The sequence below is a fragment of the Pleurodeles waltl genome, chromosome 6, assembly GCF_031143425.1.
Source record: "Pleurodeles waltl isolate 20211129_DDA chromosome 6, aPleWal1.hap1.20221129, whole genome shotgun sequence".
Classification (NCBI taxonomy): Eukaryota; Metazoa; Chordata; class Amphibia; order Caudata; family Salamandridae; genus Pleurodeles; species Pleurodeles waltl.
Window position 1 is genome coordinate 1,001,613,050 of NC_090445.1, and position 505,380 is coordinate 1,002,118,429.

At 44.0% G+C, this 505,380-nt stretch overlaps 2 protein-coding genes across 4 annotated transcripts; one reads left to right on the top strand and one right to left on the bottom strand.

Annotated features, from left to right (window-relative positions):
- Window positions 1-9,090: 9,090 nt before the first annotated feature.
- On the bottom strand, window positions 9,091-328,875 carry RNLS (renalase, FAD dependent amine oxidase). Of its 3 annotated transcripts, none has more exons than XM_069239901.1 (7): window positions 328,746-328,875; window positions 316,514-316,619; window positions 300,825-300,967; window positions 268,279-268,437; window positions 101,773-101,946; window positions 93,698-93,873; window positions 9,091-9,330 (listed from the first exon to the last, which is right to left on the bottom strand). In XM_069239901.1, the coding sequence occupies exons 1-7, from the start codon at window positions 328,864-328,866 to the stop codon at window positions 9,178-9,180; spliced, it is 1,032 nt and encodes a 343-aa protein (XP_069096002.1). In that variant the 5' UTR covers window positions 328,867-328,875; the 3' UTR covers window positions 9,091-9,177. The 3 variants fall into 3 exon arrangements, with proteins under 3 accessions (XP_069096002.1, XP_069096001.1, XP_069096003.1); XM_069239900.1 differs by having other exon boundaries at window positions 268,279-268,440; XM_069239902.1 differs by lacking the exon at window positions 268,279-268,437.
- Window positions 328,876-329,238: 363 nt separating this feature from the next.
- On the top strand, window positions 329,239-402,517 carry LOC138300481 (lysosomal acid lipase/cholesteryl ester hydrolase-like). Its single transcript, XM_069239898.1, has 10 exons — window positions 329,239-329,494; window positions 331,140-331,266; window positions 347,965-348,082; window positions 360,683-360,881; window positions 362,802-362,911; window positions 385,580-385,716; window positions 386,612-386,758; window positions 393,632-393,703; window positions 396,373-396,444; window positions 399,049-402,517. Exons 2-10 carry the CDS (start codon window positions 331,147-331,149, stop codon window positions 399,280-399,282), a joined length of 1,209 nt encoding a protein of 402 aa, XP_069095999.1. The 5' UTR covers window positions 329,239-329,494; window positions 331,140-331,146; the 3' UTR covers window positions 399,283-402,517.
- The last annotated feature ends 102,863 nt before the right edge of the window (window positions 402,518-505,380 follow it).

The following is a 505,380-nucleotide window of genomic DNA, read 5'->3' on the forward strand; positions in this document are numbered from 1 at the left end:
GTGACCCACGCCCTAGTCACTAGCCGCCTGGACTACGGCAACACCCTTTATGCTGGGACCACCGCAAAACTCCAAAAACGTCTGCAACGTATCCAAAACGCCTCCGCCCGCCTCATCCTCGACGTACCCCGCAACAGCCACATCTCCGCACACCTGAGACACCTGCATTGGCTCCCAGTCAGCAAAAGGATCACCTTCCGACTTCTCACCCACGCACACAAAGCCCTCCACGACAAGGGACCTGAATACCTCAACCGACGCCTCAGCTTCTACGCCCCCACCCGTCTCCTCCGTTCCACCGGCCTCGCGCTCGCTGCCGTTCCTCGCATCCGCCGCTCCACGGCGGGTGGGAGGTCTTTCTCCTACCTGGCAGCCAAGACCTGGAACACCCTCCCCACCAGCCTCAGGACCACCCAGGACCACTCCGCATTCCGGAGACTCCTCAAGACCTGGCTCTTCGAGCAGCAGTAGCCCCCTTCCCCCTAGCGCCTTGAGACCCGCACGGGTGAGTAGCACGCTTTATAAATGTTAATGATTTGATTTTATTTGATTTGAGGGTACAACAGCAGCAAAAAGGGGGTAAGTCTGTATCTGTAAATATTGTTGTGTTGTAACCTCTTCACATCAAGCTATGTTGTATGTCATCAACCTTGAGGAAGACACACATCCTAAGCCCATGATGGTTTCTGGAGATGTAAGTTGATCAGACTGTGTCTGATACTTTGTCTGATGCTGTGTGTGGTGTATTGCTTTGTACTGTAGCATGCCACTAAATTCTTCCTCACAAGGCGATTACTATTGTGGGTGCAGACACATGGCTGCATGCATATAAAGTGATTACCAGCATTTTCACAATGACATGAGGGACAGTTTCACAAAAAATGCTGTATGTCATGATTGGGTTAGGCGTGAGGGTTCGTCACAAATGTGTGTAGTGAATGTAGGCTTCATTACTGGTGACTATGGCAAACTGGACAATTATGAACTAGCTGAAATATCAGACTTTACATTGCTAAGTTGGTGCTATGATAATGTGAGAATGTGAATCTACACCAAATGTTTTGATATTTTTTGTACAGTGGTGTCGTTCCTTATGTGACACATGTATGAAAGCAGTTTCTCCAGGAAACTTATGATAGTTTATGTGGACAGTAGCTGGTGAATGTGAGTCCTTAGTCATTCGCAAATGTGCATGTAAGCCAGTATGTGGTTGCCAATGTGAATTCCTATGTCAAACCATATTGAACCCAACAGACAGGAATGTGTTCACATTGGTGAGAGATTTGTGCATCCCACAGACAGCATTTTGTCGTCCTTAGTCCTGCCCAGGGGAGAAAATGATGAGCAATGTGATACTGAAAGGGACATTTGCATGCGGAAGGTAACATTACATAGATGTTGTGGTGTCCCATTTTGGGCAGACAATTTCCGTCCCAAAAGCTTACCGTTTGGGAGAAGATAACCAATTTTAACAGTGTGCTGCAGTGGTTCAGAGATGTATCCAGGCCTATGTGTTTACTAATGCTGTTGGAACCCTTTGTTATGAGGTGAGTTACAAGTGTATAAGTGACAAAGGCAATCATGAAATAAGAGCTGAGATGGGAGATACTGAACTTGGTGCAAAAGTTGTTTGATGCACATTGATGTTCAATTGTATTCTCACAGATACACTGTAACTGTTGTCTCTTTTTTTCAGCATCAGCTGGGCAAGGCGAAGGTGACAGTGGCCACATCGGCAGTGATGAAGCTGACTACTGGGGATCTGGTGTGGACACCACAGACACTGAGGGACCCAGTGGCATGGAGGGTGAGGGGACTGGCCACGAGTGATTCAACATCTTCCTCGGAGGCCTCTAATGAGGAGTCCCTAGAGGGGGGGATCCTGGAAAAACTGACATTTGCGTCTTTGTCTGTCTCCTGCATTCCATTCTCCACCCTTTCTCTTGCTTTCCCAACTCATTGGCCATAGGTGCCCCCCTAGAAGGGGCAGCATCACCTTTGCTGCAGGCACCTCTGCCGCTGCGTCACAGGCTGCGCTCAAAGGAAGCTGTTGATCTTTTAAGAACGAACCCTGCAGGCCAGAACACAATATTGACTGTCATCCAGCGCTGGCTGGCCAAACACCCAGATGCTGGTTTACCTGGATGGCATTCATGGTACCCTGTCTGGCCTAAAGTGGTTTATTCCAGGGTCTGGCCTCCTCATTGGCTGCAGCCTCCCACCTATCCAACCTCATGCCCAGACTTCCAACCCTTCCCCTTCCTCAACCCGAATCCCTCAACCCAGCCCTGTCCAAAGCACACACAAACATATACACACACTCACAATAACACCCAAAGCAGTACATCCCAACACAAACACATAAAAAACATAAGCACAGAGACACATATGCAGACACACACCACCACCACAAACACACACCCACCATACACAAGCACGCACCCCCACCACCACACTCACAGACACAACACCCACCATTACAGCCTCACCCACATACACAAGCACATCCCCAGTCATCACACCCACCTACACACATGCATGTACCAGCAAACCCACAGAAACAACACCCACCACTACGGCAGCACTCACACACACAAGCACATCCCCAGTCATCACGCCCACCAATACACATGCATGCACCAGCACACCCACAGACACCACAGCAACAAACACACCACAGACACATCCACACGCATACTCAACACAAACACCCACACTCAGCCACCCAACAATCAGTAAAATAACAAAACTAGATACAGCACATACACCAGACCCTCAAGCACCTACTTCCTTCAACAGACTCATGGACAAGACACAACCACTCCCTCTATCTCCCAAACCCAACTCCCTCTCAACCACCCTACCCATTTTCCCAAAAAAGACCTTCTTTTTGCCCTGGCCCTGACTCCTTCCAAATCCCAAACCACCCCTTCCAAATCCCAAACCAGACCTACCAAACCCACCCCTGCAAAACCCAAGGAGCCACCCCTCAGTATCATCATTGAGGTGCCTGCTCTCTGCCCCATATATACCCCTTCCAGAGGTGGTTTATTCTGGCAGTGAATTTAAGATGCAAGTGATGGGCCTGAAAGCCATTGTGACCCACATGGGTTGAGACATACATTTTCCAAATATGATGGACTTATGACATATCATTGAGTGACTAAACTTATTATTATATAAAGTTTTATAATTTTTGAGAATACCTTTGTCTTGGTCTTATTTTCCATTTGTTACTAATTGTTTGCTGGTTATGTTATTTCTGTGTATGTGTGAGCCATGCACGTACTGTCATTTGTGACACTGACAAAGGCTGTATGTTTTAGATGCTTTTTTTAAAATGCATACATTAGTGTTGTACATTAGTAATGGACTTTTTAATGTTAATGCAAGCATTCATGTTACTGTCACTTACACCAAAATGATATGTGTTTCTGTTTTTGGGAATGGAGTATGCTTGTGTGTTTATTTTGACTGATGTGTCAATTATATGCACACATGCATTAAACAGATGACCTGGCACTTTACAGTTGATTGTGATTTTATATTGGTGATATATTCTACACACCAAGGGGACATGAGACCTTCATACATCTCTGACATGTTTGCAGGTCACCAGTGAATACTGTGTTTACATTCTTTGTACACCCCCCCAGTAGCATGTTTTATTGTAATTGCTACATTATCATGGGATTGTTTGGATCAAATTGGGGATACTGTTACAGTTGACACTTAAGATATTTTGTGTAGGCATCCCTTGCCAAGAAGGCAGTGCATACAAAATTGGTGGGTGCTACTTATATCTCGAGGTCTGTCCTGATACATTTTCAGGCTTCAACATTATACACTTCAGAACTGCAGAACAGTATAGTGGTGTTTATAAAAAATATTGACCTATGCACAAGTCCAGTGTTATTATGCTGATACAACTCCAAGGGTAACAGGAATGCCTGTGACTTACCTTCTGTTCCTATGATGGAGAGGTTTATTTCCTTCTTTGACCCGGGCCAGGAGCAACGGGGGAACTAGTAGCACCGGGTTCATGGCGACGGGACATGCGGAAAGAGTCCAAAAGGTGATTTTTGTGTTTATATAGCTTTCAATTCAGGTGTGGAAGTTTAGTCGCCATAGTTGCTTTGCGGGACTGCACATCGTGATCGGCTCGGCAGAAAAAAGGTCTTGAGTACCGTCGCTTTTGCCTATGGCGCCGTCAATGCAGGAAAGGATTCTTTGTGGTGACGTGGAGTGTCAGTGGTCTTTCACCTATGCTCCTGCTGACATCTAAATAGGGTGGGCACACCGTCACAGCGACACGTGAGTTTCCCCTCAAAAAGTAAATGGCGGGACCATTCCCCCCAACAGCTAGATCAGGCCTTATGTTCGTTAGAAGCTCCAAAATTTTCATAAAGGGTCCAACCTGATGTTCTTAAATACTTGCCTTCAGAGATTGCAGAATTCAGCTACACAGCTTCAGCAGAGCCAGCAACATGGAGATCACATCTTCCCAATGCTTCAATCACTCCTGTGGCTACCAGTCATGCAACAAACAGAATGTAAGGTTTTATGCGTGACATATCAAGCACATTATTATGGAGGCACTGTGTTATCTATCACATACCAATCAGAACTCTGCAATCAACTACATTGCATAAAGGTCTGAGAGACAGCAAGGGGTAGAATAGAGAAAAATCACTTAAGACACTAGCATCAAACTCGCTTCACTTAAGAAGTCTGAAAATTATCCTCTTCCCAAACTACCACCCTTTTAACTGAAACAAATTCTGAGAAACTCCAAGTTTCATAACAGGCAATAAAGGACTATTCAAAACCATGTAATATAGATATACAGAAATATTATTGGGCCGCACAGTTAATCCTCTCACAGGCTAAACCTGCCATCTGAATGGACGAGCAGTGCCAGGTCCCCGTGGCTACATGAGAGCTGTCTACGGAGGCTCTGCACCGTGAATCTTGCCTGCCCCATGTGGCCTGTGGTCAACCTGTGGCACAAGGGTTCAGCATATTTGGGGTGAAAAGTAAAGCACAAATGAACACAGCAGCTCTCGGGCCCTGTGAAGACAACCAGGGTTGATGAATGGGACCTGATAGGTATAGCCAGAATAGGCGATCTCTGGTCTAATGGAGATGTCATCCCCTGGCCCAAACTACGATGAGACCCTCTAGAGATGTAAAGATACCTACAGATCCGACATGCACTCAAAACAGTCATCCCCAGCCGAGTAGACATTCCTGAGTCCTCGCCTCTCAAGAATTGTCTATTAGATGAGTACATGTCACACAAGGCCTCTTTTGTGACATCCTCAAGCACACTCTGAACACATTAACATGAGTGCAAGAGAAATGGGAACTAGAGGTGGGAGACGTAGAGGATGGAAAATGGGAGGAAGCCTTACCAGCCCCTAGATAAATATCCATTGATTAGGGTTCAGATTAATCCAGCTTTGCTTGCTGCATCGCGCCTACTACACCCACACCACCATTGTAAAGATGGGTAGGATAAGAGATGCGGGCTGTGTACAAGGTTGCGGCCAAGTGGGCACATTTTTTCATATTCTCTGGGACTGCCCTGAAATACAAAGGCATTGGGCAACAGTAGTAGTCCGCCTTGAAATGGTGGATGGGGAGGATCTCATGGTGTCTGCAAAGCAATGTATTCTCAATGTGTGGGGAAGCTCTGCGGTGGGCTGAGGATGATGCCTGTGGATGATGCTGGGACTGGCGGTGGCCAAGAGAAATTTGCAAGATTATGGGAGCAGTCCAGGACCTGGAGGCATGTAAAAGTAAAATGGACAGGTACATGTTGGCAGAGTAGGTGGTGTTTGAGAGTAGAGGCTGACCTCACAAGAGGGGCAAGATCTGAAATGGTGGGAGTGTATATTGTGGCAATATACATGGCTTAATGGATTGATTTGAGGAGTGAATAACCTATCCTGGATACACTGTGCAAGTACTATGTCAACAGGGGTAGGGATGAGAAGGAGATGACGTGGAGGGGATCCTAGGGGCTCAAGATGCAATGTAATGCATGACAATGTAAATGTGGTAGCCCTTTATTAGACTTTAAATATCAATAAAATGATTGGTAAAAAAATATGTGGTTTACATAACAATAATAGAGCTGCAATTGTTCCTAGTCCTCACTATAAACTTATTGCTGGGCTTCACTTAAAATCCCTGCAAAAACCACCCAACACTATTTTAAAGAAACAGCAAATACTGACTTCAAATGTAGTTATCTACAATACTATCAACACCTTAGCATACCCAATCAGACGTCTGGAGCACATAAGATGTTAAGAAATGAAAATTTAACAACTCTGAAGCACAGAAAAGTTATTACTCCCATAACACATTTTAATAACCAGTGAGACCACACAAACGAATCTTACATAAACTACTACTCACTAGTCCATGCCTACACAATCATTGAGTCTCCAGCGACACAAAAGTACTCACAACCCTTCACTTCGCATCTGTAGGAAACTTGATTGTAAAACTGTGGTTGAACTTCCAGGCAATCAAAATAACCTACTGCCTGAAAGTAAAAAGCAGATTTCTGTGAGAAATTCTGAGCTCATATTTGGAAGCTTGCCAGATGCAGTCAGGTAGGAACCCTGGCACAACATTATTATACAGTATAACTGTTCCACTAGGGACGAATCACATATAATCTTAAAGTACACAAATATACATATAAACTTACAGTAACAACAAACTGACAATCCATCATTATTTCCTTGATAGCATTTAATAAACAAACGTATCCAAGGTATATCCTTATAAAAAATGTATTTGTATTGTCCATGATTGTCATCAAATAGTTAAAAACAAAAGTCTACATTGCTTTCAATATAAAACCTTGTAAGTTTTTCATAGGTGGGACACCTTTCATCCAGTGTCTTTATTTGCACCACGAGGTAATGACGATGCCAGGGAGTTTGTTCTTTTTCCCAGTATTCCTCCAGTTTTTATATGTTTTTGTGATGCCTGTTTGACCTGTGTACTCCTCTTTTAAACTCTCAACACATTTTGACATTGACCATTTTCAGGCCTCCTCACAACATTTACAAGGACTTGATTCCGCTTCTTGTGAGGCAAAGAACTTTCCCGTGGTTCCTGGTCCACAGCTCATAAAAGAAGAGGTGATGAATTCATCATCTCTTTGTCGGAAAATCGCTGTTGCTTCTGTGTGCTATGTCTGGATGAAAAGGAACCTCGTCATCTGACTGCAAATGGAATGGAGCATCTTGTTTAAGATGTATGGTGTAACACAACGTGCAACAACAAAGCAACATCATACTTACAAAATAAACATAATAATATATCCAAAACAATTTAAGGACTAAATCGCCACAAAAAAGCAAATCAATCATTAGTGTTTGATCTTACCAGTGGTGAAATTATGTATGTTAAAGATATACAGCTTTTCTGTTGGCAGTAAATACAAATTCATGGTAAAACACAACAATTGGAAAATTCAACCGGTGTAAGACATACACCAATACTGGAATCATTTGTAGCTGATAAACAAAATTTCACCATGGGCAAAAACTGTTGCTAGTATAAAGAACACTGCCAACCATCCACCTGAGTGTTTGGTTACTACGTCTAACCTACATTACCAGCAACAATCTATGATTTTAGTCATTTTTATGACCAGGCCTACTGCAACTCTGATTTTCAGGAGTTGGTCCTATAATTTAGCAGCCATATTTATTTTACCTGTAATGATTGGTAGGTCTACTAATAAGGTAAACATCTGATTGGGCTCATATGTCCAAAGACAGCCTGGCAGAGAGGATATTACCATAGGTTAGTATTTTACCATTTTGTGATTTGGGGAATTGCACTCCTGGCAGTACTTACCAAATACCGAGCAACACGCTTCCCGGAATAAGCATCAGTGTCCTAGGTCACTGTAGGGGCTACAATCTCAAGTTATGTGTGTGCTTCAAATACATTCCCAATTATTCTATATACCACGGATCTAGGAATAAACAGTGAATGATATTAGTAATTGTGAAGTACTCTTTCATGTTCACTTACATGCCCCTGTGAATTGGCCCCAAAAATTCTAAATTGGGAATAGTGAGGGAGTATTAATATAGAGGAAGAAGTACAAAAAAGAACTGTGCCCTCTTGCCACTTTTACCAATAGAGATGTGGACATTTTGGGGTTGATTTACAAAGGAATATAGGAGTACATAAAAGAGTACTACTGTTGTATAACTTCCTATACTCTGACATGCTTTTGTAATCCACCCACTCTCACTGTATGCTGTGTAATGTGTAATATACCAATTTTACTGCACAGAGGTAGTTCTGTTTTGATCTGCAAAACAAACATACAATTAAAATGTGTGCAGGATAATGAGCAACACAATTTGTAAAGGCTTTACTCAATATCCTTCATAATGAGATTAGTGTGATAAGCTTGTTATAAAATAATGAGAACGGTTGACCTATAAACAGTAGCGTTAAAAATCATGAAAACTTAGTTAAATGTCAATGTCTGTTACAAATATAATGCAAATACATCCGTGGTATAGAAAGAGTAATATTTCAATATTGGATATTGATTTTTAGCTTAATCCTAGCTAAATTTCTCAAACTTTGCAAAAAAAGCCTGCAAGATAATTTAAGAACACACGATACATAGCTAGAGTTCACCATGGTACACCAATGTCCAAAGCTCACAGAAACACAGAAATGTTTTCAAGGAACATTTTTGTGCTCTAGGCCATGCACAGAACACACATCATCTTGAAAAATAATTTTTTTAAAGCAATCCATCTTTGAAATAGCAAGGATTGTAATCTAATTAATGTGTCATTTTTTTCGGATCTGATTTCCATTCTTTAACAGTTCAAAGTTGTATTAAAGCAATTACATGACTCATATTTGATGTTAACATAGGGAACGGGGGAAATGTAGTAAATTATGTAATCCAAACTACAGTGGGAAAATAAATATGTATATGCATTATCGATTTTTTCAACCTCCATACCCGGAGGTCAGCATTTGGTGTTTTTTCAGACGGTGCATGAAAATATAACAAGACATTTAAAGTATACATCTGTAACCTTTTAATGGATTCCAGCAGAAAGGAATTTATCAAACACCTGATTCACTTCAGGGAAAATCTCAAAACAAACATCACAAATTAGCTTCCAAAGCCTCCTTGATTCGAAGGGCAGATTCGGTGCACCCATCAAAGTTTGAATGTGTGAAACCATCACCACCACACAACAGCAGTGGCTTGGTGTGGAGAGTCATTTGTCCTGGACAATTCACAACTGCTTGCGTCACCTGAAATATAAATACGGACACTGTTAAAGGAAACGGGTCATGATGGATTATCCCATCCAACAAACTCTAAATCAGGTCAAAAGTATTTTTTCGCTGACCAAACTGTTTAACATTTTGGCTGCGAGACAACTTTGAAATAAAGCTCTTGGCATATCACGTGGTGAATGCTTTGAGAAGGTGCACTTTGATGCTTTTCTAACAAAGACACAAATAATTATACTATCGGATAACAATAGACAAACCATTTTAAGGGTGCAAGTGGTGTTACATTAGGATTGGAAGACGAGGGAGACTTTTATACCACATTGGTCGATCTGAAATGTGGAACTAGAGGTGGGTTATTAGGGCCATATGTACGAACACATTTTCCCATAGACACAGAATGGGTAAAACCCTTTGCTACATCTGGCCCCTGGTCCCTTGGGGGAGGCCTGTCCACCATATTTTGGCAGGGAGGGATCTCACTGCCCACATCAGCCAGTATTGAGCAAGCTTTGGAGGAAAAGCAGAATGTCAAGGAGGTGACACGTTTTGGCTTCACTCTGCAAACACTTATGTTTTTTTGATTAAACTCCCAAAGCTGGAGTTCACTTTTGAAAAACAAAAACAAATTGCCCTAATACACAGAGTTTTCTACTAGCGTGTCAGAGCGAGTCATTGATTTCCCTACCAGGAAGCACTGTGCTTCGCACTGCAGTCCTGAACAGAAAAATTACTAATTTCCCTGCTTGAGTCTGCCCTGCTTCACATGGCAGTACTGGGTAGGTCAATCCAGGGTAATGACTCTGCTCTAAATAGGCAAGGTACCTTTCACTGTGATCTGGCTTCCCTCTGGTGGATGGGTTTCCAAGTCAAGACTTTCTGTCAGTAAAGCAAGCCGAGACCCTGCCACCAGAAACCATACAATTCCTCCAACTCAAATATGAGTTTGGGGATCCATGAGTTTAGCACAGGAGGCAGCCACTGCCTTTTAGCAGATATCCTGCACCAACGAAACTTAACATGTCTCACTATAAGTCATTTCAGGTTACAGGATACTTATAATATGTCTCGTGCTAAAATGGTCTCTTAGCACTTAATAGCCTGGAGAACGATAGGGTAGCAATTACTTTTCTTCCAAAATGAAACAAGCTTGCAAAAACTACAGAGGAGCCCAGTGGGTACATGTAGGTGGAAGAGACTAAAGGGAATCTAAGGGCTTCCAAAATTCAAAATGTTTCTCCAGATATATCTGGAACCCCGATTAATCTAAGAAATAAAATACTTGTGCTTAGTTATTCTAAGTAATGATTATATTTACTCATCTGATGATATCTTTACTATAAACACAGGTGACAATATTAACATACAGGGGAATGAGGATGATCAGAAGGTTTTCTAATCTGCATGAGTGAAAGTACCAAATCGCTAATTTATATTTGTTGAAGGTTTAGAAGACATTGAAAAGTAAATTGGACTATAAAAAAATTGTGGAAACTCAATCAAAGAAAGTCTTACTTCTCTTTCATTGGTTTAAACTTAGGCTACAGTAATATCTCATATCTTGATAGTTACCAGTATTTTATAACAATGTTTGGCCTCTTTGCTTTCAAAAGTTGTAAAATTCATTAGGAGTAATAAACTCAAAGTTATTTTATCTTCTTATTTTGTCTATTCAGCAAACACTGCATTTAATTTTTACCACTGCTTACAGAAGTTACCAGTTGCTGGTAGACAAACAACAAAAATGCTATATTTTATATATTTATTTTCATATGTTTGTTTGAACAGATCTTAGATTATAGAGTTCTAAGAAGGTGTACATAGCTAAACCGCGAACTCGATATTGGACTTTGAGCCACATATTTTATTAGGGTGCCACTCACAGTGTACTTAGTCCCTTATTTCAGAATGCCAATAAACCTAATGCATAAAACATTCTCCAAATGATCTTTTGTGTCAACCGGTTCACTTTACCATGGATATGAGGTCTTTAGGTCTCTTCTAGTAGGCAGCAGACATGCATTTCGAGTGGCCAGAGGTGGCTCCTCTGAAATGGTGGAGGAGCATAGCCCTCCTGGCTAAGAGCCAGCAACTGTAAAATAAAACAATATTGAATTATTGTTTCATTCTACAACTGCTGGCACAGCCAGCAGCATATGCAGGGAGGGGCAGGCTGGGTCATGGGAGGGGGACAGGGGAGGGGGAGTGGAGTCTGTGCACTAAGTCTGCATGTGCTCTTGGTCTCCCGTCTCAGGCCTGCAAAACGCACTTAGCTTTCTCCAACCCGGGAGTGTTACACAGCTGGGCTGGAGAAACTGCACAGACTCCAGTGCGCTGTCTGAGCAGCAGACCAAGCCACTCAGACCAATCCTGATGCTGCTCTCATGCTAAGTTTAGCATGAGAGCAGTGCCAGGATAGCTGGGACGTCTGTGCTGGTGTCCCAGGGAATGCTGGGACACCAGAAGAGAAGAGGAGCAAGGCTGCTGTGTCGGGAACTGTAGTTTTTTCGTATTATTTATATCCCTGTCCCCGTTGCCTCTCCCTCCTCCCTACCCCCTCTTCAGATTTGCAGCGCCACTGCTGGGAGTGACCCACTTTAAAACTGAATCAGCCTTCTCCTGCCTGTAAATATCACAGTTCCTGCAGGGGCATGCACAGTCAATGTCCGTTTTCTTTAAGCTTAATTGTGGTGATCCCTAGTTTTCTAGTTGGCTCCATTAACCTTGTCTTTGACCTCTTAATCGCTTCATAACATCTGAGGTGTTTACATAAGACCAGTGCTTGAACAATTGCATTCATCATATTTGCAAGTTGTTTTTAATTCACTTGCTCTGTACTAATTGATCTGCAGCACCTACGGGGCCACATTCGGAATGTTGCACTGGAAGGCATTCATTTTTGGATAACGTTCTCCGGTCTCTCACAATATACTCCAGTACTAGTTGATCCCAGACTGCTTGTTCGTTTTTATCCTAAGTGAGGTTCAGCGTATTTCCTGTGTGCTAGGTAAGATGCCTTGGCCTCAAAAAGACTAAGGCCCTCATTACGAGTGCGGTGGTCTCATGACCAAGCGATGGCAGTCGGACCGCTGCAGACAGGTCGGTCCGACTGCCCTATTATGATAGTGGCAGATGGGCCACGGTCCGACCATCTGCACCTCCAGGTTGCCACCTGTCGACAGCCTGGCGGTCTTGGCGGTCACAATCCGAAGGGCAGCGCTGCAAGCAGTGCTGCCCTGGGGATTACGAGTCCCCTTTCCGCCAACCTTTGCGTGGCGGTCTCACCGCCATGCAAAGGCTGGCGGAAATGGGGCGTCGGAGGCCCCCTGGGGGCCCCTGCACTGCCCATGCACTTGGCATAGGCAGTGCAGGGGCCCCCATGGACAGCCCAGTCGCACGTTTCGGCAGTGAAATGCGCGCCACGTGCTTTCGCCTCCGATCCACCACAACATTGCCGCTGGCTTGATTACAAGCCGGCGTCAATGTTGTGGTGAGTTTTCTGCTGGTCCAGCGGGTGGAAACGCTGTTTTCGCCTACTGGCCCAGCGGAAAACTCCTAATAGGGTGGGCAAAAGGCCTCCATTACTGGCGGTCTTTTGCCTGCAGCGGCTTCGACGGTCCTGTGACAGGACCGCCGAAGTCTTAATGAGGCCCTTAACGTGGGTTTTGACAATAAATCATGTACATTTTCAGCACAGACTATATAGTGTGATGCCTACTGACATTTACATAACTTGGTGACTCAATTCAAAATAAAGGTAATCTACTCCTGGATCCACAAATTGTTCAGAATTATAAACTTGAAATTCATTAATGTGGATCCCCTTCATCTTGTATCCAGATCACATAAATTGTGACAAAGCAGTCTCTGTTTTTCGTTAAGTGCAGGATGCTTCCTCTGTCATGGACTTCTTGAACGCCCTGCTTTCTTTCACTCTTCTTTTGCAAACTTTGCATGACCCCACATGAAAGGTAGGGCTGGCAGAGTCCATTCTCTGTGTTTGGGTCAGATTATGAGCGTCTAGTCAGATAGGCCTTTTGCATCATTTCAGGGATACTGGGTACCTACAGTGTCTGTCTGATTTATCCTTCGTCAACAAAGCCACATGTCTATTTTTTAGGTGGAGGCCTACCAGACAGCTCAGCAGTCTGGTTGCGAAAGACATTTTAGGGACATTCTAAAACCTTCCTTTGAAATGTATTCTCCCCATAGCTAATCATTGGCTTTGGGTTTTAGAACTCACACATGGTTGCCTTCTATTAGCTGGCTTTATTTTACGCTGTCCAGCATGTCTCTGTCCCTCCTGTGGCACTCTTTGACTGGCTCCTTGTATCCTTCCACCAGTGCTTACTTTCTGGGAACTATTTTTCCATTTTGTGAGGAACTCCAGAGGAGTGTTTTCAATTGCCTCTCTTGAATGCTAAGAAGCAGTAAACATGCTGTATTTCTGTGAAAAGTTTACCTGCCGCCTATCTTTCTGCTTGACTCATTCTACTTGTATTCACTGCTTTCATCATCTATCCTGCTTTCTTATGAGGAACAATGTTCTGTCTACAAGCTTGCTTATTTTGGTCAATGCTATTTACTAACAGCATAACTTACACAGTTCTTTTCTTCAATTTCACACCGATGCCAGAAGGGCTGGGAATAGGGGATAATGCTGAAACACCCCCAAAATTACCATGCTGAAGATAATAAGCAATAAACAGCCCTTTAAATTTTCTTTTGATCTTGTCACATTTGCTGGGCATTCAAAGACAGAGGTCAAATGTAAGGCTCTGTCTTCCAGGGAGGTTGGTGTTTACTTTCCTTTCTCCGACTGCAAAGTGAAAGGATTTATGTTGCAATCTTGTGGAGTACCGGAATGTGAAAAGGTTGTAGGATGGTATTGTTTTCTAGCACACAATAAAATGTAAATGAACTGTACACATATTTCAGAATATATCAGAATTGGGAAGGCAGAAATGAAGGATATTTATTTATAATTCTGGTGTGACACTCTTCTTCACTCTGTGCTTCTTCACTCTACCCCACTCTATGCCACTTCACTCTAAGCCACTCCATTATGTGACACCCTACAACACTCCATCTAGGACACTCCACTCTATGTTATTCGGTTCTATGCTACTCCACACCACACCACTTTTAATCCACTCTACATCACTCTACTCTATGACACTCTTCTCCATTTTACCATACTCTACCACCTAACTCTGCAACAGTCCAATCTACAACACTTGATGCCACTCTATAACTCTTTACACAAGAGAGGGCTGCTGTAGAGTGCCACTTCACTCTACACCAGTCCTCTCTTCTCAACTTTATGCCATTACACTCTATGCGTGAAGATTCGATGCCACTCTACAACACTCTATTCTACTCCACTCTATGACACTTCACTCCTCCACGCTACACCACTGCATTCCGCTATGTCACACTCTACTCCACTCAATTCTATGCCTCTCCATGCTGTGACACTCTACTCCACTCTGTGCCACTCCACAACACTTTACTCCATGGCATTCTACTCTACAACACGTTACTCCACTCTCCGCCACTCCACTCTATGCCCCCCCACTCTGCGAGACTCTACACCACTTCACTCTCCACCACTCCTCTCTACTCCATTTTACACCACTCCATTCTACTCCACTCATATGGCATGCCACTTGAGGACACTTTACTGCAATCTACGGTACTCTATTCTACTCGACTTTACACACTCAACTCTATGGCACTCCATGGTACTCTACCCCACAGGACCATCTATGACTCTCTATCTACTCCACTACATGACTCTTTACTCCATTCCAGTCTGACAGTCTACTTCACTTCACACTTCTCTACTCTATGAGGCTCCACTCTACAACACTCCACAGCTCTACACTCTACGACACTCAACTCCATTCCACGGCACTCTCCTCTACATGACTAACCTTTAGCCATGCTGAACAGCAGCCATGCTGGTGCACAACATGGTTTAAATGCATTGGCAAAGCTGTTGGTTCTCACATAGGCAAAACCTATTGGCTTTGCTAATGCTTGTTTCTATGCACTGCCAGCTGGGTCACCTGCAAGGGTCTGCAACCATTGTTCCACAATAGCAGGTGTCTGGTTATTTCCGTTCACATTACAATTAGGCAACTTTCTACATCGTGCTCAGTGAATATTCCTCTGTCTGATGTATGCAGAATTATGGAAATTAAGTTGGTTTCAGGTGCTTGGTTCAGTTGCTGTTCTTCTAGTAAGCCTATGAAAGTTTATTTATGTTTAATATCATCCTCTGTTATTATTGCCTTGGATTTAATAAAGGATTTTTTAGTCCCTTGTTGCTTATGGTATTATCCCTTAGATTTGTGTCTAGTTTTGTTGCCCTTATGCACTATTATGGATGTTAAATATGTTGCTTTAAGCAAGTGCTGAGTATGGACTTGAAGGACTGATGTTTAGTCTTTTAGTATACAAGGTGGAGCTAGGTTTCTCAAACAGCAGATTAAGTAACTTCATGTAGGATACCTATGACTTTTGTTGAATAAAGTTACTCCCGAAAAACATTTGCCAGGACTTTAGCATTGGCCTGTCCTTATTTAGTGATCTATTTGAAACCTGAATGAGGGGCACAATTTTATTAACAGAATCGGATAAAGAACACTGCAGGATTAATTACATGAGTTATGACCAGATGTTTAATATGAAATTATTCCTTATAGGATCAATGTAAATAGCAACCCTTCCTAAAGATATCTACATTCAGAAATATATGGTATTTGCTAGGCAACTGAACTAAAATTTGTTAAGTTATTTATTATAGCCCTACCATTCATCTACCATTCATCGGAAAAATTATTTACAAAGTAGCTTTCGTTCAATTCCAAAACCAGGTCAGCAAGCCCAACCTTATCCAGCGTCACCAATTTGGCTTAAGATCATGCAACAGAGTGAACCATTAAGCCACAGGAAACGAGCACACTTCTTTCCGATAGGGTTCTGTAGAGGTTCACCTCCTACCTCACCAAAACGTCACCAAATTGTCCAGCTGCAGAACTCAATATCCCAAAAAATGCTAGATTCACATGGGATACCATTTTGCTCCATCCTGTTGACTCACATCATCATCCTCTACAAATATCCCCTTTGATTCAATCTCACAAACACCAGCATCAATATCCTTCAAATCATTGAAGATACACAATTCAACCTAAACATTGTAATTGAAAAACTCTGCAATAATGCAAAGCTTTGTCGACTGAACCTTTGGTATAAAACTTACACACCGGTAATGCATGGCAGTTCCACAGTACTGGTGAAATTAATTTTGAAAATAAATTATAAAATTCAATGTGGGTTGGGGATCTGCAGGGGGTTGGCCACACGTGGGGTTGGATGCAGTGCCTGGCCATAGGCCAATCCCTGTGGCCAACTCTCTGCTGAGCACAGCTGAAGGCTGGTCACAGCGAGGTCTGGCCACCTGTGGGGGCTAACGGCTGTGCACAGAAGGGGTTGAGCACAGGGCCAGGTTTAAGCAGTCATCGTCTTTTGCTGTGCACCGCAAGGCGTGGCTGCCCACTGGGTGATGGGAGGCACTTGCAAGAGGTTAGGACCTTTGGCCAAACTCCTGCTGGACAGCCAAAAGCCATGCTCAGTGGGGCAGTTGGCTGAATAGGATTTAAAAAAAACTAGAAATTCACTGAAAAAACAAGGGTAAAGTGACATTATATTTAGGTTTTGTAATAACACAAAAAAGTTATGTTCAAACACAATAAAACCCTGAAATTCACCAGTTATATTTCACTGAGATATGACTTGCACCCCTGCCATGCACTGCTTATGACTTCACATATTACACCACTTGTGACATGTTAAATAACATAATTGATGACATCACTGATAAAGTCTCAAAATATCTTATTGATAACATCAACAATGATATCAGCTAGTCATTCTGCCAGTTTCCTGTAGGTTAGCGATCTTGAAGTAATTCAACATGGTAAATCTATGGCAAATGCTCAATCACCAATTGTGTGATAAGGGAGATAACTTTTGACTACATGCTGGATACATAAGATATGTGTCAAGGTGTCCACATTTTGTGGATATTATCCTCTTTTTACCACTATTCACACAGCTAACAAATAAATGTCTCCATAGACTTAAATGGGTTAAATTTAACCTCTTTTCAATTCCCTGCAAATTGTTTGTGTTCTGTTCACGTTAATGGAATCTACCTCATAAAAGATGCATACGGCTTGCAATTTTAAGTCACACAGTTGACAGACATGCATTTGTCACTGAAAAGACACCTTCTACCAGGCCCTTTGGACAACTCTCTGTAATTTGATAAAATGCACTGCACACATTTTTGAGGTGGGCCCAATGGCTTGTAACCTTTGAACCATGCTTACAACACCAATGTGAGATAAACCTCTTCTAAGAGGAACAACCTTTTTTCTACTTTATTCAATAATAAGCAACGCATCAATATTCTCTGCAAAATTCTGAAAATAAACATCCATACATTATAACCATCCTTGTTATATAGAATTTGTATAATGCAATGAATTACATTTGTTTAACAAGGAAGCATGCCTAGGTAAACACTGGTCAATAACCTATTGTCAACAAAATCTCTGATCTTACTCACAGATTTTTTTGCTAAAGGTTTGAGGAATATATTACTTTGAATACTCTACAACCCACATCACGCATGCTCACCTTGTTAAAAATTGTTGGGACAGTAAAATCCCTCATGTGGTAACGTACGTACATCCTGCCCTGAGTGTTCCAGCTGTAATGTTATCTGGATCCCTAATGCTGATTATTGTTGTCATGGACGACCATGGATCACACATGTGTGCCATGATATTGGCCTGTTTTATGGATTACAGTCTTTTTTAACCAAAAGGGACACCCAAGGCAGTGCTCTCATAGTGGTGAAAGGCTACTGCCTTTACCAGGAGTTCAGCAGCACAAGTGCAATGGTGGCCGCATACCGTGTAGTATGTAGTGAACAGGTCCTTTTTACCAATGTCACTGGAGCGAAGCCAACAGCATCACTCATTCAAAGTTCCGCTGTTGTGTGCTTAACTCACTTTTGGCCTACATTAGTTTGATGTTGAGTGCTGCACAGTGGTTGGTACACTTGTGATGGGCGTAAGTGTGCCTCAAAGTGGTAAAATACAGGGACAATGGAGTGCTGCACAGTGTGGGGCCATTGTGAACAGTACTTCTGTGCCGAGAGGGCTGGAGTCCTTGTCCAGACCTAGGTTGGTTACCCTGTGTGCAAGACGGGACCACTGTGAAGATTGCTGCTGTGCCAATTGAGCAGTAGTCCATGTACAGAAGAATAATGGTGACCCAGTATGCCGGGGTGCACCAGGACAAGGCATGGAATGTGGTCAGGACGAGACTATTGAAGAATGAAAGAGCTCACCATGTTGACCCACGTCGGCCCATGCAACAACTGAGGACCAGCTGCAGGAATGCCACAGCCCCAGCTCCCTTATGTATGGGGAGGATCCAAAGGAACTTAGCAACATCGAAGGAGCATTGAGAACGTCCTGGACTCTGCCACTGCAGGACCTCATGTTAGGAACTCTAGGACACCTGACCATGGCCCTCCTGAGCCAAGTGTGATAGACCTACTTGAGCAGCCGCTGCAGCTTCAGCTCCTGTGAAGGGGGTGTGCCCAGAGGATCCAGTAATCAGATCTTGCCAGACGACCACAGGGGAACATGCCTGGCAGATAGCACTATCGAGCTGAATCTCTTTTGACTTTAATAAAGAATCAGAGAATCTCCTGAGACTCAAACTATGAAGCTTAATCTGAATGTTGCCTGTAGTGAATGGGGAAAAACCACTACTGGAAGAAGGGAGTGGGACTCAGGGACCTGCCTACGAAACACTGGAGCCCTGACGTCAGGGGACTGTGCATTGTTTGTGAATGCAGTAATTTACTCTCCTGAGAAGCCTTAGGGTGCTTGACCCACTCTATCACTGAGAGTCAAGTGCTTGGGATCCATAGTAGGTAGACATCATGAGTAAATGCAGTGCTTAATTTAATCCAACGGTTGCCGGTGGGGTCCACCGGCACTCATTTTTGGCGACCGGCACTTGTTTTTGTGCATCAGACAATTCCAGAGGGAAAAACAAACCAAACAGAAAAATGGAGGAAGACAAAGATGGGAAGTGTCATAAAGGTAGAAAGCAGGAACATGCAAGAGTGAGATTAAGGGACAGGCAGTGTCTGTAGTGGATTAGAGAGCCCCGAGGTTGAATAAAGTATATGCAACCTTGGTATTAGGTGTGCAAACATTAATTGAATCTTACTACTGTTCATCCATTGGTTTGCTCTCATGCAGCCTGGGGCAATGTGTCAGCTCCCCAGAGCCATTGATTCTCTTCTGTATTAGTGACCAAACTCTGCCCAAGCACAATGTTATCACCCACAAATAGTATTGTTTATTTGCCAGCAATGTATTTTTCAGCTTCTTTGAACAAGACAAGCCTTGAGATTCTCCGCTGTTCAATTTTACTTCCAACTTTCACTTTATGCCATTTCATTGTAGTGAATTTATCAAATGTATTGATTAATGTGCTGACCACAGTGTGTGTAACTCTCTCTAAATTACTTGTTAGGACTATGTTATGTTACTGGAATGTGTTTAGTGTACAGTCTGCCATTAGTTTACTGTGTGGCACCGTCACCAGTAGAGTTTTGGAGTATAGATCATGTTGGAAAGGATAAAGGCAATTAGCAAGATATCAAACCATAGCTGGGGTTTCTCGATTTCATTTTTAGTATCAAAGTGTCAACTGTGTTTGAGAAGACTGAATTCAGTGCTTGCTGAGCTGTTACTGTAGGAACATTAGGAATTTGATTCAATTCATGCCACTAAGGGCCTCCTCAGTTTTATGTATGCCATTGATCTTGTATGTACCAACTGGTGTGCAGTCTGGATCTGATAGTGGTCTTTGAATTTGGTTCAGTTCCTAATGTAGCTTCAATATTAGCTCTACATTCCGGAAGGCGCCTTGGTTAGAATTAGCCATGCATTCAGTCTTTGACTCCCTGTGTGACAACTTCTCACATTGACAATGGGCTGATTACAATGGAATTTTTTATTTGGATTCCAGTAAGGAACTCATAAACTCCACAACCTGAATACTTGGACACATTTTTTTTTTATATTGCCCCGGATTGCCCATCCCATGCTATCAATGTCATTTAGGGTCAAAAGAAAAAAAGACAGTGTAAACAAAATACAGCACTTGTAGTTCCTAAATCACACAATTTTACCCCAGAACCAAGTCTCCACCACAAATTTCAAATTATGCACACTGCACTGCTAAAACCCACTAAAGCTTACTGAGAAGTCCCCTTTAGGATGAAGTGTATCTTTGATTTTGTACAATTAAAGAAACGTCTTTCTCTTCCTGACAATGATACCTTTAAAATGTCAATATGAGGTTATGTCCTGAAAATCAAATAATTCTTAAGGTAAACTTGCATTCTCACCTCTTCTGGTCCCACATTACATGAACTGGCCAGGAGGTGGCAATTTGCATGAAGGCACTAGTTAACATGCTATTCTAAGTGTGTGCAGTTTTGATATATTTCTTGTGTATGGTGATCAGTGCTACTTTCGTCCAGCAACAAAACCACACAATGCCAACAAGCAAGCACCAGTTCTTCTATTGTATTATAGTAGATGCAGTTCATAGTGTTTTTGAATTACTCTTAAGTAGAAAAGTGGTGTGGGCAGAGCAAGTGCTTGTATTTCTACCGTGTTTCTGGGTTCCTGTCCATCTCCAGCAGAAAGTAGGAGGTACGTTTGGGGGTTCTTGAAAGGACGATTTTTTAAAGCATAGACGTGCATAGTTCTAGAAATGGCAATATCTCCTGTCCAACATAAAACTTGTTTGAAAATGCTCTGTGTTGTTGCATAAATGAACATTTCTTACATGTAATCCCTAGTCTATTAGGTTTGAAAGTTTCATATATATTGATTGGTTTCATCCTAGAAGTAATTTATGATAGAATTTTGGCCCTTTCTACATCTGTCGGGATTGTCTCTAAATTCTTTCAGGAAGGACAATAGTAGTGGTCAGCAATAAAATGCAATAACGGTTTCGCAAAGGAGCAGGACTGCCAACTACATTTGACTAGCTATCAAAATATGTAAGCAAGAATATATTAAGGCATGTAACGTGGCTTGGCAACCACAGCCTTTTTCTACTAAACATGGACATATTTTGCCAAAATTAATGTTGCAGCTGTCACTAGTTCACGGGTGAAGCTCCTGTTTCCTACCCAAAACCCAAATTCTGCGTTTTAGGACTCCTGGTTGGTCATGGCCATTTCAGCCAATAAGACATCTAGAAACATTCCACACCTCTCAATTCCTTGACGCATCAGGTACCAAGTGTCCCCCAGAAAGGGAGAGCAGAGAGATTCCAATTTCTTTTCCTTGCTTTTTCGAAAACTGTTTTGTTCACCCCAGTTGCCAGTGAGTGGTTACAGTGCTGGACGTCTAAGAAACATTTTCTTTGGAACAATCAGGAGTGTCACTTTCAAGTGTATTTAAGCTGGTAATCATCAAAAGAACGAAATAAACACTACATTTAGGAATAATAACCACTGTAACTCACGAATAATGTATTTTGGTTGAGACATGCCTTAGTCACTGTGGTTTCTTTCGCCGATGTAGTACATCCTCTTACGAAATCTTAAATATTATAATTATTAGATGCATTGTTACAAATGTGTATAGCTTTAGTTTTTGATATTTAGAACTACATTACTGTGCAAGGTAAAAAAACATAAATCAAACTAAACTTGAACACGAGCCACTGTGAATACATTCAGAACAAGCATTTGCAGTGCAATGGGTCTTGTGTGTTGTAAATTTCTAACCAGACTTTTCTTGCCACATACCTTAAAAATGAAAAGAAAAAAAGTTTCACATAACTAACCGGACTTTTCTTGCCACATAAAATGAAAAGTGAAAGTTTCACACAAGCGAGCCAACGGCTGCCATCAGTGCAAAGCAGACACACAAAAGGAAACAGAAGTTCACACGCAGTGAAACGTATCGGCAAAAGTGCAATTATCCATGTTTCAGGGTCGATGTCATTCAAAGCGTTCGACTACTGCCCAGCAAGATCGCGCTGCGAAGTAAATAGAAAAAGTAGTCCAGAAACCATACGGAAAACATCAAGCCTCGTATGTTTTCAGTAGTTGGTCAGTGCGCTCGAGGAGGGCTAAACACAGGGAAAGGCATGATGTATGCATGCATTTCACTAATGAAATCAAGCGAATTTTAAAAGGCAAGCCCACGAACCAACCAAACTGAAGGGCGTGGTTACAAGCCCATAGAGAGATTACACCAGGGTCAGAGCGCTTTGCGCTTGACCCTAAAAAGGGAAAATATGCAAGAGCTGTATGCTGACTTTGAGATATATTTTAGAGTACAACTATTGTCCAAATGTCTAAATTAAACCTTGTTTTAAAAGGGCATGAGTCAGGGCTCAGCCTATTTTTTATCACTTTAAAATTATTTCTCCCTAAAGCAATTTATAAAACTGCTTCTTGAATAAGATTTCCTGTAAAAAAATGAAAGTTTGCACCACTGTACTCAGTGTAACTTCTAGGGGGATACCCAGCTGGAATTGATAAGTCTCTTTCGTTAAAAGAGGACTTGACAGTTACTGAATAAATAAATATAATTAAAAGCCGAAGAGAAAATGTGCATTACCTTAGAGGCATGCTATAACTCATGACAGTGATTCAAACTAGTGAAAGGTATCACTCATCTAATGAAAAACAGAAGGCTCGATTACGAAGTAGACACCAAAGTATCCCAATGGACTCAATGTTGAATACTACTAGGCCGAAGCACTGATTTACGTTAATCAGTCACTTTGTTCCCCTTCACTATTCTAGTTTTTTCCCTTAGGGTTCAACTAATTCAAGAAATTAGCTCATTCTGTGGTATATGATAAATCAGAAAACACAAATTCCTGCCACAGTTGTTTCTGACACTTGAAGGATAATAAAATATTTTAGTACAAAAATTATTATGGTTTTCATTGAGAAATAAATTAATGTGAAAGGCTTAAGGTGGTGGATGCTCAGGCATGAGCTCTGGAGCAGACATCATAGGTCCATCGTCATCCAAGCTACGAAGTACAAAATAGTGTCTGATGTGTAGGGAAGTTTGTATGAGTGTGCCCATCCACCCCCCCGGACACCCAGCCCGAAACTACAAGGGGAGCAGAACTGAGAACATACCTGGGGCCGATGGCGGCCCATCCCTCCCAGAAGAGGACGAGTGATGCCTGATTCTAGAGCAACCTGTCTGCAGTCAAGGCAGCCTTGGAGGAAAGATGGCTTGGCTTCAGGAATTAAAGAAGGTGAAGTGGAGGCCTACAAGTGGTCACCCAATCCAGGGACGGCACCCACCCTAGCCCACTCAAAGAGATCATGGATGATGCAGAGTAGATGGCTTAGCAGGCCTCGGACAAAGAGCATGAGGGCTGGCCTAGCTTTGGGCTGAGACAATGGTCTGTTACCAAATGAGGCTGATCAGAGGTGAGAAAGGTCAGACTGTGTAATCCGATCAGATGCTGTGGCTAACGGGGGCAGTATTGGACCTGGCACGTGGAGCAACTCCTTCTTTTATGCCCCCCACCACACTCATAAAGCACAGGGCCTGCGGGGCCAATCAGCCCAGGATGGAGGGCCTGGGGCCATAATGATACGTGGAGTTTAGGCAGGACTACAAAGTTTGCCCTATGTCCATGGACAATATCGGAGGCTCATTGGAGCATCCTGGGTTGACAGGAGCCTGGCAGGGAGTGCAGTGGTTTTGAGGGCAGAGTATGAGTTGTTGGGAAGGGCCGGGCCCCAACCTGCCACTCATCAATTGCATGTGGGTGTGTGGGAGAGCAGCAAGTGCACTTGAATACTTTCCATACTCAACAGAGGTATTGTCTCTCTTCCTCCCTTGTCCCTGTGTGCCGCCAGGAGAGACCCAAATGGGTACACACATGCAACGGCTACTACAGCCCTACAAGTAATCCTAGATAAATGCTCATCATTCAAGTGGAAAATTGGGGAACTAGTCCTTGACCTGTACCAAGAAGAGGACTGAGCGATAGAGGCTGAAAATAGGATCTCAAAGATTGAGGACTCTCTCCAGACATTGGAAACTAAGTGCCTTGTTTAGAACTCGGCGGACGGATTAATCCATCACAACGTGATGGGTATCCCGTACACCGAAATCTAAATCCCATTGTATTCTATGGTATTTAGATTTCGGCGGACGGGATATCCGTCACCATTGTGACGGAGAAAGCCACCAGCCGACTTCTAAATCAGTCCCTAAGTATTTGCACCTGTACGGGGTGGTCAACCAACTGAAGGACCACGCCAAAGATGTTGAAATGAGAGCTAGGCACAACAACATTATGACTGCAGGGGTCCCTGAGGGAGCAGAGGGCTCCATGTGAAAGCAATTTGTTACCAACTGGCTGAAATCATGGGTGCCAGCCAAAGACCTATCCACCTGCTTCATCTTTGAAAAGGCACACAGATCATTTGTGATACATTCCCTGAGGCCCCTCGTAGGCCTCTGATTGCATGGGTATTCAATTTTGCGGACAGGGACGCAATATTGCCGGCATCGCAAAAGACCAGCAATCTTCCCTATTGCTCAGCAAAAGTCATGATGTTTCTAGACTATATCCTAGAGGTAAACACAACAGAGATGTTTGTTCCTTGAAGTCAAGCAGAAACTGTGGGCAATGCAAGTATAGTATATGCTTCTGTTCCCAGTTAGACTGAAGTTACAATATAAGGACAAAGCATTCATCTTTGACACCCCCAAAAGCACCTGGGACTAGGTGGAGGAGAAGCCAACATTAAAAATTAATGTGGCCCTAAAGGATGGACTTTGAATGGAGTGCTTTAGGATGCAGGAGCAAGAGAAATAAGAGACAGCACAAGCTGGGAGACCTATGACTCAGAAATCTGAAACACAGTTCTCCCTCAACAGAGATAGCTACACCAGAAGGACTTGATGGGAACAAACAATGTCCTTGAGTAGGGTGAACAGCGACCCTCTCCTCAGCTCTGTATTGATGGGCCTTCCTCTCTTTCTTTCGTCTCATGAGCATGTGGAGCGTGCAGCACCAGATTTACTTTATATTTGGGGTGACCATCATGGCTAACCTATGGACCCTAGTTAAATCTAATCTCTTTTGTTACTGATTGTCTCTCTTGAGTTACACTGTTTAAGGATCTTTCCATTTGATATGTTCTAACAGATGGCAGATGCTTTAGAAGGTGAAGTATAGGGTGGGGGGGAGTTAGGTCGGTATGGCAGTTCAGTGCATTGCTATATGTCTTTCACATTGCCATAGTCATCCCATATACCACCTCCAGAAAAAGCATAAATTATATGGTGACAATCCATGGTAGAAAAGACAAGGAGGTTTGAAGATCCTTTCATGGAATGTAAATGGCTTGAACAACTGCAACAAAAGGGGGGCAGTCATGTATTTCATCAAACAACATGCCCTGCACATATTATTCTTACAAGGACCACATCTCCTGGGCATCAAATGTGCCTTCCTGGGAAGAAAGGGACTTGATAGAGTATACCACGTGGGATTTACAACCTGCTATATGGTGCTCCATAGGTCCTTTCCTATAGCTGTGGGCCAGATGTCGACAAATCTCTTGGGTCGATGAATCTTTTGACCAAGTGGGGCTCTCTTCACCCGAGATTAGTCAATTTAATCTAATCAATAATCAATAACGAACATAAGCAATGCCCTGATCAACATAACACTTCACAATTAATCCAGAAAACATTTCGGCGAACCATGACCTTTCGGCCATGAATAACCACACCAGTTTATTCAAAGTTAATGAATTTATTTCCCTATATTAACAAAGCTAGCACGATATAAATGTGTCTCAACACCAAATGGTATATGTAAATGAACATTAATAGCTGTCCATAACGGCGAAAAAGATGCAATCTATGCAGCATTTGAATAACAATGCATTCGATAATAGCAACGCAAACCACTAAAACTATAATCTGTAATGCGCTAATTGCATACATTAGTCAGCATAACAAGGTCTCAAATTGCATCGTGCAACAAATGAATCCTCATCTAACCTCAAATTAGCATCCGCATGTGGGACTTCATGCAAAAACAATTTAGCAACATTGATTTGGAAAACTCCTAACTAGGGCTCTTATCAAAAATCAGCAGTTGGTTACCTAAAAAGAAACACAATGCAATTGTACATTTTCCTTTCATATTTACCAAATTCAATCAGCATTCAAGGAAGTCTTCGTCTCACAGGTACCGGTTTCGATCAGCATGGGACGGGGGCAAAGGGGCAGGGTGGACGGGGCAATTGCCTCACAGCGGCAAGATAAAAGGACAAAACTACTACTTTATGCGAAGGGGCAGATCAAAGTTAAAGTCTCTAGGGCGAGAATTACTTAAAGTCTCTTTCTCTTGATTAGAGAAAGCATCAAAGTCTCATTCAAAATGGCGACGAACATCAATTGGCATCGTAGAAGATGGCAAAATGACGAGGTCGGCAAGATGGGCCATAATGGCTGCAATGGGCGATAATTAATGGCTGCTTTCTTCTTGTGCACCAGGTTTAAATAATCAACAGTTCAAATCCAGTAGGGTCTTCCATTGGAGGGTTCATAGGTTGGCTTCAAATTGTCCAATCAAAAACTACAATTTACAAGCTTCTACCTAGGCATACATTATCCTTGGAGTCGGGAACGTAAGTTGCAACATATTTTACCAATTAACTCACTTTCAGAGCTTCCATTGTCTGCACCTGCAGATTGACCTTGGAGCAAAGAAGAAGATGCCAGGCTGGCACGAAACCTTAAAGATAAGCATGTGAACAGATCTCACTGGAAAAGTACAGCTTCAAGCAAGAATACACGTTTTATTAGCACATTAGAAAAACACGAGCATCTAAACCGTGAGACAAGGCAACTAGGCCGAAGCCTCCACTAAAGTTATGCTAAGTTAAAACATTTCAAACAAGCAAATCATGGCACACGTTTACGGTTATGTCAGATTAGTACAATTCTAATACATCACGTTATATAAAGCACGCTTATAAATGTTGGCGAACTACTCTGAGGGCACATTTGTCCCCGTACAATCTTTATTAATTCGGTTAAAGTCACACTTGATTATTGCGGCACTACGTTTATGCGCTAATAAATGTAAAACCTTCGTTTCTGCGTCATCAATCCCTCCTCTGATGACTATTTGTCATCACACAAAACTATTCCCACAAATTTTATTCCATTAAAATTCTGTCAGTTCTCTTTGCCTTTTAGTTCCCCTTGTTCTTGCCTTGTATTCTTCTGCCATTCTTTTCATCATTTTCTCTTCCTTCCTTCTCTTAATTCTTGCCATGATCATTAGTATTCCCCTCTTTATTCCCCAAATCCCAAAGATGCAAATTAGTACTATTAGTATTCCCTGTATTATTTTTAGTAATATTCCATTCCAAATGCCACCAAGCCAATTTCCCACTGAAGCAATTCCCTTTCCAACCTTCTCCCAAACTCCTGGTTCTTTCAATTCCTTCAAGTCTGCACTCTCTTTTGTTAGAATTGCAAGCATTGTTTTAATTTTCACACTGTTGTCTGGTATATACGTGCAACAGTGACGCGCACCAAGCATTTTTGCAAACGCCGCCATCCTTTGCTAAAAGAATGTCTAGGGCAAGCCTGTTTTGAAGAGTCATAGCTCTTTCTGCTGCAAGTTCAGCATCCATCAGGATTATAGCACCTGAAAACTTTGTCAACATGTTATCCACTATAGTAGACAACTTTCTTATTTTGATGGAATTCAACACAACTCCCAATGAAGGAATCATGGCTCCAAATATATCTCCTACCACAGCAGCTGCGGTCTCTCTTTTCTGGATACGATGAGATCCAGGCGTCTTTGGAATCACCGATAGGTCATCCAGTTGATAAACCTTTGGGAACACTATACCCAAATAACATCTCCCCCACCATCCCTTTGGAAGACGATAATAGGCATTATGCCCACAAATGTAATATACACCAGGTATGACAGGGTCAAGTCCGTTCAGCATGAATGTCCATTTGGCCTTAAAGATAAACGTATGTTTACATTCACTCGCTCCCACGAAAATGTTATCATAATAAGATTCACCACGATATATACAAAATTTCCCTACATGCCAAGCGTCTAAAGCTATTTTTCCTTGTGTTTTTATTGCGGCAAAAGCATAATTATCTACTGAAGTCCTCTTACTTAGCTCTTTTTCTAATTTCGCATTCATTTGTGCCCTTCTATCATCTGTGCAATCTAAAAAGCTTATTTCTACTGCAGAGAGCGAGCAGGTAAGGTTTTCCCTATGAGCGTGAGCTGTTTCAAAAGGTTGCATTGGCTCGAAAAATTCCCTCATTATTTTAGCATCCCAATCTTTAGCAATCTGGCTTAGTTGCGTTATTATAGGAACATATGCAAAGGTAACATCATAATTTGAATAAAAACACTGTATGTTAGTTTGACCATAAAATCTAGAAGTTACTAAACTACATGTAATCCCATATGTAAGAGGCATGTGGTGATAAGTCACCCCTTCCGTTACCGATGTCGGTATCTGTGTACACACATAACAATCTTTCGCATCCATAGTCTCAACATATTCTGTTAGTAGGCGATAGAAAACATTATACGAAAGTTCCTTCTTATCATGCAAGTGTCTCTCATCTAATTCTAGTCTTTTCAATGCGGTTAGTTCAGTGACAGTAACAGGAGCAGAAGTAGAAGCATCAATTTTCTCATTCTCACCCTTACCACGCGTTGCAAGCACTATTGCCATTATTATTAGTACACATGCAGTTATCAAGCCTATACACGCATATTTACAATATTTCACTCTACTGTTTTGTGTAGCGTACTTAGTCATGATCTGTATAGAATCAGAGAGCTAGAAGCACCTATAAAGAAACGATTTAGCAATTAGTTACAAAGCTGAACGAGCGCAATGTTCACACAGTTTTCTTCAGGAGCCCAGTCACTTATCGGTTAGCAGCGTTTGTCTCAATTCGGCAATAACTCAGTCTTTTATCAGTTCTTTTATCAGTTAGCAACGTTGTCTCAAATCGGGTTTAAGAGTCAATCAGGTTATCAAAGTCTTATCAAGTTAGCAAATGTCTCATCCGGTTTAGCAATGTCTCAGCTGGTTGTATCACGTTAGATTATAGCAAGCAATGTCATTTATCAGTTTTTCAATCAATAGTGTCCATAAAACTTTTCTTTTCTATTGGTATCTCTTCTTCTTCGTTCTCGAGGCTAAGAGATACAAATTCGTCGGTCCAATCGTCATTGACTACATATGCCCATTCTGGACCAGAATATCTCCTGTTTGGTATCCTTTTCCTTTTCAATTTTGCATCTCTCTTCGATTCTGCCTCACTGGTACTTTCCTCTTTGGCCAAGTCTTTTTCTTCACTTGATGTTGGTACCACGACAGACACTTCCTTTCTTTTCTCTTTCACTCTTGGCCCTTCACTGTCGTTCAACGTTTCTCTAGTTCTTAGTTTTACTGGTGATATACTTTGTCTTCTCTTTGCACTGTGTCCACTTGATGGACCTGCGATCTCTTCTGAGGAAGTTTGAACAGTTTCGTTCTGTTCTGCCTTGTCCCCTCCTTCTGGGGAGTCAATCAAATTTTCCTTTTCTTTTTCTGTACCGTCTGCTTCTGGGAAAGCCCTCCTCTGATCAGGCTCTCCTGCTCCTTCACCTCTTTCGAGCCCTTTGTCACCGTTACTTTCTTCAGGCTCTTTGTCACTTTCAGCTGCTTCAGGCTCTTTGTTACCTTCAGCTGCTTCGTCGCTGTCTGAGGTTTCTCCTTGGTCTTCCCCAAGTGAATCGGTTGTTTCGTCCTCAGAGAATATTTCTCTCTCTTCTATTTCTGCCTGTTCGCTCCTAGTTCTGTTTTGCTCTGTCTCAGCGCTCAGCACTTTGTTATCAGGTACTGGCAGTTTCAGCGCTTCAACTTCCTCATCTGTGGGACACAACACCTTCTTTGTATGACTGGCGTGAATCCAGTTGGGAACTCCCGCACACTTCACAGCGGTAGTGGTCGTCAGGATCACTTGGAAAGGGCCTTTCCAACGGGGTTCCAGACACGACTTCCTCACGTGCTTCTTTATCACGACCCAGTCACCTGCTTTCAGTGTGTGTCCTGGACCTTGGATCGGTGACAAGGTGGTTGCTTCCACCTGGTGAGAGAAAGAGCGAACCACGTCAGCCAGACCTTTGCAGTAATCTAACACCATATCATCTGTAATATTCAAAAGCGCGTTTGCGGGAACTGCAGGAAGTCTCATGGCCCTGCCCATGAGAATTTCGTGCGGGGACAATCCAGTCTTTCTGTCAGGGGTGTTTCTCATTGACATTAACACCAAAGGCAATGCGTCAGGCCATTTCAAATTTGTCGATGCACATATTTTCGCCATTCTTGATTTCAGTGTACCATTCATCTGTTCCACCAGTCCTGAGGCTTCAGGGCGATAGCTACAATGCAGTTTTTGCTCAATGTTCAGCGCTGCGCAAAGTAACTTTATCACCTCGTTATTGAAGTGACTTCCTCTATCTGATTCTAAAGAGATCGGGAATCCGAAACGTGGTATCAACTCTCTCAACAATAGTTTTGCAACTGTAAGGCTGTCATTTCTACGTGTGGGGTATGCTTCAATCCAGTGACTAAAAATGCACACAATCACGAATACATACTTCAGACCTCCATGCACAGGCATCTCAATAAAGTCCATCTGCATTCTGCTGAACGGGCCACCCGCCCTACCAATGTGGCTCACGTTCACAACCGTTCCCTTTCCTGGGTTCATCTGCTGACAAATGACACAACGATGGCAAACTGCTTCTGCAACTTGACGAAATCTGGGGTTAAACCAATCAGTTTTGAACAATCTTATCATGGCATCTCTCCCTAGGTGAGCCTGCCCATGATAGAACCGCGCTAGCTGCGATAAGAGACTATTTGGTAACACAAATTTTCCCTCATTTGAAACCCATAACTCATCTGGTCTCCTTGTACACTGTGACTTAATCCAGGAAACTCTTTCATCCTCCCTGACGCTATTCTGTAATGCTTTTAGTTCATCCATTGTATCCACGACCTTCAAGGCAAATGCTTCAGCTGGTTCGAGTTCTGGTTCACTTATCAAATTCCATTCATCCCTGAGCAATATACAGTTCAAGGCACAAAATCTTGCGACTTGATCCGCATATGCATTTCCCAGGGAAACATAGTCCTGTCCTTTTGTATGAGCACTACACTTTACCACTGCAATTTCGACTGGCATCTGAATGGCGTGTAACAATTCCCTTATTCTCTCCCCGTTTTTCACTGGGGACCCTGAAGAGGTCAGGAAACCTCTCTGTGACCATAGTTGCCCAAAATCGTGCACAATTCCAAACCCGTACTGACTGTCAGTGTAAATGGTAACCTTCATCAATGTAGACAGTTGGCATGCTCTTGTAAGGGCTACAAGCTCTGCTACTTGTGCGGAATAGACTCCTTGAAGCCAGGATGCTTCCAAGACACCTGTTACAGTACAGTACATACAGCATATCCTACTTTCAATATTCCCAATGCATCTCTTAAACATGACCCATCAACAAAAACAATTTGGTCATTTTCATCAAGCTTAGTATCCTTAATGTCAGGTCGGGGTTTTGTGCAAAATTCAGTCACCTGAAGGCAGTCGTGCTCGACGTCTTCAGCGTTCTCAATTTCAGCATTTTCACCGGGAAGCAAGGTTGCTGGATTCAACGTAGTGCACCTTTTCAGCTGCACATTCGGTGAGCCCAGAATTATTGTTTCATACCTTGTGAGTCTTGCTCCAGTCATGTGTTGCGTTCGGGAGCGGGTCAAAAGTATCTCAACTGAGTGAGGGACCATGACTGTTAATGGATGTCCCATCACTATTCCTTCACTCTGAGTGAGGCTGATACCAACTGCTGCTACGGCGCGCAAACACCCTGGCAGTGCTGCTGCGACCGGATCCAAAGTAGCTGAAAAATACGCTACTGGTCTGTTTATGCCACCATGGGCTTGGGTCAAGACAGACAAAGAACATGCATCACGTTCATGACAAAACAATGTGAAAGGCTTTGTGTAATCAGGCATACCTAAAGCTGGAGCCCTGCACATGCATTCTTTCAATTCAATAAAAGCATCCATCTCATCTCCTTTCAGCTCAATTTCATCCAAGGCATCCTTCTGGGTCAGTTTCAGTAAAGGCTTTGCTAGGGTTGAAAAGTTGGGAATCCACTGACGACAGTAGCTCACCATCCCCCAAAACTTCCTCACCTCCCTCCTTGTCTTTGGTGGGCTCATTTGAAGTACACTTCTTATTCTTTCCTTCATTATTCTCCGTGACCCTTTCTCTATTTGATGACCCAAGTATTTTACTTTCTTCTGACAGAACTGCAACTTTGAAGGAGACACCTTGTGTCCATTCCTTCCCAAATGGTTCAGTAGAGCAATGGTGTCGGCTGTGCAGCCACTTTCTGTCTTAGATGCAATCAGTAAGTCATCGATGTACTGTACTAGGGTTGACTCGAATGGCAATTCTAACGCTTATAAGTCTTTCTTTAGAATCTGATTGAAAATTGACGGTGACTCCGAAAACCCTTGAGGAATTCGACACCAACTGTAAACTCTGTCTAAGAATTTGAAACAAAAGAGAAATTGGCTGTCCTCATGAAGAGGCACCGAAAAGAATGCTTGTGACAAGTCAATGACTGAGAACCACTCGGCCTCGCAAGGGACTTGAAACATTATCACACCTGGATTCGGTACTACAGGGCAGCATTTAATTATGATGTCATTTATTTTCCTCAAGTCCTGCACAATTCGGACCTTTCCACTCAGCTTTATTAGTCCCATGATTGGTGAATTACATGGACTGCTTAACACTTCTTTCAGTACTCCCTGTTTTACAAACTCGTCAATGAGTTGGGCAACTTTCATGAGGGTGTCTTGTGCCATGTGGTATTGTGGGGTCTGGGGAAAGGTTACATTGGGTTTTACGGTCACTTTCACTGGCTCCACTCCTTTCACCAATCCCACCTCTTTTCCTGTCATATCCCACACTTCCTTTCCGACTGTTTCCCGTAATTCAGCGGGAATATCTTCTTCAGTTATCATCGGAAAAAGGTTAATCAGAGGATATTCTTCATCGACAGTTTCCATCTCATCCCCTTCTACACTGTCCTCTTCTTCCCCATCACTGCTCGTCTGAATTCTAATTCCATCGTTCGAACACATAATCGAACATCCCAATTTGCACAATAGGTCTCTCCCTAACAGTGCTATCGGGCTTGAGTCACATACCACAAAATTATGTAACCCTTGATAGTTACCAATTCTGACTTGTACTGGATCTGTGATTGGGTTCGTCAGGTGCCTGTTTGCTACTCCCACTACTTGAACTGTTCTCCCTGAGAGTGGCAAATTTGGTACTTCAATGCTCCTAACAGTTGAACGTGTGGCTCCTGTGTCAACCAAGAATGAAACACGATGACCCATAACTCTTCCCTCCACATATGGACCCTTTTGATCAACTTCCAAGGATGCTGCAAGCACACAATTTCCCTCCTCATCTGAACTTTCACTCTCCCATACATTGTTTATTCCATTCTCACTGTGTAATGGGAACTGTTGTACGGTGCCATTTGTATTCATCACCTGACCCGAGACCTGTGGAGGAACCATCACTTGCTGCTGACTCACTGGTGCCAAAGGTATTTGCATTTGCTGATTAGGTACCATGGGAAACTGCTGTTGCATTGGCTGCATTTGCGTCATCTGCATACGGGGCATCTGCATCTGCTGCGGCTGCATGGGCTGTGATCCCTGCAGCTGATTTATGGTCTGAAAATTTGGGTTTGGACCTCTCATTTTCGGTCCCCTCATTGTCTGGAGTGCATTGACATCATTGTTTTGCTGACCAACACCTGCACCTAACTGCACCACCATCAGGCACTCGCGTTTCCAATGTCCGACGATTCCGCACACGTGACACGGCATCACCCTTTTCATTGCCTGCACACCATTCGGAATTGCAACAGTGTTCAAATCCGGACCATTACTCCCAAAGCCTCCTCTGCCTCTGCCTCTCGCCTGTGGCTGAAACACCATATTTCCCTGCGGCTGCGGTATCTGCTGTTGGAACCCTTGCAACCCTTGCAGACCTGTCTGAGCTGCTTTAAGTTGCATCACCATCACTTTCTCTTTCAACCTTTTCTGTCTCACTTCAATTTCGTCGCTACAGTATTTCGCATAATTCAACACCTCATCAATAGGTTTCGACTGCCAACAAATCAAATGCGTCTTTATCATCTGACTTATCTCTGGTCTCAGCCCTTCCACAAATCTAAACACAAAATGAAGCATGTCCTTCGCCTCTATTGTTTCCGTGCCACTGTAGTTCTTGAACGCCTTCAACAACCTCTCATAGTAACCATGAATCGACTCTTTAGCCTCTTGGGCAGTTCGATCAATCTTCTGCCAATCCACATTTTTCGCGGCAACCTTCGTCTTCAAATGCTCAATCACCTTATAGTACAAGCTCATTACCATAGGTGATGGTGCACCCGTATCCCTGTCTCTCTCTGGTTCACTTGTCGGCCAACCTACAGCCCTTTTGCAGTCTTCCCACAAATCTGCCGGAACCACAATCTCAAAGAGGGTGTTCAGGTCTTCCCAAAGACATTTTGCAAGCTTCACAAACCTATCAGTCTGTTGATACCATTCAATCGGTTTCTCTCTCAGTTTGGGAAAATCATCCGTAAAAGACTGAATGTCGCTTCTGTGCCACGGTACATGTATTAATTTTCCCCCTGCTGTCTCCCTCATTGGTAACATGGTTATTGCATCACTACTCTGTGATCTTTTCTCGTTGTGCTCTGGGACACTGTCTTTCCTCTTTTCCTTTTTCTTTGCCCATCTGCTTTCCCATTTGTCTAAGCACCTCCACACTTGTGCACTCTGCAGCAATTCTCTAAGGTGTGTTTTCATGCCTGCTGACCTCATGTGTTCAAAGTCTGTGGTCCCGAAATCCAATCTATAGCTCCTGCTCAAGTGTTTTGTCTTGTCTATCTCAACCCCGTTTTTGTCAGCTATCTCTTGCAACCTTCTATGTACCTTGTTCACTTCTCTCGTAATCCTAGGACATAGATACCTCAGCTCTTCTTCCGAGTAGGACTCTAACCTATTCAAACCCATAGTCCCTTCCACCAATTCTTCTGCTTCCATGTTCAACCTGACCTTATTCAGATAGTCTTCTCCCTTCCCACTGGCTGAGCTTTGTGTGGAATTCAGACTGTTGAACCACTGTGTCAGCTGTTGCGCATTCAACCCCATCAGTGTAGCATTCACATCGACTGCCATTGATGGTTGCGGCAACTTTTCAGTGTTCGATGATAGCGGTATCATCAGTGGGGGACTCAACCTCACCACTGTTGACTGAGCACATATGGGACTAAACTCCATCAAGGACCCAGATCCAGTTGGCTGAGCCGCTATCGGAGTTGTCTCTGGAGTGTTTTCTATGCACCTCCTTTCCGTCCCACTCTGCACCATTGATCCTTGACCGCTCATACCTGAGTTAGGCTGAATGTACAAAGGTACCGGTGGACCTACAGTAATGGGTAGGGATATCGCATCTGGGTTCTGTCCATTCCCCAGGTTCTGAGGCATGTTCATTCCCACACTATGGGTCATCATTGCCGGCATGCCCGTCTGACTCCCCGTCATCTGAGCATGTGCGGTTCCCTCCTGCATCTGCTTTTGAGGCATCAAAAACTGGGTTGATTCAGCTTGGGCCAATGTTGGGTTGCGACCATTCTGTACTCCCATTACGGTTGGATCTAGAATCATTCCCGTACTGTTGTCACTGCTGTAGTACCTTGGGACCTGCGGCTGATAATTTTCTGCTGTTTTCAATATAGGCACATCTGGATATATTCTCCTAACCTGCGGTATCTGCGGGGTGAACGGTAAACTCGGGTCCTTAGATCCCGATGGCGTTTCTGAACTCGGAGTTTCATTATTCTGTACCGGTGCCGGAGGGGCAGAACTGGTACTTGGACCTTGTTCACTCTCTACATAAGGTGGTGGACGGTCGTTCAGCAATTGCATGATGAGCTCCTCATCCTCTAACTCGTCTTCTCTATCTTTGGAACACCTCCTGTTTGTCTTACAGGTAGCTTTCTTGCCTGTCGCCTCTTCTTCCTTAGCAATTGCGGGAAACAATTTTATCCCCTGCAATATATCTGACCTCCACACCTTCTGTGCATTATCCCACCTAGCGTCCGCTAGTGTCTTTTCTACCTTTCTTGTCCTGGTCTCGAACTTCTTTTGCTGTTGCTGTCTAGCCATTAGTTCCCAAATCGCTAGAGCCTCAAACTGTGCTGGCCTTGGAGGTACCTTCATGTCGTACATCGCGAATCTCAAATTCTCTAGGATCCTTATATTGAATGTCCCATGAATCGGGAACGCTACGCTCCCATGTCTCTCTGTCAGCTTGTGCCATTGCTTTAGCCAAAGGCACGGAGCTACCCCCCTTTCCTCCATTACAATGTAAGCTGGTGTACCTTCGGGTGGCGTCTCCTCTCCTACGCTCGCTTTAATGTAAGACTCCCCCTTCATCGCACTCTTTAATGCTTTAAAAAATTTCATTTTCTCGTCTTTTATTTCACAAAATTTGTAATCAATAAGTGACTTTAATTCCCAGAATACTCTTCGCTTGCCTTTCCCCTTCCAATCGAGCCCCACGGACTGCGTCCAATCCGTGCGCGACCCTTCTCTGCAACCAACCTATCACAGCGCGGCTCCTAGTGACGTCACACTCACACACACTGCGGCTGACAAAGCCTCGCGGCTTGTCCTCCTTCACTCCGCTCCTCTCGTAACAACTTCTGGAATGTATCGCGAGCAACCAAATAATAATAAAACAGATCTGTCGGTTTACTACAGGAAGGGTAACACAATCGCTTCAGGACCTTAGGGATTTTTCACTAGCCTCGGCAGTTATTCCATCTTTCTCGGTCCCCACTTTCGCAAGCAAATCTGACCCGCAGACTCTGCTCTCAACTTGTCAATGATCTATTCTAGTGCACTTAGAATTTGTCAAAGCCCGAAGTCGAAGTTTTCTTTCACTCCCTTAACACACGTACCGACTCGTTGACCACGCCTGGTCAACCTATTAAACCGACCAGACCACAACATAAAACAAGTGTCTCATACACTTTTCAACATACTCCGGAGTCTCTTGACCTCGCAGAGCCCGTCTCAACAACAACAACCACGTGGACCTTTTTCTGCACAAAGCGCCACATGCACATGAAGTTCGACGACTTCCCTACTCTCACACTCGGAGTCGCACCTCCGCTATTCTCTAAAATCCTCGCAACCTTTTCAAACAATCTGCGGCAATAAGCTGTGCAAGCGCAAAACCCTGACTTCACTCATACCGTCACTAGTACCGCCAACGCCGATTTCACACCTCCATTCTCTCCATTCGCAAGCTCCGAGATCCCGGGAAAGTTGCGGGGGACTTAGGGCATCATCATTCTCTCAATCTGTTTTACCCAAGAAAATCTAATTCAACACCATATACCTCTCGAGTGGGGTCCCAAAAGGCGAAACCGTTACCTCTCGAGTGGGGTCCCAAAGGGCGAAACCGTTACCTCTCGAGTGGGGTCCCAAAGGGCGAAACCGTTACCTCTCGAGTGGGGTCCCAAAGGCTAAACCGTTACCTCTCGAGTGAGGTCCCAAAGGCTAAACCGTCCTCTGCTACCATCTACTGATAGAGCGTTCCGTCCTAATAAATTACTTGTATTTGGACGCTCTTGGGTCAATGAATCTTTTGACCAAGTGGGGCTCTCTTCACCCGAGATTAGTCAATTTAATCTAATCAATAATCAATAACGAACATAAGCAATGCCCTGATCAACATAACACTTCACAATTAATCCAGAAAACATTTCGGCGAACCATGACCTTTCGGCCATGAATAACCACACCAGTTTATTCAAAGTTAATGAATTTATTTCCCTATATTAACAAAGCTAGCACAATATAAATGTGTCTCAACACCAAATGGTATATGTAAATGAACATTAATAGCTGTCCATAACGGCGAAAAAGATGAAATCTATGCAGCATTTGAATAACAATGCATTCGATAATAGCAACGCAAACCACTAAAACTATAATCTGTAATGCGCTAATTGCATACATTAGTCAGCATAACAAGGTCTCAAATTGCATCGTGCAACAAATGAATCCTCATCTAACCTCAAATTAGCATCTGCATGTGGGACTTCATGCAAAAACAATTTAGCAACATTGATTTGGAAAACTCCTAACTAGGGCTCTTATCAAAAATCAGCAGTTGGTTACCTAAAAAGAAACACAATGCAATTGTACATTTTCCTTTCATATTTACCAAATTCAATCAGCATTCAAGGAAGTCTTCGTCTCACAGGTACCGGTTTCGATCAGCATGGGACGGGGGCAAAGGGGCAGGGTGGACGGGACAATTGCCTCACAGCGGCAAGATAAAAGGACAAAACTACTACTTTATGCGAAGGGGCAGATCAAAGTTAAAGTCTCTAGGGCGAGAATTACTTAAAGTCTCTTTCTCTCGATTAGAGAAAGCATCAAAGTCTCATTCAAAATGGCGTCGAACATCAATTGGCATCGTAGAAGATGGCAAAATGACGAGGTCGGCAAGATGGGCCATAATGGCTGCAATGGGCGATAATTAATGGCTGCTTTCTTCTTGTGCACCAGGTTTAAATAATCAACAGTTCAAATCCAGTAGGGTCTTCCATTGGAGGGTTCATAGGTTGGCTTCAAATTGTCCAATCAAAAACAACAATTTACAAGCTTCTACCTAGGCATACATTATCCTTGGAGTCGGGAACGTAAGTTGCAACATATTTTACCAATTAACTCACTTTCAGAGCTTCCATTGTCTGCACCTGCAGATTGACCTTGGAGCAAAGAAGAAGATGCCAGGCTGGCACGAAACCTTAAAGATAAGCATGTGAACCGATCTCACTGGAAAAGTACAGCTTCAAGCAAGAATACACGTTTTATTAGCACATTAGAAAAACACGAGCATCTAAACCGTGAGACAAGGCAACTAGGCCGAAGCCTCCACTAAAGTTATGCTAAGTTAAAACATTTCAAACAAGCAAATCATGGCACACGTTTACGGTTATGTTAGATTAGTACAATTCTAATACATCACGTTATATAAAGCACGCTTATAAATGTTGGCGAACTACTCTGAGGGCACATTTGTCCCCGTACAATCTTTATTAATTCGGTTAAAGTCACACTTGATTATTGCGGCACTACGTTTATGCGCTAATAAATGTAAAACCTTTGTTTCTGCGTCATCAACCCGCAGGTCGAGTAACCTAAATAATCTACTTGACCTAACTGTAATGTACTTTACCCGTAAATGGGTCTCAAATTGTGTGATCCTAGGCAAATAATTTACAGAGTCGCCTTTTTTCATTCTCATATATGTTTGCACCTTCATATGTGTGAGCTCAGCATTTCTGCAGTACAAATAAACATCTTTTGTTTCATTAAGTAGACTAACGCTTGTTGCATGTATCACAAAAATCTAGCCCACATATAGGGGACACATGACCCATTACTGGCTTTTAGTTTACTAACAGCATTGTCATCAGGGCAGGAGTGTTTCTCAGTTTCTTTAAACACTCACTTTTAATAAATATATTACTAAACCATGATGTGGTAGCATATTGTCATCTACACACAGTACATTTCCAAGAAATGTCCAAACACATGTCCACTAACTTGCAGTTTCACTGATAAAACCATTAGTTTATTAACAATCTTTGAAAATTAGGTTTTAGAGAACATATCCTTTGCACATCACATAAATGCAAAAAATGGGCTTTTACAACTACTGAAGTATATATACTCAAGCATAATACTGATCATCCGAGACAGAGTAGGGGGCGAGATTCAACAAACAAAGTAAATACCTTTATTACATATTATAAATCCCTATGTGCCCAGGTGCCAGTGCCAAAGCTAGAGCGCTTAGATCCACTAATAATTGACCCCCACGTCCAATGCTTATCAACAGAAGATATAAGAACTTTGGACATGCCATTGGGGAACTAATTTTGAGGAAAACGCAGTGATCATATGGTTTCCCACTGGAATTCTTTAAACGCTTCGCATCAATACTCTCTTCTCGTTTACTCCTTTTGTTTAACATGGGCACCCACAGGGGCACCAGCCTGAGGATTTATGCAACGCCACCATGGTGTTGGTTCAGAAACAGGGGAGACTCCAAAGCCGGGTCTCCTTGTATCATCCTATATCATTGCCTAATATTGATCTCAAAAGTTTGGCAAACATCCTGGTCACCACGGTAATGAAAGTAATCCTCTCACTGGTGTAGTGTTGTGTGAGTGTGAATGACAGAACCATTTTGGCTCCTGAAAGACTCCATAGATTGTTGACTTGAGTTTTAGAATGTGAAGTGAATGCAGGTTTAGAATGTTGAGTTTGCAGTTACAGGCAGACAAATAAAGATGTGCAATACATAGCTTTGTGTGTGGCATATTCATTGGCAGGTACCCAGGCTGGAAAGGGCTCTACAACTGGCAAAGAAATAAGGGATAAGTAAGTAACCCAAAGATTGACAGTGCTGTCCCAGAGAGTTTGCCATAGTCCAAGCAAACTTCTTGTGCGTGCCACGTGTGCCTTCGTCGAAGTGCAGAATCGACGTTTGGCATATGTTGAGTTAAAGCACAACTCCAGTGGGTGTGAAGTGTTTGAGGATAAAGAAAGCTTCACTGAGAAGGCTAAGCATCATTGGCAAAGAAACTATGAGCAAGGCCATACTAAAAGGTACTGCACTAGTGTATAAAGCTATTCAGTGCACAGAATGATAATGATAAAGGCAGCCACAAAGAGATATAGAGAAGAGCGCGAGCTGACAGAACAGTTTATAACAAAGCATACTTAGTTACACTTACCTGAGCATTAAAAAGAAGAGCTCTATGACCTTAGTAGGAGGCAAAAAGACCCAAAAAGAAGCACAGGGGTTGTCCATACTGAGCTGTTGTATACGTGAAGCATCACATCACCAAAGCTGCCAGGTGGTGGCTCAGCACAACTTCAAAAGCCTCCAGAAAGTGAAGGGCTAATATAGAGACCAAGAAAGAGGTCACAGTTCCACAGACTGTCCAAGATGATTCAAAAGTCAGCACATCACAAGACCTCAGAGATGGTGAGGATGAACAATTTCACCAATATTTCTGGGTGGAGTCAGAAAGAGGTCTGCTCGTACTGTCAGTCAAGTCTGTGAACAGTTATAATGCTGCTGCCTTCCTGAACCAAATGCCACCATTCAATACCATCAAAAAGCAAAATATTAGTTTTAGATAGACTGCTTAGATAGAGACATTTGATGATCTAATTGATGCATTAGAAGAAACAGATAACAAAAAGATAATCAAGTACCTGAAGAATATTGTTGTAGATGGTGTAAAAGAAGCCATAAAGAAAATGTTGAGAGCTGATGAAGCTACACACTGTCAAACTAAAGAAGCCTTGAATCTAAAGTTCAACCCAATGCCGAATGTAGATTACAAAAGGTACACTTTCAGTCAAGAGCAACTACAGTTGGTGAAAATAGAGACACATTTGTTGAGAGACTGAATACCCTCATTAAACACTGCAGAATCAATGAATTTGATGACGAAGAAGCAATACGTCTCAGAGTTAATGACGAATACTGAGAGAAACTCTTGGCCTGGAGTGAGTTCCCATGGTTTCCAGAGATGAAGAGTGCGCTGATGGACAAGCTGCTGAAATGGAGGCCAGAGGTGCCCAAACTGAAACACAAAGCTAAAGGACACAGGGTGATGTCTCAACGGAAAAACAAGTTGCGTTTCAGATGTGGATTATTGATTCCACAAGAAGGTAATTTTGTCCCACAATTGGACAGATATGCAAAGGCTGTAGTAAAGAGGACCATTTTGTGACTGTTTGCAAGGCGAAGGAAAAAGTAAGAGTCATGGAAAGGAGACAAAAGGGCCAACCGAACGTTTCAGAAGCGAGGCTCAACACATGTCCAAAAGGCCAAGCAACAATATCAGCTGAGACAAACTGACAACAAACCAAGTCGAACATCAGCTAAATCATCATTGAAATGTTTGTCAGTATCAGGTAAAAGTGAAGAAGATTGTGCAATGTCGATGTTTGGCTCAGAAAAATGAGTAGATGTTGGACTGGCTGCACATGAAGAAAAATACCAGTCAAAGAATAGTTCACATGAAAAAGCATCCAAGTCATTTAAATATTGTTTGAAGATTACAATGAAGAAAAATGGTTGTTCAATACCTCACATAATCGACAGTGAGCATCAGTAAACATTATTCCTTAGAAGAAATATAATGAGCTATCGTAATTACCACAACTGATGCCATTGAAAACCAAAGTGTACAAATGGGCTGTATCAACCCCCTTGAAAAGTAAAGGTTTATTCATTAGTGGAAGAATTGCTATGTATAAAATGGTTGCACTCTCCCGTATGTTATACATCCTGTAGTGTCCTTCCCAGCCCAGGAGCATGCAAATGAACACACCACACACGGAGCTCTATAAAAGACATTTTTATTCCTCAGCATACAATCAGACACTGGACTCTGATTACGTCATAACCCTTAATAACCACACCCTAACACCTCCCAGCAAGTTACGTAATTTCTCTGTGAGCTCGCCCAGAACCGCAAGGGACCTAGCATGCATAGTCTCATGACACTACATCACCCCCTTTGTTAAATAAAAAGTATACAGTCACATTACATTTCTCCAATAAGACGTGGAGGCACTCGCACTAGTTGGCCAGATCGAGTGGCATTAGGTAGTGAGATGCCCACTGGTTGTACACCGATTACACAGGTTCTGATGCTTGGTCTGGAATGTTAGGAGGGATCGCCTCTTTCATAATTTCAGGAGCTGACGAACGTTGAGGCTGGTGCTTAAGAGTGTGACGAGTCACATTTGATGAACTTTCTGGGATAATGAGCTGTCACCACGTGTTCTTTGCACGTCATAACCCTCAGAGGATCTATTTTCCACTTTTGTTTTCGCTTGTCCAGGACACAGTCACCTTCTTCAATGACTGTTTCCTGTGCTCATTGACGCTGATTGACATATGTTTTCATTTTGCACTTTCGAGAAGTGTCTGTGACACAAAACGTATTAGCACATAAAGATCTGTCCACTGGGGCAGTTTGGTTCCAATGGCTCTCCCAAATAGCAAGGTGGCAGGGCTCTAACCAGTTGAAGAGTTGAACGATAAGCACGGAGGGCTTGACACAGGGCCTGGTTTAACTCAGCCCACTCCATTGATACTCATTAAATTACTTGTTTGAGGGTACCCATGAATCGTTCCATGCCATTGGCTTGAGGCCACGGAGGTGTACTCTTTTGATGCTTGACATTTAGTATGACTAGAAACTCCTTGAATTCTTTGCTATTAAACGGTTGATCATTGTCAGATTTGAGAATGGCAGGGATACCCCATGCTGCAAAGATGTTATCCAGCCGCTCGATGACCTTGTAATGGGTTGTTGATGATAACACCTCTAATAAGGGAAAGAGTGAATACTCATAAGTGACTACCATGAGATAATGTCTGTTTCCTAAGGGCCCAAAGTAATCATCTGCAATGCTTTCCCAAGCCTATGCAGGAAGGTCAGACATTGTAAATGGATGCTGTGTAACTTTGGGGGAAAGGCAGTTGCAAAGATGGCACTCTCTTAGTTCCATCTCAGCTCGCTCAACTCGACGCAGAAACCACATTCGGTCTCTCAGGGCTCTTTTGGTGGCTACAAGGCAATGATGTCCTTCACAGACTAGTTTAATGACTTGCTGACTAAGGCTCTCAGGTACGATGATTCTCAAGCCTCTCAATACAACACCTTTCTTGGTCATGGCCAGTTCATCCTGTACATTTTTTAAATTCAAGATCGTCAGCAAAAGATCGAGCACTCCTCTTCCACGACTGAGTTGAAATGATGTCTTTGAGGATAAGCATGTTCTTATCAGCATTAGTAGCAGCAATAATCTGTTTGATGGATAGGGCTGCTGGTGTGCTGGATCCCATAATAAAGTTAATGTACTCCTCAGCCATTCTGGATGTTGAACTGTGATGATGTATTGGTACTCATGAAAAGTAATTAGCAGGGTTCTGATCTTTACCTGGCTTGTGTACAATTGCACAGTCATACTCTTGCAGTCGCAACCCTCACCTCCAAATGCGAGGGGGCATCTTGGCTTTCAGGTTTCCAAAATAGTGAGCACTGTTTGCTGGTCTGTGATGATAGTGAAACGTTTTCCGTATAGAAACACATGAAAATTATTGGACGCCCACACTACAGCCAGAGTCTCCTTCTCCAGCTGAGAAAAGGCCGTTCTGTGTCAGACATGCTTAGAATGGCATATGCCACAATGTGTCTCTGAGCATTCGGATGACCATTATGCTGATCAAGGTTTACCCCACACCCCACCAGACTCACATCTAATGTGATCTCAGTATGTAACTTGGGGTCAAAATAGGCCATCTCGGTTGCATTTTGAATCACGTTTTATTCTTTTGAAGCTTTGATCACATTTAGGAGACTATTGGAAAGGGACATTTCATTTTGTCAAGTCTCTCAATGGCGCACTCACTGTAGCAAAGTCACGAATGTACATTGAGCAATAGCTGGCCATGCCTAAGAAGGATCACAGCATGATGACATCTTGTGGGGGGAAGTAGCTGACACCACTTGCACTTTATCTGATCAGGAGTCATTCCTCCATCAAAGAATATGTGCCCAAACACTTTGAGGTTGGTCTTGTGAAACTCACTTTTTGCTGCGTTCAGAGTGAGACCTGGATCAACAAGGAACTGGCAAACTTGCATATGAGTCTTGTCATGGTCCTTTTGCGCTGCTCCAAATACCATTATGTCATAACTGTAATTAAAAGCATACGCGACAGGTTGAAACATTCAACGTATAACAGCCTGAAAAATGTCTGCAGATGACGACACTCCAAAACTCAACCTTTTGTATCTGAACAAACCAACAAAAGTTGAAAAAGTAGTAATGTGCCTGCAGTTCTCTTCCAACTCAAGTTGATAGTATGCCTTGATCAGGTCCAGACGGAAGAAGGCTTTGGCATTGTTCAGCTGCATAATCATATCTGAATTGTGTGGATCAGGATGTCTTTCTCTCTTGATTGCTTTGTTGGCCTGGCACGTATCAGCACAGATGCGCACTGCACCTCTATTGAGCTTTTTTGGCACTACTATTATGGGCAAAACCCATGGCATAGGAACGGTGGAGTTGTCAATGATGTCATGCTTCAACAGCATTTCTAATTCTTTCTGGCTTCCTGCAAGTGAAAAGCAGCTCTGCTGTACCGCTGGGCAACATGGCGAAAATCCTTATTAATATGAGGTCATACTTTCATTGCCTTGAGTGTTCCTAGGCCGTGAAACAATGATGGAAACTGACTCACAATTTCCGATTGAGTGTGGAGGTTGTAATTGACAGATATCAGTCCCATGTCAACAGCAGTGGCAACAATGAGTAGGCATGCACTGGACGAAGTTCCTTGGAGAGCGTGAATTGGTGCTTTCACAGATACTGCTTTGTGTCATATTGTCGCTGTGAATGACCCTTAACTCTGAAATGGTTTAGAAGCAGCCCACATGTAGCCCTTCATGTTTGATGGGTTGAGGCATGGCACAGAAGACAGGCTATTGAATTTCTCGACTAACATGATGTTAATCGAGATGCCACTGTGCATGATAAAAGTTACGGGGCAACCATTAACCTTTATTGTAATCTTGGGACAGTGTCCAAATTATTTTGGTTGTTTCATTTGATGGTTTGTCTTTGTCTTTTGTTCTTCCTTGCAAGCAGCCAAACTGATATGCAGCTATCGTCCCTTGGTTGATACCATCATCGCACATCCACCTTCTTCATTGGCGCTTGGTGATGACGTTAAAGAGACTTTGTAAGATGAGCTAGATGATGATCGAGTTTGGTTTCTACTTGTTATAACTGATGATGCTTGTGTGTGGAGAGAATGCTTCTGAAATATTCTGGTGTCCATTTTGTCTTCTTGCTGTGACATATTTGGTTTTTCTTTCACTTGCAAACCATTATGAAGATTTTTTTTTTCCTGCAACCTTTGCACAACTATCCTAAGGCTGGACATTTACCTACATGGGGAAATCAAAACCCACATTGGAAACACAACTTTGACTTGCGAGCATCTACGTGTACAAGTGCATGGGTACTCACAAACATTATCCCAGGGGCCAAAAGGTTTGCTACGAGATGTCATCGAGTAGACGAAAGAATGAATGTTTGCAAATTAATGTTTGAACTATTGCTTTAAAAAACAATACTTTTCAGCAATGATATAGTGTGATGTACTAAACTGAAAAGTTTCTGTATGTTAATGAAATACACTTTTTGAACTTGGAAGAAATCTTATCATATATAGACACTTTTTTGCTGCAGTGTGTATTAAAAAATAAACATGTTTCTAAAGTTAGGCAGTGCAGGATAACCTAGATACTATCTTTTCTTAACTTAAATTAACCTTTACATAAAAACTTGCTGTCTATTTAACTTCTTTCTCAATGTTAGTGCTGAGTCGAGAAAAACAGAAGCCCAGGTCTGCTGATGCCTAAGGGAACGCATGGAAAAGTCAGGAGGGCCAATGTGGCCCCTGGGCCGTACTCTGGGTATCACTGTGTTAGTATTTGCTTTCCATGACCAACGCAGGTTCTTTTTTTTGCTGTTTCAGCTTCCTTTCAGCAGCCTGTTGATCTCCTATTTCATTGGCTCTTGCAGCAATTAGTATGTTCTCTAAACTGAGCATCTCTCTCAAAATGGGTCCTTTGAAAGAATCTGAAAGACAGCCATTGATGACTCTGAGATGTATGGCTTTTTCATCATTAAATTCACTAAACTTACAGTGTTTGATAAGCATCTCAAGTCTTTCAAACCAACTCATCCATTATTTCATCAGCTTGCAGTCTCGCTCAATTGAAATGTACCTTCCATAGTCGACATTCGGCATCGGATTGAACTTGGTACACAATGTTTCCTTGATTTCACAGGACGATATTGCATCAGTCCGCAAGATTTTCTTCAGGACTTCTTTTATTCTGTCACTGGCAAGGTTCTTTACATTTGTAATGAATTTCCTATCATCTACTTCTTTGAGGGCATCTATGAAGTCATCAAATGTCTCGATCAATACGGTCCACCTGGCGCCAATACTCTACTTCTTGGCGGTGTCGAATGGCAGTGGTGGTTTCAGAAACACAGCTGCATCATACTTTACACTCATTTCTACTACAGTTGAGAGTATACGCTGTTCAAACGACTGCTATTGTTCACCTGGATGTGTAGCTTCTGCAAGCACTGGCCGTGTGCTCGCACTTAGATCGCGTACTAAGGTTGTAGATTATTGTCTTCTTTCTTGATGGTGGGTAAGGGTTCCGTTACTCGCTCTTGATCATTGTTGTATTTGGCTTTTTGAATAGTACCTGGCTTGTTACTACCTTTAGCATTTCGCCTGGTATTGATGATGGCTTTGTATTATGATGAGGTGCAAATTCTCTTCTTTTGGCCTTACTAGTGTGTTTCTGGCACGCTTTTCGAATGCACTCCTCTGAAGGGCCTTCAACTATAGGCTGGAGTAGGACTTCAACTCCACACATGCCAACTTGAAACTGCTTCTCATCGATTTGGGCACATGTGGTACGCACAAGCAGTTTGCTGCGTCATTAAAAACGCTCAGGGAAGAGCAGTCTTGTTTCTTTGGAGCACATATCCCCTACTCGTCTCCAGCTGTAGCGTTCTCCTAGCCTGGGAGAATGCAAATGAACATGCAACACACATCACTCTATACAGACGTCTTTATTCCTCAGCCTACAATCACACACTGCACTCTGATTACATCATAATCTTTAATAACCACACCTTAACACCTCCCAGCAGGCTAGGTAATATCTCTGTTGAGTACGCCCAGAACCACAAGGGCCCTAGTGCACATAGACTCACAACATTACACATCCTACAAAATGCCCCCCGGGAAATAAAAGCGACCACATTTCAGAACATAAAATTGGCGTACAAGGAATTCCCATGGGTAGGAGGCTGCTCTAGAGTGTCAAGAGCACCCTAGGCCCATAAGAAGGAGAGTTTGATCCACAGAAATATAGCTCTAACACTGAGCTGCTACATGACGGCAGTTAATGCCTGGCTATTTGGGGTAGGGATGATTCCACTCACCAACTAGAAACACAATTATTGGGAAAAGGGTGAGCTATTCAGGCCTTGTACCGCTCTAGGATCCGACATGGCTGCAAATGGTCACCAAAACCACATTATTAGCATGTAGATGAACTCTGTGCCATATGGAATGGTTTACAAAATATACACAGGAAACTCCACTGCAGGAAGGAGACTGGGTGGGGAGCACCAAATGAGCTGGGGACTTTAAGGGAAGGGACAACATTGGCCTTTCAAAACTAGGCGAATGCTTGGCAGGCACTCAAATGAAGTTATTTATAGAACTCCAGGGGGAATGCGATCTACACAAAATTAAGTTCTTCTGGTTTTTACAACGGAGGCATATCCTCTAACCCCTTCGACACCCCACCCAGTCCATACTGGAAGTTAACCCACCAGAGATGAAACTGACTATTTGTGCTAAATGGCAGGCTGACATCAGAATGTTAGACAATGATGAATGGAGAGAAGTGAGAATGGGCCCACAAGCGTTGGCCATTTCAGTCCAAATTGGTCTAATTTTATTTAACTACCTCCCAGGACTCTGGCAGACTAGTAGCAGATCTAACCTGATCTGCACCCATTGTGCAAATACGACAGGTACACTCATACATAATCTGGGAATGCCCAGCAATCTAAAAACTGTGGCCTCGGATGGAGTGAACACTGACAGTAGCCATGGGAAGATCTGTTACATTTACCCCCCCAATGGCTCTCTTGGGAGTGCTCTAGAAATTGGGCGGGTCAAGGAGACATCAGAAGCTCCTTAGAATGGGATTTGCACTAGCTAAAAACAGACATTGCACTATGGTGGCTCGAGTGGCAGCCTCCTTTTTCTGTGACTAGCAAAATGGAATGGGCCAAAGCTCCATTATGGAGCGAGATGTCTATAAGAGAGGAGGCTGAACCCGAAAACATGAAAAGATGTGGAAGCCATGGGAATATCACTCACAATCCCTAGACACAAAGGACTGGTCCCTCACTTACATCAAACAACATGGAATGGGTTCATTTGGATCCGAGCCCTCACTTATTTAGCTACATATTTAGGGCAAAGCCTGATATATCAAACCCTACATATGCCCTGTTATAAATAAGTTCGACTTGTTACAAGATTATTACCGCTTGTACAGGGGGACAAAGAGGTGATTGGAGGGTGTGGGCTTTTGTTATTGTTGAAAAACTAAATACAATTTATTTATATAATAAGAAATACGCTAAAGTGGGGTTTTTCAACTATGGTTCTTCAGGCTACTGTCTTATTTTGGAAGTGTTGCTATTGGAGATGGAGGTTTGCTTGATGTTCCAGTGTTCTCTGGAGTTCTGGAAAAAGGGCACTGGAAGTAAGAGTGTGGGGTGAGGTGCTGCACCACCCCCTAAAATAAAACATGCTGAAATTCAGATGGTAAATCAACAATGAAGATGCCTTTAGAAGTTGTATTTATATTGTCACATTTGCTGTACTTCAAAGAAAGAGGTCAAATTTCAGGCTATGTCTTTAGACAGATTGGTTTCTCTGACTGCAAAGTTAAGAGGATTTTGTAAGGCAAACTATATGACAATCTTGCTAGGGAGTGAGAAAGGAAAGGCCGTAGGATGTCAGTTTATTTTACGACACACAACAACATTTAAATACCTATAAATATATTGCGCAAAAAACATCAGCAGTTAGGTAAGCACAAATGAAGCAATTTTTTGTAATTCTAAAGTGTGTTGGAAACAATGATTCTAAAAGGATTAAAGAAAATTAAGACTCTTTACTTTGTGATGTGTGAATGATAAATATTTGCTGAAACGCGATTTCTACACATAACTGTTTGTGTGCTATATAGTTTTAAACAGTACAAGTACTTGTGTGTAAACATAATGGCCATTTCAATGGAAAATGTGGTATCTGTAAGTGACAGTGCGCTCCTCACCATGCTTTAGTAATATGTTTGTGACAGTGTCTTCCAGACATCAAAGGGTAGTTTTGAAGCGCACAAGTTTCCCTTTCAGTACAGGTCTGTCTGCCAGGGTCCCAGTAGGGGTTTGGTAGTCCATTGTGTGAGGGCAGGCCACTAGCCTTTGAAATGTAAGTGTCAGGCCCTCCACCTTTCCAACCCAGAAAGACCCATTCAGTATGCAGATGAGTGCAGGTGTGCCATTATGTCCTGTGTTTTTGGTTGTCTGGGTGAAATGCAGAAGGGAGCTGTCAACCAGCCCAGCCCAGATGTGGATTGGAGACAGGCTGTAAGGCACAGATGGATTTTAAGTGCAGAGAAATGCTCACTTTCTAAAAGTGACATTTCAAAAATAGTAATATAAATTTCAACCTCACCAATAAGCAGGATTTTTATCACCATTCTGACCATACTAAATATTAACTGGTTACCCCTTTCTGATCAGAATGTACCACTCAGACAGGATATGAGGCTATTCTATGAAAGGAGCAGGCCTTACAGTAGTGGAAAACAAATTTAGGAGTTTTCCACTACCATGACATATAAAACACACATGTACATGTCCTTCCTTTTGTCTACATAGCACCCTGCACTATGGTTTACCTAGGGCCTACCTTAGGGGTGACTTATATGTAGAAACAGGGGAGTTTAAGGCTTGGTAAGTACTTTTAAATGCCAAGTCAAAAGTGGCAGTGAAACTGCAGACACAGGCCTTGCAATGGCAGGCCTGGGACATGGTTAAGGGGCTACTTATGTGGGTGGCACAACAAGTGCTGCAGACCCACTAGTAGCATTTAATTTACAGGCACTGGGCACATGTAGTGCACTTTACTAGGGACTTACAAGCAAAACGAATATGCCAATTGGGTATGACCCAATGTTACCATGTTTGTAGGGTGAGCGCATATGCACTTTACACTGGTTAGCAGTGGTAAAGTGTGCAGAGTCCTAAAACCAGCAAAAACAGTCTCAGAAAAGTGTAGGAAGGCAGGCAAAAAGTTGGAGGATGACCATCCGAACACTGTGAGGTCTAACATGGGACAAAAGTAAAGCAGTTATCAACGAAAACAATGGATTTTTGAAAGGCAAGCCTATGAACGAGTGATAGTGAGTGGGGTGCGGTGGGCATTGTTAAACACCCAGATAAATACCAACACGTCGGAAAAGCAGTGCTTGCGCACTGCTATGCTCAACCTAAAACACAGCAGCTGCACCCCAAATGAAATGGGGGCAGATTGCCTAACACTGATTTCAAAAAGCCAGCATTCATCAAAGTTGTCTGAGCATGGACTGGATAGAGTGTAAATGTAGAAATAAGACCACAATCCGGGAAGGACAGAAATGGCTATCACAGAACTTAGTCTCACAACAGTACCGTCTATGTGACCTGAGGTAAATAAGTATTCAGCTAATGTTACCTGGTCCAGGAAAAAGGTGATTTGAAGCACAAATCTGAATAGGCAGTTACAGCATTTTGCATGAAGTCCGAAAAAATAAGCCAATGAAATTATACCAAAGTATTACACCAATGGACAAAAGTGAAGCAATCAAATGTGACATCTGTGCCTTCTCCATGTCATGTGAAAATGGTCAGTCCATGCTACACCTAATAATGAAAAACAACAGGGTAACTGACCACAAAAATAAAGACAGAGCACAAGCAACAAGGGAAACCATACCTGCAAGTAGATGTGCATATGCATGTTTAGAACATGTGAAGATCTGAGAGCTAATAAAGTAAGGCTGAAACATGTTGCTTCCTGATCCTGAGCTTTGGCTCATCTGGGTATTTAATTTTTCCCTATTCCCACTTGGCCTGAAGTCCTTGCTTCTGGTTGTAACTGATTTTGCTATCAGAGCAGTGGTACTGGGTAGTAGGGGACCCCCATAAGGTTTAAGGTGTATACTGTGATTCTTGGTGGGCATGACACAGAGAGGAAAATCTAGCAAGCTTAAGAACAAAATTAACTTATAAAGAAGTTGACACTGTAGCTACACAAAGAAGAGTGGCACAACAAGATAACTCTCTATTAAGGAGGAAAGTACGACAGACATGAGCAATTAGGTACCAAATTCAACAAGTGTCCTCATGACACCCATGAATCCACAACATATTTTTGAGAATGAATCAAGAACAATGATCAAGATTAGCAACATTATTGTGGCCAAACAAAAAACTCTGATAGCAGATAAAAAGTGGAAAACAGCATCTACATTACACCTATACTGAAACAGTAAGGATATGTCTCTTAGTAAACAAACCATAGATACCACATAACTAAATACAGATCAACTCTCTTTCACAAAAGTTCATAGAAACTACATGATTATTAACCTACTCACAATAAGACCAGGCACAAAGAAGAGGGGCATTAAAAGGTATTTCACTGTGTGGGAAGTACACTGGGCCTTCAAATCATTAGGAGGTGCAATTTTCCAGAACATGCAGGGGAGGGGACAACTTGATGGTCAGAAAAGGGACAAGCTACAATACATTAGGCCCTGAGAAACACTGGACACCCATTTTGAAAACTGTAAAGGCTTCATGAAAACAGACCAGAGACAAACACATATAAGACCCTCACGAATACATGTTGGAACAATGCATGCTGGAACCACGCATGCCTGAACAACGACCATGTTGTTACCAATAATGCCTTTACCACGAATGCCATAAAAAAGTGTTTCCGTTGTAAAGGCATTCCTGGTAAAGGAATGCGTGGAATGGCATGTATGGTTCAAGCATGCGACCACCTTGACCCCCACCCCACCCCTAAAACTACCCTGACCCCCCACCCCTAAAACCTAAACTACCCCAACCCCCGACCCCTGCCCCTAAAACTGCCGTGACCCCTCACCCTGCCCCTAATACTACCCAAACCCCCCACCCCGCCCCTTAAACTACCCCGACCCCACGCCCCTAAAACCAAAATTACCCCGACACCCTGCCCCTAAGTCCTAAACTACCCGAAACCTCCAACCCCGCCCCTAAAACTACTGCGACTCCCCACCCCGCGCCTAAAACCTAAAACTACTCCAACCCCCACCCCACCCCTAAAACTACCCTAACCCCCACCCCACCCCTAAAACTATCCCGACCCCCATCCCTAAAACCTAAACTACCCCAAACACCCACCCTGCCCCTAAAACTACTGTGACCCCCACCCCACCCCTAAAACTACCTCAACACCCCACCCCGCCCCTAAAAGCTAAACTACCCCAACCACCCACCCTGCCCCTAAAACTACTGCGAACCCCACCCCTAACACTACCCCAAACCCCTGCCTCGCCCCTAAAACCTGAGCTACCCCATACCCCACCCCTAAAACTACAGCGACCTCGACACCCCGACACCCCCAACCCAGCCCCTGCCCCTAAAAACTGAAATTACCTCTCCACCCCCACCCCTAAAACTACCCCTAACCCTACCCCAGCCCCACTTACCTGACCGCGTCCTCCCTGACCCAGAGTCTGTCTTCCTCTGCCTTAACCACGCATGTTCGTTGTTCAGACATGCGTGGTTACGGCAGAGGAAAACAGGGTCGTTGTTCAGGAAAGCGTTGTTCCGCTTTCGTGGACAACGACTCTTGTTGTTCCTGCGTCGCTTTTCAGGCTGCTGCCCTCACTACTCTACATGCTAGAGGGTTCAGACGAAGCATATACAGTTGAGCAAATGAAGGTAAAACATGGTCAGAGGCAGCTGAGGATGAAAATCACCACACTGGCTGAAGGACTCTAGCAAAAATCCCAACGAGCTGGTTCAGAGACAGAAAACTCGGATATGAGGTGCAAGTCAGAACTAAAACATGCAACCTCTGTGTATTATTCCAAGTATCTAAAGCAGTGGTTAACAACCTGTAGTCTGCGGGCCTGCGAAGCCTTCTTAGGGGGTCTGTGACTGCTTAGACAAGCAACTAATATTAACAGATTAATAAAGTGTACATAAATAAAATGGCTAATTTACAATTGAATTTTTTAAAACGTACTTTAAATGTAAAGGAATTTGAAATTGGAGGCTAAACATTAAATTAGTATCCTCAGATCGATTTGTGGGAGCAGTGCAGATGCCCCAAACAGAGTATAGTGTAGGTGATGGGTGGCTTCAATTGTCTTTAGAAAAGCTCCAACTTTCCTATTAAAATTAAAATGTTTACTTTTTTATTTTATTTGTTTGAAATTAAATAAAATGTGTTATCAATTGTATATGAGTTTGCAGTTTGAAATGAAGAAAAAGTTTAGACCTGAGTCCCCGGCTTCTAGTAATGACTCAGTGGGGGGTGCCCAGATTACAATAATGATTTAGTAGGGGTCCCCGGGTTCCAGTAATGATACAGTAAGGGGTCTATCATCTACCATACACAATGGAGTCATACATGCCTCGTGCAGCATCTAGTGAAACCACAATAAGTGCCCAGAAGCTCACACAAACGCAATCTCAGATAACAAATTAAGCACCAACAAAACAGGGGTCCTTGACGTAAAGCCCAAGGCAAGCTGAGGGAGAATTGAGGTAAATTGCTTCCCATGTAACTAAAATTCACTCAAGCCTAACGGAAATAGAGTCAGCAAATTGGAAAGTTTGGACACCATGAATTAAGCCATGTAGGGTCGAAACATGACACAAATATCCACGACTTGAAAAGGCACACCAAAGACATTGTAGAACATAGCAACCACAGACATAAAAATATAAAATCCCTGACCTTGAGAAAATCCATTGAAATCAGCCCTGGAAAATATGCATTTTCCTGGACCACACAAGCATGTAAGAAATACAGTTACAAGGGTAAGTCATGGTGACCGGGGAAGAAATGCTTGGGTGGACCATGGACCACATGCTCGAGGTAGCATCATTCAAGAAAATGTTGATTTAGCTACCATGTTGACCAGACAGCTGAGCAGGAGTTTTGGGGGTGGGGGGGGGGGGGGGGGGACTGCTAGGTGATGAAGTTTAAGCTCATTAGTTTATGATGCTATATATATATGACAATGATATTGCTTGACCACAAGCTTGCTAAGTATGTAGTACTCTACTTGTCACTGTTTCAAACTCTAATAAACACAACTTAAACAAAAGAAATAAAGTCAGGAGCAGTAACAGTCTGAGGAAATAATCAGAACCCAGTGCAAAAAAAAGGCAAGCTACATTAAACTGAGAACACAAACTGATGATCTTTAACATCTACACTTCAGAAAACACATCAGACATATTAGAGGAGTGAGCCTGGATCTGGAAGAATCTTAACAGAAGTAACAGATTTACCGCTATTGTAGAGCACATGAATACTAAAATGGGTAAATTGAAGGGTGACATCGAATTCCAGGGAGGAGAAACGCTGCTATTGTGCTCATCACTGAATCTACAAACGGGGCAGCTGGGAAGCCTACTTCAGAGTAGCGTTATTTCTGCCCTAGATACTGTGCCCCAGCTTTCATGTCAGGCAAAACAAACTCACTGATTAACTACATCTTCAAACATATCAGTCAGTAATAAAACACAGAGAAGCAGTGAGAACCATTACTAATTGCCTGAGCTGAAAAAATGTGAACGGAACAAAGCTCACTGACTGACTAAACTCAGGATACACATTACGCCTTAAAAGATAATGCCCCACATAAAAAAAAAAATACTGCGAGCTTCTAATGTTCAATCTTGAATATCTGGTGAAAGAATCAAGAGCATTGGGTTTGCGAACATACTTTTACCAAACTAGACGATGAAAGGGTGCTCAGTAAATGCCAAGTGGTTTTAAAGAGTGGTGTGTGTAAACAAGGAGCATTGCTCTACTCCTTCCAATGCAATGTTTCTATACAAAAGATGCTATGCAGAAAAGCAAACTAAAGTGACCCACAAAAAGGCACTAATAGCAACATTTAAAAAAAAGGCTGGATGGGAGAATGGTGGCCCCTGGGACACTTTCCCACAAAACCAAAACTATAAACTCCGTTTACATCTGAAAATGGCTCCAAATTACTATGAGATTTCCTTTATTAAAAAGGACAGCATGGACTCGTAAAGCAACCGTGAATGGTTGCTAATTGAAACAAGGGAATATCAGGTCTGAAGATAGAAGAGATGTCAATGCAAAACTTACTGGATGAGCGATTCCCGGAAAACAAATCACCATAGCTAGTAAAAACCTAAAATCGAGGAAGGTGTCTATCACCAACAAACTTTAAAAAAAAACATTTTTCAAAACACACCCAGAAAGATGGTGTCCAATGTAATGCCTGAGGGAGGCTACTCCCAGACAAGGGAATTCTGATTGGAGACAAGGTCTCGACGATTGTCTAAAAATGCCAGGTAGGGAGGAATGAATGCCATATTGACAACTGAATGATGAGGTATGCTGCCTTATGAGAACAAACCCCTTTTTGAGGTACCATATTGCTATAGGGCAAAAAGTGGTCACCATTTTGAGCAGTATTTCTTCTCTTTATTACACAAATATACATGAGACATATATCTGTAACATAAACGAAATAATTTTGTTGAATCACTGTCCACAGTCCTATCAAGAGAGCTAACGTTAATGCTTACCAGAGGAACTACTTGTATAATTAAATGTTTTGCACACATAACAACATTACCCTATAGCACACAAATGTATTTACATTGCACTTTTCACGAGTTACTTCACTGTAGTTAACATAGGCCTTATAATAAGATGGTCAACACGAGTTTTTTCATTTGTTCTTTGTTGTGTATCTTATTTTCTTTATTTCAGGAGATTTAGCTGTGCCAACAGCCTTGAACGATGTATCTTTATTTATGTTTTCTCATGTGAATCTTTAGTTTACACAGTCCTCAAAGTATTTGCTAATGAGCTGCTGCGGAGAGGATGTCTTGGAATAAGAGCATCTTCTTAAGTGCAGATACTGGAGTTGAAAGACACTTAGTAGAGATCTCATTGTATTCTAGCCTTTGAGAATAATGAGGCTACCTCATCAGAATGTACCTTAGCCAGACTGGTCCCCTTCGTGGGAATCAAATGTGTAGCAAACTTATGAAAATGTGCATTCAAACGAATGTAAAGTATTCTTGCACTGAGATGCCTTTTCTGCTCCCTTTAGAGATGATACCTTTTTCTCTCTTCCAAACGAGTTAGACTCAGCAACTACTTTCCTTATTTGCTTAATGAATCTTTATTTGAATCATAATTACTGCCTTTCAGCTTTTTTGCTGACACTTTCTGCCTGACTTCTCCTCAGCTTTCCCATAGCTTAGTTAAGTAGGTTTGTCCTTTCATGGTAAACGGAGTCTGCTTTGATTTATTTTATGATAACTTTAAAATAATTTATCTTCACGTGAATGATTTTGAATTGCTTTGAATTATATTGACTAAAGAATTCATGCATTGGCTATGGATTTACAACTAATATGATACACTGATTTTGTAACTTTGCTAATCTTGCTATAAACCCATATGTTTTTTTACAAATCTAATAGTAATTTTTAAGGGGGCCAAATATGCTTCACAGAATAGAATATATTATTTTTTTGTGTCAGCGTCTGTCAGAGCTAAAGGTCCATTCTCCGGACTGTAGTTTGTACTTGAGTTTGCACCAGAAATTTGCATGTCCCAAAGTGCTGCATCTCCAAGATATCAATTTCATCAGTATTTATCTGCTAGTGCCAGGAGAACATAATCACCGATAACAATATTTTTAACTCCACTTTGCAGGATAAAAACAGACTTCCAAACAGCGTTTCCGATCATAATATGAGGGTTGATCTTGCACAGAGGTCTATCAGGGAACCCAAAACAGTTACAGCACACAATATCTTGGGATTCCCAAGATTATAAAAAAGGCCTTAAGCCAAACATCCATGCAGCAACCCTAGGCCTGGCACCTATTTGGGCTCCATACAAATAAAATAATTTACTTCTATCAACTACTGCACCTTGATTGGTAACCACTGGCAACAGATCATGTTCACAAAAGGACATGCTCCATGCGCCAATTCTCTTAGGACATGCTTTAAAAGTAATGTGAATGGTATGGTCTGCATTTGATGCATACAACAATATGAACAGGTTGTTCTAAACAGTCAAGCGCTACATCGGAAAAGTGTGTTGGCAAACGTAATAGTAACTAATTTTAATAAACTAGTGAAGTAATATTTTCCCCAAAACACTCACAGCATGGCAACTATGTCCTCCCAAGAATATAGGACAGATTGATTTGCAGCCATTTGAAGTTGACTTCTGGAACTAGCATTGGGAGATGTTATGGTGCTCCATAATGTAAATTCTAAGCTGCCTTCACTTCTTATGAGCAAAATTCTTCACCTCACAGGGGCAGGTAGGATTTATGAGAAATAAAGGTACATTACACCTCAACACCGTTAAAGTATGACTTCCACAGGGTTAAATTAACCAATACTTTTCAGAACTTTTAAAACATATCTGTTACTCGTCATTTTTACATTGGTATGAAGCACAGACTAGGATATGTACAAGTGCCTGAACCTTATTAACAATGTGTTAAGGCATCCGGTCCTCTCTACATATAACAAAAAACTGGGAGCGTACAGGCCCGCACAGAATAGCAGCCACTAAGGTACCAACCACTAGCTCACAGATATTCTCTACAGTTGGTTTCAAATGTTTAAAAACGCTTCTCCGGAAATTCTGTAGTAAACCTACTCACCCTACATTTAGGCAAAGTTGTAAAGCTCATCTTTTTGACTTATAACCTAAGGAAAGTAGAGAAGAGTCTATGGAGCACCTGAAAAGATTTAAGACCATATACTAAGCTATGAACACATTTATACGCACTCATTTGATCAACAAAAAACAATTTTGGAACAATGTCATGACGTGTCTGCCAAGTTAGGTGTGAAGAGACTTTGATCCCCTCTTTATTTTGTGAACTTCATCATTGTTCTATTTCTCATGTACCTCATACAATTTAATTTAATGACTTTTTATAGACATTGTTGTTGGAACTGTTTTAAAACAGGCTTATCTCTGTTGACCACTTCTCCTCAGATCTGCTAGCATTGTATCTATTCTCCTGTGTATCTACTAAGTGCCAAGAAACCTTCGGTGAATATGCACTCCATTAAGTGGAACAAAACCCTTCTTGAGGGGTCCTGTTGCCTGTACCTGTTATGTGAGTATTAGTAAGCACAAAAGCCTCAGAAGAGGACATAGGTGAATGAAAGCATTCACTGATGCATAACTATACAGGTTCCAGGGAAAAGATATCTTCTCACATGTCTGTGGTGCTCAACCACCAGGGCCAGACCAGGCATAACAGACCACAAATTCAAGTTAGCTAGACTAAGGCACACATTTGTCTTGTGACATTTTGATACAGGTTCGTGGATCACAAGGGGGATTCATTTCGTAAGCCCCAGAAGAGATTCTATTGTGGACCTTAATTATGATCTGTATTGACCACTGCACTGCATCTCACTTATTGTAGGAAGGAAGGAGCTAGTGCAAGATTACTACAGATCAGCATAACACGTGACTATGTTGCTGCCCACAGGTAGGAAATGTCCATCAAATGCGAGATCTGGCACTGTAGATTGTAAAATAGCCAGCTAACTAGGACAATCAGCAAGCGCGGCTTAGAAACAGAGATGCCTTTGCTTGGCTCGCAAACATGCACATTCGCCAATGCCAGCGCTGCCTCACGGATCCAGCTAAAACACATAATTAGACACACTGAGACGATAAAGAATTACACTTCTGTTTCAAGCTACATGATAAAAACTGAAAAAACTAAATGTGCTAACTAAAGGAAAATGATTCAACTTTGGCAGAGGACTGACTAGCTACAGAGGGCATCGATACCTGAATTGATGGGAAGTTTCTGCCACAGGTACAGTCAGCACTAGATTGGTGCAGGTGACAGTAGCTTCAAAGGCTCCCACTGAGTGCTGCTGTCAGATCACTCCATGAACGGTGATCGCAACATATCTTGCCTCGAGCCGCCCTTCTACAAACCAGTGGCGTCGTCTGAACTCATCCAATTCATTCCACAGAGAAAAATGAAAATGTCATAGAAACAAATAAAAATAGCATGCCCCGGAATGCACCAAATTGGTAAATGAACGTTCGAGACTAGGGTACGTGTCGTAGGCACAGACAGAACAATGCATCAGCCATACCTAAGACAAACAGTGGTTGTGCAGTAACAGTGAAATGAGACAGGGGCCCTAAGCCACCTTAAATCGTGGATTGGCGCCAGAGTATAGGGCTAGGAGTGCTTTAACATAAATGTGTGTAACTGAAGCTACCTTGTTCATTGTCAATTTCGCTTCACTTTCGTGCATATGAACGACTGCTTGTTCCTTAAACACGCAAGGTATGCTGTGGTGGTCCTGGATGAAAGCCTTCGTGACCACACACCTTTGCCAGTGATGAACAAGGTTGCAGAGAAGCTGTGCTGCCTGTGCACCTGGGGTTTGTTATCTCTTCCTTCCATGTCTCGGGCTGGTTGTGGGGTGACGCTTGACATTAAAGGAAGTGTGCATTTTAGTGTTCGAGTGGCCACACTAGGAGTTCTATGTTGATTCGTTGTGGAAAGTGTCAACAGCATATAACTGCTTTATGTCAGAATATGTTAGCTCTGCATAGATATATTTCAGGAAGACATTACTGTTGTGCAGTTTTAAATAGTCTTTATTGTTTCCAGTGGCTAACATGTGAGGTTTTTGTCACATACTGAACTGTTGTTGAGAATTACAACGGATTCACGCTAGATCTTCGAACTGTGTTGAGGTGTAAATGTGCCAGTGGTATATTTAATTGTCTTCTCAACTAGTGTTTTCATCAGGTAATGATGGCAGACCTGGGCATAAAAGGCTGCACGTGGCATCAAATGGCATTCTGTGAACATATGAGGCTGCCGCTATCCGTTCCAGTCCATCTGTAAGCATATGATTGCTGTATGTGGATTTAATCGTCCATTCAGTCATTTAATGGGTGTAACCGTCACAAAACAGGCATATGATGACTGTGCCTAGTATATTAGGTGGTCTCTACACATATTTATACTCAGCGCGTGGTGGGGAGAAAAATTAATAATAAAACAAACAAAAAAAACTACCTGAAGCCACCGCCACCACCACACCGCTCCTCTGCTGCAGCTGCAGGCAAAGGCTCCCAGCCTGCCCTCCGGCCAATCTGAACATTGCTGTCATGCTGCTGGCAGCATGACAGCAGCGTTCTGATTGGTTGGAGCGCCCTGCGAGGGCGCTCCTAGACAGACTGGGAGAGTCTGTCTGCTCTCTCCAACCTGGTGCTGGCCAGCCAAACATACATGCGCACTGAGGGGGATTGCTGAGCGCCCCCCTTTGTGCTCCTCAGTCCCGTGGCCCTGCCCCTTCTACATTACAACGATAATAAACACAGTTTATTATCGTTGTATTGCAGAGGTTTGGCAGCTGCTGCTGCAGGTGAGGAGGGGGTGACACTCCTCCACCCTAGCGGAGGAGCCGCCCCTGTTTATACTTCACATATGAAGGGACTACCAGATAATATGAAGGATTTACTGAGCATTTGAAGCTGTACTTCATAAAGGAGATTGTCCATTGACTTACAGACATTTACCTAGTTGATGACTTGTGCACCAGCTCATGCAAAGGCTACAACTTGCATAAGATGTCAGCATTTGACACTGGATATATAATGGCAGCGAGTTTCATATAATTGTAGCATCTGGTCATATAATGATTTTGAAAGACATAAGGGGGCAACATTTGCTTAAATGATTATCTTACATTGCATAAGAAGTTGAACCTGGGAATTGAGGCAATGCCAGACGTGATGATTATAGATGGGTATATGGGTCTGTGCATAGTACATCATGGCAATATTTAGGCATAAGAGAGTGTATCTGCATATGATGGCAGCGCCGGAGCATCTGAGACTGCACTCCGCAGACAGCTGCTGTGCTTCTGGAGGCTCTGCGTGCTGTATATTGGCAGAGCCACTGGATTTTCATGGCACAGCTCCTTGCAAATCACTGCTGCGGCCCTGGCACAGGGCACCTCAGTGCAACCAAATAATGCATAACCCTAAACCTACTGGCTTAGGCAATGAGGTCTTTTGCCGAATGTTTCTACAACTGCAAAGATATACTTTATACTCCCTGTAACGACAGTATACATAGTGCGGCAAACCTGAGGGTCACTGCTCTGCTCTTGGAAAGCACGTGGACACACAAGGCACGTAATGAGTTCTTTTCAGAACCTTGCTTTTCTCAAAAATCTATTTTATAACATATTTCATTCAAATCCTCTTCCACAGTTCATTTACATCAGAAAAGGATCAAGCGTCCATCGGTCTTCAAGTTCCTTTCACTGAGGTCTTTTGGGTACACTTATGTGTCACCTCGTGTTCTGGGCTAGCAATGCAACTTCAGTTTACAGAAGGACAGAGTCGTGTAAATAGTTGACAACAGAGGAAGGCAACGGTTGGTTTCACTGATGGTGGCTGTTTACGTGTTAGTGTAACCGGAGGCGCTGTACATTCTTAAAAGGAAAGAGATGCACATTGATGTCAACAGTTTACAATCTTGCCAATCATTCATCCGTCTTGTATACCCGATACAAAACACGCACATAGAACTGACTGCACTCCAGACAACTGGCTGCTTTTATCTATTTTCATTCATCGACCCCGCTTTCTCACTCGGATGTGTTCCATTCTGTTTTATAACTGCACTGTCGGTATTTTAATGTACAGTAGAGAGAGACTGGCAACAATCCATACATATTATATGGTTGTCATATATTTCCTACATCCTAAATTATACTCACCCGAAAGCGTCACTCTTACTCAAGGCCACTGAATATGAAACTAATAAAAAGGAAACCTAATTTGCATCACTGAGCAGATGTCCTCAGAGGCGCATTGGCCAATAGTGCAATCTGGTTTTGCCACAAGGGCTAGTCTGACAAGTCAGTGTGTAGGCTGGTTTTGTGGATGTGTGTGGGCTGGTGTTGTAAACATCTTTAGGGTAAAAACTAGGCGACAGTGGCACGCAGCACGGTGCAAACTGTGAATCTTGTGATCTAATTGCATGCAGTGTAGATGGACCATTTGCTCTTTGTGGGTGGAAATGCAGGGATGTGGTAATGTTTGTATCTGTTTGATAGGGAAGGAACACAATGAATTCCCTGGCCACATTTCTCAAATATTACCACACACACTGTCCACAGCAAGCACAAATACATGTGGTTCCCCATTTCTCACACCATACAGACAGCATGTCTTAAAAATTCTGAAGTTGCTAGATTTATGAATGTGGGGCACTTTTCCTTATACCAAGTTCATAAATGTGGAACACCTATTTTGGTGCCTGGGCGTATTTTCCGTCCTGGTGAGACCTTGGCTTGCTTCACAAATAATGAGCCTCATGGTAGCGGATCATTGCAGCTGTGGCAACCAGAAGCCATGATAGATAACACAATAAGGTGCTTTAGCGGCTGGTCTGAATGACTGTATTAAGCACCAGGGTGAGACTGGGAGACAAAATAGGCCCGGGCACCACAATAAAAGTGGTCTTTATTAGTGAGGCAGGGACACCAATAGCAAAAACTGGACCACCTGACCGTAAAACCTGTCCACAGCTGATACACAAACTAGCCCACACACTGATCTGTCAGACCAGCCCATCGGACACTATATGATTCACCTATAGGCCAGTCGGATGTTGTTAAGCACTGTAACACAGTATGCCACATACAGACACATCCAAAATATCAAAAATGGGTGCACCCTCATTTACCATCAAAAGCAGTCTGAGGTGTCTGGAACATCTGAGTGCCCGACAAGGAAACGTTTTGAGGGTCAGGCTTTTCCTAGCTGCCATTGCAACACAGGCGTGCGTGGCATATGTTTATAGTGAAATGAAGTATTGAGTGAAGTGGTGAGTACTGCATCATGCTCACATTTGCCTTCAGAAACGTTGCCTCGTCATACTCCCTTGCACGCCTTTCAGGTCTCACCAATCCCTTGTTTTAGAATACTTTCCCTCACTCAAATTCACATTTTTGTATCTAAAAGTATTTGGCATTTTGATGAGAAAGATGATAGTCGCTGATGATATCACCTTCAGTCTACTTGGATGAAGCGGCCCAGATATTACCAAGCTTTCCAGTGTCACACCTTTCCTGAAGGGGGGTGCCACTCATGTGCCTGCAACTAGGTTAGGTTGAAAGAAAGGCACATGGACATCTACAGGGACTGGTTTGGGGTATGCTGGAAGAATGTGCAAGACAAACACATGGGAATACCGAAGTATCAAAACCCCGGAAATGAACATGGTGGCATGGTAATGCAGCATTACACCCTGCCTTTCAATTCAGAGTCCCTACGTGAGACGCAGGCAGCAAGATTTCGGTCACCAAATTCTGAAACAGTCACTGATGGAAGCAGTCAGGACAGATACTGGTAACTGAACTAATTGTCATATAAGCAACAAAGATTGATTCTAGATTGAGGAGAAGAGTAATAAAGTAAATGTGTGAGTGCAAAAGAAACCTTTAATCTTTCAGGTTAACAACATGTGTTAATGACTTCACAAATGTGTGCATTCTGATGGTTTTGTTTTAAGCAGTATATTCCACCTAACCCAAAACTATATTGTTGGACCTGCCCTCGCTGCAGGGTCACCCCCAATTTTTGCGTTACTTTGTCCTCCTTTGCTGAATGTGTTTTTGATGGCTTTTAGGTCACTTTGCACTCCTGCTAACCAGTAGTAAAGTGTGTGTGCTCTCTCCCCTAAACATGGTCAAATTGGCCTACACACGATTCGAACATTGAATTTACTTATAAATGTCTAGTATATGGCACTACATGTACAAAGGGCCTGTAAATTAAATGTTACTAGTGGACTGCAGCTCTGACTGTGCCAGTCATTAGGGTAGACTTGTAGAACATTCAATACACAGGCCTGCCTCTGCAGCCTGCACTGCAGTTTTAAACTGCCATTTCGACCTGTCAAAATAAACTATTTTCCAGACCTAAACCTTCCTTTTCACTTAGAAGTTGCCCCTATGGTAGGCTCTAACCAGCCCTAAGGCAGGATGCATGGTATGCAAAAGGTAGAACATGTGGTTTTAAGTTTTCATGTGCTAGCAGTATAAAAAAACTACTAAAGTTATTTTTACTGTTGTAAGGCTATCTCTTCCTTAAACTAACACTTAGTTACCTTATTACTCAATGTTACATAGCAAATTCTCAAATGAATTGTGATTTTAAATTCTCTTCAATGGTAAAGATAGATTTTAAGTTACAATTTTGAAAATGCCACTTTCAGAAAGCTGTCATTTTTCTGTCCACTACAAGTATGCTTTTTGCCAGTGTTCTAGGTCACATGACTGAGGGTGGCTCTTTTGTTGTGTATTATTTCCAGACATGGGAACAAAGGAGACCCAGGACGGAGAGGAGTGAGTCTTCCTGACAGGATGGCTAAGAACGAGCTTTATTCTGTCCTGGTGACATGTCAAAAAGGCCCTGCATGCAAACACACACAAATGAACCTGACAACAGGCCTGCTCTTGCCTTTGTCACCCTAGACAGTTCGGAGTCAGGACCAGAGAAAGAGGAAGAACTGACCAGAAAGAGTTTTAGGGGTGGGTCAGGAAATTCCTCCGCACAAAGGCTGACACCAGAGTGAATAATGACACCTTCAGAACCTCTCATCAGAACACTCCTGGACCGGTGGAAGATTAAGAAGGACTGCCCTGCCGTCTAAAGGAGGAAGAATGTACCTGCTTGCTTTGAACCTAGGCTCTCCGGAATTCCTCCAAGGGTCAGTTGGCTGACAGCCTGGTTGGCTACAAGGACACTACAAGTTTGAAGAGGCCTCTCTGCAACTACCCTGTTGATCAGCATCAACTGGATATGCCTGACCCTGCTGCTGGCCTCTATTGTACGGAGTCTTGATCCCCAAGAGGTGCCTCCCAAGTTCTTGATCCTTGGCTGGCATCAGAGCGTAATCCTCCTGAAAAAAAGGTTAAGGCACAGAAGATTTGGGTTTCCTGAGCTCATGAGGTGACCTCATCGTGCAAAAATCTCCCCCCCGATGAATGCCAACTCGAAACTCCAGCAATGATTGGCTCTTTGAGTTAAAAAAGTGGCTATCTGTGACGCCTGATCTGCTCCTCGCACAGACAATGACCTCCTCATGGCCCCAGTCAGCATAAAATGAACTCTTCGCACCAATTTGAAAAGAAACCTTCAGCAGGACTAACCTTGTCCCTGTATCTGACCGGTGCTCCATCGCTATTGGGTTCAAGTTGTGACTTTCCTGAGTCCAGTGCAACCAGGTAACTGCAGGTGGCACTTTGTGTTTCTTGGCACTATTTTCACCTAGAACTTTCAAAACTGATATCTCTGGATTCTACTGACTGGATTTTTGTTGTTTTGTATGATTTTATTTATTAAATGTTACTTTAGTTTCCTAAATTGGTTTGGGATTTCTCTTGTGTTTTCACTGTATCACTGTTTGTGTGCCGCAAAAATGTTTGCACATTTCCTCCAAGTTAAGCCTGACTGCTTTTGTGGCAAGCCACCAGAGGGTTAATCCCAGGTGAAATTAGTCACTAACATGCTTCACCCTAACAAGGATTGTGTTTAACTAAGACCCCAATTCTTCCCTACAAGATAAGTTGAACCTTGAGATTGTGTTTTCATTTAAATAACATTTAACAATGAATTTGATAGGGAGCGGCTATGTGTGAGGCAAACAAGTGATGAAATGTCAGCTTTCCTATTCTGCTATAGATAAAGGGGCATATTTATACTCTGTTTGCACCGAATTAGTGTCATTTTTTTTTTACTCTAATTCGGTGCAAAACTAACTCCATATTTATACTTTGGTGCTAGACCCCTCTAGCACCAAATTTATGGAGTTAAAGTCATTTTTTGAAAGTGGAGACCTACTTTGCCTTAATGAGATGCAAGGTAGGCGTTCCCGTGCAAAATATGACTCTATGGCCTTAACGCCATATTTAGGGACATATTTATACTCTGCGGCATATTTATACTCTGTTTGCACCGAATTAGTGTAATTTTTTTTACTCTAATTCGGTGCAAAACTAACTCCATATTTATACTTTGGTGCTAGACCCATCTAGCACCAAGGCCCTGATTTAAACTTTTTTTGCACCGCATGAACGTCATTTTATGACACAAAAGTGGTGCAAACTTACAAAATATTGGCCCTTATTTATACTTTTTGCTGCAAAACTGCACTAACTCAGTTTTGCACCAAAAAGTTTAGCACCGGCTTGCACCATTTCTGTGCACCAGCCGGGCACCATATTTATGGAATGGTGCAAGCCGGTGCAAAGGGTAGGCTAGAGTTGAAAAAAAAATGACTTTAGTCGGGTGGGGCTGGCAGTATAGAAGAAGAGGGTTTAGCGCCAAAAAATGGCTTTAGGCAGGTTAGAGTAAAAAAAAAATGACTCTAACCAGATTAGCGTCATTTTATGGTGTGCTAAACCTACCATGCCACATGACTCCTGCCTTAGAAAAGGCAGGAGTCATGCCCACCACCCCAGTGGCCAGAACAGAGGACAGGGGTCCCCTGGCCATGGCCATTGCACCCTGTGCCATTTATGGGGGCCCATTTCAGGGCCCCCTATGGTACTTTAAAAAATAAAATGCACTTACCTGTACTTACCTGGGATGGGGTCCCCCATCCTCGTAGTCCCTCTAGTGTGGGTGGGGGTGCGCCTAGGGAGGGCACCTCTGGGCTTATTCCATGGTGTTCCACCATGGAAATAGGGCCACAGGTCCCCTAACGCCTGCCCTGACCCAGGTCTTAAAAAATGGGGCAAAGCAAGCTTTGCCCCATTTTTTGACCCCTCCTCCCTCCCTTGCACCATTTTTACATGGGAGTATAAATATGGTGTTAAGGCCATAGAGTCATTTTTTTGCACGGGAACGCCTATCTTGCATCTCATTAAGTCAAGGTAGGTTTCCACTTCCAAAAAATGACTTTAACTCCATAAATTTGGTGCTAGACGGGTCTAGCACCAAAGTATAAATATGGAGTTAGTTTTGCACTGAATTAGAGTTTAAAAAAATTACGCTAATTCAGTGCAAACAGAGTATAAATATGCCCCTTAGCGTCAAAAAATGATGCTAATCTGGTCAGAATCATTTATTTTGACTCAAAACTGCCTAACGTCATTTTTTTTTAAGCTAGCCTACCCTTTGCACCGGCTTGCACCATTCCATAAATATGGTGCCCAGCTGGTGCTAAAAAATGGTGCAAGCCGGTGCAAAGGTTTTTGGGGCAAAACTGCCTTAGTGCAGTTTTGCACCAAAAAGTATAAATAAGGCCCAAAGTGTTTCTGCTATAGATAAAGTGTGCAGACCCCTGCTGCACTCTAGTCGCGAGCTCTGGAGCAGGATATAGAATATTGTCCCACCTGTATTCAAGGATATTTGAAGCTATAAATCTACAGAAACAGCCTCTAAGCTTTTTTAGCATCAGAGTGGATTTTTCTCCACAAGGCCAGTGTAACTCTCCTTCCCGTAACAGCTGTCACTAGAATTAATCTGTATGAACACTAAAAGTGAAAAAGTGCTTTCCCTCTTCTTTGCAACCCCACCTTTGGCAAATGGCTGAAATCTCTGATAGAAAATGTTTCCTGACTCCCAAGTGACCATCGCTATATTGATATATTTAGTCAAAGAACAAGTTTCCTGTAATAGCCCCACTTTTAGTTCCTCTAGTCCAATGGATTTTAACTCGGAATGGAATCTACGTGTCCAATGATACTCAGTAGAACACTGAAAGGCTATGAAGTATCATGGATTGGTCTATTTAGAAGTCATTACCGTGTAGTGAATGCATTTTATTCTCAAACACACACTGTGGACATCATTTCTTGTCAGAGAAGGGAACTGTTGGACACAGACATAAGGATTTGTTCAGAATGGTAGAATTTATTTACATGGGGAAGCAGGGACTGATCACTGGCATTATATATACTTTCTTCATTTATTTTAACTCAGCAGCCTTGCCCTGAGCCTGACAAGGCACTGAATAATACTACGTCTACCAGGATCCCAACAAGAAGACACAGGAAATAAACAAGCAGAACCAATCACAGTCCACCGCAATTCAGGCAGTGACAGAACCCTGAGCTTCCTCATTATTCGCTGCTCAACTGCCGGCTTAGTTGTTAGCCATCCCTTAGTTTGTGTTTTATTGTTGGTACACATAGTTATCCTACCCTACCCCACACACGCTCATTTTCACCCTACGAGTCTACCTGGGGACTTGAATAGCCAGGGTTGTAGTCTAGCATGCCAATGACAAAAGCAAGTTGGACCTCCATCGGATATTGACTAACAAGAAATTAATTAAATAAAATAGCAGGAGACTATATAGTTCTGTTTTTTTCCTTCGGATATTGTTTTTGATTTGCATATTCTAATGTAAGATAGAATGAAAAATATTTTTAAATGTCGTTTGACTGAACCGTTTCTTCAATCTTACATGTGGTGAAACGTGTTTGCATTTGATACTAAACCAAACTGCAACAGACATATCAGAATTACAAAGAAAATCTATGTGGTTTTCTTATGAGAGAGTCAATCCAACTTGTATTTCAAACCATGGTTTGAAAACAAAACCATGTTTATTCAGCAAAAAGCTACAATTTTTGTACGTTTAGCTTTACGAGTCAGATTTTACACCGAAAGAAATACAAGTACAAAGTGAAATTGTACTGAATTTTGTCTTGCAGCCACTAAACTATTTCTCTTTTTTCCAACATCATTTTTAACTCTGGTGAACTCAGTGGACAATCAAGCAGTTAAAATTTAAACAACTTGCCAACAATTTTTCCAAAGGAAGTACAAAGAAATTAAAAGAATAAATATTTAACCTACTCCATATTTTTAGAAGCAACATGTACGCAATACAAAGTGCAGGCTCCAACATTTGTATATTGTCTTAGATGTTTCACGAAGACAGATTGCAGCAAGTCATGATTTACTATTAAACTTCCCTCCAGCTCAAGGGAGGATTCCTATTTTAAAGCAGGTCAACGCGTATAATACAAATCACATGTCAAATCAAAAACATCAGTTCCTATTGATGACTTATAAAAACTTAATACAGGCCAGAATTCCAATCGGACTCTGTTTCTATGCCTGGGAATATTAAGTTATTTATTATTTAATGCAAAAGTTTAAAGTCACCATTTTCAGCTAGCAGGCCTTTTGTACACAGAAAATGAATATATGTATCGTATTTCGCACAGGAAAAGGTTCCTGGTAGTAGTAGTGGAGGGCAGTGCTTGATTTGAGGCGGTGGTTTCCGGTGCGCGGCACCGGCACTTACTTTCGATGGCCGGCACGTAATTTTCTACCTCAAGCATTTACTGAGAGCAAAAGACATATATGGGAAAGACGGAGGAAGAGAAAAAGGAAAGAGTGTCACAAAGGGAGAAAATAGAAAGCTGCAAGAGTGAGCTGAAGGGGTAGAGCGTGTCTGTAAATAGATTAAAGAGGCCCAAGATGGCTTCAGGCTTGCGCTGCCTCAGTATTCTATGCTCGCACATTTAAGTGCAGCAGCCGTCTGTTTCGTAGGAGAACTTTGGGCACCAGCACGTTTTTATTTACAGATTAAGTACTCGGGGAGGGTAAGAGGTACATGTAGCTTAATACTAAAAGTGCAAAAAAGTCAAAACAAACTTATGAGGGAAAGGTCTTAATAATGTTGTTAATCGGCATTGAAACCTTAGAATGCCTTGATGCATGCTCTGTTGGTTTTGTTTATAAAAATGTAATATAATCAGGGGCGCCTTCTCCATTAGGGTGGAGGAGCGTTGCCCCCCTGCCAGCAGCTGCAAACCTTTGAAAGAAAAGGATATTAAACTTTGTTTATTGTCCTTTTCCTTTGAAGGGGCAGGGCCACGGGGATGACGAGCAGCGATGGGGGAATGCTCATCACTCCCCCTCACAGCACATGTATGTTTGGCTGGCCGTCTCGTGCTGGTCAAACATACATGCGCAATTGGCTATCTCCAGCCTGCTGGAGAGAGCCTGAACAGGCTCCCAGTCTGCCTGTGGGTGCTCCCAGCCAATCCTGACGCAGCTTTGAGCAGCGTCAGGACTGGCTGCAGGGCAGGTTGGGAGCCTGTGCCTGCAGCAAGACGGGAGAGGAGAGGCACGGGCGAGGAACGAGTTAAGTGTTTTTAATTTTATTTTAATGTTTATTTTTCTCCTGGCCCTCCTGCGTTGATGCCCCACCCCTTCCGAAGCCCGCTAGCCTCTCCTGAATATAATATTTTAAAACAAGGGATATAAGTACTAATATCTGGTATACAAAAGGAGGAGAGGAGAAAGGGAAAGCAGAATAATGCAGTTACATTTAATTAACTCAATTATAGTTCCAACTTTCTGTAGGTTGGGACACACGGAAGACAACATTTTTTACAGGCATTTTCTCAGAGACTGAAAATGCAGCTAGCACTTTTTCTGATGAATATAATGTTTGTATTTGTTCCCTTTGTTATTTTAGTCTTGTTGATACAGCCAGCATGGTTTATTATTTCATCTCCACAGGGCAATAAAGGTCCTTCAAAAAAATAGCTAAGACTCGAGAATGGGACCAAAAGAGAACCATTCATGGAGTGATTTCAATTTAGGATTATGCTGGTGAGAGTTTGCATACTACAGGGTACTGTATAAAATGCCTGTCAGAATGGGCATGGAAAACATTCGAAAAAACGTAAGGACAAATCACAGTAATCAAAAAATGCAATGGCAAATAATCACATCCAGTGGGAACAGTCAGATGACATGAGTCTGGGGTTCTAATAGTAATAGAGGCATTTATACCTCGGGCATACCACATGAACATGGTGTTCAGAAATAAGACGCTATTGAGCCTCTTTGCAATAAGGTGGGATAAAGTATTTCCGTAAATCCTGTAAGGCACCTGAGGTCTTAGGCCTTATTTAGAGGTCAGAGGGAATTAAAAATCCTACAGAGTAGAATTTATCAGCTCAATTTCATTACTATAATATCCCAGGATGGAGGGAAATCTGCAGATGTATTTACTCCATATTTAAAGCTTTCTCTTAAATTTGAGGATTTTCAGTTCCCTAAAACTCTGAGTCCCTTAGCCATAACTTATGGAATCTCAATTTGGAATTTGGGACACCCTTCTTGCTGCTCATCATTTTCCTCCTCCATTGTGAACTTTACATTTTCTGGGCCCACAAAGACTTCTCCAGAGTTTTAAGTGTTTCTCCTCTGCTATTATAATTCCCAAGGCACAGGAATTACTTCAGACATCTGAGAGCATGTTCATGGAATAAAACGCCCGCAATTGTTTTCCATACCCTGAGGGAGTTTGTAAAATATTCCACTGCCTTGGGGACATATGCACCTCTGTTACAGCATAGTTCTTCGTTGTCTGATGGATCCAGCCACCTAGAGGGCGGCCTCCTTACTCAAGGGAGGGGGGATATGACATTTCAGCAGCACTCCTGTAACTCGAAGGAACAATTTTAGCAGCAAACAATAGGAACATATACCTAACTGGGACACATGCACACTGGGGAGCCGCTGCCGATCAGTGGCTGCTCCCATCCTTCAGTGCTACCATGCCCCTACCCTGGGTCGGATTGGGCTGCAGGGCAAACTGGCTGTGCCTGAAGGGCTTGTTTGACTGTGGGCCAGTTTTTTGGTAGTTTGTGGGCATGATTTATGGTGTGATGTACTGCTTTTTACTGTTGATGTTACCACAGACATTGCCTGCAGTAAGCACAAATGCACGCGGTCTCCCTTACTTTACAAAACACATGTAAAGCTAATTTCAACAAGCTAAACTAAGGGCCTGATTGATTTAGATATTGGCAGACTAGTTACTCCATCACAATGGTGACAGATATCCAGACCACCGAAAACTAAAACCCATTATATCCTATAGGCTATAGATTTTGGTAGACAGGATATTTGTCACCGTTGTGATTGAGTAACTCATCCGCCAATATCTAAATCAGGCCCAACGCTTATTTGCAAATGTGGGCCACTTTTCAGCTGTTTCATTTGCTAATTGGGACTACTTTTATTCTGGTACCCTGATCTTTTTTCTGTCCCAGTCGGACTCTGCCAACTCCCATACTGTACATCAGGTGCATTACACATAACAAATCTTACGAACCGTTAAGTCAAAACAAGCTCAATGCACAATACCCATCCAACTCACAAAATGTCCTACTCCCCCCAACCCTCCCAAACAGTCAAACATGTACCATGTTTTCCTGGTAACTTTACCACTGAGCAAGAACGTGTGGGTACAAATATAGAATTCAGACGGTCTTGCTATGCAACCTGTTGTGCTGCTTGAGAGAACCATGTGCAAGTATGATTCCTTAGAAATTGTTGTCACACTTAATTCCCACTTATATTTTCCACTGGGCCTACAGTGCCAATGCTATTTCTAGGAGTTAGTTATTGCCTCTGCTTTGGTTCCACAGTCAGTGTCAAAATGGCAGCACAAAACTGAAGAAACTATAACAAAAGTATGAATGTAATTCAGCATATTTTCTTTTTATGAATATATTTAATCTCAACATTGTACGAACTAACAATAACAAAATATATGGCATAATTAGCATTCTATTGAAATAGTTTCTGCAATTCTATTTTCCTAGATTGATAGGGAGTATGTACCCTGCCTATCAGAAAGTGTAGGTTCTTCTTTTTAAATACAACTTCTAAACTTGGACAATGTAAATCCTACATTCTGGTCTAGGGCCTATTCGCAAACTGTATTTAGTAGTACTACAATAGATCTACTAAAGTACCAAAAAATGCAAATCACAAACCCACAAGGGTAAATCTCAGCCTGCACCTCACCTTTCTGCCCTGTGGGGAGATCATCAACCATTTAAGATTACTACTTGGTAGTAAATGTGGGACAGACCAGGGGAGTGGCTGGAAAATGGGGCCAACTCACTACTAAATAGGAGAAGTTAAGAGAAGAGTAAATAGGAGGTTAAAGAGTTTTAGTGAGGGGTTGAAGGAGGGATATGCACCTACCCACAAAGATATGAGCCTATGGCTTTTCATAAACTCACTTTTAAAGTTATTACAACTACAAAGCGAGCCAAACCAGTAGTAAATTACTCCAACTCAGAGCAGGAGTACATCCGGCACTAGACATGACCAACTACTGGTACTGCAATACTATCCCATAAAAAATAAAGGAGACAAGAAAATAAAACAACACCCCATAGGGATTAACATTAACTAAGTTAAATAATTTTGACATATATAAATATAATAGAAAGTTTGTGAATAGGCCATTTTTTGTATAAATTGAGTATGTCTTAATGTGTATTCAAGTTTTTGTCTGGTTTTACTTTCAAACATGCCTCTAAGGAAAACTAACAGTGCAATGCAAGGCAGATGCAGACATGTTGCCTATGTGCCACAAGTTCCCTTGCTCTCCTTAAAGTCTGAACAAACGGGTGCTGTGTTCACTTAAAAAAAATGGAAGTGTAGAGAAAAGTTGCACTGTTGCACTGTACGGTATACTAATTGCATATAAATATATAGCACGAGGGGAGACACCGCAGCGTGTGACCCACTAACCATTTCTAGAGGGACTACATGCCCCAGGAGGCGGCCATTTTTCCACAGCAACTGCTCCCACTTGACCAGACCAATGAGTGCTACAAAGCACGAGGGGGCACACCACAGCGCAGGACACGCACGGGGCTCACCCGGGCCAAGGGCAGGCCCGTCCACGTCCATCGGAGCTTGAAGTAGGCTGGGCTTGGCCACCCCTCTAACATCTACTATTAAATGTGCTTTGCAAGAGTTTCTGTATTGTTATAGCCTCTGGGGAGGGTTATATTCTCTTACTTTATCTTTAAGGGTTCACCCTCTGGTGAAAGCAATTGTCATCGGTAAAAGAAAAGTGACTGAGGGCGGGGCTGGGGTGGCACACACGAAAAAACACAAATGGCAGAAGCACGCAGCAAGTAACTGCATAAGGGATAGGCTAGACAATCTCCTGGTTGAGTATGAGGATATTTTGACTTCCTCTCCGGATAGAGCCTCTAAAGGTATTCAGAATGAGTGTTCCCTAGTGAAGTCAAGGGAGGGTCACAGGAAAATCCAAGAGATGTTAAAAAAAAATGTGGGTCACAGGCTCTAGCTCCTACAGGGCAGGGTGAAGTGAGAAATGCTATTATTCACATGCCATCACCACAAGCGAATGAGCTTCCACCTACTGGAAGCAAGGCCCTTCATTGCACCAATCGCTTCAGTCCCCTAAATGATATATCACATGATGACCCTGACCTAAGTGTACTGATGGGTGGTATAGCAAACACAGAAGCAACAGACATAAGCCCAGACCTGCCTAATGCTCAGTACATCTCATGCATAAAAGATCTAAAGAACGAGGTGTCTGAGATTAAATCCATGGTTATTTCTTTAATTAGAATGGTCAAATAGTTAACATCTGTAGATGTGACTTCTATCAGGGATCACAATGATCGCTCCACGCTCAAACCCCCAATTGTCCAAATTGGCCTCGAACATTGGTAACAAGATCTGAAATTGCACCCCTCCCCCTGCTGCTGCCAGTCTGGTGCCCCGTGCTGGTCATCCTACAGTAGGCGGTGGGACCAAGAACCCTTGCCAGGCTCCCACATACAATAATCTAAATATGGATGACAAAGCAAGACTACACCAGCAATTTCCTAGACCAATGAAAGACAACGTTCCAAATCGTACTGGACAGTCTGTTGCTAATTGATCTAATTCTAACAACACTGTCCTAATGGTTAACATCCCAAAATTACACCTACCAGCCCATATGGAAGGGGGAGATTCTGTTAGAAACAAGGTGATCCATTGGATCCACCATGTGAGGGGCTGTTATTCTTTAATATGCAAGGACATAATTGATGCAGTTAGTAGGCTAGGTCTGGCCACCTGTCTTGACACTTAGGGATAGGAGGTTGGTTGATAATTTGGTGGCCTTACATGCAAGGACAAGTGCACCAGAGTACTCACACATTCAGTTTACGTATCCCAGACTCCCCCGCATGACAGGGCCAGGTTCACCAACCATTCAGCAGGCATTTCTTCTACCCTAGCTGAGAATGACGGACTTGGTGTACCACCTGAAATCCCTGCTGATTTACCATCCCTCCCAAGCGACATAACTACCCCTGGTTTGACTGCTTCTCCTACTGCTGACTTTAAAAAAAACCTCCCCCACTTCTGGACAGATCCCATCTACCTACTCAGGAACAATTGCTCAATTGTGAAAATAGCATTCCTGAGAGGAAGACAAGGATAGCATTCTGGAACATGGCAGGCTTACTGTCTAAGGTGGTAATAGCAGACTGGTGTGATTTCGTTAATATATTTACAGTAGTCTGTGTACAAGAAACACAGACAGTAAACCCAATCCACCTAAATGGTTTTAGAACCTATCATCCCCCGCCGGAAATCCTACTCAGAGAGAACAAAGCGGGGTATCTGTACCCATGTATCAAATACCCTGAGGGCATCTAGTATAACTATGCTGGCACCGCAACCATACCATCAGATCGTTGTCGTTGAAACATCAGCTACATGAGTGCTGGCATTAATCAACTTTTATAATAACATCCCAAAAGCTGAGATAAAAACCATCTTGACTCTACTAAAAAGGGATGTCGAAGTTCTCAGGAATAGGAAATTCCAGGATTTGGCATTTCTATGGGGGGGGAGATTTTAATACTGAAGTTTGCACTGGGGTTTCAGAGAAGATCTGCACACTCCATCTGTGGGGAACAATTGAATGATCTCATTTTTAGCACTGACCTTGCATTCTGTGACGAGATTTGCTGCCATCAAATCCTATTTGCAACTACATTCAAAGGCAAAGGGAAAAACTCAGTGATAGCTTACATATTGGTCACAAACAGCTACGCCGCAAGGGTTGGAAATTTTATCACTCAGACAATTGCATGCAGCGACCACTACCCTGTGAGCATAGATTTGGATATGGTATCAAGGGATTTTTTTATCCCAAGCTCCACTCCTCAATTACTGCAAGGTGGGTGTCTTGGATATTAACCAGCTTAATGGGTTTACCCTGCGCTGGTCAAAGGTTGATCCCCAAGAGTTTCTATAAAAGTTGATTTGTGACTGTAGGCAGGATTTTGAAAGTTTAGACCTGGGTTCTGACCCCGAGGATTTCATTGAAAGTTTTCAAAAGACTGCTGGGGACGTCAGAGAGGTACTAGTGAGCACAAGTCGGGACAGCAGCAACAATAGAAGGAGAGGGTGGTGTCAAGAACCTTCTACGAAGGCCCATCGAATGCTGAAATTAGCCCTACACAAACAACCACGCTGTGTAAATGAAGTCAGGGCTGCTAGGAAAAACTATAAGTATGTTTTAATGCAGAGGAAAGCAGTATTAAAAAAGAACTATGGGACAAATTGCATGAAGCAAGCACCAGTAAGAACCCAGCAGCTTTTTGGCGGGTAATTAATTTGCCCTATCTCCAGTCTGACACCGGACCATGCCTTGAAATGGCTATTAGCGAGGGGGACTGGATTACTCACTTCTCTACTATTTATTCCAATCCTATTACCAGGTTAAGGCTGACAGTAGATGATGCAACTGACAGCGACTCTTTTGCCCCCGTTATTTTACCTATCAAGCTTGCATTTACCTTGGATGAGATCATTGTTGCCCTAAACGCGAGTAAAGCTTGCAAGGCGCCGGGTCCAGACTTCATCCCTGTAGATGTTTAAAGCCAACACAACTCTTTGGGGTCCACTGTTGTCAAGCTGGCCTACTGAAGTCTTGGAGGGAATCAATTATTGTCCTAATTTTCAAAAAGGGAGATAGACACAGCCCCACTTGTTACCGTCCTATCTCTCTCCTAGATTTGAAGCTGAGAGTGGCAGGTCGCTTTACCTTGAACAGACTGCAAGAATGGACCCAGGATAAGAATGCCTTATCGAACTTACAGTATGGGTTCCGGGAGAGAGTTGGAACCGTGAAACAGAGTCTGAGTGATCAAGAAATACACCACTATCAAACAAGGGAGATTGCACTTGGTCTTTGTTGATTTAACTGCTTCCTTTGACTGCATAATCCATGGTAAATTGTGGGCAATCATGGGGAACATGGGGGTGGACCTACCGATCATACAGTTTCTTAGGGAAACATATATCATGGGTGCAGAGCCAGAGTGTGATATGGACTGAAGGACGAATGTACCCAGCTTTTTAGTATAGAGAAGGGTGTAAGGCAAGGTTGTATTTTGGCACCCTTCCTCTTTTCCTTATACATTAATAGTCTGGGTAATGTATTATCTGCTAATTGTAACAACCTGCACTAAATAGGGTCCCGTCCCGTTTCCGCCCTCTTATTTACTGATGATGCTGTTCTTATGGCGTGATTCCTCCTTGCACTACAACTGCTACTAACATGCTTTGTGTCCTAATGGAGGAACTGGGGCTATTAGTTAATAAAAACAAGACATTTGCTATGAGGTGTGGGAAAGTGTTAACAAAAACCCCCAGCCTCAGGATAAAGGATACTAGAATTGATTATGTTAGGTCCTTTTTCTACCTGGGGATCATGTTTGACGTAAAAGGAACATGGCGAATGGCAATTAGAACCAGAGGGCTACACTTTCAGAAAACTGTTGCAGCCTTACACAACTTTGCTTTCAAGGTTGGTAAGAAACGCCCTAGGGAGAGTGTATAAGGCCAAATGTCTGTCAACAGCCATGTAAGAGGCAGGTCTTTGGGGGCATGTAAACCATAACTCCCTGTAGCTGATAGAGAATGCATTCTTGAAGTATTTTCTTTCTCTCCCATAGAGTAGTGCATCACTTGTATGCCACTCGGAATTAGGGTTCCCGCTCATTTCAAACCTAGTTAAAACTCAACCGATTTTGCTATGGCACAAGATATAGACTTCTGAGTACACCAAGATGAACCAATAGATTATAGAAGACTGTCTTAGGTCCTCTCATGTAGGAAGAGTACAATGGTTAGTATACGTAAAAAACTTTATGAGTGACCTAGGATAGCGAGATTATAACTATCAACCAAAAACACAACGAGCTGTCACAAGAAAAAAACCTGAAAAAAGACTGCTTGTCACATTTAGAAGAACTAAGTCCATCTGTTGAACTGCTTAAGCCAAGTGTTCTTAAAAACCAGTTGATCTTAACCTCACCTGGCATGCAACTATACCTAAAGGTGGAGAGCAATGAACAGCATAGACTTGTTTTTACCAGGTTTAGGCTAGATTTTTTCCATCACTTGGTGAGTTTTCCAACCATAAATGACTGGTCAAGGACTTTGGCCAAATGCCTGTGTGATATGGCTACTGAGCAACGTACTTTCCATACAATTCTATTTTGTGCATTGTATAATTCGCCAAGAAAGATATTTCTGCTGCCATAATTGCGATCTATGGACTTGATACAATGTCGACCAGCTTGTGTGTTCTTACAGACTTTGACAACCATATACATTTGTAACATCATGTCTACATTTTTATGGGCTATTCTTAGACACAGGCAATTAATACATTTTTATTAATAACTGAAAAGTAAATTCTATATATATAGCCATATGAGACCTGTTGGGTGATTTTAAACATTTTATTACTGTTTTATTTTTGTGTTTTTATGATTTTATTCTGAACAGAATATATATTTTTTAATATTTTTAGAATAGCTTTTAACTACAAAACCCTGTGTTTTATATGGTCCTATCACCAGGTATTCTACCTGAGTCTTAAATGCTTTTTTAATGTTTGGTTTGTGGTTAATGTATTGTATTTGTTTTATGTAGGCATGCTTTTATGACAACTTCTGTCGAATAAAGCTTATTTGATTTGTCTTGCCTATATCTTTGGCACCGTTTGACGAATCTTCATGAAAGTTTCTCACACAGGTGCCCTGGTGATTCTTGTTGCACACGGAAAGTGTTGGGCTGATCTGTCAAGCAAGGGCCGAAAAAATGGGGGGTAAAAAAAGTTGTGTTTCCCATGTTAATTCCCATAGAAACTTTAGACACAACTACAGCCGGAACCACTGGATGGAATTACACCAAAATTGGCAGAAAGATAGCTTTTGGTATGGAATACTGTGTTTTTGCTTATTCAGTGTAAACCTGTTCAATAGTTGGATATATTAAAGGGAAAATAAATGTGTATATCTGTAGTCGCGATGACTTCGCGAAAAACAGACAAGCTTGTTCAGGGAAATGCACAGCTCTGATTTGCTGCCAACATTTCAAACCAGGAAGTGTTGGCAGCCATCTTGGGACTCGGCTACAGCCGAGTCCCACTAAAAAAAAAAAAAAAACAGGGGGCCAGGGTAGAGTCACCTGGGGCACTGGTCAAAATTAATGCGGGGGAGCCACTTGCCCCCCCCCCAATCCCCGGGGACTGCCACCTTCCCGGTGCACTAAAGAAATATGATGATTGGGGGGCCACCAGGCCCCCAACCCCCGATACCCCACGGACCACCACATACCCGGGGCAAAAAACGTATATATAACTTGCACCCTCATCATGCACTGCTAATTACCTCAGATATTACAGGAGTCATGAGTACTTCTATACAGTCCTTAAAAGTATAAATGAAACATTAGCAGTCAAATTTTTTGAGAACATCCTGTCCATGGTGGGGGCGCAAGTTATAGTTTCCTTAGGGTGCGAGTTATAGTTACTTGAAAGAACTCTAACTATAACTGCTGAATTTCTATGGTTTTGTATGAGTAAATTCAGAACCTACCTATAATGTACCTGTAACACTTGGTTTTGTTCAGTGAATTTTTAAGTTTTAAAAAAAATTCTATTTACTAACTATAATTTCCCTGTAACCTTTGTTTTTTTCAGTGAAAAATAAAAATACAATATATATATATATATATATTCATATATATATATATATATATATATATATATATATATATATATATAGTCTTTAAGAGTTGGACTGATAAGGCATTGAGGGGCTCTCCAAAAACAAATGCAAAGCCCACAACAGACTGATAAGAACAATACTGTATACACCTATTATCATGATTCTTTCCATAAATGTGCATTAGACATATTTACATGCTTTGGCTCCTAAACAAAAAAAAAAAACAGAGTAGTCGAAATCGAATACTAATGTTCAGCCTCTGGCTGACTGAGATCAGAGCCCTAATCACACAAAAGGTGACAGGAGGAATGCTTTCTGTAGGAAGCTGGCCTGGTGTGTGGTGGGTACCTAAGGTACTTACACGTTATACCGGGTCCAGGTATCCTCTCTTAGTGAAGTGTAGGCAGGGTCTATAAGCCAGGCTCTCTAAAAGTAGCTGTGGATGAGCAGCCAAGGCTAATCTAGAAGACATGGAAAGCTCATGCAATACCATTGTAGTCACACAGCACTTACACACATGAAAGAAAACACTCAGTTGTACAGAAATAAAGGTACTTTATTTTAGGAACACAACATCACAAAATAGTAGAAGGTCAATCCTTCAATAGGAGGTAAGTAATACACTAAATATATACATTAGTAATCAGAAATAGGCATAGAAAAAGTTAGAAAACAGTGCAAATAGCAATAACCATTAGTGACCCTAGGGGTAGCACAAACCATATAGTAACAAAATGGAACAAGAACACGGGACCCTCACCTAGGTAAGTGGAATGTGTAGAGGGAAGCTGGGGGTACTAAAAAAACCACAGAGGTAAGTAACACAACACCCCCCAGTGACCAGGAAAGCAGGAGTAAATCACTGGATTTTCCCCAAGCCACCCAAAAGGATGAAAAGAAGAAAGGAAGACACCCAGAGAAGACTGCAAGAAAACCTGTGATGGATTCCTGAAGACAGAAGACCTGTGGAGAGAGGGGATCAAGTCCAAGAGTCACAGTTGAGTTCAGCAGGAGTAGGAGTGACTACCCATCAAGCTTTACTTGCAGTAGTGTGTCGAAGGTGATGAAGAACAGGTCAGCACTGCAGCCGGAGAAGAGTTCCTGATGGATGCAGAAGATGTCCCACGCTGGAGTGAAAATTGCAGACCAGTGTTGGTGCAGGAATTCCACCAACAAGCCTTGGCAAAGGCAAACTCGCGGTTAGTGGAAATGTGGTGCTGCCGGGGACCAGCAAGTTCCAGGAGGACTCAACCCAGGAGGGGGAGTCACAGGGGACCCTCAGCATCACAGAGAGTCAACAAGAGCTGAGGCAGCACCCACAGGAGTCCCACAGGATGGAGACACAGGAGTCCCAGAGGGAGCCCACTCAGTACTACAGAAAGGGGTCCCACGCTGCAGGAGAACCACGCAGAGGGCTGAGCGCTGCAGGTGACTGGAGCAGCACATTGCCTGAAGATCCCTTGGGGGAGATGCAAACAAGTCTTGGCAGCTGCAAGAGACATGGTGCATAAGGGTACTGTCCTGCTTAGGGAGACATTGGCTCCACCAAAGATGGATAGCTAGCAGAGAGGACCAAGAGGACTACTCCGGACCAAGACTTGTGATGCAGGATCCACGCAGCTCGAGATGAGGGGAGAGCCACCCAGCTGGTCGTTGTTACAGCAGTTGCCTGCAGATGCAGGGGAGTGACTCCTTCACTCCAAGGGGGAGTCCTTCTTTCTTCTTGTGCAGGCTGAAGAGTTGCTATCTTCTGAGGATGTACAGTGGGGCAAATATTGCAAAGCTTGCAGAAGCCCTGGAAACAATTTTGCAGAAGAGTTCTTTCTTCTTGGAGGCAGCTTGTCGGGTCCTGGAGGTTCCAGTCGCAGTTCCGGTAGCCAGAAGTCGAAGTACAGGTTGCAGAGGAGTCCTGCTAGAATCCTGCAAGCCAAATCGGAGGACCCACCCTGGAGAATGATCCTAAATTGCCCTGAAAGTGGGATTGGTCACCTAACCAGGTAAGCACCTATAGGGAGGGGGTTCTGATGTCACCTGCCTGGCCTGGCCACTCAGATGCTCCCAGAGTTCCCTGCCAACCTTGGAAACAATATTGCAGAACTCAGGGACCCTCTGGAGGAGCTCTGGGCACCACCCCTGGGGTGGTGATGGACAGGGGAGTGGTCACTCTCCTTTCCATTGTCCAGTTTCGCTCTAGAGCAGGGACTGTGGCCTGGTTTATGCATGGAGGGCACCAAATTTGCCCTTCAAAGCAAACTAGTGGCTTGGGGAGGCTACCCCTCCCAAGTCAGTCACCCTTATTTCCAAAGGGAGAGGGTGTTCCCTCCGTCTCCCGAAGGAAATACTTTGTTCTGCCTTCCTGGGCTTGATAAGATCAAGCAGCAGGAGGGAAGAAACCTGTCTGAGGGGTGGCAGCAGCTGTGCTGCCTGGAAAATCCTGTAAGACTGGTGGTAGCAATGCTGGGGGTCCTCTAAGGAGCCCCTGGAGTGCATGGAATCATACTTCTAATACTTGCACCAGTATTGGGGTATGATTCTAACATGTTTGATACCAAACATGCCCAGGTTCTGAGTTATCATTATGTAGCTGGACATAGGTAGTGACCTATGTTCAGTACACATGCAAAATGGCATCCCTGCACTCACAAAGTCCAGGAAAATGGATCTGGAGTTTGTGGGGGCACCTCTGCTAGTGCAGGGGTGCCCTACCTCTCACACAGGTGCCTGCACCCTGACATCTGTGCTGAGAGGGCCTACCATAGGAGTGACTTACAGTGACCTGGAGTAGTGATCTGTTGTGAAAACGGGTGCATGCACCGGTTTCACACAAGCTGCAATGGCAGGTCTGCAGAACTCTTTGCATGGGCTCACTATGGGTGGCAGAATAAATGCTGCAGCCCAAAGGGATCCCCTTGAACCGTAATGTCTGGGGTACCTAGGTACCATATACTAGGGACTTACATGGAGGGACCAGTATGCTAATTGTGGGGAGAAAAAGGTACAATTTACAAGAGAGAGCAAAACTACTGGGGTCCTGGTTAGCAGAATCCCAGTAGACACAGTCAAACACACTGACAACGGGCAGAAAATGGGGATAACTATGCCAAGAAAGAGGGTACTTTCCTGCACTTTCAAACAGTCTAACCATCAGAAATCAGTTGGGGTAGCAATCCAACCCATAATTATTTGCCTAGTGTGCGATTTTCGACAAAGAGCCACCTTATGCAAATCAGAACTTAACCTGCTTGTCACTGAGCACGAAGAATTGGGTTATACATGCATCATGACTATTACCTTCAGAGACACCCTACTTGCAATCCTTACCTTTTTTGCAGTCCAGCTTGTTAATTGTTTCACGGTTCACCAGGACACTCTTTGGAGCAGCTGTCATGATTTATAAGTCTTTGTTGTTGGTATCGCTGGTCTGTTTCCTACTGTCTATGCTCTCCTGAAATCTTTCTTTTGCAACAGAGGGGCCTGCATAGGCTTTCTATTGCACCTGCATCATCATTTAATTTAGTTGTACCTAACAGGTCATTGTGCTGGGTTCCAAGGCAATCAAGGAAGGATTCACAGCTAAAACATTTACTAAGTTTGCATTGATTTTGTCTTGCACCTTGAGCTAGTTATTCAGGTAATCCATAGGTTCAGTCCATCACTTGCCACTTTCTTGTCTTCCCATTTTGTTTTGCCAACCAGGATGGCGGTCACCTTACATGAGTGTATTACAAATGCATTATTTCAGTGCTGGGTGTTCAAACTTTCCATTATTGGTTTCCCATTTTCTGTCACATGAATGGATTGTATGCACACTGGTTTCGCTTACACAAAGTTTGCCTTTTGGAAATGTAATTCTGCTTTTAGTCTTTATGATTGGTGTCAAGAGAAGAGAGCACTACATGTAACCATTTAAGAGAGCCTTTAGAAATAGCATTAAGGATGGGGCTATGGGTGTCCAAAGCCATGCTGAGTGCTTCTATAGCTAGCTTTGCTGATGGTGTGCTTTTCACCCTATGCTCTCTTTCTTGAGTTATTAGCTCCTTTCTTAATTATGCTTCGAGTTCTAACAACCCTGTTCCTTTCTGTGCTTCTGGCTTATAAATACTATGTCATTAGCTTGATAGTTTTGTAATTTAGTAGCAAATTCAAACGGTACAGCCTTTTAAATATTTGTCCACCGGGTGGAGGACGCTGGCATTCAAGATCCACCCTTGAACTGGATTAAATCATTTAACAATCTAAGGCAGGTAAATTGACACATTTTTTCGGCTAGGTCCCCCGGGGTTCATCCTTGTTTCTCTTCTATTTAACCTGTATATTAAGCCTATGGTTCAAGAATTAGCAGCTAGAGGGTGCAGACTCCACAACTATGCAGACAACTCTCGATTATGGCTTTGCCTAGATGGCACTAAGGCCATTCCGTTAGAATTCCCTAATACAATGCACCTTATTTGCTACTGATGAGTGCCAACCACCTTAGATTAAACTCATATAAAACCAAGATCATAATACTGAGCAATAAGGCAAATCTATAAAAATAAACTATACTGACCTTCGGAAATGGGTCCGGTGCCCAAACCTAGAATTTCTGCTAAATGCCTTGGAGTTCTAGTGGACAGTGATCTGTCCATGAAAGCTCGGGTCTGTGGTACGTAAATGCATTTTCTTGCTGAAAACATTAGGGAAAAAAACTCCCCTCCTACCGCTAGCAGGCAGGAACATTCTATATATGGCTGGACCATGCCAATTTCATTTATTTTGGGATTACCTAATAATATTCACCACAGATTGCAAACAATCCAAAATGAAGCTGCTTGTTTAGCATTCAACAAACAACTTCTGTGCTTAAGCGTCTTCATTGCATGCCAATAAAACAGCAAATTCAATTTAAATGTACTGCCTTTAATTTAATGTCTAAGGGGAACAGCTCCCTACTTTGTAGCCACAAGGATAAAAATGTACACTCCTTAACGTACCTTAAAATCTGCATATTCCAATTTTCTCCCCATTTCTAGATATTTGGGGGAAAAGTTGGGAGGGTGCACCTCCTCGCTACAGGCACTTCTTCTATGGATTCTGTTCCAGGCCATCTTTGACACAAGTCAGATATAAGTTTTTCCGAAGATACATGAAAATATGGCTTCTCTTTGCTAATGAAATCTCTCCTGGATCTGTTTTTATTGTCATCTTTGACGTCTATTAAGCACCAAGAAACCTTTGGGGAACGTGCGGGCCAAGTATTATTAACATAACATACCACACCTTAGGGTTGATTCTTGAAGCACCTTTCCTACAGACGTATTTATAGTGCGTTTGTACACCACCTAATGAATGAAGTTTTATCCAGCTAATTTAAAAAGCATTACTTGAAGTTAGTGGTCAATGTCAAACGGTTGCAGGAAAACATATGAACGATCCATACACAAGAGAGAAGGAAAATAAATCTTGGCTGCAAAATTCAAGCTGGGAAGTCCCATCTGATCATCTCAAGCAGATAACAGTAATGATGCAGTGCCGGAGCGAGTGTGAAAATTAGTGGATGAAGTATGAGGTATGAGTGTTCCCAGCTCCCATCTACTTTACTCCTGCTGAACAAGCTATGTTCCAGTTCCAGACGCCTTGGGACATCCCGAGAGTAGAGAGGAAATGCAGACATAATGTACCAGCACATCAGAGCCTGCCTAGAGTATAAAAAAAAGACTGCTCTAGAGAAATCCTTCTGAAGGTTATGGTGTTTATTAACTTGTGGTTTCCTTGGAGCCATTGTTTGGTGACAGAGGTGCGTTTTGTAGTTTACTCTACTACTATTAATGCCCCAGGGGTTGGTCTTTCCCACTCATTTTGCTCATTTCTTATACGTTCACAAAATACTTTAGATGGCTGTCCTTGAGATATTTGATTCCTGAACATTTAAAGAGGTATCTTTTACAGGAGAAAGGGAAAGTCACATTAGCAAATGGAACGCGGCCAGCAAAATGCTTCTTACTCATTCTGGAGAAGAATACAGGTCCCTTATGATTCACTGCTACTTACGATGCATTCTTCCATTTGTGCTTCGATTTGCATTGAGTAATAATGTAGGCCCTCATTATAACATTGGCTGCAAATGCCGCCTACCGCCACGGCGACGGCCGCCAACATACCATCACCGTCGCTACCAACCGTCCAAAAAAATATGACCGTAGCCAGAATTCCGGCAGAAGGCTGCCGGAATTCCAGCTATGGTCATGGCGGCGGACGACGGTAAGGTGGCGCTGCTGCCAGCAGCAGCGCTACACCAGTAGAATGCCGCCGACCGTATCACGACTCATGATACGGCCTGGTGGAGTTCTGCTGGCGGACGCTGCTGCTGGCAGACGCTGCTGCTGGCAGCAGCGCCACATCCTGTCTCCTGCTGAAGGACCCCCTGCAAGCAGGTAAGTCAGGTTCCCCCACATGGGAGGGGGCTGGGGGTGTTGTGTGTGTGTGAGTGTGTGTGTGTGACTGTGTTTGTATGCGTGCATGCGGGTGTGAGGCGTGTGTGAGGCGTGCGTGATGCGTGTGTGCATGAATGGGTGTGAGGGTACGTTTATGTTGTGTTGTGTGATTGCGTGTGTGCTAGTATGTATGTTAGTGACTGTTGCTCTGAGTGTGTATGAATGTATGCATGATTGGGTGAATGTGGGTATGCTTGTGTGTATGAGTGTGTATGTATGTGCACGTAGGTGTGTGTATGTTGGGGGGTCAGGCGGGGGAGGACTCTGGGGAGGGGGAGACCCCTATCAGTGCCAGGGAAGGAATTCCCCGGCACTGATAGTGCCTCCCGCCATGGTTTTCGTGGCGGTACAGAGGCCAAGGAAACCATGGCGATTGGCGGGGTCATATTGCCATGGGCGGCCTAGTATCAGGCGCCGGGCTGGAGACTGTAGTCTCCAGCCCGGCGGTTGTTACCGCCATGGCAGTCCGCCAATGTCATAATATGGCGGTATGTATCTCCAGCCTGTTGGCGGTACTATTGCTACTATTACACCGACCGCCGGGGTTATATTAACCCCCATAGTGTTTCCCTCACCACCGGAGTCATCAATGACAATATGAGGTGGGCTCCAATGGTTTCCTGCCTCATTTTGCTGGTGAGCGTCAGGGGGTCCCCAGTGTGGTGCCTGTGGGGGAGGGAGGCACCCTACAACTGAGGAAGGCGGGATATCCCCCTTTGACTGGTTGACCTGAGGTCCTTACTCTGAGGCACCCTTCCTGGGAGGTCATAAGGAGTCTGACCCTTGGCCATCCACACTGTGCTGGAAAGTGACAGGGCAGGCACTGGCTAGGACTGGTATCACGGTGGCTGGGCCAGCAATAGATTGCCAGGCCTGGACCTACTCGCCAGGTCTTAGGGGATACAGCCTGCCATAATTGCCCTCAACTTATGTTTTTCTGGCCTTGGACGTGACAGCTGTGACCGCATCAGCAGTACTGTGACGTGGTAACCCTTCAGGGCTGTGTAAGAGGGTTTTGCTGGTGCTGGGGCCACCTCCCCAGGGATACCCCTTTCCCCCCTTATAAGACATCATGCAGTGGTGGTTCCTGGAGGGCATGTTCCCAGTAGGCACAAGAAGGAACATTGGCTCAGACTCCAAGCAGACCAAATGGAGATCGGCGGCGAGGAGGGGGCTCGCTGTCTGCCTGCGGTTCTTCCCTCTGCCTCTGGATAGTCACATCTTCTCGTCTGGGCTGAGGGCTTTGGTCGGCACGAGAAGTCAGGGGAATTGTTGAGGGCTCGGGGCGCCGGACTCTGAAGCTTAGCCCCTCTTGATATTCATGGGACAAGTGCTATTTGCCCTTGGACAGGGGTCCTGCCCTCTTCGCTTCGGGAACCCAGAGTCGCCTTCATCTGGTCCCGCTAGCATGGCGAATGATAAGCCGACTGCTATGACCTCACAGAAAAAGATGGACAAATATACAGCAGCAGACCCATGCAGGAGGGGCGGATGGGGGAGTTTCGGCTCCGGAGGGGACACCCAGACCATTGTTAATGCGATCCAGGATTTCAAGATCACTATGAAAGGAAAAATGGGGGAACTTAAGGGAGAACTTGCACTGATTAGACAAGACTTGCGTAACACCACACACAGGGTGGCTGAGGTGGAGGGTAGGATGTCGTAGGTGGGAGACACCCTCAACGAACAAGGGAACCGATTGGTGACCCTGAAGTGCCTAGCGAGTCAGCAGGATGGCAGCGCTGAAGATGCAGAGGGGAGATCCCGCAGGAATAACCACCAAGTGGTGGGCATACCGGAGGGAGCTGAGGGCTCTGAGCCAACAAGATTCATATGTGACTGGTCGAGCAGCTAAGTGCCTAAGGAAGAGGTTTTGGCCTGGTTCATTGTAGAAAGGGCACACAGGCCATTGATCGTCAAACCACCTGTTGGCGCACGTCCCAGACCATTTATTGTGCACATACTCAACTATCCCGATAGACGTGCAGTCCTCAGGGCTGCCCGCAAGGCCAGACAATTTTCCTTTCAATCCTCCCTTATGATGATATTCCCGGACTATACTTTGAAGGCACAGCAGCTTTGACGGTCCTTCCAAGATGCCAAGCAAATATTGAAAGCCATGGGACTCAAGTATATGCTCTTGTTTCTGAATTGCCTGAAGGTACTTTATCAAGAGAAGAGCTTTTTCTTGGGCTCCCCTGAGGCAGTGTGGGAGTGGGCTGAGGAGAAGCCGCTGTGACGTCCAGCAGCTGATTCCTCCCCAAAGTGGGGGAGGGAAGGACGGAGAGATGGTGGAGCCCCTACAAGAGAATGGTGCACTGCCTTGTGGAAATGCTCAAAGAAGAAGGGATGGAGGGCCCATTCGTTGGGTCCTGAGAACTAATTGCTGGAGAAACTTCACCTGCAGAAAGGGAAGATCGCCTAATGAGGTCCGGTGCTGCCTTTCCCCCTCGAGGGTCCCCTGACCCACCATGACGATATCTGTGAGGGGTTTAAGTTTGGAAGTGATGCACACATATTTGCTCTGCACTGTTTTGCTGGCATTTCTGTACCATCTTTGACCTGAACCCTCAACCAAATAAAGACAATATACCTTTTTTTAATTTTGAGTTGGGATTAGGTTTTTTTTGGGGGGAAGGGATATGGGCAGTGCGGATGATATGCATCACACAACCGCCACACTGGCTGCAGTCCTAAGTCGCACCATGACAGGTACTTCCAGTTTATGAAGAATGAGGGGGGTCGTTGTGGGTGGGGGAGGACGATGAGTGGTTGTTGTTGATTATGTTTCCTTTTCAGGTGCAGCTGTTGAGTGCAGTTACAGGCAGGACACACATGATTCTTACACACAACATGACCACATGCTTGCACTATGACAGACCCTAATTCTCAGAGGGGACATAGCCAGGGATGTGGGGGACAGGACATCTTGTCTATCCTGTCCTGGAACATGAATCAGATGCCGGATAAGATCAAATGGGGTGCAGTGCTCCGGACAGCGTTGAGGCCCAGTGCATATGTAGTGATGTTTTAGGAGATGCACCTTTTGGGTAACAAATGTCCCTTTATGGTTGCAGTATCTGGTGTTCTACATGGCAGCCTCGTATCACTGATCAACATATATGCTCCACCCCCACCCTCCACAGTTTTCTTAGTTAGGGGGGATATGATACAGGAATTGCCGGACGCCCCATAGTTAATGGGTGGGGATTTTAATGGAGTGTGAGATGTGGGCCTTGACCCGACATCGAGCTTCATGGGGATGGGCCAGGGACTAACCCCCCTTGCGGCATTCTCTTGCAATTGGAATCTCATAGATGGGGGAAGGGTGCACCATCCAGTAGAGGGAAGCTTCACTGTCCTCTCTGGAGCACATCTTTCATTCTCCTGATTGGATTATTTTTTCAAGCAGTGCTGGGAAATCCATGGGGCATAGATCTCAGTTGTTGGCCAGGGGACTCTCTGATCACTAGCCGGTAATCTGGCTTGGGGCCCCAGGCAGGGGGGATGCGATGACACTTGGACCGCTGGTTTTTGTCACAGGGGACACCACTCGCTCATTCGAAAGGAACCTAGTGCCTCAGTTGGTCGCCCTTGGATGGGACATCCAGTTCTGGTTCACCCTCCCTCTCTTCCTATTGGGCATTCGGCCATTGTTACAATTGTGGCCCTCCTGCATCTGTCTACCACTTGCAAAACCATCCCACCAGTTCTCTAAAAAGGTTAATGCACACCTCCGACTTTTGTTATGGGGGGGGGCTGGATACCAGGTATTGCCTTGACAAAATGTTGCCAACCGGCGGTGGATGGGGGTTTATCCACCCCAGACATGCTACTATATTACTGGGTGGCGCATCTGCTTGTTGTTAATGAGTAGTGGTTTGAGGGCTTTAGAGACCCTGCATATGTGACAGAGTGTTGTCTGAGGGGTGGCAAGGACCTTCACCACCTGCTTTGGGAGGGGGGTTTTCTGTGGCTCTTCCTCCTTCCGCCCTGGTGGTGGTGAGCCATGAAGATGGTGGTGTGGGCTGAACGTCTCACATTGGAGGCTCCTTTGTGGCGGGGCACCAGACTCTCTCAGGTGACAGCCCTAAGGTTATTTATGGCCTGGGACGTCAGAATTATTTCCAAACTCGAGGACGTACTAAATAATGGAACTCTTAAGTCCTTTCATGGCTTGCAGGAGGAGTATGACATGCACTGTACGCAGTTCTGTATTTGCAGCTCCGTCATGCCCTCTTGCCTCTCATATAACCAGTGGAGCCTATCCCTGAATTCTTCCTGATGGAGGCCAAAATTCTTCTCACAAACCTCACAGAACACAAACTGTCGAAAATGTACAAAAAGTCACTGTGTAATGTGCCAGATCCGATGGTGGGCATAGGGGGAGTGAACTGGGCTGCATGGAGGATGATGACTGGACATTTATTAAGAGCCACCCAATTCACAAAGACTCCTGTCTTATATTTGTGCCTTACAGAAATAGTTCAATTATGTTTTTAACTCCATACCATGTATAAACACTAAGCAATGCCAAAGCCTTTTGGGCCTATTGATTTTGCCAATGGTTTTTAGCCACACTGCACAACATCCCTAATGCTGTGTTGCACGGCTGAAGATTTTTAAAAAATAAGTCTTTGATACAGCTGTGTCATGTTGTAGGCATGTGCATCACACGTGTGTGCCACCTTAATGATGCAGCAGCTGTTTTTTCTTTGGAGTTACCGATCAGAGTTGGATTGATAACTAAAAAAAAAAACAGAAGGCATGAAAGTTTTTCTTTTAAAGCATGTATGAGGAAGACAACTACAAAGAGGTGTGGGGGGGCTGAAGAAACTAGGGTACTCTGGTGCGGTGGAAGCAGACGATACAGAGAGAACAAAGAGGAATGCTGTGGGGAGCAAAGGGATGAAATAGAGCAACTGGGAAAAGAACATGACAGAGACCAACATAGAGAGCAGGAAGAGGGAAGTACACAAGGGAGACAGCTGGGAAAAAGCACTCCCTTGGAATGCTTAACCCAAATGAAAAAAGTGATGCTTGGAAAGCAATCGGTGCACGCATATAAGCCAAAGAGATGTTGATATAATCAGAAGAGATGGTAAAGAAGTTATGCTCCACGCGAGGGACAAGCACAAAATTGAGACGCTGGGACAAAAATAAAAAGCAGGTGGAGATTGACAGAAACGCCAACCAATGGTAAGCAGTGAGGGAGCTGCAAGACCCTCTATGTTCTTGGTAATCCCAAAATATGTCTTGCAACAGAGAGCATGTGCTGTCAGGTAGGCAAGGACAAAAGGGTAAAGGTATACCATGTTATGTATGTGCGGTTGAACCATTTTCATGGTCTAACATTTGAAAGAGAAAGTCATTAAGTGCCTGTCTTAAGGTTTAGCACATACTAAAGTGTGCCTAATATATTTTTTTATCCGTCAGTAACGCAAAATAAAAAGGCAGGCAAAAAAACAACTGATTTCTTCCTCAATGTCTGCAACTGAAATATCCGAATCTTGTGTTCACTATTTTGTAGCACAGTTGCTTACCTGCGAGTATCTCCATTTCTGGCACTTGATGCTGGCTGGCGTTGGCAGGCCTGGCATTAGGGTTTCCAGATGCTGCAGGATAAGCTGCTGTACAGATTCTTTTTCACTCTCCACATGTTCAGTTCCGAATGGTACGCTAGTGTGAACAACAATAGACGGCCCAACCTCTGAGGATTCTGCATAGGCAGGGAGCACAGACAGACTTCTTTAGTTAGCAACTGTACCCAGTAAAAAGCAACACATTAAAAGAGATGTTTACTGAAGAATATGCATACTTGAACATTTTGTAGTGAGTAGACCTCTGGAAGCAAGCCTTAGAAAGACAATTTATATAATATAGGGAAGCCTGTAGTCTCTGTATACAAACCTGCCTGTTATTTTCCCCTATTACAGCCGAGTTGTGACGTCTCTACTTACCTACAATAACAAAATATCGGAGCAGCTCAATTGTAATAAAGTATTACAGTTGGGTTGTGACGCCACAATGCTAGTTGTAGAGGCAGGAGCGAATGTGGAACGAAAGTGAAATGGCATCGTTTACAGCGGCAGTTTAAATGCCTAGTTAGTATAATCTGGTTTTCTAAAATTTAAGTAGTCAGCATAAAGGATACATTTATGGCACTATATTGTTTGCACAATGTATATAGTTACAGTAAAACAAGAACCTCTACCCATATTACTACTCATTTCCGAACTACAGCCTTTTTTAGTCTAATTCAAATTAAACCGATACCAAATGTTTTGCAACAAATTACTAACTGCTTTTTGAGGTGTTTAGTTTCGCGTTACACATTCTACTTCATTCTTCTTGTCTGTAGCCATAATATGCCTTTTGTATGACTGCATGTTGTTGTATTTCTAAAGTGTGAACCTAGGGTGTAGTTGATAGAGAGAGAGAGTCAAGGAGAGCTAATGGAAAATGTGAGAAGTCAGCAAGAGGTAGTGTTGCTTTAGGAGGAGAATTTTCTCCCTAAATTGTAAGAGGGTTGGTGCTGTTCTGCTGTTGGAGGGTATGTTGCGCTAAACCATAAGGTGGGGGTGAGAAGGCTTGTTTTCCCCTTCCTGCAGTGTTAAGTCTCCGTTCTGGTGATGTTGGAGCACCTTCACCTGGTGTTGGCCTCCAAATATTGTTAGTTTGTTGGCTAGGTAGACATGGGTCTTGGTATAAATGGCCTTATAACACAGGTGATCTTGATAGGGATTGGGCATGCAGGGGAGGTAGTGTAGATACTTTAGTGTGAGGGTGATGTCATTGCGTTTCTTCAGCTCCTTGATGAGCCATGCGGCTGAATGAAGGATGTCTTTCAGGGAAGTGAGGGTGGTCTTTGGGATGGCTCTGAGCAGGGTAGTGCCCCCATCAAGATGAGAGAGGACCAGAGTTTGAACTACCTTTTTGAAGTCTTCTACTTGAAGAAAAGGTTTCACTTTTTTTTCAGGAGAGAGAGTTGGAACCATGCTGTTTTTGTCTTCTAGGCAAGATATTGTTTGTGTGACAGGTTTGAATCAATGGTGCATCTAAAGGATATGATAAATTCTGTAAGTAGGGGCGTGAAACCTATTACGTTTAAGTTGGATAGCCATGACTGAATCAAACATGTTTTTTACATTGGCAGACAGGATGAATGTGGTCTTCGTGGACTTTGGCATCAAGTTTTTTATATATCCAGAGCTGGATATCCTTGATTGCAGGCTTTAAGTCTGTTTATGCCATTGACTGAGGAGATTTTGAGATAGAATTTAGTCGTGTCAGTATACTGGTGGAACTTGATATTGCTGTCTGCAAGGACGCCCTCAAGGGTTCCATATTAAAGTTCAAAATGATGCCTGACAAGATGGAGTCCTGGGGACACTGCATTTGATGGGGAGAGTCAGAGATCAGGTACTTTCTATTTAAATAGGTTGCTGTTGGTTGATGAGGTAGGAAGTGAACAGCTGTAGGATTGTGCCAGTGAAACCCATGTGAGTTTTCAGAGTGTGGATCAAATATTGATGGCAGACAGTGTCAGAAGTTGTGGTAAGGTTGAACAGGAACAGGAGGAAAAGGGTTGTTTTTACTGTTGATGAAGAAGGTGTTAGAGACTACTTGGAGTGTGGCCTTTCACTACTGATAGAGGGTGTGGATATTCCAATTAGAGGGGGAAGTAGACCCAAAGTGCACATACACTAGTTACACAGCCAAGGTGTGTGTAATCTTATGTTCAAATTATGTAGTTTCCCATTTAGTTTTATGCCATGTTTTTGTAATTAATCCCACGGTTATTCATTTGTGAAAATTCTTTATTTTTATTGAAACTAAAATTTATATTTTCAAATACAGTAGCATGTTCTACAAGTATCCCAATGCATTTCAGACTGTACCAGGTCCTTCTTGCTGGGCAGTTTAAATAGTAAAATCAGAAACCACCCCTACACACATCACAGCGTCTCGCTTCAGGCCTTCTGAGCTTACTGCATAGTCTGTATGTCACCCATCTTTCCTCCGCTATTCATGTATGAGCTGCAGTGTAAGCCATAATAAGGGTAATATTTTGGTCAACTATGCACAGTTAAGCACAACACGAAAATGCTTCTTCCTTAGGCCACATTGCAATTCACCAACTTTCAACCAAGCACTCCCATGTGGTGAAACATTTTCGGCCTGTGCCAGTGCTCTTCAGGCACTCGTCAAAGATATGATGAGCTATATAAATCTATTTGCAATACAATACAATAAGGTCCGATGAATAATGCAAGGAAAAGGAATGGTGGAAAGCAGCTAGTGAGCAAGATCAAAGGTATTCTGAGGTGGCAGGCGGGCAAGCCCATTTGACGCAATGAGCATTATTCAGTACATGAGGAGAATAGATGGTGTGGTTACTTAACAATATTTTTTTTTTTTAAACACTAAAAATCAATATTCTTTCCTTCGCTAGTTGAAAAGATATATATATATATATATATATTATTATGGGTAAGAAAATATGTCCAATATTTTGGTGAAGCACCGAGTCAGGAGTTCATTTGTGCATAATTTAATTATAGCTCCCTGGAAATTTAAAGCAGAAGGGCCCATTTCCAATTCTCCACAATAAACCCCAAACTAAATTATTTTCTCCAGTGACATTTTGACTCCTTTTTGATGTCTACCTTTTCGGCTTTAACCACTTTTAGGTCACCAATATTGTTCTCTACTCCGCAAAACGGTTTATGAATCATTAAATGTGCACACCACACGTCAATGTTCGAACAACATAAGTAAAGAATAATCTTAGGTTAAAAAAATTCTAATGTTGTTCCTTTCAGCCATAAATATAACCTTTTAAATTATGCCTAATAAAATATATTTGTTGACTGATGATTTACTAAATTTGCAATACCTTCAAACATGGATGTTATCACTGTCAAATATCGCATGCGTGCTGATGGTCCACAAACAACCCAAAGATAACCCCACGATGCAGTAATAACGGTAAACATGACAAATAACTCCAGGAAGTATAACGTGCAGTAGCAACCTTAGGTTTCTGCACTTCTTTGCTTTGTTACCAATAACCTTTTGCTACTACCTACTAATGGAACATTTTCGAATTTGAATTTATTAACTGATTGTACAAGTATATTATTTAATATCATTACAATAATCGCCCGAGATTCACAAAATAAAGGCAGTCTACACAGGCCCCTTTGCCTTACATACGAGTTTAAAACACCATTTACAATATGCATCATGTTACAGATTGTTCAGAGAAAGCCCCAAGGGGGCAACAGCCAAAGTCAACAAGGCTATCCATAAGCGCATACAAGTTCGTTCTTGATATCTTTTTGGGAGCATACCCTTCACAACTCAGCCTCTTCAATAGAAGACATACTCTTGAAACTTTACAACCTCAACTAACTAAGGTCCTAACATGAATCTCGGGGGGTGGGGGCGGTTATAAAATGCTTTAAGGGCTGGATTGTGCAAACGTTGCTACCCGGGGAGGCTCAAGAGACTTCTAATTCATTCTAGTGCGTCATTCACAACATTTGCAATCCTCTTTGAATGCAGTCTAGAAGCATTGTCTAATAAAACATGAGCCAGGAAGTTGCTAACACATCAGATGACCTAGAAACAAAGAGAGGCCTCTTATAGGGGAATAAAGTGCGATCTGGTTCTGGGCTGCTAAAGAGTGACTACCTGGAGAAACTCAGCAAAATTCTAATACATACTCCTGCGTTAGCCCCTTCAAATACTATCTAAAAAGCAATATCTACAACTTGTGCCCGAGGCCTACAATCTCTTCTGCTGCCCCAAAACCTTAGGGCGGCCACTCTAGGGGTATAAAGTCTGTAAAGCGCTGGACTCATTAGAACTACTTTAGGTACCTCCAGTCCAGTAATATTTTTGAAGTGCTTCAGATGCTGGGGTGAGTGATAGATGCCACCGAATATAAAACCAGACAGATTTCATTTAATTCATTTACATCAATGCATGAAATTGGTAGAACGTTTTCGAGAGCATATCTAAAGGCTTTAACTACAGCATGAATTCTCAAAAGTTGTTGCACCTTTAAATGACTCATGATCTGGAGAAGCCCATGCTTACAGGATACAAAGTGCTTTAGATGTGGGCTATGCAAAACAGTGTTACTTGGTGGGGCTCTTAGGAGGTCTAATTCCATCTGATACATCCTTCAGTTCCTTGGTGGCCGCTTTTGGATACTTCAAGAACCGGTCCGACAACTGGCTTTATTCTCCCTTTAGACAGCACTAGATCACCTCATTGCATGTATGTGTGTCCAAAATTCTGAAGGTCATTCGCAGCCAAAATTTCCAGATAGGCAGCAGCTTCTTACAAATGCATACCATGTGACTGAGCTCGGCCGCCACAACACATAGTCTGCAGGTGCTATCTGTGCTGCAACTCACTCTCCCATACCAGTACGCTTTCAAAGGGATTGTACCAAATCTAAGCTGCATCAATTGCCACTTCTGAACCTTAGACAGCAGTTGAGTTAACTTGGCTGACAACAATGGTGTATGATATAATTTTAGCTGCCCAGCTACCATGAGATTTTTATACCCACGTCCTTGCTATTGAGATCTGCTGAGATTATTTTTGCTTGCTTTGAAGGAGCTGTTCATGTTTGTTTAGGTGGAAGACTGACCCTCCATATTTCATCGGCCTCTAGAGAGACCAGGACAGTGCTGTCATGGTGGGTTCATGTGGAGTTCTCCTGTGTTGTCCTCTACCATAAGTGATGCTTCAAGGATCCTGTGGGAGGCCTCTTTTATTTAGCACAATATGACACAAACCGCGCCTTAAAAAGCAAATGTTGCCTTGTAAGGTTAAATTCTGAACGAATTTGCAAGGGATGGTGCAATCCAGTAGAAAGAAAAGTTGGTTTAAACATTTGCATTGTGCTTTTTTCACCAGGTGTCAAGCTTACTTTTGAAGGCGATGACTCCACAAACCACAGTAGGAATTTGTTTGCTATTAACACTCATACCCAAGCAGACCAAGTTCTTGTGCAGTCGTTTAAAAGACCATGTAAGACAGTGTTGTCCAACCTTTTTATCGCCGCGGACCGGTAAATGTTTGATAATTTTTCCGTGGCCCGCTTGTCCCATTGTGTGACAAGCGGGCCACGGAAAAATTATCAAACATTTACCGCCCGCCACAGTGGGGCGGCCCGGTGCCGATTGATCCACGGACCGGCACCGGTCCGCGGCCCGGGGGTTGGGGAACACTGATGTAAGAGACTGGATAGAGCTCTTTAGGGCATTTATCTGTGAAGTATTTGGTTCACTTTCGCCAAGTCATAACCCTAGATATGTTTAGGCAGACACCCTCTCTAGCTTTTCTTTATCCCGAAACCAGCACCTGCTTTGAAACTAGTTCACAACCACAAATCATAACCTTGGTCTTAGGTTGATTAGGATGTTGTTAGGGGAATATCTGTGAGTAGATGGTGTATTATGTCAACACTTAGGATCTGCAGAAATTACAGACCTGTGCATCAATGCTTATACTAAGTCTAGCATTGCTTCAGTCACCTTAGTGAGGCCATACATGTAAAAACTGTGTTCAGTTGTGAATTACAACACAACCCTTTAACACCTCGGAAATATATTGCAACTCAAGGTTGAGGGCCAACAAGTCTGAAACACACTTGCAGTTGCACGTGTTCCCATGGAGAGGGCACATGGCATAGTCATTTGTGGTTAGCTACCTTCTGCAGGCAGGCCATCACTAGCTTGCCTTTGCTCACTCTCTCCCTGTAATGGCACACAGAGTAATGCAGAATACCACCTAGAAATATTCCCAGTGGCTGAGAATAATTCCAGTATTCCATCCATCACCTTTTTGTAATCGTAACGTTCTCTTTAAAGCCCTTTTTCGTGACTAAGACTGCCTATTGCTTACAGGGGCGTAGCTTCCGGTCCAGGGTGGGGGGGTTTGGGGTGTTACCCGCCTTAATAACAGTTTTTCTGGTAAATAGTTGGGTACAGATGATTTCAGCTGGGTTTGGTAAAGTTTCTGTCGGATTTTTACATACACAGACAAAAACACGCACGCTTTCTCCCCATGTTTTGAAAGTCTTCAAAAATGTGTATTTTAGAAAAAATGGCCCTCATTATGACATCAGCAGTATTCTCAGAATGCCGCCGATGCCAAGGGCGCCAGAAGACCGCCAGTGTTAGCGGTCTTCCGCCTTCCATATTATGGACACTGCAGGATTTCTGCCACAATAAGGGCGGAAATCCTGCAGTAGCCATGCTGGCAGACGGTGGAGCCCTGGTGCTACTACCACCAGCACCGCCCCACCAGTAGGGCGCCTCCAGCTGTATTAAGGTCATTAGTACGGCCTGGTGGTGTCCTGCTGGCGGGGTCCTGCTGGCGGTGGGCAGCGCCCCTTCCCTGCTGGACAACCACTTCGCCGGACCAGGTAAGTTGGGCATCCGACAGGAGAGGGGGGTGGGAGGGTTGTGTTTTGTGTGAGTGTGTGGTGTCTGCCTGTGTGTATGCAACTGTGTTTGAATGTGAGTGTTGTGGTGTGGTGTATGCGTGGTTGTATGCATGTGAGTAATGCATGTATGAAAGTTGAAGTGAGTGCTTGTCTGCATGTCAGTGTGTATGCATGCCTGAATTGGTGTTTGGATGTCTGTGTGAATGCGTGTATGAATGCGTGTGAGTATGTCTGTATGAATGCGTGCCTGAATGGTTGTTGGTACGTATGAGTGAATGTGTGCATGGAAGTGTAGGTGAATGGGTGTATGCGTGCTGCGTGTGGGTGTCTGTGTGTGTGTATGAGGGGAGGGGGGTTGTGGGGTGAGGGGCGCTGTGACTGTGCGGTGTAGGGGGTGATGTGAGTGTGTGGCTGTGTGCGTGTATGGCTTTGGGGGCAGTTGTGTGGTCGTGGGTGTCTGCTTGTGCATTAATGGGTGTCGTGTCTGTGGGTGTGTGTGGGGGTGTGTGTTTGAATCTGGGGGGAGTTTGGATTGGGGATGGGTGGGGGTGGTTTGGTGCTTGCTGGGGGGGGGGATGAGCTGCCTACAGGTGACAGAGAAGGAATTCCCTGCCCTTGGCAGGCCCTATCGCCTTGGTTTTCATGGTGTTGCTCACGCCGTGGAAACCATGGCGGTAGGCTGGATCATAATGCCGCTGCCAGTACTCTGTGGGCTTCCGGGTCGGAGATGAATATCTCCGGCTCGGCAGTTCATACCCCCCTGGCGGTATGAGTGGTGATGTGATGGGTTGGCAGCAGCCAACCCGCCACACTCATAATGTGTATACAGCCTGTTGGTGGTGATACCGACACATTAATCCTGGTGGTCAAAAGACTGCCAGGGTCATGATGACCCCCATTGTGTTTTCTCTCGCATAGTATAAATACTACACCCCATTCCTCTGCAATTCCACTGCCTTTAAGGACCTCTCATGCGCCCTGCTTGTCGTACAGTGTATGTTAACATTATATGTTAACATTATATGACATACTGTTGAAAAAGTCTGAATCTCATCCCCCCCCCCCCCCCCAATCACCGACTATCGTACTGACCAAGCTAACGCCCTGATTGCTCACGAGTTTAAAATAAATTAGGAGTTTACTGACCTATGCCACGTTTCTTGTTATCAATGGAGATAAAACGTATGCAGGGATCGCTGGTGACGTACTGTGCTGCCCAGGGGACATCTAACTCTGTGCCAACTTCGTAAAAGAGTCCCAGGGCGTAGCGAGAAGAGTAGCTCACAGCTTCTAGTTGATGTCTCTGACTGGTGCTGATCACTGTGAAAAAATAAAACACGGCAATCACATCTACTGTAGTAAAAAATACATTGAGAACACCAAATAGTCAGTTTGGGCAATTTTACAAGAACATTGGCTTGGCAAAAATATCATGGTCCCTATTGGTAACAATGATATGTCCTCTCAAAACATGATTAGGTAGTAAAATATGTCAATGGTTACAGCACAGTAGACCCCCACATATTTCTAGCAAGGTGCCACTGCACATGCTGCACTAACGATGAGTAGGACACAGCACAAGAACTTTAACAATCTCTTATATTGTAATGCAGAAAGCAATAACTTATATTGTCTTGTGGGGGCTGTTGTGTGACCCTGAAAGAGCTGCTTCATTTTTGATGCCGTGCATGCTCCCCTTACAAAGACCAATCGTTTTACTGTGAAATATTCTGGCTTTTGGTGAAAACTGTACACTTCACTTATTTCTATCAAACACATGCATTTAACGGCCCATTTTTGAAATTCCCAAAATCCTGTGAAGTACACCTCAAAAGTCTATGCAAGTTTTGGATGCATGTCCTTTTTCACCCAAACTTACTCCCAGTGGTGTAACAAAGGTAACTGCAGCCTCCGCGGTTACGCCACTGTTTACTTCTAAAGGCTGTTTGTAGTCCAGGCAATCAACAAGCAATCATGGTGGAAATTGTAGGTTCACATATTTCCTCTACATAGAAATCTATTTTCCTCCCAGAGAAACGCTTTCCCTACACTTGCTGAAAATATAGGGGCACCATGAACAGATTCCACAGTATTTGAACACTTTAACTATTTTTAAATATAAAGTTGTGTGAGCAAATCGTGTGAAAAAAGCACAGGAAATGTTTCTAAAAATCTACAAAGTGACACTTTGGTGGGTGTTTGCCCACTATCTCTCTCCATGGAAGCACCTCTGTTCCCACTCCCGAGCCTACATTTAGGTTTGTGTAAAAACGAATTTCAGAAAATTGGGATTTAAAGTGCCAACATTTCTCAAATACTGATTTTTTTGAACCAGGTTTTGAGAATTCCGAACCAAGGCCCATATGTACGAAAGCTTTTTCCCATAGACACAGAATGGGTGAAATCCTTTGGTACATCTGGCCCCTAATACTCATAGTATTTTCGTTTTTGCCTCTTGCTTTGTGCCTATTAAGTATTCACTGTGTCCAAGTTCTGTCCAGGACGGCGGCCTGATTCACAAAAAATATTCCGAAACAAATTAGATGATGGTCAGGGGAGCATATAGGACTTACACCAACCGACTTTCCCACAAATAAGCAAGACTTGATGTCTAGCAAATGTGTAGATATCTCCGGCATCTTCGGCATGCACCAAAAAACCCGTCCTTTTGCATTAGAACATGTCATATGCTCCAAGTGAATACAGTGAAAGGCAGCTGGGATAAATCGCAGATGCCCACGTGCCCCTGTGTGCATCACAATAGATGTGGAAGTTCTGTGCCTTGCATGAACTCTAAATTAAAATATTTTTCCTCTGTGAATCTTACACAGTTGTAGATTTTCTTTCAAGCTACATTTTGTACAGAAACCAAAGATTCTGGAACAGCTTTGTCCAGCATTCCTTACCCACGCCATGCTGCCAAAGCTACTTTCATGCTGCAGGCTAACTACTTTGGTATACTAAAGATGTTGCCAATCCCCCACTTTTCGCCTTAATTATCATTTGTATAGCACTTTACAACATTATGACCAGTAGCCCCGCTGATCTTACACAGAAGCTCACTGTCACTGTTGGTTCTCGGCACACTCGCAATCAAGACACCATCAGCCTGCAGAATGAAGTGTTAAAAAGGAAAAAACAAAACAACAGGCCTTTTTCTTTTATGCTTCCAGGATCTGGAAGAACATCCCTGCATCCATCAGGACTGCCTCAACACTGCCTTAATTTAGGGAAGACCCATTGAAATAACACTGCATCACAATGCATTAACCATCTACAGACCAGCTAGATCTCCCATTACTCGTCAACTTTATGCTTGCCTTTGACTCTGTACAGCACTCTGTTCCCTTCTGGGTAGGTTTGCACTATAGAAATACCATATACATTGATATACATAACAAAAAACTAAAATGACACTTTTACAGTAAGCAGCATCAAATAACAAACTCTTAAAAGAATTATACACAATCTTTGCCACCATACCTTACTAACTAACCTCTTTCGCTGTGTTTCTATTGGGAGTTTCAACAGGAACTGAGCTGTTCTGGCACTGCAACCTTAACTAAAGCTTTCCTTTTATGGAATTAATGATTGCAAGACATACTCAACCGTGTAAAGCCTACCGATGCTCTTAAGTAGTCAATTCAAACTATACAAAATGTTTACTCTTAACATTCCTCCCTGGTGCTAACCTTCTCCAAGGCTCCTTAGAAGTGCAATACAAAATTAGCTGGCAATACATCAAATGCCTACTGCCTGACAGAGCTGCATTATGGGCATTCATTGGGATGTGCAATAGGAAAATGGTCAGCTTCAACTATTTCACAAAATACAGTGCAGAATGTGTGGGTCATAACTTGATTCCTTCGTTTTAGGGCATGCCTTCTGCCCTTATGTATGATCCACCTCATTCAAGCAAAGATAACCCAAATATTATTTTCCAGAGATGTTTCTGACTGTTTCTAGCCAATAAGAACAAACAATGTACACAAAAATAAGCCCTTATCATTAAGGTTTCGGTGCATTATGTACAATTAAAACACTACCACACAAAGCTTACATTATTTTGAAACAAACAGAATCCTAAGAGCAGCACGTTGTCCTCAACTGCAAACTACATAGCCCCTATGGCCTTCAAGCACAACACCCAATGCTCCCCAAAAAGGTTACTCCCTGCATGCAAGCTTCAGTAATTACAAAATGGGCAAGGATTGTCAAGTGATTCAGGCCACTCTTTTGGTAATGAACACAATACAATACAATGCTTTTAAAACAGCACACAAAGCAACTGACTGGTGAGATGCATTGCCACCTTCTCCCTCCCTCGTCTCAGTAGTCCCTTTAATGCTCAATTAGGATGAGATCTCACATGTGACACTTCCAATATATAGGTAAACTATTTAACCAGAAATAACCAGCTTTCTCACCTAATTCCACACTTGAACTACTGCCCGCTCACCTACCACCAAAGAAACTGAGTGGAACCAGACCAAACATACATGTAGATCTTTTTCTGCTGGATACCACAGTCAACCCATGTCTTTCCCTTACTTTGCCAATTGGGAGCTTTTCCATCAGACAGACTCATGAGTGTAATATAAGGTGACCAGCAGTGATTAGTTTATATTTAGCCCACAGCAAGCATTTAATTTAAAACCAGCAAATTCTATCCTTTTTCGTTCATTCAGTAAAGCAGAAATTTGCATGTCCTTTTAGGACAAGACCCCATTATCAGCCAAGGTCCAGTGCATTTTGGTTGTAGCCCCAGACATTTTTCTTTTTACTCCAAATATTTATTTGCTAGACCTTGCCTCTGTGAAAATGCTGCCCAATACTATATATTTTGGCTCTGTTAGTATCTAACATTTTTCCGATACTAAGGTGAAGGCTAAACCATAATCTTGTTTGAATAGACTTCAGGGCCGGTGGCAAATGCTAGTTTATACACCTAGAGCCTGATTTACAAAGGAACTTAAGACTCATAGAGTCACAACTGCAGAGACTCTGCACTTGTGGCAGATTCTCCACACTGAGCACTGCAATTGGGAGATTCCGCCTGAGTGCAGAGACCCTCACACTCTGAGCTTTACAAGTCATACATATATACTGCAAATAGCCAGTAGGTATAGTAGGGACCTAGCTTCCATAGGGATAGGATTTTTTTTGTTTTGCCTATAACTTTGGATGAATCATCACAAAATTTTCAAAACTAGTTTGCCACTCAATTCTGCTGCTGTTTGGAAACTTTCAGGGTAATTCGTTAACTGGGGGCCGAGAAAAAAGGGGATACCAAAACACATTTTCCCATGCAATTTCCCATAGGGATTTTAGACACAACTACAGCTCAAACCGGTGGATGGAATTACACCAAATTTGGCAGAAAGCTAGATCTTGGGCCAGAAAGAGTGCATTTTGTAATTTGGTGTAAATCTGTTCAGTAGTTTTGGGAGTTATTAAAGGAAAAAGAAATAAAGATATATACGGACAGGAATCCTTTGCGAATCTGGGGAAAAAGCAAAGCCCTGATTGGCTGGTCACAACCTGAGAGGAAAGTTGAGGCCGGTATTTTGTTTCTTGTATGAGCACATGGGGAGGGGAGACAATCAAAAACTTACATAAGTGGTCAAGATGCAGGTATCCTGACCCCAAAGGACAGATGTCGGAGTCTCTGTGGGAACCCTCTTGGGAAAAAATTGACAAATAATAGCCCTAATGTAACTATAACTCACAACCCGCCACGCACAGTTTTTTCATCAAAGATTTTACTGCAAATATTACATTGATATTATCAATGATGTTATCAAGGAAGTCCTGAGTGCCGTAATTTGTGGGGTAATTAGCAGGGCATTGCAAGGCTGTGAGTTATAGTTACCTTAGGGAACATGTTATAGTTACTTGAGATAACTAACTGAAACAAGTGAATTTCTACGGGTTGGTACGTTTAAAATGTGAGCCTAAATATAACCTTTGGCTTTTTAAGTAAATTTCTATGTTTTTTTTAAATTCTGTTTCCTAACGATAACGTCCCTGAAACCTTTTTTTTTTTTTTAATGTCAAGTAATTTTAATTACTATACAGTTTTTTAATGTAAAGTAATTTCCATTACTATATGGCCGTGTGCGGTGGCAGCTGGGCACTATATCCACCCAACCCCTCAAACGGTCAAAGGTCGTGTGCAGTGGGGTTTGGTCACAGGGCCTGGTATCTGGCCAGGCCCTGCACCCAACCCCTATAACCATGTGGCTGTGTGTAGTGGGTGGTGGCCGCAGAGCATGGCCTATGGCCAGACCCTGCGGACAACACCCCTAAACACTTTGCCTAATGCAACGCACAGCCTTTGGCAATAAACAGCAGTAGTTGTCAGCAGGACTGCATACCCCCCTCCCCAGGCAGATTTTGGCCCTGGGGACCACATCCCCCAGGACCTGGCCTTCTAAAATTTATTTTTTTGGGGGAGAGTGTGACCTCCCTCCGAGGGCCAATCTCTGTCCCGGGAACCGCATTCCCAGGGGTCTGGCATAAAAATATATAGATATATATATATTGTTTTTTTAGGAGGGGGGCTGCACAGGCCACCTTGCCATGCCGATCTTGGTCCCGGGGGCCTCATCCCCCCAAGGCCCAGCCTAATTATTTATTATTTTTTGGGGAGCAGGGCCACATGGCCTGGTCTGGCCCCTGGGACCCCACCACTGTCCCCCAGTTGTCAGCTCCCACGGCAGGAGCCTGCCCTGTTGGGTGGAGGTCCCCAGGGCCATTAATGGGCACATAGGCCCCCACAACAAGCACTGCCCCAGGTAGGTGGTGGTTCCTGGGGCTTAGGGGTCTGGAGCAGCCCTTCTTTATTCTTTTCTATAAGAGCTGGAGAGGTGGCATTCCCCGGGATTACGGGGGGGGCACCCCCCACACTGTTTTGTGATTGATGTCCCAGGGAGGTGGCAGTCCCCACAGCAATGGGGGGGGGGCATGTGCCCCCCCCCCACTGTTTTGTGATTAGTTCCCAAGGGAGGTGGTGGTGCCCGGGGCTGCAGGAGGGTCGGTAAGCCCCTCTGCACTGTTTTGTGATTAGTGCCTCGGGAGGTGGAGGTTCCTATGGCTGCAGGGGGCTGGGTGGCCCCCTGCACAGTTTTGTGATTAGTGCCCAGGGAAGGTGGTGGTCAATAGGGGAGGTGGGTGGCCCCTACAATGTATTGGAATAAATCCCTGGGGAGGTGGCAGTCCCCCGCATTGATAATTTCAATGTCCCCGAGATCTTGACCACCTGGGGGCTTTATGGAAAAAAGTGCGGGAGGCTGTGCTTATTTTTGTTTTTTGAATTTCTAAAAATGTTTTTTAAAAATGCTTTTTTGCTCTAGAGCACCAGATCTAAGGGGTAAGGGTGCCCCTACCCTGGCCCCTTTTCTTTTTTATTTATTCTTCTGGGACTCAGCTAAAGACGAGTCCTAAGATGGCTTCCAACACTTCTTTGTTGAAGTGTTGGCAGCCAATCAGATCTCAGTACGAGATCGGGAAGTTTTGCAAAGCCTTCAGTTCCCTATATATACAATTTGTTTTCTTTAATTACGAAAGACTACTGAATGGATTTACACCAAATAACAGAAAAGTCACTTTCTGGACCAAGAGGTACCTTTCTGCCAAATATGGTGTAATTCTGTTCAGTGGTTCGGGGGCTATCGCTGTTCAAAATCCCTATGGAAAAATGGATGGGGACAAAATGTTTTGACCACCCCACCCCCCACTTTATCTCGGCCACCGCTTGATAGATCACCCTAAAACTTCCAGACAGCAGCTTATGTAAGAGGCAAAGTTTTTTTAGAAAATTCTGTGATGATTTGCCAACCGGGATCAAAGATATAGGCAAGTAAAAAACAATTTTTCTACAGAAACTAGGTCCTAACTATAACTCATGAATCTTGACAACATTTGTATTCTGATCTGCCCCTTTTTCAATACTTGCAGCCTTGAAAAAGCCCCAGGTGAACACACCACAATGGGAGAAACATGTGTTGGCTGTCTCTCCTTGTATTCTTCAGAATAATTTCCGTGCTTGGAATTAATAAATGCACTTGAACTGAATACATGGATCTGATGTATCATTGGCTGCACACAATCTGAAATTCCACTAAAACTCTTAAAATGATTTAAGTGGGTTTTCAACTCTTGTGTATTCTTACGTTTGACTTGGGGCAAACTGATCCAAACCCCCATTTGATTACCCACTGTTCAAATGAACAAACCTGGGCAGTCTTGAGGAAGGGAGAATTGGACCTTGGCTACTTGTGTCTAAATTAATAAATGGCCTAAACGAGAGTGTGTTTCTGTTTTTTTGGGGCAAAGTATGGAGAAATATATATATATATATATATATATATATATATATATACATATATATATATATATATATAGATATAGATAGATAGATACAAACAAATTCCTTGAGTTGATAAAGGAGAAACCGCACTCCAAAAGTTTCCGTATTCAAAGCTTCTTTATTTCTGGGCTCCGTTTAAATCACAATGTTGCCCAACGCGTTTCAGTCATGGCAACCTTGTTCACAGGCATTTCCGGTCATGAACCCTTTCGTCTGTGTTTATATCCACAATTTTACACCCTTAAAACCAAACAATTATTAACTTCACCTTTTCATGTGTGTTTCTAAATAATAAATAACCACGTTATTAACCTACGTAACTAATTCGAAATTCAAAAGTGAACTAAAATGTCGTGATTACCCCAATGTGTGAATTCTGCCGCATTATGGGTATGGTAGTTTCTACCATTGGTTGATATGTCCAGGAGTGAGGGGCAAACCTCCAATCTGCCTCCTACAATGGGCAGAAAGACTGTTGCACCATTTTTGGTGTGGAGGCATGGCAATGGCCATGATGGGAGCCCGATCCTTATTTATTTATTATTTTAAATATTCCCTGGTGCCAAGTGGGCACCAACCCCTCTCCCTCTTCCCACGGGAGGCAGATTGTAGCAAAGTTCTAATGCCTCCCCCCCTCCCACAGGCTGTTTCACCATTTTTGGGGGTGGAGCGGGGGACATGGCCACCATATGCTTTTTTCCCTTATGTCCCTGGTGTTTAGTGGGCTTTCTACCTCCCAGCAGGCAGATTTGGAGTCATCTGCCCCATTTGCCTCCCTGGGTTAGTAGAAAGTCTAAAACATTAGGGGGAGGGGCAAGAAAAGGCGTTGCCCAAGGGGCTAATCCCTCTGCCACAAATCCCCAGGGCCTACTGGGTGGATCCCTGCTTGGGGATCACACTTCTTTGCCGATTCCCAAGCAGTTATCCAGCTTTGCAGACCCTGAAATCTGATCCATCAATAGTTTCAGGGAAGCCGATAAGGCGGGGAACGTGGTCATAATGAATAAGTGTGATTATCTCAAGGAGACTGAGAGGCAACTTATGGATTCCAGTTGTTATGAGCATGTCTCCACCAATCCTATGAAGTCACTGAGTGAATATATCAATATGCGGTTGGTGGATTGGCGTGAAATTGGCCTATTAACTGACAAGGACTATAATTATCTTTTGGTGAATTTTGTTGGCAATTTGCCTGCTTTTATACTGGCCATCAAGGACTTTTTAAATAAATTTGACGATTTTACTTGGTCTGAAGATCTGATGTTCGTTACCATGGATGTAACAAGTTTATATACTTGTACACAGAAACAATTTAAGCAATCAAATTCTTTTTACATACCAGAACTGCTGATCATCTGGAACATAATGAGATGATTATTGAAATGATTAATATCATACTTTCTAAAAAATTACTTTCTTCATCATGGCCAGTGGTTCCATCGGATACAAGGGACTGCGATTGGTTCTAAATTTGTCCCATCTTATGCATGCCTGTTCATGGGCTGGTACGAGAGAGAATATGCTTGGGGCAGACATGCTACCTAATGGACTGATTCAATTGTTTATTGGGGGAGGTATATAGATGGCATCATTGTACTGTGGAAGGGAACAGTAGAGCAATTGTTGGCATATCATACAATTCTTAATGATAACCCCTACAATGTCCAACTGAATATACAATATAGTAAGGAACAAATAGATTTTTTGGATATCCAGTTTTACATTGAGGATAACAAAGTACAGAGCACCATGTTTAGAAAGGCCACACATGCAATAGCATCATGCAACCAGTGCCCATCCAAAGTCGGTTATCAATAACATTCCCTTTGGCGAGATGGTACGGATAAGACGTAACTGCAGTACCAGGGACACATTTATTGTACAGATTGATAGTGCGAAACAGAGGTTCAGATGTCGAGTATGCAATGAGAAAGTTTTAACAAGTTGGAAAAACATATGGATGGTATGACTAGAGGTGAGACACTTCAAATGAAGTCTGGGAGAAATAGGCAAAAACCTATACATGTGTCTTTTGTGACACAGTACTCCAGGTTAAGTGATGATGTATACAACATTTTGAAACAACATTGAAACAACATTGGCATTTACTTACTGAGGTGCCTGGGATCAGAAATTATGTTTCTGATAAATCTAAAGTTACCTACAGTAAGGGTAGGGCACTTAGGGACATGCTATGCCCCAGATATGTCACTACGGCTAAGAAACATATGTGGCTATCTACAATCACGAAGGGCATAATTTTTACCTGTCAAGAATAATGTGTGCAATCTAGGATTGGATAAGATCAAAAGTTTCCATTACCACACTCAGACAAAATAAGACATTGGCTATTTTATTAATTGTAAGACCAAATCCGGATACAGGAACATGCCCTAGCTATAAAGAACAAAGATGTGAAATACCCATTGGCATTACATATGTTGGAACAACATCCGGATAATGGTGATATCCGGTTCCATGGTATTGATCATGTACCATCTGATCAAGGGGGTGGCAACAGGAAACTAATTCTGCAACGCAAAGAGGCTGCATGGATTTGGATTTGCCGCCTACGCTCCATTGAAATGGGCCATAATGCTGATGATGAATTACACTATTTTTTTATAATTTCGTCCTCTGGGATGTTCCTTATTGGGTTCTAATTGCTAGAAGGATGATGAAGAAATGTTGATAATACGAAAAAGGAGTTTACATAATACCAAATGTGTTGCAGTATGTTTTTCAACACTTTTGCTGGATAAATAAAATGTATAAGTATAAATAATAATAAGCAATTTAGTCTAACATGTTTGGTGTTTGTCATAGTATTTTAGTTATAGTGGTGATGTGGTGGGCACCTGATGGAAGTATAGATGAGATAATAGAACATGTTTGGCCGTATTGCTTATGGCCAATGAGAGGGGATATTTTAGCTGGCTATCTTGGATTCATGATACACACTGGTCAAGCAGGTGGCTCTAAGACGGTTGTCAATATCAACTGCATGCTCTATGAACATTGAAGTGTTTTCTACTGAAGTCAAGTATTGGATATATATCAGTAAAATCCCATATTTTAAGATGGGTTTTCACATCAATTATAACACTTACGAAGATCAAGTAACGACTTTAATTTATAAACAACCTGCCATTTTGATAAGTTAGGTGTTACATATGAATAGATTGGTGAACTGTGATTGGAAACATCTTTCTATTCGATATTTGAAAGTGAAATATTCTATTTTGAAATGGCTGCCATTGTTTATTGTAACGTCTGGCAGCTGGGTTGATCTAATTGTTGACACTTTTGAAGCTGGCACAATGCCTGTGAGACTGTATTACAGGCAGCTAATGGGAAAAATACTTTTGGGAGAAATCGGCATTGTTTGGTGCGAATGCCTAGTACAGTAGGTTTGTGTATTCCATCTTATGATGGGCACCATTATTCATTTGGATGCCGGGAGACAAGCGTGTACTCAGCCACTTGCGTTGCCATAGGAGTTTGATCTTTGCGGTGCAACATGATAGCGAGTTGATAAGGTGGGGAGTTTTGTAAAATGCTGCCAACTTTAAACACCTTGGCTTTTCTGATGTTTTCTATCAAATGTCAGATTAAGCGCTGCATCTATTGTGTTGGGGGCTGGTGAAATGAGGGTATAGATGGATGTTTTACATACTTAGGTGAAATACCCCACTCCAAGATGGCAGGTAATATTTCATGGGACACCGGGTGATAATGTCACGTTAGCGGTCTATATTGCTGAATGAGCACGATGTCTTTACGATGGCATTATTGATAATTAGCAAGACAGAGGTTTAAACAAGCATTTACAATGCGAGGGGTTTCGCGTTTGCTCATGTTAGAGCTGATCGCGTTGTAAACTCTTAACCCGACTTTTCACCTATCGGGCAACAGTGCATTTATGTACACAACCCGAAAAAGTGAATTCAAGTATGTAAAGCGCTCGACTACTGCCAAGCGAGATCGCGCTCTAAATTAGAGAAAAAAAAGTCCACGAGCCCGATGGAAAACAGCGAGCCTCGTATGTTTTCTGTACTTGGTTGCTGCGCTCGAGGAGGGCTTGCCATCGGAAAAGGCATGACATATGGGTGCCTTCGACTAATGAAAGCAAGCAGATATTATTAGGGAAGCCCACGAACCAATAAAAAGCACTGACGTGAAGTTGACAGGGCTCCGAGCCCTTTTCTAAATACAAAAGAGTCTCCCTGTGATACGCATGCCCGAGCGCATGCAACGCAGGCTCGACCCTAAAAACCGTCATTTCTAACACTCTGGTTTTTCTGTTTTCCTGGGAATGATGGGAGCAAGGGTTGTTGTCACCCTGATGAATATCAATGAAGGTAGGATAGAAGTAGACTGTCCCGTTTTGCAGAAGTTTCTGGTTGTGTTATTGGTGATTGGGAGTCTATTGAGGTTATTGTTTGCTTTTGTAAAAATGTTCCATTTGCACAATATGGTCAGCCTTGTTGGAAGTCTCTCTATTTGATGTAGGTTGTAGAAATTATTGACTTGGTTGCAATAAGATGCAGTTTAGTGCTGTTTTTCGTTTTATAAGAGGTACCAACAGTGGAGGATTTTGATACTATTGCTAGATGGACTATAATGTTGGAATGTGGTGAACTGAAATAAAATGGACTGAACAGGTACGTGTAAGAATATATACTCAATGAAGGTTAGGCTGCATATGTGTTATGGGAAATACTATAGTACAAGATGGTTATTATTTGGGAATTAGTAGTGAATAATGGTTTCATATCTATGGCTATTTTGTTATAAACATCATGAGCTCACTCATGATACAATGTAGACTAATCAATTCGATTTTTGATGTAGGTAATAGATGTAGTTATCTGAGATATTTGATATTTTATTAATTAACGAATGAAGAAAGTACGTAATTAATTCTCTTATACGTTATAATTAATGATGATTGAATTGCTTTTAAATAATATTTCTATTAATATGGTTTCCAACTGATAATAAAAATATGGTGAAATGACTGTAAATCTATTAATACTCCTATTAATACATATGAAAAATATGTGAAGCGCCTATCCTGTAGTACAAGCCATGACAAATGTAGGACCATTGGGTTTTCCAAAGAGCATTTATCCTTCAGATTGCCATCATAATTGCCAATTGAGTTTGATAAACATGTTTTAGTATATGTTTTTAATGAAGATCGTTGGTATAATGGCTTTTGTATAATAATGGCTATAGAAAATGGTTTCATTTCTATCTCTTTTCTCTTCTTTTTTATATTTGTTTATTTGTCATAAAGTTTTTTTTGTTTTTTTCCCTTGTCTTTCTTCTGATTATTTTTCTTTTTTTCTTTCTTATTGATATGTTGTTTGTAAAGGTATATATGTAAGTATATTGTTTTGTATATATTCTAAGGCATTGATGTTTGGTGTATTGCAGCACTGAAGAAGTGCTCTTAAAAAGAATGGAACGCTTTGGCTGTCTGCTATGTAATACACGTGTTGTCCTTAAAAAAGAATAAAGAGAAGATTTCAATGGACTCAAACTAAAGAATTGGACTTTTGAATGTGGTTTTCGTGGTGCATCATCATTTGTATTTCTTTAATGTTCTCCTTTCTTAAGGAATGCACCTTGGCAGCAGGTGTGGGTATGCGTGCACACGATTTCCTATCTTTGAAAAAAACATTTGATATATAAGGAAGACATGAGGGGTTAGATGCATTGTATTATAGCCCGCTGCCATCTATTGGGATAATATTATTTTTACTTATGCATTTATTTTTATGTTTTATTGCAGGAATAATGGGTTTCCAAATAAAAAAATTGCATCAATAGGATATGCAAAACATAAGAGGGTCAATGAACGCTGCTACTATTGCACAGTGTGACGCAAGTAATTGATGTGAAGACTTTATTTCTGTCCAACACTACACCAATGAAAACATCAGATGCAATATTAGTAAGGTGACAGAGCGGAGCTCTATTCCTGAAGCATGGTGGTTGCATCGCTGTCTCGCTCAACCAATTGAACATCTAGCGATATCACACAGTACACCCGAGTCTCTTACAAATACAAAAGTAGGTGATGTATGAGTGTTGCAAGTGGAGGAACTGGCAGAGACCCACATATATAGATGGAAGGGGTGCATCAGGAGACCCACCAGACTACCGAAGAAAATGTGCTTCCAACGAATGTCTGATACCACACTAATCACTTCACTTTGGAAAAATGCTTCAAAAATCTAATATCTGAATTCTCTGGGCTCGGACCTCTCCATGTTAAAGCATTGTAAGACGATTTCTTTCACATAACTAATTCCAAACAAAACCACCCACAATACCCAAACCAATCTACCCAAACCAATCGATCCAGCTATCCATTCCCCAAACAGCTATTTCACCAGTGTTCCCACATTTGCAAGCTAAAATAATCAATTTTGTGGCTCTTTCTTGTCGAAGTGAAAGGTCTAGGTTTATTCAAAATTATACCCGTAATGATTTCTGGTGGATTTGTGTCATCCATAGAAATGAGTTTGCCTTGCGCCCCATTTTCAAGCATGCTGCTGAAATCATATCTGGAACAGACAGGGTGATAGCTTCACCTTTGCTGCAGGACTATACCTCACTCATGTTATACAACAAAAATTTACAACTTCCCAGCACGATGGAACAGTTAGCACTTCGGAGTGAAGTGCCAATGGAAGTCTTTTTACGTTTACATTTTGTATCTAACCTTGTCCATAACCTTCAGGGCACCAATAATGCCCTCTAGACTGTCTCTAGCCTTGGAATTTTATAGAACAGGAACTTGGCCTGTTTGCATGTCGGATGACACGAAACGCCCAAACCCCCTCTCCTGCAGCAGTTAAATCAACCATCTTTCAATATCCATCTCCTTATCTGTTGTCTGCTGACCCTGCCATATCCTTTCAGGTAAACAAATGCAGCACAGCACCAGCCTCCGAGTACCCTGGGGGAGTATTTATTCCTAGAAAACACGGACAACAACATGATTTACAACTGTCCAGAGTAAAAAGGACCCAGAAAAACACTGAAACGTGGTTATCAGAGAGTAGCAGATGAGATAAAACAATGGGACGGGGGAAACCAAACCACAGGGTGACCGATTGGATGCATGAAAAGACAATACATCAGCTGCCTCAGCTCCAACGACGGTCCACGTGTTTGCATGCAAGACTTCGCTGCCTATGCAGGGCCGTGTATTATTGTGTGGTATGGTGTAGCAGTCTGCTTTCTACATAATTGTGTTATGTGAATGTGACTGCAGATATCTGCTATGGGCAGGCTGCTTTGCACAAGTGAGCTCTAGCTAAGTGGCATTGCATTGTTTGCGGGCTTTCAGTTGTACAGTGTATTTTGTAGCGGGCTGTATATGGTTAGCAGTTGTGAGTGTACAACTTTACTTTCTTCAAATTTACGAGACCCTCCTTGTGTTTCTGGTGGTTCTCAGAAAAGCTGATAATACTGTCACATTATCTCAAATGTTAAAGCCGAACATCCTTGGCAAACTTGACAATGCCACTTGCAAGGAGAACCCTCCTAAATGTAAAATGTTATATTTTTACCATTGTAAAGCGTTCATACTGTCATAGTGTATAGGACAGTAAACAGTGTTTAGGGCTCAGCAATGGGCAGTGTATAAAGGTAGTAAGCTGTGTTTTGGGATCAGGAATGGGTAGGGTACAGCGATAATAAGGAGATGTAAAGTCCATAGGGGTAGTAAGAGGTTTTTAGGGGTGAGGGATGGGTGATGTATAGGAGAAGCAGGGAATTTTTAGGCTTCAGGAATGGATGGTGTATCGGGGTAGTAAGGTTTTTTGGGTTCAAGCATAGGGCAGTAAATGGGGGTAGTGTGGAGTTTTTAGGGCTAAGGGAAGGGTGGTGCATAGGAGTAAGGAGTTTTAGGGCTCAGAGATGGGTATTGTACCGGAACAGTATGGAGTTTTAGGGCTCAGGCAAGGATACCGTACAGGGGTAGTAAGATGTTTTTACTGTTCAGGGATGGGTAGTGTGTAGAGGCAGTAAGGATGTATTAGGGCTCAGAGATGGGTATTTTATGTGGGTAGTTACTGAAACTCAGTAATCTGTAGAGCTTAGGGGTAGTAAGAGGTTTTAGGGTTTAGGCATGAGTAGTCTTTAAAGGTGGTAAATTACTTTTGGGGCTTATCTACGAGCAGTATATGGAGGTAGTTGTCAGGTCTCTAGGAAGAACACCACAAAAGGGGGTTATGAAACAACACATGTGAGGTAGGTGGAAACTACAATTAAAAGGCACAGACAGTTCCAAGTTTAGAGCAGAAACATGCTGTCCCAGCCAAGGGCCAGTAGTTGACTTCCATGTCCAGTGAGCTGCAGCACTATACTGTTCCTTCGAACTATGCTTAGGTACCTGGTAAAAGAAGTTGTTACAACTTTCTCACTCTATGTACCAGTTTGCACCCATACGCGTTTCATCACCTTTATTGTTTTGTCTCTTGTGTCGGTCGTCTTGCTCCTTCCCTTGATCCCTACTGCCTGACTGTGCTCCTGTGTTCCTCCTGGATTCAATGCATTTACAAAGTATCACACAGTGGCAGTCACCACTAAGTAGCTACAGTTAGGTGAGAGTTTTCATAAGACAAGGTTTTTTTGTTTTTAGAATAATGTTAGAGCCATTGTCAAATCAGCAGGAAACTTTGCAATAAAAATTCCTCCACCTCAGCACCTTTCTGGAAAGTTTCAAGATGACCTGTCTAGCAGGGTACGAGAAAAAGGGGGATTTCAATTCATTTTCCCAGGTTTATTCCATAGGAAGCTTTGGGAAAAGGTACAGGAAAAAAACACTAAACACAATTAAACTAAATTTCACAGAACTTGGAACCTTATTCAGAAAGTGTATTTTACATTATTTAGTGGAAATTAATGTATCTGTTTTTGAGAAATTTGCATTTAAAAAGGTGCTCAGGTAGTCATGAAGGGGTCAAAATTATGGTGATATTTGGATGGTTGGCTCAGAGGGAGCCCCAGTATTGTAAATTTAAAAACTGAATCAATATAATTGGTAAAGAGGGATTTTCTGCCAGTCTGTCATTTCAGTCCTGAGGGAACAGTATTTTTACTCAGGACTGAGCGATCTGATTAGCTGGCTACAACATGAAGAAAAACGTTGCAGCTGCCATTACAAGACTTAAGGGAGGTAGGGGTTCTCCCACCCACTCGCACTTCTACTGGGGTCCTGAAGGGGCCCATGGTCAAAATAAAAAGAATTGTGCCATGGGTCTTTTAGTACTCCAGCAGGACTCAGTGCCCCGGTGTAGTACTTCAGGAGTCTCACTGGAGGGGTACTACTGTGAGACCACGCAAACTTCAACAAGTGAAGCCTGCATGTTCTCACTGTACTGTGGGTGGCACTTCGGCTGCTATACCAAAGGAATGCTGCAGGAGCTTAGGTACAGCAAGATCACACGAGCTTTAACAATTAAAGCCTGCACAGTCTCGCAGTATCGCAGGTACTGTTCAGCTGCCGTATGAAGGAGTAAAGCTGAACTGTGAAAAAAATTAAAGAAATAACAGGGGGAATGGGGGGAAGGGTAGCTGTGGGCAACCCCACCCTGCATACGGCCATACGTAGTGGGTGGGTAGCTGCTTGGGGGGGTTTTGCACAGGGACTGAACTCGGCAGGACTTGGCCACCTGCAGGGTGTTGGCTGCCAGTTGGATGTTGGGTGCATGGTTGGCCACAGGCCGGGTCCTGCAGCCAAACCCACACTATGTTCAGCTGCAATTATGCTGAGTGAGGGAGTTGGATGAAAATGATCAAAGACCTCACAAATAAATTGAAAAAACAAAGGTTAAACTGATGTTATAGTTAGGAAAGGCAATACAATTTTAGCTTACTTTTGAAAAACCCTCAGGTTCACTGAAAAAAAAATGACATTATAGTTAGGTGTTGTAATAATAAAAAAACGAACTTTTTAAAACTGAAAAAATCACTAAAACCGTCAGTCATATATTACTGACTTAACTACAACTTGCCCATTGCACCCCTCATGCCCAGTTTATGGCTGATAATCTCTGATAAACCTATATACCTCTAAGAAATTTATTTGGACGGGGCATAAAATGGGATAGAGGCTATTAGAAACTAAGAAAGCCTCGCCTCACATGCCTTGCACACTTCTCCTCGTGGCGTGCTTCTTCTGTGTGTTTGTTGCGTGCAAAAGCAGTCCGATGCAGGCAATTTCCCACACGCTTCGCCTCGGGCCGGCCCATCCTTGAAAATAATGATGATTTCATTAAAACACATTGAAGTAACATTTATGATAAAGCCTGCAAAGCTAAGGTGAAGGGCAAAGAGGCAACTGCTAATCTTCTAATGAAAAATCAAAAACTGTAAAAACTTGTGGAAAAGAAAATCCCAGAACTATTCCAACAAGCAGCAAATGGACAAGGGAACAAGGCTCTCTTGTGCGCACAAATATGACTCACCAGATAACAAAACAGCTTTTAAAGCACACTCTTAAACTGCAAGAAAATGGCGAGGAGATGCTCAAGGGCTGCAGAGCCTAGAGTAGTACACAATGGCTCTAAATTAATGTAAGACCATCCAGGACTTTTACATGTGTGCAGTGCATTAACCCCAGGAAATCCTTCATTCCACCACAAACTCCATGGAGGACGCAAACAACCTTTTTGGGCAAGTTCCACGTGCACAGCTGTCCCATGAAAGTGTGGAGAAGGCAATACAGGATTCATAATGTGAAAAATGTGCCTATCAATTCAACCCGATGTGACATCCCTACTCTCATGAAAGTTACTACAGCAGCTCTCTCACACACATTGACAAACCAATAAAGCATTTTTACTGCACCTGCTGTTTATGGACAAGAACTTTGCTCCATTTACACATTTGCTTCACTTTGCTTAAGACCTAAGGAGATTTGCAAATCAGTGCGGCAACTGGCTAAGACAAAAGGGGCTCATTCTAGCCAAAATAAACCAGTGTGAAGACTGCTAGTCTTTTCTAAAGTGCCCACATGCCACATTTCCCTGGAGCAAATGTAACCCTAAATAATGATCACACAGACATTACCAGCTAAGATAGGCAGTGCCTCTAGCAGTGAGGCATAAGATTCCTAGACTGAATTTCATCACATGACAGACTAGATAACATCAACATCTTGGCATGGCCCGAAGAGACCCATGTGCCATGCACAATGTAACAGAGAACTAGAAACATACAATGAAATAATAAAATGGATGGCAGAAATGCTGCTAGGACAAGAACCAAGGTCCCCAATAGGACATTAGTTGGTAGTGGTTAATATTGCGATTCTAAAAGAAAGCTCAAGGACTTATATAGAAATGTTAGAGAGGTTTGTGCATCTGACACCAGCAGCCATCCAGGTTTGCACAGTTGAATGTTTTTATAGACGGATATATATCCGTAGGTCCGTGAGCTCTACTGAGAGTATGAAGTTAATGTGTGTTATTAATGTTTGGGACATTAGTCTGCTTGATCACACACCTTTGTGCATCCAGTAGAAACTGAAGATGATATTGAACTTGCCTTATGGGCTTTTTTTTCTTCCAGTGGTCTTAAGCACTCAAAGAACTAATTTGTATGTTATTCAAAAGAGGAAAAACCTTGAAATAATCTCTTGTCTTCCAACCTCAAAGGGATTCAAAGGGTATTTTGGGGTACTTTGTAGCCGATGAGGTAGGATAAGAAAACGGGTGTAGTGTAAAAAGGGCTCAACTAGTTTTTACATCAAGGAGTCATTACCTAGGGAGTACCTAAATCACTCAGTACTTTACATTGGGAGTACTGTACCTCACAGGGAACGTGGAAAGTGTGTTTTGTTCAGAGAGAGAGAGAGAGAGAGAGAGTGTAAGAGTTTGAGAGAGAGAAAGCGAGAGAGTGTGTGAGAGAGTGAGTGTGTGTGTGGTTTTTTTTCAATCACACAATACACTTGACTGTCATTCCGTGTCACCCTTGTGGGCCGAGTGACTGGTGCTGTCGTTGCTGACGTGGAGGAGACTGAATCATCGCTGAAGCTGGAATCCCAAAAACAGCATGGAGGCTGCAACAGTTCCCAAACATAATGAAGAAGATTCGGCGTGAAGGCTGGAACTTTTCCAAGCTGAAATGCGGGACTGCAACCATCCCCAGAGGGCGGCTGCTGTTGTAAAAGACTGGGGTAGCCACATAAGCCTGTCCCCCAAAGTCAGTTCTGTGAAGATCGTTCAGTTCGTAGCAACCACTGCAATTATCTAGAAAAGACTCTTTTCTAGATCATTGCATTTTTCAAAAGTGGAGTCTGCCCTTTGAGGGTGGGAATGCCACCTGTGATTGTCTCACAGCCTGGGTCGCTGCTGGTCACTGTAGTGTCCTGCTGGACACGTTCTAGTGTTTATGCCAGCCACTCGGCTGAGGGCTGGTCTTCCATGCATACCCCACACCCAAGCAACACAGGCGTCACCAGTCGGGTGACCCAGCCAATAAAAGTGGCCAGGCGCCCGTGCCAGTGGCCAGATCCAACTAGCATGATACAGAGTCTGTGTGTATTATTTTAGTAGCATGAGGGCCTAGGGCCACCAACACTACAGTCACCAACAAGTAACCAAGGTTTAGCTGTACCTAAGGACGAGAGACACAAAGTTGGAGGGGCAAATCTGCCCTGCCCTCCCGACACTTCTAAAGACAATGAATTGAGCTACTCAGTTAACTCAAGAGCTTTCGAGCAATGTGCACCCGAGCATAACCCCGCATATGTCGTTTAATAGTAGGGACAGTGATAGCGGGATCCCAACAGGAAGATGTTTCCTAGGGAAAGAAGGGGCAGTATGGTGCCGCATGGCTAAAGCACAATATATGACAACCCTATATTACCAATTATTATGACTGTGTAGTATTTAGTTCAGCTGTGGGACTAAAAGTATTTTATGGGCTGGACATGACATTTTTGTGCCTGTTGTTTAACTGTTGAGTTCGGCGCCCTTCCCTTCACATTACCTTCTTGAAGCGCCTGTGGCCGCTCGTGGAAAGAGTTGTGCTTGGCACAGTCTGCAAGACCGCAGTAATAGGACCCCAGTGCCACCCAACCGCAACGTTTGGGGGACCGATAGCCCCTGTCCTCTGTGGCCTCCCTAAACAGAGTCTGACAGCACATTTGGAATAAAACTCAATGATTATTGGGGATCGTGATGTTATGCATTTTTACCAAAAGAAGTTGTTTAAGGAAAAACTCTTTGAAAAAGGCAATCGCACAGTAGGCTGTTGCCTTCTTACACTGTTGAATAACGAGGTAAGACACTGACAGCATTATTTACAATTAGTTGCTCAAACCAGGGGTAGTTCCATAATGTAGTCATAGTATTACTACCTGATATTATCTCTGGGATCAGGGTTACTACATGTAAAAAGAAAAACTTCGCAAGATGTCCACGTTTATGTTTTTGGTTCCCGTAATGTTATTTCAGATGGGAACAACAGATAGGGCCCCTGTGATGTGTGTGACACTAACGCAAAACCTTTAAATCCACACGTAGGTCCGAATTGAGCTATACCGAAATAGCAGTACATACCTGCTAAGAAGGCTCAGAGGAACGATGCTCCTGTTGTGGAGATCTGGGATTAGCCTCAATGTCACGGGCTCGATTCCCGATGGGCTAACTGAGTCTTTCATCTTTCTGAAGTCGATGAGTACCATTGTTTGGATAATAGTTAACACCTGTTATCTCTAACAGGAAAAAGGGAAGAGCGAGCTATGCAAGTTTAGCAATTAATTCTATCGCACCATTTTATAGAATGCTTGTTTCGACAGTCCTATGCCTCTCGCAAGCCGTTTATCAAGATGTGCCCAATGACTTACAGCTACTAATGAATGCACGCATACGTTGTCAGACGTCAGGACAACTCTGTCAGTTTTTCCCGTCCTTTCAAGTAAACATCAGAAACGCAGAGCAGCCGATAACAATAGGCAGGACTAATGACCCAATCACTTTATTGTATGTGAAGCAGGCGTGTACACGTTTCGTAAGGCCACCATGCGTCAAGGTGCCATGAGTTCAGAACAACTGCTCGGGTGTGTTTACAACCAGACTTGTTTAACGGCGCTTGTGCTGTGCTCAGGTGGCCTTGTCGTTCCATTCATTCACACGGTTCTTGGCACGTATAATCAGCTTAACCTCTTGCAAAAGCAGACGCGAGCTCTTTCTAGGAATCCGCTTTCACTGGAAGGCGGTGAGAATGTCTCATGCGTGCAATGAGAAGTGTTGGCCAAGGGTATTCGGCGAAGGCAGATGTCGAAACACATCGTTCCAACGGGATTTGCCAGTTCAGTGCACCCCTGACGTGTTAAAGTGTTCAAGAGTGAACTCTAAACCATTTCACGACGTAGAGCTCGCCAAGCCCACTACAACCTGGCTTGTGAAAAAACTGTGCTTAACTAGGGTTAGGGTGGCCAGAATTTTGAAGTAAAAAACCGAGACGTTTCACAATAATAGAAGAAGGTCTACAATTTTATTTCAACCGAGTGCACATAATGACAGCGCTCATCTGCACAGAGTTACAAAAAAGACACTTAGAACATAAATAAAATGCAATTTTTAAAGCAAGTGTAATACCAGTTGATTAAATTGCTTTCTGATAACACCTGATAAGTATGTCTGCTTTGGAAAACCTCCCATCGTTTTTGGTGAACCCTCTTTAAAAACCGGGACATGAGCTAAATTTCCTCAAATCTTCCGGGACATGTGGTGAAAAACCGGGACTGTCCCGCAAAGCCGGGACGCCTGCTCACCCTAAGTAGGCTAAGACTGCAAAACTGGCTGATGTAAAAATAAGTTCCTTTGGAAAGATGCATTTCAGGGACACGTTTTGATAAGAATGAAAACTTATTTACTCCATGGCTGCTTTTTTTATTTTTTATTTTAACACAAACGCGTGCTTTGAGTCTCCTTTGTAATTGTGTTGTGATACTGTTGCGTGTACTGTAATAAGTTTGACAATGACCACCGAAACATCCAAACTGTGGTTTAACTATACTGTTTCAACAAATTGGGTTTTCAATCTAACACTCAATTGAGGGATACACGTGTACCACCGTTCAACCACCCACAGTTACAGTTAAGTTATGGTTACAAAGCAAAACCTGAGATCACTGAAATTCGGCAGATATGATCATGTAAACAAGCCATAACTCGCAGCCCCATCATACACTGCTTATTCATATACGGCATTACTCATGGCATTTTACAGAACATCATCAATGAACATCACTAAGGGGCATCAACGATGACATCACTAATTACATCACTGAAGACATTATCCTTGATACTTCTGATTTATACTTATTATGACTAAAATCTTTTTTCACAATCAGTCCTTTGGGTTCTGTTTTTGAGACAGTATTTTTAAATTGTAAGGAAATACTTTTCAGTTTCTATATGTGTTTTTCAATATAATGGCGACGCTCTTGTTCTGTGATAACAGTTGTACATTTGTGTATTGGTTGTATAGGTATATGTTGCACTGTGTCTGATTGTAGAATGCGGTGGAGCAGAGGATTTGTGCGTTTATGGTGATGCACATGTATCTGTGCATTACTTGGTGTCATCAGGTAAAACGGTATATCTGTTATTGCTTGTAATAGGCAAACGCACTGTACGTTTGTATTGATGTTTATGTTTATTGGTGGATGTGTGATTGTATTATGGTAGTGTAATGGGATCATTTCTAAATCATGGAAGGTGTTTTGCAGTAGGTTATTGAGTTTTTTCTTTTTCCAGCACTTGTGTGCTTTTATGGTAGTTGTTTCACGCCGTGAAGCTACATTTGTGGTAGTGAGATAGTGGGTATCTTTGTAATGTTTTTGAAGAGTGATTTATGACAACTGTGGTCTGTTCATATATTGTATGTGTTTTTACATTGCTTGTAGTGGGTTAATGTGTGCAGGAGAGTTTAGCCTAAGGCAATGGCCTGCGCCCAACTGGCTCTGGGTTGCCAATCCCTGCTATGAACACCCTTCAGCCATTTGCAGAGCTGGTTAGCCAGAGGGCCAGACCCTGTTTTTTGTTTTCGTTTTTTTAAATTAAGAGTCCTCCTGGACCCTGTCTTGGGATTTGTGGACTCTTGCACCTATGCTGGACATTCCGCGGGGATCCTGGACACAGTGCTGAGTCTGGGACCCCATCAACAGGTCCAGCAAAGACCCAGAAGCCCTTGGAGGAATTTGCAGACCCTTCTCCAGGTTCATGTATCTGCAGCAGCAATGTGGCCTGTGAATCCCACTGTATTTTTTTAATTTATTTTGATTGACGAGTAACCCCACCTGAGCCAGTGGCCAATGGATGGTATATCTGCCCCTTAGGGCTTTTTTTTAGGGCACACATAAGCGTATGACCTCTTGTATACTTTTAAGTATACTTCTTCTGTGAGCTTCCAGCTATTTCATTTGTTCGTTTCAGTGTCATTTAAAATTCCTTGCTTTCTAGTGGTCAGTCATGCCTCTTTGTCCCTCCTTCTATATGGGCACAGGGACCAATTACTGTATAATTACACTTTGACCTGTTTATCTGGTCTGCAGGGGACTTTTTTTACTTTGCTTCCTGCTCCTGCCTAAGGAAGCTTCCCTTTTCATTTACAGAGCATTCTTCCTCTGAGTTCAGCTGTAAAAAAGGCTATAAATCAGGCTAACTTGGTCACATTTGGTGTTTGTGGGCTCTCTGCACCCTCTCTCAGCTGCCTGTCTCCCTTCCTTCCTTGGCTTGGATTTTCTTTACTAGTGTGCCAGCCTGTGTGGTGAGAGCAAGGGCTGAGGATTGCTTGTAATTTCTTATAGCCTAGGCACCCAGCTCTACCAGGGTTCTGCAATCATTAGAGCTAGTGCCCACTTCTGCCCCATACTGGTATCTCACTTGCAGCTCCATCAGTACACCCCAGTTCATGTACTCCAATCCCTCAGCTGTGCCAGTGCCAGGAACCCCACACACACTGTCTGACAGAGCACTTCAGTTCTTGCAGTCAGTAAACTCTGCTGCTCAAGTTTTGGGACCTCGGGTGCAGCGCCATTAGTGCACCTCAGTTCACACACTCCAAGCCCTTAGTTGTGCCTAGGCAAGAACCCCAGCTGCACAGTCAGCCAGAGCCGTGCCAATGCCAGGAACCCCATACATGCTTTCCTTCAGAACACCTCTGTTCTTGCAGTCAACACACTCTGCTGATCCAGTACTGGGACCTCGGGCACAGCTCCATTAGTGCACCAAAGTTCACATACTCTGAGCCCTCAGCTGTGTCACATGTTGTCTGCCTGCCTGTGGTCAGTGGTGCTGAGAGCAAGGGAGGATGGCTTGTAATTGCTTCCAGCCTAGCCATCCCGGGCTTCTAACACCAGGGTCTGCAACAAAATTAGCAGTGGTGTATGCACACCACAAAATTGTTTTCATGAACTTTGGAATAAACTGTGACTGCTTGACATTTCCTGATTTCTTAGTCAGATCTGCCTGACCTTTCCTAATTAAGTAATTCAGTGGTGTGTAAATGAACCTGCTACCCCCACTTTTGTCCCAATAAGCATATAGGAATGTTCTCCCATCTAGAGGCTCCCCCTCCCCCAGATGTAACCTGATATCACCTAGGAAACCTTTGTAAGGCGTCCCTGCTCTTTCAGCTCTGATGCCCACATGCTGCTCAGCCAAAGCACCTCCTTCCAAGCACTTCGTGCCCACTGTTGTCCCAGTGCCGGCACCCCTCACCCAGCTCTACCAGGGCTCTGCAATCCTTACAGACAGTGCCCACTTCTGCTCCATACTGGGATCCCACTCGCAGCCCCATCATTGCACCTCAGTTCACACACTCCAAGCCCTCAGCTGTACCCAAAGCATACACATGCTGTCTGCCAGAGCAACTCAGTTCTCACAATCAGTACAATCTGCTGATACAGTATTAGGACCTCGGGCGCAACTCTATCAGTGCACCTCAGCTCTACCATGGTGAGGTCTCTTCCTTTCCTATAGTGGTACCCCAACTGACATACATTATCATTACAGCAGCTCAATTCTATTATTCAGTCCCACTGGCAAGACCCAAAAGAGCAAAACACAACACAGCCAGTGCACCTCAAGTCTAAAATCCAACGCCAGTATTGATGGGAACCACCACAGCTCCACTAGAATCCATCAATTGTAACATCCAGTGCACATTTCTTCTAGGTACTAAGGCTCACACACACGTCCTTTAGGACTCCTCGCTTCTGTGGTTCAGAGGCAATGCCACTCCCCCTACTGCAGCTTCACCAGGGCACCTCCAGTTTAACACTCTGCAACACTGGCACGCCAATACTAGGTTCCACACATAGCTCCATTAACATACCTCACTTCTGACCTTGTGTGCCCATTAATATTCCAGTACTGCAGCCAACATACAACTCTGTTAGTGCACCTCAATTCTAACCTGCAGAGCTCCATTATTCCAATACCAGGAATTACACAGCGCAGATACGGTGCACACATGGTGGCGTTAGGGGGTTGCTAAGGGGCCTAAATCTCTTCTTAGCTGCCATCTGTATTTGGGAGGTTTGTTTCAACTATCACACTCCGTTCTTTTCTTTACTCTCAATGTTTTCTTTCTCGCCCACTTTTCTCCTTCCAGCTCTTAAAACTCACACATTAACAGTTTTGCTCTCTTTCAACTGTTTATTTCTACTCCTCACCCTTTTTTTTAAATTTCCCTCTACCTCCTTCTGCCTTCTCTTTTAAACTTACAAAAACTTGGTATTTCTTTCCTTGTTTGGTTCCTCTCTTTTTTCTTCATCTGGCGTTAATTATTTTACTATTTTTTTCTCTTCCCTTCATTCTTTCTTTTTTTTTTAATTTGCCCTTTCCTTTGACTCAGTATGCTTCCTTTCACTTTTTTTTTAAAGATCTTTCTTCCTTCATTTCCCTCGTGTTTTTCTTATCTTTATCAGTCAATTCACGTTTTACTATAAATCCATCTTTTTCCTGTCTGTATGTGGAAACCACAAGTTAATTGACGAGACCTGAAGTGTCAAAGTGGTTTTCCCATTCTGTGTGTGTGGGAAATGTGTCAGTAACTAAATGGCCTGGTTCTCTCACCATCACTCCTTTTTTCTCTAATGTTCATTTTTCTTTCTATTCACACTTCTTTCATTATTTGTTCCTCTTTAGCAAGCAAAAGATAGCTTCCTTCCCTTTTTTCTTTTGTCTCACATGTTTTCTCCATTTCTTCTTAGATGTGTTTTCATTTTCTCATTCTTTCTTTTCCTTCTTTTATTTCTTTGCAACCCCTTCTCTTTCTTCCTTTTGTCTGTTGTATTTCTTTCGCTTTTCTTTTTCTGCCCCATCTGCTTTTTCTCCTGAGGCCTAGTTATCAATGGATCAACAGTTGCAGTGGCACCGGGGCCCAGAGACCTATGGACCTCACTCAACTCTAATTACTGCTGTATTTTCCTACCAAAATTGAGGCCAACCATTTTCTTTTCTTACTCCAGAGCCCATGGCACCGTTACTATGCCACTTGTCCTCTCCATCTTTACTCCCAACTCCCTCTTTCCTTTCACCCTCCAATCCATCCCAAATGATAGTTTTGTTATGGTGTTTTGAGCATTATACTCTAATGCCAAAAGTTTGTTTCTGATAAAGGTTTATATGAATATTTTATATGTTTTAGAATAGAGGAAGAAGGTAAATGGAAGTGCTTTAGTTAAATGCTGGGCCACTGTAATTATATGGCAGGAACAGATTAAATTATGAGGCAGGGTTGACCAATTTATGTGGCAAGAAAAGTCCAGCTTTTAATTTACAATGCCAATAGTTCTAACTCAAGAAACTGCAAGACCTATTGCATTGCAAATGCTTGTTATTTTATTTTCAGGACTTGGTGACTGAGTCCCGGAGTCCTGCAAAGGCAGCTGCAACATTTTTCTCAAGTTGCAGACAGCCCATCTGACAACTTTGGATTTATAACCTGTAACAGACAATGGAAGAACAAGCTCCCTTATCTAATATTTTTTTTTAATTTGAGTTTGCAGAAGGTCCATGAATCTGGATTTGTGGATCTCTGTAGCCAAACTGTCAACCTCTCTAGATCTCCTGTTTCAGGATCACTGATTCTTTTTAAACATCAACTCCAAACAAAGACACTTGCATGAGTAAAGTTCTATTTTCATGTCAAGTTTGGTGTTATACTGTTCAGCTGTTTATTTCTATATCAGAGAGCAAAGCATCCTATCAGAATTGAAATATGAAACATCGCTTTTTCGACCTCCCCTTTTTAGGTGGAGTGTGCAAGCGCTCTAGCCTGCTGTAAACTATCTGTGGGCCTTTAACCATGCCCACCGCAGGGCCATCACTATCACACTTTCATGGTCTTGCCTTTCAAAAATCCTTTGTTATCATTGGTAAATGCTTCATGCTTGTCCCTCCCTGGGACAGTTTTGTTACTGCCTTGGCCATCGACCCTGTTACATGGATAATTGCACTTTTGCCAATGCGTTTGTCTGTGAGCAAACTTCTTTTACCTTTTGTGTCTCTCCTTCTCGTTCAGGGCGGCCGTGGCGCTTTGAATCAGCTTGCTTATGTCAACTGTTTTACTTTTTATTTTCAATATATGTGGCAAGAAAAGTCCAGTTAGGAATTTAAAACGCTAATAGCCCTAACTTGAGCAAATGCAAGATCCACTGCATTGCAAATGCTTGTTATTGATAGATTTACACAGTACTTGCTATGCCAAATACAAATCGGATGGACTTTTTTATTGAACAGTTTTGTGTTGATTTAGCAAATGGTGCCAAAGTTATTACGAAAACAAAAATGGCTTTTTCAATGGAAACTCTGACCTAACCATACCTACACAGGCGTTAGTATGCTTTTATATATATATATATATATATATATATATATATATACACACACACACACACACACACACACACACACACACTGAAAAACATGCACTGAAAAAGTTAAGGTTAAAGTGACATTTTTAGTTAGGTAAAAAGTTCAGTATGACAACAGAATGTTTTAAACTCATAAAACACTGAAATTCACCATTTAAAGTTATCTCTAGTAAGAATAAATTATGCCCTAAAGTTACCATAACCCCCACATGCACAGTTGTGTCATCAATATTGTCATATCAAATGTTGCAGTGATGTTATCAATGATGTTATAGAACATATCATGCCTGATGTAATATGTGAGGAAATTAGCTGTTCATGGTGAGGGCGAAAGTTATAGTTATGTGGAGTTGGCTGAGGTGCCTGGCTACACTCAGACACACCATAGCCCCCAGAGCCAAATTCTAAAAAAAAAAAAAAAAAAAAAAAAAGGTAAGGGAGGGATGCGTCCCCTATCCCCTTTGCTCTGTGGTTTTAGTTAGGATACCTGGTAATAGGAATTGCTCGGATTTTTGACCCTTAATATCTTTGCACCCTTTAGACAAATCCTCACAAAATGTTGCAGCTCTATAGCTTTTTTTACATTGGCGGATGATGCAAAGTTTTGTGGTGATTCATCGAGGGGGCGCAAAGAAAAAAGGGGGAGGGTCCCTAAATGCTGTTTTCCCCCAACGCATTTTCCATAAACATTTGTTTGGACGTAGCGTGAAAACAGACAGTCAAATTTGCATGAAATTTGGCAGCATTAGAGATTACGGGTTATAAGGCATTTTAACTTAGTGATATCTGTGATCGTCGCAATTTCACGAAATTTCATGAAATTAGCACGGTACATACCAAAGACAAGGTATTATGTGATTGGGTAATGACTGCCTTTACAAAAGTTAAAGGCAGCCATGTTTTTTTAAGCACACTTTGGCTGGGTTCTGGGTTAGCAGCTCAGATATAGGTATTAGGTTTTATAGTTTTCCTACCGATTTCCACTTATTAAAGTAACAGGTAGGTAAAATTATACGTTTCTTCATATTTTAAGAATATTTTAATAACTAGGAAGCACTGTGGTACTTAAATAAAATGTAAAAAACACAGTACTACACTATATTTCACAAATATAGTGTACTACATTGTATTTAAAATGTTTACATATTTAATTCTTTACAAAAATGTCTATGGAATACCACAGTAATACACACAAATTACCTCGCTACTTAAAAAAGATAAAAAATAAAATTACATTTTTTAAATATGTACACACACACTGTACTACACTATATTTCATTTATATAGTGTACTACAATGTATTTTACATTTTTATTGCAATATGTTTTCCCTGTAGAGCGAATCTCTGTTAACTGTTTTCAAAATATGTAGAAAAATATAAATACAATTTACTACCTATTACCACTTTAATAATAGAGTGGTAACATGTAGGGAACAACAGTAAATCCTACTGCATACCTATATCCAGGGCCCTAAACCAGAACACCACCAAAGTGTGATGAAGACAACACTGCTGCCTTGTACATTTTGTACAGACAGTCACAAGCCAATCTTATACTGCTTTATCACATTGTACTGCACCCTACTCGACTCTGTGCTATTACACTGTATGTAACTCCACTCTACACTATTCCGGCCTATGTTACTCCACTCTACTCTACTCCAATCTAAACCACTTCACTCTGCACTACTCCCCTGTACCCGACTCCGCTGTATGCTTCTTTATTCTGTGCTTTTTCACCGTACGCTACTCTACTAAACTTCACTCCAAGTTATGTCACTTCTCTCAACAACAGTCTACGCCCCTCTACCCTACCACACTCCACTCCACTCTATGGCTCTCCACTGTACAACAATGTACTCCTGTCAATGCACATCTACAGCACTCTAGTTTACTCCATGCACCTATACAAAACTATAGTCTCTGCAATGCCCTTTATGCTGCACCACCCCACTTTATCAAACTCTTTTCTATGAAACACTACTCTACTTCACTACTGCACTCTACACCACTCCAATGCACGCTACTCCTTGCCATTCAACTCCATAACAGGCTATGCCACCCCACACTACCATACTGTACCACACTTTACTCTACTCCAAGCCATTCCATTGTACAGCACTGTAATCCACTCTATCGCACTCCACTCTACAAAATGTTCTACACTCTACAACAAGCCAGTCCACTCCACTGTATGATACACCACTACACTATACAACACTTTACCCCACTGTATGCTTTGTCAGTACTTTCTATGCAACTCTACTCTACAACATGCTACTCCACTCTAACTTACAACACTACAGTGGACTCCACTCCACTGCACAACACTTTACCCCACTCTGTGCCACTGTACGATACTCAACTCTACACCACTCCATTCTACCACACTTGACTCCACTCTATGCAACTCCATTGTACAAGACTTTACTATATTCTGTGCCACTATAGCACATTGTACTCCACTCTATGGCCCCACACTACACTGTACAACCCTCTACTTCACCCAATGCCCCTACACTCGACTGTACAACAGTCTACTCCATTCTACGACATACCACACCACTGTACTATTCAAGACGCCACTCCAATTGATGACAGTTTACTTGAGTATGAGCTACACCTCTCTATTCTACTGCACTACATAAGAATGAACACTACAACACACCACTACACTCTATGACACTTTATTTGGCTATAGGTTATGCCACTACACTCTATGATACTACACCCTGCAACACCACACTGTACAACATTCTCCTCCATTCTACTGTAGGACACTTCACTTAATGATGCTCCACTCAATGACACTCACATCTACGATACAAAACATTTTTTTATTACAGAAAAAACATTCAAATGAAATGAAAAAAAATCAAAGGTTAAACCATAGTTATAGTAAAAAAAAAATGTAACTTATTCTTTGTATACAATCCAAACAAACTACACAAACATTACAAATTCTTACATTATAGTTAAAGCATAAATGTATAATTTTCGCACCACCTGTAAATTACTATATTTGTATTTATTATTTTGATACAAACAAAACTACACACACAGACATTCTAAAATTATACTTATACCTGAAATGTATAATTTACACAGCATATTCAAATTATTATAACTCACGCATCCCTATACACAGTGTATTGAACTCAGTAGACATACTAGATTAACTATAACTCATCGCTCCACTGTGCACTGATTCCTTACAAATGATGTGATTTGTGATGTCATAAGTGCTGTTGTAAATGCTACGATTTCAGATAGTATAAGTGTATAATAAGAAAGGTTATAAACAGTGCATGTAGAAGGAGCGAGTTATAGCTAATCTAGTGGAGCTACCGAGTTCAATACACCGTGTATGGAGGTCAGTGAATTATAATAATTTGAAGGTGTTGCATAAATTATAAATTTAAGGTGTAATTTTAGAATGTCTAATGTTTGTGTAGTTTAGTCAGTGAGGCGCAAAGAGCAAGTCTGTGTCACAGGTGGATGTTGCTGGAGCTTCGCATTGGCAATCCCCATGGGCAAATGATCCTGAGCGTGACACTGAATCGTGGTCTGAGCGACGAGGTCTTGGTGCGGAAGGACACATTCTCAGTCATAAAGAGTCCAAAAGCTTGATTTTAGCACCTTTGAGCTACACTGAGGGTCCAGGACCTAAGAGGCACCACTTGGGGGGTCAGGCTCTCACTGTAGCCGGGTCCATGGGCTGGTGCAGGAAGTTGGGGAGGCTTTTATGTCCCTGAGGCCCAGATCAGGAGGCCAGCAGACTAGCCCTTGGAGTCACTCTAGAGTCCTGGGTTCAAGATGAAGGTGCAGGTCAATCTCTTCTTTCCCAGGCAAGAGGGTAGCACAACAGGGCTGCAGTTCCTTTAGAGTAGCAGTCTAGCAGAGGGACAGCCCTTGTAGCAGTATAACAGTCCTCCTTCCCAGCATAATATCCACAAGTCCAGAAGTGTACTGAAGTGGTGGTGTCTGAGGTCCAGTATTTATACACAGTTGTGCCTTTGAAGAGGGGAGAAGCTTCTAGAGGCAGGCCTTTGAAGTGTACTGATGCCCTGCCTTCCTGGCCCTGGCTCCAGACTAACTACAGGTATATTCCACCCCTTGTTTGAAGGCAGGAGACAACCTATTTAAGTGTATGGGGGGCTGGGGTCAACTCCTCCCACTGATCCTGCCAGTGATGGCCCACACAGTCATACCTAAGCTCCCCATTGTGTGTTGCGGTCTAGGAGGAATACACAAAGCCCAACTGCCATCTACACCAAGTCATGTGACCCAGGGACAAGCTGCAGGCCACAAATGGCTAAGAAATTGCCAACATTATAAAGGTGGCATTTTCATAATTGCAATTTAAAATTCGACTTCACCATAAGTTAGGGTTTTAAATTGTGATCCCAGAGACATCAAACATGAACTGGTTACCTATTCCCATTTCGAAATTACACCTATAAAATGCAATAAGTTAACTCCAATGTTATCACATGGATGAGGTATACCATGCAGGAGTGAAAAACAGATTTAACTGTTTTTCACTACCAGGACTTGTAAAACTTAAAAGAGCATGTCCTACTTTTTAAATACATTGCACCCTGTCCTCTGGGCTACCCAAAGCCTTCCCTAGAGGTGACTTATATTTATTAAAAAGGAAGGTTTGGGCCTGGCGAAAGGTTTACTTTGCCTGGTCGAAATGGCAGTTTACAACTCCACACACAGGCTAAAATGGCAGGCCTCATACATGTTAAAGGGTTACTTAGGTGGGTGACACAATCAGTGCTGCAGCCCCAATAGCAGCATTTCATGTAACTGTCCTGGGCAGACATAATGTCACTTTGCGAGGGACTTATAAGTAAATTAAATACGCCAATTGTGGATGAGTTAATACCACCATGTTTTGAGGAGAGAGCACAAGCATTTTAGAACTGGCTAGCAACAGTAAAATGTCCTAAGGCTAGTTAAAACAAATTCATCAAAAACAGGAGGTCTGAAGGCAAAAGGTTAGGGGTAAACCACGTCAAGGATGCCAGGTCTAACACTACCCATTATGTATTTTGTTTACATTACATATTTGTTAGGGTATATATCTATTTCTTCAAAATGCAGCTAACAATAGTCACTGATTCTAATTAGAAAATGTAGGTTTTCCTTTCATTGATAAATAGTTGCTAAGAAAAAACACAATTGTGAGTGCCAGAGGATTTACATGATTATGTTGCTGCAGCATTTACAGTATAAAAATATACGAATGTACTGCTTATAACATCATATGCTGCTTAATTTACAAAATGTGCAAATTTACAAAAATGTTGTTTCGGGCAAAAATGGATACACATTTTAGTGCCAGATAATGTGCCACACAATTTGCATTTTTTTGCCTCATAATTAAAAAATAATATTAATAATAATAATCATAAGAATAATTCGGGCCTCCATGCCACATAATCCTTTGTCAGATAATGCTAAAGCTTTGTCTAGTGATTTGGGGTCATTATGATAATGAAATCTGTATTTCACAAAGAACTGTGAAATATTCCATATAATTTTCAGTTGACTGTGAAATATGGATTTGTTTTACTATGAATTTTGTGCGACAAAAACACTTAAACATATAATATAAAGCATATATTCAGATGTGCAGAGTGGTGTAAAATGCAATTTAATACCAGTGTGGGCAGAGGCCATGACTCAGGAGAGGCGAAGCCTCAAAGCCCGTTCCCTCTCTGAATAATGGTAATAGCAGCAAATTATACTCTGCACATCTGGATAAAAAGATTAACGCCATGGCATTTTTTGGTAGCCATATGATTTAACAAAAGGTATTTAATAAAAACTAGGATGCAAGAGGTTAGATTTGTGCATTAAGGTAAAGTTCCAAGGAAAAGCCCTCAGAACTATTTGCAGAGTTGTTTACATGTGTAAAGTAATTGTTATATGCAATGTGTAAGGCAGTAAAAACAGTTTTTTTTATTTTTTTTTATTTTATTGAGGATGCACAGCAGAGAAAAAGAACAATACAGTTAGAAGGCGTACAAATGCATATAAATACATACATACACATTATCTCATCCTTATATAACAAACAGCATTTATAAGTTAGATTTGTTAAAACCATCCTAAAAAAAGATGATAAAAAAGGGAATAAAGTGCAGATAAAGTGCCAGAGTTAATTGAGCCTAGTACAGATCCCCTGCAATCACTGCTCAGTTATCAGCAAGCCACTGTGCAAGCGGGCCCAGACTGAGTTACCAAACTGTCTATGAGTAGGGCCCTTAATCGAATAGGAACACATCTCGAGATAACACATTGAGCACAACCAAGCCAACCAATGCTTAAAAGTTGGTGGCATCGATTCCAGCCAATCAGATGTAATACAATAGTGGGCCACTGACATAGCTAAGAACAAAAACCTCTGTGGCTGATCCAGGTACACAGCTCCATCGATTCCTAACAGTACAAGTTGAGGCGTAATCACAACATCATGATGAATAATCCTGGACAAAAACTTAGTCATATCGACAAAAAATTCATGCAATCTACAACAGCTAAACAACATATGGGCTAAGTTGGCCGCTTCACTCTTGCAGCGGGGGCATACCACCCCCCTTGAGGTGCCCCATTTAGCTAACTTAGCAGGGGTATAATATAAATGGAATACTGTTTTATAATGTTGTGCTTGGGGATCAGCCACAAGCAACAAACGCTGAGCCATATCTAAAGAGGCCAGGAATAAGGCTTCAGAGGCCCCATTACTCCGGACCCACCTCTCAGCGTGGTTACCCAGATCATCTGGCAGTAAATCCAAAAAAGGATATAACATCTGAACCCGCCATTTTGTAGGCTTATGTAAAACCTCGAGGGTAGGGATTCTGTCCCCCAAAGACCCACATACGGAGGTAGAGGTTGTCAACAAAAAATCCCTAATTTGTAGGAATTTGAATCAATCTTTACTGTCAAGCTTGAAATCGTTTGTCAATTCTTTGAAAGATTTAAGATAGGTATCCACATAAAAATCCCCAATACACCGATCACCCCGCTGTGCCCAATTGGCACAGCGTTTATCGTTAAAGATGTCCGGGAGGATGGCTGAGTTCAAAATCGGGGTATAAAAATTAATCTGTTTTATTCCCATTGGAGTTTTGATACTGGACCACACCTTAAATACCTCCTGCACAGTCTTGAACTTAACTTTTAAAAAATAGCTAGGCTCAACAATTCTCATAAAGGCTGCGTTGGCATGGCTTCCCCAAATCATATTATAGATAGAAGGATACATTTCCCCAACACCTCTGTTATCAGAATCTGGAGTAATTAATGGTTGAGTATATTGCAAAGCGGTTGCCCAATAATAAAAAAGAAAGTTAGGAGCCAACCACCCCCCTTTCTTTCTTGGGAGCGTTAGATACTTATATGCCCGCCGTGTTCTGGCAAAAGACCATATGAAGCTGTTTGCTAAATTCTGAATATGTTTAAACCAATCCTTACTGATTTCCAATGGGATGGTACGAAAAAAGTATAAGACCCTAGGTTAAAAAAGCATTTTAATAAGGTTACATCGCCCAATAATCGTTAAGTGTAGATTATTCATATGATGCAGCTCTTTCCTAGTTTTAGCTAAAACAGGGGCAAAATTTCTTTTGACAATCTGCTCCAGGTTAGTCGTTAATCTAACACCTAAGTAGGCTACTTGTTCGACCCTTCTATTATCAACAATAGAAATCCATTCATTACCTAGTATTTGACTTTTAGCCTTATTTAATAAGAAGCCCGAAACCGCACCAAACCCCACCGTTAGCTTCTCTATTTCTTCGATAGCCAGCCCAGGATCGGGAGTAGTAACGGCTATATCATCGGCATAAGCCAAGATCTTAAACGTGCCATCAACCATTACCACAGGTGGGATCATATTGCTTTGAAAAAGCCTCCTAATTAATGGATCAATATAGAGTGCAAAAAGTAAAAGCGAGCAGGGGCAGCCCTGTCAAGTACCCCTTGTGATAAAAATAGGGTCGGAGGCTACCCCGGCCGATTGAATAAGCGCCGTGGGTTTCTGATATAAACCCTGTATAGCCTTCATATAGCCAGGACCTATATTAGCTTTAAAAGGCACTGCCCAAAGATATTCCCAGCACACCCTATCGAAGGCTTTTTCAGCGTCCAACAAAATTAATGACATGGGGGCAGCTATGACCTGGGAAGCATCCAACATGGCAATAACCTGCCTCACATGATCAGCAGTCCCCCGCCGGGGGATAAACCTGTGCTGCCATGGGGAGGCAAGTCTGCTAATTACTCTACTCATTCTGGTCGCAAGAAAGTTGGCATACAGCTTAGCATCTGAATTTATTAATGAAATAGGGAGGTAGGAGCCTGGTAATAATGGGTCCTTCTCTTTCTTTAAAAATGCAATAATGTTGGCATCCAGCCATGAGCCCGGCACCTGCACTCCATCCTGCCCTGACAAAAACAGCACCAGGATATCATCTTTCAGTTCTTAAAAAAAGGTCTTAAAAAATTCCATTGGGATCATGTCGGGCCCAGTAGCTTTCCCATTAGGCAGAGAAGCTAATGCTGCTGTGATCACACCTGGCGAAATAGGTGCAGCCAACTGGCGATTCTCGTCTTCAAACAGCCTAGGGCCTGGCGTTTCATTCAAATACTGGCTAATCTTCCCTCCAAGATCACATAAGGGGTGGTTTTCCTGTTGCTACAAGGCAGAATAATAATCCTTAAAAACCTTCAATATCTCCAGATACCCCCCCTGGAATCTGCCCCTGACTATCCTTGATAGCGATAATGGCGTCCTGGGTCACCTTCTGTCTAGTATTGTATGCAAGCAGCTTGCCCGCCTTCTCGCTAAACTCGTAGCACTCCTGTCTGTGCGTCTGACCCTTAACAATATCTTGATCTAGATACAACTGGGTGATCCTGGCTTTCATTGCGGCAGTCCTATCTAAAGTATCCTGTATAAAAAGATTATTCATTGTCAGCCCCACTGTCTGTGGTTCCAAAGAGGCCAGCTCTATCTGGGCCGCCGAGATAGCTAAGCTGCGTTGTTTTTCATGATTTAAGGCATAGCTCAAAGTTTCGCTGCAAACAGCAGCCTTTAAGGCATCCCAAAGCATCCCAGGAGGAGCAGTGCACCTGTTAAAGCTCAAAAACTCCAGTATCCATTTTTTCAGCCGTAACACATAAGCCAAATCTAACAAAAGCCCCTGATCAAAAGACCAGGATTTGAGTCGTCGCTCTTTACGCAAAACAGAGAATTGTGCTACCAAAGGATTATGATCAGACAGGACCCTGGGAAATTTTTCAACAGAAAGCCCTTCACACAGTATGGCTGACAGAAAAAAAATAATCTAGCCGAACACACATCCTGTGTGGATAGGAAAAAAAGGTATACCCAGGATCAGCAGTCATGCAATGCTGCCAAGCATCAACTAGACCATGGCTCTGCACTAAAATTTGTAGAGCTCGAAACACCCTCGGTTTTCTTCCTGAATATGAATCCTCATTCTCTAAGGGGATACCAGTCCCAATATGTATATTCAAATCCCCCCACACAATAATTGGTAGAGGCCAGGCAGCGAACTCCACATTCAGGCTATTAATACTATCCGGATCGTCAAAATTAGAGCCATAGATTGAGCAAAGAGTAACATTAAATTGCCCCATTACACCCTGTAATATAACCTAGCGGCCGAGATTGTCAACCCTTTTTTTAGCCACCGTAATGAGATCACATTGTGCAAGTACTGCAACTCCTTTTGTTGTAGTTTCTTGAGTGGTATAGGCCAATAGTTGGAAACCCTGAAAGTCCAACAGATGTTTTTTGGTCGGGGTAACATGCGTCTCCTGAAAGCAGATTATATCTGCTTTTAATGTTTTTAGGCCATGAGTAACAAGGCGCCTTTTTTCCTGGTGATTTAACCCGCATATATTTACCGTGGCTATACGGAGAGTATTATTATGCCCCATTTAAGGTTCTAACAAATACATCCTTAATTAAACCGAACCTAATCATACATGCAGAAAAAAATCTTCAACACCTTCATATACGTTACTTTGTGCATCTTCATTACTTTAATATAACCCCAGCCTACCCAGCCCCACCCACCGCCCACCAACCCCCCAAACCGAAGCCCACCTCACCCCCCCACACCCTACCAAATGAGACAACAAGACTGAAAGTCTGTAAGATGAACAAGGCGCCCTCCCCTTGGGGGCTTCAGCAACGGCACCTAGAAAAAAGAAAAATAATAAACAACCCCCCTAATAACCTCAAAAAACAAACCCCCCCAAAAAACCTAGGTGGTAAATTCCAGCCACACCAGGAAATACCTGGTTATTCAACTGCTAAACCAACAGCATTTTTCTTTTATTTTCCCCCTCTTCTCGATTCTTTTTCCTCTTCTCCCTTCCCCCTCTACTCCACCTTCCTCAGAGCTTCCCTCCCCTCTTATGTACTTCTTTTTCTCTTCCGTTAAGTCAGAGATTGCATATATTCTTTAGCCTTGATCTCAGATGTGAACACACGGACCGTGCCTTTATATAGTGTCTTAAGTCAAGCAGGAGACAGTAGAAAGACTTCAACGCCCTTCTCCTGAAAGGGGGTAATCAATTGTCTCAAGCGCCAGCGTCTCTCTACTGTGGCATGGCAGAAATCTGGATGAGAAAAAAAATTGTAACCCTCACAGGTAATCTTGGAGTCGGGCGGGCTTTCTCAAAAATTATTTGGCGCAGCAAATAATTGCCAAAATAAACAATAAAGGCCCTGGGCTGCTGCTGGTTTACCTCGGCTCCTCCTGCCACTTGCTGCCTCTTCAAATACGATGGAAACCGATGGGCTCTTTGTATCTCTTTCTCCCAATCTAATCCAGTCTGCTCCGGAAATGCTGCTCTAAGCAGTCTAATCATAAAGGCCCTAGGGTCCTGCCCTTCAACTCCTTCTTGTATCCCCAGTATGTGTAGGTTGTTACAGCGTTGCCGATTTTCAAAGTCCTCTATTTTCCACTGGATGTCAGAGAGTTGAGTATCGTGCATGTCAGTCTGTTGTACCACCGCCCCCAAATCTGTTTCTAATACATCAGCCCGGGACTTGAATGCAGCAATCCATTCCCTAATTTCTGAGCAAGTCTTTGCGATTTTACTAACTGCTACTTGTAGCTGTTTTGTGGCCACCCTAGCTTTTATGCTATCCCCCTGCATCTGTTTGTGTTGTGCCATAATAGTTTGATAGATAAGGCCCAATAAGGGGGGAGAGGTCCCCCCCTTTGTAGCACCAATCTCAAAGCCAGCTGGTTCCACCGAGAGATCATCCAGACTGCGGTAGTTGTTGTATACCTGAATAGTCCCATGACATTGCTCTCGCACCACGTGCCTTTTTCTTTTTTTTCTTTTTCTCATTAGGCTCCATAAGTTTGTCCAGATTGGGTCCTTCACCTCTCGCCTCTCATGACATTTAATTGCCGGGAATTGCGGGTGACCCCGGGGACACAAACAGGGGCCAGCAGGTCTGCACCTGCCAATGGAAGCTTTGCTGTTGTCAGATCACAATGCTCTACCTCAGGGACTTGAGCAGGCTTCGCATTGATCAAAAAGGGGGGGGCCTTGTGGCAACTGGCGGGTCTTTCCTCAGGTAGTGCTTGTCGGTCATCACCGCTAGAACTAAGAACGGAGAGATGTAAAGGTGTCATGGGCAAGCCCTCGCAAGACTTCTTATGTCCAAGGGCCCATTACCATCAATAACACCATCGATCTGGAGCGGCGTCTTGTTATATGAAAGACATGCAGAAATCACTGAGTCGCTGCCAACATCTGTCCCCTCAGTCGTCACTACTGCCAAATCCTGGGGCCCCCCAAATTAGTAGGCTCTATGGGTATATTCCCCCCTGAAAGATCTAAATTTTGAGGGGTTTTAAACTTTAAGGGTATAGTCAATCCTTCCCCATATTCACCAGCCGGGTTAACATCGCCTCTCAACCCCTGGGCTCTTAAAGTAGCCGACCGCCCAGCATTGCCAGCACTGCCACTCCTGGATGCACCCCCCCTCGAGTCAGAAGCGGGGGTGGGAAGGACGCCAGTCCTGTAGCCCAAGTTTTGGTCGGCTGCCACGCGCAGCATTCGGGGCCATTAATGCAGGATATCCACGTCCACGTCAGGATTGAAAGGAGGAAAAAGAAAAAACAAAAGAAAAAAGCTTCCTGGAGACCACTGTTACGACCGCTGCAGCTGGAGACGCTGGCACTGCCAACATAGCTCGCCGAGCAGCAACAAAAGGCACAGCCGTGAGAAATCGCAGCAGAAATACCGCAGGGTACAGCTGCGCTTGTTTCCTGCATAGTCTGCAGCATAGTAGGCACGAATGCCGAGCAGGAGCCGCAAGGGGAGAGAGAGAGCCTCCGGCCGCTAGCAACTCGCGGCCGCCATCTTAAAAAAACAAAACGTTTTTATCATGTCACTTTTTTGTGTATTGTGGTAATAAACTGGAGTAAGACCTTTGCATTGTAGCAATAAATATGTGACTGTATGTATACAGTCACCGAAAATAAACATAGTTAAAAGTAAGTTATGGTTCAGTACAGTGCTTTAAATGGAAAAATAGAAGTGCAGGTATTCTGTAATAGAGTACCTGCTTGTTTATGAGAAGTGCCGGTACTATGCAATTAAAAGTATTACGTTTTTCCTGAGATGTGCCGGTACTCTCCCTCCCAAAATAAAAAAGTGCCGGTACTCAGTACCGGTGAGTACCGGCCCATTTAAAGCACTGGTTCAGTAAATACAAAACCAAAAAAAGCCATACATTTCACCGTGTCTGACACTGGGTGTACATGTTCTATCATTCAGACCAAAGGGTGATATATTTCTAGATTATACGTAGAAAATAATATTTTTGTGAGCCAATATTTGGTCCACAATAGTTTGTACAATACCAATGAGACACCATTTGGGAAGGGGGGTTGTTTCAGCCACCCATTCTCCATTAGATGAAACTTTAAGGAAGCAGAGCTTTATCTCAGACACACAATCTTGGTTTTTACTATTGATGGTGAAAACTACTGTAAAAGCATTAGGAATCATACACCAGCAGTGACATCTATTCTAGCTGAGTTCCAGCCAAATCATGAGAGGCGAGGCAAAACTCCACAATGTCACTTACTTTCTAATGAATCTTCATGAATTCTTCTAGATGTATAGATAGATAAAAATGTATCAGAGCTATGTGTTTTGTTGATGAAAAAAGCATTTTTTAAGAATAGTGTTGCCATAGACTATCATGCCGGCTTTTAAAGATCCTCTGAAGCATAACATTGGCCATTGCCCAGTGTGTATTAGCAAGCCAATGAAAAAAGTGAGCTAAAATGATGAAAGACTACTGTGAGATCTATGAGTTATAGGTATTCAACTAAGATTTTTTTTCTATACTCATGATTTTAATGTTGTTAGATAAAAGAAATTCAGTTTAATAATTCTTATTAATAATATGCCTATTATTCGATGAATTTGCAATGTGCTCAAATGTATATGCAATTGCATTTCAGTTTACAGAGCACAGGTTTTGTATGATGTACTACCAAAATGCAGCCTTGATAATGTAGACCAGTGTGGGCTGCTTTGGTAAGGGAGGTTGGAAAGTGGGACAGACACTAACATGGAATGTGCAGGGTGCCGAGTAGGAACAGAGACACGGATGAGAGTGGAAAAGTAAAGGGCAGAGACTGTGGCAGTTAGAGGGGTGAGGATGGGGCTGGGGACACTTTGACACAAAGATGAGCAGGTGAGGGGAAATAGACAGAAGGGAGGAAAGTGAGAGAGTGACACACTAAAAGGGATGAGAGAACCAACAAGTAAACAGATTTGGCTAGGGCAAAGGGACATTCACAGGGGATCTCCAGTGACTCCTTTCCTAATAACACCTCGGTGGTTGGTCTGCACGCAATGGGCCAGCAGTAGCAGGATTCTGACGGATAACTCAATGCTGCGCCTGCCTGGAAACAAGTAAGCAACTATTTCTAGGGGTTCTCGAGTTTTAATTTCACTCGCACTTTAAATTGTTCAAATCTGCAGGAGGCCTAACCCCTATTTACAACTCTTTATTTTGCCAGATTAAAGAGAAGTCATCCTATATCAAGGACTACATAAAATCCGTTTTGACAAGCGTTTCTTGGATTCTGCTGACCTTGAATAAATCAATCCCTTTTCTTCTCTGCTTATTTGGTTCTAAACTGAGTAGTACTATTTCTTTGAGTAATCAGTAGTCAATAAATTGCCTTGGTTCCAGTGATGAAAGTGCAAAGGTATCTTAACAATGTTTTTATTTTTCACTTTATTGATACATTTTTCGTCACTCCTTCAGGGATGACTCCAAGGATAAAGCATATTTTAATGAAAACGATGGTTGGCATCTTTTTGGCGTGACCAGAAGTAATGGGCAACCTAGACATGACTTAAACTTTGCTTAACATATTGTTTAACACTGAATACCAAACACTGAAAGATTTACCAAATGGATTAACACCACAAAATTTCACAAAATGCCCCAAACGCAAAATCATGCTCATTCACCGTCGACCCTCACATTGCTCTTCAAACCACGTTGCCAAGCTTGGTACGAGTTAGCACTCGTATGCATAATCCAGCCAAGTCTCCCCAAAGTGAACTTCAGAACAACCACGTAAGGCCTGGTCCTTTCTCACTTAGATTGTGGCAACATCTGCTTGCTGGCATTTCCAGCATCAGCCTAACTTGTACTTCAGAATTTCCTCCATACTGCTGCTCCTCTTATAAAATAAGTGAATCCTCCCTGGTCAACATAGACGAGGGTGCCCTACAAACAAGCTTCATCTTCAAGGTGTGTTGTTTCAGATATAAAGCATCAACAACAACGCATTGTGACCTAAAGCCTGGCACTACTGGGACAACACAAATCAACAAGGTAACACTAGACTGAGTGATAACCAATACAAAAAAAAAACCTGAATATAGACGTATGTCTACTCTATCTAGAAACCCGAACATTCCTCAACATAAAAGTTTTGGCCATTCATTCCATCAGTTCAGGAAGGAGCAGAAGACAGATCTGTTGAATAAACCTCTTCATCAGGGGCCTAACATAGAAGGAATGCGATTTAAATCTCCCTTCTGAAGTTAAATGTACATATTTAAACGCATGCCCTTCTTTCATGGTGTATCATCAGCTTCATACCTACAATAAAGACATAATAATTGCCTTCTAACCCTGCTGCAGGCAGAAATGCTGATTATGTCAACACATGGGAACAGAATGTAAACCCTTTCCATATCATTGTCCGGCCTGATTATAATAAAGCTGATGAATTAAGGCGTGCGGTTTCAGCAAGGGAAGGCAATGCCAGCCCCATGGCTGCCAAGGGCTAAGGGACCTGAGATTATAATTATGCATGTTAACTATGAGCCAGCAGTCAGCTGCTGAGATTGTGCAGTATGAGAAAACACATGAAACATAATTACATATTTATGGAGAGAGAAAATCCCTCTGCTTCCAAGGAACAGAAACACGGCATAATTTGCAGATCTCAGTATTATGGGTTGCTTACTGTCGCCATCACAATATTCAAAAGGGAGATGACACTTAAATAAGGTAGGAATGAGGGTGCATGGTCTTCAACAACAGATATTCAAAACTCTGGAGTGGAGGCATGTATTCTTGGCCTTTTGCAGACAATGTATAAAGTGAGCATAGCCCTGTGTTTCCAACGCTTTATTACAAGCACTAGAAACAATGCAACATGGTGTATTCTAATATTGTGCTATAATTATACCAATTTATTTCACTTATTTTTATCAATTTTATATAGAGGGAGCAAAACCAGTGCAGGCTTCAGAGCACTTTGCATGGAAAGAGCATAAAAAATTACATAAAGCCAAATTGAATGAAGAAAGTGGTATTAAAGTACAAGGAACAAAAATCTAGCACGAATGGCAATTGGAGTCGGAGAACCTTTTAGTGACAGAAGCATTAATAGCACCTTGAAAGAAAGACAATGTTATTATGATTAGTGCAACAATGTGTTTATTTCGAAAATGAGGAAGAAAAACTATAACATTATAAATGGGCCACTTTAAATAAATGTAATTCTTTTTACATGGAGGTATTCAGACTGACATCAAATATACAACAGCAACGCTTGAGTAATCCATGATGTTACTCAGAACCCTGAGGTGGAACATAACCATGTTATTCATGGTTGGCTATCTACAATTTCATGTTGTGTGTGGCTTCTTAATTCCTTATTAAATTTTTTACACCAGCAGCAAAGTGGTAGGGGAGCCATGAAGAAGCACTTCACAATGTTACTTCAACTGCCTCCAATCCTTCTGCCATGGAGCATGTATATGCAAAATTACTAACACTTAGGGGGTTATTCTAACTTTGGAGGAGGTGTTAATCCGTCCCAAAAGTGACGGAAAAGTGACGGATTTACCACCAGCCGTATTACGAGTCCATTATATCCTATGGAACTCGTAATACGGCTGGTGGTATATCCGTCACTTTACCGTCACTTTTGGGACGGATTAACACTCCTCCAAAGTTAGAATAACCCCCTTAATGTCCTGCCACCTACCCCAACAACCTCTAGCCACCTCTTCCCTCGTCCATCCAACAGAACAAAATATACTTGGCATTATGTCTCCCTTCCACACCACTCTCACTCAGCATTATCCTGCCCTATCAAACCATACCATCACATATCCCAACATGAAACACATGGTATTCTGCCACCCTAAGCATACCCCTTCCTTCCCACTCCTAGTATTATAACTCCTGGCGTCCTACCCACCCCACCACATCCATACCTTCCTCCCCCCACCTTAAGCTGTGTTGTGGAGTAGTGATGATTCAAGCAGCGGATCTGCACCACCCTGAACTGCAATTATAGTGTAATGAGGTTAGGTAGACAGTAAATGTAATGGTAAGAGTTTTCTAGAGAATGTCCAGTCAATGGTAAAATAGTGATGACATTGATGTTTATTGAACAAGTATTTTTAGTAAATTAAAATAGCTTGTTGCCATTTCTTTGAGGTACGTGAGCCATCAAACACGTTTCCTCCCCTGATTAACATGCAGACCTGGAGCTCAAGGCTGTATAATCATATAAGTGGCAATTGACAATATATTAATTTCCACATATAAATAGGACATAGAGTAACTTAATGATAAAGAATAACAACAGGAACCAATATTATATTCACAAAAAAAGAGAACATATCGAGACAAAAAGGAAACACTTAGTCATGCATGCATTATGGATGTAAAATTAGATCAATAAGTCCCCCTAACTGGGCGTGGTATTCAAAATTCATGCAACTCCTAATACTGTGAATTCATTGATCGAAAGACAAGAGAAAATAGGTAAAGGGGGCAGGAGGGAGGCAATTCGTGTAGAGTGATAAGTGGAGTACCCGTATTTTGTTCAAGCGAGACTACAGCTTTTTGAGCACAAGAGCTTCATGCTGTATCTTCTAGGATAATCGGTTAACATCAAGGAAAAATATATGTAGGCAGGAGAAACATACCAGTAAGAACTTGTAACAGATAAGTTCAAAATGGAAGTTTTCATGTGGATACGATATTAAACTCAGTCAAATGAAAAGCGTCTGTCGAAAAAAGAGGCAAGAAAGAAGAATGGAGCGAGAGTAAAAGAGTTTAGTATTGGTCACATGAACAAGAGCATTCTTTATTGTGTGTTAATTGCATGATTACTCCGTTATACCGAAGGATTTTAGAAAAGCGCTCCACCAGTATGTGTACTATTAGTCTAGGAAAAATCAGCAGTAGCAGCAAATGTCAAGGGAGGGTGGATGACGGGGGGACAATGGGGGAAACAACATAAAACATTTTTTTTAAAACACCTCGTTTTCGTTGTGCCACCCGTCTCCCACTGCCTCGCTCCTCTTGTGGTGTCCCAGCATTCAATGGGACACCAGAAGAGGCTCCCCAGCAATCCTGGCACTGCTTTCATGCTAAACAAAGTATGAAAGCAGCAGCAGGATTGGTCTGAGTGGCACACAGCCCTGGGGTCTGTGCAGTTTTGCCAGCCTGGCTTGTAAACGAAGCCGAGTTGGAGAAACCTAAGCGCACGTGTGTTTGGCTGGCCTGAGACGGCCGGCCAAACACACAGGCGCACTTAGGTGCAATCTCTCTCCTCCTCCCACCTCCTGTAGCCCTGCCCACCCCTCCCTGTACTGCTGGCTGAGCCAGCAGATGGAAAATAAAACAATAGTGCAACTATTGTTTTAGTTTTCACCTGGTGGCTCAGCCAGGGGGCGATGCTCCTCCGTCATTGCGGAGGAGCCACAGCTGGGAAAAAGGATCAAAACGAATGCAGCATAGAATCAATAGCGGTGCGATATTAGCAACATAACTGTAGTTTTTCTACAGCATGCACACAAGTGAAGTTGCTTACCAATCGATATGGAATGGAGTCAATCGTGTGTCCCTGCGGTCAAAGTTATATTCAGCATGGTCTCACTATCAGTCCATGTTAACCGAAGTAATTGAACAAAAGTGTATTTATAAAGACAAGGCAACTGGTGAGGTATAGGAGTTGAAAATGTAATGTAATGTGACCAGTCTGGAGAACAGGAGAAAGAAAGAAGATAAAAAGATCATCTCTTATTGATTTAGTTTAACAATTAGTGAATATTTCCAATTTAGATTAACACAAATTATAAACAATAGGAAACAAACTATGTAAAGGAAGTGGAAAGTCATGTGATGTGTTGGAAAAGTTAGGCTGGCCATTTAGAGCAGTGTAGGTGTTCAGAATAGTAATTGATCATCAAAGAAAACTGGAAAAAGGAGTTTGGAATTACCATGTTTCTTGTACCATTGTGTCATCAGATTGACAGTCTTTACCGTTAATATACAGAGAACATATGGTCAATTCCTAATTCGAAGTTTTTCAAAAGGTAAATTCGAATTCACAAATGATGATGGAGAAGCAGAGATTGTAGTCTTAGCATTGTTGTTGTCTTGCTTTGAACTTCATCATATTTAGATCTTGAATAAATTTGATGAATAAGTGACAAATATGATGAAACGGGAAACAGCCTTTACAACGCAGCTGTTTCCCTAACTAGCCTTTCCCACGCATGTGTTACAATGCATGCGATATTACCACGAATAGCCTTTGCCACGCATACCATTAAAACAAATTATCTTGTGAAGGCATGCATGGTAAGGGCTATGCGTGGTAATGCTGGTGAAGGCTATCAGCATTGTTGGAGGAAATAGAAAGATCATTCTGTTTCCTCATAACGAGCTGCACCGTGCCTTAGGGGTGAGGTAAGGGCGTTTGGGCCTAGGGGGAGGGGATACTGTTTTAAGGAGGGGTTGGGGGGTTAGGTTTTAGCGCGGGCGGTTTTCAGGCTCGTGCAGGGGGGATTGGGCCTGGAGGTCGGGGGGGGGGACTGTTTTAGGGAGGGGCGAGGGGGGGGGTTTAGAGCAAGGGAGATGGTTTTCGGGCTTAGGGTGTGGGGCCTGGGGGTGTGGCGGGTACTGTTTTAGAGAGGGGGCGGAGGTTAGGTTTTATGGTGGGGGATGGTTTTCAGGCTTAGTGCTTGGGGATTGGTCGTGGGGGTACTGTTTTAGGGAGGGGCAGGGGGTTAGGTTTTAGGGTGGGTGGTTTTCGGGCTTAAGGCAGGGGAACTGGGTCTGGAAGTGGGGGTACTGTTTTATTGAGGAACAGAGGGTGGGGGTTAGGTTTTAGGGCTGGGGAGGTTTTCAGGCTTGGGGGGATTGGGCCTTGGGAGAGTATTGTTTTAGAGACAGGGCAGGTGCTAGGTTTCAGGGCAGGGGAAACGGTTTTTGGGCATAGGGTGGGGGGATTGGGCCTGGGGGTGGGGGATACTGTTTAGGGAGGGGTGGAGTGGGGGGTTAGGTTTTAGGGTGGTGTGTCAGTTTTTGGGCTTAGGGCAGGAAGGCGATTTTAGGGCTCGGGGGGATAGGATTGGACTTATTTAGGGTTTAGGGTGAGGGAGGGGTATTTTTTAGAATGACTGGGGGGCTCGCACTAGGACCTTTACCATGCACATGCCTTTAAAACACATGCTTTTACAACATAATTCATTGTAAAAGGATGCGTAATAGGGGATATGCGTAGTAATGACATTCTCATTTCAAAACACGTATGGTAATGACATGCTTTGCAACGGAATGCTTGGGTCAGACATACAACCTGATGAAACCAGTAGCATAATTCATAGTTTATTACATTATATGAAAGAAAGTGCCCAGGGTACAACGTACGTGTGAGCTCATTTTTGTGCCCCAAATCTCTCTCGTATTACCTAAGGGGTCACAGATGTTGGAGAGACCCCTTCTGCAATATAGATTGCTCCAGTGTACATGCAGCACTGGCGCAATTTAAGGGGATGGTCCCTCAGTTGCATGGGAATGTAAATGAGGAAACATTTTGCCTCTGTGCCCGTGCCATACTACAGACACAGAGGGAAAGAGGCTGTCACAAGGCACACTGGCTATTTACTACACGGAGGTGGCACAGAGTCAGTATGACCAAGGAGGGTGACCATAGAAAGGGACAGAAGGGGATCCCATGGGGGCCCAGACATCCAGCTGCAGGCAGGTGAAGTCCGTCACTGCATACGCCTGCAGGGGGATCACTGATCCCTTTCAAAACCAAGCTGAGTTACCACCTCCTCAGTGATGAGCAGACCAGCTGCTTCAAACAGCTGCTCTGCCTTTCATTAACGTGCTGCCTCCGGGGCAGGTGCAGACTTGGAGAAATGTTGGAGGCAGCTCATTAACTGTAATAAGACGCACTGTCCCAGTCTACGCTTGGAGCACCCATTTACATGCGAGTCGCGGAACAAATAGGGATAGTATATCCTATATTATTCAGCTCTGGGAAGCAAGCAATTCTGTTGGGGATATAAAATCAATGGAAAAACATTGTTTCTCTTTCCACTACGGGTATGTCATATCAGTGAGTATCCAGATGTAGATATGGTATTCAGAGTAATGGCTCTCAGTGAAAGTCATATGTAACCACAGAATATAAAGATAAGGGAAGAAATGAAAGTAATCAGCAATGGAGAGGGCACTGAAACAGAAGACTTTTCAGTTCAGATTACGATTGTGTGGTTAATAAAGAAGGCAAGACAGTGTTTTAGATCTTAAGAGCATTCCCTAAGCAGGATTTCTGTCAGAGATATTTTTTTTTCAATGTTGGTATTCAATGAAGAAAAGGTTTTGACTGCATACGGTGTAAGCCACTTTATGTAAAGTCAGTTTGGAGGTTAGATGTTTGAGAGAGTCTGTATGAATGGCTTTGCAGGCAAAGCAGGCCAACTTCAGGCGTATATCCTAAGCCACCGTAATAAGAAGAGAAAGCAAATTATATTGCCAATTTATGTACTCTCTGTGACAAATCTAGCAGCTGCGTTGAGAACTGCCTTCACAGGAGCAAGTTGTATTTTCAGTATGCCAATCGGGAAAGAGTTTTCAAAGTACAGACTGGATAGACCAAAGGACTGATCCAAGGTTTTGAATCTTGGTTTAGGGATGTAGAATTTGGTCCCCTAAAGAACTATCAGCTAGAGAATGGGACTCCTGGCTAACATATCATTGAGCTCCTGTAGTTCCCCTTCCCTATTTGCAGTGAGGCAACAACCTGGATTCCGATGGTGGAGCCTCAGTTGGACCCACTGTAGAAAACCTTCATCCCAGTGCCCACCCCCACACACCCCCTAGCAACAAGCATGCTTTCTGACACCTTTTCCTGTTCGCCATGTGCTTGAAAACATGAAAAATACTAACATTCTGAAATGTCCTCCAAATGCTAGAAGAAAACTACCAAAGCATCAGGAATGTTTTGTTTTACAGAAAGATTCCTCTCAGTATGGTACGAGTAAAACAGTTCTAATCCCTACAAAGAAGTGTCTTTGATCAGTGGTGCCATACTACTTACTGGTTCAGTGTTATTTAATCTATACCACGCTCACTGTGGCATTTATTTGCTAACTAGGAGTTGTATTTACTCAGGGTGTTTACTACCTTTGTCCTCGTACGATAGGTGTGCAAATGCAGTCATGCCGAATGTTCAAATGCCAACCAGAACTGAGGCACCTGAGATGTTTAATTCTGGAATGCCGGGGCTGGTGTTGATGTAAAACTGTGTGGGGAAGTTGAGAACTGGCAGAAGAAGAGATACAAGTCAGTTGTTGACAAGAGAAGGGGTGGAGGCGACGATGCACAGTAACCTAGATAGGACCTTTATTAGAAGTGTCTTTGAGAGTTAATTGTAGCGATTTACAGGCTTATTCTGAGCGAAGGCCCAAACTTCTATGATAACAAATAGCTTTCAGTGAAATAAATACTCTTCCGGTGTTGCAGGACACACGCTTGCACGAACCTTCATGCTATTCTGGTCCATGCGAGAGCAATCCAAGTCCTTCCTTGTGTTCACTCAAACTACAGAATTATTTTCCCACGAGGCTCCAGAAATGCGAGCTGATGAGCGTAAGAGAGATCTGGCCTCCCCTGGTGTAATTTTCTAACACAGGCAGTCGAGAGAAGTCACAGTAGATAGCTGCTTCTCTAATAGATTTTCTGCTGCTCAAGTAGGTTTTCTACTTGAGCAGCAGCAAAATCAACTCGAATTGTCACACGCTCTTGCTCACCACATGCTGTTCACACTGTTTTTTCACGGCTGCTCAAGCTACCAGCAGGATGTCCATATTTTCCGCCCCTTGGTGGAACTTCGTGGAATCTCGCAGAGTTTTTGACGGAACTCTGCGGAATTCTGCAGATTGAAACTCCGCAAGTTCTGCTCACCCCTGGTCCTCAGAAGAGACACACACCAGAGGCATGTTCAAGCCAATCACCAGTATTCCATGATGGTGCTGAAAGAAATGCAGCAAAAACACCACCTCATTACTCAGCCAACAACTATGAATGTTTCCAGGAACAGACTAAAGTCATGAGAAGTATTACATATGGAATTCTGCCACTGCATTCAGTGACTGTGGAGGTGGCATGATGGCCACAAGTGGGTTGGTGGAACAGGGAGCCTGACACGAAGTAGAATCTTTGCAGGGTAAGTGGTAGACCCTGATGTAATTAGTATCTAAAGTGAATTATCAGGATTCCATGGATCAAGCAGCATTGAGGTAACAGGGTATTTCCATTTAGTGTCTACTAAATTATGAGGAAGGTTGGGGGGGCAGACAGATTCTGACACATAGATGTGACAAATGACATAGGGCATGAAATCCCTCTTTCCAGAAAAATATCCTGTTAGAATCAGAAGTACATCAGAGCAGGGAGTCATTGCAGATTCAATTTGTTTAATATGTTCACAGGAACCTTTCACTAGATTGGGAGGAATAATATTTACCTAGGCCCCGATCATGAGTGGGCGATAACATTCCAATCACTGCGCAACACTGGTTGTGGAGGGATTGAAAGTCCGAGATGCGTGGTTCATATCGCAACCCCCACAATTTTCCTCAGATACATTTCAGGTGATCAAACCTGCTTAAGTTTAGCTGGAGAAAAATGGACAGTAAATTCTTACAGACACGGAATCTGGAGAGTTTAACACCAAATGCTGCATGTTATTGTCCTTTTCGAACTGAAAACTCTGAATAGTAGATCATTTCTGCACCTGGTAAGTACCTCAAAGTGGGATGTCCGTGTTTACTGGGTGGAGTAAATATCCCAGTCCTGTCCGGACCAGTCATCACTAGGTCTCTTAAGTCAACTAATGTAGCACATGAAACAATGGTGAATGTACCATTCCAGACAGAAGTTAGGCTGTTTGAATATCGACACCCATTACAAGTTTACCTTATACTATTATGTACGTGTAAGCAATTCATTATAGAGGAGAAAGGCGAGAATTATGTAATGGTATTTCAAGCAGACTCCTCGACCCAAGCATTTAAATCGCCTGTTACCTTTACATACTCATATCAGTTTTTTACACCCAATAGTGTGGGCAGTGGCTTACTTGTCACAGTAGAGTGCACAGAGCACCTAAAGCTGATGTTTTTCTCTGTCTTGTATTTAATGAACATCCTATAAAATGACTTCAGTTACCAAAGTTGAGGCACTAAGTAAGTTAAAGTGTACTGTATCTTTCTGATACCGATATTACCCCCAAGATTTGTATATGTATTTTGGAGTTTTCAAGAATTTAGGTCAACTTAAACGTATAAACATTTCTGATTCTGCATCTCACAGTGCCAAAGTTGAAATGGGTCCAGTCCTTTTAATCATCACTGGTGTTACAAAGGTAGTGGTAGTATAGCACCTAGAGTCAATGACCAACATAGAGACATAGGAAGGGGTGCATTAGCACATGACTTCTCATTCGCTGTCACCACTGGTCAGTTGTCTGCTTTAGAACAGCAACTGAGAACCTCTATCAATAATTACTGTCTACATTCCTAGAAATCGGATTGGCAGCCCTACTTTCTACATCCTAAGTAATGTGCTAATTTTGGATCAGGCCTACAGAATCCATTATTTTCGCTCTGCAACAGCAAAGAGCTCTCTATACTATCATGTTCTAATGATGTTCAAAGTGGGGTCAGAAATTCAACCTCCACAGCAGAAATACCCAATTTTCAAGGTGTAGGAAGTGAGGTTTATTAATAACCGAACCAGGGATGTAATGGCCTTCACAGTATCTATTTTTAAATAGCAATCTAAACAGCTGGTCCATTAACCAAAGAAACGTCACAGGTGATTCTCAATTAGACAACAATGGATTTGGACAAACGTGTTGTCAGGCGCCCATCTTTGTAGTAAAGAAAACTCTTTCTGTTTATTATTTTCACATAAAATAATAATTTGATGCCTTAGATACCCAGTGCTATCAACCTTTCCTTTGATTATGAGTGTTTTGATCACGTTTTCACATTAGTTTATCTTCCATTGGTGAGCCTGACATTATGTTTTACTTTACATTAACTCTGTACCTCTTTTAGTGGGGCACGGTCTACTCCAAAAAGAGAAATTGAAATGGGTATAAAGCGAATAACACTGCCTCCATGAAAAAAGTATTCTACATGCTGGGCAGATTCTTGACATCTGTAGCACTGCAAATATTCTCTTAGGTGCATGAGACAAGCTCTTAAATTTACTTTTTCAACAAATTTGTAGGACGGACAATAATCAGTGCAATACAAACATTTTGTACAATGCAACCGAATGCGTAGACATATTTATAGTTTTCTATAATGATTAATGTCACTGAATCAATTAAATTGACTACTGTTTCCAAGGCAATGCGTGAGTTCTATAAAACAGCTTCATTTGTGTTCAAATAATGCAGCCGTTTGCAAATTAGGTTACTGGAAAATTGAATCGAAATGCCTTCTTATAAATATATAATATAATACAACGTATGGTTTCTTGTTGATTACATAGATAGAGCTGCAGCGTTACAAGGAGATGAGCCCTCCTGTTAGAGCTATGAAGCATAAGTATAAACGAAACAGCAGTGCATTTTGCAAAATTTGGTAGACAAGATGTGTGTTGGCTTTCTATTATTTGTTATAGCTAACTGTGCTTTGAGCGATTTTTACTTTTTTATGAATATTTTATTTTGTCTCTAAAATTGTCATTGCTTTTTTTTTTTTTTTGCCTTAGCGGTGAGGGAAAGCTGGTTGTTTACAAAACCATAATCCTGTTTTTAGGTCGAGCCTAGACAGCACGCATGCACTGTCTGCAAGAGCTGTTGGATGGAGTATAGGCATTTGCTCCTGCCTGCTGCTGCCTGCCACTCACAATAGGTTAAAGGCAGTGTCACTCTTGTTGTGCTACCTTTTAACTGGATTGGCAGCCGATATGTCTCTTTCTGTACTTAGCTGAGGAGCACCAGCCAAGTACAGTTTAATAACGCCTAGAATGTTTCTGTTGCATGAATGGACTATTTTTCTTTGTTTTCTGCCTCTTGTGTTTGTCAGTAAGCACTCATGTTCACCCGTGCGGTTCATTTTTCGCGTTTGCCCAACACTAGGTCCTTACTTTACATAATTACAAGTAGTGGTGTAGTGCATGTGTTTTATACTTTTTTGTTGCTTTATATAGCATGAAATCGACCCACAAATGAATCCTCAACAACAGCAGGTCTCCCGGCACAGCGGGAGAGCCGATGCTACAATATTGACTGGACTCTGGGAAACTCACCCCATAATGCTTTGCAGGAATTCCTTTTGCAACACTTTGGCCATAACCGGACCTGTGGTGGTCCTAGGGCAATGGGACAACCACCAAAACATTCAGAACAATGTTCAGGCCATCTTGTGGGTCACACTAGTTGAGAAGGGGCCCAAAAATAATAACCTCTTCCATCATTCAATGCACATTTAAATTGTCTCACAGCTGAAACTTTTAAGTTTACAGCTGAAAAGAGTTTGTGTTATAAGGGCCTTGTATGTAATAGTATTCTGACAGCCCTGCTCGGCCTGCAAATATGTAATGCACTAGGCTCTCTAAGGGAGGAAGGATGATAATTGCTTCAAGGCACCACTAACTCGAGTGAAGAACAGGGACATCTAGCCACCACCAGTGGTGTTGCACTCTCTGTTAATGCACCAACACAATTTATTTCTGCTAAAGGTTTAATATATGCACAGAAATTAACCCCATAATGCTTTGCAGGCATTCATTTTACCACCACCAAAACATTCCGATTGATATATGCTCTTTCTGTCCAGGCCATCTTGTGGGTCACACTAGGTTAGAGAGGGCCCCAAAAATATAACCTCTTCCACCATTCAATGCATATTTAAACTCTCTTACAGTTGGAAGTTTTGTTTTTACAGCTGAGAGGAGTTTGTGTTATAAGGGCCTTGTTTGTAATAATATTCTGACACACTTGCTTGGTCTGGAAATGTGTAATGTGTTCTGCTCTCTTTTCCCTTTCCTGCATTTCTTTTCCTGTCATTCCTAGACAAAGGCTGCTGATGAAAAATAAGTATACCTATAGCAACACATGAGACGTCCCAAAAACAAGCCTCTGCCTAACAGTCAGGGCTACATATTTCTGGGCCACCGAGCTTTATATTGGACCTGTTGATGAAGCATGCCACCTAAGTGGATGAGGGTTCTAGTCCTCTTATTTGGGATGCCCTAGGTGGGCACTAAGATGGCAACTACTGGGCATATGTTAGCCTTCAACCTTAACTGTTAGGGCTTATTTCTGGAACGTTGCATCCATTGCTGTGTGTATGTTGAGACTGGGAGGATGTGTGACAGACCAATGTGAATCTTCTGATGCCACTCTTTCCTCTCTTGAGGGTATTGGTATGGCAATGAAAAAAAAAATTCCAGCCCCCAGAAATCAGAGCCAGTGGGACCATCTGCATCCACTGGCTCAAATTAAGCACTGCTTTTTAGTCACTGAGCCATCTTACGCATTGTCTTTTGTTTTTTATTGTCACAAATGTCACAATGCCTCAGACCCTCACATTAAATCGGGACTAAGTCCATGCTTTTTGGCTTTTGTTGTAGTAACATCCACCTCCTACACCAACTGATGCTTCAATACAGGAACGTAAACTACATTAAAAGTGACTTAACCAACTACTCATAAACGAGAGCTTTCCAATGTACATTTTTAAGTATAGTCACACTTTCCGAAACCACTGGTAATAGCATGAAGTAATAATCTAGCCGTCCAAACTAGAACTCTCCTCTTCCAGGAGTTGTAGGGGAGTGGGTGTTGAGAGAGGTGGGGTTTGCAACATCTACTGTAAACTCAGACCCCTCTACTGGAGTCATGGTTCACACTGTGGATGAAGCATGGTAAATGCTACATGAATTTACATGATGAACTCTCTCCGGGAGCTTTATGGTTTTGTATGCCAGGGCCTTGATGCAGTGGCTTTAAACGTACATGATCAGAGTGCCACTGAAGGGATTTGAAGCATCTTCTGCCCCTCTTCCAGTGTCATAGCACCTCCTTTGTCCAATGATATGACTGTTAAGATCCTTTACAGCTAACTAGTTGAGAGTCATCTCCATGCAGGTACACCTCATCACCACTAGAAGTGAGCTGCGATCAGAATTTGGTCTCATCAGTGCTGACTAGATGTCCACAATTCATTTTAAATCAGTACCTATGAATAGAAGGGTGATGAATAAATGAGTCAGTGCGGCTGGCTGAATAGGTGACATGATGAGTAGGTTTATTTATCAGTGTGCTAGCCTTAGGTTGAACTCCCTTTGCTTATAGGAGGCTGCTCTGTATACACTCATTCATCCATCCATATACTCACTTATCAGTCCAGTCATCCCTGTGAGCAGTGACTCATCTCTTCATCCATTCATACACTATGTGCTTCATTGGGTAATTCATATGCTGGATCGGACTCGGACAGAAAGTAGCCCCAGGCACTAAAATAAAAGTGTCCCACATTAGCCAATGAGCTAGTTAAAAAGTTGCCATCATTTGCAAATCAGGTCAGTTTTAAACCTGGGATATTACACTGTGTTAGGGGTTTGCATATTATGGGAGACAGCGTGCATTTGTGCTTGCTGCAGGCAATGTTTGGTAATATCAGGGGAAAGCAAAAGTAAAACCCGGCCCACCAGACGATGAAACGGGCCCAAAAAGACTAAAAAACTAGTTCACACACTGAGCTGTCAGACCAGTCCTTCCGCACTGCGTGAGTGCCCTATTGACATGCCCAACGCTGTTTATTGTTAATTACCAATGCAGAACATTAGCCTCCCTTGCTGTGAGAGTTAACACACTCCACACTGTCAAGTCTCTCCTCCAAGAGACATGTTTTGCTCTTAATGTCACAAATGTCACAGTGCCTCGACCTGCTATCTCCTTCATTCTCTCTCATTTCAGGGAAAGAGACCACAGTTAATTCTCCCATCCCCTGTCGATAGTTCTCAAATGCCAAAAACATACAATACCTTACAGTTGTAAACACCAACATCTGAAATCAACAGTGATGGTGTCAGAATTGTCAAACTACAGGCACAGAATGCTTGGGGGGGAGGTGAACAGCCTAGCAACCCCCACCCCCCCCCCCCAAACACCGCCTCCTTCCTTCCGCATCACATGCACTCTTTGTAGAGAACAATAGTTTGAAAATATATGTTTAGTTTCGGTTCCCGTCAGGAGTGAAAGTTTGCCTTCTTCCTGGTTCTTTGAAATTAGCATGTTTTTAAGTAGCCAAGGCAGTGGTGCCTTTAACAGGCTGCAGGAACGTTACATGCTGCCACCGTAAACCTTCCGAGTCAAATATCTGGACTGCCCATGTCTAATGAACAATCTTTAGATATATGCATTATAACATGCTCCTGCATGCATCACTGCACAGGTATCCGAGCGTGCAGCTACAGGAAATCACTGTTGGACAGATGGTATTGTCAAGTCCATCGAGCAAATAGAATCATCCCTAGCTCGGAATTAAAAATAGCAAGTGCAGAGCTCTGCCCACGGCGAGATCTTCCTCCTGAGAAGTGCCAGGATTGCTTATTAACAGTGGATACGCCGTGTTAACGGTGTATATGGCCCTTATAATCCACCGAAGTCTGTGAATCACAAACACGGCTACCCTCCCGAGAAGAGTGTGGGGAGGGGGTGTTACACTCGTTTCTGCAGGCTAGGCCCTCTGTATGTGGGCATCTCACAGGAAACCACCCGGTCTGCCACACCGTTGTCAAGCCTTGCTGGTCTATACGTTTTTCACACAGTCTACCACTGGGTGCAGATTAGAACAAGTCGGATGTGAGGTAGGTGTCTGCTTGTTCATCTGGTTTAGTGGAGGGCTGCAGATACACTGAGGCTGCTCTTCTGTCCACGGGGCCTGCAACCCCTAACGTGGGCAACCATGCGTAGCTGTGACGTAAACTCAGATGGTACAGTCTATACTGCTGTAAAGCGCCATTGATGATGCCCCAGACACCATCTCTGTACAGGGGTTCAGCCTCTGACAGTGTCTGATGCGGTGATGCCCCACCTCCTGTGCCACAGACTACAGATCCTTGGAGGGCTCGTGCTGACATGCAATGGCGGCGTCTACAGATGGACACCGCGGAGATTCATATAACTACTAACAATGAAATGGCCAGTTGCAGGTAAAGATCAAAAATCCACCATGGTGGACATCTCTAACTTCCAATGGCTGTAACTGTGTCGACCCAAACACTGGCAATATGCAGTGCCCGAGAGGGCGTGTCCTATTGCCCCTCTCAAAGTGTAAGGTTTAATTATGATATGACATCCGACAGACATCTATAATAACTGTCTCTAACTACTTAAAAAGAATATTTCCATATACAGTTGTCGTCCCAAATGCCAGGAGTTCTTTCTAACTGTGGTGCTGATGCTTACAACTGAATGTTCTGCAAACACGTTTTTAAAGCGCCACGAAGTGTCTGATGCGCTTAATAAATGCAATAAAACAGGTTGAAAGCACTTTAATTCAGTTTCAGTGTTTGAAGTTGTAATACACTTTGACCATGGTACACCACTTCATTATCACTCCCTCACAGGAATAGTGCCAGGATTTTAGGCATTCCAGGCAAGATGGTATTTTGGCTCCGAAGCATCAGGCCTGCTATCTGGCATTTATACAAAGGGGGGGGGGGGGGGGGGCGTAATGCTGCTGCCTCAACCCATGGAAGTGACGGCCTTGCTCACTGTGGACAACCAAAGGTACTACTTGGTAAAATAACAAAAACGCTAAAACTGTGTAAGCAAACTCTAACTGGGATTACTCTTTTTTTAAAAAACGTAACGATGTAGGTAATGTAATATTAAAGGGCCATAGAACAAAGCAAAGATAGCATGGGTCATCATAAAAATAAGAAAAAGATAGCAAATTACCTCCATCATTATAATAGAATGTGTTTATATAATGAAAATTGGCAGATATTTTTGCCATGCCAGTACCAAGATCGCCTATTACCCACTGTAATGGTACGTTATTTAACGTCCATAGAGTGATGGAAGGCTTAGTTGGGATTGTTGCAAACTCCTGATCTGCTGATCACACAGATGTCAGCAGCAAGCTCTAACTCACTGAGCTATCTTACTACATGAAGCAATAGCGAGAGGGTCGACTAGCAATATGCTCAGCGTCATCAGTAACCAAGTTAAGGACATGTTTATACGTAAGTGCATTTTCTTCTCTGGGAAAACCAATGTTTGCATTTTTACAAGAAAAACACTTGACAATGCAAGCCTAAACTCCATGACAGTACAAACTCTATCCCAGACATGACTAAAGAGTTTCATTGCAAGACTCGTTTGACCTTATATATGCAGACCACACACAGTAAATTGATGATCAATATTATAGTCGGGGCCCTGAGGCGAGCTTACTAGGAAAATCACGATAAAGGTAAGCAAAGCACACTTGGGAGCATCACTTGAGAACATGGACTATTTGGGAGAATGGGATATTGGTATTTAATTTTTAGAGAAAAGACCAATCCTTTCAATGATATTACTAGTTCTCAAACAATTGACATCACATGCCAGAGGTGAGAATATTTAAATGATTTTCCTTCTAATTGAACACAAATTGATCCATGACCTAAAAACCTTACATCCTAGTTTAAACGCGATGCTTGACCAGAGTCCCCCAAAAACTTCAGTTCAAGGCATCTAAAATGTTATGATACATAAATGTGTTTTCAATAATTCTAGGGAGCCACACAACAAAACTCCCCATTGTAGTGCTCAGACCTTCATCGTTAACACCCTAAAGCACAGCATCAACCACATGACTGCTGACAGAAATAATAACACCACTTACATCAATAAAGTTGCAAACAATTATCTTTTCTTCATTTGTTTCCCAAAGGGGGAAGAAAAAACATTGTTTCTAACAGTTTCTAGAGAGTTGCAACAAAAAAATAATTTGTTTCCACCTCTCTACTTTTTATTTAAAAAATAGAATAAGTTCTCCTGAAGGAAATAATGGCTTGGCTATCCTGTCTGTTCAAACAGTAAGGGTCTTTGGAGGAGGTGTTAATCCGTCCCAAATGTTACGGATATACCACCAGCCGTATTACGAGTTCCATAGGATATAATGGACTCGTAATACGGCTGGTGGTATATCCGTCACTTTACCGTCACTTTTGGGACGGATTAACACCTCCTCCAAAGTTGTAATCAGGCCCTAAGTGTTGCACAGGGTTCTGCCCCAGCAGTACACCCAGATTTTTTGCTTTTCTGATAACCCATTTTTGGGACTTTTTGCTGTCGGTGAGACTCACAACCGGTGTCTCACCCATGGTAATCACATGGTAAACTGACTGCATGTGTTTATCACCAGTGCCCACTTTTTAAGATGAGGCCGCTGCGATGCAGCAACGGCAAGAGTCACTTGGCTGGTTACATGTGAACACCTGTGCACATGCATGTGCACACGTGTGTGAGGTGCACAAGGGAGACTTCTGTTGTGCAAAGCCCGGTAACAGCGCACAGGTAGCCTGAGCAATGGGCACTCTGCAGGATAAGGTATTCACATGTGATAGACCTCATGAGGGTAGTGTACACTATTAGGGAAAGTCAGTGTGCTTTACTGTTTTAACTATGGTGACATTCTATTATACACACAGGGAAGGAACTGCCGTAGAGTGTAGTGTCTCTTCCTTTTGGTCCACATAGACCATTGGCTTCTTGAATTAGAGTGTAACGTGCACAAAAATCAAATTGTAACTTTCAAAATGATAACTGTACATCTTGGCTCAGTTTCAGATACCAGGCATTTAGCACCCTGCTGAGCCCAGTAATTAGCAGGAAGAACGGCCACCCCCACAAAAGGAGCAATTAGCACTACTTCTCCTAGCTCCTGAGAAGGAAAGGTGTGCGGTGGGATGATCTGTATAAATCAACCAGCGGTCACACTGCACCACGGATAGGCCTGCCCAATCCCATTGAACAAAGGAGAGTGCCCAGACAACTGGAACAACCCACCAGGGGACTCCTTTGAAATTCTAGTGTGCAGCTGCCTGGCAGTGATGTCAGCGAGGGGTGGAGGTGAGACCCCAGGTGCTGATGTGACCAGTGGCTTCTGGAGGACGCCATTTTGGATTGTCCCAACATGCTGTTCAGGAGGGTTGGGACAGGGTGGGGAGGTGATGTGACACCCCAGGATTGGTTAGGGCTGCCTGTCTTCTGGAACTTTCCTATCCCCTTTATAAACTCCTGCACCGGCAAAGACTCTTGCCTGACGATTTTCCAAACATTGTGCTGTGGATCCTGGGACTGCCATGGAACACTGGAAGGAGGAACCCCCTCAAATCCCCACTCAGGACCCAGGTCTCTGTCCAGTTGACCCCAGAACACATGCCCCACCCCCCCAAGGGCCAGGGAGGCCATTCCCCTTACTCCCGCTGGGGACCAATTGGGGGAAACCCTTTCTGCGCCAGCCAACAAAGTCAAAAAGGAGAACTGGCAAAGGGAGCTAGGAGGGCGAGCTTTTGGTGGACGGCACTGATGTGGAGGTTAGGAGGGTTGTTGCAACTGCACCTGGTGGAAAGAGCTCGCCATCAGGAGTAAAATGAGCCAAGGATCGTCCAAATCGGCCTTATGGGGCCATAGTTATGGCATTTTGATGTCTGGTGACCTTTGACCTACTTTCCTGCCTCAGAGCGCCTGGGCCTCCACTGCTGTGCTAATAATCTCTCCTGGAGTGGACCAGGGTTCAGGGGATGGAGCAAAGAAGCTGATGGAGATCTGTTGGGGGACCGGGTATGCATGAGGGCCCCTTCCCATTATTCTACTTCACCTGGGGACCTCATCCCCAGGGTGAATTCCAATTCCAGGAGCCTGGACCCCATCCCGAACCCGAGTGCTGTATGATACGCAATGGCACTTTCCCAATTTATTGGAGATGGGGGAGCATCATCACGCTTCCACTGCAGGAGCTAGAGGGGGCTCAGGACCCCAACCCAGTGCCTCGTTAGGTCCCTGGCCTCCAGGATGCGGCCTGAACAGCACACATCGGCCTGCTGGAGCATGCAGACACACAGGAGGACTGCTGGCTTCTGCAGCAGTACGGAGTCGTGCTACCAGCATGGGGAGACGGCGAAGGCAGCTGAGAGTGGACTCCCCATGCTGCCCTCCAATGATGGCAAACTCTGGGGTGGAATGGGACAGTCTCCCTGAAAAAGATAAATGCAGGACCAGGCCGCATTCCAAGGAGAAAAACAACAATAAAATCACTGCAGCTTTCCTCAGCTCTGCAGGAGAGTGGATACTATAATAGTCACTGATTTCAAAACTCAGGCCATAATGCTTTGCATAGCCTTTTATTTTACTTGCCTTTTTGACCATATCACAGCCTGTTGGGGCCATAGGATGATGGGGCCACCACCAAATTGTTCAGTATGATGCGCTCTTGCTTTGGAGGTCACCTTCTGAGTCCTGACCCTAAGTTGGAGGGGGCCTAAAACCATCACCTTCCCCACTGTTCAAGCCATTTTCAAGCTCTCCCATGGCTGGAGCTTTTGCTCTACAGTCAGGAGTAGTTCACTCTCTAGGGTTTTTGTGTTTAGTAACACTTTAGAAGGCCTGGAAGACGTAAACATTTGTTGTGCACTGTTCATGTGGTTATGCCCTCTAGGTGCAGATTACTTGATTACAATGCAATGATTTTTACTATGCGGTTTTACTATAATGTCCCACAGGGGTTGTTCTGATCACTAAAGTTCAATGGCAAATATATGAAAGAATGCACAAATACACATTTTATTCCTTATAATTGTTCAATTGGGTTTTGATGATGATTGCACATTTTCACAATTATGACAACGATTCATGCCAAAGTAATACAGTTATTATAAAATGACTGTTGAAGCTCACTTGATATGCTTGTGTGACACATCTAGAGGGTCACCAGTGAATACACAATGTAATCTATGGTATGTTCCATCTACCAATGTATATTTGTAAATTATTGCTGTGCATGATAAATACTTCCTCGTTTTCTAAAAAAACAAGTATTGACTGGACAATCATTTATTGACTTATTATTGTGTGCCAGTGATTGGTGATTTCTAGCCCACACCACCTCCCTTGAGTAGGCCTTAGACTGTGCCACCTCACTACCCTGTGAGACTCAAGCCCTACAATGGGGTGTTTGGTTCCCACTGAGGACAATTGAGGATCTAATAATTGTGCTGGATACACAACTAATAGCCCAATTTCCAATAGTAAGCAATGGATATCTTTTATTTAGCTATTTTTGGGGGTGAGCGCAAAGCGCTCTGTCCCTCTTGTAATCGCTCTTTAGGGGGATTTTAATCACGCCCATGTTACGTCAGTCACTTTCACTGGCTCGTGGGCTTGCCTTTTAAAATTAGCTTGTTTTCATTCATGAAAGGCATGCATGCGTCATGCCTTTTCCGGTGTTTATCCCTCCTCGAGAGCATGGGTAAACTACTGGAAACATACGAGGCTTCATGTTTTCCGTATGGCTTCTGTACTACTTTTTTTTCTTTATTTCGCAGCACGATTGCTCGTTTTTTTTTTTTCATTTAATGTGGCAAGAAAAGTCCAGTTAGGAGTTTACAACACTAATAGCTCTAATGCGCCGTAATGCGAGACCCGTTGCATTGCAAATGCTTGTTTAATTTACTGCCAACTTGAGGTGGAAGCTTCAAAAATATTAAGGTATCTTTAAAAGCATATTTTCAACAAAACTACTCTGGAAGGACTCAGGACAAAGGTCACAACCCTATTAGTAATGAAAATGTTTGGTTGCCTTTGGAGCAGGTGTATTTTACAGTCAACCATTTCCCATACACTCTTCCTCCTTCTCCTCAACCACAAATGAAACAATCTCTATATGCCGTAGCAGCACAGATCTAAAAAGACGACTAAGGATGCCAATCAGCCATTTTGTTAAAACTTGCATAGTACAGATAATGCACAGAGCTCACATCGAGCTCTTTGGCATGTTTCTAACTGGATTTTGCTCCTGTCTGACATGACCAGCATATACTACAGAAACCTGCAGGTATAGTAATACTGAAACAGGCAACACTAAAGAAAAACAGGACAATGCAACATCCACTCAAATATGTATACCTCGTTGGTGTTGTAATTGCAATCCTCCGTTTTCCTTGTTCTCAAGATCAAGCATGTGTAACTCTTCCTCCCATGAATGCCACTGTTATGTGTTCACAGTTCCCTTTGTGAGACACATTGGCCAAAGTAAGAGTCGCGGTGCAAGAGGGCATCTTCCCTTCTTTATGACTCATGAGAGGGTGAATCAATCAGCCACTTTTAATAGCAGACAATGGATGGCAAGTGCCTGTTATGAGGTTTTGTAAAAGCAAAGAAGTCCATGGTGAGGTCAACTGCCTGCAAGAGAGGCCTTTGAAAGTGGAGCAGATTGTAGGCTCATTGCGTTTTGCCTACTATCTTGATGGCTGCTTCACAATGAGCCCAGTTCTTTGAAACTGTGATTCTCACATCTTTAACTAGGTGGTAGAACTGCAGGGCTGGGAACTGTTCTGTTTGCCACTTTTATGGAGCCATTCGCTGATTTGATAATACAAGACAATGGTTCTGTGGATTTATAAATAGATATGGCAGCTATTCTTCTCCTATACCCAACTAGCTATTTACAGAGTTGGTGTGAAAATATTCACTTACCAATATTGCCAAGAATGGCCAATTCCCAATTAGTGTATCAGGGACACATTTTGGCATTATTCAAATAATTCTTTGGGGCCAGTTACCAAAAGGGTTTGACAAAATGATCCAATACGTGGTTATATAGGACGTATCTATGACTTAAATAACGGGTTAATCTAAGGAAGATAATGTTTATTTGAGTAGTTTGCATTATTTGTAAATGAATCCGCATTTTAGTTCCAGCCTCTTTAAAGCCTAAACTGAAAGGAGGAAGGGTAGCACAAAAGGTTTAGACGGCAAGCCTTTTAAAAACACTTTGTATGTGTGCCTTTAATTCAATTTTTGGAAGAAAGAAGTCTGACCTCATACATGCTGGTGATAATTAACAGTCACAGTATTTAGTTTTATACACATTTTAAAACAGTGCATGGGCAGAAATTTTGAAGTTTTAGAAAATGTAAAGAATGAACCAACTTCGTGCCCTTTGCACAAATTATACACTTCCCTGCTTACTTTGAAGCACTCTGTAGAGTCAAAAAGATATGTGCCATCCCTATAGGGCAATATACTATTAAGTTGGCAATGTTTAAATGTCAATACTTTTTTTTTTGGAATGCATTTAAGTTCTGTTACCTTTTAAAAAATGCAATAAATAATTTTTTGCTTTAAACAAAGCACTGTTATCTGAGTAATGCTTCTTTTGGCCAGAGACTGGCGCTTACTGGGATCCCTTGAGACCCCCCTTTTGAAGGCCAGCCCCCCAGTTTGAAGACCCCTGCTATAGGGGGTTCTGGGGAGGATGAGGCCACGACGACCGAACAGGTTGTCTCATAATGGTCGGAAAAACTTGTGTGGTCAAGTTTGCTAGATGTCTAGTGCTGCTCCGTACATCTGTGTTTACAGCTCACTTGAAAACAGACAATTACTTTTGTGTCATGTTCACTTTATTCCAAGGGAGTAGCAAAAATACTGCTGAAAACAACAAATATTTTAGATGTGCGTGAGAGCTCAGACGCATGAACTCTATGTGTCGTGTCCCAGCAGGCATATCAAGATGCAATCCTTTCCCTTCACTCCAGAATTTCAGGAACAGGCTCATATTTTATTGTTTTGTCCCAGACTACAACCCTTAAAAGTGTCCCAGATCCTGAGGAACCCTGAACTTCATGGACATTATCAGCAGAACGGCGCTATAAAAACAAGTTCAGGGATGTTTCAGCTCAAGAAATGATTTCAATTGTTATAAATATCAATGGTGCTTCAGTCTGAAACGCCAGATATTTTGTCGGTCTTTCGGCAGCCACGTCTTCTCAGTAAACTAAGGCGCAGCAGTACTCCTTCGCAATCATAAAAACAAAACGCAGCCATGCAAAAGCAGGAAAAGAGCTCATTGTGTCATGGAAAACTAGTACAATTACTCAATAGGAAATGTAGTGCTAGTATTCCTCCAACTTGATATAAAGATCAAATGGGACAATATAAAGGTTCCCTTGCAAAAAGCAGCCGCTTTGAATGCTCTCCTTTCCCTTCTATGCAGAGGGAGGCAGACGCGTGTGCCTCCCTGCGGACAGTCCCTTAGCCCAGGACCGGAGACATGCATGCAGCATCTAGTAAAGGACGAGCTTCTTGCATCACAGGGCAGCAGTAAGACAATTCTGGTATCTTGCTCATTAATACCTCTTACCAGATGTGACAAATCTGACTGACACAGCACACACGTCAACAGTGGAGTTCCCCTGAATACTGTGTTGCTCCTGAAGTAATCCGCATCTAGGCCCTGGGGTAAGCTGACAAATACTCTCAGAGAATCTTTATCAGAGAGATATTATGATTCAGTCCCAGGATTTTATTGAATAAGCAAATGCATCCAAGCAGACGAAGCCTTGGGTTACTAGCTTCAAATCCAGGAGTCACTCTCCATTCTTGGGTCCTGAGAAAGAGATGAAGAATTCGGTGTTCAATCTATCCATTTTCCACCTTATAGATCACGCACCATGTGAAGATGAGCTATGTGCACTACTGAGACTGCCTGAGATGCAGAGCTTTTTTGCAAAATAATCAATTTCTTGTGCAGCTATCCTGGCATATCCCACTCTGGCGCTTGAATTTGATACAGCAGTCACCTGTTAGCAAATCTTGCTTGCTTGATGTTTAGGACCCTTGCAGTACCCATATGTAAGTATACCCCTGCATGACAGAGATCCCTATGTATAACGTACTGACCTCCAAAATTCCTCTGACACAAATAAAAAGCCTACCAATTATTCTTTCTTAGTTCCTGAGAAGGTCTCACTTATTCTTCAACCCCTTCCACTCAAGTGACCTATTGGATTGTTACCTAAGCAACACTCTTGCATGTTTCATCCAGAGGGACTTTTTTGTCCATTCTCATACACTGGAGGCCAGGATTCCATCGGAATGTGAGCGGTTGACCATACCTGCCTGTGCACACCTCTGCCCACTAATAGCACCAGCCCATAAAGGTAGTCACTATTTAGCCCAGCTATACACCACGGATCTGTATATTACCACTATAGGAAAGTCACCTTTTCTTATTGGTAACCTTGGCCATTTTGCATTTTTCTGGTATTATGACTCTGTGGACTCTGCTATTTAGCGCTCCGCCCCTAAAACTGTGCTGTACAATTGCATTGATTCCACAAATTGGTGTGTTTCTCCGGTAAGGCCATTGTAAGTTGGTGAAGAAATTGTATCAGTGGTGTGGAAATTAAATGTGATATGTAGACTGCAGTGTGTATTTACATCACTCACATATATGATAAAAAATATATGGCCACAAGGAGCACCATTAAGCTTGGGCTGCAGTTAAAAGCACTGCAGAAACATGGCAGGGGAAGTGTTGATACCACGTAGAATAAACTATAATTTTATATTAGCTGAGTCACTCCTAGAAGGTGGCTTTCAGGTCCACAGGACTCAGTTCAGAACAGATAAATGTGGCCCACTACACACTGAGAATACTATGCGCTCTTTGTGAAGGAATATCCAAAATTATTTTTCACTGTGGAGGTAGTTGCCACTGTAAGTCCCTAGTAAATTGTACTCCTGGTACTTAGGGCATAGTGTACTGAAGGAAGGCCCCTGAGGGCTGCAGCACAGATTGAGCTACTCTCAGGGACCCTGTCACTAAGTTTACCCAGCGCTGCTTTCGCAGGCTGCGTCTTAATGCGAACATAAAATGAAAACACGACATGGCTCAAGGCCTGTGTGCCATGTTCCCTGCACACTGCATGCAATATATGTAAGTTACCCCTCTTGCAGGCTTTCCAGCCCTAAAGGCAGGGTGCATTACATTGTATGAGAGGGAATACCTGCATGAGCAGATAAGCCCCTGCTATGTCTGTCGATTCTCAGACATAGTAATTGAACAGTGAAGCCATTTTAAGTACACATGCTGGGCACTGGTTCCCCAGCTACATGATGCCTTCACTGACAATAGGGATGTTTGGTATCAAACATCTCATATTAATAAACCCTCACTGAATCCAGTGATGGATTTATTAATAAATACACTTAGAGGACACCTTAGTGGTGCCCCCTTGCAAACTTACCAATTCTAGTTTTGCAACTGACTGGTCAAAACCAGTACAGCCAAATTAAGACAGAGTTCTGGCCCCCTGAGGTGATAGCCAATGCTCTCGAGGGTTCTGAACAAATGCCTGCTCTGAGCGGCGGTGTGACCAGGCAGGATGGACATTCCAGGGTGGGAAGCTTCAAAGGCCCAGCCATCTTTCAAATGCAACCCGGGACTCTCCAAATGGTGGCCAAGCCCCCACTCCTGGCCCCATTTTTGGGAGCAGGACTGGCAGGAAAATTAAGTAAATTAGGAGGGGTGTTCACTTCATGCCAGTCCCAGCCCTAGAGTGGACAAGCTGAGGTGGACACTCCTTTTTAAATTCCTCCATCTTGCATGGAACGAATTAGGCCAATAGGGTTAGAGCTATGCCCACTTATCACAGGAAGTGGTCATAGGAAGGGTGTAGTCACCCTAAAGGTGAGTAGCCCATTAACTACCATCTGTCACCACCGTAACACCTCTAAATTCAGTATTTTTGGGCACCCCTAAACCTCTAGAATCAGATTCCTGTTGACCTAAGAAGAGCAGGACAATTCAGAAGTCGCCCATCAGGGAAGACTGAAGACACCAACTGACTTGGCCCGAGCCCTTCCGGCCTGTCTGCAGCCTTCAAAGAAGCCTGTGCTCAGAAAAAGAGTGTCCTGCAGCCCAGCAACCTCCAAAGCCTTGAGAGGATTGCTTGCCTTCAATAAAAAAGAAAAAATTCCAGTGGACAGCTGACTTATCCAAAAGAAACATCTCCAAAGAAGAAAAAGTCTGCCTGAGGAACTGCAAAACCGCCACCTGGAACCTCCTCTGCAACCAACGCCCATGGCTAGAGTCCGAGTGGTCCACTAGTCCAGTGAAGGTTCCACAGCCCTTCTGGTCTAGAGTCTATCGAGGGCTGACCCCTGCCGGACTCCACAGCAACACCTGCAGCCTATATCAGAGTGCTCCCCCTGACCGCAACCTGCCTGGTAAGCTGTTTCCGACGCCAAATGACACCGCTGCACCCGGATCCCCTGGGCCTTGGGGAACTAGCCTGTTGGTGTCCGTATGACCCCTGGCATCTTAACTTACCTAGGTTGCTGTGGGTTGACCTCACACTCTCTGGCCAGAGCCTGTAGCCTGTTTCTGAAAGTGATCTCCTGCATTGATGACTCTCTGCACCCAGCCGTCCCTGTGCCACTGATAGTGTAAGTTTGGTGCTGCATTGTGGCACCCCCGGAGACCAACCTCTGATGCCGCTTTTACTCACCTATGAGCAGTGCATCTTCGGTCCTCCCCAGTCTTGATTGGTTAACATTGGGCACTGACTATGAATTCGGCCTCTGCACCCGGCCGCCCCGGTGCTGCTCTGGGTGCACTTTTGGTACTGATCTGAACCTCGCTTAGTGTTGACCTAAAACCTTGATGGCTGGAACTAAGTCGTGTACTTACCTGAACAACTGCATCTTTGTTTCCCTCCATAGGAGACTCTGAAAATTGCACTGTCGATTTTCGAAACTGAAAAGTATTTTTATTTTGAAAATCTGCTTATCTTATTAAGAAGTTCTTTGGTTCAAAGCACACATAAAAGCAAATGTTATTTTTCTAAATTGGTCTTGGATTTATTTATTGTGTGTCTCATTCATTGCCTCTGTGAGTGCAACAAATGCTTAACACGACTCCTTGATAAGCCTAACTGATCACCCACACTACCAAACATAGAGCTCTAGACCTATCTATTTCTGCCTCTGCACATCTTTTGGGATGCACTGCACTCTCTGCACTGTGTATTTCATTTTAGTACACCAAATTGAGAGCCAGTATCCTACACATAACTAAGATGATTTATACTTAAGGCAATAAACTGTAACTAGTGTTATATAGTGGTCTTTAAATATTTGCCGCGCAAGCTATGTAGCTTTTTTCCAAAAGAAATATATTCAACGTAATTGGTTTGGCTATTGTTGAATACAAGCGCATGAAAAACATCAAAACAATTGCCTTCCTGTTTTTTTTATACAACGAGGTACTTTTATGACGAAAGTTAGATAAAGCAAATAGTCTTTATTCTTGAGTAAAGGCAACTTAAAGAAAGAGTCTTTTAAATCAAACACCTCTCCAAATCGGATTAGTCAATGTCATTTTGGAATTTGTCAAGTTTGCTAGTTAGAACTATACCCCGTCCCTTCAATGACAACATGATGTCCGATTCACTAGGTTTACTAGTAGTAAGATTTATTATTAGACTTGATTCTGTTAATATTAGTTAAAGGTAGAGTGTAATTGCCTCCAGGACATTTGTCTGGGTATAATTCAGATCATCAACTTGCTCTAAAACACCAGCTCCAATACCCTAGTCACTCCTTGCTACGTCCTGGCCGCTTGAGGAGGCTTTGAGTTCACAAGAAAAGGGTATCAATTGTGGAATATATTAACCATAGAAGGATGATCGTATCTTTCAGCAACTGCTCAACTCCATCTTGTAAACGTATTCCTACCTGGAGAAGCCAAGATGAAGTAATATTTCATATTAGCTCCTACAGACAGGATTTTCCCTCTACAGGCTGCAAAATGAATACAGACTATTCACCCATCATTCACCCATCAATTCATACCTGCTTTTGAATGGGCTCTCAAGCCAGTGATGATGTGCCTGCATGCATGAACCTACTGTGCAGTAAGTGTGTGATGTAGTCACCATAACATGGCGCTTCTCAGTACAAAAACAAAGAGTAGCATACTCTCTCAAAACATGTATAAGGACAGAAAGTCTGAGGCCGCTGCTTTATAACCACAAACCTCGGTGTGCAACGAATGCAGTTTGGAAATTTTCTGAAAGTGCCTATACTTCCTATAATATCCTGACTTGTGAGGACCTCAGGTGATCTCCAGTATATGGAGTGTAAGCCTGCACCTAGTTCTGTCATCTGGGACTACAGGAACCAGCATTCTCAGGGCCCTCAGGAGGCAGCCCCTGTGACTCTACACACCCGGCCAGCACACAGTGCTATAAAACGCATTAGTGAGCCCTGCACCATGGGATGCACGTGGGCTGCGCCCAGGCAAAGCCCGTCCATGCCCATCTGAGGCTGGGTTGAGCCCACTCCCCTTACACCTTTGAGCTGGGAAGTTGACATCTACAGGGCTGGACAGGGAACACAAACCAACCCTGGCAATATTGTCCTTCCAGCTCCCTGGGCCTCGGGCTGGGGGGCTGGGTGGGGGAAGGCGTTGGGGGTGGCATCAGGGGCAGGTGGGCGGTGGCAGTGCGGGAGGGAAGAGTGCAAAGCACTGCCACTTCTGTTACTGGGGACCTAGTTTGCTGCAAAACCGGCCTCCAGTAACAAAACGGGCCCCACCACTCCAAAGCCAGCTCCCACCCTTCCAGCCCACTGGGAAAATGCCTGATGCCTGCTACACCAGCCCTGGACATCTACGGAGCCGCTCGTCCATCAGGCAGCAGCTGAGGTACTATGGCTATCTATTTCTCTCTTTCATATCCAAATTCCTTGTTGACTCTTTCACTTTCAGTTTGGCTGTTACTGGAATTCCTATTGGCCAGTGAGATGGGGGAAATTAGAGTTTACAGGGCATGCCACTGCAGAGGTCACACCGATTTAAGGACAGCCAAGTGGTGTAGGCTACTGGGAAGTAAGCAGAGACACAAAATCTCTAGCATGATTGGCTAATTAGTTCCTTTGAGCATTTTCTCACTATTTTTTTCTCTTACGATCGCTCCACTAAATTCTGAATTTGCATACTGAAAATGTTTGGCATGATCCTATATTGAAAAGTGCATGGGTTTAATAAACCCTACAGTATGACTTCGGCTGTTTATTTCTCTTCTATGATTGCTTCACTGTACTTTGATTTTATGCATTAAAACCGTTGCAGGAGTTCACTAAACCCTTTGTCATAATATTAACTCCTTAATTTAGCCTGGTGGGGAATATTTGGAACCCCTGGGAGCACCAAAGTAGCACACTGGAACCCTTGCAACCTAGCAGGGAGCAAGGGGGACTTTGTCAACCTGGACTGAGTAACTCAGTTGGGAGCAAGGAGGACATAGGGAACATCGATTGAGCAGAGATGGGGAAATTCAAAGCATTGGAGGCACTACCTGCAAAGGGGAAAACCCCAGAAGTAATGCAAAATGCAGGGGATACATGTACCATAGCTGAAATAGACGACCTACTAGAGGAGATCCAGTCTATGTTGGGGATAATACCAAGCTGCCTAAAACATCCTCATTGAAAATAACCTCATTTGCTACAAAAAAGGGGAGCTCTGTGGAAAAGAGAAATAGGTGACAAACAGTCATTAGGCCCTGGTATTCTACAGCAGGGATGCCAGCCTATGACAAGAGTAGCCACTGATGTAACTACAATGGTCCCAATCCATCGAACAAACTATGCCCCTAGGGTGAGCCTAGCTATCCCAGATCTAGATGAACGGGGTGGTCAATGGTCCCTGGCATCACATGCACAAACAGATTCGCACATTTGGTAGTCAATGAGCTGACCAAAGTAATTGTGACAAACCCAATAGGCTCTATTTCTGCAACTTGTAGCCACCAGCCTACAGAAGAGTCCCAAGAGAGGGGATGCCAACAGATCCTCCAAACACGTTAAAGTGCAGGTGTAATGAACTAGAAGATAGGAAACTAATGAGGAAAATTGACACTTAAACAAGCAAGATTGCAGAGCTAAAATGCCTAGTCAAGTCCCTAATGGTTAAATTGATAACTAAGAGGGAAATGCTTTGCAGGAAGTGGGCAGGAGCAAGTGATGTACCATCTCATATACTGAACTCACAGAACCCAGGCCCTCCAAGCACACATTGCATACTATGGCGCGACCTAACCCAGGTGTACCACAACCCCAGTGAACTGCCCTATTGGCATATGAGGCACAATATTGTGTGCGACATACCAACAGGTAGAGACACTAGGATAGTGAAGAGATCATTAGATGAATATAAGGCCTGAGCACAACAATTCCATCCATGGCTCAACATCAAATGTCAACAATTGGGGAACGCAAGAATGCCATATACTACTACTCAGTAAAGGAGGGCCCCGCCCATACATAAGTGGAAAATGCTAGCACAACACATACCACGACCCAGTATAGGAGGGCCTTACCTTTTAAAAACTCATGATACCCTAGCGAGCACTCCAATGGAACCATGGAAGATAGAGTGTTTCTAATGAGTGTTCCAAAGTTAAAGCAATCAAACTAGGAGATCGAGGACTCCCTCAAAAATAAAGTCATCCACAGGATAAGGCACAAGGGTCATTGTTTGTCAGTTGTGCTCAGGGATATAGTAAGAGCAGAACGGCTATCCAGCAACAAGGGCAGCGTTGATATTATTGCCCTTGCTGTTAGGGATAAACTAATAGTAATCGGTCTGATTACCATCTACCTAAAAGCCAGCTCACTCTCAAATTCCACAATGAGGTTCAAACTGAACAGACCAATGATTGATGAATGTGCTTCACCATGGAATCAGGATGTCCTGACTAGTGAGTTAACACACAGCCATGGTACATCAAACCTGGAAGAAGTGGACTGACTGAGCCAGAATGCAACAGAAGGCCAGGGCCAAGAATTAAAGGGAATTTTACACATAAGTTCAGATAGTGCTATGTGCCAGGCACCACAGACGGATGGAAGAGGGAGTTTGGGTAGTAACCCCAATGCCAAGGCAAGAGGTTGCTCTAGGCATCCTAAGTAACCCTGATCTGGAATCCATAAGCCTCATCTTATGGAATGTGGCAGGAGTAAGGAGCAGGTTAATGGACGAGACTGGCACACGTACATTGACCAGTTTCATCTCTGCCTCTTCCAGGAGATCCGGCTATTGGACTCCCCGTACAAGCCAGGGTTTAAAACCTATCTTATTAAAGCCACCCCGCCTTCAAGTGGACAACTGTCAGGGGGGCTGGTTCTATGCATGAAAATCTCCCTTAACGTTTTAGTTAGAGTGTACCCTAAAGACTCACCAGTCATCCTGGGAGTGAAATTAAGTATCCATAGTAAGACCCTGTTACACTTGTTTAACATGTATGTAAGACCCAAGAGGAGTAACTTGGAGTGACAGGTTGTAGAACTACTAGAAGGTGTTCTCAAAACTATACCCTCTGAAGACACTATCATTACAGGTGGTGACTTCAATTGCACATACAAGCCGATAAATGGCCTAGAACACATTATGGAAGATGAGGATATGGTAAGAGGCATTCCTCAACTAATAGCCGGTACATCTGGACCATGCACGGTTGCTGCCATGCAATTGGTACACCTTACACTGGAACACGGCTTGAGATCATGCAGTGACAGGATAAGCTCAGATACCGCCAGCCTGTATACATTTAAAAGGAGCAGTGCTGATCAAGGATGGTTTACATCCTGCACAGCAATGTGGAATAGGATAACCTCCTATAAAATAGACAGTAGAGAAGAGAGCGACTACTTTCCGCTATGTTTAGAGGTATACTATCAATGCAAACGACCACTGGAAACAGCCGCAGGTCGGTAAAATGGCCCTCCATACTGAACAACCTAGGGACAATGGCCAACATTTATAACATATTCTCTGAAGTAAATAACCCACATATTAATAGGGCTCCATCACCTATACCAATAATAGATACTCATCAAGCTCCAGTCACAGCTTTAATGCCACATTTGACAAAGCTACCAGAGGAGAAGGGGAAACAGAGAGCTGTCTGAGACTCCTAGCATAATGCTTGGTACACGAAGGAATGCGAGGAGGCTAAAAAGGCACTAATGAAAGTTTTCAAATCGTAAGATGCACAAGCTGTGTGAGTGGCCAGGGGAAACTATAAAAAAGTATAACATAAAGCCGAAAGGAAGTGGAAAGTGACAAACTGGAACGATTTGTTCCACACTGCTAAATGCAAAGATACATTCAGCTTTTGGAAAGTAGTTGCCCATGGGAGTAAAGCGGCACCAACTAGCACTGACCACTACTTAGACCCAAAAACCTGGATTATACATTTTCTGACGTCCATTCCAAACCTTCGGAGCACTCACAAGATTTGCAATAGTCTTCGAACAACTTCATAAATAAAGCTATAGCGTTAACACCCTTCTTTAGCTAAGAAGAAACTCTGGAGGCTACTGATGCTATCATACCAGGAAAAGCTCTGGGCTTATATAAAATCCCAGGGGATTTATTCAAACATAGCAAAGAAGTGTGTGCCCCATACATAAACCTTCTTAACAATGCAGTGGCATTGGAAGCACCTGTTCCCTAGACATGGAAAGGAGCGGAAATAGTCCTGATAAAAATAAAAAAAAAGTAGTAAGCAGGAACCTGGCAATTTATAGGTCAATCAGCCTTATTGATGTACTTCAAAAAATATTTGCCAGGCAGGTCCTGAGCGAATTGAATGAACGCCAATAGTATATTAACAACGTGGAGTCAGGCCCCAGTGTAAGCACAATTGACCAGGTGTATTTTGTGGAAGTCCCCCAAACTGAGGAGTGGGCACATGTACATTGCATTTATTGATCTAAGGGCGGCTTTTGATCTTGTTCCTAAGGCCCCCTGCGTGCCTCTCTGAAGAGTCAAGGTATGCCCTATGACATCCTGGCTCAGATAGTCAGGCTGCATGAAGGGGACTATGCTAAAGTTAGTTGGGGTTTGCATGGTGAGCTCACAGAACCCATCCCAGTGAATAAGGGTTGAGGCTGGGCTGTGTGCTCGCACTACCCTATTCTCACTATAAGTGACAACATAGTACATCACCTCAAAAAGTACAGTCATGATTCCCCTACACTAAGTGGGGTCCCTGTCCCAGCGCTGCTGTTTGCAGATGATGGGCTCAATGAGCATTCCATAGCAAGGGGTTAGAAATTAATACCAGCAAGACTAAGTACAAGGCCATCAACTCCCACAGGACCTTTAAGAAAAACATCTCAGTCGAAGAGCAAAAACGTGAGCACATATCCACTTTTAGTTACCTGGGCATAATGATTGATGCAAGGTTGTCATGGCTCTCCCATATACACAAAGCAAAAGCGGTCCTCGCACACACCTCAATGAACATTGCTAATAAATATCAAAGATCGGTCTCTAAAACGATTACACCGGCCCTTGAGATCTATAGACACAAGACACGAGCTTCAGCTCTATATGGGGCTGAGTTATGGGGCACAGGGGACCCAAAACAGCTTGCACTAGGAGAAAATACGTTTATGAGTGGGGTAATGCGTCTACCTGTGTCAGTGCCTCTAATACGCGTGTATCAAGACATAACTATCCAACAAATGGAGTATATGGTCGTTTTTAGACCTATACTATATTGGGTAAGATTGTGAACAATTCAAGAATTGGGTCACTATAAAGAAGCTCTCAGGGAATTGTTGGAGCTTGACAGATTTGTAACTTTCCTTTGCCTCCGACATGTCCAAATCTGGTGTGATAAACTCGGGCTACACGCATATTGGAATGAGCCGCAAACATTAACAACACCCTCAAAGTAGCAATTAAAACACATATACTGGGAACATGTCTTGAACACACTCCACCAAAACCCCAGACAAAGCAGATTGACAGTACAATTTCTTATTGTAAAAGCATATCCCTTCCTTTGAAGAGCTTTTAGATGCCAAAACATCATAAACACGAAAACGGCGAAAACACTGTTTATTAAGTTTCTCTACGAAACCCTACAGATTAAAGTCTTTACCACAAAGTGGAAGCTGCACAGTACCGTTGGTGAAGATCCTACCTGCACTTTATGCACTTTAGGCAGCACCGAGAATATTGAACATGTGTTGTTCTTTTGCACGACTTATTCAAGCCTAGAAGAAAATGAAGGCGTCCAATTTGCAGAAACATGAGGTTTAGAAAACATCTAGAAGGTCTTAGAGTCTTAAGACCACAGCATTGAAAGCGCGTGGGAATCTAAACTAACCTGAGTATTCTCTAAATACACAAAGTTCAGTGGCGGTCTTAGTCTCCTAAAATGCTCATTCTTATGAGCAGGAATCGCAGAATTAAATACAACACAACAACCCTGTTTAAAATATGCCATGGAAAACGTAAAGATTTAAAGCAGTAGGACCATGCAAGCCTCTGAAGCTGAGATGTTATAAAGTGAAAGTCTTCTTCAATCAATTCAAAGATTAAAGAACTAAGGGGGACCTTTCCCGCTTGGTGTGTAATGGGTCTCCATGAAACCTCTCTTGGGGAACATTTTTGATGTCCATAGACTTGAATAGAACCCTACAGATCCTGGGGCTCTGTGTACGCTCAGCACCATGCGAAAGTCCAAAATCACTGCTGCACATATAGGTGGTCATTATGCTTTTGGCAGTGGTGGCGGTCAGTCTGCCGTCGGCCCGGAGGTGAGCACCTCCAGCCCGGCAGTAGACATCTGATGGTATAATGACCCAGTAGACCGCCAGGCTTTCCGTGGCAGTTGAACCGCCATGAAAACCCTGATGGTAAGGCACCCGGCAACAGGAATCTCCATTCCTGTCCCAGAAGTCTCTCCTCCCACGTCCACACACATGCATGCATGCATCCTCCACTTCCACGGACATGCAAACACCCACCCACCTTTCACTCACATGCAAACACCCTGCCTCCCACTTCCACGCACATGCAAACACCCTCCCCCCACTTCCACACACATGCATGCACCATCCCCACCCAACCATACACAACTCCCCACTCACACATACAAACCACCCTCTGCATCCATTCATACACTCCCCCACTGCATCCATTCACGCACTCCCCCACTGCATCCATTCACACACTACCTCAATGCATACATTCACGCACTCCCCCACCGCATCCATTCAAGCACTCCATCTCTCCACATTCATGCACAAGCACTCCCCCTCCCCGCATTCATGCCCACGCACTCCCCCCCCTGCATTCATGCACACGCACACCCCCTCTTCGCATTCATGCACACCCCCTCTTCACATTCATGCACACACCCAGACACCGCAACCCATTCATGCACCCTCATTCGCACACACACACACCCAGACACCCCTATTTGCACACATACATGCACCCAGAACACACACATGCACCCAACACCCCCCACCACCCCTTTTGGATGATAAAATTACATTTTCCAGGAAAGGTGATCGTCTGGGAGGGAATGGGTTCAGCCGTTTCCCACCACCAACACCGCACTGCCGACAGGACTCCGCCACGCCGTATGATGTATCGTGATACGGCAGGCAAGGTCTGGTTGGCATGGCAGTGCTGGTGGTTAAACAGCCTCTCTTCCTCTGTTGGTCAGGCTGACGGGGTCGGATTTCTGCCCATAGACGGGTGAAAATCCTAGCTAACTAAAAATACGACAGTCTTTGGACTGCCAGCACTGGTGGTCTATTGGCTGCAGCGGCTTCAGCGGTCTTGGAACAGGACCACCGAAGTCGTAATGACCACCATACTCTCCACATTCAAGATGGTTAAGACTGGCTATCCAATCTGTATGCACGATTCAAAACAATAGAGCAGCAGCACACTACATTAATAAACGGGAAAGCTACCCACCATCAGGTGCATGACACATTCACTCAGAAAACAAACACATTCAAAATGCAACCCAATATACACTTTCAAAACTAGCCATAGCTGATCCTGGGCATTGCAAGGTACAACCAGCGAGAATGGCTATTGTGCAAAAGGTCTCTCCTAGATACCACCACTGTAGCTGTAAATATACCATTAGTGTATGAAAAGCTTCTCACCCTCAACATGGGTTATCTCCTCACCTGTCTTTCAGTGAAACCACATCATATGGGATCACTAAATTCCAAGTTTGTTTGCAGCTGAATGATTGTCATTATTCTTCAGGTCAGTACTACCCGAGTCTAAGCTGGCAATAAAAGGAGACCCATGTGTCAAAGTGTGTCAACAGATAGGTGCTACTACGGGTATGCCACCAACCACTCCTCCTATGTGGTGGCTTGCAACCCCTGTGCACTGCATGGCCAACCCGTGATTCTGCCAAATGAGCACAGATCTTTCAAAGGTACGAAGACCTGTAGCTTTAGACAGTTTTAGCAGCTGAATGTTTCAATCTATTTTACTAATTTTGGACAATAACTGCCTTCGGGGTCAAAGGTTCCGATGATGTTGAAGAACTTGTTGCATCACCTCTGCTACACTATGATTTTGGTGAAACTAAGCCATTGATATATATATTGTAGAAGCAAGTTGTCATCCACCTGTTAATAACAGACATATTAGAATCTCCCTCAAGCCAGATTCTCATGTGTACGCAACTTTATTAATATATTCAACATCTTGATGTCAGCTGCTGCACCCTCAAAGTTTGTCGGTATTAGATCCTACAGATTTGGCATTCCAATAATCTCTCATACCCGTATTGGTAGAGTGCAATAGCCATCCATTTTTTTAATTTGTCCTTAAGACTTGTATTCCATACCTTCAATTCGAAACTCCCACACGACTCAGTGTACTATTGGACTTGCCCTGTTTTATGAAATATACCTAGGAACCAAGGTATTCCGCGTATTTGTAGTTCTGCAAACTGTGACATGCATCACTTGTAAGACTGCCATTTCTCAGATCGTAAAAGGAGAACTGTTTCTTTTTTTTAAATGTGGGCCTGAGTCACAAAGCCATTTTCAACTGTCAAACTGCCAAGAATTGTTCCATTTATACCTGCCAGGTATCAACAAAAATATACAATACAAAGACACATCCGTTCACTACTGTGTAATTGTACACATTGACTGGTCACAATTGTACAATGTTAATCCTCTTGCAAGATTAGGAGCGTAGCGGATCACAGTGTGAGTTTGTGCACATTCACAACTGCTTCTCCAAGCCTTCCCCACTCTCAAAATGGGTGGATATCTGCTCCAGCAAAAGGCAGGAACAAATTACTTAACAAGGTGGGAAAAGGAGCATAATAATCCAAAACAGTGGGGAAAAATGTTTTCTTCTCGGAGGGGAAAAAGCAGTAAGACACAACATGTGGAACTGCATTTCTCTAACACATAATTGTATTGCAAGTACAATTATGAATTCGGATAGAACAACTAGTATAAATGCCAGATGACATTTCCTGAGGCCTTCTGTCTGCCTACCACAGTTAGAAAGTTGCTGCCTGTCCCTGCCACCTCCACCCTACCTGTCCAGGTTCCATGCCCCTATCCCCTCCCTCCTGTCCTCCATGGACCATTTTGCTGCCTCTCCCTTCTGTCCTCCATGCTCGGTCGTGCTGCTACTACTCTTCCTGCCTGCTGTGCGTGGTGTGTTGTGAGGCCCCTTCCCTTGCCTTCTCTTGCCTGTGTCCAGCTCCTACCCCTCCCTTCTGTCCTCCATGGCCCTTTGTGCATGCCCCTGCCCCCTCCCTCTTGCCCACCATGGCCGCTGTGCTGCCACTAACACTCCCACTTGCCATGCATGATCTTCTGGGCTGCCACAGCCAATCCGTCTGGCCAGTGCTGTCAGCTTGCTGCCCTTGACCCTTTCCCACTTTCCTTCTGTTGTCTTTGTGTATGCCATTATATCTTGACTGTTGCCCTCCATGGTGTGTTGTGCTTCTAGTGTCCATCCCGCCTGACCTCCATGGTCAGTTTGCTTCTGCGGCCTTGCCTCCTTGCTGCCTGCCCTCTGTTTTCTAAGTGCAGGCCCGTATCCTCTCCCTCCTGCCTTGTCTGCTCCATTGTCATGCCCCTGCCCCCTCCTTCCTGCCCTTCATGGTCCATTATGCTGCAACTGTCCTTCCTGTCTGTCCGGTACAGTCGGCATGCTGCCTTTGCTTCTTTCCCCTCTGCTATCTATTGTTTTCCATGGTCCATTGGGCTGAACTGCCGTCCCGCTTGCCCTGTGTGGTGTATTGTGCTGCTACAACCCCTGACGCCTACCCTGTAAGGTCAGTTTGGTGCACCTGCCCATCTCCCTCATGCCCTCTGTTATCCAAGTTCATGTCACTACACCATTCCTCCTGCACTTCGTGATCCAATGTACCATAATTGCCAACATTTTGAACTCCATAAGTGGGAGATTGTGGAAAAAAATCTGGGGAATTGATTTTTCCAATTGACTTACATAAAAAAAAAATAGGATATTTAAGGCAGGAGACAGATAAATTAAAGCTCTTTTGGGCTTAAAACCATTGGAAGACTCCCGCCTCAACCAGGTCTGTTGGCATGTACGGCTGTACTGCCACTGCCTCTTCCTTCTGCCCTCAGCGGTCTGCTATACTGCTATCCGCGCTTAACTGTCTTGCAAGGTTGGTTTGTTGCCCCTCCCCCCTTTCCTTTGCACTCCAAGGTCCTTTGTGCTTCCACTGCCTCTTCTGCCCAGCATGGTCAGCAACTTGTCCCCTCTGCATCCTCCTCCCTACCCTCAATTATTTGAGTCCATGCCCCTGACATCTGCCTCCCCTCGCTGTTCTAACGAACAACTAGATTGCTAACATTCTATATTTATTTCAAAAGTGTTGCATACCTGATGTCATCTTGATGTAGTAAAAACTGTAATAGCTAAAGCATTTCCTTAAGAAATTATAAAAATAAGAGGGTCTCAGTCCATAGAAATTATGGTTAGTGGTCTAAAAAACTAAAATGAGCACATCTTTTCTGAGTTCTCAAATAGTGACAAAGCACTTTTAAATTATTTGCTATCTTTATGTTCTTTCATCCGGTTGATCACTTGATTATATGTTACATTTAGGGGAGAGGCTGTGGCGTTACAATCAGAGCTGCAGACTTTGCATTTCAGGAACCAGTTTCGACTTTCGGCATCAAATATCCTGTGATTCTGGGCAAATCACTTAATCTCCCCACGCCTAAAATCAAAATGGATGTGTCCTTGTGTAATGTAACTGATGCTCATGTAAAGCACTGCTTGCTTTCTTTTCTCTAGTGGCCATCCTAGTTTCCTCATTTATTGCCGTATCCTCAGCAGAAAATGCTTTCAGTTTCCCACTTCAATTCCACCAAGATGGCATTCAGATGTGCCACACTTTTGGCATGAATTCAGAATGTTAGCACTTTAGTTGTTCATTAGAACACTGTAATAAAGCTGCTGATTAGCAGGGAGTTAACTGGCAGTCTGCTGCTGATGTTGAAAGTGCATGCTTCAGTCTGCATGTCAGAACGTTTTAATGAACTAGAAGGGGAAGATATTTGAGAACTCACTTAAAACGTGTCCTAATATTTTTTTCTACACCACTAACCATAATCTCTATAACAAACTGAACACCTGCATTATGTTTCTTTTTAAATTCAATATTTTAAGTTTTACCAGTTTGATTCCATCACAATGGCTTCAGGTGTGCCACACTTTTGTCATAAGTAAGACTGTTAGCGCTCTAGTTGTTCTTAAGGACATGCTGGGAGGTTGCAGTAGAACACAAGGGAATCAACTGACAGGCTGCTCCTGTTGCAAGTACATGTTTTACTGAGAAAGTCAGAGGTCATTCTCACATGGATAAGAACAATGGTGTGAATGTAAAGAAAATATGCTCTCATTTTAGATTCTGGAGCACCTTCCATAATCTCAATGGGAAAATCATGAAAAAACAGCTTTCTCTCAAACATGATTCATGAAATCCCTGCAGAAGGCTTTTGCACAGGGTAAAATTCCTTGGAAACACCACAATTCCTAACATGAGTATGGTACCATCCACAAATGATTCATATTGTAACTAAAATCTGTTATCACCCTTATACGTTCTCTTTCTTGTGACCCTCAAAACCTGCCATTCACTACAGTGCATTTCAATGAGGACCATGCCTCGGAGTCCTATACGGGCTGCTAGAGTATGCTGTCCATGTTGTGGCCAGACAATAAAAGGGGGGATCCATTTGAGACCCCCATATATGCCCTCTGGGGTCTGGGTGTGCTCACATACATATTTTTTAAATTCATTTTCATGACATAGGGACCAAGACCATGAGTCTTGTAATGGCTGCCAAAACATTCTGTTCAGGTTGTCACCAACCAATCAGGATTAACTAGTCTCCTTTAGTTTGGCCAATCAGGTCATATCTGAACATCAACTGTCCAGATATATGTATTTCTTTTTCCTCTATTAGCTCAAAAACTACTGCACTTCACCAAATAAAAAAAAAGTACAATCTATACAGCAAGATTCAGCTTCCTGCCAAATTTGGTGTAATTCCATTCAGCGGTTCGGGATGTCGTGGTGTCTACAGACCCTATGGAGAAAATACGTTTTGGGACCCCCTTTTTGCTGACCACCGCTTGACAGATCAAACTGAAACTTTCAAGAAGCAGCGGAAGTGAGTGGTAAATTAGTTTTGAAAATGTTGTGAAGATTCGTCAAATGGCACCAAAGTTATTGGCAAAACAAAAAATTATTTTCCTTTGGAAACTAGGTCCTAACTATAACTACCTACTGGTGACTACCAGTAGGTTATATATTTACTAGAAATAACTATAACTGCTGAATTTCTATGTTTTTTTTAACGTTAAGTAATTTTAATTACTTTAAGGCCTTCGGCCGTCCGTGGCAGGGGTTGGCCGCAGTGCTGGTCTTCAGCCAGGCTCTGAAGCCTAACCCCTGTAACAATTCAACTCTGTGCCACACATGGCCTTTGGCCATGAGGCGCGGGTGTTGGCCACAGGGTCTGACCTTTGGCCAGGCACTGCAGCTTACCACCTATAACCACCCAACCCCACACCTAGCACAGCCTTCGGCCATGTACAGCAGTGGTTGGTCAAAGGGGCTGGCCCAATGCCAGGCCCTTTGGCCTACCCCTGTGAGCACCCAACCCCACGCCAAAGATAGCTTTTCAAGGAGGAACTGCAGACAAAACACACTTGCTTTGCGCCTTGGCCATTTACAAAAATATGATCACATTGTGTGAGAGGTTCAAGTGGGGGGGGGCACATTTTAGTAAGCCATCCATAACCCTGGAAAAAGGCGGGAAGACCTTGCACTAATGTATATGGGGTGGGGCTTCTAGGACATTTTATATGTTCGCAGTATCACCACATAAGATATCGTGCTTGAAGGAGCAAGGATGCAAACACATTAATCGAGGATTATAGATATCTTTTCAAGGTGGAACTGCAGAGAAAACACACTTGCTTTGCCTTGGACAAGTGCAAGATGTTAGGATGATTTGTACTTTATAGAAGTGCTTCTTTGTTGGGTGGAGATGTGATCATATTGCTGTGCATCAAGAACGTGTCTCCAAAATTGGTGGGAAACATGCCCAGGTGGCCTTTTAGTAAGCTGCCCATCACCCTGGAAAATGGCGGGAGGACATTGCATACCACTAATATATATGGAGTGGGGCTTCTAGCCCATATTTCATGCCCGTAGTATCACCACAAAAGAGACTGTGCTCGAGAAAGCAAGGCTGCAAACAGCTCGATCAGAGATTACAGATAATTTTGAGGTGGAATTGCAGAGAAAACACACTTATATTGCCTGGCCATGTGCAAGACGTTAGGGCGATATGCAGTTTACAGAAGTAAGTGCTTCTTTGTTTGATGGGGATGTAATCGTATTCCTGTGCATCAGGAATGCACCTCCATAATCGGTGGGATACCCGCTCAGGTGGCCTTTTAGTAAGCTGTCTATCACCCTGGGAAAAGGGCGGGAAGTCATTGCATACCACTAATGTATATGGGGCAGGGCTTCTAGGCCATTTTACATTTTCGGAGAGTCACTACATAAAATATTGCGCTCAAAGGAGGAAGGATACAAACACCTCCATTGAGGCTCAGGGACAACTTTCCAGGTGGAACTGCAGAGAAAACACACTTTGCCTTGGCCACGCGATCGAGGGGCCTTTTAGTAAGCTGTCCATCACTCTGGGAAAAGGGGGGGAAGACGTTGACACTGATGGGGACCATAAGGAAAGCCTCAAGGCCCCCGCGGTTCCAGTCGGCTCCCAGCCTCTTGCAGGAGCCGGCGTGTGCTCCTGCACACAGGGAGCTGCTAAACATGCGCCTCCCTACGTGCGGGAGCCGTCTTTTACCTGTTTTCCTGCCCGCATGGGAAACAGATGAAAAGTCTGCTCTCAGCAAGCGGGAGCACTTTGACAGCTCCAGTTTGCTGGGAGCAGAGTTAGTTTGCTCTCGCCTGGTGGGAGCTGTCACAGCACCCGCCAAGCAAAAGCAAACAGCTATCTCCTGAAGGATGGGCACCTTGGGAGATATCAGGAGCCAGCCCTGGGGTGGCTGCGGTCGCAGGGCCATTAATGGCTGCAGGAGGGGTGGCCGTGCAGCCCCCCTCACATTTTCCAACATGTATTTGGCCCAGTGGAGGTGGTGGTCCTCGAGGCCTGGAGGAGGGTCCGCACGGCCACCCCCAATAGTGATTATTTAGTCCCAGGGAAGTGGTGGTCCCCAGGGCATATTGAAAAGATACCTTGCTGGGGCCCCCGAGAGCCCCCTCCTTCATTTTTTGTATTACGCTCATGCTCCCGGGACGTGGCCCATCCTGGGACATTTCTGAAAGCGAAGTGGGAGAAGGGGCTTGTTTTTTTTTCCATTTTTGCCACAAATTCACAAAACTGCCCAAATTTTGCTGCTAACTTAAAAAAAAAAAAAAAAAAAAATGCTTTTTAGCCCTGCCAGGGTCCCAGAGGGACCACAGCACCAAGGCTTTGAAGTCAGGATATTATCCTGCCCCGTTTTCTTTTTTTAATATTTTTGTTTGTGACTCAGCTGTTCTGAGTCCCAAAACAGCTGCCAACACTTCCTGGTTAACATGTTGGCAGCCACTCAGATCTCTGCACGAGATCGGGAAGATTTCAGCAGTGTTTGTGTATCTAGATATACAAATTAGCTTTTTTTAATTATATCAAAAACAACTAAACGGATTTGTAAACGGCCACACCCAGCACTGTAAATGACTACACGGAGACTGTGCTTACTTGCAAACACGCGTGGAACTGCGTCACCCGCAGTTCCTTCTTTATTTATACCCTCGTGCTCCGTGCCCCTCCCGGACACGCAGAGCACGTTAGACACACAGGGAGAGCCCGCGTGGCTCTCCGTTAACTCTTTACATCCCCCCCATGTTTTACTCCACATGGGTACTGGAATTAACGAAAACTTAACCCAAAATTAACACATAATGGAATAGAGTCACTTAGTGATCGTTCTTAAGAAAACACACGTGAACAGTCCACCACAACGAAAACACTGTCTTATGAAACAGCCGGAGATCTCCCCTCGGTATCCTATGATGAACACATGGCAACGAAACTCCAACTATGAGCACCCTATATTCCAGACAAAGTCTTTCAACTGACTACTAGGTACAGGATTGGGACGTAAATCATATCTGTTGCTTCTTGTGCCCAAGCTTTCCTGCCCCGATGCACAAACAGGCCGAGTTTGTTCAGTTAGCGTTGGCCTCCTGACACTTTCCATCTCATTAGCCACCACTGATGACCCGCCAGGAACAACATCAAACTCTCCTTCTTCATCCGTCGGTGCCCTCCGTCCAGCTTTCTTAAAATGCGACACATTTCGTGTCACCCTTTGTCTTCCTCTTGCCGCAGTAATCATGGACCCCTTCACACCAATAACCTCCCACACCTCCGGTTCAAACGGAGTTATAAACTTTCCTCCTCCTCTCCTACATTTCACCACCACTTGGTCTCCTTCTTGAAACCCTCGATACTTTGCTCGTCGTTGGGCACTCGCCCTCTGATTAGTAGCTCGCCGTCGGTTTTGAGTGGCTTTAACATCCAACACAGGAGGTTTCCATTTAGGACCTGATGGAATACAGTCACGTGGAGATACTTTGAACATCAAAGAGGAGGGAGCACAACCAGTGGTACTATGAGGCGTTTGACGATAAGCACTCAGGAATTGGTATAAACACTGTTCGCTATCTTCGTTTTTCTCTACTCCAATTCGAAGAGCCCTGTTCAAAGTTCGCATGAACCTTTCCACGTCTCCATTTGCCTGAGGCCAGTACGGCGTTATCTTCCGATGACGAATTGCCAAACCCTCAAGGTATAACCGAAACTCTTGGCCTTGGAATGGGGGACCATTATCCGTTCGAATTTCATCTGGCAAACCAAACAAAGCAAATGTCTTTTGCAGCACCGGCCGCACATTCTCAAACGCCGTCGACGACACCACCTCAACCACTGGGAATTTAGTATAGGAGTCGATCAGAACAGCAGTTAGCCTCCCATCTGGAAAACTTCCGAAGTCCATGCTTACTTTAGCCCATGGTTTCAGAGTAGCCGGCTCGGTTATCACTGGACAATTCGGAGGTTCCACTGACGTGATGATACAGGAGTGACACTGTCCTACCATCTCATCAACCTGGCTGTCCATACCTGGGAACCATACCTTGGCACGTAATCTCGCTTTGGTTTTAGCAGCCCCTTGATGTCCTTGATGTGCCAACTCAATCACTCTAGACCAGAGACTTTGTGGAAGTACAATCCTTCTTCCCCTTAGAACCAAACCTTCATTATCAGTAGATAGTTCATCTCGCACTTTCCATATACTTTGCATGGCCACTTTCTGTTCAGGGCGAGACGCATGTGTTTTTTCTAGGAAATACTTCCACTTTTTGTGGCTCAATGCGTCTTTGACATGGCCCAATATGATATCTTCCTGCGTGGCACTTACAATCTCTGGTACGAGAAGGGCGTTAGGACACGCCGACTGCACGACCATGCTTACAAAGACTTCCGTACTCTCCTCATCTTGTTCTTGTTGCGCATCCGACACCTGTGAACAAGGGTGGCGAGACAAATAGTCTGCCGGATTGTTCGCCCCTGGCCGGTAAACGACAGTGAACCTATAAGGCTGAAGGAGAACGGTCCACCGCTCAATCCTCGGAGGTGCAAGACGCGGGCAACCAGCGAACAACGGAACTAAAGGTTTGTGGTCAGTCACTACTTGAAATTCGTGCCCATACAAGTACAAGTGAAAATGGCGGCATGCCCACCGGATGGCTAGAGCCTCACGCTCAATTTGCGCATACCTAGTTTCAACGGCCGACAACGCCCGGCTGGCATATGCGACCGGGACCCATTCCTGATACCTCTGTTCTTGCAAGAGGACGGCTCCAAGCCCAACGGGGCTCGCATCTACCACTATTTCGGTCTTTCTGCTGGGGTTGAAATAAGCCATAGTTGCCTTGTCTAGCAACGCCTCCTTAATATCCATGAAGGCCTGTTGTGCCTCAGGAGTCCAGTCCCAACGGTGTTGCCCTTTTGTTAGCCGCTGGAGAGGTTCAGACATGGTGGCTAGATGTGGTATAAACCTTCCGCAATACGTGGCCATCCCTAGGAAACTGCGAACCTCCGTGGAATTTTGTGGAACAGCAGCCTGACGGATAGCCTCAGCCTTCCGTGGGTCCACTTGCAGGCCTTCTTTCGAAAATACATAACCGAAGAACTCTACCGAATTTTGGTAAAAAGCACACTTCTTCTTGTGAAGCGTTAGTCCTGCTTCAGACAGCCGCTTCGACGTTGCACGGAGATGACAATGATGCTCCTCTCTCGTCTTGGAGTGTATTAGGATGTCATCACTCAAGTTGATTACTCCTGGTAATCCTGACAAGGTTTCCCTAATCGCATTTTGAAACACCTCCGCCGCAGAGGACACTCCAAAGCTCAGTCTCTTATATCTTCTCAGCCCCACATGTGTCGAAAATGTGGTAATATTCCTGCTTTCCGGGTCTAGCTCTAGCTGATGATACCCCGCATTGAGATCTAGCTTGGAGAACCACTGCGCCCCATTCAGATCTGCAATGATGTCGTCCATGGTGGGCGTGATGTGTCTCTCCCTTCGAATAGCCTTATTTGGCAGGCGCATATCAACACAGAGGCGAATCGCTCCTGGCTGCTTGGGTTTTGGCGCAATCACCAGCGGCGACACCCACGGCGTAGGCCCATCCACCTTCTCTATGACCCCTTGGTCTTCCAACAGCTGCAGCTCTTTCTCAACGACAGGTCTCAGATGAAAGGGTACCCGACGATGTCTTAATGCCACCGGAGCCACGTTGGGATCTATGTGCAACTTGATGCGTTTTCCTTTTAACCGGCCTAACCCCTCAAATAGCTGCGGAAACTCGTTGAGAAGGCGTTCCACTTGAGTATCATACACTTGTCGTGCAAAAAATACTAGTCCCAACTCTTCCGCCGTATGACATCCTAGCAGAGTGCCACGATCCCCCGCCACCACATAGAACTTGGTTTCTGTTGATTTGTCCCCACTGCTTACAGTCACCTGCACTGTTCCCTTGAGGGGAAGAGGGTCTCGCCCTCCATAATTGTATATCTTAGTAGCTATCGGGGTCAGTGGCGGGGCAGGTACTAGTTTGTGGAAGAGTGTTTCATCCATGACATTGACCGACGCTCCTGTGTCAATGAGTACGGATACAAGCATGCCATTAACATGAACGTCACTCATGGGCGGCGGTCTCATTTTCCGTGTCTTACCCCCCGTGAAAGATATTACAAATATGTCCTCTTCTTCATCTTCCTCGAAGACCGGGCCACTCGCCGTCGCCTGGTCTCTCACCTCCTCCGTGTTTTTGGATACAGCTCTAACACTTGTATCCCGTCCCTTCTGCTCTCCTGGCTTATTCCTCCTAGACCTACACACTTTGGCAAAATGATTTGACTTGCCACACCGATTGCAGGACTGTCCTTTTGCCGGGCATCCCATGGTCGGCCGGTGTTCATACCCACAGCTTCCACAGGCCCTGTCACTGGGTCTGGCAGTGCTTGTCTTACGCTGCGCTGCCGGACGTGTTTGAATCGCATCCACTTGTTCCTCTTTCACCTGGACTACACGAGACGATGACGCGGCAGCTAGTGACTGACCTCTTACTGCCGCCATCGCATCCGCTCGTACTGCAGACAGTTCATGTGACCTTGCAAGAATCAGAATGTCATCGAGGGACATGCCCTGCTGTCGCAAAATCAGCTTCCTCAAAGCATTAGACCGGCACCCTTGAATGACTTGCGCTCGGATCTCCTCTTGTTGGTTGAGACCTGTGCACGAGCTCGCCAGCTTTCTCAACCTCGCATAGAACATATCCATCGACTCGAGTTCAGTCTGCTGGGCCTGTCGCAGTTTAAACCGTTCATAATCCGAATTAAGTTGAGGGTCGAAGTGCCTGTTCAGAGCAGTTACCGCTGCGTCAAAATCAGCCTGGTCTCCTGTGTCAGGAAGCGAGTCAAAGAGCTCCTGTAGTTCATATCCACCCATCAACAGCATTACCGACCTCCGCACTTCCCCGTCCGTTTCCCTGGTTGCACGAAAGTAGTTTTCTAACCTGTTGATCCACAAGCGCCACCTGGGTGCAGCGGTAGCCGGGTCAATCAGTTGGCTAAACGGTGGTAACGAAACGATCGAGGAGTGGGCCCTGTTGTTCAACTGTGCTGGGAGCTGGGGGTTCCCTGGTGGCGGTGGAGGATTGGCATCATCTTGTGGTGAGGCGCTCATCTTTGCCCCTTCTCACTCCTGTGATGTACACGAGGTGCTGCTGTCTTTCCTTTTTTTTTTTTAATTTATTGAGTTTTGTTCCTTCGTTTTTTTTTTTTTTTTTTTGGCCCCCTAGCCTCGGGGAAAGCGCACGTGCACCGCGTGTCGCTTCTTTCTTCTTATTATTTTTTTTGACCCCCTAGCCTCGGGGGAAGACGCGCGTGCAGCACGCGTCGCTCCTTTCACTTTTGATGTTTTTTTTTCCAGGCCCTCCGGCCTCGCCGGAGACACGCCGTGCGCCCGGCTGCTCTGCCGCAGCACAGCGGCGCTTAGCAGCCGCGCGCCTGGCCAGGGAAGCACGCGTCTGCTTCAGCTGCTCTCGGGCAGCGAGGGACGCCCGGGGGTGGAGTGCTGGAGCTCCACGTGGTCCTTCTCAAGTGGGGGCGGGGCGCGGGGCGCGGCTCACCGTCTTCGGGTTTCCCGGTTGGGAGACCGGCTACAGTTACTTCTGCGCTCGCCGCGAGACAGTCTCGCGCCACCAGCCTCTCTCGTGGGTTTTTTTTTCCTCGGCCACCGGCCCTGCACCAGGCTCGCGGCAGCCGACACTGCACCGCACTCCTCCCGGTACGTTTCCTTCAGCTTAGCATCGACACTCTCCTGTCGTGAAGCTTGTACATCCCGCTTGTCGCCAATGTAAACGGCCACACCCAGCACTGTAAATGACTACACGGAGACTGTGCTTACTTGCAAACACGCGTGGAACTGCGTCACCCGCAGTTCCTTCTTTATTTATACCCTCGTGCTCCGTGCCCCTCCCGGACACGCAGAGCACGTTAGACACACAGGGAGAGCCCGCGTAGCTCTCCGTTAACTCTTTACAGGATTCACATCACATAACAAAAAGGTCGCTTTCTGAACCATGAGCTACCTTCCTGTCAAATTTTGTGTAATTCCCATCCAGTGGTACGGCCTGTAGTTGTGTTCAAAATCCCTACGGGAAATTGCATGGGAAAAAGCATTTTATGGACCCCCCCTCTTTTTTCTCAGCCCCCACTGGATGAATCACCCCGAAACTTTCAAGACAGCTGCTGAACCAACTGTTGTATTAGTTTTGAAAAGTTCATGAAACAGCGACAAAGTTATTGGCAAAACAAACAAAAAAAATCCTATGGAAACTAAGCCCTAACTATAACTACCTACTGGCGACCATAGGTGTTTTATATATATTTATATATGAAGAGTAGATGTGGAGTAAAGAATCGCATACTTGTTTTTACCTTTATGCATTTAATATAATAATATTTTTGTTCTCGATATTTAGGGCTCGATATTTCGCCATCACAATATATTTTTGTCCTTGATATTCTGACATACATCTGTACAAATAGAAAAAAAACGGTGCTCTCTTTGCACATAATTATTAGCGAGTTTAACATTTCAGGTCGATTTATAAAGACTTTAATGAGTGCTACAGGACGACTGCTTTACAAAAATTGAGTCTGTGTTCAAGAGAGAAAAAAGACCTCACACTAACATGTGGTTATCCCGTAAATACATAAAATAACATGTGGAATATCTACTACTCTCCAGGAGGACATTAAAGTAAACAGGCCATTTTAGAGAACATGCATTAAAGAGGCTTGAGGAAAAGGTGAGGTCATTCCTTCAAGCAGAGAGGCCGAAAAGGACTATGGGAGCGCGGATTCCGCACTGCATAATTATCCTGCATTACTGGTTCTTAAAGAGCATCATGTGAAAAGACGGCAAGATATGAGGGGAAACAAGAGGTCACACATTAACCGTCACTGCAGATCACGGCTTAAACGGTAATTGTGTACCTCCAATGCGCGAGGCTGTGAAACCACAGGGAGCACGTGGTTATCTGCTTTTGAGAGTATCAGGAATGTGATAAATAATTTGCAGAAGCATAGCAATTTTATCCAGGGATATATTCGAATTAAGTGGATTGCCGAGGGATCACCGAGGACTGAAAGGAAGTCGCCTTTGCAACGTGAGAGGGTGGAATTCCATTCCGTGCTCTACAAATCCCCAAAGGGAGGGATGAGCCTCGGAAATTTCAGTCAGCAAAATTATACCAATCTTAAAGTAAAGCCTCTAAAGCGAGGCTTAGCTTGAAAATGTGCTCATCACTTCAAGAGTTTACAAGAACACAGATCTGCTATGTTTAAATTCCGCTTGAAGGAAGTCTGTTGTGTGTGAAATCTTCACCCGGAACAGAGCGTGCATTCATCGTAATTACTGTCACAGGGCAACGTCTATTCTGCCTGCACAGTGGCAGAAGTATGTAGTGGGTCGAGAGCTTCATGCACTAAAGACATCGCATCACATTCACAAAGCCAGTACAACTCACTTTGCAAAAGTAAGTCCAAATCTGCAATGCTCAAAAATACTTAGCAATTTCTGTTATTATTCCGAATTAAAATACACACGTTGTGATCCATTGCAAGGGGAAATGCTTTCTTCTCCGTTGTCATACACAATGGTGTGCACAAATTATTTGTGATCCTTTTGGCATTTGAAACAATGCAATCATAAATCTGTCACTCACACCCTGGTGACAAGCAGGCTAAATTAGGAGAGCACCCTCTATGCCGAATCAACTTAAGACTCAACAGGAGGCTACAGACAATGTAGAACTCGGAAACCAGAATCACTCTCAACCACTTCACTTGCATCACACCACACCTGAAGGAGCTCCACTTGCTCCCCATTCACAAATGAGCACAATGCAAACTCCTCACCCTCATTTTCATGGCACTACATAGCACTGACCCAGCATATGTCAACACTTGCAGCTGCCTTAGGGGTGCGTGGTTTAGTGCGGATGGAGTAGGCAGCTTTTCCCAGGGCCTCCTGCCGAAGGCCCTCACCCGGTACCATCCTGGCCCCCAGATGGCCACCTAAAGCCTCCCAGTGATACCCGAAGGAATCCTGACACCCCTGAGTCTTAATCAGCGAGCTCAGTCCAGACTGCCGGCATTGAGGCACCTCATTCCCAGGCTCGAGGGGCTGCCACGCAACAGCCCCAAGATGGTGGCTGAGATGAACTAAGCGAGGAGGCCTTGCCTGCAGCATGAAGTAGGGGACCTGCACCCATGGCTAAGGCTGCAGTGAACTAAACAGGGAGCTGGGACCGGCAAGCTGAGCGGGCGAACACTGTCGGACACAGTCCACGGTAACAGGGGAGACTGCTGCAGTGGCTGGAGCAGAGCTACGACTGCCAAAGAACAAGCACCTAACATCTGACCGGAACAGTGCTGAAGAGGCCACATGGCAACTCTTAGGTGAGAGCACCTGCCGAACCACTCAAAACGGTGGACGGGGGGGCAGGCCGCCTGGAGAAGCACTAACACATGGGGATGAGAACTGGGAATAAATCTATGGCTATATGCTCTGCCGGCCCGAGAGCTGGTACTGTGCGTCAAATTCCTGCAACCCACCAGCCCAATACTGCAGAATCAGCTAACAAATTAATTAAGGAACTTACCAAATGGGGGAAGAAAGAGAACTAAAAAAAAAAGGCACAGCTGACCCCTAAAGCATCTTTCTGCCCCCGTGCAACAGAAGATTGAAGGACACTAGCCTCACCATTAACCGCCTCATCCATGCCAAAGTCAGAGAGGCAAAGGCCCAAGCCCTGATGAGGTACACAGACAAGCATACCCATACACGGGAAGCAGCAGAAATAACCTACATTGTTCAGTTGACCCTGGTGAAGAAACCCTGGTGAAGAAACCCAGGGGAATAAAAGGCTAACTACAAAGGCGGCAACTACCACAAGCTGAACCTAGGCTTAATGGACACCTGAAATCCCCTCACACCAGCATCGCACATGGACCAACAATCGGACCAACTGCTCAAGACTGATTTAGGACAAGATACATATTTTGAGCTCTGTGGCGCAAACATGGGGAAAGTTGGCTTCAAAAGATACCAAGACGGAAGCCACATGGGAGATTTCACTTCATTATCATTGAGGGAGGACGGACCTGACCCAAAGAGAACCAGAGGGAACCCTACCCTGCAAGACATACTGCAGGCCATAACTGTGTCCCAGAAGTTTCAGGAGGGTACAACAGAATCCTTAGCCATTGACATGGGACTACTTCATAACAACCTTCGACACCTGGAGGAACGGGTCAAAACAACGAAAAACACGCTGAAGGACATCTCACTGTCACGGATTACAGTGACAGACAAGCTGAGCAACTTCAGAACAAAAGTCTATGAATTGTAACGGAGAGCAGAAGACACTGAGAACAGTTCAAGACGCAATAATGTCCACATAATAGACCTTCTGGAGTGCATATAAGGCAGGGACCGGGTGGGATACCTGGAACGTTAGATTCCTGGGGAAGTCATGGCTGACGGCCCCCCCCCCCTTCTTTGCCTTAGAGTGGGAACATAAGAGTACCGGCCCACCCCCACTTCCAGGGGCCCCTCCAACGTCCAGTGATAGCTAGATTGCTACACTACAGAAACCCGGGACTATATCCTTACTGAAGCAAGAAAGAAAGAAGACATCATTAGTGAAAACAGGGTAATCCCCAAAGTTTTTTTGCCTTCCTCCTCTATTTTTTTCTCTGACCCTTTTTGTTGATGTTAGGACTCTGGGCACTTTACCACTGCTGATCAGTGCTAAAGTGCATATGCACTCCCTTCTTAACTTGTTATGATTGGCTTACACCTAATTGGCACATTTAATTTACCTATAAGTCCCTTGTACAGTGGTATCCCTGTAACCAGGGCATGTAAATTAAATGCTACTTGAGAGCCTGCGGTGCAGCTTGCACCAGCCACAGAAGTAGCCTTTCAAACCTATCTCAGGCCTGCTACCAAAGGGCCTAAGTGCGCAGTTTACTGCCACAGGGGTCGGCACCTAAATTTACTTGCGAGGCCAGGAACTACTCTTCTACTACATATAAGTTACCCCTAAGGTAGGCCCTAGCTAGCCCTAGAGCAGGGTGCTGTGTATGTAAAAGGTAGGACATATGTCTTTATGTACTACATGTCCTAGTAGTGACAAATAGCCATTTTGGTTTCTCACTACTGTAAGTGCTGCCTCTCTCATAGGACTGCATTGGAAATGCCCTAACGTATGTCTAACTGGTATTGTTTGATCTATGAGGGATGGCGTAGAAATGTTTGGTATGGTTGTAATGGTAGTCAGAATTTCCGCTTACTGGTGCAGGTGGATTTTTTATCACAATTATTTTTTTAGAAAGTGAGCATTTCTCTGTGCTTATGATTTTTTTGCAGCTTGCCTCCAATCCATGTCTGGGGCATAGAGACAGCTGGGCTTTGTGCATACTTTTTAGACAACCTGTACACAGGGCGAGTGAAGGTCTGACAAGAGTGCATCTGCATACTGAATGGTCTTCCTGGGCTGGGAAAAGGAAAGGCAGGGCACACCTGCATTTATAAAGGCTGTGCCCTGGCCTCCCACAAAGGGCTCGTTTACCCCCCACTCATGTCTGGAGCCAGTGCTGGAGGAGTCAGGGGACATTCCTGGAACCTGTTATTGCGGGTTGGAACCCACTCTCCCTCTTTTGTGGAGGCTGCACAAAATAAGTATAAGTACAGGAGGCTGTCCCACACATTTTTGGAGCACTTTTGGGACTGGAACCGAACCTCTGCCAGAGGGACTGCTGGAATACACAAAGGACTCATCTGGACTGCTCTTCTTTTGTTGGATTGCCACCTAGTTGTTGCTGAGTGGCCTAAATGACTCATCTGGATTGTTTTTCTGTGTGTTGCCCTGCTGCCAGCCTTTACCCTGACTCTGGACTGCCAAGGTTCTGGAGGAGCTGGAAGGAACGCCAGCAGAATTTCTTGCTGTTTGGGATGGCCTATTTACCCGTTTGTGTCCTCTCCGGTGACTCCCGGGGAGCCCAGCATATGGAAAGCGCTGCGCCCAGCTCCTTGGCTCTTTACCCACACTAGTGCATGAAGAGCACTACATTTCCTCGTCTTTGTAGAGCGTGGGGAGCACTCCTCTCTTTCCCCCTAGAGCGTGTGAAAAGCGCTCCGTTCGTGGACTATCGCGGACACAGGGAGCACCATCATACGACTATGGTTGTGGCCCCCTCGCCCCGATGTCGGAAAAGTGGAGAGGAGTCTGCTGGCAGCCTCTCATCGAGTGCCTTGAAGCACGTTCTTTCAAGGGCCCCCCCAGGGTACAGGCAGGCACCTGCTATTGGTGTAGTCACTACCGCGGCCTGGGACGGTGATCCTGTGATCGGATGGAGCTTGCACACCGTGTCGGGTGCGGGCATGCTGGCCTGCTGAGAGTGGCTGCTAGGAACAGGGGTCAGGCAACGGAGAGCAGCCATTCACCCAAGATGCAGACCGCCCCCAGAGAGCAGCGGACCCCTTTCGGAACCAGGAGGCTCCCCCAGTATTATTTCATTCTCCCTCCCCTTTCGAGTGCGGCAGAGCCCAGTTGGTGCATGGGCTCAGAGGGGCTGCTGTCAAAGAGGAGAGAGCTGCCGCCCCTCTCCCCTTTCGTGGACAGCAGATCCCCACCCTCTAGATCAGCCACATACCTTCTGGGGGCCTTCTAGGCTTACTAGCCATAGCAGGACAGAACGGAGGCCTAGACGGAGGCCCTGCTGGGGGAGAAATACCGTATTTACTGTAATAGGAGCATGGAGGCTCCTGCGCTCCCTGGGAGAGATTTGCCATTACCGTGCCCCCATTGAAAGATGAGCAGGGGCACCGGGACCTTCGTGTGGATGGTGGTCCTAGCGATGATTGTACTTTCCCTGTGCGTACATGCCCCATGCTGCTTGCAGCATCCTTCATGCCCTATAGGAATGTTTTCATGGGTGGTGCATACATTTTAGTGGCAATAATAATTTGCCATTGGGAATGTTTCATTTAATGTGCATCCACAATGATGTCCTGGCATAGTGTGTTTAGCCTGACCAGTGCATTTTTGGTAATAATGACAGCCTGACTACTGCTTATTTTGCAGAATACCAGGAACCTATGTGTTTACCTGACTCCTGCTTATTTTCACAGAGTACTAGTAACCTGTGTAATGTTCTGACAACTGCTTATGTAGCAGGGTATTACTGATACATGTCGTATTTGGTCTAATGATGTTTTATGCAATACAGTTTATTTTTATATAACTTTTTGTTGTGTTTTCTTTGTGATGCATTTACTGTGTCATGTATGTTGCGTGTGTTGTGTAGACGCTTTACACATTGCCTCTGGGATAAGCCTGAATGCTTGTGCCAAGCTACCAAGGGGGTATGCAGGGGTTATCATGGGTGTGTAACTCCCTCACCCTGACTAGAGTGGTGGGATCTGCCTGGCCTAGGTGTATACCCTAGCCAACCAGAAACCCCATTCCTAACACAAACTGTGTGGTCCACCTTTTTCCAAGGCTGCTCACACAAAATACATAAACAGAGATGTACTTTTCAAGATGCTAAAGCAAAACTCAGACAGATGGGGCTCCAATACAGCATGATGTTCCCGGCACGACTTCGAGTGGCGACAACAGAAGGAACGCAATTCTTTCGGACTCTCAAAGAGGCCTGGAGCTAGCTCGACATGCACCAGACACCTGAATCTAGCCAAATCTCCTACAGATTCTCAAGAGGAACCCTGATATGGATCAGGACAGGGGTCCCATTCCAGCACATGGGACACCATTGACACGGAGTGTAGGTATGTTGGAGGGACGGGACATAACCCTGATTAACATATACGTGCCTAACATAGAACAGGGTGCTTTCTTGGCAACCCTGTCAGGATGACTGGGCCCCCCAATCTCCTCAGGACCGCACTCTTAGGGGGGATTCTAATTGCATAGTGGACTCCCAATTGGATCGCTCACATTCACCAACATGGACAGCTAGACAGTTTTAAGCATGGCAAACCTAATGGGGACTCATTGACACATGCCAACAACTTTACCCTACAGCACAAGACTATTCCTTTTTTTGATGCCTCCATGACTTACCTGTGCACCTTGATAGGTTCCTCAGTACCCCTGACATACACAGACGTGGAGTACTTAGCTCGCACAATCTCAGACCACAACCCTGTGCTACTACACATAAAATGGGAGCATGTCAAGGCATGTATTTCCACATGGAAATTGAAACCTGAATCACTGGAGGACCCACAGCATATAGACGCAGGGTGATCACCCATAGAACATTAATTCTCTGAGAACACAGGCTTGACCGGGCATCCCCTGGTGAAATGGGATGCCTTTAAGGCAGTCATCAGCAGGAGAAGCCTGGCAGAATCAGTGGGGGTTAGGCACACATTACTTAGGAAGGACTCAATGGCTGAGGAAATGCTGAGGACAGAAGAAAAAGAGAGACCGGGACATCCAAACTTGCAAAATAGATTACTGGAGGCTAAAGTGGCTCTCACGGGCAAACTAGAGGAGCTCCGCTGTTTTGAGTATAAAAGTTACATGACTCTGGCCCATGCAGAACAAGACAAAACTGGATCATTATTAGCCTGGCTACCAAACCTGTCCAAGAGGAGCTATATTGTGGTGGAAATCCTAACTGAGGGAGGACAGAGACTATATGGGCAGGATGATATCAACACATATTTTATGAACTACTATCCTAGAGTTTACACGGGTACTAACCACCACAAAGTAGCAGCAATTTAAATGTTCCTAGCCCAACTCCACCTTTCAACCCTGCAAAAAGAAGTGGAAACCCTGAGGGTAAGATTTCTGTTCAGGTAATCTGTGGTGTGATTAAGACATTGGCGCACAGCAAGACACCTGGAACAGACTGGTTCTCTGTTGAGTTTTATGTGGCATACACCAACATACTGGCCCCTAAGCTGGTGGACCTATACAAAGCTGCTAAAGAAGAGGGGATATTCCCAACTACTAGCAGGGAAGCATTAGTGGTGCCGCTAATAAAACCAGGGAAACCAGCGAATGACAGCAGCGTCGACAGGCCAATGTCCTTGCTTAAGTTGGACTATAAAATACTCAGTAAGGTCTTGGCCACACGGCTCCTCTCACACGTGCCCCACATGATACACCCCGGCCAGGCTGGGTTCTTACCAGGGTGCAACACAGCAATAAACATCTGGAAGTTACTAGCAATAATGGATGACACCACTAGCAGTGGATATTTGAAAAGGCGTTCAATAGCCTTGAATGGGAATTCCTTTATGTTGTCATGACCAAAATGGGAATAGGAGAGGGTTACGTAGCCTGGGTCCGCTTATTATATAAGGCCCCATGGCTAGAGTATGCACATGTCAAACAATATCAGACAGCTACACAGTAAAGAGAGGGACAAGACAGGGCTGTCCCCTCTCCCCTTTATTGTTTGCACTAGCCATGGAACCCCTAGAAAGCCTGGCTAAAGAGGGCTGCCGATACCTGGCAATACAAAGATTTGCATCACCGTAGTGCCTTATATGCTGATGACCTGGTGACAATTTTAAACAACATGCAACAAGATCTGGAGGGAGTCAGGACCATTCAAGCAGACTTTGGCGAACTGTATGGCTAACAGGTTAATTGGCAAAAGACCTGCCTTTTCCACTTACAGGCCTGCGAGAACTCACCAGCAGAGCTTGGGCATCAGATATGGGAGCTGATTTGCCTTACATACTTGGGAACCAAAATCGACCATGATAGGCAGGACATATTGGACGGTATCGTGGGACAGGCAATCTCAACCACAAGATCCACCATGTTTTTTTGGCAAACACTCCCTTTATCATTAATGGGGAGGGTTGTCATAATAAAAATCATAGTCTTGCAAAGACTCACATATTTTTTTTATGGTACTCCCCATATAGTTGCCTCATCCAGTTTATAGAGAACTGGACTCCCTGCTACTAACATTCCTCTGGGGAATGGGCCCGAAACGGCTGGCCTAGACCAAATTGCAGCAGCCCTCGGTGAATGGCGGACTGGTGGTGCCAGAGTTTGAATCTTATTTTTTGGCTGTACAACGCCAGTGCTGTGCCCAGTGCATTGCGAGTAGGTAAGCCCAGAATAGGTCGCTATACCCCTTCACCCCCTCCCTAACAAGACTACTGGAAATACTGCTAAGAACAGATAAAATAAGGGAGGATGACACTGCAGAAGTTAGAGTCCTCTGTAACTGCTGGAAGAGATACCTACAGAAAACGAATATTTGCATCCCATACTGTCCTGAGTTCCTCTTAATATTCCTACGGGTGTTACCGTGGTGATGTGATTGGGAGGGACTAGCTCCATGGATCACGATGGGAGCAACAAAACTCAGGGAGCTATTTAGGGCGGGATCCCTACTTCCGTTCGACGATTTCTGAGCAGAATTTGGCCTGCCACATGGGCATTTCCTGCTCCATGGATCTGTAACAGTGGCCTTGTGAAAACACTGGAAGTCAGAGCTCACTGAACCACAAACACACCACAGGCCAGTATCTGGCCCTATCTTCCAGTACCTTCAAGACAGTCACATGACTTTAAGAGGTACGTGGTCCAACCATTGGAAACGTTAAGGATCAAATGGGAAGAAGATGCAAGCACCCCATACCCACCAAAGAATGGACACGAATCCTAGAAAGGATCCCAAAGTCCTCACGAAATGCTAGATTTAAACTCATCAACTTTTTCATCCTACATAGGGCTTACTTGACCCTGGGACAAATTAATAGACATTTTCACATAACTTCCAGACCGTGCTGCGGAACTGAAGGGGCTGAGCTTAAACACATGCTATGGGACTGCCCCCTTTTACAAGCTTACTGAAAGGAGGTGACATAGTTGGTGACGGAGGTTGTTGATGAGGAGCTTACTTGTACTCTAGGATACTGCTTGTTGGCTTGGTTCCCTCACACACCCAAAACAAAAATTACCAGCTGATTTCAGGACTTGGCATATGTTTTAGCCAAAAGAGAAAAAATCTGAAACTGGAAGGTGCAATGTGAACCCTGCATAGGTGTATGGCACAAAGAATTGGACAGATGGGCGGGATATGAGGGGGCCATGCTGCTTAGGGAGGCCAGAAGGGGACTCAGGCCCTTAGAAGACCTTGGAAGGGCTGGAAGACCCTGCTAGACACTCTGACAACACCAGACGAGAACTCCCAACCCTCACAGCCACCGACACCTACTAGATAAAGCCCTGACAGCCCAAGCCTTGCAAAGAATACTATGCAAGAAGTATCCTCACGACCCAGACACCCACACATATAGAACAGTTTCCCCCGCCGACCTCACTGAATCACAGACGACGCCCTACAGCACTACACCTTAACTATACCCAAACTGATGAATAAACTTTTCGAACAACATGTGGTAGCAACTCAATGGAGGGGAGGGAATGGAAAGGAGGGGAGGGAACAGAGGGCGGGAGGGACGGGGATGGTTTTTGAGATGTTGGGATTGCTATTTCATTTGATTGTCAAGTACTGACAAATGCTAATAGCATGAGATGCCTATCAACATGACTGTACTTTGCAAAACCTTGAATAAAATATGTTTAAGAACAAAACAATCACATCTGCCTTCACAAACCTTCCAGACACCTTAGCTCATCCGGGCTCCATCGTGTACAAATCCAACATATACGAAAAAACTAGACCTGGCAATCGAGCCTTCTCTTACATCACTCCGAAAGTGTGGAACGACCTGCCACTACACGTAAGAGCCTCCTCTTAGTTTCCTGAATCCTGCAAGAAGTGAAAGACCTGCCTTTTCCAGTAGTCCCACTAGGCCCTAGGTGTGACTAGGATACCTTCCCAGGTGATGGTGCCCTCTACAAATCTGCATAACACCACATAAGTATGGCAGGGGAGGTGATAACCATTCCCAAAGTGCAGGCTGTCGGTGTATGGCAGCATACACTTTGCTTGTGCATACTCTGGACATTGGAAGGAGCCAACAGTAGCCCCACACACCACTCCAGGCACTCCCAGTCTGAAATTCACAGAGTACCTCTATTTGGTACATAATGACTCATTTTTTGCTTGAAAGGGCAAGGGTTGCAATGCAGACAAATTGTGAACAAACTGCAGGGACAGAGGTCTGCCGATCTATGCAGGCCCTCATATCACCAGGTTCAGATTTTCTAAAAAACGTATTCCTGCCCAATCAATATATTTAAGACTGGTGGCTTGAAACTTTTTGAGAACAGTCGCTCTGCACTGTAAGTGGCATGAGAATCCACATCCCTGAAAAGTGTGAGGGAGTCATATAGCGATGCAAACCATTGCCATGCAGACAGTTTTGTTTTGCAGAAGCCTCCTCACTGAATAGTGATAAAACATTCGGGGGTTGTGACTGTGCAAGGGGTTTTCCAACTCGACTCCATGAAGTTTTTTGTTAAACACTGTGAAGTGGAAGAAAACTGGCTAAATATAGATTTCTGTGGAAAAAAATCAACAAAAAACAAGCTTTTCATGGGATAATAATCTCACAAAAAAACTGTCTTTGCAAAGAATTCCATACACTTGTGTGCAGTGTGTGGAACAGTGCACCACTGTACTCTTTTTCAGAAGGAGGGAGGCAAGAATATTTCTGGAAACAAATTTTCCATGAATTATTATTGTTTTTTTAATTTCACCAGTTCCTTAACCCTGCACATGCATTACCTCTGCAATGCGGAATTTCTACACAAATGGGTTAGAGATAAACTGACATTGGAAAGTTATATAAATCATACATTTCTTCCATACCTGAAACCTGTGTGCCCTATCAATGGGTGTAAATCTCAGCAATACATGGACACAGTTTTCCCATTCTGGGGCTTACATCTTCTTTTGTGAATTAGGCAGTGTGTTGATGGAATGCTGCATATCCAGGCATCACCTTGAGGAAATGTGCAATGGTAATCTACAATGGGTGGTGTTAGTGTGATGACAGAGATCAGGCCCTTGTTTGACACCCTACATTTTGTATTTACCCAGGTTGCATCATTATCAGTGTTCTGCTTTTCAAATGAAAAAAAGCATGACCTGACTAGCCGTGAACTCAAACTGGCTTTAAGAGAACAGTTGAGGTTATACAAAATATAATATTCTGCACAGTCTAAGTCATTCAGGGACCCTGGTTAAAGCGTGTTACCTTTGTAGCTTAGCAAACAACACAGAAATAGCTACAGATGCTGTCCAACAAGCAGTTTAAAGAAGTCTCCTATTTGCAAGTCAAACCATAGAGTGGTGTGAGAAATTGGGTTATTGATTGACTGGGGCATGAACCCTGGTCAAGAAACAGTCACAGTCCCTTGCAGGGTGAACCACAAAAAGTCAATAATTTAACCTGTGCATAACCCTGGGAAGCTTGGCACAAAAAGCAACCAGGCTAAACTTAGAGGCAATGTGTTAAGTATTTATGTAGCACACAAACAGCAGTATAGTGAAAACACAACACAGTAAAAATCCTAAATCATTTTTATAATTTATTTGCAGCAACACCAACATCATTAAATTGTAGAACAGAAGTTTATGAATTTTTTAAGTTTAAGGTTCAAAATAGAAAGTCCACAGTTTTAGAAAATGGACACCTGGGCACCTTTAACACCACAACCAAGGGACCAGGAATGGATGGAGACCTCTTGGGGGTTCAAGACTCACTCAGGCTGGGTCCAGGTACAGGTTTAATATGGTGGTGGACTATTATGTCCCTGCGGCTCACAATAGGAGACCAGCTAAATTATCCCTTGGAGTCACTTCTTAAGTCCTAGGTGCAGGTGGTGATGCAGGGCTCTACAGGAGGGCTGGCCTCTGAAAGTTCCAAGCAGGCTGTAAGCAGAAAAGCAGTCCTTCTGGTAGAGTGCACAGCAGGCCACAGCAGCAGGCAGTCCACTGAGATTCCTTCTGCCGGTCCAGTAGTGAACTGAAGAGTGGGTCTGAGAGCGCTATTTTTAGACCCTGGTGCCCTGCTCCTTGAAGTTGGGAGAAGTTTCCAGAAGGGTTCTCTGAAGTTCTAGGATTTTCCTGCCTACCCTGCCCTGACTCCCAGCTGGCTGCACTGAACATACAGGGTCACTAAGCCTATTGTGTGGAGGCAGAGCCCAGCCTATTTAATTACAAGTGGGGCTGTGCTTAGCTCCAACCGCATCAAATCAGTAAATGGCCCATTCCAGCTCTAATAATCCCTCTATTGTGTGACTGGGGTGAATTCAACTGTCAGTTACACCCAGTCATGTGACCTAAGACAGGCTGCAAGCACAGAGGGCTAAGGGCAGGAAAATGCCAATGTTCTAAAAGTGGCATTTAGAAAATTGTAATGATAAATCCAACATTACCATTTAAGAGGGTTATCATTACAAGTTCATAGATACCAAACATGGCATATCTACCATCTTTGGTTTAGGAATTACAACTCATTAATTTTTAATAGGGAATCCCCTATGTTACCCTATAGGAGGGGTAGACCTCTCAGTAGTGAGAAAACTTATTTTGGGAGATTTTCAATATTAGGACATGTAAAACTAAAAAGCACATGTCGTACCTCTTAATTACACTGCACCCTACCCTATGGGATACCCAGGGCCTACTTTAGGGGTGACTTATATGTAATAAAAGGGGAGTTTAAGGCCAAGTCGACATGGCAGTGGGACACTGCCTTCAGGTTGCAATGGTAGGCCTGGGATACGTTTTAAGGTGCTACTTAAGTGGGTGGCACAATATTTGCTGCAGACCCACTGGTAGCATTTAATGTACAGGCCCTGGGTATACCACTCTGCAAGGGACTTACATGTAAATTAAATATGCCAATCAGTTATCAGCCAAATAAACCATGTTTTAAGGAGAGAGCACAATCACTTTAGCACTGGTTAGTTGTGGCAAAGTGCACAAAGTCCTAAGGTCAACAAGCAAAAATCCAGCAAAAAGTAGGAGGAGGAAGGCAAAAGATTTGGGTGTGACCCTTTAGAGAGGGCCATTTACAACAAGTGGACTTGTTATAAACAGAGCTGATAGTTACCCAAACTTTACAAAAGTGTGCACATGCACACATTATCAAGCATACACCTGCACAAACTTTAACCTTTGCTTCTTTTATTGGAAATTGGAATTGTAAAACCCAGTGTAACATGGCAGGACAGATGTGTTTAACAGGTACTCCCTGTAGCAAGGCACACAAAACCCCGCTAAAATATTGTTCACAGGTGGTGGAACATTCATCACAATTCTGTGGTCCAATGACCCTGGTACTGCAAAAGATGGCACCCAAGAAGCTAAGAGGTTGGCCGAGTCAGCCCCAAAGCATAAAGACTGATTTCACTCATGCCAACATCTGGAAAGAGGGAGAATTTGAAAAAAAACAAATCATGGGATTGATTTTCCCAATTAACTTACATGGAGTTGGGTCAATTGATAGGTGAGAGAAAACTAAATAAAAGCCATTTTATGTTTTAAAATCAGCGGTATCCTGTCTGAATCATGTCCATTAGCTTGTATTACTAGAGATATGAAGTGAGTCATACCCTTGAGAATACTTTTGGTTTTTGCCCTTCTGTAACAGATAGAACAGATTTACCCAAGGTACAGCATACATTATGTGTTAGATATTTTAAGTCAGTCCCGTTTGTATCTTAGTGCTTTATATGAGGAGAAATATATCTTATAATTGAGGGTTCTCCATCATGGGTCAAAGAAGGCATGGTGCAAAAAACATTTAGCAAACCACACACCTAAGAGAAGATGATTCAATAAGTAGGTGACATCCTGGTGTCGCTAGGATCAAAACAATGCTAGTTGTACCACCAGCAAAGTATTTTGACGCACTGCTCCAAGTATTTACAACTGCTTCTGCGCAGGTTCTAACAATGTAAAATTCAAATATGTGAACTCTAAATCAAAGTTCAGTACAGAGTCCATATTTAACTAAATTAAGTTATTTCTATTAAAACACACCCATATTCAGTTTCCATCTTTCAATTCTGTTCGTTCATAAAATAACGAATTGGTAATCATCTGAATGATCACAAAGGCAGTGGCAGTTACGCATTAGCCGGTCAAGAGCAGTCACACAGTATGAAGTAGAAGATGAACCAGAGGGAAGGAAGTTTTGGGATAGCAGTGTGTCGGGGTAAGGGGATAGGTGCAATACCATCCATCACGTTGATTTATATTCTGTTCCTGCCCTAGACAGGCACATCTGAAAAGAGGGAACCTCGGAGTACAGTCGGAAATTACTCCGTCCATTCTTGAACCACGTACACCTGCCACAGCGGGAGGGCACAGATCACACAACCGACTGATAACTCCAATAAATCGGAACATAGTAGAATATATGATCTGCTGTGACATGAAAAGTATTGTGGCAATAGTGGAGCTGCTTTGGAGATTTTATATTAATATATTTTACCAGTTAACTCTTATATAATAAGGGCACTGAGTGTACAGATTCCGAAAGACTGCTGGGTATGACTAGAGAGCACGGATTCTTTAAATTAGTGTAGACGAAATCAGGGCGGCAGGTCTAGCCAGTGAATATAAATAAGTGCTAAGGCTCACAACGGTATTCAAAAATCATATCTTACAGATTAAAATAAATAGACACCAAAACAAACACTGAAGCACTTCTTTCCTATGCTGTGCCACCCAAATTAAATACTTTTGATCTAAAGCATACTACCCTAGAGTGCCCTTTCATACCTCTGGCATTTTGTAAGTATTCTAGTCAGAGCTGACATAAATGCCACACCTTGGATGCACCTCAATTGCTCAATGACCATGGAAAATAATTCTAACCGTTGCCTGACATCGTAATTGCAAACCACTTTAATACATTTTCCTCCGATGTAAAGGACTCATAATCAAAAAGTTGTGTCCTCTCAATTAAACAAGGAATAGAAATTATACCATTAAATACCATTAAAAAAAAAAATGTCTGTCCTCTCACAGCCTTGGATTTCTCTCCCCATAGCCACAGTCATAACTGCCACCAAGACCTAGAGGCCGTGTCAGATGCTGCAGTCCCTCTGCCAGCCAGTGCTCGCAAAGGCACCGCTAATAACCAAGGCCAATCACCGTCACGGACGCAGGCCAAGCAGCTCTTTTCCCTAACCCCAAGCCTATCAACAAGCGAGCTTAAGCACGTGGGAGCTGGCGTACTTCATTCAGTGGCACAGTTCCCTACCACACGCTTACACTTCTACTCCCTCATCTAGTGGGCCAGTTAGACCATAACTCATTACATACGCCCTTTGCAGACCCATTTAAGAAGATTATGGACCTCATTCATGTTCCTCCTTCAGACCTTAACTGACATCCAAAAGGCACTACTCTTATCACTGCCTGGTGAGCTTTTACTTTTGCCTTTCCTAAATGTGAAATCATTGAACCCCACCACTCTATACACGATGTTCTAAAAGATCATCAAAAATATGTTATATTAGATGGTTTGCCTACACATAATGTTGGTTAATACAATAGCAGAGGACAAATCCTTAGGCCTTATCACCTGCTATACCATTCTCAAATTCTGAAATTTGTATTTAACTAAAAGATGCATGAGTATGACTGCAAACGTACTCTCCCATGATTCTCAACTAACAAAAATGTCACAACAAAAAACTCGTTCGAGTTTGATCTTTATTCGATTTTTTTTTTTAAACCATAAAAACATAAACCAGTTCAAAATACTTTCCAGTGCACAAAATTGTTCCTCAACCAAACACGTTCACAGATTACATTTAAAGTCATTATTCTACATTTCATGTGCATGCTTGCCTTAAATCCCTAACAAGCAAAAACTGTACATGACGTGACTAAGTTCATGAGGCACTGAAAACATACTATAAATAGCATTAAAAAAAAAGAGAAAACACATGACAAAAATAACAAGCATTTGCAATGCAATGGGTCTCGCGTTTGCTCGAGTTAAAGCTATAGCGTTGTAAATTCCTAACTGGACTTTTCTTGCCACATAAAGTAAAACTGAACAGTAAAACAGCTGACATAAGCAAGCCAATTCAAAGTGCCACAGCCGCCATGCGCATGGGCGCAAAGGAGAGACACAAAAGTAAAAACGTTTGCTCGCAGTCAAACATATCGGCAAACCTGCAATTATCCATTTAAAACGGGGGATCCCCTAGGTGGTAACAAAATCACCCCAAGGAGGGACAAACGTAAAGCATTTAACAATGATGATAAAGGATTTTTGAAAGGCAAGCCCACGAACAAGTGAAAGTGATGAGGGTGAGGTGGGCGTAGTTAAAAGCCCACATAGATGCCAACACGTCAGAAAAGCAGCGCTTGCACACTGCTATGCTTGACCTAAAAAATAAAAAAAAGGGAAGCACTCATCACTTCAAATGCAACTGGCTATGCTTTGGACTAACGTGTATGTATAGGTTTGGGGTAGGGGTGGTGAAGTCTATAATTACACATACGTTTTTATACTACCAGTGGGAACGCCAAATACTTAAATGGTTAACTGTGCACTGGAAAAACTACTCACAATTATTGGCACCAGAGATAAAGCACGTCTTCTTGTGATCTTTCAGTTAACCAAGGTATACCGTGAAAAGAAAGCACAACGTCAATGCCATAAACAAACTCTCTTCGGTCACAGGCAGATTTAAAAGATAACTCAGTCCATCATTCACACACCTCCTACTGATTTAAAGGCAACACCTGAGCCCTAGCACAAGATACCTCATTTCTGTCAGAAAAGCCATATTAAAAAGGATTTAAATTTAAAATACGCAGACACAAAGTCGCTCGGTATGCATCAGAAAGCTTTTTATGGGTTTACAGACCTTAAAGCTCTAATGCCAAGCAAGGTTTTAAGGGATGGATGCAAGACTTTAGCAGGAAAGTCTTAGGGACAACGGAAACCCCCCCTGCCCAGATCACTCTGTACCCTGTGAAAGGTGGATGGCCACGTCACACGCAGGGGGACACTAAAGGGAACAGCCCCATTGTGCTTCCGCACTGCCTAAGGTTTGTACGTTGTTAGTAGCCACAGAGCGTAATTAGGTAGCCACGGCCAGCACAAGACTTCGCCACCCCCCTCCCCCATTTTTTTTTTTAACCCGATGTGAACACATCACTTCCGGCCCATGGGGAGGGGTTTTGGCAGGGGTATTTAGGTGGGCTCGCCTCCTGGATCTTTCTCTTTCGGAGCACCAAGAAGATCAGTCAATCACTGTACAGCATCACTAGCAGAATTACAGGATGATCCTAAAGCAAAAGGCGAATAATACCCCATCAGATTGAGATGGGTGCCGCAAAATGTGAGATCCTCCGGCCATAGGGAGCCATGAGACGAATGCGATCCCTTCATCCATCAAGGGACAGTTGGTAGCCTGATGGCTGGAAGTTGGGCTTACCTCGCTTCATGGTGGCACAGGTGCAGAGCCATTAAAAAATATTGATCCACAGCTCCAATGCGAAATATACAGCACCAAAGGGATAATAAGAAGGCAATGTGATACTCGGTGGCTGGAGATTGTTTCAGGATGGGTGTCAGTAGTTAGTCCTAGATGGCGCTGCACCCGTCTGACCACCGGTAAGTTAACCCTACCTGTGTACTGCATAACAGGATATGAATAACATTGTGACATTTTATTCCCACAAACAGCTTGTGGTCTATTTTATTGTTGGTGATGCAACTGTATGTTGTCCCTTAAAGTCCGTGTGGTAGACATGTCAGATCACACAAGGGCTAGGGGTGGAAATGTTAGGACCGGGTCCTTCCCTGTCCACAATCCCTCACTCGCTCTTCATGTTAAAAACAGGTAAAGCGTCCAACTGTTGTAAGCCAACCTTCCGCTCCGAGCAAGAATATCAACCTCCCTGGATACCTGAGAACGAAACTGCGTCACGGCACACAATATGCCCCAACATAGGCAGTCGATTCTAGCCAGATGTCAAATATAGGTATGGGTATTAAGGGTTCACACCCCTTAAAAACTAACAATGTTTTATCATGCTACGCTAGGAGTGCTGGACAAGGTAGTTCGTACTTATCAAAACTATGCTTAGAGACTCATGCTTTTAGAAGCAGTGGGCGGGCTGGAGCCTACCCCTTGGCACACAATTAACACATTATGGTGCCCACCCTCCTCCTCACCTTCCATGCTGTGCAGGAGCACACACTTGTCCTTGCAGTCTTCAGCATGTTCATTCCTTTCCTTTAAAAAATGTGGAAGTCCTCCCCTCACGCCTCTTCAAACAAGGAACAACCTTACAAATGTTTGTGTTACAACATGCTTTAGTCAAATAAATGGAAGACTTTGCCCAGAGAACAAAAGCAAGACCTCTAAACTCTGTCCAATCAGTGATCTTTATCACTGTCTAGTTATCAGAGAAACTAAGATCCGAATGACGCTCCAATGGCAGCGGGTAGTCATCCCATCTTTAACTCCGAACTGGAATGAGTCCAATGTCTGCAGGATGCATTCATCCATGGAGGGATGAGTATCCCATCAGAGCCCATGGAGCCTGGGTAAATCTCAGCTTCTAGGAGCCTGTACTCCTTTGCGGGAATCAGGCAGGGAGGAGAGTGCTCTTCCCTGTGCCGCAGCGCAAGAGGCCATCTGCTAACGGTAAGGTGCGCTGGTCAGGCAGTGGGACAAGATCCCCGGTGATGCCCTAGGCCTAGCACTCGCTTGGCAGAGTCAGGCGAACAACCAAACTAAACTTTGGCATGTCACAGCTTCTTGAATTCTGTAACCAGGTGACAGTTCCTTCAACTAAAGCTGCCGGGTTTTAAAAAAAACACACTGACAGGGATGGGCAATCTGCTCGCCCCTGGCCAGGCCCAAAGCATACCAAGCCAGCCACAGGGATGCCTCCTTCCCAGGCAGGATAGGTTAGAGCACATGATGGGATGACAGAAATAAACAGGAAATAAACTCATAACCGGACTTTTCTTGCCAAATAAATTGAAAATGAAAAGTAAAATAGTTTCACATATAAGCCACCGTGTGGAAGCCACGGGTCGTCCAAGATAAACATTTGTATTTACAAATTTACTATGGGGTCGTTGGGGGGAATAAGCCCTATTGTACCAATACTCGAGGAAACAGAGGTTCGCTCAGAGTCAAACGTACTAGCAAAAGTGCAATTATCCATGTAACACGGTCAATATAATGCAAAGCCCTCGACTACTGCCCAGTGAGATTACGCTGCGTAGAAAATACAAAGAAAAAGTAGTCCAGAAACCATATGTAAAACATTGAGTCTCATATGTTTTCAGTACTTTACCGGTGTGCTCAAGGAGGGCTAAACACTGGAAAAGGCATGACGTATGCATGCCTTTTACTAAATAAATCAAGCGAATTTTAAAAGGCAAGCCCACGAACCAATGAAAGTGATGGGCATGACTTGGGTGTGGTTAAAAGCCCACAGAGAGATTACAACAGGGTAGAGCGCTTGCGTGTGCTCAACCCTAAAAAGGAATATATAACATGGTCTGCCCTCTTACTTATGACTAGCTACATACAAAACTGTGACTGCATCCTCATTCACTTCTCAGCAAGTCTACGCTGTTTAACTATGGTGGCAATAAATGTGTAAATTGTGTGGCAGCCCCTAATGGGCTTCCTTAAAACATTCACTGCTGATTCTTCCATCTCACCTCTTGCATTTAGAATCATTAAAGGTTCTGTAATTTGCCATCATCTTTTCAACTATTTTAACTTTAATAATTAGTTTATTAGCTGTATCCACACCATTAAACAATAACATGGATCAAAAACACAACACAAGACAAAGTATTCCGTGTGCCGATAGTAGATACACATTTTGGATGTTTGTGAATACAAGTAAAATACAATTTAACAGCATTTCTAATCCCTTATTTGTTGAGAGAAACATTGTAATAGTTCTTTCTATTACCTAACTACGAGTTAAAATGCAATATTGTATAATAACAGGATGTATACAATCCTCTCTTCAGCCAGTGAGGTTTGTACAGCTCAGAGAACACATTCCATGTCCCCTCTCGAAAGTCCAACACCATTTTGCAATATCCACGAATAATAGTCGATTAAAATGAAACAACACAAAAATCACCTCAGTAACAAATCAAGACAGAAAGTACATTTATTAAAATACCAACTTTAGATTAGACACATTATGCACTATCCTAAGTGCCACTATGACTTTCATGCAGAAGAAATGGAACTAATACCTCACACCCACATATTTTGCTGTGGAGTACAACCCCAAACTTCAGAACTCTCTTTGTAATACATTTGTGGATGTCACATCGCAATCAAACATTGCAATTATCTAAAACTAATCCATATCACCTCACAAGTCTGTACCTTAGTCCAATGGTTCCCAACCTTTTGACTTCTGAGGACCCCCACTGAACCACTACTGGAAGCCGAGAAACTCCAAGCAATTTGTACTTTTTAGATTTCAAACAATAAAACAGTAATTTGCTAAACAAACAAGTGCACACTAAAACAAATAATCAAATTACTAGAGATATAATTGTTTTATATTGAAGAAACATGCAAAAATCTGAAAAAAATGTATTTAATGGGAAGGTTGGCACTGCATCTCAGCGACTCAATGTTTGGTTTTATTTAGGAAAGCTGAATCTTCAGGTCAGATTCACAATTTCCCAAGCAATTTCTGTTTTTATTTTTTAGGTACATAAGATCTGAGAAAGATTTTTCAAAGAAATGTGGTGGGGAAAGGAAGTGAAACCACAAGGACCTCATCTCTCCATAGCTTCTCTGTCACATGTATTTATCTTGTTTTATAGCACCTCTCATACCAGTGTAGGGTGTCGGAGCAATTTACAGGTGACTAAAAGGTGTTGGATACAAATGTTATCCACACTGTAAGCATTTTTTAAATGTGCTTGGTCTGGAGAAGCACAAACTCGGGATTCAGAACATAACACAGTGGTTAGCGTGGAATTTAATAATAAGAATGTATTTCTATGCAAGCAAACCTTTTTCAGCAGCATAAGGGGGCTAGTGAAAGACAGGGAAAAAACATAACTTTCTCATTTATGGCATGCAGGTTGCATGCAGCTCTTTGATGGCAGTTCATAACTCACTGTGCTAGATTACTATTGTAACTTATGAACTGAACAGTATCAAAAGAATCTCTGTGATAAAAGCAGTAACACACTGCTATGCACATAAAATACTGTTCTTTGCATGACACAGGTTCTTTGCAGCAGGCATATTAACCACCTGCGCTACCTTTGATGAGTCAACACTGTCACTAAACAAAACTCCCCTCGTTCTCCAGCAGGTACATTAATTTACCAGGGTTATCTTGCCCCTTTTAATTTTGCCCAAAGCTGCTGGTTGTACACGGAATTATGCAGTGCTTTTAAAACTGCAGCACAAATAAAGTAATAAATATAAAAACATGCGTGTGTTTCTTTTAAGAGGCCCCAGCTGTAGAAGCGCCTTCGACCCCTTGGGAATGTGTCATGGACCCCTAGGGAGGATTGGGCACGGGTTGGGAACCGCTGCCTCAATCCTTGTGTGTCTACTGTAGAAAAGAAAACTAAACTGTTTTCCAAACATTCAAGGTCGGTTGTATCCTGACTTCTACCATTTGCACCTTGTCTCCTAGCACAGTATACTGCGTAACACTGCATGGCTAGCGTGCCCTGACAAAGGTAGCTTTTTACGCACTGCCCCTGGGTTCTCTCAAGAACCTCTGTCCCAAAGCTCCAACCACTGGCGACCCGAGTCTTCCACCATTTTGATAACTTTTTGTACAATTCACAAGCTCTCAAATACGTTTTTCACTGAGCCCTCGGAGCGCTCTGCTTCCCAGCAGTCTTTCAGAGTAGCCCCAAGCTTCCACTGCACATCACCCTGGTCTACCGGCCCTCTCACACACCCCTCTAGTTCCAAAGGCGTCCTTTCCCGAGTGATCGAACTAGCAACTGTTGCCCGTCTTTCTCCTTTGAAGCAAGTGCACTGTTGTACTAAACATTTACCTCAGCTAAATGACTGTAAATACTTGAAAATTAAGCTTGTCTTCAGGACCTGATAGTTTCAGTGATTATTGCCACTCACTTTTAACACGATGCAGCTTCAAGCTTTCCATTAAAGATGGTTTTGCAAAAAGTAGAAACAAAATCTTCAAATCCGATCGCTTGAACTTTTCGCTCTTACACTGGAGTAGCAAGGGTGCCAGGGGCCCTAGTACAAAGAAAAGTGTACCCCATGACCACTGGCTGAGTAGTAAAATGCAGCAATAATAAGGGTTTAAGTGGGTCCCTCGGGCCACACGGCCCGAGTGCCCCTGCAGATTACCACAATAAACTATTTTTCCCCCAACCCTCCCACTGACACTCACATATACTCGCGCACCACTCCGCACCTCTACATTCTTATATATTTCCAGCTATGTCAACAGCATTTTTATTCCTTCCAAATAGGCGCCGGTAATCGGTCGCCATGTATCTCCAAGGGATACACGTTCTCGACCTACGTGTAATCTAGCACCGACCATGATTGACAGTTAATTATTCCCTACTTATGATACACACACCAGCTATATACAGCTTTTAGTATGTAAGTCCTTACCGTATCCCGGAAAATGTGTACTTTCTGAAAGAAAAGATACCGCAAATGAATATCTTACTATATTTATTCTGTTACGTGGGCTGTACGCATATTGATACGAAAGTGCTAAAATAAAATCTGAAGCAGCAATCAGAAGGGCCAGCCACAGAATGTAGTTAATAATTACCGCAGTACACACAGGGGCCTGCCTCTCAGTCCCACTTCCTCTCTACGGGCATGTTTCTTATCTTAAGTTTACTAGCTAAGACTTTCTGTGTGCTTGCCAAGATCTCAAGGCAATGGGACTAAAACAGCATCACGGCCTTTACTGTAGACAGCACAAGAGCGCCCCCGGGCACAATCGCTCATTAATGGTAGTGCAATTGTAAATGATTGTGAACATTGTTTAGTGGAGAGCTGTTTCTAGAATGATGTGGCTGGGTGATGCAGACGGCCTGTGAATACTACTACCCTTCGGCGAGAAATGCTAAAATTGATGGTTAAGAAAGTATGACTGTAATTCCTCAGATAATTGCATAAGCGTAAACATGCCAAGTTATGGTCTGAGGAAAGCTGTTGTCATTTTTCAAAGACCTCATGAAAGAAAAAAATGTCATGTAGGACAGACTCAATATACCACAGACTTGCAGCACGGAAATAGCATGTAGACTGCAGGAAAACAGCTTAGAAAACATCAGTAACCATATCCAATGCAGTCACTTGAAAATTACACAAACATCAAATTAAACTATGTTGTAGCGGATCACGATATAAATGCTATCACTAAGCGGGTTCAAACAGTTCTGCATCTTGGCCAGAGTTGTACATTATTTCAGATATTGTCAGAATACAAAATAATGCCGCCCACAAAATGTGATGGATAGCTCCTAAAAACGTCCCTTTATATGAAGTGGCTCTCTGATATGCAAAGGCAACGGGCAGACTGAAACACTGGTGCACCATAAAGGCAGCAGTGCTGTACGTGATGCCCCATCCAATCCCCATGGTGAAAGCATCCCCACTGGCACCATTGCCCCAGCAGAGAATCCTCTAAATGAGGATGTTTTGTCCCACCACCACAAATCGGAGAGGTTTCATTACCACACAACTCTAATTTAGCCCGCGGACCTGCAGAAAATGTGGTTCAGGTATCCCGATGTGGTCAGAAGCTGAAGCTGTGAGCCCCACTGGATTACAAGCCCCAGGACAACACTGTCGGTCCAATGTATCCCACCCGTACCCTTCACCTGCTGCGTTTGGGTGAAATGAAATACTGAGAGCAGAAGCACAAGTATCAGTGCAGAAACACAAAATCCCACATTTTATTTCGAAAGGACTTCTAATGCAGAGCAAGTCCACCCACGAGTTACCCCCAGGATGGGGGTACCAGGTCTGTGGGAACCTCCCATAAGATCTCATAGCGGTGTTACCTTTTTCCACATCATCACGTTACAGTAGGATATATCGCTGACAGAATGTGGGCAAGAAGCCAATCGCTCATAGTGACAAATAAACCAGGACTAAGATGCACGTCCTACGGAGTGAATAAACTGGCATACGTGATTGCCCCTGGCCTCAAATTACCTCGTTACAGATGGAAATGTAAAGTTAAATAACTGCTGCCACAGTCCATCGAGCCAGGGGCACAGTCAGAACATATGGAGATTGCGAGCCTCATTAACTTGACAACTTGACCATTGAGAGTTATCCCAAGGACCCCTTGATATAGGCAGGAGAAGTATACTATAAAGGCAAAGAGTACACTAGTGATTTTGTTTGAGTTGCACAATTCTCAAAGTGGTATGCATCACAAAAAGAGACTGATGAAGACCCTCAGCCAATGCCGCCCCTACAGGAGACCCTGATACTTAGCCTAAATTGCCAAATTATGTGAAATGGCCAAGAGGTACAAACTGTAGAAAGTATATATAGAGGTAAGAATAGTCTCTGAATATAACAGTTAAATAAGATCATAAGGTAGGTGGCTGTGAGTGATAAAATGCTCAAACTGAAGATAAAGAAAAAGGCTGGTCTGGGCAGTATAAACCCAGCCTCAAAAGTCTCAAATTACTTGAGAATGCCATCATTAACAAACTGCTAAAAAACTGCAATGCATCTGCCTGCCAAGCCAGGGAAGCACAAGTCAGCTAGGACAGCCAAATCCTAGTTTCTCTTACCGATTTCAATAAACGTTTCCCTGTTTGAAATGCACCTTTTTACGGCAGCTGTCCAGAAAAAAACATGCACAATTAAAAATAACAGGTGGGTAACACGGAGTACGATTCTCTGCTGCCATCTTGGCCTTTTGGTGACAATTACAAACAACTCGGCCTTCAGCTTTGTGGTTTAAGATGTTACTAAACCCTCCTCAATGGCAGTGTATGATCACATGCAGTAGAAATCTCCTTAGAAAACATTCTGTGATATCACTAGCCATCTGAGACACGAAAATTACAGAGATGCTCCACTGTAATACGTTATTACTTTTGAGTAGTAATATTTTAACAATGTTGCCAAAGCCAGCAAACACAGTGAAATGAAGCTTCTTCAGCAAAACAAACAGTAAATTCTCCCACTTGAACAACTGCAATAAATAGTGATTCTCAGCATACTCCTTTCTAAACTTTATTTCCTGATACTCCAGAGAGTTAAACTTTTTATGGTAAAATGTTTATTTATAGTAGGCTTGGGATTATGTACATAGGAGAGGAACTCTATCACTATTATACCCACTCAGTATAAATCTGCAAACGTAGATTTGATACTACTTGCATTAAACTGGCCAGGAATATGAATTGACAAGTAGTTGCAAGCTACTCGTTGGTGTTGACTTTCAGAGTAATACTCCACATTTTGTATACATTACCTGAAAAAATGAAATCCACGTAACTAGTAGGAGTGAGAGATCAAGAGGTTTTGAGGGAGAATGGGATGATGGTGTGCCTATGTATTACAAGGAATAACATGCCCCACTGTAAGCAATAAAAAAGGATACTGCAAATCATCTTGAAATTCCATGACCTCTGTCACAATCTCTTTCAGAGGGTCACGGCTCTAGCAGGAATTACTGGGCCCTACCATGGTGGTTAAGGCCTTTCACCACTGATGTCCCAGAGCCTGGCCTTCTATGGGATCTGAACAACTGGGCCAAGTACCCATTCTGCACTTGATTCTCAGTGGTAGTGCTGGTCAAGCAGTCCAAGGCTTCTCGGGGAGGAGGTAGATGTAAGGCAAGCACAGACTCACAACAAAAAATACATCCAGCAACCCCAATAAATGATTGTCCAGTCAAATACTTGCTTTTATGTAAAAAAAAAAAAAAAAAGGAGCCTTCATCTACTAACACAAAGCACAAAACAACACAGCAAACAATATACACAGCCTTCTAGAGGCAAGCCTACCAGCAATACCCAGGTCATCTTTCCAGTCACACTCCCCCATTTATGGCTGATGGTTAATCCCTATTCACATGTGGTTACGTCCAAGCTAGGCCGAGCAAAGACATTCAAGTCTCAGAGGTTCTAGTGGGGGCTCTTTACTAAGATCCCAGAGACCCTGTGCAGGAGCACGTCAGCTCAGAGCAAGTTCCCAAGGGCCCCACTAGTCATTCTTACCCCTGGACTGCGGGAGCGAGATATGGATATTCTGGGAACTTCAATTGTGCTTTTATTTGGTGTTCCATAGTAGTTCGAGGGGAGACCTTTTCTTGACTAGGGAGAGAGCAGATCTCTCTACCTTCTGATTTTCTCAAGTGTGAAGCTTCATGGTAAACACTCTTTATTTTCCTCTGAACTTCTACTCAGGTTCATATGATGCAGATACCTTTCTCTTTTCTCCTTCAGAAATCCTCTTAGCATTTTCATTTCCTAATTTAGCTAGGGCAGGTTTCTTTACGGAAGACTTGATGTGGATATGATATTTTGCATTTTCTACATATTATTTACATTCTGTACTTCATAATACTTAAATTGAGAGTGCTTGAGCACCTTAATATATCTTTTGCAATTATATATTTCATTAAACAATGCCAATTTTGATTATTGTGATGAAATTAAATTTCTAAATTAGCCTTTATGAGTACATACCATCCTCTCTGTCGTTATTGTGGAAATGCAATGGTTTCATTGAAAGGTAGATGATTTCTGAATGCTAGCTGTCCCTGAATGCTTCAAGTTGAGTACCAAGGGTCTGTTCCACCATTGGAGGATTCTGATTGATGACTATACCACAACATTCCGGTTTAGAAACCCCAGATCCATCACCTCACAGTGCCCAGCGGTCAGGCAGAAGCTGGTGCTGCATGTTCCAGGTGAGTATTCTTGATCCTCTGGGGTGATGTCCCCCAACTCAGCATGGGAGACTGGCAGACGCTAGTTCCTAGTCCTGGTCACAACATGTAGAACTCGTGATGAGGTTCTCAATGATGATGAATAGCTTCAGCTTGACAATGTGGGAGTCACAATATCACCTTTATATAATTCATTTTTAGACAAACTTGTGATTTAGTGTCTTTGTAGTTGAAGTTCATGTTCTGTGGGTTTCTCACTTTTGAAATGCAATACACAAATCTGTTTGGGGAGACCCCCACCTCTCCCTGTACCTGCAGCAAGCCCTGGGTCTCCCAAAACAGAACCCAGTGTTTTCTGAAGATTGTGCTCTTCACAAGTGCACACATACCCTTGCACGCACATTCAGTCAGATGCTTGCCGTCTCCAATTTACTCTAGCTCTCCTCAGGCACATGTCGCTCCCTCATACCACATCATCCACATGCTGTACCTTCCACAGGCACACACACATCTTAGCGGGCACATGCAGCTAATCAAGCTAATTTTCCTGTACTGTACAAGCTCTCAGGAACACGTACATCCTTGCGCCCACATGGAACTGCTCTCACTATTACACTGTACCTTCTTCCAGGTACACGTAAATCTTTGTGCTACACACACAACTTAATGCATGCCAAGGGTCATGTTAAACACAGCAGCAGGATCTCACAGGTATAAGTAAATCCTTGTGACACACACACACACACACCTCAATGCATGCCAAGGGTCGAGTTAAACACACACCAGCAGAAATTTACCAGGGGGGCCAGGAGGCAACACTCTAGTGACACAAGTAAATCACACGGTCTGCTGCCACCAGTGGGCTTATGCTTCTAATCTCAAGGTGAAGGCAACTGCCTTACCCCTCCTAAGGGTAACAGTTATGTCGCTGCTTCCAGTCAAAGCAGACCATAGTCCATGAGACAGTCCTAGGGTATAGCACGCACACATGTTTCTTGTTCGCTCATAATAAAAAATTATAATCGAATATCCAGCTATCACTGCAGCTATGATACTCAGGGCAGGGGTCCATGTCCATCATCATGTGAGGGAATTGTCTGTCCCAGCAACCTTGTATAGAGTTCAGCCTTCAGCCTGGGTCCTTGTTTGGTTGTAGAACACCCAGTGACCTGAAATACCCTTATAATCTAAAGTAGGGGATGCTTTATCAGATACCGGTCCGTATGAACCACTGCCTTAGGCTCAAGGTTAATTAACAAAAACTGTTCACAGTAGATAGTTTATGTTGATTATCTACAGACCTAGCAATATTTATGGTGAAGTTATGAACACTGAAATTATGTAATTCAGCAGCTACAGCATTTCCTGCACCTGCCCCATAATATATCATTTTCTGCATACTTTTCTGATTTTAGCAAAACATAGTTTGTAACTCAAACGGAGCAAAACGTACTGAAAATGCTACCACATCTGCTGCTTCAAAATTGTAAGTCACCTTTCAGTTGCTGTATTTAGATGTTAAAATATCACAAACAAGGTGAAACCTTAGCCCAGACAGTGTTAACATATGCGACATATAGAACAGTGAATACGCCCACAAAATATGAAGAACTAAGTCACATAACTAGCATGTTCCTAAAGCATAACTTCATCAGCCCTGTTGCATTATTTGGTCTTCCCTTGCTGCAAAATTCTAGTGGCCCTGGGTATAGCTGTGCTGTTCCCAAGAGAAGAACAACTGCACCATTGCGAATGTACCAAAAGAGGTTTATTAACGATTAAGAGACTAAATGGACTGCATTCACACCATGCCTCTTCCAGGTTAGAAGCATCTATTCGTCCCCTCGAACAACAACATTCAACTCCCACCTAACATTCCAGATAGCATTTTGAACATAGCGTTCATACACATTTAACCAGCTCAACCTCAGACACACTCCCATACACTACATGGCATTTCCCCTTAAAAAAGAAACAACAAAACAAATGGCATAAACAAAGTATCCACATCAGTAAGTACAATAGTAAATAACAAAGATAGTAACAGTGAAACAATGCCTGTACAGAAGGAGAGATCTGAGTACCTGAGTACTAATGTGGGTTTGAGTGACCTCAGTGGTCACACCCAAATACATACTCCCATCCACACAAAACCGGTTACCAGAATACTCTTACACTTTGACCATTCTCTCAATTTTCTACCAGTGATAACCACTGACTCCAACAGCATTGCTGCAGACTTTATCAACTTCCATGGGATCCCCGACTTTAGAGTTCTCCTTAGCCGTGTGGTTAGTTTTTCTTTGACACACATGACATCACCAACTTGAAAGAGTGGGACTTCGATACTTTTTCTCTTGTCAAAGTCCGGTTTCAGCTTCAACTGAGCAGCATCAACATTAGCTCTTACCATATGATCCAAATCCAGAAGTTCGCCAGCATGATCCAACAACTTCCTCGTCTATGCAGGACAAAGTTTACACACCTGTTTCCTCACCCTCAAAAGATGGACAGGTGACAAGTCCAGCAATGTGTGCAGTGTGGTCTGACAGAACCACGGCATGGTTCTAATCGCTCTCAACACACAACTCTTGTAGACAAGAGTGCATTGCATGCATTCAGTCACTACCTGATTTGTCCATTCAACTAAACCACTGGTTTGAGAATGACAAGCAAACTTCTCAAATGATTGCCAGCTACACTTAAGAAAACACTCCCCCTCCCTGCTCACAAACTGAACACCATTGTCTACAAATTAATTTGGAACTTTTCCATGACCCATAAGCAAAAGCTCCTTTTTGATCACAGAATACAGTATTTCAACCTTGCTAAAACATTGAGAGCTATAACAAATTGTATACTCATTCTTTGCTACATTTGCAACAAGAAGGCACCTAGTCCAACATTTCTGACATCAACCATAACAAAACAAACCAATGGCAGGTCTTAGGAGCTTTGAATCGTACCAACTCTTTCCTCACCCACTCAAATGCACTTTCACATTCCTGACTCCAACAGAACAGAACATCTTTCTGCAAAATGTTTGTAAGACAACACATGCACCAAGCATACTCAGCATGAACCACGAGTAGAACTCACTTAGACCTAAAAATGATTTCAAGACAGCCTTGTCATTAGATGAAGCAGTATGTTTGATGGCCGAAATCAAATGAGGATGTGAGAAAATAGCATCTTTTGAAATGACATGCCCTAGGTATTCTACCTTGGTGTGCAAGAAACCACATTTGTTGTTTTTAAGGACCACTCCTCTTTACTGACGAATAGTCAAAACTTGTTCCAAAATGCTTTTGAATACCAATTGAGTGGGAACGAATAGTAAAAAACCATCCTTTAAAATGATGACACTTTTGAAACCTTTTCGTATATGATCTATAGTCTTCTAGAAAGTAAATTCTGCCCAAATGGCATCCAGAAGTATTGAACATACCGAAGCAAAGAAACAAATGTTGTTAAATGTCTAGAATTTGGTTCAGGTGATAAGCAGAGGTTAAATCCAATTTTGCAAACCATTGAACTCCACCCAGACTAGCCGAAATCTTGCTAAATTTGGGCAATGGTCAACCTACAACTTTCCATTTAAGCAATGTAAATCAACACAATTCCCAAACTCCCCACTCTGTTGCATGTTATAACTTAATGAATCAATAGCTTCAATACTACTTTATTTAGACAATTGTTCAAGTTCTTTTACCAGATCATTCCGGATTCTAACAGAACTATCTTCACCTTGTGCTTGACTCAAATAGCACCATCTTTTGTTTTAATTCTAGGCTTAAACCAGCTGGAAAATGTTAGAGAACTGACTCAACAAGGTCTCAATCCAATCCTTTTCATGAATAAACAGTACATGATCCTTCACCCCCAAGTCTCACAACCATGCCCAACAGACACTGGTGATACCAACGTAGGGTACTTAAGCCCTTGACCGCAATGTGTTTCCCTCTAAACTCAAGAACATCCTCAAAGAAACCAATCAACTGAATGCTTCTTCCTTCATATGAAACAGAAGACCAGTCTGGGGGTTGACGTTCCCGGCAAAAAGGATTTGGGTGATCATGGCAATTCTGGTTCTAGAAAAAACAAGCAAATTATTCACCCTCTCACCAACTCGGATAGCAACACACTTAATGGGAACACCAGATTTAATGTCTACACCTGTCATCACCAAAACCATATCTTGCAGCTCTCTCTGTACAGGCTTAACTGGGGTCAAGACTGTATGCTTCTCACATGCCACTGCAACCTTATTCACATCATATTTTACACTCTGACATATCTTAGCAAATTTTCCCAGCTGTTACACAACCTACAAGTAGCATTCTTTGCCAGACATGATTAAACCTCTTAGCATTTGGTGGGGAACTACATCAGAAACAGATGTTACTTTGTCTGAAAAATGGATTGTTCATATCTACTTACTCCCCCCAGTGGCTTGTCATTTTTGGAATTGATTACACAAATTTGTGTCAGAGTGTCTCTCAGTTAGCTCTCTCATAAAAACATGTGAAGTTTCAATACTCCTGGCAATGTGGATTAAGGGTGGAGTATCCAAGGACAGCAGTTTTGGTTGAATCACTTTGTCAGAACAGTAACTCACAAGCTGGTCTCTTATTAACTGGACCCTGTATTCTTCCAATTGACATTCTGTAATAACTCGACATAGAGTGCAGTGATGTAAGAGTCTATGTGTTCTCCAGGACACTGGGCTCTTTTGAAAAAATGCACTCCATCAAACTGGGCATGACACAAAAACGAGATTCTAACTTCTTTACTAGTGCTTGATATCTATCCCATTCTTCATCATTATTTGGCAAAAGCTCAGATAAATCTCCCTAAATTGCTCTCCACCCCCTTCAAACCCTAATGAATGAAACAAACACTTCTTTCATTTTGGTGTGAGTCTAAGTAGCCCTATCACAGTTTTCAAAGGCATCAAACCAATGTCTCCAGCTGACAGGTGTTTATCTGGGATATTCCAAAAATGGACAAGGTGGGCTTATGGATTGCAAAATAGTAGGATATGGCAGATACTTTGCAGTTTATATGGTAACACTAGAAAACCGCACTAAAGAAAAACAGGACCAACAGATTCACACTAAAAATAATCTATCACAAAGAGTACTCCTCAACGTGCAGCCGCAAATAACTAAAAGAAATCCAGCTCTGTGACATAAATTAATTCCATAATGGATCAAGAATGATGAATCAGCCAGAGCTGTTTAGAAGACAAATGCAGAATGGGACAAAATGTAGAAAACCATTTTCAGAACTAGTGGAAGTACAACCTAGACACAAGGAAAACATGATAGAAAAGCAATGACTCAGTCTTCGAAAATCCTCCATACTTGAAAAATTATAGGAAAACAAAAAAAGTGTGTGCATCAACGAAAAGATGTAGTCGTGCACACAGTGCGTTGTTCATTGTTCAAGGGTCTGAAATGAGGAATAAAAACTCAAGATCATTAGAGCCTTGTTGCTTGAGTGCACTGTTTGTGCCTGCGCTTGCAAGAAGCTGATGCTATAATTAATTATAGAGTATGTTTGGCACACCAATGCCTGCCAGGCATGTGCTTTCATCAAGTCCAAGGTTGTTACACAGCCAACTGTGCCAAGTCTCAATGAGGACAAGCAAAGAGGATTAAGTCCTGTATCGCACCCTGCGTTCCACTGCAGAATGATGGCTCGGATGACTTGATAAGTTATGGCTTGCCATTAAGCAAACCGTACTGCTACAATAGGGTATTGTCATTATTGCTGCCAGGTCTGTGTATTGTATTGTATAGTGTACTTGAAATTATATGTCTCTTACTACCATTGACGAAGCATTAAATCATTTTTTGATGGGTAGCACACTACTTCATAACCCAAAGTTAATAGTTAACCCCTTTCGAGCTGAGGACGGAGCGGTACCGTCCTCAGCCGTGGTGGGTGTGTGCTGAGGATGGTCCTTACACTCATCCACAGGGGGAAAACGCTGGCGCTCCCTCTGTGAGTTGACAATTTTCATCCCCACCACCCTCCATCAGCGCTCTAATGACGTCAGTGTACACATGGTGCACCAACGCCAAAAAATGCAGCCGTCCATGCTGGAAGCAATTGTTCAGGGTATCGGTCAAAGTGGTCACTGTTGCTTGTGGCACAATCCGCTGTAACCAAGGTAACCCAAAATAGCTTGTTTGTAAAAAAAAAAAAACTAAAAAAAAGCAACAAAAAAAAAAAAACTTGAGAGGGAACAGTGCAGTGTCTTGTGCACTGATGAACTTCTAGTTGTGAAATTTGCAGACAGGAGAGATGTCTACATGCTGACTACTATCCATGATAAAAGTATTTCACCGGTAACTGTTTGAGGTCAGTTTGCTCAAGTGTGCAAACCTTTGTGCATTTTAGACTATAATAGGCATATGGGTGGTAATGATAGAGTAGATCAGAGGTTGGAACCTTACACTGCTGTTCATAAGACGCACATTTCCATTTAGCAACCTTTATTGCTTTTGTGGTGTTCAATTATTGTTCTCCAGAGTCAAAGATGATGTTTGTTCAGTTTCAGGAGTCTGTGATAGGCTGCCTTGCTGTAGTGGAAAAGCTAGGTGTTCTTAGAGTTGGAGTCATGGAGGATTTGGCTAGACTGAAAGATCACCACTTTGCTGATCACATTCCTCCCTTGCCCCAGAATGACTTTCCCAGTAGGAGATGTAGACCCTGTATGCGAAGAGGTATGCAGAAGAAGACTCATATGTACTGCCCTGGCTGCTCTTCTAAACCTGGACTGTGTGAGCCTGCATGTTTTAGACAGTATTACACAGAAAAGAGTTTTTGAGAGCAACAGTGACTGTAAAAATGAACTGCTTGTTCTGTATCATTTTCTATTTTGTGTTCAGTTTCACGGTTAACATTAGTGTGATGTTTTTAGTTAGAGCTGTTGTATTTGTAGTTTTGCATTTACTTACAATTGATTTGGGTTTTCTTTTTTGTTAAAAAAAAATATGTGATGGCGGTGTGTGTGGATTGGTGCTTGGCTAGCGGTGTGCATGGACTGGCGCTTGGCTGGCAATGTGTGTGGACTGGAGCTTGGCTAGTCATGTGTGTGAGCTGATGCTTGGCAGGCAGTGTTAGTGGTGACTGGCTGCTGGTCAATACACACACTGCTAGCCAAACGTCAATACACATGCTCCATCAGCCGGTGTAATTGCTGTGTCAGTCATGTGGATGTATGAAAGTGTTATAAAGTGCTGGGCCTGTGGCTAGCTGCCTGAATGGTCTTTTGTGTGTCACGTATGAAAGGTGTGTGAATGGACTGTAAAGCGGTTGGTGCCTTGATGCGGCTTTATAGCTTTGTAAAATCTCTTGTTAATAAGATTTTATATATTGAACCATCATTCACACTTGTGCCAAATCCAACCAGTATGTGTGTGTACTTGATGAATATATGATTGTACACTAACAATTGTCTTGTCTGTCTTTCTCTGCCAGGGTGTACATTGTCTCTACATTATCTATTATTGTGAATGTTGTAATGTGCTGGGTCCGCGGCTGGTGGTGTGAATTGTATTGTGTAGGTCACGTATGATAGGAGTATGAATGGCCTGTAAAGCGGTTGGTGCCTTGTTGCGGCTTTATAGCTCACGAGCTGTGAGTCAGTGGTTCCGTTTTTTTGACCTATCAATTATTCACAAAGCATCAAATTTTTGTTAAATCGCTTCTTAATAAAATGTTGTATATTGAACTGTCATTCACCCTTGTGCCAAATCCAACCAGTATGTGTATGTTATAATAACAGTAGGTAGCCACAAGACCACTTTTTCCACTTATTCTCTAAGTGGGAATTTAACTCATAAAATAAACTGCTCTGCAATATTCATGTGTCAAAGCACACCCCTGACATGCTATGTGTCTCGGCTGGGACCCCAATGATAAAGCATGCCACCAACCAGGTTGGAGGGTGAGGGGTCTTTTTAACAAACCTAAAGGCGTTTTTTCACAATTTGAGTGTTTCGGACATCACAGAATTAAGTGACTTGGTAGCATGCTCGGTTATTGTCTAGGGAAAATCTAACAAGTCCAGATATGTTTGAAAAACTAGACACCCAGGGAGTACATGGTGGTGTGCCTCTCGTGTATCCCAACAGTGAATAGCCACAAGACCATGTTATTGCACTTCTCCTCTCAGTTGAGAATTCAACTCATGAAAAAAAAAGCTCTGCTGTAATCATGTGTCGAAGCACACTCCTGACGTGCTAGCTGTCTTGTGTGGGACCCAATTATGAAGCATGCCACCAACTAGGTTGTGGGAAAGGGATCCTTTTAACAAAACAAAACCTAAGGGATTTTTTTCACAATTTGAGTGTTTGGGACATCACAGAAGCAAGAAACTTGGTAGCCTGCTTGCTTCTTGTATGGGGAAAATCTACCAACTCTGGATATGTTCGAAAACTAGACACCCAGGGGAGTACAAGATTGTGTGCCTCTCAGGGATCCCAACAATTATTCTTACCCATAATGCCCTGCAAACCTCAAAATGTGACTAAAATCACACATTTTCTTTGAATTTTGTGCCATATTCTTCAAGAAACAGAAACAAACCACAAATTTCTTACCACCCGGCATAACCCTCGGTCGTCTGATAAAAATGATACATCACTTGTGTGGGTGCGCAAAGCTGAGTCAGCCTAAAAACATATTTGTAAAAAACCTGCCCTTTTGGACCTGCATTGGTTCACCCTAAGACTCTACATGATTTTCGCCCCTCCCTGTCACAGGCACTAGGCCAATCCACTTTAGTGAAGTTAGATTTTTATGGTAAGACCATCAGATTCCAGAACTTTCCATCACAGAGATGTGACGAAAATGTGTTTTTTTCGAATAATATTGAGGTTTACAAGGGATTCTGGGTAACAGAACCTGTTTAAAGCCACACAAGTCACACCACGCTGGAATCCCCTACATGCCCAGCTCTTTAAAAAATGTACAGGTTTGCTAGGTTTGCCTAGGTGCCGGCTGTGCTGGGGCCCAAGATCCATAGCTAGGCACACTGCAAAAAACTGGTCAGTTTTCAATGGAAAAATGTGATGTGTCCATGTTGCGTTTTGGGCCATTTTCTGTTGTGGGCACTAGGCGTACCTACACAAGTGAGGTACCATTTTTATCTGGAGACCATGGGAAATTCTGGGTGGAAGAAAGTTTGTGGCTCTTCTCAAATTCCAGAACTTTCCATCACAGAAATGTGAGGAAAATGTGTTTTTTAGACAAATGTTGAGATTTACCAAGGGATTCTGGGTAAGAGAACCTGACGAGTCACACAAGTCACTCTGTACTGGATTTCCCTAGGTGTCTAGTTTTAAAAAATGCAGAGGTTTGCTAGGATTCCTTAAGTGCCGACTGTGCTAGGGCCCAAAATCCACAGCTAGGCACATTGCACAAAATTAGTCAGTTTTCAGTGGAAAAATGTGATGTGTCCATGTTGCGTTTTAGGCCAATTCCTGTAAAAGGCACTAAGCCTACTCACACACGGTACGATTTTTATCGGGAGACTTGGGGGAACACAGAATAGCAGAACAAGTGTTATTACTAATTGTCCCTCACTGCATTTGAACCTTCCAAATCTAAGACAGTGGGTACGAAAGAAGTCATTTTGAGAAATGCTAATTCACATTCTAATATGGGTATCCCCAAATTCAGAGATGTGCAAATAACCACTGCTTCCAAACTCCATAACTTGTGCCCATTCCAGAAATACATAGATTTCCTTGATAGCTACTTTCCACTCTTGATATTTTACCAAATAATTTGCTGTATACCTGGTACATAATGAAAAACCATTGCAAGGTGCAGCTCAGTTATTGGCTCTGGGTACCTCGGTTTCTTGTTCAACCTACATGTCCTATATATACCCACAAATAGAAGGGTCCAGCAGACTTAATGGTATATTGCTTTCGAAAATCTGCCGTATTTAGAAAAAGTTACAGATGAAAACTTGGACACAAATGGCAGGTTTTTTCAACTCAATTTCAATATTTGTTTTATTTCAAGTGTTACTTTCTGTAGCAAAAACCTTGAAGGATCTACACAAATGACCCCTTGCTGATTTGGGAATTTTTAGTTATTTTCAGAAATGTATAGCTTTCTGGGATGCACCATTAGGTTCATACCTATTTCCACCACTAACTGTACGGAGGCTGAAAGCACAAAAATAGGGAAAATGGGGCATGTCCCAGTAAAATGCCCAAAACTGTTTTGAAAAATGTGGTCTTCTGATTCCAAGCTACCTGTTCCTAAAAGCTGGGAAGGTGGTGATCTTAGCACTGCAGAGAGTTCGCTGATGCCATTTGCAGGGTAAATAAATCAGATGCTTTCTTCTGCAGCACCCAAAAACCCAAAATGTTGTATTTTGGCTACTTTCTTGGTCCCTTCAAGGGAATCCACAAACCATGGGTACCTTTAGAATTCCCAGGATGCTGGGAAAAAAGGACACAAATTTGTTATGGGTAGCTTATGTGGATAAAAATGTATGAGGCCTAAGAGCAAACTACCCCAAATAGCTCAAATAAAACGCTTAGCATTGGTGGGCGGGAGTGGGGCTTAGCAGTGAAGGGACTGATCCAGTGTTTATTAATTGTTGTTGTATATTTATTGGGTTAGTCTTTTGCTCAGTAGAAACTGAAGCATTTCTTCAAGTTTCTAGTAGTGGCTTAAGTTAACAGTATTAGGTATCATTATTAGAGTAAGTTAATGTAAGTGAAAAAAATAAGAAAAGTAAATATGGTGGAGGTTAGATATTGTGAGACAGCAAAGAGGTTACACAGAAACAGCAACTGCTATTTATGGAGGGTGAGTAGCTAGGTTAGAAAAAGGTTACATATTGCATGAACGGTTCGTCATAAGGACATTTTATGATTTGTAAGAAGGCAGAATAGTTAGTTTACTGAAGTACTGTAATGAATAAAAGGCCATGAATGTGTAGGGTACACAGACGTATTAAGGCAGGCAGAGGTGACAGTATAAAGACAGTACAATTGAAATAGAAAGATAGGAGAGAGTGCAATCGCTAAACTAAAATTCAGGTTAATTTTCAAGCACGTTTTTTAATTGGATAATTGAGATATGAGATGAGGTGCAATCTGGGGAGTTATAAATTCCAGAGTTTTTTAATCCCAGTACACCAATAATCCAAATAAAATAATACCACATATGCAGAGAAACCCTAGCAGCCAGTAAAGAACACATTCTTATTGGCAAACAAACTACAAAAACACACAATGGTAGAAGCACAACACAATGTAACAAAGTCCATCATAGTGAGACTGTCAATGGCATACTCACAACTTTAACATCAAAACCATAAAACGTTATTTCTTCAAGACACCCAATTGCAAGCCATTAACAAACGTGCTGTGGGTAACTGCAAACTCTGCAGTAGTAGAAAGAGCCTAGAACTGCAGAGATAGGAGGGGAGGAGGGGCGTTGCAGGGGTGAAAATGGTCCATTTTGTATTGCAATATTTCCAATACTGTTCAATTTATCAAAGGATAATGTACAATAATCTGTGGATAAAACATGCACAACCTAGCAGTTGGGCTTTAGTATATACTATTTAAACTGAATTCAATTAAAATTGAACACAAAATGCTCCGTATCTTGTTAATATTTTAAAGTTCTCTATATTATACCATGATAAACAAACCAACAAGGGCATTATAAAATACAAGACATCATCAACTGGGGAACATATACTGCCATTTTCTGCCAGTCGTATCCTGGGCCTAGTTGCCTCACTCCTTGACAATTAAAATGCTAATTCAGACAGCATGGTAATAGGCAGAGTAACCTACTTCCAAAACACGAACACACAAAGGATTTAGATTATAATTTATTCGGTATGCTGGAGCTTGCTTGCACCCAGGTATGCAGCGTTCTAGAAATCTGGCCAAGAATCTCTTCACAGAAGAGGTACATTAGGGTTTTCACTGCTTGGGAGCACAGTCTACATCTGCGAAAACCACTCATGCCAACTTTAAAACTTACTCTGAACTCCAACATAGGAAGACGTAAATCCCTCAGTCCTATTGATTACTGCTGAACTGGGTCAAGTATATATGGCAGGTATCTGCTTGTTTTCAGAATCTGAAGGTTGTTTAATCCTTGCTTATTTTTTCTTAAGCATCCTCTTAATGACAAGACATTTTAATCTTATTCTCTAGCTGAATGGATAGTTTTTCATCTTGCAAATTGTAAAAGCTTCAAGGTGTGGATATAAATGCTTCATGTATCCTGCCAGCTGGGTAACACACGGTCTCATTACCACCACAGGCACTGACCCCGGAGGTAATGCATGCCCTGCTTCATCCCTAAGATTTCTCCAATTGATCGCAACACTATTATTTTTGTGTAAATTTGTTAAGGTTATATCTACCTAGCTCCTACAGACTTCAACAAAACTGGGGAGCTATGTGCCATTGAGCACAAGATAGCATGCTGCTCCGTATTTGGGAGTGGCACCATAGGAGGGGCTTGATAAAGTTGGAGGGGCCGCCATGCACAGATGATGAAGACTGCATTTCTGACACCAGTGTACTGGCTCATTACTGGCGGGCTAGCACATGTATGCCAGCACTCTGCAACCGAAAAATGGGAAATTTGGAAACAGAAATTGGGGATATGTATTTCCCCAATTGACATATTGTTGCAGAGGCAATTTGAAGCAGGAGACAGCTAAATTAAGCTATTTTATGCATCAAAAATCAAGCGTCTTCTGCCTGAATCAGGTCTGTTGCATACATGCCAACCCTCCCGATTCAGGTGGGAGACTACGATTTCAAAACTAGTCTCCGGCCTTCCGATTCCAGCATGCAGGAAACCGATTTCAAGGCAGCTTGAGCTCAGAAATATATATCCTGAGCCAGAGCACTTTCCCCCTAATTCTTGGAGGGGGAGATTAGAGGGTGTAACAGGCCTGACATTTAATTTTTGGCAGTTTCATATAGTGCATACAAAAATAGAATTTAAAACTCGGTTTTGTTTGTGCTATGTTATTAAACTGCCAAAATGACATGCTGATTGTCTGTCACCATCCATGCCAATAGACCCAACTCAGGCAGCTTGCTTCTGCTATAATGTAAGTCAATATGGAAACTATATTATACCGACTATTTGTTTTACACCTCCCACTTGCCTGCTCTAAAATGTTGGCATGTATGCTAGCAAACAGTGCACAGCGCGCCCCTATACTGACATTGGCTCAACTTCTTGTGGTTAGTTGGAAATCACTTAAATTTGCTTGTGCCTCAAAAAACGAATCTGTGTAATGTAACTGATGGACATGTAAAGCATTCCACCCTGGCCGGGTTTCCTCTACATAAAACTGTAAAAAGAAAACAAAAATGTTAAGGAAAGGCTCATGTGGACGATTCCAAACCCTTGTAAATACACAAGGTACCTCTACTCTTCCATTAGACTCAAAGTTTCTGAAATCTGCCACTTCGCAGCCCAAATGGAGAAGCAGCCTGACATAGGGTGACCAGGCGTCCCGGATTTGTTTGGACTGTCACGGTTTTTCACCTGCTGTCCCGGCAGATTTCGGGAAATGTAGCTCATGTCCCGGTTTTTAGAGATGGTCGACTGAAACGGTGGGAGGTGCCTTTTCATGTTTTCCAAAGCAGGGATAGTTAGTGTAGTGTCCTGCTGGACATTCTTGTGTTTCACCAGGCACTTGGCTGAGGGCAGGCCTTACACTCACACCCATCCAACACAGGCGTCACCAGTCGGGTGACCCTGCCAATAAAAAGGGCTGGGCGCACGTTCCCAAGGCCAGTTTCTACAACCATGCTACAGTGTCTGAGTCAACTTTATTTCGTACCATGAGGGCTTAGGGCCCCCAACACTACAGTGGCAATGAGTGGGTTTGCCCCAAGCATGAACCGGCTGCAGCCCCGTTGCTCTTTGTGGGAGAGTGCATAGAGTCAGAGCTCACATTGCGCCTGCAGCGCCATCCCCACACAGACATCTCGAGAGGCCTGCAGGGGTGAGGAAGCTGCCGCAGCCTGTAAAGGGAAAGAGAGGTACGTTGAAACCCCAGCCCTGCCGGCACATGACGTGGTACGGGCTGCCCTGCTGCCCCTCACCGCGAAAGTTGCCGCGCTCAGCCGATCACACCCCCCTGGGAGTGGCGCACCAACAAGGAACAGTGAGCCACATATCGGCCTGCAGCACTGCCAAGAAGGCTGCGGCCGCCGCAAAGTAGAAAGCGCAACGGTGTTGCCTCGCACTGTATGAGGTGCGAAGTGCCCAGGGACACCGTTCCCCCTTATCAGCAAAAACAAAATAAAAAAACGGCCTGCAGCATCAGGGAGGGCTTCCGTGACCGCGACGAAGACGTGGTGCTGCTGTGCACCAAAGGAGAGTTATATGCAATGCCTGGAACTGCCCCCCACCCCCTCTTGTCAGCAGAAACGGCCCGCAGCGTTAGGGAAGTTTGCTGCGTCCGTGGAAGACAAAGGTGCTGTCACACACTGAAAAAAACCATAAAACAATGGCCGGGCCAGCTGCTCCCGCTCCCCCCCAGGAAGTTAATGCGGCCTGCAGCATGAGGAAATGCTGCTGCGGCTGTGCAGAGCGGTGCTGACAGGCACCAAAGATGAAGAAAAGGGCCCAGAACCGCCCCCCCCCCCCACCAAAGCCCACCTAGGATGCCGGGGGGGGGGGCAGGGGAGCTTGTAGAACAAGCCTGCACCAACAAAGCTGCCCCACCACAGAATTCCTGCCTCTTCACCACGAGGCTGTATGAGAAAATAACAATTATTAGAATAAAACAAGAAAAACAAATGAAGAGATATGGAGAAAAGAAGAAAAATGCACCTACCTGCAGCCCCCTCCGGCATGATGAACTCCTCCCTGGCAGCATGGCTCCTCACCGGCATCAGCTTTGGACAAATGAGGCCCGGTAGGAAGAAAGACTGTCTTTAACTTGGAAAGTAGCACCACTGTGGCATCGAGTGGTCAAAGTAGGTACTGCACCCTTGTTTCTGTTTTAACAGGGAAACAAGCTGTGTGGAAGGGAAGTTTACAGCAGCACCCCCAGAGAGTGACTGCACAAGACCAGCAGGGCGCCCATGGACTGAAACGGCGAAGAAGACAGAAACGACGTGTACGGTGCTGCGCAGCGAAGGAGAACTCTGCAGCTGTCCGAGCCAAGCTGCAACAGTGAGAAATGGACTTAAGTGCCATGCAAAGCACTAGGAGAGCACACATGGCCTGCGCAGCCCCTGGCAGCCGTCCGCCGCCACCACCGAAAGAACGCCACACGACCCAACAGTGATGGACATCCCCTCAAGATAAGAGAGGGACATGCCAGGCATCAACAAAAGACGCCCAGAAGGAAAAGAGACAATTTCAGAGGTGCTCAGAGGACTGTGCCACCGAATCTGACAATAACGGGCAGAAGCCAGAGAGGATGGACAGAGCACCCGAGAGCGTGACGTAATGCACGGGACAAGAGGCCGTGCCAGACGGCCACACAGCAACAGAAGATGGCCACCGTTGGCCTATCTTTGAGCAGGTCAGCAGAACTGACCGACCCTGCCAAGCAGACGGAGGCAGGGGTGAGTGCCGCAAAAGAGCAGTCTTGAGGTTCAAGAGTGGCGCCATTGTGCCAAGACTCGGAGGAAGAGAACAGTGACCCTCCTGCCACAAAGCAGTCCACCAAGAACATCCCAGAATGGACCAGACCAGCAAGAGGTCTGCCAGAAGAGCAGATCAAGTCCTACTGACAGGACTCAGCCTGCGACAGGCTGCGACTGAGCAAGATGCACCAGCTGAGGTGCAGTGATAGGTCCATGTGACGCAGCATGCGACCTGTGGCACAACGCCACATCGAGGACAAAGAGCAAGATGCACCGGCAGAGGTGCAGGGGAAGGCCCATGTGATGCAGCATGCAACCTGTGGCGCGACGCCACACCAGTGAGGAAAGAGGAGAAGAGAGCGTGGCAGGATGCCACAACGAGAAAGGAGGAGAAGAAGAGAGGAGTGTGACACACCAGTCACACCACAGATCAACCCCATCACAGGTGCACCAGCGGAAGGAAGAAGAGCGACACAAATTAAGACTTGTGCGAGCAGATAAGATGGTATCCATCAGCACAAGACAGCCACCGGGGTGAGCAGATGTGATTGAAGACAGTTATGCGGGTGGACCCCCAAGCTTCTCAGTGTGACTGTCCTGCCACTTGTCACCGGCTGCTTGACTGCAATGACATCCCTGTTGCCAACTGCACAGGCCATGCAGGACCCACCAGTGGCCACAAAATCCATCAAGTGATCTTTCCGCCGACTAAGACGCCGCAACCTGTTTGATCTGCAGGAGGATGAAAAACAGATCATCATCATGATGAGGTGCACCAACCAACCACCGAAGGAGCACAGCACCACCTGAGTGGAGCCAGAGTCAGCAACAAGAACCGACGTTGACCAGGCATATCTGGCAACGCAAAAACTTACCACCTGAACACCTGACATGAGCCCAGTGAGCCAGGCACCTGCCGGTGAGAGCAGACCAGACCATTTGGACCATCCACTCTTGGGGTTGCACAAGACTGGGACGTGGCCCTTTTGTGAGTTCAGAGCATCTCCTTTGGTGTGGCCTACGTTGGCCCGCACAGCCCACACAGTCCCATGGCAATCCAGGGGCAAGGGTCTCCAAGAAATTCCGGTGAGAGAGGAACCCTGCTGCGAGAGGTGCGTCTGAGACAGCTACACCTCAGGCATCGGGAAGCACGGAGGTCTCATACAGAGAATGGTCATGCCAAGACTGTTGCACTATGGCCAGAGCACCTGAATCCTGATGGTTTGAGCAATGCTGACCCTGCGTCAACCACCATTGTGGCTCCATGTGAGATTAGGATGTGGTCCTGTAGGCGGTTCCTCTGCGACGCCTTTGCTGAGCCTGCAATAGGCTGGCACAGTCCACACAGTCCCATGGCAGCCCGCCAAAGGGCCTCGAGGAGACTCCTGTTCGATGGAGTTAGGCATGAGAGGGAAGACTGCCGCTGCTACGCCACTGGACTCCGATGTGCACCAGGCAGTCACGTCATCTGCAGTCTTAGGAGGTGTGCCATCCCAGAGTCGGAATGCCTTCCAGAACTGTGTACAGTGGACTTCCCACTTCTCCAGATGCACCCGCATCAGAAGTTATACATAGACTTTGACAACATGAGCCCAGGCGGACCGAGCGAACTGTGAGATCGTGGACAAGCGACTGAAGTATCCAGATATCATCTGCACTGCTGTTCATGTCCAGTGCAGTCTGGTTGAACAACAGAGGCGTGCTGTGATGCAGCGTGCCCAGCTGCAACTGTTCCATGCCGCAGGTCAAGTGGACCACCTGAAGAGACTTTGTATATATTTTGTGTCTTGGTTTCGATCCCACAGGTTGGACTTTGTTGTTTCGTTCTTCAATAAAGGTTTGAAGGGATGTAATGTCCTGCTGGACACATTCTAGTGTTTCACCAGCCACTCGGCTGAGGGCTGGCCTTACACTCGCACCCCACACCCATCCAACAAAGGCGTCACCAGTCAGGTGACCCTGCCAATAAAAAAGAGCTGGGCGCATGTGCCCAAGGCCAGTTGCTACAACCATGCTACAGTGTCTGCGTCACCTTTATTTCGTAGCATGAGGGCCTAGGGTCACTACAGTTAGCTGCTGTTACAAGAAAGAAAATTAATTATAGGCGTTCCACTGGCTTAACGAATTGCATTTTATTTATGTTCTTAGTGCCTCTTCTATAATTCTATGCTGTTGAGCGCTATCATTCTGTGGGCTCAGTTTAAGTAAAAGTGTAGTCCTTCTTGTATTTTTGTGAAATACCCGGTTTTTAGCTTTCAAATTCTGGTAACCATGCCTGACGTTACGTAAGGCATTTGCAGACTGGACGTATTCAAAGAAACGGGTGTGAGCGCGGGATCTGCAGCAATATAGGGCAAAGCAATATGCGGCAGTCAGAACAACATTTTGTTTGTTTTTAGTGCCACCGTCTGGCTTTTTAGGTGTCCTGCAAGGAAACAAGCGGGACAAAAACCAATCAGAATAGCAACTAAAAAAAAACAATGAAAAAACAGCACCAACTTTGCAAAATGAGTTCAGGTGCCTAACAAATTGGTACCGAAAGTAAACGACGACACAATTGTGATTTTGGGTGTGTTCTGGATCTGCAGTGACACAACTCCGAAATCTAGCAGAATATCCCTCGCTTGCCTTTAGAGACCTCGGTACTCCTTGCTGGGAAACATAAATACCCAAGGAAAGGCACAAGGTAATGTTCTCAATAAGCAGCTATATTTTATATTAACACATTTTTGTTTGCAGAGATGTACCATTCCAGAAGTTTCTTAAAATTAAGGTTCGGGTAAAGAAGTTGAAAAGTCTTAGCTTTAACGCACAGACGTACTTGTAGGCAAGCAGATGGTGGAAAGCGTACAGAGCTCCAAGAGAGAACAAGAGGCCGAGCCTGAAAACGCCACTATGGACTTTGCAAGCGAACACCAAACTTGCACTGATTAGTCTGTAAATATTAAAAAACACAAACATTGTATTATTCCAAGTAATAAGCTTATGATCAGTGTATACCGTGCGTTAGCCCCGATTCGGTCCCTGCATCCGGACGGATGGGGGCAAAGGGATCTAGAAGGCCAGCAAGCAACCACCACAATAAAAGAGAAGACTGACTACATTGAGCACACCTAGTAGCCAAGTAAATGCACACAGTGAATGTGCCTTGGGTGTGTGTGTTCTTCTCGTGCCTGGTTCTCACTTAGACTGCCTCAAGGTGGTCAGAAGAAGAGCAGGGAAGGGGCTTTTGCCATCACTGGGAGAGCTGCATATCCTCATCCCAAGTACTGCTAAATTACCACTGCCTTCTGCCCGCTCTCAACAATCGCCGAGCCTGGGACAGTCTCTCTGGGAAAAGCAGACGCTGTCCTTATACTCTTGATCCCGTAGCTCCACTTCAGCCGATCCAGACCCTGGCACTGCAGCTGCACATGTTCTTAGCCAGTAAACCTGCCTCTCCTACTCCCAGGCCCGGAGCCCCGCCCCTCGTCTGGACCAGGAGCGCAAAGTGGACCCTGGGATTTGTAGAAACCGCCTGTCTTTGCTGCCAGGTAAGGGAAGCGGGGAAGGAAGTAAGGGGCCAGCATGCATGCGTGGGCGTGTTGTTTTGTTGTTGTTGTTGTGTGGGAGGGGCAGGCTTGAGCAGCCCTATTGCACTGTCTTCTTGTGCATATGAGACTGAACACGAGCCTATTTGACTCTACTGAGGCATAATGGGATTGTACATGGTTTTCCGAAATTACTCATGGCATCAGAGGGCAACATCGTATATTAAATAATGTGCAGGTCTATAGGGGGCTGTGCATGGGCACAATGAAACTGAATGACGGTTGTGAGATCGGACTTTGCAATCAGAATCTGTTCCTGCCTGTGGTGGTGGCACCTGGTATCTTAGGATGCACAGAGGCATACTGAAATCAAACTGGCACACTAAGATGGCACAAAGAACTGAGGCTGAACCTGGCATCAGAAGATGTTTCTGGAATGTATGCATGCGATCTATTTGATTAAGCCTTGTCATGGGAAGTAATCCTGGCACTTGACTCTGGAACATTGGCATGTAATAAATTACAGGGTATAATGACGTTATGGAGGAGCCCTGTGGCTGGATTTTGGCATCAGAAGGTCTCCGTGACCTACGGCAGCGGGAGTTGGGTATTTGAGATAAATCAGTCTATGGAGACCGTGATGCTCAATTTCAGCATCAGAACCTGTTCCTGGCCCCTGATGGCAGCTTTTGGACATATGCTATAGGGAGTACAGGTACTGTATAGAGACATGCTGACTGTTCATGGGTTGCAAGACTGACTGAACGTTTAATGATGCTACTTGCCCATTTGAGACAGTGCAGGGGCAAAATGAGACTTTGCACAGGCTGTGTGAGTCTTACCCATGGATTTAGAACCTTTTCCGGGCCTACAGAGCAGAAATCGGTCCCTTGAGCTATTACTGACACAAGCCATTGCTACCTGAATATACAAGATTTCACAAGCTGAACTTGGACACAAAACAACTTTATTTACTAAAAATAAAAGGGTAGGATGTGGGGTCAAAATGTGTTTATTGTCACAATGTGACACTGAGGTTTGACGACAATCATGTATTTTCAGAAAATCACAAGATAAGATTTGGGAACAAACTTAATTTACTCACTAAATTAAAAAGATGGACTATGAGGGCCACAAAGACTGTATTTCGGAAAAGGTCGTGCTGCGGTTTCAGAAGAACGCCTATTAAAGATGAAAAGCTACTAATTTAGGACCAGAACGTTTTTAATTAAAAGCACCAGCTATACCCCCAGGCACAGATTAGTTAATTTACTATAAATGAAAAGCTGGCATTTCAGTCCAAACAGGGGGTTGGAATTCTTTCAGAATATAGCAAAATGAATTGTACAGACAATAGAGTATTTTCACCAAATTATATGACAAATCTGCAGGATGAGATTAATAGATTTACTAACGATATCAATGACAGTTGTGGGACAAAAAGGCTGGATTTTCCAAAATATGTCAATTGACGTTTAGGGCCACAATTTATGTATTTGCTTAAAATATAAATACGGTATTTGGTGGTCACATTTAAAGTATTTAAATAGCATTTCAAAAACTGAAACTGGTTATTGGCTACAAAGTTAGCGAGTTCTCTTATTACAGGAAGCTATTTCAGTGTTGTTTCACGTTGATTTGTGAGTGCATATTACTGATGTTGAGAATATTCGCCTAGAGGACACCTTCAGTCCAAACACCAATACGCACCAGAGTCGACCTAGGTAAACAATGACGCATACGTTCTGTAACATGTCAAGAACCATTTCATCTCAAAGATAGGGCACAGTCACCAACAGACGCAGGCAGACTTTATTCCCCTCACAGGTGAAACATCTAGACAAAATGTCTTGTTGGTATGTTTTGGACAGTTTGTAGAAAGCTAAACTGAACGTTGGGTGTTCTTGTGAAACCCTCAAAAACAGAGTTGGAAAGTGGGATTCCGACTATCTCATGTTCTTTTACTTTATTTTTGGGTCACTAAAACTCATGAGTTTGTTAAAAAGGAAAAAAGTTAACTGAATTCTGTGGGGTTATTAAAAACAGCCAAGGTGTGCTCGAGAACTGCCCGTAAAGAGTCCAACCCTGCTCTTGTTTTTGCAATCAAAAAAGTACTTATCGAAAACGTGTTTGATGTGCTGGAATTGTAAACAGAACCCTTTAGGAGGTTGAGATTTACCAGCGGGTTTAATGATCCCTTACCACCTCACGCGGTCGCACTTCCATAAGGGCAAAAATCATCTCTTTTCACAAACCATAAAATACTTTTTCTAGGTTGGATATTTACGTGCATGTTTTGAAGAGTTCCTTTTCCAAGTGTTGGTTTCTGTCCAGTACCGGCCGGGCACCTGGTCATTCCGCACAATGGCGCAAAACGCCAGGAATCCTGCTGACAACGGGCTGTGCACAGGACACACTGATGTCCCGTTTAGTTTCAGATCTGCTCAGAAGTCCAAGCTGCTGCACAGCGGTAAAGACTTGAGACCGAAAGATTACTGATATATTTCTTAATTTCTGTTTTTGTTTACCCCAGTATACTATGACAGTGTTCCTTCTACAACCCCTTCGCCATTAGCAGTTCAGGCCTCCCAGTCTGTGGCTACTCTGAGCCTCGATATCATCCACACAAACAGAGAAGGCAGCTAGGGTGTAAATGGCTCATGGAGAGCAGGCATTATGATACAGGGTGCCAGGCAACCCACAGGACTACCTGGATCCCTGTCTGGTAGACGTGGCACATTTCAGTGGATAGCGCTACCCTTGATATGAAGGATGGACCTATGGATTACTGTCTAGAAATAGGTCAATGTCTAGGTCACAAGGCAGGTGGAGAATCAGACATGGTTCATAACACAAAGGGTGTTTAAGGTGGGAGCTGGAGACTGTCATTGAGTGCACAAACACAGAAACACTGAAAGGTGATAGGAACAGGAGCACTGTTAGTAATTGCATTTCTGGTTGGTAGAGGTATGCACCCTGTGGAAGCAGGAACTACACTCATAGTCAGGGTAAGTCTGATACACACTAAAAGTTAACTTGTGCTCACCCTATAGTAGCTTGGCACAGAGTAGTCAGGCTTAACTTAAGAGGAACTGTGTAAAGTGTCCGTGCAACACTTCAAACAGTAAAACAGTGAAAACACCACACCAGAATAATCCACACCGGGCTAGAAGAATAGAGTATTTGTTATGAGTAAAACAAGACCTAAATGACAAAAGTCCAATAAATAGGAGTTGAGATATGAATGTTTAATGACTAAATATAACTGTAGCATTTACAAGCATAAAGAGTAAACCTGTGCTATCTGGTCACACTAGACCGGTGTACAGTCAAGAGTCCAGGCTGACCACGATGGAGTGTGGGCCAGCTACAAGTACCAACCTTGTCCCTCTAAAAGAGTACCTTGTATGCAGTGTTACACCGGGGTCAAAGATCGAATGCGAAGATGAGGCATTGGTTCTGATCTGTGTAGTCAGGGATGCGTTATCGTAGAGCTGTGCATTCGTTGATCCGAGGTACTCAAGGTGAGGCGTCATACTCTTTGCAATGAAGCCGTGCAGCTTGTGATGCGAAGGCAATGCGTCGGGCCAAAGGCGTTGCATCTATTCCGAGCCGTGCAGTTGGTGCTGAGATATCCTCAGCGGCAATGTGTCGGCATCAAGGAGAGTTGTGGCAGTTCAGAATGCGCAGTGACAACAATGCATGGATGTCTGTAGAATACAGCTGCAGTACCTACTTCCAAGGGCCTAGAACTGATTGGCACCACTTGGCAGGGCGAGAATCACAGATGACAAAATCTAGAAACTGTAGTAGAGTTGGATGACGCCTTTGATGTCCTTGAGACTTCAGAACAGGAGGCAATCCAGCAAGCCCTTGGAATCACTTTGGTTCTGGAGATGTAGAAATGCAGGTCCAGTCCTTCTCACTCCCAGGCAAGGAGGGAAGCACAGCAGGCACAGTAAAACAGGAGTCCAGCAAAGTTCCAGCAGAGTGACAGTTCCTTCAGCAGTACAGCAGTCCTTCTTCCTGGCAGAATGTCCTCATGTCCAGAAATGTACTGATTTAGGGGTGTCTGGGTCCAGTACTTATACCCGGTTGTGTGTTTGAAGTGGGGGAGACTTCAAAGGGAGGTCTTTGAAGTGCACAACGTCCTTGCCCTTCCTTCCCTGACTCCTTACACAGTAAATGGGGTTACAGCCCTTTGTGATGCCTCAGGGCTCAGCCCACTGAAATACAACAGAGGACCCCTGAAAAAATAAATAAGGGTCAAGCTCACCAGTGGAAATTTGGTCAGTCAATCAACAAAAAAGCCACCCCTCAATTTAATGTTACAATATATCAATTCACAAATATTCATAGAAATATTATATCGAGCCAAAACAAAGTTTGATATACAGCATCCATTTATTGAACAAGATTACATAGAATGGTACCTATAAATTCTCTCTTCATATAAATTCACATAAAATTCAGTACAGGATTGTATAAATCCAACTTCCTCACCAAAATACACAAACATACATGAGATACTTTCCCCCACATACCTATGCATGTCCCTGGTATTGTAGTTCTAGTACATCCCAATCATTCACAACTATCCATCTCTCATACCCATTCACTATTCCAACAAATCATCCACCTCACACATAACCATATTTCTCTGCCCTTTAGTTCAGTGGGTTCAACAAGGCAAAATGCATTATCTCAAATATCTCACCACCTGGTATGCAAAATGTGCTGATGTGCACAAAAGGTTTCTGTTTAGAATGTTCATCTAGATACCACATATCATATTGATTTGGGCGCAGTTGAAACAATATCTATATCTTGCGTCCATCTCACATATAGCGCCGACGTCCATTTTGGTGCAACCCAGAGATGGACACCACCTTCATCAGGGTGCTGACAATCCAACCAGGGTGATACAAAAGAAAAAAATACAAAAAGCTTTTCCACAATAGGTACCGCTAAATGGTTCTGAAATAAGAGTATAAGGCTCAAGTTAACAAAACTATCTAAAAAAGGCCAAATGAATTCAAACTAGTATTGTTCCGATAACCACCATCACTGTGTGTTGCAAGCATGACCAAGTGCCCCAATAGTACTATTTGCACTTTATGCTCTTACAGAGAAATACCCTATAGAGAACCCTGAACCAGTCATATGCACATTCTCAAATGTTCATACACAAGTAGGAGCCAAAGGAGAGGGAACGTGAGGAGGTCACGGATGCCATATAATATAGTGACCCCAGTAGCAGGATACCCACAGACAAAACCAAGTAAAGTACGCCCCACTCCATACGTGAAGTGCATCACTATATACAAAGATAGGCAATACTTACTGTTAAGAATCAAAAAGTTGATAATCCAAATATATTCAGACCTGGCAATTCACCACCAAATTACCCAAAGAGAAACTGGTGTGATGCTACAAAGGAGCTTGTCGCTAAATACAAATAGGCTTGTCGATGAGGGGGTGGCGGGGAGGCTAACATTCCTTCAAGGGGTGTACCCAAAGGGAGCGGATATCTGTCAAGAATGGCATAAAGGAAATGATCTACTGGACAGGGAAGTGTAGATGAAACCTCTTTAAAACGAAGCCTCTCATGTAATTTTGGAAGAATGATCTCTAAGGCACAAAGTTGCTTCTCGCTGATTAACAGAAATTCTCACACTTGAAATGAACCTTCCACATGGTGAAAATGTTCAGAATCATACTCTATTGCAAGATAAAGGATACATATAGCAAGGGAAAAAAACAGTCTAGAGATATATTACGCCTAAAAAGGAGGCGGGTAAGGGTCAGAGGTGAACGACTGAAAATACAGATACAGATTAGGCCAAGGGAACTAAGATCTACTGGCCGCTGTGTGATATAACATTGAACCCATCCCATAAGCCGGGAAGATAACTGCCATAATAAATTTGGGTATTTCCAGATAAGGTTCTGAGTCTGATAACCTTACAAACTGCCCTGTATGTAAATGAAACTAAAGAAGACCCATGTGGGTACAGTTAACACATTCCGGGGAGTACGGGTGGAAGAAAATGTCAGAAACATGCCATCTTGGAATGAACCAAGATAAATAAAAATAACACAAAATAGGAAACAAATAATAATGTCAGACAAGCAAATCCACAATGGTGGCTAGGAAATGCACACCATAAAAGAACTGGTAGTAAGGACATATAGACCATTAGAAAACACTATTTAGCTTATTTCATTAAAAAGATGGACACCCAGCTCATACTAAAGGATGGAAGGGAATCCAAAAAACATCCACCCTTGACATTCCTAGGCTCAAACAGTGCAATGACAGCAGAGAGTATAAAAGGCTAGTAGCTTGTGGGAGGGAGACTGACATCAGTGAAAGATCTGGATATGCAATACAGATCACCAATCCAGACCAGAAAATTACAATGCTGCTACTTCAGGTTATCGCATTCTCCCAAGGGATACATTTGTTAAGTCCATGCTTACATGCGTAAAGGGTAAATATCCAGAAGACTTCTCTATTTCTATGAACTTTCATCTCATCCTGTCCTTTTGGGACCGTCACCTTCTCCAGAATGGTCCAAGTGATCTCTTGCTCAGTAGGTCCCATTTTCATCCAGTATTCAACTAAGGGTGCTCCCACTCTATTGTTATGAATGGCAGATTTGTGGTCCGTGAAACGAGTCCTTAATTTGCAGCTAGTCTCTCCTACACAGCCCAATGTACATGGGCAACAGATGAGATAGACTACATTCAGTGTTATGAAGTTAGTCATGTCAAATAGAATAATTTTCTTTCCCCCCCCCATTGTAATGTGCTGGCCACAATTGTTCCAGCACATGCCTGGCATGATCCACAATTGTGGTTGCCACAGATGGGGTTTTGTCCTGTGATAGATCTTTGACAGAAGGCATCAGCCTTAGGTATATGGGATTTCACCAGCAGGTTTCGTAGGTTGTGATTTTTTCCTAAAAGCAAACTTTGGTCTTGGAATGTATCACTCATGAGATCTGTGTTCAGGATGTGCTATTGAGTGTTGATTATTTGTCTAATTATATGATTTGGATTGGAGTGACGCACCACACATACCAATTTCTCCTCCTTGTTCCTGTTTCTCCCTTGGAACATACTCTACTGTAGTACCTGGCTCATTTGAAAGAGTCCCATACTAATCCTCTAGGATATCCTCATGCCAATAGTTTGTGTTGTAGTGCTTCTGCACTCCTATTGAAATCCTGCATATTGGCACAATTTCTGAACAATCTTAGGAATTGACTAAACAGGATATCCTGCTTTAGGCATCTCCGATGAAAACTGTTGAAGTGTAGGATAGTGTTTCTCGCTGTCGTTTTAGTATAGAGTGAGACTTGAATCATTTGATTCTTGTGTTGGATCCATATGTCATGATACCCAACCCTAACTCTGCTTATATTTGGGGTCAATCTGAGATTGATGCCATATAAGTCAAAACACTCACAGATTCCTTCAATTGTTCCTACTCTCCTGTCCAAATGAAAAAGATCTAATCTATATATCTGGACCAGTGATGGATATATTTGTAAAAGGGTGCTATTTCATTGTATATAGATTTTTCTTCAAAACGACCCGTGTACAGATTCGCCACACTAGGAGCACAGGACCTGCCCATGCTGACTCCTTTGGTTTGTTGGTAAATCTTGCCATCAAACTCAAAGAAATTTTGATTAAGAACAATATCAAGGCATTGCCGAATGAAAACATGATGATCCTTATGTCCTATCCTTTCAAGTCTCTCTCTTACTGCGTAAAGAGCTTGCTTTTGCGGTATTTTTGTATGTAACGCCACTATGTCTATTGTAACTAGAAGTTCCATCTGTAGGTTGAATTCTTTGCCCTCCAACTTCGAGATCATATGTCCCATATCTTTGATGAATGCAGGTAAGGTACTCACCAGTCACTTAAGGAACATATCTACATATTTTAATAGTGGTTCCATGATGGATCCAATTGTGGAGACAATAGAGTGCAATGGGGGATCAGTTGCATTTTTGTGTGTCTTAGGGACCCCGTAGATTACCAGTAATCAAGTATTGGTAAGATTGAAGAACACAAACACTTGTTCACATATAATATCTCTGTTCCTCGCCTGTTGACTGATGTTGACAATCTTCATCTTAACTCTCTTTTCCGGGTTCCCTTGACCTAAGCAGTAATGTCAAGGACTACATTACATGGATTGCATCTTGTCTTTGTAAGATTGAGTATCCAGTAGGACGATCCCTCCACCATTGTAACAAGGTTTGACTGTAATATGTTGATTATCCTGTAGATTATTTAGAGATCTATATTCATGATTAGAGACATTGTATTGTGGCTGTGTGGAATCTCAGGATGTTCTGTATTTTCATGGTGACTGCCTTTTCAAAGATACCCACCTCTGGTCCTAACCTATCAAGGCTCAGTATGAAAGTGGATAGAGGTTTTAAGCCACACACATTTTTATCTATATCACCATGATGGTACATAAAGAATTTCTTCAATCTAAAGCAAATGTCTTCAATCTAAAGCGACTAAAGAATGCAAAAAGATCTTTTATAAGCCCAAATCTATTGGTGATGGCACTTGGTACAAATTAGAACCCTTTGTTAAGAAGGTTCTACGTACTTTGATCAATATTGGTAGGACTAAGGTTGAAAATCGAGATAGGGTTCAATCCCTCCAATACTGTTGGCGTCGTGTTTGCAACACATGGGGTGATATATCCCTATTCTGCTATCTCCCCCTTCACTGGTTCCTGAACCTGGTTCTGTATCTGCCTCTCCCAGATAAAAAATGGTTGTTGCGGTCAGGGTCGAAGTGTCTTTGTCTGTTACCATATGAGTCCGACTGGTTAGGACTCCCTTCATCCTCTGATTAAGATGTGTCAGAGAAAGTAAGAATTTTCTTACTTCTCTAGTATTGTTTATTTTCACCTGAGATGCTCTCTCTAGGGCATTGATAGTAGTTTGCTGACAAATATGGATAAGTATGCTCTTGTGAGAACATCCGTATATCTTTATTCAGTTTTTCTGTATTTCTTTTAAGCAAGTCCTCGTTAAATGAATCCAATTCATGTTCTAGGGAGAAGAAGAGAGCAGCATGATTGCTGGCTTTTGCTGGTTCGCTTTGTGCAATTAAAAGGAAACCTTTATGTTCAACAGGACTGCGAGTTCACTAGCTACTACTAGATCCAAACAGAGGTTATGTAAGATTTTCTCAATGAATGTATATATGTATTATATGGGATCTGTATAGCACATCCCTAGCCAAAAGGTAGTGGAGCGCTGTGCAGGGTCAAAGTCAAAGTCAGTCAAAGAGTGAAAGGGGAGCTGGCTACTCAGAGTGCAGGAGGACTGTTACTTCATTGTGATGTAGTATTCTTTAAAAAGGCACGTTTTGTGCTCTTCCCTATCTGCAGAAGTGTTGGAACTGTCCTAATGGGTAATGGAATGCCCTAACAGATTGTGAGTGGAGAAGTGTTGTTGTTTTTTTTTGTTTATTTTTTTTTAGCAATTCAGTTTATTGGTGTCTTGACTGTGAGTGTTCCGAAAGCCACCAGCGAAGGGGAAATCGTCAGCCAGATAATCAGTGATACCAGCCCTGTGGCTTGACATTCCAAACATAAATCAACTCTGGTACACTGGATCTGTCAGCAAAACCACAAGGCTACTTTTTACCGGGTCACAGGCTTGGTAGTAATATGGAAGAGGTCTGAGGCCAAAGTGAGCCCACACAAATGGAAAAATGTAGGGAAATTAACAAAGTGCCAATAGAGTCTAAGAATTGTTGTAGATCAATTGCACTTCTACCAGACTGATGAAAATAATTATCTATCCACTAAAGGTTTTTCCTGGAGAATGAAAGAGATTACAAGTTGTTCTCACTGCAGAATTTAGTGATGAGGTAAATGGACTTTAGAGAGAAGGTTCAATCACAGCCACACATCACCAACCAGTATGATCTTTCTCATCAACCACTTACTCTATTGAGATTCAGAAAATACTGAGTTGAGACATAGAGTTTTCCATTTTTAAAGGAGGAAAAAATATTTCTTGACATTAAATAAACTGAGCGATTTTACAGGAATGCTTGGCTGCCTGTCCTGCATAGAGGAGAACACATTCTACATGTTATTGTAGCAGACTACAAAGCAATATGTAAGGAGACAGCTCCAATAATTTTTTGTCTTTGACAGAGCACCAGTGGAAATGTGTAACCCACATCTCTTGCTGCCTACACCCTGAACTGACACTTTCAGAGTTGCATGCTCTTCTCATTCTGGAACCACAAGCATTCTCATTTTGTGACAGTTAGCAGAACTTTTGGAAGAAACAATCACCCTGTCAAAGTCTTATGTCTGATATATCCCTCAGATTCCCAAAAAGCCTCATCTCCATTCTCTCAACATCTCTATACTGACGTTTTTTAAGCTTTGCTTTTGTTATATGTTACAATGCTCTGTGTTCAGTGTTTGTAATTGTAATGTGAACAAATGCAATAAAAATATGAACCTAAAATTCGTCCAAACAAGTTAACTTTATTTAGCATGTTCAACAATAGCCAGGTTTCCTATCAATCAATCAATCAGGATTAGTAGAGTGCGGCTTATCACCCATAGGGTCTCAAGGCACTGTATGTGGGTGTGCTGCTCAGTCGAAGAGCCAGGTCTTGAGGTCCTTTCTGAACTGCTTCAGTGATGCGCTTTGCCTGAGCTTGAGAGGTAGCGCATACCATGGCCGGGCTGCTAGGTAGGAGAAGGATCTTCCCTCCTGCTGTACTTTCCCGGATCTTGGGGACAGCTGCAAGGGTGATCTGGGAGGAATGGAGACGTCTGTTGGTTACGTAGAAGGTGAGGCAATGTGTGAGGTATGCTAGTCCTATGTTGTGCAGTGCCTTGTAGGTGTGGATCAGGAGTTTGTTTGTGATGCGCTTGTTGACTGGGAGACAGTGTAGGTCTCTGAAGTGGGAGGATATGCGGCTATGTTGGGGGATGTCCAGGATAAGTCTGGCTGCTGTATTCTGGACTCTTTGTAGCCTTGATTGAAGTTTCTTGGTGAGGCTGGCATAGAGTGTGTTGCCGTAGTTCAGTTTGCTAGTGATGAGTGCGTGGGTGACCATCTTCCTCTTGTCAGGGGGAATCCATTTGAAGATCTTCCCCAGGAGTCTGAGGATGTGAAAGCATGATAAAGAGACAGCGTTGACTTGGCGGGTCATTGATAGAGAGGAGTCCAGGATGATGCCCAGGTTGCACGCATGGTTAGTGGGGATGGGGGATTTACCCAGAGCGGTAGGCCACCAGGAGTCGTTCCAGGCAGAAGGAGTAAAGCCGAACAGGAGGATCTCGGTCTTGTCCGGGCTGAGCTTGAGGCAGCTAGCCCCGATCCAGGTGGCGACTGCTCTCATCCCGTTTTTGAAAATCCTCTTGGCTTCAGCAGAGTCCTCGTAAAGGGAGAGGATCACTTGGGTGTCATCGGCATAGAAGACTATGTTTATTGCATGTTGTTTAATGATCTTGGCAAGCAGGGCCATGTAGATGTTGAAAAGCGTCGGGCTGAGTGAAGATCCTTAGGGCACTCTGCAGCAAATGTCTTTAGGTTCTGACATGAGAGGCGATAGTCTGACACTCTGTGTTCTTCCGGTGAGGAAGGACCTGATCCGATCCCGGGCTTTGTCTTGGTTGCCAGCGTTGTGCAGTCTGTTGCAGAGGATGAAGTGGGAGATGGTGTCAAACATGGCGGAGAAGTTGAGGAGGATGAGTGCAGCCGTGCCTCCACAGTACAGCATAATGCATATGTCATTGGTGGCTGCTAAGAGTGCGGTTTGAGTACTGTGGTTGCTTCTGAATCCAGAGTGGGATGGGTCTAGGATATGGTGTGTCTTGAGGAATTTGGTGAGTTGCTGGTTGCTGGCCTTCTCCGTTATCTTGGCTGGGAAAGGGAGCAGAGAGATGGGTCTGTAGTTGTTCAGCTCCCTAAGGTCGGCGGTGGATTTCTTGAGTAACAAGCTGATTTCAGCATGCTTCCAGTCTGAGGGGAATGTGGCGGTCTTGAAGGATCAGTTGATGGTTCGGCAGAGCTCCGGTGCTGTGGTGCCGCTGGCAGGTTGAGGATGTGATGAGGGCATGGGTCCGAGGGTGTTCCCGAGTGGATGGAGTTCCTGAGTCTTTGGGTGTCCTCCTATGGTGATGGGGGCCAAGGAGTTCAGTATCTGGTGAGGTGCTAGGTCTATGGTGGTGAGTGGGGCTGGCCTATTTTGGTTCCTGAAGCCATTGTAGATGTCCTGGATCTTACGGTGAAAGAAGTTGGTGAGGTAATTGCAGAGGTCTTGAGAGGGAGGTGATGGAAGAGGTGTCAGTCCTGGGGTTCGTGAACTCTTTGACAATGGCAAAGAGCTCTTTGCTGTTGTGAGCACTGGTGTTGAGGCGTGCTTAAAAGCAGCTTTTTTGGCAGCTCCGATGTTCTGGTGGTGTGTTGTGACTGCATTTTTGTAGGCTGTGCGGACTTCGGTTGATTTGCTGATCCTCTGTTTACGTTCTAGTTGTCTGCAGGAGTGCTTGGATCCCCGTAGATCTGTCATTAACCACTTGGGTGTTTTGCTCTGTCAATTCCCTGCTGTTTTTCTTAGGGGGGCTACGTTGTTAATGCAGTTTGATAGCCAGCAGTTTAGGTTGCTTGTGGCTTAATTTGCGTCTAGTGGGAGGGAGTGGTAGAGAGCATTGGTGAGTTCTGCTTCCGTGACTTTGCCCCAGCATCTGCCAGGGGATGGGAGTGTAGTGGCGTGCGGTGTTCTTTGTCTAAGTCAGGGATACTCAAAGTACGGCACGCGGGCCTCATGAGACCCCTCTGACCTTTACATGCAGCCCCTGGGGCAACAGAAGCACTGGGCAGCTGTTTCATCGACTCCGCACTAACAAAATATTAACACAATCATTTATTTCAAACTTAATTGGTGTTAAAGAAAGGAAGTAACTAGGGACTCCTGCACTTAACTTTAGAAACACCTTTATTTTTAAAGCCATCTTGCAGCTTAAGTGTGAAACTAAGACAGTCTCTTCAAAATTAAAAAAGTGTATTTATTTAACATGCAGAACCTTTTTCCCCTTAGTACAATTTATTTTATAAGTGCATTGAGATGTATTCATTGAAAAGTGATAGTTTTCAAACATAAATTTGGAAACATTAATTATTTCCCTTACCTTGAGAACACCACCAATAGTAAATTAAAGAGGCAAGTTACTTGGTATGTACACTTTATGGGTGGCTTGGGTTCCTATCAGACATAAACAACATTATAGTTTATTAAATCAAACACAGAAGCAGGCTTTGTGCAGCGCACACCATGAATCATGTATTTCTAGGTCATCTTAAATGTGATAATGCAGAAAAAGGAGGGAAAGTGACACTAAAAAATTGCCTAGGATCACACAATTTGGAAAAGTGGGTAAGCCGGGATTAATTCCAGGCTTTCTGGTTTCCCATTGTTTATTTCAGCCACTAGATGTATATACTTTTCTTCCCCTACACCTACCTTGCCACCAATCCCCCTAGTCACCCCACCCGACCGCCACCGACCTGGCATCAATGCAGCCCCCAGACATGTCACAGACGAAACTTTTTGGCCCCTGGGAAAATGTTTACGAGTACCCACTGTCTAGGTAAATTGGATGCACTTGTGGTCGGTCCAATGGTGTTCAGAGGTGTGGGAGATGGTGATGTTGTCCCCTGCTGAGAAAACGGGGTTGAGAATGTGTGCGGCTCTGTGGGTGGGGATGTTGACTAGTTGTTTGAGGCTGAGAGTTGGGAGGTTGTCCAGAAGGTTTAAGGTGTTGGGGTCTTCATGGGTATCAAGGTGGAAGTTGAGGTCGCAGAGTAGGATGTAGTCGGAGGAGGTGAGCGCTTGGGGGGGGGGGGGCTATGAGGTCGGTGATGTCTTTGCAGAAGGGGGTCGGGATCCAGGTGGCCTGTAGATAAGGGTGCCACATAGGGAGGTGTTTGGTCTGGATCTGGAAGTGTAGGTGCTCGTGAGCTGACTGAGACTGCGACTCAATGGTGGTAGTCAGGTGGAGGTTGTTCTTGTAGATTATGGCAATGCCTCCTCCAGGCCGGTTGGCTCTGTCCTTGTGGATGATTTGTTTAGTTGTCCGTAATGGCCGTGGCTATGTCTAGGGAAGCAGTTGGGGTGATCCAAGTCTCTGTGAAGGGGTTGTTGAGTTGATGAGGTCCCAGACTTCTATTGCATGCTTGATGAGGGAGCATGTGTTGAGGAGTATGCACTTGAGGTTGCTGTCCATGCTTGGTGTGGGATCATGGGGTGGTCTTTGGAGGGTGCTGGAGCAGGCGCAGCAAGAAAAATGTCCATAGGTGTTAGTATGGAGACAGAAAACAAGAGCAGAAAAAAATAGAAGTAAAGGCAGAAGTACATGACGGGAGTAAAGAGAGACAGAGATACTTAAATGCAGATGGCCACTAGGCCACCAGGGATGAGGTGCAGGCAGGAGCCTGCGGGGGGAGGTGGGCCTCAAACTGAGAGTCAGGCAGGCTCTCAGTTTGCCCAAGGAGAGGCAACATCAGCAGCAGGATCAGCTGCACTAGGAGGGCAACAGACGCTGACCAGGAAGTCACAGGAGCCGCCCTCTCACAGCGCTGTGGCCACCATCTTACATAGACAAGAGGCACCCTCACATGCAAAGAATAACCCTCAGAGGATGCGCTACTGGTTGGTAGCAATTGCAGTGCCTTGTTTAAACCTTCTAAGCTTATCTCATGGGAGCTCCATTACAAACATGTAATTCCAAAATTAGATTTTCTTTACTACAACGCCTTTTCTTAAAGATAAATAATTGAATTGTCAAGGAAGATCGATGAATCTATGCTTGTGTGTCATTATGATTCAATAGGATGATCAATAACAACACATTTTATAATTGAACCAACATTTGTATCAAGCATTATCGAACAAATCAATGTGTTTTATTTCAAAGATATAACCAATGTGGTAGCAAAATACGTGTTGACTGCATAGCACTGACTGTCTTAAAATACAGGTAATTATTTAAATAAAGAACCACATTTTAAAGAAAACAATTTGGACCAAAATCTTAATTAAGGAACTCATTTACTATCTGGAGGTGTTGTGTATTGATTCCTTCTATCTCCTACTCTACAAAGCTTTTATACATATTTCTTTGCCCCAGCCTTGGCAACCAGGCCAGTTTCAAGGATGTCACTCGAAGATCCAAGCATGCACAGCAACACACAAAAAAATACAACACTATGTAACTCCTAATTACCCAACAGTATTGTGCAGAATCATGTTTGGGCAAAAGCTGCAACCTTCCTCTTTCAGTACAAAAAAAAAAGCCCCATTACAGTGTAAACAAAAGAAAAACAAATCACAGGACAATAATTACGTAATAGCTTCAAAGATCTGAAGCAAACCTCTTCCATGCTTAAAAATGAAAGTGAAGGTTGACAGTCATATCTTAAGAATATTATAAGACAGTGTGACCAGAAATGGTGTCAATAAAAATTCACATGAGCGCCTGTAATGAACATTTATTCTTCATGTTCACTTAGATAGTGCCAAATGTTGCAGAATAATTGTACCCTCTTACTATGTTAGTATACTAAAATTAATGTCGAAAGAAGCACTGTTGCTCTTTTGAATTGTATACATCATCCAAAATGCAGCTTCACAAATGTAAATTTATTTTCAGAGCACAACTTATAAATTAAAAAGCACAACGTAAATAAGCAGAGCACATAATATACTAATACCTTCTGTTGTTTTATTTTACACGCTGTGAATGATGTTGTATTGCGCCTGTTATAAAATTACCTCACTACTGTCTATTAATAATGTATTACATTTCAGTATTGGCATTAAAATCACTGGTGACTGGTGTTAAGGAGCGTTGGGGTGTTGCCCTCCCATTCATGGAGGAGAAGGAGCGCTTTGAGTACTTCAAGGCTGAGGGTAGCAGGTTGCTCACAGTGAATCAGAAGAGACTGCGCTTATTTAGAGGGAGGGAGAAGGGATGGAGTGGGTACTTCCACACATGTGCCAGTGGAGGTTTCACTCATCCTCAAGTTCCAAGCTAGTGCATTGATGTCAGGACTGGCGTGCATGGCCTGTTTTAGCAGCTCTGCTTAAGTCTGCTATGAGGCGCTATTTTTGTAGCCCAGCATATCATTGTCTTCTTTGGCTCTCAGATTCCTTCTGACAGCGATGTGTTTTGGATACTGAGGAGTTAGTCTCATTACTCCATATTAATTTTGAATTTTTAAAGCACTTATTTATTTACTTATTGATCTGTGACACTTTTCCACAGGTGAAATTGGTTCACATGGTCAGCGCTGTGATGGGCCGCAGATAGTGGTCAAAAGATTTTACAGAAATGTCAGCAAGTTTCTTGATCAGTGGGTTTCCCTTTTGATCTAATTCTTTTATAGAATTTCTTGTTGAGTTTGTGGAGATGGTCGTCCAACATCTCAACGCCTAAATCTCTGTGGGGGTGTGATATCCTTGCAAAGCAAGGAGCACCTGATGCTATCCGTAAGGCCTTGTTCACAGTGTCTGAACAGGCTTTCGATACTTCGACTTGCAACTGCTGCACACTGGTGAAGGATATGTCACAGTTTTGTGGCCCAGCATGGAGTCACCAGAGCTTTTTGCGAGGGAACGGCTGTGGGCAGGGCTGACTTACAGTGGGAAAGTAGGATTGGTTTAGCGGTCTGGCAGCTGGTTCCAACCCTGGAAGGCTGGCCGCAAGGGGTGGAGAACATTTGCAGGCTGCAGCGTGATGCTTAAGGAGGGCTGCACTTTTCTGTCACACTCCCCTCCCTCGGACAGCAGCTAGGCCCAGGCATCCTTTCCCCACCACTGCATGATTTAAAACTTTCTGCACTTCTCAGGTGTTAGGTGAGTGGAACTTTACTTTTTTCTGCATAAATAGATATTTCCTGAAACACGTTCAAATTGCTGCTCTATTCATTTTTATTTCGACAAAAGAGGACTATGTTAGCATCTTTGTTTAAAGACAACAATGATACGATGCTTTGAAGCAGACCCATTAATTTACTACACTGTTTTATAAATGGAGACACAGAATTTAATGGGTGGCTTGCAAAAAGAAAAACACTGCAACACGTCCCTTAATTTTAGAAGTGCCTGCTCGCTTGGACAGTGACCCTCACCAACACTTTTAGAATCCACCAGCCACCACTGATTAAAATGCCCCAACCTCCTCAGCAGCACTGAACCGGGACATGGTTTCTCTCAGAAGGTGTGAGAAAAATTACACAAACGCATTTGCTGTGTGATGAAAGCAACAACAAAAAAAAAAAAAAACACTTTCAATGTACAGCAGTTGTCTCCGGGTATCTGGGCACTTTCTCCCACACAATCTCCGAAGGAAAGTGACGTGAGACCCTCCATTGCTGCGGCTCTCCTTATTATCACGGGACATTCTCTACCTCGCAGAGGTGTTCCTGCATACAATAACAGACCGACTACCATTTTACTGCACCATCACTTATTTTCAAGAGATGCAGTAATCTGTTGTTCCGTGTTTCCGGTCATTTAAGACCCCGTTAGCAAGCTCCGGCTTCTTAGCCAACAACATGCCATTTTCTGGGACCTTCAGTGCGGGTTTAAAAAAAACGCTGCATGGAAGGTGTTCTTGGGTAATAATCCAGACAGGGCTTGAAGGGACAAACATGAATAGGGGCAGTCGGCAGGTACACAATAAGTTGGAGAAGACGACGGATTCTTCAGGAAATTAAATTAGGTCGCAGGCCATACTGTGTGAGAAATGAAGTACCCTACAAAGTAAACTGTAATGAAACTCAGCTTGTGGCCTTGTGCCCTCGATGGTCTTCCGACGCCTTGGTGCTTGTATTAGCCTCCAAATGAACCGTTAGGAACTCATCCTTATACTACGGCTGTCGCACTCACTGGTCATGAGCACGCGCCCACATAGGTGGGAGGCGGCTCACACTTCAAGGTCCTTTACAGACATCACCACATTGGGCACGCTATTCGCATGGGCGAGTTAAAATGCATGCCCCTTTGTCTCCAAACACCTTACAAAGGAAGCCAGCCAGGAACTTAATGCACAAAGAAAGAAGCTTATGCCGATTCAAATATCACTTCAAGAAAAAAGCAAACTGTGGAAACAATCAATACACATTTATTCAGGCATAAGCCACACATAATGGTAGGTTTGGGAGCACGGTCATTGGCTTACCCGGGAAAGGTATTGTAAACTACCTAAACTAAGAGATGATCAGGAAACGGAAATCATGAGCTAACGTACCCTGCACATAGCAGAAGGCCGCCATTAGTTGCTCCAAGGGCAGGGGCTAACTATGGCTCTTGCAGCTTCTTGCAAGAGCTCGTGACCAGTGCTTTAAATGGAAAAATAGAAGTGCAGGTACTCTGCACCTGAGTACCTGCTTGTTTCTGAGAAATGTCGGTACTCTCCAATTAAAAGTATTGCGTTTTTCTTGAGAAGTGCATGTACTCTACCTCCCAAAATAAAGAAGTACCTGCACTCAGTACCGGACAGTACCGGCCCATTTAAAGCACTACTCATGACATTATTTATTGGGGGGGGGGGGGGGGGGAGAGCGAGACAGCTGGGCCTTAAGAATTCTGCAGGCCTAGAAAGCACTCTCTTTTGCCACTTGCCCACGCGGAAGTCAACATCTACAGAGGTTCCAGAACATACACGAAAAATGCAAGGTGAGTCTGGAGATGCTGCAGAGTGTGGTCTGAGGCCGAGCCCGACGTAGCGGATCATCTGTCGCAGGTAGTGGTGTTTCATGATCTAATCCTGCAAGTAATGTTAATTTAAAAGCAAGTGAGCTGTTCCGTTTCTGGCCAGAAGAGGGGGCGCGGAGACTGCCTATATTAAAGTGAGCAATTTACGCAGCTCTCTGGGAACACCAGCAGCGTGCATGCACTTGCAGTGATTTGGAATGCTGTGCATTTGTGCACTGCAAGAGATGCCAACAGGTTCTGTTTGACCCAGGAAAAGTTGGGTAGGTTAACCCCTTAGCTGCTGGGCCTTTCCCCCCCCAGTGCTGAGCCCTTTTTTGGCTATTTGGGGTAGTTCGTGCTTAGGGCTTCATAACTTTTTGTCCACATAAGCTAACCACGCCAAATTTGCGTCCTTTTTTTCCAACATCCTAGGGATTCTAATGGTACCCAGAGTTGGTGGTTTCCCCTGGAGGAGACCAAGAAAATAGCCAAAATACAGTGAAAATTTAGTTTTTTCCCAAAAAATGGGAAAAAAGGGCTGCCGAAGAAGGCTTGTGGTTTTTTTCCCTGAAAATGCCATCAACAAAGGGTTTCTGGTGCTGAAATCACTATCTTCCCACCTTTCAGGAACGGGCAGACTTGAATCAGAAAACCAAATTTTTCAACACAAATTTGGCATTTTACTGGGACATACCCCATTTCTACTATATTTGGTGCTTTCAGCCTCCTTCCAGTTAGTGACAGGAATGGGTGTGAAACCAATGCTGGATCCCGGAATGCTAAACATTTCTGAAAACTAGACAAAATTCTGAATTCAGCAAGGGGTCATTTGTGTAGATCCTACAAGGTTTTCCTACAGAAAATAACAGCTGAAATAAAAAAATATTGAAATTGAGCTGAAAACAACAGCCATTTTTCTTTATGTTTTACTCTGTAACTTTTTCCTGCGATGTCAGATTTCTGAAAGCAATATACCGTTTTGTCTGCTGGACTCTTCTGGTTGCGGGGATATAAAGGGCTTGTAGGTTCATCAAGAACCCTAGGTACCCAGAGCCAATAAATGAGCTGCACCCTGCAGTTGGTTTTCATTCTATACTGGGTATACAGCAATTCATTTGCTGAAATATGAAGAGTGAAAAAGAGGTATCAAGAAAACCTTTGCATTTCCAAAATGGGATCAAGATAAGGTTTTGAGGAGCAGTGGTTATTTGCACATCGCTGAATTCCGAGGTGCCCATACTAGCATGTGAATTGCAGGGCATTTCTCAAATAGACGTCTTTTTTACACACTCTCTTATATTTGGAAGGAAAAAATGTAGAGAAAGATAAGGGGCAATAACACTTGTTTTGCTATTCTGTGTTCCCCCAAGTCTCCCGATAAAAATGATACCTCACTTGTGTGGGTAGGCCTAGTGCCCGCGACAGGAAATGCCCCAAAACACAACATGGACACATCCTATTTTTTTTATAGAAAACACAGCTGTTTTTTCCAAAGTGCCTACCTGTAGATTTTGGCCTCTAGCTCAGCCGGCACATAGGGAAACCTACCAAACCTGTGCATTTCTGAAAACTAGAGACCTAGGGGAATCCAAGGAGGGGTGACTTGCGGGGCTCGGACCAGGTTCTGTTACCCAGAATCCTTTGCAAACCTCAAAAAGTGGCTAAAAAAACAAGTTTTCCTCACATTTCGGTGACAGAAAGTTCTGGAATCTGAGAGGAGCCACAAATTTCCTTCCACCCGGCGTTCCCCCAAGTCTCCCGATAAAAATGATACCTCACTTGTGTGGGTGGGTAGGCCTAGCGCCCGCGACAGGAAACGCCCCAAAGTGCAACGTGGACACATCAAAATTTTTGGAAGAAAACAGAGGTGTTTTTTGAGAAGTGCCTACCTGTAGATTTTGGCCTCTAGCTCAGCCGGCACCTAGGGAAACCTACCAAACCTGTGCATTTCTGAAAACTAGAGACCTAGGGCAATCCAAGGAGGGGTGACTCGCGGGGCTCGGACCAGGTTCTGTTACCCAGAATCCTTTGCAAACCTCAAAAAGTGGCCAAAAAAACAAGTTTTCCTCACATTTCGGTGACAGAAAGTTCTGGAATCTGAGAGGAGCCACAAATTTCCTTCCACCCGGCGTTCCCCTAAGTCTCCCGATAAAAATGATACCTCACTTGTGTGGGTAGGCCTAGCGCCCGCGACAGGAAATGCCCCAAAACAGAACGTGGACACATCACATTTTTTCATAGAAAACAGTGCCTACCTGTGGATTTTGGCCTCTAGCTCAGCCGGCACCTGGGGAAACCTAGCAAACCAGCACATTTTTGAAAACTAGAAACCCAGGGGAATCCAAGATGAGGTGACTTGTGGGGCTCGGACCAGGTTCTGTTACCCAGAATCCTTTGCAAACCTCAAAATGTGGCTAAAATACCACGTTTTCCACACATTTCGGTGACAGAAAGTTCTGGAATCTGAGGGGAGCCACAAATTTCCTTCCACCCAGCGTTCCCCCAAGTCTCCCGATAAATATGATACCTCACTTGTGTGGTTAGGCCTGGTGCCTGCGACAGGAATAGATCACACAACGGTCAATGTTGGTCCTTACGTGAGGCAGCTGTTGACCCTGGGGTGATCCATTCCTGACACAGGCACTAGGTGTAGGCACTCAAGTGGGGTAGTGTTTTTATCAGGACAGGTGAGGAGTCACTGGGTGGTAGGAATGTTGTGGATCCCAGCATATTCCTGTAGTTTGTGTGACAGAAATGCGAGAAAAATAGAGTTTTTTTTCAACATTTCAGCTTTGCAGGGTATTCTGGGTAAGAAAACTTTGGGGAATCCACACAAGTCACACCTCTGTGGACTCCCCCGAATGTCTAGTTTCCAGAAATGTTTGGGTTTAGTGTGTTTCTCTATATGGCCGCCGAATCCAGGACCAAAAACACAGGTGCCTGCCTTACAAAACCAGTTTGTTTTGCCATAGACAATTTTGATGTCTCCACAATATGATTTGGGTGGTGGAATTTGGGGCTGAACTAAATTGGTGAGCTCCCAAGAGAGCACTCTCTCTCTGCTTGCCGCCGCATTCACCTGCTCTCTGGGTTGGCCTAACCCACTATTACCCAGTTGCACGAACAGCTTGCGAAGGGACAGCAGGACTGTCATCATCACCTCCCTCATAATGTACTGGAAGAGGAGTTTTCGAATGGGACTCCTCTGACTGAAAAATCACTCCCAGAGTCTGCGCCATTGTCCTATCCCTCAGATGCTGTCTCAGTATCTGATGTCTCAGTCTCTGATCCTATGTCAGAGCGGTCGTCTATAACCCGAGTGCAGGCAGCAGTCATCCATCAAGATGCCATCTCTGCTATTGGCTAAACTGTTGCTCTAAAACACTAGCCTACGTAGACAGTCATAAAATCGATGGTGTGTGTGAGATACGTGCAACAGTAGAGGCCACCTTACCTGCGCTTCTTCCCTCAATCAGCACGTACTTTCAAGACACTCAAAAAACACCTTGTCACATACCATTCGTCACAGTCTTTAGCACCTCCTGCGCCCAGTCCAACAATCATTATTGGTGCTCCCACTCCCTCCTCCTCGGATTCCCTCATTACCACCCAGCAAAAGTGCCCTTCATCTCTCCATAGACTTTACTAATGTACACAGCTATTTACATAAAATACAGATGTGCTCTTTGCAGTAGGCATATAAACCTTCTGCGCTTCTTTATGGCACTAAAACTGCCACTAGACAAGTCGGACCCTTTTCCCCCCAGGGAAACCACACACATATTGACAAAAGTGATGTATATATGACAGCCAACCACCTGAAACTCAACTCAAGCAAAACCGAAATAATCCTCTTAGGCCCTCACCAAAAAAACCTGGGACCCCCCATGGTGGCCCACCACGCTAGGCCCTGCACCCACCCCCGCCAACTACGCACGCAACCTCAGCATCATCCTAGACTCCTCCCTCTCTATGACCCAACAAATCAACGCTCTTACCTCCTCATGCTTCAACAAACTCCGTATACTGAAAAACATTCAAATGGATCCCCACAGAGACCAGAAAAACTGTCACTCACGCACTCATCAGCAGCAGGCTTGATTACAGAAACGCCCTCTACGCCGGCACCACTCTAAAACTCAAGTGCAAACTACACGCATCCAGAACTCAGCAGCACGACTCATCCTCGACCTCCACCGACACGAACACATCTCTCCACACCTCAAATCCCTCCACTGGCTCCCCATTGACAAAAGGATCACCTTCAAGATCCTCATCCTCACACACAAATCACTCCACAACACAGGCCCTGCCTACCTCAACGAGAGTCACCTTCCACACCCCCACACGAAACGTCCGTTCAGCTGACCTCTCTCTCGCCTCTGACCCCCGCATCAAACACACCACCACCGGGGGCAGATCCTTCTCCTACATTGCACCCAAAACATGGAACGCACTCACAACCCACATTCGCAAGACCCAAAACCTACTTCTTTTCAGGAAGGGCCTCAAAACCTGGCTTTTTGAACAGTGAACCTCCTAGCCCCTTTCCCTCCCCCCCGTCCCCCCCCAGCGCCTTGAGACCCTCACAGGTGAGTAGCGCGCTTTATAAATCTCTTTGATACAGATCTACCTATATATATATATATATAAATATATATCTACATAGATATATCTATAGATATATCCATGTACCTAGATATATCTATCTACATAGATATATATATATATAGATATATACATATATTTTTTTTTAGTTGTTGTATGGTTTCCTTGGGGGCCAAAATGGCCCCCAGGGAAACCCTACAACATCTAAAAAAAAAATTGCCCCCACAGGGGGTCACCCTGCCCACGGGCGACCCCCTGTCATTTAATTTTTGAGGGGGCACCTACCTTTTTTTTTTTTAAAGAAAATTATGCCGGGGGGGGGGGGGGGCGGCCCGTTTTCCGGGGGGGGGCTGCCCCCCAAAAGTGAAATCCCTGGTGTCTAGTGGGGTTTCCTGGCCCCCGATCGCAGCTGTGCTGCGATCGGGGGCCAGGAAACCGTTTCATAAGGCCTCATAAGAAAGGGGAGACTCTCCCCTTTCTTACGAGGCCTTTTCAAAATGTTTCCTGACCCCCCCGATCGCAGCTGTGCTGCGATCGGGGGAGCCAGGAAACCTGAAAGTGTTTCCTGGCCCCCGATCGCAGCTGTGCTGCGATCGGGGGCCAGGAAACACTTTCAGGAAGGCCTCGTAAGAAAGGGGAGACTCTCCCCTTTCTTACGAGGCCTTCCCGAACGTGTAAAAGGCCGTTTTCCCCATGAAAGCAGGAAGCGGCCGCAAGGCTGCTTCCTGCTTTCATGGGGAAAACAGAGGCGCGCTGACGTCACAAAGGGGCAGGTGGGGGGCGGGGGGAGACACGGTAGCTTCCGTGTCTCCCGGGGGGGGGGGAAATAAATAAATAAATCCTCGGGTGCGACGCACCCGAGGATTTATTAATGCCCTTCCTGGTGTCGGCCACTGGTCGTGACCCGCACCAGGGAGGGTGTGTGGGCGTCGGCCAGTGGCCGACGCCCGCACTTAAGAGGTTAAGAGGCGCTATCACTGCCTACTAAAGTCAACAAGAATGAAAGAAAAACGTTTACGGAGCAGTCACCGCGGATGATGGGTACTCGGATCAACATGGACTTCTGGGTAACACAGGCATACTAAATTCGTATTTACAGTGCAGGTTGGCTTCCATTTGTGCAGGTGGTGCAGTGATATGTTGCTTTATTAATAACTATGTCTTGGTAATACACAATATAAGTATGTCTCTCATTCGTCTCTAAGGAATGAGTGGTAGTGTAGGTGTGACGCTTGAGAACCTGCACTTTATGAACGGATTAGCAAATAGCTAATTTTCAGTGATTACTGTGCTTGCCTGACGGCAATCAATCAATCAGTGTACTTGTAGAGCGCACTACCCACCCGTAAGGGTCACAAGGCGCTGAGGGGAGGGGGGTGTAGGGAGCGGTGGCAGACAGTGTTGAAGGCGGCATTGTGGTCCAGGAGAATGAGGGCCACGATTTCGCCGTTGTCGAGCACGGCCCTGATGTCGTCGGTGGCAGCGATGAGGGCGGTTTCGGTACTGTGATTGCTGCGGAACCCTAACTGGGATGGGTCCAGAATGTTGTTTTCTTCGAGGTAGTGGGTCAGTTGTCTGTTAACTATCTTTTCGATGACCTTGGCCAGGAATGAGAGCAGGGAGATGGGGTGGAAATTCTTGAGGTCTCTCGGGTCCGCAATGGATTTCTTGAGTAGGGGATTGATCTCAGCATGCTTCCAGCTCTCGGGGTAGGTCGCGGTCTCGAAGGAGATGTTGATGACTTTGTGGAGGTGGGGTGCAATGTTGGCGCTTGCTTTGTTAAAGATGTGGTGCGGACATGGGTCTGACGGAGATCCAGAGTGGATAGTGCTCATGGTTTTGATTGTGTCGTCTTCGTTCACGTTGGCCCAGACGAGCAGGGGGTCATAGATGAGGGGAGTCTGCGGAGTTGGTGGTTGGCGGGTGGTCTGGCTGTTGAAGCTGTTGTGGATGTCTGTGATCTTGTGATGGAAGAAGGTGGTGAGGGAGTTGCACAGGTCTTGTGATGGTGGGATGTCGTTTGTGCTGGGGTTGGGGAGTTCCTTCACAATGTGGAAGAGCTCCTTGCTGTTGTGTGCGTTGTCATCAAGGCGGTCTTTGAAGGAGGTTTTCTTGGCAGATCTGATGAGGTGATGGTGTTTGCGGATGGCGTTCTTGAAGGCAGCATGCCGGTGTCTGGACGAGGAGCCACATTCTCTCCAGTTTCCAGCAGGTTTGCTTGGAGGCTCGAAGGTCCGAGGTGAACCAGCTGGCTCTCTTGTTGGCACCTTGATTGGAAGGTTTATTGAGCAGGGCGATAGTGTTTGCGCAGACGTTGATCCAGCGCCAGAGGTTGCAGGCCGCGAGGTCGGGATTGGTGGGTTCAGTGGGTGGTTTTCAGGCGAGGCTGGTGTTTCGCTGGTCTTGGCTGACTTTGCTCCAGTTGTGGCAGGGGATCTGATGGGTGCGGTGGTGCACAGTGGGTTTACGGAAGGTGAAGTGGATGCAGCGACGGTTGGTCCATGGGAGTTCGGTGGTGTGGCTAAAGGTGACATGGGGGCTAGCAGAGAAGACGGGGTCCAGCGTGTGTCCGGCAGAGTGTGTTGGAGTAGTGACGAGTTGTCTGAGTCCTAGGGTGGCGAGGTTGTCAATTAGGGTGGTGGAGTTGAGGTCGTCATTATTCTCCAGGTGTAAGTTCAGGTCACCGAGGAGGATGTAGTCGGCGGAGGCTAGGGCGTGCCTGCTGATGAGGTCGCGATGGAGTCGCAGAACTGAGGCTGTGGCCCGGGGGGTCTGTAGATGAGAGTTCCTCTGAGGGTGGTGTTGGGGTTGATGTGGATCTGGAAGTGGAGGTGTTCGGCGGTGCTGAGGGTGTCGTCGGTGCAGGTCGTGACCCGGAAGTTGTTCTTTTGGACGATGGCGATCCTGCCTCCGACTCCGTGGGTGCGATCCCTGCAAGTGATCTTGCAGCCATCCAGAATGGCTATGGCGATGTCTGGGGCCGAGGAGGCATTCATCCAGGTCTCCGTCAGAAGGCGACGTCCAGGGTGGAGGTGTTGAGTAGGTCCCAGAGTTCAACGCCGTGTTTGCGGGCAGAACGGGTGTTTAGTAGGATGCATCGGAGGTAGTTGCGGTCTGTCTCGGTGGGTGGTTTGGCGATTTGGAGGCTTGAGAAGCTGCTGGGCGCAGACGGGCTTGCCTTAGGCGCGCCAGCGGCGCAGCCACACAGCGGCTGCATAGGAGGGGGTCGGCGAGTGGGGGGCGGGGCCACAGGGACGCAGCGGCGGGAAAAGGAATCGAGGAAGAGGGAGGGGGCTTGAAAGCATGTTGTCGACAAGCTGTGTAACATCTGATAAAGCTGCAGAGAATGTAAAGTCTGCACTGAAAAGAAGTTGTTAGTCAAGAGACAGAAAAAACACAAGGACAACACTGTCAACATATTTCTTTTAATCTTTCAGCAAAGTAAGGATTGTGTTAATGAAACTATTATTAATATGCAGTGTCTGGCAATGGTGCAATGGGGTTAATAAAAACAAAGACGGTGGACCGACTTGCCTGTTGGCTGGGTTGAAAAAAACAGCCACAACTGGGGCACAGAGAACAAAGTGGAGGTAAGTACCTGCCATATAATGATCCCTTGCCCGCTGTAAGAAGATGCACACGTTTATTTCCTGAAGGAGGTACCCTTCCCAGATCATGGTGATGTAAAAGGGAACTGGGAATGGTTAACCAGTAGAGCGTTGTATCTACGCTGTTGTATGGTAATTGGATTGGTCAATGTGATTTTAAGACAGTGTGTGAATTTTGAATAGCAATACATAGTTAACGTTTGTATGAAGCTTGATTTAAAATTGTGTACGTAGTTTATACGACAATTCCTATGTTATGGGATCTAATATTATGAATAAACAAATTAAATAAATAAATAAATAAATCCAAGAAACCCTACACCAACTGCGTCAGTGATGACCACACCCTGTATTTGTATCTGCTTCACTGTACAACAAAACAAACTCCCCTCCGAGATAATCAGACAACTAAATTACAAAACAATATTTTGTGACTGTCACTTATTGTGCTGTGTATTACAAAAACATATCTGCAATTATGTGAAAAATACATAAAATCATTTACCCAATCAATATGACAGAATTTCAGAATTCGTATGAATCACCTGAAAAATCAAATTTCATCGATATATTATTGTACATTTATTATATAATTACCCAGGCACGAGTACTTTTGTAATATACGGTGCAATACGTGACAGTCACAAAATATTGTTTAGTACTTTAAAGGTGGGATTATCTCCGAGGGGAGTTTGTTTTGTTGTACGGTATGAAAAACCCTGTCCCCTTCGACTGAAAAGGGTTGCTCTCTTATTGAGTTTATAGCAGTGACATACATTTCATTAAGCATTAAAGTAGGCCGAGGCCATCGACTTACAGTTTACAATATCACCACCGAGTTGTAGAATTTGTGGGACAGGTATTGTGAGAATTATTGCATCAAACTCTTCTGGGGATCCTGACTTTCTGCACACTTCCCATTTTCCTTCTCTCAAGTTAATTTGTGTGACGTGATGTTCATAGAAAACAGTAGCGCCTGCTTAAGAAGAGAAATAAATACTGGAGTTTCGAAATGTAAAACAACCTGAAGTCAACAGAAAATGCAAATATATTGATCAAAGAAGATATTAATCACATTATATGACACCACTGTGCGATCCAGAACTGCCAGACGACGGTGCTGGCAAAAGTAGCAGACACAAGAGAGTTTGAGATACAGATTTCCTAAAATGGCAGTCATCTTACCAGAAGAAATCGCTGCACTTGCCAAAGAACCCAGTTCTGAGTCTCTTGTTCGAAATGTCAAATCCAAGTGCTTAAGTTTCACAAAAACATATACAAGCGCGGCCCGTCCTTTACGGTGGAGGGGCTATGCCCCTCCGCCTTTTGCCCCTCATGAAGAGTGTCTGTCAGGCTGAACAAAGGTCAGCCTGACAAACACACTTCATGTTCAGGTCAGGCAGCCAGGAGCAGACTGTGTGAATTGCGCAGACTTCTGGCTGTCTGAGCTGAACTTTGCTGGGCTGAGGAGGTCACAGCTCCTATGGGCGTAACCTCCTCGGTTCAGCAAAGGTGCCTCAAGGCCCTCCCTTGGGTGACGAGGAAAGCGTCAGCCATTGACTTCGACCTGGGCGCTTCAGGTCTAAACCCTGAAGCGCCCAGGGCGAGTGTCAATTAGTGACACTTCGTCACAGAGTGGGGTGGGGTCAGCAGTCTCACTGACCCCATCCCACTCTGTGACGAGGCTGGGACTCCTGCCTTCCCTCATTGGCTGATCTAAGGTCAGACAGGGATGGAAGGCAGCAGTCCCAACCCTCCTGGGATCTTCGAGGCTGAAGGTAAGTGTGTGTGTGTGATATTTAAAATGAATGTCTGGTGAATGCGTGCATGTTTGAATGTTATGAGTGTTGTTAATGGATGTGCGTGTGCGCGTACGTGTGTGTGTGAAAGAATGAGTGTGTGATCATTTAAAATGAATGTTTGGTGCGAGCAAGTTTGAATGCTATGAGTGTTGTTAATGGATGTGCGTGCGTGCATGTGTGAAAGAATGAGTGTGTGTGTGTGCTTCCCGCCCACCCCCTCCCTCCTAAAGCTGCCGGCCGCCACTGAACATATATGTATTTGTCTTTAAAATCATGTCCTTTTATCACTAATAATAGAGTGTACATTTCAGCTCAGTCCCTCGTGTCACTGAAGTCATTAGACTGTGAGAAGTTTAAGCTCGTAAACGTAAGTGAGAGAAAAATTAAAAGTAGAAAGCTGCGCTGACACACATTTTAAGTGTGCAATTTCCCTGTATTTCAAAGTTCGACATATGTGCCTTTTTGATTAATGGCCATATGTACTAAAGCCTTTTCCCATAGACACAGAATGGGTAAAACCCTTTGATACATCTGGCCCTTGATCACATGCGAGGTTAAAGTTTATGATAAAATGTAATTTAGACTCTAAACTAAGTCTATGTAGAAACAAATTTAGAGTTCTTGTGTTTAGTGAAAGAATAATGACTTTGAAAATATGTGCAAGTGAAAAATATGCAGTTCTCTGTTATACCTAACCTAATTCAATAACAAAGCTTTTCAATTTAAAATTAAATGTTTTATTTATACTGACGATATATTATTAATGATGAATTTATAAGTTTGCATATTATATGTGTTTTACTAATAAGTATTATTCAAATCCATTTTATATTTTCTTGTGTGAGCATAAGTGAGGCACATAGAGCTTGCATTTCGCAGTCATGTAAATACGTTTAAATATTTTTTCATAACATGGAGTCTTCTTTCAGATTTCTTTCTCATGAGAAGCAAAGTCCCATTTGTAAAAAGTCTATCGTCTAACTATAAAAGAATCATGCCAATTTGGCCTTGAGAGTTTTGTAGCAAAGGAACATGGACTGAGATCGTATACAAATGTTTCAACCTGTTTGGAGTCACACGGAAAGGAGATGTTCCCATGATAGACTTGGGAAAATGTTGAACTGTTGCAACCTAGAGAATGGTGATCGATTTTAATTGCATGATGCCCCTTTAACGTAATATGAAGTGACACCTTTGACAAATCAGAATTTTTTATGCGGATTAATATAGCGTTGGATTTTCAAACTTTGCACAGAGCATAAGCAGCCCTTGTTCTGTCTTGTTCAGAGAAGGACACTTTCCTGATGCTTGCAGATGCCTTGCTGACCAGATGCTTTTCTGATGAAGATTCCCTGAATGCCGTATCCCTTGGAGAGGTATCTTCCTCTCTGCTTTTTGCCAGTGCACCTTGAAATGTCCTTTTAGATTAGAAACTCCAATATGCTGGTGCTTATTTTCTTTTTATTTGGAGTTAGTGACCTGTCATCCCAGTTATTCGCTTCCAAATAATTTTTGCCCTTTTTTGTATTTTTGTATTTTGCCCTCATGTGTTCCTTCCTATACATGTATTTCACAAATTTGGTTAGCTATAGGGTTGATGTGTGTCCAGACAAAGATTATTAACTATGCTAAAATGTGAACTGACTAATGATTGTACAATCTGAGCACTGTGTGATTTCAGTGTCCCAGATATATCTATTGACTTTCTGTATCATTCTTCTTGAATGCTTAGTTTTACTGATGTTAATACGCCTGAATCTATTTCGTCACCTTGGGCAACCCTTGGTGATTATGTATCCCTATAACTTCGTTTTGCGCATTGTCTACTTGACTTTGAGCTTGTGTTTGTAATACATCTTTGAACTCCATTCCTGATTGGAGTTTTCCTTCCATGGCCACATTGGTCATGGTACCTAAATTATTGGGGTGGTGTTGAAATCATTGTTGATGGTTCACCACACAGATTTCTGGGTCCAAAGGTCCATTGACCTTGTTGCACATTTGATTTCCGTGAAGGATGAAAAATGCAGCCAGAGGTCTGGTAGCAGACTGATGATTTCATCCCATAAGAGGGGGAGCCATAATTTTGTTCAGTGTTAGGGAGTTAGGATTGACCCAATGTCATTACGGAGTCGAAAATTTGCCCACTCTGCAATTCATTACATGGTCTGTTCCAGAGATTGAGGAGGTTCCAGTGTTGTAACTACAAGGGACATGTTGCATGAGTATAAATAGGGTATTGCACTTGTGATGCTTTTGGCTTAAAGATTGCAGTGAAGTGTGATGCTGTAAAGTGTTTTGCGGAGTCGTCATACTTGAAGTGACTGTATCACTTTGTGCAAAAAAATGTCAGCAGTTGTTGTGGTTGTTGATGGGTCCACCGTGGCCTAAGATCCCAGCATAATGCACAAGTGTAGACAACATTTGGTTAATTTATTGTCAGGTACTTGTCATGAGGCACAATTGAGAGTAAATCACAAATGAGAGTACGGGGTTCTTGTAACGTGAGTAGGTCGGTAGTGTATCAATTATGACACTAGACCACTCGTGAACCTCAACTAGAGGTGAAATGTGGGTGAGCTGTGGTGTGGTGTGTGGTCTGTGAGGGGGATTTCCTTTACGGACTAGGTGGTCTCACACACTATATAGTGTCATGCTTCATCATATGACCACCTAGCCCCACCCAGGTAGGACAGTGCCACCTGGGCGGACTCAACCTCACTGTTAGAAGAACAAGAGGGAGTGCGTAAATTAATTTTATTTCTGGAAAAGGGGATCCATCTATGCTAGGGAAATAAAAACACCTACTCAGATACCCGGGTGGATTTAAATAGAGGGTTCTGTGTGGTGTGATTAAAAAGGAATGGGGAACCGGTGTGAGAGCAATGACTCACAAGTTCACCTATCTAAAAGAAGTAGCCGAAATGTTTCTGCCCTTGAAATTGAGCTATGGAGGGTCTCTGGGCATTCATCAGGGCATTGGATCCCTGTTGCATATGCTTCTTGAGCGCTGCACAAATAATTACAATAGAAAAGGGGTGGAGGAAGGGCCTACCTTAACCAAGGGAATACCTGGGGAGGACCTACAGTAAATAGGATAAAAACAGACCAAAAAACGACAGTGATAAGGTAATACACAGCAAACCACGGCACACATGACATAGTTCATGCAAGACGCAGAAGTACTGGTTGCAATTTATGACTAACAGTTGCATCAATGTTAGCTATGCATGGAGGACAATTGGCACGGGAAGACAATTTCTTACCCTAACACTCGAGGCTAGTGGCCTCTGGTATCCTGGAGAGGGAGCGTCCCCTTATAGTCAGACTCTACAGTTCGAGGAAAAAGGCAGAAGGGAAGAACAAAATAAAGGTGGATGGAGAAAAACAAAGAAGGAGAAAAAAGGGGTCTCAAGTGAGTAGAATGAAAGGGGAGGGGAACAAGAGAGACTAGAGAAGAGAGGGGCATCTATTAGAGTCCAGGAGGGAGATGGCCAGAATGACCTAAACGAGAGGGGAGGCAGAGAGAAACAGACAGCCTACACAGATAAGGTGATTAGAGGGGAGGCTAAAACACTAGAAACAGTAAAGATAGGGCAATAGAAGATAAGACGTGGGGACAATAGAGGGTAATCCATAATGGAAGCAGGGAATGGTAGAAAACGAAGTAAGAAAACAAAGTAAGAAAACAAAGTAAGAAAAAGTAAGAAAGAAAAAGGTTAAGATAGAAAGAAACAAGAGAAGGAGGTGAAGAAAAGTCAAGGGAGAAGGGGAAGAAGGGGAAGAAATGGGAAACAAAGAACAAAGAGAAAGGAAAATAGGAAAAGAGAGGTCTCTTATCTGTGAATCCAATGCTGGCTGACTCACTGCATCAAAGGTGGGCGCTCTCTGTGCGCCTATACCGACCTCTCCTCAGGACCGCTTGAATGAAGTGGCCTGGTTATGGGTTGTGGATATAGTGATCCTAATTAGGTAGGATGAGATCCATCTGTTGGTAATCACCATCGCGGCCCGGGTGTAACCGGAAGTGCTTACGAAGTGCCTTCGTTTGTAGGTATCGGCAAAATGTGGACCGGCTGACCCCGGTCATGCCGGGGGCCGGAAGTGGCCATCCGCGACTGGGGAGCGCCCTAAAGTGACGCTGCCCTCGCGTGTGCAGGTGACCATACAGGGAATCCAAGCTAGGCTGAGCTGCTGTGCTGGGCGGCCGAGGCTCAGGGAGACCATGTGAGCGGGGGCGGCGCTGTGTGGAGACACCCTTCCCGCATGTGTCGCCGGGAAACGTAGTTTCCCGGCAGCACGGCAGGCTGCTTGTGGCCCTACCGTGCGTGTCGCTGCGAAACATAGTTTCCGGCGGCATGGCAGGCTGCCTGTTACCCGGCGAGGCCGATAGGGGGGGGGGGGGGTAAAGAGGAAGAAAGAGGAAGAAAAGGAAAAAGGGGGAACGGGAGGAGAAGGGGATAATAAGGGGGGGAGGGGAGGCAGGGGGAAAGGAGGGGTGGGTAACGGAGCAATATGGAAACAAGGGTGGGGAGGGTTGGGTTTGGGGGGGGAAAAGAAAGGGATATATAAAGGGGGCCAGGGGTAGAGGAACAAGGGGAAACCAGGAAGGGAAGGGGGAGGGGGGTTTGGGGGAAGAGTGATAAGGTGCGAAAGAAATGGATCGAGGGGAAGGAAAAAAGGAAGAAAAAGAAAGAGTGTCAGGAGGTGAAAGACGGAGAAAAAAAGAGGAAAAAGAGGATAAAAATAAAAGGAGGAGAAGAGAAGAGCAGATAAGCAGGAAAACGAACAAGGCCCAAAATGTAAAACCAAAGGCGAAAACACAATGCACCAACAACCGCCCCAGTGTAACAGTAAACCGCAACGACCCACACATGGCAGAAGTATAGCGGGGAGGGAAAATTAAAGGTAGGGAGGGAAAATAATGGGGGAAAAAAAGGGGGGGGGGGGTTTGAGTAGGGAATGGGGAACAAGGGGGAACAAGGGGGAAACAGAAGTAGGAGAAATGAGGGATGGACACAACAGGAGATTGAGAAAGTCTAGAGGCGAGAGTGAGGGGAAGAAAACAGGGGGGAGAAGGGGCTAGGGAGGCTCAACCAAGACAGAGAGAGGTGGAGAAGACAGTACTAGTCAGGCGGAGGGGGAGGAGGGGGGGGGGTTTAAGAGCATGTAGAAAAGGAAGGTGCGAAAGGAGATGAGGGGAGTAAGGGGGTTCTAAGTTTGAATAGAGAACCAAGGTATCTCATCATTTAGTCCAGCCGTATCGGTGTGTAACCTCCATATCCAGCGTTGCTCGGCCCTGAACAGTTTTTCAGACATGTTAGGGGTCGAAGGAAAAAAATGTTCCAGGACCGTCCATGACATGTCATCCGGGGAGTGATTTTTTAGCAGGAAGTGGCTAGTAAGTTTTGTTGCATCGCGTTTGCACCTAATCGTGCTTCTGTGCTCACAGATTCTGGTGCTAACCTTTCTCGTAGTCATCCCCACATATTTGAGTAGGCAAGGGCATTTGATTAGATAGACTACGTTTTTGCTGTTACAATTCGTAAGTGATTTCTGCACCCATGGGGTTTTAAGGTCAAGATTGATGGTGGTAGATCTGTGGGTAAAGGGACAGACGCTGCAGTTGCCGCACGGATGATGACCTGCGGGGGGGGGGGGGCCATCTGCCAAAGTGTAGTCTGTATGGGACGTTGCTTCTCTTTTGGTCTTGTGTGGACCACCATGTCGGGTATATTTCTTGCTCTCTTATACGCGTGTAATGGTGGTTCAAAGGGTAAACCGCCAGATGTCAGGATTTTCCAATTGCCTCTTATAATCTTCTGGATTTTATTGGATAAGGGATTGAATGTGGTAACACATACGATCTTGTCCAAACTTGGTTTCAGTGCTCGGGATTGTAGCAACAGGTCCCTATTATTATTGCGTGCTCTTTTTCATGCCCTACTGACCAGATATGGGGGATAATCCTTGGTGTGTAGCTTGGTAGTTAGTTTGTCTGCATGTTTGCGGTAATCGATCAAAGATGAGCAGTTTCGTCTTAACCGTAGGAACTGCCCGACCGGTAGGTTATCTCTTAAAGCTCGTGGGTGGAAGCTCTGGTATTGTAACAAGTTGTTGCAGTCCGTTGGTTTATAGTACACTTCTGTGGCCAGACCGCCGTCATGTTCATAGATGAGTAGGTCGAGAAAAGGTAGCTTGTTGTCACCTATGTTCATCGTGAAAGTTAAAAAGGGGTTGGCTCCGTTAAGCCAAACAGCGAACGCCTGGGCCTCTTCCTTACTACCAGTCCATATTAGCAGTACATCATCGATGTATCACTTCCAGAGTTTTATCTGGTCTTGGTAGGGGTTATCCTCATGCAGGACCGTATGTCTTTCGAAGTGGTCAACATATAGACATGCTAGACTTGGGGCGAATGTGCTACCCATTGATGTGCCTTGTGTCTGCAAAAAGAAACTATCTTCAAATTTGAAGTAGTTTCTGGTGAGAGCGAGGTGTGCTAGGTCCAGTATGAAACCAGGGGGGGTTTGGGATTCACCCATATGTAGTTCTAGCAGGTTGCTTATCACTTCCAGGGTGGCCTCTTGCGGGATGTTTGTGTAAAGTGATTCCACATCGAGAGTGATCAGGAGCTCCTTGGATTTGTCAAAGGCTATAGATTCCAGTAAAAGGAGGACATTGGTGGTATCCTTGAGGTAGGTCGGGATTCTTTTCACTAACGGTTGTAGGAAGAAATCCACAAACTTTGATAAGGGCTCTAGTGCTGAGCCTATCCCTGAAACTATGGGTCTTCCGGGGGGAGGAATCTTTTCTTTATGTACTTTTGGTAAAATATAAAAGTACGGGATTTTTGGGTTGGTCTGTCTCAGGAAAGTTGCCTCATGATCTGTGATCCAGTTGTTCTCCTTCCCTTTTGATACTAGGAAAGCGATTTCTTCTTGGATATCGGTTGTCGGATCACGTGCCAGACGCTTGTAGTGTCTGGTATTCCCCAGAAGTCGCTCACACTCGTCTCTATAAATTTTTTGTGGAAGTATCACCGTGGCCCCGCCTTTATCTGCTGGTTTAATGATGATATTTGGGTCGGCTGTAAGGCTCTTCAGTGACTCTATTTCGATTTTGCTCATATTGTGGAATACTTTGTTGGGTGCCTCAGTAAGCCCATTGAACTTAAGGGATACTGATTTCTCGAAAGCCAGTACCTCAGGGGCATTTGCCCTGCTGGGGGACAGAAGGTGGACTTAGTGCGTAGTCCTGTATTCTGTGCGGGAGTATCATATTCCTTCCCGAGGAAAAAGGTTTTGAGGCGGATCTTCCGAAACAGACCCGCTAGTTCTGTTCTGGTTCTGAACAAATCAACTTTTGGGGTAGGCACGAAATTCAGACCTTTATTTAATGCTTGGGTTTCGGTTTGGCTAAGAGTTGGTTGCTTAAGTTAATGATGCTGGCTGTATTCTCCGAGCCGAGCCAACCCCCCCCCCCTTTTTGTTCGTTTTCCTGCTTATCTGCTCTTCTCTTCTCCTCCTTTTATTTTATTTTATTTTTATCCTCTTTTTTCCTCTTTCTTTCTCCATCTTTCACCTCCTGACACTCTCTTTCTTTTTCTTCCTTTTTTCCTTCCCCTCGATCCATTTCTTTCGCACCTTATCACTCTTCCCCCAAACCCCCCCTCCCCCTACCCTTCCTGGTTTCCCCTTGTTCCTCTACCCCTGGCCCCCTTTATATATCCCTTTCTTTTCCCCCCCAAACCCAACCCCCCCACCCTTGTTTCCATATTGCTCTGTTACCCACCCCTCCTTTCCCCCTGCCTCCCCTCCCCCCCCTTATCATCCCCCTTCCCCTCCCGTTCCCCCTTTTTCCTTTTCTCCCTCTTTCCCCCCCCCCATATCGGCCTCGCCGGGTAACAGGCAGCCTGCCATGCCGCCGGGAAACTACGTTTCCCAGTGACACGCACGGTAGGGCCACAAGCAGCCTGCCGTGCTGCCGGGAAACTACGTTTCCCAGCGACACATGCGTGAAGGGCGTCTCCACACAGCGCCGCCCCCGCTCACAGGGTCTCCCTGAGCCTCGGCCGCCCAGCGCAGCGGCTCAGCCTAGCTTGGATTCCCTGTATGGTCACCTGCACACGCAAGGGCAGCGTCACTTTAGGGCGCTCCCCAGTCGCGGATGGCCACTTCCGGCCCCCGGCATGACTGGGGTCGGCCGGTCCACATTTTGCCGATACCTACAAATGAAGGCACTTCGTAAGCACTTCCGGTTACACCCGGGCCGCGATGGTGATTACCAACAGATGGATCTCATCCTACCTAATTAGGATCACTATATCCACAACCCATAACCAGGCCACTTCATTCAAGCGGTCCTGAGGAGAGGTCGGTATAGGTGCACAGAGAGCGCCCACCTTTGATGCAGTGAGTCAGCCAGCGTTGGATTCACAGATAAGAGACCTCTCTTTTCCTATTTTCCTTTCTCTTTGTTCTTTGTTTCCCATTTCTTCCCCTTCTTCCCCTTCTCCCTTGACTTTTCTTCACCTCCTTCTCTTGTTTCTTTCTATCTTAACCTTTTTCTTTCTTACTTTTTCTTACTTTGTTTTCTTACTTTGTTTTCTTACTTCGTTTTCTACCATTCCCTGCTTCCATTATGGATTACCCTCTATTGTCCCCACGTCTTATCTTCTATTGCCCTATCCTTACTGTTTCTAGTGTTTTAGCCTCCCCTCTAATCACCTTATCTGTGTAGGCTGTCTGTTTCTCTCTGCCTCCCCTCTCGTTTAGGTCATTCTGGCCATCTCCCTCCTGGACTCTAATAGATGCCCCTCTCTTCTCTAGTCTCTCTTGTTCCCCTCCCCTTTCATTCTACTCACTTGAGACCCCTTTTTTCTCCTTCTTTGTTTTTCTCCATCCACCTTCATTTTGTTCTTCCCTTCTGCCTTTTTCCTCGAACCGTAGAGTCTGACTATAAGGGGACGCTCCCTCTCCAGGATACCAGAGGCCACTAGCCTCGAGTGTTAGGGTAAGACATTGTCTTCCCGTGCCAATTGTCCTCCATGTATAGCTAACATTGATGCAACTGTTAGTCATAAATTGCAACCAGTACTTCTGCGTCTTGCATGAACTATGTCACGTGTGCCGTGGTTTGCTGTGTATTACCTTATCACTGTCATTTTTTGGTCTGTTTTTATCCTATTTACTGTAGGTCCTCCCCAGGTATTCCCTTGGTTAAGGTAGGCCCTTCCTCCACCCCTTTTCTATTGTAATTATTTGTGCAGCGCTCAAGAAGCATATGCAACAGGGATCCAATGCCCTGATGAATGCCCAGAGACCCCCCCATAGCTCAATTTCAAGGGCAGAAACATGTCGGCTACTTCTTTTAGATAGGTGACCTTGTGAGTCATTGCTCTCACACCGGTTCCCCATTCCTTTTTAATCACACAACACAGAACCCTCTATTAAAATCCACGGGTATCTGAGTAGGTGTTTTTATTTCCCTAGCATAGCTGGATCCCCTTTTCCAGAAATCAAATTAATTTACGCACTCCCTCCTGTTCTTCTAACAGTGAGGTTGAGTCCGCCCAGGTGGCACTGTCCTACCTGGGTGGGGCTAGGTGGTCATATGATGAAGCATGACACTATATAGTGTGTGAGACCACCTAGTCCGTAAAGGAAATCCCCCTCACAGACCACACACCACACCACAGCTCACCCACATTTCACCTCTAGTTGAGGTTCACGAGTGTTCTAGTGTCATAATTGATACACTACCGACCTACTCACGTTACAAGAACCCCGTACTCTCATTTGTGATTTAGTATTGTTTTTGGGAGTCGAGTACGGTTGTGTGTTCTTCTTCTATCTCCTTTCTCCCATATACTCTCTCTTAGTGTAATGTTATAGTAGAGCAGCCTCTCGGCTGCAAGAGTTCTTTCCTCCTCCTTTAGTCTTGCCTGCGCCCCTCAGAGCTTTAGGTTCTCTCTTTCTCCCCCCCCCTTTTTCCCACGTTCCCCCACTTGTTTGACTTTAAACAAACCCCAATACCAAACCTCCCCCCATCCCTCTGCCACACCATGGCAGAAGGCCTCTCCTTCAACGACGAGGAAGTATCAGCTATCCTCGCAGCCCCCTCGCTCCTTGGGGACACAGCTTTGTCAAAGAGTTTGTCCCAGCTTGGGGACTGGGACTCCCTAGTGGAATTGAAACGCTCCCAGGTTAAGACTATACTACACGGAGCAGTCCTCACAGAATACCTCCGCAGTAATTCTGCACCGAACGGACTACTTGTCACCAACGAGCCTTGCATATTCCTAGACGACCTTGAGTTTCGTAAAGATTGGTCGCTTATAGCATGGAAATGTACACGAGATTGGCTGATATTAATTATAAAAACCGCCACTAGGTTATCCGAAACCCTACTGATCCAGATAAAAACCAGTGAAAATAACCTGAAGTCAGGTGTGAGCATTCTCTCCTTCAAAAAAAAACTGGAGGAGGTAAATAAAAATATGAATGAATATAAAGAATACCTAACTCAGCAAAAAATTGCAAAATTCCAAAAAGACCTAAATCGATTTTCCCTAGAAAGGATATACCCCTACACCAAACCTGACTATGTAGCAAAAAATTCCACCAACACATCTGATACTTCCTCGGGTAGTAACATCAGCTCAGATAGTGATAGTAACTCGTCAGGGAATACACGACAACGCCACGGACGACGTGGGCAACGTCGAGGAGGATGGAACTATCCACCCTTACCACCTCCATACCCCCCCATACTTTAACCATCAATGGGGTTGGCCCAACCAGTATGGCCCCCCTACACAATACCAAGCACCCTACTTGCAGCACCCTGCCCAATGGTCCTTCTCTGACCCCCCACCCCCTTTTTAAGACAGAGGTCACGGGAGGGACAGAGGGAGGAGAAAAGAAGTACAGTGGCACCAAAGAGAGGATGCCTTGGAAAACCCAACACACAGGGAGGCTATCCCAGGGACAAGCAAGACAAACTGAAACCCGGCTCGGAGAATACAGCCAGCATCATTAACTTAAGCAACCGGACTCTTAGCCAAACCGAAACCCAAGCATTAAATAAAGGTCTGAATTTCGTGCCTACCCCAAAAGTTGATTTGTTCAGAACCAGAACAGAACTAGCGGGTCTGTTTTGGAAGATCCGCCTCAAAACCTTCTTCCTCGGAAAGGAATATGATACTCCCGCACAGAATACAGGACTACGCACTAAGTCCACCTTCTGTCCCCCAGCAGGGCAAATGCCCCCTGAGGTACTGGCTTTCGAGAAATCAGTATCCCTTAAGATCAATGGGCTTACTGAGGCACCCAACAAAGTATTCCACAATATGAGCAAAATCGAAATAGAGTCACTGAAGAGCCTTACAGCCGACCCAAATATGATCATTAAACCAGCAGATAAAGGCGGGGCCACGTGATACTTCCACAAAAAATGTATAGAGACGAGTGTGAGCGACTTCTGGGGAATACCAGACACTACAAGCGTCTGGCACGTGATCCGACAACCGATATCCAAGAAGAAATCGCTTTCCTAGTATCAAAAGGGAAGGAGAACAACTGGATCCCAGATCATGAGGCAACTTTCCTGATACAGACCAACCCAAAAATCCCGTACTTTTATATTTTACCAAAAGTACATAAAGAAAAGATTCCTCCCCCCGGAAGACCCATAGTTTCCGGGATAGGCTCAGCACTAGAGCCCTTATCAAAGTTCGTGGATTTCTTCCTACAACCGTTAGTGAAAAGAATCCCGACCTACCTCAAGGATACCACCAATGTCCTCCTTTTACTGGAATCTATAGCCTTTGACAAATCCAAGGAGCTCCTGATCACTCTCGATGTGGAATCACTTTACACAAACATCCCGCAAGAGGCCACCCTGGAAGTGATAAGCAACCTGCTAGAACTACATATGGGTGAATCCCAAACCCCCCCTGGTTTCATACTGGACCTAGCACACCTCGCTCTCACCAGAAACTACTTCAAATTTGAAGATAGTTTCTTTTTGCAGACACAAGGCACATCGATGGGTAGCACATTCGCCCCAAGTCTAGCATGTCTACACGTTGACCACTTCGAAAGACATACGGTCCTGCATGAGGATAACCCCTACCAAGACCAGATAAAACTCTGGAAGCGATACATCGATGATGTACTGCTAATATGGACTGGTAGTAAGGAAGAGGCCCAGGCGTTCGCTGTTTGGCTTAACGAAGCCAACCCCTTTTTAACTTTCACGATGAACATAGGTGACAACAAGCTACCTTTTCTCGACCTACTCATCTATGAACATGACGGCGGTCTGGCCACAGAAGTGTACTATAAACCAACAGACTGCAACAACTTGTTACAATACCAGAGCTTCCACCCACGAGCTCTAAGAGATAACCTACCGGTCGGGCAGTTCCTACGGTTAAGACGAAACTGCTCATCTTTGATCGATTACCGCAAACATGCAGACAAACTAACTACCAAGCTACACACCAAGGATTATCCCCCATATCTGGTCAGTAGGGCATGAAAAAGAGCACGCAATAATAATAGGGACCAGTTGCTACAGCCCCGAGCACTGAAACCAAGTTTGGACAAGATCGTATGTGTTACCACGTTCAATCCCTTATCCAATGAAATCCAGAAGATTATAAGAGACAATTGGAAAATCCTGACATCAGGCGGTTTACCCTTTGAACCACCATTACACGCGTATAAGAGAGCAAGCAATATACGCGACATGGTGGTCCACACAAGACCAAAAGAGAAGCGACGTCCCATACAGACTACACTTAGGCAGATGGCCCCCCCGCAGGTCATCATCCGTGCGGCAACTGCAGCGTCTGTCCCTTTACCCACAGATCTACCACCATCAATCTTGACCTTAAAACCCTATGGGTGCAGAAATCACTTACGAATTGTAACAGCAAAAACGTAGTCTATCTAATCAAATGCCCTTGCCTACTCAAATATGTGGGGATGACTACGAGAAAGGTTAGCACCAGAATCTGTGAGCACAGAAGCACGATTAGGTGCAAACGCGATGCAACAAAACTTACTAGCCACTTCCTGCTAAAAAAATCACTCCCCGGATGACATGTCATGGACGGTCCTGGAACATTTTTTTCCTTCGACCCCTAACATGTCTGAAAAACTGTTCAGGGCCGAGCAACGCTGGATATGGAGGTTACACACCGACACGGCTGGACTAAATGATGAGATACCTTGGTTCTCTCTTCAAACTTAGAACCCCCTTACTCCCCTCATCTCCTTTCGCACCTTCCTTTTCTACATGCTCTTAAACCCCCCCCCCCTCCTCCCCCTCCGCCTGACTAGTACTGTCTTCTCCACCTCTCTCTGTCTTGGTTGAGCCTCCCTAGCCCCTTCTCCCCCCTGTTTTCTTCCCCTCACTCTCGCCTCTAGACTTTCTCAATCTCCTGTTGTGTCCATCCCTCATTTCTCCTACTTCTGTTTCCCCCTTGTTCCCCCTTGTTCCCCATTCCCTACTCAAACCCCCTCCCCTTTTTTTCCCCCCATTAGTTTCCCCCCCTACCTTTAATTTTCCCTCCCCGCTATACTTCTGCCATGTGTGGGTCGTTGCGGTTTACTGTTACACTGGGGCGGTTGTTGGTGCGTTGTGTTTTCGCCTTTGGTTTTACATTTTGGGCCTTGTTCGTTTTCCTGCTTATCTGCTCTTCTCTTCTCCTCCTTTTATTTTATTTTATTTTTATCCTCTTTTTTCCTCTTTCTTTCTCCGTCTTTCACCTCCTGACACTCTCTTTCTTTTTCTTCCTTTTTTCCTTCCCCTCGATCCATTTTTTTCGCACCTTATCACTCTTCCCCCAAAACCCCCCCCTCCCCCTACCCTTCCTGGTTTCCCCTTGTTCCTCTACCCCTGGCCCCCTTTATATATCTTTTTCTTTTCCCCCCCAAACCCAACCCCCCCACCCTTGTTTCCCCATTGCTCCGTTACCCACCCCTCCTTTCCCCCTGCCTCCCCTCCCCCCCTTATTATCCACCTTCCCCTCCCGTTCCCCCTTTTTCCTTTTCTTCCTCTTTCTCCCTCTTTCCCCCCCCCCCTATCGGCCTCGCCGGGTAACAGGCAGCCTGCCATGCCGTCGGGAAACTACGTTTCCCAGTGACACGCACGGTAGGGCCACAAGCAGCCTGCCGTGCTGCCGGGAAACGTACGACATGCGTGAAGGGCGTCTCCACACAGCGCCGCCCCCGCTCACAGGGTCTCCCTGAGCCTCGGCCACCCAGCGCAGCTGCTCAGCCTAGCTTGGATTCCCTGTATGGTCACCTGCACAGTCGAGGGCAGCGTCACTTTAGGGCGCTCCCCAGTCGCGGATGGCCACTTCCGGCCCCCGGCATGACCGGGGTCGGCCGGTCCACATTTTGCCGATACCTACAAATGAAGGCACTTCGTAAGCACTTCCGGTTACACCCGGGCCGCGATGGTGATTACCAACAGATGGATCTCATCCTACCTAATTAGGATCACTATATCCACAACCCATACCCAGGCCACTTCATTCAAGCGGTCCTGAGGAGAGGTCGGTATAGGCGCACAGAGAGCGCCCACCTTTGATGCAGTGAGTCAGCCAGCGTTGGATTCACAGATAAGAGACCTCTCTTTTCCTATTTTCCTTTCTCTTTGTTCTTTGTTTCCCATTTCTTCCCCTTCTTCCCCTTCTCCCTTGACTTTTCTTCGCCTCCTTCTCTTGTTCCTTTCTATCTTAACCTTTTTCTTTCTTACTTTTTCTTACTTTATTTTCCTACTTTGTTTTCTACCATTCCCTGCTTCCATTATGGATTACCCTCTATTGTCCCCACGTCTTATCTTCTATTGCCCTATCCTTCCTGTTTCTAGTGCTTTAGCCTCCCCTCTAATCACCTTATCTGTGTAGGCTGTCTGTTTCTCTCTGCCTCCCCTCTCGTTTAGGTAATTCTGGCCATCTCCCTCCTGGACTCTAATAGATGCCCCTCTCTTCTCTAGTCTCTCTTGTTCCCCTCCCCTTTCATTCTACTCACTTGAGACCCCTTTTTTCTCCTTCTTTGTTTTTCTCCATCCACCTTCATTTTGTTCTTCCCTTCTGCCTTTTTCCTCGAACCGTAGAGTCTGACTATAAGGGGACGCTCCCTCTCCAGGATACCAGAGGCCACTAGCCTCGAGTGTTAGGGTAAGAAATTGTCTTCCCGTGCCAATTGTCCTCCATGCATAGCTAACATTGATGCAACTGTTAGTCATAAATTGCAACCAGTACTTCTGCGTCTTGCATGAACTATGTCACGTGTGCCGTGGTTTGCTGTGTATTACCTTATCATTGTCATTTTTTGGTCTGTTTTTATCCTATTTACTGTAGGTCCTCCCCAGGTATTCCCTTGGTTAAGGTAGGCCCTTCCTCCACCCCTTTTCTATTGTAATTATTTGTGCAGCGCTCAAGAAGCATATGCAACAGGGATCCAATGCCCTGATGAATGCCCAGAGACCCTCCATAGCTCAATTTCAAGGGCAGAAACATGTCGGCTACTTCTTTTAGATAGGTGACCTTGTGAGTCATTGCTCTCACACCGGTTCCCCATTCCTTTTTAATCACACCACACAGAACCCTCTATTAAAATCCACCCGGGTATCTGAGTAGGTGTTTTTATTTCCCTAGCATAGCTGGATCCCCTTTTCCAGAAATAAAATTAATTTACGCACTCCCTCCTGTTCTTCTAACAGTGAGGTTGAGTCCGCCCAGGTGGCACTGTCCTACCTGGGTGGGGCTAGGTGGTCATATGATGAAGCATGACACTATATAGTGTGTGAGACCACCTAGTCCGTAAAGGAAATGCCCCTTAGACCACACACCACACCACAGCTCACCCACATTTCACCTCTAGTTGAGGTTCACGAGTGATCTAGTGTCATAATTGATACACTACCGACCTACTCACGTTACAAGAACCCCGTACTCTCATTTGTGATTTAGTATTGTTTTTGGGAGTCGAGTACGGTTGTGTGTTCTTCTTTTATCTCCTTTCTCCCATATACTCTTTCTTAGTGTAATGGCACAATTGAGAGTGCCAGTAATTTTTCCTTGCATGAGTGAGAGTTGTTGGTTGGTATTTAGTGAATCCGAAAGGATTATGGAGGATCTATATCAACCAGGAGATAGAATTCCTAGAAAAAACTAGACTCTGAAGTATAGCCCGTACAGCTTTCAAAGTGATTGAGTTCAAACCTGTGGTGTGCAGACAGGTTGTTGGTTTTTGCTCACATTATTTTGCATTAGGAGTGAGTGAGCGTTTGTGTAAGGGACAATTGTAGAGAAGTGAGCGTGATGTAATTCTGTGCCACACTGGTGTAGGTCGGTAAGTGTGAAGCTGGGCTGGTATTGGTGGACAGTGCCATGTTGCTCTTGGTTGAGAGCAGCATGCGACAAGGATTGTGGGACTGAATTTGCTTGCTGATTTGATCGAAAATCGTTGTAGTTAATTGAATTTGTGTTAAAATGAAAATTTTCAAAGCTTTAAGAAGTGCGGCAAAGAGAGATGTGTTTATTCAAGTTAGAGAGGGTGAAAAGGTTGCACCTGAGGGAACACCAGCTTGTGAAGTGTCAGAAACAAAATGAGTTTGAGCATGCGTATGGCTTAACCAATAACTTGTGTAAAATAACTGAGAAAGAGGGTTCATTAGCTTTTCCTTGTTATGAAACATTTAGCGGCTGATTACAAGTTTGGCGGTCCGAGGACCGCCATGTTGGAGGTGGCGGTCCGACTGCCAACAGGCTGGTGGAGCGGACCGCAACATTATGATTTTTGTGACCGAGGCAACAGAAGAGCGCCAGCAGTCTGCCGCCAGGCAGCACAGACCGCCGCGGTCTGTCTGCGCCACAAACAGGCCGGCGGAGACCATGCTTCTGCCGGACCTATTAGGAGGTTACACACCACCAATGTGACCACGGCAGTCCAACCACAACATAGTAAGAGGCAGAAACGAACAGCATAAATGGAGACACTCACTTGCAGAGAGCCATACATGTCCGGAGTCACCATGGAGCCATTGCTTGATGCCATGCCGCTGCTCCTGCTTGTGGACAACCCCAAACATAAGTGCACACACCTATCTGTAACATTAACCCTTTAAAAACAGCCTGCTACACTGGCAATCACATCATGGGGGGGGGGGGAGGGCGACGGGCAGCAGCTACACCTATCAACCTAGACACACACACATACTGTAACAAGGACATCCACACATTCACAACATGCACACTTCAGCCAGCACACACACACACTGCATAGTAATCCTACATCTATACACACAGCTACACAGCACAGGCTCATGGACACTGAAGGCCACACAACATACACACAACAACCACAACACAACTACTGCACACATATAAATATATTCCACACATTCACTCCCAACACTGGCCAGGGACTGCCCACACATACAACACACATATACATCATGTGTCATGGAACACACACTACCACAATCGAACCATCCTGCAATCGACACACACACACACACACACACACACACACACACATTGCACAATGGAAGCACAATTCCATGCACAATACACACACAGACACATAGACAAATGACACAAAGCGCACAACCACAACAAGACCTGCACAGCTGCGATGGAAGCAGCAGGACCATACAATGAAGGAGGCTGCTCTGGGACACATCATGTTGAACAAGGCCCCACAAAACATGCACACAGGAATTGTCCACAATTGAATCTCAGGGACAAGCAACACCAACTTCAGTTGCCATCCACAGTCACACAATGGGTGAAAGGCACGGGAACAAAGCACACACAACTCATACTCCATGGGACATACCCTTACAACAACCAGCTCAGAGGGACACACACCTAAATAGACACATGTGCACACAAATGCAAAACAAACTACTACAACTCAACACACTCCATGTCTGCACTGACAAAACACAAGAACACACACACCAGATGTAGACAATAGCCATATCAGGGGACAAGCCATACACCATAAATGACCATATTGCGCATCACAAAAAGAAACACATACCACCACAAACACAACACAGTGCCATGACACCAACATTTCAGCTATGTACACATACCCATCACACATGATGTGAGCTGTAGGGGAAGAGGTGGGGGGGCACTGCCAGTCTTGTGGACCACCTGCTGGTGTCTGGCAGACACACCTCTTCCTGATGTGGGTAGCTGCCTACAGAATTCACTGGTTTGACTATTCTTTGCCACGTTTCCATTTTCCTTGCAACTGTAGTCTGCTGGACTTGGGCTTGAAATAAATGTGGCTCTACTCTAATGATTTCATCCACCATGACTCTTAACCCGTTATCTGTGAAACGGGGATGTTTCTGTGGTGACATGGTGGTGGGAAACAAGGAACAATATGAGTAATAAAATTTGGGTGCTGTGTAGTGAGGGGGTGATGGGGAATAGAACTGGTGTAGGGTTACTATTATGTGTAGTGGTGGTGTTGTGAGGGTGTGGGATATGTGCCCAGTGATAGACGGAGGGGTGCCTATTCTATGGTTCTGTATTATTGAATGCCGCTCTGTCTTCTGTGTGGGCTGTTGTAGATGCCAAGGATTGTGGTTTGTGGAGGGGTGTGTTTAATAGTGTAATTTGTAGGTGTGTCTAGTGTGTGAATTTTGGTCAGCTGTGTGGTTTTCAAAGCCCACCAATTTGGTGTAGTGTATTAATGTTGGGACCGCAAACCGCCGCGGTTCACACCACCACTAGAAGACCGCCATGGCATGACTGCCATGCCGATTTTGACTTGTAAAAGGTTCGGTGGTATGTTGACAAGCTGGCAGTTCTGGGGATTGGACTGCCTACTGAGTCCAGGCGGTGTAAGGTTTTTGGCTGTCTTTTTGCAGGCCTGGCTGTGTGACTTGTAATGACTGGCCTTTTGGTGGCCGCCACCATGGCATTCTGGTCCAACCGCCAAACTTATAATGAGGCCCTAAATCTAAGAATTGTAGACAATTAGGGAGTAATCTGCAAATTAAGGCCTCCCCCAAGACCCGCACAATTTGAAGCCCTCACTATTTGGGAATGTGTTGCAAGACAGAAAGCAACAACAAAATTCGAGAGTAGAATGCAAAAATCAGTTAAGACATTAACGGAAGCCTGATGGGATGCAGAACAAAATAGGTGGAACGCAGAGATATTAGATGGAGTGGGAATATTTCCAGCTATTACTGAAGAAGGTGATGAAAGTACAAAACCTAAGACAAGAAAGAAACAGCAAAAGCAGAACAGACAGAAGAAGACGAGGGTAAAAAGACAGTTCTATATGAGAGTGATTCTGAAGATGAGTCCATAAATCAGCTTCTGATGAATCGTCCCCCACCATATCATTCAGTTGACGCTGAAGCGAGTAGAGAAGCAGTACAGAATGTAGTCATGCATGGGCCAACTGCTCCACTTGCACAGAGCCCGTCTCAGTTCCAGATACACCTAAAATTCAGTGACAGAACTACCCGTGGTGTATCTTCCAGTCCCAACTGTTAATATGGCACCGTCTGTTTCAAGCCCAGTTATGAATCTGGTGATGCCAAGCCCTTAGGTGAGTAAAACGTTGCAGATGTCTAATATGACTACGCCGGTGCAGAATTTAACCAGAATCAGACTATGCATATGTATACACCACTGCAGACAATGCCAAATGTTACCCCAGATTTAACAGTACAGACTTTCAGTACAGTCTTAACTGGTCAAAGTACAGGAATGAAAATTCCACAGAGTCAGACAAATTTGATAGGTTTCACTGCACTAACAGTCCCACTGACTATAGGTCCAGTTGTTCCCTTGTATGCTCCAGGTAACCCTGGAAGTAATGCTCAGTCAATTAATGTTTCAGCTGTTCCTGAAAAACCAGCAGCATCTGCTGGGATATCGCCAATTGGTATGCAGAGATCAGTATATTCAAACAATTCGGAGATGGAGAGAATAGCTTAAATTGTCCCACCTTTAACCCCTACGCAAACTCCAGAACCTAACAAGATGTTAAATCAGGAAGGAGAAGTTCGCGATGCAAGGTTTCCTTAGGGGACCCCACTTCCTTACATGCCAATATCAGATCAGATTAAGAGTGTACATTGCAGTATCCCACAAAATGTGCCACAGGGAAATATTATTAGTTTTCAAGGTCTTTCAGCACAACAGTTAACTGATTGGTTTTACAATGGGAGTCCACAAGGAGCGACAGGTACAACAAATGGCAATGTTAGATCAGAAAAGACACAAGAGACTGATAGGACAGTGAATGTACCCAGATTGAAATTAGAATTAGACAAATTGATTATGGGAATGCTAGAGATGGAGCAACTGGAAACGTACACAGAAGATGAATTGTGATTCATGGGTAAAGATGTTACCCAATGTGCAGGACTGACGTACGAGAAGTTAGCAGAATTGGCTTAAAAATATGAAGTGGATTTAGAAAAGTCTAAACTTTAAAGAGAAGCTACAGATTAGAGTTCAGTAACAAAGATATTCTTAACATGAGATAGTCTGGAATGGGAAGGCATATTAAGGAATTAATTACATATTTTCAAACATGGGGAGCATTAGATAAATTGGAAGGCAGATGGGCAAAGAAAGGAGATCAGAAAAAGGCAAAGCAGCAAGTGTATCTGGCAGGAGCAAATCAAGCTGAAGACAAAGTGAAAATATTCCTATAAGAGAAATACCAGGTGGAGGTCATGTACATGTACCCTGAGTAGGAGTGATATACTATCGTTCACAAATGATTACTCGAGATGAGAAAGAAACCAGTGGAGTGGTACAAGCAGACAGAAAGTTTGGTGGAACTTTCAAAATGCCTGTGGGAAGGTTTGAATGCGTTGTTTGATTGTGTGGTTCCAGGTGACTTGTAGACTGAGTGCAAACAAAGTATTGATTGGCCAGAGCGAGAACCTCAGAGAGATCTAGTAATGTGCATCGTCAGAAGTGGTGATGAAAAAGTATTATAAAGTAATCTAATTCCTGGAGATCAAAGTGTCCCTGAAAGATACTGATTGGCAGAAAATTGACAGAGCAGGACAAGAAACTAAAGAGTTTTTTCATGCATATTATGAGAAATTGCTGCAAGCTTTCAAAAAGCATAGTGGTACTGAAAACATTGAGCCAAAAAAACATGGGTCATTTTGTGTTTAGATTTGTTCAAGGATTGAAGCCATTTATTAGTGCAATGATTCAGCAGCATTTCATTTGTTGGCAGAACAAACCCATTGATGAGATCTAACAGTATGCAAGACACTGTAGTGATCAAATTGAACTGAAGAAGAAAACGTTGAGAGAGTAGTTGATAGTAATGCAATTGAAGGCTGCAAATACAGGAAGTCAGAGCCCACCGATGACAGTGAATACAAGTAGAATGCAAGGTGTGCAACAGTAGGCTAGGAATGTGGTTCAGTCTAGAGGCAGAGGATGTGGTGTTCATGTAGATCAGAGTCGAAATTTGGTCAATGTTCAGTCATTGAAGAAAACAAGTCCATGTCATGCTTGAGGAAATTTGGGGAATTGGCGCAGGGAATGTCCCTATAATTATGTGAATAATTTGGTACAGAATGCTGGAGTTGCTCAGACTCAAGGTAACAATCTGGTTCAAATTCAGGAAGTCCAAAGCCACTGAATTCCAAATGTACAAACGTCCCCAGTACAACAAATGCAGATACCAAAAGCCCCCTTGACACAGCAACAGGTGACCGTACCTCTTCAAAACTTGAATCAGATGGTAAAAGTAAACACAAATCAATTGACAAATGCAAATATGAATCAGATATATTCCCAGTTTCCCTTAAAAGATTTGAGTGATGAGGAATTCTTACAGACATTCACAGTGATGGTTCAGATGATGATAACTGCATGTTAGCTGCATCGTTAGAGGTAGATCAGCGTGGTCCCTATGTAAACGCAAATCTTATGGGACATGACGTGTCATTCTTGGTCAACACTGGAGCTACACATTCCACTGTCAGAAATGCAGAAGTGCCAGACTTGCCCCTATCAGGAAGAATAACTCAAGTTATAGGAGTGGCAAATAAGCACTTCACAAATCCTGTTACAGAACATGTTCCAGTAAAAATAGGTTTATTTGAAGACAAACACCATATTGTGGTTTGCGATTCTAGTCCAGTAAATCTGTTAGGACATGGCAGTTGTGTAAGCTAAACTGTTCCATTAGCTGTACACCCAAAGGAATAGAAATACAAACAAATGAGGAAGAAGATGGCCCTTGTGAAATTGCTGTATCCAGTGATGACATGCAATGATTGCCTGAAGAATTGAGAGAAACATTTCTCAGGGAAGGACATAGTTCTCTTAAAAGGAGTTGAGCCAGTTAAAACAACAGTGGAGCCAAATGCGGTGAATCCGAGAATACCAACTTAAAATAGGACACACGTGATAGCTGCAAGAATAACACCCTTGATTGAGAGGCTGACGGAGCAAGGTGTTCTGAAGGAAATTTTGGGAAGCCCTTTTAATTTCCCTATTTTGGTTTGTGGAAGCCCAATGGAAAAAACTGCATAGTTCAGGTTTTGAGAAACGTGAACAAAAGTGTCGTTCCATGGTACCGAATACAGTAGTGATTTATTTCAGATCCAGTGTGAGGCAGAGTGGTTTGCCGTCATTGACTTGTGCCAAGCCTTTATCTCTATTCCATTGCAAAAGGAAAGCCAATTTCTCTTTGCCTTTAAGTTCAGCAATCGTATTTTAACATAGTGACGTACTCCTCAGGGGTATACAAAATCGCCATCAATCTTTAATCAGATTTTGAAGAAGAACTAGAGTCCCTTAAAATGCGCTATCATTCAGTGTTAGTGCAGTTTTTTGATGATGATTTTTTGGTATATCAAATACTCAGGAAGCATGCAGAAGAGATACCATAGCTCTCTTGAATCATTTAGGAGATAATTGACAGAGTTTCCCCAGCAAAGTTGGAGTACTGTAAAAAGGAAGTCCAATATTTAGGTCACCACAAAGAGAAAGGTGCAAGGAAGGTGTCCCAAGAGAAAATTTCAGCAATTAAGCACATGAATCCCCCAGTTACTCAGAGGGAAGTCAGAATGTTTCCGTGAATGGTGGGCTACTGCCGCCAAAGGATTCTGATTTTATGATTCTATGTTGTACAAACCCTTACAGAGATTGACACACAAGGATGTGCCTGATCTGGTACCATTTGATGACCAATGCATAAAAGTCATCAATAAGCTGAGAGGAAGCCTGTGCGTGTCCCAGCTCTGGGAGTGCCCGATTAAAAACAGATGTTTTTCTTTGTTCTGCTGTGAGCGGGAAGGATGTGCTCTCCCTGTTTTGAAACGGTTGCACGGAAAATGACAACAACCTCACTTGAACCTGTAGCTGCAGCGTTGTCCGGCTGTTGAAGAGCTGTAGGCGCATTGAGCGCCAGCATCAAGCAGTGCAAATGCATTGCTATGGGCAATCAACCGAACGTTTTTATTCTCAATCAATCAGTAATTTGTTAAGCGCGCTATTCACCTGGTAGGATCTCAAGGCGCTGTGGGGCTGGGGGGGGAGTTGGGTGATACTGCTCGAAGAGCCAGGTCTTGAGACGCATCCTGGGTCAGGAGGTCCTGGGTCAGACGTAGGTTGACGGGGAGGGAGTTCCAGGTTTTGGCAGCAAGGTGGGAGAAGGATCTGCCGCCAGCTGTGGTACGGTGGATGCAGGAGACGGTGGCGAGGTTGGCGGAGCGGAGCTGGAGTGTCGGGATGTGGAAGTTGTGATGCTCGTTGAGGTAGGCGGATCCGGCGTCGTGGAGAGCCTTGTAAGCGTGGATCAGGAGTTTGAAGATGATCCTTTTGTTGACGGGGAGCCAGTGGAGGTCTCTGAGGTGGGCTGGGATGTGTTCGTGGTGAGGGAGGTTGAGGATGAGTCGTGCTGAGGTGTTCTGAATGCGCTGAAGTTTTCTCAGGAGCTTGGCAGTTGTTCCCGCGTAGAGTGCGTTGCCGTAGTCCAGTCTACTGCTGACGAGGGCATGGGTGACCGTTCTGGTTTCAATGAGGATCCTTCTGAAGGTCTTGCAAAGCATACAGAAGGTGTTGAAACATGAGGATGTGATGGGGTTGACTTGCTGGGTCATAGTAAGCGATGAGTCCAGTACGAAGCTCAGGTTGCTTGCATGGGTGTTGGGCGTTGGGGCGGCTCCTAGAGTGGCTGGCCACCAGGAGTCATCCCATGCTGATTTGTGGGAGCCGAAGATGATGATCTTGGTCTTCTCTGAGTTCAGTTTGAGGCGGCTTGCCTCCATCCATTTGGCGATGGCGTGAAGTCCGGTGTGAAGGTTGGTGTTGGCAGTTGCGGGGTCCTTTGTGAGAGAAAGAATCAGCTGTGTGTCGTCCGCGTAGGAGACGATGTTGAGGCCGTGGGATCGGACGATGTTGGCGAGTGGTGCCATGTAGACATTGAAGAGGGTGGGGCTGCGAGAGGATTCCTGGGGGACGCCGCAGATGGTCTTGGTGGCTTTTGACAGGAACGGGGGAGGCAGACTCTTTGGGTACTGCCAGTGAGGAAGGATGTGAGCCAATCCAGGGCTCTGTGGCGGATTCCAGAGTGGTGGAGGCGTGTACGAAGTGTGCGGTGACAGACAGTGTCGAAGGCTGCAGAAAGGTTAAGGAGGATGAGGGCAACGGTTTCACCTTTGTCGAGCCTGCTTCTGATGTTGTCGGTAGCAGCGATGAGAGCTGTCTCGGTGCTGTGGTTCTTGCGGAAGCCGGACTGGGAGATTTTACTCACCCATAACAAGGACCCAAAACCTGGCCAGTGCCCGTTTAACCTACTAAGAGCAAATAATTATAGGTTCTTCTAACATCAATGTTAGGAGATGTAATGTTTTAAATGGGTCTACTCTTTTTCCAGATCCTGTTGAAAATGTGGGCAACCACAGGGATGAGGTTGAGCATGACAGTCTTGAGTGACTGAATTGTGCACCAAACCAAGACCTGGTATTCAATATGTACCCTTGGATGACAATTACTATTTCCTTTTTGTTGATCGCTCGTGTTTAAGAGATTCTGATGGTTCCCTGAGAGCTGGTTATGCAGTTTGCACAGTCTCAGATGTGATAGAAGCTCCCTGGCTTCGAGAAGTATTTTCTGCCAAAGTAGCCAAATTGATTGCTCTTACCAGAATAGGCTGTGTTTCTGAACAGCTCAAAGTGACCTTTTTCCACTGGTAGCCAATATGGGTTTGGTGCCATTCACGACTTTGGACAGTTGTGGTCCCAGAGAGGCTTCATGACCTCTTCTGGATCACCTAGTCAAAATGCTGACAAAGTTGATCAATTGCTGAAAGCATTACAGTTACCTGGAAAAATTGCAGTTGTAAAATGTGCAGCTCACCAAAAGTCAAATGATTACATATCTTTGGGAAATACATATGCTGATGACGGAGGTATTGTACCCCGCATTGCACTTCCTTTAATAAGGAATTGAGTTATGGAAGTCACGATGAAACAAGTCAAAATTTCTTTGTGGCAGTCATTAATACTTGGGAAAAAGTCAAAAGATTGCAGGATGAAGTGACAGAAGATGAGAAGCACAGTTGGATTAGAGCAGAATGTGTCCAAAGGAATGAGGATGATGTTTGAGTTTCGAGTTATGGTAAAGCAGTGTTGCCAAATAGCTTATTGTCCCAGATGGCAAGATATTAACATGGACAAGCTCGCATTGGTAGAGACACAATGATTAGAACATTCAGACAAACACAACACTATCCTAGATTTAGATTGGTTGCAGAAGCAGTGTGTCACAGACGTGTAACATGTCAACAGATAAATGTAGAGAAATGCACAGTTGTTAAATTGAGTCATATAGGCACATCAGGAGGACCATTCAACAGAATGCAACTTTCAGGTCATTTCAGATAAATGGAACATTGAAGTCTCTACTGGCGAAAATATGTTTATCTACAACACTGAAATGGCCAGATGCATTGCCTCTTGCACTGACAAACAAGTACAGCACACCCAACAGAAAAACATCTTTGTTGCCACATGAGATCATCATGGAGCGAGCTATGAGATTGACAGCAGTGCCTGCAAGTACTCTTGTGAACATTACGCATGACGTGGTTCTATATTATTGCAAAGGTCTAGCTGATGGGGTTCGTTCTTTGTCTCGCCAGGTTGGAGAAGCAACTGTGCAACCACAATAAGAACTTTGTCATGACCTGACTCCTGGCACATTGGTGTTAGTGAAAAAGCATGTAAAAAAGACAAGCTTGGAGCCACGTTGGAAGGGCTCGTACCTAATTATTTTAGTAACAATGATAGCTGTGAAGTGTGCTGGTCTTTGGAACCGGATTCATGTGAGCCACATCTTTTGATGAAACAGCTCCTGTTCCCGAAGGGTCAGTTACAGTGAGAGAAAGGGTCCAGGTTAGCCAAGCTGTGGGGACTGGACAAACGGCTAATGCAGAGCATGCATGGTCTGGTGAAAATCGTAGCGCGTCAACAGCAGTTGAAGGTACAGAAGGATTGAGACAGTCATATGAATCCTGGTAGCTCAGATAACGTTGAAAGCCTAGTCGCCAAGAGAAAAGCGTTGTAACCTGAGATCAGTGGCTCAAGAAAAACCCAGAGCCAATGATAAAAGTGCCTAACTGAAGAATCAGATCAAACTGACAGTGAAACAGAAGGGCATGTGATAAGGAGGTTAAAGAGTAAAAGAGTGCCAAGTCAAAGCTACTCTGCTCCTGAATGGACTTATTTCACTACTGATGAATAGGAGAAGACGTTTTTTGCCTTTTATGTTAACATTTCCTCTTCAGCTGAACATTTTGGAACTTGAAATTGTTTTGGAACTGAACTTTGAAATCTCACCGCCGCTCAATGAACAGAGACATTATTTGTTGGAAGTGCTAACCAGCGATTACCAGACGGTTTATTATTAGAGATATTTTAACTTTTATTTGGAACTCTAGAATTTTTGTAAATAAGAAGAGACTCTTGATGAACCTTTGAATTTTTATTTTTGTTTTTGAAAAGACTGTTTTAGAATTTGCTTTGCTCGAACAAAGAAAAGACTGAAAGAGATAGTGAAACAACTGAAAGTTGCTTTTGCATTTTTTATTTTTGTTTTAAATTGGAAGTATATTGTGGTCTGAATCTAGACAAGCCATGAATTCTGATCAAAGTAAGAAGACTACATGTAAGTATGTGTGCCTAGGTTTAGCAGTAGCATGTGTGAATGTGGTCATTCTGATGATTATTGGATTGAGTTTGCCTGTTAAGGATGAAAGTGAGAAAACATCAGTCACAAGTGCCCCAAATTTAGAAGGTTTACTCACAAACCAAAGTTCCTGATATGAGGATGAGAAACTTGTACACACAGATAGTTCTAGGGAAGATTTGACATCAAATGCATTTTACAAATTATTATATGAGTACATTGAAACCATGGAGGTGCAGAGCTGCTATGTCTGCATGAAAATTAGTTCATCAGTACAGGAAAGAATCACTTATCACAGCTTGCCACTAACATATGGAATTTCTTGTACTCTGTTACTAACATGATTGTATGAGCAGGAGTATTACCAATACTCCAATTCAAACTATGATCTAGTGTTTTCTTTCATGCCTATCATGAAGCACCTGGGTAGTACTGCTAAAGCAAAAAACGCTGACATTGCGGGATGACCCTTTAAGCCTACCTTGACTTTTTGGACAGCATGTGCCCAACTCAGTAGAAAAAGAGTTAATTGGACAAGTTGATAATATAAGGAGGGCAATGAGAGCCAAGATAGAAAGTGAATAGTTTTACAAAATCGGAAAAAGATGCAACACATTCAATGTCTGAGAATCAAGGATTCTTGGATTAGATTGGCAAAATGTAAGAAAATTATGTGTACGCAGACCGCAGTCAAAGACAGATACACATTTTGTAGGTACTAGTGACTGCAGACTTATTTTTGTTTTTAACAGTACGTGGACCTTTATGCTAAACTGTCAGGATCCCGCTATACCAGGTGTTTATTTTATATGTGGGGAAAAAGCTTATTACAAACTGATGAAAGGCTGGTATGGAACTTGTTACTTGGGAATCGTTTTTCTGAAAATTTATCATATGGACAACATTCATGAACCAGTCTGGGGTGAGAAATCAAACTCTAGTGTTAAAAGAGGAGCAAGTTCCTCAGAGATAGTGGGAGATATATTTGGTGCCATAATTCCATCAGTGGGAGTTATCATGAATGATCTCAGGAATAGATGGTTGTCAACAATAGTAGACAAGTTATCTACTGACACTGCAGGAGCCATGTTAATAAAGGACATGGAGATTTCTGCTGTAAGATCCATGGTTTTGCAAAATTGTCTTGCGATAGACGTCTTACTTGCAAAGGAGGGCGGAGTCTGTAAAATGTTTCATGTGCAACATTGTTGTACATACATACTTCACACTAGGAAAGAGATAAGAAAGTACATTGCAAACATGACTTTTCTGAAAAAAGGCCTGAAAAGTTTGATGCCACCAGTGCATGGGAAGCTATTAGAAGAGGTTTTTCAGCCATTGGAAAATGGTTTGTAGACATTTGAAAGGGAATAGTAGGAACCATCTTGAGACCCCTGTTAATTGTGACTTTGTGTGTTATAGGTACACTTGAATTTTACAAGTTATACAAGATACTGAAGGAGAAAAAAACAAAGACTAGGCAGGTGAAAGAGGAGATAGAAATGGAGAAAAGGAGAAGCATTATTGTAACCTCAAGAAAAAGGTGAATTGCAGCAGACCTTATTGAAATAAGACCTTGAAATTCTGAATTTGTCTCATTGAAATGAAAATTTGGCCTTTTTGTAATGGGGTATTTTTCATCACAGGTGGGACTGATAGAGAATACATTTTAGCTCTGTCCCTCATGTCACTGAAGTCATTAGGCTGTGACAAGTTTAGGCTCATAAACGTGAGAGTAAAACTAACATATAAATCTACACTGACACTCATTTTAAATGTGCAATTTGCCTGTCTTTCAAAGTTCCCAGTGAGGCCCACTGAACAAAGTACCTTCAATGCTTGGTTGCGGAGTACTGCGAGGATCCACGATGAAGATGCATCCCACAGCCAAAGCGATGCATCAATTCCAAGATGTAGAGAGGCTGCGGTGCAAGGTCCTGTTTTGAAGATCCTGTTGATGAAGGCTTGTGATGCGAAGCCCAGAGTCGGGATGCGTTGCACAGTCAGGGCAATGCATGGATCGCAAGCAGCTGTGAGGCTGCGATGCGGAGTCTGGTGTTGTCCTTGAGATTGCTGTTGATGAGAGCTGCAAGGCCCGGCACTGAGGATGCGTCGTGCAGCAGCAGTTCCGCAGGCAATGCAGGCTGGGGCAGTGATATACGTCTTTGCGATGGGTCCAATCCACGCAGCAGGTGAGATGCATCATTTCTGCTTGGTGTTCAGGCACGCAGCAGAGGAGATGCGTCACTTCTGCAGGATCCACAGAGACTGGTGAAGCACCTTAAGCCCACTTACAATGGTCCAGGACAGGGGTGGCAACCCCCTGGAAGGGTAGACTCTCAGATAGCAGAGTCCAGGTGCAAGGTTGTTAGAGCCTTCTGTCCCTGAGGCTCAAGTCAGGAGGCCAGCCAACTAGCCCTTGGAGTCACTCTGGGTTCTAGTTTCAAGAGATGTAGGTCCAGTCCTTCTCATCCAGGCAGGAGGGCAGCAGGCAGCAGGTCAGCAAGGCAGTAGGCTAGCAGAGTGCAGTCCAGTAGAGTGGAAGCCTTCAAGTAGGACCCCGTCCTTCTTCGTGGGAGAGCATCTATAGGTCCAGTAGTGTACTGAAGATTTAGTGTCTGAGGTTCAGTATTTATACCCAGTTGTGTCTTTGAAGAAGGGAAGAAGCTTCGGTGTTTCTCTTGTAGGTCCCCAGGCATTCTGCCTTCCCAGTACTGGCTCCATTCTAACTACAGGGGTTATGCAGCCATTTGTCTGGAGACATGACACAGCCTATTCGAATGTGAGTGGGGCTGTATCCAGCTCCTCATTCCCATCCTGTCAGTGATGGCCCATCCAGGCATACCTATGCCCCCAATTGTATGTGGCTGTCCAGGAGGAATACACAAAGCTCAACTGTCAGCTACACCCAATCATGTGATCCAGGTACAAGGTAGATACTAAAAGGCTAAGGCAGGAACTGCAACTTTCTAAAAGTAGTATTTTCAAAAATGTAATAAAAAATATGACTTCACAGTAAGTTAGAATGTTTCTTTACAATTCCAATGAGACAAAACTTGAACTGGTTACCTGGTCCATTTGCAACCTGCAGCTTAATAAATGTAATAAGGCAACTCAAATGTTAGTCGATGGGAGGGGTAAGCTGTGCAGCAGTGAAAAACGAATTTTTACCTTTTTTTTTACTAACAGGAGATGAAAAACTTAAAAGAGCATGCCCTCCCTTTTACATACACTGCACCCTGCGCTGTCTAGTGCCCACCCGAACGATGACCTATATGTATAAAAAAGGAAGGTATGAGCGTGGCAAAAGGTTTATTTTGCAAGGGCGACATGGCAGTTAAAACTGCATACACAGGCTGCAATGGCAAACCTGTCATGTTTTAAAGGGGTACGTAGGTGGATGGCACAATCAGTGCTGCCAGCTTGCTAGCAGCAGTTAATTTACAGGCCCTGGGCACATGTAGCAACACTTTATTAGGGACTTACAGGTAAATTAAATATGTCAACTAGAGATGAGAAAATGTTACCATATTTTAAGGAGGGGGCACATGCACATTAACAGTGGTTAACAGTTTTCTATGTTGATGAAGTTCATGTTTCTATGTTTATGATTTCAATTGTGGCTGTTTAAGGTAAGAGGTAGATGCAAAACACTAACATTGTGAACAAGGCTTTTTCCGAAACACGTCTGTTTACTGCAGTGGTGAATATATCAGCACTTTGACACCCCACAAGTGCCAGTCTGAAAGTTTTTTTTAACAGAAATTACATTAAGGGTTAGGTTCCACTCTCATGAACGGAGGAACCCACTCCACCAGGGTCAGCAGTGGAAAGTGGAATTTGCCATATGAGCAGGTAATAGTATGCTGCGGCGGACTCGCTGCTAACTGGATTTCAATGGATCAGCAGACACTCCCTGAAATATTTTCTTTTTTTTTTCTCCCTGCAACGCAAAGCCCCGCCACTTTTCCCTCCGGTGAGCACTAGAAAATGAGAAATTCAAGGTGTGACACTACAAGAGGTAAATTAAAATATCACTACAAGTAGCATAAAAAATGTAAATAAAAAAAAAAAAGATTGTATGCAAGGACTGACTTGCACTTTTATCAGTGCACATAAACAATATGATACAATAATGCCGTTCAAAACAAGAATACGCCAGAGGAAATTCACTTAAAAGAAAAGATAGCATAAAACAAAAAAAGTTAAAGAGGAAAATATTTTCAATTCAACAAGAAACAGGCCTGCTTTTTTGTCTCTTGAACATGTTACTTATGCATATGTAACAGCCATCGAGAAGACACAATTCTATGTTCACAACACTACCTGACTGTTGTAAGTAATGTTTCACGATTGAAGAAATTCCCTTGGGTGTCACAAAATTCTCAGATCCTTCTTTCATCACCATTCCTTTTACTGGAGCAGTTAGTGGTTTCAAAATGCCCTGTGCCAACATTTCATCATAGAAACTGAAACAAACAAAAGAAGATACTCACTGCCTGCAATTTATTTTAAGAATTGAGTTGTAATGAAACAAAATATTTTTCTGTAACTGATTTTAAAAAGTATAGACATTTCTCTGAATAGTTATGATTTTACTCAGATTTTAAACTTCAACTCTGCTCATTTTAAGTATGTGTACAAAATGGTACAAGACCCTGACACCCTCATTTATTTGCTTTTCTTCCACATGTCTGTATCAATGATAGACTGAAAAAGGTTTACTATCATCTTACCTTATAACTCCCAATCCACCTTGTAACACCGGTACAAGAAGACTTCATGAATGTTTCACCACCCATATGTTTTTGCTGCAATTCTTCCATGTTGAGTTTTAGGTCTGGCTTGACAATGGAGCTATCACTAGATCGTATGTGATTAACAGAAAAAAGAGCTTTCAGGAGTATTGCACAGATATGGACTGTGGCTCCAACCACATGTTGGGTACCCCGAGTACAGGTTTTGATTGGACAGAAGATGTGTGCTTCTGTTGAAAAATAGTGCATGCATTTCAGTTTTACCTGATGGGAAAGCTTATGCTGAGCACAGCAGGACCGAGTTGTTTACAGTAACTAGCAATTTATTGGAAATGGGGTCTCACTCTTAGCAAGAGAGTCCAGGCACTGGCAGGTGAAGTCTTTGATGGTCCTGATACTTCTTAACAGGAGGCAAGCTCAGGTCAAGCCCTTGGAGAACCATGGAAAGCAGGATGTAGAAAGCAAAGTCCAGCCCTCTCACTCCCAAGCCAGAAGCAGCAAGCAGCATGCCAGCACAACAAAGCAACATGCAGAGTGGCAATCCATCCTACAGCATCCAGCTCTTCTTCCTGGCAGAATGTCCTCAGTCCAGAAGTATCATAACTATGTGGTGTCAGAGGTCCAGTACTTATACCAATTTCTGTCTTTGAAGTACTCAAACTTCAAAGAGAAGTCTTTGTAGTGCATAAGACTCCGCCTTTCCCTGCCCTGGCTGCAGACACACTCCAGTGTGAGGCAGGCACCGAACTTTTCAGGTGCAAATATCAGTTCCTCCCACCACTCGAGCTCAGAAAGACCCATCGGCCTGGTGATGGGCCATCAGGATTTGCAGGGCACATCTCAGTTCCCTTTTTGGAACTGTCTACAGTGAATACACAAACTGCCCAAATGTCATCCTGACTCACACGTGTATTCAGCAGACAGGCGAGGCACAGAATGGTTAAGCAAGAAAATGCCCACTTTCTAAAAGTATGTAAAGCAATGAGGCAAGTACCCTCTAACCCTTATGACCAGGGTAATAAATGTGGTTAAATTAAAAAGGTCAATGCAAGGGGGAAGTAACCTAGACTTTCACGTAGAAGCCTAGGTTACTTCCCCCTTGCATTGACCTTTTAATTTAACCACTTTCTAAAAGTGGCATTTCCAAACTTACAGTTCAAAAACAACTTCACCACAAGAGGTATTTTTAAATTGTGAGTTCAGAGAACCCAAACTCCATATTTGTATCTGCTCCTAATGGGACATTACACTTGAAAGATTTTTCAAGGCAATCCCCATGTTACTCTATGGAAGAGATAGGCCTTGCAACAGTAAAAAATGAAATTAGCAATATTTCACTATCAGGACATATAGAACACACCATTACTTGTCCTACCACTTAACTACCTTGTACCCTGCCCATGGAGCTACTACCTTGGGTCTACCTTAGGGGTAACTTACAAGTAATAAAAGGGAAGGTTTGGGCCTCACAAGTGGGTGCACTTGCCAGATCAAAATGTGAGATTAAAACTGCACACACAGACACTGCAATGGCAGGCTTTAGAATTGTTTGCAGGGCTACTCATGTGGGTGGCACAATCAGTGCTGAAGTCCCACTAGTAGCATTTGATTTACAGGCCCTGGGCACACACAGTGCACTGTACTAGGAACTTACTAGTAAATCAAATATGCCAATCATGGACAAACCAATCACCACAACATTTTAGACAGACAGCATATAGACTTTGGCACTGGTTGACAGTGGTAAAGTGCCCAGAGTCCTAAAGCCAACAAAAAAAGTCACAAAAAAAGGAGGAAGGCAAATGTTTGGGGATAACCCTGCAAAAAGGGCAATTGATCATGCCGATTATGAAAAGTTATTAGAAAGGCAATAGGCTTGAGTTATTGTGAAAATCATGTGTAAAAGCCAACATCCTTTTAAGGGTGGATTGTCATTACATTGTGTTAAAGCTTGTAGAAAGATATTTAGTGACACAGGGTTTTGCAGATTACCAAAGTAACCAAGAGTTTTGGTGTTGGTTACCGCCTTTACCAGTCCCTTGATGTTGAATGTTTGTAGTTTGAAAATCATTTTTATGTCATTTTAGGAGGGGATGTTTATTGTTTTGCAAACTGTACTTTTGTATTCTTATGACTACTGAGAGAAGAGCTTTGGTTCAGCTCAAATAGTGGTTCTCTCAATTACAGATTTGGATAGGGTAGAAGTTGTGTGCTTCAGCGGAAATGGAGTGATTGAATTGTACTTTTTGCCTTGTGGAAAAGCTTATGCTCAACACAGCAAGACTGAGTTGATTATGGTGACAAACTACTGATCAAGACTATAGGCATGAGATCTTTATTATGAAAAGTTAGGACACAGGCGGTAGAAGTGACTATTACTGTGAAAAGCAAATGTAGGACTTCAAGGGTGGGTTAACGTTCCACTGTATTAGAGCTTGTAGACAGTATTTTGTTTCGGGGACTCTCGCAGATTACAGTAATAGGTAAATAACTTTGTAGTTGGTTCCCTTTTATGACAAACCCTAGGGGTAAAGGATCGGATTTTTGAGAATCCTTGTTATGCCATTTTAGGAAGGGTAATATATTGTTTTGCAAACTTTAATTTTGTACAGGTTTATAATTTTGTCACTTTATAGCAATAGTTTCCTTGTGAAAAAACTTAGGCAGAATACAGTTGGCCTGACTTGGTAATGGTGCTACGCCAGTGATTCAGGCTATAGGTTGGATTAGTTTGTTAAAAAAAACAAGTATGTCATAGGTCTAATCTCTTCATTATGAAAATAATGAAAAAGGTTTCCACTGGGCTGACTGGTGGAAACCAAGGTTTCCGCCAGACAGCCCAGTGGAAACTGTGCGGCGGCCTTGGTCTCGGCTCCACATGGAGCCAAGGCCAATGCCATCTCACAGGGGGGCCCACCAGCACCCTTGGAATGCACAACAGTGCTCTTTCCAGGGGTGCTGGCCAGGGAAGGCCCTGCACTGCCCATGGGTGCAGGGCAGTGCAGGGGCCCACTGTGGCCCCCAGCACTGGCTTACCTCAGCCTTTCCATGGTGGTCAGACTGCCATGGAAAGGCTGGCAGTAAATAGAGTTGTAATCATCCAGGCGGCAGTGAATTCAGCACCACCCCAGCTGAGTACAACTCAGACTGCTGTCCGTCTGGAACCATGTTACTGGCGGGGACGGCGGTCCCCTGGCGGTCAAATCACCAGGATCATAATGTGGAGGTCGGACCACCACAGTTGCGGGGGTCCAACCATCACCGCGAGTCTGGCAGTTCTTGGTCTGCCAGCCTCGTAATGAGGCGCTATGTCAGATTCCATATGTCAGATCTGTTTATTATGAAATGTTGAGGCGAAGGTAGTAGACCTGACCTACTTACCATGAAGTGTATTTATAAATGCCCACAGACCTTTAAGGGTGGATTGTTACTGTACAGTGTTGAAGGCAGTAGATTGGTATTTTGGTACATGGAATCTCAAAGTTTAACAACTATTTCTAAATTGGACTGCCATTTTGGAATGGTATTGTCTACAGTGTATCCTTGTTTTACTGTTCCAAGATGGTCACCATGCTTAGAAGCATCATGTAGGCCACCTTGACTTAATACAACAGTTTTGCATTAAACACTTTATCACTCGAGGGTGTCTGCCCAGTCCGATGTTTACTTACCAACTCATTAGGATGTTTTTGTTCATAGTGTACTATTGCTTTCATCACTTCAAGATCGCCAACACATTACTTCTAAATGTGGTACCTATGTTGGAACTTTAAAACAATGATACACTATTTACAATATCATTGCAAGAGGACCACCCACTATTATGTTTAATTTTATTTTTGTATTAGGAGCATACACTCGCTAAAGTTAAGTTGCAGCATGTTTTTTAAAACTTTTACTCTTTTAACTTATCTTCCATATGCTTTTTGAATGTCTCTTTTATTGTGGATAAGTAAGTGGGTAAATGTAAAAATAAGTGAGCATGTTGTATTGTACTACAAAATTTATACAGCGATTACTGCCCCTATGTGGGACACTGACGCACTTGCCTACATGGGCAGCAAGCTACTCAGTGTAGGGTGTGTCGCTGGATGAGTGCTGTCTTTGTTTTTGATCCTATGTAGGACGTATTTACAAGTTGTGCATGATGCCCACTAAAGTATGTTTATCATGTTTTGGGATGTCGCACTTAGCAGCGTGTTGGATGAAAAGGTGTGAGAGATAGACAAGCAGTTTATGATTTTCAATGAGCTACCACCTTTGAGCGGCTCTGCAAGTCCCACTGTGGTATTTGTTATGTCCATAGTCTACATAGTTGATTGATGCACTACAGTGTCCAACATGATATTTTGTTTAAGGTTAATGGTCTTGCACAGGCCTGGTTGGAGAGAAGTGGTGGGTAGATCTGCTGGGATGGAATTTGTTACTATGAGCTCATATCTGAATGTCATTAGGAGATATAAAGAAGCAGCCATAGTATGTAGCTATTTGGAACCTGCAGTATTGGACCAGATTAGAGTCTGCTGATTTGCCAGCAACATGTTGTAGAACTATTCAGTTATTCCTGTTCATTTGGTAAAGGCTGGTTAATGGGCCGGGCAATGGGCAAAGGTGTAGCAGATATGTGTTATGTGAGAACAAGACGGTTAAGCATTATAAGGAAAGTATTATAAAGCCTTCATGTGCAACAATTTGCTTCCAGCTGCTGAGTGTTATAGTCTACGTATCAGTGTGGGCCTGGGTCACATAGGATTTGATATTACTATATAATACCTAAGCTAGCCCTTATTAACTTACCTGAACATATAAAGTAGTGTGTGGTGGTTGGGCTGTTGTACATCTGTTGATTGTGCTTGAAAGTGTGGTTATCTTTCTAGTTCTATATCACAGTTGTGGGACGATGGCCTTATCTTGCAAATAGCCTCATTTTCAAAAACTTGTGAAGTGTATATGCTCTTAAATACTTCAAATCTTGGTTGGTAGCAAGTTCCAGATCTTGGTGGCTCGTTCTGAGAAAGACTAGCATCCTATATATTTCTCATAGCACGGTGGTATGATAATCCACTGTGCATGTCTGGACTACAGTGTTATGTTTTGTTTGTATTACTTGAATGTAATTTGTAGGTGTAGTGGTCCTTTTCCCTGTGCGGCTCTGTCGAAAATCTAGTGTTTTAACCAATTCACTTCTACCAATATGTAGCCAGTAGAGTGATTTCAGGATTGGAGTCTTGTGCTCTCTTGGTTAAAGGTGTGGTTGGGTGATGGATGGGTGTATGAGTGCAAGAATGAGTGACAAAGTGCATGCATATGACTTATTGAGTGCCTAAGCTCATCAGTGGCTTAGAAGACCTTTCGTTTATAAGACCTGTTGGCAGTGCCAATGATTGTCGAAATTCAAACACTACAAGATATTTTGACTGTCAAATACTCTACTCTAATCACTGCTATAAGCCTTCTCATATTTGATTCTCAGCAAAAAAAGGAATAAAATTCAGAGAAGTGGCTGGCGGGATAGGTGTAGATTGTTTTATTTACTGGTCTGCCCAGGTCTTGGTTTGAAAGGGAACACAGTGTTAATAGCTTTACTTGCTACAGCATTGGTTCCATTTATTGATTTTAGCAATATTTGTATGTATACCATGGTGACCGTGGTTTATGGGAAATCAAGGTCATTGGCAACAGGGAAACAGAAATAGATAATTGAGGCATTAAAGATAAGGAGATTGAGTACGGATGATCCTTGAAGCTGCAGCCTTCATTTCATCCCACTTGTTCAGGACCCGTGACTTAAACAGGTAGGTTTTCAGGTATTTTCAGAAGACCAACAAAGTTATGGTTTAAATAGATTTCTTCTGGCAGGCATTTCCAAATTCTGGGTTCCTAGCATAAAAGGCAGTATCACTGGAAAGTAATGGAGTCAGTTTCATGAGAAGGTTTCGGCAATATTTTAGCATGGCCATAGGCTTTTAGAATATTTGGTTAAGTAGTCTGATTTGGAACTGTTGAGTGTTCATTAGGATTTCTGCTTGTACAGAAATGTAGAAGATTCTTAAGTGAATGATTGTGTACTCAGATTTCCTTAGCACATCTAACACTCATTACAGTTCTAATGATCTGTGTTGATAACTGGTAGAGATTTTCTATTAATGTAGTAATGAAAGTAATTTACTCAATCTTGTAGATATTTTTTAGAAAACACAGGTGACACATTTTGTATCTTCATGTTCTTTACTGGTTGCCTGCAGGCATCAATTGATTGTATTAACTCTGGGGTTTGGATCCTCTATGGTGGTTGAAGTGAGTGGTAAAATGGTTCAAGCTGGGTAGTTGAATTGGAGATTATGTGCTTAGCATACTAGCAGCGAAGAATTATTGATTTATTTGTTGAGAATTTGAGGGAAATTATGTTGCAGAAAATCACAAGGAAATGTTTTTTTACTGCTTAAGACACAAGGGTATCTTTAATGTTTTGGGGAATATTCAGATCTCTTGCAAGTGGTTTTGGGGGAGTACCAGAACAGAAAAATGATTACAACCATATTTGACCCATACATGTGTTTGAGTGGCTTGAAGGCAGCAAACGATGTGGAATCACACGGGCCTATTCACAAACCGGAGTCAATAATATGTTTAGTAGTACTATAATAGTATTACTTACGGGCTACACATGCTATTCACTAACCTACATGTGGATGTCTCTGCCTACCCTGCTCCAGTATTTTCTGAGTGGAGATCTTTGCCCCGACTGGAGAGATCTCCTTACACACACACATACCTATGGTTTAGTATTTAAAGGGGTTTAGAGAGGAATAAACACCAGCCCCTAATAAATTAAGCCCATCCCTATCCACAAACTGCACTTCTAAAGTAGGTACAGACAAAAAGGACTCAAATCAGCCCTAAATGTAGCTCAGACCTGAAGTAAGTCCAGCACTATGGTCAACCACTGGTAAAGCAGCAGCCTCCCATGGAAAATAAAGGAGGCAGGGACTTCAACTAGAACCACATAGGGAATCATGTTAAAATACATTGATTTATTTTTGCTATTTAATATTAGATACATATTTAATTTATTGCATTATTTTTCATTTGTCCTACATTTAAAATAAAATAATTAAAATAAGCTTTTTTAAATATCCTTATACCTCGACATTGAGAGATCTCCTCCTTATGTGGAAAGTTACTAACAATAACTTTACATTAGTAAAATAGGCTCCTGAATAAAGGGGTAGAGACATTAGTTTACACTTTGTAGTGATTTTATACTTGAAAATGGTAACTAGGCTCAGGTACTAGAGTTACTACAAAGTATAAGAGTACATTTACATGTGCAATTTACTCACATGTAAATCTACCTTTATGAATAGGCCCCACAGATTTTAAACAGCATAGCTATCACAACCATTAAGAATATAAAGGGATGAAGGCAAATGTTCATATTACATGATTAACTGTTTAGAATGGTGAAAATGTTAATAAATACTAATACATTACTCTGATGCCAGAATTAGATCAAATTAATGTTTCAATGCCTGCTATGTCACTCCCCAAACAAATGGGCTACACATATTGAACTACAGTAGATTCTACAAGAAGGCATAGCATCGAGGAGGATATTTTGTTAACCCTGTAGTGATTTAGAGAATGCCTCAAAGGCTTCTTCAGTGAATCAAGCCACAATTGGGGAAGGCTAACAAGCACTAATGAGAGGAATAACTGCAGAAATTAAATGTGCCCTTGCCTTACAGTTAGAGCTTTCTACAGTGTATATCCAACATATTGTACAGGACCAGGTCCCCACTTGAGTGGCTGTGAAGAAACTGGCATGACGTTAGCAAATCTTTGCCTTCATGACAAGCAGACTTCACCTGGGCCACTCTTCTCGTGCAGAGCAGGTTATTAATCAGGGTCTCAATAGTGCCACCAATGATGGTCTCTACCCAAATGGCAAGATAATGCAAATTATTTACCACTTTATATCTTGTGATCAGCATCTTATTTTATGAAGTGAAAGTAGACATTCTTGTTGCTAACAGTTCTATTGCTGTAACATCTGCCTTGAGCCCAGCTGCATTATTTAGTGTAACCATATACTGAAATGGTGTGCTGGAGCTTTGCACTCTCTCATCAAAATTTCACTGTATTTCTGTAAGTGGTCAGAATGGTCATGTACAGTTTTCAAACTGGGATTTCCACTGCAGCTGGAATTGCAGCTTCTTTCCAGATTTTCTGTTAGATATTGTTGGAAATTGCCCTTTTGCATGGTTATTCCCAAACCTTTTGCCTCTGACTGCATTTTGTTTTTGCTGGTTTTAGGACTCTGGGTACTTTACCACTGCTGACCAGTGCTGAACTGCAAGTGCGCTCTGTCTAAAATGTATTGGTGATTGGTTTATCCATGATTGGCATATTTTGATTTACTAGTAAGTTCCTAGTAAAGTGCACCATGGGTGCACAGGGCCTGTAAATCAAATGCTACTAGTGAGCCTGCAGCACTGATGATTGTGCAACCCACATGAGTACCCTGTAAACATATCTCAAACCTGCCACTGTAGTTTTAAACTGCCATATCTTCCCTTTTACTACATGTAAGTCGCCCCTAAGGTAGGCCCACGACAGCCCTATGGGCAGGAAGCAGTGTATTTAAAAAGGTAGTACATGTACTGGTGTGTTTTACATGTCCTGATAGTGAAATACAGCTACATTCTGGTTTCACAATTGCAAGGCCCATCTCTCCCATTGGTTAACATGGGGATTGCCTTGAAGTATATTTTAAGTGTAGTTTCCTATTGGGAGCAGATAGAGATGTGGAGTTTAGTATCTCTGGACTCACAATTTAAAAATACATATTTTGGTGAAGTTGGTTGTTAAATTCTACGTTTGAAAATGCCATTTTTAGAAAGTGGGCATTTTCTTGCTTAACCATTCTGTGCCTCGGACTGGCTGTGGAGTACACGTCTGGGTCAGGATGACAGTTTGGCTGTCTGTGAATTCACTCTAGACACACAAAAGGAGCTGAGGTGTGCCCGGCATATTCTGATGGGTCTTTCTGGGATAGAGTGATGGAAGAAGCTAACACTTGCACCTGAATAGGCCAGTGCCTGTCCTTACACAAAGCAGTCTCCAACCCCCTGCAGTGTGTCTGGCAGGAAAGGCAGGGTCTTGTGCACTACAAAGATTTATCTTTGAATATTAGCTACTTCAAAGACAGAAATAGTTATAAGTACTGTACCTCTGACACCACAAAGTTAGAATCCTTCTGGGCTGGGGACATTCTGTTAGGAAGACGAGCTGAATGCTGTAGGAGGCACTGCCACTCTGCATGTTGCTTTGCTATGCTGACCTGCTACTTGCTGCTTCTGTCCTGGAAGTGGAAGGACCGGAGTTTTCTTTCTACATCCTGCTTCCAAGGGTCCTCCAAGGGCTTGGACGGAGCTTGCCTTCTGTTAAGAAGTCTCAGGGACATCAAAGACTTCATCTGCTAGCACCTGGACTCTCTTGCTCAGAGTCCTCACTTGCCAAGTGGTGCTAAATCTAGTCCCTGGGCCCTTGGGAGTGAGTTCTGGTGCAACCAAGAAGAAACCAAGTATATCGACTCCAAAATGACTTCAGAACTAGTGTTACTGTCCGACTCCATGCCGCTGCACCAGAGCCATCCCCGCTGAGTACAGTGACTGATGCTGCAGGCCCAATGCCACTGCAGTGCCTCCGAAGCCCTGCCATAGCGTGAGTCCTTAGTGCTATGTCATCAACGCCCATGACACCTGACTCCAACTCTGCCGCAGCACCTGTGGCCCTGTGGTGTGCTTGCAACACCGCGAAGTTGACGCCATGGATCTTGACCTGCTTGATTCATCGACCCCACCAGGTCATAAGGAACCGAAGCCTCGTCACTGACGCTGCATCACCTCCCCTGCAAACGGAAGGATCCAACACCTCACCTCCCCTGCCTATAAGTAAGAAACCAATGCCTCACCTCCCCAGTAGCAGTAAGGAACCAACGCCTCACCAGCTCCAGTGATGCCTGACCACCCGACTCCAAGCAACATCTTTCTTTCCTCATCGTTTTCAAAGGTACTGTGTCTGGGGTACATGTGACTCAATGACTGGCCCCCACACTCTCGCAAGTGGCGTTGGACTTTTGGGAACGACTCCTTCAAGATGCTGTGATAGTCCCAGTTTGGAGCTATTGTGTTTCCAAGCACTTTACTAAGGTTTAATCTTTAAAAAAGTGTATCTTTACTTGTGTATGTTGGATTTTTGTTGCTTAGTTCTTGTTTTAATCAAATAAATATTGTCTATTTTTTTAACTGGTGTGGAGTACTTTTGTGGTGTTTTCACTGTGTTATTGTGTGTGTGTGTGTGTGTGTGTGTATACAAATACTTCACACATTGCCTCTGAGATAAGCCTGACTGTTTGAGCCAAGCTACCAAGTGGGTGAGCATGGGTTAGCTGAGCTGTGTGACTCCCTTACCTTGACTAGAGTGAGGGGCCCTACTTAGGCAGGGTGCAAACCACTGCCAACTAGAGAACCGATTTCAAACAAATATGACAAAATTGTTCTTTTGGATCAAATTCACCCCAATTACAGATTTGTTTACTATCCAAAATATTTTCCTGTTAGACAGTATTTCTGAGTATGGCAGAACTCGGGGGTGTTTACCACAACCTTTAAATACCAATTCATGGGGTTTAGCAGGAGTAAACTGTGGGATTGGTTTAAGATAGAGGTGTTTATTATAGCACCTATTTATACATGCATCAGAGTTTTCATCACATTGTCCCTGAAGAATCTAAGTGTGTTTGACCTGCTGAAATTCATCCTGGGAAAATGGGAAGACTGTGGACATTACTATAAACCTCATAATTCCGATCTCGTACCAGACGTGGGGATCAAGATTATCCCCCACCCTCAGAATCAAGGTACATCGATCAAATAGAGGGGATGCACAGGATTAGAACTCCATTAAAAAACAATATTTCTGGATGCCTTCCCCCAGTATTTTTCATGAATCCAACACAGTCAGTGACAAAATTAGCAATATGTGTCAAATTGGCAAAAGTAACTCATTAATTCCATATTTTCAAACTGTTTCAAGAATTGCTGAAATTCACCGACCCCAAGCGTACGCTGTCTATCAACAAAGATTTGGGTTCCAAACCACCACTGATGTATTGACTGAAACTATTAGCAGGGCACATCCAAGATATTTTTTACAAAACACCCTTCAGTAGGAGGGTTGTAATGTTTGTGTGCATGAACTAGCACTGGTATTTGGGAAACATAATTACCCTCTCAGTGATGGTCTGCTGTGCTGCAAAGCATACTGAAACTGAAATTCACCTCAGCATATGGAAATTCACCACAAGTAGTACTCAATGTTATCTAGCAGTTGCAGGAGCCTATTACATCACAGTCAAAGATTCCGCAAAGTAGAAATAAAAATGATCCTGACTTTTGAATTCAGCCACTGTCTATATGCAAACTGGCAGAGATACTGGAAGCAGGACACATCTTCACCACATAAACATATTACCACTTTTAATTGCATACCGTCTTGGGAAATGTAAAACCCACGGCCTAAATTTGCCACGCTGTGGTATTTACATGAAAGAAGGCTTAAAGGTGCAACATATATTATAGTATTTTGCAATTCCTCCGGTCACTCTAAAATGCAGCTTCCTTCTCCAAGGATCTGAATGACCACGATGTGTCCTGAGAGAAGGTAAGAGCTACTTTTTTGTAAAATGTTTATTGAATTTGAAGCTTGCTTTTAATATATGTATGTATTAAAGAGGCACAACATGTACTGCAAAACAGTTCTTAACAACTTCAAATAATCAGCAGAGAGAAAACCATATTGATTTCTTTGGACACCATTGTAGTTGCCATGTGGGTGAAGTCAAGAAAAGGAGACCATTAATTCAAACATTTTAGGTGCTCCTCATTTACAATGGAAGTCAACTGTTCGATTGCTTTAGTACTCCACTAGTTATCCTATTATTATCCTACTACTTACTGCTACTATTTGCTCCACTGCCTATCCTACTATTTATATAAATATGTATTGATGGGGCTCCCAGGGCTGTCCACTCTTGTGCCAGCACAAACCAGATTGCTATCAGTTATGAATGACATGCTTCACATTTGACCAGGAGGGTAAGCCGTGGTCCTCCCACCATGTACGAGATATATTACTAGCTCGTCAAATAGTATTGGCAGTTCTATGGTGTTTTAATTATACATAGGAGCTCTTTCCAAAACATGTGGGTTTTTTCAGCTTTCTGAGCAATAAAATCATTTCACACAATGGGACTAGTCTATCCAATTTCTCCACTAGTTTACAGGTCATTACAAGACCTGCAAAGGTAGTGAGATATGCATAGTGTTGCTTAGGACCTAGGTATTACTTAGAATACAGGGTTGTTCTACATCCAGGATTTGACAGTTTTTATAAGGTGCTATACCATCCTTATTTTTGAGCTTTGAATCTAAGTCCATTTTTTTCAGATTTTTGCTTATAGTCAATTACCCTCGGTACAATATCTCCAATAATGTTGTGTTCTCAGAAGGGTTTATTCATTTTTCATGGATAACTGAAACTCTAGTTCCCCTATGGCCTTGCCTAGTTGATAGCCTATTTGATCCTATTCCGTAATGTTTCTTTCCAATGCTTATTATTTTCAATTTCAGTAGGAATCTGGGGGGGATCTTCCCCTTGTCTAACAGATGAGCTAAATCCCACAGGACTGCAGCCTTTTCTGCTTCACAGATCACTTCTAGAAGGGGCGTCGTCTGGAATCCTGTTTATAACAAGCATTGGCAAATCCAATAGACTGTGTGCTCTAGTTAATATTATTTCATGGATTGTAAATTTAGCAAAAGAAGAAGAATGTGGGATTGGCGCACCGGAAAAGTACATCACAGATAGGAAACATGTTGTACAAAGGCATACAGGCAAACTGTGATTTCTTAAATGCGCCCTACACACTTTGCACAACGATTCCAAACCTCTTGCATAGCTTCAATGTTTCGACTAGAACATTAACACTACAAGGAAAAGTATTTTTTCAAAGTATTTCAAGACAACACTGCGGTAAAATAGCAGCCTGTGATTGCTCCCGTGATGCTCATGAACACAAATATAACACAGAGCTACATCAAAACAGCCAAGACGTCACTGAGATACCAGGCAATCTAAAACACTATACTGTTTACCTCGTTCGAACATATACTATGCGCAGGTTCACTGCACGAGTGGAGTAAATGTTAAAAAACTGTGGCTTTGGGCCACTGAAACATTGGAAACGAGAGCCGTCAAAAACATGAGAATGATTTGTTAGTCTTTAACTCCGTTATAAGGTTGTGTCCTTGCGACATCCATACTTCTATATTGCCAATCAAGTATGCATACTTGGATGCAGTTATTTCTCGAATGGTTATTCTATATGGTATTTTCCAATCAACGAGAGGAGGGCCATGCAGCACTAAAGATAAATGCAAATAATGGGGAGGCAAGAGAGAAATAGTGATGAAGAAATGGTGACAAATCAAGAAGGAAAGAATACAGACACTGACTAAGAAGATTTTGTGTCAATCATGTGCGCAAGCTCATTGCTTCTGGACATATGCACTTGTGTATAGAGAAGGCCAACGTTTTCCAAATACCATATTGGTCCGCTTATTCATAAAGCATAAAACTGCAAACAAGGGACCCTATTAAAGTGCACTTAAGTGCCTGACCTCAACTGTTAGTAGTGTGTCATGGGAAACTAAGGGAAGGAAGTAGGGTCTCAGATATGACTACTGCATACCATGAGAGTTCATTGACCAGTTTAGCATTTTTGTGTTGCTGGCATTCGTAAACTGGCTGGGGTGGATCAGGGCTGAAGAGCCATGCTGATGTCAGCAGTGGTGATGCCCACTCTTAAAAGACCATTGCTATTCGCAAAAATGTTTCTCGTGGTAAACGTTAGGCAACACTACAAGACCAGTGGTTAATGCTAACTATGGGGTGGTTTGACAGCATGTCATTTAACATGTAATGAATGACTTAATATGTGAGGTCATAAGAAGTGTATGATGGGGGTGAAAATTATACTTAGTTCACCAAATAATAACTGGTCTAACTTCAGTGGTTTTTGGGCTTAACATTGGCTCATGTTTCCTTCCAACACCTAAATATAACACCATTTTTCAATATAAATATATATGTCCATCTCTCACACTTCGAACAAGAGGCTGCTCGAGCCAAACAGCAGTGTAGTACATTAATCGGGAGCAGACCCTGCTTGACTGCAGACAAGCACAACTTTGCAACGTCCCCAGGAAGGACGTGCTCCTTTAGGGGACGATTGTTCAGGAAACATGTTTTTTTATCAAGACCTCACAATTTCTAATGGCTCCATGAGTCTTGTGGGAGTCTTACTGTTTCAAACAAATTCTGGAACATTCTGTACCAAAACGTGAGGAAATTATATTTTTAAACCACTGTTTGACTAATGTAGGACATTCTGGCTAGGAAAACGCGTTGGTAGCCACTCAAGTCACACCACCACCACCAGACTCATCCTGGTGTCTGATGTTCAGAAATGTCTGGGGTAGGTCAGCTTTCCTAAGTCCAAATGTGTGTTTCTGTGCCCCTGGAATTACGAGGGTGCTGGTCCAAACTCCTTACTGGAGTATAGGCATGTGTGTTTGTCTGCACCACAGCAAGGAGATAGGCACTGTTTGGATTTTTTCCTGAGGCTAAGAAAAAATCCAAACAGCATGTTATCTCCAGAGTGGGGTGCATGTGTGTGTGTGTGTGTGCGTATGTGGCCCAGCAAGGAGCTAGGGATATTTTCATTTTTGATAAAGCTAAGAAAAAAAAATCCATACAGCATTTGGGCTCCTCCCCAGCATCCCGGCTCGTCCCTGAAGAGCAGGCATATGTGTGGGTGCGTCTCCATCCCAGTGAAAATCCACACAGTTTGGACATTCGGTCTATATAAAAAAAATCCAGTCTCATCCCTGAGGTGCAGCTGTGTGTGTGCATCTGCAGGTCAACAAAAAGCCCTTTGTGGTTTGTATTAACAACATTGGGCACCTCAATGAGGTGCACCTCAGAATGGAGCTAGATACTGGATTTTTTAAATTACAATGAAAAAAAATCCACACAGCATCTGGCTAGGGCGTAGAACTGTGTGTCTCCACAAATTTCAGAAAAGGGAATGCTGTCATTTCAAGTCCTTTGGATGTTGTTCCTCGTTCTCACCTTTTGTGTTTGTCCGCATATTCAGGAGTAACTGTAATATACTGTGCCCCCAGGTCTGCTGTACATCTGGGATTGTGAGGGCTTCTGCTGGTAGCCATTCTTCCCCCTAAAATCAACAGTAAGAGATTTTATATGCATGCATTTTCAACGTGAACGGCATTCATTTAAATGAAGAATTATGTAATCCATAATCAAACCGTAAAATGTATGTACACTTACAGTGGACACCCATATTTGGTAACGTTGCCCTACTTGATTTCTCCAAGACAAGGTAACCCTACCGCTCTAAGACTACTCTGCCCAAATTTGAGAGGTACAAGACTCACAGTTAAATAACACCCGCCCACTGCATACTTGCCAACACGCTGTGACCAAAAAGAGGTTGGGTCTTTGGGTGTCAAACTGGCTAATTAGCAGACATATTTACATCACGAGACCAATGTGCTGACAGCATCACAAACAATCACATGACTCAGATCAGGGGGAACGATCATGTGGCTTTTGACCCAGGGTACATCACTAAATATGAATTTCATGCCATAAGTGAGCGAGATGTGATTACTATGGCCAGATTTGATCTTCCTAACACTGCTACAGTTAGTAACTCCAGCAGCAACTGCAGACTGATTTTGGAGTCTTAAAATGTCGAGAAAGATTTGTTTAAAGGGCTTGTTTGGATAGATGAAATATTTTTCCGCCTCCCTTTTTACAAGCTCATAATGGGAAACATTAAAAGGCACAATATAAAACCCGGAATGTATTTTGGGATACAACAAAATTGCTTCAACTCAGAGCCGGGTTTTACAGCTGAAAGGAACTCGAACCACATGCTCAGAAAAAAATGTTATCTGATCTAATGACAGGCCCTTGGGCAGTCATAATCTGTATGAATGTGCTGTACAAACAGTATATTGTAGGAATTCTTAAAAACATGGCAGCATACCACCTAAATCCGTAAGGTTGGCAAGTGTGTTAATGTTCATGGAAATTATAAGGTGGGCCAAAACATTTACCATATAACAGCATGTTCTAGTTTCACAATCATTTATTTATTCATTTTTAGGTAGTTGATATAATGAAGATTTAGACCAGTGGTGTAACGAGCCTTGAGTGGCCCTCCTTCCACAGTACATGGAGGGTCCCCACTCAAGACTCACTGAGGCTAGGGTACTGTGCTGAGGGGGCCACCTGGAGCACGGTCCCCCCCCCCCCCGCACCCCAGGAGCAGCGGGGGTATTTGTTACAGCCCACTGGATTTCAGGGCCTGATTTAGAGTTTAGCGGATGGGTTACTCGTCACAAATGTGACGGATATCCCTTCCACCAATTTACGATTGCCATAGGCTATCCTGGGATCGTGAAAGAAAGTGGGTATTTCATCTCGAAGCAGTCCCACTAATTTCAAGCCATTCATGGACTAATGTTTCTGTTGAACCACAGTGGAATGTTCCAAAGTGCCGGGAATAGGACGGGGCACTGGACTAGGAGCAACTGAGTCCCAACTTAACTTCACAATGGTGCAGAAAGCACCTTCGATATCACATTTATAGAACACGCCAGTTGCCACTGAAGCTTTGTTGAATTAAAACAGGTATTAGCCACATATCAGCCCTGCAGTTAAGAGGGGTGCTGTGTACAGGACGTAATTAGTCTTGCATTGTTGTACTGGTAAATGGTGTGTGTCTGAGGACTTTATGAGGACTATCTTATTGCAACAAAGGCTGTGCAGGATTCAATGGTCGCTGAGAGCATGAAGCTCACTTTGGTGTCTGGGAGAATGGTCTGCCACCGCAAAAGCCATTTTCCAGAAATTAGATAAAGGTCACCAAATGTTATGCACTTTATTGTTTAAGGCGAACTATGTCTAAATTGATGTGCAGCCGCATGGTCTGGCATGTGGCAGGATAAAAAGCTAAAAAGGGCAATGCAGCACCGAAAGGTCGTTTGTCTCTCCAGAGGTAAAATATACCTGATGCACTGAAATCCACCCAAAGGCAAATCAATCCTGGGCCTGCCCCCAAAAGGGCTAGTCCAGCCTTAATGCATAAGGTTGCAAACCCCTTGAACGAAACAAAAGCAATCCAAGACATGTTTCAGCCTTTCTGGGCCTCACTGGTGAGATACAGCTCCAGTCTGTGAGGCAGGGCAACACTAACTTCCTTATGGTTGGTCATGGTCTGTAATGGCAGAGATAAGTTAGGAAAAGATGGGAAGTGGCCAGACTGCTTACTATGTATTCGGAGTGCCTCAACATTAGCATTCATCAACGTTGTGATATCAAGTTAGGTTTGTTAGGCGTGGATGGGATACTAGTTCACGCTCAGGCTGACATTAATACAATCTTTGCAGAATAATATGCCCTCGTATGTAAGCTCCGAGTTGTAAGTGGGGTGGTGCTACTTCATAGTTTCAGACCTGCCAACTTATGAACATTTTTCACTGTGTGAGCAACAGGTGAGACCTGGTGCGGATTATAGTCCGACCCACCATTTAGTTCAGCACTTCCACTCTCCAATATACAAAAAACAAAGCCTTGGAGGCTGCTGCCGATGTCCTGGGCAGGTTTCACACCCCATAACGGACATCAGCAGCTCAGAGCATCCAAACAATTAGCCAGAAACCTGCTGTCTGCAGGGGTTTCCAGCTAATTGTTTGCACACTGTGAGATATAGGCTCTTCACTGGGTGACCGTGTGATGGGAGCCGATATCGCGTGACACTCAGTGGGACCGTGTGAGCTAGAAGATCTATAGTTTTGTGTAGACAACTATCTTGAAAGTTTTGACTCATGAACAAGAATAATCACTGGATAATCCCCTCACATTTTCAAAGTCAAAATAGCCATGGCACAGCTGGCCTTGGGGAAAATTATGTGTTCTGTTGAGTATTGCAATTATTTTGCGTCAAATATTGGTCTGTTAATATCACACCTCTATTGGACCAATCAATACTTCATATACATGATTGATCAACATCATTCCATAGGAATCATTCCATCGGATTTTGAAGGTTTTTTTAAGTGGCTGAATTCATGTAAACTGGTAGTGGAGAGTGGGAGGAAGAGGGAACTAAGGTGTGGGGAAAAATTGAAATAGGTGGAAAAGTTGATGTGAACAAGAGGAAATTACGATTTATTTAGGAGAAGGAGCACTGCACTTTTGGTCAGACTGCATTTTCCTAGCCTGACCATTGTTTTTTTTAAGGTCAGCCAATTAGCACATTTTACCTCAAAGTTTTTAAACATCTTTTTAAAACTGTATTGAATCTGTAATGAAGTTCGGTTTTTAAGGGGCAAGCCATTTTTACTACACTGTAGAGGCCCACAGAGGTCCGCCATCTTGGGGGGTTGGCGGTCTAGTTGACCGCCTCCCAGCTTTAATAAAACTGGTCCCGGCGTCCGCGCAGCGGGCGCGCCGTCTGCGTGCCAAAGGCAAGCCCGTCTGCGCCCGTCCGCGCCAGGACGGGGCTAGGGGCTACCCCCCCTGTATCTATTAAGGATGGTAAGTCCTGATACCTTTACCTATTTGTCAGGTGCACTAAAGGAGCTTAGGAAAAGGAGTAGGAGAGGGCTGCTACATTTGTCTCAGCGATGCGAGGGAGACATGGTCCTGCCCTAGATGTGACTGGACTCTGGAAAAGCCTATGGGTCCTGACTCAGATCAGGCAGAACCCTCCAAATATAATGTGAGGATTCAGCTAATAAATTGCCGCTCTCTACCAGCACACAAACTAGACATAAATCTCTTGCTGAGCGAGGGGGCACCAGATGCCCTCTTTTTGACAGAAACGTAGCTCCATGAGGGTTCAGGGCCGGATTTAGCTCTTGCTTTACCCAAAGGGTATGTGATAGCAAGAACCGATAGAGATAAAGGTAAAGGCGGGGGAATAGCAATTCTTTTTTTAAAAGATTTTCTTTTTAACTATAGTCCCCTTGACCTTGCAGGGTGTGAGGGAATGTTTTTTCCATTGCCTTCAATCCTACGTTTACATTTACAGGAGTACTACTTTACCGCCCCCCGGGGACGTATGATGAATTCCTGAACCTATTACCAGAGCGGATGGCAAGTCTCATTTGCAATAGGCCGAATTTTACTTTATTAGGAGATTTTAATATCCAAGTTGATAAATTAGAACTTATGGCAATTAATCGGTTAGTGAATGATCTGGAAGCGCTGGGGATTACACCAATTGATCCGCGGCCCCACACAGGAGAAAGGGCATACTTTAGACCTGGTGTTTAGTAATCTTTCATCGTTGGTCGCACTACCCCCTACCCCTGTTGCATGGTCCGATCATTTTTTAATCACCTTAAAGGCTAATATAACTAATAGGTTTGGACACCACCATCACTCCAACAGTAAGATTAGGAAGTGGAACAAACTAAAGACAACAGAATGGGTCAATTCACTGAATAGAAATGAAAAATATTTTATGAGGGACCGGCAGATAGACCCTACCTATTTAATGAGTGGATCTCGGATAGTCTGGACAGAGTGCTGCCCTATACACCCCTCTCTGGGCAAAAGAAGGGAGGAAAGGCTCCCTGGTTCAATAAACACTTAATGACATTAAAGAGGAACTGTAGGAAGATTGAAAGGAAATGGAGGAAATCACTAAAGGAGGAGGACAGAGAAGAGTACAGAGATTCAATTAGGTTGTACCAGAGGGAGATCAGATTAACCCAAGCAACCTTTTATGGAGATAAAATTGAAAAGGCGGCAGGATCTCCAAAATAAATTTTTGGTGTGCTCAAGGAGCTATTGTACATTCCTGCATGCCCGGAAGCAATGGAAGCTTCAGAAGAACATAGTAACAATTTTGCCTCCTTCTTCTTAAAGAAGATTTAGGGCATCTATGAAAACTTCTCAGGGGAAGTAGGGGGAGTCGCAGGGCATGCGATGGAGAAGAAGGAAGGTGACAATGTTTTACAGAGTTTTCTTCCCATCGCTGAGGAAGTAGCTTTGGGGCTCCTCAGCAAATTAAAATCAGGCTCTCCACTTGATCCCGCACCTCCCCATATTATTATGCAGGGTAGAGTAGCGCTAAATCCGGTAATTACCGAGCTGTTAAACAGCTCACTACAAAGTGGGATGGTGCCGGACTCCTGGAAACATGCAGTGGTCAAGCCCCTTCTAAAGAAGCCAAATCTAAATGGAGCGGTCTTTAAAAACTACAGGCTTTTCTCGCTCCTTCCCATGATGGCAAAACTGATTTGTAAGCACGTAAATATACAACTATCGGGCTTTTTGGAGGAACATAAGATTTTGCATATAACTCAAATGGGCTTTAGACCGGGCCACAGCACTTAATCTGCCATGATTGCGGTTACGGAAGAAGCGAGAAAACAGATGGACCAAGGTCAGGCAACTGTAATAATAATGCTAGATTTGAGCGCGGCATTTGATACGGTCAATCATGATCTACTCATTCAAAGAATGGAAAATAGTGGAATTAATGGAAGGGCGCTTAAATGGTTAAGCTTGTTCTTACAAAATAGAACCTTTCAAGTCTTGGATCGCTCTTTTTTCTCAGCCCAGTTGAAACTTTTATGCGGAGTTCCACAGGGCTCATCTTGGAGTCCCACTCTGTTCAACATTTACATGTCCCCCTAGCAGAAGTCATAGAACCCTTTGGGGTATCCCTGGTGTCATATGCGGACGACACACAGCTGGTGGTTTCCTTCTCCCCCAATAAGGAGGCGGACAACTTGGCCTTGCCTGCCTGTCTCCAAGCGATTGCTGCCTGGATGACAGAAAGCAGGCTGCAACTCAATGAAGAAAAGACAGAAATTATGTTTTTAGGAAAACTGGCCAACCCTGCTAAAAATATAGGACCAGTAATACATTTAGATTACTTACTCCCCCCCCCCCCCCCCCCCAAAAAGCTCAGATTAAAGCCTTGGGAGTTTGGTTGGATCCCAAACTCACCATGGAACATCAAGCCAAGAGTACGTCAGCCACCTGTTTTGGGATTCTTAAGCTACTAAGGAATATTATTGGTCTGCTTCCGCCATTGGCCAAAAGATTGGCCGTACAAGTCCTGATTTTATCCAGATTAGATTATGGAAACAGCCTCTTTTGGGGATCTCCAGGTTACGTGGTTAACAAACTACAGGTGGTACAAAATGCTGCAGCACGTTTGCTCTTTAATCTGCCTAGGACCACATCAGCTAAAAAAAGCTCTGATTGAACTGCACTGGCTTCCAGTGGCAAAAAGGATAACGTTTAAGGCTCTTTGCTTCTTCCACAGAGCTTTATATAAAAAGGATCCTCATTATCTAAAATCATTAATTTCACTATACACACCCACAAGAGTTTTGAGATCAGCCTCTAAAGCCCTGGTAGTGGTACCCAGAGTAAAGAGAACATCATGGGGAGGAAGATCCCTGAAGTACCAGGGAGCCAGACTTTGGAACTCTCTACCCACGAATATTCGCATGATGAATCAAGAGACTGAATTTAGGAAAGCCATTAAAACCTGGCTATTCTAAATTCTTCTAAGTTCCCCCTCTCCAGTGAAGTTTGAGATTCCTCCAGTATGTTCTAAACTTTTCAAACTGATCAGCGCTACAAGGCCTCCGGGTAGCTGGCGCTATATAAGTAGCAATAATATAACATAACATAGGAATGCAGGCCAATATTGCTCCTTATATAGCAGTCCTCAGATATATATCAAAAGGGTAGACAACACACAGAAAATACTTAGATTCATTAAGTATATTCAAATTCATATATCTAAATGATGCAGAATTACTGATGTGAGGCTGTCATACATTCAAAAACACTTACTCAATTATTTTGGTAAAGTGAGAATCATATATCCAAATGATACAAGGTTACTAACATGAAGCTGATATTTACATTCAAAACATTAAATTAAGTACTCCAAATTACATCAAAACGAATTCACAAAACATATCAAAGGTTTGCTATTGAAAAGAGTCCTGTTCTCTCCCATATTAGTGGTTCAACTAAATCCCCAGATGGTCATTAGTACTTCTTAGAGATGGCTGACATAAAATTGCCGTCAACATTTCAACCTAGATTAAATGTGCAACTAGTTGTATGTAACAGCAGGTCTTTCTCAGGACTATAAAGTCAAGAACAGCCTAAGAAGAAGAAGACAGTGACTCACATAAAAATTGTGCGCTGTGTACAAAATGTGAATAAAAAATAAAGAGAACGCACTAGACAACTCACCAATATATGAAATGACTTCAAAAGCATGGGGGACCAAAACTCCTCCCATCCGAGATGGAGTCCACACAGTGGATCAATGAGTATCCACACCTATCAATACAAACTATATACACATTTTGCATCCTATTATGCCTTTTGACTTTAACCCAAAACGGAGGCAAAAGAGAATTCTGCACACCCATCAATTGCAGTTTTCATCCCAGCCAAGGTTACACTCTCCTCACGGTTCTGAGTGATTTCCTTACGTCAAAACATTGCATATATATTACTCTAGGAGTTTGTTTTTGTCGCTTAAAAACAATGGTGTTGTTTATAAACTCACCGAATGCTTCCACAGTCCTCTCATGGCAGGAAATCTATGCAACAGAGCCGGGAAACTTGCCTCTTTTGACAAATAAAAGGCCTTCCGCCCAATCGAGTCCTCCAACAACAACAAACAACGGCAGCTTGGCCAGGGTAACTCGTTGACCTTAACCTCTTAGCTGCTGGGCCTTTTCCCTCCCAAGTGCTGATCCTTTTTTTTGGCTATTTGGGGTAGTTCGCCCTTAGGCCTTCATAACTTTTTGTCCACATAAGCTATCCACGCCAAATTTGCGCCCTTTTTTCCAACATCCTAGGGATTCTGATGGTACCCAGAGTTTGTGGTTTTCCCTGGAGGAGACCAAGAAATTAGCCAAAATACAGTGAAAACTTCGTTTTTTTTTTTTTTTTAAATGGGAAAAAAGGGTTAGTGGTTTTTTCCCTGAAAATGGCATCAACAAAGGGTTTCTGGTGCTAAAATCACCATCTTACCACCTTTCCGGAATGGGCAGACTTGAATCAGAAAACCAAATTTTTCAACACAATTTTGGCATTTTACTGGGACATACCCCATTTTTACTATTTTTGGTGCTTTCAGACTCCTTCCAGTTAGTGACAGGAATGGGTGTGAAATCAATGCTGGATCCCGGAAAGCTAAACATTTCTGAAAAGTAGACAATTCTGAATTCAGCAATGGGTCATTTGTGTAGATCCTACAAGGTTTTCCTACAGGAAATAACAGCTGAAATAAAAAAATATTGAAAGTAAGCTGAAAAAATCATCCATTTTTCTCCACGTTTCACTCTGTAACTTTTTCCTGCAATGTCAGATGTTTGAAAGCAATATACCGTTACATCTGCTGGACTCTTCTGGTTGCGAGGATATATAGGGCTTGTAGGTTCATCAAGATCCCTAGGTACCCAGAGCCAATAAATGAGGTGCACCTTGCAATGGGTTTTCATTCTATACCGGGTATACAGCAATTAATTTGCTGAAATATAAAGAGTGAAAAATAGGTATCAAGAAAACCTTTGTATTTCCAAAATGGGCATAAGATAAGGTGTTGAGAAGCAGTGGTTATTTTCACATCTCTGAATTCCGGGGTGCCCATACTAGTATGTGAATTACAGGCCATTTCTCAAATAGACGTCTTTTTTACACACTGTCTTACATTTGGAAGGCAAAAATGTAGAGAAAGACAAGGGGCAATAACACTTGTTTTGCTATTCTGTGTTCCCCAAGTCTCTCGATAAAAATGGTACCTCTCTTGCATGGGTAGGCCTAATGCTCGCGACAGAAAACGCAACATGGACACATCACATTTTTACATTGAAATCTGACGTGTTTTTTGCAAAGTGCCTAGCTGTGGATTTTGGCCCCTAGCTCAGCCGGCACCTAGGGAAACCTAGCAAACCTTGGCATTTTTTAAAACTAGACACCTAGGGGAATCCAAGATGGGGTGAATTGTGGGGCTCTGACCAGGTTCTGTAACCCAGAATCCTTTGCAAACCTTAAAATGTGGCTAAAAAAAAACACTTTTTCCTCACATTTTGGTGACAAAAAGTTCTGGAATCTGAGAGGAGCCACACATTTCCTTCCACCCAGCATTCCCCCACGTCTCCCGATAAAAATGGTACCTCACTTGTGTGGGTAGGCCTGGTGCCCGCGGCAGGAATAGATCACACAACGGTCAATGTTGGTCCTTCCATGAGGCAGCTGTTGACCCTGGGGTGATCCATTCCTGACGCAGGCACTAGGTATAGGCACTCAAGTGGGGTACTGTTTTTATCAGGACAGGTGAGGAATCACTGGGTGGTAGGAATTTTGTGGATCCCAGCATATTCCTGTAGTTTGTGTGACAGAAATGCGAGAAAAATAGAGTTTTTATTCAACATTTCAGCTTTGCAGGGTATTCTGGGTAAGAAAACTTTGGAGAATCCACACAAGTCACACCTCTGTGGACTCCCCCGGATGTTTAGTTTCCAGAAATGTTTGGGTTTAGTATGTTTCTCTATATGGCCGCCGAACCCAGGACCAAAAACACAGGTCCTGCCTTACAAAACCAGTTAGTTTTGTGATAGATAATTTTGATGTCTCCACAATACGATTTGGGCGGTGGAATTTGGGGCAGAACTAAATTGGAGAGCTCCCAAGAGAGAACTCTCTCTCTCTGCTTGCCGCCGCATTCACCTGCTCTCTGGGTTGGGCTAACCCAAAACTCCCCCGTTGCACAGACTGTGCTTGCGAAGGGACAGCAAGACTGTCCTCATCACCTCCCTCATAATTTACTGGAAGAGGGGTTACCGAATGGTAATCCTCCGACTGAAAAATCACTTCCAGAGTCTGCGCCATTGTCCTATCCCTCAGATGCTGTCTCAGTATCTGATGTCTCAGTCTCTGAACCTATGTCAGAGCTGTCCTCTATAACCCGAGTGACGGCAGCAGTCATTCATAAATATGCCATCTCTGCTATTGGCTAAACTGTTGCTCTAAAACACTAGCCTATGTAGACAGTCACAAAATCGATGGTGTGTGTGAGATACGTGCAATAGTAGAGGCCACCTTACCTGCGCTTCTTCCCTCAATCAGCACGTTCTTTCAAGACACTCAAAAAACACCTTGTCACATACCATTTGTCACAGTCTTTAGCACCTCCTGCGCCCACTCCAACAATCATTATTGGTGCTCCCACTCCCTCCTCCTCGGATTCCCTCATTACCACACAGCAAAAGTGGCCTTCATCTCTCCATAGCCGACCCCCACCCCACACATACATTTCATTTGTATTACAGCGCAGGTAATGGCTGACTTTACTAATGTACTCAGCTATTTACATAAATTACAGATTTGCTCTTTGCAGTAGGCGTATAAACCTTCTGCACTTCTTTAGGGCACTAAAACTGCCACTAGACAAAAGTGTGATCCTTTTGTGGCAGAAACATAATCACAATACTTACTTGACTTTTTTATTGCTGCCTAAAAGCTACAGTTGAAATGCGTCAGTTGAAGTATGTGCATTGCTTTGAAGACGCAAGCTGCAACTGCAAGACAACTGGTGGCAAATATATATATATATTGAAAAAGTCCCTAGGACGAAGCACGTGTTGGCTGTATTCTGGATAATGCAGATTCAGGATCAATGTTGGAATGTTTTATTGACACAAGGAATTAAAGTCTAAACATTTGTGGAAACAACCTGTTTTGAACTCCGGACTTTCTTTTGACTGCTTTCAGGAGTGCCCTGGTATTTTGTTCTAAAAATTCTGTTTGGAGATGTGTAGGTTTGGATATGAATGAATGGACGGAATGGTAAAAGACTGGATGAAAGAATAAATGTATGACAAAGTGCAAAGATGAAATGTTAGATATCAGCAGGTGGATGGCAGGATGAAGGGATACATGAAAAGATGCTTGGATGAAAGAGAAAAGAGAGCTCTCCTAGAGATGGTTGCGATGACTTGCTTCGCTTGAATGGTGCCTTAAGAGTTTTGGTTCAAAGTTTGGGATATTTTAATTTTCTTGCTACTCCCTTGCATCCATGTTTCTTTTATCATTCCTTCTCTCTATCCTACATTTTTTTATCGTTCCTTTTCATTTATCCTTTCTCTTGCTAGCTTTCCACCCACCCACTGACCCATCCATCCCTCTTTCCTCCCATCCCTCTCTCCATTTATCCTTCATCCCCCTCTCTAGCCATATATCTCTGCATTCATCCTTTCTCCGTCCTTCACCGTATTCTGCCTTCTCACCATACCCCCCCCCCCCCCCGCCTTACTTCCACAGCAAGAGAGCCTATTTGTGAGCATCTTGGAGACCAGAGTGTCCGATTACAGTCAAAGAAGCCATGAACAACGCAAATGTTTCACATAACTGCCGAGTGACATCCAACACCTGGCTCAAGCTGCTGAAGTGGGGGGTTATATTGACGCCCTTATCAACGTGCATCATCCAGCAGTGTGAATCGAACTCGCACTACACCTGTGTAGTTACCTGTTGTACTTATATCTCACTCTACAAGTGCCCTTTTCAGCCTGCCAAGTTACCCAGGTCCATTCACGATATACTGCGGCAGCCCAGTCTTTTCTTTGAATTCTGGGACTTGTAGTCATGTTTATTCCAGTACAAATCATGACCAGAAGTCCCAGAATTCGAAGAAAGAGCCTGGAGTGGAGCAGCACATCATGCAAGGACAGTTACACCCTTTCACATTCTTAAGTATTAAGGCAGTTTACCACAATGTGGCAATTCCTTTAACTCTTCCCAGTCATAGACTCGTTATATGACGTCCCCTGCAAGCCTTTTTAATAACACTAACACTTTATTTACCAAGTGATAAAAATATTACACTCCATTTAGTATTGTGCTTTTCTCGGATATTCCCTGATCTTCTCATGCTATATATTATACTGCTACAATTCTATTTCTCTCTGAGCAAAATACATGACACGGTATATTTAACAAAAAAAATCAAATATTTACAATAGTGCCTGGAAAGGCACCAGAATGAGTGATTCCGAAAGTCACAATGTAAACACCGAAAATGCTGTAATTTGTAATATAAACAATCTCAGGAAAAACGTGATTCTGAAATCTACTACTTCTGTCTGTTCAGTGAAAAGGGAGGAGTTATATTCCATAACAAATTATACATAGACACGTTACATGGATACCAGATTTTACACACTTGTGCGGAGAGTCGATGTTATCAAGGGCAGGCATGTACTACAACACTGACCTGCTCCACGTGCTTTATCCCAGACAACAACTTGATGTGCGGTCATGCCTGGGCCTCTTTTCAAAAGGTGTGCACACAGGCTTCCCGTAAGTCCAGCTCCTACAATTAGCACTCGAGACATTGTAACCAGAAGAGCGGCGGCTACCAAAATGCACCGGAAGTTGCAATCACAGGCAGCTGCACCTAAAACAACACTGAGCTTCAGTGCCCTCTAACCCGACAAGGCTTGCTGCAGATGGCCAACGAAGATTGAACCCTGAGTCTCGGCTCGGTCTGTCATTGCATAAGTGAATTCGTGTGGAAAAGACTAGCAGGAAAGAAATGTGCAGCTCTCATTGGGAAAATACCCTTTTCCATCCAGTTAACCCCTTGGAGCAGCTGTGCACAAACAGCAATAAATTACACACCTAGCCGTAGAGCAGGGATATATAACTTTTTTTGCGACACTAAATAACACAACTCCAGTGGAATTGACAGTTACAAGCATATTCCTCCCCACGGACCCTCTGAGATCGCCCCTTCAAAATACGCCCCGCCCCTCCGTCAGCTGGTCTGCAGAGGGCTACCTGGAATGGCCAATGGTTTATTCACGCCCTCCTGTCCTCTTGTTTGATTGGCTTAGAAGTATCAGCCGAGCAATGCTTCGCGGAATCCCTGCCCAGCTCTCCCTCCAAGTGTCACTACTCCTTCCAGTCAAGGCGCTTTTTTGCTGTCTGTAGGGCGCTTCTTTCTCCGGGGCCTGCTATAAGGTAAGACTTTATCCGACTTTTTCTCTCGTGGTAGGTGGTCAGTGTTTTTATTTATATGTTGGATTAACTGATACAAGATAATGGTGTGCTCTCAACACAGTGCCTTCTGTGAGTGACTGCCGCTGATGGATCCCGCCCCACGTTTCACCCTGATACAGGGACTGATCATAAGGGGACTCTCTTAGTGATCTTCTGCCAGTCCCGCTCTAGACGTGATTTTAGTGGTTTGCATCTGCATTTGCAGCCACAAACCACTCGTATGTACCTTCCAGAATTGCAAAAAGGAGAGGGGTGACCCCTCATGCTTGTGCTTTAGAATAGTTCGCACAAGCCTTTTTACAAGTTAAAAAACCTTTCTGTCTTTTAAAGAGCTTTTGTACATAATACAGCACCCTTTTACTGTCGCAAGCCCTGTGATTTTTATGAATCACAAGATTTGTTTGCAACTGCACAGTGGATTTATACACGAGGCCCTTATTTGTCTTTTTGAGGTTAGATACTGCGATGTACAAGTTATTCACACTTATAAATACCATGTTCACTAACCAACTGAGCTGGTTTGCCGGGATTACAACTAATGGGCAGTAGATTAGTCCTATTCACACAGCTCCACAGCAGTAACTTAAATTTAAGAGCTATCGGTGGTTTTCTTGTCCTGCATTTGTTTATTGTCAGTTTCTTCACCTATACTAGTAGTTATCCATGTAGTGATGCTACCATGGTTTGACCCTGTGCAGTGGTCAGGGTAGAAGTCGATTGAAAAGGCCCTTTCTCCCCTATACCATTATTGACCCAGTGTGGTTAGGAGTAAAGGCATCCCTTGTTGAGTCGGAATTATCTCTCTGGACTGTGGGTGTTTCCCATGCACGTCAAATCGTTCTGCAAAAGGTCTTATTCCCAGCGCACCTTATCTCATGGCTTGCATCGATAAACATGTGAATGACTCCCACAGCCAATGCCTGGAGAAGCCAAACCTGTGACTTTGCCAGTCCTTGTTTCCTTTGCATTCTGGTATTGGTCGTTCTCCACTTACAGTGGAATAGAGGCCTACAGGAAGTCAAAGAAAAAACCTACATTTATAGACCTGGGATTTTAGAGAGCTTTGCCGTTAATTCCTCGCCCCAGTCTTTCCATCACTGAACACTGACGTAGTCCCATGGAGCCCTCACTGGTGCTCATGTAATTTTCACTCTACGTTCTGTCCGTACTCGTGAGCTGGATGTAGTTTTAAAGATGGATGGAATCTGCTTGATAAATGTAAGCCCCGAGGCAGATCAGACCCCCACTCTGTGTTTACCTCGTGTGGATGTTGGTTTTGTTCGTAGCTCTTGAGTTTTGTTGAAGAAACATTTTGGTTCATTTGGCACACAGCTAAACTGGCTTCATTGTCTTCATAACTGGCACATAATTAATATTTTTTACCGAGAATGATAAACCGCATACTTATTGCAAACATTTCTTATCATTGATAATGTTTTATCCAGAATCGTTTTACTTTTTCAAAAACTAAAATCAGCACAGATAACGCACATATTGCCTCTGGTATGAAGCATCCTGTTTCTGTAGTATGTATATGCTTCTTATAGCCCTGTTAAGAAAGCATAAGCTGTAGATGGTATTTACGTACGATTGTATTTTTATACAGAATCAGCATGTGGTTGCTTATTGCTGTGGCGTGCCTCTTCCAGAGTGCACTAATGTCCAAAGTGCACACGAGAGAAGCAGGAGGATTCCTGACATACAAGGCAGACCCTGAAGCATCAATGAATGTGGTGAGTAACAATGGCCTTCATCAGTCATTGTTTGATTGAAAGTGGACATAAGATTTCTTCGATAATGTGAATATGCAGAGGACAATAGCTTAGCAAGGCTGTCATGGGCTCTAATACAAGAACGGATAATGGCCCCCTGCACTCTGTGCCAGTAGTAAGAGATAGCCATTGTTGGGATGCAGAAGCTCCCTCTCACCCCTAGACCCGAGTGATACTGCATCTGGTGCACTAATGATAGCTATAGGTCCACACGTTTCTTATTCTAGTTGAAGGCCACTATGGAAACGCCCGAAGGGTGGTGTAGCTCTGTTAGTAATTTGTTGGATGTCGTCCATGTATTTGATGGCAGCTATTTTGATGTTACAATAGGAGCTTAAGCTAAGCTGGTAGTAGTACAGGAGATGGTTGTTGGCTTTTTGCTCCAGTAGTTCGATGGTTACTCCTTTCTCAAGAAATGTAACAAGGAATGGAAGGTGAGTGAACAGTTTGTAGTCAGGAAAGCTATCTAGGTCCAGGTTGGTTTTCCTAAAGAGTTGGAAAATCTGTCCTGTTTGATTGCCTCGGGGAGAAGCTACGATGTCAGAGTGTTACATTAACTATGTCGAAGAAGGAGTTGAGAGCTTTGCTATAGCAATTGTTTAAGATGGTGTATGGAAGGATGTAGGTTGCTTTAAGGGCAGTGATGAACCTAAGAGGTCTTTGACGGGAAGTACATTAAATTAGCTTCACTTGGAGTATGTTTTTTATTGTATGGGTGTGAAAACATGTTCTTTTGCTTTTGTGATGTCTAACTGTCAGGTCTTGTATGTACTGGATGTTTTACGTGAGTGGAGCTTGAATGAGATACTGGTGTCAGTGTTAATTTTATATGCAGTGTTGAGCAAATTTAGGAGTGTTGTTGCTGGTTGAGTTTTCTGAAACTTATTATAAGCATATTGGTCCTGCGTGAGTGTAACATAGAGAAGTCTTTCAAGGTGCAATGTTGTTTGCTTGCCTGTGATGAGTTGGTGTCATACGAAGGACGCAGAACAAGATGGCAGAGAAATCTGACCAGTCCAAAGGGGTAGGAGTATAAGAGAAGATGGGTGGCATGGAGGGGTAAGTTGCAGTTCAGGGTAATGCCTTATTTTGGGTGGCTTCTTTCAAAGTTTATTACAGTTGAAGACTTCTAGGAATAAGTGGTTGGTGAAAGCTGTGGTGATGAGGTCTGTGTGGACTTTGCCAGATACAGCAGGTTTGTACATTAGGAGGCAATTCGCTGATTTTGGATGGAAGGTGGATGATGGCAGGTGAGGTAGTACATGGAGTTTATAGTAGAGGTATGAAAGTTGAGAAAGATTAACAAATTAACAAAAGACTGCAAGTCCTCCTCTATATTTGCATAGGGGGATGTATAAAATCACCAAAAAACTGTGACCTCTGTGTTAACATTGGGTCCCTGTATGGAGCATGTGGCCAGCTGGATGAATAAATCCTGCCTGAAGTTGAATAGATCTAGGACTGAAATCTTGATCCTCTGGAGCAATACTAATCCCCCCTTGACTGGCCGGTTTGTCTTGGTCCCCCTGCTCCCAAACAGCTATAAAAAGTCTGGGGGTGTGGTTGGAATGCACGCTGACCATGGAAACCAAGGCTACCAACCTGTCTGCAGCCTGCTTTGGCATTATGCAAATGCTGTCAAGATTGTGCACTTACTTCCTCAGCTCTCGAGACTAGTAGTCCAGGCTCTGATTCTCTCATGCCTGGACTACAGTAACTTGCTTTACTTGGGTGCTCCTAAGGCATTTAATCACAAACTTCAAGTAGTGCAACATGGGGCTGCACCTTTGCTGTCAGGGATACCTAGGTATGAATCATTCAGACACAGCTTGATCGATCTCAACTGGCTGCCTGTGGCACAAAGGATTGAATTTAAATACATATGTATGCTACACACAGTCTTCCATGCGGGTGGTCCCCCCATTTCCCACCAATTGGTCACCCCCTACTCCCCCAAATGTGTCCGGAGAGCTACCAACTCACATTTAGCCACCGTACCCATGATAAGAAGAGCAAGATGTGGGGGACGGTCTTTTTGCTTTAACGTGGCCAAGCTTTGGAATGCCCTTCCTTTGGCTATTCGATCTAGAAAGCAATGAGTTGAGTTTTCGAAAACCCATCAAGACCTTGCTATTTAAGTAGTGATCTCTTTATGATGCATCCAGGCTTGGTGCAGTGGTTCTTTCTTTCTTTCTGTTAGCCCTGGGATGCTTTCGGTTCGCCATGCGCTTTATTAATCCTCTAGCATAGTATAGCTTGGGTGGTCGATGCACTGGATGGTATAGTTGGGGGCAAGTTGTTGGGAGTGTGAGTAGGTGGGATAGAATCTGGTGTAGTTGAAGAAATGTTTTGGTTACCTGTTGTACGAGAGTCAAGGGCACAGCCACATGGCTGTTTCAGGCTCTAACAGGATCATACTGGTGGTATCCTTGTCCTGATTGCCTTTGACTTCAGACACCTGGGCAAGGGTGCTCTGAGATATTGGTTTAGTGCAAACTAGGTCCCCAAATATACTTGTTAGTGAGACTTTCTACCTTGAGTAAATAAGTGGAAAGTCATCAGGATTTCAGTGGTGAAATCCTGGTGAAGAGGTGCACACAAATGAGGGTTGCACGTATTATAATTAGAACAGTCTGTGCTACTCCATGTGTGATGAATTAAAGTGTAGACTCAGATTAAGGTAGTTTGATGCTTCAAAAATAGTTCAGTTAAGTATCTTCAGGAGTCCCAACCCTGTGTTTCAAGTCAGTTGACGTTTTGAGACCATTTTTTTCCATATGTACATAAGTGGTTGATGAAAGCTGTGGTGGGATGAGGTCTATGTGGGCTTTGCTGGATCGCACAGGCTTGTACATCAGGGGGAAATTCTCAGATTGTGGATGGGAGTCAGATGATGGCAGATGAGGTGGTACATGGGGCGTATAGCAGAGGTATGAACGTTCAGGAAGATTTACATAAGACTGCAAGACCTCCTCTACACTTCCATGTGTGGCCGATGCCCTGAATGGGGTAATTGGGGGTACTGAGCCTTGTAGTCAAGGTGATACAGCCATCTTTGCCGTATCCAATTTTAAAGACTTTCAAATCTCTTGAACAGGAGATGACATTGTGTAAAGAGTAGATCAGTTTACAGGCAAATTGGAATGTCCTCTGCAGTAGTATGGAGATTGGAATTAATGATATTGGTGGATTTTATGCTGCCAAAGAGGAATGAAAGATATGCTGTTAGGAAGCCCACTTCTGATATATATGTTCACAGAGTCAAATTGACGGCGAGTTGAACATCAAGAACCTGCAGATTGAGTTATTGTCAAAGTTACCAGTGTTATGCACAAAGGTCTATGTCGAAGTGATGACCAATAAAATGAGATAGCCTTCTATGATGAGGCACTTTGGCAGTGAAAGGGCATCATGTACTGATGGATGGCTTCCTTTGTCAAATCTGGCACTGCATCAGACTTGAATCATGTACAGTATCGTACCTAAAGTAGGCCTGTATTCTCAGACTGCATCCACCAATGCTCCTTGGTTATGTTGACAAGTTATGCTGGATTTGCGGAGACCTTTCTGGTTTTTCAACATTTGTCCCAGCAAATTTTTTAATATTCACTCTAGTCCTAGTATTCATAGGATTGACTAAGCCCAAAGGAGGACTAGTCTTCATGTGTACCAGCACAACAATAGTTAAAAGCCCTCACTTGGAAACAAAATGAGTGACACAAATATGGTATAATAAGTTGTATTTCGTTTTCAAATTGTGTTATTAGCATAAGTCTTCACTCATGGCACCTTTCTGCCTAATTGTTGTCTTTTACTGTGTTTGGGAGTGCTTGCAGATAAAGTATTCTGCACCCAACGTTTTTTCAAAATTGTAATCATAATTGTATGTCTAAGACACGTCTCAATTCCTAGCTCCAAATTACTTGAGACACGTATTTTGGAATGATGCCTGCTAGCTATTCTAACTGATATGATCTATTCTATCCTGTCTGTAGAAAACCTCAACTTATTTGAGGTATTATACTGAGTGAATATGCTATCACCATGCAATAAATCATTTATTCTCCAAATTTGTTTGATCCTATGGAAAAGCCTAGTGTGACCAGACTGAGATTTAATCAAGAAATAATGTCAACAAATAAGTACAATTCTCCGATATACATACTCATAGTACCAGTGCAGTTGAGCAGTCCAAAGAGACCTCTGTAATAGCTGCAACCCCATGTAGAAAATAACCTGTGCAAGCGGTTATTGTGTTTAAAGATGACATTTATTTCAGAAATCAAGCTTTGTTGTGGAGCTCACCAACCAGCAAGCACCCTGCCGTCCAGCATTCCGATCTCTGACATTAGTTGGAGCTCTGGAACCAGAGCGCAGGGGCTGACCAGGATGACCCACAAGGAATACAGCGAGAGGAAGGTATCTATAGCACATTTGAAAGGAAGCTCCGTAACACACTACATATAATACAAAAGAGCAAAGAATAAAAACGCAACAAACTCCTCTGAGGTTTTATTCGAACCTCAACTAACCTGCCGTCTCCCCCAAACCTATTTTGAATAAGAAGAAGCCAAGTGTCGCTGCATGCCCATGGTTAGGCCTACGATTTGCAGAAATTGACGACTTTCATCTAGGTCACAATCCCCAAGAACATAACAGTGAAACAACAGTGTGTGTAGCATTCCCAGGAATGTGCCTAACTGTGCAGAATGTCCACATTGTGATAAATCCACAAGCCCAAGGATGAGTTTTCAGTTATTTTTTTTCCTTGTGTGTTGGAAGCCGTCCCGGACCCAAACCCCTCCAGACTTCCTTGCAGTCACAAGGCCACTGATTTGCGTACGAGGACTGTGAATCAGTGTCCAAAGATCGGTTTCATTTTAAGCGGATATTCAGTCCTTACTTCTCATATGTGTATGCCAAAGGTCATGAGCAAACGTGTGTGCAGAAATGTGGCAGTGACTCACTGACTTGAGAGTACTGACCACGTGCAGCTTCCAAAGATTTTTAAATCTCTTCGTTCCACTGAATATAAACTAATCAGATGGTCAATGTGTACATTGGTTTATACAAATGTCATTACTGATAATGAAAGACACATGCCTCATTGGCCCCCCAGGCGCCCCATTGACAACTTTTTTTCCACTGTAAATCTAAGTGCGGAAAATATACACACGTAAAATCTACATCCTCGTCCACAAATTCATGGTCTGCGTAGTTTTTGATTTGCAGATTTTGTCACAGTTGTGAGTGACACTTAGGCCCTCTTTCAAACGCAGTGGTAATTGCGAGGGAGGGAGTGGTACTACAACGGCTCTTCCCGATACCACAGATACTGCTAGTAGCTTGATGCGGAATTTCTAGGTGGCTGTGAGTAATCTCCCACAGGCCCCTTATAGATTGCAAAACAACATGCACAAATCAGTGTTACTTCACGCATTGCCTCATTTTATCCCGCTTTTCAAGGCTTTCTTCTCCTGACAGATTTCTCCAGTTTTGACATAGAGGATTTGTCTATGAGGGTTTTTTCTTGCAAATTATACCTGGTGATACTATTCATTATTGCCGCATTTCTAATAATACCCATTTCGGCGGAAACGTCTGCGTTGCAGCAAGAGCTGCTGACATTAGAATTGGGGAACCAGGTTTGATTTCAGGTACCAGTCCAATATCTCTGATTCCTGGAAAAATCACTGAATATCCTTGTACCTTAAAAAATGAATCGGATCTTGCATAATGTAACTGACCCTCATGTAAAGCTCTCCAGTGGCTGGAGTTTGCGCTTTACAGAAAACTGCAAAGAAAAAAATCATTATTAGCAGCCAAGTTCTATTGTGGCTTATATGGGTGCTGTTTTGTGTGTCCCCAGTTCAGTCCCTGGTAAATTAAAGATTTAAATGGTGCAGCACCCATAAAATAGTAACTTTCTGGATATTTACAAGTATCTGCAGCACCTTTGCCAAACTTATCTGCACTTCTAAACGTACGCTTAAATCGATCTGGTATAGGATGATAAGTATTCACTCACTTACTCCTACCACCCCTCCTTGGGTACAGACCATCAATCAGGACTCTCCAGCCATATCTGTCCTGGGCTTTTCTTTCAGTCTGAATGCAGGTAAAACACATCTTGCAGGCAGCCTCCATGCCTCACAACAGGTGTTTCTTGCCTTTCCTCTTATCCAGGACAGGGCTTCCCTGGTGGTGTTTGACTCAGGCTTGTGGAGGTTGTGACCCATCCAGCCCCAGCATCTTTTCATGATTTCTTAATGAGCAGGGAGTTAGAAAGTCTGCTGCCTTTCGTTGTTGTTGCTAATGCTGTTTGGCCAACATATTTAGGTGTTGATGAAGGTCTGTGCTTTGTTGGAGGTAGTCACTGTTGTCCTCCAAGTTTTTGCTCCATACAGGACCGATTTTACATTTGTGTTAAAAACCTTCATCTTGATTTGCAGCATTAGGTCCTTGGAGCACCATATCTTCTTTAACTGAATGAAGGCACTCCTTGCCGATTCTTGCCTTGACTTCAGCGTCTTTGCCGCTCTGCTTATGTGTGACAGTGCCCAGGTAGGTTTATGGCCTCAACCTCGTCCAGTGCATCACCTACAAGACTGACTACAGTTGTGCTGGCTATGTTAGCCTTCAGGATATTATTTTTTCCCTGTGGATATTGAGGCCAGATAGTGCTGATGTGGCTGCCACATTGTGAGTCTTCTCTTGCATCTGCCGATGGGTATGGGAGATTAGGGCCAGGTTGTTTGCAAAGTCTAGGTCATCAAGCTGCATCCAAGGTGTCCATTGGATCCCATTTCTTCTCCTTTCTGTCAATGTCTTCATGGTCCAGTCTGTGGCCGGCAGGAAGAGAAAACAACTCTGGCACACTTTATGTCCTCACTTGGAAGTCTTCTGTGATTTATCCTCCTTGGACTATCTTGCAGGTCATTCCCTCCTAAGAATTCCTGATCAATCTTACAAATTTATCTGGCATTTCAAAGTGGCAGAGGAGTTTCCAAAGGATCTCACTGTCCACGCTGTCACATGCCTTCTCATAATCAATGAAGTTGACAAAGATCAGGGAGTTTTGTTATATCGACTGCTCAGTGATGATGCACAGTGTTGCAATCTGGTCTGTACAGGATCTGTCTTTGCACAAGCCATCTTGCTGGACTTGCAACTGAGCGTTGACTTGTTCCTTCACTATTTCAGGATGACTTTGGTGAACACTTTACCTGGGCTGAAAGAGGAGTTATCCTTCTGTAGTTTGCACAGTTACGCAGGTCACCTTTCTCTGGGATTTTGATGGGATATCCCTCCTTTCAGTCTGATGACTCCTTTTCCTCCTCAGAGATACTTCTAAACATGGAGTAGAGCATGTCTACTGAAGTTTCAAAGTCTGCCTTTGCTGCCTCTGCAGGAACGTTGTCAGGTCCTACTGCCTTCTCATTTATTAGATTTTGATGGCTTGCCATATTTCTTCCTTGGTTGGTCTGCTGCGGTTGACTGACAAATCCTTGTCAACTGGCATTATGTCTGGTGGATACCGCGGTATGGGCTGGTTCAGCAGATTTCAAAGTGCTACGCCCATCTTTGTTACCCATGATTCTCTTCCCAGATTTGCCTTTAACAGGTATTTGTGGCTTGCTGTATCTGCCAGGGACTTTCCTCATTATGTAGTAGAGTTCTTTCAAGTCTCCATGGCTTGCTGCTTCCTGGGGTTTTGTGGCAAGACCATCAATGAATCTTTGCTCATCTTCTCATAAGCACCTCTTTCCTTCCTTGTTGGTTTGGTTTTGATATATTCACCTTGAGCTTTCACTTTTTCTGCTCATGTTCAGCTTTTGTTGACTGTAGCTTTCTTTTCCTTTCTCTCTTGAATTTTGTGTAGAGTCTTGGTGGAAATCCATTCTTTATGCTGGTGTTTCATGGGACCCAGTACCTCCTGGCAGGTTGATTTCACTGTTAATTTGATCTTCTCCCACAGACTTTCTAATATTTCTCTTGTCCTCTAGTTCTTGGAGGACTTTAAACATGTCGCTGAGAGCGATCTGTGCATCTTTGAGAAGGATGGTGTTCTATCGCTGGGGATGGGTTGTCGGTTGGTCCATGCTTTCTTCAGCTTTGGCATTAGCCTGGCCATGACAAGGTGATGGTCTGATGCCACATCTGCTCCTGTCATCACTCTCACATCCTGCAGGAACCTCCAGAACCTCTTTCCAATGCAGACATAGTCAATGTGATTCTCTGTTGAGTGGTCTGATGACGCCCACATTGTCTTGTGTATTCTTTTGTGTGGGAATACACTGTAGCCTATCACCAGACTTTTCAGGGCACAGAGGTCTGCAAGCCTTTCACTGTTCTCATTCATGACACCAAGGCCATTGTTGCCCATGATTTATTTGTACCCATTGTTATCTCTTTTAATTTTGGCATTGAGGTCTTTCATCAATATGGTGATGTCCCTCTCAAGGCATTTCTCCAGAATGGACTGGAGTTTGTTGTAAGACAGTTGTTTTTCCTCTTCTTTACTGTTGTTTGTTGGTTCATAGCACTTGATGACATTCATATTGATCCTCTTTTTCTTTGTGTGAAAGGTTGCTGTGATGATTCTGTGTGCTTCCCATCCAATGTGAGCTGTGTTGACTGCTGGCATTGGCATGAGTGCTACTGCCTGACAAGTGCTCTGTTTTTGTACTAATTGAATATGATGTGTTTCTTACGTTTGGTTTAAAAATTAAATAACAATTTCTAAGTCACAAAAAAATGGACGTCCACTGCCCTCACCATTGTTGCCTCTTAAGATCACTTTTCCACACTCTGTCATCCTAGTGCTCAATGTTGCACTGACAAAATAGTTGCTTTAAAGAAGTCTACAAGAAAGCAGAACATGCTTGGTTTAAAGAGGTTGTATAAGATTAACATTAAAGGCATAGGTGCCTAGTACTTTCAATATAAATATTTAAGCTATTTAGAAATATTTCAAGTGGTGTAGGCTCTGCCAAACCAGTTTCTCTGCCACTGTCTGACAATCTTTCAAGGTCTTTTTTAAAAAAATGACGCCATCAGATCTGGCCTGTTGTTCCACCTGATTGCCTTCTGCTTCCAACTCTATTTCTGCTTCCTGCACCCTTGTGCAATTATTAAAGGGCTTTTTTTATTCCTGTCAAACACATTTTTAAAAACAAATTGTGCTTTCTTAAATGTGGGTCCCCATTCAAGTCGTGCCCCCTAAAGATTTTAAGATACCCCTCTGCTCAGTTGTTTTGGGACTGACAGAGATCTTCAACTCATCCTTGAGATAACCCCCATACATAACACTGGGAAGCAGGTCATAGCCCTTTCTGTGTTAAACCCAATGCTGATACACCCTCATAACCAAATATTGGCCCGTTCCCTTGAGCCACTGTTAGCTAAAATTATCAAAAGCTCAGTCATCTTTTAACTGGCTTTATTCCTAGAAATTCACATTCTTTGGATTCTAGTCACTCGAGCTTTTGCCCTTATCGCAGAACTGAATCAGTACTTGTGCCTGCCCTTGATGGCATGAGAGTGAATCTTGACGAAGAGTGCATCATGACCCTTATCTCTAGGCTGCCTTCCATGTTGCATTCCACCCCACTTATCCTTGAAGAGAAAGGAAAATTCTCAGTATCCTCTGAAATATCTGAGCATTTATTGTTGAAAGTAAATGTTCAGCCCAGTCTTTACTTTATGAAAGGGAGGCTAGTCCATGATATTCTTAAAAAATAGTTTCTTACTGTTAAAAGAATAGCACACATCTTAGATAGAAATGTTATGTTGGCATACTCAAATGTCCAAATTCTGGCCTTGTCCAGTAACATATTTATGTCCTTGCAAGTGGTCCACTGCTAGAAAAAAAGTATTCTGGAAATTCATTTTAAATGTATTGACTGCTATCTCCTTCTTATTTTCTTCGATTTCCTGATAGATTCCTTAGTGAGTAAGATTTTATGTATTAAAAATTCTCAGCAATTTCTTAAAAAATCAACACTTTTTTTCAAAGTTTCATATAAGCGTTAGTATATTGAATACAGCACAGGCCCCATGTCGAGGAACAACGATTGACCAATTTTGGATGAAGGAAAGATTGTATTGGTTAAAAATTGTGCACAGTTCATTAACGTTCAAGAAAGACCAGACCTTCACCAGCTCTTCTATCAGTCTCATACGCTGCTGTCTTGTTCCAGTTTAAAACATGAATAGACCAAATATTAAAACATTTTGGGACATATGTACCAAAACATTTTCCCATTGACACAGAATGGGTAAAACCCTTTGATACATCTGGCCCTTTGTGCACCTAACTGAAAATGTAAAAAGTGTCATGTGCGCCCACAAATGACTTCCTGATGACTATATTGAAGATGTGCAGATATCTAGATACACAGATGACTTACTACTACAGCTGAAACTCATCCAAGACTCCAGATATTCGTGTTTAGGGATAGAAATATAGGTTTTCTGGTGAAGGTCACAGGGGTATACCCACTGTCCGTTGTTGGGGTCATCATGGGAGCGTGACCAGTGAGCCCATTGCCAGTACTGGGGTTTCCATTAAACTAGGGTGAAAATTTGATTACGACAGTGAAATTTACAAAATTCCAAAATGCTTTGTTATGAGATAATTGTGAAATTTCTCCCAATTTCACAATTTTGTGTAGGTTTTTTTTTTTTTTTTTTTAACATAAGCATGCACCTCAGGTTAAAAAAAAGTCTTGCAAGGTACCATCAGGACACAGGATTGCACAAAAATGTCTTACCAACAGTCATTTTTCTGTTCAAACCAGTGTCCTGCAAGTGTCTATCAATAGGTTTTTTTTTTTTTTTTATACGAGGCAAGCACTGAGGTAAAAAAAGCAAAGGGACAAACCGGCAAACCAATTTTCTTTAGAAAAGCACACTTTCTTTAGATCTTCATGGCGTTTCACAAAATTTCATGAGATAAAAGTAAGCAAATTCGCACACTCCCAATTAATATTGGAGAGCAATGGGTGAGCCCATTATGAAAGCTTGCGATACCAGTGAGGCATGAGTGCTATGTCCTGCACCATTGTTGAGATCACCTTTAAATATTTAACCTGAAGGTATTTACAAAGATTTGAAATGCATTTGCCACCCTAATTACCCTCGTAAAGCTACACCTAGAAAAGGTAAGTGGTGTTGTTGCAAAGGGTATGGAACTTGCGAGGCCAAAGATAAGGTAAGACATTTCTCCACATGAAAATGTTTTTCTACTGGCAGAAAGAGAGGAAAACTTGAATGTGCTTTTTCACATTTGGGTCAAGCCTGTCATAGTGTATTTTCTCAGTGTGGATAAAGACTCCTAGACAAATATAGGAATAAGCCAACATTTTCATGATACCCCTTATTTTTGGGGATCCTGTCTCCAAGCTTTAATGCTTTGAAATTGGAGATTTGTTGGATATTCTTTCCATTTATTGACACTCTCTCTTTCTGCGTAAAGTGTTGTTACAGTAAAGCTTTTCTGAAAGATGTTAAACGGAATGCTTTTCCCAGAATTATTTGCGGTACCTCAGGTTTGCAGTTTACCCTTTGTATTTTTAATTTCCTGCCCTGTGAGTTTATAAGACGTGGTCTCGTGTCCTCCGGCTTCAGGGTTTTATTTTTTAGTTCCCCTTTTCTCATTTCCCTTTACAGTAGAGCACTGAGGTTTCCATTTTATTTTGCATGCACTTTGGCCCAGTGTTTAAAATGACTTCTTCTAAAGCTAATGTAACTCTGCTTGGGAGATCACTTCCGCATTCTTGTTGCTTTGCCGTTTATTTCACTCCCTGTTCACACCCACATTGTTTATTTATTTGCAGTTTTATAGAGAGACAACTAGAACCACCAGGCTAGCGAGAGGAACCTGAGATCTGAAGTGACGCTAAAACATTTATCATATAAAACAAGAAGACGTTAAACCACAGGGGAAAAAACGTGTTCTATAGGGAAAGAGCGTCCAGTCACGAGAGAGGATCTATCTAGGCAGCTTATAGGCTCGTGCTATTGAAGGATTCTAGAGGAGGTGGGATATATCTGATTTAGCTCAGTTTCGTGAAACAGCAATTTTAGTCCATGGAGTGACCTAAAGAAGCACACAAGGATATTCAATATAGAGCCCGAGGTAGGGAAATGAGACCACGCGCACTTTGGCCTTCTTTGCCATTACAGTATGACCCAGTGTCCGCTTCTTAACCCCTCGACAGCCCCCAGAGTGTCTCTGAGGGGCTAAGGGAAAGCAAAGGAGCAAAAAGTAAGCATGACTTGAAGAGCATGCTGATCTTTCAACGGAAAGAGAATAACGCACCGCTATGGAGTTAGAAGGGGGTGGAGTCGAAGAGGACAGCTTTATTCATTCAAGTTCACTTCAGAGAGTAGAGGTGTTTGTCTAGTTGGCTAGAGAAGCAACAGTGGAGATTAGAATCTGTGCTATCCTAAGGATTTTTGACGTCATTAGCAAGACCTATTTTGTCGCACCTTATTTCCGAAAAACATTGTTACAATTTTTCAGCTAATTGTTTCAAAGACACAGGATAACATTATTACGTTGGAGATATCGACTTGTGACAACATTGTATCTACTTTGTCGACCTCTGTCCCGGTAAGTAAATGGGGTTAAGAATAATAAATCTAAAGTTCTTCTTGTCTTCATATACAGTGAGGTAACAGAGAGAGGGAGGTAAAAAGGTAGCTAGTGGTAGCAATATGTATAGAAAAAGCCACTCAGATGGAAAGGATGACTTGATTACGGTAAACTTTGCATCTCTACAATTTTTTTCCCGCCCTTTACCTGCTTCTTTAGATGTTAGCGTCTCATTCCAATGAAAAGCTGTGTGCTGGCACGCTTTGTTGTGACCTGCTTGTCTCGAGTTTGCCAAGCGATAAGGCCAACTTGGGCATCTGTCCTTCTGAGATATGGAATTTGAGCACCATTTAATTGTGTAATAGTAACTCTTGTTATTAACAGTGCCTGGAGATAGCCAAGAAGCTGATAAGAAGCGCTACATAAAATATATTATGAATGCCTCACAAACTGTCAGTTGAAATCTAACGAAACAAGATTGCCAGCCATCCTTTCTCAAAAGCTTACTTTGGTACTGGAAATGAAAGTCCACGGTATTCACTGTCACTGATAAGGTTGTGTGGCCTGTTGCAATTCTTTTAATTTGCAGTACGAGGGTCCCTAATTCATTTGGTTGCTACGTCGTACTTTCTCGATTGCACCATATACAGGGAGTGCAGAATTATTAGGCAAATTAGTATTTTGACCACATCATCCTCTTTATGCATGTTGTCTTACTCCAAGCTCTATAGGCTCGAAAGCCTACTACCAATTAAGCATATTAGGTGATGTGCATCTCTGTAATGAGAAGGGGTGTGGTCTAATGACATCAACACCCTATATCAGGTGTGCATAATTATTAGGCAACTTCCTTTCCTTTGGCAAAATGGGTCAAAAGAAGGACTTGACAGGCTCAGAAAAGTCAAAAATAGTGAGATATCTTGCAGAGGGATGCAGCACTCTTAAAATTGCAAAACTTCTGAAGCGTGATCATCGAACAATCAAGCGTTTCATTCAAAATAGTCAACAGGGTCGCAAGAAGCGTGTGGAAAAACCAAGGCGCAAAATAACTGCCCATGAACTGAGAAAAGTCAAGCGTGCAGCTGCCACGATGCCACTTGCCACCAGTTTGGCCATATTTCAGAGCTGCAACATCACTGGAGTGCCCAAAAGCACAAGGTGTGCAATACTCAGAGACATGGCCAAGGTAAGAAAGGCTGAAAGACGACCACCACTGAACAAGACACACAAGCTGAAACGTCAAGACTGGGCCAAGAAATATCTCAAGACTGATTTTTCTAAGGTTTTATGGACTGATGAAATGAGAGTGAGTCTTGATGGGCCAGATGGATGGGCCCGTGGCTGGATTGGTAAAGGGAAGAGAGCTCCAGTCCGACTCAGACGCCAGCAAGGTGGAGGTGGAGTACTGGTTTGGGCTGGTATCATCAAAGATGAGCTTGTGGGGCCTTTTCGGGTTGAGGATGGAGTCAAGCTCAATTCCCAGTCCTACTGCCAGTTCCTGGAAGACACCTTCTTCAAGCAGTGGTACAGGAAGAAGTCTGCATCCTTCAAGAAAAACATGGTTTTCATGCAGGACAATGCTCCATCACACGCGTCCAAGTACTCCACAGCGTGGCTGGCAAGAAAGGGTATAAAAGAAGGAAATCTAATGACATGGCCTCCTTGTTCACCTGATCTGAACCCCATTGAGAACCTGTGGTCCATCATTAAATGTGAGATTTACAAGGAGGGAAAACAGTACACCTCTCTGAACAGTGTCTGGGAGGCTATGGTTGCTGCTGCATGCAATGTTGATGGTGAACAGATCAAAACACTGACAGAATCCATGGATGGCAGGCTTTTGAGTGTCCTTGCAAAGAAAGGTGGCTATATTGGTCACTGATTTGTTTTTGTTTTGTTTTTGAATGTCAGAAATGTATATTTGTGAATGTTGAGATGTTATATTGGTTTCACTGGTAATAATAAATAATTGAAATGGGTATATATTTTTTTTTGTTAAGTTGCCTAATAATTATGCACAGTAATAGTCACCTGCACACACAGATATCCCCCTAACATAGCTAAAACTAAAAACAAACTAAAAACTACTTCCAAAAATATTCAGCTTTGATATTAATGAGTTTTTTGGGTTCATTGAGAACATGGTTGTTGTTCAATAATAAAATTAATCCTCAAAAATACAACTTGCCTAATAATTCTGCACTCCCTGTAGGTATTAAATTAAATGCTCATATGTCGTCTTCTTTATGCTGCCGCCATTTCAGTTTCTATTATTCTTTCCCATAATATAAATAACTACGATTAGTGAACAAAAAATCCGGTTCACTTAAAAGGCTAAAACCCAAGGGTGCACTTTACCAAGATTATTAGTGGAAATTATTCCAAGCTCCGCAGGAGAACCACCGAATATCTTTCACTTAATTATCCCTAACATTTGTTTTGAAGAGTTTAATCTTCTCTCGACATTCTTTAGCACAGCATACGTGTTTGTGGTCCAGACCTTTGTGAAAGCAACAACCTGAGGAAGTAGTTTTTTCCTGTTTACTGCGCCATTACAGAGAGAGGCCAACCATGTGCAAATCGGTTTTGGCTTCAAGCCTGTCCTGATGACCTGAGGTGGGTCCATGAGTTGGACTCTGCCACATCCAGTCCTGGCGCGGTGGTCCAATCTTCTAGCTGTCCGCAGGGGGTAAACTGGGTATGACTATCAACTGCCATGAACAGCACTTGAAACAGCAGACGTGCGCTGTGAAGCACTATAAACAAATAATTATTATTATTGTTGTTGTTATTATTATGCACCATCTCACCGCTGAGATCACTCGTATTAAGGCACTTCCACCCTGCCACATTATATATTCTTTTAGATGTGGAAATGAGGTAACCAAAGTGCAACAATAACGGCTATGCCCAAAAACAGGTGCATGAAGCGAGATTACCCTTGTTTTTGTTCAGTTCTCCTCACATCATGTCTCTTCGGTTTTTTCAGAGTTGCATATTTCCCATCAAACAAGATCATTTAATTATCACAGCCTCTAGCACATATAACGGGAGGGCTCATCTCTGTAAGCTTGTTTTACTTGCTTGTTTTTGTGCACAGCTGTTATTATATAAAACAGGTGTATGTGAAGTTGAAACACGTAAGGATTATCAAGAATCCAGAAAGCAATGGATTTGACTCCTGAGAAACCTATCTCCCAGACCAGTATTAACACACAGGTGCTCCTCTGCTGCAGTGATGACCAAAGTAAACTGTAAAATGAAACTCTCGGTAGTGAAAGGGGCAAGAGGGCATCCCAATCTCACAATAAAAGGTACCTTAATTGTTACTTTTATTATTAATAACACCACTATGTTTGTAAGTGTATGTTTACTGCTTGTAGCCCGAATTCCACTTATGTGGACTTTGCGATGTAGCAGCAAGGTCGATATAGCGGACGTGGTAGATTTGTAAGTCTATATATATTTCATGATGTAGAGTGAGAACAGTGAGGAAGAGGGACACAAACAGCAACTGTCCCAAGTTTGTAAGTCTTACACATGAATCTACTCTGAGAGCAAGCTTTCATGTCCTGTGTCATAGAAGCCACGTACAGGAACCAATGGCCGTCCTACCTGTGGCAGAGTCAGCTGTGTCCAATGCAACATGAGGGTTTCTACTGAAGGCGTGACCCATACTATACCTTTATAATGCCAATGGAGGCGTTGGACTTTGCTTGTTTATTTTTTTCTTCTTTTTTTCAGGAGACCATAGGGGTCTGGGATTTGAAAACCTTTGTATATACAGCATAGTTTATACTTTTTATTGCTGATGCAAGTATGATATGCCAGCCTATTGCACAGCATGTTTGCATAAAAATAGTGATGACAAATAATGGCAGAATATGCTTTATATGGTAGTGTTACACTGGAAAACTTGTCTAATATGTTTGCGGTCTACTGTGTGGTCTTGCACCGTTAGGCAATATTACAAAGCCTCTAAGGCTGCGTGCGGGGGGGGGCATGGATTTTTCGATGTATTATCAATTTATTGAAATTCTTTTATGTTTATACCGCAGAGTGAAATTATCCGATACTGGGGATATCCCAGCGAGGAGTATGAGGTGGTAACGGATGACGGCTACATACTGAGCATCAATAGAATACCTCATGGAGTAAAGTACAGTGGAAGCAAAGGTATAATATCCTATTATGAATTGATTTATTTTTTTTATTGTGTGAAAATGATGTGTTCTAGTTGCTCCTCTGCGTTTGAGCATACAATCAAAACCTTTTACGTGCATTTGCAATTTCCTTCATGAATTCCTGTAAGAGCTGGTCCAGCTGATGTACAGTTCTAAAGAGAAAGAAACAATTGGCATATTTTCCACCATAGCTTTCGAAGTGCCACAGTTTGGGAGTGCATTTAGTCTAGTTTTGACTTAGTTGATAACAGCGGCCATGAACTATTGCATAATGATAGTCTATGGACACCTTACAGAATGCTTGATCGTCACCGTTCTTTCTCCTTTGTTACTAAGAGTGAGCAAATCAGTGCTATCATGACCATTGCCATAACCAACGTCCATCTATCTATCTATCCATCATCCTTTCTTTTCACCACATATCTCTATCCTTATCACATCTATCCCCGACAGCAACCCTTACATCTTCATCACATTCATCCATCTATCTACCCATCCATTACCATCATATGCATTCATCCAACCTCATCACATCTATCTATCCATCATCTATTCATCCATCCTGATCACATCCATCAATCTTTCCAGCCTCATCACAGACATCCTTCAAAAATGTATCTTTTCGGAAAAGCACCATTTGCATTAAACATCAGCAGTTCATTACAGCAGAGTAAATCATATAAACTTTAAAGAAAATGTACACTAAAGTGCAATCTAGTCCTTAAGGGTGCGGGTTTAATCGCAACCATGTACATGATACTTTTAAAACCTACGTCCGTTTTTAGCAATTTCATTGAAGTAGACCAAGGAAGCCTACCAAAATTCTGTAAAAAATGTTGTGGGTATGGGGCAGAATTTTAAAGTTAAAATGCCCCATATCTCAAATCTTTACAGTACTCCAGTCGTTAATTTGGCTCAATACAATTCAAGGGGTGCCAAAAGCAGTCCACGCCCAAGTTTTGCTTCAAGGCTTATCGTAGACAAACCCTAGTTGATCAAGGTACATACACTTCTGTTCACTTGAGAGGACAAAGATCTTTTCTGGCAAAAGCCATAGCCCGTTTAAACTGAGTTCTACATGCAAGCCTAAAAAAATAGTGCTCTCCACGCTTAATAGACATGGCACAGACACATTATTAACAACTAGGCAATCATGATTGCATTATCCTAGATAATATTTGCAATCCACAGCAAATATTAAACAAAAAGCCAATGTTTTGGAAGAAGTAACTATCCACTGGTAAATGTTACGTAAATTAAAGTGGATGAATATATATTTTTTAAAGAGATTACTCTGGTAAAATTGTACGAGAAGACAATGAAAAAAATCAACATCAGCGGCCTTTGTCCACTGCTATAGAAAATTTTAGGAAATGAAATTGTGCAATACAATTTAGAACAAATTTCATTTTCAAAACGGAATTTCTGCTAAAACTTAAAGTTTGATAGTCTTCATATGACACATTACTCTGTCACCATGCCCTTGGCTGTCTCCTCCGAGTGCTTGACACTACATGGCTGTAGGGACAGTCTGCAGGTGCCTAGAATTTTATAATGGCTTCTTTTCAATTTGAAGGAGCTTGAGATACCATCTACAGCTTTTTTGCTTGCACTCATTATGTAAATGGCTGCCTACCTTCTCTGCTTCCTTTGAAGGTCTGAATTAATAGAACATTTAAAAATGATCTGAAATAAAGTTTCTGTTTCTTAGTGTTGTCATTCTGCCACGTTCAAGGAAATTAGAGCTATTCTAGAATATATGAGGTAGTTGCTGATTGTATATGAGATTTTTTTTTTTTTTTTTTTTTTTTTTATTGCTTGGATCACATTTGTTTAAGATCTAGATTTACTGGCACTTTTTTTGACTGGGAGAGGCACTGAAATGGCCTTAATAGATGTGTACATCTAGAGTGGTTTTCTTTAGGTTCTGGAACAGGGAATGCAACCTTGCTGATCTTTCTAAATCTATACTGTAGACATGCTTTGACTCCCTCCAACTCTGACATCCTTTTAGAAGGATATTGAAAGTTTCGGGAAGTAACCAGTGAGGCTTGGACTTAATTTTTCTTTTTGTCATTTACACTCATCACTTGCAGTCTGCTGCCCACTGTATTTGATAACTGTGTGCAATACGGGTGCTGGGCATATGGTTTCATAAGACTCTTAAGTGTATTTGCTTTTAACATTCCTTGTATGAAAGCCATCTACAGTGGCACTCAATCTCCGAGGAGGTCAGCAAGGCTTAGTAGACATGAGGAAAAGATTGAGTTTTAGCTTTGTTCCCAGGTCCCCTTCAACCCCCCTCCTAAAAACCCACTAATATTTAAGGGGTGTGAACCCTTCATTACTGTTATAGCACATACTCATTCCAGCGGCTACCAAAGTGTAACTTCGGTGGTAAAATGAGCATTCATCATTATCTATGACAAGCATAATTTCACTTGTGAGCTCCTTATAATATCTGAATACAAGGTTTTTTTCAGTAGATTTGATCATTCTTGTCAGCCGCATGCTTGTCCACTTTTTCAGATGCCGTCTTTGGGTCAAAACTAGACATTCTGTAATTATTAATTTAGAGGTCTTGTACTTCACTTTTTGCATCAGCTTCTGATGGTTTAAAACCAAGTGGTCCCTATACTATCAATTGGAAGAAAACCTGTTTCATCCTAGGCTACACACATTGGTTAAGGTCACATCTCATAAAAACTTCAAAATTCTGACCATTGCCCACCTGCTACTGTACGGCAAGGTTACTAGGTGTCTAAGTAGAATGTATCTTTTCATATGTAATGAAACAATTACCTTTCTAAGATCAAGTTTCTCTAGAGGTGTTCTGTGGGATACACTTCAACACGATGTTTGAAGCAGAACTATCTCTTGGTGTTTAGAAGACATGGCACAAGCTGTTTGTTTTAGGATTTTGTTTCCTTCGTCCTAACGCTTTGTAATTTCTGTTTATTGTTTTGACATCCATGGTAGGTTTGTAGCACATTACAAATGCATTTTGCATGGAATAGCATGGCACCTGGAATGATAGCTTGTGAGTCTTGCTTGGGTACACTTCATTGAGCATGCTTTTTCTAACCACACTCGTTACATTAAAGCAGATTTTTTCCTGCATCTGTGTTGCTAAGGGTAGTCTTCTTTTGGTCTAAAGATTTTGAGTTTGAATAGTTAGTTAAATCTGATAATATGATTGAAATGTGCACCTTTAAAATTACCTTCACTGTAATAATACTAATGATAGTAGTCGCATTGATAATAGTGATAGTAATAATAAAAGTGGCTTCAGACAGTGCTAGCCACCTGGACCAGGTAGGTTTTGGTTGTCTAGTTACACCCAGGTTCTAAAAATGTGGCATAATGTTTGTTTAGGGGATAACATAAATTCACATGCACATTAAGAACTTCTCATGAACTTGATCTTCCTAACCACACTCCACAAGTAAGAGCTATATAGTAAAAAATATTCTTCCCCTTTTTCTGGAGATGAAGCAAAGAGAACGAGAACTGAGTCAGGCGGGAGCGACGAGAATAAAACACGAAGCCCAACCTAACTTCTTTATAATGCTTCCTCTTCTTCCTCACGTCAATATTGTTGTCATCAATTATCCACGCCCTGCAAAAGAGCAATTTTTATTACATAATCTTTAGCATCCCAGCTGTGATGGCAGCAGAGGGGTGAGGGATGACATAGAGATATCTATGCCTGTTTGTATGGTGAAATGGGGTTCCTGCACTGTACTGGAACAACTGGGGTATTAAGTCGGCCAGTAGAAGGTCTGCCGCCCCCGAGTTGGACTCAGTCTTCCAAAGACGCTACATATTGAAGGTGGTCCACAAAATCCAGGCTAAAACCAGCTCAGTGGTTGTGTCCTGTCTTTGAGGTTTCTTTCTCTGTCTCCCCATCTTTCAAACGAGGGATTACTTCATCCAACGAGTAAGGAAACAACACTTGCTCCTTGGGATATTCCACAGTGCAAATGATATGCCCAATCTTTAACGGAGGGGAGTAAAATTGTACATTTTAGATGCCTGCCTTTTTTGAATGGGTGTTTCATCCTAGCAGCAACCTGTTGTTTTTATCAGCCATAATCTACCTCCCCTTGCCTAGATTTGACACTGCACTTATGCTATGAAGGAATGAAAACAACTGGGCTAAACAATAAGCCGATTGTACATAGTTATTGGCTGTCCTTATACGCCTCTTTGTAATATATTCTTGTAAAATTGAGCAATCCTCAATGGATAAAATTTGTATTTTGTACACCCTGATGTTGTTTTTTTTTTTTTTTTTTATGTAAGGAATTTGATATTAGCAAGAGTATGGTTCTAGTGATCCATTCTGTGCTGTTAAAAGTTACTTAGGCAGATTGTACCTGCCTCATTTTACTAAACTGTGTATTATTCTTGTATGACATTTTATTGTATTTAAATATTCAGATTTTTTAAGGAGTTTCTCTAGGCAATGCAGACAAATTTTATTTTCAGTTCTAGGTAAACATCTTTAGATTTTGATCTGGAATCGAAACATCAGTTTTGTGATCCTTGAATAAAATCTTAAATGAAAAACATAGGCCACAGGCTACTGGTCTTTCCTTTAAAAAAAAAAAAAAAAAAACTTACTATGTTGTTGAAGTCTGTCAGTCATCCCTGGCTGCCCTTACTTTTTTTCCTTTCCAGATTCTGCCAAAGATACTGCACACTCCTGTCTTTCATCACAAAAGATGTCAAATCATCCATCTACGGAGCTCTTAAGTTTCCGAGGTGCATGCGTAAGTAGGTCATCCAGTCATGATTGGTGCAACGTCCCAGAATGCAACGCGAAAATTCTGGATGCGCCTGTCACACATGAACCTAGGAAACTTTAGAGCTCTGCATAAGGTACCATACCATGCTTGAAGCTTCTTATTTCTTTGTAGAGAATTACATTCATCGAAAAGGCAATCAGAAGCCCCAAAACTGTTAAAGGAATGTGGGGGTGCTAGTAAAAACACCTTTTAAAGTTATCCTTCAATCCCCTTGATCCGACCAGAGAATTTCACAGCAACTTTATGGACCCCCTGCATCCCATGAAAAAAAAAAACACTTGGGCTCTGTGGCCTCCTGGGAGTGGTGCAGTGGTGTAGTGGTGGAGAAGCGAGAGTGGGATGGTCGTGAGACCTGTGCCGGATGAGATGAGCCACTGAGGCATCCACTATAACCGAAGGCGGAAGAGAAACATCTGAACGAGGCGGCAACGTTGAGAGGCTGCATGGGGACCGGCAGAGCCAAAATGTGGTATCCTGACCAATGATTCACTGAACCTGGACAGCAATCAGCTTGAATCTTTGTTGGGCATGTCTGGAACGACCCACGTTTCCTGGCCGCAGCGCCCACGTCTTGATCCACCCAGGGCTGTAGATGGCAGTGCGAGGCCCTCAAAGATGGTGCTACAGAAGGTCCCTTCATTGCTTTAGCCTCAACCAGTGTGGGTGCACATAGGATTCAGATGAAGGGGTGTCGCATTGCTGGGCCCCAGGCTTACACTACTTTGAAGGCCCACTTCAGGAACGCTAAATAACTTCTCACCTTGCTTTATTAAATGACTGGATGCTTGAGCAGCTGAAGATCGGAGCTGGCCAATGGCACTCTTACTTCGACTATGCTCAGGCTGTAAACAGTACTGTGCAGTCTCTAGTTGAGGAAGACGAGCAGGCTCATCACTTCTTTGCTCATCACTTCTTTGCTCATACTGGCTTTGGCGTACATAGGCTCCAACTATGCTGCTGGTGGGGTGCTGGGCCCCAGACCTGTACTACCAGAGGCACCTCTCTCCAGTACACTAAAGAAAAATAACCTCCAAACTATTGATGGGAAGATGGATACCCTGCCTGATCGTATGGACAGAATTAAAGAAAGTGTGAACAAACACAGGAAACACCTGAATATGTTGGAACTGTCAATCTCAGAGGCCGTAGTTGACAGCACAGAACAAAAGAAAAAATGCAGTGCCTCGAGATTGAAGTGATACGTATAAAAATTGAGGATCTGGAAAGCACGTTTGCAACGATGCAAAAAACATATCTTGGGTTTGCCGAAATGAACGAGTAGTGGCCCCATGCCTACATAGGTTGATAGGATTCTTAAGGTCATGCTTGGAGAGCACATATTTTTATCTCTATTTGCAGTGGCGAGTGCAGACCACTTACTTGCACCACACCCTCCACGTGGCACACCCCAGGCCCATAATCGCCACACTCTCGAATTCTAAGGACTGCAATACTGTCTTAAAGATGGCAAGGGAGAAATGAGACTTGAATTTTGAATGATCCTCAATTGCTCTCTTACCTGACTTTAATGTGGCCATTCCGGAAGCGCACAAAACATTCATTCAGGTAAAAAAGAAGCTACAGTAGAAAAGAATTGACTGCTCAATACTTTATCCAGCAAACCTAAAAGTTAACTGTAAAGGAAAATCGTCCTTAGGAAGGAAGAAAACAGAACAATAACCTGAGTATGAGATATGCCCCATATGAATCCTTTACATCCACCAAGTGCTCCCCGTCACCTTGCTGTGAGTTTCCTTTGACCTACTACACCATGACACCTCAACCTCTCCGTGCCATGTACCAAACCTCTTAAGCTTCGTTTTCCCTTTCAGCACTCAATCTTCCCAATCCCTGAAACCCATAAGTCTCAGGTGGGTCATTTGCCTATGGCCACGGCCTTGGATTAGTGCTGCAGAATCCAGGACCATAGCTCCACCCTTCTTAAGGTCGCCAGGTGAGCATGAAATTATTCTCTGGTCCTGGTGGTTCTCTGGCCGACCTCTTGGCTCTGCATCTCCTCCCACATTTCCCGGTCTTGCATCCTTCTGCTCCGAAGTCTTTTTCCAACGCCACACCTTTTTGTCCCAGCCTCTTCCCACCTGGTCCGACCCGTGTTCATGGCTTCAGGCTCCTTTTCTTCGTTAGACCAGTCTCTGTCTGCCTCTGCCTTCTCCTTTCTCACCAGTCTCCCGTACATCTTCACTACTCCTCTTCCTTCCTTCCTTCCTTGCATCTCTTGTATCCTGTATGCTTTTGTTTACAGTTTCTCACTTCTGGTTCAGCCTCTAGAACACTCACCCCCACTTCTCTCTGGCTCCTTTTCTGCATCCATCTTGGTGCATTTCTACTCTCCTTCATGCTCATTGTTATACTCCCTTAATGAGGAGTTCCAGTTTGCAGTACTTAGAAGGATGGGATTGGGTGAAGGACTGGTGGGGTGGACAGCACTTCTACATAAAGGCCCCACAGCAAAGATCTCATCACAGTAATTAAAATTTTCAGGAGCAGTAGACACGGGTTCCCGATTTCTCCTGTTTTATTTGCACTTGCATCAGAAGTACTCCTGAGTATGATAGAAGGGATTCTTCAGAATTGGTTGATCTTGCTGGCAGGACTTTTATAGCATCTATGAATGCTGATGATATTTCCTTATATATATATATATATATATATATATATATATATATATATATATATATATATATATATATATATATAGAACACCATAAATGAAACATTTTCCTTTTTGACCAGAGAATTTCTTAAGTTCTGAGAGGTCTCTGGGCTACAAATCAATTGGGTTAAAACTGTCATGATACCCCTTACTGATTCAACACCTAGGGCCTCCCTCAAGTATCCATTCATTGGGAGTACGGAGGTGGTCAAATATTTGGATATTAAAATATATCTGGACTCAGCTGTGGTCTTTAGAGAAAACTATGGACCGGGCCTGTTAAATTGCAAGATAGAATAGCTAGATGGTATAAGTTGCTGTTTTCGTTGGCAGGGAGAGAGTTTGTGTTTGAAATCGGGTTTGTGCCTCAGTTTTTATATAGTTTTTTTAAATACTCTGATCCGCCTAAATTATTTAATTTATAACTTGCTAGATCATCGCTTATGACCTTTTTATATGGACTGGGAAACAACCTTCAATCAAATGGAGGAGCCTTACTCAGCCAAATTCTATTGGCGGGTTCACAGTTCAGAATCTGGAGCTCCATAATTAGATAGCAAAGGTATGTTTTGAGTATTACTAGTACCAAATTGTCTGTCCGAGATTTGCCTTGTAACACTTCAAAGCCTCTATAGCAGCTCCCTTGAGATGAGCCACAGCAGTGCTGACCTCCATGGCTAGATCACAGGTACAAGCCAGCCTTGTGGCTGTCACGGGTTATGCAAGGCAAAGTTTGGCCTCTTCCGCTGGTAAACCTTCATTGTAGTCACCTTTCGTCCCCTGTTGGACAGTTCAATGGTGATAGTCACAATGCAATTGAAAGCTAAACAGCAGCTATAACACATGTAGTCATTGAGAATGGGAGACCTATACCAGGCCAAACGTTTTATATCCTTAAGCAGTTCAGAGAAAAAGGAGGGAGCTCACCCTTTGACTTCTATTAAAGACTGAGACAAGCCCTAAAAACCTTGGTCTTGTATTTCCAGAAGGAACTGTTGCCTCTCAAAACACTATGATACACTGTCACGGCACCCTCCTCCTGTGTTTTGGTTACAGACATGTATAATATGATGCATGGTGATATACTGCCTATTGACTCTGAAGCCAAAATGCTGTGTGGGTAGGCCCTTGGCAGGGAGATTTCTGAGCCAACTTGGTTGTATTATTGCCAACAAATAACTCTTGTCCCTCAACAGTAGACAGACTCCTTCATTACAATTTTTACACCAAAGACATCACAGGCCAGCTAGTCTTCAGGCCATGGGCCTAGAAATGGATGATGTTAAGTGCAGCCATTGTGGGTCTACCTCAGCAGATTTCATACATTTGGCATGGTTATGCCCACAACTTGCAAACCATTGGCTTCAAATATTCCAAGAGTTGAACAAAATGACCTCCCAACATTTTGAGCCCTCTTCAGTCTTGGCGTTCTTGGGATTTGTTAAAAACTTCCCAAGTCAGAAAGGAGACTTGTGGGTTTGGCTTGCCTGTTAGCCAAGAGACGAATAGCATTACATATCGTGGGGACAGGTTCACTGGCGGGAATGGGGTGCTTCTTTACCTGGGCTGTGGCTTCTTGCATAATCTAGTGTGTACACAAATGCGAGTTTGAGAAATATACCCAGTTTTTTTTTTCATGAGAGTGTCGCAGCTGTGTGAGATTCTGTGATTGAACTGAAATCGTATATTATACCTGTGGTGATTGGCTCGTACATGGCTGCTATGGTAATATGTGTTTTTTATGTATCTACTCATTAGCAAAAGGAGCATTGTGCTTTGTTTTCCTCTATCATTTCTTTTTGTACTCTTTCTTTTATCGCCCCATATTCAACTTCAAATGTTGTTCTTCAAAATGGTGATCAATTAAGGATAAAACATTTTCAATAAAAAATAAAACAAATACAAATTAGATTTAGTAGGCTCATTGAAATAGTGATATGAGTGCTCTCTTTTATTTTCTGAACTTCCTCCTTCCAACTACGAAGTATTACATTTTATCGGCATAGCTTCATCTATGTCTAACTCTCGACCTAGCATCTTCGCATGTTAACTTTTAATGAAACATAGTATATTGCCACATAGCCTCAAAACTGTCGATAAAATGCACATTGGGGTGATAGTGTGGTCTAGGCAGGCAATGTGCTGTGTATGACATGCTTAGGACAGTGATATAAATGTAATTATCTTGTTTTTGCTCCAAGAGGCTGCATGTGTAAGCTAAATATTATCAGTCAAAAGGAGGATCCATATCGAACACCACAAATAACTGTATGACCAGTTGATCAGAAGGAAGTGCGGGAAGACTGACATTCGTTGCTAAGGCTAGCATGTTGATTAATAGCAAAGAGATTGAGAGAGAACCGACTGGTTGTTACTCCCTGACCTAAAATTAATCAGTTTCCTGATCCATGAATAGAGAAAGTGATTTTGCACGGTTTATAAAACATTCATAATAAGAAATGCAGAAAACAGGTTTTACCCCAAGCTTGGGCACGTTTTTCACATTTTAAAAATGGTGATCATCATTATTTACACGCAGGAGGGATCGAGGGAATTCAGTTTAATCTATTTTGTGCTCTGGTGAAAAACATTTATTATAAACTGGAGTAACTCCTTCAACCTTCTCTCCCTTATTTTTTTTTTACCTACCAACCAATTCCACACAAAACAATATTTGCAGACAGCCTCCTGGTCTCCCGTACCAGATGTAACAACTCATCATGTTGAGATATATATATCTCTTAGGAAACCTCAATACCTGGTTTGACAAATCGTAGTCACACCAAACTATAGGCCTACTCAATAACCACGATGAAGCCATCTCCCCGAATAGACATGTAGGAATTTCAACATTTCAAAATACCAGACAGAATTATTAACAATGTAACTGTTTGAGCCAGTGATGAAACTGGTTTGCATACATCAATGGATTACATAGGTTTTTGACAATGTTTCTGCCCTGAAAGACTGTAGGCACAGGCAACCACGCCAGTAAGCAGACTGCCTCAATATGAATTCATATTAAAAAAAGGAAAATTGGAAGTCTACAAGGGCAATGGAGAAAAACGCATGACCAGAAATACAAAAACGTTTCGCAAAGACAATACGGAATCTACCAAGCTACCATTAATTAAAATGCGTAGACATGTTACTACTTACAAAGCATTCAGAAAGCCACTTACTTGGCTCATGAGCTGTTCAAAATTATCACGGAATTCAGGAACCCGCACTGCACCATAGATACAGCCAATCACTCCCAAGAAGTGGAAAAAGGTTTCCAAACACCTAATTGAAACAGCTACGGATCTGGAACCCCACTTTAAAAAAAAAAAAAAAAAAAAAAAACGCCTGCAACTATATAGTTTTGTGCAGTGGTCCAAACCGTAGCCACACAAATGAATATCCAAAGCTATGCTTGTTTAAGTTACTGTCCATAAACGAAACAAAGAAGCTGACAATGACAGTCAACATCGCTGGGTCATGCAATCAGGTAATTTATCAAGAACACCGTAGATCTCAGTGGAATGGCTGCTCTTGTCCTACTGGAACTCTCAGTTACACTTGATACGGTGAACCACCGACTGATACTCAGAATACTGAATGATACAAGAGTATGACCCTAAAATGATTGAGTTACGGCTCACAAAAAGGACACAAGTAGTGTCTAACTCCATCACTACCAGGACTTTTTCCTCAAATGGTAGTTGTCTCCCAAAGCTCAATGATTGGCCTTTTCTTTGTCAACATATGTCTTGCCCCACCTCCTAAGATCATTTTAACCTAACCTGTTATTAATATACAGACAACACCCGGATTATCCCCAAGCATGCAAGAAAGGCAGTTTTTTGGACAGCTCAATTTATCAAATCCTTACTGGCAGTTAACAATTAGATGATAAAAGAACACTGGAAACTAAATCCACTGAAAGCGGAGATCTTACCTTGCAATATGAGACAGGCAGTCCCTTGTTCTTTGTAAGTGGTGATATTTTACAATGATAAACGGGTGATAATATCAACCTTTACATGATAAATGTTTGGTCTCTACATTTGGCACGATGTAACATACAAGTACATTGAGATGTCTCATGATTTCAATTGACTTTTTTTCTCTCAGTTCTGTAATAATTATTTTTATGGAAAAAAAATGATTACGTCTCAAAGACCATGCAGTGAAGTAAAGATTGGACAACCCTAGGATATTTATGGCATATGGGGCATTTGGAAAGATATGTTCATGCCTCATTGGGAATTCGAATATTTTTAGAGATTAGGCTGTCTTTCTTTCATGATGCACAGTTCTGTGGTGCACGAAGCCACCTAAATGGGACTGGAAATTCCTGTATACTATGTCAGAAGAAAGGACACATAAAGCCGATAGTGAATCTGTATGACCATTCTCTCACTGTATGAGCGTCTGAACAGAGCTACAGAGACAGGAGGACCAGGTTGCTCCATAAAGGTCATATTATTCAAATCCAATCCCTTTCAGCGACAGTGACCTCACTGTGAGATCTCATTCCAAGTTCAACATGGTACTGATGTTCTTTGAAACAAACACTACTAGGTTTATTACCCAAGATAGTTACAGGCTTCAAGTCCTTTTAAACTTCTGCTTTGCTCTGTACAAATGTGTCTCCTATGGATCAACCTGACACCTCTCAGTGATGATCAGCTATACCCATTGCCTTATGGTCGCAGGCTCACAGTGGTTCACAGTAACTTCTAATAAAAGCCGAGAATGCCCAGGATGTTGTCTTTTTGTCCTTTATACAATGTTAACTGTTTGCAGGCAGCCTTAACTTGGGTGTACGCTAATTCAGATTTGGTACAAATTTCATTGCATTTTCAGTATTATATGATGTGAACTAGAACTCCTTAAACAAGAACGGATTTTGTGATGAAAGTTTACCGATTTTGATGTGAATGTAGGGTTCACCTGATCATAGCGTGTGGCATCAGAGTTTAGTTGTAATTCCCATGTCACAGTGGCTGGGCATTGACTCTAGGGTGGGAGGGAGAAGATGGGATGAAGGTGGTACTGGTGTATGAAACCTGTCTAAAATTAGAATTGTTATTAAATAGTGTTTTTTTTCTTGTTAACTTAGGTGCAAAGCCCGTGGTGTTTTTGCAGCATGGCTTGCTTGCAGATGCTAGCAACTGGGTTACAAACCTGGCCAACAACAGTTTGGGATTTTTTTTAGCTGATGCCGGCTATGATGTTTGGTTGGGAAACAGCAGAGGGAATACCTGGTGCAGAAAACACAAGACGCTGTCCGCTGATCAAGATGCATTCTGGGAATTCAGGTACAAAGTAGTTTATAGAATTTGAAAAGGCCCACTTATTACATTTATTCTAAGCTATCTTGCTCAGCCTTTCTCCATCGAGCACGTGTTATTTGACAAATGGTAATGATGGTGTCTTTGGTCTTTTGCATTTGAGAACAGCTTCTTGATGAGTGGAGGGTTGAAATTTAAAATGAATATTACTACCGGTACTCCTTTTGTTCTTTCAGAACAAGCATTGGCATACCAAGAAGGCATGGACGTCAATTCACCAAAATGCCAGTGGAAGTGACGTCACATGCCATTTCATATTAACTTTCAATCACACACACATCCATACACACACTGTTTTACATAAGCACAGTCTCACCTGCAAGCTTGCACAACATATATGTAAATGTGTTTTTTACTTACCTCAGCGACCAGGAAGGGTCATGTTCGAGCTAACTATACTCCCTTTTTTTATTACACTAATAGTGAATAATATATTATTATATTCACTATTAATGTAATAAAAAAACTATTTGAAAACAAGGAAGGGGATCCCCAACCAGTGTCCGAAAGGGCGAGATGCCATTGTGTTCATGGCACTGATTTTGCCACCTCTAAGGCCAGGGGTCGCACCCCTAAATAACGTCCATGCAAAAAGGGTTTGATAGATAAGTTGGAATGTTTAGGAAATTTAGCTTAAAGCATCAACTACTGTACTGGATCATTATTATTTTACACTTGCAGTGTACACTAATTATTATTATTATTATTATTTTTTTTATGCTGTTCTAGTCCGTCATATGATGCATCTGTATTTAAAAAGGGTAAAAAATATATAATTTAAAAATGCATTTGTATGCCAATGAGTTTACTTTCTGACAAATACAATTAAAAAGTCTATTGCAGTATCAATTAAAAATGCATTGCATTGTCTTTAAAATGTACACACCTTTATGCAGGCACTTCATTGTCTCAACCATTTTCTGCCCTATTTTATTTTCATCATCTGCTTCAAAATGGGACAGGTTTTCTATGGGGAAAACTCCACTTGAGTAAGGGAAAAATCCTAAAAGACCTGATCCTGTGAATATCTATACCAAGCGTCCTGTTAAAGGACCTAGTACCGCTTTCCTCATGCTTCAAACTCACAAATTTCTATGAGCCTGAATTAGAGTTTGGCAGACAGGGCATTCTGTCACAAACGTAACCTGCCTGCCAAACGCTCGGCCCACCTGCTTCATATAAAGATTGGTTTCCATTTATTTTGTTAGTATCAATGTCAATAACTGTAACTATTTTGATGTACTGATTTGCAACTTGTTCATTTTTTAGTACTTGGCGCTGCAATTGCCAGGAAATGAGTCACAAGGAAAAAACATAAAGGGCTTTTCTGATGGACCAGTGATCAGACAGTTATACACCGGGCGCCAGTACTGTTGACTAGCATTAACTTTACAGTTGTTAGCTGAGGAAGAATAATTGAGACAAATAATACAGTTTCATAGCATGATTTGAGTTAGCAACCGCCGTTGAACCATAAAGCTAAAAAACAAAAAATAGCAAAAGCAACACGGATTAAAAGATGAAGAGGATGCGTTGGTCTAGCTTTTAATCGTACAACTTGGCATGCCTCTTTTAAGTTGTGTCCTTTTTGTTGTGCACTTAGCAAGGGGTAGATGCGATTCAAACAGCCAACTATAAGAGAGCTACATTCAACTGAGGGACACTCAGTAGTGCACTTGGTGCAGATGTTTTTTGGTAATTCGACCCAGTGTTTTAGAAGAACAGGCGCAACAATTGTGATTTGGTCCCCTTAAGTCAAGCATTGCTTTCTGAAGACCACCAAGTAAAATAATTAAATAGTAGAACTGTTCGACTAATGTCCCATTGCATTAATAATATAGCCTAATATGAATTACTTATTAATTTCTGATGATTATTTTTTTGTAGTTACGATGAAATGGCAAAGCGGGACCTTCCAGCTTTAATAAACTTTATTGTTCAGAAAACTGGACAGGAACAAATGTACTATGTTGGCCATTCGCAGGGCACTACTATTGGTAAGTTTATACTGTAGAAAGTAAAACGGGTGCACTTCAAAAACATTGATTTAATTGTGGTGTATCACAGCGTGTCCTAATCCCCTCAAAAGGGCTTAATACTAATACCATTTTGCATAAGCTTATTGGTTTGTGGTATCACAATTCATGATTGTTCTATATTTAAAATAATACATCTTGTACACAGTTGTGCTTCCCCCCCCTCTGAATTTTTATGTTGATGGCAACTTTATGGGAAAATTATTGAGGACAATCAGAACATGTTGTTTCACGGCCTCTGTACGTAGTACCAAGAAGAATAATGCCATTCTGGGCAAATCGTTTTATCTCACTGTTCATTAAATTGTAAATGTATGTGAAGTAATATAAATATGCATAATGCAAAAAACCAAAACAACTGTGCAGTGGACTATACGAGGTAGCATGTTTGCACCATTGCCCACTGCATGCTGGGGTCCACAATACACACACCATATTTTACTATGTACGGAAAATCAAGATCGAGATGTTCATGTCGTACTGAAAGTGTTCCCTGTAGAGTGATTTCCTGCTCCTTTAAGCTTGATCTGGACTACATGGAACATTGAAAGAAATTCAACCCTTTTTCAACATAGCTGTCCTTTTGAACAAGAGTCAGAATTGATGTCATTGTGGTGTTTTTTGACGTACTTTTTTTTACTAGAATGCAGGGTACGTGCTAATTTTATGGTTACACACACCAGATTATGAGCCTTATCAAAGGATGCTGCTATCGACTCAATTTATTAATAAAATTAAGGACTCCTTTATTTTACTGCCCATCTCATTCTGGTAATCTTTGAATCCCTCAGATCTTATATAATGATATTCCTTTCTCAGGTGTCTTTGATGAACCAAAAAAGATGGTATTTCAAAAATATTTCAATATTGAGTTTTTCCAGAGCTTTTAGAAAAATATAATTGGATCTGTTGCTTGCACTCTTGTTTTTGTGGCCTGCTAGGTTTATGATTCTAAAGATAACTCGATACATGTCCTTAGTACTGTGTATTCTACCAGAAATGGATGATTTGATTGCTAGCAGGTTGCCAATGTGCAATTTTATTTGACATAATGTGTTTGCAATTGCCGCTGACTTTTTTGCTCAGACTTAAATATTAAGCTTCCACTGAACTCTCAAAGTAGTTATGAATATATTGCCACATTTGTGCAGGTGTAGTTTATAATTTTTGTTTTTGTTTGAGATGTTAGCCCAACTTTAGGTCTGGCACCACAGACTAAAACCCACTTGTCCAGTTCTCCCTTTATTCTAGGATTGGTCTTTTGTATATATTTCCACCGCTGTCAGGAACAGAGTAATGTATTCTGGGTGTTTCTTGGAAATGATGACGTAGAATGGTTACGTTTTTAACATGCGTATGACCCATTATATTCTGGAAGAGTTCTCTTAGATGCAGCCATTTCTATTTCCCATATGTGGTAGACTCACTATAGGACTACAGGCTCCTCATCAGTGAAACTTGTGCCCAAGCTAAATGCATGAGTGATTCTCCAATAAACCACAATTGACTATCTGTGACAATTGGCTAGACTTGTGCCAAATTTTATTCAGAGATCGCTGGGAGCTCTTTCAGAGGAGGAGTTGTGTGTGCTGTGTGTCTGCCTTTCAATGTTTGAGTTATAGTAGGCTAATGTCTAGAATATAAGGAGGTAAGTTGACTTAAGAAGATTGGGTTTCAATAGGAAAAGATGGGTTCAGAAAAAGGAGATTATGACCTGTTATCTGGCACAGTAATACAGTTGTTAACAACTACTGGATTTCAGTCCTGCCTTCTACCCGTCCTGTGGGGTGTTTAATTTATAGACCTGTGCAAGCCAACATGCCTACGAGTAGAAGGCTTGTGTCATTGTGCTTTGTGTTTGAGTTTTCCTTTTGTTCAAGAGGTTGTGCCACCAGGTCATCCTGAGGCTTTCTGTGTTTTGCGCTTTCCGCATAATCAAAGTGGGTCTGTTAACAACATTCTCGAGCAGACCTCCGGATCTTCCTTCATTATAACTTCATTCACCTTATCACCTGCTCTTGGAAAAGGCCTGACTTACCACCAAGGTAAACATTTCTCCCTAAAATTGCGTATCCGGGCTTTTTTCTTGTGTGCATTTCATGGAGCAGAGATTGCTCACAACCATTGCAGAGCCACATCAGAGATTCTGCATTAATCATGAGGCATCAGTTGAAACAAAATTTTACTATAGCAAACAGAACTAAAGAAAGGTCCTTTTAGTGGAGCCATGATCAAAAATAAAATTCCAGGATAAGTACAATGACCAGTGAATTTCCCAAATACCCGAAGCTTTTATCAAGCTGTTATTGAAATTCTGCACACAAGGTTAGATTATCGAAACCAATCAGCTTCAACAATACCCCATTTTATAATTTCCCATAGTGAGAGATTTTGGAAAAGGCTGCACCAGGGGCCATGCAACTGATTTACCTTATAAAGAGGCTCATGGGTTGCAGGGAATGTGTTTTCCACTTCAAGATCTACCTTCCAGTAACTCATTGTCAAAGAATGAAACCCTGTCACCTTGGTGTTGCTTAGCTTACCTAAGAAACCACCTCCCCTTGTAAAGCCAATCAACCTGTCCCTAAAACCTCATCTGGATGTCTGCCTACCTGCCTGTTAGGGCACAAAGCCAAATATAACGATTTCATAGCTTAGTCTGACTGAATGATCTGTGTTGCCATTCTCCATTTACGTTCTACCTAGTCTTACCAACATTGGAGAGACAGGTGGCCCACCAGCTTCTGCCAGCCTCCCAAAAACCCCTGAGGGATTTTGTGAAAGTGAGCATCGGATGATATGCAGAAATTCACGGAATTCTGAATTAGGGATACAAGCACTTCTTAATGGGACATGTGACCAAGTTGACACAACTGTGTTCTCATCCATAGTTGAGGACATCACAGTGCAAAATGGAACAGTGACTAACGAGTCCCAATATGTCATCACTATTAAGTCCACTTCCCTCATAAGCCATGTAACATGATTTTGCCCCCACAAAATGCCAAGGGTTTCAGAGCTAATGATGAATATGTGGTGCGCAGGCAGCGTGAATAGGTGCACGCAGAGAACTTCTGCATATTCAACAAGGATTTAAAAAGTCACTCAGACTTCACAGCTAAGTCATGTGCCTCAGTGATAACAGTGGTGAAGGGGTTTTAACTCCTCATTGCATCAGAAAGAGGTGTTTAATCAATACAATAAAGTAGCAAGGGTTTCCTGGATCTTTTATCTATATACGTATGTATCAACTGGTCATTCCAGTCAAGCACTACAGAGCCCTCATAATGAGTTCCAGAAACTCACTTGATGTCTTGCTGGTGCGTGGGAAGTTTGGCATACTTAACTTGAAACTAAGTCTGGGCAGAATTTTAATTACGCCGGCGTAGTTGGTGCAACTCTGGTAATTTTGCATAACAAAATTGTTGCGAAATTGCCGAGATTACTTCATGATGGCCCATCACATGATTTCAGGGATACATTTTAATGCAAGATGTAATGTTTGAGTAATTTTTTTGCACAAATGCAAACATCAGTTCCCTTAACGTGTGTGGTCAACAAACATTGCAGATAGATTTTTTTGTTTTTTTACCAGAGTGGACCGTTCAGGTAATTTTTTAGCACTAAACTACAAATCCGAACACAAGCGGCAGTGTTTTGAATGATAGCAACCAGAAATAAAATTCGAAATTACATTTTCCTGTTTAATTTTTATCTAAAAAGGAGAGGTAATTTTTTTAGTCTAAGATGCATTTTGCATAATTACTCTTAATTTGGGGGACATTTTGTGCTAATACACTACAGCTAATTACACAAGTTTTGCACACCCCCTACTTGAAAACATACATAGAAATCCCTCTTTGTGGAATGCCAGATTGCACTGCAATACATTATACGTGTTTGGGAGCACTCTTCCCCAGGAAGCAAAATAGGCACAATAAAGCAGAAGGATACAACGTTTTGTTTAGATACAGAAATACACAGGACATGTACAAATTTGATTAGAGGGATCTCTGACAGTGGGACTCTAAACCAGCCCTGAAGAATTCTGTAGAGACACCTGCAGCATATGACGAAACACGGGTTTGCATAGGAATCTGTGTTTCATCTATGGGAGAATAAATGCTTGCTGATATTACATACTTAATGTGGACTTTTTGGGAGTGCTCGGAGATTTGATGTGTTTTGTGTGGACTCGTCCCGATAGGGGAAGTCTGGGTGGCTCTTCCTCCTCCTAGAGCACCATATACCAGCAAACATTTTTAACACTGTCATCTGGACTGTGGTAATACTGGAGTGTGTGCACCCCTAATCCCAGCCACCTCTTTGATTATCACTTATCTCCTTAGCTGTAGGCACTTTGCTGACAAGGTCCCATTAATCTACTTCGATTCGTGGTCCTACTACCACATCCTCATCTCTTTGATTCTGATCTGAAGCCCTGTGGTACTGAAAGCTGCTTCTTAAACTATTTGTAGGAAAGTCACCCTTTTTGCCCTGATCACCCCCACTGTTTTGACTGATGCTGGTGGTTACTGACTCTGAAGGTGCCCTGGGCTCTGCTAACCAGGCACTGTCCTCTAAAGCTATGTGGTAATTGGTATAATTCTAGTTGGCAAAGACAACATACCTGTAAGTCCCTAGTATATGGTAGGGCATGTAGGTTTAAAGACATCAGTGGACTTACTGCACTTACGTGTGCACTGCTGTTGTGTCCGGTTTCATTTAAAGCCAGGTTGGTTTTAAAATAAAACTATGTCCAAATTCGAACTGGGAACTAAAAGTACTTTCAAACTCCAAAAATACCTTTTTATTACTTACACGTCATCCCTAAGGTCGGCCCTAGGTGTCCCAAGGATAGGGTGCATTGATATACAAAGCAGGAAAATATAAAAAATGTTTTATGCCCTGGTAGGGAAAAACAGCCAAAGTCGTTTTTCTATATTGTAGTGCTGCTAGCCCCATATGCTAACATGGGGAAGATTTTTATTAAATTTAAAAAAGTCTATGTTTGCATTGGCGCTAGCTAGCAATACCATTCAAAACATAAAATCAATGGTCACATTAAATCCAAGAACATTCCAAAGTTGGTTTTAATGTAACTATTATAGGAAAGTAGTTTTAGAACTTACTATCCCGCAGTTACATAAAGCAGGCCAGTAGCAGGCTCCTCCTACTTTATTTGCATTTCGTTTGCAGAAGTCATCTGAATCAAAAACAGTTTTGTTCTGACTGGCATCGAATGGAATCTGATAAGCAAGTACTTCTAGTGTTCATAATAACATGTTTGTGGGACCACTGGTATAGATCAAAGCTCCTGATGCTGATTGTAAGAAATTTGAATATTACTTTGAGTGGGTTACTAGCCTTTACAGGGAATAATCACAACCCTTGTCAGAATGTACTGTCAATGTCACTAAATTAACCTGAGATCAAATGCCTGGTAGCTATAGCACAGAGCAGACGGATGTAAATTAGGGCAATGTGTAATGTATTTATGCAGTACCAAAACAGAAATAATGCTGAAATGAAAAACAATAACAATCCCAAACCGATTTAGACAAATACATTAATATTTAATAAACAAAATAACACCAAAATGACAAAAATCCAAATCCATTGAGGGGAACCGGAGAGATGAGTTTTAAAATTTGAAGTAGGAATAGTTCCAAGAAGCATAAATTGCCAATGAGAGTCATTGACAGTGACCATGATGGAGCGTGGGTTGAATACACCAACCAGGTTCCTCCTGATCAAATATTTTACCTTCCTTGTTTAGTCCTTTAAGTCCACTCTATCACGGGGGCACACTTCTAAAGCCAGTAGGGACATCAGAAAAGGCACTTAGGGCCAGATGTACCAAAGGATTTTACCCATTCTGTGTCTATGGGAAAAAGCTTTCGTACATATGGCCCTCAGCGTCTCGCAGGGTGTCCAGTAGAGACAAAACATCAGGGTTCAGTTCAGGCCCAATTGCCACTGGTCAGCCTGGCAGCTGCAGGAAAATGTCTCTTGTAGCTTGATATGCCCGTGGAGCTTTTATTAAAAGGTCACCTTTCTGACCTTTGGAGTTCACTTCTTTGTCTGGGTACATGAGAGAGCAGATACAGTCTTTCAGGGCTTTTCTCAGGTCACATGCAGTATGGTCACTCCACTTCTGATCTTTCTCAGGTTGAAGATTATAACAAGTGGGTACCTAGAGAGGCCACATTTATGCCTGGTATGAGCTAGTGTGTGTGGGAATGGCACCTAGGCACACCTTAACCAACTGGGCAAAAGTTCTTGGGGCAAATCCTACTCACTTTGTGCATTTTCAAGATGGCAAAAGTCTTGAACCACAATAAACTTGGCCTTTGAGGAGGAGGAGAGTGTGTGTGTGTGTGTGTGTGTGATGTACTAGGGTACTCCTAGTGTCCTTCCACATACAGTGCTTAATTTGAGCTGGTGGTTACCAGTGAGGCCCACCAGCACTCCTTTTTGGGGGCATGCACTTATCTTTCCTCATCAAACACTTACTGAGAGCAAGAGAGGGAAAACACACAAAGGGATAAGAAGGAGGAAAAAAGGACTCGAAACAGCTTCATAAAAGGAGAAAGCAGGTACCTGCAGGAGATAGAGTTCAAGGGGTTACTGTACTCACAATAAACCCAGAGACCGGCATCAGGTGGAACAAAAGTAGGACTCAACATTCAAGCAGCATTTGGCACTGTTAAGTCAAAGGGGGTGCTCACAGTCCTGAACATTCTGTCAGGTTCAGAAGAGTCATTTCTGTCCATTCAAGTGAGCGTATTGTTTGTTCCTGGGAGGCACTCCACATCTTATTCACAGCTACTCGAATGCTAATTACTGGACCGCAGAAGTGGGAGAGCAAATGCAAATTTAACCTCCAGGAACATCAGGGATGTAAAAGGCAACTTACTAAAAGTTACTTTTACTTGATATGGATTAAAAATCCAACATAACCATTGAATTAGATTTTTAAGAACAAAAACTGTTTTATAATTATTTTCTTGATAATCCCATTCCTGAGACACCGTATTGGGAGTTTTAATAAGAAATCTGTTTTTCTACAAAAGACAGCTAGGCCTCAGTGAAAAATAGCTTTAGGGTGCTAGTCACTGTAAGTACATGTTAACATCACATTTCTACAAGTCTTAGTTTTAAATACCATGCAGCATCCTTCCTTTTGGGTGACAAGGCCTACATAGATGTGACTTATTAATATTTAATATGATATATATTTACTATTTTATTATATTGTATGATATATTGGATTTATTATATGAGATGTATTATATTAATAATTAGCAGTTTTTACATTGCTACAGTCAGGCTACACTGGTAGGTTTGAAGCCATGTTGGCACTGCCACTGTAGTGGATGGCACAATAGATGCTGCAGTTCACTGAGGGATTTAACTTCCAGGCCCTGTGTACACTTAGTACCTTTGACTAGGGGCTTATGGGTAAGTCCAATATGCCACTCAGGTGTAAACTAGTTTCATCTTATTGTAAGTAGCAGCACAGCCACTTTACTACTGATTAGCGGGGTTAAAGTGTACAGAGTTCTGCAGGCAGCAAAACAGTCAAGGCAAGAATCTTGGGGTATTGTATTGTAATCGTATTTATATAGCGCTTACTACCCCTGACAAGGCGTTGAAGCGCTTTTCGGTGAGTAGCACGCTACTCTGGAACCCAACAAGAATTAGTGATGGATTAGTATCAGGAAATAATGAGTACAGTTTTAGTATTATTATGAGTTAATTTGAGCCGTGGATATGAGAGTTTGTTAGTTAGATTGACTGGAGTAATGGAGGGGTGGAGGAGGAAAGAAATCCAGAAGTGTTAATTGGGAGTATATCCTTAATTTACTCAACCCAAAGGCTTGGGATGAGTAAAGGAGGGTGGAGGAGGGAAGAGTGTGTGGAAGGGTTAGGGAGAGCATAGTAGCAGGGTGAGATAAATGCGGGAGAATTTAGTAGGGTTGTGTGGGAGGTCACGGTAGTAGAGTGAGGTTTGGTGAGTTAGATGTGGAAGTGGAGGGAAGAGTTTACGCAGAGTTATTTAGGAGATGAAAGTAGCAGAAAGGATTTGGGATGAGTCAGAGTGAGAATGGAGGATAGTTTGATAGAGACATGACATATGATGATGGGTAGATAAGTGTGATACGATGAGAGCAGGAATTCATAGATATCTAGTATAACAACCCACTGAGGAGCCATGCAATGACCCACGAACATGCCAAGCACAGAAACAACATATACACACACATACATACATACATATACATAGATATATACATACACACACACACATATGCATATACAATACATAATTAGAACCATGGGTAAAATATACTTAGTCAAACAGGTTTAAAGAGTGTGTGTGTATTTTATTGTTATGACATAGTAGCAATACATATTTTCTAAAGTAACTATAAATAACTAGAAATATACACATAATCTGAAATAAATATTTAGCAATATAGGCATTTGCAGTTCATAGTTGTTTGAATATGGTGGTTATGAAGGAAAGAGACAACTCTTGAGTAGTTTTCTGACAAGAAAGTTATCTTTGGCTCTTATAGTTGGGGGTAATGAATTCCATAGTTTGGCTGCTTGAACGGAGAAGGATGTACCACCTATAGTCTTTTTCTTGTATGGTGGTGTTCTAAGGCGAGGTGCCAATCTTGAGCGGAGGTTTCTTTGTTGGATGTATTTGGTAATTTTGTTTCTGATAAAAAGCGGTCCTGTTCCATATATAGCTTTGTGGGTGATACAAAGCAGCTTGAAAGTGCATCTTCTGGCAACGGGTAACCAGTGTAGTGCTCTCAAGGCAGGGGAGATGTGGGCTTGCGGTTTTACATGTAATAGTAGCCTGGCTGCGGAATTCTGGATACGTTGTAGTTTTTTCATAACAGATAGAGATGATCCCTGGTAGAGGCCATTGGCATAATCCAGTTTGGATAGTACAAGTGAGATAGTAGCTTGGACCTTGTGTGGAAATCCGAGGTGGGGGAAGATGCGTCGTAAAGTCTTAAAGGTGAAGAAGCTTGTTCGTGCTAATTTGTCCACTTGGGCATTCATAGTTAACTTGGAATCCATGGTGATTCCTAGGTTTTTAACTTCCTTGGATAATTGAGGAGGTGGTCCGAGATCGTCAGGCCAGACGCACAGAGGGTCATCATTTTTCCAGTCACCACATATTTGGAGGTATTTAGTTTGAGATGGCTCCAGGTCGTCCACTAATCAACGGCTCTGAGGCAACTGAAGATTTGTGAGTTTTCAATGTCTTTGGGGCATTCTAATTTAAGTAGTATTTGTGTGTCATCTGCATAGTTGTAGCATGTGAGATGGAAATCATTGATCAGTTCTGGTAAAGATATCATGTAGATGTTGAAAAGCAAAGGTGAGATGATTGACCCTTGGGGGGCCCCTGCTTTTGTGAGGTAGGGTTCGGATGAGAAGGGGGGCGAGTGGATGATATTAGATCTTTTTTGAAGATAGGAAATAATCCAGTCGAGAGAAATCCCTTGTATGCCGGCTTTGTGGAGTCTTTGAGTTAGGGTGTCATGGTCAACTGTATCAAAGGCAGCTGAGAGGTCCAAGAGAAGTAGTGCAGAAACTCCATTGCGGTCGACTGTGTTTTTAAGATCATCCCAGATTGCAATGAGCGCCGATTCAGTGCTTCTTCCTGGGCGGAATCCAGTTTGGAAGTCTGAAAGTATAGAATTGTCTTCAATGAATTGTGACATCTGGGCGAATGCTGCTCTTTCTATTAATTTGCCCAGGAAAGGTCCATTTGTGATTGGTCTGTAGTTGTTGGGGTCTTGCGGGTCTAGGTTTGTTTTCTTTAATAAAGGTCGTATGTATGCCTTTTTCAGGTCTACAGGAAAAGTTCCTGAAGTTAAAGAGTTGTTGATGATTCTTCTTACAGGTGTGGCAGCAGAAGTAGATAGAAGAATGTTCTTGAAGATTTGTGGTGGGCAAGGGTCAGAAGGGCAACCAGAAGGTCTGCTTGCTTTGACCAAATCCATAAATTCATCCTGGGATATTTGTTTGAAGGACTGTAGAGGTTTGGTTGGTTTATTCTTAGAGGGTATTTTAGGAAAGGGGTTGGTGCTGATGGTTTTCTTCTGTTTTAAATAGGGGTCCAATGTGTCTGCCTTGGTTGTGTAGTGAGTTGCCAATTTGTTTGTGAAATCTTGAGTAGTGGGATGACTTCCTTCCATGCATGTAGGTTTTCAAAATTAATTGAGAATTTTATAAAATTCCTTGGTTGTAGATTGAGCATTTTGAATTCTGTCTGAGTAGTACCTTTTTTTAGCTTTTTATGATTTGTATATCCTGTTAAGTTTATGTAGCTGCAGTTTGTCTTGACTGTTGTTTGTTTTGAGCCAGGTCCGCTGCAACTTTCTGATTTGTTGCTTTATCTTTTTAAGTTCTGTGTTTCTCCAAGGTGTTGGTTTTCTTTTGTTGTGTTTAGTTTTTCTGAGTGGTATTAGGATATCAAAAGCTTCCAGTAGCCACTCATAAAGTTTTGGCACAGAATTAATTGTATCTAGATCTGTGTTTGCTGTTAGTTGTGTTTCTAAGTGATCCAAATTGAGTTTGCTCCATGGTCAATAGGTGTATGTATGTATGTAAGTAGTTGTGGGGTGGGTTGATTTGTGGAGTTGTATGTTGGAGATTTATCATATGGTGGTCTGACCAAGTGATTGGCATGATGCTATGAATAGTAACTAGTTCAGGCTTAGCAAAAATGACATCTAGGATGTGACCAGCGATGTGTGTGGGATTGTGTACAATCTGATGTAGGTTCAATGCGACTAGGCCAGTGGTGATAGCTTTTGGATGGGGCATATTGGGTTTGTCAGACCAAATGGTTAGATCCCCAAGAATGCATAGCTTGGAGTATAGTGTAATAAGGTTTGAGACTGTGTCTAGAAAAGCATCTGGGAATGTGGAGTTGTTAGGTGGAGGTCTGTAAAGGAGGAGAAAGTTACAGGAGGAAGTTGGAGTAGGGTGGCATCTGGTAAGGAGGGCTTCACAACCTTGTATGGAGATGTTGTCTTTTTTACCGAGGTTCAATGCCTGTTTGAATATAATAGCTAGTCCACCTCCTCTCTTGTCTATATTGTTTTGAGTGATGGTTTGATAGCCCGGAGGAACGGCTTTGTGCAACACTGGGGCCACGTCATCTACCAACCAGGATTCAGTTATGAATAGTAAGTCAGGTTGTGTGACTGTGAGCAGGTCGTAGATGTGGTGCTTGTTTTTTGAGAGTGACCGAGCATTTATGAGCTGGCAGTTTAGAAAAGGTGTGTTAGTGGTAGTGTTGTTTTGTTTAGGAGAAGGGTAAGTAGCATAATGTGAGCTTGAAGCAGGAGTGTTGCTAGTTGTGATAACTGTATGAGGCTCACAGTAGTCTTGCTTTTCAATATAGTGTTCCTCTTCCAGCAGGTTAAGGAGACATTTTGTTGGGTCTGTGTGTGGGGGTGGTGGACTTGGTGGCTGAGGGAGCCATGAGGAGTGTACTGTTTTTTGTAGGGTAGTTTTATTATGTAATAGACAAGGGGATGCAAGGTTGCTATGAGTGGCATGTTTTTTATTTTGTTTGCGTTTGTTTAGTGTGGATGGAGTATGGGTTAGGGGTGGTGGAGGAGCATGTGGATCATGATGTAAGACTCTAAATTGTGCATTGGAGGAGAGGCGAGTGAATGAAAGTTGCTGTGTTGGGGTGCTTGTGCTTGTGGTAGGTGTTTGTGAAGAGTGAGAAAGTAGGGGTGGAGATAGGGTGGAATTTGTATTCTTTGTGCAGTCCTGAAGGTGGGAGTGGGTATGACGATAAGTGTAATGTAAGTTTGTGTTGCTTTGATGTGCTGATGTTTGTGGTCGGTATTGTTTTTGTGGAATAGTGAGAGGGGATATTGGTGTAGTTGTTTTTGGTGAGGGATTTGTATGTGAGTTAGTGCTGGTAAGTGGAATTTGAGTGTTAGATGGGGTTTGATGTGTTTTGGAGATGAATGTACGAGGTGTGTAAGAGGTGATGGATGTGTGTCAGGGGAGTTAGAGTGGACAGTGTAGTGTTGGCTGTGAGAATGCAGGTGTTTGACTGTAGTAGTTGTGGGGGATATGTGTATATGTGTTGTATAAAGGGTATTGTGTTGGGTGATGGGGCAATGCAATCTGTCTGTGGTCAGTTTGTGATGTATGAGTTGGATGCCTTTGTAGAATATGTGTTTGCATGTTGAGGGATGTGTAGGTGCTGGGACCATTCTTGTTCCATTGAGAATTGGGCAGCATTTCTGGCCCTAGGCCCTACCTGTCCCGAACAGGCCCAAACAGGCAGCTACCCTTGTCCTCTCCGCCCTTTGCTGAGACACCTGGGCTGAGAAGCCTTTAATAGCCCTACTGGCCAATAAAAACTGGTACTAACCCTAGCCAATCCAATTTTAAGCCCTTGATTCAAACAGCCAATGGGAGACCCAGCCCTAATCACCAATCATAGCCCTATTCCTGACCACCAATCACAGTCCCAGCCCTAAAACCAGCAACCAATCAGAATCCCTGCCCTATCCACCAATCACATCCCTAGAAACAACAGCCAATCAGAATCTCAGCCCTATCCACCAATCACAGCCCTATAAACAACAGCCAATCAGAATCTCAGCCCTATCCACCAATCACAGCCCTGGAAACAACAGCCAATCAGAATCTCAGCCCTAGAACCAACAGCCAATCAGATTCCCAGCCCTACCCACCAATCATAACCCCAGCCCTGGAGCCAGCAACCAATGAAAGACCATCTCCCAACAACCTATCACAACAACATATGCAACAACCAATAGGAACTTATATAAGGAGCAAGTTGACTGAGGACTGGGCGTGCACTCTAAAATCGGGCTTTTTTAAAGGCAAAATTACAGGGGGCAGACAGTTTTTAAGCACAATTTAAATCACAGAAACAGATTAAAACAGTCTCCTAAAAACACATGCTGCAAGATTTATATAGCCCTTTTACTTAGAAGAGAAAAAGGAGGGGAGGGGGGTGCCACAAACTAGCAAGGCAATTCACACAGTCACAGCAAAAACAAATAAAAAAAAAAACACCACTTTAAAAGAGGCCAGGCTGCCTGAAACACAGAGAGTCCACAGTAAAACAGACACAGGTAGCTGAAACAAACACTTTGAACAAATAATACTATTTACCCAGAAAAATCTCAGGGCTCCTTACCTAGGTCTTTTTGCAATCCTTGAACACTGGGCTGTATCAGGACACAGGGGTGATGCACAGAGGCTCACAAAATGGAGGTGGCTGTCTTGGGGTTCCCTCCACAAACTTAAAGGGCCAGAGCAGGTGTGGGGGGCGGGTCTCAGGTGCAGCAGGGACTCAGGGAGCCAATCAGCTAAGTCCAGTCCAGGGGTACATCATGCAAAAATAGTCATTCCAACACTCATATGTACTTTTAAAAAGGGAGCCACTCAGCTATATTCTTGGGTGAGTGGCGGTTCTGTATGGTAAAAGTACATGGCGGCATGACCATATATCTCATAGATCCATAGTAGTGGTACTTACAATATTCAATGTATGTGATGCCATTGAAGAACACAGGTTCATTTCAAAGTTCCAACTACCTTAGGGTGATCAAGCTTTGATTAAGCACCCTCAACGGGTTCAGTAAATCTCTGAACAGATCTTCTTGCAGGGGTTGATAAGTAGCAGAGCCCCATACCTCTTGAGGTCATTAAGGTTCATACCACATGCCATAAAACGTTTGTCTGACTCTGTCAATCTTCCATTCATCTTTTGGTCTTCCACCACCCTCCTCTCTTCCAAAGGTCATGCTGCACCACACTTTTCGTGCTTGGTCTTGGTGAAGCAGTGACCATTCCTGTAGTGACTTACATAGAAAGGGGCTGTGGAACTCTGACCAGAAAAGTGGTACTCCTTAAAGCCACAACTAGAGTAACAGTTGATTGGCACTTTTCCTTGGGGGTGAAGTGACTTATTTCCTACCAGTGTATTCAGAAGAGTCCTGAAGTTGACACCTTTCACTAAAGCGATCCTACCTCCAACTGCTTTGCTAAAGCTCCAGTCTTTAAAAAAATATACAGTGGTTCAGTACCTCTGCTCATGTTGAGCTTATCAACCTAATCAGCATCAGGCAGGACACTCCACTTATGAACAAGGGGTAGCACTCAAAAGCGATACAAAGCAATATATGTATATTAATAGCCCGCTTTGTGGTCGCAAGAAGGTTACACAGAAATTGAATCAATATATGTGTGCTTGAGTTAACCTATAAAGGTGGATTGACTATTAGCTTCAGCTGTTACAGTATGGTAAAACATTCCCCTGCAGACCTCAATACTATCAGTGCAGCACACTTGGATTAGAGATAATGGGCCTGATTACAACTTTGGCGGAGGGGGTTAATCCGTCCCAAATGTGACGGATATCCCGCCCACTGTATTACGAGTTCCATAGGATATATTGGACTCGTAATATGGTGGGCGGGATATCCGTCACATTTGGGAAAGATTAACCCCTTCCGCCAAAGTTGTAATCAGGCCCAATATTCTAATATCTTTTTTTTTTATAAATATATTTTTATTGATTTTAAACGAGAGGGAAACATAGAAATTCCAAATACAAGAAAAAACAAATCGTACAGATAACAAAAGATAGTGTGACTTAAACACATATCCTGACACTAAATGATATAGCGTAAAAAATAAAATGAAATGAAATAAAAAGAAATAAAGTGGAATGAAATTGGGATGACCGAAATGTGACCAAGGCCTAAGTCTTTCGGGATTAAATGTTATGTACACACAAAAGGCCTGAGAATGTTCGACTAATTGGTGCTGGGTCAAAGAAGTTCTACTGTGACCTGTGAGCCATGGCCATTCGAGGCCGAGGGGGCCAGGGGGACCTCCACCAGGAGGCCATCTCCTCCGTGTTAACATGTCAGGTGAGGGTCCCACTCCGCAACCGGCCCGGCATCTTACGTGCAGCCCCATTTCCCTCATATTTGTTTGGGCATCCTCTGGCCTCGTACACTGGCTTTTCACGTAGCGCACACCACTCAACACCCCGCCTCCATTTAGACAACGTGGGAGCTACTCCCACCTTCCATTCCGTCATGATATCCCTCTTTGCCACCAGACACGCCACTCCCACAAAGATACGGTCCGTTCTCCTTAATTCCATCCCCCCCATTGCCCCCAGGAGAAGGGGGGCGACCTCCACCTCTGATTGTAGAACCCCTGAGATTTCTCCCACTATCACCCTCCATTATATCGATATAATGGGGCATGCCCAGACCATGTGGAAAAAGTCAGCGTCAGGGCCAGAACATCGGGGACAAGCGGAAGTTTGTCGTAGGCCAGCCCTAAAGAGTCTTTCAGGCGAAAGGTAGACTGTGGAGGAAGAATGCCTGGAGTACACGGAATCAGGATGACATGGATAGGCTCCTAGGGGCCATCAACCCATCAATCCAGTCTGTCTCTTCAATAGGACCTACCCAACCCTCCCACTTTTGGCGAAGATTCACAAGGGAGGGGGCAGTGTTAGAGAGTAAGGAGCGGTAAAGTTGGGAGATTCCTCCTTTGCCCAGCTCCCCCATCAGGGTCCTCGCCTCCATAGGACTGTAATCAGGGACAATGGGGGTCATTCTGACCCTGGCGGCCGGTGGCCGCCTGGGCCACCGACCACGGGAGCAGCGCCAACAGGCTGGCGGTGCTCCCACGAGCATTCTGACCGCGGCGGTTCAGCCGCGGTCAGAAGTGGAAAGTCGGCGGTCTCCCGCCGACTTTCCGCTGCTCGGGGGAATCCTCCATGGCTGCGGAGCGCGCTCCGCAGCCATGGGGATTCTGACACCCCCTACCGCCATCCTGTTCCTGGCGGGTCTCCCGCCAGGAACAGGATGGCGGTAGGGGGTGCCGCCGGGCCCCTGGGGGCCCCTGCAGTGCCCATGGCATGGGCACTGCAGGGGCCCCCGTAAGAGGGCCCCGCAAAGTATTTCAGTGTCTGCCATGCAGACACTGAAATACGCGACGGGTGCAACTGCACCCGTCGCACCCCTGCAACTACGCCGGCTCAATTCTGAGCCGGCGTCCTCGTTGCAGGGGCATTTCCTCTGGGCCGGCGGGCGCTCTTTTGGAGAGCGCCCGCCGGCCCAGAGGAAATGTTAGAATGGCCGCCGCGGTCTTGTGACCGCGGTGCGGTCATTTGGCGGCGGAACCTTGGCGGACAGAATCAGGCCCAATATCTCCTGGTTTGACATGTACCTGAAGTGCGTGTCTGAGCTGTAAATATTTGTGGAATTGGGTTTTATTTAGGGAGTAAGTTACTTGGAATTCCGCAAAGGACCGCATGTGTGACTCGCCCTAGACGTCTCCTAGGGTAGATATCCCTATATTGTCCCATTTTCGGAAGCCCTCTAATGTTGAGACCTCTCGTATTGAGTCCCCTGCCACAGGGGAGTCCACCGGGTGAGGCGCTCCCACCAGCCTGTTACTTTTTGGGCTGCACGCCAACCCAGCAGCACTACCCTCGTGATATCCGAGGTGTCACGGGAGATCCGGCCCCGGTATAGGGTGTCAAAGACTCCGGAGTGACCGAGTGCCTGAAGTTCTCGCCTGTAAGCAGGATCTGACCAACCTCCCCCCGGCCAGTCATTGATCACTAGGAGGTGTGTGGCTAGGTAATAGAGGTAGATATTGGACATGCTTAACCCTCCATCGTAGGTGTCTCTCTGGCATGTGACTAGGGCCAATTTAGGGTGGGAGCCGTGCCACAAAAACCGACGTGCCACTGTATCCATTTCGACAAACCACTTTCGGGGGACCGGGTGTGGAAAATTCTGCAGAAGGTATAGGAATCTGGGGAGTATCATCATTTTGTAGAGAGCTATTCTGCCCAGCAGGTTAAGGGGTAGGCTCCTCCATTTTTGGAGGTCTACTCTAATTTTTTTGGTGAGTGGCATGACGTTTAGCTCCCATGCCAGCTTGGGTAATAAGGCTACGTGTATGCCTAGGTATTTGAAATTATTTCTACGGATCGGGATGTTACGCTGCCAGTCGATGCACTCTCTGGAAGGATGAAGGGGGACCAGGAGGGATTTACCGGGGTTTAGAGCCAGACCTGAGGCCTGGGAGAAAAGGTCCAGGAGTTCCAAGATCCGTGGACCACTTGTAGCAGGGTTTGAGACATAGACGAGAACATCGTCTGCGTATAGTGCCACTCTGTTTTCAGGACCTTCTGGCCACGCCCAACCCTCCATCAGGGGGTCTTCTCGCAGTAGTTTCGCCACGGGTTCTATCACGAGCGCCAACAGCAACAGGGATAGAGGGCATTCTTGACGGGTACCACGACGTATGGGGAATGGGTCGGAGACCACCCCGTTTATTTGGACACAGGCCGTCGGGTTGGAGTATAGTAGTTTAACGAGGCCTCAGAACTTTGGTCCAATCCCATTGTGTCGAAGGACTTGTTCCAGATAGGACCAGTCCACAGTGTCAAAGGCTTTTTCGAAGTCCAGGAGAAGAAGGGCCAGTGATGACCGGGACAGGACCCCACGATGTGCCAAAGCTGAGTGTAACTGCCTAATGCAGTGTCTGGTGCTGCGTGAGGGCATAAACCCGCTCTGGTCAGAGTGTATCAGCGTGGGAAGGGCAGGTTTCAACCTGGTAGCAAGTATTGTTAACCGCACTTTCGGTGTTAAGAAGGGAAATGGGCCGGTATGCTGAGCAGCTGCGCAACGGGGGCTGGGTCTTGGGAATTACTACAAAAGTGGCCTGGTCAATCCCAGAGGGAAAGTGGCCCTCCCTTTCGGCCTCCTCATACATGTTGAGGAGGTGGGGGCTCAGTATCTCGTTGCATCGATTGTAGAGTTCCGATGGAAAGCCGTCCAGGCCAGGGGTTTTACCTGATGAAAGGCTGGTTATCGCCTCTGCTACCTCTGCTAGGGTTAGTTCCGCATCCAGAGCCTCTTTTGTTGCCTGTGAGATCTTGGGAAGCACAACGTCTTCCAGAAGTGGGGATTCTCTCTCGGCTGGAGGTCTGGGGCGCTCCACATACAACCGTGTATAGTAGGAATCAAAGGTTTGTACGATGTCACATGGGGATCTAACGAGCATCCCGACTCGTCTAGGATTTCCGGGATGACCCTGTCAGCTAGGGGTCGTGTGGCCAGCCAATGCAGGAGCTTTCTGTTCCTGTCTCCCCAGCCGTATACACGGGCTGTCTTCGCTCTCCATATGTGTTTTGCGGATTCGAGGGCTAGGTGTTTGATCTCTTCTCTGGTCCTAGTGAGTTGTCTTAGTGTGGAGGTTGATGTGTCCCTTGAACATTGGTGCTCAAGTCGTAGTGCTTTGGCCTCTAGAGCTGACAGCTGTTCGTCTCGGGCGCTTTCCCGGATACGAACAAGGTGTTTGGCGTAACCCCGGAGGGTAGCCTTGCCAGCCACCCAAACTGTGCCTGGGGATCGCACCAAACCCAAGTTGTGTTCAAAATATTGGGTAAGATGGTCTCTGATTACTTGTGTGTATTCGTCCTCTTGCAGGTGCCAGGCATTTAGGCACCATAGCGGGCGTCGGGTCGGGTCCAAGCCACCCAGTCTGACTCACACTGGTGAGTGGTCGGAAACCCCCCGGGGCAGGATCTCTGTGCCTGTGACATTAGGAACATCCTGGGCTGGCATAACTATAAGGTTGATTCTAGCGTGGGATTGGTGGCCTGCCGAGGTGTGCGTGTATTGCTTTGTTCTTGGGTGCCAGGTTCTCCACACTTCGCACATACCAAGGCTTTCCATCCATCCGCGTAGGCTGGTTGCCCTTGCAGTTCGGGAGGCCGATGCCGTCCCGGAGACATCTAATGAGGGGTCTAGGACTGAGTTAAAGTCTCCACCCACTAGGGTGGCCCCCTGTGTGAGGTCTGACAGAGCTTGGCGGAGCCCTGACAAGAAGTTCTCAAATCTGGTTGGGGGGGACATATGCGCAAACGAAGTTACACAGTGATCCGTGAAGCTACCAGACACCGTCACAAATTTCCGGTGTGGATCGGTCCTCATAGAGGTAACAACCATTGGCAATGAGCGATGAAAAAGAATGGCCACTCCCCTTGATCCACGTGTAAAACCTGAGTGGCAGACTTTGTCATATCCCCCTCGTGCCAACATAGGGTAGGGGGTACCAAGGAGGTGAGTTTCATGCAGTAAGACCACTGATGGGGCGTATCTACGGAGAGTACTAAACATTGCGGACCTCTTGATTTTGTCCAGCAGTCTGTTTGTGTGGGCCACTTATCCATTGTGCAGTGCGTCATGATATTGGGAACCCGTTGAAGGGTCCAAGTTCAGCTGTCCCAAACAAAGAATGGTGATGAAAACAAAAGCAATGGTAAGGAAAAGGAAACTTAATAAAATAACATCTCTAAATCCCCCTATTAACTTCACGCCCCCCAACTCCCCCCACCCCATACTTCAACCCCGGAAGCATCTGTCACCCAACTACCCAAACGAGGTAACGCAGCCAGGTAGGCTGTCAGTAAAGTGAAGTGGTGGACCCCTCCATTCAGACGGATTATTAGACCACTAAACAGTGAAAGTTAAGTGTGGCGGACCAGCCAGCGAGTGGAGCGGTGGCCGACATCTGTATGAGTGTTTCAACGTGAGCCAGACGGCATCCCGCAGAGCCGAGCGCCATCCACAGGAACCCCATGGATCATCAGTTGGGTACTATCCGAGTACAGGGGACTGGCTTAGGTTGTCATTAGCCGACATCCGCAGTGGGGAACGAGAACCCGGAGTTTCTGCGCCAGTCACCCTCGACTGTGGACCAGCTTCCAAATCAGGATTGTGCCCAGACGGGTCATTGGACACTCTCTTCCCTCCCGCCTGGACCTGGTACGCCTATGGCCTCTCTGTGGGGCCGCTCGGGGTCCAGGACCATCCCCGGCGGAGGTACCCACACCCGGGGGACCCCTCCGACCCCCGACGCCCTCCTCCGTCAGCCAGTCCCACGCCTCCTCCGGCGAGTCGAAGAAGAATGTTTTGCCTGCCATGATGACTTTTAGGTGTGCAGGGAAAAGGAGCATATATGAGAGTTGCATCGCCCGGAGCTTTTGTTTGACCTGTTCAAATGACCGGCGTTGGGCTTGGACCTCCCTGGTGTAGTCTGGGAATATTAGGATCCTTTCGTTGTTCAAGCAGAGTTTAGTCGAACGTCTGGCTTCCCTCAGGATGTTGTCCCGGTCTTTAAAATTAAGGAAACGTATGATAATGGGTCTTCTGGGTCCTCCAGGAGGGGGCCGCGGGGCCAGGGCTCTATTAGCCCGCTCGATTGCGAACAATGGCGAGAGCGCATGCTCCGGCATCCAGAACTTGATCCATTGTTCCAGAAAATCGAGCGTCTTGTTATCCTCTGCACCTTCTGGAAATCCAATGAAGCAGAAGTTATTGCGTCGGGAGCGGTTTTCAGTGTCCTCGGCTCGTCAGTGCAGCTCTCCAGTACAGGATAGTAGTTGGGTTACTTTGGTCCTGAGGTCAGCCAGGTCGTCCTCAGTTTGTGAAACGCGGGCCTCCACTGTGGTAATGCGACCCACGGCGTTTCGGAGATCCTGTCTTATGCGGCCCATGTCTTCCTTTACCTCACAAAATTTTTGTCTCCACAGCGAGCTGCAAGGCTTGAATCGCCTGTAGAATGGCGTTTACTCCTTCTGGTGAGGTGGGACCCCCGACCGGGTCGTCCCCGTCACTCCGAGAGTCCGCCGGCGCAGTAAATTGGTCAATCTTTGGTTGGGATGCTGACGAGTGTTTTTTTGCTTTGTCTTTTCCCATGGTCTCACAAGGGGACGGTGACACCGTGTAGGACACCCAAGGGGGTCGGAGTCTTTAGTTCCTGTCACTACTGTTTACCAAGGGCTCAATCAGTCCAAAGAGGGCAGATTTTCATTCGGCCAGAATGGAGGGGCGCCAAGCGGGGGCCCTCCACCTCCTTGACGACAGGACTATCAGTTCCGTTACCACCATGGAGGACTGGCAAGCCGCAGGGTCTACCGCCCCTCCAAAAGCTAGTTTGGGATATGCATAGGCCCCCACGCCCGATCCCGGAAGGCAAACTCAGGCGCTCCAAGGCCAACCACCCGACCTAGGGGGAGAGATCAGTCCTTCCATCTCTGAGTCTAGCCAAGGTCTGGGGTCCGGATCAGCGAACTTTCAGTCAATCTAACGGACACAGGTTGTGGTCCCAACTCTCTCCGTAGCACAAGGTTAGGTCAAGTTTAATGTCACCCACCTCAGTTTTTCTGTGTCCTTCGGTCACGGGAGGGGGGTCTCAACGGGACCGCATTTGCGAGCTGACCGCCACTGTCCGACGTCCCGCATCCACCACATGGGGCGGCCCCGGCAGGGGAGGCCTCCGCGCACCGGGCCCCAAAGGCTGGAGTGCCCCAATCTTGGGCCCTCGTCCAGGAGAGGGTTTTCACCTCAAGGGGTGCTCCACCGATGAGGCGTGCCCTGTTGCTGTCTTTGGGGAAAGCCAATTGCTGCCCCCCTGCTCCAGAACCTCGTCGAGTCCCCCAGTCAGCTGTGCCAATCTGGGCGGGCAAGCTCCACCCGCCCGTCGCTCCCACCGCAGGGAGCGCACCGCCCCGGGCCCGCGATCCCCAACCCGCAGGGTAGTTAGGCGGCGTCCACAAATAGGCCCGGGGCGACCGGAGGGAGCCCTCGAGGCCAGGGGCAGCCGCCGAGGGGAGCGTCCCGTCGCAAACCTCGGGGGCAGTCGGGAGCCGCCTCCGCCCCTCAGATCTCTGTCAGGGGCTTTCACCAGGAGCCTTTGTGGAGGCACAACCGTGGGCCGAGCCGTGCGCTTACAGCCTGCTCCGTACCTCTGTCTTACGAGCGCCCCCCAACGAGGGTGCGCTCCTCCAACTCTGAAACCAGCCCTTGCCGCCATGTTGGCCCCTGCGGCCGAACGAGCCCCACGTCTCCACAGGGGCACCGCGGCCTCCCGATCCACACCAGCCAGAGCGTCCACAGGGACTATTATGAGTGCGGGAGCACGTCTGGATTAGCGATTACTTTGGGCGGATGACGGAGGGGTCCAGAGCACTTTCAAAGTGCGACTGCCATCTTGACGCCCAAAGCCACGCCCTCACAATATTCTAATACTAGCATATGATACATATGTCATTAATTAACCGATTTGAAAACATAGAATTTGAAATATACTGATTGCCGATCCTCAACATTTATTCAGACTCCATTTTTTGTGTGCTTGCTAATCGATTCCTCAACATGTTAGCTTGTGTGAGATAAACAAGTTAATATTCCTACCAAGAGTTGTGCAGGAAGTGAATATCTTGTAATGATACATTTTCCAATTCTATGGCTGTGATGGGCTGGAGCTTTTCTAGGCTCATAGACATCGAGAGGTTTGTGTGATGGGTCTTCAGCGTGCTAAAACATTCTCTTCAATACCATGTTTTTAAGTTTTTTTGTTTTTGTTTAGATTAGGTAACAGTTACATAATATGTGGCTTTATTGAAGATACCCACACTAACACATCATTGTTATAGATAATTAAGCTGTTCTTCTCTTAAATATATATATATTTTTTTTACAGGGTTCATAGCATTTTCAACTATGCCAGAGCTGGCAAAGAGGATCAAAATGTTTTTTGCCCTGGCACCAGTGGCTACAATTAAATTTTCCAGTAGTCCAATGGCCAAACTAGGGATTATTCCAGAATTCTTTGTCGAGGTAAGTTATCTTTCGTTATAATACTTAATGGTATAAATATTGTTATTTTATTATAAAGCACTGTGTGCAAGGGCTCAAAAAAGTGTATCCAAGAGAACTGAATAATGTTCAGTAAATTTGACCATTGTCTGAGCCTGACCAGTTTAGCTTAATTGAATTTCACCATCTAATCAATGTAATATGTTACGCACCCAACACTCTCCTATACATACAAAAAAGCACTGAAAAATGTTACATACATATTTACCAAGTCCACTTGAGGTACAGTTGAAGGCTGCTTGAAAATACTCCGTTCTGCACATTTAATAGTTTGGGCATTATAATGGGGGTGTGGTGATGCTTAACTTGCTGTCAATAAATGGCTTGTGAGGTCTCTTTTAACATTGTGTTGACACACAAAGAATGAGGCTAACTGGTAGAAATCTATGTTGTACCTTTACCCACCGCTATATATAGAAATGTAAAGAATCTAGACTTCCATGTCTTAAACCCGCCAATTTATTATGCCAAGGCGCCATAATTGTTTTTTGTTTTCCTTAATTTCTCTTCAGGAAAAATTTTTCCTTGTGGACGAATCACATTTTCCCTCTCTGACAAATGAACTTAACGTAGGGAAAATGCACCAGTAAAGGCGAATTCTGCAGTACTAAGTTACATCTGTGTGAATGATTAGCCAAAGAGCCTTCGAATGAGAGTATCTCAAGTCGTCCACTAGTATCACTTTTGTGCACATTCATTTGAACTGGAAGGCATCAAATGCAGTTGTGACTAAGGGTCTGGATAGCTTCGTTTGCAAATGTTTGTTTTTCCTGCTACTACAATGAAAACATTCTAAATGTATGTAGAAGTGAGAGTAAAGTAATGATTTCTAATAATTGTTTTTGTTTCTCTACAGGAAATCTTTGGCAAGAAAGAATTTCTTCCTCAGTCTTATATGGTGAAATGGTTTGCTACCCACCTTTGTAACCATGAAATCATAGAAGAGCTTTGCGGCAATATCTTTTTTATTCTATGTGGGTTTAATGAAAAGAATCTGAATATGGTATGTACATGTACAAAGTGTCTTTTTTAAAAAATTTGTCTGGTTACTTTACAGTGTCTCCTATTTGAAATTGGAAGGGTATGAAAAAAAAAAGCAATAAAACCCAAGTCTCTCATATATCAGATAACCATCAACTTGCACTGTATGAAGGGATTTGGCCACATTGTACCTTGCCGCCAGCATCATCACTCACAACCATGTCTCACTTTTCATCACTGGATCTTCTTGAGACATGACCAAATCTGTAGTCCCATAAGCGACATCTTAGAAAGCATTGACTGTGCAAGTACGAGGAGGAGGACCTACAGTCTTCCTGAAAAACCCCTAACCTTTCATGCTCCAAATCTGTTGTTTTTTTCCTCCTTGAATATTTTCATCTGACTCGTTTTCCCCTCCAAGCACAGTCACCTTGACAAATACTTAACTCGATTCTCTAAATCAAAATAGAATAAAAATAGATTGCAATGGTTCAGATTCACCCTCACAGCTGTTAATGAACAGTTAGCTGACTTGTAAAAAGTGTAATAGTTTTTCCAAATTGCCAAGGTTACCTTAATCTTTTTCTTTTTTTTCTTTTTTTTTTACCCATTGCATGGAACATCTATTTCTGAACTTAAAATTGCATGCTTAACGTGCATTTCATGAAAGACGTTTAGGGAAAATACTATTGTATCCTTGACAGTTTATTGCAGCCTTTATTGTGCTCAATGTCACTAGCTTCTGGTGCAAGTAAACGATGCTATTGGTTGATCTCTATCTGATTAAAATATTCAAGTGTGGCAGTTTCTTTTACTTATACCATGGCTTATTCCGATCTTTGAAATAATTTCTGTTCCTCATGGTTGATTTTTGGTCTGTAATGAGGAGTGGCTTAATGCTTCAGCACTTTTACAGTATATTGTGCCAGACGTTCAAAGTCATTTAGCAAAGCGTTAATTTCCCTAAATCACTGGGTTTGTGACAGCTGAACTTCCTTAAATGCACTAAACACATTTTTCAATTTGATAACAGGTTACATGAATAGAGATTTCAAATGATACGTGTCCAGAGCAGGAATCCATGCGACCTTTGTTTTGGAACATCACTGGTAAAAAAAATCTTTGCTGCAAAATGTTATCCCTCCTAAAAGCTGGGAACATATGGATGTAATTGCCCTTCAGGAAACCTGGTCTCAACATGATATTCCGCTAGTGGTTTTCTCGTCTTATTGCACCAAGGTGGTTAAGAACAAGCACCTTTTGGGAGACTCAGCTAGGGGTTAGCAGTGTAGTTTTCATTACATCTAAAAGTAGTCACAGAAGCGCTATTGTAATTGGACACGGATTTCCAGATTATAAAATGTAGTAACTTGGCTTTGAGAGACTGACCACTATTGCTGCTGGTCAATCTCTACATTTGCCCCACTGCTTCCGCAAAGAAGGTTGCAATCGAAATGTTATTGCCAACCATTACTGACTATCGGCAACTCTTTCCTAACTGGGATAAAATATTGACTGGTGATTTCAGCACAATTTCAATCCAGGTTGTAGATGATGATATACTTAATATTGATAATTTGTGCTAGAATGTTCTACCTCAGGGGAAAATGAATGGTAAACATCGTGATTGCAAGGTGAGCATTTAGTCACATTGCTGGAATTTTTATGAAAGCATGTCTTAAACAGGAGCTATTCGCATGACTCCCCACCAAACTACACGTTATGGTACCAAATCTCGATCTGGTATTGACTACACAATAGTCACTTTGGCTTTGATGCCTTTATTTCAGAAATTTGCGATAAAATATAGTACATCCAGTGATCATTCATGCCAAATATTATCTTTGGGTTCTTTCCCACCACGTCCTAATTAAGGTCCTGTACAAGTGGGAATGATTGAATCAACAATTGCGGTAGTCATCAGAAACCATAGTGGAAATAGCATCAACTGCCAAATCGATAATGACAGAAAGTTTAAATACCAACGCTCACTTAGTAGAAGCCTGGGTGCACTGTGGAAAGAAATTGCACCGAGCCAACTACACACTGGCCTGCCACTCATTCTGGTGTTATTGGCTCCGTTTGTCTCTCAAAATCATGTAGACTGCTTAAGAAGCAACAAATGAGACTGGCAAGGTGTTTGCAAGCTTGCCCAGATAATCTTTCTCTTTGAGAACTGTTAAGGAACTCTAAGAAGGATTATAAGAAGAAAGTTCAGAAGACAAAAAATGAAGCAAAAGGATCTCTTCTGGGACGAAATAATATATACTGCAAAGCAGAAGAATGACAGGCAGTTCTGGAAACAATCAGTTGCATGTTAGAGAAAATTCTATTAATAATTCAAATGTTACAAAATTATTAATAGAATAATGTTTTGCTGAAGTTTTCTCGATGAATTCCCAAATCAGTGATTCCAGCATTCCAGCAAAGAAGCTGTCAATACCTCTGGCAAAAAGTATTCAAGGCCCATCCGACGAAGAAGGCAATCCTACCTCCGCTGCAATTTATAAGATCCTTAGAAAGGCCCGCCATGATGGGGCCCCAGGCCCAAAAGGTTTATCACTAGCCATCTTTAAAGAGGAACCAAAGTTTTGGTCAAGAGTGATAAGATGTTTGTATCAGGAAATAAGGCTGAGCTGTGTTGTTCCTGAGAGCTGGCATGGCTCTACAATCAATCCAATACACAAGGGAGGAGACTAGGCCAATCCAGCTAACCACAGCCTAATAGCCCCTCTTGATGTAGAGCAAAACACTTTGCCTCCTTGGTTCTCACAGACTTAACAGCTTGGTCCAACAACAATAACATCATGCCCCCTAATCAAACAAGCTTTAGGAAAGGAGTGGGCACCACAACAAACATATGAGTGACCCACTTTCCTGCTGAGCAAAGTAGATTGCAGAATAAGAAGCTATATCTTGTTGTCATTAACTTAAAAGCCACTTTTAACCGGGGTCAACAGTTGCCATGGGGCAAGTGGTAACAGGTTTCTAAATTACAAAATGAGTTTAGAAATGCAATACTAATTGTAATTTGGAAGAGGCTTGTTTAGGGCATCCCTTCCAAATTCCAGTTTACAATGCTACCTGTTAATAGTTTGTGACCGCAGTTTCAGTCACAGACCACTGATAGGTTACTACCTCCTTAAAGGAGATGGCAACCCAGTTCCAAATGGCAAGGAGTCTCTTTGGGGCCCTTTGTGAATGTAAAAACATTTTTTGTTTAGTAGTGGGCTGTGGTACCGGGGGGGGGGAGGGGGTTGCACTGGCAACTCTCACACAAGTTAGGTTATTCTTTTTTTTTTTTTTAAAGAAAAATGGGATATATTTAAAATATATATTTTTATTTAAAAAGCGATCACAAACATGGTGGTTTTCCCGCCCTAGCAGGCCACCATCCCTATGATGGCATCCAATCCTGTTGGAGAGATGTCTGATTGTGAACCACTACAAATAGTGATTTTGCGAACCGCCTTTTTAGCATATAGGTCGGTTCACAAAATCACTACCTTGTTGCAAAAAGTCACTGCCTAATTTGCAGCTACTTTTTGTGAATAGATTCTTTGTATTCTTTGTACTTCAGGCCCATTGTGCAGTGATAGTTTAAAGACCTGCCAGTAGACAATGGAATGTGCGTATGGGTTTAGACTATACAAAACCGTTTTAAACAAAACATTATTCATAGCTGATTATAACTAGAAAAATGGGTTGATGTTTTTGTTTTGGACTGTATAATTTTTCTTCCAGGCAACTTTGGGACATTTCAACTGATTTTCCTTGCTTTTGGGTTACGTTTTGACCTATGCTATAGCCTGTGTTCTACTAACCAGCATATAGTTTAGGGTCTCTAGGTACCTTCATTTCCTCTGCAGCCATGTTACTGCGTAGCTCCTCTGACAAAAACACTAGGCCGGCACAACATGGAAAATATTCACAACTGTCATGCATGCCTCTGCCTATGCCCTTACCAATGAATCATTTGATGCTTTCTCAGCAGGGAGATGCACAGTGCAGGCTGGCCGCATTCAGAAACAGTCTACACCAGTGGTTCCCAGCCTGTGGTACGGGGACCCCTGGGGGTCCGCAAAGCCTCTTCTTGGGGTCTGTGACTGCTTAGAAAATTAAATAATATTAACAGATTAGGTCCCCAGCTTTCAATAATGACTTAGTGGAGGGTCCCTGGATTTCAAAATTGATTCAGTGGGTGTCCCCGGGCTCGAGTAATGATAAAGTGTGAGTCCACAGAAGTCAAAAGGTTGGGAACCACTAGTCTACACCCGTCAATCAGTGACTAAAACTCTTACAATTTAAAGATGTGAAAATGATTTTTAGGTGCAGGGTAATTTGCCTGAAACCGATTTGTGAAGACAGCTTTCCAACTGAGGCTGTTTTTAGCTTTGGAGCATGCTGGTTTGCTTTCTTCATGCATTCCTTCAGAAATGCACCAAAGAGGTAGTTGCAACTTCTGAGCTGAGGGTGGCACTAGCTAGCTTAGGCTCGTAGCCCTGATGCGAACTCTGCTCCAGCTCGTTGGTAAAGTTCTCCTGAAAAACGAAAAGATTAGTGTGGAGGGGACTTCTGTGTCAGTTCAGACATGAGTCTTCATATTAAGAATAGGTTTGCAAGGGTCCCTTTCAGAGTCTTAATGTTGGCATCAATCAAACGATGCTGCCTGTTGGAATGCCAAGTGCTGCGAACAGTGTGCATTTTACATCAATCACTTTGTACGTATTAGTTGTAGATTTGTACTAAACCTAAAACGGTTCCCCTTCCATTGTTTTTATTCTCGTTTCCAATTGTTAATCCTGTTGAACATACGCTTGAGAGTATATTGTTGTGATGAGCATTTAATTAGGGAGCCTGTATCCCAGTTGGTGGGATTTCTCTGTTTCCTCCAAGGCTATTAACCTCTGTTTGTGAAAATCTTCCTGCGAAGTTTGGAGAGGTTTCCCCACAGTGAGGATACAGAAACCGGCAGGTTTGTGTGTGTTCTCAAAACGTTTTGAAGATTGTTTCCATCCTTGGACTTTTTCAGATAGAGAAAGGGGAGGGAACACACGCGATTTTCCTAACAGTATATCGAAAGAGGTTTCTTAGAACAAAAATTCCATAGAAAGGAAAAAAAGTATAATTTCCGTATGCAGAATTCTCTAGCTACTAAAAAATCTGCATGAACAAATGATGTATGTTCATGTACTCCTAGAAATCTGCAGCTGTTGTAGAATTCCTGGAGTATTTGTGATCGTTTTGATTCCTATAAAAGACAGAAATATGCTCCAAATGTAGACGTAATGCAACAACAATACACTACTGGATTTCAGAGACTCCCACTTTGTTCAGACCATAAATGTATAAATTGCATCGCATATTTTTGTTAAAAAATAAAATTCTGATCTATTGCCACAGAAGTCAATTGCTTTAAGATAAGATATCCATTTTATTTCTTTTTAACCTAATTTTAAAACTACACACTCCAATGTCTTTCATATTGTACAAGATTGGAAAATAAGCATTGCCTGTGTGCTTATCTGTCCCCTAAAACTCTTCTACCACATATTTATCATGACCTTTAAAAAAATATTTAATTGCAGAACGGAAACGGATGTTAAGTGACATATTTCATGAGTAGGAGTAGTCTATACAAGGAGGTAATGCAGTCTGACTCAGTTTGACAGACGAGAGCCAACCTGCAAGGGTAGTGCTGACTCAGGGGTTCTACAGCCCACGATCCATGCACCAGCAGTGACACCTCATTTTAATCTGTGAACAACTGCAAAGTAGAAGTGGTTGCATCTAACTGACAAGCTGTGTGTGGTGCATCTAAACACTGTAGGAGATGGAGGTGTAACAGATCAATTCTTGTTGAAGTTGCAGCATAGGGTTAAAGTTTTCCCCAAGGTACTTTACTTTGAATTAATATCGGGGTGTCGGTGCTTCTTAGTATATGGTGGATATAATGTATATTACTGTCAGCTGAAAGTGGTTGTATACCTGTTTTTTTTTTAGGCAGACATAATAGAGTGAAATTTATTGGTGTATGCCACTCATTTCTGTGAAGACACTATGGGCCTAATTACGAGTTTGTCAGACGGTTTAGGCCGTCTGCCGAAATTCCGATGGGGAGGTTGCCGCTATAATAGCTACCACCCGCCAGCCCCATTAAGAGTTTCCCGCTAGGCCGGCGAGCGAAAACCTGAGTATACGCCCGCCGGCCTGGCAGGAAACAACCTACAGCATTGTCTCCAGCTCATAATCGAACAAAGCAGACAGAGAACATTGCAATGGTGCTGGCCAGGGGGGCCCTGCACTGCCCATGCAGGGGCCCCCCCTGCACCCGTTCTCCGCCAGCCTTTTCATGGCGGTGCTACCGCCATTAAATCGCTGGCGTAGAACGAGGTCGTCATCCCCAGGGCAGCGCTCCCCTGGTGGATTTGGACCACCACAGCCGGCAGACCACCGTGATCTCTGATCCTGGCGGTCCGACCGCGGCACGACCTCTGTGGTCATAATGTGGCACTCGGACTGCCGCATTGGCGCTGGTCCGACTGCCACCGAGAGCCTGGCGGTCAAGACTCGTAATGACCACCTGTATGTTTGCCACATACATATGCCTGCAAATCCAGCCCAAAAAGTACATGCAGCTGATCTTTCCTTAAACAGTTCCTTCAATATTCAGCATTATCGCTGCATTTATTGTAACTGGTATAACTGGTGGTAGTAGTCCCTAATTCAAACGTTACTTTCATGTATTCACAGTTTTTGAAAATAAGCACTTACGTGTCAAATCAAATGCTTTTTTAAACAGTCGCTACTTTTTTGCCCAAAAACCTTTTGAATGCACAAATCTATACAGGGCGAGAAAAAATAATGTTTTGCTTATCATTTGTTTTCTTTCTAGAGTCGAGTAAATGTGTATTCATCACATTGCCCAGCTGGAACATCAGTACAAAATATGGTTCATTGGGGCCAGGTAATTCTTTTTTATATTTTAAATATATATTTAAAAGCACTGTTCATCATAAAATTCCCTTTGGAGATCTTTCTTGCCTCACTTTTTACAGACCAAATACTATTTTACCACTTTTGGTAAACTTTGAGTCTCATGTATGAAGTCTGGTCATTTCTTCCATTGTGTTCAGCCTCCCTCCTATTTCAGTGTTCTGTTAGGGACAAATGGTCATATCGTCCCTGAAATATGTAATAAGGTCTTTTATGCCAAGCATTTAATGTAGAGTTCAAATATCTGAGAAAAATCTAGAATGCAATCTTTGCTGGGTCTCTCATGGTTTCTGCCAATAAGGACAAGTAAGCCTGCAGTACCAATGGCAGAAAATGTGGCATATTTAAGCATAGGGAATAGCTTTAACTCCTGATCTAAGAAGGTGGCACTCAGTTTGGGCTTGCCTCTTCAGCTTGTTGTTAGGTACAGTTTACGATACATGGACCCACCTCTAGAATCAACCAATACATCTGTTTTTAACTTGACAGTGTGATCCCCTGAATGTGGATTGACCTGAATGAGACTGAATTCTGCAGCTGTCTGCTTTCACTTCTATATGGGTTCCTGTAATATTCTTTCTGTAGCTTTGCCATCCCCAGAGGCCACTGTGGATTTTGACCGCTTTTAACAAAATTTGAAAACTAAAATGCACCGTACGTGTGTGTGTAGCCTCCAATGAAAGAGAACCCATGACAGCTCATACCCTATAGTTTTTTTCAATAAAAATTATATTGGTACAGTTTATAGTTGTTCATACCTTGGTCACAGATTTTCAAAGCTGATGGGCAAAATCACACTGAAGAGGATCGCGCGAACTACATTGTGTCCACTGTATTGATAGAAAGGTACTGAAAACTAAGATTATGGAAAGAAAATGTATATTTTCCTTGTTGACTTCTAGGAAAGAAGCGTTTGTCCTACTGCTGTTCTGAATCTTAATTGTGGGCTTTTTTTTCACAAGTCCCCTCCCCAGCCTCTGAGAAAAACTAAGTAGTTAGGTATAGAGACTTATGTTCTGTTCTTGGATCTGTGTGATCTCTTCTATCAGTCCTTATTGGCCCCCCTTCCCTTTTACCTTCTCCTGCTTGGGTTCAGCTTTTATTAGATATCCTACAAGATGAATTAGTTTGCTAGAGGTGGGGGTATGTTGATGGAAGACGGGGTACCCACCAGGAGTGGTTGCTTCACTAGAGACGGGAGACTGTAGGAATCTTTCAGAAAGTAGACGGTACTGATTTGGGGTGCCTGCACTTCTGAATTACTTGGTTTGGAGGCGGTAGATGTGTCTTGGGAAACAACTTCTGCACAGAAAGCAAGCCCAGTTTCATTTGGGCGTTTGGGATGCTGGGAATGGGTTAGGATTTTCCCTAAGCAATGGGGCATTCCATCACCCTCCAGTGACTTCCACATTGTGCAGTGCCAATCCTTCTGGTCGAAGCTTCACTCTACCAAGATTGATGGCTCTGCCAGTGACTATACCACAACAACTTCCAGATTGGAAAAGAGTCCTTCACTAGGGTTAAACTGTGGGTAGTGCACGTAGTGTCAAGTAGCGCAAGACTTGCACCAATTTCATGCTTTTGAACATCCCAATGATTTTTGCACACAAACTACTTAAAATACTGCTTCCTTAGAATCACGGCTTATCCTCATGAAGAGTTCATTGTGGACAACCAAAGTCTTTGCACCACCTTTATACCCTAGGATTATGTGGACTAATCCTTTTTGGCCAGAAAGAATTTAAAACTCAGATGTACATCTGGTGCATCATTCAAAGGTGAGGATGATGTGATGATGGACAGTTGCGTCTGCTCTTTGCCATTTTTTTGAGCAAGGTTCTTCCTGATGCTTGCATGGAGGAGTTATTGCAATTCTGCTTTTATGTGGAAAGACTCTGTGGGTAACATTATCTTCTCAATGGGCATGAATAAATGTATTCTCTTTCTTGCCTCTAACAAGGGCAAGTACATTTTGAACAGAGGGTCCAAGTAATGGATGATCATAGAAAGTTCCCTTGACTATTTAATATGGTTGATTCCTCCAGAGTTGGGCTAAGGTACATTTTGGAGCAGACTGGAGGTACATGCTGAAAAATTAAAACTTTTCGGCTAATAGAAATCCAACAACATTTATAATAGTTGTATTAACTCGGAGTCAGTAATGCATAAGGCTATCAACATCATCAGATTTGAGGCTCCAATATACATGTCGTACTAGTGCAGTTGATTAGAAAAGACACTTGCAGCAAAACTGTCATATCTTTAGCCTTTGTTTTATTTACTTTCTTACACAGTCTTTTTGTGAGAATAAATGTTTCACTCCTGTTGTTCATAGGTCTGGGCTTTCACAAGCCTATATAAGCTCATGTCTCATTTAATCATAGTAGTCCCTGCCATACCAGAGCCTGCAATAGATTAGTCTTGATGCGGGCTGCTGAGTAGTATGGGGAAGTTTGGATGCGGATGTCTGACTTATTTGCAATTGATTAAAGCTGTCGAATTTTTAACAGGTCTCGCAGGTTTCCACAAAGAACTCTCTTCAATATACAATTGTTTGTGTTTATTGTTTTTCTGCAAAAGTAAAATTCGATGTTGTGCATATTTAAAATGATGCATATTTTGTACTTTGTGTTATTGTAGGCCGTGCGGACGGGTGTGCTGCAGGCTTTGGACTACGGGAGCAAGGATAAAAACATGGCTCATTATAATCAGGTAAACTGATTAGGATTACTAAGAAAATGAAACGATGTATGAGGTTATATTTTTCACACAGTTCAAAGATGTGTCGATTTCCACACATGACAAAATCTGGGTGACAGTATTCTACATCGCATTGATGAAAAGAACTATGGGCCAGATGTAGCAAAGGTTTTTACCCATTCTGTGTCTATGGGAAAAAGTGTTCGTACATATGGCCCCAAGTGTCATAGACACTTCTTTTTCATTCAGGTTTGAGTTAGAATAATTACCAGCTCTGATGCTCCTGGAGCCTTTCTAATTAAAACTGCAGAAAGGTGGGTCGCCCGCGGTCTTTAGGATTTTTCTTGTTATGGTGCTTTGGGTAGCAAGCACATATAGCCGTGAAAACTCCAGTGCGGCAGGACACAATTATTTTTAACATGCACATTTACTTAAAATGCCCCATGAAAGAACTTCCATGATGCTTACTCAGATTTTCTGTTTTTTTTGTCTAATTCGAATATTGTGCCTTACAGCTACCAGTTGCTTTGAGTGATTGTGGTATAGTTCTGTAAAACCCTCCCCTTGTGCCTGACCCGTGCTAAGGAAGAGAGAGGGGGGGGTAATCAAACCCCTCTTTATCCCTACACAGTCCTGTTTGTCACTTACACCCACCATCATACTCCTTTCCTGCGTTATCCTAAATATTAAAAAACCTTTGTTGGTGTTGTTGCTTCTGATTTTATTAACTTTTCAACAGTAAGAATGTGCCGCCTGTTAATACTTTCATGCATCAAATTCTCCTTAGCCCCACTGACCACCCTTTGGTGCTTCTGAGGGCTCTTATCCAATGCTATCATTAATTGTTTCTTTTAACTTTACCTTCACACCTCCTTAATTCGATCCCTTTTGGTGTTCTGTATTGGTGGCCACTCGTGGTTTGATTAGCCAGTTTTCAAAGTTGTCTTGATTGACCTTGAAAATGCTCACAAGTTCCCGCCCCTTCACCATCACTGCTTTGATTTACTGTTTTTTTTTTTACATCTATTCAACCATCGACACTTCTTCCTTTCATTTATTTTATCTTGTACCTGACGCCTGCCCCTGTTTTTCCTTTGTTACTGATCGTAAAGCAGATTCTTTCTGCCTGGAAATTTCATGTCACCGGTAACCTTTTCTGTCAGGGTTTTCATGAAGGTGCTACCGCTGCTGAAACCCTGGCAGAAAGCCGACTCTTTATACCGCCGGCGGTCTTCAGTGGACTGCCGGGTCAGAGATGCTAAGCTCCGGCCCAGCTGTCCAACCGCCCTGGCAGTACAAGCGGGGGTGTGGCGAGTTGGCAGACACCAACCCGCCACACTCATAATGTGGCAGGCCGTCAGGGTCAAAATGAGGGCCTATGTCCTGTTGTATGCACCAGGAGTTTTGCCGAGCTAGTTCTTCCTGAGTGATGTGATTTAATTTTCAGTGATGACATCGCTGAGCAACGGTCACATGACATAATTTCTAGTGACAGCAATATTATGCTAGTTTTTCATTTTGAAATTTGAAAAATGTTACCTGTTTTGTCACAGATGTTGGTATGTATGCCTTCACCATCCAAAATGCATCTGTTTCACCAGGAACTGCGATTCATTCAGGCCCTACTGTACTTCACAGGTTGAGTTGATTGCCTCCATAACACGGGAGTGGTCTTTTCAAACCAATATCTTCTTCCTACTGTGTAAAACAGCTAAAACACGAACTGGTTCTTCACCACGCCTACTTATTGCCTGTTATTACTATGTAGTATACTTAAACATGTTTGCAAATGTAAGTCTGTGGCTGTGTCGCAAAGTATCTTAATGTAATTGAAAATGAGTAGGTGTTACATAGTCGGGTGTTATTATTCACAAAAATAATTCTTAACTAAAGTTTTAAGTTACTTTTTGGTGGTAAACAGAAGTTTACAAACAAATGTATCTTTTTGTGCCTGCCAGGAAATCACACAGGGATTAAATCTATATAGTATTCTGGATTTTCTTCCATGAATGCCGCCAATCTGTAGCAGAAAAATCCCACTCAAGGGGTGGGAAATAGAAATTCTAAAGCATGGTTTACCTCGGAAATTTGGGAACATTGACAAACATTTATGTTTATGGGCATTCTCAAACTCCTCTCTGACCACATTTTTCCATGGAAATTTTTTAAGATTTCCTGAGCCAGGGTCTGGAGTAAATAACTCAATTTCCAGAATGGAAATCAGCACAGATCAACCTTGAACCTTCAGGGGTTGTACAGATAGGACCTCTTCGTGGGGAAATATTTTCCCTACAGAGAAAAATAAATAAATGTGTACTGGTACAGGAGGCTCTTCTCACTCTGTGCAGAATTCTCAGATATGTAAAACTGCACTGAGGGAATAGGATCCTTTGGGGGAAGGTGTATGCCACTCCCTTAAACAGGCCTGGAAGCCTGTGCCTGGCGCTGCTTTCAGACATATTTTTGGGAATATTGGTGAATTCCGAAAAACACAGCAGTATTTTTGGACAGAGATCTAAATCTTCGGCCATACTTCATTTTTTATAAGGCTATAAAATAAAACAGTGTGGTAAGATTGCATAGTTCTCTAACAATTCAACTGTTCTTTTATTTCAGACCACCCCTCCTGTCTACAAAGTCAAGGACATGATGGTGCCAACTGCAATCTGGACCGGTGGGCATGATTGGCTGGCAGATCAGAAAGATGTAGCCATGTTACTTACTCAAGTTACTAACTTGGTGTTCCACAAGGAAATCCCAGAATGGGAACACCTGGACTTTATTTGGGGTCTTGATGCCCCTGAGCGCATGTACAATGACATTTTGAACATGATTAAGAAATTTTCTTAGCATTCCATTACATTGGATGTCATTATAGGGGCACAGTTAACGGGATAGAGGGACAGTTATGATACTTTGAAATACTTGCCTTCTCAAAAAAATGAAGAAATAAGGACTTGCCTTCAATATCTCCTACTAAAGGTTTCATCTCCTACCGTTTGATCTGTGAAATGATATAGTTCACATACAGGAGGTTAAAGAAATATTGAATTTGAGACACCTATGGGGCTTTGCGTTGTTCACTGGAAAGATATCTACACTTGATTGGCTAAAAGTCCTACATTTTAAGAGATTACTGCTGTAAGGTTCAGTTATCTGTTAGTTTTGAAGTTAAAATAACTTCATTATGACAAAAGAAGTTCTTTTTGTAAAATATCCAGTAGCAATAATGGCCCCTGCTTTAAGAATTACCTGTTTATCATTGCTTTATTCAGCTTTTCTCTGTACCACCTTTGGTCACTAGCGCATTTGTTGACCAGAATATGCTTGACAAGTGACCCCAAAACCATTATAGCACCTGTCACCTCTCCACCGTCCCTTCCTGCCCCAAGGATGCCATGTTGGCTGACAACCCAAAACCTTCCTGTCTCGGTACGTCCTGATGAGGACAGATATATATGGTAACGAAGCTTGTGAAATGCTCCTTTTTTTTGATGATTTTATTAAAAGAGTTGACCTTATGGATTATAAATCCTGTCCGAGACAATACTGAACTAACTGTAATGAAACGTGCCTTAAGCTGATAATGTCTCCGAGCTGCCATCTCTTGAAGTGTTTTCTAGTGTCATCGACACACATAGATGTCTATGATGGACTTATTGAATAGCCTGCAAAACACATCTGCATATTTTTACCTTTTCCTGTCACCAGTATTTTATAATCCTGTGCCCCGATATGCCATTTGCAGACGTCATTTCGAAGAATACTTACTGTTGCCTTAGGAAGCACTTATTCCCCATAAATACTTGTCACAAAAGGAAGCCTTGAAGTAAAAGTATTCAAAAACTTTGATTGAAACTGCAGGTCTGTGTAGCTAAACAAGCACTGTTTCAAGCAGAAAACAGTACTTCTGTCTGGAGCTAACACAGCAAGAAACAATCATTTACACGACATTTGATGGTATTTGTGCACCTACCTTTTGGTTCCATGATATTCCATTGCACAAACCAGCTGATGGAGATGAATGCACTCCTATATGGAAATACAGTAAGATTCCATGGCAAAGTGGTGCTTTCTTTTTTCCCTGCGAAAAGTTTTTTTTTTTTTTTTACAAGAATGAATGGAATCTATGGATCATTGCAATGAAGTAGGACAAATTCAGTACTTGGGGTAAATGTGCTTGACATTCTACATGCTACAGGTTTCCTTGCATTGGGACTGTAACAAACTTGGGTGCAAGGTGATGTCATTGCAGTATTGACAAATGTCACTCCACGTGTGGATTGTCCATGTATTGAGGGTTCTTCTTGCAGTCATCGCCATCACTCTGAGATGTGTGTGAAAAAGATTCTCCTTTTTGTCAGCCAATATATCGTATTTAAACTAGAGCTCTAAATGAAAATATCAGATGTATATATTAGGAAGGCATATTTTAATAATTTAAATTAAACAACACTGGGATCAAAGAGATTTTAACCTGCCAGAATCATGTTTAAGGAGTTCTGGTACGAATTTACAAAACTCATGAACAATCCTCATCTTTTCACTTTGTTACTGCATACATCTCAGCACCGAAGGGCCTCAGCGTACTTGCTCTTATTCAGTTCCCTGTTTTATGGGGCCCTGAAGGGGCTGTGACCTCTCATCAACACATTCCATTCACTCCAACTCTGAATACATAGGCCCCAAACTTTCAACCCAAATAGTTTTTTCTACTTCCGTTATTATACTGTTTCCTCACAGGTGCTCAGTCTATCAAGTGAAATGCTAACAGTAGTGATAAAATTAAAATTTTTGGGGTTTGAATGCCAGTGGTGGATATTGGCTGGATTTTTGTTATTAACGTCACAGGAAGGCGTGGCGCAGTGGAGGAAGTGGTCTGAGGAAATTTAAGTACTGGATAGTGAAATGTGTGAATTTCCACAGCCCATCTCTGGATACTACTTAGCCACATTGTGACTGTGCTTAGTAACACTTTGAACATTTTACCAGGCACTTACGTTCTCGAATAATCCTGAACTGTGCCCATAACATTATAGAAAATACACTTAAAAATGTGAAAGACTATAAATGCTCTGTGAGATTCAGTTTAGAATACTACAATGCTCAAGTTCTGATCATTACTTAAGCTTTTGATTTTCTGTATTTTATTTTAGATTCTCTAAGTTTTAGTTTTTACTTTAGTTTTTTTTAGCTTTTGCCTTTCCCATAGAGCTGTACGGAAAGCACCACTTCTTCTCTGAGAATTTGGCTTTAGCCCCTACTGTGATATGTCTGCTATAACCACTGTGGGCAGCTGTTGTGTCTTCATCTGAGAAAAAGCAGATTTTCACTATGTATGTCAGCGGTGAATAGAGAATGTTTTAAAAGGAAAGCCTAACTTTTCATTTCCCATAAGCAAAAATACAAATAGTAAATTAGCTCTTTATAGAACTGCATTAAATAAATGAGTAAAAGGCCTTATTCTTAACCAAGAAGTTGCCTAGCTATGCAATGTATGCGGCATTCTGGCATTGTGGATCCATACTCAAAGAATCAATTGTACCTAGTCGTCTCAAAGTGATCGTCCTGATTGCTGAATCTGCTGTTCCCTAATTTTTGGGAAAACATTGCTTTGGGTCCTCAGTCCAAATGTGTTTTTTGTACATGATGTGAATGTGTCCTGAAGAAATTAGGGCTATTCTTCTTTCATCCTCTGGGTTGTCTGCCTAGTTTTACCCATTGACTCTAGTTACTTACTTGGGGAAGTTGTATTCACTTTTCTAAATTTATGGAGGAATTGTACCTATAAAAGATGTTGGTTTTTATTAGCATATGAATATGTGATTTGTTCATGGTGTGCTGGCAAGCTCTTTCATTTTTTCTGTTGCATTTTACAGAGAACTACTGTTTTTTCTACCACTAGAAACGTATCAATAAGGTTTCAGACTCAGGAATTACAATAAGTGTTACTCTTAAACCAAAGACATAACTGTTAACTGTATTTTTTTTTAATGAGCAAAACAACCATGAACCGTCAGTCTAAGTACAACTTTACAGTTTGTATACAGTTATTTTCAATAAAACTAACAGTTTTCAGATTCTCTTTCTTGCTGTACGTGTGACCTGTCATCTTTGGCTGGAGAAGCCGATCGCACTCTACCTTCATGGTTGGGAATTTATGGGGCAGTCTTTCAGCACAGTTAGTGATGCACTTTTTTCACACTGATATTAATATTGATTCAGACTGGTTCAGGATATTTGGCATCACAAAATCATAGCGCCAGTCAATTATCCAGTAAGTAAAAAGCATTGGTGGTGCTTATTCTGGATACTCTGGATATGGGTATTGTGGTGTCTTGGTTTGATTGTTACACAAAGCTCAGTATTGGTCATAATAATCTGATAGTAGGTGCTAAACATTCATTGGTTGCTTGTATATTCTACTTTGGAATGTATCAGCGAGACATTTGAATCTTGCTCAGTTGTATGTCGTCACCTGGACCTTTCTAGTGTATCCTGTACCTTTCTTGTTCAATAATTCATATGAACAAATATATGTTGGATGGATGCTTTACTTCCACAGGACTGTATTTACCAAAGCTAAAAAAAAATACTGATTCCCCAGTGTATATACTAAGTGTAGAAATACGCTACTTTTCTTCATTCTGTAGGTCCGTTTGAGGGCTTAAAGTGCAACGTGAATAGGAGTTTCCCCACTACTCGGAATGAGCATCTTTGTTTTTAGTAGTACATGAAAGTACCAAAGGATCTTTCATTGCGCTAATTTTATAAAGGATCCTTAGAGCCCAGTTCCATGCATTATAAAAACTTGCAATAAGATAAATTACACAAGAGAAAATATGTGGTGACTTTTTGTTCCAGCGAATACATTTTGCATATGATTAGGACAGCGGATAGGTTCCAATTTCAATTGAATATATTGCTGCCACTATCCAATCAAGAAGGGGTTAAGGAAGAAGTAATGTCAAACCTCGAACGCACAGGTTGGAAACGAAACATTTTTGTAAAGTAAGTGGTGCTATATGCCATATTTATTTAGGATACCAAAGAAATCTGATTGCCCAGCATAAAGCCAATGGATTAATACTGATACCTGCACAGTATCCAGAGCCAGTCTAGAGTGGGAAAGGTGTAGCTTGAGAATCCCCCTGTTGCTAGGTTTCTGGTGTTTTTAGCATATAACATAATCTGGGGACAGTCAGCACTGTTGTAAAAACCAAGCTTAAAGGATGCAGAAAACAAAGTTGGTTGATGGTTGATGCCCTTTAAAGTGGGATAAGATGTGTGGAAGTGAGGATCCACGAGAGACGCCTTGTGAGGAGTGCAGTCTGTGACTGAGGGGGAAGAGGTACTGTTAAAGGTTTGGTAGAGAGGAACTGTTGAACCATTCATGGAATACACCATGGACCCCCCATATGCTTTATTCACCCTACAATATGGAGGTTTGAAAGTGTCAAATGCTACTGATGAATCTTATAAAATCAATGCATTTAGACCACTTTAATCCTATGTGCAGAGCAGGTCTCCAAGTAGCTAAATCAATTCTGACTTCTGAATGGAATCCCTGGCCCAACCTTGGTAGCTTGATTTTAGCAGCAAGGTTTTGCATGTGGCACGTGGACCATGTGCAATAAACTACCAACAAAATAGAGATAAGAAATATTGATTATAAAATAAAAAAGTAAATGAGTAAAATGGCACACATCTCAAGTAACTACAATTCATGCCCTACAATAACTATACTTGCTCCCTCGCTATAAATTGGTATTTACACCACATTTTGGGAGTCATGTCATCTTTTATGACATCATTGACTATATTACTGCAGCATTTCCAATAAAATTATTGATGAGAAAACGGTGCATGGCGGAGGCTCGAGTTATAGCTACCTTAGGGCACAAGTTATAGTTACTAGTGATAACCATAACTATAACTGCTGAAATCCTATGGTTTGTGTGAGGAAATTCAGAACCTAACTATAACATCACTATCACTATAACCTTTGTTTTTTTTTTTTTAGCATGAAAAAAAAAAAATATATATATATATATATATACATATATATATACATATATATATATATATATATATATATATATATATATTTTAGCGTTGTCATCCTTCGCAGGAATCAGTGGTCTTCGAGGTAGATGAATCTTTGGACCCAGTAAGTAGTGGGGTAGAACCATCAACAGAACTTTAATACCACCCCAAACAACTTAAACACAATGACCAATGTGGCCATGGTTGGAAAACTCCAATCAGGGAATAAAGTGAAAAATGTATTACAAACACAAGTTGAAAGTCATATAGACAATGTGTAAAATCAAGTTATAAAGATACATAATCACCAAGGTTGCCAAAGGAGTCTAAATAGATTTAGACAAACCAACATTACAAAAACCTAGGCATTCAAGAAGAATAATGCATAACATCAACAAAAATATCTGAGATACTGAAATATCGGGTTGCTCAGAGTTAACAATCATTGGTCAATTCAAATTAGCAGAGTCAAATATCTTTGGCTGGGCACAGGTCAACGCTACAACTAACGAAATCAGGGAAATACATGTGTGGGGAGAAACACATGCAGGCAAAATACCAAAAGCATACAAAAGGGCAAAAATAATTTCGAAAAACATAGGCCCTCATTCTGACCCTGGCGGTCGGTGATAAAGTGGCGGCCAAGCCGCCAACAGGCCGGCGGTCTAAAATATGCAATTCTGACCCAACACAGCCCGCCAACTTAACACTCCGACCGCCACAGCGGTACAAACAAACAGCGCGGCGGTTCCCGCCAACAGCCCGGCGGCAGACAAAGTACCGCCCACCCTATTACGACCCACCAATCTGCCACCTTTTCCGGGGCGGGAGCACCGCCGATAAGAACACGGCGGAAACAGACTACGAACGGGAAAACGCTCACCTCTACGCACTCCACGCGAGATTCCGGCAGTATGGAGCCAGAATTACAGGTCATCCCCGCACTCCTATTCCTCCTCATATACCAGGAGCACGCCCGGCGGCGCGGATGACATCGGTGAGTACTGCACCTACGACACAGGGGAGGGAAAAGATTACCGGCACACACCCACCCACCCACACCCACTACAACACACACATCAATGCATTTCCACAGATCACTGTCACAACCCACAAACCACCCCCCTCCGAAATAATGCAAAGACCAAAAGAAGAGATCATAAACGGGCAGATATATTGAAATATGTACGCCATTAATCCCAAAAAATAAATAAACTATGTACAAAATATATACAGCTACTAAATGTAGTCCAACCACTGTCCGTGGATCACAGGGGTCCTGTGCAAAGGGGCAAGGCCCAGTCCCACGACAAGAACTCCACGGAGAGAACACTGCAGGGGCATCAGAAAGAAAATAGGACAGGCACCTCAGGGGGAAGGGAAGGGGGGGCACCTCAGCCACTTGAGTCCACGACGCCAGATCCACGAGGGGACTCCATGACCACTGGGCCATCCTGGGGAGAGCAAAGCCACAGTCCACACAGTCCATACAGTGGGTGGCCTGCCCACTGGGCCATCCTGGGGAGAGCAAAGCCACAGTCCATACAGTCCATACAGTGGGTGGCCTGCCCACTGGGCCATCCTGGGGAGAGCAAAGCCACAGTCCATACAGTCCATACAGTGGGTGGCCTGCCCACTGGGCCATCCTGGGGAGAGCAAAGCCACAGTCCAAACAGTCCATACAGTGGGTGGCCTGCCCACTGGGCCATCCTGGGGAGAGCAAAGCCACAGTCCATACAGTCCATACAGTGGGTGGCCTGCCCACTGGGCCATCCTGGGGAGAGCAAAGCCACAGTCCAAACAGTCCATACAGTGGGTGGCCTGCCCACTGGGCCATCCTGGGGAGAGCAAAGCCACAGTCCATACAGTCCATAGCAAAGCCACAGTCCATACAGTGGGTGGCCTGCCCACTGGGCCATCCTGGGGAGAGCAAAGCCACAGTCCATACAGTCCATAACAGACCCCACTGCCACTGGAGGAGGCAAGTTGGCCAGAGGACATCCTGCAGCCCTGCCCGAGATAGATCCTGCCCTGCCACGTCTGCCAAAGGGCCAGCGGTTCTTGCCCTGAAGGGCCCAGTTCAGCGGTTCTTGAGACGGCGGGGCCCAGTTCAGCGGTTCTTGAGACGGCGGGGCCCAGTTCAGCGGTTCTTGAGACGGCGGGGCCCAGTTCAGCGGTTCTTGCCTTGAAGGGCCCAGTTCAGCGGTTCTTGCCTTGAAGGGCCCAGTTCAGCGGTTCTTGCCTTGAAGGGCCCAGTTCAGCGGTTCTTGAGACGGCGGGGCCCAGTTCAGCGGTTCTTGAGACGGCGGGGCCCAGTTCAGCGGTTCTTGCCTTGAAGGGCCCAGTTCAGCGGTTCTTGCCTTGAAGGGCCCAGTTCAGCGGTTCTTGAGACGGCGGGGCCCAGTTCAGCGGTTCTTGAGACGGCGGGGCCCAGTTCAGCGGTTCTTGAGACGGCGGGGCCCAGTTCAGCGGTTCTTGCCTTGAAGGGCCCAGTTCAGCGGTTCTTGAGACGGCGGGGCCCAGTTCAGCGGTTCTTGAGACGGCGGGGCCCAGTTCAGCGGTTCTTGCCTTGAAGGGCCCAGTTCAGCGGTTCTTGAGACGGCGGGGCCCAGTTCAGCGGTTCTTGAGACGGCGGGGCCCAGTTCAGCGGTTCTTGAGACGGCGGGGCCCAGTTCAGCGGTTCTTGAGACGGCGGGGCCCAGTTCAGCGGTTCTTGCCTTGAAGGGCCCAGTTCAGCGGTTCTTGCCTTGAAGGGCCCAGTTCAGCGGTTCTTGAGACGCCGGGGCCCAGTTCAGCGGTTCTTGAGACGGCGGGGCCCAGTTCAGCGGTTCTTGCCTTGAAGGGCCCAGTTCAGCGGTTCTTGCCTTGAAGGGCCCAGTTCAGCGGTTCTTGAGACGGCGGACGGTCTATGGCCAACTGCTAAATGCCTGGTGGTGCCCTCCTGGGCAGCGGGGATGGTGCTCCTTCACTGCCCACCTGGGCTGTGGGTGGTGGGGCCCTCCTGGCCAGCTGGGCTGGGTCCTCCCTGGGCAGCGGCTATGGGGCTGGTGGGCTCTCCCGGGGCAGCTGTGCCGGTTCCTCCCGGGGCAGCGGCTATGGGGGTTGTGGGCTCCTCCTGGGCAGCAGGCCTGCTGCCTGACCTCTCCAACTTGCTGCCCTTGCCCTCCTTAGTCGTCGGCCTGTGGCCCTTTCCTCCCTTTGGAGCTGTGGCTGGTGACTGTCTCTGGGTGGTGTCCGGGGGGGATGTAGAAGGCGGGCTCCTGCGGCGCCCCTTCCGCCTTCTGCTCCTCTTCCCAGGGGGTGGGCTGGCTGTCCCCTTGCTGCTGGGCGAAGATCCAGACATGCGGGCTGGCGGGCTCCAATACCCCTGCACCCTTGTCAAGGGGGCTGCAGGGCTGGTGGTGGCTGAGGTGCTCTTCTTACCCCGACGAGAAGGAGGGGGGGGCTCAGGGTCAGGAAAGAAGTTAGTAGTGGCGAGGAAGAGCTTCTTGGGACAATGGAGAGTGGTAGGTACAGTGGGAATGGGAGTGGAGGGAGAGGATGTGGTTGTAGGTGAGTCACGTTTGCTGTCTTTGGGTGCAGGTGCAGGAGGGATAGGCTGTCGTGAGGTGGATGGCTGTTGGGTGGGTGGGTGGCTGCGTTTGTGTGGTGTGGAAGAGGGGGTGACAGACACAGTGGGAGAGGACACAGGGGACGTGTAAATGGCAGTGGGGGTGGTGACTGCACGTGTGCGGACTGGAGTGGAGGGTGTGCTGGTGATGGAAACACTGGCTGATGGTGAGGTGAATGGAGGTGTGAGTGTAGACGTCACAGGGAGGGAGGAGGGAGACGAGGAGGTGGGGGTCACAGAGGTGGTAGTGACTGTTGGCATGTCTGCATCGGAATGTTGCGTGTGTGAATGTCTGCGTGATCTGTGGTGCTTATGTTTGGATGAGCTTCTCTTGGGTGTTGAGGTGTGTGCAGGCTGGTCTGATGGTGTGGGTGGGACAGGCAGAGGAACAGGAGACTGGGAGGAGGGAGTTAGTAGAGGCAGGCAGGAGACAGGGACAATGGCTGCCGTCAGTGCTGAGGCCAGAGCCTGGAACGATCGCTGATGGGCAGCCTGACCCGAATGAATGCCCTCCAGGTACGTATTGCTGCGATGAACCTCCCTCTCCACCCCCTGGATGGCATTCAAAAGGGTAGTCTGCCCAACAATGAGCGTTCGGAGGAGGTCAATGACCTCCTCACTGAGGGCAGCGGGGGTAACAGGGGCAGGGCCTGAGGTGCCTGGGGCGAAGGAGATGCCCGGCTTCCTGGCAGAGCGGGCACGGGGCGAACGCTGAGGGGCTGCTGGGAGGGCGGAGATGGTGCGCTGGGTGGCGGCTGTACCTGTAATGGCGGGGGGCACGGATGGTGCCACCCCCGCAAGGGAGCCCCCTTCCGAGGACGTGTCCGTGTCGCTGCAGGGTCCAGTCGTCCCCGTCGTGGAGCTCCCCTCGCCCTCCGTCTCACTGGTCCAGTCTGACTCTGTGGCATGGCCCTCCTGGGCCATGTGAGATGCAGCTCCCTCCTGCCCCGATGCCACTTCTCCTCCGCCTGATGATGCTGATGCACACAAGCACAGAAAGACAAACAAAAAGGGGGGGGAGAGAGAAATAAAGGGATATTGAGTACATGGATCTCCGGTACAGTTAGCGGACATGACAGACACAGATGCCCCCTGCACTAAGTTGCGCACTTGGGGTCCGCTACGCATTCCGTGGAACATGCCCTACACGCCTAGAGTTGACAACTGCACCCATGGATGACACGGCCCAGGGATGGCTGTACTGACAAACTACTGAGGGTGGTGGCTGGGGACACAGGGGCTTACGGGGGTGCCCAGCCTACAGATATCGCCCTGGCCTAGGGGGACCCACAGCCCTCCTCCCCCACCCAGACACCTCCACTGCGCGACAACAGAGTAGATAATGCTTGTACTCACCCCCTTGTGTCTGCTGTGCTGCCCTCACGCGCCCATCCAATTCAGGGTAGGCCACCGCCAGGATCCGGAACATCAGGGGGCTCAGTTGACGGCAGGCACCCCGCCTACGTTGGGAGGCCATCCCCAGCAGAGACTCGGCGGTCTTCTTGGTCCCGCGGCGGATGTCCTCCCACCTCTTGCGGCAGTGGGTGCCCCGTCGATGGTGGACCCCCAGGGCCCGGACTTCCTTGGCGATGGCACGCCAAATCCCGATCTTCTCATGGGCGCGGACCTATGTGACACGTACAGGGAGGGAGAAATACCACGTTCAAGTTACTCAGCATTTTCCTTTCCAGTGGCCCAACGCCCCCCATCCCCGCCAGGCCCCCCGCCAGGCCCAACATGCCCCCCATCCCCGCCAGGCTCCCCGCCAGGCCCCCCGCCATGCCCAACATGCCCCCCATCCCCGCCAGGCCCCCCGCCAGGCCCAACATGCCCCCCATCCCCGCCAGGCCCCCCGCCAGGCCCCCCGCCATGCCCAACATGCCCCCCATCCCCGCCAGGCCCAACATGCCCCCCATCCCCGCCAGGCCCCCCGCCAGGCCCCCCGCCATGCCCAACATGCCCCCCATCCCCGCCAGGCCCCCCGCCAGGCCCAACATGCCCCCCATCCCCGCCAGGCCCCCCGCCATGCCCAACATGCCCCCCATCCCCGCCAGGCCCCCCGCCAGGCCCAACATGCCCCCCATCCCCGCCAGGCCCCCCGCCAGGCCCCCCGCCATGCCCAACATGCCCCACATCCCCGCCAGGCCCCCCGCCAGGCCCAACATGCCCCCCATCCCCGCCAGGCCCCCCGCCAGGCCCAACATGCCCCCCATCCCCGCCAGGCCCCCCGCCAGGCCCAACATGCCCCCCATCCCCGCCAGGCCCCCCGCCATGCCCAACATGCCCCCCATCCCCGCCAGGCCCCCCGCCAGGCCCCCCGCCAGGCCCAACATGCCCCCCATCCCCGCCAGGCCCCCCGCCAGGCCCCCCGCCATGCCCAACATGCCCCCCATCCCCGCCAGGCCCCCCGCCAGGCCCCCCGCCAGCCCCAACATGCCCCCCATCCCCGCCAGGCCCCCAAGCCAGCCAGTGGCCCCAAATCCAGATTGAATTAAACTCACTTGTTGGTCTGGAGGACCGTAGAGTAGCGCATACTGGGGGAGGACCCCATCCACAAGTTTCTCCAACTCCTCTCCAGTGAAGGCAGGGGCCCTTTCCCCAGTCGCAGCAGCCATTGTCCCTTCCAGACCGAGGTCACAGCAACACTTGCAGTATAGGTCCTCTCCTGTGAAAGTTCAAGTCGCAAGTGGATAAGTAGATAGAAAATGGCGGTCACGTCCGCGGCGGTGTGTACCGCGGCGGTGCGTCCCGCCACCGCCGGCGCCCTTCGCCATTGGCTCCTGAAACCCATAGGCTTCAATGTTAACCAATGCGGCTTCGCGCCGCGGTCTTCGCCCGCCGCCCGCCGCGGTGTGCCACGCCAGCGCATTGACCTCACATCCCATTGTCACACTTCACAGGTCAGGCAGCCGCCATTTCCAGGGCCCACATGGCTCAATTTCAACTGCGTCACACAGGCCTAGGCCTTGCATAGCCACTCAGACACGCCATTCACTGCATAGAGAATCGTATACTGTGCTAGCTGTGAGTACGTACCTGTGGGTTGCCTGACTGTGTGCTCCATGTTGTCCTTCCTAGGCACCGTCCGCTGGGTTGGGCGAGGAGACGGATGAATCCTCCCGTGTACCGACCGCTGGTGGACCTGTCGACAATGGAAGAACGCCACATTATCCTGACCTACCGTCTTAACCGTGCCACTATCCATGAACTGTGTGCCCAGCTGGAGCCCGACCTGATGTCCCCCATCCGCCAACCCACAGGGATTCCCCCTCTGGTGCAGGTCATGTCAGTACTACATTTCTTGGCAAGTGGGTCATTTCAGACAACCGTGGGAATTGCTTCCGGGATGTCTCAGCCCATGTTTTCAAAGGTGTTATCCAGAGTGTTGTCTGCCCTGATGAAATCCGTGAGGAACTACATCATTTTCCCTGAGGTGGGCGAATTGGCTACAGTGAAGGGTGATTTCTACGCCCTTGGACATATTCCCAACGTAATTGGTGCCATTGATGGGACCCATGTGGCTTTGGTTCCCCCAAGAGACAGGGAGCAGGTGTACAGGAACAGAAAAAGTTACCATTCAATGAACATCCAGGTGGTGTTTGGCTGACCAGTACATCTCGCATGTAAATGCCAAATTCCCAGGGTCAGTGCATGACGCCTACATCCTCAGGAATAGCAGCATCCCTTACGTGATGGAACAGCTACAGAGACACCGTGTATGGCTAGTGGGGGACTCTGGGTACCCCAACCTGTCGTGGCTACTGACCCCAGTAAGGAATCCCCGGACCAGGGCAGAGGAACGGTACAATGAGGCCCATGGGCGTACTAGGAGGGTGATCGAACGCACCTTTGGCCTCCTAAAGGCCAGGTTTCGCTGCCTGCATATGACCGGTGGATCCCTAATGTACTCACCTAAGAAGGTGTGTCACATCATCGTGGCCTGCTGCATGCTTCACAACCTGGCTTTGCGCCGCCAGGTGCCTTTCCTGCAGGAGGATGGTCGAGACGGTGGTGTTGTGGCAGCGGTGGAACCTGAGGAGAGTGACGAGGAGGAAGACGACGGGGCTGAAACAGACAACAGGGACAGAATCATTGAACAGTACTTCCAATAGGACACAGGTAACATTTCAAAGATAATTTAGTAAATGTTAACTACTCTGCAGCATCTCTGCTGCCTGTCTATTTGCCCCAGTGTATGATGACTGAGTTGTGGCTTTTCCCTCCCTATTTCAGATCTGGGGTCCCCACTACGAGTCCTGTGCTTCGTTTCCCCATGGACTACAGCTTTGTGGCAGCTGTTTGTTGACTTCACCATGTACAAGGACATATTTGCACTGTCATGTCAATTACAATCTATTGAAATCACAGCCAGACTCCTGATATTTTGGTGCAAAATAGGTGTTTATTTCAGTGCTCAAAATGGGATGGGTGGTTTCAAGTGGGTGGGGGCTATGGTGAAGGAATGTCCATGGCAGAGTCCAGAGTAACAGTCACACAGGTGCATTGTCCAGAGGCCTGTGGAGAGATGGAGCATGGGCAGTTCGAGGATGGACAGGGTGACAATGTGGGACAGTGGGATGACATCAGGTGGTATCCATTGCTGGCGGGGGTCTTGACATCCTACTCTGTCTTGCGAGATCTCAGGGCCCTCTTGCGGGGTGGTTCTTCTCCTGCAGGAGGTGGGGGTCTGGTGGGCTGCTGCTGTGCGGGGGCCTCCTGTCCACTAGCGCCGGCGGAGGTGGATGGCTGTTCTTGGTCCAGGCTAGTGGCAGGGGCCCTTGGGTGTTGTTCAGTGTCCGCCCTGCTGTTTACGAGGTCCTGCAGCAGCCCTACCATGGTAACCAGGGTGGTGTTGATGGCTCTGATGTCCTCCCTGTACCCCCGATAGTGTTCCTCCTGCAGCACCTGGATCTCCTGGAACCGGGCCAGTACCGTCGCCATCGTCTCCTGGGAGCGGTTGTATGCTCCCATGATGGTGGTGAGGACCTCGTGGAGAGTGGGTTCCCTGGGCCTCTCCTCCCCCCCCTGTCGCACAGCTGCCCGCCGAGTTGCCCTGTTTCCCTGGGCCTCTGCCCCCTGGCCGGTGTGCCCACTACCACTGCCCCCAGGTCCCTGTTGTTGTTGGGGTGGTGGGTTATCCTGGGTGCCCTGTAGTGGTAGACACACCGCAGATTGACGCGCCCTGGAGACAGAGGCATGGGCCCGCTGGGTGGGAGCTGTGCTGGTGTTCCCAGAGGGGTTAGGGTCTATAGTGGCCTGTGCCTGTGTGAGGGGAACCGACTGTCCAGAGGTCCCCGATGGTCCGGGCTGGTCATCGGTGTCCAGATCGACAGAGCTGCTGTCATCGCTGACGGCCTCTTGGGTGGGGGGTGTGGATAATTCTGGCCCCTCCGCCGCGGTGTGTTGACGGTCGGGTCCTGCAGGGGTATAGAGGTATGGTTATAGTTTCAATGTGTGGCATATGGGTGTATCTGTGGGTTCCCGTGTCCCCAAGTGCTGGCATTCGTGTGTGGGGGCTTTGGTGAGGGTGGCTTGTGGGGGGGATGTGTATATGCATTGGGCATGCTTTGGTGATGGGTGTCCATGCTTAGTGGACGCATGCAGGCCTAGGTTTTGGGATGTGTGGGTTGTGATGGTGAGACATTGGCGGGGAATAGGTGTGCTGGGGGTGGGGGTGAGGATGGTGGTGGGGGTGAGGATGGTGGTGGGGGTGAGGGTGGGGGTGAGGATGGGGGTGGGGGTGGGGGTGAGGGTGGGGTTCGAGGATGGGGGTGAGGGTTGGGGTCTGATTTGGCATGCAGGTGGGGGGGAAGCAGTATTGAAGCTTCAACTTACCAGTATCCATTCCTCCGCCGACTCCTGCGAGGCCGTCAGGATGCAGGATGTTCAAGACTTCCTCCTCCCATGATGTGAATTGTGGGGGTTGAGGTGGGGGTCCTCCGCCAGTCTTCTGCACGGCGATGTTGTGCCTGGATACCATGGAACGCACCTTCCCCCGTAGGTCGTTCCATCGCTTCCTGATGTCTTCCCGATTTCTGGGGTGCTGTCCCACTGCATTCACCCTGTCGACAATCCTCTGCCATAGCTCCGTCCTCCGGGCAATGCTGGTGTATTGTATCTGTGTGCCGAACAGCTGGGGCTCTACACGAACGATTTCCTCCACCATAACCCTGAGTTCTTCGTCTGTGAAGCGGGGTTGTCTTTGGGGTGCCATGGGGTGGTGTGTATGATGTGTGGGGTGGAGTATGTGTATTTAAGTGAGTTGAGTGTGGTGGTGTGTGTTGTTTTGTGTGTGGATAGTGTGTGGGTGATGGTGTTGAGTGGCTGTGGCTGTTATGTTTTGGATGCTGGTGTCTCGCTCTTGTCTTCTTTACGAATTTTTAAGCGTAGGGGTTTGTGGGTGATGTGGGTGTGTGTTTTATATTGTATTGTGTGTGTGGGAGTGGTGTGTGTATGTGTATCAGGTGTGTGGGATTCAAATCGTCCAATGTGGGTGAGTTTTGTTCGTTTGTGTGTATTCTGACCGCGCCGGTGTGTCCCGCCAATGGAATACCACGTTTGAATGACCGCCGCGTGGATTCGTGGGTCGTAATGGCATGGGCGTATTTCTGTTGGCGTGGCGGTGGAGGTTTGGTCACCTCCACCTTTCCGCCGACCGCTGGTCTGGCGGTCTGTTGTGGCGTCGGATTTTCGGAGGTTTGCCTTCTGCGGGTCAGAATGACCGTGGCGGCTTTCCGCGACCGCGGCGGGATTATGGAGGATTTCTGACCGGCGGTAGGCGCCTTTTACCGCCGAGGTCAGAATGACCACCATAATCTCAGACTGCAAATCAGTAACTAATTTAATAAAAAATAAGAAAAAAAGGGAAAGCATCAGCATGTCAGAAGCTGGGTCAGAAACTTTCTGATGGGGAAATAAAAAGGATTTCTAAATCTACTGGGGCATTTCAAAGGGAAAATGGCAGAGAGGAAGATACCTCTCAAAGGGATACAGCATTTGGGGAATTTTCATCAGCAAGCATCGGCACAGCATCTGGGGTATGCAAAGGTCTGCTCTGGACTTCTCAAAGTTCAAATGTCCATCGATATTTTAGAATTCACAAAGCATTTTGATTTGTCAAAGATATCAGTTTGTGTCCCATTGAATAGACATCATCCAACGGTAGATGATCACCAGACTCCAAAATTAAATAGTGCAATTTCTTCTCAACTCTGTCATGGGTACATTTTCCATCTGTGTGACTCCACACACATTTAAACAATTGCATACAAAACCAGTCCATGTTTCACACTAGCTTCTGTCAAGACACTGTGCTACATTCTCTCTATACTCAATAGAATATATTACCAACTAGCAAAGAAAGTTCACTTTAAGAAATAAATAAGCATTTCTAGCGCAGTCACAAATTACAAGCTTCAAAGGTATCATTCATGCCAATGCAAAAGAAATATAAAATGCATTTAATTAATACTTTTGTTAGTAAAACACATGTAATATGCAAACTTATAAATGTAAATTCAGTATTAATATTTCATTAATATGAATAATGCATTTCGTTTCAACCGAAAAAGCTTTGTTACTGTATTTCATTCGATACAAAAGAGAATTGCATTTCTCTCACCTTGCACATATTTTTAAACTCATTAATCATTTACAAATCACTACAAATTGAACATCCAATGTACTGTTAGTCTAGAATCTAAATTACATTATAACATAAATTGTATCCATCTAACAATTTAATTCAAATGCCACCTAAGTTGGACTCTGAAATGCAAGTAAACATTTAAAATGTGTGTCAGTGCAGCTTCATACTTTAGCCATTAAAACTATGATTAGCATAAAACATAAACTCTCACATTCTGATGACCTTCTATGACACAGGGGCTCTACTAAAGGTTAGACTACATCAGTGTAAATATATACGTATATATATATATATATGTGTGTGTGTGTGTATATACACACACACACACACACACACACACACACAGAGAGAGAGAGAGAGAGAGAGAGAGAGAGAGAGAGAGAGAGAGAGAGAGGGAGAGAGGAAAACGGTGAGACATCAGTAACAAGACTAAGAGTGGCTTAACAAGCCAACCAAAATTAGATGGTTCAAGCAAATGAAGTGTACTAGGCCAATTTACAGGCGGTTCTGAAAGGACATTCATGCTATATTCCATTACTTCCTCAGGGTGAAAAAGAAATAATTCCTTCCACGGGAGCCTTGTGGATTTGGCTGCTTGCAAAATAGTTTAATCCTTGACAATTCCGCTGTGCTTCTTTTTCGGATGGTTTATGCTTCATCATAAATATGTAGAAAGTACATCATTACGACTGACATGATAATAAAAGGTGTTTTTATAGCGCTTGTGGCCAAAGTTCGTCACACAACTACTCCTTTGCATCTGATGAAAAACAATATATCTGTGAAGCGAGCAGGAGTGAGAGGAAAACAACCCTGGTACGTTTCAGTACATGGTCAAACTCCTAGAGTAAACCTGTACCTGCAAAAACGTGAACAGGATACTGATAAACTGGATACTGTTGGAGATTTTATGCCTTCTGTTGTCAATAACTACCCTGAAATAAAGAAGTTTATCAATGCTCATCAGCTGTTGAATTCGGTGCTCTTGTGCTCTGACGCTGATTAGACGGCATGGCTTGAACCCCTAAATAGTGCGGGAATTCAGGAAGCGCCTCCGTTTCCTATAAACATGTGGCTGACATTCCGCAGATGTGGAAGTTATAAAAGCAAGGGGAAAAAGTTTTGCACTTCCCTCATTCAGACCCAAGCAAGAAATGGACGACTAAAAGTTACATGAAAGGCAAATTACAGAAGGACAGCACCCCTCATAGGAAGCCATATTTTTTGATCTGTAACAATTCTCACATCCACGCGCCGGACTCATTAGGAATATAAGCTTTGCGCATGTCGAATTTGGGGTGAATCTAAAGTTATAAAGGTGTCTTAAATCGGGTTGAATTTTCAAACCACATTGTTTTTTTCCACGGGGAAGTTACTCAGTGCATAACTATGAAAGTGCTCGAAAAACATTTTCGAAAATTTTAATGGCACATCAGCCTTTCTGTCTTTCTGTGTCCTTTCTTATTTGGTAAATTTTCATCCAGCTGTTTTGGGAATATAAAGAAAACAAGCATTTGCAATGCAATGGGTCTCAAGTTTGCTCGAATTAGAGCTATTTGCGTTGTAAATTCCTAAATGGACTTTTCTTGCCCCCAAACTGAAAATAAAAAGTAAAACCGTTGACATAAGCGAGCTGATTCAAAGTGCCACTGCCGCCATGAATGTGCATGAATGCAAAGGAGAGACACAAAAAGAAAAAGAAGTTCGCTCGCAGTCAAAGGTATCGGCAAAAGTGCAATTATCCATGTAACAAGGTCGATGGCTAAGGCAGTAACAAAACCGCCCCAAGTAAGGACAAACATAAAGCATTTACCTATGAAAACAAAGGATTTTTGAAAGGCGAGTCCATGAACGAGTTATAGTGATGGGCGCGTGGTGGGCGTGGTTAAAATCCCTGATACATACCAACACGTCGGAAAAGCAGCGCTGCTATGCTCAACCTAAACATGCGACTGTCCAGTGCACATGCAAACAGGTCTGCATCTGTCAGTGGTTGCAATCATTGTCAAAATACAAATAATTGGATGTGAACACTGGAAATTAAGAAAAGGTGCATGTGCAATGAACATCCACTACCTCTGACCATGTCAGTATTCAGCAACATTGAGTGAAAAAAGAGAAGCTGGGAAGAGGATTCTGCATAAGTGGGCCAGCTTTCCATCTGCTCAGTTACTCAAATCTCTCTCTGTTCTGTATTAGAGGCTGGGAAGAGATCAACAAAAATGAACAAGCATTTGCAATGCGATGGGTCTCGCGTTTGCTCGCGTTAGAGCTATTAGCGTTTTAAACTCCTAACCAGACTTTTCTTGCCACATAAACTAAAAACAAAAAGTAAAACAGTTTCACATATGTGAGCCGATGGTCGCCATGAGCGTAAAGGAGACACAGAAAAGGAAACAGAAGTTTGCTGGCAGTGAAACTTATTGGCAAAAGTGCAATTATCCATGTTACCGACAAAAGTGCAATTATTCATGTAACCAGCAAAAGTGCAATAATTCATGTAACAGGGTTGATGTCACCCAAAGTGCTCAACTTCTGCCCAGCGAAATCACGCTGCACAGGAAATGAAAAGATAAAGTAGTCCAGAAACCAGCTGAAAACAAGGAGCCTCGTATGTTTTCAGTGGTTTACCGGTGCGCTCAAGGAGGGTTAAACACCGGAAAATGCATGAGGTATGCATGCCTTTCACAAATGGAATCAAGCAATTTTTTTTTTTTTTTTTATATATATTTTTTTTTAAAGGCAAGCCCACAAGCCAATGAAAGTGACGGGCGTGGCATGGGCTTGGTTAGAAGCACACAAAGAGATTACAACATGGTCCAGAGCTCTTGTGTGCGCTCGTCCCTAAAAAGGCCTTCAATTTTCACACCAATCCCCTCCACTCTTCTCCACCCCCTTTCCTGGCCTGGACAGAACCATGGTGTGCTTAGAAACACCCCAACCTTCAAAAGGCAGGATGCAAAAACAACGAGCACTGGCAAAGCCAATAGGTCTCGCCTATGCAAGAGATATTGGCTTTTCCAATGTATTTTAGCCATGTTGTACACCAGCGTGGCTCTTGTTCAGCATGGATAAATGTTAGTGGCGTAGAGGGGAGTGGCATGGAGTGTCGCAGAGTGGAATGGCGAAGAGTGGCATAGAGTGGAGTGACAGAGCGTGTTGAGTATTGGAGTGGCAAAGGGTGGAGTCGCAGGTCACGTAGAGTGGCATTCACTGGAATGGCAGTATGATAGCATAGAGTGTTGTGGCATAGAGTGGAGTAGCATAGAGTGACAGAGTAGAGTGAAGTGGTGTAGAGCGGACTGGTGCAGGGTAGAGTGCAGTTGCTTAGGTAGAAGAAAAGTGGTGTAGAGTGCAATGGCATGAAGTGCAGTAGTGCAGAGAAGATTAGAGTGGCTTTCAGTGGATTGGCCTAGATTGCAGGGGCATAGAGTTGAGTGCTACTGAGTAAAATGCATTGACGTAGAGTGTATAGGCATAGAGTGCATTAGCGTAGAGTGCAATGTTACAGAGTGGCATAGAGTACAGTGGCGTAGAGTGAAGTTATGCAGAGTAAAATGGTGTGGCCTAGACTGGAGTGATGTAGAGTGCGGTGGCGAAGAGTGCAGTGGTGTAGAGTGAAGTGGCAAAGCGTGCACTGGCGTAGAGTAGAATGGTACAGGGTAGACCAGAGAGGTGTAGGTGAAGTGGCGAAGAGTGCAGTGGCGTACAGTGGAGTGGTATAAAGTGGAGAAGTGCAGAGTAGAGTACAGTGGTGTGGAGTGGTGCAGAGTAGAGTGGAGAATCCATGGTGTGGTTTCACACTGCCATTCCAGACAACACACTTTCAATCGAAATGAGCATTACAATTGCATCATCTGGTGTAATGGTCTGTATGATCATATTAAAGTCTTTCTTTAGAACACACTTAAGAAGTAACAAAAAATGTACTTCATTTGTGTTCCTAAATATTAACCCTTTCCATACGCAATCCTCACACATGAGCCAGGAAATCCCTCTGGTGCGGGCACTAGAGGGATTACCTGCTGCTAAAAACAGCCTCAGGAGGTGAGGAAGCTTCCCCACCTCCCAACGCCATTTTTGGTTTTCAGAGAAATGAGCATCAGCGCGTGCGTGGCGCGATGACTTGATTTCTCCAAAAACAAAAGTGAAATGAGCCGATCTGCTAACTTAACTTTTTCTGCATCGGTGTTCATGAGCACCGATCCAGATCCCCCAATGTTTTCTGGCATTTCCAGTCTTTCTGCCACCTGAGGGGAGCAGAAAGCCCACTAGGAGCCAAGGATTCATATTTTATATGCATAGAGGGGTGAGGGCTGTCCTAAATGGGCACTGTAATGCCCCTAACCCTCCCAACATTTGGCACAGTCTTTCTGTCCCACCAGGGGGGCAGATGGGGGCATTAGCCCTTGATCAGCCCCCGGGGGGTGGGGGGGAGAAAAAGCCCACTATACATAAAATATATTTTTTTTCATAAAGGAGGGGTGTGGGCTGCCCACCATTGACGTAGCCATGCCCCCACCTCAAATAAATGGGGGCCAAAGTCTTTGTTTCCCCCAGGGGAGTCAGACAGGATAACAGCCCTGATCTGCCCCCGACAGAAAGCCTACTAAGCACAAGGGATTTTTTTTTATTAATATGTAGGGGTAGGGGTGATGCCCAAAATAGGCATGACGGTGGCCACACCCTTCCTAAACACAAATGAGCACAGTCTTTCTGCACCCAGGGGGGCAGATGGGGAGTATTACACCGAATCCCAATCTCTTTCGGGGCAGAAAGCCCACTAGGCACCAGGGAAGATTTTATTTTTTTTAAGAGGGGTGGGGCTCCAAATAAATGGGGACAAAGTCTTTATGTCCCTCAGGAGGGCAGATGGAGGAATTAACCTGATGCGCCCTCCGGGGGCGGGGGGTGGAGGGTGCAGACAGCCCACTAGATGCCATGGAATTACTAAACAAAATAGAGGGGTGGGGGCTGCCCACCACCATGGGCATGGTTATGCCCCACACCCCAACTGAAGGGGGTAAAAGTCTTCTGCACCACCAAGGACTAAAGCATCTTATCCCAATGGCAAGCAAGAGGACATTTGAGTCTTTTGGGTTTTGATATTACATATGGGCCAAAAGAGCTTGGCTAAATCCCAATATCATCCCACTTACAATGGTGAGTGGCTGCACTTTGTGGATTTGGGTACGGTGCCAACTGGAAAAACCTACCTGACCCAGACACTTCTAAAACCTAACCATCTGGATAGCCCAGGGTGGTGTGCTTCACATGCACCCGCGCCATTTTCTTACCCACAATGTCCTGCAAACCTCCAACTTTGCCTGAAATCATGCATTTTACCTACATTTCTATGATGGAAACTTCCAGAATCCTCATGAAGCCACAAAATTCCTACCAACTAACATTTCCCCATCTGTACCAATAAAAAGTCTGCCCCACCTGTTTGGGTGCCTAAAGCAGAGTCAGCCTAAAAAACATGGAAAAAAACTGCCCTTTTGAACCCTCTTTGGTCCCCCCACCCCTCAATTTCTACATGTTTTTTGGCCTTCCCTGTCGCAGGCACTTGGCCCACCGACACAAGTAAGGTATCATTTCCATTGGGAGATTGAGGGGAACTCTAGGTGGTAGGAAATTTGTGTCTTCCCACAGTTCCAGGACTTTTCATTACAGAAATATGAGGAAAATGTGTTTTGGGGCATATTTTGAGGTTTGCAAGGGATTCTGGATAACAGAGCCTGGCCAGAGCCACACAAGTCACCCGATCCCGGATTCTTCTGGGTGTCTAGTTTTAAAAAATATACAGGTTTGCTAGGTTTCCCTAGGTGATAGCTGAGGTAGGGCCCAAAACCCAAAGCTAACCACTGTGAAAAAATGGGTCGGTTTTGCATGGGAAAACTTTATGTATGCATTTTTGGTCATTTCCTGTCTTGGGCACTAGGCCTACCCAGACAGCTGAGGGACCATTGTTATCAGAAAATGTGAGGGAATGCTGAGTGGAAGGAAGTTTGTGGCTTCCCTCAGATTGCAGAACATTGCATCACCAGAATGTGAGGAAAACATGTTTTTTAGACAACAATTGAGGTTTGTAAATGATTCTGGGTGACAGAACCTAGTGAGAGCCCCACAAGTCACCCCATCCTGGATTTCCCTCTGAGTCTAGTTTTAAAACATGTAGAGGTTTGCTTGGTTTCTCTACGTGCCAGCTGAGCTAGAGCCCAAAATCCACAGCTAGGCAGTTTGCAAAAAACACGTCAGTTTTCAGCGGAAAATATGATGTGTCCATGTTGCATTTTGGGGCATTTCCTGTTGCGGGCACTAGGCCTACCCACACAAGTGAGGTACCATTTTTATCGGGAGACTTGGGGAACAAAGAATGGCCGAACAAGTGATATTACCAATTGTCTTCCTCTGCATTTATACCTTCCAAATGTAATACAGTGTGTAAGGAAGAAGTCATTTTGAGAAATGCCCTGTAATTCACATGCTAGTATGGGTACCCCCAAATTCAGAGATATGCAAATAACCACTGCTTCTAAACTCCATATCTTATGCACATTTTGGAACTACACAGGTTTTTTTTGTATTATTTTTCACTCTTTATATTTTACCAAATAAATTGCTGCATACCAGGTACACAATGAAAACCCAATGCAAGGTGCAGCTCATTTATTGGCTCTGGGACCTTGGGTTCTTCATGAACCTACAGGCCCTATATATCCCCGAAATCAGAAGGGTTCAGTGGACATAACAGTATATTGCTTTGAAAATTCGCTGTAGTTTAAAAAAGTTACAGATGAAAACTTACGCAGAAATGGCTGTTTTTTTCAACTCAATTTCAATATTTTTCACTTCAACTGTTACTTTCTGTAGGAAAACCTTGAAGGATCTACACAAATCACTCCTTGCTGAATTCAGAACATTATCTACTTTTCAGAAATGTATTGCTTTCAAGGATCCCCCATTGGTTTCACACACATTTCTGTCACTAACTGGAAGGAGGTTGAAAGCACAAAGAAATAAGAAAATGGGGTATGACCTAGTAAAATGCCAAAATTGTGTTTAAAAAATGGTTTTCTGATTCTGCTTGCTCCTGAAACCTAGGAGGATGGTGATGTTATCACCAACCCTTCATTGATGCCATTTGCATCTGCAGCACTTTTTTCCCATTTTTCTGAAAAAACCTACATTTAGTTGTATTTTGGCTAATCTCTTGATCCCCTCCAGGGGAATCCACAAACCCTGGGTACCTTTAGAATCCCCAGGGTGTTGGGAAAAAAGGACGCACATTTGGCATGGATAGCTTTTGTGGGCAAAATGTTATTGGGGCCTAAGAGCGAACTACACCAAATAGCCAAACAAAGACTTAGCACAGGGGGGAAAGGCTTCGCAGCGAAGTGGTTAAATGTTGTTGTGTGCTGGAAAAAACACTTTCTTACCGCCAGTATCCAGCTAGATTGCCACACAAATCCTCTCACTTTAAAGTCAGTGAAATAAAAAGTAAACAAGTGCTCACGGGAGACAGAGCCTGTCATTTGACCTTGGTCTTCGAATGCACAGCAAATGTGACAAGACAACATTTACAAGACTGATTAGAGAAATGCAGCACTCGGAAGGATGCTGTAAATAAGGTTTTGGCAAGGGAAGGTATGAACTCAAGGTGGACAGCCTAAATCAAATGAAGCCAGCAAATGGAAAGCAAGAAAATGTGAGCTCCAAACCACAAAGCCAATGGCAAGTAATGGGCAGAATGTTCTCCTAGGTCAACTTTCTGAATGACCCCAAGATGTCTTTAGCAAACCAGACACCTGTGCTGCCTGGTAGGATGCAACCAAAAAGAAACATTCCTCTGCCCCCTAAAGCAGCCATGCCATCAATCCCTTTCCTTGCCTAAGGGTAAGGAGTTCTTTATTATTCTCTCCCCCCAAAAGTGTGGGTATACCATTACAAAAAGGGTAGGTAGTATATTGGAAGAAATAGCTACCAGCATTTTAGGTTTGTGTTTTGCATCACCCTGCTTTGGTAAATTGTGGTGGAGAAGTCAGTGTGCCCCCGTGTATATCCTAGATGAACGGAAATCTATCTTGACTACATAAGAGATTTTTTTCCACAGTTCTCCTACTTCCCTAGAAAATGAGTGAAGGACAGATGGAATAGTTGGAAGCTAAAGTTTACAAACAGGACAGCTAGCCCGCTGTGATCTGAGCTGGCTCCCCTTCACGCTTATTAGGTCTGACTTAATAGCGCAGCTGTTGCCAGATGTAATATAATAATAAAAGAGCTTTCAGGAGTACTACAGAGAGGGACTATGGCTCCCTCCAGTTTTGGTTCATCTGGGTACAGCATTTTATTTTGCCAAAGCCATGTGCTTCAACAGAAAAAGTGCTTAACTTCAACCAGTTGTGATCATTTGTTTATAAAGCTGTGTGAACCTTGTAACCGGAGCTAGACCTAAAGCCCTTTAGGTCATACAAATGCCACTGTAGTTCTCTGGCAGCATCACACAGATAGGAGGAGGGCATTCAGGAGGAAAGTGTTACTGTATTGCAGTACCACGTCTCTAACCCTTCTTTTTCCATCATCAACTTCAGAGATATCTTAACATGGCACGCCTGAATTATGTTTTTTCTTTCTAATTCTTAGTTTAATTTAAAGCTTGATGGGCTTGAGAGACATGCAGAAAGAGGTGACTCCCATTTCCCTATTCCTCTCTGTATATTCCTACCCACAGTCCTGTCAGTCATTACAATACCCTTCCCTGCACCATAAAAAGCCCTTAGCGCTACACTTTCTGAACCCCATGAACCCTTACTACCCCTTAACACTACTCATCGTTGAAGCCTAATAAGCCATGAATCTTTGCTACTGCTTAACCATACCCTTCACTGAACCCTAAAAATGAGTCTTTTGTACTCCTTTAAGCTACTCCTCCGTCAACCCTAAAACCCATTACTACCCCTTAATTCTACCCTTCACTTAACCTCAAATCCTTACTACACCTTAATGATACCCATACGAGCCTTTAAAACTATTAATACTCCTTATCACTACTATTCTTTGGATCTTATAAGCCTTTTACTACTCCTTACAGTTACGTTTTCCTAAACCCTAAAAATCCCTTATTATTACCCTTTAAGTTCACCCTTCCCGGAAAATTAAAACTCCTTATTACCCTTTGGTACTGCCCAAAAACCCTTACTACACCTTGCCACTATTCCTCTCTGAACCCTAAGAGTCTGTTACTAATACTTAATGCTATCCTCCCCTGAGCCCTAGGGCCCCTTACTACCTCTTTATGTTGCCCTACCGTGATCCTTAAACACCATTACTACCATTTAACACTACTTTCTCCTGAACTCTGAAAACGTTTTACTAAACCTGGACGCTACAAATCTCTGAGCCACAAATACCCTTATTACCTATTTAGGCTACCTTCACCTGAACCCTAAAAACACCTTGCTACCCCTTAAGTCTACACTTCCCTGTGGCCCAAAATCTCTTTAACATTACACTACCCTGAACTAGCCCTTAACATTTACTTGGAGACTCTGCCTGCTGAAAGCAGATGATGCTAAAGGTGAAAAACTGGAAAAGATTGGAAACCAAATTACTGATTCCCCCAGTAATTCCTCATTTCTAAGGGGGCCCTCATGGAGTGATCCCTGTTACTTCCGCTACCACCTCCATTCCCGCAGTTATCAATGCCCCTGGTATAGGTATGTCTGGTAGGAGCTACCTGGTGATATCACGGGCGTCGTCATAAGGTACTTAGGCCCATATTAATACTCCTTTAGCGCCAAATTTGCGTCATTTCATTTGACGCAAATTTGGCGCAAACTTAACTCCATATTTATATTTTGAAGTTAGACATGTTTAACATCAAAAAAGAGGAGTTTGCACCATTTTTTGGATGAGTGGACCTACTTTGCGTCAATGAGATGCAAAGTAGGTGTTCCCATCCAACAAATGGTGCTATTCCCATAGCCCAATATTTATGCCCCGTGCTAAAATGATGCACGGCTGGGAGGAGGGGCTAAATAAGCTTGCTTAGCACAATGTTTAATGCCTGGGTCAGACCAGGCGCTAGGGGACCTGTGGACCCATGTCCATGGTTAAACACCATGGAATGGGTCCACAGGTGCCCTTTCGAAGTCCCAGGAACAACCTCACCCACACCAGTGGGACACCAGAGGATGGGGAACCCAATTCCAGGTAAGTCCAGGTAGGTATTTTTTATTTATTTTTTATTTTTGCCATCGGGGCTCTAACTTTGGGGCCCCCTGCATTGCACAGGGAGCAATGGCCATTCCCATGGGACACTTGTCCTCTGTGGTGGCTGCTGGGGTGGTGGGCATGACTCCTATCTTTCCTAAGAAAGAAGTCATGGTTTTGGTGGTTGTGCACCAGGAAATGGCCCTAGTCTGGTTAGAGGCATTTTTTTGCCTCTAAGCAGGCTAGTGTCCTTTTTTGATGTACAACCCCCTACTTCCCTACTGCCACTCCCACCCAGCTAGCGTCTTTTAGCACCCAAGTTTAGCCCTGGATCGTGCCATTCTATTAATAGGGTGCCCGCCCGGCTGGTGTTGTAAAATGACGCAAGCCAGCGCTATGCTTTTTGGTGCAAATCTACATTCCAGCAGTTTTGCATCAAAAAGTATAAAATAGGGCCATAGTGGTGTCGAACGAGATGCAACGTACCTATTTAAAGAGTTCAAAAAACTTATTTAGGGTATCAGTGGAAAAACTTTCAGTACTCTGATGGAATATGTCCTGCTGTTTATGTACAGGAGTGCTGTGTTAATGTGATTTGGGCAAAATGAGCACCATCCCACCAAGAGTCAATTAATGAATGTCGGATATTTTGCTGTATCCCAATACTGTTACAGTATTACCACAACCAATTATCACTACACTACTGCAAATTTAGATATAAACATAAAAAATATTTAAGCATTGTTTATGCCTGTTTTTACGCAACTATTCATGTAAAATGAGTATCCGCTTTTTTTTATGTGCACTGGTATGCACGTAACACAGTTCTTTGATCTTAATGCAAAAATGGGGTTAAATGTACAGAAAACACTTTTCACCAGATTATTTACAGCTTCCCCACTTTTTCTAAATGGCTCCCAAAATACTGTGTCCATGAAGGGCAAAATACACCATTAGTCTATCACTATGCTACATTGTTTGTAATAATGGCCTATCTGTGCAAGGTAAAGTTCAGTTTTTACATCTGGCTTGACAATTACCTATTTTCTAAAATATGCATGGAGTAGGCGTTGGCTTGCCTCTGTCCAGCGGAGTATTGCTGTGTTACTCCATGGTGTATGCTGGCGATGTATCATTCTGCCTTCCAGGAAGTGTTATCATTAGAATACACGACGGGCCTATCTCCTAAATCCCCAAAATAAACTCCTCCATGCTTTTTGACATGTTCACTTATTTTTCTCCAAAGTAAAAAGCAATAGTTTTCTTCTTTTTCCAGGCATAACCAGTAAGGCAGTCCTTGAGTATACAGTAAATGAATACAATATTTATGATTGCTTATGTTTACGTTTATTGGTACATTAAAGCTAGACCTTTGGCTACGCCAATGCTTGTTTGTATGACGGTGTAGGAGGGACCGAACATTTTATAGCTATCCCATTCCCCTGTTCACAAATGTGAATATGGAAGCAGATTTGTGAGCTGTGCAGACCGTCTGCCACCCTCAGTTTTAGGAGCATTTAGGACGACTGACACATATGAGAGATCTCCAACTCCCCTGTGAGAGGTCAAATGTAAACAGCAACTGTAGGCTGCCTCCTGAGAAAGGCAGGGGGCTTAAGGCACGCTTTGTCCCATCCTTCATTTGACAAGGTGCAGGATACTTTAAAAAAAAAAGTCTATACCCAACATTTTTGTAAATCTCGGCTCTGTTTGCAAGCATTTTTGTGATGAGGAAGGGCATTGTGACAGCTCATTTGTGTCCTACTGTCCTGTTTGCAAATTTTGCACACGGCATTGGCCCAGCTGCTAGCTACCACGTGGGATTTCATTTCAGCGCTCATCACCCTAAGACAATGTGGAGTCTGTGGAGTTGGGGAGCGCGAACGTAAACCCCCATGCCCTTAAAAAAAAAAATGGGGAACTTAGATCTCCCAGTAACCGCCTTGCTTTTGGTACAGGTGGGAACAGTCCAGAACCTTACTCCACCATTTATAGTGGCATTTCTGCATAGGATGATGACAAATTGCTAACCATTGAAAGAACTCAAATCCATTTGTCACCATTCAGGGCAATTGTGTTGTTACAGGTCCATTCTCTAAAAGAAGAGAGCCCTGCATATCTACCTCTCTCTCTCTCTCTCTGTTTCTCTTTCTCTCTCTCTCTCTCTATATATATATATACATATATATATATATTTTCACTAAAAAACCAAAGGTTACAGGGACGTTATAGTTAAGATCAGAATTTACACACACAAAACCATAGAAATGTAGCTGCTATAATTAGAGTTCTTTCAAGTAACTATAACTCGTGCCCTCAGGTAACTATAGCTTGTACCCCCCATACAAAGCTTTGAGATCAATAATTTTACCTCAAACAGTGCAATGACATTATCAATGATTTCATAGGAGATGCAATTACTGATGTAATTTGTGGGGTGGTTATCAGTGCATGGCGAGATGTTAGTTATAGTTGCCTTACCGCACAAGTTATAGTTCCTTGAAATAATGTAAACTATTACAGTTTTGTGCCTGAAAATTCTGATCCTAACTATAACGTCACTGAAAGCTTTGGCTTTTTCTGGTGAATTGCCAAGGTTTTTTTTTATTGCTAATTCCTAACTACAACTTACCTGTAACCTTTGTTTTTTTCCAGTGAATTTCTATGTTTTTTTCACACACATGGGGAGTTGGCCGCAGGGCTTGGTCTGAGGCCAGGCCCTGCGGCCACCCCGCCTCTGTGTGCATCCAACACTGTGCCATGAGGGAAAAGCAAGGAGAAGGCACTCCAAAAATGTGGGAAGAAGAAAGCAGTAAAAACTAGCAAAAAACAAGGAGAAGTATCACAAAAAATGAGAGAAAAAGCAGGGAGAAAGCAGTGAAAATGAGGGAAAGAAAGGAGAAGGCAAACAATGAGGGAAAAGGCAAGCAGAAAGCAGTGAAAATGAGGGAAAAGCAAGGATAAGGCACTCCAAAAATGTGGGAAGAAGAAAGCAGTAAAAACTAGCAAAAAGCAAGGAGAAGTATCACAAAAAAATGAGGGAAAAAGCAGGGAGAAAGCAATGAAAACTAGGGAAAAGCAATGAAAATGCACATAAAAATGAGGGAAAAAGCAAGGAGAAAGAAGTGAAAATGAGGGAAAGAAAGGAGAAGGCAAACAATGAGGGAAAAAGCAAGCAGAAAGCAGTGAAAATGAGGGAAAAGCAAGGAGAAAGCACCCAAAAAACTCGGCTCAGTCCAAGTCCCAAGACGGCTGCTGACACTTCCTTGTTGAAGTGCTGGCAGCCTGACAGATCTCGTCATGAGATCTGTCAGATCTGCAGAAGATTTGCGTCCCTAGATATTTAAATGTATTTTTCCTTTAATAACTTCAAAACTACTGAATAGATTACATCAAATTACAAAAAAAGGCTCTTTCTGGACCAAGAGCTAGCTTTCTGCAACCTGTGATGTAATTCCTTCCAGCAGTTCAGACTGTAGTCATGTTGTAAATCCCAAAGGGAAATTGCATGGATAAATGCGTTTTGGGTCCCCCCTTTTTCTCTGCCCCTGCTTTACGAATCACCCCAAAAATTTCAAGACAGCTGCTGAAGTGAGTGGCAAACTAGTTTTAAACATTTTGTGATGATTTGTCAAACGGCAGCAAAGGTATTGGCAAAACAAAAAATGTTTTTCCTATGGAAACTGGGTCCTTTCTATAACTACCTACCTGCGACTGAGAACTTACTGAGGGTTACAGGGACAATAAAGTTAGATATTGAATTAACATGCACAAAGCCATTGAAATTCAGCAGTTATAGTTACCAGCCCCATCTATAACTTACAGCCCGCAATGCACTGCTTTTGACCTCACATATTACATCACTCATTTGTGAGAGTCTCCACGATTGAGTGACTGGGTGTGTGAAGGAGGCTGGCCTGGCTTGTAGTGGGTACCAAGGGGTACTTGCACTCTGTGCCAGGTCCAGTTATCCCTTATTAGTGTAGAAGAGGTGTTTCTAGCAGCTTAGGCTGATAGAAGGTAGCTATAGCAGAGCAGCTTAGGCTGAACTAGGAGACATGCAAAGCTCCTACTATACCACTGGTGTCATATGCACAATATCATAAGAAAACACAATACACAGATATACTAAAAATAAAGGTACTTTATTTTTATGACAATATGCCAAAAGTATCTCAGTGAGTACCCTCAGTATGAGGATGCCAAATATACACAAGATATATGTACACAATACCAAAAATATGCAATAATAGCAAAAGGAAGTAATGCAAGCAGTGTAAAGTTACAATAGATTGCAATAGGAGCACATAGGTATAGGGGCAACACAAACCATATACTACAAAAGTGGAATGCGAACCACAAATGGACCCCAAACCTATGTGAGCTTGTAGAGGGTCGCTGGGACTGTAAGAAAACAGTGAGGGATAGAAAAATAGCCCACCCCAAGACCCTGAAAAGTAGGTGTAAAGTGCACCTATTTTCCCCAGAGAGCACAGAAGTCGTGATAGGGGAATTCTGCAAGGAAGACCAACACCATCAATACACCCAAAGTGGATTTCTGGTCCTGAGCACCTGTGGAACAAGGGGACCAAGTCCAAGAGTTGCGACAATGTCGAGAGAGGGCAGATGCCCAGGAAATGCCAGCTGAGGGTGCAAAGAAGCTGCCCCCGGATGGCAGAAGCTGTGGATTCTGCAAGAACGAAGAGGACTAGGAACTTCCCCTTTGGAGGATTAATGTCCTACGTTGTGAAGAAGCTTGCAGAGGTGTTCCCACGAAGAAAGACCGCAAACAAGCCTTGCTAGCTGCAAGGGTTGCGGTCAGGGTTTTTGGATGCTGCTGTGGCCCAGGAGGGACCAAGATGTCGCCACTCGGATGAGGAGACAGAGGTGGCACCCAGCAAGTCAGGGAGCCCTCACAGAAGCAGGCAGCACCCGCAGAAGTACCGGAACAGGCACTTAGAAGAGGAGTGAACCGGAGTCCACCCAAAGTCAGAAAAGGGAGTCCCACGACGCCAGAGAACAACTCAGAAGGTTGTGCACTGCAGATTAGAGTGTCGGGGACCCAGGCTTGTTGTGCACAAAGGAAATCCTGGAAGAGTGCACAGGAGCCGGAGCAGCTGCAAATCACGCGGTACCCAGCAATGCAGTCTAGCGTGGGGAGGCAAGGACTTACCTCCACCAAACTTGGACTGAAGAGTCACTGGACTGTGCGAGTCACTTGGACAGAGTTGCTGAGTTCCAGGGACCACGCTCGTCGTGCTGAGAGGGGACCCAGAGGACAGGTGATGCAGTCTTTTGTTGCCTGCGGTTGCAGGGGAAGGATTCCGTTGTCCCACTGGAGATTTCTTCAGAGCTCCTGGTGCAGAGAGGAGGCAGGCTACCCCCAGAGCATGCACCACCAGGAAACAGTCGAGAGGGCGTCAGGAGAAGCGATACAAGGTTGCAGTAGTCGTCTTTGCTACTTTGTTGCAGTTTTGCAGGCGTCCTGAGAAGTCAGCGGTCGATCCCTTGGCAGAAGGTGAAGAAAGAGATGCAGAGGAACTCTGATGAGCTCTTGCATTCGGTATCTGAAGAATTCCCCAAAGCAGAGACCCTAAATAGCCAGAAAAGGAGGTTTCACTACCTAGGAAGGAGGATAGGCTAGTAACACAGGTAAGAGCCTATCAGGAGGAGTCTCTGACGTCACCTGCTGGCCCTGGCCACTCAGAGCAGTCCAGTGTGCCAGCACACCTCTGAATCCAAGATGGCAGAGGTCTGGGGCACGCTGGAGGAGCTCCGGGCACCTCCCCTGGGAGGTGCAGGTCAGGGGAGTGGTCACTCCCCTTTCCTTTGTCCAGTTTCGCGCCAGAGCAGGGCTGGGGGATCCCTGAACCGGTGTAGACTGGCTTATGCAGAGATGGGCACCATCTGTGCCCATCAAAGCATTTCCAGAGGCTGGAGGAGGCTACTCCTCCCCAGCCCTGACACCTATTTCCAAAGGGAGAGGGTGTAACACCCTCTCTCTGAGGAAGTCCTTTGTTCTGCCTTCCTGGGCCAGGCCTGGCTGGACCCCTGGAGGGCAGAAACCTGTCTGAGGGGTTGGCAGCAGCAGGAGCTGCAGTGAAACCCCGGGAAAGGCAGTTTGGCAGTACCCGGGTTCTGTGCTAGAGACCCGGGGGATCATGGAATTGTCCCCCCAATACCAGAATGGCATTGGGGTGACAATTCCATGATCCTAGACATATTACATGGCCATGTTCGGAGTTACCATTGTGACGCTGTACATAGGTAGAGACCTATGTACAGTGCACACATGTAATGGTGTCCCCGCACTCACAAAGTCCGGGGAATTTGCCCTGAACGATGTGGGGGCATCTTGGCTAGTGCCAGGGTGCCCACACACTAAGTAACTTAGCACCCAACCTTCACCAGGTGAAGGTTAGACATATAGGTGTCTTATAAGTTACTTAAGTGCAGTGGTAAATGGCTGTGAAATAACGTGGACGTTATTTCACTCAGGCTGCACTGGCAGGCCTGTGTAAGAATTGTCAGATCTCCGTATGGGTGGCAAAAGAAATACTGCAGCCCATAGGGATCTCCTGGAACCCCAATACCCTGGGTACCTCAGTACCATATACTAGGGAATTATAAGGGTGTTCCAGTATGCCAATGTGAATTGGTGAAATTGGTCACTAGCCTGTTAGTGAGAATTTAGAAAGCAGAGAGAGCATAACCACTGAGGTTCTGGTTAGCAGAGCCTCAGTGAGACAGTTAGTCATCACACAGGGAACACATACAGGGCACACTTATGAGCACTGGGGCCCTGGCTGGCAGGGTCCCAGTGACACATACACTAAAACAACATATATAGAGTGAAATATGGGGGTAACATGCCAGGCAAGATGGTACTTTCCTACAGTGTGCAAGTAGTTATATGAGTGAGTGAATGTGTGTGTCCCTGGTTGAATGAGTGAGTTTCTGAGTATGTGAGTTGCTGTATGGGCGAGTTAGTGGCTGTGTAAGAGGACATGACAAAGAGGGAAATGTACGCAGCAGGATCACATAAACTAGTGCTCACAGTGAGGGGAAAGGAGGGAAAAGGAAGGAAACTCACAAAGTAGAGACACACAAAATGGGGCTGAGAGCGTCGAGAAAGCAAATAGAAAAAGTTGAAACATATGCAAAAGGGAGCAGAAAGGAGTGAGAAGTTGGGAAAGGTATAAAGGTAGTATGCACAAAACAGGGCTGAGAGTGACTATGCATGTAAAAAAATTCTACCAAAAGGTGCGTATTTTAAGACAAAAATTAGCAAGTTTGGTTGAAATTTAGTTCAATATATCTATGTTTTTGCACCATCATTTCAATGACTGGAATGACTAGTTCTACCACTTATTTATACATTGGTTACATGTATCAAGTTCTTTTCTTGGTGTGAATGAAGGAGTGTATGTAGTGATTTGTTTACTATAATATTTTTTTTAAATATTTTTGTTATTTCTGAATTTGTCATGAAATGTAGCATCACATATGTTAAAGTTTCACGGATAATTGTTAAGTCAGTGTGTTTTGAGCAAAGTATAAACAGTATATATGAACACTTTCTATTTAAAGTTTCATGCAAGTAATTTACTGAAAAACATCATAACTGAATAGTTCTACTTAAATTTGATTTTGAACAATTCTTATTACGTTTTCAGTATTTGCAACAACGTTGTTATTCGCGATGACGTCAGCATTCATGAATATCACATGACTATGAAATAAAGTGATTTTATTGGGTAAGACACTTTTCTGTATCCTGGAAATGAAGGCACCATCCAGTTTCCCTTTCTTTACACCTGCAGTACTGACACTGGAATTTCCAGCTGGAGGTTAAATCCATTTGGGAGATTATTTTGCTGTTTTTTTCATTTTCATCACATAAAATGGCATCTGGTGGTACTGGGGAGTAAGAGGCACACCATCAGCAAGATAGTTCTTCAGAGAATGAACCCCCTGCGAAAAAACTGTCTGTAGCATTGAAGTTGTTTAGTGTCCCTTCTGGGGAGGAAAAGACAGTTGCCAAATTTGTTAAGTGCAGCCTTTGTGCCAAAACTTTATCTATGGGCACTTCCAAAAAGTATTCCCACTGATCCACCAGCATGGTAACGCACCTCAAATCCTACTATAGTAGGCACTTAGCAAGGGCCCAGTAAGGCTGGAGTGCAACTGAACCAAGTACATATAATGTGCGATGGTAGCACCAGGCGACCCTATCCCTGCTGGCATACAACAACAGGAGACAGACATAGCTCTTGAATTGAAGAAGATTGGCACTTTTTGCCCTGAGTGTAATAAAATGGTAACAGTGGGAGAGGAATCAGTTACAATACTGCAGTAGACTGCAAAAGGTTATCAGTGCTGATTTGTTATTTCAAGTCTGTTATTCCCCAGTTAGGTTTGTTACTGCTTAATCATTTTTCCCAGTTGCCATTTTATTTTTTAAAAGAACAAAAACAACATTTTACAAAACCTGAAAAAAACCCTATAAAATAGTTCAAAAAAATGTTCTTCTAAAGAACTCCTTTCATGGTTAAAAAACATAAACTATATGTGTATGATTGTATAAGAAAGAGTGTCTGGGTATGTTAGTGGCTGTGTGGATGAGTGACTGAGTGTGTGGGTATCTGCATGATGGAGAGAGTGGTTGTGTGAGTAGCTGTATGGGCGATTGACTGAGCATATGATTGGGTTTTCTGGGTGAATGACTGCGTATGTTAGTGGCTGTATGGGTAAGAGAATATTTGTATGAGTGGATGTATGAGTTGGTGGCTGGGTATGTGAGTGGCTTTATGGGTGAGTGATTCAGTGTGTTATTGTTTGCATGATTGAGTGAGTGGTTGTGTGAGTGGCTGTATGTGTGACTGACAGTGTGTGAGTGGCTGTATCGGTAAGTGACTAGCTGTATGGGTGAATGTGACTGTGTGTGTGTGTGTGTGTGTGTGTGTGTGTGGCTGTATGAGAGAGTGACTTTGTATATTAGTGACTGTATGGGTGAGAGAGTGGTTGTGTGAGTGGCTGTCTGAGTGAGAGGGTGGGCATGTGATTGTCTCTATGATTAAGTGAGTTGTGTGACTGTATGAGTGAGTGACTCGGTGTGTAAGTTTCTGTATGGGTGAGTCACTGGGTGTATGGATGCTTGAATGGGTGTATGACTGGGTGTGTGAGGGTCTGTATAGGTGAGAGAGTGGGTATGTGAGTGACTGTATGGGTGAATGACTGAGTATGTGAGTGTATGGGTGAGTGAATTGATGTGTAAGTGGCTGCTTGAATGAGTGAGAAGGTGTGAGTGTCTGGGAGAGTGAGTGGCTGTGTCAGTAGCTGTAGCAGTAAGTGAGTGGTGGTGTGTGTGTGTGGCTATATGAATGTGTGAGTGGGCGTGTTACTGGCTCTATGGGTGAGTATGTGGCTGTGTGAGTGACTGCATGAAAAACGGAGAGGGTGTTTCAGTGGCTGTATTACCGAGTGAACGCTTGCAAATGTAGCGCTATTAGGGTGTGAGTCGCACTGTGAGTGGCTGTGTGATTAAGTGTGTGGGTGTGTTAGTAGGTGTATGGGTGACCGAATGGGTGTGTATGTTTGAGTGAGTGCTTGCCTGAATAGCTGTATGGGTGAGTGAATAGATGTGTTAAAGACTACATGATTTACTGAGTGGTTGTCTTAGTGTCTGTGTGGGTAAGGTCATTGATGTGTTAGTGGTTGTATAATTGAGTGAGTTGTTTTGTAAGTGCCTGGTTGAGGGAGTAATTAAGTGTGTGAGTTACTGTCTGTTTGAGTGTGTGAATGGGTAAAAGAGTTGTATTAGTAACTCGATGGAAGAGTAAGTAGCTGTCTGAGTTAATGTTTGTTTGTCTAACTGAGTGTAACAGTGATTACATTTGGGGTGTGACTGTCTGTATAGGTCAATGAATGGTAGAACTAGTGATTGCATGAGTAAGTGATTGAGAGTGTGAGTGTCTGTTTCACTGAGTGATATTTGAAGAAACAGCCATCAGCAAAGTTGCATTTCCTTTAACCCCTTCGCTGCCAGGCCTTTTCCCCCTCCTGTGCCAGGCCCTTTTTTGCCTATTTGGGGCAGTTCGCGCTTAGGCCCTCATAACTTTTTGTCCACATAAGCTAACCAAGCCAAATTTGCGTCCTTTTTTTCCAACATCCTAGGGATTCTAAAGGAACCCAGACTTTGTGGGTTCCCCTGAAGGAGGCCAAGAAATTGGCCAAAATACAGTGAAAATTTCGTTTTTTTCAAAAAAATTGGAAAAAGGGGCTGCAGAAGAAGGCTTGTGGTTTTTCCCCTGAAAATGGCATCAACAAAGGGTCTGCGGTGCTAAACTCAGCAGCTTCCCAGCTTTCAGGAACAGGCAGACTTGAATCCGAAAACCCAATTTTTTAACACAATTTTGGCATTTTACTGGGGCATACCCCATTTGTGCAATTTTTTGTGCTTTCAGCCTCCTTCCAGTCAGTGACAGGAATGGTCATGAAACCAATGCTGGATCCCAGAAACATAAACATTTCTGAAAAGTAGACAAAATTCTGAATTCAGCAAGGGGTCATTTGTGTAGATCCTACAAGGGTTTCCTACAGAAAATAACAGCTGAAAAAGAAAAATATTGAAATTGAGGTGAAAAAACCATCAATTTTTCTCTACGTTTTACTCTGTAACTTTTCCCTGCAATGTCAGATTATCGAAAGCAATATACCGTTACGTCTGCTGGACTCCTCTGGTTGCGGGGATATATAGGGATTGTAGGTTCATCAAGAACCCGAGGAACCCAGAGCCAATAAATGAGCTGCACCCTGCAGTGCGTTTTCATTCTATACCGGGTATACAGCAATTCATTTGCTGAAATATAAGGAGTAAAAAATTGCTATCAAGAAAACCTTTGCATTTCCAAAAAGGGCACAAGATAAGGTGTTGAGGAGCAGTGGTTATTTGCACATCTCTGAATTCCGGGGTGACCATAGTAGCACGTGAATTACAGGGAATTTCTCAAATAGATGTCTTTTTTACACACACTCCTATATTTGGAAGGAAAAAATGTAGAGAAAGACAAGGGGCAATAGTACTTGTTTTGCTAATCTATGTTCCCCCAAGACTCCCGATAAAAATGGTACCTCACTTGTGTGGGTAGGCCTAGCACCTGCGACAGGATATGCCCCAAAACACAACGTGGACACATCACAGAAAACAGAGCTGTTTTTAGCAAAGTGACTACCTGTAGATTTTGGCCTCTAGCTCAGCCGCCACCTAGGGAAACCTACCAAACCTGTGCATTTCTGAAAACTAGAGACCTAGGGGAATCCAAGGAGGGGTGACTTGCGGGGCTCGGACCAGGTTCTGTTACCCAGAATCCTTTGCAAACCTCAAAATTTGGCTAAAAAAACACATGTTCCTCACATTTCTGTGGCAGAAAGTTCTGGAATCTGAGAGGAGCCACAAATTTCCTTCCACCCAGTGTTCCCCCACGTCTCCCGATAAAAATGATACCTCACTTGTGTGGGTAGGCCTAGCGCCCGCGACAGGATATGCCCCAAAACACAACGTGGACATATCACAGAAAACAGAGCTGTTTTTAGCAAAGTGACTACCTGTAGATTTTGGCCTCTAGCTCAGCCGGCACCTACGGAAACCTACCAAACCTGTGCATTTCTGAAAACTAGAGACCTAGGGGAATCCAAGGAGGGGTGACTTGTGTGGCTCGGACCAGGTTCTGTTACCCAGAATCCTTTGCAAACCTCAAAATTTGGCTAAAAAAACACATGTTCCTCACATTTCTGTGGCAGAAAGTTCTGGAATCTGAGAGGAGCCACAAATTTCCTTCCACCCAGCGTTCCCCCACGTCTCCCGATAAAAATGATACCTCACTTGTGTGGGTAGGCCTAGCGCCCGCGACAGGATATGCCCCAAAACACAACGTGGACACATCACAGAAAACAGAGCTGTTTTTAGCAAAGTGACTACCTGTAGATTTTGGCCTCTAGCTCAGCCGCCACCTAGGGAAACCTACCAAACCTGTACATTTCTGAAAACTAGAGACCTAGGGGAATCCAAGGAGGGGTGACTTGTGTGGCTCGGACCAGGTTCTGTTACCCAGAATCCTTTGCAAACCTCAAAATTTGGCTAAAAAAACACATGTCCCTCACATTTCTGTGGCAGAAAGTTCTGGAATCTGAGAGGAGCTACAAATTTCCTTCCACCCAGCGTTCCCCCAAGTCTCCCGATAAAAATGATACCTCACTTGCGTGGGTAGGCCTAGCGCCGGCGACAGGAAACACCCCAAAGCGCAACGTGGACACATCCTAAATTTTGGAAAAAAACAGAGGTGTTTTTTGCAAAGTGCCTACCTGTAGATTTTGGCCTCTAGCTCAGCCGGCACCTAGGGAAACCTACCAAACCTGTGCATTTCTGAAAACTAGAGACCTAGGGGAATCCAAGGAGGGGTGACTTGCGGGGCTCGGACCAGGTTCTGTGACCCAGAATCCTTTGCAAACCTCAAAATTTGGCTAAAAATACACATGTTACTCACATTTCTGTGGCAGAAAGTTCTGGAATCTGAGAGGAGCCACAAATTTCCTTCTACCCAGCGTTCCCCCAAGTCTCCCGATAAAAATGATACCTCACTTGCGTGGGTAGGCCTAGCGCCGGCGACAGGAAACACCCCAAAGCGCAACGTGGACACATCCTAAATTTTGGAAAAAAACAGAGGTGTTTTTTGCGAAGTGCCTACCTGTAGATTTTGGCCTCTAGCTCAGCCGGCACCTAGGGAAACCTACCAAACCTGTGCATTTCTGAAAACTAGAGACCTAGGGGAATCCAAGGAGGGCTGACTTGCGGGGCTCGGACCAGGTTCTTTTACCCAGAATCCTTTGCAAACCTCAAAATTTGGCTAAAAAAACACATGTCCCTCACATTTCTGTGGCAGAAAGTTCTGGAATCTGAGAGGAGCTACAAATTTCCTTCCACCCAGCGTTCCCCCAAGTCTCCCGATAAAAATGATACCTCACTTGCGTGGGTAGGCCTAGCGCCGGCGACAGGAAACACCCCAAAGCGCAACGTGGACACATCCTAAATTTTGGAAAAAAACAGAGGTGTTTTTTGCGAAGTGCCTACCTGTAGATTTTGGCCTCTAGCTCAGCCGGCACCTAGGGAAACCTACCAAACCTGTGCATTTCTGAAAACTAGAGACCTAGGGGAATCCAAGGAGGGGTGACTTGCGGGGCTCGGACCAGGTTCTGTTACCCAGAATCCTTTGCAAACCTCAAAATTTGGCTAAAAATACACATGTTACTCACATTTCTGTGGCAGAAAGTTCTGGAATCTGAGAGGAGCCACAAATTTCCTTCTACCCAGCGTTCCCCCAAGTCTCCCGATAAAAATGATACCTCACTTGTGTGGGTAGGACTAGCGCCCACAAAAGGAAAGGGACCAAAACACAACGTGGACACATCACATTTTTTTATAAAAAGCAGTGCCTACCTGTGGATTTTGGCCTGTAGCTCAGCCGACACCTGAGGAAACCTAGCAAACCAGTGCATTTTTGAAAACTAGAAACCCAGGGGAATCCAAGATGGGGTGACTTGCGGGGCTCTGACCAGGTTATGTTACCCAGAATCCTTTGCAAACATCAAAATGTGGCCCAAAAAACACTTTTTCCTCTCATTTCGGTGACAGAAAGTTCTGGAATCTGAGAGGAGCCACAAATTTCCTTCCACCCAGCGTTCCCCTAAGCCTCTCGATAAAAATGGTACATCACTTCTGTGGGTAGGCCTAGCGCCCACAAAAGGAAATGGCCCAAAACACAACGTGGACACAACATATTTTTTCACAGAAAACAGAGGTGTTTTTTGCAAGGTGCCTACCTGTGGTGTTTGGCCTGTAGCTCAGCCGGCCCCAGGGGGGGGGCAGAAATGGCCTAAAATAAATTTGCCCCCCCAACCCCCCCCCCCCCCCCCGGGAGCGACCCTTGCCTACGGGGTCGCTCCCCCTGCGTGACATTGGCGCCAAAAAACAAATCCCCGGTGCCTAGTGGTTTCTGCCCCCTTGGGGGCAGATTGACCTAAAATCGGCCAATCTGCCCCCAGGGGGGCAGAAATGGTCTAAATACAATTTGCCCCCCAGGGGAGCGACCCTTGCCTGATGGGTCGCTCCCCATCTCTAAAAAAAAAAAAGAACAAAAAAAAAAAAACACAAAAAATTTTTTTGCCCTGGCGCCTAGAGGTTTCTTCCCCCCCTGGGGGCAGAAATGGCCTAAAATAAATTCCCCTCCCCCCCAGGGAGCGACCCTTGCCTAAGTGGTCGCTCCCTTTGCGTGAAATTCACGCAAAGAAAAAACTCCCTGGTGTCTAGTGGTTTCTACCCCCCTTGGGGGCAGATTGGCCTCATCAAAATAGGCCAATCTGCCCCCAAAGGGGGCAGAAATGGGCAAAATATAATTTTCCCCCAAGGGGAGCGACCCTTGCCTAAGGGGTCGCTCCCCACCAAAAAAAAAAAAAATGAAACAAAAAAACAAAAAATGGTCCCTGGTGCCTAGAGGTTTCTGCCCCCAGGGGGGGCAGAAAAGGCATTTTCAAAAAAATGCCCCCCCTGGGAGCGACCCTTGCCCAAGGGGTCGCTCCCTTTTGTCAATTTCTAAGAAAAAAAAAAAAAATCCCTGGTGTCTAGTGGGGTTTCAAAAACCGGATTGCAAGCAATCCGGCTTTTGAAACCCTCGGAGGGACTTCAAAGGGAAGGAAATACTTTTCCTTCCCTTTGAAGCCCCTCCGGGCCTCCCAAGTGATTGAAAAAGAAATGCTTTTGCATTTCTTTTTCAATCGCGCTGGAAGCAGAGCTTCCAGCGCGACGAGGGAGGCCCCTGTGACACATCACCACTGGCATGGGCACTGCAGGGGCCCCCGTAAGAGGGCCCCTAAATGTATTTCACTGTCTGCTTTGCAGACAGTGAAATACGCGACGGGTGCAACTGCACCCGTCGCACAGCTTCCACTCCGCCGGCTCGATTCCGAGCCGGCTTCATCGTGGAAGCCTCTTTCCCGCTGGGCTGGCGGGCGGCCTGAAGGCAGCCGCCCGCCCAGCGGGCGGCCTGAAGGCAGCCGCCCGCCAGCCCAGCGGGAAAGTCAGAATCACCGCCGCGGTCTTTCGACCGCGGAACGGTATTCTGGCGGCCCCCGACAGGCCGGCGGCGACCGCCGCCGGCCAATGTCGGAATGAGGGCCAATATGTTCAGTTGGTCCACATATTACCCCCCGTTCTGCTCCCTCCTCCCGCAGGCGGTTCGCGAGGGGCTCAATCTCCAGGGCAAAAAATAGCGGGGAGAGGGGGCATCCCTGTCTGGTCCCACGGAATACCGGCTATGCTCTGGATATGATTCTACCCGTCTTCACTCTTGCCAGTGGGGACGAGTATAGTAGGTCAACCCACCTCACCCAGTTCTCACCCAGGCCCATCCTCATCATCACCGACCTCAGGTAGTCCCACCTAATTGAATCGAAAGCCTTTTCGAAGTCCACCGCCAGCAGGAGCCAGGTCGGTGGAATCGATTCTTGGGGCATATACATGATAGAGAAAAGACGCCTAAGGTTCAGGGAGGTGCTGCGACCCGGAATGAAACCGTTTTGATCAGCGTGTATCAGCGTGGGCATATGGGGGAGCAGGCGGTCGGCCAAGATCCTGCTAAGGATCTTAAAGTCGCTGTTCAGCATTGATAGTGGGCGGAAGTCAGTCACCGAGGCCTCCCTGTTGGTGGACTTAGGGAGTGGCACTACTAGTGCTTCGTGCATCGTGCCTGGTAACTCTCCGGGCTGCACCGCCTCCGCATACATTTCCGCCAAGCTTGGGGCTAACAAGGATCTGTATTTTTTGTAAAAGTCCATGGGAAGACCGTCTGTTCCGGGGGTCCTCCCAGGGGCCAGATGCGCTATGGCATCGTTGATCTCTTCTATAGTCACCGCCCCCCCCAAGCTGTCTCTGTCCTCTGGTCTCAGTTCCCGGAGCGGGGTCTGTCGCAGATAATTGTCAAAGGTCACTGGCTCCAGGTTACTAGGTCTGCCATACAGGTACATGTAATAATCTCTGAATGCGTCATTGATGGGGCCTGGGCTAAGCCTACGGTTTCCCTCTTTGTCTGTTACACTAGTGATGGGCCTGCCCGACCTCCCCTCCTCCGATTGCAGGGATGCCAGGTATTTCTGCATGCTATGACATCTAAGCTTTTCTTCGGCTTGGGAGTGTTCTCTGCGGGCACGGTTATATTCTTCCTCCTCGTGTGCTGCAAGGCCCTGTCTTAGCTCGCACTCGTGTATGACCTTCTCTAATGCAGTGAGCTCCTTTTCTAGTGTTTTCCTCACCCCTGCTGACTGCCCCTGGCAAAAAACCCTCGTCCCCACCTTGAGTGTCTCCCACTCCACTGCCCTGGAGGGGGTGGATCCTTTATTGATCTCGATGTGTTCTGACAGGTAGTCACGTAGTGTCTCTCTATATGCTTGATCCTCGAGCGCCGCGGGGGCAAGCCGCCATGACGGTATGGGGGGTCTATCCTGCAATGTCCTCAGTGTTAATAATAGTGGGTTGTGGTCTGAGATTGTTCGGGCGAGGCATTCAGAACGTATCATCCCACGGGCCAGGCCCGGGGTGCAGACCACCCTGTCAATTCTAGTGTGGACGTGGTGGAGGCCCGAGAAGTACGAGTAATCCCTGTCAGTTGGGTGATGCACCCGCCATATGTCCACTAACCCCCATGAGTCAAGCCATTTGACCAAGCTTTGTGCTATCTTAATTGATGTTGCTCTCTGTAGGGGCAGGATGGATCTATCCATGTTTATGTCTAGTACTGCGTTAAAGTCCCCTCCTATTAGTACCTCCCCTGTATGCTGGCGGGTAAGGTGTCGCGATAGGCTTGTCATGAATGAAACCTGATCTTGGTTAGGGGCGTAGATGCAACTCAAAACTAATGGGGTCTCATGCAGTTTACCTTCCAGTATTACAAACCTGCCCTCCTTGTCTATGTTTGCGGTTTCAATTGTCAGAGAGACACCTGCTCTGATCCATATCATTGCGCCCCTTGCGTAGGCTGAGTACTCCGTAGCAAACACTCGCCCTCTCCATCTTCGTCTGAGTTTCTCTCCCTCTCCCGGGGCCAGGTGGGTCTCTTGTAGCATTGCTATCTGCACCCCCCTTCTCTTTAGGAATGACAATATTCTGTGTCTTTTGGCCGGGGTACCCATCCCCCTGACATTCCAGGTTATGATATTGTAATCTGCCATCTTGATCTTGGGATCTGACAATTGGAGGACCAGTGCGCCCGGCATTTCAATCTACCCACTGCTGCGCTCGCTCCTACATTGTGGTGAAATTCAATTACCTATGCTGTTGGATTAACTCAGAACTGTAAACCCCAACTCCCCCTCCCCAGGGCACCCTCGGAACTATGGGTAGCCCAAAAAAACGTGCAACGGTGCAACTTTTCCAAACACATAATCACAGCACTCGCCAGCCAAGCCAGACAGGCGAGAGGTGTAGTCAGGGGGGAAGAGGCCAGGTCCGGAGGGGCCACTCATTCGTTCAGTTCGTCATGACTTCAGGCCCAGTCACGCAGCCAGGTCAACCAAGTTCGTCGGCTGTTTGCGGAGTCACCTTTGGTGCCCGAAACAGGCTCCCCGAGCCCCCGGCGGAGGACACTATTGTGTCATCGGAGTCCACCTCCGAGCCCTCACGGGAGGACACCTCGCAACACACCCGGGCCACCGCCTCCAGGGCCGCTCTTCTGCCTGTTTCCGTCTGCGTTTTCGTCGGCGCCAGGCGCGGGCGATCCCCGGACCTCTTCCTCCTAGTTGCTCGGCGGGTCATGATCGCTCCAAAGTCCGTCCGCGCTGGTCATAACGTTTGGGATCCACGCCTCTCGAGCCAGTCCCATGCCTCCTCCGGGGATTGAAAGAAAGTGGTCTTTCCATCTACGATCATTCTCAACCTTGCAGGGTATAGAAGCGAGTATTGGATCCCTTCGGTTCATAATGCTCTTTTGACCGCTAGGAATGAGGCTCGCCTGTTCTGGACCTCCAGTGTAAAGTCTGGGAATAGTGTTACTTCTCCGTTTGCTACCTTGAACGGGCCTGTTTCTCTGGCTTTCTGTAGAGAATATCCCTGTCCTTGTAATGCAGAAGTTTAGCGATTACGGCACGGGGGTCTGCCAGGAGCCAGCGGTCTTGATGACACGCGGTGGGCGCGTTCTAACGTGTAGTAGGGAGTCAGGCATCCCGGCGCAACCACCGTGCTCAACCATTTCTCCAGGAATTCTACCATGTTCTCCCCTTCGGACCCCTCGGGAAGGCCCACCACTCGTACGTTGTTCCTTCTATTCCTCCCCTCTGCTTCTTCGGCACGTTGTTCAAGTCTTGCTACTCTGTCAGCCAGTGAGGTTACTTCCGCCGCCATGTCTTTGTGCCTTGGGGTGATGTCCGCCAGCGTAGTCTCCGTTTCTTTGACTCTGTCGGCCAGCTTATGATGTTCGGCTCTCAGGAGACCCACCTCAATCGCGACTTGGTTGATGTCTCGTTGCAGTGTTGACTTTGTGTCCTCTATGGCCCCCAGTATCTTGTCTAGGGTGTCTTGAACTTTGGAGTGTGGCTGGCTCAATAATTCCGCTGCGCCGTCCCCAGGAGGTGTTGGGGGGTCCATGGCTCTGCTCTTGTGTCGGCCCTTGGGGGGCATCGGTCCAACCGGGAGGTTTATCCCGGGGAGGGGGCCGGAAGCCGACCTGGGCGCTGTCGTGGGAGTCACCGCAGAGGTTGACCCCTCGTTTTAGTCTCCGCAGCCTTGGTGCTGTTTGTGGTCGTCGCTGGATGGGCCCTGGGCACTCCGCCGGTCGTGCTCAGCTTCAGGGGGCGGGGGCTCCGGCGTGGACAGTCGCAAGTAATTGCCGCCCCTGGCCGTATCAGCCCCCTCGCCTGCCCCCGTTGGTAGGGGCCGCAGTGTCAGTTGGTGTCAGGCGCGCGATGCCGTCTGGGCGAAGTCGATCCCCCGCTCAGTGAACCCACCTTTTCGCCGGTGGCACCAGTGTACTCGTGGGTGTACTCACTCGCTTGCGCAACACGTGCGCACAGTGGCCGGTGGTGTACCAGGATATATGGAGAGTCCACAGTTCCTCCACGCTGGCCCCCCAATGGCGGTACGAAGCTGTCTGCGCCTCCTCCAAGGGGAGAGATAGGGGGTGTCACTCACCCTTCCGGCTATCCTCCTGTTGATTGCTGCCAGGGAGGGCCGCCTGCCGCTCACTGACGCCGCTCAGGTTGTCCATGCGGGGCATATGTCTGCGTTCTCTGGGTGGCCCCATTGGGAGCAGGGCCGCACCTGTTTCTCCAGGTTTGAACGAGGCGCACCTTCAGGGGGGGCCCCAGCGGGTCCAACGGTGCCCCCACAGCGTCGCTGGGTCCCGCCGCCGAAGTCCGGGGCTCGGACGATTCCGCTGTCTCTCTCCGGCAGCTCCACCCGCGCCCGCTGCGGCTTTGATGGGGAGGAGGGGCCGCAGGCCTTCACACAGTCCGGGCGGCCCCGCTCGGGCTGCAACGTTCACCGGACCCGACGCGGGGGTCCCGCCGCTCTGCCCACTATTCAGCCGCGCAGCCGGAGGGTTTAATGCTCGGGCGGTCCGTTCCAGCGCGCTGGGCCGGGGTTCTCAAGCTGGCCCCTCCGGAGCCGGACCCTCATGCGTCCGCCATGATCGGAGTCCTGGCCACGCCCCCCATCTTAACACCTCATTTGAACCTCTTGATGGATACGATGTTGGTATAACCCATAACGAAGATCTGGCATGGGCCATTCCCCCTTTGAGCATCACTCCAGTCTTACTGCTGATATTACTAACGCTCTGGCAGGTTTCCCTGAGGGAGGGAGGACCACTCTCTTTTGCTAGGGTGATTAGCTTCCATGAAGTTCTTTTCAACGTATTGCAGGGTACTTTGTGGTTCCGGACAGATCGGAAGCCTGGACCACTCGTGAAAATAATCCCGGGTTTACCAAAGTATGCAGGAAACCCCAGCACTTCCTAGCCAGTGCAATCCGATCCAGAGATCCTGCTAAAGTTTCACTGGCTAGGAAAGGTTGCAAAGAGTCTATTGTCCACGCTAAGAGGAACTGGGACACTGTAATAGGTTGTAAGTAAACCGCCTTGCAGAACGCGTTCACCGAGGCTGTATGCACGCATGTAGGCGCGAGGGTCACTGTTGTTATATATATGCCTGTTTATTTTTGTTTATGTTCCATGCTCAGGGGGCTGGAATGACATATTTGAGACTCATGGCAATGATAATCAGTTGCAGTTGAGACTTGTAGCTGTTGGGCGCTCCTGGCCATGGGTGTGTTCATGTTCAATAAAAGGATTCTTTTACTATATCTTCTGCGGACTTAGCTCTTCTTACCACATACATCGGCGACAAACGGAGTTACCTGCGCACCCAGTGCTCTATTTCAAGAATTTCACACAATGCATATTTCAATGCCACGGAGCTGCCTCTTTAGGGTCCCTGGATTGTAATGCACTCTGTGTACTTTACAATTGTATATATTTTGCCTTGTTTGCACCCCCTCACGCTACTGCATGCCTCTCTGTGCATGTTTAATTAGATTCACTCTCAGCCTCTTATCCAATCTACCATCAGCATCTTCGTCTCCTGAGCAACTATACGATATCACATTGAAATGTCACATGTTTCATTCCTCTAAGCCAATTAGCTGTCAGCATTGTTGTGTCTCGGCTTATTCCCTGCCGCCAAGCCAATCTGTTTCAGCGTTGTCAGGAACATCAACATGGGAGGATCATCAAATTCGGAGGTGAAATCCCTTTTTGGAAACATGGGAACTGTACTTTTAAAGCGCTGAGATCAGCAGTTAAAGCATTCTCTTTCAAAGCTTATCAGCAGGTGAAATAGAGGCTTTCTTTTAAATAGCATTGGGGATTGTTAGCATGTGCTCCCAGCTTTGGAGAGGGTGGGTGTCTCTGAGCACTCCTGGTAATACAGCATCCATTTTAGGACATCCTCATTCCTAACTCCTCATCCCTACTTCTCATCTCTGCTTATCATCTGTGCTTATCATCCCTACTTCTCATCCATCATATTTCATCCCTACTTTTCATCCTTCATCCCTGCTTCTCTTCCATCATACCTACTTCTCATCCCTGATTCTCATCCCTACTTCTCTTCCATCATTCCTACTTCTGATCCCTCTTCCCAGCTTCTCATCCCTACTTCGATTCCATTTTACGTTATTCCTACGTCTCATACTTCATCCATCATCCCTACTCCTCATCCATCATCCCTGCACCTCATTCCTCATCCCTAAATCATACCAACACATTTACAGTTTTGTGAAACACACCTTCACACTGATTGGTTGTCAACAGCCAATCATAGTCATGAGAGAGGCCTGCATTCTCATTGCATGTGATGGGTGAAGATGGGGGAGAGGAAATGCAGCTGTGTGTTTGTGCCCAGTGAATTCAAGGCTGCACAACATTTCGTTTTATTTAACTAAGTGTTTTTCTGTTTACTCAGGCCTCTGCAGAAAGCTCTGCTGGTTTGGGAAATACAAGGAGCCCACAGTTTAGGCCATAAATCAACTCTTGGAGAAAGAGTTATACAGTTCATCTATAGTTTAATGAAAACCTTTCTGGATACAGATGTGGGTCCAAGACTCACACAAGCAATTGCACTAATTATCCTGCTCTTGGTAAAGGATGCATGTCTTGCAGGAAACTAGGACATTTCTAAGCTGTATGCAAAGGCAGAAAGAAAATCACCAGAGGTAACAGCATTGAAGTAACTGAGGATGTGGACAAAATTATTGATAAACTTAGTAATGTCTTGCTGATTGTTGAATGCAACTTCATAATGTGTACGCATTGTGTGAAAGGCCCTTGGTGTGAGATTATGAAAATACACTCCAGGTTATGGCTGATTCAGGCTCACCAATCACTATCTTGTTTGATGTCACTATTCATGAGAACTGGAAAGGCCATTACGAAGTTTTACCCACTGAAAGTAGATATTTGATTGTGTTGGTGAATTAATAGCAAATGGGTGTATTATTTATTCTGTGATAGTCCAACCACAGATAATGTCATTAGGTTCTTACAGCAAGTCTTCACATTGGAGGGTGCACCCAAGGCCACAGTCACCAACAATGGCAACACATTTTTTTATCACAAACTATGCATGCTTTTCTCCAGCAACATGACATTCAAGATCTCAAGATGACATTCAAGATCTCAAGGTTGCACCTTTCTCTATCTTCTATCATGGACTTGTTGAAAGAGGAAACAGAGTAGTGAAAGAGGGGACACATACTGAAAATTCATCTGTACAGTGTCCAAGAGTTTGTGCGCAACAAGATATGGTCTTACAACACTACACCGCATAACAGTACTGGTGTGGCTCCCTTCACACTACTGAGAGGTAGAAAGGTGTACACAGGTTTATTTTCCAACTGGTTAAGTGAGAAAAACAAACAGGAGCTTGAATCTGCAGACATCCTAAGGGTCACGTGTCAATCAAAAACAAGAGGTCATGAGGACCCAGTGTGATAGCGGTGAGCAATTCAAAAGTGTACAGTTACAGAAAGGACATTGGGTACTCATAATAAAACCTAAGAAAGTCTTGAAAGACAGGTCAACATTTTCTTCACCGTCCTAGTCAAACAGGTGAGCAAGGGGTCAGCTCTTGTAGAAAATAAAGGCTGGTCGAAAAAAAGGTTTTTGGTTTCTTACTAGTTCTCAGGTGGACATCATAAATAAACATGGCATGCTGTGAAGAACATGGACCAATGCAAATGGTTTAATTGGTTGCAAGATAAGGAAATACATTCAGCTTCAGAATCTACTTCTGGGACGATTTAAATGGGTGATTTTACCACTTCTTATGAACTCACTGGTGTAGATGGGGGGAGTAGGAATGAGGGGCGTCAAAGAAGGTTGCCTTGCAATTCAAGGATTGTGAGGTCAGCTTTGTGAAATGCAAGTAGCTTTTGTGAAGTGCGGTGTGGCACAATGGTTGGAGCGGCAGACCCTGAAGCAGAGATCTGGCTCAAGACCAGGGTTCAAGTCCCCCTTCGGCAGGTCTTGGGCTCAATTCCCTTGGACCAGATAATTCTCGCTTCGGTGCCTAATCTAATTAATGTGTCCCACTCTGCAACTCTGGGCAATAGCTTGCTTAATCTCCACAACGGCCCCAACAGCGCTTGGATGCCTGGCTTCACCCTGGGGGTGCCCAGGAGTGGGCACCTCACAGGGAAAAGCCAGGAGGGGTTCCATAGTGGTATGAGTACAGCGCCTTGAGACCCTAACGGGTGAGTAGTGCGCTATACAAGTGCAAATTTACATTACATTTACATTATATATACATATGTGTTGAATTGTAGGTTTATTTTACACGTTTGAAGCTTTATGTCACAATCATGTCTTATTATTTAATATCTTTAATTCAAATTGTTTATTTATATTTTCTTGACTTGCGTTGTTGAAGCGGAAGAAATATTGTAATAGGTTGTAGGTAAACACAAAGATGTGAGGGTCTTGTTGTTATGTAGGCTGTGCATGTATATGTTTGGTTTGTATTCCATGCTCAGGGGCTGGAATGACATCTGTCAATCTCATGGCCTTTGATAATCAGTTGCAGTTGGGACTCGTAGCTGTCCAGCGTACCTAGTCATGGGTGTGTTCATCTTCAATAAAATGATTCTTCTACTATATCTGCTGAACACTTTGCAGTTTCTTACCACAGGCACCCAGAGGTGGAACGCTTTTTATGATGCCTATCTGGATAGAGACTCCATCTTGTTCTAGCAACTTTTATCCCTGAACAGTGCAAAGGTTTCAATTGAACCAGTAAATAATGTTACCCACTCTCAATGGGTTGTTAATTTTTCTGATCTTTATTCAGAAACTCTGACAGAAAATTCCTCCTGTTCTATTCCATCGCAACCTTGTTTGCTCCCCTCATTGCTTTTTTTTTTTTTTTTTTACATATCAGAAGTGACAGAGTCCCTCATTATGACCCTTGCTTTGAGTGATAAAGTGGCAGTAATACCGCCAACAGGCTGGCGGTAAGTACCGCCAAATTATGACCATGCCCATGATAACTCCCATAGACAGCCCATGTACCACACCAGCCGCCAGGGCGGAAATAACACTCACCACGGCGGTATCTGTCAACAGCCAGGCGGGCGACAAAGTATCATGAGACTGCAAACCACCACGTTTTCTGGGGCGGTATCAATGCCATCAAAAGCCTGGCGGAAACAGAGCTCAGAAGTGAAAGGACTCATCATTGGAGACACCGGGAAGAACCACGCCACCATGGGACCCGAACTACAAGTTTTCCCAATGATCTTCTATGTCATGCTCCACCTGGAACACCAATGTCGACGAAGATGAGGACGGTGAGTACAGCCGCCTAGCACACAAGGGAGGGTGGGAGGAAAAAGAGAGTGACATACACACACATGACACACACCAGACACACACACACCATACACACAAGCAGCTGCACATCTAAACCAATCGCACAAAACACATAGCATAATAAAACACGGACCTTAATGCTGGAGTAACGACAATTTATTAGCATAGCAAAATCTACCACACAAACCAAATATGTAAAAAGGTTCATAAAGGGCCAATGCCCAGTCCAAAGTCATGAGGGCACACAAGGCCACAAGGCACAGTCCAAGGTCCAACATGTTTCCTGACACAGCCAGAAAGAACACTGCAGGGGCATCATTTTGCAAGTGGAAAGGTACCTCAGGGGAATGGAGGGGCACCTCAGCCGAATACGGGAACGTCCCCACTGGTTCTGGATGGGGCAACATGCCCATTGCTTTGTCCTGGGGGGTGCAAGGCCCTTCTTCACAGCCGGTGCCGGCTCCTTCCCATTCTTCACAGCTGGTACAGGACTCTTCCCTTTCTTCCCTGATGGTGCTGGCTCCTTCCCCTTCTTTGTTGTAGGTCTGGTATCCTTACCACCACGAGTAGGTGGTGCTACCACTGTCCCCGTGGACAGTTTGGCTGAGGTGCTTGGCTGTGTCCTTGGTACCCTGCCCATACGTGCAGGACGGGGGTAGGGGTAGGGAAGAGGTCAATATGGGAAAGGAAAAGCTTTTTAGGGACATTAGGGCAGGAGGAGGGAGGATTAATGGGAGTGTAGGATGAGGGAGTGGTTGTTGGAGGTGTATATCTGCTGGATTTGGGTGCAGGTGCATGGGCTGTATGCTGATGTGAGGTGGATGGCTGTTGGGTGTCTGAGTGCTTGCATTTGGTCCTTTAGGAAGGGGGGACAGACATGGTGGAGAGGACACAGGGGACGCGTGCATGGCTGTTGTAGAGGTGTCTGCCAGTGAGGTGTGTGTTCTGCTTGGTGTGGTGATGCTGATATTGGATGTAGATGTAGTGCATGCAGGTGTGAGTGTTGACGTGACTGGGAGGTAGTCAGAGGAGGATGGGGGACAGTGGAGGCAGTGGATGTTGTCGTGTCTGCAATGGTATGGTGTTTGTGTGAGTGCCTGTGGGATGAAGTGTGGTGCTTGTGTTTGCGTGTGCCACTCTTGTGTGTTGCCTTGTGTGCATGCTTGTCTGTATGCGTGCTTGGAATGGATTGGGGTTGAGGAGAATGGGACTGGGAAGTGTAAGTTGGAGGGGGGACGGTGGAAACAAGGACAATGGCTGCCATCAGAGAGGAGGCCAGAACCTGAATCGATCTCTGTTGGGCCACCAATCCACTGTGAATGCCCTCCAGGAATGCATTGCATTGCTGCATCTGGGATGCCAGCCCCTAGATGGCATTCACAATGGTTGACTGCCCTACAGAGATGGATTTCAGGAGTTCAATAGCCTCCTCAGTCAGGGCAGCAGGGCTCACTGGGGCATGGCCAGAGGTGCCTAGGGTGAAGGAGATGCCCACCCTCCTGGGTGAGCAAGCACGGGCAACTCACTGAGGGGCTACTGGGAGGGCAGTGCTGGTACGGGGTGGCGGCTGTTCCTGCAGCTGGGGTGGTCACACAGGTGTCCGCCACCACCAGGGAGCTCCCATCGGAGGAGGTATCAGAGTCTGTGTTTTCCCCTCCAGTCTCCACCGTGGTGCTCCCTTCGCCCTCCGTCCTACTGTTTCCCTCGGCGTCCATGGACTCTGCCTCCAGGGTCATGTGAGATGCAGCTCCCTCTGTCACCGGTGCCCCTGCTCCTAAGCCAGATGATGCTAATGCACACAAGGACAGGATGACAAAACAAGAAAGGGGGGAGAGAGACAAAGGATACACTGGGTCAATGACTGCACCAACACCACCGTTGGTGTACACATCATCCTCAAACATAGGGAACAGGTCTACGCACTATGCATTGCACTACTAGTGAAATGGCTAGTCACCAAGGCATGAGGAGGAGCACACACCGCCAACTGCAGCACACCTGGGACCTGGGACCTGGGACTCTTGCTTGTTACTCTTTATGCCAAAAGAAATCAGTTACTTCACCAAGAACAGTTTTTTTTTTGTTGCGGTTGAAAGGCATCATAGCTTGAGATCAGTGGGTAAAGTATCTGCAAACATTAGTGGGGTCTAAGAAGCAGAGTTTTCCTGCTGTCTTCAGTTCAATGTCTTTGATATTAGAGTTTGCCTCTCTCAGGGAGATCATCCCACACATGCTCAGCACAACTGATTGTCAGGAACCAAGTATGTACACCTGAGTTTCTTAACATACATTAGAGCTCACCATGATGAGGATATCAATACTCGTTGGTGCCACATTGACACCATCAAATTAATCATGTTGTTCTCCAACTTTTCATTCTTTCCATGAACTTTTTCAGCAAACTCCTTTGCCGAAATGTTTTGCAGAGTTACTTCTTTCTTCAATATAGGGTCTACAGCAAATGAAAGCCCAGACAAATCACTCTAAAAAAGAAGATTAAATATATATAGAATGCACTGTCAAAATCTAGGTGCTTCTGAATATAATCTTGTAGAGCTGTATCCAGCTGCTGGTATCTGTGCAAGATGGTCATCATAGCGCCCACGTTTCCCACTTGGAAACAGTTCAAGAAAACAGCCAGCTTCTAAACTTTTTTCCCCAGACACTTATGGGAGCTCCTTTAGCTTGCTTTATGTGGAAAAGGTCAATTGCATCACCAATAACTTCTTTTAAATGAAGAGGATAGATACTGTAATGTTCATAATTTTCTTCTGCTCTTGATCGATCCGCCTTTTCTATTTGACCACTTGACAGTAATTTCTCATCTTGCATATGTGTTATAGCTTGAAAAATATGAGTATTTTTTAAATAAATGTTGTTTGGTACCACCTATAACATAGATTTTTTTACCTTATTAACATTTACTAATTCTTGCCATATCCTTTTGCTCTCTGTAGGTACACGGTTTACTAAAATAATAAGTATATCTTCAACATCTTTAGGCCCCCCCATAATTTCAATATACTTTGTGAAATCTAATGGCGAGTACAAAACTCTACCCTTAAGACCTTTCTGTAGTTCTGTCGTAGCAGCACTTACATATTATTTGCTTTATTGTTACATTAAACTGTTCCTCTACAAACAGATAAGCACCAAATCTTGACACTTATCTCTGTTTTCTTCTGCAGTTCTTGAGTACAGATCCACATTAAGAGTGTGACTTTTATGGTGAGTGTGTCGACAACTTATACAAATACAGTTTGGTCTCTCAGAAGAAACTGTGTTAAACTTCCTAATTTCTTCTGTAAAGTTATCAACACTAATACATATTTCCTGCTCCTCTACACCTGCAGATACTTAGTCCTCATTTCCCTACATTCCTCTTCAGGACCAAAGAAACAAAACTGTGGCCCATATTTATACTTTTTGACGCAAAACTACGCTAACGCAGTTTTGCGTCAAAAAAATTAGCGCCGGCTAACGCCATTCTGAAGCACCATGCGGGCGCCGTATTTATTGAATGACGTTAGCCGGCGTTAGCCGCCGGCGCCGGCTGGTGTGCGTTAAAAAAAAACAGGCAGCGCCGGCGTAGGGGAAAATGGAGCTTGGGCGCCAAAAAATGGGGCAAGTCAGGCTGAGGCAAATTTTGCGCTGCAACCCGATTTGCGCCATTTTTTTTTTACTCCCAACTCCCTTAGCAAAGACAGGAGTCATGCCCCCTTGCCCAATGGCCATGCCCAGGGGACTTCTGTCCCCTGGGCATGGTCATTGGGCATAGTGGCATGTAGGGGGGCACAAATCAGGCCCCCCTATGCCACCCCAAAAAAAAAAATTATACTTACCTGAGGTTTCCAGGGATGGGTCCCTCCATCCTTGGGTGTCCTCCTGGGGTGGGCAAGGGTGACAGGGGGTGTCCCTGGGGGCATGGGAGGGCACCTCTGGGCTCCTTCCGAGCCCCCAGGTCCCTTAACGCCTGCCTTTTGCAGGCGCTAAAAAACGGCGCAAAAGCGGCCGTACGTCATTTTTTTTGACCCGCCCACTCCCGGGCGTGATTTTTGCCCGGGAGTGTAAATACGGCGCACATGCCTCGGAGTCGATTTTTTAGACGGGAACGCCTACCTTGCATATCATTAACGCAAAGTAGGTGTCCACGCTAAAAAATGACGCAAACTCCATGGACTTTGGCGCTAGACACGTCTAACGCCAAAGTATAAATATGGAGTTAGTTTAGCGTCGGAATTGCGTCAAAAAAAAAGTCGCATTTCCGGCACAAACGGAGTATAAATATGCCCCTGTATATCTTCACAAACACTTTGTACATCTGCTATTGTACCATTTAACAGTACTCTATTCATTTGTCCTAAACTTGAAGCTGGACGTTTGACATAGTAAAGTCTCCTAACTAAAGTTTGCATTAGAGTGGTGTACAGCTAATATTCTGAAGTGATGATAGGTGCTTTGGCACACCATCTTTTATAGATACACTAGTGAGTGTCCTCGTAAATTTGTGCTCTTTCTTACTTTGCATGGGTCTAATCCTTGTAACATAACTTTTTCCTGTTTCACAGTTTTGCAAGGAATCGTTTGAATAACATTTCTGAGTATATTAATCTATTCCTGCTGTAAACTGCAAAAACTGCCACATTCCATTTGTATATATGGGCTTGTCCTTGCCTTCCCTGTATCTCTTCAGCTACTACTTCTTCTCCATTTCGAGTACTATCTCCTCTTTCGCAATAACACTACCATCCTTCATCTCATAATATCGTCCTAATTAGACAACTGTATGCACTAATTTGTTCTCTTGCAAATAGTTTTCTTCATTAAAGAAAAGCTCAGTACTGTAAGTATGCTTCCATAGTGGTGCTTCCATTCACCACTAAAAATGTTGCAAAAGTTAGTTGTATTTACTAGTCTTTTCTTTCAACTTTTCCTTAAAGACAACACCATTTTATCCAGTGTTCTCATTCTATTTAGTATCAAAATAAATAGCTTTCTCTTCAGGACAAAAGCCTTATCGACTACAGCCTCAACACGTTCCTTTTGTCTCACTGTCTTTTGTGCTTCTTCATAGTTGTTAGAAGATTCTGAATTACCCTAGTATGGAACATTCTAACTCTGATTTCGTTAAACTGTCTCTGTCTTCTGGTTACACTCTGTCCTTCATTGTGTGATTTTTTAGTCTTAATTTCATGTAATTTATTCTTCTTTTTTAGCTGATTTCAAGGTTTGCTTTTTATATATTTGATTTCGCTCACTTTGCAGTATTCCACATACTTTTCAAAGTTTGAAGAAATGTCTTTTTTTCTCTTACCAGCAGCTCTTTTCTCTTTCAACATATTATCTGCATTCTGCCCTCTTCCTTTGTCAGTTCTGTTGAGATAATATGGTTGCTTCAGTTTTTTTCTTCTGACGATGTTTGTTGGCATTGTAGGTGTCTGTACTTCAGTAGAAGTTGAAACCTGAAAAGAAAAAACAAATAATTATATTGAGCTTTTTATCACCTACTATTAAATTACATACTTTAAGTATTTAAGTGTTATGTAAACAGTAGTATTATTATATTATAGCTATTCTTATTCTATTAATTAACCTAGATGGGAGAGTTGGTTGTGCCAACAGTTGTCTACATGTGTGAGGGCATGTATCAGTTAGCAACTGCTTCTGATACTGCTGTATGTACAGCTGTTGTTATAATGCGTGCATAAATATATGTCAATTTCAGTGTGTAACTGCATGTACGAGTGCTTCTATCCTTTAATAGGTGTGTATGTAAGTTGCAATATTGGTGGGACTCTGCATTTGTAGCTAGGTATAGCGGTCTACCAGTGCATATCTAAGTCAGTGAAACTCTGAAAGACGTAGAATGTCTACAGCCTAGGTGAGGGGTGACTTTTGTGCACTAAGAGGTCTGTTTAAAACTTGTCAAGCAAGTTTTCTTGTGCAAAGTAGACCTGAAGTTTAAAACTACACACTGAAGATCAGCACTAGTAGGCCCAACCCATGTTTATAGCACTACCTGTCTGAATGGGAGAGTAGGTTGTGCCAGCAGTTGCCTACATATGTGAGCGAGTGCATCAGTTAGGAACAGCTTCTAATACTGCAGCAAGCACAGCTGCTTTGGGGTTGAGTGCACAAATGGATGAATGTCCCTTTCAGTGTCTGACAGCATGTCTGAGTGCTTCTATACTCTTATAAGTATGTACATGAGTTTCAGAATGGGTGAGACTCTGTATATATAACAGGGTATAGAGGTATGCCAGAGCACATCTAAGTCAGTGAAACTCTGAAACACATTTCTCACCTTTTAATCAGAAAGCACCAAGCTTCATGGCCTACCTACAGCCTAGCTGAAGGGTCAGTTTTCTATAGTATAAGGACAGTTTAACACTTATCAAGCATGTTTTCTAGTGCCAAGTCGAGCTGACATTGAACAGACACACACTCAGCAGTAGTAGGCATGAGCCATGGTGAAAGATCTACTAATCTGGATGGGAGAATAGATTGTGCCAGTAATTTACTACATATCGGAGTGACTATATCAGTTAGCAACTGGTGCTTCTACTGCAGTATGCACAGCTGCTTTTTGGATGATTGCATGAATGTATGAGTGACTCTATTAGTGACCGGCTACATGTCTAAGTGCTTTTATCCTCTTATAAGTAGGTTGCAGTATGCGTAGGACACAGAGGGGGTCATTCTGACCCTGGCGGTCATGGACCGCCAGGGCCAACGACCGTGGGAGCACCGCCAACAGGCTGGCGGTGCTCCCATGGGCATTCTGACCGCGGCGGTACAGCCGCGGTCAGAAACGGAAAACCGGCGGTGTCCCGCCGGTTTTCCGCTGCCCTGGGGAATCCTCCATGGCGGCGCTGCAGGCAGCGCCGCCATGGGGATTCCGACCCCCTTACCGCCAGCCTGGTTCTGGCGGTTTTGACCGCCAGAACCTGGCTGGCGGTAACAGGTGTCGTGGGGCCCCTGGGGGCCCCTGCAGTGCCCATGCCAATGGCATGGGCACTGAAGGGGCCCCCTAACAGGGCCCCACTAAGATTTTCAGTGTCTGCATAGCAGACACTGAAAATCGCAACGGGTGCAACTGCACCCGTCGCACCCTTCCCACTCCGCTGGCTCCTTTTGGAGCCGGCTTCCTCGTGGGAAGGGGTTTCCCGCTGGGCGGGCGGGTGGCCTTCTGGCCGCCAGAAACTCAGAATAACCGCGGCGGTCTTATGACCGCGCAGCGGTATTCTGGCGGTTCCCGTTTGGCTGGCGGCGCCCGCCGCCAGCCAAACTCAGAATGACCCCCAGAATCTGTAACTGGGTACAGGGAGTTTCCAGTGCACATCTAAGTCAAACTGTCATAGACATTTTTCACCTTTCAATCAGAAAGGACCAAGCTTCGTACCCTACCTACAGCCTGGCTGAGGGGTCAGTTTTCTGCATTTCAAAGGAACACACTCAGGGTCGGCAGTACTAGGCCTGAGCCATGGTGAAAGGTCTACTTGTCTGGATGAGAGACTAGGTTGTGCCACTACTTTACTACATATCTGAGTAAGTGTATCAGTTAGAAACTGGTTGTGATACTGCAGTATGCACAGCTACTCTTGGGATGTGTGCACAAACGTATGTGTCCCTTTTAGTGTCTGAATGTGTGTGTGAGTGCTTTTATCCTTTTATACGTAAGTACGTGAGTTTCAGTATGGGTGAAATTCTGTATATATACTGGGTATAGTTGTATGTCTGTGCACATCTGCGTCAGTGAATCTTGTAAAGATATTTCTCACCTTTTAATCAAAAAGGACCAAGTTTCATGGCCTACCGCCAGCTTAGCTGAGTGGTCAATTTTCTGTAGTAAAAGGACAGTTTAACATTTGGCAAAGTAGGTTTTCTACTGCCAAATTGAGCTGCGTTTAAAAGGAACACACTCAGGGTCAACAGTACTAAGCCTGAGCCATGGTGAAAGGTCTACTTATCTGGATGGAAGAGGGTGTTTTGCCAGTACTTCACTACATATCTGAATGACTGTATCAGTTAGCAACTGGTTCTGTTACTACACTATGCACAGCTGCTTTTTGGATAAGCACATGAATGTATCAGTGGCTCTTTTACTGTCTGGCTAAGTATTTGAGTGCTTCTATCCTCTTATAGGTAGGTATATCAGGTGCAGTATGGGTGAGACACTGCATATGTAACTGGCCATAGGGATGTGTCAGTGCAGACCTAAGTCAGTGAAACTCTTGAGGATATGTCTAATCTTCTAATAACATAGCAGCGTGGGCCATGGGCTACCTAGAGCCTATGTGATGGGTGCGTTTACTGTACTAGAAGGACTGTTTAACAGCTGCAAAGCAGGTTTTCCAGTGCCCAGTCCAGCTGACATACAAAACTACACACTCAGGCTCAGCAGTAGTAGGCCTCACCTATATTTAAAGGACTCCACCCCTAACATACCTACACTGTGACTAAAGGGCATCTAGAACATACCTGAGAACCTTTACAAGTAAATATGAGATATAGTACTGCAGTCTACTATTCTTACTATAAATTCTGAGAGTTACAGTATTAATTTAGAATGGAGTTTCTTAGTCTATAAGTGCCAACATTCAAACAAAAATTGTTCTGTATATGAGCATATCACACATATCTCTTTGAAAGTTATAATAAGAGCCACAAATCCATAAAATACTATTGCACTTTGCTAATACTACTATGAATTCTGGTTATTTTAGTATTGATTTGCAGTAGTGTAGGGGAGTCTACAACTGGCAAGATTTAAACACAAATGTTTTGTGCATATGCACATCACACATATGTTTATGAAATATATAACAAGAGTCACACAACCACTCACAGATCACTATATTTCACAGAAATTGTTGTAAACCTAAAATATACAATACATTTTAAAGCGCATTTTTTATAATGTATTCTGTAAATTAAGTTTGTCAGTCAAATTCTTTCTTTTCCTGCTCTTAATATGTAGTCTCAAATGTTGTAGAAAATGACAACCATTAATGGCAACCTTTTCAACTTTACAACTTTTCAGCTTTGCACTGTCTGATTCTGCTAAAGGCATTGAATCAGAACATGCTTCAATTTCTATATTTATTTACAGCGCTTGTGAATGGCTATTGTTTCTTAACCCTTTCTTCACATCTGTGAAGAACTTAAAAGGCTATTTGTCATTATTCGCAAATTCCTTGCGACCATCAGCGTGCCCCCCCTGGTGCTACTTCGAAACAAATTCATAAATATTTATGGGGGTCCAAAAACATACATAACTTACTTTTCTTTAGAGTTAACAGTCCTATTATACTTCAAAAACAACTCTACAATAGAAAAACACTTCACCATTGCTGCAAAAAACACTAAAGACCTCTAATGTGAGTTAACTATTCTGCTATCTCTTTAATACCCTTCCCTCAACACTCATTTAGCAGGGTTTCCTCAGCAACACACTAAATTAGTAGGTCAAAAAAGTGCAGTTTATGTTTTACAAACTGGATATTACTGTACAACTGAAATGCAGCAGGTGTGGTTGACTCTTTCCAAATGTAACCATACTCAACAGTACATTACACATCTTCATTTTAAGCATATACAATCAATATGTACTTACTTACTCGTAAAAATTGCAACCTATTTTTAAGTATATGGATATTTAAACCATCCAGTGAAATGTATCATTTTTTTCACACAGCTCCTCTCCATTTTAACTACTTTTCATTTTTAAACATCTCATTCTCTTCCATCCTTCTCCCGTGAGATAGTTCACCTTCCCTTCACAATACTCAGACTACGGATTGTAGGTCACAATTTTGTGTTTTGGGCTGGGGAGCATGCTTGAAAACGTGGGATTGACAGGGACCTGGGTTTGCCAAATGTGGAAATTACTTGGATTGGCTATAGAGGATTAAAGTATCATCAATTGCTGCTTTTGGTAAAAATTATTAGGAATTGCCAACACCCTCACCTCATGGTTGTGCACTGTGGTGGTAATGACCTGGGCACACTTACTGGGATAGGACTGGAAATCCTAATGAAGGATACCTTTGCACAATTAATGGCACTTTTATCATAACACTGCCTTGGTATTTTCCAATAGATGCCAGAAGCAAAAATGGAAATAGTCAACCAAATTCTGTCCACACATAGACAAAGCTAGGAGGCATGTTAATAAACCTGTTTTCGCATTCCATGGAGACCATAACATAGGCTTTAGCTTCAAAAACAACCTGCATTTTGACATAGATGGAATATATAGAAGTGTAGTGGTGCCCTTCAAAGACAAACGCAAAAGGGTATTTCTCACCAACTTGAAACACTGTATCCTATATTTCGTGTAGTTACAATCCACTAAACAATAAACACAAAGGCTCTTGTTAGAGCCACACTATATGCCAAACAATAGTTGATTTAAATTTATCCTGTCTTTTTTAAAAGATTTAAATAATTTGCGAATGTGTTGTGAATATACAAAACAAAAGTAGACATTCAATGCACAGCACCACTTCTAAAAGTGCATGAATGTCTCAGTGAGTCTATGAAAGAGTGCATGAGTGCCTGAGTAGGTCTATGAGTAAATGCATGAGTGACTGAGTGAGTCTGTCATGGGTGCACGAGTGTCTTAGTAGGTCTGTGAGTGGGTGCATAAGTGTCTGAATGGGTCTATGTCTATGAGTGAGTGCATAAATGACTGAGTGGGTCTGTCAGTGGGTGCATGAGTATCAGAGTGGGGTTGTGAGTGGGTAAATAAGCATCTGCGTAAATCTGTGAGTGGGTGCATGAGTGCTTGAGTGGATCTGTGAGTGGGTGAATGAGTGTCTGCATGGGTCTGTGAGTGAGTACACGAGTGTCTTAGTTGGTCTGTTAGTAGGTGCAGGAATGGGTCCATTAGAGAGTGCATAAGTGACTGAGTGTGTCTGTCAGTGGGTGCACAAGGGCCTGAGTGGATCTGTGAGTGGGAACATGAGTGTCTCAGAGTATCTGTGAGTGGGTGCATGAGTGTCTGAGTGGGTATGTGAGTAGGTGCATGAGTGCCTGAGTGGGTCTGTGAGTATGTGCATGAGTGTCTGAGTAGGTCTATGAGTAAATGCATGAGCGACTGAGTGGGTCTGTAAGTGGGTGCTCATGTGTCTGAGTGGTCTATGAGTGGATGCATCAATTTGTGAGTGGGTCTATGAGTGAGTGCATGAGTGAATGAGTGAGTCTGTTATGGATGCATGAGTGTCTTAGTAGGTCTGTGAGTGGGTGCATAAGTGTCTGAACGGGTCTATGAGGGTCTATGTCTACGAGTGAGTGCATGAATGACTGAGTGGGTCTGTCACTGGGTGCATGAGTTTCAGGGTGGGTTTGGGAGTGGGTAAATGAGCATCTGCATAGATCTGTGAGTGGGTACATGAGTGCCTCAGTGGGTCTGTGAGTGGGTGCATGAGTGTCTGGGTGGGTATGTGAGTGAGTGCATGAGTGTCTTAGTGGCTCAGTGAAAAGGTGCATGAATGGGTCCATGAGAGAGTGCATAAGTGACTGAGTGTGTCTGTCAGTGGGTACATGATTGCCTAAGTTGATCTGTGAGTTGCAACATGAGTGTCTCACAGTATCTGTGAGTGGGTGCATGAGTGTCTGAGTGGGTATATGAGTAGGTACATGAGTGTCTGAGTGGGTCTGTGAGGTGGTGCATGAGTGTCTGAGAGAGTCTGTGAGTGGGTGCATGGCTGCCTGAGTGGATCTATGAGTAAGTGCACGAGTGTCTTAGTGGGTCTGTGAATGGATGCATGACTTTCTGAGTGGGACTGTGAGTCGGTGCACAAGTATCTGAGTGGGTCTATGAATAAGTGCATGAGTGTCTGAGTGGGTCTGTCAGTGAGTGCATGAGTCTATGAGTGGGTCTGTGAGTGGGTGCATGAGTGTCTGAGTGGGTCTGTCAGTGAGTGCATGAGTGTCTGAGTGGGTCTGTTAATGAGTGTGTGAGTGTCTGAGTGGGTCTATGAGTGAGTGCATGAGTCTATGAGTGGGTCTGTGAGTGGTTGCATGAGTGTCTGAGTGGATCTCTCAGTGAATGCATGAGTGTCTGAGTGGGTCTGTTAGTGAGTGTGTGTGTCTGAGTGGGTCTATGAGTGAGTGCATGAGTCTATGAGTAAGTGCATGAGTGCCTCAATGGGCCTGTCAGCAGGTGCATACGTTTGAGTGGGTCTGCGAGTGGGTGCATGAGTACCTGAGTGGGTTTGTGAGTGGGTGCATGAGTGGGTCTGTGAGAGGATGCATGAGTGTTATAGTTAGAGTTATTTCAAGTAACTAAAACCCACGCCCTAAGCTGAATATATCTCGCACCTTCGCCATGCACAGGTGTCTCATCAATAATTTTATTGCAAAAGTTGTATCAAAAGTATGAAAGATGGCATAGAATATATCATCAATGATATAAGATGTGAGAATTTAGCTGCGGCCCGGCGGCCAACCCCCTTTAGGCACCCAACCTTTCACCGTGCACTGCCTTCTCCCGTGTGAGGAAGAGTTGCCCAAAAGGGCTGTCTGCAGCCAGTCCCTGAAGCCAACCCCCCTAGCTAACCAATCCAATGTTGTGCACGGCCCTTTGCCCATGCACAGCAGAAGTTTGCCACGGCCTCTCTGGGTGTGAAAATAGGTGTGAGAGGCTGCACCTGAGGGTAAGAGTGTCTGCCTTGGTGTGACGGTGCCTACATCAGTGTTTTAGTGGGGGCGTCAGTATGTGTGTGGCTCTGTGAGTGGGTGCATCAGGGTGTGAGTGGATATGTGTGTGGGTGTTTGATGGTCTTAGTGGGTGTGTGAGTGAGTGCATAACTGTCTGAGTGGGTCTGAGTGGGTGCACGTGGGTCTGACTGGATCTGTGAGTGTGTTGCATGAGGGTCTGAGTGGGTCTGTGAGTGGGTGCGTGACTGTGTGAATGGGTCTGTGAGTGGGTGCGTGACTGTCTGAGTGGTTCTGTGAGTGGGTCCATAAGTGTCGGAGTGGGTGTGTGAGTGGCAGAATTGATTGAGAGACAGAGAGAGAGAGAAAGCAAGTGAGAGGGAGAGAGATAGAGTTGTTTAGGCTTTGATGTTTGATATACTTAGAATGAGTTGTTTGCTCCAATGTAAAATAAAAATTGTGTTCGTTTTTAAAAAATATATAATAATTTTAAAAAATTAAAATAAAAAATGAAAATGAGTCCAGATGGACTCGAACCCCCGTGGCTCAGTGTGTAGGTCTGCAACCTTCACACTGAGCTATGTTTTTTTTTTTTCTAGCCCTTTATGGGCTTTCATATTATTTTTTTCAAATAAAAAAAAATAATCAATAACGCTTTACGGGTCTGGCACCGCAGCTGAAGCCTTACGGGCTCCCCGACAGACACTGTATATTTTTTTTAATTACATTTAAAAAACAAAATAAATTAAAAAAAAAACACTCTTTATGTGCTACCTGACACTGCGGGGGAAGCCTTAAGCTTGTACCAATGCCAATGCTTCAGCAAGCACTGAACTGCTTTGATAGCAGCTCCGTGCTTGCTGAATCATTTCATCTCAGTCCCCTGCATGCGTACAGAAGACATTTCAGATTTTTACAGCGGGCCTGCTTTAAAGGTCCCGCTGTCAAGACCCAAAGTGTTTTCTGTGGCTTGGCTTGGCTGCAGCACTGCAGCCAAGCCACAACAAACAGCTATGTTCTGTGGTGGGTACCCCAGGATATAGCAGGTGCTGGCCGTGGAGGGCGGCGGTTCCCAAGGTCATCTATGGCTCCATGCGGTTGGCCAAGTGGACCCCCTCCAACAAGAATACCCCAGGGGTGGTGGTCACCGGGGCTTGGGGGTCCCAAAGGGACCCTCTTTCTATTTTTTTTACACTTTGCCCCAGGGTATTTAATAAGAAGCCCTGTGGAGGTGGCGGTCCCCAGGGCAGCGTGGGGGGCCACAGCCCCCTGCATATTTGTAAATGGATGCCCCAGGGAGGTGGTGGTCCTAGGGTGCGAGGGGCCACAGGGCCCTCAGTATATATTCAATTGAAAGCCCTGGGGAGGTGGCGGTCCCCAGGGCAGTGGTGGGGCCACGGTCCCCTGCATATAAAAAAATAAAAGCTTCAGGAAGGTGGTGGTCCCCAGAGCTCTGGGGGGGCCCGAGGCCCCCACACTAAATGTTTAATGTTTAATGCCGCCAGGATCTGGAACACCGGGGCCTATAAAAAAAATAATTTTTGTGTGGCAAATTTGCGAACTCGGGGCAAAAAAATTATTTAAAAAAATGTTTTTTTGCTCGGGGGGAGCCTCTGAGACCCCCCTCACCAGTGCTAAGGGTTCAGCGTGTCCCTACCCTGGCCCCTTTTATTTTCTTTTTACTTTTTATCTGGGACTTGGCTCAAGCTGACTACGAACACTTCCTGGTTTGAAGTGTTGGCAACCAATCAGAGCTGGGTATTTCACTGCATGAGCTCGTCTTTATTTGCGAATACTGCGAATACTTCACGTCCAGCGATATACAAATTAGAATTTCCCTAAATTTCTCAAAAACTACTCAACGGATTTACTACAAATAAGGAAAAGCGTGATCTGCGTACCCACAGCTAGCTTTCTGCCAAATTTGGTGTAATTCCATCCAGTAGTTCAACCTGTAGTCATGTCTAAAGAATCCTATGGAAATTAATATGGGAAAGCAGCATTTTCTGAGCCCCCATTCTCTCAGCCCCCGCTTGACAGATCACCCCGAAACTTCCCATGCGCAACAAGAATTACCATGACACTTTTTTGGGACAATTTCATGAAGATTCGTTATACGGTGCCAAAGATATAGGCAAGTCAAAAAACGCTTTTCCTATGGAAACATGGTCCTAACTATAACTACCTACTGGCAACCACAAGTAGGTAATATATATATATATATATATATATATATATATATATATATATATATATTCACTTAAAAACCAAAGGTTACAGGATGTTAAAGTAGGGGTAAAGTAGGTTAAGAGTTTACACTCACTATATATATATATATATATATATATATATATATATATATATATATATATATATCTGTTGACACACACAGCCTATTACATAAACTGTGAATGTAGTGTCACAATTGATGAAATCTCATATAGTGTAGCTCTTCTGGGTGTTGTATGAGAACACCTGTGTCTTGTGTCTTATTCTTACCAAAATGGCAAACATTGCATTTGCCAAACACATAGAATCTAATTGGTTTTGTGGGTATTCAGCAAATAGCATTAATTTTATATAATGTTCTTCTCACACAACTGGGGCACCATTGATTTTTGATGGTTCTCCCTTTCAGATATACCACACGTGGTTTATGGGGAACAAAGCTTTCTTGGAAATGCAAATCATGTAACAGGGACCAATGTTTTCTCAAAATGCTATGCACATGTGCACTATACATATTATATTGGGTGATAAACCCACTGATGTATCACTTTCCCTTTTAACATATTTCTGTTACTTTTCCTGATATTGTAATGTATTCTTCCCCATTAGTTTGAGAGCCCTTATCCCACTTTTTTGCAGACAGTCCCCATTATAACTTATTTCCTTAAAATGGGATTTGATTTTCTCAATTCTTTTCAGGAAGTCCTTATCCTAACTACAGTTGAGTTGGGCTTGCACCAGCTTCTCAATACGAGGTGGCTTCAATGGTGGTTGTAGGGTGCAGGCTTGCTCCATGTAATACACTGTTGCATGCAGTTTATTTTCTGTTTATGTTGCTATGTATGGTATCATTCTCAATATACAGTAAAAGATCCAAAACCTCAGTCCTAGTAGAGTCACACTTCATCGTTAGCTGTACATTGAAAATGTTGTCATTTATATAAATCAAAAAGGCGTCTAGTTCAGTCTTCATACCTTTCCAGATTACCAAAATAGCATCAATAAACCTAGTCCAAAAGATGATATTATTTATCCATGTTTTAGTGTCTGGGCCGTGTCGCTCGTACAGCACCATAAACAGGTTCGCACACGACAGAGCAAACTTTGAACCCATTGCAGTGCCATGTTTTTGGAGGTACCAGGTTCCATCATGTAGGAAAATGTTATGAATTAGGATAATATGCGCCATCTCCAGAAGCGTTTCTGTATGTTCCAAGTAACTAGCACTTCCAGTGTACAGAAATTGTTCCATTGCCTCTAGGCCCTTATCATATTCAATGCAAATGTATAAACTCATCACGTCAAGTGTGGCATAAGATGCTCATCATTCCACACCAAATCACATAATTTGCTCAACATATCTTGGCTGTCTTTAATATAGGAGGGTAGGTTCCGAACTAAGGGTTGCAAGAACATGACTGCAAACTGGGACATATTAACAGTAGGGGATCCATTTACAGATAAAATCAGTCTGCCAGGTGGAAAGACCCCTGCTTTGTGAATTTTATGTAAGATGTAAATACACAAGTATCTAGAATTACATACCTTCAAAAAGGTATATTCAGTGTCTGATATCAAACCACATTCCTTCCATTCACTTAATTTTGCTTTATTAATAGTATGCTCCCTTCTGGTAACATTGGATGCATGTCTTCATCTCTGTCAACTGCTATGCAAGTCCTCCAATTTGTACAAATCCAATGTTACTTTAAAGGAAAATTCCTCAAATGTGGGATGTACAAGTCCTGGTGATATAAATTCAGACTTCAATTTAACTCCACTATATATAGTAGTGCCCTCCTCAATCCCCATGTCTGGAGCCTTCTGTTTCATATCATTTGATTAATCAGTTTCAATCTAAGACATTAAAGTTTGTATCCCCCAAACATCAGCAATAGTAAAATCAGATGGACATCTGAGTTGAATATGTGACATGTTATGCAATCTGTTTGTACTGAAGTATTCCTTTAATCTCAATTTCCTTAAAAAAATAAACAAATCTACATGTATTTTATGAAATCAACTGGAGTGGTGATACAAAAATTCAGACCCTTTGCCAGGAAACAAATGTCTTCATCCTGAAGACCCTAGACGATGAGTTAACAACATTCAGTACCTTACCAGGGGGATTGTTCATTGTACTCATGTGCTTGTCATCTCGTTCTGGAGTATCCCCATCATTCCCTATTCCGTATTTTGTTCTTTCTTTATCTTTTGTCTTGTCTGAACTCCTATTTTGTGCTTTTTTCTGCCCCTTCTTGTCCTTCTTTTCTTGGCTCTAGATTTTTTCTCTTGTTCCCAATTCTGTACCTTTGTGCTTCTACTAAAATGTAGAAGGTGCGTTGTTTAATTACTCAATAGTTCTTGTACCCTCTCCCGGGTTATTCTCAAGTGCTGAGAGGGATTGATTACTAGGAGAAAGTAAAATTTCATCCCCTCTGTCTGAAGACTCGACCACTGCTTTGATGTTAACATTGTCATATTTATGTGCATAAGAGAAGATTCTTCCCTTTTCGTAATCTTGTTCCTCTCTACGTATTTTTTTCAATGTTTTATCTTTAAGATATAATTGGTATTCAGATAATTCTTTTTTCAAGATTTCATAATTATTTGTTGTAGGTTCCACCAAGTTTAATGCCTTAAACTCTGCTGCTAAAGCAACAATATCCTCCCTTAAATTTTTTCACCATTCCCTCAAAATTCTTCATCAAAATCTCCATAATTTTGAAAGATGTCAGGTACCGTCCCTCTTCCCATCCGTCTAACAAGTCCCCATCCCCATCTTCAAAGTTCTGAAATTTCAGGGTGTCCAATCCCCTAGGGATTTTTCTATTCTCTATGTACTTTTTCAATGTTGTCAAATGTTCGGATGGTTTACAGGCTACAATTATGATGTTTGATTTATGACTGCATACAAGATTTGTGTCTTGGAAATTCTTCTGGCAATAACATAGATAGACAGATAGATAAAAACTACTGGCGGTCGCCGATAGGTAGATATAGTTAGGACTTAGTTTCCAAAGGAAAAGCATTTTTGACTTTGGTGCTGTTTTATGAATCTTCAAGAAATTTTCCCAAAAAGTGTGAAGTTGGGTCTTGTGTCTTGTTGTGCATGGAAAGTTTTGGGGTAACCCCTGAAGGGAGGCCCAAAAGAAAGGGGGGGGGACAAAAATAGCGTGTTTCTCATGATAATTGCCATAGAGATTTAAACACAACTACAGCCCAAACTGCTGGACAGAAATTCACCAAATTTGACAGAAATGTAGCTCTAGGTCCAGAAAGAATGCATTTTGTTATTTGGTGTAAATCCATTCAAGGAAATCCAAATTTGTATATCTAGGTTCGCAAAGACTTTGCAAATTCTCTTAATCTCATCCGAGATCTGATTGGCAGCCAACACTTCAACCAGGAAGTGTTGGCAGCCATTTTGGGCTCTTCCAGGTCCTGAACTACTGTGGGCTCAAAGGGTTGCCCCACGCAGTCTCTAAGATAGGCTTGTATAGCCTGTGGACATTGTCTTCTAGGGGCTTTGGTTCTCGTGGGGTGCCGATTGCATGCTGTTGAGGCCCATGGAGTATCGGAGCACGAGCTCTGCACGTCTAACTTCACAGGCAGTCACTCCACGCACTCCACTAGTGGAATATTTTAAGTGTATTTGTTTTAACAGTAGGTAATCGTAATGACATGCCATCCATTTCATCAGGGTTACCAATTGGCCATTGTCAAGGTCTATGTGCTGTTAGTGAGATTTTCACTGCGAAAAGTAAATATTTTTTGTGCTGTGTCATGTGCATGAAAATGTCGAGAGGTATAAATAAATTGTTCACTTTATCTACGTGAGGCAGTACCGAGTGAAGAGAGGAATTATAATGTTGGTTTCTGTGTAGGAAGTGCAGCTTTTTTCATAGTTCCCCATTTTGGTGACTACTTTGTTGGCATAACTATCCGTTGACAAAGTGAGGGTGCTAAGCACCTCCCTGTGTATGCTCTCAACCCTCAAAACCTGACACTGGGGTATTTGACTTTTAGCCAAGTTCACAGTAAAAATGTGCACGGGCTGCAAGTGAGTCTCAAAAGGCAAATGTCCCATGAGGGCTACAGTGTGGTCTTTCACCATTCACATGGCAGTGGAGGTTCATTGCAACTCTTTACTACTGCAGACTAGCTTTCAGCATTTACGTGTCAGAGAAATCCTTCTAAAATTAAGTATGTCAAAAGTGTACTACATAGGGCAACGCTGCATAATGTACAGAAGTAACAAATGGAAATTATGTTAGGTTGCATGTCTGTGCAATAAAATGGTTTACAACCGTTCTTTACTATTTGGGCTAAAGTAGGCTTGCCATTTACGAAATTATGCTGCTTAAGAAGCCATAATTTCTGGGTCCAAAGGGTTGTTGTTTCTTGGTTTTTATTTTATTGCAATTACTTGGGGAAATGTACCCCCTGATAGAAGCTATACCTATATGTCCAAACATAAAATTTTGTAAAACCTGTTATACAGAAAAAATGCATAATTGTATAACTTGTCTTAGCAATAAGCCAGAACATGTGTCTTTGTTGCATTTTACTAAGTAGAGAAAACTCTAATTCAATAGCTAATTTAGATATTTTTAATAAATGCCGAAAAGATGATTTATGTGAAAAGTTGTTTATCTTTATCTTAAACCCGAGATACTCTTACAATGGTTATACCAGGATCCCACCTCGTGCAGTATCCCACCTCGTGCAATATCTGCAATTAGATTTCACCCACAAACCTTTTCGTAGCAAAAAAATGGCTCCCACTTTTCTGTGCTGCTGCATCTTGCAACGAGTTTAGGTCTTTAATTGGGACCAGGAGGAGGATATTCAGCATGCTGTAATGTCAGACTTGGAAAATGTTCAGCTGCCAGAGGACTGGGACCAGTTGCCAATACTACCCCACGGAGGCATACTAGGTCAAAAGTTAAAATGTTGGCTGTGGCAAATGAGTAAGCTTTACTTAACCCCAACCCCATCGTGGTTGTCTGGAAAATAGCCTCCCATGCCCATAAAATAACATTTTCTTATGCCAATCTCCTTGTTATTTTATGTATGCTTGATGCCTTTTTTAGGGTCGAGCTGGCAACAGCATGCACGCTTGCATGAATATCACTAGCGAGATGCTGTTGTAGTTATAAAAGTGCTTGGAGACCACCCGTGGCTTACCATTTGTTGGCTTCTGTGGCACTCTTCTTTACAGTCTTGTAATTCGTCACTGGAGTCCATATCACCATTTCCATTCCTGTCCCTGTAGCAGGGACCAAGCACTAACTGATTCCGTTTAATCTGTGCTGCCTGCTGCTCCCTACATGATTGTGGTACTATTTTCGTCTAAAGTCTAGTGACATGCAAACAGAAGGCAAATGACTAGCAAAAACATGCCCAGCAGGACAAACAAAATTGCAAAGTTGTATTTTCCATAGTATTCCTGTCTCTCTTTGCACTCACGTTTTGTTTTTTTTAGCTTCTTTTGCCCTGCAAACTGAAGGCACAGGACTGGCAAAAACGTGTCGAGCAGGACAAAAAAAATAAATGAATAGTAGTATTTTCTATAGTTAACTTTTTTTATTTTACCAAGTCTTCTTTTCTCACTTTGCACTCATGTTTTGTTTTTGCTCGTGGACGCTTTTATAAAAAGGTCAATATTTTCTTCTTCTAAATTGCGAAAGCAACATTGCTTCTTTCTTATGTGTAATTTTCAAAATTATACTTTCACACATAATTGCGCAGTGCAACCGAATCCACCTCACTCCAATCCAATCTGTCTCACTCCAATCCACTCCAGTCCACCACCCTCCAATCTTTCCAACCTACCAGACTTAAATCTGTCCCACTCCAATCCAAAACAATCTGCCCAACTCCAATCCAAAAAGAATTGCCCCAATCCAATACAGCTATCCAAAAAATCTGCCCACTCAAATCCACAGAAATCTGCCCCATCTCAATCCAAAACAATCTTCCCTACCCCAGCCTGTTCCACTCCAATATAAAGCAATCTGCCCCACTCTAATCCACAACAACCTGCCCCACTCCAATCTACCCCACTCCATTCAAAAACAATCTGCCCCACTCCAACCCCAAAACATCTGCCCCACTTCAATCTGCCCCGCTCCTGTCCACAACAAACTGCCCTACTCCAGTCCACAACAATCTGCTCCACTCCAATCCAAAACAATCTGCCTCACTCCAGCCTGCCCCACTCCAATCCAAAACAATATGCCCCACTACAATCCAAAACAATCTGCCCCACTCAATACAAAACAATCTGCCCTCCTGCAATCCAAAACAATCTGCCCAATCCAATCCAAAACAATCTGCCTCACTCTAAAGTAAACTGCCCCACTCCATTCCAGCCCACCTCACTACGATCCACCCCACTCCAGTCTGCCTCACTAAAATCTACCCACTCCAATCTACCCCACTCCAATCCAAAACAGTCTGCCCCACTCCAATATGTCCCACTCCAATCCAAAATAATTCCAGAACAGTCTGCCCCACTCCAATCCAATACAATATGCTCCACTCTAATCTGCCCCACTACAGTTCAAAGAACCTTCCCAACTACAATCCAAAGCAATCTACCTCAATACAATCCAAAACAATTTGCCCCACTACAGTCTGTCTCAGTGAAAACCAAAACAATCTGCCCAAATCCAATCTGCTTCACTCCAGTCCAAAACAATCTGCCCACTCCAATAAAAAGCAATCTGTCCCACTCCAACCTGCTCCACTCGATCCAAAACAATCTACCCCACTCTAATCTAGAACAATCTGCCCCAATCTACTCTGAAACAATGTGCCCCACTCCAGTTCCCTCACTCCAATCCAATCCACCCCACTCCAATCCTATTCACCCCACTCCCATCCAGTCCATCTCCCACGATCCACCCCACTCCAATCTGCCTCACTAAAACCTACCTACTCCAATCTGCCCCACTCCAATCCAAAACAGTCTGTCCCACTCCAATATGTCCCACTCCAATCCAAAACAATTCCAGAACAGTCTGCCCCACTCCAATCCAATACAATATGCTCCACTCTAGTCTGCCCCACTACAGTTCAAAGAATCTGCCCAACTACAATCCAAAGCAACCCACCCCAATACAGTCCAAAACAATTTGCCCCACTACAGTCTGTCTCAGTGAAAACCAAAACAATCTTCCCAAATCCAATCTGCTTCACTCCAGTCCAAAACAATCTGCCCACTCCAATATAAAGCAATCTGTCCCACTCCAACCTGCCCCACTCAATCCAAAATAATCTACCCCACTCTAATCTAGGACAATCTGCCCCACTCTAGTCTGAAACAATGTGCCCCACTCCAGTTCCCTCGCTCCAATCCAATCCACCCCACTCTAATCCAATTTACCCCACTCCCATCCAGTCCATCTCCCCCAATCTGCCCCACTCCAGTCTGCAAACTTCATTCTGCCCCACTCCAATCCAAAACAATCCGCCCCACTTGAATCCAAAACAATCTGCCCCATTCCAATCTGTCCCACTCTGATCCAAAACAATCTGCCCCACTCCATTCTAAAACAGGCTGCCCCACTTCAATCCAAAATAATATGCCCCACTCCAGTGTCACCCACTACAATCCAACACTAAACTACAATCTAAAACAATCCGCCCACTACAATCTTTCCCAGTACAAACCAAAACAATCTGGCCCAAACCAATCCAAAATAATCTGCCCCACTCCAACCTAAAACAATCTGGCCCACTCCATTCTGAAACAACCTGCCCACTCCGATTTCTCCACTCCAACTCAATCCACCCCACTCCAATCCAGTTCACCTCACCTCAATCCACCCCACTTCTGTCTAGCTAATCCCATCTGCCCCACTCCAAGCTCCCCCCATCCCAATCCAAAAGAATCTGCCCCACTCCATTCCAAAATAGTCTCTTCCACTGCAATCCAAAACCATCTGCCCCACTCCAAAACAATATGCCCCACTCCAGTTGGCCCTACTCCAATCCAAACAAATCTGCCCCACTCCAATTCAAAAAAATCTGCTTTACTCCAATCTATCCCAGTACAAACCAAAATAATCTGCCCCACTCCAATCCAAAACAATGTTCCCCATTACAATCTAAAAGAATCTGGCCCATTCTAATCCCAAACAGTTTGACCCACTTCAATCCAAAACAATCTGCCCACTCCAGTTCAATCCAATATGCCTCACACTAGTCTGCCCCGCTACAATCCAAAGCAACTGCCCAACTACAGTCCAAAGCAATCTACCCTACTACAATACAAAACAATCTGCCACATTACAATCTGTCCCAGTACAAACCAAAACAATCTGCCCAAATCCATTCTGCCCCACTCCAATCCAAAACAATTTGCCCACTCAATCCAAAAGAATCTTCCCCACTCTAATCAAAAACAGTCTGCCCCACTCCAATCTACCCTAATCCCATTCAAAACAATCTGCTACACTCCAGTCTGCCCCACTCCAATCCAAAACAATCTACCCCACTCTAATGTAGAACAATCTGCCCCACTTCAATTTTTCCCACTCCAATCTAACACAGTCTTCCCACCTTCAGTTTGAAACAATCTGCCCCACTCCAGTTCCCCTGCCCCATTCCACCTCACTCCAATCCAATACGCCCCACTCAAATCCAGTCCACCTCACCCCAATCTACTCCACTTCAGACTGTTCCACTCCAATCTGCCCCACTCTAATCTGTCCACTCCAATCTGCCTCACTCCAGTCCAAAACAATCTGTCCCAGTCCAATCCAAAAGAACCTGCCCCACTCCGATCTGTTCCACTCTAATCCAAAACAATCTGTCCTACTCCATTCCAAAACAGGCTGCCCCAATTCAATCCAAAACCATCTGCCCCACTCACATCCAAAACAATATGCCCCACTCCAGTGAGTCCAATTACAATCCAAAACATCTGCTCCAATACAATCTAAGACAATCTACCCCAGTCCAGTCTGTCCTAGTACAAACCAAAACAATCGGCCCCACTCCAATCTAAACTAATCAGCCCCACTCCAATCCAAAGCAATCTGCCCGCTCCAATCCAAAGCACTGTTCTCCACTCCAATCTGCCCCACTCCAATTCAAAAGAATCTGCACCCCTCCAAAACAAAACAATCTGTCCCACTCCAATCCACAACAATCTGCCCCATTTCATTCCAAAACAATCTGCCCCACTCCGATCCACAATAATCTGCCCCACTCCAGCCTGCCACACTTCAATCAAAAACCAATCTGCGTCAAACCAATCTGCTTAAACTCCAGTCCAAAATAATTTGCTCCACTCCAATCTGCCCCACTGCAAAGCAAAGCAATCTTTCCAATTCTAATCTGCCCCACTCCAATCCAAAACAGTCTGCCACACTCAAATCCAAAACAATCTGTCCCATTCCAAATCAAGACAATCTGCCCCACTCCATTCTTCCCCACTGCAATCCAAATTAATCTTCTCCGGTCCAGTCCAAAACAATCTGCCCCACTTCAATCCAAAACAATCTGCCCCATTCTAATCTAAAACAATCTGCCCCACTTCAATCTGAAACAATCTGTCCCACTCCAATCTGAAACAATCTGTCCCACTCCAATCCAATCTGCCCCACTTCAATCCACCCACTCCAATCCAGTCCACATCCCCCAATCCACCCCACTTCAGCCTGCCCCACTTCAATCCACCCACCCAAATCCAGTCCACCTCCCCAATCCACCCCACTTCAACCTGCCCTACTCCCATCTGCCCCACTCCCATTCAAAACAATCTGCCCACTCCAATCCAAAACAATCTGCCCAACTCCAATCTGTCCCACTCAAATCAAAAATAATCTGCCCTATTCCATTCCAAAATAGTCTGCCCCACTTCAATCCAAAACCATCTGCCCCACTCCAGTCGAAAACAAAATGCCCCACTCCAATCCAAAACAATCTGCCCCACTCCAATCACAAACAATTTTCCCCACTCCAATACTAAACAATCTGCCCTACTCCAGTCCGCCCACTCCAGGCTGCCCCACTCCAATGTGGTACACCTTGCCTCAATCCAAGCCACCCCACTCCATCCCAATTTGTCCCTCTCCATCTCAATTCACCCCAATCCAAAACACCACAATACACCCAACACCAATCCAATCCACCCTAATCCAATCTATCCCACTCCAACCCAGTCTAACCTACCCCATTCCAATTCACCACAATCCAACGTACTCCAGTCAGTCCAACCCACCCCACTAAAGTCCAATCCACCTTACTCCATTCCAACCCACCTCACTCCAACCAATTCCAATCCAATCCAACCAACTCCACTCCAACCCACCCCAATTCAGTCTAATTCATTCCACCCACTACAATCCACCCACCTCACCCCAGCTCATCCCACTCTCATCCATTCCACCTTAATACACCCCAGTCCAATCCAGTTCACCTTTATCCCCCCAGTCCATTCCAATCCATCCCACACGTCATTAACCCACCTCACTCCATACCAATCTAATCCACCACACCCGCACTAATCTAATCCACCGTACTCCAATCCAATTCATCCCACTCCACTTCAGTCCACCCCACTCCAATCCACTCCATCCCACTCCAATCTAATCCTCCCCACCCCAATCCAATCCATCCCACCCCACTTCCACCCCAGTACAATCCACCTATCCAATCCAATCTACTGCCCCAAAATCCAATCAACCCCACTCAATCTAATCCACTTTACTTGATTCCTATCCATCCCACTCCAGTCCACCCCAATCCAACTCACCCCAAACCAATCCAATCCACTCTATCTCAATGCATTCCACCTCACTTCAATCTACCTTACCACACCCTAATCCAATCAAACCCACCCCACTCCAAGCCACCCCACTCCAATCCAACCCACCCATTCCAATCCACCAAACTCTAATCCACTCCACCCCATCCACTCCAACCCATTCCAATCCACCTCATCACACTCTACTCCAGTCCACCACACTCTACTCAAATCCATCCTACACTAATCCAATCCTACCCACACTACTTCAATCCACCCCACTATACTCCAGTCCACCTCACTTCACAGCCCTTCACTCCACTCCAGTCCACCCCACTATACGCCAATCCACCCAGTCCTATCAACACCACCCAGTTCAGTCTACCCCACTTCAATCCAATCTACACTAGTCCATCCCACTCCAATACAATTCACCTTAACCCACCCCTCTCCAATCCAGTACAGTCCACCTTAATCCACCCCTTCCTGCCAATCCACCCCTCTCCAAACCACCTTAATCTAACCCACACCAATCCACACCAATCCAATCCTTCGACACCAATCCAATCCACCTCGAACTAATCCAGTCCACCCCAATCTAATCCACCCCACTCAATCCAATCCACCCCACTCCATTCCAAACCGCCCCACTCCAATCCAAATCAACAAACTCCAGTCCACCCCAGTCCACTCCACCACAATCCACCCTACTCAATCCAGTCCACACAAATCCAATCCATCTCACTCCAGACAAATCCATTCCACTCTGAACCATCCCACCCCACCTTACCCCACCCCAGTCCAATCCAAATCTCCCCAGTCCAGTCCACCTCAATCCAATCCAATTCACCCCAATCCAGTCCACCCCACTCAATCATCCACCCCACTCCATTCCTGCTCACTTAATTGTACCCCGCTCCAGTTTACTCCAGCTCAATCCACCCACCCCACCCCAGTCCTCTCCACTCCACTCCAGTCCAATCGACCCCACTCCAGTCCAATTCACCTCACTCCAATCCACTCCAAACCACCCTAATCCACCCCAATCCACCACACCACACCTCAACACAGTCCAATCCAATTCACCCTTCCCCACCCCCAATCCATTTCTATCCACCCCACCCCAATTCAATCGACTCCACTCCAATCCAATGCACTCCACTCTAATACTCCCCATTCCTTTCAATCCCACCCCAATTCAATCCAGTCAACCCCACTCCTATTCACCCCACTTCACTTCAGTTCACCCACTCCACTCTAGGCCAATCCACCCCACTCTAGTCCAATGCACCCCACTCTACCCAATCCTCCCCATCTGACCCCACTCCAATCCATCCACTCAACTCCGTTCCAATCCACTCCAGTCCAATCAACTCCACCCCACCCCCTCCAGTCCACTCCACTCCAATCAAATAAATCCAGTCCGCCCCACTTCACTCCACTCGATCCTCCCCACTCCAGTCCTCCAGTCTAATCCACTCAGCTCCAATTCACCCACTCAAGACCATCCCAATCCAATCCACCCCAATCCAGCCCACCCACCCTAGTCCTATCAATTCAGTCCAATTTATCCACTCAGTCCAATATATTCACCCTACACCAATCCCCTCACCCCATTTCAATCCACCCCAGTCTATTCCAATCCAATCCACCACACTACCTCAGCCCAGCCCAACCCACTCCATCGTATTCCACCCCACACCACTCCACGCCACTCCACTCTGCTACTGAACCATTGAACTCTACTCTCGTCCACTCAAATCTATGACACTCTACTGCCCCTTCTCCATTCTACAAAACTCTGCTCCCCCATTCCACTCTATGACACTCCACACCACTAACGTTTAGCCATGCTGAACAGAAGCCACACTGATGTACAACATGGCAAAAACACATTGTTAAATCCAATACCTCTTGTATAGGCAAGACCTATTGGCTTTGCCAATGCTTGTTAAGATTTCTAACACCTTTCCCAATTAATAATTGTTTGTTGTTTTGGTTAATTGTAACCGATAAATGTAATTCCTTTTTAAGAAATTTGTTTGAAAATGTTTCCAACAATCTAGAGATAAGAAATAATGATTGTAAAAGTTCCATATAAAGTTATCTAAAAAAATAAAATAGTAAATAAGTAAAATGGCACACACATGAAGAAAATCAGATGTAGGCCTCAAAAGTTATAGCAAAAACAAAACAAATCGATTATGCATAATATGAAATCAACTATCCAATGCAAGTCTATGAGGCATGGTTGATCGATATTGAGGCAGCGTTTAGAGCTGAATCATGAGTGAGTTGTCCCTATGAAAAGTTTTACATTTGAGCTTAGAAGTGTATCTGGAGGTCAAAGAGTTTTAGTGGCCAAAGAAAGAAGCTTTGAATGAAAGGACTACACACATGTCAGGTGGTGCTTGGATGCCCTAGGGCGGCCACTCACTCATAAAACAGCATGCACAGTATGAAGAGTTGGTCCCCATAGCTAGGAGAATAAGAGAACTAAACATTTTTGTGATCTGTGCCCTGACTATGCAAAGAGCTCATGTCAGTAGCACAAGGGAGGGGGCATCAGGAGTGCTCCATGGATGAGGCATTAGCCAGGGCTGTTTTTATTTCATTTTGACTCCCTTAACACATTCACAGCCTACAGGTGTGCAGAGTAGAAAGTCAAGGATAGGAACCAGCTTGAGATGAGGAGTCAAGTGCTCATATTTGCGTCCTGCCCTACCGGAAATCAAGAAAATGTTTGGGTGGAAAAAAGGGTTGATTCGTTATTATGAAAACGATGAAACATCAGTAACAAGATTAAGAGTGGTGGCTGAACTAGCCAACCTAAATTGGACGGTGCAAGCAAATGAAGTTAACAAGCCCCATTTATAATTACATTGAACACAAAAGCTTCATCTTTTACAGACAGTTCTGAAGGGACATTCTTGCTTTATATCAATACTTTCTCAGAGTACAAAATAAATATTTCTTACTACAGGGGCCTTGCAGGTTTGCCGGCTTGCAAAATACTTTAATCTTGGACAAATTATCTTGCTGTGCCTCATTTTCATGTGGTTTATGTCTGATCAAAAAAATGTTTGCAAAATACATCACACTATGACTGGCAGGTAAGGCATATACTTTCATGATAATTAAAGATCTTTTCATGTTTTTTGTTAAAGCTCATCACAACAATATTCCTTTGCACCATAATGTAGTTGTAGGGGCATAGCTTCTAGGGGAGGGGGGTTTGGGAATAAATTGATTTTCTAGTAAATAGTTGGGTACAGGTGATTTCAGTTGTGTATGGTGAGGTGTCTGTCTGATTTCTACATACACACACAAAGATGTACACACACACACACACTCTCTCCCTTTCTCTGTCCTGAAAGTCTTCTAGAATGTTGGTAAGTTTACAAAATACAGTTTTTCCCCTCACTTAATATCCCCTACCAACCTGCATTCCTCTCCGTTTTCCACTGCCCCTTAAGCCCCTCTCATGCGTCCTGCTCCTATATATTGTATCTTTACATTATATGCTAGTGTGGATGGCGGACTGTACCAATTTTTTAAAATGGTGAACCTGTTGCAGTGATGATGTAATATTTCAGAGACCATGAGACCTATATACTTAATTTTGGTTGTCAAAACATCGGATTTGGGGATAAAGTAGTCTTATAGAGACAGAAAATAACTCCTTAGAGCAACCCTTCTGCCATTTTCCAAAATGGCAGCGCTATAATGATGTGTTCATCATTTAGCCATCATATTGGTATGTTTTTGTTTCAAGTTTTCCATTGATTCAAATTAATAACCATGAGTAAAGCAGGTGGTTGCAGATTATCCTTACCTCCTGACAGAGTCTTGCTAACTACAAAATCTGAGGACTCCTTCAACAAAGAAAAATGTGTCATATGCCAAACTAATCTGAAAGAAAAGCTAACATCAACTGTGGTTGGACAGAAGAGAGTTCGAGATGCTGCAGAAATATGGCAAAACAAAGTTCACAAAAGATTGAAACTGATGGGATGAGGAGGATCAACAATTTTATCATTGTAACAACAAGTGCTACAATTCGTATTCAATGGCAAAAAGCCTGGAAAAAAATGTCAACAACAAGAATCTGAGTCTTCTGTGAAAGCGACAGCAACCAAACCCACTGCCCATACACATAGAAGATCGATGGCTACCCCTCGTCCACCTCCAATAACTGATCAGAAAGCAGAGGATCTTCATTGTGGTATCTGTTATTTGCCAGAACAAGGGTCGAATGGATTGACAAAAAAACAAAGTACAGAGTATGTAAGTCTCAAAGGGCAAGCATGTTTTTATCTGCAGCTAGTTTCTTCCAAGATGAGGTTTTCAGCTGAGTAGCTGATCTTAACAGCGAGGTGCATGTATTTGCAGCGGATTTCTATGCTTTCCTGAACTGCATGCATGAATACATCTGAAAATATGAATGTACAATGAGCTCCCAGCAGCAACATAACCAGCAGCCTTCAGTTAAGGTTGCACTCTTTGGAAAAGCAAATTAAGTTTTAAGCCACTCGAGTGCTGGCTACAGGTTCACACTCAGTGAGATGAACGAAATAATGATCAACAATGATGAAACTGTATCGATCCATAAAAAGGAAATTAAGATTTCTCTGGTGCGAATGTACAATGACAGAATTTGTTTTTGTCAGTCAACAAAAAGAATGAGCCATTTATGGTGTTCTCAGCTGATTTGACTCCTGAAGTCCTTGGTGCGAAAATAAGATCACAGGATGCAGTAAAATCAGCAGGAACCATTATAACAAAAATCCTGACAGATGTAGATTTCTGACTTAATGACAAATTTTGTGAAGCACTAGAACTCCACAAACCATGGAGTCAACAAGAATGCCTGATGTTGTTGGAGCATTTTTGACATCATTGTTTAATATCATCAAAGCAAAACTGTTACAAACTAAAGTGATTGAGTTTGGAACAAAGCTGACAGCATTGGTGATGGCTTTGAAGATTTAAGTGAAGAAGTGGAAGACAATTCCATGAAACAATAGGCCTAAGCTGTGCAAATCTTTCCCAAATCATGTTTTATGACTTACATCACGGCAAACAAGAAAACTCTGTTACACATGTTGACTGCCCATGCAATCTATAACAAGTGCAAAAGTAGAGAGCTAATCACTTCAATGAATAGGACTGGCGAATCAACAGGTTATAATGACATAGGCCCTCATTCTGACCTTGGCGGGCGGCGGAGGCCGCCCGCCAAAGTCCCGCCGTCAGGTTACCGTTCCGCGGTCGAAAGACCGCGGCGGTAATTCTGACTTTCCCGCTGGGCTGGCGGGCGGTCTCCTTCAGACCGCCAGCCAGCCCAGCGGGAAAGAGGCTTCCACGATGAAGCCGGCTCGGAATCGAGCCGGCGGAGTGGAAGCTGTGCGACGGGTGCAGTTGCACCCGTCGCGTATTTCACTGTCTGCGCAGCAGACAGTGAAATACATGTAGGGGCCCTCTTACGGGGGCCCCTGCAATGCCCATGCCAGTGGCATGGGCACTGCAGGGGCCCCCAGGGGCCCCACGACCCCCCCTACCGCCATCCGGATCTCGGCGGTCCGACCGCCGGGATCTGGATGGCGGTAGGGGGGGTCAGAATCCCCGCGGCGGTGCAGCAAGCTGCGCCGCCGCGGAGGATTCAATGGGGCCGCGGTACACTGGCGGGACCCCGCCAGTGGTGCCGGTCCGACCGCGGCTTTACCGCCGCGGTCGGAATCCCCATTGAAGCACCGCCGGCTTGTCGGCGGTGCTCCCGCGGTCCTCCGCCCTGGCGGTCAAAGACCGCCAGGGTCAGAATGAGGGCCATAGTATTGAGAAGGGACTTGTTAGCAGCTCATGCTGTAAAATCTTGTGAATCTGACACCACACCACTTTCAAGTCACTTTACCAGGAAAGGATTTACAATTGCTGCTCTTGATTATTTTGATTTTAAAGACAGCTCTTCTTTGTATGGAACATCCAGCACAGATGGTACTGCCATGGTGCTTTTTCAAGACCGTACCAATGAAGTAGCTGTTGGAAAACAAGCTGTGTCAGATGTAGACATAAACAAATGAAGCTGCAAACTTATAACCCAACTGCCTTACCAGCATGTGCAAAATCACTACAAGCCATCCAGTCTATCAGAAAGTTTCAAAGTGGCTGAGAACATGGATCTTTTTCTACCTGATGCTGTGGTCTGCAAAGCTGATTTGACTGAATTTATCATATCGAATATTCGGTGTGGACTGAAGGATGAAGAAAAGCCAGTTCCTCCGTGGGCTGGAATTCATGCTCTGATCTCCCAGAATACCGTTCCACTGAAGAATATTGGATTTTTACCAGTAATACCATCTCCAGTCACAAACTATGCAAAATCCAGAACTATACAGAGCTCTAAATAATTTCCAAAATGTGAGTGCTCAGCTTGAAGACCAGCCTGTCCTGCCAATTTTCTGCAATGGAGGTGTTTTCCGTATTGTAGCTGACATTTTTTAAAACAATCCAGTAGAATTTGATGATCTTTATCCAATGATGGGCATTTTCCACATGACAAAAGTTGTGTTACCTTGTACAGGACGTTATTGTAGCGAATGTGGCATAGACAATGCACTTATTGAGGCTGAAATCTTTTGAAGCAAAACTGTCCAGCCAGTACTGAGCAGAACTCATTATGTTTGTTCGTTACAAGCTATGCTTATCATATCTGAGGTTATGGCAACATTGCTTTGGAATGCTTTCTGGAACAAACATGACAAGTTAGGTTTTGCATATCTTATCTCAGAAGTGAACAAAGCACAGAGTGCACTTCATTCAAAAGACATAGGCTCTCATTATGACATTGGTGATAAGTCCCGCTTACTGCCATGCCCCGCCAACATACCGCCGCAGCGGCAGTTTCCCTCTACCCATATTAAGACCCACACATAACAATCCGTCACTATACAGACACACACACAAGTCCGCCAGCCTAAAAGTCAGTGATAAACTGGTGGTATCCAAACCCACACTGTTACGCCAACAGAACTACACCCACAGCATTTTGACCCACGAATCACTGCGGCGGACATTCAACCGTGGTAAACCACTGGCGGTACATACCGCTGCTCTCAAAATACACACACACTAACAAAACAACACTACATTGGACAATTTAAACTACACACATCTGAAACACATACACACACCACACCCACACCACTATAAAACACACACACACATTACCCACAACCCTTTACGACTCAAAACAAATAACAACTGAGAAAGAGACACACCAAGAGCACCCATAGAACCAGAGCCACAGAACACCATCACCCATATACCATCGACTTGCGTTACAGCACACACCCCAACACATCACCCCACACACTCTCACACACACAAAACACACTACACCCATGGCACCACAAAGACACTTCAGGTTCTCAGAGGAGGAGATAAGGGTCATGGTGGAGGAAATCATCCGGGTAAAGCCACAGCTATTCGGATCACAGGTGCAGCAGACATCCATTGTTAGGAAGATGGAGCTATGGCAGAGAATTGTGGACAGCAACCCAGAACAAGGGATGACATCAGGAAGAGGTGGAACAACCTACGGGAGAAGGTGTGTTCCGTGGTAGCAAGACACCAGATAGCTGTACAGAGGACTAGCGGTGCACACCCACCTCCTCCCCCACAACTAACAACATGGGAGGAGCAAGTCTTGGCAATACTGCATCCTGAGGGCCTGGCAGGAGTAGGAGGTGGACTGGACTCTGGTAAGTCAGAGCTCTATTACTACCACCCCCCTACCTGTATGCCATCACATACCCCCACCCCTACCCTCACCCCATCACTCCACCACCTCACATACACTCCACCATTACAACCCACCCATCCCAATACCAAGCCCTGCATGCACCACCAATGCATGGACATCACTCACAGCCCTGGATGGACACCGATCACTAAAGCATGCACATTAGAGAGAATCACCTAGCCCACAAAATCACAACTCACACAAGGCAAAGCTGACAGGGCAATCACAATCATACAGGGCAACAAACCCATGCACAGGATGTCATACGCAGAAACAATAACACTGCATTTACATCCCCACAGGTCCCCCTCGCAAAGTCCCTGGAGAGGAAGTGCCAGCAACATCCCGTCCCCCCACAGAAGAGGCACACAGTGATGGCAGCGCCTCTGGTCGCCTGGATCTGGATGACCAACCTGGCCCATCAGGGATCTACGGGCAGTCGGTTACCCAGGCATAGGCTCATACCACCACAGAGCCTCCCCCTCAGGAAGCACCACCACAGCACCCACCTTGCGGGCCCATACCTCTGTCACTAGGACACGTCAATCAGCAGTGTGTCCACCACTACAGGGACCCCAGGCAACCCCACAAACACAAGACGATCAGGGACCTGGGGTGAGTGGCAGTGGGCACACGGTTCAGGGGACAGAGGCACAGGACAACAGGAAAGCTGGGAGGACTGCTGTGTGACTGGGAGAGGACAGGCCCAGGGAACCAACTCTCCACGAGGCACTCGTCAAGATCCTGGGAGCATACCACCATTCCCAGGAGACCATGGGCCAGATACTGGACAAGTTGCAGGAGACCCAGCGGCGGCAGGAGGGACAGTATATGGGGATCAGGGAGGACCTGCAGGACATCCACACCACCCTGGTCACCATTGCAGGGGTGCTGGCAGACATGGCCAACACCATGAGGGAGGCAGTGGCACACCACCGGGCGCCTAACACTAGCCACACCGATGAACAGCCCTCCACCTCCGCTGACGCTAATGGACAGGAGGCCCCGCTACAGGAACAACAGGCAACCAGCACCCCTCCCCCTGCAGAAGGAGAACCCCCCCCAGTCCCTGCGATCCAGGCAGAAGCCAGAGAACATTGCCAACACCCCCACCAGGAAATAGGACTCTCCTGATTGTCACCCTTGTGTCCCACTCTGTCACCCTGTCCACCTTGAACTGCCATTGCTCCCCTTCCTATGCCCCTTGGACAATGCACCTGTGATACAAATAGACTGGACCCTATCCTGGACTTTCCTCCACCATCACCCCAGCCCATTGCACATACCCCTCTACTTATTAGCACTTAAATAAACACCCTTTGAAAAATACAAGTATGGAGTATGTCAAATGATTTAACTATGTATTTGTTTAACAAGGTTTAAACACTGCAATACACCTGTACAGTAATGTATACATAGGAATGACCTGTAGTTGGCTGCAGTCAACACACCAGGTGACAGAGTGGTGCACAGATATCTGAAAATAGAGATGCCAAAGGGTACAGTAAGTGGCCATAGAATTGGGAGAATCTGCCTGCCATGTACAATGTCAAATACAAAACTGTCAATGCAAAGTGAAGTTACAGGGGGTCGTTACGACCCTGGCGGCCGGCGGTAAGGTGGCGGTAACACCGCCAACAGGCTGGCAGTGTTCCGCCAGCAATTATGACCGTGGCGGATTTGCCACGGCCATACCGCCGGCCCCTCCAATATCCCGCCAGGATTCCGCCTGGCGGTCATAATCCCCAGGGCAGCGGTGCAAGCACCGCTGCCCTGGGGATTATGAGTCCCCGACCGCCAGCCTGTCCGTGGCGGTAGACACCGCCATTGAAAGACTGGCGGTAAGGGGACTTGGGGTGCCCCTGGGGGCCCCTGCACTGCCCATGCACTTGGCATGGGCAGTGCAGGGCCCCCAGGCATAGCCCCATCGTGCACTTCACTGCCCGAATTTCGGGCAGTGAAATGCGCGACGGGTGCTACTGCACCCGCTGCACATCAGCATTGCCGCCGGCTCTATTACGAGCTGGCAGCAATGTTGATGTGACATTTCCGCTGGGCCAGCGGACGGTAACACTGTTACCGTCCGCTGGCCCAGCGGAAATGTCATAATAGGGAGCAGGAATACTGCCAGCAATGGTGGTATTCTGTCTCCCGCGGCCTCGGCGGTCTTTTTACAAGACCGCCGAGGTCGTAATGACCCCCACAGTGTCTTACGTATGTGTCACTGGAAGCACTGTCATATAATAGCTGTTATGTTGTCCTCATCCTCATCCTCTGCCTCCTCATCTTCACTGTCCCCAGGGTCCACTACTGCCACATGCCCATCTCCAGCCTTATCCTCCTGCAGAAAAGACACCTGACGTCTCAAGGCAAGGTTATGCAACATGCAGCATGCCATGATAATCTGGCACACCTTCTTGGGTAAGTAGTATAGGGATCCACCTGTTAGAAGGAGGCAATGAAACCTGGCCTTCAGGAGGCCGAACGTCCTCTCTATTATTCTCCTTGTTCGCCCATGTGCCTCATTGTAAAGTTCCTCTGCCCTTGTCCTGGGATTCCACACAGGGGTCAGTAGCCATGAGAGGATGAGGTAACCAGAGTCACCTGCAAATATCGAGGGACAACTGTTAGCCACACACTAACCCTTAGGGCCCACACCATACCCATACACCAACATCCACTTGGTGGGAACCAGGGCTCACCTATGAGTTACACATGGTGCTTCTGGAGTTGAGCCATCACATATGGGATGCTGCTATTCCTCAGAATATAGGTATCATGCACAGAGCCAGGATACTTTGCATTGACATGGGAGATGTACTGGTCCGCCAGGCACACTATCTGCACATTCTTGAAGTAAAAACTCTTTTGATTTCTGAAGACCTAATCATTTCTCCAGGGGGTGGGGGGCAAATGCAATATGTGTACCATCAATAGCCCCAATAATGTTGGGGATATGTCCCATTGCATAGAAGCCAGCTTTCACTGTGGGCAAATCCTCCACCTGGGGGAAAACAATGTAGTGCATGTGTTTAATCAGGGCAGACAACACTCTGGTCAGCACTATTGAGAACATTGGCTGAGACATGCCTGCTGCCAAGCCCGCTGTCACTTGGAAGGAGCAAGTTGCCAAGAAATGGAGCACAGATAGGACTTGCACAAGAGAGGGGATCCCAGTGGGCTGACGGATAGCAGATATCGGGTTAGGCTCCAATTGGGCACACAGCTCTGTGATTGTGGCCCTTTCCAGTCTATAGGTGCGGATGATGTGTCTGTCCTCCATTGTTGCCAAGTCCACAGGGGTCTGTACACAGGGGGATGTCTCCATCTCCTATTCATCCTCAGCTGTTGTAATCTAGGGGCAAAACGGAGAGCAGCTGGTCAGTATACCACATTTCCAAACACTACACTGCATTGCATGTTGTGACTGTAACAGTATGTTGTTGGATGGGCCCAAATGGTACCTATGTCCACTGTGACGCAGTTAGGTGCCATGCCTGCCCCCCACCAAAATGGCTTCCGCCTGTCCTGTGTGGATGGACATGTGGAAATGATGTAATGCAGCTGACATTGTTCGACGTTGTGGGAGGCGGTCGAGTACCGCCGTGCAACACCTCATTGGTTGTCATTGGGCCCTATGAGTTGCAGTGGCCAATGGTGATGTACGCCGGCTGTGACGGTACGCGCCATTTGGATGTGACCACCATTTTCTATCTGTTCACTCACTTGCTACCTGACCTTCAACAGGAGAGGACCTACACTGCAAGTGCTGCTGTGACCTGTGTCTGGAACCTACCATGGCTCGTGTCACTGGGGAAAGGGCCCTTGCCTTCACCGCTGCGGAGTTGGAGAGACTGGTAGATGGGGTCCTACCCCAGTACTGAATGCTGTTTGGGCCTCCAGAGCAACAGGTGAGTACACTGTGAGCACTTTGCAAGAGGCATGGAGTGCTGTGTGTGAGGGCCTCGTGTAGGGGGGGTTGGTGGAAGGTTTCTGGGCAGTGTGCTGCATGTATGGTGGGCAATATCTGTGCGTAAGGGGATGTGAGGGCTATGGTGGGCCATGAGTGTAACATGCCGGACGGTATGACTGATACCTTTTTCTATGTTTCTTTTTCTACAGGTCAGCGCCCATCAGAAAAAGAGTATATGGCGTGCCATCGTCAAGGACGTGCGGACCCTGGGGGTCTATGGCAGGCGGAGCACCCACTGTCGGAAATGGTGGAAGGACCTGAGATGCTGGGCAACGAAGATGGCGGAGGCCCAGCTGGGTATGGCCTCCCAACAAGGAAGGGGTGCCCGTTGAACCCTGACCCCCCTTGATGGCCTGCATACTGGTGGTGGCCTATCCATAGCTAGATGGGCGCTTGAGGGCATCACCGCAGCTACAGGGGGGGGGGGGGTAAAGTTTCCCAATATACTACTTGCACGTGGTGGGGTGGTCTCCAGGTGGGGGATGTGGGCCTGTGGGTGCCCCTAGGCCAGACTGGACATTGCAAGGTAGGTTCCTTGTTGGGCAGGGGCTGATGAACACCACCTCCTACCAAGCTAGTAGGCATCCACTAATGGGCAGGGGTCTGTGAGTGTCAGGTATGCTGCTATTGGCGTTAGGTATTCCTGTCCCTTGGCTGGTGACTAGCATTGTGACTGGTAGTGCTTTTCCTTGTGCGTAGGGCTGTTCACTCTGTGTGTATGTGTCGTGTACACCAATGGTGGTGTTGTTGCTGCCATTGACCAAGTGTATCCTTTGTCTCTTCCCCCCTTTTTGTTTTGTCACCCTATCCTTCTGTGCATTAGCATCATCTGGTGGAGGAGCAGAGGCACCGGCGACGGGGAGCACCACATCAGAGACAAGAGCGGACAGTTTCGGACAGTGATTCCGTCTCCCTGGTGGTGGCGGACTCCACTGTGTCTACCCCACCTACAGGTTCAGCCGCCAACCCTGTACCAGCACCGCCCTCCCAGCAGCCCCTCAGCGAGTTTCCCATGCCCACTCACCCAGGAGGGTGGGCATCTCCTTCGCCCCAGGCACCTCAGGGCCTGGCCCAGTTAGCCCTGTTGCCCTGAGTGAGGAGGCTATTGACCTTCTATGATCCATCTCTGTTGGGCAACAAACTAATGCACTCCTGGGGGGCATTCACTCTGGCATGGCGGCCCAAAAGAGATCAATCCAGGCTCTGGCCTCCTCTGTGATGGCAGCCATTGTCCCTGTCTCTAGCCTCCCCCCTCCAACTTCCTGTACCCAGTCCCATTCCCCTCAACCCCAAACTATCCCAAGCACACAGGCAGACCAGCATGCACCCAAGACAACACACAGGAATGGCTCAGGCAAACAGAAGCACCACACATCATCCCACAGGCACTCACACAAACACCATCAAGATGCAGACATACCAACATCCACTGCCTCCACTGTGTCCCCCTCCTCCTCGTCATCCACCACCCTCCAAGTAGCATCTACACTCACACCTGCATGCAATACATCCTCATCCACTACCCTCATCACCATCACGCCTATCACTACACACCCCTCATTGACAGTCACCACCCCCACATCCATGCACACGTCCCCTGTGTCCTATCCCACTGTTTGTGTGCCCCCTACTCCCAAAGTACACAAACTCAAGCACTCAGACACCCAACAGCTATCCACCTCACAACAGCATCCAGCCCATGCACCTGCACTCAAACACAGCAGACAGACACCTCCAACAACCACTCCCTCTTCCTCCACTCCCAAACCTTCACCCTCTTCCCGCCCCAGTGTCCCTAAGAATCTTTTCCTCTCCGCCGTTGACCTCTTCCCTAGCCCTCCCCCCCATTCTTCATGTCGGGCCAGGGTGGTCAGAACCCAGGAGAGCACCTCAGCCACCCAGTCCACGGGCACAGTAGTGTCGGCACCTACTGCAGGTGGGAGAGGCTCCAAGGAACCAGCCATCAGCAATGAAAGTGTGTCTGCACCAGCTGCCAGGGGGAAGGGCAAGGAGGCACCCCCAGCTGCCAAGGGGAAGAGCAAGGAGGCACCACCAGCTGCCAAGAGGAATGGTAAGGAGGCACCGCCAAGGGGAAGGGCAAGGAGGCACCACCTGCTGCAAAGGGGAAGGGCAAAGAGGCACCACCAGCTGCCAAGGGAAAGGGCAACGGGCCTGCACCTGCAGGCAGGAAGGATAGGAGGCCTGATTCTGGGGCTGATTCTGAGCCCCCACCAACCATGGAGGTTCAGCCGTATGAGGCTGCAGGGGAAGGGCTGGAGCCTCCCCCCCACCACTGGCATCCCCGCCACCAGCACCACTGCCAGCAGCAGCAGCCCCAGTGGGCAGCTGTCTGAGGCTGCAGAGGAAGGGCTGGAAACTCCCCCCACCACTGGCATCCCCAACACCAGCACCACCACCAGCACCACTGCCAGCAGCAGCAGCCCCAGTGGGCAGTCGTTCGAAGGTGCAGGGGAAGGGCTAGAGCACCCCCACTACTGCCTGCACCACCACCAGCACCACTGCCAGCAGCAGCAGCCCCAGTGGGCAGCTGTCCGAGGCTGCAGGGGAAGGGCTGGAGCCTCCCCCCACCACCGGTGGGCAGTGTGTAGTCCTGCCTCCATGGGCTATAGTGCACCCTGTGGCCCACGGACATTGAGGACTAGGCAATGTCACTCCATTTGTATATATGTATATATTGTTTTGATTTGGAAGCAGGATTTTCTAGTATTTTATCTTATTACACTCACTTTAATCAATTCCTTTTGTCCTTGCATTATACCTGAGGGGTACGGGGTGTATACGTAATGTTACTGCATCTGTTTGTGTGTATGGGTTTGGGGGTGTTGCGTGTGTGTGTCAATCTCTTTTTCCTCCCCCTCCCTTGTGTGCTAGGCGGCAGTACTCACTGTGGTCGTCTTCGCTGGCGTTGCTGTTCGTAGTGCATAAGGAGGTATACAAGCATGGGGAAGATGTGCAACTCGGGCTCCATGGCGTCTTGGTTCTTCCTTGCGTTTCCAGAGGTGAGTCCTTTGCCTTCTGTGCACTGTTTCCACCATCCTTTTGATGTCATTGGTAACGCCCCGGAAAAGGTGGCGGATAGGCCTGTTGTAATACTGTGGGTGGAACATTGTCTTCCGCCTGGCTGTTGGCGGTTACCAATACGGTGCTTGTTGCTCCCGCCGTGGCGGTCGATGTGTTAAAGTGGCTGTTTGTGTGGGCAGTTTCTGCAGTGGTCATAATTCCATTTTTTATACCTCCAGCCTGTTGGCGGAATTACCGCTGCTTTATCACTGACCGCCAGGTTTGTAATGAGGGCCATAATGTAAAGCCAGGCAATGTTCAATATGTTCATTTCAAAATCAGAAAACCAAGTTTGTAGAGTTTGTAAAAGAATGTTAAGAAAAAAAAAACTTTGCAAGAATTGGGGAAATGTTTTACACATGATAGCTCTAGTGAAAAACTTGTGAAGACTGTGGAGTCACTGATTATTGCGTTTGAAAAATTCACTTGCATAAATTACCTGAAATATGGGTCCTGGTATTTGGAGAGAGTGAAGAAGATAGAGGTCGAAAAACCATACCTCTACAGAAAATGTATCCAAAAACATTTTGTGGTGAAAGACAGAGAGGAAAGGTTTAATGCTGTAGCTCCAGATATGAAACTTGGACAAACTATTGAGAGATCGCAGAAAAGCTCCAAGAGAATTGCTGGTCAGACACATAACAGTGAATATGTTGCTCAGTGGCATGTAGGTTACCCTGAAGTTCTTTCTATTTGCAGTGTTTTCAGAGAGATGAAAATTCAAAATTAATGGACCATTGTGAAACTGTTCCTTACCACAAACTTTTGGGAAAGAGAGTTGAACATTTTAATAAACATGTTGGCAGCCTTCTTTATTTCATGCAGCAGCAAGAAAACCCCAAAGAAATGACTGAGCCTTTGCAACTACACAACTTCGTGACCAAACAATATGGGGATAACGATATAAAGGCACATCTTCTATATGTCCTGGAAAATGGATCAAAACTATACGCAGAACTAAAGCAGAAGAGATTTGTAAAGAAAGAGAAAAAGCTGTTTGACATAATCGCTAAGGCTAAACGTTCATGCTTTAATTGCCATAGTAAGCGTTTCGTCCAACTAGCCACTACAAAACAGGTTACAAAAAAACAACTTTCGCAAGCAGATAGAGTGAGGGAAGTAGCAAAAGAAATGGGTGAATTTATCAAGGACATTCTGTCACATGATCTTCTACCAAAAAATGCATTATTTGATGGAGATGCTGCAACCAAACAAGTGAAGCACAAACTCGTACAAGAGCTTGAAAAAAACTTTTCACCTGAAGAATTTCAATTGGAAAAGGTGTCCTCATTAAAAACTGCCGTTGTTGTGGACTATATGTCACAATTGTGAATGGTCAAGATTTCATCCATGCAAAACTTCGGAGAGGTTGTTCAGACTGTTCTACAGATATCAAAGCCAGTGTGCACCTAGCAAGAACTGCACATTGTCTTTGACAGCTATCTTGTTCTGTCAAAGAATGTGAGAGAATCAGACATATGTCTACAAGTGGAACAATTGATCTTGCCTGCATCAAAAATCTGACAGCTATACCTGTGCAACTTGATAAATTCTGGTCATCAACATCGAACAAGATGAACATGGAGATGTTAACTTACCAAAACATTGCTGATGCTTCAGTGAACACTGAAATTCAAATTATTGCAAGTGGAATAATTGTCAATCAGGAATTCGTAGCTGCAGAGAGATATTCAAAAGGTACAGGCTATATTGTTCAAGAACTTAACAGCAAATTGAAGGAAGCTGAGCTTCTTGTTGTTACACATGTTGAGTGGGCTGTTCGAAACGGTTCCAATTGAGTCATTGTACTGTCAAATGGCACAGATGTTATTGTTCTGCTTAGATTTGCTGCAATGTTCATAAATCGAGGATAGTAAGAGTTATGGCTTTGATATGGAATAGACAAGAAAAGACACTTAACCCCGCTTCATATTCTGTACAAGAAACTTGACCCAGAGATGCCCAGTGTTCTTATCAAGGCACATAATCTTATGGGTGATGACACTATGAGCAAAACTGGGACTAAGCTCGGAGCTTTAACTGCTGAACCTGTGAAGTTTCTAAAAGGATTTGCTGAGAAAGAAGAATAACATGACTTTAAAGACATAGAAAAATACATTGTATGTGCATGGAACACGAGTTCTGACTGTCAGACATTTGATGATCTTTGGTATAGTGAGTTCAAGAGATCAGTCCTGCTAAATGACCTTCCACTGATGTCATATTCTGTACATGAACACATTAAAAGAAAGTTCTACTTGATCAAAAGATGTGTGAATGTTTTGGATCATACATATGTAGAGAAAGATCCATGTGAATTTGGTTGAGAAGATATTGATGGGGGTGCTAAAACCTACGAAATTTGTAAAGTCTCTACCCACAGAGCTCAGACGTGCCTATACTTGCAGAATCTGTGCTACAAAAAAATGTTCAACATTCTGCAAATGTACCACGAGCCATTGCCAAAACAAGTAAAGTGAACTATGAAAATGTGTCTCAAACAGGAGTGATAAGCATTATTTGTTTTTCATATTCAGATATGTACATTGTGTGGTTTACATATAAAAGGATTAAAAAACATTGTTATTTGTTTAATTTGTATATATGTCTCTTTTTCCTCTATTATAGCTGCCATTTTGGAAAACTGCAGACGGGTTTCTCTGTGGAGTTACTTTCTGCTTCTCTAAGACTAAGTGACCCACAAAACCTATGTTTTGATTCCAAAATGAAGTATATAGGTCTCATGGTTCCTGAAATATTACATCATCACTGCAACACATCTGCCATTTTTAAAAATGTTATCCAGAAAAGTTTTTCACGGATCAGCAATGTCTACCCAAGCTAAATTAATTCTCCAATGATCCCAAAACAGACATATCAAAATTGAAAATCCCTGGACAACATTTTTTTTATGGAGGTATATCAGGGGCCTAGATTAATCATAGTACATTACAGTGCATGGTCAAACTCTTAAAATAAACCTGTACCTGCTAAAAGGTGAGCAACAAAGATGTGATAAACAGGGTACGGTGCTTGAGATTTTTTATATACCTTCTGCTCTCAATAATTGCCGTGAAATGATGCTTATAATAGGCATTTATCAATACTTGTCCACAATTGTCTCACCTGCTCTTGTGCCCTGAATGCTGATTAGATGGCAGGGCTCGCCAACACCAATTAAATAGTGTGGGAATAGAGGAAGACCCTCCTTTTCCTACTAACATGTGGCTGACATTCCACAAATGTAGAAGGTGTGAAAGCAAGGGGAAGAAGTTCTGCACTTCGGTCATTCAGATTTAAGCAACAAATGGACAAACAAAAGTTACAGGAAAAGTTAATAGAAGGATAGATAGTCGCATCCTCCTTGTTAAGGGTGACACCTCCCATCATAGGAAGTCAAATATTTCATCTATAATAGCTCTCACACCCACGCACCAGACGGATTAGGAATAGAAGCTCTAAGCATGCCAAATAGCATGTCAAATCTGGGGTGGATCTAAAGTTATAAATGGGTCTTAAAGCAGTTTGATTTTCCAAACCACATTGATTTTTCCATAGGGAAGTTTCTCAGTGCTTAACTTCGAAACCGCTGGGCAAAATATTTTCTACATTTGCCATGGCACGTCAGCCTTTTTGTCATTCTGTGTCTTTTCTTATTGTTTAATTTTCATCCAGATATTTTAGAAATATAGGGACAAATGTGATTGCCTAGTATACATGCAAACCAGTGTATAGCTATGCATGGAGTCATTGTCAAAATACAAATAACTGCACACTGGAAAATACAAAATTGTGCATGTATCATTTGGGTACATGTGCACTGGACATCCAAAACCTTTCACCCTGTCAGTGTTCAGTAAAATTGAGAATGAAAAAAAACTGCTGGAAAGTGGGTTCTGCATGATGCATGAGTAGGTCGGCTTTCCATCTGCTCAGTTATGCAAATCTATCCCTGTTCTATATTACAGGCTGGCAAGAGATCAAAAAAATGAAAAAGGCCTTCACTTTTCAGCCCAGTCCCACCTCCCTTCCCTGTCCCCATCCCTGGCCTGGCCAGAACCAGGCTGTGCTTAGAAAGACTGCCAGCGTTCAAAGAGTAGGATGCAAAAACAAAAAGAGCAAACACTCTCATGGTCTCTGAAACACTGGTGCTGTTCCTCTGCTTGCTTGCCCAAGGATAAGAGGTTCTTTATTCTTTTCATAAAGGATATGTGGTGCATGTGCCAGAGCAAGGTTGTCTGATTTTGTGGCACCCTGCCATGGTAAATTTAGTTGGGGAATGTAGTATGCCTTTCTGTAGGAAAGTCATTCTTTTTGCCTTGATCACCCCCATTTTGTTACTGATGCTGGTGGTTACTGACTCTGAAAGTGCCCTGAGCTTGGCTAACCAGGCCCAGGGCCAGTGCTCTGTCCTCTAAAGGTATATGGAAATTTGTATAATTATAGTTGGCCAGACAACCTACCTGTAAGTCTCTAGTCTATGGTATATCATGTAGGTTTAGAGACCCCAGTTGACTTAATGCACTTAAGTGTGCATTGCTGTGGTGCCTATTGTAGTTTTAAAGCCAGGCCTGGCTTGCCGGCTGGTTTTAAAATACAACTATGTCCAAATTCAACTCTGGAATTAAAAGTATTTCCAAAGACCAAAACTACATTCTTATTACATTTAAATCACCCATAAAGTCTGCCTTAGATGATGCCTCATGGGTAGGTTGCCTTGTTATAAAAAGCTGTGACAGTATAAAAGATGTTTTATATGCTCTGGTAGGACAAAAAGCTAAGTTCTTTTTCACTATTGTAGTGCTGCTAGCCCTATAAGCTAACATGAGAGGGCTTTATTAAATGTAATAATGCCTACCTTTGCTTGGGAGCTAGCTAGCAATATCCTTGAAAGTATCAATTATAATGGTTCAATAAATCCAACAATTTGCCAAAGTCAGATTTAATTTAACTATTATGTGAAAGTGGTTTTAGAACTTACTATCCTGAAGTTTCCTAAAGCAGCCCGGTAGCAGTCTCTTCTCTTCTGATTGGTCAGCCTTTTACAGCCTGAGCCAAGCTGCTTCCCTGAGTAGGTGTGAAGAGGCCTGGGGCTGAAACAATGCAGCCTTTAAGTGGGAAGAAATTTGCATCCTGGAAAAGCAAGGGTGAAGAAGGGGGCTGGGGAGATTAGCTGGACTTCTAAGACAGGAGAACAGATGTCACAGGACCCAGACTAGCCCCCACTTTCTTGATCTCCAGCCAGATGGGAGCCCTTCCTAATTATTAGATTAGGAGAGGGGCTGGAGGGGGAGTATAGCCACAAGTTAGCCACACTTTGGGTTGGGTTATACAAACACATACCAAGGAGTAATATTCTCCATTTTGGTTTTTGGCAAAGCAGTACATTGTGGGTCACAAATATGTCACACTTTTTAGGAAGTGGTCCTAGTGGTGGGAGATAACTTTACCCCTATTTGTTGGGTGTTCACCCACTCTTGCTAGCAGAAAATGGAAGGTAAATATAAGAGAGATGCAGGAGCTCCTTAGAACACTGCATGGAACAAAAGAAGAAGACAGACTGCCCTGCTCGTCCTATGGACTGGACTGCACCTCAGAAGGCTTGCAGTCAAAAGAACTGCACCTGTTGCACTGTCAAGGCTTCAGAAAGAAAGACCAGTGCCTGACTCAAAGGAAAAGGAATGGACTCCCTGATCAGCAATAGTGACAACAGAGCTGGAAAAAGTCACCTGCAAGCCCAAAGAGAGCATCACCCCCAACTGACCAGTTGAAACTGGATTTGTCCTTGACTGTGAAGGTGCTTTGTGGGAAACTGAGACCTAGTCCTCAAGAGGCATTACAAAGTATGTGAACCCTTGGACCGAGCTAGTGAATACTCATTTTCCACAAAGGAACCAAGAAACTGCAAGATCTGCAAAGAAAGAAATTTTCTGAAAAGTTTTGAAGAAAAGCTCCAAGATAAGACTTGCTCTACATTGAGAGTCAAGTGCTGACATTGAGTCGCAAATTGGCCTGAGCGCTCTGGTTTGTCCCGCTGAAAGTTCCAGAGCTCCTGTCCATAAAGGACAAAGACTTCCAGAGACTTACCGAGCCATCATGCTGCAGCAAGTCACCATCATCAAATCAGACTTCTGATCCACAAAGCCAGAGGATGCCAAGAAAAATATTTTGGGCCTCATTTACAAAGCCTGTGATGCAGGGTGGCACAGCAAGTGCCTTGCTGCTCTGTCTTGCACCCCCGGGAAAGGGCAGAAATGCACCATGCCTACAAAATATAGCACATTTCTGTCCTCTCCACCTATACTGGTGCACAAATTAATGGTGCAAGTTGCTTCTGTTGTGAGGATGATTGTTTTTGTGCAGTAGCACCTTCCTGCAAACAACAATCAATTAATGTGATTTCCTCCTTATATGTGTACTGCCGAATGAGGCACACATAGTAAGAGGAAAAAAGGGGAAGAAATCCTACACCTACGCCTTCCCTGGCGAGGCGTAGGCTAATGATGCATTCACAGATTTAAGAATGAGAGCTATTTTAAATAAACATTGGCAGCTTCTCATTAATGATCCTGTGATAGGAAGTGACATATCAAGGAGACCGATGGTGACATTATGGAGAGGGAAGTCTACTAGAGACAGTGTGGTAAGAAGTGATGTGAGACATAAAAAGGAAAAGGCGTGGCTCATGAAAGGAAGTGTTTTTCAAAAGTGTAGTAGGTGCGAAGGCTGTAAACATTGAGTATCTTAGATAAGTGATTATTAATGGTCAAATAGTACACAGGATATGGGGCTCATCTGATTGTAAGAGTGACCATGTGGTGTAAACTCTGAGGTGCAGTTGTTCCAAGATGTATGTGGGAAGCACAACCCTCCAGGTCCATAAGTGAGTGCTACAGAACCTAAGTGCTATTAAAATTATAGATATCACATACCCGGAAGCTAGGCATGTAAATGAAGTACATGATGGCAGATTAGAGGATTTGAGGTTCTCTGAAATTGATGAAGTGAAAAAGAATGGAAAGTAAGAAAGGAGTCTAAGAATTTTGGAATCCAGATATGTTGTATCCTTGACAGCAAAGAACCGAGGGGGTTGAGCTCAGGAGAAGAAATGCATCTCTGTGTGTGGACGATACTTGTTCTGGATTTCATAAATGGTGATCAGCCGCATTCACAAAATTAGTTTGAATAGCCAGATATGGTAAAGCGAACATGTTATGTTGCTTGGTTTTAATATAGAATTTTAATTTGTGATTTTTCCAGACCGAAGATGCGGAATTGGTGAAGAGGATGCAAAAGAGCTATGATATCTGGATTTTTCCACTAGGGCAAGTTTGTGGCTAACTGATTAGCGAGGTGGGAGTACAGGTAATAACAGCCCACTGAGGTGTGATAAATTGCTGTCCTTATGACATTATATTAGATCGATACACGTAGAACTGTATTGTTGTTGTAAATGTGATCTATGTCACATAGAGGTCTGGAAAGTGGCGTAAAAGCAGAGGCAGACTTCATGCATTTAGTTTCCAGGTGCCCTCGTTATGTGCAGATGCTCCGTTACACCCCTCCGATAATCATATTTTATTGCTTTAAGTGAATTTACATGTGGCGGTTTTGTTGAAATTAAGTTCATTTCACTCTATCAAAATGTAACTATTTTTTTATATTTCTTGATTGCTATTTTCAGTTCTGAGTTTCTGTAAGTGAGACACAACTTTGTAATTGGTTGGAAACAATCACATGGGGTTTGAAACAGAGTGGCAATATGGTGCCTCGCAGGTTGAGAAGGCATTGGGTGCTGAAACGCGTTCCGTTGTGTTCGCTTATTAAAAGTCATCTTCAATTAATGCATTCAGAGTGCTGTCCTCTATGTAAAATTTTGCTGAGTAGAAAGTGACATTTAAATTGACACTGCTGCAAGGGGTTGCAACAGCACCACCTGCATTTTGGTGCAACACGGCATCGCAGCAAAGCTGTAATGAATATATATATTTATATTTATATATACACATTTATTACCTAGTGGCGGTCGCCATAGGTAGTTATAGTTAAGTCAGCTATTCCATCGGTAAAGCGTTTTTTCTGTTGCTAATAACTTTGGCACTGCTTGACAAGTCTTCAGGAAACTTACAAAAAGTATGCTACTTTTTGACTAGTTTTTGGAAAGTTTCGGGGTGATCCATCAAGGTGTGTTGAGAAAAAAGGGGGGATTCCTAAAATGCTAAATCCCCATGCATTTTCCATTACATTCTTTAGATAAGGCTGCAGCAAAAACTGCTGAATGAAACTACACCAAATTTGGCAGGAAGATATTTCTTGGTAAGCCGATTTTATGTAAATCCATGCACTAGTTTTTGAGATGTTAAGGTTAAAAAATAATTGTATATCTGGGTGGTTGGGTCTGTGAGAGGAATGAGACTTTCTGATTGGCATAGGGAGCTTTTTTTTTTCTTGGGACAATTTGCTCCCACGGGAGTCAGACTACTGTGGGGCAAGAGCTCTAATTGGCTGTCAAGAACATCAGAAAAATGTTGCTGGTAGCCTTTACAGAACTTGGGGACCTGGGGCCAGATGAATCAAACAATTTTGCATTCGCAAACAGTGCGAATTGCAAAATTCGACTGTTTGCGATTGCAAAAATGACTTTCAAGATTTATGGAAGGCATTCTCAATGCAATTTCAAGGAATCGCTAAAATAGCGATTCCCTTAAATTGCGACTCCATTTAGAGAATCACAAATTGTATTTCTCTAAATAGGAAATCACAAATAGGGAAATCCTATTTATGATTTCCAAAGCACATGTATCAAGCATTTCCTAAATGTGAATTGGACATTTAGGAAATGCAATTACCACCAAATCCAATTTGGTGGTAAGCATGTGCAAGTTTTAAAAATGCATTATAAATGCATTTTTTTAAATGACATGTAGCTCACATGTCCGTAAATATTTTTTTGGGGTGCATCAAAGGGAGCCTTAGGCCCCCAGCACCCTGGGGTTTGCATTACCTAATTTGCGAATTCCTAACTGGAATTCGCAAATTAGGTAATGTAAAACCATTTGCACTATGGGCCTTAAGGCCCATAGGGATGAGTGGAGTCCCATTCCCTAATTGTGATTATGTAATTGTGAATGCGACTTATAAGAAATCGCTATTACCTACTCACAATTTTCATACATCCCATTTTGCATTTCTGAAATTGCGAATTCTTAAAATTCACTATTTCAGAAATGGAAACAGGGAGCTTGATACATCTGGCCCCTAGTCCCCTGTCCTGAACGTTAGTTAAAAAAGCAGATATAAGAGGAAAAGGATTAAAAAAGAAAGCCGGCCGGGGTGGCATGAAATAATTTTAGGTCCCTGGGAGCCCACCAATGGGGCTGTGTTCAATAAGGGAAGGGTGGATCTGTGCCCCACCTCAGTCATTAATGGCCCTGGGGACCAACCCCCAGGACCTAAATTAGCATATTAGGGGAGTTGGGCTGCGTGGCTCCCCCTCCCCGAGCCTCCAGAGCTGGGCTGATTCCTATAATAAAGGTGAGGGAGGCTGTGCGGCCCGAGCCATAACAGGCCCCAGGCAAAAATTTATAAAAATGGGGAGGGGTCCATGTGGACCGCTCCCCAAGTGTCCAGATGCCCCGATGATCCCACCCTCCTTTGCCAATTTCAATAATAAAGGGGAGAGGGGGGATGCGCAACCTGATACTGACCTTTAGTAGTGCAGATCCTAGGGAATGGATTTCCTGGGCCAGAAAGACTAGGGGAGGAGGGTAAAGGTGCCCCCCTTAATTGTAGTAGTGGCCTTGGGGATGGGGTCCCAAGGGCCTAACAAGGTTTGGTGAGGGGGCCACACAGCCCTCCTTCCCCTAACATTAAAAAAAGAGCCCTGAGGGGTTGGGATACCCAGGGCCTAATAAGGCTCAGGGAGGGTGGCCATGTGGTACCCCCCCCTTAAGTTAATAAAACACGGCCCTGGGGGATGGGGTCCCCATGTCCAAATAAGGCTCAGGGAGGGAGGCTATGTGGCTTGCCTCCCCTTTCAGAAAAAAAGGCCCTTGGTGGGATGGGGTCCCCAGACCCTAATAAGGCTCGGGGAGGATGGCCATGCGGTCCCTCTCCACTTAAAAAAAAAAAGAGCTGGGGGATGGGGACCCAAGGTTCGAATAAGGCTAGGGGAGGGGGGCACGTGGATCCCTCCTCTTTGAAAAACATAAGGTCCTATGGCCAACCACCGCTGTGTATGTCTTAAGGCTGTGTGCAGTGGGGCACTGGCTTCACATATGGTATAAAATATTACTTTACATTAAAAAAACTAGAAATTCACTGAAAAAAACAAAGGTTAATGTAATGTTATAGTTATGTATGATAAAACAATCTGTTTTTGTTTAAAAACAGCCCATAGAAATACACAAAAGTTAAAGTAACCTTATAGCTAGGTGAATATGTCAGTGACAACATTAACAATTTGAACTAAACAAAACAAAAAAATTCACCTGTTATAGTTAGCAAAGCTAAATATAACTTGCATCCCCGCCATGCACTGCTCATGACTTCACACATTACATCACTCATTATCTGTTCTGTAACATCATTTATGAGATCACTGATTGCATTACAATCCCTAAACTAAAGGATAAGTAGATACTATGTCGTCATTGCTTGAGGGAATCGAACTACATAACGGAATGGCTGAACCCACGTAATTTGCTTTACACTGCTTAGTCATGGGATTATCAGCACATGTCATTAGTACTTTCACATACTAATCCATTTTATGATGCAGGAACATCTACTCCCTGGACGTTGGCAGCATACTGGCACATGTGAGCTGTCAATGCCACCAATGACGTCAGGAAATGATGCACTGTTTTGGAAACCAATATTAACAACCCTTAATGTTTCCTATGGGTTACCAAATTTGTCTTACTGGTCTAAGTAATAAAGAAAAAATTTCTAAAAATTTACGCATATTTTGTAGAAACGGTTTGAGAATTATGTGCAGAAAATACAAGAGTTCTGAAAGGATGCTGAACCGCTAGAATCGTGCAGGAATATTCTGACTGGAGATACTATGCCTGGGCAGTGAGGCAGGGTTTGTGGGCACTAGCTATTTCTTAGAATTAGTAGTAGAATTAACCAGGCTAACCCAACCATCTTGCTGGTTGCAGGAATCTCTATCTGAAGCACAAAATACTGCATAGTATGTTAGTAATGTTTATCCAGCAAGCGTCTGTCATCTGTATGGCCTCACGTTTTTCTGTAAAGTCTGGACTTCCGCTTTTGCTCGGTTCTATGTATTGCCTGTTGACTGTAGTCATGGTGCAAGGAACAATTGTCTCAATTATGTGTACTTAGTTATATGTTAGTGTTTTTTTTCTATTGATTTCAGCAATAGTCACCGCTAGTGGAATATTGTAGGTGTGTTTGCATCAAAAGTAGGTGATTGCGAGGTCATTGCCATCTATTTAATCAGGGTTAACAATTGTACATTGCCAAGGTGGATGCGCCGTTGGTGAAACTTTCACTGCCAGAAATAAGTTTGTTTTCTTTGCGCTGTGTCATGTGCTGTGTCATGTCATGTGCTGTGTCATGTGTCGATGGATCTGAATACATTCTTCACTTGGTCTCTATGGGGCACGGCTGAGTGAAGAGAATAATTATATTGTTGGTTTGTGTGTAGGAAATTACAGCTCCTTGTATAGTCCCCCATTTTGATGACAGATTTGTTGGCATAATTATCTGCTGGCAAAGTGAGGCTGCTAAACACCTCTCTGTGCATGTTCTCAACCCCTTACACTTGGCAACTAATTGCTAAACCACAATTGGTGTTTTTGACTTTTAAGCAAGTTCACAGTAAAATATGCCAGGGCTTCAGATGCAGATGTCCCATAAGGGCAACAGCGTTTTTTATTTTTATACTGTTAATGCACTCAACTTATTCTTCAAGGGATTCCTACTACTTACCTTCACGAATACCAGAGGTTAAGGCCAGCACTCCTCATTGAAACTTGCATTTGCTGTTGGACACTAGATTTCATCACTTTGGGAGACTCTGATTGTTGGAAACGACCATTTTTGTGTGGTGTTCCCACAGATATTTGCCTTCACTAGTCTAATATTTTTGCTGAACCCTTTGTGTTGGCATTAATGCTTCTAACCAGTGGTACAGTGCTTGTGCTCTCCCTTCAAATCCTAGAAAAACTGTTTTACACCCAACTGCCATTTAATGTACTTAGAACTCCATAGTAAATGATTCTTCATGTAACCAGGGCCTGTAAATTAAATGGTACAAGTGGGCTGCAGCACTCATTGTGCCACCCAATAAAGTAGCACTGTAAAACGTGTCTCAAGCCTGCCACTGCAGCTGTAGTTCAGTTTTAAACTGCTATTTCGTCTTGGGAAAATAAACCTTTATCCAGACCTAAATTTGTCTTTTTAATGCTTATGTCACCCCTAATGTAGGACCTATGAGCTCATAGGGCAGGGTGCCTGGTGGTTAAAAGCAGGACACATGTAGTTAAGTGTTACATATCCTGGCAGTGAAAAACTGCCAGAGTGCTTTTTCACTGTAGCAAAGCTATCTCTCCCATAGACTAACACTGGGTTACTGTATTATCCTTAATATGTGGTAGCTTACGTTTGGGAGTAGATAGAGAAATACTTCTACTCATTTGAATTTGAATGTTAAAATCCTCTTTAATGTTAAAGTCTGATTCTAAATTACTATTCTCTAAATGCCACTTTTAGAAAGTTGGCATTTTTCTGCTTCAACTAAATGTGCCTTTCTGCCGGTGTCTAGAGTCGCATGACTGTGCTGTTCAGACAACAGACATAAGGCACAACAAGCTTCTAGAAGCCTGCCCTGCAACTGCTCAGCTGACCAGCACCAACTGGTTCTGGCTGGACCCTGCTGGAGTGAGTCCTGATCCCCAAAGAAGGTGCCCTTACAGGTCCTGGACCCTTGGCTCGTGCCAGAGTGTAATTCCTCAAACCTCCAACCTGCAAAAGCTGAAGAGTTTTCTTGGAAAAGAACCATCACCTGTCTCCTTGGGAGTGCACTCACCGAGGCCAACGCGGGACCTGCATCCACCTGACGACGAAACCTTCCCAGCTATGTACTCTAGACTTCACTCACTTCTTCCTCTTCCAACATGAAGCTCCAGCCGGTGACCATCTGTTCACACCAACAACAATCTCCTTTCGGTCTTCCACCAAGACAAAGCTCTGACTAAGGCCCCTGGTGGAACTGGACTAAATTAGAAGGTTAACGTTACAAAGGGATAAACCTGGTCCCTGTACCGAACCATGCTCTATTGTGGTTGGCCTGAACTTTGGACTTTGAGCCATTCAAATGTGACCAAATAACTACGAGTGGCACTTTTTGCTTCTTGGTAGCATTTGTACCTACAACTTTAAAAACTCATAACTCCAGTTCTACTTTGGCATTCTAGTGTTGTGTTATTTATTGAAAGTTACTCAGTTTTCTAAACTGGTTTGGGATTTTTCCTGCATTGTGTTTTCACTTTATTACTTCTCAGTGCTGCATAAACACTTTACACATTGCATCTAAGTTAAACCTTACTGCTTTTGAGTCAAGCTAGGAGAGGCTTAAGCACAGGATTATTCTGTGACTTTGTGGTTCACTTTGACGAGGATTTTATTATTACATGAGTGAGACTCTTGTGCTTCTCAACTAGTAACCCACCTTCTCTTACTGATCATTGCTCTAAACCAACTGAATTCATTTTCTTATGAAGTGGCACTACTTGATGTGTCTTGTTTTAAAAAAAAATATTGATATGTATGCCTGAGTATGTGCCGTTGGAGTGGTGGTGCTGTGCCAATAACATTTAGTTTTATACATGATATACCCAAGTAAGCTGTACACATCATTAGTTAACATTATTATCTTGGGCTTATGATATGAACTCACTGATGAATCAAGGACTTCATAGTTCCCAAATAAAAATATTTGACATATAAAATGAACAAAAATAACATGTGCAGTTTGTTGAGCACAGCTTGTAATGCAGAGTGCACTTTTAAAGTTAAGAAAAATATTCTTAAAACATTCCCTACTTTCATGTACAATTTTGAGTTTTTATTTCTTATAAATATGAGACATCTAATAGCAGTTATTTCAGATTGACAGTCCAAAACCTTGATATACCATCTGTAGTGCAAATAAAAATGAGTTAAGTCTGGCAAACAGTAAGCCACACAGACCATACAATACATAGTAGAAGTTCCATCTACTACCCTGGAACACTACCCAGCATATTCTGTTATTATCATATTCTTTTTTCACAAGGACATTGGTATGTTTTACAGCTGATAGTATAACGTTAGCCACTATATAACACTAGAGCATTTCCAAATATAGGGTACATGAATTTCTAAACACATAATTGCCTTTGCCTTTCAAGTAAAACACTAGTAAATGTACTGATAAGCCAAAC

Coding starts and splice junctions, on each gene's coding strand:
- RNLS (XM_069239900.1), bottom strand. CDS start 328,866: ATGTCTCGAGTGCTAATTGTAGGAGCTGGACTTACGGGAAGCCTGTGT. Junction 300,968..316,513: donor TATGCGGACAAACACAAAAG/GTGAGAACGAGG, acceptor TGTTTGTTTCAG/TTTCTATGATGAAATGTTGG. Junction 101,947..268,278: donor CGGTGGTGATATTGTAAACT/GTAAGTCGATGG, acceptor ATTTTTTCACAG/TGATCAGCACCAGTCAGAGA.
- LOC138300481 (XM_069239898.1), top strand. CDS start 331,147: ATGTGGTTGCTTATTGCTGTGGCGTGCCTCTTCCAGAGTGCACTAATG. Junction 385,717..386,611: donor TTCCAGAATTCTTTGTCGAG/GTAAGTTATCTT, acceptor GTTTCTCTACAG/GAAATCTTTGGCAAGAAAGA. Junction 386,759..393,631: donor ATGAAAAGAATCTGAATATG/GTATGTACATGT, acceptor TTTTCTTTCTAG/AGTCGAGTAAATGTGTATTC.